We start from the raw sequence: 487,587 nt of genomic DNA on the forward strand, positions 1-487,587 counted from the left end.
TACAATTTTCTTTCGCACTTCTATTTACAAACTTGGGTTTGCTATTGCTAACTGTATCAACAATGGTATAAAAAGTTAGGTTAATAGGAATGAGTATTTTGTAATCCACTATGTTAAACCTTCTAATCGGCGTATCTCATAGTGTTCAGTATGGTACACTACATGGGGCAGCGTATTCACCACCACCTGGAAAACTCTATTTAGTACCCTTCTTTTGGTGCTACCTAGGCCTTCAACGTTCGGCATTAGCTGCACCAACCTCAGTCCTTCCAACAGCCAGACTACAAGATACTTAATCGGTGCAACCTCCACCCCTTTACGTTAAAGCGAAGAAAGGATTCGCCCTTTGAGAACTACCGCCTCAGTTTTCTGAGATGCTAGCTGTAGATCGTTCTATATAATTCACCTAATAATACGATGCACGGTTGTGTTAGCCTCATTATCCATTGTTTACAAAATTTTTTATCCAATAACGGCTAATATTTTCTATTCTGTTTTTTGTTGTTGTTTTTGTTTATCTTGTAACTTGGAAAATATATTATTTATAATTAACATTTCTAACTAACGAACTACTATTCAAGCAAGCCTTGGAAAACCTTTCCACAGGAATAAAAATTAATGGAGAACCAATATCTAGCATAAGATATGCAGATGACACTGTCCTACTGGCTGATACAGACACAAACTTACAGAGGGTTATAGACCACCTTAAGGATGCTTGTCGAGAGTTTGGAATGAAGATCAACGAAAAAAAAACAAAAGTAATGGTGATCCAAAGAAAACAGAATATCCCCTTACCTATAAAAATAAATGGGAATATTTTAGAACAGGTAAACCAATACAAATACCTTGGCTGTTGGATTAATTGCAAGCTGGACCCAGAACAAGAAATTAAAGCGAGAATTGCTCAAGCTAGGGATAGTTTCTTTAAGATGCGCGTTCTATTCTGCGATACACATATAAATATTAAATTGAGATTAAAACTTGTAAAATGTTTTATCTGGTCTGTTCTTCTCTACGGAGTCGAAACATGGACTTTAAAAATAAAGAGCCTGAATAGAATCGAGGCATTTGAAATGTGGGTGTACCGTAGAATTTTAAAAATTCCTTGGACAGCACGAAAAACAAATGAAGAAGTACTAACGAGACTCAATTTAGAAAAAGAACTATTGAGAACAGTCAAAAGAAGAAAAACCAGTTATTTAGGGCATTTGTTGCGCAACGAGAAATACTACATCCCTCAGTTGATAATAAAAGGCAAAATAGAAGGAAAGCGAGGAATTCGAAGAAAAAAATTGTCCTGGTTACGTAATATCAGAAATTGGACAGGACTTGGATTTGAGGAACTCTTAAGAACAGCTGAAGATAGACAAACGTTTGCCACCATAACCGCTAACCTCCATTGATGGAGACGGCACTTGAAGAAGAAGATAATTAACATTAGCTTTTATTTAGTTATTTCTTGCGATTACAACTATTTTTTCGCATTTACTACTAATAATTTTGTTTTAATTTTTTTCTTTTTTTTTTCTCTTTTTTGTTTAATTTTGAATTTGAAAATGTTTCTCCCATTTAAATGGGTGACAAAAATGTGAGGACAAATTTCCATTGTAACCATTTGCCATTTTGTGACTCTGGATTGGCATAAACTTATTTTCTTGGCCATAATTGGATTAAATAAAACAGACATCCTCAAATTGACATATTTGGTAATGACATTTTCACTAATAAATTGATAGCTTTCTCATAATCTGCGACAATCTTCCTTCGATAAAACACCTTGTCGGTTTCGGCACGTTTGTTAATTATAATCCAAACGCTAGAAGAAGAAACAGCAGAACACATTTTATGTCAATGTGACAGCCCGACAAATAAGCGTTTCTTTTCATTAGGCGAAGAAAAACCACCGAAAAAGAGCTAATAGAGCACCGACTTAGCAAGATAAAACACATACTTTTTATCTAGCATCATTGTCTTCCACACATAAAACTAAAGGCAAACCTGCTACCGCCTGTTATTAAGTAAAGACGTATGTTATTTTTATGACCGCTCTATACTAAGTACATCGAAAAGATATAGGCACAAAAAAGACGCTTGTGGACGTTTTCAGATTTTAAGTACAATTTGTGAGGTTTCTGGTTTGTTTACTTGTAGCTGTCAGTTTGTTGGATTGTTTGCTCTTTTTGCATTTAGAAGTTATTTATATTACACAAACAGTTGTTTTCACAAATTATTTTATATTGAAGTTTGATATTTTATAGTAAGTGTATTTTATTTTGCCATTAATTTACATATAAAGTTAACCTCATTCACACAGTTAAGAAATGGTTTTATTTAAGTTTCCGCAAAAGTGAAAGAAATTACAAAAAAAAATATTTTATTGAATTTTTTTAGAAGATGCCTGGAAAAACTCTTACCTCACAAGCACAAAAACTCATTTTAAATTTAATCGAGTTCTTTGAATTGGAAAAAAGGAATTGGGGACCGTTGTAACCGTTATCATCTGTTCAAGAAGTACAAAAAGTACAATTTTTAAATGTGCACTATTATAAAGCTTTAATGATTATATATTATTAATATTATTTATTTGCCAACTTTATTACACAACAAACGTTAATTATGAACTTTTTGTTTTTGGTTTTTTTCAATTCCAATTAAAAATATTCATAATATTTTAACTTTATTTACGAGGGTAGCAGCTGCAATTAAATTAGCAAGAAAAGTAGTATACAATATACAAAAAAGGAAAGAAAAAAAATCCTGTTTTATCTTCTCCAAGAAAAAGCAGACCTCGTTTAAAAACTAAAACTACTAATTTACCTAAAGGCAATAATAAGGCAATTCAAAATACAATATATAATATGTACCAGGAAAGTAAACCAGCTTTCTGCTGAAAATTATGAATAGGATTTAACATGTTATAGTAATATATTCAAATAAATAACTTTTTAGAGAAACATGTAACCCGTAAAGCGTTGATCAATAAGCTGCAGGCTAAAGAAATTGTTTCTACAAGTAAAACATCCTTGAGTAGAATATTAAAAGATTTAGGCTTTAAATTTAAAAAAGATGATCATCAAAGTACTTTGATTGAAAGAACTCATATGTGTCAGTAACTTGACTTTGGTAAAACCTATTGACGTTTAGAGTTTGGAATTTAAAAAAAAGTGAATAAGAAATTACTGTTTGTTCCAATATATAACTAATTTGACTAAATGGGAAATTGTACGATGTTTGTTTGTTTGTGGAATTACCACACCAACTATTATTCAAATAGTAGTAATGCAGATAGTGATGATCTTAGAAAGCACTTACAATAGGGATTATCAAAGTGGAGCAACATACAATATTTTCGTTGTTGAAATTTTGAGAACAGCGCAATGTCTATATACCTCCTTGAATACATGAAAGGTTAGATTAAACTAGGTCGAAAAATAAAATGTAAACATTAATGAATCTTTAGTCCTAGTAAAACTTGTGTTGATTGCAAACACAAAAAACAAAAGATTATAAAATAATATGCACTATGTAAATGAAAGTGAAATAACAATCGGTAACAGTAAAAATGGGCTATTTGTTAGACACCAAAGAAAAGGATTGCCTATAAGGAATATAATGCAAACGAAAACAAGGAGAAATCAAAACTGTGGAATAAAATTAACTCTAAAATTAATCAAAGAAGAATCAATACCAAAACCCGATTTAGTCCAATCGTCTGCAAAATAGAGTTAAATTTTGAAAGTTAATATCCAACTAGTAAATAAATAGATTATAATCGATACCAAAAAAATCAAATAATATTTTAAAGTTAAGGTATTTAAAACCCTCGAAAGATTGCGAAGAAGGAAAAATATATAAAAAATAAACTGTTAACTTACTGCAGCTCCATCGAAATTTGCAACTCCTTTAACATCTGGGCATTTTTCAACAGGAATTTGTCCCTGTGCAGAGATTACAAGCAAACAAAAGGTTACTGCAAAAACAATCATTTTACTGTTTTATAAACTCAGTTGAATTTATTTCATTGTTTAACTACAATCGCCTTTTATACACCTATTTTAATGAATGATTTATCAATTCGCACTTAAAAATTACATCTAATCTGCTTCAATATCTTTAAAACAATAAACTTATAACAGCCAAAGGTCGAAATAAAAGTTCTTGTGAAATGTTTATATTCTAATTCCAAGACCAATTAATATTATTATAATTCAGACGTAAAAAGTTTGACTAACTTGTGCACCAATGCCATAATGTATGGCTTTATTTCAATAGAACAATAGCAAGCTTTTGCTAAAAGCTACTAATTTCTGCACATTTCGACAGGCCAAAAGACAAAACAATTTATTTAAATGTTTAGTTTTTCGCCACCAAAGCAAGTGGCACTTCTGTGCTCAAACCACTGAAAGTGGGAAGATATTGAAGACATAAGTTGGACTTTTTGGTTTGAATCGGAATCAGCTCGAACAGCTGAAGAAGTAGAGATACTGAAACTGCTACTGCTATCAGAGCGATAGCAAGCTTTTGCTAAAAGCTACTGATTTTTGCGTATATATATATATATATATATATATATATATATATATATATATCATCATACAACCTCTTCTGTCCACTGCTGGACATAGGTCTCTCCCATTTTTCGTCACTCTTCACGGTTCTGTGGTGCGTCTTGTTGCCATTTCTTGGATATTTGTCTAATACCGTCCATTCAACGTGTTGGTGGTCATTCTCTGCTGCGTTTGTCTTCTCTTGGGCGCCAGTCAATTAGTTTTTTGGTCCATCTTAAGTGTTTTAGTCTTACTATGTGACCTGCCCAATTCCATTTCAGCTTGGCTATACGTTCGACGACATCAGTGATACCTGTTCTTTTCCTTAGGTCTTGGTTCCTTATTTTGTCTTTTTTTGTCACGCCGATAATCGATCTTTTCATGCGCCTTCGTGCCACTCGCATTTTTAGAGCTGTTGTTTTTGTGAGAGTGAGAGTTTCTGCTCCGTATGTCATAATAGGAGGAACACATTGGTCAAATCTCTTCCGTTTCATAGCTATCGGGATGTTGCTCTTAAAGATGTCTCTTATTGAACCATACGCCGTCCAAGCAAGTGTTATTCGTCGTTGAAATTCACAGATCTGATTATCCTTTCTTATTCTGATTGACCGAGATATATGTACTTTTCTGTCAATTCTACCATTTGAGTTAATAAGTAACATCTCAACATTTCAACAATAAGTTTAAGACTTATTGTTGAAATATACGTTTTTTAATTCTTGTAGCATTTGTTGTGCTTCACGCAGATCTTCGGTAATAAGATGATTGAGCATTTCCCTGTCTATTTTTATTCCTCTATTTTCCCACTCTAGCATTTTAAAGGTGTATTTAAGGATCGTTATAAACAATTTAGCTGAGAGAGTGTCGTCCTGTCCCACACCTCGCTTTATATGAATTTTTCTGGTGGTATCATGTAGTTTTACACGACTTTTGGCGTTTTGATACAATGCTTGGATTAACTTTGTACAAACCTACTATTTGTCTATTCTACTATTGTCCAGAGCAGTTATAATGCTGTCTAATTCCACGGTATCAAAGGCTTTGTGAAAGTCTACGAAGAAAAGTACCAGTAATCTGTTATATTCTATCAATTTTTCTATTAAGGTTTTTACTGTTTGTAGGCGATCGTTTGTTCCGAATTTTGAGCAGAAGTCAGCTTGTTCTCGGGGCTGGTACAAATCCAACTTTTTTTCTAGTTTTTCGTAATTATTCGGGTAAACATTTTATAGATATGGTTCAATAAGCTGATTGGTCTATAGTTTTAAAATTGTTACTGAATTGTTCCATATTTCCGGTACGTAACAATCTGTTAGACAAAGGTTAAACAAAATTTTTATTTGGTTGAGAAGGGCACGCCCACCCATCTTTATAGCTTCTATTACGACTTCATCTTCTCCTGGTGCTTTGTTGTTTTCATCTTTTTCATTGCGTCTTGGATTTTGCTTAGTGTGATCTCTGGCATGAGCTCTGAACCCTGGTTGATGATTTTGCTTGATGCGGCGGCTTCCAAGTTCATTTGATCTTCTCTTTGACTTGTGTATAGTTCTTGATAGAAGTCTTCAAATATGTGTAGTAGTTCTTCTCTATATGATATGGGGACTCCTTTGTTCTTTAGTTTGTGTATTTCACATTTTTCATTATTTAGCTGTCTTCTCAGGATCTTCAGTCTTTTATTCTCTTCTATAGTTCGGTGGACCTTTTCATTCTTAAATTTTCTTAAATCTTTCCTTATAGATTTTGATACTTTTTTATTTATTTTTGGTAGTTTTTCTTTGTCAGTGCTTTCGTCTCCTTTGTTTTCTCTTCTAGTTTCCATTAGTTGCTTTATTTCGATGGTTATTTTTTCGTTTTGGCATCTTTGAGGGCAGCATTTTACTTGAGTCTCTCGAATAGCTTCTACGATATTTTCGTTAAGGATATTTACATTATTTATGCATGATTTTGTTGTACGAGTTTATTGATATTGTCTTGGTATTCATTTAAATTCGTTGGGTCGTTCCATATCGGGTTGGCTTTCTTCCTAATCATTTTGGATCTTTTGAAACCTAAATAAAATTTAGGGGGGGGGGTATATGGAGAAGGAGATGATAAATTAGAGAAGAACTAGCAAAGAAGTTATAATAAAAAGAATGGCTTAGCTCAAAAGAACACAGAGACACAAAACCTCAAGCAAGAATTCGGGCTAGCCTCACTACACTAGAATTTGGCTTTGAGATAAGGGGAAAAGAGATCTTTTAACCAAAAGAATACAATATGAAAATGCACCTGAAAATCTGGAACTATAAAAGGGGTAAGATGAGAGAATATACGGAGATGCCTAGGAAAATACTGAAATGGGCGCCAGCTAATTTCTGAAGGAAATTAACGAAAAATAAATGAAATTATGAACAAGAAGGAATAAAGTACTATTGATATAATACCCTGTAATAATATTTAAAAACCGAAAAGACACTATTGACTTTGTTCTGCTATATTATAACTGTAAGCAGGAACTGAAATAAAAGCAAAACTACTTGTAACAAATATATTTATAATATTAACAACTAACAAAACTCACCTATATATATATATATATATATATATATATATATATATTGTTATGATATGTAAAATCAAGAAAATATTGGTTTGTTTAAAATATTTCAAAGTTCAACAAAAAATTAAAATAATTTAGGATAATATCCAACAAACATTTCGGAGAAGGAAAGTTATTAAATCCTTGAATTACCTGTACCAAACAAAATGTAAGCTTTACATCAATCATTTCTTTGTTATACTTAAGTGACCCGCATAAGTTTAAGTGAAAGACAAATTGAAACGGGTTTTTACAAATGCATTAGTGCAGTGATTAAAGACAATAGAAGATATTTTATAAAGAGGTTTTTGTTAGTTTTAAGAATTATAGAAAATAATATTTGTAAATAAGTTTTAGGAAATTTTATAATTATAGGTAGAAATTTGTTTGTTATCGAAATGAAAAAATGGGGAGTTGTGACGAGTTTTGATTGGCGGAGATTGAAAAAGGTGGGATAAGGAGAGTTTAGCTAGATTGAGGAGAGAGAAAATATAGGCAGTTGGTTTCCAAGTCTTCAAGAAAGAACAGTGTTTGTTCTCTGTCGGTTCCCGAAATGTAGCAAGCAGTAGTGTTGAATGTTAGTGAGTTTTTGTGGAGTTAGTGTATCTGACAGAAGCTGAAACAACAAAATATTGTAAGTCATATTTCTCTACTTATATTCCAAGAGTCACTGTTCAGGCCAACGAGAGATTCAGTTTATCGTAAAGAGAAGATATTCCAAGAGTCAATTTTTCACTCGGGCCAACGAGAGATTCAGTTTATCGAGAGGAGAAAGGCTATCATAATTTGAATGATTTGTGCTTTTGAAGGAGATCATTAAGGACGATATACTTGCAACAATCTGATGTAAGATTGCTGATTACATAGGGAGCGGTTGAGAGGAGATAATATAATCTACAAGGAACAAGGATTTGGACCACTCATCATCAGAGAGAGATAATTTTGTTTTCTGCAGTTTTTTTCTTTTATTGATAACACAATTTTTACACGTAATTTAGAAAGGATATAAATATTTGGATTAGGAGAGTTAGAATAGTTTGGGATTTTGAGATTTCAATTAATATTGTTTGTACCATTAATTTTTGATTGTTCACGTTCGGAGAACAAAATTTTGAGAATCCTTATATGAGATTTGTTTATTGAAAACTTTTGAGTGTGAAATTATTTCATTATTTTTATTTCAATATATAGTGTTAGATCATATGTGTTTTTTATTATTCCGGTATTCTCTGGACCTTACCTTTCACATGTAATAGCATAGATATTGAAGCACGAATTGAACCCTGAGATAAAAGAATTAAAAATTGTGATAGAGTCATAATCATATCATTTAAATAATTTTAATTAATAAAAAAAATTAATTAGCTAATTATTGCTTGGCGCACCAAGACTTTAAATATCACAATAACTGGCTTCCAAAACGTGGGGCTTGAAAATATCGCAGCTTTACATTTGAAGGAAGGGAAAGAGATCTGGAATAAGTACAGGTGATCCAGAGATAAAAACATATAACATTGAGGGAATTTGAATTTGAAAGTATTTTGACGATTTTTCCAGGGAATATAAATTTGATTTATTGATTGATCGTAGTTAGTGGATATTTACTGCTATTGAATTATTTGATTTTATTTTCTTTACCAATCGTACATTTGATATTTATTTTGAATTATTTGAATTTTACTGATTGCATATTCGATATTTGTCGTGAAAATTTAATACATTTGGGGAGAAATATTGTCGTGTTCTGAAACATATAGAGTGTTGTAAAATTTCACATTTGGCGGGGACAAAAACAATAACAAAAAGTAACAACATGTCTGTCACAAGGAGACAAAGTAAAATGCAGGAAAGGAAGGAGGATAACAGAGAAGATGAAACAATTTTGGAAGAAGTATCGGATAATGAAGAAAATGTGACAATAGTTGAGGAGAGAAAAGAACTATCAGGAATAGATAAAATATTACAACTAATGCAACTCCAGTCACAAAAAATGGATAAAAATCAACTGGAAACAAAACAAACAATTGATAGAAATCAACAAGAAACAAAACAGACAATGGAAGAAAACCAACGGGAAACAAGGCTAGCAATAGAACAAAAATTAGAAGAAAATGATAGAAAAATGGAAAAGCGTTTTGACAAATATGAAAATGAGGTAAAAGTCTGTTTAGAAAAAGTCAGAGAAGAAACAGAGAGGAAACTAGAGATGCAGAGAGAAGAAATAGAAACTAAAATGAAAGATATGAAGACTGTACAGAAAAAAGAATTAGAACAGTTAGAAGAAAAATTTGAAATGGCGCTACAAGAAGACAGGAAGGAAATAGAAAGAAGATTAAAGCAAAATGAAAAACAAATGGCAGAAATTGAACTAAGAGGGGTAGAGAGAAAAGAAGTTATCATCCATGGAACAAGCGAGTCGAAAATACAATTTGGCGGGGATATTCGGAAAACACACCCAGTACCGTTTGTTAAAAATTTGAAAACCAAATTACAACATATTAGATATTTTGACGATTGCAAAGAAACAATTAGAAACCATTTGAAAGAAGGAGCAGCGTTATGGTATGAAAGCAAGGAAGATGAGTTTGAAAATTGGACAGATTTTGAAAATAAATTTCTCAACTATTTCTGGGGGAAAAATAAACAGAGAGAAATCAACCAAGAGCTACAGAATGGAAAATATCACGAAAAAATGGGAATATCTGAAGAAAGATATGCTTTGCAGATATATAACAATTCAAAATATCTAGAATACAAATATTCTACCGAACAGCTGGTAGAAATGATCAGCAGACATTTTGAGGAAACGTTGGAAGATCACGTGATTTTGAGAAACTATCAAGATATTGATAGTTTGTGCCAATTCCTTCAATTAAAAGAAGCGAAAAGAAAAGAAATGAGAAATAGAAGACAACATGACCAATATAATGGACCGGAAAGAAGGTATTCATCAAATTATGACCAGAGAAACCGACATCCCAGATCAACAAACGAATATAGGCCGAGAAATTACAATAATTACAATAGACAACAAAATTACGATAACCGGAATGATACACAAAATAGAACAAATGAAAATCACAACAGGAATAGAGATGCACAAAATCCTCCGAATAGGAATACGAACGAACAAAGGGACGATAGAAATAATCAGAGATTCCAACGACAAAACAGAAGAGAGATGAATCATGTGGCAATAGAAAAGGAGGAAGAAGAAGTATTCAATGAATCCAGACAGGATTTTCAATAAGGCATCCACTAAACAAAAGTAAAAAACTCTCCGGTATATTTTGTCACCCGAGAGAGTTTATACAGTTGGCGGGAAACGAAAAACAAAATTCTAATTCCAGTCTAATTTTTTTAGATGCATTTATAAAACATAAAGCGATTAAAATTCTGATTGATTCTGGATCGGAAATTTCGTTAATCAATAAAAAACTAGTAAAAGAATTAAATATGGACAGATTTGTGTATAAGATTCCGAGGGTTGCTTTAGTGGGTGCAAATAATAAAAAATTGACGACAGTAAACGAAGGTTTAGGAGTACGGATCAGAGTGGGAGACAAATTCTATATTATGCAATGTGTGGTGATCGAAGATCTAAATCATGATATGATAGCGGGAATTGATGAATTGAGTGAAAAACATATCACCATCAATTTTTCGGAAAATCAACTGGAAATCAGAGCAGAACCAGACAACATAGAAGAAGAAAAGGAAACAGATAGGAGAAAATTTTCTGAAAGGATAAATGGACAAGAAAAACATAAAGAAATCAATATGACGGTAGAGGATAAATCGAAAGCTCAAGAAAAAAATCAATCCGAAGAGGAAAAGAGAATAAAAAAAAAGAAGAAGAGTTCGAAAAGAAAGCAGGAAAAAAAGGAAGTTATAAGCAGAAAAATGGAAGGAGCCGAAACATGGTGCTCGGAATACCAGATAGAAATTAAAGATAAAGAAAAAATAGAAGAAGAAATAACGGAAGAGGACAGAGAAGAAATGGCAATTATGGACGAGAATCCAGAATTTTGTGAAGAAGTAATACGGACAGTGAACACATGTGAACAAAAGGAGGATGAAAGAAAAATAAATTGTGGAGAAAACATAGAGAAGATTTTAAGAAACCATGGAGATCTTGTTAATAAAGTAAACCGAGTGGCTAAAAATTATGAACTTTCTTTGAAGGGAAAATACTTGGAAAAATTTAAAACGAAAATATATCCAATCCCGTATAAAGACAGGCAATATACGGGGTATTTTAACATTCACGACATTTATCAGTATCATAAGTAGATTTTAATAACATAGTGAAATGATTTGATCCTGGAAAACTTTTGTCATTTTAAAATTTAACAAAGAGTTTTCGGCAGATCAAATGGCGGGGATTTGTTATGATATGTAAAATCAAGAAAATATTGGTTTGTTTAAAATATTTCAAAGTTCAACAAAAAATTAAAATAATTTAGGATAATATCCAACAAACATTTCGGAGAAGGAAAGTTATTAAATCCTTGAATTACCTGTACCAAACAAAATGTAAGCTTTACATCAATCATTTCTTTGTTATACTTAAGTGACCCGCATAAGTTTAAGTGAAAGACAAATTGAAACGGGTTTTTACAAATGCATTAGTGCAGTGATTAAAGACAATAGAAGATATTTTATAAAGAGGTTTTTGTTAGTTTTAAGAATTATAGAAAATAATATTTGTAAATAAGTTTTAGGAAATTTTATAATTATAGGTAGAAATTTGTTTGTTATCGAAATGAAAAAATGGGGAGTTGTGACGAGTTTTGATTAGCGGAGATTGAAAAAGGTGGGATAAGGAGAGTTTAGCTAGATTGAGGAGAGAGAAAATATAGGCAGTTGGTTTCCAAGTCTTCAAGAAAGAACAGTGTTTGTTCTCTGTCGGTTCCCGAAATGTAGCAAGCAGTAGTGTTGAATGTTAGTGAGTTTTTGTGGAGTTAGTGTATCTGACAGAAGCTGAAACAACAAAATATTGTAAGTCATATTTCTCTACTTATATTCCAAGAGTCACTGTTCAGGCCAACGAGAGATTCAGTTTATCGTAAAGAGAAGATATTCCAAGAGTCAATTTTTCACTCGGGCCAACGAGAGATTCAGTTTATCGAGAGGAGAAAGGCTATCATAATTTGAATGATTTGTGCTTTTGAAGGAGATCATTAAGGACGATATACTTGCAACAATCTGATGTAAGATTGCTGATTACATAGGGAGCGGTTGAGAGGAGATAATATAATCTACAAGGAACAAGGATTTGGACCACTCATCATCAGAGAGAGATAATTTTGTTTTCTGCAGTTTTTTTCTTTTATTGATAACACAATTTTTACACGTAATTTAGAAAGGATATAAATATTTGGATTAGGAGAGTTAGAATAGTTTGGGATTTTGAGATTTCAATTAATATTGTTTGTACCATTAATGTTTGATTGTTCACGTACGGAGAACAAAATTTTGAGAATCCTTATATGAGATTTGTTTATTGAAAACTTTTGAGTGTGAAATTATTTCATTATTTTTATTTCAATATATAGTGTTAGATCATATGTGTTTTTTATTATTCCGGTATTCTCTGGACCTTACCTTTCACATGTAATAGCATAGATATTGAAGCACGAATTGAACCCTGAGATAAAAGAATTAAAAATTGTGATAGAGTCATAATCATATCATTTAAATAATTTTAATTAATAAAAAAAATTAATTAGCTAATTATTGCTTGGCGCACCAAGACTTTAAATATCACAATAATATATATATATATATATATATATATATATATATATATATATATATATATATATATATATATATATAGAAAATATAATTACAGTAGTGGGGCTACGGTATACGAGGACCAAAAAGCCACGACAAAATGAAATATCCCCACTACTGGGCCCAACGAAAAGGTTTATTAGTAAATATATAATCTAAGTCCATGGGAGAAGCGAAATCTTAACACTAAGGTTAGTTACTAAAGTTAAATCCTAGATAGGTAAGGTAGGGAATATAAATACTAAAAAAACTGTGACGGTTATACAAAAGAAACTACCTTACCTAACAATGAATCTAATTTAATTAATTAATAACCATTTACCTAACTTCTTATAGATGATACAAAAACTGTAATAAGTACTAACCTTGGTATATGCATATATAAAGTTGTAAGTTACAAGAAAAAACCTTAACCCTATGAAACTTGATGTTAATGTCTGTCACAACACTACAGCTGTCCTGGTTAAGTCCCCTTAAGACTCTGACGGTCCTTGGGGCTCCGAAAAAAGCGAATGAAGAAGAACGCTGTGGTTCTGGAGACAATCGGTTCCTGGTTAACAATGGGTTGAAGTAGGTGTTTGGTTAAACTAATCCCAATATTAATCGTTATCCTAATCGGGTGAAATCTACAAAAAATAACATTTAGAGAAAGATCAAGGTACCCAAAGATGACTGTCAACACATACTCTTACATCGAATTACCACAATAAACAAACATTTTATTTCATCAGCTGACTTTCATCCTGTCTATTTATTGCGTCTGCGCATTTAAATAATATCTAGTAAATTAGGCATGAAAGTTTTTATACCGAGTAGATATACAAAAAAACAAAAAAACCTAATTAGGTGTCCGATAAATTTACGATCTAAGCTCAAGGCCACATGATACATATGAGAAAACTCGGATTTTACACTGTTAATATTTCAAAAGACAATGAAAATATCAATAAAATGATAGGCCTATAAAACTAAATGATTTAATTGCTCACCTGGGTTTTAAATAATCATTTCGGCAGATTTGGAAGCCGGGTTTTAAATAATCATTTCGGCAGATTTGGAAGCCGGGTTTTTCAATCAAGATTGTTTATCATATTATGTTGTTCCAATTCCTCCCTTGATGTTCGCGGAAAATATTAAATCCAATCCCAGACTTTCTACCCGATTTTAAGACAAAAAAAAATGCCGGTTAAGGCTTGGAGAAATACACCTCTCTGTGTGAGTTGTTGGCCAAAACTGACTTTAGCCGAGTGACTCTTGACCACTTTAGTTGATTACACTTGCGCATCGTATCGTCTATTGCCCATAAACGTTTCATAAACGGGATTCTGAGGGGTTTTAGGATTTTAATAATAAATTATATTAATTAATTATATGTTAGCAGTTGTGACTGCTACACTTTCTATTATTAAGTCTAATTTTGGTTTGGCTCTTACCATTCTATGATCGCTGCATGTGGTAAAGCTATTAAGGACTGTGAACGACTATCTCGTTTCTGATCTTACCATCTGAGCTTTTCCACGTCCATCTTCTGTGTTTTTTTTTTTAGGGAAGAAACTATTCATCTGGTATAGATTTTGTTGTAATAGAAATTATAGTAGTGTTTATCCACGCTCGTTTTTAATAATTCCAAATTTAATTAATGATGTTTCCTGTTCATCCTACTTTAGACCGATCTTTGCGTTAAAGTCGCCGCATATAATCGTGTAGTGTGTTGGGGTTTCTTTCAGTGACGTTGAGATATCATCGTAGAATTCTACAATCTGCTCATCTGGATGGTCCGTTGTTGGAGCATATACTTGAATAATCTTTATTTTATACCTTTGGTTTAGCTTTACGATTAAATAGGCTACTTATGTGGATATTCCTCTTGTAATTCCTATATTATCTGTCGTCTGTCTATGTCTTTTGTGTATAAAGAAACCGACTCCCCCGATTAATTCGGTTTCACTACCTATACTGTAAAATATATGCCCTGAATTTAGTGTTGTCAGGTTTTCTCTATGTCGCCTTACTTCACTGACTCCAATGATATCCCATTATATATATATATATATATATATATATATATATATATATATATATATATATATATATATATATATAGATAGATATATATAGGTATATATATATAAATCTATATATATATATATATAGTGTATATAACGACGCTAAGAATACAATTCTTTGGTAGGTAACTTTCGGGAAAGCGTCAAATCAAGGATCGGCTAGAGATGGTATAAGCCAGTTTGGTATAGAACTTTATTCTAAATGGGAAATTGTTGGTGATAGGCTATCATCAGCACCTGAATGGAAAACTTATTTAGAACAAATGATGAAAGTTAACATTTAAAAACCTACATTGAAAATGTTCAGTTGGTCCTAGTGGTGAAGAACACTGTCATAAATATGTTAAAACTGTTAAAAAATACATTTAAAATTTTTAATAAAAAATCATTGCAGCACAAAAGGGTATTTTTACAAATACCCTTTTGTGCTGTAAACACAAAAACATCCAAAACCCAACAAAAACCGCATCTTCATGTTTAAGGTAGAAAAGAATAATTTTTCTTCTTTTTTGATCACAATGTTTCTGATTTCTATCAATACCTAGATGTCATATGTAACAAGGTTATATTTACATCTGCACCTCGTGCAATAAAATGGAACTTGGAAATAATCTTTTAAAGAACCAAAATAGCAGGGAAATGACTTACCATAACATACACAGATGACCTGCCTGCACTTGAGAGTAGACTTCATTTCCCTGCTATTTGCCTCGGTTGTCGTCAAGAAGTGAATAATGGTGGTCAAGTTGAACATTTAATTTAATTGTAAAAATCAATTTTCTCAGTTATGATTGCACAAACTCAAAAAACTTCATATGGCTGAACAGAGGACTAAAATCACTTTCTAACAAAGTGCCACACGACCCCCTTTGTTAATTAAAATTTTCGACGGGGTGCTTATAATTCAAAGGGGGTGCTGGAAGCGGATATTATTTTCGTACCGTAAATTGTCAATTTAAGAATAAAAATCGACCTGTTTCAGGTTCTTTTCAGATAGTATAATAATAACGCTAAAAATTAATTTATTCCATACATATGGACCGCATGGTATATCTAGCATACGCTCTTTGCTTTTGGTATTCAATGATGTTAGTTGCGTTATTATGTTTCTTCTTATGTCTGTGTTTCCTTAATATTTTTGTTTCTCCTATATATGTTTCTGCTGCGTATATCATATTAGTAAAAATGTTAAAAGTTTCATTTACATCAGTGTTGTCAAAACTGGTGTCTAGTGATTCTATGTTTATTTCTAGCGTTTTTCAGGTAATTTTCGGACCGTTTTTCGTTTTTCAGGTAATTACTCAGAGGTAATGTTATCAGAAAATATATAGGTATACTTTTACTGGGCAATGGTCGCTCCCATATAAAAAGGGTAGAGGATCCCAGTTAAATGCGGTTGAAAGAGTTGGGTCACAAACAGTGCCGGATTTAGTTCATGGACCGCCGGGGGCTAAATCATACTATACCACCACTCTCCAGTAGGTATAGATGCGTCTTAGGTTAACAATTCATTAAAACTATTTTAATATTAGTAGGTAATTTATTACAAATATACAAAAAAGCTACAGACACAAACTCACAACTTATAAAGTAAATTAACATAATTATTTACAAATAAATTTTCCTGGACTTCCTACTTGCAAACAGGTAGATGATTTTATTAAAATCTAACTTTGTAAGCAGATCATTATTAATATTTAAAACAACGAACGAATTTATTGTTTATTCCATCATCGTATTTCTCAAATAATTTTTGACCCCTTTTAAAGTGGAAAATGATCTTTCACCAGTTGCATTAGTAACCATCAACGATAAGAAGATTCTTAGTACTATTTCTACGTTTGGGTAAATTGCCATTATATTATTTTTATGCAAAAGCTCCATCACAAAAGTAGCACTGTGAATTGTTGGATTTTTTTACTCAACTTGGCCTAGTAGTGACATTATAAAATGTTTTAATTGAATACACTTACTTGCTAGAGATGTATCCAAGTCATTTGAATAAATATTCACTAATACCGACGCTTTTTCTGAAATCACGTTATCCTCTGAAAGAGGTAAAGAAAATAAAAATAAGAAAGTGATGGCAAGATCTTCATAAGCTTTTCCTCTAGATTTTAGATTGTTTGCCAAATAATCAATTGTTTTATACAGCACTTGGGTTTTAATCTTATTTTTCGGTGTAAGGATCTCTTCTGTATCTGCTTCGTCAAACTGTAATTTTATTTTGTGACTTCTAATTTTTTTGCTGTATTCGGTTGTTGTAATAAGAGCTGCCCCTTTTGTTCAAATAAATTACATTTATCACGAAGAGACTCGTAAAAATGTTGAAATGAGCTATACAAAGACGAACATGTATGTAAGTCCATATTTGCGCTTTGTAAAGATTTACTCAGTTCTGCAGCGCTAGGTCAGTTCTTTCCAGTACTTCGAACCAAAAGAAAATAAATACCAAATTCTAACGTAGCCATCTTTTCGTGTAAATTGTTTGCTTAACAGCGAACTGACATCTTCTCGTCGTCATTAGAGGACAACTTATATCTTGATAGTATAAATTAAGAGCTTTTAATGTATTAAGTCATCCTGACTATCAAGTCACAGGAACTCTTTTTGGAACAAATGTTGTATGGCCACAATTTTTCAATAGATCAGTGAGTCGTTTCCATCTGTAAGTTGAAGCTGAGAAAAATACATAAATTTCTTCAGCAACTAAAAAAAAAGAAGTAGTTTTCATAGTGCATTCTGCTACATGTTGCACAATCATATTTGGGGAATGGGCTGCACATGGTACGTATTTTGCCAAATTATTCCTAGATTTTATTCGGGCTTGGAGACCGCTATAAACGCCAGACATGTTATACGCATTGTCATACGATTGTCCCCTGCAGTCAATCGATAATCGATATTTATATTCAGGCTGGACAAAATTTTTACAATGCTTCCATATCTTCGGCTTTGTGGCCAGTGTTGTCTAAAAACTGTATGAACCTCTCGACAGGTGTTCCGGTATCCGAGCAATACCTAATAATGAATGTCAGTTGATCTGCACGTGTTATATCAGGCGTAGAGTCAACACTGATTGAATAATATTTGCCACAATGAATTTGTTTTACAATTTCTTTTATGTGGTCTAAAAGCAAAAATTCAAAATAAATCGTTTTTGATAAATAAAATGCTGAACCACAGCCTTTTGAAGTATATTTTTCAATATGTTCTTTTAAAAGAGGATCATATTCCGCCAAGAACTCTAGTAATCCAAGGTAGTTGCCATTGCTAGTAGAACCAAATTTTTCGTCGGTTCCTCTAAAAGGTAGTCCCCTACTAGCTAAGGATTTTATGGCCCTAACGACTCTTTGTAATATGTTTCGCCTTTCATGACTATCACATTTTTCTTTAGCCTTTTTCCAGTCGTCAAATCCAGTAAAAAAGGAAAAAGTGCAATTTTCGCTTGAAAAGACTTGACAATATAAGCAAAATAAAGAGCCTGTGCTTTTGAAATACACTATTTCTTTTTAAAGATTCAAAGCCTAAAGAATTAAGATCCTATGTTTTGAATTCTTTCAGCACTTCATCTACACAATTTCTTGACCAGAATTTTGGATCTTGTAAATCAACTCGATTAACACCAATTTCGACTAGAATTTGACGTTCAGGAGAACTGTTTTTAAGGCCGTATGACACTATGCATTTTCTGTATCATTTCTTATATCGTTTCTGATATAACAAAAAAATGGATAGTGTCATACAAGCGTATAGTTCTTATATCAGAAACGATACAAGAATTTGTGTCCGCTGCAGTTTCTTGTACAAGAAATGCGCCAATTTGTGCGCAAAAACGTAAAACTTCTGTCATATTGGCAGCTGGAGGAGAACTTTGATTTTTTGATATACAATTAGACCAAGCAGACATCAGAGAAAAGTGCCCACTAATAATAACCAAGATTAGAACAGCAGTAGCCAAATTGAAAAACAATAAATCACAGGGATTGGATCAAATAGCATCGGAACTACTGAAAGTAGGAGATTTATTACTAAAAACAATACATAACCGCTTTAGAAATTCGTGATGAGTTTAAAGATTATTTTATATTTCCAAATAAGAGAGTAGAATTTTAAGAGCATGTCATTCAAACACATAATTTGTAAAAAAAAACAAATAAATTATTACAACCAAATTATTTATGATTTCTGTCTTCCATTACAGCCTGTTGAATATCTTCAAAAATTGTGGTTTCCAATTTAGTTTTAATATTGGGACATTTTATTTCTTTTATTTTTGAATCACAGTATTTAAAAAAATAATCAGTAGCATCCACGATACACTTACACGTGTAAGTGTATCGTGGTAGCATCTGGCTTGGGCACCTGGGGTCCTCAGCTCAGGTACTGCAAACTGCAGTTCTATTTTTATATGTATCAATATTTCGACCAATCATATTGCCGAATCACATACAATTTCCGGTAAAAGAACTTGCATAGTGTCATACAGAGCACAAATATACGTGCAAGAAACGATACAAGAAAACATAAATAACTTTATATATCATAAACGATATAAGAAATGATACAAGAAAATGCATACGACCTTTAGGATGTAACTCGATATGACAAAGTGGGTCTGAATTTGCTGTGGATGAATCATCTCGACGTGATGAAGATCCTTCTGTAAATTTTATTTTATTAAAAAAATAACTAAAACAGTCAAATAAACCTATCTTCTAAAACATCAGAAACTGTTGCAATTGAATCGTCTTATCATATATATATATATATATATATATATATATACATGGTACAATGAATACACAAGGTATGATACATAATGTTCCAAAATCGGTTCGCTTTCGCGCATGACGTAGTCAAGAACACTTATTCCCGCAACATTTGAATGTAGTATAGGAAAGACTTTTAATTTTAAGTTTTTTATATAATTTGGCTAATTTAATTATAGTAATTATAAAGAGATGATAAAATTATGTTATTATAATATTTTAATAATAAATAAAATTTTGAAGTTAATTTAAATTTATTGATTTTTGGTACAGTTATTTTGTTAACATAGATATCCTTTATAAAACAAGTTTTAATTATCTTTTATTACACGTAGGTGCAGGTTAATTAACTTATACTCCAGAGTTCGATATTTCAGATGTTTAAAAAGATAGGTACAAAAAACTGGTAATGAAGGTACACAAAATTTGTACGTATATACCTACTGAACAAAACACAAAATCAAAATAAATAATGATAAAGTCAACTTTATTTAGATCGGATGAGCTAGCTGGCCATCGAATATTGTAGTGTAGTGAGGTCACACAATATTGCACAACATTTTAAATGACATCTTTTGTAATATTCATACATAAAATTATCTTGGTATTGTTTATAATAATGATAACATTATATATTTTAATAATGATAACATGATTTAACAAAGAAAAATATCTTATTCTGGAAGATGCTAAATTGATTTCTTCCTAAACAGTTCTTATTTCAAATTGCATAGCAGGCTAAGGCTAGTTTCTTACTTAACAAATCGATATGAAAGAACCATTAAAGGTTGCTGTCTAAAAAATAACAACAATTTTGCAGTAACATGTTAAAAAGCTTTAAACTAATATATTCATATGAATTCTGGGTCTTCGTTAATCTATAAAATGAAAGATATTATAATGGAGTTTTTTCTAGTTGCATAACTATGCACATCACTCAGTTTATCCAAATGTTTTTAAAAGCACCTATTTTTAACAGCGATGGTTCATAAAGATGTGGAATATTCACTTGCGACCTGTATATATTTGTATAAAGAGACATATGTAAGCATATATCTAAATTATTTTTCTATTATAAAATAGATGACTCAGTCAGTATTGAGTTACTTTAAAATATGTTTATTATCTCATAACTTGCAATTTGCAGATAACCGATATTATCGTCGAACTTTAGTTTTTATGCAAGCCTTCTGTCTTGCCGGTGAGTTACGTCCCTGGATTATCCAATGTGTGACGACATATAGAAAGACTATATATACCAGTGTTTAATTAGATTAAGAGCTTTTTGTTTTGTAGTTGTTACCATACCTGTACGTTCTCAATAAATAAATTTTGTTACGAAAATAAATTTTTTAAAAAACCGTTTTCGGCTTTGACTTTCGTAACTGGCGCAGTCAGTAGGATATTTTTCGAAATTGTACAGTGTTCTTGTTAACCTTGCCGAATTTCGTGTGCAATTTTTCTTTTTAAAGATTAACGGAAAAAATCCACATTTCGGGTACGGTAACAGCCAAACGTCCAGGGCTAGGAACAAACATTGTCCACAACCCATTGGAGAAGCCAAGACCAGGGAGAAGGAACCAGCATCGTCCAGAATCCTATTGGTGCAGACGGAAGAACAAAAATAGTCTGAAGTCTATAGAAAATAAAAATATTCATGTAAGTGTTTCCTATTTTACCAAAATCCATATTTTTACCTATGTATTATATCTTTTTTGATTCACTGTGGGGGATCTTTTAGATAATTTAGTAAATTTAACTTTTAACGAAATGACTTAACCTAATTTTCAATTAATCAAATATCAAGCAGATAACATTCCTACTTTTGATGGCAATCCGAAACAATTAAATAGATTTATTAAATCATGTGAAAATTTTTTGAATAATCATAGCAATCGAGATGCAAATAATCCTATAAATGTTTGTCTTTTCGATACTGTTTTAAGTAAGTTAACTGACAGAGCAGCAGACCTTATTGCATCAAGAACAGAACTTGATTCTTGGGCAAAAAGATTCTCTTATAGTAACATTATCTGATCAGAGATCAATTGATTGTTTAATACAAGATATAATTTCAATGAAACCAGAAAGAAACGAAATTGCACAAAATTTTGGTTTAAGAATCCAGGATGCTAGAAGCATTCTTTGTTCAAAAATAAATATGTCTAATGACCAATTAAATGTAAAAGTATTAAAAATTCAACAATATGAAGATCTTTGTCTTAAAACTTTTATAAATGGCCTTAATTATCACATGCAGTTAGTAGTCAGATTAAAGAATCCTGATTCAATAGAACAAGCAATGGCTTTCGCTAAAGAAGAAGAAAATTTTATTACTTACAAAAATCGAAATAATAATACAAGACTCTCAAATTTTAATAATTCTCGATCCCATAATAATTCCAATAGAAATTCAAATAATAATTCACAACACTCTTCATTTCCAAATAGAAATAATTTTTCTCGAAATAATAATTTTTCGAATTATAATAATTTTCAAAATCGACATTCTTCCCAAAGTTCTAGTCAATACAGAAATAATAATTTTTTCAGAAATCCAAATAATAATTTTCAAAATCGTCCAAGTTTTTCGAACAATGGTTTTAATAATAATAATGGTAACCAATTTCAAAGACAATTTCCAAATATACCTAGATATCAGCCATCTTGTCCTATCCAAAATCAAAGCAGAAATTCAATACGACCTGAGCCAATGGATACAAGTTCCAATAACTTTAGTTTACGAAGTAATTTTAGAAATGATAGACGTTGTCCAAATAATTTATTTCATCATAAAATAACGAGTTATAATGACATAAGAGAACGACATAATAATAATTTAAGATAAAATGATAGAAATTATAATACTTATGATGTAAGATATAATAAAAATAAAAAAAGAAGATATAACGATAATAGAAGAATATATAATAATAATGATAGAATATATAATGGGAATAAAAGAAGAATGTATAGAAGATATTATAACAATAAAAGAAGAATATATACAAGATATAATGAAAGAAAAATATATAACGATGAAACATTTCCAGTTCACACTTTCAGAAACTCAGATTTAATCATTTCGACGACGAAGAACACCAAGCCATAAGTAAATTATGTCATAAATAGACAGATATTTTTTATAGAGACTAAACGCTTCTTAGTTTTACGAATGAAATAAAGCATAAAATAGATTTAGTTAATGATACTCCGGTTTACACGAGAAATTATAGATATCCGGAAGTTTATAAAAAAGAAGTTAGTAGACAAATAAATGACATGTTAAAACATGGAATAATACAAGATTCAAACTCGCCTTTTAATTCACTCATCTGGGTAATAGAGAAGAAAATGGATGCAAGTAACCAAAAGAAATATAGAATAGTTATAGATTACCGCAAACTGAATGAAAATATAATAGAAAATAAATTTCCCTTGCCATTTATAGATAATATTCTAGATGGTCTAGGAAGAGCTCAATATTTTACTACTTTAGATTTAGCAAATGGTTTCCACCAGATAGAAATGGAACCAGCCGATGTACCGAAAACAGCATTTTCCACAGAGACAGGACATTATGAGTTTTTACGTATGCCGATTGGATTGAAAAATGCCCCAGCTACTTCTCAAAAAGTTATGAATAATGTATTAAGAGGATATCAGAATAAAATATTCTATATATATTTAGATGATATAATTGTTTTTTCCTCATCATTGCAAGAACATGTTAAAAGACTGAAAGCAATTTTTGAAAGACTAAGAAAATCTAATTTAAAAATACAGCTAGATAAATCAGAATTTTTACGAACAAAGTGGCATATTTAGGTCACGTTATAACAAAAGATGGAGTTCGACCAAATCCAGAAAAAATAAATGCAGTCAAAAACTTTCCTATTCCTACCACACAAAAAGAAATAAAGTCATTTTTAGGATTGGCAGGATATTACAGAAGATTTATCAAAAATTTCGCCAAAATAGCTAAACCTTTAACTATGTCTCTAAAGAAACATGCAAAAGTTATATACACTCCAGAATTTAAGAAATCTTTTAATCACCTTAAAGAACTTTTAATTAATGCTCCAATTTTAAAATATCCAGATTTTTCAAAACCATTTATATTAACTACAGACGCTTCAAATATAGCCTTAGGTGCAATTTTGTCACAAGGAAAAGTCCCAAATGATTTACCCGTAGCGTATGCCTCAAGAACTCTTAATCAAAAACAGAGCAAAAATATTCTACGATAGAAAAAGAACTTTTAGCAATTGTATGGGCTTGTAAAACATTTAGACCTTATTTATACGGCAGATCTTTTGAAATTGTATGCGACCATAGACCCCTAATATGGTTATTTAATTTAAAGGAACCCAACTCCAAATTATTACGATGGAGATTAAAATTAGAAGAATTTAACTATACTATAAAATATAAACCTGGCAAAACGAATATTGCCGATTCTCTAAGTCGAATCCCGGTGACATAGATTTTGATATCGACCAATTTTTAGCTGAATTTAGCAGGAAATAAGAACAATGAAAACGTTGAGATGGATAACTCAGACACAGATACAGCCCATAGTGCTGAATCTTCAAATAAAAATAGATTCTCATTGTTGGATGAAATAATAAACAATAAAGCCTATCAACTTATCGTTAAGAGAGCGCCTTTTGCAAATTATTTAAAACGCTTTATACATTTATTTCTTATCTCAAGAATTACGACCAATATTTCAGAATGTATGGCGTAAATATTTTACAAAATTAAAATTGATTGAATATACAAAATTAGTTAACAATGTATTGCCAGAAGAAAGAAATCAACTAATAAAATATAAGCACGACGGCAAAACAAATCATCGAGGAATTTCAGAGACTCGTAGAGCTTTAAAAATAAATTACTACTGGAAATCAATGAAGAAGGATATAGAAAAATATATAAACGAATGTGAAATATGCCAAAAATCAAAATATAATAGAAATCCACATAAAGAACCTTTAATATTAACCCACACACCTTCCAAGCCTTTTGAGATAATACATATAGATACTTATAAAGTTGGCAATGGAAGATTTTTAACAATTATAGAGAAATTTTCAAAATATGGCCAAGCGTTACCATATTTTGGCACAGCGATATCAGCGTGTCAACAATTAGTATATTTCTTTTTATTTTTCGGAATACCGAAACAAATTGTTGCAGATAGTGGCGGAGAATTCAAAAATGACGTTGTAGACGAATTACTAAAAACGCATCAAATAAAAATACATTTTACTACTCCATATCATCACGAATCTAATTCCCCGGTAGAAAGATTTCATTCTACCTTAACTGAGCACTTAAGATTACTAAAAGAAAAAGATAAAGATGCAGATAATATTTCCATTATGCCTTATGCTCTTATTGCCTATAATAGTACTATACACTCAGCAACTGGCCATACACCTTTCGAATTAGTATCGGGACATACAGACAGTAAAGATCCCATGAGACTTATTCCAGCACAAGCTTATACTCAATATGTTAATGCACATCAAAATAATACTCAAGCTCTATATACAAGTATACAAGAAGAAAATCAAAAACTTAAAGAGAATATAATTGGAAAAATAAATAAAGATAGAAACTCAAAAGATCCTCGTTTAGGATCACAAGTTTATAGAAAAACAGAAACTCGCGGAGGAAAATTAAGTAGAAAATATACTGGACCTTATATAGGTACTTACACAAATATTAGAAAATGGGAAAATAGAAATTGAAAATCCCAAGAATAAAAAGAAAATAATAGTCCACATAAACGAAACTAAACTAATGACTAATATTTCAGATTTATCGTCGGAATCTTCGGAGCAGTCAATTATATCAACGCAAGAGACATCTTAGTCAAGTTTGAAGATGTAACTACATATCCAGGACTCCTACCTTTTAGATTGGGTACCTCCAAAATAATTTCTACACACTGGACATTTATACAAATTTACAATTTAACTTCTGTCATACAAGAATTTTATTTATTAAAAAATGAAGCTCAAAGACTACACACAAGTTTCAAAAATCAAACAAGTTATTATCCAGAATTAGAAAACTCATTCATCCCTTTAATTACGTTACAAAGTAAAATAGAAGAACAGATATATCAAATTAATCCACCTTTGTATAAGGAAGAAAAGAGAATAAAAAGAAGACTTCTAAATCCTCTAGGAACAATAATAAAATGTATTACAGGAAATATGGACCAAAAAGACGCAGAAAGAATAGAAAACGAAATAAAGCAATTAAAAGATAATCAAAGTAACTTAAAAGTAAATTCCCTAAGACAAATATCTTTATTGCAAGATTCTATAAATACTTTTAATAATGCTATAAATAATATTTCACATAATCGATTGATTTTGAAATCAAAAATTGAAGATATAGAGAATAGAGCTTTATTTGAAAAAAGTATGTATACACATATTCAGTCATTTATAGTGATAAATCAAATTACTTTACTTTATCAAACAATTTATGATATTGTTGAAAAAGTAGAAACTGCAATCTCATTTGCCAAAATAAATACCTTGCACAATTCTATAGTAAATCCAATTGAACTTTTAAATGAAATAAAGAAAGCAAAATCTCAGACAAAGTCAAAATTAATGCCTTTTGATTCTACACTAGGAAAAATAATTCAGTATGAGAAAATACTAAATATTAAGAGCTATTCAGTAAATTCTATAATTACATTTGTATTAGAGATTCCATTAGTTGAATCGGAAATATATGATTATTACCAACTATTTTCTATTCCTATTCCTATGAATAACTCAAATTATCTTATTCATTTACCTTACAAACCATTCCTTGCACTTAATGAATTTAGCTATATCTACATGGAAGATATATGCACAGAAATAGACTCAGAAGAGTACATATGTAAAGGAAGTAATAAACTAACGATAACCGAGGAATCCCCTTGTGCAGTCCAATTAATAAAGTTCAAGAAAAAGGCATTGTCATGTGAATATTTCGAAGTAAAGATAAAGAAGATAGAATCTACACGAATCAGCGACGAAAAATGGATAGTTACAGTTCCAGAAGAAGAATTAGCAATTATCGAGTGCCCAAACTTAAAAGAAAATTTACCAATACATGGAAGCTACGTTTTAGAATCAGTTCCTGAATGTATCGTGAAAATCAAGAATGAAGTCTTCCAAACAGAAAAAATTAGTAAAAGTCACTTTGCTCATATAAATCTTCCAAAAGTTATTCCCTTTATTAATATTTTTCAAAATGAAAGTTCAAATTTTTCACCAATAAATCTTAATACAATTAACCTTAGAAAGACTAAAGATATTTTAGAAAAGTTAGAAACACAAAAGTATAATTAAAACAATAATAATTCAATTTATTTTAAGCAAACAAGTTTCATTTTAATTTTATATTATTTAACTAAATATTGTAAAACTGTGCGTCAAAGAAGACAAGAAGAAAGAAGAAAAGAAGAAACCCAAGGATTTATTGTGTAAAGAAGCACACCCCAAGAATATGCTTCTTTCTAAGGGAGGAGGAGTTACGTCCCTGGATTATCCAATGTGTGACGACATATAGAAAGACTATATATACCAGTGTTTAATTAGATTAAGAGCTTTTTGTTTTGTAGTTGTTACCATACCTGTTAACACTGGCACTGGCAGCTTTGCCAGTGTTAACTTACGGTGCCGAAACGTTGACCATGACAAGGAGAACAGTTCAAAAGATCCGTGTGTGTCAAAGGGCGATGGAGCGCGCTATGTTGGGCGTTTCACTACGAGACAAGATCCCAAATCGCCAGCTACGACAAAGAACAGGAGTGGCTGATGCAGTAGAGAGAGTAGCAACACTAAAATGGAACTGGACAGGTAACGTGGCTCGAATGACAGACAATAGACGGACAAAGCGGATACTGGAATGGAGACCAAGAGATGATGCCTACCGAAGTAGAGGTCGTCCACCAACACGTTGGACTGACGATCTAAAACGTTGTCATAGGAATTGGATGCAAGAGGCACAAGATCGAAATAGATGGAAAATAATGAGGGAGATCTATGTACAGCAGTGGATAAGCGAAGATTGAATGATGATGATGATGATGACCATACCTGTACGTTCTCAATAAATAAATTTGCGAAATATTCACATGACAATGCCTTTTTCTTGAACTTTATTAATTGGACTGCACAAGGGGCTTCCTCGGTTATCGTTAGTTTATTACTTCCTTTACATACGTACTCTTCTGAGTCTATTTCTGTGCATATATCTTCCATGTAGATATAGCTAAATTCATTAAGTGCAAGGAATGGTTTGTAAGGTAAATGAATAAGATAATTTGAGTTATTCATAGGAATAGGAATAGAAAATAGTTGGTAATAATCATATATTTCCGATTCAACTAATGGAATCTCTAATACAAATGTAATTATAGAATTTACTGAATAGCTCTTAATATTTAGTATTTTCTCATACTGAATTATTTTTCCTAGTGTAGAATCAAAAGGCATTAATTTTGACTTTGTCTGAGATTTTGCTTTCTTTATTTCATTTAAAAGTTCAATTGGATTTACTATAGAATTGTGCAAGGTATTTATTTTGGCAAATGAGATTGCAGTTTCTACTTTTTCAACAATATCATAAATTGTTTGATAAAGTAAAGTAATTTGATTTATCACTATAAATGACTGAATATGTGTATACATACTTTTTTCAACTAAAGCTAATTTATTCTCTATAGCTTCAATTTTTGATTTCAAAATCAATTGATTATGTGAAATATTATTTATAGCATTATTAAAAGTATTTATAGAATCTTGCAATAAAGATATTTGTCTTAGGGAATTTACTTATAAGTTACTTTGATTATCTTTTAATTGCTTTATTTCGTTTTCTATTGTTTCTGCGTCTTCTTGGTCCATATTTCTTGTAATACATTTTATTAGTGTTCCTAGAGGATTTAGAAGTCCTCTTTTTATTCTCTTTTCTTCCTTATACAAAGGTGGATTAATTTGATATATCTGTTCTTCTATTTTACTTTGTAACGTAATTAAAGGGATAAATGAGTTTTCTAATTCTGGATAATAACTTGTTTGATTTTTGAAACTTGTGTGTAGTCTTTGAGCTTCATTTTTCAATAAATAAAATTCTTGTATGACAGAAGTTAAATTGTAAATTTGTATAAATGTCCAGTGTGTAGAAATTATTTTGGAGGTACCTAATCTAAAAGGTAGGAGTCCTGGATATGTAGTTACATCTTCAAACTTGACTAAGATGTCTCTTGCGTTGATATAGTTGACTGCTCCGAAGATTCCGACGATAAATCTGAAATATTAGGCATTATTTTAGTTTCGTTTATGTGGACTATTATTTTCTTTTTATTCTTGGGATTTTCAATTTCTATTTTCCCATTTTCTAATATTTGTGTAAGTACCTATATAAGGTCCAGTATATTTTCTACTTAATTTTCTTCCGCAAGTTTCTGTTTTTCTATAAACTTGTGATCCTAAACGAGGATCTTTTGAGTTTCTATCTTTATTTCTTTTTCCAATTATATTCTCTTTAAGTTTTTGATTTTCCTCTTGTATACTTGTATATAGGGCTTGAGTATTATTTTGATGTGCATTAACATATTGAGTATAAGCTTGTGCTGGAATAAGTCTCTAAAAATAAATATTTCGCCTGAATCCCTAGGAAAAGTAAAGGTTTTATACTACTGAAAATATATTTTTTATTCAATTATAACCAAAACAAAACATTTAAAAAAAAATTTGATCATTTTTTGACCATAATTTCAAAATAGCTACTACAAAATAGATAGTACGTTAAGCTGTAATAATGGGTTCGAGCGGTTTTGACTACGTCACACTCCTGGGCCAGCTGTCAAATGTCATGCGCAATATCATACCTTCTGTATTCATTGTACCATGATATTTAATATATATATATATATATATATATATATATATATATATATATATATATATTTATATATTTATTAAAATTGTGGAATTTAAAGAACGCGATTATCATATATATATATATATATATATATATATATATATATATATATATATATATATATATGATAATCGCGTTCTTTAAATTCCACAATTTTAATAAATAAATAATTTATTTACGGTTATACCAAATACAATCATTAAATAATTCATATCATATTAACAGTTTTATAACTTAATAATAATTACATACAATTTACACAAGACAAATAAATAGAATAAATACCTAAATGATAGTTTACAGTGACAGCCTGATAGGTCTATTTAGACAATATTTTGTTTGTTGGAATTCTAAGTGAAAAACGTCCTTAGATCTTGTGCACCTTTGAGGAACCCTAAGACCTATTCTCTGCAAAATTTAAGGCGAATCTATCATTCCATTTACAATCTTGAAAAGAAAAACTAAATCTAGCATTAAACGACGATTTTCTAATGTTGGTATATTAAGTAATTTTAAAATGTCACAATACACTATATCTTCTGAAGAAATCCCTAATTTATAGCCTACAAAGCGCAGAAATTTTTTCTGAATTTTCTCAATGCTTTCAATACGACATTTATATAAAGGACACCAAATAGTGCTGGAATATTCCAGAACTGATCTAACCATAGAACAATACACACTCTTAAAACAATCTAGGTTATTGAATTCTGACAAGGTTCTTTTCAAGAATCCAAGTAATTTAAAAGCTTTATTACAAATAAAATTATAGTGATTTTTGAAACATAAAGTGGGATCAAAAAATACACCTAAATCTTTGAAAGTGTTTGTTGGTTCCAGAAATATATTATTTATAGAGTAATTAAAACAGATAGGTTGTGAGTTTCTAAAAAAGCGCATTATTTTACATTTTTATCGATATTAAGTGAAAGGTCATTCTTTGTACACCATTGTGAGGAATTGTTTACATCTTTTTGCATTTTTACACAGTCTCTAACATCCTTAATAATTCTAAAAATTTTCAAATCTGTTATCTATTTTTAAATATATTAATTGATAATTTTTGATACTAATTAACCTACTTTTTGGAAAATTAATATTCAAGTATCAGCTTATTTAATCTCTTGTTCTGCTAACAAATCGTTTATGTAAATCCAACCAATTCAAGCGTTTTACTTTAAAATGGTATATTACGAGACAGGCAGATTAGAGTGTTTATCTATCAAGTGTTTACCTTGATATATAATCTTTTAAGAGTTTATTTTGTTATATTATTACGACGTTAAGTACCTGATGTTAAAACGTGTGAAGAATGCTTATATTAAACTTATTGTACTTTACCTAGAGTAGAATATTTAAGGAAAATGACTATGCTTAAATTAAACTTATTGTACTTTACCTTTAAATAAAAATAATAATTTATTTTATGAGTACATGTTTTGAATTGGTGTTTATTATATCCTTTTTTGTAAGATCACCATCATCTTGTTAGATGACTCAGTATCACCAAACTGTAAATAGCAATACTAAAATAATAAAACTTAATTTTCCGTTTCCTGTCTTTCAGCAAGATTTCTGAACTAAGTTATTTTTATATTCTTTTGTGTGGATTCCAAATTTACAAAATATTTTTTTATTAAAACAAATAAATAGGACATGGGACAACTTCTTGAATGTTACTTGTAAAATAATTACACAATTTACTTATTGTAATATTATTACAGATTGTAAATAAATGGGAAGTTAAAAAAATTAAAAAAAATTCCTGTTGCATTAATTTTTACTATTAAATTAGTTTCCATCATTTAGATTATTTTGATATGAACAATTTGTATTTGTAACTATTGTTATGTTAAAAATCTTTGATTCATTAATGCTTATCTACGTATCCAGTTCTGTCAAATCATCATCAAAAGTCTATGCGAAAAAGAGCGGCCTGACTGTCTTTGTTATTTGCATGTGAAAGTTTCGTGTAGAGTTCCTTCAACAGAGGGCAGATAAGCAAACACGCTACTTGTTTCGCGCCACATTGACACAAGATAACAGTTATATTTTCTATATAATGGTCTTTACAGTTAGGAAGATCAGTCTTTACTTGATATCCAAGGGACTAGCATCAAGTTTGGTTCTAGCAGCCAAACAGTGAGGACGTGCAACCGAGCGACCGTGACGTCAGTGATAAGAGAACAATAGGGCCTTCATGGTGCTTATCAGCACCCTGTGTATGTAAGCACAGAAAGTGATTGTCCTTTGTTTTTCTAACAAAGAAGAACAGTGAATGAGCCGTTGTTATCTGTAAACCGTTGGTGACCGTTGTATTTATTGGCGCCACCACGGATACCGGTAATAGCGGTAAATTCTGAATATTATACGGGTTAACCACAGTGGGTCCGCAAGGGATGACACTGCGAGGCTTGGAATAGTAGCAATTCAAGTCGAGCAGCAACAGCCCCCTGCCCCTGTGGTATAGAGAACCGCAAGTGGAACCCTCCCTGTCAACACAGGGAGTGAACTTCCGAGCAGGCTCCTGGGACGGCACCCAGAATCCGGACTGGCAGCGGCCAGCACGGACGCAAAAAACAGAGTCTTCCAAGTAAGATTAAAATCATTTGTTTGAACCATAGTTCACTGCCGTAAGGCTACATGGCGCGTGTAAACTCCCCCCCAGACAGTCCCGACACGTACGTGTCGGAACATGAAGACGAAGTAAGTGACAATCCCTTGTCGCCCACCCCTGAGGTCGTTGTGTCAGACACCTATGAAATGCTAAACAATGAACTAACCGAATTAAAATACGAAATCAATCAACCGCGAGATTATTCACAACCAGCTGAGGACATCATGGATGATGGAACCCAGAAAAAGAGAGCCCTCCCCGTCGACTCGGACGAAGACTACGACGAACAAAAAAGAGTTAAAAAACCCGATCTAGAAACGATGGAAAAAATGGACTTGTTTCATGCCATCGAAAAATTAAATAGGATAATTGAAGTACAGCACAAGTGCTATAGAAAAACACAGGAGGAACTCCAAGCACAAATCAAGGAGCTTCAAATAACGATAAAAGAAAAGGACGCTGAAAACAGACGCCTTACGGACAAAATCATGGCCCTACTCGAAGCGAGAGAGAAAAAAGAGAAAGTCGAAACCGGCAAGAACACTGAAAAAACCAAGAAGACGGAGATTCCGGTGAAAAAAACGGAATCCAAAACAACAAAACTACCCGCTAAAGAAATCGAGAAGAAAAAAATTGAAGAAAAAGAAAAACCAAAAACCGAAACAAAGAAAGCTAAAAATCACGAACCTGAAGATAACAACGAAATGGACACCACCAAACAAGACGATTGGAAAACAAATGCGGTTCAAGAAAGCGACTGGCAGTCGCCCAAATGCAAAAGACCAAGAACAGTTGTCAGCGTAGCTGAACAACAGACTGAAATAGTAAAAAGGAGAAAAGAAAAGGAAATGGATTCAAATATCAAGCAAATCCATGAAAAACGACAAGACCAAGAAAAGAGGATGCAACCAGGCACCAGTAAGACACAAAACACTGAAGTAATCACAGAAAAGACGACAAAACCAACGCCAAAACCACCGGCGATAATCTTGAAGTCCGTCAACGAACACCAGCGAGTTTTCCAAAAAGCCGCTGAGAATAAAATCATATCTGTGAACAAGTTTGCAAGATCGGGAAGGACGATCGTAATACAAACGAAGACAAGGGAAGATTACTTGGGAATGGTCAAGATTCTCGAAAACCACGTACCAAAATTGGAATTCGTTGCCTATCCAATAGATGGCGACCGAATGAAGCGAGTAGTAGTCAGAGGGCTGGCCGCCAATACTGACCCAAAAATCATCCTGAACGAATTACAGGAACAAGGCATAGAAGCCACTAGGGTGATAAATATCATCTCTAAGAAAGAGGACAAAAAGCCGCTACCAATGTTCTTGATCACCATCCGAGAGGATGACGATCAAAAAATTAAAGCTCTAACAAACATCTGCTACATGAAAATACATGTAGAAGATGAAATCAAGAACATAAGAGAAACTATGCAGTGCTACAACTGCCAAGGGTATTATCATAGCTCCAAGGCGTGCCATTGTGGGGCTAAATGTGTCAAATGTGGCAAAAACCACATTAGCAGCGAATGTGACATGGAGAATGAATTCACTCCTAAATGTGCAAATTGTAACGGCGAACACACCGCCAACTACCGCGGATGCGTAAAAGCACCGAAAAGAAGAGTCCCAGTCAGGACACAGCAAAGAAGCAAACAAATTAATAGCAAACCCACCAATAACGGAGTAAGTTACGCACAGGCAACAAAAAATCAGAAGGAAAGCGAATCCACAACTGCAGTCACAGAAGCTGCAACTCTCATTGCTAACTTCAACAATGACATCAACGCCAAAATGGCACACTTCTCCACAATGCTGGAGCAACTCACACAAGTTATGACTGTAATAAGCTCCTTCGGCAAGCAATGTTAGCACACCAATCGGGAGATCTACGCATTGGGTCTTGGAACTCAGGTGGATTATTCACAAAAATAAATCTTCTGGACGAAATCGCAAATCGATTAGAATTAGATATCATAGCCCTACAAGAAACCAAACTGGTGGAGAGGAAGAAAACAAAATTCCCAGGCTATGATATCTACAGGACAGACCACCGAGCGAACTCGGGAGGAACAGCCATTATGGTCAAAAAAGGAATAGAGCACCAAAACATACCGACACCTGATGGTTTGGTCACAATGGAAGCCACGATAGTACGACTAATCGCTGGAAACGAGACACTAAAAATCGTCTCAGTATACGTAAGGCCTAATGAACCGATCCTAGACGAGGACCTCAACAAAATCCTGAATTCAGAAGAACCCACGATAATCATCGGAGACTTAAATGCGAGATCACCGAACTGGTACGACAGAAGGACAAATCCGAATGGCAGACGGCTCTGTGCCTATCTCGAGACAAAAAATAACACTTATGCAGTCGGACCAACGGATCCAACATGCTACAACGGAGTAGCAGAACCCACTCATCTCGATATTGCAATCCTACACAACGTGGGTCAACAATATGAAATACATTCATTAAATGAAGGCGATTCCACTCATAATCTAATCGTCCTGACCCTAGGCGCTATTGATATTAATCAATTGCAGCCTCACAAGAGAAGCATAGTAAACTGGCCAAACTACAGAAGAATAGTGAGCGAAAACATCGGTGCGATACCCACTATAAATAACATCGTAGAACTAGAAGATAGTGTGGTTAAATTAGAAAATACAATTAAAAATGCCATCGATGCCAGCTCCAAAGAAATTGTAGTTAATACGATAAGCGGAAGATTCAGGGACATTAGCACCGAACTAAAGGACCTGATCAAAGAAAAAAATAGAAAAAGACGCAGAGCCTACCGAACAAGAAATCAAGAAGACAAGAGGATTGCAAACGAGCTGGACAGAGAAGTCAAGAGACAACTGCAAAACCATAGAAACGAAAGCTGGGATAACTATATTCAAGAGCTGAATCCAAATAAATCCGGTTTCTGGAAACTGTCAAAAGTCCTACGTAAAGACAAAAAACCGATTCCACCGCTACACGGAGAAAATGGAATCGTCTACACAGAAGATGACAAAGCCGAAGTACTAAAGGACGAATTGGAAAAGGCATGTCAAAATAACGAACATCCGCATGAAGACATCGACTTCACCATTCAAGTCGAAAACTACGCTAGGAGACTAAAGAAGAGAAAGGGAAGAATAGGACTAGTCCACACGTCCCCTGAAGAAATCAAAAATTTGATTAAATTGACAAATGCGAAAAAAGCACCAGGACCGGATAACATTACCAACAAGGCCCTCAAGAATCTACCGAAGAAAGCAGTAGTATACATCACGAATATCGTGAATGGCATACTAAAACTGCGATACTTCCCGGACAGATGGAAGGAAGCCCACGTAATGATGATTGCTAAACCGGGAAAAGACGGCACTTTTCCACAAAACTACAGACCGATAAGCTTACTCTCATCAGTAAGTAAAATCGCAGAGAGAGTCATTTTAAAAAGACTCAATGATGAATCTCTAGCTTTGGGATCTATACCAGAATCTCAGTTTGGATTCAGATCTGAACATTCTTGCGAACTTCAGGTACTGAGACTAACAGAACACATAACTAAAGGCTTCAACGAAAAGTTGTACACAGCAACTGCGTTCCTCGACGTGAGTAAAGCGTTCGATAGGGTATGGCATCTGGGTCTACTTTATAAAATGAGTAACCTAGGTTACAGTGAGGCGATGACATGTCTTCTTGCGTCATACCTGGCCAACAGAAGGTTCAGAGTTAAGATAGGACCAACATTATCTGAGCTCGGGACTCTGGAGGCGGGTGTGCCCCAGGGGGCGGTGCTGTCACCTTACCTGTACACTATCTAAACTGCTGACACTCCGACAGACCCCAGAACGTTGGTTAGTCTGTACGCGGACGATACAGCCATAGCAGCCAGTAGCAGAGACCCAAACCTGGCTGCAAACCACCTGCAAAGTGCTCTGAATAGATTCCAAAGATGGTGTATAAAGTGGAAAATTGCACTAAACCCGGACAAGACACAAGCCGTTATGTACAAACACAGAAAAAAGAGACCGGACAGGGAGATCACGGTAGGAAATACCCCTGTTGAATGGACGAACGAGGCTAAATACCTCGGAGTCACACTAGACAGTAAACTCAACTTTACAAATCACGTCAAACAAACTGTCTACAAAGCAAAGGCACTTAGAAGTCAACTCTCACCGCTAATAGGCAGAAAGAGCAAACTTCGATTTAAAACAAAAATGAGAGTAGCTAACAGCATAATACTACCCTCCTTAACTTATGCATCTGCCGCCTGGGGACACACATGCAAATCCAACAGAAAGAAAATCCAAACAACACAAAATTGGATAATAAGAGAAGCTTTGAACCTACCTAGCTACGTACCGCTAAGATACCTCTACAGGGACTCAGGAGAAAAAAGAATATTAAGAATTATGGATGAAAGAGCCTACAAGATCTTTAACGAGGCCAGAAACCATCCAAATACAAAATTAAGAGAGTTGACAAACTACGATATAAACCACAGACTGGTACATAAACGGCCAAAGCAGCAGCTCATAGGATATAGGAATTAGTAAACATGAAGAAAAGAGATAGCCACAGAGTAAACTGAAAGAAAAAGGTAGACAGTGAGCAACAAAAATATTTTCTTTAGTTTTAAGTACAATATACACCGAGGTGTGTGCAGGCACTATACACCCGGGAATGCACACCTCAACCACACCCACACATAGTGATAGAATAGAACTAAGTTAGTTATAGGTATATACACGGAGTGTGTGAGAGCGCTATACACTTGGGAATGCACACTCCATAGTTAGGTTAGCATAGGTAGATAATAAAAATAAAAAATGCTCACTGGCTAACAAAGACACGCCAACAAAAATAAAAAAAAAAAATTTTTAAAAACGCACCTTATTAACACCATCGTTAAAAAACGGGAAAAAGTATACGAACTGACAACGACGGAAACCAACATAACCCGCGAAACCGGGAATTCTATCATCTGATTCTGTGGCTAACCGCCATATAGAACGGAGATAATTAATAAACCGATGAAAAAATGATTAAAAATAAAAAAAAAAATTTTTTGGAAAAAACTGTATGTCTCATGATATCAACTGTGACATTTATACATCTAGTTGACTTTGTGAAAGCCATCGACAAAATACAACACAAAACACAGAAGAGATGTTTAAAGAGGCACTAGAAGAAGTACATGAAGGTATATCATCTAACGGAACACTATTTAATTATCTCAGATATGCAGGCGATACGATACTTCTTGTGGCAGCACATAGGGCTGCAGATTGTAGTTGATCGTACTTCCCAGTCAAATTATGATATTCAGTAAGAAAAAAATTAAAGACGAAAGAATCAAAGTTAAAGAAAAATCTTTAGAGAAATTATTCAGATACAATTACCAGAGAAGTGAACTAAATAAACTATGGGACCGTAGCCTTGAAATAAAATATTGAGATGCCAGAAGCACTTTCAATTGCTACATATTTTTCGTCCTGTTATATAAAGTTGAAGCCTGGACACGTACGGATGTAAATGAAAAAAAACTTTTTTTTATTTGCATCAAAAAAAGTTGTCCTAAGAACTCATCTAAAAAGTATTGAAATTATTATTTTAAAATCATCTACGAATCAAATCATTATCAAATATGAATCTATTGATTTTGCAAAAGAAAGAAATATGATCATTATGAGCACGTACTTCCAACACAAAAGGATACACCGAGGAAAGTAGTGATCGCCAGATAGGAAACATTCTAAACCAAATAGATCATGTGCTTGTTAAAGTTAAAAAGACATGAAAAAATGTATATAGAATATAAGATAAATTCATTGCATTAGATACAGACACAGATAATTTTATAGTCGAAATACAAACGACGCAGCTTATACCAGTTCTTGGAAACCAGTGGGAAAAAAAGGATAAAACAATTAAACCCATTAGGTTACTATAAGAAGAAGAACGAAATAAATATGAAAGAATAGTCACTAGAGAATTAGATAATATTGCAGTAAATGGAAATATTGAACAAGTATGGATGCAAATAAAAGTATGTATGGCCAAAGCAGCGCAAGTCGGTAATACTTATATAAAAAGGGAATACAAAGAACGGTTCGATGAGGAACGTAAAAAAGAACCAGATAAATGAAATAAATTAACATTCAAAATGATGCAAGACAAAACACAAGAGATAGAAAAAAAAATACAACGAACAAAGAAACGAGCCAAAATAATCATAAGATCAAAGAAAAGGAAATACAATGAAGAAAGTTTTAAAAATAAATAAATTAGAAACTTATATTAATGAGTGAAAGATGAGAAAAAGAGCTACCAAAGAAAACCTGTACACTACAAAAGCAAAAAATGAAAGGAATTTAGTAAGTGATAAGAAAATAATTAATATGATAAAAAAAATACTTCGAAGAGCTTCCAAATGAAGAAGAAGAAGAACTAAAGCAAAATACTGATCAATAACGAATAGAGGAAAGACAGCCTAATGAAAAATAATTAAACAAAATAATAGAGATATTAAAAAAAATAAGAGCCCAGGAAAGGATGAAATAACAGCTGAAGCGTTCAAATATGGAGGACCAGTACTAATTAAGCATTTGGAAAAGTTGCTAAAAGAAATATGGAAACAAGAACGCATACCGATAGAATGGACTAAAACCACACTATGCCCAATTTACAAAAAAGACGATAAAAGTTTATATTATAATTACCGGGGAATAGCGCTACTAAATGTTGTATATAAATTACTTGCAGTACATATAAAACATACGATATCACAAAAAATAGATTATGACGTAAGAGAATATCAATGTGGATTCAGAAGAGGGCACAGCACAGTAGATCAAATTTTCTTGCTGCGTGAATCACAAGCGAAAAGTTACGAATACGAGAAATCTACAGTGGTCCTATTCATCGATTTTAAACAAGCCTTTGGCAGAGTGAAACGGAAAGAAATATTATACAAGGCACTACGTGAAAAGGGAATTAATGAAAAATTAGTAAGAATGATAAAAGTGACACTCAGAGAAATAGAAAATAGGTTTAAAATAAATGGAAAAGAACACTGTCATCATTGTTGTTCAGGATCGTTCTTGAAAGCGAGAAACTAAAGGATATACATGAATGAAGAAAAGGCCAAACATATACAGGAATGCTTAGGATTTGAAAATTCTTGTCAGATTAGGTGTTAGATTCTGTATGAAAGGCACAGAATATTTTGGAGGAGTTTGGATAGTCACAATGTTATTTGTATCAGTATTGGTAATAATATTAGAAGGTATTGAATTTATATGTTTTAGACAGCTATTATCATCCTATTGTTTATATATATATATATATATTTATATATATAGATATATATATATTTATATATATATATATATATATATCTATATATATCTATATCTATATATATATATATATATATATATATATATATATATATATATATATATATATATATATATATTATAAGTGATTATTTCGACCAAAAAATAATTTATAAATACGTTCAAATTATCGGGTAAAGTGGTCTGTAATAAAAATCTTTCTTTTTTCTAAATTACTCAATATTTCGCCATTTATTTAAAAGCTTCCTCAGGAGTAAACTAAAAACAATTTGAACATTACAAAAAATGGCGTACAAATACATTTTAAAACACTCACAGAATTTAAAAGATTTGCAAATAAAAACTGACATTGAAGTATTTGAAATATTGAATGTCAAGATTAAATTGTCTTAAGCATGTTCGTTACAGCTATACGATAAAAAATTAAAATTATTTCGAATGTAAAAATAAAAATAACAATAAAAGAAAAGTTAGAAGAATAATATTTATTTGATGAATTATTAAGGTTAGTTGTTATTAAGATGAATGTTGGCTATTTTTAATATTTATAAATTTTGTTCAATATGTTTCAATATATGTTACTTAACTGTCCAGTGTCCGTTTTATAATTTAAAGTGATTTTATTTTTGTTAATGTAATACATTTCAAGAAATAATCTACTTTTGTAGTTATCAGTCTGTGAGAAAATGTGAACTTTGTTATAGTCTAGCATATGACCAGTGTTTTCATAGTGCTCAACCACTGCGCAAGTATTTTTTCTCAAGCGGCAATCACTTTTATGTTGTGTGATGCGTTGTTTTAGCCATTGTGATGTTTGACCAATATAGCTATTTTGACATCCTAAACACGGTATTTCATAAACGACATTACTTTTATATAAGGTTGGTACTGGGTATTTATTTATTTAGTATTTATATATTCTAATGACAAATCAATCAAATATAAAAAACTTCCCTTTATTAATGGTCTAACTCATTCTGTCATATCCATATTCAAAAATGTTCCTAATATTAGTATAGCTAAATATAATACCATGAACAGCAAACAACTATTTTCAAAAATCAAAGAGTGTCTTTCTGACATAAATCAAACATCAAACATAATCAATGTCATAATGAATTTGTACAAAATTAAATAAAATTAAAATATTGTACTTAGATAACTATATCATTTTAATAAGTTAAGTTTTAATGTTTTGTAAATTTGAAAATTTAATGGATTAACCTTACGTTGTAAGTTTTTATACTAGTTTTATACAATGCTATTTAATTCTAATTTCATTGTATTTACTGATACCATATTTTAGCATATCCTGAAGAAGCAAATAAATTTTGCGAAAGCTTGATAAAGAACAAAGAGTTTCACTTTCCTGCCCTATTAATGACTGCAACCCCAAAATAAAACTTTATTTTACATAACGTGTCAGTCAATAATACCTAACTACTTTATATATATATATATATATATATATATATATATATATATATATATATATATATATATATATATACATACATATTTTACAATAACTGTTTGTTCTTAATCTTATTCATTTTAGAATCTTGACAAAAGGCAAGGGTTTCCTGCATAAACGTTGATTTTTATGGAAAATAAAATCTAGTTCCACATCTAATATAATTTATTGAACCTAAACCCAAGAAAAACTAATTTTATATTATATTATATATATATATATATATATATATATATATATATATATATATATATATATATATATATATATATATATATATATATATATATATATATCTATATTAAGGGATAATAGGGGACGCCATTTGCAAAATTTTTTGCTAATAATGTATTACTCAAACTGTTAAGGTTTCCGAAATAAAGTTAAATTTGTCAATATTCGAAAATAAGGCTGCTCGTCTATTTTATTTAAAAAAATAATTATCTAAGCGAGATACTTCCCTGATATACAAAATGCCTTACGTATTACTTGCTCAGATTACAAAAACCCTTCGTTGAATCTTAATGCATTGTTAGAATAACCTTCATTAATGAAACGGATAAGAAAGGTAAAACACAATAACGATACATCATGCTTTTTGCAACATTTAGTATGCCTTATTAAGTATGTACATAAACTTCAGAAAAGTTGTTTAAAATGAGAACCACCATTCCTAATGCACGTTCTTGCCTTGCGTCGTATTTCTGATGTGGTTACTTTTAACCTCAGTTCTGCCCTTATAATGTCAGCTGCTTCGATAATCCTTTCCATTAAATGAGCTCTAGTTCGGATTGGAACTTCTTCCATAAACAAATTCTTTAAATCTGCCCCAGATGTGGTAGTCACACGGTGTTAAATCGGGCAATCTAGCAGGTCACAAAATCGGTCCAGTTCGTCCGATTCCCCTATTATGATAGTGATTGTTGAACCAAGCCGTAACAGCACGTGCACAATGTGCAGGGCATCCATCATGGTACACCATTCTTCGTCTGATTGCGAGGGGTAAATCTTCTAAGAGTGGTGGTAATTCATTCTATAGAAAGTCTAAGTACACATGACTATTTAACCTGCCTGGCAAAGAGTAAAGTCCTATTAACTCTCTTCCGATAACTCCTACCCAAACGTTGACACTAAATTTTTGATGAAAAGATATTTCTTTCGGTAGATGGGGATTGTCATGTGACCAGTAATGCAGGTTGTGAAAATTTGTCATTCCTTCTCTATTAAAAATTGAATTCATCAGTCCATAAAATACTTTTAAGAAAATTACCATCGTTGATGTCTGCATCTAACAAAAAGCGGCAAAAATTTACCCTTCTAATTGGATCACCGTCTTGAAGACCTTGTACTGGCGTGTAATGATAAAGGTATCGTCCATCGTTGTGCACTACCGACCAGACCTTCCATTGAGAGGCATTTAACTGTCGACGCTTGTGGTAGGATCATTCGTAACAGCTTGCAAAATTTGGGCGTCTACACCAGGACCGTAACGTCCAGGATTAATACCAAAAACAGGATTGTTAACACTACCAGTTTCACTAATTCGTCGATATGTGTTAATAAACACACTTACATGGGGAAGTCGCCGGTTAGGGTAACGGCGCAGATATTCTCGACGGTCTGCAGATGCATTTCCATCACTCCAGCCATAGACAAACAGAATGTCTGCGTACTCTGCATTCTAAAACGAAGTCATCACAACTAATCCATAAATCACGTTATGCAGATACCCAGTCTGGTTGTTCACTCAAACAAAGTTCAAAATCGTAATGCACAAAAAACTCACAAGAAATTCCAAACACAATTCGGATGTCAAAACAGTAAAACGCACCTTTCATACGCATACAATAACCATGTTTATAAACCAAAATAAACCACTTCATAGCAGGTAGATTGTTTGTTGGCATAGCAGGTAGATTGTTTTTTGTTTGTTATGCGTTCGGAGAATGACGATAGCTGATGGAAATTTTATGCGAAGAGTCAGTGTTGTAGGTTGTAGGTTTACATTTTTATTCTATTCGTAAAACAGGGAAGTAGTACGCCTAGATAATTTTTAAACGTGAAATAGACGGTTGTCGAATATTGACAAATTTAACTTTATTTCGGAAACCTTAACAGTTTGAGCGATACATTATTAGCAAAAAATTTTACAAATGGCGTCCCCTATTATCCCTTAAAAAATTTCCATTGACCTACCAAACACCCTGTATATATATATATATATTATTGTGATATTTAAAGTCTTGGTGCGCCAAGCAATAATTAGCTAATTAATTTTTTTGATTAATTAAAATTATTTAAATAATATGATTATGACTCTATCACAATTTTTAATTCTTTTATCTCAGGGTTAAATTCGTGCTTCAATATCTATGCTATTACATGTGAAAGGTAAGGTCCAGAGAATACCGGAATAATAAAAAAAACATATGATCTAACACTATATATTGAAATAAAAATAATGAAATAATTCACACTCAAAAGTTTTCAATAAACAAATCTCATATAATGATTCTCAAAAATTTTGTTCTACGTACGAGAACAATCAAAATTAATGGTACAAACAATATTAATTGAAATCTCAAAATTCCGAACTATTCTAACTCTCCTAATCAAAATATTTATATCCTTTCTAAATTAAGTGTAGAAATTGTGTTATCAATAAAAGAAAAAACTGCAGAAAACAAAATATCTCTCTCTGATGATGAGTGGTCCAAATCCTTGTTCCTTGTATACTATATTATCTCCTCTCAACCGCTCCCTATGTAATCAGCAATCTTACACAGATTGTTGCCAGTATATCGTCCTTAATGATCTCCTTCAAAAGCACAAATCATTCAAATTATGATAGCCTTTCTCCTCTCGATAAACTGAATCTCTCGTTGGCCCGAGTGAAAAATGACTCTTGGAATATCTTCTCTTTACGATAAACTGAATCTCTCGTTGGCCTGAACAGTGACTCTTGGAATATAAGTAGAGAAATATGACTTACAATATTTTGCTGCTTCAGCTGCTGTCAGATACACTAACTCCACAAAAACTCACTAACATTCAACACTACTGCTTGCTACATTTCAGGAACCGCCAGAGAACAATCACTGTTCCTCTTACAGATTTTGAAAACCAACTGATCCTCTCTTCTCTCTGCTCAATCTCGCTAAACTTTCTCCTACATACTTATCCCACCTTTTTCAATCTCCGCCAATCAAAACTCGTCACAATTCCCCCATTTTTTCATTTCGATAACAAACAAATTTTTACCTATAATTATAAATTTCCTAAAACTTATTTACAAATAATATTTTTCTATAATTCTTAAAAACTAACAAAAACCTCTTTCTATAATCCCTTCTATTGTTTTTAATCACTGCATTAATGTATTTCAATTGTCTTTGGGATTTCACTTAAAATTATGCGGGTCACTCAAGTATAACAAAGAAATAATTTATGCAAATCTTACATTTTGTTTAGTACAGGTAATCCAAGAATTTAATAACTTTCCTTCTCCGAAATGTTTGTTGGATATTATCCTACTTATCTGAATTATTTTAATGTTTTTTGAACTTTGAAATATTTTAAACAAACCAATATTTTTCTCGATTTTACATATCATAACAATATATATATATATATATATATATATATATATATATATATATATATATATATAGATATATATATATATATATATATATATATATATATATATATATATATATATATATATATATATATATATATATATATATAAGTGTAATATCATACCCTTATTCATGTGAAGAGATAGCAGTTTGAATTCGTCTAAAAAGAGTTTATTATCGTTAAAATTCTACAATATAAATTATTAACAATAATAACATGACTAAAATAACTTAACAAATATACAAACCTAAAAAGAGAATCAAGAATAATGCTATTTCTTACGCCATTAAGTAATTTGACAATTGTACCATACAATTTACAATATGTCAATGTCAATAAAACTTAAATAGTCATACAACCTAAAACTTTAAATAACTAAAAATAACTAAGCCCTGCTGTTTCACTTAAAATAAACATAGGTTTACTTTTACATCCCCCTACCAAAAAGGTATGATAAACCATCTAAGTATATGGTTTATCACAAGGCATCAATTTTGAAATATGGAAATAATTCATATCATTCTTTTTGTATCCAATATCTACTTCATATAATGTATTTGAAATTTGTTTTTTTATTTGAAATGGACCTACTCTTACTTCGTCAAGTTTTTTTCTATTTAGTTTTGATTTATTCTCTACATATGCCCAATCTCCCTCTTTGAATTCATAGGATTTTCTATTTTTGTCATACAGTTTTTTATTATATTCATGATGTCGTACCGAATTTTTATAGGCTATTTCTTTATTTTTTGATACATTTGTTGTCTCACACAGTTCCTCGGGAACAATCGGATCTGCTTTTCCAAAAAGCAAATATTCTGGGCTATATCCGGTTACAGAATGATCTGTTTTATTGTATTCCTCTATACATTCTTCAGCTATTTTTGTCCATGCTCGAATTCTAGTTTCATTTTGTTTGCATCTTATTCTGTTAACTAATGTCTGATTAAGTCTTTCATTTAATCCATTCGAGAATGGACAGTCTACTGCTGTAAAAATTAATTGAATATTTAAATGTTTCATATGATTTCTAAATATTTTGGAATTAATTCCTGGATACTGATCTGTTAATAATGTTTTTATGGGGTGTTTATCTTGAATTTTGGCGATTAATTTTATGAAATCATCTGTGGTCTGATTTTTAGAAGTAACTGCAAACGCATATCTGGTGAAGTGATCTACAAGTAAGTGGAGGTATTTTTTTGTCGAACGATTGCCACCAAATCCTCCTATTGTATCTAAGGACATTATCTGAAAAGGTTCTTTTGATGATGATGATGATGATGATAGTGTGTTTGGCATGGAAACCAGTCCTTTTGCCACAGATTTTTAAATGATTTATGTTATGTTTATCAATTAAAAACTTGATTGTACTAAATTTATATTATATATCCGGATGCATATAAGTGATTAAATATGAGTTCGTATATAGATTTCTGATTCAATGACAGTAGGTGGGTTATGTTTACTGGAAGTTGCACATTACTTTTAACTAGGTTTTCATAAAACGTAGATGAGAGTGCTTTATTTTTAATACATCCAAACATGATGTGATTAACATCACACTGGGAAATATTATCGCATAAACACTTTCCTGATTCTATAATGTTTAATCTAGCCAGGTGAGCAGGAACAGCACAGTGACTAGTTTTTAATCTTGTGATAGTTGCTGCTGATCGTTTAGATATATTATAATGGAATATGTGTGGTAATTCTGTTAGGGATGGTAACGTAGGATGGATCTTGTAATAATGATTATTTGAAGTATTCGCCAATATTTTCCATCTGTCTTGCCAGTTAAAATTTATTTTTTTAGTATAAAAATTGATTAGGTCTGATACTGTGTAAATATGTTCTTGTATACCTGAATGAGTAGAATCCTTAGCGAGCTCGTCTACTATTTCATTACCTTTTATCCCGGAGTGACTTTTTGCCCAAATAAATGTTATATCTTTGTTTCTCATTTTTTGTTTAATGTCACATATCAGCTCACATGTTTTATGGTTTAACTCAGTATTATTAAGTCCACTAAGAATTGACTTAGAGTCTGAGATGATCACAGCATTTTGCAAATTTGCGTGCTCTAGCCAATCCAGAGCTTTCCTAATAGCTACCGCTTCTGCAGTGTAAATAGAGCAATGTGGAGGAAGCTTTATTTTAAGTGATTTGTCTTTGGAAGGAATATACACTGCAGACCCTACTTTCCCATCGTTCAGTTTAGAACCATCTGTGTAAATTATAGTTTTATTAGTATATTCACCCAATATGGAGTTCAACAGCTTGTTATTTATTTGATGTGAATCTGAATATTTCGGAAATATAATATTTAATTTTTTTAAGATTGTATTAAATTCTAATTTATAAAATGGTTTAATATAATTTGTAGAAAGTGTAACCGGTAAATCATTGGTTTCCAGAAAGGCATCTGCTAATGGTGGTGAATTTTTTATTCTCCAATAATTATTTACTAGATTTTGAATGGATAATTCATACAGCATACTTAGTAGGCCACTTGTTCTAGCCCTTAATTTTAATACATATTTTGTTGCTAATAAATTTCTACGATATTCTAATGGCATTTCATTACTTTCAGCAAGTAACAGGGGGCATGGTGTTGATTTCATAGCACCCAAAGTTAATCTCAAACTTTTAAACTGAATACGATCTATTTTTAGTAAATGTGTTTTGCTTGCTGATCCGTATAACACACATCCGTAATCCAAAATTGATCGCACGTAGGTCCTGTAAAACATCAATGCAACTTTGGGATCAGCACCCCATTTCCTGCAAGTGACACATTTAAGAAGATTAATGCCTTTCTCACATCTTTTTTTTACATTTGGACATGTTTAGACCATAGTAATTTGGGGTCTAGGATTATACCAAGATATTTATACTCAGTGACGACGGGTATATCATATCCTGACAGGTGTAGACTATCAGGCGTACGTAACCTATGTCTTGTAAATATCATAATGGCAGATTTTTCTGGGGATATAGTAAGTTCGTGGTCTTTAGTCCAATTATCTACTAGTTTCATGATGTGTTCCAGGACCTCCACACAATCGTCATATGAATCACGGACGGAGTAAATACATATATCATCGGCGTACTGTATACATTTTATGGAATCAACAAAAATGTCGTGTATACTTGCCGAAAATATGTTGAAGAGAATTGAGCTTAATACAGACCCCTGTGGTAATCCTGTATGAGTTATTCGTGGACCATATAACTGATTACTGTGGTCTCTGATATATAAAGTTCGGTTGCTAAAAAGATTAACTATATTAGCGGATAAATTTGTGGAAAACCCCAGTTTGCATAACTTTGAATGCATTACTGTTAAATTAACACAGTCGTAAGCGCCTTTAAGGTCTAGAAAGAAACATGCTAAATATTTATTTTTTGAAAAATTTAGTTGGATATCTGTTGTTAAGTGACTTATTGCATCTAGTGTTCCCAGACCAGATCGAAATCCGTATTGAGTGCTTGGCAAAAGATTATAGTGTTCGACTGTCCAGTTAAGACGATTTTTGATAATTCTTTCGAAAGTTTTTGTTATACAAGACAATAGAGAAATGGGTCGATAAGACGATGAGAGAGGTTTGTCTTTGTTGGGTTTGATAAAAAGACATATAATTGTTTCTTTCATTTTGTCAATGTAATTTCCTTTCAAAAGCCAATCATTAAATATTTTTAATAAATGATTTTTTGCCTTATCGGGAAGGTGGTTATTTATGGAATAAGTAATATAATCTTTCCCGGGCGCAGTAGATTTTGATATTTTAATAGCTGCATCCAGTTCTTGGATGTTTATTGGATTTTCTAGTAATTTAAATTTACTGGAATTGCATATTGATACGTGTTTTAATTGGTCTTGAACGTATGGTGGAGCGAACTTGTCAAGTAACTCTTCTATTAGCTCTGTTGAAATTGGTTGTGTCTTTGAATGATAATTTTTGTTAGCCATTTTATTAACAAATTTCCATATTTTGTTGAGCGGTGTATTTTTATTGATAGTATTTACAAAGTTGATCCAAGATGTTTTTTGTTTTTTCCTAAAAGCAACTTTGCATTTGGCTTGGATGTGTTTAAATTTTAGATAATTTTTAAGATTTGAGACAATATTATACTCTCGAAAAGCTTTTTTTCGACACGATATTAAATTTTTACATTCGTCGTCCCACCATACGGGAAGACCGGATTTTGGTTGAAATGATTTTTGAGTAATCATAGCAGAGTCTGCAGCTTCGCTAATTGTTTTTATTAAGTTATTAAACATTTCCAAAGATGTAACATCTATAGAATGAGTGTCTAGAAGGCATTTTTCTAAGTAATTTTCAAATATAGACCAGTTCGCTGAAGACTCTTTCCATTTTGTGGAGGTATGGATTGTTCTTGGGGAATATTTCAAATCTAGGGTGATTTGGATAGGGATGTGGATTGTACCTAGTGAGTCATTTAGAGGATTCCAGGTAGTAAAGCCTGTTAAATGAGGAGATACTAATGTTAAGTCTATCATTGAAGGACGTTCGTTTGGTCTGGATATTTTGGTTGGTCTTCCGTCATTGAGTAAAATTAGATTAGTATTGTCTAAAGCGTCAGCTAAAATATTACCTTGTGCACTATCCTGTATGGAACCCCACCTACAGTGATGACTATTAAAGTCGCCCCCAATTAAAACTCTGCCTTTAATTTGTCCAAATAAATTTTCCCAATCTTTGGATGAGACATATATTTTAGGAGGTTTGTAAACACATACTATTGATAATTTAACTTGTTCTAGAAAAACACCGCAAACCTCTATATTTGGATTATAATTTGTTTTGAATTTTATATCTGAAAAGGAAATGTTGTTTGCAACTAAAACAGCAACGCCTCCATAGCCATCACGTCGATCAACTCTAACATTATTAAAACCTTTAATATATAAATTTTTATTTTGTGACAACCAAGTTTCGTTCAGAAGAATGACATCAATTGTATGACTTTCTAGGAAATTAAGCAAATTAGTCTTTTGTTTTATAATAGATTGGCAGTTCCACTGAAGAATATTAAGTGTTCTATGATTCCCCATCACTATCGTTGTCTGATAAACAAGAAAGTATATTTCTGATTTCATTTTGAGTGACTTTTTGGAATTCAACTGAGACTAGTTTGGGGTCAATTTGTTTAATTATTCTTTCTAAAGCAAATGGAATTTCTTGTAGAATTTGTAATTGTATTTTTTCTTTATATGCTATAAACTCATTACGATATGGGTTAGGAATTATAGGATGTGACACTGATTTTGTTTTAGAAGTTGAAGGAAATTGTAAGGCAGTTTTACATTGAGTCGGGGATATGGCTTTTCGTTTAAGAGGATTAGAAGTTTGTTTAGGTTTAGGAACGAATGAATTGTTTACTGGACGGTCATTTGCCGCAGTCGGGAGTTGGGGAAAGTTATTTAGGTTACTAAGCAATTCAAATTTATTATGTGTCGTGATTTTGGCATAGGATGGATTTTTTGCTAAAAACTCAGCTTCTTTAAATGTAGTATTCTCAATCGCCATTATTTTTTTAATATTATATTGATGTTGATAAGCTGGGCATTGTTTCGTTAGAGTCGTATGATCGTTTGTTTTACAGTGAAGACAGTATTGTGAGTTATTACAACGGGAGTTGTCTTCGTGTTCTTTGCCACAATTTTTGCATAAGCTGAAAGTGGACTTACACTGTCTGAGAGTATGACCAAATTTAAAACAATTTAAACACTGTACCACAGGGTATATGTATTGTTCAACTTGAAACCTTACCAAATCTAACATAATATATTGAGGAATAATATTTCCTTCAAATGTTAAAATTACCATTTGCCTAGGAACAAAAATAGTTTCATTATCTGAATCAATAAGTTTTCTTTTCATACGTCTTACCTCGGTTATTTTTTGGTCGGAAATAATATTATTCATCATATAATTTTCGTCCAAAAAAGTATCAACTTGTCTAATTATTCCTTTTTTGTGATTAAAAAAATTCGGAATGTAAGCAATAAATTTGTTAGAAATAATTATGTCGTGATTGACTAAGCTATTTGCACAAGTGTAAGAATTAAAAATTACTTTCACTTTATTTCTACCGACGAGTTTAATATCGACAACATCTTTCTTAAAAAAGTTATTAATGAATAAATAATGACCTACTCGGACTGGTGATAAACGTTTAATATTTGGGTCGATGGACTCGACAAAAACAAAAAACGGGCCTTTATCAGAGGATTTATACCTATTATTTAAATCAAAACGGGCACTTACTGCCTCCATATTTTCACCTTTATCAGGGGGTGGCTTTTCGCCACCCGAAGAATCATCCATTTTTAAATATAAAGAACAATCCTACCTTGTTTTATTATTCCTTACTATTTAAAAAACTAAACTTTAACTGCTTAGAAATTGAAAACTAATTAGCACTTAATTGATGTGGACACTATCGATGCCAGCACACAACTGAAAGGTTCTTTTGCTGGACCCAATTGTGACAGAAGACCATATTTTGGACCGATTCTTGTTTTATTTTTACAGCAGATCTCGCATTTTTGACAGATATCCTTTGCTAGTGAATCTATATTCTTAATGTAGTAAAAATTTCTAATTTTGTTTGTTACTTTACCAGCACAAATATGACCATAAAATTTGTGAACTTTTGTTATTAACTCTTTTCCAAAATCTTTGGATAAAATTATTCTTTTTTCATTCTTCCTTAATTTATAAAATATATCTTGGTTCAAAATTGTTCCTCTCATTGTATCTATAACTTGTCGATTATTATTTTGGTCTTGTTTTATCTCAGTTAATGTGACTAGGTTTACTGTTCTTATGAATGTTTCTGCATTTTTCATATTTTCCAACACTGGGTTTCTAGAAAGGCAGTCTGCTTCTACATTTTCTTTTCCAGGTTCATATTTAATGTCGAAGTCAAATTGTGAAAGAAAATGTGTCATATCTCCTAATTCTTCATCTGGTCTTGTACGAAGTTCTCTTCCCTCAAGGGGTTTATGATCAGTAATAACGAGAAATTTTCTTCCCATTAGCCAGTATTGCCAAAATTTTATTGCTTTTTTAATTGCCAGGCATTCTAAAAAAATAGCCTTTTTATTTTTTTGATATTTGTTCAATTTTTTTGAAAAGTATGCTACGGGTTTCATTTCTCCATCTCTTTGTTTTTGTTTCAGAACCGCACCAATTCCTAGAACACTAGCATCTGTATATATAGTTGTAGGAGCATTTGGGTTAAAAATGGCTAGTATAGGTTCAGAACAGAGGATATTCTTTGCCCTATCAAAAGCTGTTTGGCAGCTTAAAGACCAGTGGAATTTGATATCTTTTCTAAGTAAATTATGTAGTGGCTCTAATAACCTAGCTGAATCTTTTATATATTTGTGGTAAAAATTTACTTTTACCAAAAACTGTCGTACTTTTTTTCTCGTGTCTGGTGCTGGAAAATCTCTGATCGATATTAAATTATCATGTAACGGACGAACTGAATTGTGTCCCACAATGTGTCCCAAATATTTAACCTCTTCTCTTGCAAAATTACATTTTAGAAGTTTGAGCCTAAATCCCTCTTCAATAATTGCTTTCATAAGTCTTTCTGTATGGTCTAAGTGTTCTTCAAATGATAATGAGAATATTAAAATGTCATCTATGTAGTTTATACAAAATGAATTTAAATTATGCTTCCTGATAATATTACTTAAAATTCTTTGAAATATTGCGGGAGATGTTTTAAGCCCAAAAGGTAAACATTTCCATTGCCAATGACCACTTTGGGTAACGAAGGCTGTCTTGTATTTATCTTTTATCCGAACTGGAATACACCAAAAAGCAGAATTTATATCTAAAGTAGTAAAGAACCTAGCATTCCTTTTTTTGGTCAAAATCTCGTCAATTAAAGGAAAAGGTTGGGGTTCAGGAATAATTAATTTGTTTAACTCACGAAAGTCAATGCACAATCTTGTTTTAGATCCTTCATCTTTTTTAAAAGCCAATGTAACAGGTGCTGCAAAAGGTGAAGATGATTCTTCTATTAAATTTGCTTTTAATAATTGTCCTATTTGAAATTCTATCTCTTTTTGGTCTTCTATCGAGCATCTATAGGGTCTTTTTGCAACAAATTTATGTTCTAAAAGTTTAATTTGAGCTTCATTATTTTGAACCTGCCCAATGTCAAATTTATGTTTTGCAAAAATATTGTCATATTTATTTAGTAATATTTCTATTTTATTTTTCTGATATGGCAATAAATGTTGTAATTTTGCTTCAAAAAGTTCTGTGGGAATTCCCTCATTAAAGTTTATGAAGTATTCTGTAATATTAATATTATAATTAAATTTTTCGATTTTTTCTTCAATTTTTCCGTATAATCTTTGATAAATCTCTAAATCAAAATCTTGTTTCATTTGAAAATTTAAAATAGAATCTAATCCGAGTAGAATATCGTACTCAAAATATTCATCATTAATTACAAAAAGATTAATATTTTTCTCAATTTTATTAATTTTCAGTTTTGCAATTAGTTTTCCTGTAAAATTTGTTCTGCCATTTATCGTTTTAAACATATTCCTATCTTCTTGAATATCTAATCCTAACTTTCTTGCCACCTTCGAATTCAGAAGAGTAACATTTGAGCCTGGGTCATAAACTCCACATAATTCTTTATTATTTAGGAATACTTTTAATTTGATCAATGGCAGCAAATCTAGTTTTTTTTGTTCAGTTACTGTTTCATTTAATGTCTCCTGTATAGCAATATTATTAATATATTTAATATCATTTGATTTGTTTTCTTTTGTTACCTTTTTATCTTTTTGCTTTAAACGGCATATTGCCTCTGGATGAAACCTCCCAGGGAATCCTTTTCTATCACAATATTGACAAGTAGTTTTCTGTTCTTCTGGTATTATAGTAGATTTTTGATAAAAATTTGGTTTTGTCTCCAATTTATTCTTCTTTTTTATAACTAAACTTTCCAATTTTCGTAATTCACCTACCAATTTTTCCATTGTTGTAACGTCAGCTCTATTAATATTATCTTGTATATAAATTGGCAAATTTGTTACAATTAAATCAATTAGTATATCAATGGGAAAATCATTCTTTATATTTAGCAATAAATTTTCTTTACGAAACGCATAATCAACAATACTACCACCTATATACCTAAAAGAATAAGCTTGCCTATGATTATGCCAACCTGTTTCACAAAAACTATCTAAAAAATTAATTTTCCATACCTCAAAACTGTTATCTAAGCCTAATGTTATTATTTTTGATTCAAACCATTCTTTTGCTATTCCATCAAGAAACAAACGTAGAATCAAAATCTTGTCTTCATCAGCAACCACCTCACATCGCAAACATTCTGATTCGAAGGTCTTGAGCCATGAATTCATTGGAACATTATTTCCATCAAAATTTCGAAGTACAAAATCATCTTTTATTTTTTTTAAATTTTTCTTTTCAACTTTAGGTAAATTTGTATCATTAAATTTCTGGAGCAACTCAGCAAATGATGGAAATTGTTCAGCTGTTTCTATCTTCTCATACAGTGGTAATAAGGTCTGTTGTAAGTACTCACTTTGATAAACCACATCACCATCTGAATCAAAATAAATCTCCTTCAAATTGCCTTCTAATGCTATAGTACATGTTCTAAAGGATCCTCTTGTTTTCATAGATGCTAATATATTCTTCACTTTTTTCAGATGAAATAGTTCAGAATAATCAATTTGAAGTTGTTTTTCAAAGGGGATTTCATAATAAAAACGGGACCCTGTTGGCTGCAGCCACTTAAATTTATATACATTTTTCTTACTATCACTACTGTTTGCTTCTATAGCCATGCAAATTCTCATTGATGTAAAATTCATTCTTAAATATCGTTTTATCCAAATAACGGCTTGGGAATTTATAGTTACCACTATATTTTTTTTTATCAGCTTAAGTTCTTGATTTATAAGTGTAATATCATACCCTTATTCATGTGAAGAGATAGCAGTTTGAATTCGTCTAAAAAGAGTTTATTATCGTTAAAATTCTACAATATAAATTATTAACAATAATAACATAACTAAAATAACTTAACAAATATACAAACCTAAAAAGAGAATCAAGAACAATGCTATTTCTTACGCCATTAAGTAATTTGACAATTGTACCATACAATTTACAATATGTCAATGTCAATAAAACTTAAACAGTCATACAACCTAAAACTTTAAATAACTAAAAATAACTAAGCCCTGCTGTTTCACTTAAAATAAACATAGGTTTACTTTTACATATATATATATATATATATATATATATATATATATATATATATATATATATATATATATATATATGTATATATAATGGGATATCATTGGAGTTAGTGAAGTAAGGCGACATAGCGAAAACCTGACAACACTAAATTCAGGACATATATTTTACAGTATAGGTATTGAAACCGAATCAATCGGGGGAGTCGGTTTCTTTACACACAAAAGGCATAGACAGATGACAGATAACATAAGAATTACAAGAAGCATATCCACATGAAGCAATCCTATTTAATCGTAAAGCTAAACCGAAGATATAAAATAAAGATTATTCAAGTATATGCTCCAACAACGGACCATCCGGATGAGCAGATTGAAAAATTCTACGTTGATATCTCAACGTCACTGAAAGAAACACCAACACACTACACGATTATATGCAGCGACTTTAACGCAAAGATCGGTCTAAAGTAGGATGAACAGGAAACAGCACTATTAATGTAATTAAATTTAAAATTATTAAAAAAGAGCGTGGACAAACACTACTATAATTTCTATTACAACAAAATCTATACCAGATGAATAGTTTCTTCTCTAAAAAAAACCACAGAAGATGGACGTGGAAAAGCTCAGATGGTAAGATCAGAAACGAGATAGTCGTTCACAGTCCTTAATACCTTTACCATATGCAGCGATCATAGAATGGTAAGAGCCAAACTAAAATTAGACTTAATAATAGAAAGTTCCAAAATGATTAGAAAGAAAGCCAACCCGATATGGAACGACCCAACGAATATAAATGAATATTAAGATAATATCAATAAACTTCTACAACAAAATGCATGCATAAATAATGTAAATACCCTAAACAAAAATATCGTAGAAGCTATTCGAGAGACTCAAGTAAAATGCTGCCCTAAAAGACGCCAAGACGAAAAAATTACCATCGAAACAAAGCAACTAATGGAAACTAGAAGAGAAAACAAAGGAAACGAAAGCACTAACAAAGACAAACTACCAAAAATAAATAAAAAAGTATCAAAATCTATAAGGAACGATTTAAGCAAATTTAAGAATGAAAAGGTCCACCGAACTATAGAAGAGAATAAAAGACTGAAAATCCTGAGAAGACAGCTAAACAATGAAAAATGTGAAATACACAAACTAAAGAACAAAGGAGTCCCCATATCATATAGAGAATAACTACTAAACATAGTTGAAGACTTCTATCAAGAACTATACACAAGTCAAAGAGAAGATCAAATGAACTTGGAAGCCGCCTCATCACGCAAAATCATCAACCAGGGTTCAGAGCTCATTCCAGAGATCACACTAAGCAAAATCCAAGACGCAATGAAAAAGATGAAAACGACAAATCACCAGGAGAAGATGGAGTCGTAATAGAAGCTATAAAGATGGGTGGACGTGCCCTTCTCAACCAAATAAAAAATTTGTTTAACCTTTGTCTAACAGATTGTTACATACCGGAAATATGAAACAATGCAGTAACAATTTTAAAACTATAGACCAATCAGCCTATTGAACCACATCTATAAAATGTTTACCCGAATAATTACGACAAGACTAGAAAAAAAGTTGAACTTCTACCAGCCCCGAGAACAAGCTGACTTCTGCTTAAAATTCGGAACAAACGATCACCTACAAACAGTAAAAACCTTAATAGAAAAATTGATAAAATATAACAGATCACTGGTACTTATCTTCGTAGACTTTCACAAAGCCTTTGATACCATGGAATTAGACAGCATTATAACTGCTCTGAACAATAATAAAATAGGCAAATAGTATATTTGTACAAAGTTAGTACAAACATTGTACCAAAACGCCAAAAGTCTTGTAAAACTACATGATACCACCAGAGAAATTCATATAAAGCGAGGTGTGAGATAGGACGACACACTCTCACCTAAATCATTTATAACGGTCCTTGATAACGCCTTTAAAATGCTAAAGTGAGAAAATAGAGGAATAAAAATAGACAGGGAAATGCTCAATCATCTGTGTAATGCCGACGATATAGTACTTATTACCGAAGAACTGCTTGAAGCACAACAAATGCTACAAGAATTAGAAAACGTATCTTTCAACAATAAGTCTTAAAGTTATTGTTGAAAGTGAACACCTAACCATCCAAAATCAAGTGGTAGAATTGACAGAAAAGTACATATATCTCGGTCATGAAATCAGAATAAGCAAGGATAATTAGATCTGTGAATTTCAACGATGAATAACACTTGCTTGGACGGCGTATGGTTCAATAAGAGACATCTTTAAGAGTAACATCCCGATAGCTATGAAACGGAAGACATTTGACCAATGTGTTCCTCCTATTATGACATACGGAGCAGAAACTCTCACTCTCACAAAAACAACAGCTCTAAAAATGCGAGTGGCACGAAGACGCATGAAAAGATCGATTATCGGCGTGACAAAAAAAGACAATATAAGGAACCAAGATCTAAGGAAAAGAACAGGTATCACTGATGTCGTCGAACCTATAGCCATGCTGAAATGGAATTGGGTAGGTCACATAGTGAGACTAAAACACTGACCAAGATGGACCAAAAAACTAATTGACTGGCGCCCAAGAGAAGTCAAACGCAGCAGAAGATGACCACCAACACGTTGGATGGACGGTATTAGACAAATATCCAAGAAATGGCAACAAGACGCACCACAGAACCGTGAAGAGTGACGAAAAATGGGAGAGACCTATGTCTAGCAGTGGACAGAAGAGGTTGCATGATGATAATATATATATACGCAAAAATCAGTAGCTTTTAGCAAAATCTTGCTATTTCTCTGATAGCAGTAGCAGTTTCAGTATCTCTACTTCTTCAGCCGTTCGAGCTGATTCCGATTCAAACCAAAAAATCCAACTTATGTCTTCAATATCTTCCCACTTTCAGTGGTTTGAAGTGCCACTTGCTTCGGTGGCGAAGAACTAAACAATTAAATAAACTGTTTTCTGTCCTTTGGCCTGTCGAAATGTGCAAAAATTAGTAGCTTTTAGCAACAGCTTGCTAGTGTTCTGTTGATATAAAGCCATAGATTATGGCATTGGTGCACAAATTAGTCAAACCTTTCACGTCTGAATTATAATAATATTAATTGGTCTTGGAATTAGAATAAAAACATTTCACAAGAACTTTTATTTCGACCTTTGGCTGTTATAAGTTTATTGTTTTAAAGATATTGAAGCAGATTAGATGTAATTTTTAAGTGCAAATTGATAAATCATTCATTAAAATAGGTGTATAAAAGGAGATTGTAGTCAAACATTGAAATAAATTCGACTGAGTTAATAAAACAGGAAAATGATTGTTTTTGTAGTAACCTTTTGTTTGCTCGTAATCTCTGCACAGGGACAAATTCCTGTTGAAAAATGCCCAGATGTTAAAGGAGTTGCAAATTTCGATGGAGCTGCAGTAAGTTAACAATTTATTTTTTATATATTTTTCCTTCTTTGCAATCTTTCGGGGGTCTTAAAAGTGTTTGTGAAGTTTAACTAATTCAATATTGACTTTCTGTTATGAAAACCCCTTATAAATACCTTACCTTGAAAATATTATTTGATTTTTTTGGTATCTATTATAATCTATTTTTTTACTAGTTGGATATTAACTTTGAAAATTTGACTCTATTTTGCAGACGATTGGACTAAATCGTTTTTTGGTATTGATTCTTCTTTGATTAATTTTAGAGTTAATTTTATTCCACAGTTTTGATTTCTCCTTGTTTTCGTTTGCATTATATTCCTTGTAGGCAATCCTTTTCTTTGGTGTGTAACAAATAGCCAATTTTTACTGTTACTGATTGTTATTTCACTTTCATTTACATAGTGCATATTATTTTATAATCTTTTGTTTTGTGTGTTTGCAATCAACACAAGTTTTACTAGGACTAAAGATTCATTAATGTTTACATTTTATTTTTCAACCTAGTTTAATCTAACCTTTCATGTATTCAAGTAAGTATATAGACATTGCGCTGTTCTCAAAATTTCAACAACGAAAATATTGTATGTTGGTCCACTTTGATAAACCCTATTGTAAGTGCTTTCTAAGATCATCACTATCTGCATTACTACTATTTGAATAATAGTTGGTGTGGTAATTCCACAAACAAACAAACATCGTACAATTTTCCATTTAGTTAAATTAGTTATATATTGGAACGAACAGTAATTTCTCAATCACTTTTTTTTTTAAATTCCAAACTCTAAACGTCAATAGGTTTTTACCTAAGTCAAGTTACTCACACATATTCTTCAGTTCTTTCAATTAAAGTACCTTGATGATCATCTTTTTTAAATTTAAAGCCCAAATCTTTTAATATTCTACTCAAGGATGTTTTACTTGTAGAAACAATTTCACGGGTTACATGTTTTTCTAAAAAGTTATTTATTTGAATATATTACTATAACATGTTAAATCCTACTCATAATTTTCAACAGAAAGCTGGTTTACTTTCCTGGTACATATTATATATTGTATTTTGAATTGCCTTATTATTGCCTTTAGGTAAATTAGTAGTTTAGTCTGTAAATTACTAGTTTTAAACGAGGTCTGCTTTTTCTTGGAGAAGATAAAACAGGATTTTTTTCTTTCCTTTTTTGTATATTGTATACTATTTTTCTTGTTAATTTAATTGCAGCTGCTACCCTCTTAAATAAAGTTTAGTTAAAAATATTATGAATATTTTTAATTGAAATTGAAAAAAACCAAAAATAAAAAATTCATAATTACATTTTGTTGTGTAATAAAGTTGGCAAATAAATAATATTAATAATATATCATCATTAAAGCTTTATAACAGTGCACATTTAAAAATTGTACTTTTTGTACTTCTTGAACAGATGATAACGGTTACAACGGTCCCCAATTCCTATTTTCCAATTCAAAGAACTCGATTAAATTTAAAATGAGTTTTTGTGCTTGTGAGGTAAGAGTTTTTCCAGGCATCTTCTAAAAAAATTCAATAAAATATTTTCTTTTTGTAATTTCTTTCACTTTTGCGGAAACTTAAATAAAACCATTTCTTAACTGTGTGAATGAGGTTAACTTTGTAAGTAAATTAATGGCAAAATAAAATACACTTACCATAAAATATCAAACTTCAATATAAAATTATTTGTGAAAACAACTGTTTGTGTAATATAAATAACTTCTAAATGCAAAAACAGGACAAAAAGAGCAAACGATCCAACAAACTGACAGCCACAAGTAAACAAACCAGAAACCTCACAAATTGTACTTAAAATCTGAAAACGTCCACAAGCGTCTTTTTTGTGCCTATTTCTTTTCGATGTACTTAGTATAGAGCGGTCATAAAAATAACATACGTCTTTACTTAATAACAGGCGGTAGCTGGTTTGCCTTTAGTTTCCTGCGTGGAAGACAATGATGCTAGATAAAAAGTATGTGTTTTATCTTGCTAAGTCGGTGCTCTATTAGCTCTTTTTCGGTGGTTTTTCTTCGCCTAATGAAAAGAAACGCTTATTTGTCGGGCTGTCACATTGACATAAAATGTGTTCTGCTGTTTCTTCTTCTAGCGTTTGGATTATAATTAACAAACGTGCCGAAACCGACAAGGTGTTTTATCGAAGGAAGATCATCGCAAACTATGAGAAAGATATGCATTTATCAGTAAAAATGTCATTACCAAATACGTCAATTTGAGGATGTCTGTTTTATTTATTCCAATTATGGCCAAAAAAAGTTTATGCCAATCCAGAGTCACAAAATGGCAAATGGTTACAATGGAAATTTGGCCTCACATTTTTGTTACCCATTTAAATGGGAGAAACATTTTCAAATTCAAAATTAAACAAAAAAGAGAAAAAAAAAAGAAAAAAATTAAAACAAAAATATTAGTAGTAAATGCGAAAAAATACTTGTAATCGCAAGAAATCACTAAATAAAAGCTAATGTTAATTATAAATAATATAATTTCCAAGTAACAAAATAAACAAAAACAACAACAAAAAACAGAATAGAAAATATTAGCCGTATTTGGATAAAAATTGTTGTAAACAATGGATAATGCAGCTAACACAACCGTGCATCGTATTATTAGGTGAATTATATAGAACGATCTACAGCTAGCACCTCAGAAAACTGAGGTGGTAGTTCTCAAAGGGAGCCGGGACGAATCCTTTCTTCGCTTTAACGTAAAGGGGTGGAGGTTGCACCGATTAAGTATCTTGGAGTCTGGCTGTCGGAAGGACTGAGGTTGGTGCAGCTAATGCCGAACGTTGAAGGTCTAGGTAGCACCAAAAGAAGGGTGCTAAATAGAGTTTTGCAGGTGGTGGTGAATACGCTGCCCCATGTAGTGTAGCGTACTGAACACTATGAGATACGCCGATTAGAAGGTTTAATTTAGTGGATTACAAAATACTCATTCCTATTAATCTATCTTTTTATACCATTGTTGATATAGTTAGCAATAGCAAACCCAAGTTTGTAAATAGAAGTGCGAAAGAAAATTGTAATTTTTCGTTACTACACACGACATGTTGTGTTCAAGTTCAATTCATTCATATTTTTAAAATTATTAACTTAAAATTTAAATAACAATTAAAATATATCTTACGTTTGACGTTTAAATGTTTTAATATATTTAAGGATATATTATAAATTAATTCAAATATTTGATAATTTTAAGAATTTATATTTATTTTTGATCTTTTTTAGTATTTGGGTGACTGGTACGAACAAGCAAGATACCCAACTTTACTGGAAGATCACGGAAGATGTGTTGTTACCAATATTGCAGTAGACTCCGATGGAAATGTAAAAAGTCGTACCCAATATATTAATTCAGAGTAAGTAAAGCTTTATGTACAACAAAATACACCTCAGTATATTATGTTATCACCAAAACTTTTTAGAATTTTTCTAACAAACATTAAGTCAAGAAACTTAAAAAATAAATTGTTGTGATATTTAATAACCTACAGTAATATAGTCATTTACAGTGTACATGTAATTAAGTAGGTTCAATAGACAGTGCTGAAGATAAATGTAAAAAAATTATTTCAAAAAAATATACTTGGTGACAACAGAAAACACTAGATTAACCAAAGACCCCATTTAAGAAATATACGCTTGTTAATTCATAATCTTTGGTCGGCTTAGCATTTTAAACAATTGTAATCACTTAGCTGATGTTCTGCAATATTAATTATGTTTGTTAACATCACTTTGATCAGTTGCTATTATTTGTATTGGACTTCTATTTTAAGTATTGTGACTTAAAAATGGCTTGTTGTTAACAATCAGTCCAAATATAATCAGCGTTCGGTAATTTAACTTTTATGTGCTAAAGGTTTGCAGCTGTAGTATTAAAGTAGTAAAACACATGTCTTACAAATACTGAGATAAATTCAGTAATTTAATGAACACTAAAAATATTAGAAACATCAAAATTATTATATGGCAATAAATATTTGTTTTCAATAGAAAACTGGAGCACACGTATTGGATACCATGCGTATCTTGTTTCACAACATGTGGCTATATTTTCAATTAACCTTGTAAATTCAGCAATTTTTTATCAACATACTTAGCTTTTGAATGACCAATAAACCTTTTAAACACCCTTTTATTACGGGATTATAATTGGTTGCCTGCTACAAGAATACGTCAATATAATATTGAAGACTAAGATATATGAAATAAAATGAACATTGCAACTTCGAGTTACTTAGTCATAACATTATCTACGGTTAAATAAATATTATTTAAAATTCACAATGTATGTAATTTTTGTATAAATATACAAAATCCTTAGATATTTGCATAAAATATGCAATGTATGCACTTTGCCTATTTGTTTACTGTTTATAAAACTATATGCACAATTTTATAAACTTACAAAATATTTTTACTTTTAGAACAAACGAAACACATGTTCTTGAAGGAGAAGGTACATCAAATTCAACCACAGGAGAAGCCAAATTCTTAGTACATTTTCTGAATCCAGGTTAGTACATGCCAATTTGATAAAAATTGCCCTAATAAGTAATAATGTATGGAGGAACGTATTTGAAATGGTATTTTTGCAATACTATTGCCATAAAACAAAACACACACACACACACACACACACACACACACACACACACACAAGTACATATATACTTTTTATATGTACCTCTATCCTTTCATAAATATACGCAATATTAATAATTGAAAAATTAATTTGATAATGTGAAAAATTATTTACAAAATAATTATATTTAATTTAATACTTTCTTCAATGATTCAATTTTAAATTTAATAATAACGTTACAATAACGTATAGACGTGTGCCTCAAATATTAAATAAAAAAAAATTAGAAAAATACAGTGTTTTGTGTGAAAATCGAATGACGGTGAAATTTCATTTACGGGGCATACGTTAAATACATGCAAATGATTAATAGAAAATTTGTAAATTTAATTAATTTTGTAATTTTTTTTTTGCTTTGAAAATGTACAAAAATTTGTACTAAACTAATTAATATTTTTAAATCAATATTTGACATTTATTTAAATTATTTTCTATTATAAAGCACTGTTTTTTAATATGTCGAAAAAGTTGAATATAGTTATGGCCAATATATATATATATATATATATATATATATATATATATATATATATATATATATATATATATATGTATATATAAATATGAAAAGTTATTTTTGCTACGGTTAATGAAAGTATCCTAAAAACATCAGTTGGTTATCTGTGAGTTCGTCTTCTATGAGTCGTTAGATGCGTTGACCTATATTTATCATCAAACAATTTTATTTTCTTGTTTTTCTCATAAGTTTTAAGCTATTTTATTAAAAATAATAGCAGCATCTATAAATTTTCGGTATATCGTAAAATCGAACTTTTATGTAAATTATAAAATCTTTATTTTGTTTTGGAGCTAAAATATAACTAAGATTAGTTAAAGATTATAATTTTAAAATATTTTTCACTTACTGGAAACATTCTACTCGAAAATTAAATCTATTATTTTCTTCATCATAAAATAATTTTGTTCTTACCGTATGTGTAAATTTACAGATAAATTTTATTTGGTTGAAAAATTTTTAAATTTCGTTACATCTACAACTCAGAAGATTAAAAACCGAAACAATGATGTGAAATAAAATTATAGAATAGTTTTATATTTTATTTAAATGGTTTTAATGTATTGTATAACTATTTTATTTGTTTTCAGATGTAACTGTACCTTTTTGGGTTCTTGGTACAGACTATAAAAGATATTCTGTAGGTTTCTCCTGTTTTGAACGAGACGGTGTTACTCTAGGTATGTACTATTTAACTACTATAAAAGTATTATCTTAAATCAAGCAAAAATTAAATCAGAAAGAAATTCTATTGTACAGTTTTGGTATGTTACACAACTTAATGATAATAATATGGCTTATGAATGAGTAACAACCTAAATGTAAGAACTGTATGTAGTATAAAACATGGAAATAAATAAATGGTTGATCCCAACATAATCTATGCTTTCAACTCTGTAGTTCAAGAATGACCGAAAACTTTTACCTACATATAATAGATCGTCAGAAATATTCCACAACAGAATTAGACACAAATGCGAAGAAGATCTCGAAGATCCCAATTTGGCTTTAGAAATGCTATGGAAACTAGGGAGGCATTTTTGCGCTAAATATCCTATTAAAAAAATACCGTGATTAAAGAAAAGATGTTTTCTTTTGATAGGATGACTCCGACAAGGAATTCGATAAAGTGCAGCATTTAAATTAATGCTGATGCTAAAAAATATAGGAATGGATCTACACTGAAATCAAACTGCTATCTTAAAATCTTAAAAATTGGAGACAATTAAGCCGACGATATCTCCATACAACGAGGAGTTAGACAAGGTTACATTTTGTACCCAAAAATATTAAATGTTTACTCGGACCAGCTTTTTAAAACGCCACAGAGGCAGTAGAGACAGAGAGGTAATTCTGACAAAAAATATTAGAGGTCTCCAAATTCAGCTTGATCGTATTCACGAAGTAGGAAAGGAAATGGACCTTAAAATAAACTTAAAGAAAACCAAAGTTTTAATCTTTAGTCGTAACCAGATGCAGTGCTTCAATTAACTGGAGTCCAAGTTGAAAAAGTTCACAAAATTACATATTTGGGAACTGTAATAATGGACCAACTAGATCCAGACATAGCAATAAAACGAAGAATAGCAATGACTAAAACTACTTTTATGAAAATTAAGACATTTCTTGCAATAATCATCTCAGTTTAACTAGCTAAAACAAAGAATGATTAAGCGCTATATTTCGTCTATACTTTCGTATGGAACAGCGGTGTGGACACTAAAAGTATTAAGTATGAACAGAATTTAAGCATTGAAAAACTGAATTCACATACAAATGCTGAAGATACCTTGAACAGCAATAAAAAGTAATGAGGAAGTAATAAGAAGGATCAACAACGATAGAAAAAAGTGTTAAACAGTGGAAAATGTCTTATCTGTGACATGTGGTGAGGAGAAATCGATATAGAGATTCTAAAAGGCAAAATAGAAGGCTGTAGAATTATATGAAGAAAACAGGTTTCTTGGTTAAAAAAACATTCGTGAATATTCTAATGTACAAACCTAACACGTATAGGAAAGGAAAAAGAAATACCTGCCTTATATTTTCACGATGTGTAAGGCCAGGTTTTAATATTAAACTGTACATAATTATGGGCAAAAATAACGATTTAAACGCGTTAGAGGAAATAAATGAAAGAGATTGAATTAATTTACAGGTAGAGTAGACCAACAAAGGTGGTAAATTAATAATCTACATCCAAGTGGAAGTAAAAATTTGAGAAAAACCAGACAACAGCCTATTATATAACATAGGAAAAGAAAAAAGCCTTTCGCCTTATTTCGTTAATATTTAAAGTCCATAAAATAAATCATTATTTAAATTCTTTTTTATTGTTTCAGAGAGTCTTTTCCTGACAACAAGACATCAATATGCATCACCAGACGATGTAGATGATATCATCCAAGTTCTAGAAGACAACAATATTTCTCTAAAACCATTAATCCTGACTGACCAAAATGGCTGTGAATATGATTAAAATAAAATAGATACATGATTTTCCTATGTACAAATTGTAATAAATTTCTATGTTAATGATTAATGTATATTTAATTTGAACAAATTGGGGAGACGACTTTAAACTGTTACGTTTATCTTTGGGTTAAAATATCGCGAGTAAAGCATTGATAGAACACTTGGCAGAATTTTCGAGGTGAAAAGAGTTTCGCTTCGTAAATTATACGACCGTAATAACAGTTACATAACAATACGAATGATATATTATTTACTCAGAAAACCAATATTTGCCTTGCATATTTATTTTTAAACTGCGAACTCTTTTTGTAATTTGATTCGAACTTTTTATAAATAAATTGTCTAACGGAGGAAGCGCTTTCTCGGAAATTTACAACAATCCAAGTAGGCAACAAGTACACAACAACTAAATATACATTGCAACGATTATGAACCAAAAATAAATTAATTACTATTTAAATGGGAATAAGCCACAATTAAAGGTTAAAGTACGTTTATTGACGTTTCAATTTCCACTTCGGTAATCGTTCATCTCGGCAATCAAAATACAAACATTAGTTCACTAATGTTAGTATTTTGAGAACGATTTTTGGCCCGAGAAGCCATATAAATTGAAAAAAGGCCAAATTGGAACTGAGTACAGTTTACAAATTCACTCAAACTTAGCACAGCAAAAGACATGTGGTAATTGTATAGGTATATAAAACATATGTAAAAAACTTAAGTAAAAAACATTAATTTACAGAGAACTAAAAGGATCATCAGATGCACCATCCTTGATATCCAGTAAATATACCAAAATGACGACAGGGATAAAGTATACAGGAGTATCGTGGTGTGAGCCTAGATTATTTATGAAACTGTAAGTAAAAATAGTTACAACCACGTTGATTTGTAGTGTCTGATAATAAATAAAAAAAAAACAAAAAAAAAAGGAACAAAAAATATAAATAAGAACAAGATAGAAAATAAGTGGTAGTAGCAAACAATAAGGCAATCAAATAAGGGATGCGGTGCACAAAAGTTGTATTGCCAGGACATATTATTCTGGCAGTATAGAGCTTCATCAAGCCATTTTAGAACCTAAAAACCCTGTTGTAACCAAATTAGTCTGTAGAATACAGAATACAGAATACATTAGTCTATATTCCGATTGCTAATATATGTATTAATTTATAATAAAATTATTTATAGTCCATATTATCATATTAATTATGTAAGAACTAAATCAACAGAATAAAGAAAATAGTGGATACAATAGGCATTACCTAAACAAACAAAAAATCTATACTAATGAATTGTTACTAAAAAATAAGAATTTGGGTGCAATAATTAATGATATTAAAAAACAATAATTGTTTTAAACCATGTTTTAAGTCTTGTTTCGAGTGATACATGAACGTGTCGACAAAAAACTAGACGATAGAATAACAGGAAACCAATTGGGATTTAGAAAAGGCTTTGGAACTAGAGATCCACTATGTACGGTACGAACACTCCTAGGACGGTCTCATGATATCAACTGTGACATTTATACATCCAGTTGACTTTGTGAAAGCCATCGACAAAATACAACACAAAAGACTTAAAAATATATTACGGAACACATAAATGGATGATCAGGATGTGGGAATTCTTACCGATTTATACCGATATTAGAAAATCATAAGACGAGGAGTACGACAAGGATATGTATTGTCCCCTTTTCTATTTAATATGCACTCAGAAGAGATGTTTAAAGAGGCACTAGAAGAAGTACATGAAGGTATATCAACTAACGGAACACTATTTAATAATCTCAGATATGCGGGCGATACGATACTTCTTGTGGACAGCACATAGGGCTGCAGATTGTGGTTGATCGTACTTCCCAGTCAAATTATGATATTCAGTAAGAAAAAAATTAAAGACGAAAGAATCAAAGTTAAAGAAAAATCTTTAGAGAAATTATCCAGATACAATTACCAGAGAAGTGAACTAAATAAACTATACTTTCAATTGCTACATATTTTCCGTCCTGTTATATAAAGTTGAGGCATGGACACGTACGGATGCAAATGAAAAAAAACTTTTTTTATTTGAATCAAAAAAAGTTGTTCTAAGAACTCAACTAAAAAGTATTGAAAATTACTTGCAGTACATATAAAACATACGATATCACAAAAAATAGATAATGACGTAAGAGAATATCAATGTGGAATCAGAAGAGGGCACAGCACAGTAGATCAAATTTTCTTGCTGCTTGAATTACAAGCGAAAAGTTACGAATACGAGAAATCTACAGTGGCCCTATTCATTGATTTTAAACAAGCCTTTGGCAAAGTAAATCGGAAAGAAGTATTATACAAGGCACTACGTGAAATGGGAATTAATGAAAAATTAGTAAGAATGATAAAAGTGACACTCAGAGAAATAGGGAATAGGTTTAAAATAAATAGAAAAGAACACTGTCATAATTGTAGTTCAGTATCTTTCTTGAAAGCGAGAAACTAAGGGATATACATAAATGAAGAAAAGGCCAAACATATACAGGAATGCTGTAAACTACATCTGATATCTGTTCTTTAGGGATTCGATCTTTACGTTTTGATAAAATAGAATTGACTATTAAAACTGTTTTATTGGCTGTTTTGATGTTATCCTAAGATTTGAAAATTCTTGTCAGATTAGGTGTTAGATCCTGTATGAAAGGCACAGAATATATTGGAGGAGTTTGGATAGTCACAGTGTTTTTGTATCAGTATTGGTGATAATATTAGAATGTATTGAATTTATATGTTTTAGACAGCTATTACAAAACAGCCAATAAAACAGTTTTAATAGTCAATTCTATTTTATCAAAACGTAAAGATCGAATCCCTAAAGAACAGATATCAGATGTAGTTTACAGCATTCCTGTATATGTTTGGCCTTTTCTTCATTTATGTATATCCCTTAGTTTCTCGCTTTCAAGAAAGATACTGAACTACAATGATGACAGTGTTCTTTTCTATTTATTTTAAACCTATTCCCTATTTCTCTGAGTGTCCCTAACGAGAGAAAATAAAATTGAAAAACGTGTTTTTTTACGTTTTTGGCCCGGACGTGGATAAATAAATACCTTTTTGAACGGCCCCGCAATAAATATAACTGCCACCCGCAATAAACTTCTTTACAATAAATACAACTGTTTCATATATTTAAAAAATATGATAGATAGAATAATACTGAACAATTTAAAGCAATCAAAAATGAGAGAATTCTTCCAATTGCAGAAGCAATAGTTTATGTTATTCTTGAAAATGGACTTTATACATTATGTAGTTGGGAAAAATGCAAGTACAGATTTTTTGTTTTAACCTCTTTTTTGTTTTAATGTATTTCATTGTCAATAAAAGTAAACAACTTTTTTTCAAAAACGCCTTTCAAACAATATTTATTAGCATCTTATATTGCTCCGAATGGTTTGACTATAGGAAGTTAATGTTTTAGAAAACTACGTATTTATATGTATGCACAGTATTATTGTTGTATGATATAACGAGATAGGCTTATAACGCTTTAAAAGAAGATTACTGTATATAGCACTAAGATTTTCAATGTCTTCTCTTTTGTTTAAGGTGTTTTGTGTAGTTTTAATTAAACACATTTCTGGAAACAGTCTTTTGTTGTAATTTCTTTCCCTTCTCAATATTTCTGCTTGATCATAGTTAGGCGTGTGACCCATCGTAATAGAATGTTCACTTAATGCACAGACTTGTACTTTATTCAGATTAATGTCACTCTTGTGCGATGTTAATCTTCTGGACAAATTTCTGGACGTTTGTCTAATATATATTCTATCGCAATTATTACAGGGTAGAGAGTACACTACATTGGAGTTTTCTTTAATATTTATAGGTGTTTTAAGTTTGGTGTGTAATTTCGATATTGTTTTTATATTTCTGGTTCCGATTTTGATATTAGGTACTTCTCTAAATATATTTAATAGTCTATTTGTTAAACCTGGAATATATGGTAAAGTGCCGGTGGTACAATGTATTTTGGTTGTTTGTCGAAACTTCTGTTTGATCTGTCGTTATGACTTGTAAGACACCAAAAATAAGTCTATTTAGATTTAGAAGGTTTGCTGGGAATGACTTTTCTAATATGATCGTTTTTAGTTTTTTAAGACCGGTTGTTCTATATTCAGGATGTGACAAAGTTATAACCCTACTTTTCATATTTATTACTAGGTTGGTCTTCATCGTAGATGAATGTGCTCAAAATTAATTAATAAACATGTTGCTACATATTGGTTTTCTATACCATTCTGTTTTTAGAACGTTGTTTGAATCACGGTGTAACGTCATATCTAGAAATGGTATGCAGTTGTTGTTTTCTAATTCTACTGTAAATTGCAAGTCTGGACAGTGGCTGTTAAATATGTATCGTCTGTCCATTATTTTGTCTTTTGGGAGTGCAAGAATTAAATCGTCCACGTATCTTTTTAAAAATGGGACATTAAATGGTAACTTGCTAATACAGCTTTGAATTAAGACATCCAGTACAAAGTGGCATAGGATTGGTGATATTTCATTTCCGATGTGTGTACCATGTGTTTGTTTGTAATACACCTCATTGAAGACCAGTATGTCAAATATGAAGGATAGTATTGTTACAAATGAATAAAAATCTATTGAGCTGTGTTGTGAGATGTTTGTCCATCGTTTTTTTTATAGTATTCGTGATTTGCTGAAAGGACAAGTTGGTGAACAATGATACTACATCAAAACTTACCAACACATAATTTGGGGAAAGTTTGAAATTGTTGATAAAGGAGCTGAAACTAAATGAATCTTTTATATAGTAATCATTCTTTGTGTTGTATGCATGTGTTAATATTTCTGTTAAGAACTTAGATAATTTACTGTTTGGAGAATCAATAGATGCAACAATTGGTTTCATTGGTAGGGTTGGTTTATGTATTTTTAGTAGGGAGTAGAATCTAGGTGCTATAGAGTTGTAAATTCTTAGATTGTTTGCTTTTAAATTCGTTATTTTTAATGTTTTGTTTAGATCTGTTACTAATTTATTTACTTTTTGTTGAAGACTACAAGTGGGGTCTCTACTTAACTTTTTGTAATATTTTGTATCTTTAAGCATGATTTCATTTTTGCTGATATAGTCTTGTTTATACATAGCCACTGTGACATTGCTATTATCACTTTTTACTATATACAAATCCTGATCATTTTTTAGGAATTGTTTGCATTCATTAAACATTGTACTCATGTAGCCTTTCCTGTTTACTTCCTTTTGTTAGTAGTTGGTTAAAATGTTAGTAGTTTTCGCTCCATGTTCATCTCTTTTCTCCTCTTCTACATTAATTATGATATTTTTCAGATCTGCTAATATTGTGTTTACGTCTACTTTTCTAGCTTTAGGTATAAATAGATTTATTTTAGATATAAAGTGTATTTTGATGTTGGTTAAGTTTTTAAACCATTTCTCTTAAAAAAAAAGATTCATAAATTTGTCTATTTTTAAATTATTAAATTTTCTGATGTTAACGTCTTTCTTCATTTTGCTTATATGATATTTTGATGTTGGTTAAGTTTTTAAACCATTTTGTAAAGAAGAAAAAGATTCCTAAATTTGTCTATTTTTAAATTATTAAATTTCCTGATGTTAACGTCTTTCTGAATTTTAATAAAAATATTCTTCTGTTTCGGTAAGCTGCTAATTTAATGTTCATGTTGGCCCATTGTTTGAGCGATCCCACGCAGGTAGGTCCATGCCCTTGGTAGATGGTCTCAAAAAATCCCCTATTTAATATTTTCTTGGAAAGGGCTTTATGACTCGATGAGTATTAATATATATGGATATTTTGGGTTTTGTAGTCAAATACTGGTCTTTAAGTAAAACTCTTTAAGGTTTGTTAAGCTTTCGAGTTTATTTAACTCTTTCTCAAAACATGCTAAAAATTAAAACAAAAAACTACATTTGACAATTGAGTTGTTGTATCTTTAACAGGCTTGCCCTTGTGAGGATTGTACTATAAAATTAGCAGAATAATTACTTAACATTTGACATTATATTATTTGACTTTTTTTTTTCTTTCAGTCAACACTTACCATGGTTTCCATGTCTCTTCCATTTTTTATATTCATTTTTTCTTTCTCTCTCAAACTAACCTAAATCTAGTAGGATCTGGTTACCTATATTAAAAGAGGAAGTTATTAAAAGGAAAATATCTGTTTTAGTAAGTCAGTAACATATAGAGGATACATCATTTATGTTTTTTAAATAACAAACATATTAAATCAGAATTTGGTGTTTATTGAAGGTAAACTAAATTTACGACCAAATACTTACCATGTCGGGATAGTATTATGAAGTTTTTTTCTTGGTTTTTCCCTCATAATTTACTATGGAATCAATAACAGGAGAATTTTACTGTCATCATGGCATGTGTTTTTTTTAAGACGAATTACATGCTATGATTTTTTCTGTTCGATATTCTTAAGTTAAAGTTGATTTCATGTAATCGAATGAACTATCTTACAAGTAAAGTCGTCCCAGGAACGCAACTCAACAATATTGGCAATATCATTTTAAAGTCGTCTACTTTAAAATTTATAATGTATGTCTGAATTGTCAATATAAATAAGTCAGATAAAATTAAATTATTAGAAGAATTTTTCACCAAGTAACAAAAAAAAAACAAAATTTGTTTAATTTACTAATGTTTGTGGCTTATTCCTATTTAAATAGTAATTACTTTAAAATGCCACGAGAAACTAGCTTTAGAAGAACATTAAAAAATTTGGGCTATTTATATTTGTATTAAAACCAGTATTAAAACTATTTTGATTTTAATTCTATTTTTTGATATGGCAAGCACATTATGTAGGGTATCTAGCATCGGTATTCCCTTTTAGTTCTTACATTATGTAACGTCTCGTTTTTGGGTTCATTCTTAAATTCTTAAATGTTCAGTCTTGTGAGAGCGTTCGATTGTAATATCGATTCTTAAGGTATATATTATTTTGGCGATCTACATTCACAATAATACACATAAGAATAACAAATAAAAATAAATTCCAAATTTATTCTCATGTTGCGTAGCGCAACCTAAAATTATGATCCAAATGACGAACACCCTTTTTTAAAAAATACTACTTTTAGTTTTAAGTCGAGTTGTACCCGAGAATGCACGATAGATGTTGCATATACTCTTTGCACATAATTGCGAGATTATCACGTATTCTCTTCTCAATTTTATTAGAAAAAAAACATCAGTCATTGTGTCACTGTCACATTTGATTAATTAAAATTAATTCGCTCATTTTTCAACACACAATGTTCAATTAACGCAAAATAAAGTTTCTCAAGTAGTAAGATGTTTTTTAAAGTGTAATACGGGAAGTGTGATCGCCAAATGTAAGGTAACACATTTTAATTAATTAATAGATATAATTAGAACCAGATCGAAGGTACTGCCCCAACAGGCAGTGAGCAACACGTCAGGAGGAGAAGATAAAATCCCCCGGTGTTCTACATGTTCCTAACGAGCCGGATACAGCAACTGTTCCCGTTTATGTAAAGCTGGAAGCTGAATTTTCATTAATTATAGCACGAGGGCGATCATCTCTCGTTTCTGCAAAGGCGTTTTCACGCAGTACTCAAGATTTTCTCACACTATTCGTAAAAAACATCACTCGCTTCCTCATTTCTTCGCAAAGAAAAGACATAGTTTTTATTCTCTCATATACACACATTGGAGTTTTGGCGGTTCCAGGATCCAAGGTTGTTCTATTAGCGCCGGGAGGCCGGTATATCGACATCGACACTTGCAAGGGATAAGGAGTTTATGTGAGGTCGCGGTTGGACTTAATGTGCGGTTTGATCATTTATTGTAACTTTTACGAATTGTTTTTTGCATCGTCGCATGTCATTTTATTTTTAGATTTTAGATTCGCAGTGATTATAAGTAGATTTTTATGGTAATATTATTTAGTTCATGATACTAAGTATCTCTTGTTGTATTTAAAATTTGTATTATTTTTTCTCACGTTCAAAATGACTGATGTTGCAAAAATTATAAAATTGAGAGGGCATACTAAAGCTTGTATTACTAGAATTCAAACATTTGTCTCAAAAAACCAAAATGTAGTTTTAGATTGCGGTCAATATATTGCACGCAAAAATGTATTAAATGAAACTTATCGCGAGTATCTCAACCTACAAAAGGAACTTGAATTAGAAGATTTTGATAAATATTGTTCAGATAGAGACATAGTTGAAGAACAGTATTATAATTTAGATTCATATTTGTACGAGAGAATCACGCAATTATCTGCAAAACCCGTTCAAACTCAACCTATTGTAATAAATGTAATACCATCTGTTAGCACAATTCAAAATGTAAAGTTGCCAGAATTAAAAATACCTTTTTTCTCGGGCGAAATCTCAGAATGGCCCAGCTTTTTTGATGTTTTCACCAAATTAATAACAAATGATAAACAGTTATCTAATGCTCAAAAACTTATTTATCTCAAATCAGTGTTAAGGAATGAACCGTTAAAGTTAATTGACAATCTAGAAATAATTGATTCCAATTTTGAAATTGCAATACAAAATTTATGCAATAGATTTGAAAATAAATATTTAATAGTAAACAGTCATTTGAACAGTTTATTAAATGCTCCACTCATTACAAAACCCAATGCACATGCTCTAAGGGATTTCTTAACTCAAATTAAAAGCCATCTCGCTGCCTTAGAAAACCTCAACATCTCGAATCAACTCACTGATTTAATTCTCATCAATCTCTTTACTCAAAAATTAGACTATAATACTAAAAGATCATTTGAAACCGAGCGTAATATAAACAAACTCCCAAGTTTAATGGAGTTGCTTGAATTTATTGAAAGAAAATGCAAAATTCTCGAAAATCTTGTTCCTGAATACTCTCATTCTCCGAAACAAAAACAACCTTCTCGTTTTACTTCTCTTAACACAGTTAGCAATAATTTGCAGTATAGTAGTAATAATCAGTATTTTAAATGTTTCTTATGTCAAAATAACTCCCATAAAATATACACTTGCCGGGAATTCTTAAATATGTCTGAAGATGAGCGTTTTTAAACGGTCAAGGCAAAGAAAGCGTGTCTCAACTGCTTGGCTAGTGGTCATTCAGCAAGCTCATGTACCTCTGCGTCAAATTGCGCTAAATGTAACAGGAGACATCACACATTGCTCCACTTCTCTAACGCTTCTACTCATAACTCAAATAGTTCTCGTTTCAGAACAAATCAAGATTCTCGTAGTCTACCCACTAGAAACACTCATTTCCAAAACACTCGTCACTCTCAAGACTCACAAGAAAATCATAATTCTCAAAATACTCGCCAGTCTCACAATATGCATGATACTCCAAATTCTCGTACTCACTCTAATGTATCTCGTGATCCCAATACTCAAAGCGAAACTTCAAGTTCACCTGCAATCCCACGAATAGCAAATCAATCTCAGTCTAATGATGTCTACCGAGCATCATCTCTCTCTACACTCTCAGGCAAAAAGGAGGTTCTACTCCAAACAGCATGTGTTACAATTTATGATTCTCATAATAATCCCGTTAAGGTTCGCTGCCTTACAGACTCAGCTAGTCAGCTTTCGTTTATCACTGAGGAATTAGCAAGTCGCTTGAAATGTATTCCTTACACAAAAAGTCTTCAAATTTCTGGAATATCCGAAATCTGTTCGACGTCGAATAAAATGGTGGATTTAAATATTTTCTCAAATGTTAATCCCACAAAACATTTTACACTCTCTTGTGCGATTCTCCCAACCATCACTTGTAAGCACCCTCAAATTACATTGGATTTTAATGCTCTCAAAATTCCACCAAACATTCACCTAGCTGATCCAGAATTTTGTACTCCTGCCGAAGTTCAAATGCTGCTTGGAGCAGATGTTTATTTCGACTTACTTACTTACGGGTTAATAAAATTAGGCACTAATCTTCCTACCTTAACAAATACTCATCTCGGTTATCTTGTAGGTGGAAATGTACCTCAATCATCTGGGTCAATTGACTCATATTCTATACTTAACATTCAAGAAAATACTCAACCTCGAAATGAAGTATCCTTGTTCGTTCAAACTCAAAATACCGATTCACTCGTACGGTCGTTTTGGGAAATAGAAGAAATCTCGTCTTCTACTTGTACTCCAAAAATCCTAACTCCTTCGGAGCAACAAGCCGAAGATATTTTTAAATCGTCACTTAAAATATTATCATCTGGTAGATTCCAAGTAGATCTCCCTTTCAAATCTCCCAACGAATATAAAAAATTGGGCGAATCGTTTTTCCTCGCAAAGAAGCGATTCCTAAACCTCGAACAGAAACTGATCAAGTCAGATCAATTATACGCACAGTATAAACAATTTATTCATGAATATATTGCACTTGGACATTGCAGATATGTGCCTCTCTCCACTCGAAATATTCACTCTGATTTAAAATACTTTATTCCTCACCATTGCGTTTTAAAGGATAGCGTAACAAATAAGTTGCGTGTTGTCTTTGATGGCAGTATGAAAACTACCTCAAATCTAAGTCTTAATGACATAATGCTTCCTGGTTATACGGTACAACGCGAATTATTCGATATTTTGATAAATTTTAGATTATTTAAATACTGTATTGTAGCAGATCTACGTCATATGTACAGACAAATTCGAGTAAATCCCGAACAGGTATTTCTGTTGAACATCTTATGGCGTGATTCACCTCAAGAGGATTTGAAATGTCTTCAACTTGAAACTGTCACTTATGGATTAAATAACTCCGGTTTTCTCAGCACTAGATGTCTTAAGGAATTAGCTCAAAAACATTCCGACAAATTTCCTTTGGCTAGTGATGCTCTTTTAAATTGCTGTTATATCGATGATGTGCTGTATGGCTGTAACGATTTTGAAACACTCTTCGAAATTCATCGTCAATTAACCGAATATTTGAACCTCGCTTGTTTCTCGCTTCATAAATGGTGTGCAAACTCACCTGAATTTCTCGCAGGTATTTCTCATATCTCTAATGAAGCTAGTTATGTAATCAATCCTGAAAATAACACGAACAAAATTCTCGGCCTATGTTGGAATTCTCACTCCGATCATTTTTCAGTTCTTGTGCCAAAGGTTACCGTTAAGGATACCTATACAAAAAGAGAAGTTCTTTCTTTAATTGCTTCCATTTATGACCCTATCGGATTGATTAACCCTGTAGTGGTATCTGCTAAATTAATTATGAGAAAGATTTGGTTAGAAAGGTCGAATTGGGATGACCACCTCAGTCCAAATTTGCTTACACAATGGAATCTATTTTTACAAACACTTCCTCACCTCTCCAATCTCAAGATTCCTAGGTTGCTGCAAAATTCTAGCAATGTAACAAGTACTCAAATACATGGGTTTTCGGATGCAAGTCTTAGCGCGTATGGTGCTTGCGTTTATTTAAGAACATCACATGAAAATGGCTTTATCTCTTGCAATCTAATCTCCTCAAAGAGTCGTGTTAGTCCTGTAAAAGTTGTGACTCTTCCTCGATTAGAACTTCTAGGAGTATTATTACTCTCTAATCTTGTTACGAAGATTCTTTCTGTCTTGATTCCATCCCAATCTCAGATAAATTCTGTCAATTTATGGACAGATTCCGAAGTCGTCCTCGCATGGATTAATTCACACCCTTCTCGTTGGTCTACCTTTGTAGCCAATAGAGTAACTCAAATTCAAGAACTCACCTCCAACCATACATGGAGACATGTACGATCGAAAGACAACCCTGCGGATATATTATCTCGTGGTGCTACACCCTTGCAGTTGCTTGATTGTGATCTTTGGTTTAATGGTCCTCAATTTTTGTCAGATCCACACTTTGATTTCAACCTCTTTGTATATAATGGTCCTTCGAGTATTAATGTTGATGAACTGCCTGAACTCAAAAGGGTTACTTATCTGATCAGAAAACCAGATTCACAAGTGTATGATGCCCTCTGCAAATTTTCATGTTTCACTCGACTTCAGAGAGCTTTTGCATACTGCATTCGTTTTATTCACAATGTAAGAGCTAATTCTCATAGACGTACAGGTCCTCTCACTCCAAATGAACTCTCTAGTTCTGAGTTAATGATTATCAAATTGACCCAGTCTCATTTCTTCAGTTCGGAAATCCAATTTTTAATGGATAATCGTCTGCTTAACGATAAGTCTATTCGTAAATTGAATCCCTTTCTAGATTCGTCTCAAATGATACGAGTAGGCGGTCGTCTTCTCTTTTCAGATGTTTCTTATGATCAGAAATTCCCTCTACTGTTGCCCTCAAAATCACATATTGTCAATTTATTACTTACCCGAGAACATCGAAGACTTCTACATTCTGGCCCTCAAAATACACTGTCCAATGTTAGATTGAAATTCTGGCCTCTTGATGGTCTTCGACAAATCAAACGTATAATACAAAATTGTCTCACTTGTTACCGTTTTAACGCACAAGTCGCTTCCCAAATCATGGCTAATCTCCCGAGGGAAAGAGTTCAAATTGCACGTCCATTTATAAACGTTGGAGTTGATTTTGGTGGTCCATTTCCAATCAAGACCTCTAAACTCAAGAGAGCTCCCCTTACTAAGGCCTATATGGCAGTGTTTGTATGTTTAGCTACTCGCGCCGTGCATGTGGAATTAATTTCCAGTCTTTCTACTGAAGCGTTCTTATTGACTCTGAAAAGATTTATCGCCCGAAGGGGTAATCCGAGTATCATTTTCAGCGATAATGGCACCAACTTTCTAGGTGCGAAAAATCAATTGAAAGAACTTTATGAGTTGCTTCTCAAAGGTGATACCTCTGAATCTATTCGCTCTTTCGCTACTTCATGTCAAATTCAATGGAAGTTTATCCCTCCACGCTCACCACACCACGGTGGTATTTGGGAAGCTGCCATAAAGAGCTTCAAATATCATCTCGTAAGAATAATGGGTAACTCCAATTTTACTTTCGAAGAACTATCCACTGTACTTTCGCAGATTGAAGCAGTGCTCAATTCACGCCCTATCTGTGCGCTCTCAGACGACCCGTCCGATTTTTCCTTTCTTACTCCTGGACACTTCCTTATTGGATCTATTTTAATGTCTTATCCTGAATTAGATCTCTCTGATATTCAAGAAAATAAATTGTCTTTGTGGAATAAATGCACAAGAATTCAGCAGCATATGTGGAAGGTTTGGACTCGCGATTATCTTAATAGGCTTCAAAATAGACCTAAATGGTTCACTCCTCAGGTAGGCATAAAGCCTGATGATCTCGTCTTGCTTAAGGACGAAAACTCGCCTCCTCTCAAATGGCCTATAGCACGGGTAGTTGAGACATATCCGGGAAAGGACAACAAGGTAAGAGTTGTTAAGGTCAGAACTCCTGAAGGGTTATACGTTCGCTCTATTGCTAAACTGTGTCCTCTTCCTATGACTCACCTTCAAGAATTTTAATAGTTTTTTTTAGATTAGTTATACCTTTCTTCAAATTGTACATAAATATTTTTTTTTTTTGATGCGTTCTCATCAAGAGGGGGACTATGTTGCGTAGCGCAACCTAAAATTATGATCCAAATGACGAACACCCTTTTTTAAAAAATACTACTTTTAGTTTTAAGTCGAGTTGTACCCGAGAATGCACGATAGATGTTGCATATACTCTTTGCACATAATTGCGAGGTTATCACGTATTCTCTTCTCAATTTTATTAGAAAAAAAACATCAGTCATTGTGTCACTGTCACATTTGATTAATTAAAATTAATTCGCTCATTTTTCAACACACAATGTTCAATTAACGCAAAATAAAGTTTCTCAAGTAGTAAGATGTTTTTTAAAGTGTAATACGGGAAGTGTGATCGCCAAATGTAAGGTAACACATTTTAATTAATTAATAGATATAATTAGAACCAGATCGAAGGTACTGCCCCAACAGGCAGTGAGCAACACGTCAGGAGGAGAAGATAAAATCCCCCGGTGTTCTACATCTCATTAGCTCATTTATTCCCAAAAAAAACCCATTTATTCCCAAAACTTTATTTGGAGTATTTAAAATTAATTCTTATACACTTTTCTCATTATTAATCACATGTTTTATCGGTTTGCAATAATTGAGTGGCATCAAGATTGTTGTCGTTGATAACTTTGAGAGCAGCATTTATCACATCATTCGATGGATTCAAATTTCTTGTGACTATAAAAAGGTTCTCTGAAAAAAAAAACAGAGATAAATAATGTAAAAAACGCTCCATAACAATTTAAATTTTATAAACAAAAAACTAAATCGATCTGTTTTTATATTTATATTAATTCAATGTCGGACTCAACTTTTAAAAGATTTTTCGTTATAATTTAAGGTAAACACTTACTACTCAGTTTGAATAATATGTACCTACATACGTATGTATGTATAAAACAAAATCTGAAATATTACACAAATTTTTCACACACATGGAAAATAAAAAAAAATGTATAAATGTTAAACAAATATTGAATTATAATTTACAAAAAAAAGTATTTATTTAATTACTATTGCGAGTAATATTTTACGAAGGGTTATATACTACCTACTTATTTTATACTCATCTAACTGAGATCGTAAAAAATATTTATCGTTATATTGAATGAACATATCATCGTCGTTGATGGACAAATAAACGGTAGTGACTTTTTTAGACGTGGAAGGAGCGTTTAACAATATCTCTTTGACATTCGCGACGGAAGCACCAAGAAGAAGAAATGTCCCTACCTTCATATGTGAATGGACGAAAGCAGACTTAATAAATAGGACCATCGTGTCCATTTTATGCGAAGCTATTATTAAGACGAGAGTAGAAAGTGGTTGCTCACAGGGAGGAGTATTATCTCCACTGTTGTCGGCAACACTAGTTGACGACTTCTTAACAAAACTGTCCCAAGATGGGTTTTACTGCCTGGGCTTTGGCGTTTTGCCAAGACAGGGTCAGAACTAACGTAAATCGTTTTGAGAGATGTGGTTAATTGATGTCAAGCTAAATGACTAAGCATTAACCCGCAAAAACAGCAATTGTTACCTTTACCAGAAAAAGGGAACTACAAGAATTACATCCACTGGTGCTTAGGGGAGCAGGGGAGTGCAGATTCCATTTGTTATTAAGGCCAAGTACTTTGGTGTAACATTTGACTGGAAGCTGTCGTGGAATCCACATATTAAAAATGTCACACAGAAGGCTATATTGGCAATTGGCATATGTAGAAGAATGTTTGGGAAGAAATGGGGACTAAGTAAAAAATTAAACTTTGGATATACATAAGGGTTATAAGACCCATGGTGACTTAAGATTTAGTGGCATGGTGTACCAAGATACAACAGTTTTGAGCGATTGGGCTGCTTAGTGACACACAAATGCTTGCTTGCTTGAGTGTCACAGGAGCCACCAGAACCACCCCTACAGATACGTTTGAGGTATTGTTAAACTTATCACCGTTTTACATATTTATACAAAGAGAGATCAGGTCAACAGTACATAGGCTAATATAGGGTGAAAGATATATCAGATGATTAATGTGAATCCCGCTCTAGTCATGACTGTAGACCAAAGGGCCCAAAGGTATGGCTTTAATTAACATTTTAATATCATAGTACCAATGAGAAAAGGCTGGGAGATAGAACTGCCGGTAGTGGCTAATTTAAGTTGGTATACAGACAAAATCTATGAAAGTACGGGAGCTAGTATATACTGCACAGGACCAAAGGACAGAAATCTGTTTAAGCTTAGGAACATACGCTACCCAATTTCAGACAGAAGTTGCCGCTATACAAACATGTGCTATGGAACTAATATGTCTTGTAACGATTCAAGGTAATCCTTGCCTTTGTCAAGATTCTAAAATGTACAAGAATTGAGAATAAGATGTTATTGTAAAACATATAATAAAATACTAACACGTAAAGCGAAATACTAAATTAATGAACGAACACAGAGTAAAAACTGACATCTGATGTCTCGTTGCTTACTATCATTAATATATAATTATGTTTACACGGGCGTATGATTGGTAATGTTGTCGAAAGAAGCAAATTGAAGATAGGTTATAACTTTAAGATTGTTATTATTTAAATCAGATTGTAATATATTTTATTTAGGTTATTTGTTTCTTTTTTGTCATTGATTGCGTTAGTGTTTTATTTTTTCTATTGATTCGTATATCTCCCTCTTCTTTTTGTTTTGGTTGGTTTTTAAAATTTTGATGTTTTCGAAGTCAAATTTATGCTTCTTTTCATTCTCCTGCTTTGTGAGCGCAGTGGTGTTGTTCTTGTCGTATTTGTGGGAACGAAATCTGGATTGAAGCAGTTAACTAGTTTGCCCAATATAGACACTTTCAGAGATAATAAATTTATACTTGTGATGTTTTAAGTTTTGTAGTTAATGTTTTAGTTTGGTGAAATATTAGAATTATTTTTTTCAGATGCTTCTATCAGCGATATTTTTTCTTCCAAACTTAAAAACTTTTTTTTAGTTGAAGACATTGTTACCCTTAGATAAAATAAGTTATGTACATATTTGGATTTCTGGAGTCTCACTTTTTGCCTTTTAATCGCCTTTACCTGACTGTCCGTGGATGGCAGGTAAAATTACAATAATTTCTTAGAAAAGCCGAAGGCAAATCTTGTCTGCAGTCGTTGTGAAGAGGGTCCGTTGTTCGGAGGTGTCTTCCTATTAACCAACAGATGAAATGTTCGGTGAGCTAAAAACTGACCGTTGACGAGAGGTGTCCGTTAACAGAAGTTTTACTGTAACTACCTATTCATTAACATTTTTTAATTCGACATAATTTTAATACTTACTATATTATCTTAAACGAACATAATTAAATAATTTAGTATTGTTTATATCTCCTACATTAAATATTGCGAAGAAGAAGTATAGCTTTTTTAATTTTCGGTTTTGTCTAGATGTCACCGAAAGATCATAAAAAACTTTGCATTACTTTCTTAAAGATATAAAATGTCTAATAACAGTGATGTTGTTTGCAGTATTAATATTAAATTTAATTTCGCTATTTTTGGCATAGATTATTTTACGTGCAAGCATTCTTTATTGGACTATTTTATAGACTTCTCCAAGAAATTAACGCACCACTTTGAAATATTAAAATATTTTATTAGCGTTAATAAAAATTTCCATTGTAATGTTATATTTTGCAAGCCCCTTGTATATGCTATTCGTACACTCTATATTTATTGACTGTATTTTATCGGTATAGTTTTTTTTGCAACAAAACAAAAAGAAGCAAAAAATGTACTAATTCTGTAAATATACTAATTTCCAAGTATTCACGAATTTTATTCGGCTACTGTTTAATTGTTGATTATTGTTAATTTTGTTTATTATGGAGCGTCAATCACGTAATTTAACCCGAGATGAATGTGCCCAAGCAGTGATACTGTCGGAAGAAGCTTGGAGTTACAGAAGAATTGGTCGTCGGTTTAATGTGTCCCACACATCCGTCTCACTGGTGTTAGAAAGATTCCTCGAAACAGCGGATCATACTCGCAGACCAGGGCAAGGACGAAACCGGGTAACTACCCCTATTCAAGATCGATTTTTAAGAATTTCTCGACAACGTTTTGTAACACATCTAAGTCTACAAATTCAGCTTCGAGACGTGCATGCTATACAAATTAGTACTGAAACTGTTCGACAGCGACTTAGGGAATACAACTTAACACCTAGGATTGCCACCCGAGGTCCTCTATTAACTGCAGAGCATCGAAGGGGAGACTACATTTTGCCAGACAACACGTTAATTGGTTAAAGGCTGACGGGGAACGAGTGCTATTTACTGATGAATCCCGATTTTGTTTGTACAATAACGACAGACGTGTTCGTGTGTTGCGACGACCCAACGATATCCTCAGTGTAACTTCTCACACACCACATTTTTTGGTGGAGGATCCGTTATGGTGTGGGGTGGTACGAATCTAGTGGTCATACAAAATGGAACTGTTACAGCTGAAAGGTACATATTGGAGATCCTGGAGCAACATAGTACCATTCGCTAGTTATATCGGTTAAAATTTCTTACTAATGCAAGATAATGCAAGACCTCACGCTGCACAATCCGTCAGAAATTATCTAGACGAGGTAGAAATTAACACTATGGATTTAAATCCGGATTAAAATCCGATTGAAAATCTTTCTGGGTAGGCGATTAAGAGCGACACCGATCCAACCAAACAACTTACAGGAAGTGGGAGTGAGGCTGATCCAGATTTGGAGAGAACTAGACCAAAATGAAGTACGCCAATTAATTTTAAGTATGGGCCAACAATGTAAGGCTGTTATACGTAGTAGAGGTGGAAACACTCGTTATTAAGACTTTTTTTATATTTTAGTTTACTTTTCTTATCATTATTTTTTTAGAATTTTCCGTTTTATTTTTTTTCTCCTGTACTTCAACATTTTCTCATGATTAGAAAAATTGTTATAATTACTTATAAAATTTAGAATAAATCTGGTGAAGTTTTATTTTTTATTCTTTGCCTGTTTACAAATAAAATTGATTTATTAAAGTGGTGCGTTAATTTTTTGGAGACGTGTAGTAATTAAATAATACTTCACTGTACATACCTATAACTGTCCCATCCTGTACAATGCATGAGTAAGGTACAAAGAACTGGTCATAATCTATATCAAGAATCCAAAAAGGTGCAGTCAATGCTAAAAAAATATACATATTATATTTAAATAACTGCTTTAATGTTAAAAGCATACAAAATTACTCAAAAAACAAAAAACCATCTCGATACCGATAATATGATCATCATCTTTGGCTCTACAACTCTATGTGGGTCTTGGCCTGTTCAAGAATTAGTCTCAATTCCCCCCTATCTTTCGCCGTGGCTTTCCATTTTCTGACCCCTAGAGTCCTCAAGTCATCTTCGACTTGAGTTTTAAATCTAGATCTTGGCCTGCTTCTCTTCCTGGTTCCTACTGGCTCTTGATAATAGCTGTCTTTGGGGGTCTCCAGTGTCCATTCTTTCAAGGTGTCCTAGCCACCTTAGTCTATTAATTTTAATAGACCGGACGATGTTGCATTTTTCATAGCATTGATACAACTCTAAATTGTAGCGCCTGCGCCACATCCCGCTTTCTTGTACTCTTCCGTATATGTGCCTAAGTATTCTTCTTTCAAAGCGACCTAACAGTTCGTCGTCGCTTTTTACCATAGTCCATGTCTCTGACACGTATATCAGGACAGGTTTAATAAGAGTTTCATATATTAGTATCTTGGTTTTTCTGCTAATTATGTGTGATGGTAAGAGCTGCTTTAGTCCAAAGTAAGCTCTGTTCGCCAGGTATAACCGATAATATGGTGAGGGTGAAATGTCGTTTAAATTTAAAAACAAAAGTGGCTAAAAATAAAATATCATGGCCAAGAAGAATATGTTCCAATACTACATAGTCAGCTTTAGCTCAGCAATTAGCAATAAAGATAAAATAAAGATCGCACGATTAGTTGTTGAATTTCTAGGAAAATATGCTACATGAAGAAGAAGTTTAGAAGTTTACACAATCTAATATGCAAAGTATAAAGAGATAAATAATGTAAAAGACAATTTACATGCGAAGGTATATATTCCGTTGGTAAAAAGCAACCCAGTTTTACAAAAAATTGGTCGTGAAAGTCAAAAAATCAAATAGTGAATTAATAGTTAAAATTTTTTCAAAAAACTTTATAGTACAAAGTACTTAGGTAACCCATATTTAAACAAATGTGATATTATGTATTTGTAGTCTATGTATATCCTTAAATCTTAACACTGCAGCATAAAAAAGCCGCCTAACATTTTTTTAAAAGATTAACAAATGGTTAAAGACAATACACGTGACCAATCTAAAAACTTGCTTTAAATTAAAAACAATGTAGTTAACCACTGTAACTTTCAGTAATCAAATAGTTAAAACATTAATGAACAAAATTTATTATTTGTGTAAATAATAGTGAAACATTAGATATGCCGCTAAAAAGTGTGAATTGAAGGCATATATCTTATTTTAACAACTGCCGGCTGCCATTATCAATACTTTAACAGGTTAAAAGCGAAAGCGCCGAAGAACGAAACCAACGAGTCCGTTTTCTGCCTCGCCCACAACCTGTGGAATCGTTGCTTTAAGCAACGTAAGTTTTTTAGAAAAAAATTTAACCATTAATTCACTATGTAATTCTTTAATTTTCACGACCAATTTTTTGTGAAACTGCGTTGCTTTTTACCAACGAAATTTATTACTTCACATGTAAGTTGTCTTTTACAATATTTTTCTACTTTGCTTGGGGATGCCATGTTTTCAATCGGCTTTCTCCTTCTAAATTAAAGAACTGTATTTCCTAAAGAGGATAGGTTTTGGTGGTCAAACTAGTTGGACGTGTGTAGTGTCGCTCCGAAATTAAATTCCAATTTTGGGTGGTTTCGAGTGTAATCTGCATGCAAATTATTAGTGTAAAGTGTATTTAAAAAGGACCTTTATGTAAGTAAATAATCAGTTATCTAATTTTGAACTGTATTAAATTAATAGTTAGTTTTAATTGCCCTACGGATAAAAGTGAAACTTCTGAGTGGTCGAAACGAGTTGAGCTTTTTGCGCTGGACGGGTGATTAAGAACGATAAACAATAATAGTTATCAACAAAAACAATAGGTCTGTTATTCAGGTTTCGGTAAAACTATACAGAATTATAACGGCTGAATTTATTTGCTGTTTTGATATTGATTGTATTTTTGTATTTACAAGTGGTAGAAGTCGAAACTGGTTAGGATCGAGAATAATTGCTAAAATTTAACTGTAGAGGTAGGCGCGGCGCTTGTCGAGATCCGTAACCGTTACTTATAATATTTATATTTATAAATACTTTAATTATTTGAATAAGAAGAAAGATGGCGGATGGTAAGGTTGATGAAGATGGTAAAAGAAAAAGCAAAGAGGAGATAGACATATTTAGCAGGAGCAGAAAAGTGAGCCGAACGCCAGACAGGTCGAAACCAACAACGAATGAAACCAGCAGCCAGAACGAAATGATGGAACTAATGAGAGAAATAGCAAGCGATAATAAAAAGAAAAACAGGGATCTGGAAGAGATAAAAAATACAATGGGTAATATGATTGAGGAACTAAAAGAATTAGGAAGGAAAATAGTGAATACAAATTGCAAATGGAAGAAATAATAAGAGAAAATGAAAATCTAAAGAAAGAAATGACAACGATGAAACAAAAAATAGATAAAATAGAAATAGCCTTGGAAGCATGTCAGAAAGAGAAGAAGAAAAATAACCTAATAATGAAAGGCTTACCAATAGACACAATAGAAGTAAAGCAACTGGAGAACTTCATAGAAACAAAAATGAGAGTAAAATCAGAAATAAATAGGGTACAAAAGATAAATGAAACAATGTGTGTTATCGAATGTAAAAAATTCGAAGATAAAATGAAAATACTGAAAGCCAAGGGTAAACTAATAAACTATAAGCAACATAGAGTATATATAGAATGTGACCTAACATTAAAAGAGATAGAGATACAAAGAAATCTTAGGAAGATAGCAGCAGATGAAAAGACTAATGGGAAAAGGACAAAAATTGGATATGGTTTCATAATTATAGAAGACATTAAGTGGAAATGGAATCAAAAAACAAGCCAAATAGAAAAAATAACATACAATACAGAACCAACTGGTTCAAAAAACTAGCTGAAGAAAAGACAATGACGGACCGAGAAACAAAACAGGCACAGAACAGGGACATGAGCAGATCTAAAGATAATAACACAAACGGAAGTAAAAACAAATTGAAGTACAACTTAAACACAGAAAAGAACAAAACAATTTGGAAAATGGCATCATGGAATGTGAGAGGTATAAATGGGAAGGAAATAGAACTGGGGGAAGAAATTAGAGATAAGAACATTGAAATAGTAGCTATAACAGAGACAAAGAAAAAAGGAAAAGGATAAATAATATTAGTAAACGGAATGTTACTAATATACAGTGGAGTGGAAGAAACGAAGAGAGCTGAGGCAGGAGTAGCGTGCATGATAAAGAAGGAGAGTATCAACAAAATAAAAAATTGGATATATTACAACGAACGTAAACTAAGAGTAGACATAGATATGGATACAGAGAAAACTAACACAAACCTAATCATATGTTATGGACCAGATGAAGACGCAACAAAAAACGAAAAGAATGAATTCTAGGACAAATTACAAGAAGTGATAAATGATTGTACAGAGAAAATTGTTATCACAGGAGACATAAACAGCAGAGTGGGGAAAGAAACAGAAAAATGGAACAATGTCATCGGACCTTATGGGGAGGACAAACTAAACAAAAATGGAAAATTACTACTCGAATTCTGTCTAGATAATAACCTGGTGATTATGAACACACACTTCCAACATAAAAGGATACACAAGATCACAAGAGAAGTCAAATCAAGAGACGAACAATCAATTATAGACTATACTATAGTGCAAAAAACAGAGAAGAACTGGATAAGAGACGTAAGGGTAAAAAGGAGTTATGAAATTGGTAGTGACCACTATCTACTAGAAACCACATTCAAAAGCAAAAGAAAAGAAATAAAAAGAAATGAGAACATAAACAGAAAACACAAAGAAATAATAAAAATTTATAAACTAAGGGAAGAAACAATGAGAATAAGATACTCAGAAGGACTAGAGAAAGAGACGGAAAATGAACATGAAATAACAGAAACAATAGAAGAAGAATGGAGAAAATTTAAAAATGCGATGATAAAAATAGCTAAATCAATATGTGGAACCACAAGAAATAACAACAGAGGGAAACGAACATCTTGGTGGAACGATGAAGTGAAAAGAGAAATAAAAGAAAAGAAGAAATTATGGAAAGAATACATTCAAGACAAAACACAACAAAAATATGAAAATTATAAGAGACAAAGAACAAAAGTTAAAGAGATAGTTAAGAAAGAGAAAAAGAAAAGTTGGGAAAAATTAGGGGAAAAAATGGAAGAAAACAGCAAAGAAAACGTAAAATTATTTTACAGAACACTGAAAAACCTAAGAAGCAACAAAGAAACGAAACTCAAACAAATAATGAACAAGGAAGGAACAATAATAAACGACGATAAGACAATAATGCAAAGATGGAGGGAACATTTTCAGCTGATACTGAATGGAAATCAAGCGAATACAATGGAGAAGGAAAGCCACAACAGGAGAGTATCCATGAGAAACACGGAAAATCCAGAAACTATAGAAAAAGAAGAACTGGAAGAAGCAATAAGAAAAATAAAGATTGGAAAAGCACCAGGAAGCGATGAAGTAGCACCAGAAATGATGAAATATATAGGAGTAAAAGCAAAAGAAAAATTGTTATACATATATAACCTAATATGGAGGAGAAAAGTAATACCCAGCCCAGAGAATAGACAAATGCCTATATACAAGAAAGGAAACACAAGAGACTGTAGGAACTATAGAGGTATACCACTACTATGTGTAGCAGCAAAAGTATACGAAACCATAATAGAAAGGAAAATTAGAAAAGAAATAGAACATAAATTAGAGGATGTACAAAGTGGATTCAGGAAAGGACACAACACACAAGACCATATATTCACCATGCAACAAGTAATAGAAAAAGCCTTAAAGAAAAATAAAGAAATACATCTGAGCTTTATAGACATGGAAAAAGCATTCGACTCAGTCAAAAGAAAAGATATATGGGAAAGCCTAAAGAAGAAACAAGTAAGTGAAGAACTGATAGAAGCAACAAAGAGTATATACATGAAAACAACAAATACAGCAAGAATGTTAAATATACAGTCAGAACCATTTGAAACAACCCAAGGAGTTAGACAAGGGGGAAGTCTCAGCCCAGTACTATTCATAAATGTAATAGATGAGATAGTGAAAGAATATAAGAAAACATTCAAGAAATACTGCATCGGTTGGAACAAAATGCAAATGATAAATGCTGAGATGTGTATATTTGCAGACGACATAGTATGAATTGCGGAACCTGCAGAAAAACTGAAATACAACTTAGAGAAATGGAACCTAGAAGCAAGCAAATACAACTTAAACGTAAACAAAGAGAAGACTCAAATAATGAAAATATCAAGGAAACAAGGGACGGAAAATCAAATAGAAGTAATGATAGACCAACAAAAAATAATACAGACAAATTCATACAAATACTTAGGAACAGTAATCAACAACAAAGGAGACATCGAGGATGATCTTAACAACAGAATGGAAAACACAGGAAAACTATTCCAAGCACTAAATAGAGGATTCCTTAATAACAAACAAATATCAACAAAGACCAAGATGACAATATACAAAACAATATATAGACCTACAGTGACATATGGAGCAGAAAATTGGATATTAAACAAAAGACATCAGAGCAGAATTCAGGCAGCAGAGATGAAATACCTCAGAAGAACGATAGAAGTAAAAAGAACTAATAGAATCAGAAATGAAGAAATAAGAGAAAGACTCAAAATCAAACCGATACTCGAGTCAATCAAAGAGAAAAAATTGGCATGGTTCGGACATCTAACCCGGATGGTCAATAATAGACAAGTAAAAAGAGTGTGGGACGCCAAACCAATAGGGAAGAACAGAAGAGGAAGACCCATTAAAGAATGGAACAGTGACATCTCGCAGATACTGCAGAGTAAGGGTAAGACTTGGCAGGAAGCAACACAGGTGGCATCCAATAGGAAGGAATGGAGAAAGTTCGTTAAGAGCTAGGACACCTCAGAAGACTGTCAAATATTGTAATTTAATGAATTGTATTGTAAACGGCCCAACACCGAAGGGTACAAATGGGTTCTACTGATTAAGTAAGTAAGTATTTTCTAAAGAGCAGCTTTGTTCTTTACAGATATGGACTAATGCTGTTTTGTAAACACAAACCAAAACGTTTCCGCAATAAAAGGAATAGGTAACGTTTTTTTCTTTTTCTTTTTCTGCTCTTATCTGACTGATATCTTCAAGAGTTACAGTGTGAAAGGAATTTCATCCCATTCCATTGTTTTCCCTTGATACTTATTCTTGTCTATATTTGTGATAAATGTTGATGTTACTATTTGATTTTTTGGAGTCCTCTTCACTGCTAAGCAGTATAACCAGCTATTTAAGGATTATCTTATTAGAGTATAGTTTATTAAAATATTTAAAAAGTAGCTTGTTATATTTAACAAATATTTTTAATATATTCTTACTAGATATTTACTAACCAGGCTCTTTGAATTCTACTGTAAACTTAGCTTCTCCCGTTGTCGAATCTGCGATTGCAACTCCTTCGAGGATTGTCCATTCATTTGATCTAAAAGATAATGTATTTTAATTTTAAACTAATAGTTTACCTAACAAACCTCTTTTTTTTGTAACATAAATCATATAAAACGCTTATATCAATAAGCAGTCAAAAACATAAAAAATATTCAGACATTACATAGTCCTAATATATGGGGTTCGTCGTCTTTTGATTCTTAATCGTCATTTATCCATGTCGTAATTGAATTCTTTTTTATTTTTTTCTAATATCTTAATCTACATCTTTTTTGGACTTTTTTTCGATCTGGAGAAACTTTTTCATCAAGTTACGAGGGTAATTATTTTTGATAGGATAGGACACTTTTGCTTTTTTAATTGCTGATTTTCTGTATTACATCTAATAACTCCATGTTATACCAAGGGACTTTTTTATAAAGGCATTCAGCCGAAAATTCCTACCAAACCATGGTTCTGTAATTTTATAAAAAAAAAGATGCAATCAGAATTATCTGCAAGATTCGATTCAATCATTCTCTAGCACCATCTTACTTATTTAAATTTAAAATTGTAAATTCCCCAAACTGCGAGTGTGGCGAATATGGCACACTAGAGCATATGATATTAAATTGTAGTAAAAATAGAATAAAGACCAAAATTTTTATGGAAGCCATTATGAAAATAAAAATTTTAGTAAAATCCATCACCCTTTATGGGTTAATAGTTTCTAACAATTTAGTTTATGAGTTGCTATATCAATACATAAGCAGTTTAAAAATAAGAATATGAAACAATAGTTTATAAAGAGCACTGTATACCAAAACTTGTACATAAATAAATAAAGAAATATAAATAAATAAAAAAAATCAAAATAAAATATATAAAGCAAAATATAAAAAAGCATTTTAATAATAAAAAAAAACAAAAAAAAAATATTAAACAATATTAATATAAAAAAAAAATACATAAAAAATATTGAAAAAACAGAAAACCACAAAAAAAAAATAAAAAAATAAAAAAAAAAGAACAGATTGCGGAACTGGATAATACTGGAAACACATAATCACTGGGCACTGGACGCATGGATAGACTGGATATCTAATACTAGAAAATTGTATACAAAATTGTATAAAAAATTGTATAAAATATATATGATTTTTGTAAGTTCACCAATTGTATAATGTAGAATTTTTTACCGTAGTTATACCGTAGTTATATTGTTTTAAAATTTTAATAATGTTAATTTCAAAAATATTAATAGATTTAATTTTAATCATTGTCAAGAATCACAGTCAAACATGATTAGCCCCTAACTGGAGAGACCCTATTTTAATACACACAGAGAGACATGCCGTCTGACAGACTACAATGTAGGAGAGGGGATAAGAACTAAACGTACAAACTGTTTTAATATATTTAATAGTACTCTAAAAGCTGTTTGTATTTGCAATTGAACACAGTAAAGAAACTCAAAATATTGTCAGAGAATAAAAAAATCACTACGACTTTCTAACAGCTAATCATTTACAGTTCGTGACAGTCACATTTTTTACTTTTCATTACAGTGAAAAAATAAATACACATCACGTAAGTTTTTTTATATGAACGGCACTAACACATACTGGATTACGTAAAAATTAACTCGCGAAATTATTTTGATGTTGAAAAAAATGTCCAGTAACTGTAAAAGTTACATACTATTGGTACAAATTGGTTTCGTACACTGAAAACACACAGGTTTTCTACATCGGACACAAAGGTATTTTGTCATACGGTTCTTCTTACGAGGGCACAAATAACATATTTTTCGCTTCTCTGGTAATAATGGCTCGTTATCATCTACTTGGTTATTCTCAGGAATTCCAAGAATACTCGCTATACTAGCACGAATTAGCCGCGGTACATGAAAATTACCCATTCTTCGCTTCATATGATCTTCTACTAATTGTTTTGCTAATATTTTAGCAAAAGCAGATTTTTCTTGAATTTTAGAATTGTTTTTGTAACTTTGGTGCAGTATGTATGCATTTACAGTAGCAATATATATTATACGAAAGAAAACAGCAAGGATCCATCTGTGAGTTCTTCGACTACACGAACTTTTAGCCCATTTTTCGCTCATGCAGTCTACACCTCCTTTGTTGGCATTATAATATGAAATTATTTCTGGTTTTTCTATTAAAGAATCATTACAAGCTCTATCATGCATTGATGATATTAAAATTGTAGCTTTGTTTTTTCTGGCCACATAAGATACCATTATACACTCTTCTCTAAATCCATAAACACTAGAACCAGGTTCTTTGGTTTTATTGGCCAAAAATGACGGGGGTATTTCACGTTTGTTCTTTTTTAAAGTTCCTACATACGTAAGATTATTTTTCTGCAAAACATCTATTAGCTCTAATGACGAAAAGCAGTTGTCCGCAGTTATGTTTCTGTTGCTGCCAATTAAAGGTTTAGTTAACCGCAAGACTGCTTGTGTTGGTTTTGAGTATTTTTTTTCTTCGTGTAAAAGACTTAAGCCATCCGAGTCTTTGCCACAGTATATATACCCGTTATAGAAATAACTGATTCTTGCATCAGTAAGAGCCATTATTTTGATGCCATACTTACATGGCTTATTAGACATACACATTTTAAAACGGCACCTTCCCCTAAAACTGACAAGCATTTCATCAACAGTTGCCGATTGACCTAGACCATATGCGTTTTGACAATTTTCAATAAAAGAATTGAATATATAAGAAACTGCTACTACTTGATCATATTTTTTCTTTCTTCTCGATCATCTGGATTATCAAAACGAAAAGCTGATAAAATGACTGCAAAACGCTTTTGATTCATGACAGTTCTAAAAATTTCCTTGCCAGTTCCATCTGTTGCAAAAAGCGTTTTTATATTCTCATGGTTTGATTTGAATACCGCAGAATATACGAGGAGTCCTATGAAAGCTTTTATCTCCATTATGTCAATATACTTGAGGTCATGTTTGTTCTTGATCAACATCTCTAGCGTCACTATCTAATTCGTCAAACTACTTCAAAGCTGTATCTTCAAAATCAGCATCGGTAAAACGGATTTTTTTTGATGGACCGGCCATGATTGTAACAAATACGCGACGAAATCAAGTGAGAAATCAAATCAAATACCAAAACTGGACTTCAGGTTGTCCTGGATGATAACAATATACGATCCTTTAAACTCGGCTGCTTATATTCCACTTAAACCCTTTACTCAGCTGCTTACATAGCCCTTAGGACGATGGTATCAAATCTCTTGTCACAGAATACAGCTTATAACAAAACGGTGAATAACTCTCTTTACAAAGATTGCCACATGACATTTTGAGCTCAAATTACCTTCTGTTCACCAAAATTCCTGGAATTAAGCAAAACTGCCGGTTTTTAAAACTCTACCAAAACGAACCTTCTTCGTTTAGATTCTAATTTGCTCTCCTACGGAAGCCAACATTGAAGTCTCGATGACCAAATTCGTACTTCTACAATGAAAGCGTCCGTTTCTTACGGTGACATCAACATCAAAAATCATTCTCTTGTCCGCTTCAGCGGAAAGACTGTTGTCTATTTTCTGCGTAAATATCTAGGCGAAACAAAAATCAAACGACAGAGCAAATTTGTTTATTATAAACAGACTCCAAAATATGTATATTATCAATCTCAGATACGCAAAAAGATTAAGTATCTTTTTTGGCGTTTTTTGATATACGGGGTTGAAACGAGAATGCTACAAATAATGACACCAATATTAATTGCCATAAATTATGGTCAAAAGAAAGTTATTACTGTTTTGCCTATATTCCGTAAGATGTTTAAAGATCTTCGATCTTGCGAACCCATTCGCAAGATTTTTTGGTCATTTGCCAAAATGACAAAAGGCAAGAAACTGTAACGATAAGATCATTAATAATCTTACATTTCGAACGTTAGCAAAATCAAAGTCCAATAATGAAATCGAATTTCTACAATAGCTACTAAGTACATTACTATCTAATATCTCGATAGGATATAAGAGAATCGATTCCCTTGTCATTGAAGAGACAGGGAATTCTGGCCATTTTTAGAAGAGAACTTTAAGAGGATAAGTTAAGTTAACACGGCAGGCAGAATCTTGGGAGAAAGAAAGAAATTGAAGTTATTTTATTATTTTTTTGGGAAATATGAAGAGTTTATTTTTGTTTGTTTCAAGAAGTTATTTAGTTTGTGAAGTTAAGAAGTTATATTGTTTTATAAGAAAGACCCTCCAATAGATTCTGCCTGCCGGCTCCAATCTGTTGGACCTTTTTGTTTTGGAGAAGAATTTTGGAATTTTCTGGTTGGTCTGCCAGTCCTTGCCAGCTGTTAGAATGGTCAACGCGGGCTGAGCCATCTCAGAGCCATATATCATTGGATACTTAGGACGTCAGCCTAAGTGGGTGACGAAACAGGTTTGTGCACAATCCCTGGGCAGTACCCTCACCGTTCTGAATCCTTTTATTTTTGCCAAAAAATAAAATTGCCTTAATTTTTTATATTTTATATTTACCTTGAGTTTATCTATTTATTAATACTTTAACATGTATAATAAGTTGTCAGGATACATTATTCAATTTTATGGTCATTTGTACGTACCTTCACCTGGTCAAATTGATGGAGTTTACTGTTTCAATTGTTTAACTCACCATTGTCATACTTTTAAGCTGTCTTTTTATTAATTTGTATAATTATTTAATTTTTTGTGATATTTTAATTACTATTTATTCCATGTGAGTTATTCAAACAGTAATAACATACCATTTTACCTCATTGTCAGAGGACTGTGTAGATCGATTTTTTTTGTATATATTTATATTTTGGGGTCATAGTTTTAGGTAACTGTTTTCTGTAAATATATATTTGTGGGGAATATATTTCAGTAATTGTTTTATTGTATATACATATGGGGTTGGGATATTAAGTAAATTAGGATTACAATATAGTGTATAAAGCATTTCAGATTTTTATTTGTTTTCCCATAATCTTCATTTTTCAGTTAGTATATAACTATAGATACCCCAAATTGGAGTGATATTTAAACTTCACCCTGGCGCCCATCTCAAGATCATCTTAGGATTGATCTAACCCTACGTTACTACAGGCAAGCAAACGTACCGACCTCCTCTCTGAGCACAACTCTCATTCTCTTCAGCTAAGCCTATTCTCTGGTAGTGTTTCAAGTACTTATATTTTCTTTTTTATTGGCTACATTCCCTGTTGTTCAACAACTTATTTTAACCATAAGGATCCTTATTTGCTATACTTCATCTTCATTAATTATAATTTCCGATTTAAAAGGAAACATTTTGGACTTCTTGATTTTTTATGTAACAATTTGGCTTGGCTTCTTATTAATTTGTAACAGAACCAATTGCCCACAAACTTTGTTGTAACCCAGTTTGTATACGATACTATGGACATATCTTATACTGACTACAAAATTGTCTCGACTTATTCTTCTGATTAAAACTCGACGAGTTTCTATAATCAAACCCTCCACACATGCCATGTTCGTGGTCTTCCTACTGATCGTCTTCCTATTGGAGAACCGTCTCTTGCCGTCTTTACTACTCTATTTGTTGTCATTCGGCTTATATGATCGTTTCATTCTACTCTTCTATTTCTTACCCAGTTCTTGATGTTTTCCATCTTGCATCTACATCGTATATCTGTCCTTCTAGCTCTGCCCCATAGTGTCTTACCGTCAATTTTTTTAGTGTTTTCATCTCTGCAGTTTTTAACATCCTTTTTGTCCTCTCTGTGTCAGATCTTGTTTCTGCCGCGTATGCCATTATTGTTCTGATGACTGTTTTGTAAATTCTGCCCTTCGTTTCTTTCCTGATATTTTTATTTCTCCATATTGTTTCATTTATGCAGCCTGCGGCTCTGTTTGCTCTATTCACTTGATCTTCCACTTCGGTTTCGAGCTTTCCGTAGCTAAATAATGTGATGCCTAGATATTTAAACTCCATCACTTGTTCTATTATCTGACCTTCCAGCTCCAATTTACATCTTAGTAAATTTGCTATTGTAACTATGCATTTTGTCTTATTTTGGGAAATTAACATGTTAAATTTTCTGGCGGTTATATTAAATTGGTGCAGCATACGTTGTAAATCATCTTCACTTTGAGAGAGTTGTATTGCGTCGTTTGCATAGCAGATTATATTAAGTTGTTTTTCTCCCATTTGTTATCCTTTTTTAGTTCTTACTTTTTTTATTTATTTCATCCATAATCAGGTTGAACAATAGAGGACTCAATGAATCTCCCCGTCTTACCCCATTGCCAGCTTCAATAGGGTCGGTTAGTTCTTCTTCTACTTTTACTTTTATTGTGTTGTTTTGGTTGATATTTTTGATCGTTTTGATTATTCCTAGAGGTATCTCTCTTGCGTACAGTAAGTGGATAACGTCTTTTAATTTCAGCCGGTCAAATGCCTTTGTAAGGTCCACGAAACATAGATATGCCGGTTTGTTGTATTCTAATGATTTCTCTTGCACTTGCCTCATTATAAATATAGCGTCGGTGCATGATCTTCCCGACCTAAAACCTTGTTGTTCTTCTGCTAGTGGTATCATTACATTCAATTTATTTGTTATCACTTTGGTTGTTAATTTTAGTGTTGTGTTTAATAAATTAATTCCTCTGTAATTTTCCGGGTACGGTTTGTCTCCCTTTTAAAGTTTTAAAGATTAAACATCATAGTATATAAAATCAAATAATGTAACTCAAATTTAATTTAACAACATTTAAATGGTTTCTACCCAAGTATTTAGTCGCTCAAAACATATACATCCAGATAGCACTGATGATGAAATATTAATTCCGAAAACGTTCTGTGGTGTAGCCCGAAAGGGTGTTTTAATATATACCTTTTATAAAGGAATCTTTAAATAAATTTTATTAAATATGTCAGAGATACCGAAATATATCAATTATTTAATATCAAGAATTTGGGTTTTGTATACGTACTCCCATATACTCTATAATAGTCTAGATGGTTAATGCGGTAATGGTAAAATAAAAAAATATGTTTTCCTTGATTTATTTTAACGAATATGATACTTACTCTGCATTAAGGTATGTGGTATTAATCCCAATTGATTTGTTGTCATTTAAAGAATATTTTGTGAGAACACATTTACCGTTCTTTTCTAGGATGGTTGGATACCTTTGTTGCTCATACCAAAGACCAACAAACTAAAACAAAAACTATTTTACACCAAATATTAAATAAGGGGATCAATACAAATCAACATTTATAGAAGAGCGATCAAAACATAAATATGCCTAACAGAAAACAGTTGATATACATATTTAGCCATATCTTAGATCTTCATTTTGTGAAGATAAATTTTTAACGGAGTTTTTAAGTCATATTCGAAAATTGGTTATTTCGTCTGCAACTACGGCAGGCAATAATAAAGGCGGTTTAGAGGAATGGTTAATAATTCTCATTTTAGCCATTACGTAAAGGCACAAAACTTTTCAATGTCTAATACTTCCCTAATATTCTTCATTTGTTTCATTCCTGTTTAATATTATGAATATTAAAATATTTATATCCATTTCAGTTGTTTTAAAACTAAACATTTAATTTTTAACACTAAAATTCTCTGTTTATTCATCTATTCCTCAAAACTTTTATTTTTTTTTTCGTATATAAGCCGTTGATTTAAATGCTTTTTATTTTTGCTATTAACGAGGATATGCGTGTTTGCTTAAGTTAATGCCGATGATATCTATATTTATGTTTTCTAATCAGAGTTGCTGCATTATAAACTGAATATTCATATATATTAATATTTTTACTCCGCATTTTTTACTCATTATTTGTAGGATTTTCCCATTATTTTTGTATTAGTTAATGTCAATTTTATCAATATTAACAACATACTCGATTGCTTGGTCTAGTGTATCATGATTTTTTCTTTTATTTGTTACATCGTATGAATGTTTATAATCAGCATATGTGTATCTCCTTTATTTAATGTTTTTTTTTCTGTTTAGCTTTAGACGTGCATTTCAAATTATTTCTACTTTGCTCTATATTAGGAATCCTCATTAGGATTTCTTTGAGAGCCTAATAGTTTGAATAAAATTTTCCTCAGGGTTGCAAGTACAAGTGGTGGTATGAAATAACTTTAAAACTATATGACTATAACATAAGTTTATTACAAGTTACGTAAAAATAATATAATTATAAATTATATGGACTGTTTTGCATATAAAAAGTAGGAAAATGTCTTTTACTTGACTGTGAAATCTTTCACAGCTCTCTAGAATGGCAATGAATCTATGTTAGCAGGTTGAGAAGAAACTGAAATTCTCAAAATGTTTTCAACGTTCTCACTAGTTAGCCTAGATATGTACTTGTTTTTTATGAACTTCAGCTTACTGAATGGAGATTCACAGACATATGTAGATGCAAAAATACACAAAATTTTCTGAGCACAGTCAATTAAGTTAGGAAATTTGTCATTTTTAACTGCTTCCCAAAACTTATAGTGAGCTTTTTCCTTCTTTTTTTCTTCAAAAATACTTTTGAGCTCTGTATCATTCTAAAGATCAATTAACTTATTTTTCAAATCCCTAGCTTTCTATCCAAAAATAGAAAGATAAGCTATATTTGCTGTTGTTATTGCTTATTGTTATTTTCCACCAAACGAAATGGTTTTTGGAGCTTCCTGAAGTCACTAAACCTCACAGACATTTTATCTTTTAGGTCTGCTAACAGCTTTAGTAGATCAAAAATCTCTTGACTTTCATCTGGATTTTCATCAAACAGTGCTTTAACGGAAGGAAAGCTGGAATAATCTTCATTTGACAATTCTTCAGTATACATATTCAGCTCCTGCTCCAGTGAAAACACAATAATTATTTTCGTTACAATGTTATTGTAGTCTTCTTGCAATTTGGTCAATGTTTCATTCATAATGCTCATTGTATCAGTGAGAAACGCTACTTTAAGTCACCAACTAAAATTATGAATATCAGGAAACTCTTTATTCTTTGTAGCCAAAAAAGAGTAATCTCATGTCGAATGCTGAAGAAACGTTTCAAAACTTTACCCTTAGCCATCTCACTTCTGTGTAGTAAAGAATGTCCCCATATTGCCACATAAGTTCTTTCAAAAATTCTTGAAACTCTCTGTGGTTTAGTTCATTTGATCTTATGACATTCACAATCTTTACAAGTGTTTCATAACACAGTTGAAATTTTCACCAAATTTAGCTAGTTTTCTTGATGAATGATACAATGGAAACTCAATTAACTATCATTTCGCAAGTGTTTTTTTAACAGCTGAACAAACCCTATATTTCGCCCCAACATTGATGGACAATCATCAGTACACACAGAAAAACCTTCCACAAGTTTTTGAAACATCTTTACTGGCCGCCCAGTGCCACTATGGTTGGGGTAAAGATGACTGTAATCTGATTAAATACATAAATAGAAACATAATTATATAATAACTCGCAAATTTTGTTTTACTGCCTAGCAGTCTGAGGGCCGATGATTACCTGAATATTTTATTGTATTAAAATGTAACTTCTTATACATGGAAACTTGTAAGTATCGGAATATATTGTAACCTGTTTAATAATAAAACGAGCGGTTCTAATTTATAAAAATATATTTATTTATAAGCTTACAGTACGAGAATATCTTATTATCAGCTAAACTAAAATAATATCAGCGCGGCTTTTATAGCTACAAATACATGGTTCCAGAATTTTCTAGAATAGTCCATCTCTATCGTCGCTATTATAAACGTCTCGCTGGCCGCGTCGTACATCCTGCAGATCCTCTTCTCGAGAAGATTCTGCTTTACGCGTCATTATTCTAAGAGGTGAAACCGTTATATAGAGTACGTCGAAATTAGCGTTCTGTAACGAGTCCGTTACTTAAATAATCGTTTACCTTCTTTTTGTGACTGGAATCTTTTAATTTAGTTCTAAATTAAACTCATATTGAAATATTCTTAAACTAAATATTTAAATAACTCCCAGTGATTATTATTTTCTGAGGTTGGCATTAAACTGCGCCCTCAGCGGCGAAATTCTGAAAGTACATTTATTCTGCGACGTGTAAAATCTCAACTTGTCACTTGTTAACTGGATGTGAGTGAATAAACATCTCAGAGTAGAGCGGCTGGGAGTCCATTTTTTTCCCGAATTTAGTTTAAGTTTATTTTTTATGTGAAGAGCTGTTATTTTAGAAGAAACCATTTGAGTTATTTTGTTGTTTTGTACGAGGATATTTTCAGTTGGATCACCCTAGCCGGTAAGATAACATTACAAATAAATTATAAGGAAAAATCCTTCATACCATCCGCCATTGTTAGTAAAATTCAGACCTATTTTAATTTCGTCTTTGATAGTTATTTCATATATTTGATACATGTTATATTTCACCTTATTTTATTAAGGAAAAGTTTTATACCTAAATAAATTATAAGTATTAGATTCTATATTTATCTCAAATTTTTATTTCCTTTCAAGAATTAAAGCAAACAATTATTTATTTCAATTTCATACCGTTAAACCGGCTAATATTTCTTTTTTTTCCTATTCTATAATATATAAGATCATGTTTGCCGTTAAAATTATCTATTTAATATATCCATATATTATAAAAACATTGTCACACCATTCGAAGGTCACTATTTACCGAAAACCATTAAGGTTTTTATTTCAATAAGGTCACTTCCTGACATTTTTTGTATCGCCTTTCAAGGTTGATAACCCTTGTGTTTTTCCTTAACTTTTGTATGTACAAAAACTTGGAGTAACACAACTGTTTTTTTAGCCTACTCAAGAATCCAGTTACAAGTCAGGGGAAGAATTATTTTTTAGTTGGGGTTATACTTAATAAAGATAAGGGGAAGGAGTTTCAAGTTGGTTTTTTTATGGGAAATTAAGAAGCAGTTTAAAGGGACGTATTTGTCCAATAGTACCTGATCCAGGGAATACAGGTTTGGTATCTTGTTACCACCTGAGTCCAGTTCTCCACTCTTCGAGGGAAACCGACAGGAAGAACTGACTTATTTTTTTTTATTATCATTCAATTACTTTAAATAATTTTTTTTATGTCCTCTTCAAGGTTTAACTTTTGGTTCAATTTTTAATAACAAAAACTATCCTTAATAATAAATATTTTCAATTTTTCCTAAAAAAAAACATTTTATCATTGTAATTTAATTTAATTATTTATTGTTTACCAAGGGATGAGGTTATAACTCTCCCTTGAATTTCTCTTTGTTAGGTTATTGTGTGCACACATATCCCGGAGAATTTTTACTTAAAAACCTGAACAATTTTTGAAGGAAAACTAACTATTAGTGAGTAGTATATAACTATATTTATTATTTATACATTATTATTGGATCTAACTTTTGTCACAATTTGAAATTTTTAAGGGGTATATCAGGGGTAAATTGTTTTATAATTATTCAGGGATTTTACTGTAAATATAGATAAGTTAATTGTATATAAGAGGTGATGGGTCATATATAAGTGTTTAAAATAGTCTGTACATAAAATTGGTATTTATTAAAGTTGGGTTAAAACAATTCAATATTTCAATTAATACCTATCTCTCATATTTCAGCAATACAAGATATCTCGGAAGAAAACATTTAACTTCCTGGCGCCCAACCATTCACTAGAGCAGCTTTTATTTTTTTCATCTGTTTATTTCTTGGTGGTTTTCTTGTCATTAATTCTTATATCTTACGGTCTCTGTAGGGCATGCAAATTGGCCGAATCCTTCTTTGAGTGTCAAGTGGTCATTCTCCTGCATAGTCGCTAGCCAACACTTAATTCTGTTATATTTTAAAATTCATATTTACTTCATAAAATTCATATTTATTTCTTTTACATAATTTATTTCTATCTAATCCCTTCCATCTTCCGTTATTCCCCATATTAGTTCGTTGGTGTATCAAGGTGCATTTTAGAGTTCACCCTTTTGCTACACTGGATAGAGTCACCCAGACTTCCTCTAGCACAATTGTTGCTACATCAACATATTTTTGTTACATTGGCGCCCAACGTGGGTTAGTGGGAAAGGATTATTTCAGTTTGTCACTATGCCTTTTGGTCTTGTTTCAGCTCCTCAGACAATGTGTCGTCTGATGGACTTAGTCATTGGTCCTCAGTTAGAGCCCTATGTTTTTTATTATTTGGATGACATTTTGGTTGTCACTCCTGATTTTTCTCTTCATATGGAAATTTTGGATAAGTTGTTTTTACGTCTCAAAGAGGCTAATTTAACTATTAATTTAGATAAATGTCAGTTTTGTCGTCCTAGTCTTAAATTTTTAGGATATGTAGTCGATAGTAAAGGTTTAAGGACTGACCCTGATAAAGTTACAGCTATCAAAGATTTTCCTATACCTAAGACTACTACTCAAGTCCGTAGGATATTAGGCATGTGTGGATATTATCGTCGGTTTGTGCCGTCTTATTCTACTTTGTTATCTCCACTTACAGATCTCCTTAAAAATAGGAAAAAAGGCCAAACTATTACATGGACTTCAGAAGCCGATGATGCTTTCCGGCGTATAAAAGAAGCTCTTACTAGTGCACCTGTCATGACATCTCCGAATTTTAAAGAGCATTTCTATCTCATGACAGATTGTTCCAACACTGCTTCAGGTGGTGTACTATTTCAAATGAAGGATGGTTCGGAACATCCAATAGCTTATACCAGCAAAAAGCTCAATAAAGCACAGAAAAATTATTCCACCACAGAGAGAGAACTTCTTGCAATTATCCATGGTCTTGATGCCTTTCGGTACTATCTTGAGGGTCGTAAGTTTACTATCATCACAGATCATAGTTCTTTATTATGGTTACATTCCATGAAAAATCCGTCACAACGTTTATCCCGTTGGATTTGTAGGCTTTCTGTCTTTGATTATAATATTGTTCATCGCAAAGCCAATGGTGTTGTGGTTGCAGATGCGTTGTCACGTACATTCGATATCAATCTTTTAGATCTGTCCACTTTATCTCCAGATAATTGGTATCGAAAGATGATTCATAATGTCACCCAAGAACCTACTAGATATCCTGATTTCAAGGTAGAGAATAATATCCTGTATAAACATGTAATCAGTCCAGTTGAATCTTTATCGAATATGTCTGATTGGAAAATAGTAGTCCCAACAGCAAATAGGGATGAAGTCTTGAGAACTTTTCATGATGATGTGACATCAGGTCACTTTGGTTTTTATAAAACATTTAGTAAAATAGCTGAGTTATATTACTGGCCTGGTCTGCGCAACTCAGTTAAGAAATACATCTCTAGATGTAGAGTTTGTGCAACATGCAAGCCGAGTAACCTACCTCAAGCTGGATTAATGGGTTCGTTTAGGAACATTAATTTTCCTTGGCAAATGATCTCTTTAGACCTTATTGGACCGTATCCCCGTAGTTATTCAGGTAATACGTATTGTTTGGTGGTTGTAGATTACTTCACCAAGTTTCCTTTAGTTTGCCCTCTTCGTAAGGCTACAACTCCAGCTATTTTGAAGTTCTTAGAGGAGCAAGTGTTCTTACTATTTGGTATTCCCCAAATAGTATCATGTGATAATGGTCCACAATTTATTTCTAAAGCCTTTAAAGATCTTTTAAGTAAATATAAGGTCCAAAAGATATTCTACAATGCAGCTTATCATCCGCAAGCTAACCACACTGAACGTGTAAATCGTAGCATTGTTACTGCTCTTCGATCTTACACTTACACTGATCATAGAGCTTGGGATCAGTACATTCATTCAGTTGCTCAAGCCATTCGAACTTCTGTTCATGAAACCACTCAGTGCTCTCCAGCTTATGTTAATTTTGGTAGGCATGTTCCATTGTCAGGTGATTATTTCGGTTTAATTTCTGAAAATTCAACAACTCTTCCTCAAATTTCTGAGAAACTTCACCGTATGGAAGATCTCCAAAACTTACCTCCAATATTCGCTGACATTAGGAAGAAGTTGAAAGCTTCTTACCATAGAAATCAGCATCAGTATAATTTGAGGAAACGAGATTTGCGATTTTTTGTGGGCGATCGAGTTTTGAAACGGAATTTTGTAAAATCAAATAAAGGTGATGCCATTTCTGCTAAGTTTTGTCAGAAATATGTTCCCTGTACTGTCGTTAGGGTAATATCTCCTTTAGTATATGAATTAAAAGACAATTCGACGAATAGACGAATTGGTCAATTTCATATAAAGGATTTACTCCCTGACAATACAACAGATGAGGTAACATCTTCATCTTCAGAGGAAGATTAACTTAATGTCTATTAAGTTAACTTATTCCTATGAGTGTTATTGTTTTGGCTCGGTTTGGTTACGATTTGATATTTTCTTAGATTTTTGTTATTAATCACCAGATTTGATATATCTACAGCTTATACTTTGATTAGTATCTGTTTATAATTAGTTAAAATTATTAAGGCCATTAGAGTGTTTACTTATATTAGATGTTGCATTGGTATGGAACTAAATATTGTAATGCTACTATACTGTGCTATATGTTTATGTGTTGTATAACCTATGTTCCCATTTTGCTTACTTGTTTTGCCAGGTTGGAAAGAATGTTGTAATTTTTTTATGGATTTGATTCCGTTTATTGGTCATGATCAAGTTATATAGGAACATGTATCTGGATTTGCTATGTGGGATGGTTTTTTTTTATGTCATTAGGAATTTATATAGATAATCAGTATGCATAATTTTAGGACACTCCTATATTATATAGACTATTCTGCCTGTGTATAGGTGAATGAATACGTGGGTTCGAAGTTTTAGTTCAATTGTTGGCCCCAGTTGTTCAATGAATTTCGGAATTCACCATTTTCATGACAAGTTGTACAGTTATCTAGGCAGTAGAATATCTTCCATAGACAGTAAATTATTGTTAATGTTAATTAGGATTTGAATATTTAGCTTTAATCCTTAATATTTACAGACTTTGGTCTAATAACAGAATTGTTCCTTAGCTGATTTATTATTCTTACTTATATAGTTTACTCAATCCATGACATATTCCCTTTACAGCTAGCATGTTTAGATTACAGTTATGGATAGTGATTCCATATTTTGGCTACAAATGACCATTTATAGTTATTTTCACTTCTTTCCTTAGGCACTTATCTATATTTTGGTATATTGAACTAGGAATTATCCTGTTCTCTTTTATTAGTATCAGAACGAATTATAAATCTGCAGTTTCTTCAGAAATTGGTCTACTCGTTCTTGATGTTCTGTTTTGTTATTACTCCTACCTTAACTCTTACTATTTTGCTATGGTTGTTAGAGTTACTGGCACATTAAACTCTTTTTAGTGCTCTTATGCTAGGTATTCTTATAAATTTGTTGTAGCTACCTGCTATAGTTATCGAGTATCAGCATAAGTTAATTTTGTTGTTTTTTCTAGTTTTTATTTTTGGTCTTTATTTTGGATCCCAAATGTACTGATGGCAGATCATCAGGATGGAATCGATTTTATGGCTGTCCTTTTGTTCAAGCCGTTAGTCCCACATTTTGATCCAATAATTTATTTGATGAATTTTAAGGTGAGGCACATATTACCGGATGTGGGTATATGTGGACCTACCATATTTGGTTTAGTTGGTTATAGTGTGAATTGGGTCATTCTTTGCCTGATTGATTATCTTTGGATATGCTACTTTATAAATCTGTTGTCCACTGTATGGTCAATTTTGGATTTACCATCCAATTCGACACTTATATTGTTGTCTATACATTTGGTATTTTTTATTGTTACTTATATTGTTTTATATAAGTACGTTGGTACTTTTATTATTACTTATTATTGTGTATCGGTCCACCCATTTGCCTGATTGATTATTCTTTGGATATGCTCTTCTATAAATCTGTTGTCCATTGATGAGTCAATTTTGGAACCAGGGTCCGATTGCACATTATTTTGGATTATTTGCATTGAGTATTTGTAGTACTAGTCTATACTATGCTATGTTAAAGCTTTACTTTAATTTTACTCTAGATAGTATGTGGCTTTGTACTTAGTTACATGTGGGTATCTTTATATGAAACCATATCTTTGTTTCTACATCACTCATAATCTGTGGTTAATGATAATCGTGTGAATCGATGTAGATTGTTTTGGAAGTATTTTAGTGAGTTAATATAGTTTAAAGCTGTACTTGGCAAATTGTTGCCATGGCTATAATTTTTATATATAAGTTTATTTTTTTCTCGATTCTTGATTGCTCCACATATGGTTGAAGTATTGGTTAACCTACATCTAGCCAATCAGTCAAGTAAAAAAAAAAAAAAATTTTTTCACTAAAAATTTTTTTTCTCCAAGTAAGAGGGGAATGTAACGAGTCCGTTACTTAAATAATCGTTTACCTTCTTTTTGTGACTGGAATCTTTTAATTTAGTTCTAAATTAAACTCATATTGAAATATTCTTAAACTAAATATTTAAATAACTCCCAGTGATTATTATTTTCTGAGGTTGGCATTAAACTGCGCCCTCAGCGGCGAAATTCTGAAAGTACATTTATTCTGCGACGTGTAAAATCTCAACTTGTCACTTGTTAACTGGATGTGAGTGAATAAACATCTCAGAGTAGAGCGGCTGGGAGTCCATTTTTTTCCCGAATTTAGTTTAAGTTTATTTTTTATGTGAAGAGCTGTTATTTTAGAAGAAACCATTTGAGTTATTTTGTTGTTTTGTACGAGGATATTTTCAGTTGGATCACCCTAGCCGGTAAGATAACATTACAAATAAATTATAAGGAAAAATCCTTCATACCATCCGCCATTGTTAGTAAAATTCAGACCTATTTTAATTTCGTCTTTGATAGTTATTTCATATATTTGATACATGTTATATTTCACCTTATTTTATTAAGGAAAAGTTTTATACCTAAATAAATTATAAGTATTAGATTCTATATTTATCTCAAATTTTTATTTCCTTTCAAGAATTAAAGCAAACAATTATTTATTTCAATTTCATACCGTTAAACCGGCTAATATTTCTTTTTTTTCCTATTCTATAATATATAAGATCATGTTTGCCGTTAAAATTATCTATTTAATATATCCATATATTATAAAAACATTGTCACACCATTCGAAGGTCACTATTTACCGAAAACCATTAAGGTTTTTATTTCAATAAGGTCACTTCCTGACATTTTTTGTATCGCCTTTCAAGGTTGATAACCCTTGTGTTTTTCCTTAACTTTTGTATGTACAAAAACTTGGAGTAACACAACTGTTTTTTTAGCCTACTCAAGAATCCAGTTACAAGTCAGGGGAAGAATTATTTTTTAGTTGGGGTTATACTTAATAAAGATAAGGGGAAGGAGTTTCAAGTTGGTTTTTTTATGGGAAATTAAGAAGCAGTTTAAAGGGACGTATTTGTCCAATAGTACCTGATCCAGGGAATACAGGTTTGGTATCTTGTTACCACCTGAGTCCAGTTCTCCACTCTTCGAGGGAAACCGACAGGAAGAACTGACTTATTTTTTTTTATTATCATTCAATTACTTTAAATAATTTTTTTTATGTCCTCTTCAAGGTTTAACTTTTGGTTCAATTTTTAATAACAAAAACTATCCTTAATAATAAATATTTTCAATTTTTCCTAAAAAAAAACATTTTATCATTGTAATTTAATTTAATTATTTATTGTTTACCAAGGGATGAGGTTATAACTCTCCCTTGAATTTCTCTTTGTTAGGTTATTGTGTGCACACATATCCCGGAGAATTTTTACTTAAAAACCTGAACAATTTTTGAAGGAAAACTAACTATTAGTGAGTAGTATATAACTATATTTATTATTTATACATTATTATTGGATCTAACTTTTGTCACAATTTGAAATTTTTAAGGGGTATATCAGGGGTAAATTGTTTTATAATTATTCAGGGATTTTACTGTAAATATAGATAAGTTAATTGTATATAAGAGGTGATGGGTCATATATAAGTGTTTAAAATAGTCTGTACATAAAATTGGTATTTATTAAAGTTGGGTTAAAACAATTCAATATTTCAATTAATACCTATCTCTCATATTTCAGCAATACAAGATATCTCGGAAGAAAACATTTAACTTCCTGGCGCCCAACCATTCACTAGAGCAGCTTTTATTTTTTTCATCTGTTTATTTCTTGGTGGTTTTCTTGTCATTAATTCTTATATCTTACGGTCTCTGTAGGGCATGCAAATTGGCCGAATCCTTCTTTGAGTGTCAAGTGGTCATTCTCCTGCATAGTCGCTAGCCAACACTTAATTCTGTTATATTTTAAAATTCATATTTACTTCATAAAATTCATATTTATTTCTTTTACATAATTTATTTCTATCTAATCCCTTCCATCTTCCGTTATTCCCCATATTAGTTCGTTGGTGTATCAAGGTGCATTTTAGAGTTCACCCTTTTGCTACACTGGATAGAGTCACCCAGACTTCCTCTAGCACAATTGTTGCTACATCAACATATTTTTGTTACAGTTCCCGTTACACTGCTCCCCTCTTAGATTTGAGCATTCCGATCAGCAATTCTATATGTAGGCTCAAATGGCGGACCAAATCTACAGGACTCTCCAGCTCTGCATAAACTCCTTAAGAAGCAATAACAGTATACTGACTTTAAAGGGCACGAGTTCTTTAAGTTAATGCATGTCAATGTATGTTAATGCATGTTAATACAAATTAGTTAAAGCATGCCATATGTCCTCGTAGCTTGTTCTGTCTGTATAATACTTCCTAGTCGCCATATATAGCAAAGATCGAGGACCGTCTTCTAATCGCAGTACTCTTTCAACTTTCTCTATATATTATCAACATTAGGCTCAATCTCCTTGATTTTCGAATACAACTTTGAATGTTTACCGATCGTTCAATTAATCCTCTTAACTATTCCATCTGATTGAGGATATAGGGGTGTTGTTCTGGTCTTATTGACACCAATTAATTTACAAACTTTTTGGAAGAGGATTTACTCGAAGTTTCGGCCTTGGTCGGAGTGGATTTCCAAAGGAACACCAAATCGGTTAATGAATTCTTTAACAAGTACTTCTGCAACGGTAGGAGCTTCATGATTTGGTATCGCATAGGCCTTAGTCCATTTCGTAAAAGAATCCATGGCTACCAGGATATATTTATTTTCATCATCCGTTTCTGAAAATGGACCTGCAATGACTATTGCTACTCTTTGCATAGGAGTACCAACATTATACTGTTTCGTGGGTGCCCTTTTATTACCAACTGGACCATTGCTGGTTGCACACAGTTTACATTTGCGGCACGATCTTCTTACATCGTATTTACAGTTCACCCAATAGAAATTGAATTAAAATTGAAAGATCATAAACAACATATAATCAAAAAAACTAAAAATGCTATAAAAAAGGGCTTCTGTAAAACTTGCATGAAAATATATCGAACAACAATATAATAAAAATTGAGGTACAGAAAAATAAATGTCTGCACCTGTGCATGTTATTTTAAACCTACACCAATCAACATAATGGAATTTAAATCAGGTGAACCTCCAATGAATTTGTAGAGGCAGTATCTCATCGAAATATGTAGCTCGGACCTTTAGCAGAAACCCAGTATTTCTCAAAGATGTACATGATTTCGCTATCTTAGATTTACACGAATCACAGAAACTTTTCAAAATATAAAGAGGTTCTATCTAAGGGCCATCTTCCTCATTCAAAATTGGCATAAAATCTAAAACCTCCATTGACTTATTATTTAATAAGTAAATTTGGCCTCCTAGTGTAATTAAATTAAATGGTCTACAGAATCTTCATATTCCGAACCAACGCCTCATCTGTGTCAAATATGATTCCGAAGAACATCAGAAGCCCCGTTAGCTTGGAAAATCCAATTACCATCTTAAGCAACAACAAAAGTGAAGCGGAAAATAAAAAAATAGTCACATACAAGCAGGCCATCGAAATTTGCAAATCTAAGAATACTCTCCATTCGCATATTAACTTCATTAAGAAGGATACTTTAGAATCATCAATAAATCTGGATCCTTTGACCCCACCAAAGGTTAGATCAACCAATTATTCAAACAGTCGATATCTTCTAGCAAGATAAAGGGAACCGGATATCTTGAAAACCATTAAACTACATCTTGCTTTTCTACACGACCAACCTGCTTCAGTATATTACGAAGGATTCACCAATACAAGCTTTAAACTCTTTTTGGCTTCCGAAGGACTTCCCACTAAGACTGAAGATATACGAAAAATTCTTCTAGAATGTAACGATGCCTATGGAATTGGTCCAACTAAGGTGGAAGCTGATCTTGCTACTTTTAGGTCCTTTCTCACTTCGGAAAGAATTATTCACCTACAAAAATCAAGGGAAAGTCACCGAAACTACTATTCCGTTGCCTCTCCAAAACGAAATTTTTAAATAATATGACGTATTCTGTGGGACAAGAAACCTCAAATTATTATTGTGATGATAACTTTAGCATGGTTCTAATTAATATTCGGTCTATGAGATCTAAAACAGATGAATTATTTTTGTTTCTAGAGGAATTAGAATTTCTTTCGATAGTTATGGTTACCAAGCACTGGCTTGAAGTTAACGAGCCTTTTTGTAAAAAAATATACCATACTTGCTAAGTATGATCGTCCAAGTTCAGCTCATGGTAGCACCCTAATTATTTCTACAAATAATGATTTCTCTCCTAGTCCTAACAAAATATGACTTTCTGTTGAATGAATCCTTTTTTGAGTTTTCATTCGTTTATAACAAGAATCTTAATCTATACATTCTTTAAATTTATAGATCATCTGATTCTTCAACGTAATTATTTGTTCAGAACCTGTTAAATTTGTTAGATGACCTGCCCAATAAAAACAGAAAGATTCTATGCGGTGACTTGAATATTAATTACGCTGTTGCTTGTGCTACCCAATTATCCTTGGTCAATATATTCGAATTGTATGGTTTCACAATGTACGTTAATTCTCCTATAAGAATTACTAAAACAACATCTACCATAATTGATTATATTGTCTCAAATTTCTCACCCCTTGATGTACTTTTTACAATTATTAATGCAGGACTCTCTGACCATGAAGCAGTATATATCAAGTCTCATAACATTCTTAACAAACAATCTTCGAAAACCCAACGTTTAGGTAGGATAAATGAATACTTCGTTAATGTGAGTAAAAATCTAACATCAGCTATTTTGCCACAAGATTCTATTTCCTATCTTCCTAATTCAAAAAAGGCCTCGAGTTCATTCTTTGTAAGACCAGTTGATAAATCTGAACTGATCCAAATAATCAGTAGTATCAAAAGCAAATCTTCCTGTAGTACTGATAAACTATCCATAAAAAATTTTTTTAAATCTCCCAAATAATGTGTTGGAAGTCCTGGTCTCACTAATTAACAATTCCTTTGAAAAAGGTATATTTCCAGAGTCCCTAAAGACAGCCATTATTATACCTCTTTATAAGGGTGGTGAAAATCTAATGTCTGCAACTATAGACCTATTTCCTTACTACCGGTCCTATCCAAAATTATCGAGAGACTTACAAAAGCCCGACTTATGTCCTTTCTCGTTGAAAACAACATTTTATCACAAAGTTTTAAGTTTGGCTTTTTATCTAATAAATGTACCAGCGGTGCTATGTTTTCTGTACTACATAAGGTCTTTCAAGCACTAAACAATAATGTTTATACTGCCAATGTTTTTTGTGACTATGCCAAACCTTTTGATTGTGTAAATTACATTTTGATAAAAAAACTAAATTTCTACGGAATTCGAGGTATTTCTTTGAATTGGTTCCAATATTACTTGAGGAATAGGAAACAACTAGTTAAAGTAAATGATACTGACTCTAGTCATAAAAGCATTTTATGTGGAGTACCACAAGGTTCAGTACTGAGTCCTCTACTTTTCCTTATCTTTATAAATGACATCACTAACTTAAAAATCGATGGAAAAATTTTTCTTTTTGCTAATGATACCAGTATTACCTGGAGGAACTCTAATATTGCAACTCTTCATGCAATTATAACTTCTGATCTACTTAAAATAAAAACCTGATCCGACTCTAATTTACTCTCTTTTAACGTGGATAAGACAGTAGCATTATCCTATAAAGGAGCTCTTCAACCCTTGCTTCTTAATAACAGCCAGATCAGTATCGTTGATTCTGTAACATTTTTTTGGTATTTTTGTAGACAGCAACCTTAAGTGGTCCCTTCATATCGATGTGTTAAGTAAGAAGCTAGCCCCAGCCTGCTATGCAATAAGATCTGTTTTGAAGGAAATCACATTAGCATCTTCCAAAATAACATACTTTTCTTTGTTTGAGTCTCATCTTCGATATGGTCTTCCTTTTTGGGGTTCTAGTACAGCTGTTCAATCTGATGTTATTTTAAAATTACAAAAAAGAGCAATACGGTAACTTTTGGCCTCAGTAGAATAACACATTGCAGAAGCTACTTCAAAAATCACTGGATTTTTACTTTTCTCTCTTTATATATTCTAGAAACTGTTTGCTTAATTCGTAAACACCTACATGTTTTTCCAGCAAGACCTAATCATGACTACTCGACCAGAAATTTAAGCTGATATGTATTTGCCGATCCCGTCCACTGAGTTAGTAACGAAATATCTTCTAAAGAATTATATTCAGCAAAAAAATTATACAACCATCTCCCTTTGCAACTTAAATCTACAACTTCTTTCGTTAAGTTCCGTAAATTGACAAAAGCCTATCTATCTGAAAGACTATATTATTCAGTAACAGAGTTTCTTAAGGAATAACTAAGAAATTACAGTACGTTTAGGTACAAGCAACAAAGTATTTTTATATATTTGGGTATCACATGCAGCAGCTTAAACTTATTCGTAAACTAGTCTAGTAAACTGAAATTTGCAATTTAGTTAAATTTTGCAATGGATTGTATATTTTATTTTGTGATATTGACGATTTATGTAATTTTACTAAATTTTAATTGTTATTTTTATTTTTTTGACTTTTTGTAAGCTTTGTCCATAAAATTGTACAATTTTCAGTGACAATAAAGCGTATTTCTATTCTATTCTATTCTATTCCATCAGTTTATATTGAAAAGCTTCATTATTCTCAATAAAATCAAAACAGAATTTCAGTCCATGGACCCATGTTTAACGCAGAAATTCAGAAGAGATGGCCTAATTATTATTATATGTTTACTGATGGTTCGAAAAAAGGAAATAACATCGCATGCGCAGTATACTAACAAAATTCTTGACAACAATATAAAAATAAGTTACCTGATGAAGCCATCATCTACAAAGACGAAATGCTGGCATTAACGTTTGCTCTTTCTTACGTTTTGAAAAATAAAATAAAGGACTATATAATATAGTTTCTGTATAATATATTAAACTTCAATGAGAGAATGACTATATTGTATTTCCATATATTGCCATGCAATATCTGGAAATTGGAGTTGTCCTAGTTTAAGGACAAGTGTATTAGAATAGGGAGTACGCACTTATGAAGTTTTAGTTTTTTATTTATAAAATACGAACAAGAAACGAATTTTTATACTAGTTTTGTGCATTGAATATTTAAATTTATATGAGTTTTTTGTATGGCACACAATTGGCTTCTCAGAATGTTTAAATGTGGTTGAAAAAAAAACCAATTTTGTTATTCAATTGTCAGACTACCATATGAAGAACTAAGAGGGAGTTTTGGTTTATCTCTGAAAATGAATGATAATAGATGTCAGTTAAATCAGAGATATATATGTGCGAACATAAACGAAGGTTGTTTAGCGATGGCAGTAAGCGAGGGGCGAACGGATTATTACGTGACAATTGCGATTTGAGAACTCTGCGAAATAGGTAATAATTTCTATAGTTGGACGAACGAAATATACTGCTCAAACTTTTCTTAAGATTTCTTCTTTCGGTATTGGTAAGAAGAGCCTGCTACATTTTATTAATGTATTTGCTACACAGTTTTCCTCATTTAGTAAGATGCGTACTGCTTCTTTAACTTTCCTGTTTTTGCTGCCATCCTGTTTCTTTCATGACTACGAGTATTGATGTATCTTTACGTAATCGGTTTTCATTAGTCTCTGTTTTTAATGTATAAATCATGAACATTTATCCTAACACTTAGTGTTCTTGAAGTTTTTCAAAAATGAAAATTGTTGCATTCACAAGGTATTTTATAAATTTAGTTCTTTGGTCTCTTCTATGTATTTTTGGGTTTAGTTTTGAAAAAAAAAGATCATAGTATGTGGGTTATTTAAAATGTGCATAAATTTCAAATGTAATTTTCATTACAATCGATTGTGGTTTGATGCCATATTTATAAAATAACATTTAACTTAAATATGCCAAAAGAAAACAGTTTCAACGCCTCTTTAAAATAAAATACTTTTAGTTTATAAATAAACGATTAGATTATTATTCACAATTTCCTGTGTATTCTTGGCACTGAAATACTGTCATTTATGACATATGCTGCTTCTAAATTTTATTGCACTTCTGCGTCTAGTTTATAGTTAGCAGGTTGGCTTGAATCTTATGTTTGAGACTTCGTCCGATTGTTTGTGCCATTAAGTTTGGAGCTAGATTATTCGGCTGGTCTGTCAGTCTCTGTTTATATCGTGGGCAGAGTTTGGTGACTTTTTCTTTGATAGTTGTCATTTTGAGATCTCATGTAATCGTCTTGTTTGGGATGTACCAGAGAGCATTAGTTGTTATTTGGAGAACTTTGAATTTGAATCGTTCAAGAATATCGATACTGGATCTAGCTGCTGTTCCCCATAGCTGAATTCCATAGCTCCAAATAGATTTCTGAATGACTTTATTGGTCTAATCGTCAGAGAGTTGACCTCTAAAAATCATACGAACAAGCTGAATTTTGCAGAGAATATTAATTTTGGAACCCTAAAAAGATACAAAAAGTTTACCACTTTTACCTCCGGGCTTCCCTCTAAAACCAACCTCGCAGGAGGGTAAAAACGCAAAAAAATCAATTTTCCAAGAACCTGTACACCGTAGAAATAAATGTTTAAAAAAAAATGTAGCTAAGGTAATTTTAAACAAAAATATTTATAAGATTTTTTTGTGTAGAATGAACCGTTCTCTTAGAAACAACGCTTGAAGCTACCGTCGATTTTGCATATGTTACTTGCGCGAAATCAATGTTCAATAAAATTTGTATCAGCTCGACGGTAAAAATTCTATATCTTTTGATCCAAATGTCCTATCGGAGTATCCATAATAAAATAACCATATCCAAAAATCAAGATGCGTTTTAAAGACAATGTCTTTAAATGCAGTTTTTTTTATTTTGCCGAGAATAAACTTAGTTTTTATAAAGGTGTTAAATAAATTAAAGTGGCGCGATTTTTGCCATTTTTTACGATTCTCGTAATATCAATAAAATTGATCACTTTTATTGACTAGTTGTAGTAAAATTTCCATTTTTAGAGATAAATCTTTAAAACCAATGACATGAAATTTCAATTTTTATTTTTGGCAACCAATATGAGGCATTTGACTAAAAATGAAATATGACTAAAAACGCAAAATTTAATGTTTTACATTGCAAACGATCACACGTCACGGGAAGATGTCATTTAAGCAGGGTTTTGAGTGTAGTTTATAGCAGAAATTTGGTTCTTCTAAAAAGCGTAGTAGTGTAATTGAAAAAATAACGTTTTCAATGTTTTGATCCTTTGTTTTGTGAAAATTTAAATCCAACGTTTTTTAAGCATATTTCAAATGCCTCACATTTGTTGCCAAAACTCAAAACTAAAATTTCATGCTACAGGTTTTAAAGGTTAGGCTCTAGTAATGGAAACTTCATAGTGACTGGTCAATGAAAGGGATAGATTGTATTGATCTCATGAGAATATTAAAAAATGGCAAAAATCACGCCACGTTTATTTATTTCACCAGTATAAAATTTATACTGGTGATTTGACATGTCAAATCGACGGTCTCTTCAAGCGTTGTTTCTAAGAGAACGGTTCATTCTACACAAAAAACGATTACAAACATTTTTGTTTAAAATTATCTCTATAAATTTTGATTAAAAATATTTTTTTCTATTGTGTACAAATTCTTAGTAAATTTATTTTTTTGCGTGTTTACCCCCCTGCAAGCGGGTTTTAGGGGGAAGCCCAGAGGTAAAAGTGGTAAACTTTTTACATCTTTTCTGTGGTATCAAAATTAATATGCTCAGCAAAATTAAGCTTGTTCGTATGATTTTTAGAGATTCAGTGGCATTTTCGTCTCTGACGACTGGAGTATATGTATTAGAATGTTGTTGTCGATTGATAGTTTTGTATTAACCAATATAGTTTGCTGAGTTTAAGGCCCAGTTGTTTTCGCTGGTAAAGATGTGCTTTCTCCATGTGTGCCTCCGATCCAAATACTTTCTTAAGTATTTTATGTCGTTTTTGATTGGCAAAGGTTTACCGTTTAACGACACCAAAGAACAGTGTCCTTACGGTTTGTAAATAATACCTGCGCAGATTTTGCCTCATTGGCACGTAAATGCCACGTTTTTTTAACCAAGTTTGTTTGCATTTAGCTTAGCTTGGACTCTGTGTGATGATACGACTGGGTCTTCATGAGAAGAGATTACTGCTGTGTTATATGCATAAGTTGCTGTTGTGACTTCTGGTGATGTTGGTATCAGGTACAGCACTAGAGTACACTGCTTTGAGGAACTCTAGCCATAATTGGCTGGTATACTCATCATAATGTTTTACCAGATAATTGCAGGTAGAACCTTAAAATTTGGAAGTACTTGTTGGAAAGGTATTTTTTGATTTTATAGATAACGCAATTATGCCAGAGCTTGTCAAAGATGTCTAAGATGTCCAAGAAGATTCCAGAGCAGTATTTTCTGTAAAATCAGTTCTTTTCTGTAGTAAAGCCAAACTAGTGATGAGATATTATTTGTTTGTCAATTAAAGTTGGCTTTATTCTGGATAATAAAAATATACAGTAAAAATAAATCACATAATTTTATTTTACACAATTCTATTATAACTATGTATCTTTCGATTTTCTATTTAAAAAATTATTCTAAATGCATGCAAAGTATCAATTGGCATGTTCGCGTTTTTGTTCTCACAATTCTCCACATTCTAAGAAAATGTATGGACAATATACATTACTTATGATAATATATTATAAATATATTAAAATATATAGAAAATTCTACTTACTTTTGTAGCATCGAAGTTTGCGACTCCTTTCAGATCTGGGCAAGAAGCACCATGAATTTTACCATGTGCAGCTGCTACCAGTACACAAATAACTGCTACTAAAATACTCATTTTCTTATTTATATTGAGTTATACCTATTATATATGATTAATAGTATAATATTTAGTCAAATATGGGGTTTTATATATATTCCATACTGATATATCAGTAACAGTTGAGAAACAATAATCTAAATTGCTCAATAATGTAAAACTATGAGTAAATTTATTTTGTTTTCAAAATAAGTACCACTTTAACGTAATGATTAATCTACATTTTTTCTTTTTTACATCTCTCTATATTTTTTTTCTCTCTAGCTAGCAACTAGATAAATCAAAATGGTATGATTAATAAAAAAAATGGCCTTAAAATATTCAATAGTTACAAGATACTAAACGAGGTTCGATGTTGAAAGTCTTTCATATGTTGTAAGTCCTGTATTCAGTATCGACGGCCTACATTTATTAGTCAAAAGACATTACCGAGTAGAAATAGGTATTACTGGTCCAAACACCCATGTATTAGTACTCCTCGGAAATACTCCTCTCCTTAAGAGTATCTGAGTACCTGAAAAAATGTCCCACATAGGCCAAAATGATTTATTTCAGTTTACAAGCACTTATGTTAATTTTTCTTGCACACTAAAGGATTGCAAAAATATAGTAAAAAAATAATGTAAACAAACTGAAATAAAAATGTTTCAATTTCCACTGCTACCGATTATTCCTTCTGCAGTTTTAGACCCGTCTGTATACCAGGTATAATCCTATCTACATAATCTGGGTCGAGTGTTTCCTCTGTCCTACCAGGTATAATCCTACCTATATATTCTGGATCAAGCGTTTCCTTTGCCCTATCCCTCTCGTGGGAAAATATTCAACTGGAAAGATACTTTAGGCCTATATATGGGTATCGTATGGTCAGAAATTATCATTAGGTATTACTAACGTCATTTATGATGTAACTGTCCTGATCTAACCGGTAAGTTGCTCAGGTTTTCTCGCAGCCTATGATATTCCATTCTCGCCTCCCCCTTATAACTATGTCTAAAGCAGTTAGGTCCAGTAGGGCCTCAATCGCTGCTATTGGTGTGCTTCTCTTAGCCCCTGTGATTCTAAAGCAAGTAAGTCTCTGCTTTTGCTAAATTTGAGTATGGCACATTTTTGCTGCACCTTTGGCCACCATACCACCAGCTAGTATTACTAGCTACCATTAACGTAGTTACCGCTTCAATTGATAATTCGTTCTATTTGCCGATTCCAAGTAAGCATAGAGTGTAATATTACCCCAAGATACTTTACTTCATTTAAATGTGTATCCTCTATAATTACCAGCCCTAATTCTTTTAACTTTCTTCTTTTGATAAATTTTATGATTTTGGACTTTTGAGTATTTGGATTAAGTCCTACATTTAAAGTCCATTCTGTAACTACAGTTACAACCTGTTGCTTATTTCATATTTCGTCCCTCTACGATCTTTATCTTTACCGTCGTTAAATTTCTGTAACAAAGATTAATCAATGGCAGTGTTTTGATGTGTCGTTTGACTATTATACATGTTCTCCGTACTTCGGCAGATCGGCTATATAAGCTACCGACCAATGCTTAATAGACCTCTTATTTTACCCTTATAAACCCAGGGCTTGTATCAACGCTACATCGAACCTTCTCATAGTGACAGTAAATTATGAGGCTGTCTTTTCATAGTGGAGGTTCGCCTGCAGGTCTCTGATATTGCAGCCATCGAGGTCTCTGGTAGTTTTGAAGGGTACCTTTCCAAGTCTGTAATATGCTTGGGTAGTTCTTATATGAAATGTGGGAAATGGGTAGCTCTTAATGCGTTGTAGGATAACGCGTCGTTCGTGTAGACTAGAATTTGCGCGTGCTCACTCATTTTTCGATTTTTCAACAAGCAGTCTACCATCTTAAGGTCTATATTTTGTTTCCTTAGACTGTCCCGTCCATAGGCCGTCAATAGTTCTCCCAACCTCAGTAGTCCACTTTTTGTATATTCATTAGCACAGTTGACCCATAGGATCCGTCCATAGGCCGTCTATAGTGCTCACAACCTCAGTAGTTCACTTTTTGAATACTAATTAGCACAGTTGACCCATAGAATCCCAGCATGTCCCTCCATACTTTATAGAACTGTATAAATTGATTTTTGACTTCCGATAGGAGTCTCATCCATTGCTCGTTCTAGTTTATTGATCAGGTCTGATTAGAATTGATCAAATTGACTATTAGGATGGTGTCTGTACCTAAATACTTTTATGACGTTGCTATTTGCCGGTACTTCCGTATTGGTTTTATGCCTCTTTCGGTATCTTTCTTTTTTGAGCTACAGAGATGTGTTTTTTGATACTTGGCACAGAATCTCTTCCTGACGGAACTCTTTCCAGCTCAGTATTTGAGGCAGATGCAAAATTCGTGACTGAAATTTCCTCTTTAATCATTCCAGTTGTGTTTATAATTAGTGTTAGTTCACAAGAGTTATTCATTTCTAAGTTCTCTTCTGAGCTTCACTAGTTTTTTTACCGCACACAGGCTATAATTGTCCATAATTCGCCACCTCTCTGAAGCATAGCTTTAGTCAACACTTTCTCCCCTGTATCATACGTCCCCTGGGCACGATGTTACATCTCAGAATTATGGAGCGCAGTAGTTGCAGAAGGAGCATAGTAAGTTGCATAGTACTGTTCCTGTAAAGTTGCAGTTTCTTATGTGTGTTGTAGTGTGAGTTTTTATGGTTTGTCTACTATTTTTAACAGATATATGAATAAAACCGTTACTAAGGATATGAGGCAAAAATGGAACGATTTGATAAACAAATTTGACGAAGATATATCTAGTGATTGATAAAAGGTGCACGTATCACTTAACTCTTGCAAATTATTATAAAGGCCACACAATTATTTTTCCCAAAAAAACTATTAAAAGAGCCGCAAAAAACTGTCAAACATGCAATACCTTTTACGTTAATGGAGCTAAATACAGCAATGAAAGACAAGAAGAAAAAGGAAGCACCTGGACCCTGACGCTTCTTCTTAGAGTTCCATCTCCCTACTGAGGTTGGCAATCGTTATGGATTTTTTATTTTTGGACTTGCTGATCTTAACGAATCAATCGATCTGCATTGATAACAATCACATAGATTCTTTAACCAAAAATTCTTCAACCGATCTTCGTCCTTGAACCATTCTCTATAATATGAGTCTCAAAATTTCATATTTGGTTCCTCTCATCACGTGGCCTAGTTATTCTAGTTTTTTTGTTTCTATAGTGGGGAATACTTCTGTTTCTTTACCAACCCTGTCCAGTACTTCCTTTTCTTAATTTGCAATTCTATCTGTCCATGGTATTTTTAATACTCTGTGGTATATTTCAAGTTCGAAAGCCTCGATGCTTTTTAATTTGCATTGTTTAATGACCAAGTCTTAGCTCTATATAATACTACTGACTATTTCACTCATCTTAAAATTTTCACATAATCTGACCAATCACAAACCAAAGACAGCTTGTGTTATCGCGAAAACACCAACTGTCTTTCAATTCTGATTGGTTTATCAGCTTCGTGTTTTCAACGACGTAACCATGGATACCGATCGCAAAGCAAAGTTTGACGTTTGCCAAAAAAATTATTGTAGCTGTATACGTCAAAATGAGTCGTTTCGGTGGTACTTCAAACGAAGTTATAAACCAAAACATTGAAGAAAATATACCGAGTAACACAAGAAAATCTAAATCTTATATATGGAGACAATTTATAATGTTCTGTGTGGATCGCAACTACAAATTAGATGCAGAAAATAACAACGAAAGACTAACTAAATTCCTTCCTCTCATTCTACTGAATTTTTGACCTATCACTTTGTTCATGAAATAGTCTAATAAAATACCACTCGTGATTTAATTTAGCTTATAAGTCTGTCTTTTATTTCTAAACTCAACTGAGTTTCTTAAAGAAAACACCACTCGTCCTACGGACTCGTGGTGTTTTCAAGCAACTCAGTTTCGTTTAGAAGTAAATCGACAGACTTATCGCGAAAATTGAATCACTAGTGGTATTACTATTGAAAATATATAACATCGAATGGTACGTAGTCTGATTTCCAAATTAAGATTTCTGTACGTTAGGAGTGGTTTCATTCGTATAAATGCTGATCTGGCAATTTCTATGCTCCTGTTTATTTCTGCAGTATGATGATCGGTTTCATTTATTAAAATTCTTAAGTACTGATACTGTTCTACTTGTTTTATCACGTTACAATTTATTGCCAATATGAGGCATTGTAATTAGCATATATTTAGTTTTTTTAGCATTTATAGTAATTCCCATCTCAGCATTATTCAAACTTACGCTTTTAAATAGATCTTGTAGGTTTTCTATGCTCGTTGCAATGATCACAGTGTCATCTGCATATCGTAAGTTGTTAAATAGTTTTTCGTTAACGGTAGCTCCCGCTTTGATATTATTGAGCGTGTTTTTAAAAATTTCTTTAGAACAGAAATTAAATAAAAGTGACGATAAGACGCCTCTCCATATAACTCCTCTGCAGATCTTCATTTCTTCTGACTGTTGCCCATCGATTTAAACTGTGGCACTTTGGTTCTAATATAATGTTTGGATTATAATCGACCGCATATGGACACTTCACATTCAGATGGCAGCGTTACAGAGATAGGCCTGTGCTTTCTATATGTCAGAAATAACTACAATGTTGCCGAAGTTTTTGTTCGTACGGTATGAGCCGGCTCCTATAAAAGGATTATAATTTGGGAAATACTTATATGAATGTAAAATGGAAAAATATTAAAGTTTTGTGAAATTTTTTTTTAATTATATAATTTTTCTTTTGGTATTTTAGAAATAGAAAGTTATATTTCGGGTATCTGGTCTTTTCGGTTTTATATTTTCTCTTCAAAATTGATTGCACTTCTTTAAAATTAAATTATTATTTGTATAATCCCATTTTGATCTTAATATCGTTTTAATGCCACCTTACTTTCCCTATCTGTAATATTCCTCCAAACGTTGAAGTAGTATTAGAAAAAATTAATGAAACGGACTATCTTCCAATTTTTTCCGAAGAGTACATTAAGTGACTACTGCATTGTTTTATATATGGCAAGCAGGGTAGACATTCAATATTAATAGAAAAACAAGAAATAGTGTAGGCGCCACTTTCTCATGGGAATAAAGAAACTGGGGAATCAAGGAGCGAATATCACAGTATGACAAGATACAACAATAAAAAATAGACGACAGGCTCTCGTAAATGGACTTACCGCAGATTTAAAAACTCTGAGCAAAAAAGGACGAAGATTTGTTTTATTCCATGCACGAAACAAAGATGGATTTGTTAAAGGTGGTGACATAACTTTTCTTGTCAAAAAAAGGTGCTGAAGATTACTATGAAGAAATGGATGTGATTATAATTGATACTGTATCTTAATATTCTAGGAAACTAAATTTTTCCAAACAATATTGGGTGAAAAGTCAAATTAAGAAGTAGCTTTATAAAAAGGATATTAATTTTGAAGAAGATTACTTAAAAAAAGAAAAAAAAAATTATTTCAAATCTTTAGTAAAAGGTATAAATAAAATACCCAAACGGGCTATATCACAAATACAGAACGTTTTCGGATTGTAAATTCCATCATCAGTGTAACAAAGTGTACATGCTATGAGCCACTAAAATATATGGGTGAAAACCCTTTAAATGTTATAAATTTACAAATATGTTACATTATATGTTATTAAAAATTAGGATGTTTTCTAAAAAACATTAATTTAAAAAAAAAGAACTTCTGGAAACTGCTCATGCATTTTAAAATATTTATGACAAATACAAAATTTATTGTATTGTTGACAAACACAGGAATCATAGTCACGAACAATACCACGTAAATGTCCATTACTCAAGACTTATCACTGTGAACTGAACCTAATAGAAATAATGTGGAGTGAAGTGAAACGGTACATCTCCTCTAGGAATTTCCTCAGTCATGTTATAAAGTTTTACAATAAATTTTGGAACAGTACACAACATGCAAGATGACATTAAATCTATTATAATTTCATTAAAAGATGACTCGGATGAACTAGATTGTGAAAATAAAAATAATTAAAACTTGTATTTCTGAGGTATTCTCAAATACTTATTAATAAATGTTCACTAAAGGTAACTATGTGGTTAAGATTATTAATGTAGTTCATATAATTTAATAGCTGTGGTTAACCAACATATTATCTTTATTAGGTATAAAAGCATTTTAGGAATTAGGTTCATTTATTTAATTACGAATATACTAAGTATTAAACATTTAAGTTACCTAGACATATCTTAGTCTACCCTGAGTTTGGCAATGCTTATTTTACAAGAGTAGCAAAATTTACACTGGCAGTGGAATTGGCAACGCTGTTATCCTATATCCGTACACTGCCATCTGAATGTGATTTTCACAGAAGTCATCGCAGAAGATTGGAAAGTAGGAATCATACTTCCTATGTACAAAGGGGGAGACAAACGACTCTGCAAAAATTATAGATAATAATTTTAAATGTCGTCTACAAGATATTATCAGAAATTATATACAGCCGCCTGGAATCGTTTTCGGAGGAGATTATTGGTGAATACCAATGTGGCTTCAGACCAAAGAGGTCAACTATAGACCAAATACATATGTTAAGAGGTATACATGAAAAATGTGTTGAATATAACATACCTATTTACAACTTGTATATCGATTTCAAATAGGTGTTTGATGGAGTACATCGACAAAAGATGTTAAAGCAACTATCTATGTTAGGGATACCCAATAAGTTGGTTAAACTTATACGAATGACTCTAGAGGGTTCCAAAGCTATGGTAAGAATAGATGGAAATATGACGCAGGCCTTTGATATTGAAAATGGAGTTAGAAAGGTGATGCCTTATCAACAATACTTTTTAATCTAACTTTAGAAGCTGTTGTTAGAAAACTGGATATAAGCGGCTGTATTAATACAAGATCAATGCAAATATGCGCATATGCGGATGATGTTGCCATAATAAGCCGCAACAAAAGGGTATTAAGAAAAAGTTGTAAAACTGAAACGAGAAGCTGCTACCTTTGGTCTATATATAAATGAAAGCAAAACAAAATATTTGGAGTGCACAAAATCGAATGAACATGAGAATCTGAAGGTAGACAACCATACCTACAAATATGCCTCCACTTTTCCCTACCTAGGCTCAATAATAAATGACAACAACAACATCAGTCAAGAAATACAAGCACGGATTCTTAGCGGTAATAAGTGCTTTTATGTATACAAAGACTTAATGAAAAGTAAGTTACTGAATCGTGAGTCTAAGCTTAGAATCTGCAAAACACGAATTAGACCAGTGGTCACATATGGATGTGAAACATGGACCCTCTCAACCACTGATGAAAATCAACTGAGAATATTTGAGTGCAAAATACTAAGTAAGATATTTGGACCAACCCAATGCAGCGATGGTTCGTGGAGAATTAAAATGAACCACGAGCTGGATGAACTAATGCAGAGCGCAGATATTGTTAGATTTGTAAAGTCACAAAGACTAAACTGGCTTGGTCACCTAGAAAGAATGCCAGATAATCGAGCTGTAAAAGTAGTCCAGAGATGAAAGCCCCAAGGAAACAGAACAAGAGGAAGGCCCCGTAAAAGATGGATAGACGACGTAGAGAGGAATCTTAAGGCAGTGGCGAAGGAAAGTATCCGACAGGGCAGAATGGAAGAACATTGTTAAGCAGGCCAAGACTCACAAGGGGTTGTAGCGCCATTAGAAGAAGAAGCAGACTGATACATTTCTACTTGTTTTATCACGTTACAATTTATTGTCAATATGAGGCATTGTAATTAGCATATATGTATTTAGTTTTTTTAGCGTTTATAGTAATTCCCATCTCATCATTATTCAAACTTACGCTTTTAAATAGATCTTGTAGGTTTTACATGCTCGTTGCAATGATCACAGTGTCATCTGCATATCGTAAGTTGTTAAATACTCTCCTGCGGAACAACTCCTCTGCAGATCTTTATTTCTTCTGACTGTCGCCCATCAATTTAAACTGTGGCACTTTGGTTCTAATATAATGTTTGGATTATATTTATGATTTTACTGTCAACGTACTTATGCATAAATATTGATATTAGTTTGTAATGTGTTACTTTATCGAAAGCTTCTTCGCACTCACTAGAGTATAAGTGTAGGTCAACCTTTAAATCACTGAATCAGTATGAATAAAACAAAAGCTAAATTAGTAAATGTTAAGAGGAAATGTTTAATTTTGGTTTCAGGTTTCTTCCAGAGACGAATGAAACACTATGGCTAATGGTTTTAAGGAGCATTGGAACTTTTCAAATTGTTGTAGGGCTATTAGACGGCAAACACATTTTAATTAAGGCGCCTCCCAATTCTGGCAGTAAATATTCTAATTATAAAGGGCAGCACAGCGTGGTACTTATGGCTGTTGTTGGTTTCAAAGGATCTAAATTGCGCAATATATGAAATATTAGAGGACAATCTTCTACCCGATGGCCAATTCCTCGTTGGGAAATGAACAAGACTTCAATTACTGCTTAAGCAGAGCAAGAAGAATTTCAGAGAATGCATTCGGAATATTAGTAAGTCGTTTCCGGGTTTTCGAAAGACACTTAGCCGTACAGATAACAACAGTAAATAAAGTAGTTAACGCAACCTGTAGCTTTTTGTCAGTTGCTGTGTCGATAAGGAAATTGCTGACAATAGAGCTGCCATTCTAGGGCAATGGCAAAACGAAATCAGTGAACTAAGAACTTTTAAACCGTATGGTGGCTCACAGTTACCAGCCATGGCTAAGAAAATGAGATATTGATTAATGACTTATTTTAACAATGAAGGAGCTGTTGCCATGGCAATATAAGAATGTGTTTTAATTTGAGATATTATTTTGTATTATGCAGGACTATGTAGAACAACCTTATGAAGAATTGTAAAATTTTTGTCATTTGTATTTAACATTTGTCAGTCAAATTTCGTAACTAACAGCCAGTATCCGCTTGTCGTGTGTCAAGAAAATAAATGGTGAGATTTCGCTAATTCTAAATAGAAACATTCGCAAGTGTGAATAGAAACGCTGACATCCGATTATTATACGGATCCGACACACGACAGGTGGGAACGGATTGGAATGCTTAGTGACCGTTTTTTTACTCTATAAACAAACAAAATCAAGTTGGCATTAAATTGGTAAATATTGGTGGACACTTTTATTTGGTGGCCAACCGGTGTTCTGTCAAATCTGATATACAATCGTTCACTTTTATCTTGATAAAAATACATTTTTTATTTATTATGGTATTTTTTATTAACAAGTAATAAACACCTGTAATTAACCCATAAGCCTTCGGTTTTCCTGTCTTCTTTTGCACCTTTCATGATTACGTCCATAGGAGTGAACCATTTCACATTGGGAACGTATACATTGGCTGAACCTGAACACGATTTTTTTGATTTTTGTATTTTTAAACACTCTTAATTATAAGTACACCTTTAATTCTTAGCTTTTTGCTTGCGGTCGTTTACTCCAAAGCCCCTCTTTGCCATTCTTTCGACGATTTCATTATCCGCAGCTTGCCTCATACTTTTATTTCTGTAGTGTACACTACCTAAATTCCATAAACACTGGTATTCGCCATACAGTTCTACAAGTTTTAAACTTTCATTTTTGGTGAACTTCATTTTCACTATTTACACAAATCACAACTACAGCCGGAATGACAGCGTCCCTATGTACTCTCCTAGACTACTTTACTCTACCAGAATCTAGCGCGTTCCATGGGTAGAGTGCGCAGGCGAGTGAACATTTTGGCGGTGTTGGTGGTAGTAGAATATAGTTACATTGCCACATGTTGCTAGTCACTCTACTCTACCACCTACTATACACTCTACTTGCTACTCCACTGTGCTGAGCATGTTACGGGTAGAGTTACTATACTCTATTGCATTATTACTCTACCCGTGTAAACAAGTCTAAAGAATAGCAGTAAAAGCCAAACCAGAGATAATTTTAATCACACTAAATAAGTCATACCAAACTCAAAGTCACTAATGTGCCAAAAGCACTCAGTCCGTCGACTAGGAGAGCTGCTAAAACTAATCTTGAAATAGACAAATTACTAAAAATATTAACAAAAAATTACTATTAGAAGACAAGAACATTTTTTAAATTTACAGAAAAAGGAACACGACAAAAACAACAAACATTAACATGGTTAAAAAATGGTTTTTTTGGCATTTAAAATCTTGAGAACGATTTTCAAATTCTGTCTTAAGGCTTCCCGTTTTTTATATTTTGTATGATATTGTGACACTCGTACTTTTCTGATACGCCTTATAAGTTGAAAAATGTGAAATATTATCTACTTCTAACTATTTTTCTCCTAGCATCAGTTTCTTTCACATAATCTCATACTTACCGTAAATAAAATATCTTGTAAAAAGATACGTCGGATAATAAACTGACATCTTGTCATTTCACTACCATAAAAAAGCCTATTCTTTAGAGCTTCCAAAAATACGAAGATTACCAACCATAGAATACGAAAATCATGCAAAACAGTGGCGGCTCGTGACTACTAAAAGAGATGGTGCACAAAAAGATAAATTTCATCATCATTATCTTTGGCTTGATAATCCTCTGTGGATCCTGGCTTGCTCTAAGATTAGTCGCCATTCTATTTAGTTTCTGGCAACGTGTTGTCATCTTCTGACTTCTAGTATCCCTAAACTGGTCCCAACTCTATCCAACCACCTAATTCGCGGTCGGCCTCTGCTTCTTTTTCCTATAGGTGTTCCTGTCGTTAGCTTTTTGGCAATCATGTTGTCAGGCATTCGTATTATGTGTCCGGCCCATCTAAGTCGCTGTGTTTTAATGAACGTTACGACATTTGGTTTAATAAAAAAGAGTTGTTATAATTCAAAATTAAATCTTTTGCGCCACTACCCTCGATCGTTTATAGCTTCAAACATTTTTCGGAGTATCTTACGCTCGAATGTTTCCAGAAGTCTTTAATCCTTCTGCGTTAGAGTTCACGTTTGCGCCCCAAATGCCCTATTTGTAAGGTTTATTCGCCTTTTAATTTCTTCGCTTGTTTTATTGGTAGTAATCACTAGCGAGCCAAGGTATGTGAAGCTGTCAACACGTTCAAAGATATGACGTCCAAATGCTGTTTCTCATTCCTCATTTGCTATAGTATCTTTAGTAACCAACATGTATTTGCTACGCCCTATTATGTCAATTTCATCGCCGTATGATAAGATTTGTATAGATCTATTCCTAATAGTACCGCCGTCTCTAATTAGCGTCTCTCGGACTGCCTTTTCCAAGGCAATGTTACATAGGAGGCAAGCCAGGGCATCTCCTTGTCTGAGTCTATCCTTTATCTCAAAGGATCGAGAATTTTTTTCCTGTATTCTAACGCTGGATTTTAAGTTAGACATTTCATTTTCGTTAATCAGATAAGTTTTTCTGGTATACCAAACTCACGCATTGATTGGATTGGTTATTATTAACTCATTTATATGATTTTTTAAATAAATATATCTACATCAAAACATATTTTATTGTTAAAAAAAACATAGTTTTCAGTAATAACTGAAAATCGTATATTTAGTCTATTTTATAATTTAATAATCACAGACATCTTGTTCTGTTTGTGTTAAATAGGATGTAGGAAGACTGTTGTCTTTGATAATTTTGAAAGCCGCATCTATATCAACTTGTGATGGATCAGAACCTCTTGTTTGAATAAAAAGACTCACTACAACAGAAAAAAAAATTAAAGCTATTAATTTTAATATAAAACTTTAATATTAATGAAATCAAGTAGAAGGCTACACACACTTTGTTTTAAAAGATATTTTAAGATAAGACAATATCTTCTCCTTTTGTTTTTTGTCAATTTAGTATATCTAGCCCGTTAACACCATTTTACCCAGCAACGTTTCGTTTTTGTATAGTGTCAACAATACAAATTCATTTTATATTTTCATTTTGTACTTTGTTTGAAAATAGTTGCCAGTACATTTTATGAAAAAAAATTTAAGTTGTGTCTTCCGAATAAAGGTCATTTTATTTTTGTGTAAGGAATGTTGTCGGGACTTGGGAAAGCTAAATTAGCAAATATATATATATATATATATATATATATATATATATATATATATATATATATATATATATATATAATATAGGCCCCTGGCTTTTAAAAACTTTTTTATATTCCTCCATTTTTTTCGGCCCCTTGCTTTCTCTCTCCAATTTCTCACGCCCATTTCTGACAAGTCTTGCTTTACTGCTTCCAACCATTTCTTCTTTGGACGTCCTCTTCTTTTTTTACCCATTTCTCCCTCCTTCAGTATTGTTTTAACATTTCGATTCTCTGGCCTTCGTATAATGTGACCAAGCTATCTAGCTCTTTGGGCTCGTATTTTTGCCGTAATTGCTGGTTTTCCATACATCCTCATTATTTCTTTATTTGTTCGTCTTCTCCAAATATTCTCTGTCGTCTTTATTCCCCCGAAGATTTTTCTGAGTACCTTTTTTCCCAGATCTCTACTTTCTTTTCTTCCTGCTAGTTCATAATCCACGTTTCACTGGCATACATCACTGTGGGTCTAGTTACTGTCTCGTAGACTCACAGTTTAGCTGTTCTTGACACTTTTTTGCTTTCAGTAATGAATTTAGTGACCCTATCGCTCTCCTTCCCTTTATTAATCTTTTTCTTCTTGGTTACTTTTTCTATGGTTACTCCTAAGTATTCAAATTCTGACACTTTTTCAAAACTATAGACAGTGTCTGCTCCTTTCATTTTGATATATTTGCTATTTCTCCTCTCATTTCCATATATTGCATTTTTGTTTGGTTTATTATTAATCCGTATCTTATCGCTTTTTCTTCAAATTTCTGGAAAACTTTTTCTAAATGTTTTTTTGTTCTCGCTAGTATCATCACATCATCCGCGTACGCTATGTACTGTTCCCTGCTATTGATCCTGTTGAGTCCTATTGAAAATAGTCCTGTTTGTGCTCATATTTGATCTTCTTACGATTTATTCTAATACTAGGTTGAATAAATTCGTTGATAGCGGATCCCCTTGGTTTAAACCTCTATTCACTGTGAACTGTCTTGAAAAGCTTCCTTTCATTGTTATCCTATTCATCGTGTTCCTAAGCATCATTCTCACTAGCCGTATAAGCTTTTCAGGCATTTCTAATGTTCTCATGGCCTCATATAGCATCGTTCGATTTAGGGAGTCATATGCTTGTTTAAAAACGATAAATAGCATATGTAATCCTAAGTTTTGTTTGTAGTTATTATTTTGTATTAATTTTAACATACTTATTTGATCAGTAGTTGTTCTTCCCGATTTAAAACCTCCCTGGTATTCTCCAATCCCTTTGTTATCATATTTTATTAATCTGTTCCTAATAATGTTTGCAAGTATTTTATAGACTACTTATAAATAGAATTATAACAATATTAGTAGTTGTTTTATATATTGGACTATTATTTAAGTTTAGTTATTTTCGTGAATGAATTCAATATTTTTAATTTTACTAAGTAAAATATAATTATATATATATATATATATATATATATATATATATATATATATATATATATATATATATATATATATATATAGATAAAAAGAAAAAAATAGTACATACTTCCAGTAACATCATTTTGTGCAGAACAAGAGAAACCCACAGAAAATCCTGTATAGTCTGTCCCAAGAATCCAAAAAGGTACGGTTAAATCTGAAAATAATCAATTATTTAAAAACATATATAAGAAATATTTAAATTCATAACCAAGAATCTGTGAGTCGTAGAAAAAATATTTCAAATAAAAAATGAAGCTGAGACAATTCTGAACAAAAATGTGTTTTGTGTAAAATAAACCGTTCTCTCAAAAATATGGCTTGAAGCGACGCGACGCGGCTACGGGCACTACAACAATTTTAAATAAAATTTTAAAAAACAAATTTAATCAGAGTATACCATCGACAAAAATCAAAAATTATTTTAAAGGTGAAGTGTGCAGCTTTTTTATGCAATTTTTGTATTTTGTTATAATTAAAATCGGTTTCTGTAAAGTATTAAATAAATAAACGTTGCGCAATTTTTACCATTTTTGCAATTCTCATAAGATCAATAAAATGTGTCACTTTTCCATTAATTTTTTCCAATATAGAATTTTCATTCTTCAAAACTTCCCCAATCTTCCCAATCTTCAAAATCTATGGCATGAAATTTCGATTTAGATTTTTGACAACAAATGTGAGGCATTTGAAATATGCTTAAAAAACGCTGGATTTAAAATTTCAAATTACAAAATATTACACATCACGGAAAATACTTCCATGAAGACGGAATGTGGCGAAATTTGTAGATGAAGTAGTGTAGTTTAAACGTACTTGTGTAATAAAAAACGCAGTTTTAAATGTTTTAGATCGTTTGTAATGTGAAAGTTTAAATTCGACATTTTTTAGGCATATTTCATATTCCTCACTGGAGACTGGGCTTTAACAATGAAATTTTCTTAGTGGCCGTTTAATGCTAAAGTGATATATTTTAATGATCTCATGAGAATCGTTAATAATGCAAAAATCGCTTAACGTTTCTTTATTTAATTACTATTTTAATGGGAATAAGCCACAACTGAAGTTTAAAATAAGTTTATTGACGTTTTAATTTCCACTTCGGAAATCGTTCTTAAAATACAAATATTAGTAAATTAAACAAATTTTGTTATTGTTTATTTATTTAACACTTTTATAGAAACTGACTTTAATTGGGGCAAAATACAAAAATCCCATAAAAAAACTACACTCTTCAACTTTAAAACGTGTTGTGATTTTTGTCGATGGGACACTCTGATCAAAAGATATCGAAGTTTCACCGTCGAATTGATACAAATTTTATTTAACCCTGCGTTAGTGTGCATAGATAAATTAGCACGATAAGTGTTCCGGGGTGTCATACCCCAAACTAAACTAACGCAGGAAGTTGAAATTTTTAAAATATAATTACCTATTTAAAATGGTTAATCTTTTTTACTTATTTATGATTCAAATAAATTAAATATAGTATTGTAAAAGTCTTATATTTAAATGTTAAATATCATTTATTCAACATATTGCAATTGTGCTAGTCAAAAAACACGAGTGAACAATAATACATAATAATATACTCAGATATTATAAAACATTTTATTGTTCACACAACTTTAAATAAACCAATAGCCTGAGATTCTACAAATTAAAGAAAAAAATGTTTGCCAAAATACATTGGAAAATAAAAAAGTTACGACTCCTCAAAATTGTGACAATTTGAACACATCATTATTGCGTGTTCGAAACAAATTGGAGTATCACATCGCATGCATATATAAAAAGTCTTCCTATCTTTATTTCTTGGATAAACAGAACATCTACTGCTTGTCCTACGTCGCTTAGATCCCAATTAATGTACCTCAGGTTGCCGATTAGCACGTAGTGGTCGACGCGAAGAAGGGTTTTGTCTTCGTAACTCAGAAATCAGATGCATACCCAGTTCTTTTAAAAAAAATTCGTGTATTTGTTTTATGTATATATATATATATATATATATATATATATATATATATATATATATATATATTGTTACGTAAAAATATGAGTCATAGTTTTAACCTGTAACATGTTTTTATTCTAATATGTTGTAGAGTTTACGAGAGGCCTCGATTTACCTGAGCGACCTTCCAGAACCGATGCGAGGGAAATCCAGTTTGCCTTTACCGTTTCGCCATCGAAGGTTTTAGATTTTTCGAGATAACGGCACTGGTATATAATGACGGAACTTTATTTTGGAAGGGACAGTTAATTCTCAAGACCCGCGCTCGCGAATTTGTTACGTACGGATATAATAAATTATTGTCAGATAAGTTAATATAAATAAAGAAATAAATTAAATCCGTAAGTGTTATAAATATTGAACCTTTTAATAAATTCACAACTAATAGTGGCAGAAGTGAGATCGAACATAAATTAGACTTATAATAATAATACAAGTGAATATAAAATAAATTGTGAAAATGACGACGATTTATGAGCTGACAGTGACTAATTTAAGAAGACATCTCGAAGACAGAGAATTAGCTTCTACCGGAAAAAAGGCTGAGTTAGTCCAACGACTAAAGTACGCTTTGCTAGAAGAAGGACTAGATCCAGAGACTTATATATTTGAAGATGCTGTTATCTCGTCGATTTCGAAATTAGAGAACAAAGTTTCTGACGATATTTCGAAGGTATCTTCTGATGTAGCCAAAGTTTCTGGTGACATCGCATCATTAGAGAACAAAGTTTCTGACGATATTTCGAAAGTTTCTTCTGATGTAGCCAAAGTTTCTGGTGACATCGCGTCATTAGAAAACAAAGTTTCTAACGAGATTTCGTCCCTGGAAAGCAAAGTTTCTGCTAACATCTCTTCGGAAATCTCTAAAGTCACTTCTGAGATGTCTGCCCTCGACGATAGAATATCTTCGTTAAAAAACCAAGTTGCTGCCGATATGTCGGCCTTCGAAGAAAAGATGAAAGAGATGGAAAAGAAGCTGGAGGAAACAGGGACAGCAGAGAGAGGAAACAATCCAATTACAGCAGAGACAAAAGAAGACGAGACGAAATGTAAGTTGGAGACACGGCCGAAATTTGAAGGAAGTGGAGGTTCTATTCATGTTAAAGTCCCAACTTTCGACGGAAAATCATCATGGAAAAACTACATGAAACAGTTCGAATCAGCCGCAAGAGCAAATGGATGGTCTGAAAAAGAAAAGGCGGTAAACCTGACTATCGCTCTTCGAGGAGATGCCTTAGATGTGCTTCAGACCATAGCCGTAGAGGAGACCGATGATTTCGAACAACTGAAGAAGAGGTTAAATATGCGATATGGCCACGAACATTTGGAGCATGTATATCAGTCGCAGCTTAAAAATCGTAGACAGAAGAAAGATGAGGCTCTTCAAGAATATGAGGTAGATATTGCCAGATTAGTACGATATGCTTATCCAACAGCTCCCGAAGACATGATGGAAAAATTGGCCGTTCAAACGTTTATTGATGGTCTTCGTGATCATGAAATGCAGAGAACACTACGATTAGCTCGTCACAAGACGCTGGTTGATGTCCTATCCGCCGCCCTCGAATACGAGTCAGCTACGCAGGCCTCTGGCGGGTACAGTAAAGTTAGGACTGTAAAAGAGGAAGGAGATGAAGATAAACTTGACCAGCTCGTTAATATGATGAAAAGCATGACATACAAGAAAACGAAGACCATCAGATGCTGGAATTGTGGCGAAATAGGACACGTACGAAGCTCCTGTAAGCACCCTAGGTACGACGCAAATCAAGAAACTCACCATCAGGAAAACTAGAACGGGTCAGCCTTAGGGGGGCAGCTTCGACCCAGAACTTTTCCAAAGACCCTCTCATACTAATAGCTTCTTTGAAATGTCGTGAAGATAGTGTATATGTAGATGGAGACATAAATGGTAAAAAGCATACGTTGTTGGTGGATACCGGAGCGACCAGAACCATTATACGCCCGACAGTTATAAACAGCCGAAAGAAACTGTTACCAACGAGGTTACGACTTCGGACCGCTACAGGTGAAAATGCCAACATTCATGGAGAAATCCAGGTACAATTGGGAATTGGGGCAGAAAAGTTTGTCCATACTGTTATAGTTGCTGACATCGAAGAGGATGTTATATTAGGAATGGACGTAATGAATATGCATGGATTCCAATTGGATTTTAAGAATAAGGTAATCAAAGTTGGCAACGAGGAGGTATTTCTCCATCCACATAATGACAACACTGTGCAAGCAGCCATTACAGAAGATACAGTCGTGCCTGCGAGAAGCGAAACGATCATAGTAGCGCGACTACAGGGAATTGTAGACGAAGGGAGACCTGTTATGATGGAGCCTTGGAACCACGACGATGAGGTTGGCCGTGGAATCATAATTGGAAAGGAATTGGTGACTTCGGCTAAAGAAATTCCTGTGAGACTTATCAATGTCAACGACTACCCAGTGACCATAAAGAAAGAGACAAAAGTAGGAACTTGTGTACCTGTGACATCCATAATTCGTCAGGCGACAACATCTGATAATTCCAACGACAAATTCGACCAAATGGTTGCAGTTGCAGGACAGTCTCTAAACCAGATGGAGAAAAGGAAATTAAGGGAATTTCTTCGGCAGTATCGTGATATTTTCGTACCGAAAGGAGGAAAAACGGGAAGAACTACCGTTGTTAAGCATAAAATTGATACTGGTAATGCTAAGCCAATTCGTCAAACAGCTCGACGATTACCACAGGCAAAAAGAGAGGAAGCTGAAACGATTGTTCAGGAAATGAAGAAAGACGGGGTGATAGAACCTTCTACGAGCCCATGGGTCTCTCCGGTGGTCCTGGTTAAGAAGAAAGACGGAACGACGAGGTTCTGTGTGGATTACCGTTTGCTGAACAACGTTACCAAGAAGGATAGTTATCCTCTGCCTCAGATCGATGACACATTGGACACATTGGCTGGAAGTAAATTGTTTTCTACTTTGGATTTGAAGTCTGGATACTGGCAGGTAGAAATGGACCCAGTAGATAAAGAAAAGACAGCCTTCACCACAGGATCTGGATTGTGGCAATTCAACGTTATGCCATTTGGACTTTGTAATGCTCCTGCGACATTTGAGAGGCTTATGGAAAATGTGTTGAGAGGGTTATCTTGGAAAACATGCCTGGTTTATTTAGATGACATAATCGTCTTGGGGGAGACATTCGAAGATCATTTGAGGAATTTAGAAAACGTTTTTAATCGACTTAAAGCTGCCCAATTGATGCTAAACCCCAAGAAGTGCCAGCTATTTCAAGGTAAAGTCAATTATCTGGGTCATATAGTCAGTAAAGAAGGAGTGGCCGTGGATAAGGGAAAAATCGATTCCATTAAGGAATGGCCAAAACCAACTGACAAACATCAAGTGAGAAGTTTTCTTGGACTATGTACTTACTACCGGAGGTTTATTAAGAAGTTTGCAGATATCGCTAAGCCATTAACGCGACTTACAGAGGAAGCAAGAGAATACCGCTGGGATATAGACTGCCAAAATGCCTTTGAAACGTTGAAAAAGCATTTAATAACAGCACCAATTTTAGGGTATCCACTGCCAGAAGGAGAGTTCATCTTAGATACGGACGCAAGTAATGTGGGAATTGGAGGAGTGCTGTCTCAAATTCAAGGAGGACAGGAACGAGTTCTCGGATATTTTAGTAAAGTTCTTTCAAAACCTGAACGGAATTATTGCGTCACGAGAAGAGAACTTCTGGCAGTAGTGAAATCAGTAGAGCACTTCTCTCAATACCTCTATGGCAGAAAGTTTCTAATCCGAACCGACCATGCCGCCCTTAAGTGGTTGATGCAGTTTAAGAATCCAGAGGGTCAGATAGCCAGGTGGATCGAACGACTCCAAGAATACGATTTTAAGATTGAGCACCGGGCCGGAGTTAGCCACAGAAACGCTGATTCACTTTCCAGAAGGCCATGCTCAGCAGAGTGTTCCCACTGCAACAAAACGGAATCCAAGGAAGCAGCAGTGCTAAGAACGACGATTGTCAACAACGACTGGACGCCTACTAAGATCAGGGAAGAACAAGAGAGAGATCCAGTTATACAAAAAATCCGAAAATGGAAAGAGGAAAACCGTCGACCACCTTGGCAGGAAATAACAAACCTATGCTCAGTAGTTAAGACGTATTGGGCCCAGTGGGACTCATTTATCATCGAAGATGGCTTGCTTAAACGAGTCCTGGAAAATGATGACGGTTCAGAGAAGAGAAGACAGTTGGTGATCCCAAAGAGCAGAATAGCCGAAGTACTTCGTCAGTTACACGACAGTCCATCGGGAGGGCATTTTGGTGTAAGGAAAACCCTTCAGCGAATTCGGGAACGGTTTTATTGGATGAACAGTTCCGACGACGTAAAAGACTGGTGTAAGAAATGTACTATTTGTGCTACGAGTAACGGGCCTCACCGAAAAAGGAGAGCTCCTATGAGACAATATAATGTTGGAAGCCCGTTTGAAAGAATAGCTTTGGACATCGCTGGGCCATTTCCAGAAAGTGAAAATGGAGGCAAGTACATGCTGGTAGTAATGGATTACTTTACTAAGTGGGTCGAGATTTACGCACTTCCAGACCAGAAGGCCGCCACCGTTGCAGATAAGTTGATCCAAGAATATATCAGCCGATTTGGAGTGCCTTTGGAGATCCATAGTGACCAAGGCAGGAACTTCGAAAGCGATCTATTCCAAGGAATATGTGATAGACTAGGCATGAAGAAAACAAGAACTACCGCGTATCATCCGCAATCGGATGGTATGGTAGAACGAATGAATAGGACAGTTGGCAAGTATTTGACAAAGATGGTGTCCGATCATCAGCGAGACTGGGACCAATACCTTCCGTTCTTCACAATGGCCTACAGATCTGCTGTTAACGAATCAACAGGCCAGACACCAGCCAAAGTCCTATTCGGACGCGAAATGCGACTACCTTGTGATCTCGAGTTTGGATGTAAACCTGGAGAAGATGTAGCAGGTGAAGATTATGTGATCGAATTAAGAAGAAGAATGGACGATGTACATGAGTTGGTCCGTTCCCACCTTCAGATCGCTAGCGACAGAATGAAGAAACGGTACGATACACAAGCCGAAAAGGGTTGCTTTAAGAAGAACGACAAAGTATGGCTGTATAATCCCAAGAAGCGAAAAGGTTGTTCTCCCAAATTGCAACAGTTTTGGGAAGGTCCATACCTCATTATGGAGAAGATCAACGATGTCATCTACCGAATAAGCAAGATTCCGAGGGGAAAGCCGATGATAGTACACCATAACCGGTTGGCGTCTTTCGAAGGTGACCACAACGTAGATGAAGAAGTGGAAGTAAACCAAATCCACGATGTGTCTGACCTCACGTTTGAGGAATTCATGGGTGCCTATGGAGGTACCGGTAAAGCGAGACATGGTGTTACCACTGAAGAAAAGCAAGATCTACTCGCGCTCCCCGATGACTACTCGCTGGCCCTTACCATCCCGGCCAGTATCAAAGACGCACCAGGGTTGGCATCCGTCTTTCGAAGGAAGTTTGGTCGAGTTGCAGAACTTCAATGCCAAGTGCCAGCTCCCGGTAAAACCTTGAAACTCCAAGATACATCACGTTACCTTTTCTACCTGGTAACAAAAGACACTGCCCGTGACCAACCTACCTACCGAGATGTATGGGAAGCCTTACTTCAATTGAGAGAGCACGTACTAGAGTCCGACGTGCAAAAGTTAGCCATGTCAAAGTTGGAGTGCCGCCAATTAGATTGGAGGGTTATCCGAAATATGGTGGAGGAGATCTTTAAAGACACCGAAGTCCAGGTGTTAGTCTGTTGCAATCCGCATAGTTACTGGTGCGGAGAGAAAACCGTCCCTTGTCATTTTTATACAACTGGAAGTTGTAAAAGAGGGTCCAGTTGCCGATACCAGCATACCGTTCCAGTTCTAGCCCCGACAAGGTTCCAGGAGGAACCATCTTTTGAGAGGGGGGCAATGTTACGTAAAAATATGAGTCATAGTTTTAACCTGTAACATGTTTTTATTCTAATATGTTGTAGAGTTTACGAGAGGCCTCGATTTACCTGAGCGACCTTCCAGAACCGATGCGAGGGAAATCCAGTTTGCCTTTACCGTTTCGCCATCGAAGGTTTTAGATTTTTCGAGATAACGGCACTGGTATATAATGACGGAACTTTATTTGGAAGGGACAGTTAATTCTCAAGACCCGCGCTCGCGAATTTGTTACGTACGGATATAATAAATTATTGTCAGATAAGTTAATATAAATAAAGAAATAAATTAAATCCGTAAGTGTTATAAATATTGAACCTTTTAATAAATTCACAACAATATATATATATATATATATATATATATATATATATATATATATATATATATATATATATATAACTTGAGCATTGACTCCAGCTGTATTCAAAAACGAAAAAAACAGTATCAAAGTCCAACGACGGCTAGTTCTTGATACGATGTAATTAGCAGATAACTTATCCAGTGTGTCTACACTGCCTTTGGTTGAATAATTGTTAAATTAAAAACTGTTACCAGTTTTTTTGATTATAGTATCATCATGATGCAATGTAGAAAAGATGATTACATTTTTTGACTTTTTTTTGGCACATATGAGACAGCCGTTATATCTTCTTTGAAGGCAAATTTTAAACTGCGAATTTCTATTTCTCGTGAGTTCAGTGTGTTGGAAATTTCTTTTTATTCTTTGTAACTGTCCCAACCGGTGTAAGATGATAAGTCTGAAATAGACTGATCATAAGCGGATAACTGGTAAACCAGTTATCGAAAGTAATATTACGGTTAGTACCAGAAACTAGCCCAATCAAACGTTCAACGTATGTTTTGCGGATTGTTACTTTGTCGGAAAAGTCCTTCTGGCAGTGTGCCGACATAAACTTTCGTGTTTAGACAGCAGTAAGTTTTGGAATCCACTAACGCAAATACTTTTAATCCATACTGGATTATTCGGTATGTATTGAAGAAATGACACACGTCCCCCGAATGATTCCAGTTTTTCGTTTATTGTAAGATATTGACTTGGTATGTAGTGTGTCTTACAGTTGCCGACGAATTGATCAAATAATCCTGTAATTGCTGCCGATTTGTCAATCTGTTTCCATTCTACTCTATTTTGCACGTTGTCGAATCGCAAACATTGCAACAAAATGGAATATCTCTATTGTGACATTATTGTTCCAATAAGATCAATACCGCTGCCATCAGTATTCCAAAGATCTGAAATATTTTGTCGGTTTGACTTGTTAAGTCCCGTTAAATAGAGCAGGTCTATAACAGCTGTTATTTCTTTTATGTCAGTCTCTTGGACTAAATACTGATGTCGTGCATCGTGCCGTGGGGTTTTCGTCGCTCATTTTATATTTGTGTTCTCAAGAATGCCATCTAACATTTGAATCACGTACTTGAGAAACCCCATAAGTCATAATTTTACCAAAATCGTTTTTTCACTTAAATGGACTTTTAAACTCTAAATACACATTTTCGTAAAGAAACGCCTTCAGTCAGCACATTCGTAACCTATCTATAGCGGTATGATTTGGCGATTTATTAGAGAAACACCATAAGTCAACGACTAAAGGAGTTTCACCTATGCAGCAGCGCGCGTGTCGTTATAAGTTGGCGCAATAATGCCAATAATTTTCAGTCAAGTTCAATCTTGTGTTGTGAATGCACGTAGATAAATAAATGTGTAGTGAATACGAATAATATTGTGGATTACTTATTTGTATTGTATCTTAACAAAAATATTTTAAAATGAGAAAGCGACAGTAATCAACGATATTAATTTACCTCTTAATCAGAAAAAAAAAGGAATAAAGAAACCCTATGAATATAAAAAAGAAATAATAAAACGAGCTAGAGTCAAAGATAACGAATACATAAATTGAAAGGGGAAGAATGTTCCTGCAGTTTCTTTTCTATCCTCCAAAGATTGCAAGCAAGTTGATAATTTGGTCTTTTCTAATAAAAAGTTTGGAAACAATTTTTTGTTGACTGATCAATCTAAAGTTGTTAATATGTACTTAATTTTAGGTGAAGGAAAAAGTGCTTTTCATTGAAACGTAGCGATGAAAAAATGCAGATTTTCCAACGATTAAGGGACCTGACTACAGAAACTGAGCAATATTGTTACTTAAAAAGCCTAATTCCCGCAACGGAAGTTAAGCAACAACGAAGAAGAAAACAACTTGGTGACTGTTCAAAACCTAATAGAAGTAGTAGCTGTGTATACTCCATATCAACACCTAATAGAAAAATTACCGTTTGTAAATTAGCCTTCTGTTTGCTTCACTTAGTAACAATTGACCGCTTGAGAAGCGGCTTGTACTTCTTCTAAGTGCAGGAAAATCACCATTCGACAAACGGGGAAAAAGTACCCCAGACAATGCAATTTCTGGTATTATTACAGATGCTATTCGTGAATCATATCCCACAAAATTAGCTCACTACACTAGCAAGGAAAAGTATAATGAGAAGATATTACTCTTATCTAGAAAACGTTTACAAAAAAATTTTCGGAATATGCCACTGTTATGTATTCATATATATATATATATATATATATATATATATATATATTCGGTTTTTTATAACGTCTTACGACGTTGTCCGACTCCCAAACGCCACTGTATTCTGTCTTGAGTTAGGTCTTCGTCCAGATTTCGAGCGCTAATCGCTTTCCTAACTCCCAAGTTCCAGCTCTGTGGTGGTCTTCCTCGTTTCCTCTCGTTTCCTCTTCTCTTGCCACATCATCGTTTTTTCAAGGCAATCTTTCGTCCCCCATTCGGCTCACATGCCCATACCATATGAGCTGTTTTCTCTCAATATCCTCAACTATAGTGCCCTCTATACCCATTTGTTGTTTTATCACTTCATTCCGTATTCTGTCGGCTCTTGATATTCTCATCGATCTTCTGATGGCATCCATTTCCGTGGCTTCGACCTTTTTCTTATATTTTTCGGTTATTCTCCATGTCTCAGCTCCATAAAGTAGGCTAGTTTTAACCATTGTCTCATAGATGTTCCATTTTCTTTTCTTTGATATTTCTTTACTCCATAGAACTCCGTTCAAACATGCTATAGCTCTTCGTGCTTGTATAATTCGATGTTTTATTTCTCGTTCGTTTTTTCCACTACGGTCGAAGATGACGCCCAGGTATTTATATTCGTTGCATGGATTTATTTTTTGATTGTCATCGATATCGAGTTGTTCTGCTTCAGCTCCAATTGAGAGGTATTTTGTCTTTTCTAAATTGATATCTAATCCCCATTTCTGGTATTCTTCAATTAATTTTCTAAGCATGTATTCCATGTCATCTTTGTCATTTGAGATCATCACCTGATCATCTGCAAACTGTAAAGTATATATGTAATCCTGATCGTTCAATTGTATACCCATTCCTTTGACTTTCCTTTTCCATTGTTTCAGAGCTGCAGAGATATAAATCTTAAATAGAGTCGGAGAGATACAACATCCTTGTCTGAGACCCTTAGTAACTGCAAATTTTTCAGCTAAGAGGTTTCCGAATTTCATTTGGGAGTTTGAACCATAGTATAGATCTTTGAGAGCACTAACCAATGTTTGATGTATGTTTGATGTGCCCAGGACTTCCCATAGTTTATTTAGCAGGACTGTGTCATATGCCTTCTCAAGATCTACAAAAGTCATATGTAACTCTCTATTTGTTACAATTTTCTTTTCTATAATTTGTTTAAGACAGAAGATGTTATCTGTACATGAACGACCTGCTCTAAATCCTCCTTGTTCTTCGTCTTCAGACGATTGATAATCTTCCTCTATCAGGCCCCGTAGTATTCGACCGCATAGTCGACTCATTGAGCTTGTGACCGATATCCCTCTATAGTTTTTACAATTTCTCCTGTTACCTTTTTTATACATTGGGGTCATATATGCTGTTTTCCATTCATCTGGTGTTGGATGTCCATTAATATATTCGTTAAATATCACCGTGATCATTCTGTGTAATTTCTCTGAGCCATTCTTTATTAATTCCGTAGTTACTCCCTTTGGTCCACTTGCTTTTCCATTCTTCATCCCTGCTATAGCTTTTTGAACTATGTTGATATCTATGGTAATATGCTCTCCCAGAATTTCGATTCTTGATGAATTCATATCTTCTTTAAATTCGTCTCTGTTCTCATTTAATAGATGTTTGTAATAATGTGTCCAATCCTCGGGATTTATGGGATTTAGAATCACTTTCTCGTTAGTCGGCTTCTTAACAGAGTTTATAAACTTCCACGCCTCAGTGCATTGTCGTCCTCCAATATAAAATTATATCTCTCTGCACCTTCTATCCCATATCTCATTTTTGGAGGTCATAATTATCTTTCTAGTTTTCTTCTTCATTTCATTGTATCGGTCTTTGTCTGCGTCATCTTTTGTATTCAACCACTTATGGTATAATCTTTTCTTTTCTGTTGCCGCATTTTCGACGTCTTCATTCCACCAAAGCTTGTTACTAATTTTATTTTGTTTGATTCCTAAGACCTCCTGTGCTGTTTGATGAATACTTGATATTATGTTCTCATATATGCATTTGGTATTTGTTAGTGTTTCGTCAAGTTTGGAGTCCATTCGAGTCTTACATAGTGTGCGGGTGCTCTCATGAATTAAACTCGACAGATTGTATTGAGGAAGATCAATTCTTTCTAAAAGTTGTTCGTCTTGGCTTGATGAGACACTGTCCTTTAATCTATATGGGAAAACAATTTTTGCCCTGACCATGTGGTGATCTGATCCGCATACTGCTCCTCTCATAGCTCTAATATATCTAATGAGTATTTGTGAATTTTGTTATAACTATCACGTAATCTATTATAGACTTAAGATTCCTTGTTGGTTGAAACCATGTATATTTGTGTATGTTTTTGTGACAGTAATATCCGTTAGTTATTTTGAGTCTATTACTTTCACAGAGATTGATAATTCTTTCTCCGTTATCATTTACGACGTCTTCTCCATAAGGTCCAATTACATTGTTGTGGCGCTTGTTTCCTGTTCTTCCATTAAAATCGCCTAATAAAAATATTTCTCGGTTATTTCTAACTCTATTAATAACTTCGTTTAATTTTGCAAAGAATTCGTCTTTTGTGGTTGCATTCTCACCCTCTGAGGGGGCATAGATTGCTAGTATTGTTGTTTTTTATGGTGTAGGGTCATATTTACTTCCAGGATATTTTCATCTATTGCAGTCCAGCTGGTAATTTTCCTTTTAAACTTTTTGTTAATAATTACGGATACTCCTCTCTTAGCTCTTTCTTCCTTTGGTACGCCGCTATACAGGTGTATGTAGTCTCCTATCATTACTGATCCAACGCCCTTCTTCTTTGTTTCAGTAAGGGGCACTATGTTGAGGGCCAAGTTGTTTTACTTCTTTAATGATCTCTTCAGTTTTACCCCTTATTCCTTGTACATTCCATGTACCTATCATCATGGTTCTTTTTCGTAGCCGCTTTCGTCTTTGTTTAGATCCGTCTATATTTCCGAGGCTTGATTTGGGATTTTTAGCAGTAGTTTTTTTTCTAGATATTAAGGAGCTAGCTCAATGATCCAACCCCCAACCTGGAGGGCCAGGAAATTTGTCTTAAGGTTTTCATCCTTTAGATTGACTGTCTTTCTGGACTTCAGAGATCAATCTTCCCCTCGATTTTATACAAGCCCTAAAACCATTGGGCTGCCACCTCCGCCTTCCAGACCGTTGTGAAGATCTTCTTCTTCCCCCTTTATGCCGTTGTGGGCTTCATTCACTAGGTAGCGGGTAGGAACTCCTTTTGGATAGTCCTATCAGGGAAAGTGAATCAATCCCTGCCTTCCGCAGATTCCAGGTGTTTCCTGACCCGGGAAACTAGTACCTGCTCAGGGTCCCTTGTCCAGGGTCACGGATGAAGCCCACTGTTATGTATTCATACACCAGAAAAGTTTTTAAAGAAGATTTTGAATTATCATTTGGAAGACCTCGGGTAGACACATGTTGTGTGTGTGTGTGTGTGTGTGTGTGTGTGTGTGTGTGTGTGTGTGTGTGTGTGTGTGTGTGTGTGTGTGTGTAAGGAGCTTGCAATGAAAATCAATAGTACGCATTTGAACGATAATGCAGAAAGAGTTGCAACCGCCGAGAAAATGATTCATCTACGTCTAGCTAAGAAATTTTCAACTCAAATGAAATTTGTTAAATAAATAGCCGAGTTCAACGAGAAAATTGGGGTTATTTCTATAGATTTTATGCAGAACCTTCAACTGCCACAAATTCCAGAGCAAGAGGTTTTCTATCTTTGTCAGATAACAGTGAACATTTTTTGTATTAACAATAATAAACAGGAAAAGCAGCGTTTTTCCTGTATTATGACGATAACGGTACGAAGGAGCCAAATGAAGTTTGCTTGAAGTATTTTATAGAGAACATGCCGTTAGTGAAATAACTTTACGTTTTCTCTGGCGGTTGTGAAGCACAAAATAAAAACCACACCGTGTTAAGTTTTTTTTTCCGATTTGATTTTGCTCCAAAAATTTAAGACCATTATTTTCCTATTACGGGTCATTTCTTCCTACCCTGTGATAGGGATATTGCGGTGATTAAAAGGAAAATTAGAAAAGCAGACCGTATATATACACCATGAAATAATATAGACAGCCGATAAAAACTTCATAACCGCCTTAATGTGATATTGGTCAATGCTGAAGACGTAATTAATTACAAAAGTTTGTGGCCAGAGTACTACAAAAAAAAACATCCGTGGTTATCCGTGGAATCCAGTGCCAAAAATATTCCAAGGAATCAGAAGGTTCAACTATAAAGCCAATTCATGCATTCTCACTACTCCTACGAGAACTCAAACTTGATTGTAGCACACCCTTTTATTAACGGATTAGACAATCACACCCTCCGGCTTAACAATGATAAAATAAAATACACTTATATTGCCTGAAGCATTGACATATCCCAGTGGAAAGATTCCGATTAATTATAAGAAGGTTTGTTGATATACAAAAACTACGAAGTTATATGCCAGATGTAGAAAATATCCAGGATTATTATAATGAATTGTTCAACTGGCCCACAAACCAATAATATACCTGAAGAAATGAATAATCACACCTCTCGTTTTTTTTTGAGTTGTAATAATATTTTTTGCACTTTTTAATATAAATTACAGTACTATGTGTATTTTGATTCATTTTAATTCCGTATAAAATTTAGTTTCAGGTGACGCTGAACAATTTATTTGAGAAACTTCATAAGTAAATTAAGTTTGAGCTTATATAGAGCTTATTCTCAATATTTTTTTAATATTAAAGTGAAGAAGTCAAGAACAGTATATAAATGGAATTAGGCCAGTCTTTAACATGTAGAAATCTTCGTGTTTTCCTCACACAGTGTTTTCTTGTTTTCCGAAAGTTTTAATTTTGTTACTTATGGGGTTTCTCAAATAAGTGATTTATTTGTTCTGTAAAGAATAACAATCAACATTCAAGAACATTTTGCTTTTCTTGTGCTTTTCCTTTTACACCTGGTAAATATGTAATTATATTGGTTGACCTTGTTCTCACTTTTTTGTTCTTTGGAAGCTGGAACCACTTTGATTTGTCTTTATCTAAAAAGTATCTCTTACCATTATTATCACTACCGCTTTCTGTACAGCTTGAAAATTCACTTTCTTCTTCAGTTTCTACTTCTTTCGAATCCCCTCTTTTGTGTACTGTCTCTCCTTGAGCATATTCTTCCATTATGATTGTGTCTTAACTTTCTAATGCGGTTTGTTCTTCCCCAGATTCACTATCAATAAACGATTTCTACTAGTCATAAATTGTGCCAAACTCCGCCAATAAACGTTTTAACCTTTCCTGCTCTTAGTCTTAAGACATAACTATTGTACATATAATTCAGTATCGCTAAACGAAAAATAAAAATCATAGTATATCTCGAAACAAAAAATCAAAAATATGTAAATTTATCTCTAGAAAACAAAACAACTAAAAGTTACAACAGTAGTGTACTGGGGTATGACCGTCTTTGACTAACTCCTAATTGAAATTGAAATTGAATGGACAGTGGACATCCAGAGAAAACATGTATAAACTATAGCTACTAGGCACTAGAAAGCACTATTTCATCTACTTTTGATTTTATAGTAATAAAAGGAGTACCTGGGGTATAGTATACTCCAGAACACTAACCGAGGTTTAAAATTGATTTCGCGCTTCAAGCGATATTTTTAAGAGAACGGTTCATTTTACACAAAGTGCTTATAAACATTTTTGTTCAGAATTGTTTCCTCTAGATTTTTTATTAGAAATATTTTTTTCTAGGACTCGGCGCACAGATTGTTGATAAATCGATTTTTTCCGTTTTTCCCCTACGAGGCTGGGTGGTTTTAGGGGGAAAGCCGGGGGGTAGGAAAAGTAAACTTTTTGCATATTTTTTGGGTTACCAAAATTAACATTATCAGAAGAAAAATTCATTGTTGTTCAATGTTGTCCAATGCTTGTTTCTATGATTTTTAGAGTTTCGGTGGCATTTTCGTCTTTGACGACTGGAGTAGAAATAAATTGATTTATTTGTATCAGATTAACGTCGGATTAAAAAAAAATAAAAAAAATTACTTTATTGGAAGCCGAGAAAACACATTTTTTTTACGTATAGTGGTTTTGATATTTAAAATTCAATTTTCTTCAACCTAATTTTTTTGGTAGGTATATTTCACCCGAAATATCGATGGTTCTTATTATTATAATATATATTACAAATATCTTGAAGATATGAATTTTTTTATCGAGAAAGAGCTCCGAAAGAGAAAGGCAATCATTTAAAGATTATCATTCTACTGTTTATAACTTCATCGCAAATGCCGGTCAACTTTGGACGGTTCTATTTCAGGAACCACTACTTGTAACTGAACTTTTTTTTATTTTTACTTTTATAAGAAATGTCTTTTTAAATTCTTTCCAATGCCGCTTCATAAATTTAATTTAAGCTAATAGTTACCGAGATATTCTATTTGTTTCTAATCTAAGCCAAAAAATTGTTTATGATTTTAAAACATCCCTGAGGCCGTCCAAATAATTCGATTTTAATTCCGTAAAGTACGTCAGATACGTTAAGTGTGTTTAATTACCAAAATTCTATATGGTCTAGATTTTGTTGTGTGAGGTTTTAAAAGAATTCATTTAAAAAAATTTGATCGGAAAATCATTATGCGAAATCTATTAAATCGATTGTAATGATATTTGGTGGGCTATTTTATTATGTTTCATAATGTATAAACATTTTTCATTTTCCAGACGAATTATAAAGGTCTTAAATGCAATTTAAGTAGTTGAGAAACATTGAATAAAAAAGCCTTCCTTCTCCGTTTTTAGTTGTATTTATTGCTATTTTGCAGCAAGTTAATCAATTAAAATATTATTAACTAGCCGTATCTATTAAAAGTTTAATTGTAGCTATCTTATTTTTTTACCACTTTGCTCCAAAATGAATTGTTTTAAAGTATGCTGGAAACTAGAAAAAAAATTAATGTTTTTAGTAATTTTTAAATATTTTAATTTTTCTGTTAATGTTCCCGATCTATTTGAAAGGAAAGATAGGCCCATTATTATTACTAAAGTTATCACCTAACTATTGCTAATGATATGGTGTTAAAAGGAAATAATAACTGGAAATTTGCAAAACTGTTAAAACCGTGAAGGCAATCTCTAAAAGAAAAGGTTCGAAGTTTAATAGGATAAAAGCAGAGTATTAAAATATTCATCTAAAGATAGCGTTACTACTTCAAATAAAATGATTACTGTGGCTGATAAAAACGTATTATAAAAAATAATGGTTTCTAATGTATTGAATATCGGCACATAAATATGCAGTATTATTAGCGCATGATGGATAAAATAAAAAAAAGACAAGTAGTATGTTGTATATTGTATAGTAAGGGAATTCTACACACAACCAAACTTACATGGAATCATCTGATATTTTTATTACTTTAAGCAAATTTAAAAAAAAAACAACCTACGAATTCAAAGAATATTTATTTTATAGCAATTTAATCACCAATACATAAAAACTAAAGAAACCCATAAATTCTTAAATAATAATATTGAAATTATTTGTTTTAAAGTCAATAGCATACAACATTTCAATGTACAAGGAATGATGTTTAAATTGTTTTTATTTATTTATATTTTTTTAGTAGTCAGTGTTACTCACACTAGGCCCTATGTAAGTTCCAATTCGCCTAGGTATGCCCTAAATAAATTGTCAACATTTTATTGTGGTAGGTTGTTTCCTTTCTTCAAGAGCAGCTTGTACTACCTGTGTAGGGTGTTTTGTGGATTATCCCGATGAGATCAAATTCTTTTTTAAGCATATTCCACAAATGATCGATAGGGTTAAGGTTGGGTGAGCAAGCAGTTCGCTTCAGAATAGTGACATCTTCTGCTTCAAGGAAAGCTGTAGTGACTCTTCAGGTATGTGGAGCTACATTATCATGAATAAAAACTAAACTTTTGCCCACTGCACTTTTTCAGAATCTAACTACAGTTTCTAAAATTAAATCAACATACCTGCGAGCTAATAAAGTTGGTTGAATGGAAGTTAAAGGAATTTTTTCACCGGCCATATTACTTCCTCAGAATATAACACTTCTTTCTTTAATTTGTAAACAGATTTGTCTGTTTCCGTTATTGTTTGTCTTCCTCGCTCTCTAAGTATACGAATTCATCGGTCATATGATTTTACGCAAATCCTGGTTTTGTCTGAAAATAGCACATTTGGCCAACTTCTAATGTTTCAGTTTTGTTATTGAAGACACCAATTTAGTCAATTAATATTGTGATGCCTGGTTAACTCGGGAACCTGTAACTGTCTACTGCTGTATAATACTTGGGCACGAAGTCTTCTTTTTATCGTTTCAAATGAAACACTTACACCTGTACCTTCCAAAAGCTGGTTTTGTAGTTGCGGGTGAGAAAATGTTGAGTCTCTTCTAGCTACTTGAACAATAAAACGATTTTAGCAAGTCACTGTTACTTTTTGGCGTCTTTATCTTGGTCTATTCTTAAGCGTTTCTAATTCCTAATACATAGCATAGGTTTTTGACACAACGCTCTGTATTACGCCTACCACTGCAGCTATGTTCTTCTAAGACATTCCTTGCTCCACAAGACCATAACCACACATAAGGCATATTTTCGATTTTGAAAGTTAGTTTATTTATTTTCGTTCAATTTACAACTAAAACAAATAATTATTTATAGTGTGCCGGACTGTGTAAACACCTGACAGTTTTATTGGTTTTTTTTATTTTCAATAAAAACCTTTATTCTTCGCAATAAAAGCAAGTTTAAAAAAATAAATGAATATTGGTTTCAAATACATGATGATACCATATAAGTTTGGTTGTGTGTATATAATTGCCATAAAACCAGCTATCATGAATGGCACTGAATATTGGGCAGATAAACATAAAGAGGAATAATGAATGAATATTGCGGAGATAAGAATCATTTCATAGATGAGCGTAGTAAAAAAAGATAAAATTCGGAATAAATTTATTTGGGGAAATATAAGTATCATAGTTTGGGATATGCCCACGCCAAAATGATAATCACCCAATAAAAAGAATTTCTGGGTTGCAGGTTCCTGCAAGGAGTAGAAGCAGAAGGAAAAAGAAAATGGTATTATGGCACATGATGAAAAATTATAGTAAAATTTAATTAAGTTATCCGACTCTGGACAAACAAAGGGAATAACTAATAGGTTTATTTTTCTACGCCATGTCTTTAAAATTCCTTATATTACACCGATTTGTTTCACTTAAAACGGTTGTTTATAATTAAAGCGAAAAAAGAAAAAGAAAGTTAAAAAAGGTACCATAACTTTAACTTTATTTCAAGGTAACAAAGTTGATTAGTGTAATTTATCCACATCTTCACCTAAAATAAAATATCAAGTCACCTTTGACTTTGACAGCACATGAACTGTAATAATTACACATCAATTCGATTTGATTTAATTTAGAAATTGTTTATGGTATTATTATTGATATCATTGTAGATAGTAAAGTTTTCGATCTTAAAACCCCAGAAAAAATCATATAAAATGCAAATGTGGCGACATTAGGCTTGATGCACAGTTGTGTCTTTGCAAGTAGCGTGCACACCGCGGGTAAGCTGCATGCGATGGACTACCTAAGCTCTGACGTCACAATGGGCGGAGAAACCTTTTATTTTTTTTTTTTACGAAGAAACATTTAATTTATTTACGAATTTTAAAAACGTTTAAATTATTGTTTTAATCTTTTTTAATTGCTAGTACTTTTATCCCCTAAAAGATTAATTATATTCATTTTCTGGTAGTTTAAATAGTTAATAGTAGTTTTGTCGCCATTACTGAAAAAATTAGTAATATTGGATATCCCTTACACATATTTACTAGTCATTAGTAACCTCTTTAGCGGTAAGTGAAAATTTTGTAAAGCCCCTAGTTTGTATTTATAAAGGCTATGAATCAGATTATTATCAGATAAAACTAGCGCATGTCTTATTTTTTCAGACGACTCAGATGCAGATTCTACATACCAGCCTTAATCTAGTGACAGTGAGAGTGAATCCGAAGTAGAACCTAAACTACCTAAACCAGGACCAAGAAAAGAACAAAACAAACACCCCGGTAAGAAGTAGCTAAGAAGGTCAGACAATTGAGCACGGGTACGTGCAAAGCAGGCCAGAAATGAAGGGCACCTTTATACTGACCGAAAAGGAACAGTGCATCGAGCAAAGCGTATGGACCAAAGCATTTAACCATAACTGTAGATACGGTTGTAATACAAATATCTCTAATGACAAATGCAAATCTATTTTTGACAGTTATTGGGGACTTGGAAGCTGGGACCTTCAAACTTCTTTTTTACGTTCTTGCATAAGCCTTCAAGATCCTGCAAGAAAAACCTAATGCGAGCTATGTAAAGAGAACAAGCTGTACTTACACATTAGAAAGGTATTGAGTATGTAAGGCTTTTTTTATAAAAACCCTTGATGCCAGTAATAAACGAATTACTAATGAAAAAAATTACCAGCACAAACTCGGTTTCTCACAAGGACCAAAGAGGTCGTAAAGCTCCATCGAATAAAACAACAGATAAAACCATTTACTTAATCAAAGATCACTTACAGTCGCTTCCTAAGTACAGTAGCCATTACTCTAGGATTATATCTCCAAATGTGAAGTATTTGAGCGTGGAATTGACAATGAAAAAAATCTACACTTTGTATGTAGAACTGTGTATGGAAAGAAAAGTAGACCCTGCGAAGGATAGTTACTATAGGTATATATTTTCCGTACTAATTTTAACCTCTCGCTCAAGAGACCTCACACCGATACGTGTGACAAATGTGACACACTACAGAATATTATTAATAATGGTGTTGATCCAGAAAGAGTTGCAACAGCAAAAATTGAAAAAGAATTACACTTGCGCAAGGCACAAGCTGCAAAAAATGTAAAGGATGATGATGCATCGAATTTTAAAGATGACCCAACTACAGTAGTTGTATGCTTTGATTTAAAAAAGATGCTTCCAACTCTTAGTTTAACCTGCAAAAAAGCATACTATAGCCGTCAACTTTGGACTTATAATTTTTGTGTGCACAATGTTTGCACTGGACAGGCACAGATGTTTTTGTGGCATGAAGGCCAAGGTAATCGTGGTTGCAACGAAATTGCTTCCTGCCTTTATAAATACGTCCAGTCGCTGCCAACAACCGTTAAGCGCATAATTCTGTACAGTGATAACTGTGGTGGCCAAAACAAAAGTCATTATATTGAAAAGTTCTGGCATTATGTAGTCTAAAAGACACAAATTGATACTGTTTACCACAGGTTTCTGGTAGTGGGACATTCATTCATGGAGTGTGACCAAGATTGCATGATTATCGAAAAAGCGAAAAACAGAAACCATCAGCAGGTTTATGTACCAAGTATATGGGCCGACATTATAGTATGGTAGAAATCTAGTAGGAAGTTCATAGTGATGCAAATGGAAGATGATGACTTTGTCTTTAGATTCCCTGGAACCTTACTTTAGGAAAAATGTACCAGGTATCAGTAAAATGCAGCGTATGCATTTTGAGAAAGCATATCCATATACACTGTTTTACACAGAAAGCGTCAACCTTCCTATCTCCTTTTACATGAAGTCCTTAAGAGCTGGTCGACCTCTCAACGAACTCCCGTTATTAGCAGCAACAAGAGACAAGCCAAAAATCAAGAAACTTAAATTTGAAAACTTACAGTCACTTTTGCCATATGTTCCCCCTATCTACTACGACTTCTTCAACACCTTACAATACGCTAATGGGCCTAATAATTTTTCCGTCGAAGTTAACCAGAATGCTATTGTTCCTCCAGATGCCGAAGAGCCAGGAAACATTTTTGGTAGCGAGTCAGAAACTGATTGGTTTTACTTCAGGAATGGTAGTATTAAACTGATTTAAACAATTTTGTAACTCATTATGTTAATGATTTTGTGTTAAATTACGTTATTTTCACCACAGTTGTATTTTTTACTTAATCCAGATTTTCATGTACAAAACAAACCCAAAGGGTTCAGTCAGTATCTGGTTCTTTTTTTGTAAGCCAAAGGGTACAAGTGATCACTCTTATCACCTTATCAAGGATTGTAAAATAAGGGCAAAAAGACAAGATCTAGAACTTATTCTACAGCTTATGTAACACTCCTAAGTTATTTTAAAAAGTGTTTCATGTGTATAAAACAATTACTATTAATTTTAAAAGAGAGTTAAACTTAAACCTTTTTTTTTCTCATTATCAATATTTAGTCACTTGTACGTTTTGGCTTCTAGGCTCCTCATATTATGAGAATCAAACAAAATATTTTGACTTTTCCAAATGTTCAAAATTTAAATAAAGCTTTATCCATGAATCAAATATAAACGAATTTGACTGGATCAAAAATTACCAATAGTGAAGCAAACAATTGTATTTACAATATTTAAATATTCATAATTTAGTGGTTATTATTTTTATAGGGCCTTAGAAAAAATGTGTATGCGACACATAAATAAAGTGTCTTTCCAATCAAAAAATTGCCGCACTTGCCTGACGCCTGACGGCTCGTGTGGTTAATCTTTTCATTCCTAAAATAAGTACCACTTTATACACTTGTTACATAAATTACTAATATAAATTAAGATATTTTTCTATTGAATAGGCATATACCTACTAACTTTTTGGTTCGGAGAACTTTAGTGTAAATTTGGCTTCATTGTCTGGATCTGGTGTTGCTACCCCATCGAGGATGGATTTTTCATTTGTGCTAAAAATTAATATATGTTGAAATTAAACATATATAACAAATAAACTACATAAATATCAAATGATATGTGGCACTATACAAAAGAACACTACAAAACAAGACGAGTAGGAACAAAAATAAAATTAAAATGTAAAAGGGAAATTCCCAGTGATTAACTGTATACCATAGTTTTAAAAAACTTACTATAAAGTAAAAACTTCTTTTGTCAAATGGTATAAAAATTTTAAAATTTTAATAAATGACCCTTAAATTACTTAAGTAACAGTAAAGTAGAATGCTTGTGTTGACAATGGGTCATCTGACCTGGTTATGTGGCTAGTTTCATTTATTTTATAGACGTTTTTCACTGATGATGATCCGATTATTGAAAACGTTCTGAAAATTTATAAATCCATTTGGGATAATTTTTAAATTTTTTAATAAATTGTATACCATTTTACAACAGAAGTTTTAACTACAGAGTAAGTTTTTTAAAAATGAAATTCTATAAAATGATGGCAACACCAATATATTGACATACGGAAGTGAAAGTCGAAAACAAGATAGTCAACATACCTATCCAATCTGCCGAAATGAAATTTTTAAGAAAACCAAAAGGTTGCACTTTGAGACATCATAAAAGAAATGACGACATAAGGGCCGATTTAAACATCGTCTCAATGAACAAGAAAATAAATAAAAATTATTTAAAATGTCAAGAACATATTTTATGATGTCCAGAAGAACATACCTACAAAGAAGACGGATTAGGCTCCAAGCCGTATCCTTGATATGTAGAAAAAGAATATTAAAATATAATATACTTAGGTCTAAACATTATACCATTTTTTCAAAGTAAAAACGTTGCACGTCACAATTTATATAAAGTGACGTCACTTATATTTAAAATTTCCAGAACGTCAACTTTAGAGTTCAAATTTTCCTAACACAGCTAATAATACGAAACCCATACGGACCTGCTCGATCTTTCATAGGCGTCAACATGGTATAATAATAAGAAAAATGTAATCATCATTATATTGGGAATTTTAGAATTATATTGATTAAATAACCAAAAACATTTGTTATTATTAATAATATAAATTTTATGAAATAACTCTTTAAGTCTAATATTCCACAAAATATACTTGGTTCGCTATTCCCAGTCTGAACTGTCTAGTGAATTTAGTAATTATTTTTTGCGAAGTTAGTTACTTTTTGACAGACTAAAAGTGGCTGGAAATTATTGTATAACCAAACACACGTACTTATAGCCAATATTAATAGTAAACAAACTAAATAGTAAATAAAATAGAACTTTGCGAATTACCGACTATCAATATTTATTTATCTGCACCATATAATAAATAGTTCTGTTAAATTATAACAACTAAAATATATTTTTTAAATATATACTACCCAAAATTTGATGGGTATAGTATACACTTCCACTATTTAGAATAATTCTTCTTTTTTTTAAGAAAGAAGTCTGCAATAGTACGATATTTCAGCTATTAATACTGAGAAGTAGGAATTGTTGTGTTGTAGGTTTCCGATAATGAATCTGTCAAAATATGCCCGAGCTAAGCGAATGGAGTATAATAATTTTTATTAAATAGATTAGACAAGTGTACGCAACTGATACAGGAATACTTCAAATTTTAATGACAGTTCAGCGTGTGGAAAAAATGTTTAAAGTGTTGCCGCTTTTTTAGAGTAAGAATTTTGTTTATGTTTTGATTTCTTACACAATTTGATCATAATATATTATATATTAATAAATTGTATTTATAAACACCTATTAAATTTAGATTAATAGCTTTAAAATCTAATTATTGTTGTGTATTGTGATTGTGCTATGCCAAAACAACTAAATAGTCTGTAGAAAGCTGATAAGCTTTCATATAAGATAGATTATTTTGAACAAGAAATAATAGCGGGACGTTTTTACTATTAATGCTCTAAAAGAGGTAGGTTTAAAATTTAGAATATTTAATTTTGTATTAAAATGTTTTCTTATGTATTTTAGTGTGTTGCAGTAGTCTCTATACTAAAACTAAGTGTATTTACTGATAATATAACGGTTTGACAAATAGTTGACATTTTAAAAATTCGTCAATTACTAACTATTCTGATGTTTCGGCAACGCTGTAGAGTTCTGACGTCGTAAATCTTGAATGACGTGCAATCATTTTTATATGAAAAATTCTAAATTTCATAATTGAAGCTATGTCTTTATTTATTTCTAAAGCTCAATAGACATTGAAGGCCTAGGGCTAAAAAGTTTGTAAGTCGCCCGAGGGTATATACATCTATTAATGCCCACAGTGCATACAAAATTTTATGTCATACTAGATTGTTATCATATTCACAATCTACATATTTTTAAAAATTCAGCAAATTTATTATCGTGGAGTGACCAATACCGTCGTTAGGGTAATAACGTCGTATATGATCATAAACGAACATCTGCGACTGTCAAACCTAAACAGTAAAAATTTCAAATCTATTTATTACCGGTTCTTCCCAGAATTGCCAATGTTATATAGGACGTGTACGAACTCATCACTATATAGCCCCTCATAAAATTATTAGACCCTCGGAGATATAGTAAACTGATCACCGGCATCCTTTGGAGATTGGTAAACTCATCACCGCCGATAGGTAAACTCATCACCGGGATTTTTGCCTGGTTTCTAATGCGAAAGATTGCCTCTTACCTGTTATACTTCTCGTTTATGTGATAATTTAATAAATTCAGAAATAACGTATCTGCCAATCTAAATGGTTTTGAGATCTAAAAATTTAGTTGCATAGGATTTCGATAGTGAACTTTAAAATGAAAATATTTGTCAATATGTGCTATTTTTGTTTATATCGGAAGTAGTCCCAACTTCGTTATTTGATTTTCATTGCATTTTTATATTTCTCATTGAATTCTCGAGATAATTTGTTAAGCATACATCCGGTCTAAGTCTTACCGTTTTGGCGATATTTGACTATTTTGAAAATAATACACGAAGGAAACCTAATTTTTTACACATGCAAAGCTTTACATTTTATGGCATCATTGGCGGAAATTTTTAAATTTGAAGTAATCAGCAATGCATTTATTATGACAGAATGTATCAAAATGCTTAAGTACAGCTTCCTGTACTTTATCTTTCAATGACTTGTACAAAGATCCCACAATTAGAGTCCTTTTAAAAGCAATATTTTTACATTTTTTGGTTAGTTTTCGCCATTATTTGTAGGAGTCAGATGAGTTGTTCATTTCATTTCATAAACATCATGACAACTAATCTCAATTAGTGTAAGATACAAAATAATTTTTATTCTGTAATTTGTAATAATTTTGTTTATTGTAGCACCCTGATGATGCAAATAGAGATTTGCGAAAGCTTGGTAGTTTAAAAAGAGTACTTCTTTGTCCTATCTTCGGCTGCACACCCAAATATATAGTTGTGTTTGTAGTCTAACTGATCAGCGTTGACTACAAGCGTTTATCGCTTTTTTAGTATATGTATATAAGGGGTCCAATTAAGTTAATACCATATGGAAAAATTTTTTATTTTTAGTTTTATGAAAAAAAAATTATTCTCTAGTTCTGAGTGATCTAGAATTTCATTCATCAGAATCAGATATTAGTATTCTTCAGTCATTTACGCGGTTCGTTAAACAACATGAATTTTATTAAGACTTGAGAATATCCCCAATTCATTTTTTTTTTGACAAACCGCGTATACAACTAAAAAAAATTTTATATCTGATCATTGTATTCTAGGTTTTAGATCATTCAAAACTTTTTATGTAACATAATTATTTTATATAACAAAATTCATAGAACTAAAAATAAAAAGGTTTCACATATGGTGCTGACTTTATATATATATATATATATATATATATATATATATGAAAATTACTGAGTTCTCGGGAAGAACCGCGTTGAGAATTTAAAACTCGACGTTTCGGCACCCATTTTGGAGCCATTATCAAGAGGGATACGGTTCGGTTCGAGTTCGGGGTCTCAATCTGCCTACTCCCCTCACTCGAGACGTACCAGTATCGTGTTCTATATTGCAAGAACTGTCTCTCGGCACTGAGGTCTCAATCTGCCTACTCCCCAGTGTCGAGTGACTCGACACTGAGGAGTAGGCAGATTGAGACCTCAGTGCCGAGAGACAGTTCTTGCAATATAGAACACGATACTGGTACGTCTCGAGTGAGGGGAGTAGGCAGATTGAGACCCCGAACTCGAACCGAACCGTATCCCTCTTGATAATGGCTCCAAAATGGGTGCCGAAACGTCGAGTTTTAAATTCTCAACGCGGTTCTTCCCGAGAACTCAGTAATTTTCATTCATCTGACCGCGGAAACTTATCCGAACATATATATATATATATATATATATATATATATATATATATATATATATATATATATATATATATATATATATATATATATATATATATATATATATATACATATAACAATGTGACTTTAACAATTTAATTAGAAAAATTAGAAATCTCAAAATATAATATCAGAAAAGGTAATCTACAGCAACAAAGTAATATTATGCCTTGCCTACAAGAAACATCTTATACAGTTAACTTAAAGAACTTAATTGCACTGATTTTTTTCTGTTTGATCAGGATGATTCGCGAAAACCAATGCGAAACAACTAAACAAAAACGGTATAACATTTCTACTCACCAGTTGTATGACATTTAGCCTTACACCCTTTCGTCGCACAAGTTCACAAAAGGCAATCCGATTTTTTTAGAGTCTTTCGCAATGAATTGAAATTTGAAATTATTGATAACCATCATTTTTTGTCCGCGTTGGCTCAGGACGTAATAAATTAGCAGTTCACTATCCATGTTGAAGAAACAAGGGCAAATAAAGAGAAATTTTTCTTTTCGCATGATTTTAAGTAGCTATCAATAAAATTTTGTGGAATTCCCAAATAAAAACCAATAAATTGCAGTTGCATTTTAGACATCTGGATTTGGATTATTCTGTAAAATTACCAAAAACTAGCCGTTTGCTGGGATTTTATGGTCTATACCTGATCCAGGCTGCAGGTAGGCCAGTGATCAGTTTACCAATCTCTTAGGGTCTATTTTGAAAACCCTACTTTTATGGCGGTGATGAGTTTGTACTATGTACGAGGGTATTTATGGTAATTGGTGATGAGTTTACATGTACCCGTTATATATTTGTATATAATAATAGATATATATGTTTTGTAGAATGTAGGTATGAATAATAATGTTATGTAGAAAATAATTGAATTCCAGATTTTCTAACTTTAATATTAAATGTTATTAAGAAGTTATCAATTTTCGAAGCGAATCTTCTATACTGGCGTTGTATTACTTTTTTTTTTCTCTACAGTAACATGCTGATGGCTCAAGATTGCATCGTCACAACTCTCGATCTGGTTCGTGACACCGATTCACTACTCTCGATCTATTCGTTTGTAGTCATCAATAACTAATCTAAGCAGGTTTAAATTAAAACCTGCATGAGAAATAACTAACAAAATATAGGCATTAAATGAGAAGTACAAAAATAAAAGTCATAAATGTCATCCGATTAATAACAACATTGAATCATCTGTTTAATTTTTTATAAAAATTTTCGCTTTAAAATAATTTCATATCAATACAATTATTATTTTTAAACATATTATTTAGTTTATATAATAATTAAATTTACTATCAAATGATATTTATTTATATTTTATAATTAATATTTGGTTTGAATTTGACAGGTTTGTCATCAGTAAACAACGTATGCTTTTTTAAAACGTTAACAGGTAGCATGAGGAGCAAACATAGTAATTTATTAAATTTGTTTAAAATATAACAAATAAATAAATAATAAACTTACTTTATTTCATTTTAAATATATTATTTAAATTTTAAAAATACAGAAAACATGATATGCAGTTCCGCGCTAGTCTACAATACCGCCTACTGTTCCACTTTTTTTATTTTATTTTCAACTTCACGTAGTCACTACAGAACGTCACGCGTACCTTGGTCTCGAATAGAATGCGACATTTTAACTTGTTTTGTTTAACTTTTACTCGATCTGTCAAAAAACTGTCAAAGTTGAAACACGCTTTTTGAAGTTCCTTATAATTTTTTAGAGATTTAAATAGTATTAAATACAGTTCCGTAGTAGTATTCATAGAAATTAGACGTACAATTAGAAATACAATTAATATTGTGCTTTAAATTGTGAAATTTGTTGCATTCTAACAGCAATATCGTTTGTTGAACCACCAACCATATGAGTGTCAATAGCGGGGGAAACCCCCTGACCCCAAAAAACCCACAAAACCAGCTATATCTGGAAATATATTCGATAGTCAAAGTGATGCCGAAATGGATAATTCTGTAAGTACTCCAATTCCAATTAATTTGATGAATAATGCAAATACAACCAATCTGAATGAGACACAACAAAAAGTAATAAAACAGGTAAGGCAAGCATTTTTATTCAATAGTAATGATCTAGGCCCATATCATGTATATATCGAGAATAGCTCTACTGAGTTTAAAGGTAAACTAAATCCTTATTATTTTGTCTAACTTTCCTGAAGCAGACAATATGATTTCAAGTATAGACGCCATTGGCCGAAATAGAATTAGAGTCAAATGCAAAGATTATAAAACTGCCAATAACCTCATTAAAAACAAAACTCTAGAAATATTTCGTTTAAATAATTTAGATCTGTATATTCCAAAATTTATTTTACACAGACAAGGAGTTATTAGGGATATAGACACAGATTTATCGGAAGAGTATATTAAAAATAGAATTAAACAGTATGATAGTCATTGCATATTTGAAATTGCAAACGTTAAAAGAATTACGCGTAAAGTAGAAAAAATTGTTAATGAGGAAAAAATTGTCGAATATGTCCCTACTAAATCTTGTATTGTGACCTTTAAATCGCAAACTTTACCTAAATATATAGTAATCAATAAGGTTATTAAAGAAGTTGAAATATATAAACAGAAAGTTTTGTTATGTTTTAACTGTCTTAGATACGGCCACTTGGGAAATCAATGTAGGAGTCAGCCAAGATGTAACAGATGCCAAGAAACCCATAATTCAAAGAATTGTACAAAAGTTGAGTTCACACAAGTATGTTTCAGTTGTAAGGGGAATCATTTGACCACAAACTTAAGCGCATGCCCAGAATTTACACGACAAAAGTTAATAAAAGAGACGATGGGTTTAACAAACGTTAATTTTTACGATGCAAATAAACAAGTGCCTAAGAATTCATATGCTAGTGTTCTTAGGACCAATACAGCCAACAATGATACAAATTTTCCACAAAATTCACAACCTTGTACTTCCTCCCAAGGAAATAATTTTGCTAAATTCATATTTAATCCTCACACAAATACCAGTAGGCCGAATAAAAGGCAGAAACCAAATAATTCAGACCCAACTGATATAGCTAGAAAAGAAATAGTATCTACAGTTTCCATTCCAAAACATCCTGAGGGAATAGTTAAAAGTCAATTTTACCAAAAAAACTTAAACATTGCAGATTCACGGTCAGAAGAGTTAAATTCTTCTGTAATAAATGTCATTTTAGATCCGGTTCTTACAATTATTAATTCAATTAAACAAAATAATAATTTTAATATTTCAAAAGCTAATGTAATTCAGATAATTAGTAACCATTTTAACCAAAATCTAGCATCAAATTCGCAGACTTAAATAAAATAAACATATTACAGTGGAACTGTGGTTCAGCAGTTGCCAATAAAGAAAATTTAGAATATTTACTTCATCAGAACGACATCACTATAGCTCTATTATCTGAAACCTGGTTCAAACCGGGAAAATATTATAATTTTAAAGAATTTAATTGTGTTCGAGCTGATCGCCCTGATGGATATGGCGGTTGTGCAATCCTTTTGAAATCCAACATCATATATGAAGAAATAAATTTTCAAAATACGTATTCCTTTACATATAAGTGTATTTCAATAAAAATTTCACATTTCAAGAAACCTTTACATATAATTTCTCTATATAATGAACCCAGGAATAAAGTTTTAATTCAACAATGGATCAATTTTTTAGAAAATATACCAAAACCATTTATAATTGGAGGCGATTTTAACGCACACAATTTGGCATGGGGCTGCGAAGTTGATGATAGATTAGGTAAAGATCTTCTAGATGCTATAGAATACTGTAATTTAGAATATTTAAACGACGGATCCCCCACTCTTGCTATTTCCAATAAACCTTCTGCTGTAGACTTAACCATTTGTTCCCGAGATATCGCCTCTCATTTTCGTTGAAATACTCTACAAGAACCTTATGGATCTAATCATGTGCCAATTATTTTTTCATCACAAAGTTTCTCCGCAGCAGAAGCCACATCCAGTAGAAAACACAGAATATGGAACCTTAGCAGAGCCAATTGGATGATCTATACCAGTACTTTGGAAACAATGAAAATACCATTAATCTACGAAGAATTGTTGACAAATATAAACCAAGCAGCCAACGTCGCTATCCCAAAACATTCTTCCATTAAAGAAAAAAACAAAGGTCATATTCCGAAACCATGGTGGAACAATCATTGTCAGTTAGCAGCTGAAAATAGAAAACATGCGTTTATAAATTATAAACAGAATCCAACGCTCCAAAACCTAATGGAGTATAAACGACTAGATGCTATTGTAAAGAAAATCTTCAAACAGAAGAAAAAGAAAAATTGGATTGATTTTTGCGAAAGCCTTAACTCAAGAACACCAATAAAAGATGTCTGGAAAAAACTTAATTGTTTTAAAAACCGCAAACAAGCCAACAAAGTACCTATTGATCCCGAAGATACATGGTTGCAGGAATTCCATAGAAAAATTGCACCGGCATGGGTTCCAAATGACGACACTGTACAAGAACATATCAAAACAGTACCCCGACAAAACCACAATTTTGACGAAAATTTTCATTTATGGGAATTGCATCGAGCCCTTGAACAAAGAAATAATACTTCTCCAGGTATTGACAATGTGTCATATTCGCTGTTATACAACTTACCTATAGAATATAAAATTTCACTAGTAAACATTTTCAACAATATTTGGAAAAATAAGACACCAGTACCAAATAGTTGGAAAGAGTACCTGGTAATTCCGATTAAAAAACCTGGCAGACCAGAACGTGATCCAAGTTCTTACCGACCTATCTCCTTATCTTCATGTGTTTTAAAAACATTTTAAAGAATAATTAAAAATAGATTTGAACATTGGCTAGAACACAATGGTATACTTCCAAGTTCCCAATATGGTTTTCGCAAATCTAGGTCCACTCAAGACGCAACTACAGCTCTAGTTACTTCAATTCAGCTTAATTTTACATCAAATAAGTCTACAGCAGCTGCGTTCCTTGACGTTTCTGCTGCTTTTGATAATGTTAATTTAAACATTCTTTACCAAAAAATGTTGTATATTGGAATCCCTAGATCATTTGCTCTCTTTTTAAAATCTTTGTATTCTAACAGACTAACTTTTTTAAAAATTAATAATGAGGAATTTTCATACTCTCGACTCACTAATATTGGATTGCCACAGGGGAGTATTTTAAGCCCGATTTCATACATCCTGTACAACATAGATCTTGAAGTTAGTATACCGAACCATACAAAAATTCTTCAATATGCTGATGATGTTGTTTTATACACAGCAGGAAAATTGTTAAGTACCTGTGAGGATAATTTGAAAGTCACATTAGAAATCGTAAATCAGTACTATGAAGAAATAGGTTTATCAATTTCCGACACAAAAACTGAGGTGTGTTACTTTTCACAAAAACATAGAGTTCCACAAGGCAATCTTAATGTGGGAAAGTTTAATTTCCCTATAAAAAACTGTATTAAGTATCTTGGTACCTATCTAGACAGGAAATTGTTATGGAAAGATCACATTCATCAAATTGTCAAAAAATCAGAAAACTCAAAAACATTTTAAGAGCTTTCTGTAAAACAAATTGGGGAGCAGACCCAAATATTGCTTTGATGTTTTACCGTAACATGATCAGGCCGATTTTCGATTATAACTGTCATTTATTTGGATCAGCGTCCAATACACATCTAAACAAACTTGAAATTCAAAAAAATAAATGCCTGAGATTATGCCTAGGTTATTTAAAATCCACTCCAGTCCAAATAATGGAAAATGAAGCGGTGGAACCTCCATTGCATTTACGCCGCCAATTTCTTAGCGACAAATTCACAGTCCGAATTATGTCCAAAAATTGTAAATACCTTCAAGATCTTAATGAGCTATCAGTTTTAGACCTCACCCATAGGTACTGGAGAACTAAAAAATCTATACCTTTGGTAGAAAGCTATCTAAGTACGGTAAAATATAACGATATTCTCTATAAAAGCCAAATTCCGCCCTACTACGGTGAAATGACAAAAACACTATTTTCTAGAAAGGTTAGGATATGTTACTTAAACTCACATTTACTCCCAAATATGTTTGATATAATTATTAAAGAAAAATGGACAAATTATCAGTACATTTTTACTGATGGGTCAAAAGATGCAAATGGAACGGGCTGTGCAATGTTCCACGAAAATAAAAATTACCATCACCAGTATAGCTTACCCAGTGAATGCTCAATATACACAGCAGAAATGATGGCAATAATGTTTGCTCTTCAGTAAGAAGTACTGAATCCGACTAGCAACTATGTTATATTTACTGACAGTAAAAGCGTGGTCGACAGATTTAACAACATTCAAACAGTTAAACAAATAAACTGAACACATTGAACTGGAAATTCTTAAAATTCTTTATAAAACTATACAATTAGGATTAAATGTAACAATTACATGGATCAAGGTCCATTCGGGAATAAAAGGCAATGAGATCGTTGACAATTTGGCTAAATCAGCATACATGCTTGGAGAAAAAGTAAACAGAAATTTAATTCAAGCGACAGATATTGACACCGTTAGTAGACACTTAAACTTAAAGTTTTAAAGAGTAAAAGCTTTACATTCGTAATTTGCAAGACAATAAAGAAATGCCTACCGAAAATATGCGACGTCCGGGTGGAACTGAAGTAGTTCCAGCATTAGAAATAAATCAAGCAATATAAATAACAAAATACATTTCTGTATAAATTATTATTATTTAGTTAGTTGTGTTTTCAATATCGTTTTTATAATTTTTATCGCTGAAATCATATACTCGTATTGACTTGTTACTTTTGACCAATTCAATTAAAAATTTCTCTTTGTTTCGTTTATGAATTAATTGACTCATTGCGCTATTTCATTTGGCATTTTAAAATAACGTTAAATCAAACACTACTGTCACGGACCTACACAGAATATCACGGACCATAGGAAGAGCTCTGTCTGCGGTGCGTTGCAGTCCGTGCTGATCGACTGTCCGCGATGATCTGTAGAATCGCCGATCGTGGGAAGCCACTAATAGACGTATATATTGTTACGATAAATATACTGGCCTAACTTTTATGACTAATTATTCTGTTTTATTGTAGAAATTTCGGTGGAAGTCTAGATTCAAATTATGGTGAATTCTCCAACTTGATGTTCTCGACTATTCCAGTATATCAGGATTTCGTATATAAATACAACATTTTTATATGGAGAGTTAGTTAATTCTCAAGACCCCGCGCTCGCGAATTTGTTACGTACGGATATAATAAATTATTGTCAGATAAGTTAATATAAATAAAGAAATAAATTAAATCCGTAAGTGTTATAAATATTGAACCTTTTAATAAATTCACAACAAATGGTGTCAGAGTGAGATCGAACATAAATTAGACTTATAATAATAATACAAGTGAATATAAAATAAATTGTGAAAATGGCTACGATTTATGAGCTGACAGTGACTAATTTAAGAAGACATCTTGAAGACAGAGAATTATCTTCCACCGGAAAAAAGGCTGAGTTAGTCCAACGACTAAAGAACGCTTTGCTAGAAGAAGGACTAGATCCAGAGACTTATATATTTGAAGACAAACATGATGCTGTCATCTCGTCGATTTCGAAATTGGAGAACAAAGTATCCGGCGACATCGCTTCTTTAGAAAGCAAAGTTTCTAACGAGATTTCTTCGCTGGAAAGCAAAGTCTCTGCTAACATCTCTTCGGAAATCTCTAAAGTCACTTCTGAGATGTCTGCCCTCGACGATAGAATATCTTCGTTAAAAAATCAAGTTGCTGCCGATATGTTGGCCTTCGAAGAAAAGATGAAAGAAATGGAAAGGAAGATGGAGGAAACAGGGACAGCAGAGAGAGGTAACAATCCGATTACAGTGGAGATAAAAGAAGACGAGACGAAATGTAAGTTGGAGACACGGCCGAAATTTGAAGGAAGTGGAGGTTCTATTCATGTTAAAGTCCCAACTTTCGATGGAAAATCGTCATGGAACAACTACATGAAACAGTTCGAATCAGCCGCAAGAGCAAATGGATGGTCTGAAAAAGAAAAGGCGGTAAACCTGACTATCGCTCTTCGAGGAGATGCCTTAGATGTGCTTCAGACCATAGCCGTAGAGGAGACCGATGATTTCGAACAACTGAAGAAGAGGTTAAATATGCGATATGGCCACGAACATTTGGAGCATGTATATCAGTCACAGCTTAAAAATCGTAGACAGAAGAAAGATGAGGCTCTTCAAGAATATGAGGTAGATATTGCCAGATTAGTACGATATGCTTATCCAACAGCTCCCGAAGACATGATGGAAAAATTGGCCGTTCAAACGTTTATTGATGGTCTTCGTGATCATGAAATGCAGAGAACACTGCGATTAGCTCGTCACAAGACGCTGGTTGATGTCTTATCCGCCGCCCTCGAATACGAGTCAGCTACGCAGGCCTCTGGAGGGTACAGTAAAGTTAGGACTGTAAAAGAGGAAGGAGAGGAAGATAAACTTGACCAGCTCGTTAATATGATGAAAAGCATGACATACAAGAAAACGAAGACCATCAGATGCTGGAATTGTGGCGAAATAGGACACATACGAAGCTCCTGTAAGCACCCTAGGTACGACGCAAATCAAGAAACTCACCATCAGGAAAACTAGAACGGGTCAGCCTTAGGGGGGCAGCTTCGACCCAAAACTTTTCCAAAGACCCTCTCATACTAATAGCTTCTTTGAAATGTCGTGAAGATAGTGTATATGTAGATGGAGACATAAATGGTAAAAAGCATACGTTGTTGGTGGATACCGGAGCGACCAGAACCATTATACGCCCGACAGTTATAAACAGCCGAAAGAAACTGTTACCAACGAGGTTACGACTTCGGACCGCTACAGGTGAAAATGCCAACATTCATGGAGAAATCCAGGTACAATTGGGAATTGGGACAGAAAAGTTTGTCCATACTGTTATAGTTGCTGACATCGAAGAGGATGTTATATTAGGAATGGACGTAATGAATATGCATGGATTCCAATTGGATTTTAAGAATAAGGTAATCAAAGTTGGCAACGAGGAGGTATTTCTCCATCCACATAATGACAACACTGTGCAAGCAGCCATTACAGAAGATACAGTCGTGCCTGCGAGAAGCGAAACGATCATAGTAGCGCGACTACAGGGAATTGTAGACGAAGGGAGACCTGTTATGATGGAGCCTTGGAACCACGACGATGAGGTTGGCCGTGGAATCATAATTGGAAAGGAATTGGTGACTTCGGCTAAAGAAATTCCTGTGAGACTTATCAATGTCAACGACTACCCAGTGACCATAAAGAAAGAGACAAAAGTAGGAACTTGTGTACCTGTGACATCCATAATCCGTCAGGCGACAACATCTGATAATTCCAACGACAAATTCGACCAAATGGTTGCAGTTGCAGGACAGTCTCTAAATCAGATGGAGAAAAGGAAATTAAGGGAATTTCTGCGGCAGTATCGTGATATTTTCGTACCGAAAGGAGGAAAGACGGGAAGAACTACCGTTGTTAAGCATAAAATTGATACTGGTAATGCTAAGCCAATTCGTCAAACAGCTCGACGATTACCACAGGCGAAGAGAGAGGAAGCTGAAACGATTGTTCAGGAAATGAAGAAAGACGGGGTGATAGAACCTTCTACGAGCCCATGGGTCTCTCCGGTGGTCCTGGTTAAGAAGAAAGACGGAACGACGAGGTTCTGTGTGGATTACCGTTTGCTGAACAACGTTACCAAGAAAGATAGTTATCCTCTGCCTCGGATCGATGACACATTGGACACATTGGCTGGAAGTAAATTGTTTTCTACTTTAGATTTGAAGTCTGGATACTGGCAGGTAGAAATGGACCCAGTCGATAAAGAAAAGACAGCCTTCACCACAGGATCTGGATTGTGGCAATTCAACGTTATGCCATTTGGACTTTGTAATGCTCCTGCGACATTTGAGAGGCTTATGGAAAATGTGTTGAGAGGGTTATCTTGGAAAACATGCCTGGTTTATTTGGATGACATAATCGTCTTGGGGGAGACATTCGAAGATCATTTGAGGAATTTAGAAAACGTTTTTAATCGACTTAAAGCTGCCCAATTGATGCTAAACCCCAAGAAGTGCCAGCTATTTCAAGGAAAAGTCAATTATCTGGGTCATATAGTCAGTAAAGAAGGAGTGGCCGTGGATAAGGGAAAAATCGATTCTATTAAGGAATGGCCAAAACCAACTGACAAACATCAAGTGAGAAGTTTTCTTGGACTATGTACTTACTACCGGAGGTTTATTAAGAAGTTTGCAGATATCGCTAAGCCATTAACGCGACTTACAGAGGAAGCAAGAGAATACCGCTGGGATATAGACTGCCAAAATGCCTTTGAGACCTTGAAAAAGCATTTAATAACAGCACCAATTTTAGGGTATCCACTGCCAGAAGGAGAGTTCATCTTAGATACAGATGCAAGTAATGTGGGAATTGGAGGAGTGCTGTCTCAGATTCAAGGAGGACAGGAACGAGTCCTCGGATATTTTAGTAAAGTTCTTTCAAAACCTGAGCGGAATTATTGCGTCACGAGGAGAGAACTTCTAGCAGTAGTTAAATCAGTAGAGCACTTCTATCAATACCTCTATGGCAGAAAGTTTCTAATCCGAACCGACCATGCCGCCCTTAAGTGGTTGATGCAGTTTAAGAATCCAGAGGGTCAGATAGCCAGGTGGATCGAACGACTCCAAGGATACGATTTTAAGATTGAGCACCGGGCCGGAGTTAGCCATAGAAACGCTGATTCTCTTTCCAGAAGGCCATGCCCAGCAGAGTGTTCCCACTGCAACAAAACGGAATCCAAGGAAGCAGCAGTGCTAAGAACAACGATGGTCAACGACGACTGGACGCCTATTAAGATCAGAGAAGAACAAGAAAGAGATCCAGTTATACAGAAAATTCGAAAATGGAAAGAGGAAAACCGTCGACCACCTTGGCAAGAAATATCAAACCTATGCTCAGTAGTTAAGACGTATTGGGCCCAGTGGGACTCATTTATCATGGAAGATGGCTTGCTTAAACGAGTCCTGGAAAATGATGACGGTTCAGAGAAGAGAAGACAGTTGGTGATCCCAAAGAGCAGAATAGCCGAAGTACTTCGTCAGTTACACGACAGTCCATCGGGAGGGCATTTTGGTGTAAGGAAAACCCTTCAGCGAATTCGGGAACGGTTTTATTGGATGAACAGTTCCGACGACGTAAAAGACTGGTGTAAGAAATGTACTATTTGTGCTACGAGTAACGGGCCTCACCGGAAAAGGAGAGCTCCTATGAGACAATATAATGTTGGAAGCCCGTTTGAAAGAATAGCTTTGGACATCGCTGGGCCATTTCCAGAAAGTGAAAATGGAGGCAAGTACATGTTGGTAGTAATGGATTACTTTACTAAGTGGGTCGAGATTTACGCACTTCCCGACCAGAAGGCCGTCACCGTTGCAGATAAGTTGATCCAAGAATATATCAGCCGATTTGGAGTGCCTTTGGAGATACATAGTGACCAAGGCAGGAACTTCGAAAGCGATCTATTCCAAGGAATATGTGATAGACTAGGCATGAAGAAAACAAGAACTACAGCATATCATCCGCAATCTGATGGTATGGTAGAACGGATGAATAGGACAGTTGGCAAATATTTGACAAAGATGGTGTCCGATCATCAGCGAGACTGGGACCAATACCTTCCGTTCTTCACAATGGCCTACAGATCTGCTGTTAACGAATCAACAGGCCAGACACCAGCGAAAGTCCTATTCGGACGCGAAATGCGACTACCTTGTGATCTAGAGTTTGGGTGTCGACCTGGAGAAGATGTAGCAGGTGAAGATTATGTGATCGAATTACGAAGAAGAATGGACGATGTACATGAGTTGGTCCGCTCCCACCTTCAGATCGCTAGCGACCGAATGAAGAAACGGTACGATACACAAGCCGAAAAGGGTTGCTTTAAGAAGAACGACAAAGTATGGCTGTATAATCCCAAGAAGCGAAAAGGTTGTTCTCCCAAATTGCAGCAGTTTTGGGAAGGTCCATACCTCATTATGGAGAAGATCAACGATGTCATCTACCGAATAAGCAAGATTCCGAAGGGAAAGCCGATGATAGTACACCATAACCGGCTGGCGTCTTTCGAAGGTGACCACGACGTAGATGAAGAAGTGGAAGTAAACCAAGTCCACGATGTGTCTGACCTCACGTTTGAGGAATTCATGGGTGCCTATGGAGGTACCGGTAAAGCGAGACATGGTGTTACCACTGAAGAAAAGCAAGATCTACTAGCGCTCCCCGATGACTACTCGCTGGCCCTCACCATCCCGGCCAGTATCAAAGACGCACCAGGGTTGGCATCCGTCTTTCGAAGGAAGTTTGGTCGAGTTGCAGAACTTCAATGCCAGGTGCCAGCTCCCGGTAAAACCTTGAAACTCCAAGATGCATCACGTTACCTTTTCTACCTGGTAACAAAAGACACTGCCCGTGACCAACCTACCTACCGAGATGTATGGGAAGCCTTACTTCAATTGAGAGAGCACGTACTAGAGTCCGACGTGCAAAAGTTAGCCATGCCAAAGTTGGAGTGCCGCCAATTAGATTGGAGGGTTATCCGAAATATGGTGGAGGAGATCTTCAAAGACACCGAAGTCCAGGTGTTAGTCTGTTGCAATCCGCATAGTTACTGGTGCGGAGAGAAAACCGTCCCTTGTCATTTTTATACAACTGGAAGTTGTAAAAGAGGGTCCAGTTGCCGATACCAGCATACAGTTCCGGTTCCAGTCCCGACAAGGTTCCAGGAGGAACCATCTTTTAAGAGGGGGGCAATGTTACGATAAATATACTGGCCTAACTTTTATGACTAATTATTCTGTTTTATTGTAGAAATTTCGGTGGAAGTCTAGATTCAAATTATGGTGAATTCTCCAACTTGATGTTCTCGACTATTCCAGTATATCAGGATTTCGTATATAAATACAACATTTTTATATGGAGAGTTAGTTAATTCTCAAGACCCCGCGCTCGCGAATTTGTTACGTACGGATATAATAAATTATTGTCAGATAAGTTAATATAAATAAAGAAATAAATTAAATCCGTAAGTGTTATAAATATTGAACCTTTTAATAAATTCACAACAATATTAACAAAAACCGAGCAGTCTGTAGAGCTAAGCGACGACACCATCTTTATTGTCATTGTTAGTTGTGTCTCTATCTTACATCAAGTAAGTATAGCTGCGTTTCTTTTTGTTCGGGAGAGAGCGAGTGGGGAGTTTCAATTTTTTAGAGAGACTTTTACGAGGGACCTTTAAGAGAGACTTATCGAATAGCCGCAAAATATGTCGTCACTGCTCGTTGCTAGCATGCTCAGTCTATGTTAATATACACGTCTATGAGCGTAACGATGTAGGCTTCGTGCGGTGTTTATTGGAGAGTACCGCCTGTAAAAGGTTCCTCCAAACTAATAAGAAGCCGCGCACAGCAGCTGGACGCTGCGTTCAGCGTACAATAAGAGACCTCACACATTATTTTTACTGTATTAAGGATATAGACACGACCTCTGGCGTAACGCTTTATGCGGCGTACGGCGTTTATTGAAGACCACCGCCAGATAAATAGGTAAATCTTTAACTTTCACTACAGACAAATTCAAAAAGAGTGGTAGATAATTATAGAATAGATATTACTATTTTGTTTATTACATACTGACGTCCCAAATAAAACATATTCATTATATACTAACTGTTCAGATTCAAGAGATATGTCTCTCACTCCCATCATCGTAATTCTGGCTTTATTTATAACCCTGTGTGAGTTCTAGCCTCCTCAAGAATTTCTCTCCAGTACCTATCCATTACCTTTCTTCGCCAAGCATGTGTTCCCATATTTCTTATGTCTTAATCTATGTGATGAAAGAACCTTGTTCTGGGTCTTCCTCTTTTTCTGTGACCAATGGATCTATCAAGGAGCGCTTTTTAGCTTATTTAGTTTGTTATATCCCCATTATATGCCCTACTTACATCAGAAGTCCTATCTTACGACATTTTACGATATCTGCTTCCTGGTATATTCCATAAAGTTTGAAGTTATATTGTCTTCTCTACACTCCATTATTATTCACCGCTCCATAGATTCGCCTTAGTACTTTTCTTTCAAAACATCCTAACATGTGTTCATTACTTTTTATAACAGTCCAGGTCTCTGAACCATATTTAGGACTGGGCGTATTTTCTTCTGTCTTACCTCTGTATTTCTTAATATTATTGAGGATCTAAGAAGCAGATTGAGCCCAAAATAGCACTATTGCTAGCAAAATAGCCCTAGTTCAAATTCTGCGGTTTATCTCTGCGATAGTGTTATTTTCAGTATTGACGAGCGCCCCCAGGTATAAAAATTCGTTACTTGCTTCGATGGCATCATTTTCTATGCTTTATATAATATATTCTTTATGTCTGTGCAGGCTATAAAGTGCATTTTATATATATTATTTAAATTAGGCCATTATGTAGTTGGTAACTAAGCAATAGAATCACAATTATGAACTAGTATAACATAAAATACATTTAAAATTTCTTAGAGTCTTTCCTTACATTTCTTTGCCACTTTCTTCCATTGATTTCTGTCCAATGCTTTTTCTTTCCAATTCTTAATATTACTTTTTTGTAAGTCTTCATATACGCTCTCCTTCCATATCTTTCTTAGTCTATTTTTTTTAAGTACCATTTTCGGCATTCTTTGCTTTGCCATTTTTCAATGTATCCTAAATATCTTATTCTCTGTGCTTTGATTACCATCGTTATTTTTGGTTCATTATATAGTTCGTCAAGTTCTTTATTATTCCTTCTTCTCCATTGACCATCTATTTTCTCACCTCTATATATTGTTCTTTATATTTTTCTCTCCCATCTTTCTAAAAGGTCTATTTCTGATTTTTTAAGCACTTATTTTTTGCATGCCTATGTAGTGGAGGTCTGATAACTGTCTTGTAGATTCTAATTTTTTATTTTCTTGAGACATATTTGGATTTCATTAATGATTCTATACTTTTGGTTTTATTTTGCTATTCTTGCTTTTATTTCCCGTTTCTCATTCCTCTTTTCACCTAGCTTCACACCCAGGTAAGTAAATTCTAAAGTATTTTTAATTATACATATATTTTCTCCTTTTTTATCTCCTATGTGAAATTGTCTTCTTTTTCTTTATCTGTTTCTCCCATTCTCATGTATTGTGTTTTTTCCTTGTTTATAGAGGCGCACGTTTTTTTCCTCTTTTATTATATTGTTCATTAATATTTTTATTTCTTACTTATTTGTTGTTATTAGCGTTAGATCATCTGCGCTATACATTTATGCCCATTTTTAAATATTGTTTTCTGCATATTTATTTTGCTTCTTTTTGATTAAGTATTCCTTCTAGTATCAGATTAAAAAGAGTCGTTGATAGTGGGTCTTTTTGTCGTAATCCTTTCTTTATTTCAAAATTGTTTGATTTATGATCCTTTCATCCTATTTCATTTGTTGTGTTATCCATAGTCATTTTTACCATCCTATCGATTTTACTTGGTAGGCCCAACTCTTTATTAGTTTGTACATCTGTTGTCTCTTTACCCTATCGTAGGCTTTCTTAAAGTCAAGGAACAGGACATATACTGCTGTTTTATGTTCGTAACACGTAGTCTGAATTTCTTTTAGCGCAAATATTTGGTATGACGTTGATCTACTGGTTCTAAATCCTGTCTGATATTCGCCCAATATCATTTCCGTGTATTGATTTAGCTGTTTTCTTATGATTTGTGTCAATATTTTGTAAATTAATTCTAGCAACGCGATGCCTCTATAGTTTTCACATCTCATTTTGTCACCTTTTTTGTGTATTGGGCATATCCTTGCTATGGCCCACTCTCTTTGCATTTTTTCTGCTTTCTATATGCTTTTTATCAGATTATGTATAGGGTTTTTATTGTTTTTTAGTCCCTTTGTTTCGTTTTCTATTTCTTCCTTTGTAGATATTTTTACAACTATGTGATCATCTTGTTCTTGTTTTATGCAAAAGTTTGCCAATTTCTCATTATTTCCCCTGTTTCATTTATCAATGTCCATCATTCTCGTAAATGAGTATTTTTCTGATATCCCCTTTTCATTTGTCTTGTTTCATGGTAAAATAATATTATTTCCTTTTTTTTTGGAATTTTTCTTCTAAGGTTTAAATCCATTAAGGTTTCTTTATTCGTGTTTAAAACTGTTTCTTTTATTCTCTTTCGATCCTTCGACCCTTCTTTAACATATACACATCATCTACATACATCTTACAGGTTTAAATATTAAATAAATGCAGGTAAGTAGACGATGTTTTCTTCATAATCCTTCAAGGTTTAGAGTAACTGAACATTTTTCTCGGATGTGTATTTACGATAAAGAAGAATTGACAAAACTTACCTGGAAAAGAAATATAACAACTCGTTACTATTTCTTGATAGTTTAATCCCAAAGGAGATACTATTTAAACAATGGAGATACTGAATACAAAACTAAAATATACCGAAAATCAACACACATTAATACACATATAAATTACTCAGATATCTGATATGCAATATAAGTATTTGTGGGACCATGAACATAGAGCCCGATTAATCAATGGTATTAAAAGAAACGCATGGTACCGTTCGCGTCATAAAAAACTGGTACAAATTTTATAACCAAAAATCGTGTTTTTTAAGTTGTGTTCGTTGATCTTGTCACATGTGGCATTCTAATTTCTAGGGCACTGTTGCCAGTTCAACGAAAATATTATATGAAACCAGCTAAAAGCAGGGCTTTTTGAGCCCTGCTTTTAGCTGGTTCCGCCAGCAAAAAACCGCCAGTTTTGAGTATAGGTGGTTAAACCCCCCCCCCCCGGGCATATAAAGTAAACAATATATAAAGAATAGTAGGAAAATGGAACTTGTCTTTCACACACAATACAAAAATCCAAAACGCTGATTGAATAATTAAATGACCTTTTTAAATATGTATAACACAATAATTATTGTATAGGCTCATGAAAAAGTAGACAGAACGAGTCTGTTGCGAGTAGCATGCGCCTATAGGACTGTATCTGCGGCGGCCTTGTGGAATATCACGGGTTGTGTTTCTCTGCATATGTTAGCTGTAGAAAAGAGACATCTCTATGGGAGAAGAAAGCATTTGACAAAAGCTATAAAAAAAAGAAGAAAGGGAAAAATCAATGGAAAGATGACAAGTAGAGTGGAACAACAAGGAAGATGTTGCTCAGTGGACAAAAATGCTGATCCCGAGCCTAAAGGACTGGGTAGATTGTCTGTTTTAGGGAGTATCTTCATAGGTTCAGAAAGACAGATGCAGATAAATGCCTATACTGCGAATATTCCGACATTGTTACTCACACAATGCTGGAGTGTAATAGATGTACAGTGGAGAGAAACAGAATGTATAAAGAAATAGGTATGAACCCTGTGACTGTAAGAGAGATGATCGTGAAGATGACGGGAAATACGGAGAAATGGAATAGTGTTCACAATAACATCTGAGTAGTCATTAAAAAGAAAGAAGAAGAAGAGAAACACCAACCGGGCTATCGACAGAGATAAGATCCAGTTACTATTTTAATGGGAGTAAGTCGCAATTGCAGGTTAAAATAAGTTTATTGACGTTTGAATTTTTGATCTTTGATCTTGCACTGATAACTTGTTTACACTCCAACAATTAATAGAAAAAAGAATAGCGGTTGGCACCGAAGTACATCTAGCCTTCATCGACCTAGAAAAGGCGTATAATACAATTCCAAGACTTAAATTGTGGCAAGTTTAGTCCATACCTTTTAGGAATAATCACAGAAGTATACAGGGATAATACTACTTACCTAAAAATCGGATATAGACTATCAGAGCCAATAAAAGTAACTTAAGGACTAAAACAAGGATGCAGTATGTCACCCTTAGTGTTTAATTTATATATTGAAGCAGCCCTCCAAAATTGGAAAAACCACTCCCTAAACTTTGCCGATGACCAACTCATCCTAGCTCAAGATTCTTATGATCTAGAATTTATGATAAAGCGTCTATAGAGAGAATATTTAAAAAGGAGGTTACAAGTCAGCATGAAGAAAACAGAATATTTACTTAATTATCAATTCAGATGCAAGGTTTGAAGTGTTGATAGACGAGGACGTGGAAATCAAACAAGTGGAAAAATTTAAAAATTTAGGTCCAGTCATTGCTAAGAACGGCTTGGGATAAATCGAAATTAAACACGAATTAATCAGAGACGTAAAGTTGTAGGATGTCTGAACTCCTTATGGTGAGATCACCACATTTCCAAAAGGAATAAAAAAAAAGAATAGGGCAAACCATGGTTGAATCAGTTCTTTGTTATGACTCTGAAGAATGGACAATTAATGCAGACCTGAAGAGAAGATTGTTGGCAGTTGAAATGGATTATTTGAGAAGAAGTGCTAGAACATCAAGGCAGGAAAGGAAGACCAATGAATCTATAAAAAATAACATGAATGCTACAGAAACGGTCATTGACAGAATAGAAAGAAGAGGTTCAAAATAGTTTGGACATCTATTGAGAATGCCTGACGAACGTTGGCCCCAAAAACTTCACAAATGGAAGCACCCTGGTAGAAAAAAAAACGAGGTAGACCTCGACGCTCGTGAAATGAAGGAATTAGAAGAGCGATGGAATCGAGAGATTTGGAGGAGGAGCATACCTTGGACCGGGAGGATTCCCGGAGAAGAACGGGAACACGGCGATAGCCGTCTTCAAAATGTATTGTATTTACAAGTTGGATTAATGTCAAACGTCAATAATCTTGTTTTAATCTTCAATTAGGGCTTATACCCATTAAAATAGTAATTACTTTAAAATACCACAAGAAAATAGCTTCAGAACAATAGATAAGATCTAGACAGTCGTGCGACAGTCAACTGCGCACAAGTAAGAGAGGGTGGTTTTAGTTGGTAGGCAGGATAATAGATACCTGAATCTTTGGCACTGCTATCTTAAGTACTTTAAATTAAACTAAAACCCAAATTTTAGGGACTCAAAATGGAGGTAGCATAAAAAATTTCAAACCCCCCCCTAAGACAAATTCTGGGTGCGCCACTGTATCAGTCAGTCACATTTATTTAAACATGCATCCTAAAAAATTCTCCTATTACTATTGTAATTTTCCATTATCTCAATTAAGTACCCACACATTGATTTGTGTTTTATTATAATTTGTGAAAATATTTAAATTCAAAAATAATGATAGATAATCAATTTAGACATAACTTTAAATTATTTTAATAAAACATTACAGTGAGATATTGGATTGTAACTGTCACGTTTTGAAAAGCGTTTTTTCGTTCTGGATATTTTATAGTTTATAATACGTAGGATAAAGTATAATGTTAGTTTTTCACATTTATTGTCCTTGTAATAGATAATAATTTAATCTTGGTAGTTTGCCTGTTACGTAGGTTCGTGTTTGCCTGTTTGTTCGTGTTCCGTAGGTAATTGAAGTATAAAATTACAGTATATGCATTCCAATGTTCCCTGTGCCAATACCCTAGGTTTAAAGATCCTTCAAACATTTTGGATCTTAGCTCAACCCTATCTCTGGTTATTAAATTTATTAGATACGGTTTTTTGTTGTTAATGATAAAAATAATACCTATCTAAAAACTTTAGACATTTTTGAACGTTATTTTTTATATATTTAGATTTTGTGCAATTCCGTTATCTGTGATGGCAACAACGAATTGATTTACGGACCATTATATCCAATCTGAACACAGGTTTACATTGGGAAAAAAAGTGTAGCAGTTTTATATGACGGGAAGTGTACAAAGAGAAATTAGACAGTACCATTATACTAAATAAAGAAAATTGGACAGCAAATTCCTCAATAGAATGCAGCAAAATCTTTTAAGAAATAGTAGATGAAGAATTCACTAAAACGAAAATACCAACATTGATAAGATAACAACATGTTAAACTGAATTGACATTTACAAATTAAAAAATTATGTACCATATAATTAACAGCAGGCATACAAATATGACAGTTTTATGTCGACATTCGGAGTAATACTAAGATTTTAATATTAGTATCGTTTATTACAATTATGGATTATCATTGTAAAAAATGTCCCAAGAAAAACCCTTATATATCTTACTTACTCTGAATTAATAAATTCGGTGTGGCTCTTTACAGACGTATCTGTGGCATTATCTGGATTATTGAGTGCATAATTGGTATAAACACATTTTCCCTGATCTTCCAATGAACTAGGGTATCTTGCTTGTTCATACCAGTCACCTAGATACTAAAAGAAAAAGCTAATAATAATTTTTATAATATAGGTAAGAAAACGAAGCACTAAACCTACCAATTTTCCGCAACAAGATGAATGAGTTTAATTTTGTTACTCGGGGGTTTTCGAGGTCGCTGAACACGAATATGATAACGGCGATGGTCCTCGAGCTACCTGGTGCCCAGGATGGATCTCGTCTCTTGAAGTTTCATGTTAATTTCGTTCTTAATCAGATGACAGTCGTTAGTCGGGGGTGTTTAAGGTCGCTGAACGGCGATATTATGACGGCGATTATCCTCGAGCTACCTAGTGCTCAGGGTGAACCTCGCCTTCTGAAGTTTTATGTTGGTTTCATTCGAAATTAGTCAAATGTCATTACTTGGGGATTTGCGAAGTCGATGAACATGAATATTATGACAGCGATGATCCTCAAGCTACCTGGAGTCCAATAGGGACCTCGTCTTCTGAAGTTTTTTGTTAATTTGTTATTTAAGATTTTTATGAAAGTGTGGTATCAACTAAGATTTCTTGAATATAAATATAAAAAAATACTAAGTAAAAAAGATGATTAATTAACAAATAACAATAATCCTCTCATTCAAATTTATTTCATTCTTATCTTCATCCGTATCAGATAATGGATTTTCTTTATAGTTCTTCAACTTCCACTTAGCACAGTTTTTACGTGCCAAATTGTAAAGCAAGCTATTCTTTCTACATCCACATTTTTATATAAAAAACAGTAATTCTCATAATAATTTGAAATAAAGCGAGGAGAAAAAACGCACTTTAACTATGTAACTTGGAGGATATCTGTGTACTAGTACGTTAAAATAGAAGTAGAAGTAGAAGTACGTGTGAGGTAAAATAAGTATAAGAGTACATGTAAAAGTAAAAGGCGGGAACTGCTACAGGGGAGATTAAAATATGTCTAACGTGGTACTTTATCAGTTCTACCAACTGCTTAAAAGCACTAAAATGAAAAAACAATTTTTTGAATAATTTTTTAAAGTTTCATATAAAGTTGCATGAGGTATTCTGAGATCATTTATCAACGAAATATTCGTCTTTAGCGATCTCGAAAATCCCCGAGTAATGACTGCCTTCGATTTAGAATTAAATTAACATACTCCAGAAGACGAGGTCTATCCTGGGCACCAGGTAATTCGAGGACCATCGTCGTTATCATATTCGTATTCAGTGACCTCAAAAACTCCCAAGTAAGAAAATTTAACTCACTCCTGTCGATATTTTTTGAGTTTGTATTTTATATGGTCTTTTGAAATGCATTTTTCTTATCCGCAAAATTAAATTTTCATTTTAAAACCATGAATTTTGTTCACAAACTTTCGTGACACTTTCCCAAATCAAATGCAAAAAGTTGCACAGCGATTTATTTTGCTGCGGAAAATTGGTAGTTTTATTGATTTTAAATGGTTCATTTCCTCGCCTTATAATATTGATCTGGTATTAAAGCTGGTCGATTTATATTTTTAAATTGTAATTTTTTGTTGCACATCTATGATTTTTCTGTTATATTTGTTGAAGGTATGACGTCATTGAACTCTTTTTTTAAATGGTACACCTATTATTTAATTGATTCATATTAAAGTCATTGTTATTGTAAGCAGTCTGTTATTACTTCCGGCATCTCAGGTTATTTGGCATTTTCCATTCTCCATAAGTAATCCAATTTCATCGGCATACTGCCGTATAATTTAATACTTTCAAGTATGGTTTCATGAATGTAAACCCACTGTTGGGTTTTGCGGTTATTTACGCTAGTACTACAAAAGTAAGTAATCTAAACCATATCTATGCATATAACAGTCATAATTATACCTTACATTTTTATAAATTATAATTATAGATTACTTGCTTTTAAGTTCACTGAAGATGGACTGGCTAGTCCATAAATGTTCTGAACTTTTAATCCATTTGGATTTTTAAATTTAATTTTAATTAAAAATACCGCTTAATACACTAATGTTTAACTTCGATGTTCGAGTTTTTTAACTATATGGTATACAGCCAACTCCTGGTTAGGGACAAATTCAACGGTAAAGGTTTTGGCTATTATTCTCTAATTACCTTATGAAATATTCGAGGAAATGTGTAAAAATGCTGTTCAGCCAATTCAAATTTGCGACAGAGTATAATAGTTTTTGTTGTTCTCGTTTATTTATTACCCATTTATTTTTTACATCATTACGTACAATTTTATTTTATTTCTCAATATCAGTATTACTATAACTGACTACATAGCATCAATTACATTTTATAATTCATCTACTAATAATTGCATCTTTCCACCTTATAATATCGATAATACTGTCATAATAATTATTGTTTACTTTAACTTATTCACTAAAAATTGTCCAATATAAGAATTCACTCTATAAAATATAGTGTATTGCTGTTACCATAACTCCTAAATAAATTAAAATCAAACAAAAATGTTATTTATATATGTCAACAGAAATATTGAAATATTCACTTTGATCTTTTCACATCCAATAATTATTCTAATAAATTTACAGTTTTCTCCTGAAGAAGTCACAAAATCGTGAGGAAATATTGAGACATAAAATAAACAGAGTTCTATTTCCTTCAGTCCCATTGCTGATACTATAAAACAATATATATATATATATATATATATATATATATATATATATATATATATATATATATATATATATATTAAACCTAAAGCAAAGATTAATACTACTACAAGAATTAATATTAAACTTAACAGACATCAATATCCCACTCAATCTCCATCCAAAGACTTAGACCGTCATCATACGAAAGCTTTTCTTCCTTACATCAAAGGTGTCACTGATAAAATCGACAAAATTTTAAATAAAAGAGGAATAAAGACAATATTTACCGCCCAACAAAAAGTTTGATTCATTCCTTCATGAAATTCCTTGTGTAGACTGCACCTGATCCTATACAGGCCAAACAAATTGTAGAATCCAAAATAGGATTAATGAAAGTTCCATTTTTGTTCGCAATTCCAACTTAATTTCAGCTCTAGGTCAACACCATCTTCATACAGGTCACAAAATTGATTTTAAAAACTCGAGAACAATAGCCCCCATCCACTTCTATAAACCAAGAATTATCCGAGAAGCCATTTAAATTGAAAAAATACCAAATTGTCTCAATAAAAGAGATGACGGCATACGGTTACTTTTGACTTGGAGACCTCTCATAAAGAAAATACCGTCAGCTTCACCCGTCAATCAAAATCCTACTGTCAGAAACTTTCGCGTCAACCCCCGCGCCAATGCCCACGCTAACCTTTACGCTAACCTTCACCCAAACCACGTCACCATTGACGGTATAAACGACCCGCCCTCTATTCCCAGCATTAGTAATGCATTGATTAGTGATTAGTGTAGTAGTGTCTGGGGGCTTCAGAGACTGAGACCTCGGAAGCTCTGAAAAAGACATTGAAGAGCATGTCGAAAGCTGGGCGCAGTGATAATCGACGCGGTTTAACCCGGAAGACTGTTGAGTTCTATCTGTCTTCTTCAGGGCTTCCGAGCTCCCAGACACTACTACACTGATCACTAATCAATGCATTACATACAACTGGCCTACACAACCATCGGCCAAGTACTTGGCCAAAACACTACAACTTTTCGCCAAAAATGCTTTAAACTTCGTCAAAAATTCTTTTTATATTATCGAACTTCTTAAACCATAATACAATAATAATACGTAGTGCATTGATTAGTAATCATTGTAGTGGTGTCAAGGCCAAAAATTTCGGAACTATAGAGACATATCGTTTATTAACACAGCGTATAAAGTTCTATCAATTATCTTGCTAAAGAGACTCACTCAGTATTCGGAAGATATTTTAGGCGACTACCAATGCGGCTTTCGTGCTGATCAAATATTTACGACCCGACAAATAATAGAAAAAAACTACTAATTCAATGGAGATGTACACCAAATTTTCGTAGATTTCCAGCAAGCATATGATTCGATAAAAAGAAGTAGACTATACCTAGCAATGCTAGAAATGGGAATACCAAGAAAATTAGTTAAGCTAATTCAAATTTGCGTGACAGACTCATATATACAGATTAAGATAGGAAACAGAACATCGATGCCATTTAGTATAACATCAGGACTTAGACAAGGAGACCATTCATCACCGTTGCTATTCTATTTTGCCTTCGAATATGCAATAAGTAAAATATCGTCTGAGCTGACAGGAAAATTTGCGAATAGGGGATAAAAACTATTGTTGGTTCTTGCTGATAATCTTAATGCGGTCACTCAGTCTATAACTATTAATAACCACAACTTCGAAGTAGTAAAAGAGTTTAAATATCTGGGAACGGTAATCATAGATGATACCACATAGAAAAAGAGGTCTCAGCAAGGATAGCTGCGGAAAATAGAGCATTATACTCCCTATCATCATTATACTCTCTATCATCATTATTAAGATCCAAGCTGCTAAAAAGAAAACCTAAATTTAAGACTTCATAAGTCAATTATTCGCCAGTTGTTACATATGGAAGTGAAACATGGACTCTAAATCAGCGGGAAATAAATAAGCTGCTAATATTTGAAAGCAAGGTTCTTAGAATGATATTTGAACCTATAGAGACATATAAAAGCTAACAGGATGAGATGGCCAGATCATGTGGTAAAACCAGAGGAAGACACCTCTTTCTACCCTCTTTCTATTAGTCATCAGTGATATTTGAAAAATCCACAGCTGCAACCTCATTGTTATTACAAAATTCTGTCGAATCCATTACTACATGGTCCGAGAAAACTGGCTTCAGGTTCTCTTCCAATAAATCCAAAATAATTAAATTCGCCTGGAGATACAACAGCGCAAAAAAAACCCAAAATAACAATAAATGGAATAAATTTAGAGTTAATTGATTATTACAAGTTTATACAGAATTAGAGAATTAATTTGTTAAAGACATTGTCCCACCATCAATGGAGTGCCGATGAAAGTGTACTACTCAAAATATGTCGAGTTATAATCCGATCCAAATTAGACTATGGTTGTACAGTTTACTTGTCCGCATTCAATAATTTATTACAATCGTTAAACTTTGTTCACAACACTGCTCTCCGAATTTGCTTAGGAGCTTTTCGATCCAGTCCCGCTGCAAGTTTTTATTGTGAATCTCATGAACTCCCCCTTTACCTTCGGAGACAGCAACTACTCCTATCTTATGCTAGCAGAATTTCATCGAATTCGACTAACCCTGTATTTAATCTTCTTACTTCGCCAAGATCTCGAGTCCTAATTTCGCCCAGATGTATACTTTCAATCCCACAGATCCTACAACCCTTGTGCCAAGACACAAAATTATCTCAAACAATTGCATCTATAAAATCAGAATCCGCGCCATGTTATAGAACACCTCCTTTTATAAACACTTCCCTCTGTAAATTTAAAAAGCAACAAACAAATAATATCATTTTTCGACAAGCTTTCAAGGATATTATGAATGAATTCCACTATGATAAGGTGCTTTATACCGATGCATCCCGAAACGCAGATGGAGTTGGCTGTTCTGGCACTACAGTTGATATAGTATTAGGACAATACCGAATATCCAATGAATGTAGCGTGTTTTCAGGAGAACTCTTTAGTATTTCAAAAGCTCTCGAGTTCCCTTTTGACAATCATCAAGGTGTAGGTCTGCGCACCGATTTCTTATCCGCAATTCATTCGTTAAAAAATAATTACAGTTAACATCATCTAGTGCAAAACGTACTGGAATCAATCCATCTCCACACTTTCCGGGGGACTTCAATAACCATAATGTGAGTGCCTTTGCATATCGGCATCCAAGGAAATGAGATGGCTGACAGCGCTGCAAAGGAAGCATCTGCATCCCACTTACCTGTCTACAACATACAGCTCCAAGAAGATTTAAAATCAAAATTCAAAAGGAATATCCAAGACCAGTGGCAGGAACTTTGGATCACCAAAAACACAAGGCTCAGAGAGATACAACTTAATGTTAACAGCTATTTATCCCTAGCATCTCTGAAAAGTAAAGAGAAGATAGCAATACGAAGATTGAGAATAGGACACACACGTTTGACACACGGTCATCTTATGTCCTCTACAGGCCAGCAGTTATGCTCTCACTGCAACGATATTCCTGTTACCGTCAAACACATTCTCACAGAATATCAGCAATACCAGGCCACTAGCATTGCCAACAATATAACCCACAGTCTGAAAGAACTTCTGAACTGTTCAAGCCGACTAAAGAGCCTAATAGACTTTTTAAAGATTACACAATTGTTTAACAAAATATAATTTTCATAATACTGATATTCTTTACTATTGTAAACTCTGTATCATAACTCTTTAGGTACTATTGTAAACCTTTGCTCAATGACCTAAGATGTCAGATGTCGAGACACGTTAATTCGAAATAAAAAAAATATTTAGGAGTTATAGTAACCGCAATACATTATATTTTATAAAGTGAATTCTTATATTAAACAATTTTTAGTAAATAAGTTAAAGTAAACAATTATTATGACCGTATTATCGATATTATAAGGTGGAAAGTAAGTTGCAATTAATAGTAGAGGAATTATAAAATGTAATTGATGCTATGTAGTCAGTTATAGTAATACTGATATTGAGAAATGAAATAAAATTTTAGTTACTAGAAGATTATTGAGTGAGTTTGTTTTTGAAAGGTTAAGATCTATAATATCATATATTGTTTAGTATGTTGCAGTAGATATTACTTAAATGGTTGGTTGGTTGAAAAATAAAAAAAAATAAACAACTTACTGCAGTTATATTGAAATTTTGCATTACTTTTACATCTGGACAGTTCTTAACAGGAACTTGTGCTTGCGTAGATACTACAAGAAAACAAAAAATTACTGCAAAAATAATCATTTTTTACTTGATCCAGTTTAACACGATATGTTCTAGATATGTGTAAATATTCAACTATATTCGCCTTTTATAATTTATTATTATTCTATTTTATCAATGTTCGTCTAAAAAAATTAAATCTAATCTACTTTAAATTAATGACGAACAGTTTAAGTAATATTCTACGAATAAACATATCTAGGTCGAACTGTATTAAGATATGAGAAAAAAATTAAAAAAGGGACTCTCTTGATGAGGATGGAGAAGCTATTTATGAAAATCAATAACAAATAACTGTTAACTATTAACTTAGCAAAAGAAGAAATACGCAAAATAAAAATTATTTCTGACATTATTTGTTTAAATGGGTCGTCAATTAATACATTTTTACCAATAAACTTTTTTTTGAACAAATTTTGACTTTGATTTGTACGTGAGTACCTGAATGCACAACGCTAAGAAATCATAAAACGCTATGTGTGTATTATAATACACATTATAAATTTAAGTAGGGTAAGGAAAGGTATATTGGTTATACAAGTAATTTGATGATAATTTTTAATCAGCTTACCACGCAGTTCCCTATGCAAGCACATTCATGACACAGCGCTAGTAAGTTGCTACGAGTGTAAGCAGGACAAACATATTACTAGCGGACCAACTCGACATCGAGTTTTTTAAATGAAATTTTTACTTTGCGAGAAAAATTAAGAGATCAATACAAACAATATAAGCAAGAATATACATAACATTCATCAATAATAATGCAAGTAAAAAGTGTATTAAATATCACGAATTAGCGTTTTAGTACTGTCATCGCCAGTTAACTTGGCGGTGCGCACAAACCCAAAATTGCTTAGTGGCTTAGGTGGTGGTCTTTAGTATCCTCCCAGTTATCAGGTGCGTAACACTTAAGTGATTTGCAGCTATTATTTTTCAGACTTCTTATTATTTCGGATAGTTAAGTGTATTTGTGACAATTTCTAACGATGGCGTTGAAAAATAGTAGAAAGAATAATTCTGTTATCAGTGGACAATCTCGGGAGATTATATTTAATGTGTTTAATTATTTCAAAAATATTAAACTCGAAGCAGAGACCCTAAAAACTGTGAAAGAAAATACAGCTAAAGCAACAGGTAAGTTTGTACTTACAATAAATTAATTTTAATTAGACGACTTCTAAATAATAACAAAACCGCACTACGGTGGTCTATTTGGACCAAAAATAACTCTATATTTTTATTTCATTTTAATTATATATTATTTTTAAAACACAATAGTTCTATTTCTATTTATAAGGCATTTTCTTCCCACTGGTGGAAATATTTTGTTTGTTTATGTCTACCTTGTATTAAATTAAAATAGATCAAAAATAGGTGAATATTTGACATACATAATAATGTTGACAGCTTACCACACTTACAAAAAATTTAAATTATTCGTTATTTTACAAAAAATGATCCAGAGTTCAGCACAATTCTATTACACATAAAATACAGAAAAATTAATCACGTGGATAGTTTCTTAGGTTTTTTGCTGATTACACACCTCACAGCAAGCTACAATATGATACATGTATATTTGCAAAATTTCGGGTTTCCCTTTTCGTACAGTATTTTCAATGCCCTCTTTTACCTATGAAAAAAAACCTATGACAAACAAACAAACCTATGATTTGTTGACAAACCTATGGCTTGTTTTTAAACCAGGAGGAGTAATTCAAATTTACCTTTAATTTTTTTTTACCTTTAATAATTTTATAATGCTATAATATTTATGGATTACCGTCGAAGGCCGTCATGATCAACCCAAAAAGAAGATATAATACATTTGCAGAATTTTCTAGCGACTTTCTTGGCTGTGAAACTTTTTAGTTTACTCCTCCTGGTTTAAAAACAAAACATAGTGGAGGATTTGGTTGATTTTGTGTCGGCATTCCAGATTATTGCATAACAGTTTGTCGAATATACAAGAGCAAATATTATCCTCCACGGGTGTAATTTCCTCAACAAAATAATTGTTTGCCTACGTTTGGAAGAGTATGTCATAATCCCACAGGTATTTCCCTCACTATAGTCGAAGTTGTTATTTCACGTAGATTTTACTAAAAGACATTCGAGACATTATAATATTTACTTATTTAGTGTAAAAACATGTAAAATGTAAATAATAATTTTGAAATAATACCAAGAGTTAATGGATTTTGGGAACAGCTTTGACCTTGAAAATGCCACAAAGAATATAACTAAATATCTCTTTTCTTACTCAGACTCTTTAAAGTCTTTTACAATATTTTAGAATCGAAGATATGTAATTATATTATTAATGTATTGGATTTTGACAAGAGCTATGCATTACGCCTATTTAGTACACAAGTTTATGTGAAATGTTCAAGGTCATAGCTGTTCCCGAAATCCATTACCTCGACCTGTATAATTTGTTTACGATTAAAAAGACATTAATAGATTACGTCAAATTCAAAAAAATATTACTTGCTAATGACATAAGTATTTGTATAATACAGTTAAATAGCAAAACAGGTCAAATATTTCTCAGTATTTAAAATTTGGTATTTAAAACCCATTAAATTCATGACTTTCTCCTAATGACTGATTATGAAAGCGGGCGTTAAATTAGTTAGGACTAGTGTAATATATTGTGTACTGTCTTTCGATATGGCAGTAAATATAGACATTTTTATACACCTACATCCTAGATAAAATAAATCACTATAGTTACTAATTCTTTTACAGGCATTTCCATCAGAACAATCGAAAGAATAACAAGCGAGGCAAAATGTTCTTTGAAAAATACCGGCAGTCCATTTTTCCAGTCCAGGCAAAAAACGAGTCAGTAGATCAATCATAGATTTGCCGGAATACCAAATAAGCGACATTCGCAGAATAATTTACGATTTTTATAAAACAGAAAAATGTCGGGTTACGGTAAAAAAATTAAAACAAAAAATTCACAACGATTTGGATATCACAATTTCACAAATATCTTTAAGGCGACTTCTACGCAAAATGCAATTTCGTTGGAGGAAAACCGAAAACAACCGAAAAGTGCTTGTAGAAAAAAGTGCAATAAGAGCTTTGAGAATAAAATATCTGAGGCAAATCAAATATTTTCGGAGTCAAAATAGGCCAATCGTGTATGTTGACGAGACCTACTTACACAGCGGTCATACTTCTTCAAAGAACTGGACTGACGAATCAACCAAGGGGTTATTTTCAAATATTTCCAAAGGTCAACGACTAATAATAGTGCATGCCGGTGGGGATATGGGATTCATAAAAAATGGGTTATTAATCTTTAAATCAGGTTCAAAATCAGGGGGTTACCACTCTGAAATGAATTCAGACAACTATGGAAAGTGGTTACAAGAACATTTATTACCTAATTTACCTGCTAACTCGGTATTAGTTTTTGATAACGCACCTTATCACAGCATTCAGTTGGAGCGGGCGCCTACATCAAACTCAAACAAAAATCAAATGATAGAATGGTTAATGCAGAAAAATATTTCATTTACACCTAGTGCTTTAAAACCTGAACTGTATGAAATAATTAAATATCATAAACCTCATCATGTAAAATACAAATTCGACGAAATTCTACGTGCGCATGGCCATATTCCTTTACGTTTACCTTCTTACCATCCTGACCTAAACCCTATCGAACTAATATGGGCGACAGTCAAAAATAATATAAGGCAGAAAAACGTTACATTTAAGCTAACTGACGTACAAAAACTCGCCGAGGAAGAATTCACTAATATTGATGCAAATGAGTGGAGAAAACGATGTTACCATGTCATTAAGAAGGAAGATGAGTATATGGACAGCGAGATAGTTGCTGATAACGCCACGCAAATAGCTCCAATTATTATAAATCTTGACAGTGACTCTTCCAGTACAGAGTTTTCTTCTTCCGAAGATGAAGATGAAGAAAATTATTAACAATCAATTAATTTTCAAATAGATACCACTTTTCAACACGGGTACTTGTTTTAGTGTTATAATAAAACCAAAATATTAAAATTAAATAATTACTGTGTTGCATTTATTTATACAATATCCTCCATTTAATTTGAAACCCAATATCAAAGTAGATTTGTGAATTAAATTCAGTCAATATTTTATAATTTGTTTACTAAGTTAAATAAATATTATAAACTGTTGTATAAACAATGGCTTACTATTTAAATTGAATAAAACAAAATTACAATTTCATCTTTCTACTAATATATTAAAGCTTGCGAAAAATATTACTTTTTTAATTGTGTAATAATTATTTGACCTATACCGCTACGCTACTGAATATACTTATCAGAAATAGTAAACCAATAGGATGAATCATAGGGCGTAAACATAATTTATTTCTCTGTGACGTTGTGCGTACTCTCTCGCCAAGTTAGCTGGCGATGATTGTATATAAGTAAGTCTTAATAAAAAAAAGTTTTATAATTTAAAAAAATCGACCGGAAGTAAAAATATTTTTATCAATAACTCAAAAACTATAAATGATAATTTCGTGAACTTACATTTTTGAACTCTACGTTGAATTCTCTATTGATTTGACTAATAAAAACGAAACCGGAAGTCGACCTCAAAACCGGAATGCAATTTTTAGTTCATCAAATGTCGAAATGGATATCATTTAGCAGTTAATTTTCCATGCTGATCACGAATCCGGTGTCAGATTTGCTCTATCTTGACGTTTTATGTGCGTTTCGGGTCACTTCCGGTGTCGGATCGCAACCGGAAGTACATATTTAGATTCGTCTCGACGAGACCTTTCGATCCATATATACATTGTGGGGTCTAAAACTTAAAGTAAATTTTAACTTCCGGTCATCTCAAAACCGGAAGTGAATTTTTGTACCAAAAGTATATCTTGACAATCTCATACGTAATACTAATAATATTCCGAAAAAATATTTTAATTATCTAATATGGTTTTTGAGTAAAGTGGTGGACAAGAAAAGTGCTTAGCGTTTTAGTAATATGGTTTTTGAGTAAAGTGGTGGACAAGAAAAGGGCTTAGCGTTTTAGTATATACGATATTCCGATTTAGCGATAGTGGATTCATTTCTTATTGAATGTGAAAGACTGTTATATATTTGATTACATTTTTATTGGAATAATTGCTGTTTTCTTTATAAAACTTTATAAAACCATTCAATAAACTAATTATCAATAAAAAAAAGCTACATTGAATTCGTGATTTAGCGAAGGTAAGTTTTTATTCCTTAAATTGCGGTTGTTGTTTCTTAGTGTTTTTGCACACATTTTTCAAGAACTTTTGAGACGTTAACTTTGGATATATTTTGTTCTTTTATTTAAAATAAAATAGACAAGTGTAGTATACTGTGCAAAAAGTATTGTTTTGAGGAATCCGTAAATGTATTTTATTTTTAAAAGCTGTTAACTTTTTTTTTATCACCAAATAACCTATTTAATTTTTACTTTTAGATTGGCAATGGAAAAAGAGGGTAAATATAGAAAATATAATCAACAGCAACTTCAAAACGCTGTCAGATTAGTAAGAAATGAAAGTAAGACTATGTATAAAGCTGAAAAGGAAGTAGAAGTCCCATGGAGCACTTTGAAACGTTACCTAGAATGAAGAGGATTCGGTAAGAAAATTGGGGAGACCTTTTGCATTGTCATGTGATTTAGAGTAGATGCTTTAGTAGAGGCTTTACAATTATATTATAGAAATGCAAGAAATGTTTTGGAATAACCGTGTATCAAATTAGAAAATATGCTTATGATCTTGCTAAAGTGGATGGTCGGGAGAAATTCTTGCCGTCAACTAACTGCATTGCAAGCAACTGGTGGTGGAATAGTTTTAAAAGTAAGTACAACTTGTGCCTTTGTGTGCCAGAAAATCTTTCGGCCTACAGAGCTTCCATGGCTAATGAATTTATGATCAAAGATATCTTATCGAAACTAAATGATGTTCTTACGAAACTTAATATAAAAAACAAACCGAATTTAATTTGGAATTGCGATGTGACTGGATTATCGTATGTAGTGAAACCTTCCAAAGTTGTTACCGGCATTGGTAAAAGTATGTTTATAAAAGATCCCACGCTGAACGAGGTCAAACTCAAACTATGTTAGCATGCATTTGTGCTGATGGAACATGGATTCCTCCTATGGTAATCTTTAAAGGTGTTAGATGGAATTATACACTTAAAAATGATGCCCTTCCCAACGCATTAATAAAATTATATCCTAAAGGATGGATTAATTCTGAATTGTTTTTGGAATGGTTAAATTTTTTTTATCACTACGATACCGCCTGAACGTCCTGTAGACTGTTGATGGACTATCATTCTGCCCACATTGGAGCTGAAGTTTTGAAAATAGCGAAAGATAATCAAGTTTACTTATTTACATTCCCAGCTCATTGCACTCATCTATTGCAACCACTTGACATGGGACTATTCAAGCCACTTACTGGCGCGAGAGCATGAATCGTTATATGAGCAATAACCCTACGGATGCTCCAAATCGTAGCAACTTCCATTCCAATTTGAATCCAGCTTACATAAGCGACTTTACAAAGAAAAACATTGAGAATGCTTTTTAAAAAACAGGCATATGTCCTTTAGACGGAGATGTTATTCCAAAAGAAGCATTACGACCTTTATATTTAACTGACATAGCTCCTGCTTCTCCAGTTTCAACTGATGCAGCACCTGAAACTTCTATTTTAAATCCTAAAGCCACAGTCGATCATATTTTGAAAACACCAACAGCTTCAAAACGTCCAGAGAGGTCAAGAAAAATTGACTCAAGTGCAAAATGCTTAACACCGACAAATGAAAACACTTCAGTAACAGACAATCTTCAGCAACAGCCCTCGATTTCATACAAATCTGTCCAAAAAGCAAAAAAAAGTAAAATAGATGATTGGGAGTGTGGCTTATGTGGAGTTCTGTATTCAACTGATGTTAAGAAAACAAATGGAGCCCAATGGATTCAGTGCTCATCTTGTTTGACACCATACCACGAGATTTGCATATCTATTGAAGATACTGACGCCGATGAAAAACTTTATTATAGATGTGATCTTTGCATGGAATAAAATTTTTAAATATCTGATTAAATATACAATTTCCATAATATCACCAAATTTCCTAACCACTATCACCAATATACCTTACCGTGTCACCAACTTACCTAACATAAGTTTGTATGTCAATTTGACATTTACTATCATTATTAATCATTTTTTGTTAAATTAACTCTTCTAAACATTTACTTCAAATAATAGATAAGTAACGTAATAAAGCAAAACTTATTTCTTGCTTAGTTTTCAAATTCCTATATTATTAGTATTTTTCATTTTTATCACCAATATACTGTAACGAAATAGCCCATCTCCGATACGTCATAATTCTTAGATGAATCTAGAAAACGTAAGAATCGGCATGTTAATACCGCCCGTCTTTGATGGTTCTTTCGATGAGACAATTAGAGGTGGGACAACGCCAGAATATTCTCGAACCTAGTAACTGTATATATACAAGTAACGATGATTAAGGGTTTTAGTCGTTAAGATACTACCGAACTGTAAAGTTATAAATAAATATATGTATATAAATTCGAACCGCTCGTTTTATTTAATCTCGCTACAGTGGTGTCACGGTGTGAGGATAATTGATTTATTTAAATATAAATTCAGCAGTGACTTTTGAAAAAGACTTTTGAACATTTTAAAAAGTACGCGTGCCTGACCAAAGATGCTGCTAGTAGAACTGTCAGTAAAACAGTTGCGTGAGCAGCTAGAAGAACGCGATGAAGACTGCAGTGGGTCCAAGAAGATACTCCAAGAACGACTGAAGACTGTGCTTAACAAGAATGGAGAAGACCCAGAGACATTCCAGTTTCAATCAACAGAAGAAGCAGTTTTAACGAAAATAGATGATGGAAAATTTGAGAATGTCTCGAAAAAAATTGAAGAATCTTCTAAAAGAGATAATAATAGATTAGAGAATGTTCCCAAAAGATTCGATGAAACATTCGAAAATGTATTTAGAAGATTCGACGAGACTTCACAAATAATTAAAGAAATATGTATTCAAAACAATGAGAAATTTGAAGTTGTCTCGAGAAAATTCGATAAGATACAGAAAAATGTAAACGACAAGATAGGAGACGTAGAAGAGAAGATCAAACAATTAGAGGCCATGATAACTAACACGAAAGTGCTACCACCAGTTAATACAGTAGCCTTAGATCCGGTAGTGAAAGAAGAATCACCGAGAGACGAAATGACACATCATATGAGATTCAAATTGCCACCATTTGATGGACAGTCCTCTTGGTCCATATACCTTAGACAATTTGAAGCTATTGCGACAGCCAATCATTGGACAGAACAAGAAAAAGCTGTTTCCTTGACTGCTGCTTTACGAGATGATGCTGCAGATATCCTAAGATCGATTCCTAAGGGTCAAGAAAAATGTTACCAGACCTTGTTCACTCGACTAGATAAACGTTACGGAGATGCCCATCTACAACCAGTCTACAAAGTACAAATAAGAAGTAGAATCCAACGAGCAAGTGAGAGTTTGCAAGAATTTGAAGCAGATATTGCTCGTATAGCGTTGTTGGCATATCCAGAGGCACCAGACAACATTTTGGAAGAAATTGCTGTAGATGCCTTCGTCAATGGGTTAAGAGACAGTGAACTACAGAAAGCTTTACGACTAGCAAGACCGAAAGTTTTAGATGAAGCGCTCGCTATTGCCTTAGAACATGAAACAGCTAGTCAAGCTTCATGGAGCTATCGAGTACGAACCTCTGAAGAGAGCGACGAACAAAACGAGAAACGTCTGGAGGAAATCGTACGGAAAGTAGTTCGTGACATGATGCCGAAGAGACGTGAACCCAGATGTTGTAATGGTAACGACGTAGGTCACATTCGTCGTAAATTGCAGGAAAATAATACAACGGTCAGAAAGCTAGAACAAATCAAACACAGGGCTGAAAAAAGTCATTCAAATGCTGATGCTCAGTCAAGACGGCCATACAGTGCAAATCGTAATCATTGTCTTGAATTAGAAGAACGACTTTGCCCGATGAGACGAACCGCCGTCATTAATGAGCAATGGCAGCCTCAACAGCTACAAGACGCTCAAGCAGATGATCCATGTATAAAAAGAGTATTGGATTGGATGCGTCGAAGTGAAAAACCTTCTTGGCAAGACATTAGTGCATGTAGTCCAGAAGTCAAGTGTTACTGGAGCCAATGGAATTGCCTAGTGCTGAAAGATGATCTTCTGTATAGAACCTTTGAGAACGATGATAGTACAGAAACTAAGCTTCAGTTGATTGTACCTAAAAGTAAAGTGTCAGAAGTATTGCGTCAGTTGCATGACGGTGCATCAGGTGGACACTTTGGTATCACGAAGACTCTGCAAAAGGTTCGAGAACGGTTCTATTGGGTGAACTGTAAAGATGATGTAAGAAGATGGTGCCGGAAATGTGAACTGTGTGCAACCAGTAACGGTCCAGTTGGTAAAAATAGGGCACCCATGAGACAGTACAATGTTGGTAGTCCTATGGAAAGAGTAGCAATCGACATTGCAGGTCCACTTCTAGAGACAAATGATGGAAACAAATATATCCTGGTAGCCATGGATTATTTTACGAAATGGACTGAGGCCTATGCGATACCAAATCAAGAAGCTGCTACCGTGGCAGAGGTACTTGTTAAAGAATTCTTTAGCCGATTTGGTGTTCCTTTAGAGATCCACTCCGACCAAGGGCGAAACTTCGAGTCAACCCTTTTCCAAAACGTTTGTAAATTGATTGGTGTCAATAAGACCAGAACGACACCCCTGCATCCTCAATCAGATGGAATGGTCGAGAGAATGAACCGAACAATGGGTAAACACCTGTCCAAGGTTGTATCAGAACATCAAAGAGATTGGGACCAGCACATTCATTTATTCCTAATGGCCTACCGCTCGGCCGTGAATGAAACTACAGGCCAGACTCCAACCTGCCTGATGTTAGGTCGTGAAGTTCGTTTACCCTGCGACCATGGTGACCAGGAAGTCGTATACAGACAGGGCAAGCTACGAGGATATATGGCGTGCTCTAACTAATTTGAAGAAAATCGTGTGCAATTATGACATCAAGAATTTGGCCTTACCCAAGATAGGCCATGCACTAGAAAATCTGGATTGGAAGATTGTCAGAAGCATGCTTGAAGTGATCTTCCGAGAAACCGGCGTACGAATTACGGTGTGTTGTATTAACCCGAAGAGATCGTGTCCTTCAAAGTCTGTAGACTGTTATTTCTTCTTGAGGGGTTCATGCAGAGCTGAAGAGCTGTGTAGATTCCGCCATCCTGGGCGTACATTTGGAGTTGCTGATCGAGACGCTCAGATCTAAGAGGGGAGCAGTGTAACGAAATAGCCCATCTCCGATACGTCATAATTCTTAGATAGATGAATCTAGAAAACGTAAGAATCGGCATGTCAATACCGCCCGTCTTCGATGGTTCTTTCGATGAGACAATTAGAGGTGGGACAACGCCAGAATATTCTCGAACCTAGTAACTGTAGTATTTATATAAATGTCGATGATTAAGGGTTTTAGTCGTTAAGATACTACCGAACTGTAAAGTTATAAATAAATATATGTATATAAATTCGAACCGCTCGTTTTATCTAATCTCGCTACAATACCTTTCCTTACCCTACTTGTTTTTTAAACCACATTTCGGTGGAAAAATTAAGTAACACCCAGCAGTGGCGGACTAAGGCTAAAGCGGGCCCTAGGCAACATTGTAATTCTGGGCCTATTTTTCAGTCGTGACACATACTTTGCGTTTGGTAGTTTGGGTTCAAAGCATATAGTATGTAGTTATATTTAATTATCGGATTCCAAAAAAAGGAAAAAACAATATACATTAATACTTAAACAAATATACCTATATTGATTAGTCATATTGCTGTTTTTCTCACTTTTAATTCTGAAAACTCTTTAATTAGTTTGTCATAATTGAGTTATACAATAACTTTTTCTGTATAAAGTAATGATGTGTTTTATTCTGTCCAATACTGAGAATGATCTTTCACTGCTTGTATTGCTTATTGGAAGAGTTATATAAAGTATATATTAAAAGTTGTGTTTAAATTTGGGATATTTGCAATAATATTGTTTTTCTGAATAAATGACTATATGGATACAGGCTAAATAATATTTTCTTTACTTATAAAAGTCTTAAATTGTAATACTTTATTTTTCAGTTCTACTAGTTTAAAAATCATGTTCATATCATTTTAATTCATCTATCGAAGGGTCACTAACATTACTCTCATGAAAAATTGTTTTGGATTTACTGTTAATAGTTTTATATCCTTCAGATCTTTATGCGATCAGTAAAGAATACAACAAAAATATTAACTTTAAAATGTTCTTTGTCACTGAATCGTATTTCATGTTCTCGAATTTCCTCATTAAATAGTTTTCGTATTTTCTGCCGTTTTTTATCATTAATATATGCAATATCTTCAACGTTTTCTGCTTCTTCTAAAGGATCTTTTATTAAGATTGTTGTATTTAGGTATTCGTCTTTTGATTAAAGAGTCTTGTTTGAAGCAATTATTTTCTCTGAAATCTTTTTCCATCTAGTAACTAACAGTAAATACTTAAATGTATTAAGTTTTTTATGTAAATCAGCAGCTTGGAAACTTCTTGGTTTTTTATATTTGTTTGAGGAAAAATGATGTAAACAATGTTTAATTTCTTCAGAATTTTCCTTAAGAGATTGCACAGTATCGGAACGAGCAGACCACCTGGTAATACTCAAATGTTTGAACCTATAAAATTTTTGTAATACGTTCCACCTATGTGTAGATAAAACCCTAAAATTCCTAAAGGATATTAAAAAAGGTGCAAATTTTCATTTTCCATAAAAATTTATTGAATCCAATTAAATTTAATGAATGATTTGCGCATGGTATAAAATGAACAGAATAAATATGTTGTTTTATTCTGGATTGGAGTCCCTTATATTTACCTGACATAAATGCATTATCGTAACGCTGCCCCCGACAGTTAGTGATGGAGTTAATGTGGTCACAGCAGTTTCATACTCTGGCAATTTTTTATGTACATTTTTATAAATTATTGGGTCCTTTTGTCATCAGCGTTGTTTACTTGGAAAATAATTTACAGATTTAACAGTACAATCAGTTGTGGGTCTATCGGCTAACCAATCTCTTTTCACTTTTCCTTCGTTAATAATTGTTCTAAGGAAGAAGGCAATAGATAATTTTCTTGTAATTTGTTTTGATTCTTCGTTTCATCAAATAGAAGATGATTTCAAAGATCCATTTATTGATTTTGGTGGATTTTTTTATATAATTCTCTCGCATAATGTCTGTTAATTCTTGCCATAATGCAATATCGTTTATAAAACTCCTAGTTTCATCATTACTTAGGGATGATGTTAACACTACTTTATATTTTCTTCTTTTGTTTTATCTTTACAATCGGAATTGCTTGGTTTTCCTGCTAGTGTTTTTGCAGAATAATTTCGTACACAAGTGATGTTTCTAGAGTTTGAGCAGATGAAATCTGTGAAAACGATAACGATTGTTGTAATATTTTTCTCTATCTCCAGTTCAAAAATTTTTCCAAAGGTCTTTTCATTTGTTTTGCCCCTTTATATCAATCTGCTTTTCGTTCTCATTTAAATGTTTATTGGAACTCATTTTAAAGACTACATACTAAAAATTATCTTTAATTTAATTTATTTTTACTTGATATTATAATCACAAACCAAATCACAACTTGTGGGATTTTATATTATATCTACATTATTTTAATTAAATAATGTAATACTTTTATAAAAAATTTACATTTTTATTTTATGAATTCCAGAAATTATTAACTATGAATCCAAAACAATCTTGCATTATTCAAATCATGAATGTGTTGCCTGTGTGAGTCCATTTCAAATAGGTAAAAAGAAATAAAATAAGACTTACTCACAATCAATTTAATTATACCACCAACGACCAGTTTCGCATACTACAATTTGCTATGTATCTTCAGGTCTAACGATACCTGGTAAATTAAATTATGCCGGTACAAGAATTATTAATTAGTGATTTGGAAAACATAGTTTAAACTATCCTGGATTGCTCGTGATGGATGATCATAGGTTTTATTGTAACTGTTTGACAGTTAAAGGGAAAGTTCTTGAGGGGAGAGAAGTTGATTTGTTAGTATCTCTCCCCTAAAGAACCTTGCTTGTCGCGAAGGTAAGATAAGAAGTCCCGTTACGGCATATTTTTAAAGGCATCTGGCTAAAACCAACCCTCTTTTGGCAAAGACATTCTGTTTTAAGACATCGAGCTAACAACATGTATTAATTATATATTTGTAATATTTTTTATTTTATTGTTACAAACAATTAAGTTTCTTTATATTTTTACGTTTACATAGAAGTATTAAACAGTTTCATTTACGGTCTTGAGTTCTTTTCTAAAACCACGGGAAGTCCTAATAATATTAAGCAACAAGTAACTGAAAGAATTCAAGATTCCGTTTTCCATTAAACAGTTATCACAACACACACATCGACACTAGCAAGTAAAGGTCGGTTTTCACGTTACATCTTATTGTACGTTTTACCATATTCTGCCTTACATGACACACTCTCTTCTGAGGGTATCGATAGGAAATTCATTCTGCCACGTTCACCTCACTTTGATGATATCTGGGAAGCGGGGGTAAAATCGGTAAAATACCATCCTAAACGAGTCATTAGCAATACGGTTCTCTCCTATGAGGAGTTTTTCACTGTTTTGATTCAAATTAAAGCAATTCTCAATTCCAGATCTCTTTTTCCTATGTCTAACCTAACCTAACCTAACCTGCACATTTTCTGGTTTGATTACCTCTCACATCAGTTCCTGACACCGCAATCTGTTAGATGTTTTGGAAAACAGATTGAGCTGATTTCATAAGGTGCAGCAAATGGTGCAATGTTATTGGACACGATGGTCCAAAGAATATGTCTCTTCTCTTCAGCAACGCGTCAAGTGGAAGAAACAATGCAGTTCCCTTCTCAAGATTGGTTCCTTAGTACGTGTTAAAGAAGATGGACTGGAACCTATTAGATGGGCGTTAGGTAGAGTAACTGACATCCATTCCGGCAGTGATGAAATTATGCGTAGTTTAAGGCTAAAAACAAACTGGCGTATATAAACGTCCGGTTGTGAAGTTATGTGTGCTTTTTTTGGTGTTTGGATAAACTTTACAATTTCAGCTCAATATTAACTTGCGAACTTTATACATTTGAGTTTTTAAACCCCCTTATGGTGTTCAAACGGGGGGCTTATGTTAAAACCTAAATGACCTGACGACGCCCCTGTTGGGTTCTGCATCCCGGCGACAGCTTCTCGCGGACGTAAAATAAGAAGTCCCGTTACGGCATATTTTTGAAGGCCTCTAGCTAAAACCAGCTCTCTTTCGGCAAAGACATTCTGTTTCAAGACATCGAGCCAACAACATGTATTAATTATATATTTGTAATATTTTTTATTTCATTATTACAAACAATTAAGTTTCTTTATATTTTTACGTTTACATAGAAGTATTAAACAGTTTCATTTACGATCTTGAGTTCTTTACTCAAACCATGGAAAGTCCTAATAATATTAAGCAACAAGTAACTGAAAGAATTCAAGATTCCGTTTTCCATTTAACAGTTACCACAGCACACATCAACACTAGCGGGTGGAGTATATGTATGGGAACGCTCGTTATCGACAAAGCTTATCGACTTTATTAATCAACGATTCGGTATAATTTGGGCACGTTTCAGGAATAATTATAAATATTACGTTTTTTTTGTTAAATAAAAACAAAAAATAAATATAAAAATCAAACAATTAAAAACTCAATTTTGGGCCTCAAAAATTATGGGGCCTAGGTTGCCTAGGCCTTAGTCTGCCCCTGTCACCCAGGGCTGTACTGATTTATTCTATTAACAACAATAATTTACAATGATTACCTGTTCATATGAAAATCGTAAAAACAATTTCGTTTCGACATAAAACATAGGCTTACGTCACATTTCGTACATTTTATATGTATTTGGGTATTACACAATTAAGTCATCGGTCCTTTGTAGAAAATTCTGGAAAATGTCCGAAATTATCAAATCTTATATTACCTTCTGGCGAGAGTTTAAACTTGGTTTTTATTCTTTCTTTTTGCGTTATTTAAACAAATATCCAATATTTGTGAAAATATTGATATATACCATCTGTGTTAATAATCAAAAATATTTGATACCATTATAATCCTTGTATGGTTGTCAGTGGAATGGAGGCTACATAAGGTTACGGATTTGTTATCGTACCACTTTACAACGACAATGCGACTATCATTGTCTACTCTTTAGTCAAAAGAACCTCTCCCATCTTTTTTTATTTTCTTAACAGATTTAAGTGGGCAACCCCGTAGTCTGTCTTTCCTGTTGTCCTGCTGTCTGTCTGTTGTCCAATAGTTTCCAAAGAATTCACTTCGGAAATATGTAATAAGTTCTAAACTTGTAAAATAATTATCGCAATTAACCGTCAATAAAGGTTTATTTTTGGTTGTTGAACATAGTGCTAAAACACATTTTGACCCAAATCCCATGTTACTTTCCTCATCAGTAAAATGATGGTTTCTAAAGGTATCGTTTTCTCCAAAGGAAAAGAAATCATACACTATCCCTGATACGCCACAACGAACAAACATTTTGAAACCCCTTTTTGTTGGTTTGTTCTTCACATAGTGCCTTCTCGAGCCTGCCTTTTTCCCCTTGTATGGGACCATCATTTCATCCACTGAACATCTAGACTCTGATTCAATTGTGAAACATTTTCTTCGTACACGATCTAAAATAGGCCTTATTTTGAAATCTCTGTCATTATTCAACTCCTCATTGTTGACAAAATGTAGAATGCGTCGTATTGCTTGATACCTCTTTAGTGACATTCCATTTGCAATAAGTTTTTATAGCGTCTTTTGAGACCAAAAGTCCGTATACGCCGGAGTGTTAACAATCCCCATTAAAATTTCGATAGCTAAGAAATCGTGCATCTCATCTATACTTGTGTCTACACATTAGTGAAATGTTTGTGTTGAATACAGGTTAGTTTAAGATTAGATTAATTCAACAATATCTGAACTAAATAAGTTTTAAAATATTGCAAAGGTGTTTTTATATTTTGGGGTTTTGTAAAATCAGTACTTTGTTCTGTTGTTAACTCATATTCAAAATCATCAGTCGTCCAGTTGAATGAAGGCTCATCTGTTTCCCCTTCCATTTTATTGAAGAACTTGCTTGTTTTTGGACTACTGAAGAAAAGTATGGCACTACTGAGGGAGTAGCTGCTGTTAGTCTTCGTTTACTGACTGAAACAGGTAATATTTCTACAGCTTCTTCTATATCTTCTTCAGAAGTTATATAAGTTCCCAAAAAATTAGCACTGTATAATAAAAAACAATAAACTGATATAAACACTTATTACTTGTTGGTTGGAACAACACGCTTGCTCAGCCATTTTGTCGAGACTGTGTCCATACCGTCAGAACTAAATCCGCGAAGTTAAGAATTTTCGGGTCGATTTCCAGTCAGCTACATAAGGTAGTGGATACTCAACTATACAGTGCCAAGAACTGGGTTTCAAATACTATTCATTGTCAAATATTATCTACATTATAACATACGTTGCCAAGTCAAGGATTAACCACCAATTGAAAATAAGAATGTCTACATTTAGTCCAAAGTTCCTTTTCATCCTTACTAGGACAATTCCTCACTCTATTTATGCAGTAAGTACCAAGTGAGAGTATTCCTTTAACATCTCATAAATCGGATAACAAAAAAGTTATCAATATACAAAATACTACATATCGGATTTGATATAGTTTTACTAAGAACTATAAATACTTGATCATATATTCCAGAAGTCTGTTCTTGTTCACCAAATGCGATATATGCATAAATCTTAATTTTTTCTAAAATAAATACGATATTATTTTTAGTTTTATAAACTTTTTGTTAGAACTTAGATAAGCAATCAATTCAAGTGTTTTCATTTCAAACTATACAAAAAGGTAATTATATTTGCTCGTAAGTGTTTATATCAAATACAAATTTGTAAGTGATTTTAATTAGCACACGTAGATATGAAATAGTTTATCTAATAGCTAATAGTTGTAGTAGTGTCTCATAATATTACAAAATACTTATTTGAAATTAGCACAAATACCTAATTACAAAACAATGAAAGTTTTGGTTTTTTGGAAAATATTGTCCGGTTGTTCTCTACCTTTCGTTTTCTTTAAATATAATGTACAGTAAATACAACATGTTTTTAGATACTGCTAATTTATGTTATCTCTCTGTTATTTATTTAGCGTATGGCATGACATATAATATGCATTTTCAATATACTAACACTAAAACAATAAAAAAAAACATTTAGATATTAAAAGTCGCTACAATATTAAAAAAAATAATAAAAAAAATCAAAATACTTTTATATAAATATTTTAAAATAGATTCAACTTCTAAGAAAATTGTAAATTACGCAAAAACTGTGACACCTAGGTAAAGCAAAGGACATCCTTATACCATTCGACAGGGGAAAATTTGTTTAATATACTAATTCTCTAGTGTTGGGGAAAAAGGGCATAAGTCAAATTTTTTACTATATTGACTTAAGTACACTGGCGTCATGAATTTTAATCAATTTAGTTGAGATCCAAAGGACATAAGTCTATTGTATTTCTAACAGCTTTAATATCTATTGATCTAATAGACGCTAGTCGTGTAAAACCGGTTCTGTTTGGACAAACGGACTTATGTTGACTAAAGTCTTTTTCACCGCGGCAATCTTACAACCGTATATTTACAATTGCCAAGGAAAGGCCGACTTAATTCCTTATGGCCCGTTACAATAACAAACACGTCTTGGTTTTCAGTGATAAAAATTTGTATTTACTTGTGTTTTTGCGAATGTAAAAATGTCAGAAAGCAGAAACATGTAAAAGAATTATAAAGAATTACCCATATCATTGGGCGACATTAATATGATGCGCAAATAAGAATAAACCTTTCCAAGTGCTTGAAATGTCACAAGATGATTTTTATGACTTTGCAGCCTTGTTGAAAAGTGTCTTTGTAAAAAGAAAACAAGATAGTGAAAAACGAAAATTTCTATGACACGACTGCAAATGGCTCAGATACACAAAGGCACAGGGACTGATTTATTGTAAAAAATCACTTCAAAAAACAGAAGAGTTCTCCATTCTGAATTTAAATCGCCGTGGCCGTCCGGTTGCACTCTCTTTATCAAAAAATATACAGAGCCACTTGCAATCTGCAAGGCCAAGAAAGATGATCTCTTGAAATTATTACCCCTTATTCCAGATGTGTACAAAAGCTTTTATGAACAACTTGTAAATTCAAATGCAACAGCTGAAGTTGACCCAGATTTAGAAGACCTAGATCCAGACGCCGAAAATCCAGACTTAGAAGAGGTACATACGTCATAAACATTTTTAGTGATGTATTTTACTTGTATTGTTTTTTTCAGCGAATAAAATGTCATCCATTATTTTACGTTTCTGTATTTACCTGTGTTTCTAGTTGTTATTAGAATATTATTATACTTATCATTATTTAACCATAATAACAGTCTTGTCAATATTACTATACTTAATGGCTAGAATGTTAGTTCATACAGATTTAAGTCAGCAATCGCAATCAAACTCAGATCCAGAAGACTTAAGTCAATCAAAAATCATCAATTTGAAAAGATATAATCTACTTTATTATTGTCTATAGCTTTGGTTAATATATCGTATTATAATATGAGTATAAATGTTAGTTTATTTTAAAAATCGATTTATATGACAAGAATGAAACCTTTAATAAATCCTCCTAAAAACAACACATTTCGACTTATGCCCTTTTTCCCCAACACTAGAGAATATTATTAATATATATTCTATTTAGAATAAGCCACATATCACACGATTAATAATCCAATAATGAATCTGTAAATTTTTAATATCCTGTAAAGAGATGTTTTACTTCTTTAACTTTTTGTTTAACTCTGTTTAACTTTTTAGATATAAAAAAAATTTGGTATAATTGCTTAAATAGATTGAGAATAACTATTCCTTTCAAACTTTACATTTTACGAAATGTAGAAATAACTCAAAACACTCTGTACTTAGGTATAGGGAACCCTTATGAAAGTGTAACTTTTTAACGGACAAATATTATAAAATGCAATAAAATTCAGGAAACTCCATAAGCATAAATATAACTTTAATACGCTGCAATTTATTGGGACATCCTGTATATTTTAAAATAATTTTAAAATGTAGCTTTTATCAATCTGTAAACTATTAATGAACAAAAATTTTTAAATCTTGTTCCCAGCCTGTATAACCGTCCAAATGTTTAGTTCCCCGAAGTGTAACATTTGAGGCAGCGGTGAGATCAAAGAAATATTTAGTAATTGTTAATGGTCTACTGATTTTGAAAAAAAAATAGATACGTCCGGACCCCCGAATGGTTTTTTAAAATGGAAGAAGGAAACGAAAAGTGTAGACAAGAAGAGAGCAAAAAGCTTAGACAATAAGAGGTAGAGAGCCGAAGAAAATTAGAGGTAGAAATTATGAAAAATTATCCTAAGTTCACGAGAATTTTAAGTTAAAGGTCAAATTACTAGTAGAATAGACAAATTATAAGAACAACAGAATGATATAAAAAAACGATTTAAAACAATAACAAAACTATTTAGAAAATAAAATAGAACAACAGTAAAACGATTTAAAATCTAATTTAGAAAGCTAAATAGTTAAGTTAGAAGAAAAAATTATTACCCAAGCTTCTTTATCTAATATTGTTGCAGTAACTAATGTCAAATCACAAGAAACAGCTTCGTTATCTTCCATATTTGAACCAGGCAGAATTAGAATTAATAAAATTTTAAAATGATTCACATTCAATGGTCTAGCAACAGCATGGGAAACTTATCGTTTTGAATTCAAAGCTGCAGCTAGGGCAAATAGCTGCACTGAGAAAGAAATGACAACTTCCTTGGTAGTGTCGCTTCGAGGACAGGCGGCAATCATCTTGCAATTTCTTCCCCAAAATGCATCCAGTTATACCTCTCGTTTAAGCTTTAGAGGCACGAAATGGCAATCAGCATCTAAAGCAGGTTTTCTAAAGTCATCTGAAAGTTCGATATCAAAAGCATTACCAAAAGCCTGCAAAAATCTTCTTCTTCTGGTTCCTATCCGTTTCGGATGTTGGAAATCATATTGGCAATCATGACCTTGCTCGCTGCGGCTCGAAACAGCTCCGTTGAGGTTTTCTTAAACCATGTTCTTAAATTCCGCAGCCATGATATTCTCCTTCTACCGGGTCCCTGCTTACCTTTGACTTTACCTTGCAATATAGACTGCAGCAGGGAGTAACGGTGCTGATTTCTCATAACGTGTCCCAGATATTGCAATTTTATGCGTTTGATCGTAAATACAATCTCTGGTTCCCTCTGGATCTTCATTTTTTCTAGAACTTCCTTGTTCGTGATCTTTGCTGTCCATGATATTCTCAGCATTCTTCTATAAAGCCACATCTCAAATGCTTCAAGTTTTTTAAAAGTGGTGTCTGTAAGCGTCCATGCCTCCGCCCCGTACAACAACACAGAGAAAACATAGCATCTCAAATGTCTCATTTTTGTATCTAGGGATATGTTGTGACTTTTGAAGATGGCGCTCATTTTGTTAAAGACCGTTCTTGCCTTTCCTATGTGGCACTTTATTTCCTGTATATTGCTCCACTGTTCGTTTATAATAGTTCCCAGGTAGCAATACTGTTTTACTCGCTCTATCTGCGTCCCATTAATGTATAGATGAGCCCCATTTATATTCTCCTTGCTGATAATCATTTGTTTCGTTTTGTGGGTATTAATGTTTAGTCCGTACTGTTGACTGTACTCGTTTATTCTGTCCATTAGCCTCTGAAGTCTCTCTAATCTATCTGCTATCACCATGGTGTCGTCGGCATATCCAACATTGTTTACTCTTTCACCATTTAGAAGGATGCCTTCGTCTATTCCGTAAAGAGCCCCGTTAAAAATTTTCTCTGAGTACATATTAAATATCAACGGCGATAGGATACATCCCTGTCTAACTCCACGTAGTATTTTTATGTGATCTGTTCCTTCTCCGTTAATTTTTATGTATGCGGTCTGATTCCAGTAGAGTTCTGAAATTATTCTGAGGTCTTTGTCATCCAGGTCTGCTTCTTTTAAAATGTTTATCATCTTTTGATGTTGAACTCTGTCAAATGCCTTTTCATAGTCGATCAAGCACGCGTATACGTCCCTGCATCTTTGAATCAGTACATGTACTCCTGAATCAGTACTGAATTCTGATTCTAGCCGTTTATCAGGGATGATTCCTGTATTGTATATTTTATTAAAGACAGCCGTGATCCAATTTATTCCTTCTTCCTCCAAGAGTTTTAAAAATTCAGCTTCGATATTATCAGGCCCTACAGCTTTCCTGCTTTTCATCCGTTTTATTGCTTCTTCTACCTCCGATTTAAGTGTGTCCGGGCCCGTCATCCTCTCTAAAAATGGAGGTCACCAGCCAGGTGACCAACCTACCAACCAGTCAAACAGATTGGTAACACCTTTATAAAACATCTATGTCTTGTAGCCGATATTAAATAGGAATGCATTCTTGGAATGATTAGGCAGAACAAATTTATGATAAATCTTCAAAATAAAATTTTGTTTATTGAAAATGAAGAAGTTGTCCTAAATTTGGAAGAATCGATATCTCAAGTAAGAATTATAGTGCGTGAGGATACAGAAATTTTTCAAAAACCTGAAGGTCTACATTTTGGCATTGAAGAAAGCGAGGAACTCATTAGTGACGGAATTTTGTTAGACAAGTGCCTCGTTAATGTAGATAAAATAATTCCAATAAGGGTTGCTAATTTGTGTAAAAAGAGTTTTAAATTGAGGAAATAATAATAAATAGCATTATGTATACCAAAGGAAAAAATAAGCAAGTGCGAAAACCATGAAAAAGAATACAGCTTCATGTTACTCAGCTGATACTAGCCTCGTGAAACAACTAACCAAAAGTTTTGATCACTTAACAACTAAAGAATTAGACAAAATTAACGAATTTATTATTGAAAACTACGACATTTTTAAGTCCGAGAAATCTACAGTCCGAGAAAACATAACACAAGACATGATAAATGCCGATATTATCGAAGAAGCTAGTCTTGGTAACTAAAAAATATGGATCTACTCGCTTTTGTGTATACTACAGAAGATTAAACCAGGTTACACAAAAAGACAGTTATCCATTGCCACAAATAGATCATATACTAAACACTTTATCAGGTGCTAAATAGTTTTCGACCCTAGATTTAAAAAGCGGCTACTGGCAAGTAGAAGTACATCCTGATGATCGAGACAAAACAGCTTTTACAACTGGTCGTGGTCTCTACAGGTTCCAGGTTCTAGCATTTGGTCTGTGTAATGCTCCAGCAACGTTTGAACGTCTAATGGAGATAGTTTTAAGAGGACTTCCCTGGAAAACATGTCTAGCATATCTTGATAATATAATGATTATGTCCAAAACTTTTGATGAACATCTGAAAAACTTAAGCAAGGTTTTTGACAAACTGAGAAATGCCAATTTAAAGTTAAATTATAAGAAATGTTCAACTACTTCAAAAAGAGACATACTACTTAGGACATATCGTTTCAGTAAAAGCAATTAAAACACCGACTTAGAGAAGATTTCAGTTTTTAAAGATTCCTTGAACACTGTCCGTATTACTGAAAAAGTTAAGGACTAAACTAAACGTCCATTTTTGATCCACTGAATTAAATTCACCAGCGTTGCAATATTTCACTGACATAGTAGCAGCAGGTTTACTTACAAATAAAAATGTTACAAAAAACAGACCATGAATCACAACGTATTCATTTAAAATAGAGTTATTACTATCAACTAGTAAATATCGTGTCAACTAAAATTGTACATAAACGTACTGTGGCTTCTAAATCTTCCTATATCTAAATAAGTTTAAAGAATTTAAATATTTTATTTTATTTGGAAGTGTATTACAAAAATTTGGTCGGAGGTAAGTAAAACATTTTAATTATATGTGTTTAAAACATAAAAAAATTATTCAGAAATAAATTTTACCGGAAAATACGTACGTTCGATAATATTTGAAAAAAGTGATTTTAAATTAAAATAATGTTACTTCCATAATAAATAAATGTTTTTTTACAGATGGCCGGAAATATTTGTTGTTATTACGAATGTGGTTTATCACCATACAAAATTCATGGATTAAGAATGTTCAGATTTCCGACAAAAATCCTTCGGCTTGCCAAAGATGGATATTACACTCTGGTAAGTAAATAGAAACTTTTTTTATATTCTTTTATTTTACACTGTTTCCGTTACGCAATTAACTTGAAAAAATGTTTATTTTTTTTTCATTCATCATGTTTTATTATCGCCAGGGTGCACGCGTCATATTCGAGATGCATTAATTTGAATTTTACGTTTTCGTTGGTATTATAATTATGATATAATAAACTTCGGCAAAACTAATTAGTGAATAAATATCAAGTTAATAAACATAAACAAAGTATTAGATATTTAAATATGTATTCCTTTAGCTATTTTTAGTTATTGTATTGAAAAGTAGAAATAAGTTCATCTTTATCGGAGAACTAATTTATACAAAGGTCCATCTGGGAAAAAATTATTGGTTTCACGTAAAAACTTTATACAGATATTTGAAGGTTCTAAAAGATATATGAGGGTTTTTCTTCTTCTGGTTCCTATCCGTTTCGGATGTTGGAAATCATATTGGCAATCATGACCTTGCTCGCTGCGGCTCGAAACAGCTCCGTTGAGGTTTTCTTAAACCATGGTCTTAAATTCCGCAGCCATGATATTCTCCTTCTGCCGGGTCCTCGCTTACCTTTGACTTTACCTTGCAATATAGACTGCAGCACGGAGTAACGGTTAGTTACTCCCTGCTGCTAGTTATATGAGGGTTAGTTAATAATAAATCTGTGAAGATATACAGGTGATTTTGGCTATAAACGTTTTTTATCCAGTTTAGAGAAAAATAGTTAAAATAAAAATTGTTGATTCAAAAAGTTCTTTCATTTGTGAGCTTCTCAATTAAAATATATAAAGAATTCACCAAAATAGTTTTGCAAAAAACCCGTGATTTTGCAGAAATTTATAAATTTTAATAACTTTGTTTTTGTATAATGGTATGTAATGTAATTAATAAAAATAGTGACGATTTGTTTATCGTAGAAAGCGATTATGTAAACAACTTTTTGTTGAGCTATCCCAGTTAAAAAAAATATTATGTTTTACGTGCCACAGAAGCCAAGATATTGCAAATTTTGCAATCGCGCTTCATTTTGAAAAAGTTAAAATCTAAAAAAAAACCGAGCTCAAATGTTTCTCCATTCTACTTTTCCGAAGCGGTATTTTACGAATACCATCATTTTAACGGGTTATAAATTTTTACTTCTTTACCGCATATGCCATATGTAAGTTGGAACGCACAATTCAGATCTTCATTTAGTGTCCCTTCAATTTTCAGCTCTTACTGTTGATAGACAATGGAAGTATGATTTTAAGAATAAAATGCTTTGGTTTTAAATCTAAAATGCTCTCTTGCCTAGTAATGGTCATAGAAGATTCTGTTTTTTTTTAGAAAGTGTGTTTTTCACCAGTTTTTCATAAGCCTCTAAATAAGTTTGTGGCATAAACGATATCAACGTTATTATAAATGTTTATAAACAGATTAAATAACCTATAAACTATTTGCTCTGATTGATATTTAGCGCACTTTAATAACTTATTCATTTACATAATTTCAAGGAGCTATGTTACATGTCTTTGCGCAAAAAAAGAGTTATTATAATTTATAAATAACTGCAAAAATAAGGTTTTTTTTGCAACTATTTCGGTTAATAGTTTCATGTATTTTAATTTGGATACTCTCAAAAATTACGTAACTTTTTATGATCTACAACTTTAAAAGAGCTGAAAAAATCTTAAACAGATATTTAATCTCTACAATCTCTAAACAGTCTCTAAAAGGTATATGAGGGGTAGCTGATGACAATTATGTGAGGACTACAGCTAATTTTGCTTTGCTTTTTTATTAAACAATCGTAAAAAGTAAAAAAAAGTTTATGCGCATAAAACTTTACTTATTCATGTTAGAGATATATGATTAAAATAAAAGTTATAGATCATAAAATGTTCTCTAATATTGAGATTTTTATAATTAAAATACATAAAGAATTGACCGAGGTAATTTAAAAACCCTTATTTTTAAAGTAAAATTTATAAATGTTAATATAAATATAAATAATATAAATATAAATAACTTTCTTTTTTGCATAACGATATGTAATACAACTATTTAAAATTATGGCAGTTAATGAGTTTTTAAAGTGTGCTAAATATCATACAGAACGACCATACAGTTTATGAGTTATTCAATTTGTTTATCCAGGAGACCGATTATTTAAACAACTGTACTTGTCCAAACAGTTACTCTAGGGTTATTTTGTAAATAGAAATCGATTTTTATGGCTTCGTTTTAAATTATTAAAAACAAACATCAAGATTATATTAAATTTGTTTTTAAAAATCAGTTTGAAGAATAACAAATTTTTAGCATATAAAAATTTCTAATAACTTTGACTTTTTTATGTGATACACTGGGCTAGGCCAAGGCTTTTTATCTAGGCTCAATATGAAGCTAATAAAAAAAACATTAAAAAAAAACCAAAACCTTCTATTGCCCAGAGGAAATCAAATAGCATTTTTTTTCTTGTTTAAGAAATTGCAAATATTTTCATTGTTTATTAACATTAAGAGCTGAAAATTGAACACATTGTAAAAGAATATCTAAATTTTATAATTCGATTTATAAATGGCATACACAGTGAAGAAGTAAATTAGTTTTGAAACATTAAAATAATGGTACTCGTAAAATATCGCCACAGAAAAATGCAAGGGAGATCTGTCCGCTGCAATATCTCAGCTTGTTTCTTGTTATTCGTTATGGAAATTTCTGTTTTTTTTTAATTGTGCTTTTACACCAGCTTTTCATTGAGCCTACGTACAGCCGTATGACATGAAAAATATCAAAAGTGGTATAAATGTTTAGAAGCTATAAAGCACTTTTTCAAACTGTTTTTTTAATAAAATGTTGAAGTTTACAAATAAAGCTTTAAATAATCGATTCAAAAAACGTCAAATAACTGTCAAAGGATAATCACCCTTTTTAAAGTTCCTCACGGATTTTAAAGATTTAAACAGTGTTAAACAGATAAAGTAATTCATCGACGAGTAAACAATACGAAGCGAAATTCTTTTTAATCACAATGTGATAAGAAAACGAGTATCAAATTTGGTTTTATATTTCAATAGTCGAATTTAATTGCAGCTATATTGGTGTAATTAAAGAAAACCAGTGAAAATCCCAAGAAATAGGTGAGATCCGTTTTTCTTTCTTTCCAGTTTGGGAGAGGGTCTATTAGGTACTCACATTTAGGTATTGTGTTACGGTCTGGGTAACCAGGACTACACATCATGAACAGCAATTTAATATTTACATTTACACAAAACAACTTCAATTCCAACCCAAAATCATATATCGTTGCCGCAGTCTCTAGACCTCCTCCCCGTTCGTTTTCTAAAAGGGAACAAGTTATTGTCATGGACTCCATTTTGAATACTGTTTTATTTAAATATATTAAAGAAATTGGTGAAATAGTTTATCCAAAACATATTACTTTTACATCTCGCATTTCGAATAATCGAATCTGCATTTTGCTCACTTCTACCGACATCGTTGATTAACTAATACACCGAACGTCATAATTAATTCCACCGTCATCTTTATCTGCAGGCTTCTTTCTGCGACCAAAAGAATCTTTATTTCAAATGTATCTCCTTCCATTCCGCATTCACTAATCGAGCCGCCCCTAAAAAATACGGAACATCAGATGATCAATAGGCATATATCAGGAGTTTTCCTAGGGTAACATTTGTAATCCCTGACAAGGTGAACTTCGAAGTGCAATCTTCTCTGTTAATTAACCATGAAAATACATCCTTTAAAATATTTTTATTCTCTGACAGACTATAGTGTTTTCTTTGTAAGCTTACGGGTCGTACCTTCTCTTCTTCATTTTGAGCTGACTCTAAGGAGTCCTTAATCCTAAATCCTTAACTTCATCAAAAGAATTTCTATCTTCGGAAATTGAGTCCATCTCCGTTAACTACATACTCATCCTGGCTGTCATTCTGGATTTATCCATCCCTCGTCGTACTAATTCAAAGCCCATGTTGGCAGTAGGACAAAAAAGGGACACTTCAATGACAGTCCTCCTGATACTCCTACCATTCTATCTTCATCCGGTATTCTTGCTCTATTAAGTTCTTTTCCTCCTTCAGCATTTTCGATGCCACCCAAACCAGCCAAAAAATGTCCAAATCTAATGTTTGATTGGATTACTCGATGAAACCTTATTATATTTCCGCTATAGAAATGATTTACAAAGATAATCCGACTAATTTTACACTCAATTCCACGCAACTTATTAAACTTCTTGAGAACTCTTTTGTATGTATCACCCCACTACAAGAAGCTTAAAAATCCTCCAACATAGATGGTATTCAAAAGGACTTATTGCAGCTCTACATAGGTACAAGGAAAAGATCACTAAAAAACCGTATCACTAAAATCTTCTGATGTCAAATCTAATCACAGCATACATGATGAATAGAATTTCTCTCTTTCTCTCGTATTTTTTCATTTTTTCTGCTCTCTGTATATTTTTACTTCATCTTTTGCCAAATTAAGACACGATATTTAATTAAGTAAGAAAACTTTATGTACAAATACTAGCCCAAGTCCAGTGTGGAAAAAAATTGTTAATAAAAAATAACCTTAAAATATCCAATCTCTATTTTAATCGAAAGGTTATCCTTGACAATTAAGAGACAGCCAAGATTCTGGCAGAAAATTTAAAATAAAAGTTTTGCAACAAATCTGGACCTAACCATATATACTCTTTTCTTCCTTCGCCCTTTCATTATTCATCCTCAGTTTCACAAGATACCAATTATCCGAACTCTTGTATAAACTATTTCGAACTAAAAGCTGCACTCAATTCCTATAAAAACACAAAAATTAGGGTTTCCTAGAATGATCTTGAAAAATTTCTCGAAAATTCCTTAGGCACCAACGACCCTCTAAATGAAGCCAGTAAATTTACCACTGACATACCGCTGACAATCGTTAATGAAAGATCTTGCCCTAATCTATACTAAGATAAAAGAAAGATCATTACAAAAAACAAACGAACACAAACGGGTTATGTCATGAAGACAAATCGTTTTCGGAATCCATATTCCATCATCAGTGTCTAGGTGTACATTATTTGAGCCACTAAATATCTGGGTAAAAACCCGTTAAAAGTTATATGTTACAATTTAGTTTACATTATTTAGTCTTATATATTAGGATGTTAAAGTTATATATATACATCGGTTTAGAACGTCTTTCGACGTTGTCCGATACCTAAACACCATCTCTTCCTATCTTCGCCGTCGTTTGTTGTTAAACTTCTTTCGCTCATGGACTTGTTTACGCCGTGTTGCCATTCTAATCTGGGTCTTCCTCTTTTCCGTCGACCTATCGGTTGCCATTCTATTACTTTTTTGGGGAGTCTTGATGCTGGCATCCGTTGAACATGCCCATACCACCTTAATTGTTTCTTCTCTATATCTTGAGTTATATTTCCTTCTATTCCCATACGTTGTTTTATTACATCATTTCTGATTCGGTCTCGTCTGGAAATACCTAAAGATCTTCTCATTGCATCCATCTCTACTGCTTCTATTCGCTTTTTGTTCTTTTCACTAATTCTCCATGTTTCAGCGCCATAAAGAAGAGTAGTTTTAATCATGGTCTCATATATATTAAATTTCCTTCCTTTCGTTACCTCTTTACTCCACAGTATACTATTGAGACATCCTAAGACTTTCTTTGCTTGAGTGATTCGTTTTTCTATTTCCCGTGTATCAGTTCCTGTATTGTCAAAGGCAACACCCAAGTAGTCATAGCTCTGACAGCAGGAAATATGTTGTCCGTTTTCGAGGTCTATGTTATCTGACTCGTTTCCAATACAAAGATATTTGGTTTTTGTTGTATTGACATTCATTCCCCAGTCGTTATATTCTTCTATCAGTTTTCTTAGCATGTACTGCATGTCTTCCCTGTCGGTCGCTAGCACTACCTGGTCATCAGCAAACTGGAGTGTATATATACATTCATTGCTAAGCTCTATACCCATCCTATGTACCTTTCTTTTCCATCTTTCCAATGCCGCTGCAACATATATCTTGAATAAGGTTGGTGAGATACAGCATCCCTGTCGCAAGCCTTTTGTAACCAGGAATTCTTCCGTTAGATATTTTCCTGTTTTTTTCTGTGCCTTAGAATCTCTATATAGTTCTTGTACAGCATTTATCAATGTGTGGTTGATGTTAGATCTTTTCAACGTTGTCCACAGTTTTGTTAAGGGGATGTTGTCATATGCTTTTTGCAGGTCTACAAAAGTAATATGAGTTTCTAGATTCTTAGCCGATCTTTTTTCTATTATTTGTTTAAGACAAAATACGTTATCGGTGCACGATCTTCCTGCACGGAACCCGCTTTGTTCTTCCTCTTCATTGTGCTTATATTCTTCCTCGATCATATTTCTCAAAATTCGTCCATACAGTCTGCTCAGGGTGCTGGTTACAGATATGCCTCTATAATTATTACAATTCCTTTTGTCCCCCTTTTTGTGTATTGAGGACATGTATGCCGTTCTCCATTGTTCTGGTACTGGGTGTCCATTTAGACACTGATTGATCACATAAGTTAATATTTCAAATAGTTTATGAGTTCCATTCTTAAGCATTTCAGCATAGATTCCCTCAGGTCCAGCTGATTTACCATTCTTTAGGGTCATTACAGCCTTCCTTACTGTTTCGATGTCTACCCTCGCTTCCTCTCCTTGTATATATACTGACTGTGTTGGGGAGTTCGCTAGGTATTCTTGTCTTGTCTCTGTCAGCAAGCTTTCATAGTGATCTTTCCATTGTCTTGGTTTTATGGTGTGTATGTGTGGATGTTAAAGTTACCAGTGGATATAATAACTCCACTCTCATTTATAAAAAAAACTGTTTCACAAATCCAAGGCAATAAAATTAACCTTCATCCTATGAATTTAGTCATCCTTCATTCCTATATCCTAACTATTTCTCCTATCATCTTCAACAACACAGTTATCTCTGACAGTCAAAAAAGTAATATGACTTTTACTCCCAGTTCTTTACACGCTCAATCTTTCTCCACCATCTCGTCAACTCCACACGATGTCACGTTTATGAACGCCTTGTTTACCCTAAATAAACTAAAATTTACCTTGTTTTCATGTACAAAATTTACTGATGATCCCGATGATATCCCTTATATATTTTTAAAAAATCTCTCTAATACATCTCTCTCCAAACTTCTCGAAATTTTTATAACCTTATCTAGAACACACAAAAATTCCCAGATGTTTGGCGCAATTCTATAATCATTCCAATTAAAAAACCTGACCAACCATCTATAACTCCAATACCTTTCGTCTGATTTCTCTTACTTGTATTACCTGCAAACTTCTTGAAACAATGATCAATGAAATACTCACTTGGTTCGTTAAACAGTATAATATTATTCCCGACGCTCAATCCGGCTTCCGACGTAATCGGTCTACTATTGATAACTTTTTTATTTTTCAAACACACATTTCTTAAGCAATCTATAATTAACAAGATGTCGTAGCAACTGTACCTAACGTTGAAGGGACATTTTTTTCAATCTCCAGAAAAGCAATCATTGACAAAATCTCCCACTATAATTTAAATGGTAATATTTTCTCATTTGTAAAAAAATATCTAATTGAAAGAATCTTTAAAGTCCTTGCCAAGGGTAAACTTTTTAATCTCTTCCTCAAAATTAAGGTGTCCCTTTAGAATCTGCATTAAGTTTAACTTTATTCATTCTTGCCATCAACGAAATTTGCCTCCCATCAAATATGTTCAATACGCTGATGACCTAATCATTTACTGCCATGTTAAATCTGTCCCAACGTCATATAAACTTTACAAAGCCAAATTAATAAAATTTTCCATGAGATTTCCACTCCCTTACCCCAAATTTTATTTAACAATTCTCTACTTTCTGTTGTTAATTATTGTAAAATTCTCGGTTTTATGTTTGACTCCAGATTAAATTGAAAAAATCAAATCTCTAAACTTAAAATCAATTGTTTTAAAAGGTTGAACATTTTTAAAACCCTCAGTCATCTTCAATGGGGTGCCAATAAAACTACTTCTAGGTCTGAGCGCTTTTCGCTTTAGTCCTATTGAGAGTGTATACCGTGAATCTAATGAACTTTCTCCTACCCAAGACGATAATCACTTCTACTTTCGTATGCTGCATCAACATCCGCAAATCCATTTAATCCCGTTCATTCCCTAATTGCCACAATGCCGTCTTCTTTCACTAACAATAACCAACACCTTATCATAAAACCTATACCTCAATTAATTTGTCCACTACTTAAAAATATTGACATTTTTCTGACTAGTTCATTTCCTCTACCTTTACTTCCCCTCTGGGCTAAAGATCTCCCTTCAATATATACCTCACTCACTATTTTCAACAAACTTGAATCTTCTAACCTTCTTATAAAGAAAGCATTTTTAGAATTTAATTCTCTATACAGATGCTTCTAAAACTACCACTGGTATTGGTTGTGCAGTAGCCACTAAACATGAACTTGTAAGATCATCTCGGTTACCCTTAATATGCAACGTTTGCACAGGTGAACTATATAGTATTGTGTTGGCTTTTAAATGCATCTCACATCAAAACAGACCTATTGCCATTTGTTCAGATTAACTTTCATATACCCATTTAGTCAATACAATTTTCACTGAGCACCTATTAGATCAAAACATTCATGACATAATACCAAAATCTCTCTGCTTACGATGTAACAGTCTCTCTCATATGGCTGCCTTCTCACACCGGAATTACTGGTAATAAAACAGCAGATCATTTTGCCAAAGAAGCTACCAACCATGGGGTGACTGAAGTCACTCCAATTCAACTAGCTAACGAATCTCGAAATTCGTTTTAAAAAAGTCGGTAGAGCATACTTGACAAAACTTAGAACAAAAGAGCAAAACAACTTTTCATAAACTTCAATCTTTTATTGGTCATTACTCCCTAGACTTCATAACTAGAAGAGAAGCATCGACTATTACAAGACTACGAATTAACCATACCAAACTTACCAACTGCAAACAATTCACCAACCTGTATAAAGCACTGGACTTGACTACTCTAAGGAACTAGAGAATTGTCTACCTCTTCCCCAACTGTAAATTGTATATGTTGATTATGATACTTGAAAATGTTGACTATTTCAATAATTTTGTGTTTAGGAAGTGCCAAAACTAAATCATCTACATATCTTAAAAAAAAAAGGAATGAAAAAAGTGCAATTGTTGATACAATCACTGATAATATCATCCATGACATAGCTACTTAGAATGGGTGAAAGACTAGATCCCATAGGACTACCAAAAATTTGTTTCTGGTGGTACTATGGGATCTTTTTTTTTTTCCTATCTAAAAAATTTCTTTTTTCTTACTCTTATACATATATATATATACATATATATATATATATATATATATATATATATATATATATATATATATATATATATATATAAACATATATTGACATAACTGCCAAGTTATTTATATTTTGAATACAGAACTTAAATTGTTTTTTTACTTTATTGTGCAGAAAGTTGCTTTTTTTTTTCAGTTGTGTTAATAATAATATTGTTGTAGGTAATGCTATATTGGAAAGTCTGGAGCTACCCGATTTAAAAAAAAATTTCTATGCAGTAAGCATTTTGTCCAAAAACATCTAAATACAAACCAAAAAAATATAGTGAGGTAGAAGAGGAAGGTTTGTTAACGACACCACGCGTTTTTCATACGTATTCGATAGCAAAATAACCTCAACCAGTGCCAATAGTGTTTCGCACTACATACATTGCTTATTTTAGTTCATGAAAACAATGTTACAATCAATTTCTATAATTATTAATGTAAACAATTTTGTTTTGTTTTTTACCTTGAATTATTATTTCATTAATATTGTCTATGTGTAGATATTAGAATTTTGATTAGTGGCATATAACTATTAAAATAATGCGAATTTAATTTTTGCAATATCTATCACTTTGTCATTTAAAATAATGTCATTAATAAACAGCTCAAATCGGGCGAGTTGATTAAAAAAAACATTCTCATTTATGTAAACAGAAATACAAAAATGGTGTTTATATTATAAAATACATAAATAAATAAAATAAAGGATACTATTTATTAAAGTGTTGTTAATTATTATTCCTTTTATCCCAACACATAGATTAAGTTTTCCCTAAATATGTGTGCCTCTTGTTGTGGCATATCGATGTGTTTATTTGTTTCAAAAGCATTATCAAAAAACCATACCCATAAATTTATTATATTTTCAAAGGTCATTTTAAAGATTAAAAGATTGAAAATTTAATTTTCTCAAAACATACATAAAACCATTGCTTAAAAAGATTTTCTTTTTTAAACAATGATAAAACTTAAGTCTTGACCAAAAAATAAACCTCCGCATTAGTGTTCTAAGACGATAGCAATCGAGTCTATTTTAATTAAATATTTAATCCTTTTCTAGCAAATCATATAACCAAATTAAATATCTGGTAAACTAATGAAAATTTAAAAAAAGGCAGCATTTACCTACTTCATTTAAATAGATTACTAACCGATTTAGATTTAGAAAGTCTCAAAGTATAAAAACAATTTGAAATATTTGCTCGAAATAGTTAAGTTATCTTTCACTAGACGCATACAACGATAATAACAATAAGCATTTTATTAAAGTCTTATATTTTCTTCACAATCTGGCATCCGTGTACAGGTTTGCATTAGTTAGGAGATAGGTAAAAATATACACGAATGGAATCCTGCAGAGAATTAAGTTTCTGTTAATAGTTTTTTAAATTTCTGACTAGAGGCCGCCACATGACGGCAGACTAAAAGTCAAACGTTTGTTATATAAGGATTGTGTAACTAGTCCTATTTAAACAATGCTACTACTACAAATAATACAGATAATTATGTACAAAACAAAAGAAATAAAGTAAATTATATATTTATTTATTTAAAATTGTCTCGAACAAGGAAAGACAGGACATAATTTAGTTACAATTTTCTTGATCTGTCTGTATTAGTAAACTATCAGAAAGATTATTCTTTTTGACTACATTGAGAGCTGATTCTATAATATCTTGCGATGGATTCTGAGCTCTTGTAAGTATCCAGACAGTTTCTGAAATAAATAAAAAACTTTTAAAAAAATATATTATATCAAGAATATGAATATCATTCTAATTATTATAGCACGCATCATACACACTCAGCACATATATTTCGAATTACATACAGTGCGTAAATCTTTCAGCTGCACATAGGTAATATACATTGAGGTAATTGTGGCAACTGCGCTTTCTTAAGCCCACTACTGTCGTCAAGGCCACCTGTTGGAAAATCATACAATTCCAGAGGCGTGGTTATTTCATTATTTTTGTTTTCGAATTGAATTATTTTATTATAAATTAATTCTAGCATTATGTCTCCGTTAGTACCTTTGTCGTTCTGTTAATTTCGTAATTACCCGATCTTACCTTACTATTATGGGAATATAGGTACGTGACTTCCTACGAATAAAGGTTTTACCGGAATCAATTTCTTAATTCCACACATATCATTCAAAAATTATTCATGCTATCTAAAAACTGTTATCAACAAGTAAATATGTGCTGCGACGGTAAAGATAGTACTGCCATGAAATTTATACTTGTCATAGTATTAAATTTTTGTTGATTATTGAAAATTAGATAATATGGATAGTATCTTAATTGGAATTGCATTCCAGGTAAATGATCAATTAATCGACAAAAATGTTATTTAAAACATGCGAACAGTTTTTGCAATCAGTGTTTATCGTTGTTGTTATAGTATCTGTTGTTAAATTTTTGTTCGATTAGTTTGTCTTAATAGCTTTCGTACTTATTTTGTAAACTTGTTTTCTATTTTTATTTTGAAGTAAGACAAAATATTAGGTTAAACTAACACGATATCCCGTATATTCCATCAGTTTTTTGTAGAATAAAAATAGATATAACCAGTGGTATAAGTCCATGACATCCACGTCATAGACCCGTGTCATAAGATAAAAAACAAATTATTTGGAAGGTATATAATCAACTAAAAAACAATATCTTCAACGACAGCTGTTAGTCGCTTTTCTTTTTTAATAGGAGTAACAGTTGAACGTATTGTGCGTGAGAAAAAACTAACAAATCGTTTTAAACCTCCAGCTGCAAATCAGCGCTGGCGAAAACCTGTTAAGTTGGATGAAGCCCAAAAAATCCTCCGCAGAACTGTACATTCATTTTTCTTTGAAAATAGGGCTTCAACTCTCAAATCTACGTGAATTATTATGAAAAGAATTATAAGATTTTAACTTTCGATATACAAAACGATGCCGGAGTTCCATGTTAACAGAAAAGGATAAAATTATATCATGGCGACGTAATTCGTAAATATCATGCGACAAAACGAAAAATTTAATACCTCGACGAGACTTTAATTAACGCTGGACATACAGTCGCCAAAGTTTGGCAAGATAGAATAGTCACAAATGCACAAAAAGCCTGTGTTAAAGGTTTATTGACAAGATTGCGAACGCCATCAGGATAGGGCCAGCGGTTTTAACAAAGAAAACTGGGGACTATCATGAAGACATGAACTCCATATGATTCAAGAAGTGGTTCGACAACATTCTCCAGTTGAATAGTCAAAAAATAGATTTAAAATGTAATTTTTATTACAATCAATTGTGGTTTAATCCAGAAAATACAATATAACTTTAACATGCCAATGACACAAGAAAACAGTTTCAGAACCTAGACATTAGGTGTTACTAATTATCAGAATTTTTATCTAAAATATATGGCCATTAAAATTGCTTGAGTTTACTTGTATATCATCTTTCTTTAAAATATTTTAATATTTTATAATTTACCTGCAGTTATACCAAAAGCTTTATCACATGAAAGCACCACAGAATAATTTTCATAGTCGGTACTAAGAACCCAGTAAGGAGCTGTTACCTCTGTAAAAGAAAACTTATATTATTTAATGCATATTGGTTTTAGAAAACTGAAAATCAATATATAAACAAGAAGTCAACTGAAAGTCAACACTAAATATACATTAATTATAATTTTCTTCTTCTTTTTCTTCTCATTTCTTTCTTGGTCATAAAATTATTAATAATAGATTAAAACATATTACGGAAGGTCGATAAATATTCCTGGTATTGGTAAACAGAATTTTCAGTTAGAAGTTGTGGCGTATTGGAATTGACCCTAGATTGGTGCAATATTGGATACTAGGAGGCAGGAATGAAGCAGTTTTACTAGCTAACATACTTTGATAATTATTGAACTAGATCACTGATGAAGTTCGGACAACCGAATGATTGCCGGTAGAAGCAATCCAAGTTTACCATTAGGTAAGAAGCTATTGGTGGAGAAACTGGTAAATGGTAGGATATCTGTATGTCCTTTGAATACAACATTAAAAATCCGTAAGGATATCCCAAGAACAATGACTATGCAAAGTACAATCACCCATTTGTCCATTTTAGATGGCCAGGAGGTGCTGAGGAAGACATCTTAGATCTTCTTGCAAAAATTTTCAATAATATATACAAAACTTGCAAAACTCCACAAAATTGGCTAACATCTATGTTTGTATCCCTCGCTAAATCCAACAACGTCAAAAAATGTAACTGACTTTCAAATAATAAGTTTCACGTCACATATAATAAAGTTGTTTTAGAAAACAATTCCCAAAAGAATTTACAAAAATTGCGAAGAGGACATGAACAATTTGGTTGCAGAAACGCTATGGGTAAAATAGCAAAAAGATGGCAAAAAGATGCCCATTTGTGTTTCATAGATTATGAAAAAGCCTTTGATATCGTCAAGCACAAAAAACTAATAAAGTGAAAAAAAATTAACTCTATTAGAATTAAATTGCATTTGATAAAACGAAGATTGGGGACACTAAGACCACACAATTCCAAGGAGGAGTTAGACAAGGTTGTATACTCTCACCATTGTTATTTAATCTGTATTCAGAGGTTTTTACACGAGCGTTGGATGAGAGACAAGGAAGTTTTAAGGTCAATAAATTTGTAATAACATCCGATATGGCGAGGATACCGTATTAATTGCAAGAAGTGAACAAGAACTACAAAATCAGATTAACAAGGTAGTGGGAGGGGGTCGAAAATATGACCGTAAAATTAAAGCAAAGAAAACAAAAACAATAGTAAACACGAAAAAGAACACTTCAAATACAGACATATTAGTAAAGACAAACTATTTAAATAAGTTTAAAAGTTTAAATATCTACGATGCTGGATACATAAGATCTTAGGATCAGAACAAAAAGTCAAATGTAGAATCTCTTATCAATCCTGTCCTCCCTGAGGGAGTGTTGTGGTCATCGTAATGTCGTGTATTGTCCGTCTCCAAAGATCTCTGTCTCAGGTCATGTTTTTTAACTTTCATAGGTCTTTTGCATATTCCTATAATTTAATCGATTCATCTTGTTGGGACTCTTCTCCGTGATCTTCGACCTCCTACCTTTCATTGGATGATAAGTCTTTCAATTTTTTTTATATCTGCTCTCATAACATGTTCAATGTATTTTAATTGTTGGAGATGGACTTTGCTGGATAGCCGTTTGCTAACTTTTAGCTCATTTAAAATTGAAATATTTGTCCTGTGGTCAGTCCACGAAATTAGTAACATTCTTCTCCAACAGAAAATTTCAGTGGCGTCTATCTTTCTTTTTTTCCGCTTGTCTTAGGGTCCAAGATTCATATCCGTATGTTAGTATTGGGAATATTAAGCAGTTGATGAACCTTACTTTTAGAGTTCGTGAAATTTAAACTACGTTTTATTTCTTCTTATAGTGATCCTATGTTTGTGATAAATGATCCTAGATATAAATACGAGCTCACAACCTCAAACCAGTCAATCGTGGTTATGTGTGAGTGATTGCTGCACTCCGTCAGGAATATTTATTGACCTTCCGGTTGAAGTGTGAGAAGGGAAGGATATATGGGGTTTAAATGGAGTAAGGATTGGGACCTGTTTTCTCCTAGGGGGAGCTTAGGAGAGAAACAGTAACTGGCGTAGGTGCAGGGTTGCCAAGCCCTGAAGTAGTCTGTTCTTTACTGGGAACTGTAAAATAGTACTACCCATTACCCAAAATGTAGAATAGAACAGGCCAAAACGAATTTCTAAAAATCTGACAATCATTCACCACCCGAATGATCTAACTCTACGATCTCGCATGGTAAAATACTATATACATAGTATAAAACTACATGACATGGAAGCTTTGACGTTATTTAGCTCGTTAAGATACCTGAAAAACTTTGATGTTGATATTATGCAGCATTCTAAAAATTTTCAAGGATTGACTATGTTAGAAATGAAAAAGTTTTTTGATACCAGAATAGAGATCGTGAGGTTGTTAAAATTATTAAATGGTGTGGCATCACCAAAGATGCTACAAGAAACAAAGTTCAAAAGTAGCTGATGAGAAATCATCAAAAGGAGTGAATTGCTTCTCAAAAGCAAATCCAGACTAAGAAAATAATCAAGAGACTGCCATAAACATACTAAGCCATTGTAATGTGCTAAGTGATATGAGCCAGGAATTCACTGATCAACTAGATCCTAAAACTAGCAATAAGAAAACTGCTAATCTTCTTTAATGCCATAGGACTTATTGGAGTTTAACGGTAAAAAATAGGATATGGTACAAAGGTCTTATGACCAAGTACCAAAGATTAGCGTGTCTCAACTGAACCAAGAAGAGGAAGAAAAAGTAATTATGGCCGTTACGCATTGGTATTTAATCCCTAATGTAGATGATTGATAAAGATGACTTGAGCTTAGTAAAGCCCAAGCCTAGTGTACTGAGAGAGTATAACAGCAAAAACGGTAGCAAAAGTAGTATAGATACGCTTTTATCTCTACTACTTAACCCATGAAAAAGGGTCCATAAGATAATATATAGAATATTTATTTGCAGATGGGTTTCTTAAGCAAATAAGATGGCAACTTTAGACACGCCTATCCCTGGTACTAGAGGGTAATAGGGAAATAGATGGAAATGCATGCAGTAGTATGATATCAGGAAAATTAAATTAAATAAGGCAAATTTATAAGAAAGCAAGTCAGTAAACTACAAATGAAAATAATTACTAAATTATACGGTTTAAAATAATGTAAAAAAAACTGAGAAATGCATACATATTGCAAAAATTAGAATATTGATTAACCATAAATATATTAAAAAACCTATTTAAAATATATCAAAATGTGTACGGTAAAGACCAAAAGACTCCCATCGATAGTCCTTATAGTCCTTTGGTTGCACCCAATAAACATGTTCTGCTTTTTGTGTTTATAAGTTTAATAAGAAATTGTTTATCTCCCAAAAAGAAGAGTTGAAAAGCTAATTCATTTCTACTATTTTAACTTAATAAAATATACTTACCTGGATTATGGAATGTAACCAACAATTTAGCTTCTCCTTTATCAGAATCAATTTTTGCTTCTCCTATTATATCCTTTTTTTCATTTGTCCTAAAAATCCATGTGGTTATATATACTTTAATATAAAAAATCTATAGTAAAACAGTCAGTCAACACACGTCCAAAAAATATCGTACACAAATAATTACTGGTCGTAAAAGAATTGCGACTGATCATAGCAACCGTAGTAAGAAAGTGAAAACTACTAAAAGACCGTATAAATTGCGTCATAGATGGGAATAAACTGGAATAAACGTATTGGACAGATAATGAATCACTTACGCTTTCCCAGTTCGTTACGTTAAGTCTTCTCATATCTTCTTTAACTTCGTAGCTCCATCTTGACCTTGGTCTTCCCATTTGCCTTTTGTCTGCTAATGAACTAGGTAGTACCATTCTGGGAATTCTAGATGGAATCATTCTCTGCACATGGCCCAATCATCTTAGTCTTTGAACCTTAATTACCGCTAATATGTTGGGTTCTTGATAGAGCTCCGTTAGCTCGATATTTGTTCTTATCCATTGTCCATTTAAGTTTTTCCCACCAGATTTTGCGTCCCCAAGTAATAAAAACTTATGTTGTTTTTTGTTGTGACCCATTTTTCGGAAGCATACGTCACTATTGGCCTTATTACGGTCTTGTATGTCCTTACTTTTGCTCTTCGTGATATATTTTTGCTTTTTAACAACCCATTGAGAGTATATATAGCGCGGTTGCCAGACATAATTCTTTTCTGTATTTCTTCTTCACAGTTAGATTCTCTTTTGAATACATTGTCGAAGTACTCTATCTTTTAACTTCTTCGACTTTATATTGTGTTACCTGTGCTGTTATTTTTATGTACCGCTCTCGAACGAATTGCTTATTTGTGCATTCCATGTATGTACTTCGTTTTTGCTTCATTTATATACATTCCCTTGGTTGCTACCCTCTCTTTAAGTTTCATGACTGTTTTCGCCAGCTCTATTTTCCTTCTAGTCAAGATTACAAGTCGTCCGCAAATGCTTAGCGGAGATGTTTTTTTGTGGTAGATCAGACCTATTCTATTAATGTTTGCTTCCTGTATAACCTTTTCTATTATTATGCTAAACATTTTAGATGATAATGGACCTTAAAGATTTCTGTTATACTATTGTTTATCTTGACTTTATTCGGGGTCTTTTGAAGAGTTAATGGTGTTATTGTAATATGTTAATAGGAAAAAAGTGAAAAATTTAAAAAGTAGATAGATAGATAGATTTATTCATGTAAATTGCTACATTATTACATTCGTCAGACATATAAAGGTTTGAGATTTTTTTAGAAACGCCCTTTTTAGAAACGTAATTTCAAAGTTCCTGTTGTAAATTTCTTTGGTAATCTTCAATGCTTTAAAATGTTTAGAACAAATTCTTGCAGTATTACAATTAAAATTATCCTTTCTAAGATAACAAGATAATATCCACAGTTTTCTGGTCACGCTATCTTTAGGAAATGTATGAAAACGAAAGATTTTAGCTTCATTGTCACTACTGCAATAAGCAATTACACAGCGCATTTTAAAAAAGGACAAAACCAGATACACAATGGCAAATAAAAACTAGATACTGAAGAGTTAATTTTCGCAATTCAGTCTCTATACAAAAAAAATAAAATTATGTAAAAAACGTAAACAATCCATATGATTTGATACCGTACATCAAAGCACTAAAAACAAGTGAACTATAAGTTTTACAAAAAAAACTGCTATACAATTTAATAAACTACACAGCAAATAAACACCACAGGTACTTTTTAAGCCACTATAATGCTTTAACTAAGGAAAAAATGCGGTAATTGCTACAACGTCAAAAAATTCAATAACTATCATTACAAATAATGGGTCCGAGGGTTCTTGGCTACGTCACACGCCTGACTCAGCTGTATAGCAAACAGAAACACCGATGAACTGGTATATCTTATATACTACAGAACAGTAAATATTCCCAGAATCTTAAAACAAAGTCTAAAGGCGCGTACAGACCTACAAACGCATGCGGTAAGAAGCCACGAATACACATACGTGTGCAGAGTGGTGTCGGTTTTTTCGCACACATCAAAGAAACATACGTGTGCGTTCGCGCTCAGTTTAGAAGGTTAGCGTGGGGATTTGTTGCACTTGCAAGACAAGTTCGGATTTATTGAGTTTTATTCATTTTATTGATTTATGTGTAAAATGGAGTGGTCAAATGATTGCAATTAATAGATTTGTATGAAGAAAACTCTATATTATGGGATCCAAAAAATAAGTTTTATTATTCAAAAACAAAAAAATAAGATGCATGGGAGTCGATTTCAAGAAATCTTGATATAGATTCAGCAGTTGTGAAGAAGAAAATGAGTAGCTTACTTGGGTCTTTTAGGGCTCAAAGGAGCAACTGCAAGAGGTCCGTGGGTACAGGCAAAGGTATTGTGTTTTTACAGTAAGTACAGGGTGTCCCAATTCGGACACTTTCATAGGTTATTTCGGTTGTTATGGAAGATAAAGCATTGCGGTTTTAACGAACTTGTGCAACTTTTTCGTCAAACTTTTAATGCTGCAAACAAAAATGGGCTACCAAGGTTTTTGAGATGCTAGTTGAAAATAAAAATTAGTGTATAAATATACAAATGTGGTACATCATTAAATCCCCTGTGGCCAGAAATCTTAATGTTATCAGTAAACGTTCCTTAACAGGTATGGCTTTTCTTAAGACTGTGTTGTTTTTCTTTATTACGGGGCCTATATCATTTAAAAGGCGTTCAAAGTCTTCTACTGACATACGTGTAAAATTTTGAAATTGTCCAGTATTAGGTTCTAACGCCAAATCTACTAGTAAGTCGGACTTAATTTGTAGGGTTCCCCTTTTAATTAAATGCGTCGTCCATCATCGCCTATTTTTCCTTTATTTTTTCTTTTTTAATTTACTAATAACCACAAACGCGGCACTAACCATAAGCAGCTCCTCAGACATTTTTTCACGAATGGATGGAGCGCCTTGAGCACGCAAACCTATGCGATGATTTCTAATTTCAACGAATGCTCTGAGCGTGAATGGTTTGAGTACGCACGCATATACGTGGCTTCTCACCGCATGCGTGTGCTAGTCTGTACGCGCCTTTAGGTTAATGTATTGTACCTGTTCTGACATCTTCTAGTACCGATTCCACTTGTAGCAAGTTGAATTTCCTTATGACGTACCTCTATTTTTATTTAACTATGTCTTGGGATTATTACTTTTTATCGCTTCGAATACATATAAGTGCTTAAAATACCCTTAAACCTAAGAGACTCCTTTAGTAATAAATTATGTCTGGGGTTGGAATATACGTCTTCTTTTAAACCACTTTATTGAACTATTAATAAATTCATCTCTCTCAAAATTTTATTGGTTTTGGGCTCACAATTTCATTAAAGTGTAATTAATTTCTCATGAGAACAAATATTTCGAACCAAACTATGCATTGCCATCCTAAAAATTAATTAGCTTAGGTCTAATTTATAAAAAGCCACTATCCGATTTTAGTTCTCAGTTGCCAATTGTTATTTGTATTAATATGCATTCAGACATGCATATTTGTAGTTTAGTTACAATCGAAAAACTCACATTTTTGTGAATCGTCGTTCAGTGTTCGTTTTTAATTAACTGCGATAGTGAGAGATTCTTTTTTATATTTATTGAGTCGGACTGGCAATTCAATTTTTGCCGGCACGTATTCACATGATTATCTTATACTATCTGATTTCTGCTGACAGACTATAAGGGATTCCGACTACCCATCCCTTTGCAATTCAACATCTGTTTTTCTCCAGGCATATGGCATTTTCTTCTAAGGTCAATAAACTATTATGTGAGTCTAAAGTTTTATAATGATAATGTTGTTTGCCGTTAGGGACAGTAACTTCTATAACTTTTTGTTAAGAATTTATTTTTAGCTCTTTTTGAGTATGTTACTAAATATAACATTTTAATTTTGTACCATTCATTTTAGAATAAATTGGAACAATGGCCAATGAGATTCGTTTAGATTGTAGTCAAATATTCATTTGATTTTAAATTTTTTTGAAAGTTATGCTACATTTGTCCAGCCTTGTGGTAATTTCTCATTTTTCCAAATTCGTTTTATGAGGTTGGTTATTTGTTTGAGCAACAGCTGTCCACCTTCCTTGAATATTTCTGCTGTTATACCGTTTTCTCCTGGACTCTTCTTATTTTTCAGCTGCTTTATTATTTACTTTATCTCCTGATCTAATGAATCGTCTATTTTAGCCTCATTAGTGGCTTCGGTCCGATATGTGGTTACATTTTGTTGGTATTTTTCTCTGGGTTCAGCAGTTCCTTAAAGTATTCTGACCACCTCTCCAATTGTCTTGGTAACCTACTAGCGTACCTTCTTTAGTTTTGTAGAAATATGCGATTGCGGGACCCATAGCTTTATTGACTTTGACTTCTTGGTAAAAATTCTTAATTTCTTTGTTTATCAGATAATTTTCCATGTCTTGTAACTTCATTTTCCAGCACTCTCGTTTCTTTTCTGCAGGTCAGTTTTGCTTTTTCCTATTTACTTTATAACTTTTCCTCATTTCTGTTGTATTTAGTATTTCTAAGCTAAGAAAGAAAGCCACTTCCTTATCCACAATTTTTTTAAGAAGTTATGAACAATTTTTCCGAACCTGAACTTTTTCGCTCATAATACAAGTTTTCCGTCATATTTATGATTTTATCTTTTTTGAACAATTTAACTGTTAGGGACATTTTATCATTTAAATCTTGATTTTAGTTAACAGTTTAGATAAATTGCATTTTTTTGTAACTGAATATTTTTTAAAATAAAATACATAAAGTTTATTGGCATACTTACAATACATCTATTTGTTGATTGTAAACTTTAACTGTACCATCACTGTTTAAAGAGTAGTTGGCAGTAATGCACTTGCCTAAAAATTCCCAGATGATTGGATACTTTTGTTGTTCATACCATTTACCCAAATACTGAAATAATTTATTCATTATCCAAAAATTATTACTAAATCACACCAAAGAGTATAATAATTACATCATACTGTGAAGATGTAGCTTACGACAATGGTACTATGTATATGAATAAAGTTGTTTAAACAACACTCATTGGGAATAATAAGTTGATTTTTTTGTTAACATAAATTAATAAAATTAAAAAAAAAACAAAACAAAAAGGGGAAGCTATAAGGAAATCTAACATAGATAGCTTACGAGTAATTAGTTTATTGTACAACCTACGCTTAACATAAGAATTGGATAAAGATATACACAGCACAAAAGAGGAAATACTCGTATGTGAATCACTAAAAAAAAATTATAGAGCAATATTAGCCGTACTTGAGGCAAAAGACAGAAGAAAAAACAAAAAAGCTTAATAAGTGGACGAATTATTACAGCTGATGGATGAAAAGCTCTCTCTATATCTCAAGTCAATAACAAGAAAAGATAGTGAAGATCGAAATAACTGTAACCAGGGTAAATACCTAATATAAAATAAGAATATATGTTAAGCGTACAAAAACAAAACATATGCTAAAATAAACTCAACGGTAGGAGGATCTATATTCAGTAAAGCTTAACAGACTAGTAACAGTCTAAGACAAGAAGTAAGTATAAGTAAAGAAGGATTACTACAATAATATATTGAAAAACAACGTAGAGAATATTTAAATAAGCAATTAGATATAGTTCTGAAGCGTTCTTCAAGACTAAATAAAGAAGTATTACTACAAAAAAATGCAATACTATATTATATTAAAATACTAAAGAGTGTTTTTTAGAGGTATAGAAATGTAAGTTGGTAACACTTTTTTAACTGTCGACCATTTTGACAGCTGTTAAGTAATTTATGTTAAGTTTGGTTTGGCATTTCAGCATGAATAGACCTAAAGCATGAGAAACGCTTCAAAATTGTACAAATTGGTTTTAAAAAGTGTGGTTCTGTTCGAGAAACGTATTGCGCACTACGTCCATTTTACTGTCAACATAACGGTTTTTCAGAGCACGTAATTCGATTAACCATGGAACGTTTTTGCACCACGTTTACTCTAAATGATAATATGCATCCACAGACACGTCGTACAGTACACACAGAAGAAGTTGTTGCTGCTGTAGAGAGTAGCATACAGGAAGACCCGAATCAGTCTATCTGCCATCATGCACAGCATTTGGATACGTCTCTATTCACTGTATGGAGTATTTTGCGGAAATATCTTGCTTTTCGTGCTTACAAAATTCAACTCATGCAAGAATTTAAGGTACATCATAACTTAGCAAGGCGTAGATTCGTGTATTCGGTGAGTGGGTCCAAAATGAGATTGCCGTGGATTCCGATTTTTATAAGCAAATTTTGTTTACCGATGAAGCTCACTTTTGGTTGAATGGCTACGTCAACAAACAACTGCCCTATTTGTAGTTAAGATAATCCTCAAATGTATACTGAGAAACCGTCACACCCAAAAAAACTGACTGTATGGTGTGCTTTATGGTCTGGTGAAATGATTGGAACATACTTCTTCAAAATCGACGCTGGCCAGAACGTTACAGTCAATGGTGACCGCTATAGAGCCATGATTACTGCCTTTTTTATTCCCCAATTGAACAACCGTGATGTGCAGGAGTTGTCGTTTTAATAAGACGGCGCAACATATCACACAGCTTGTGCCACGATTGATTTATTGAAGGAAACGTTTGGTAACCGCATAGTTTCACGTTTCGTACCGTGAATTGGCCTCCAAGATCCTGCGCTTTAACACTGCTAGACTATTTTATGTAGGGATATGTTAAAGTGCTAGTCTACGCCGATAACCATGAAACGATTGACTTTTTAATAGATCGCACTTTCAGAAAATATTTAGAACTAGAGCAGCAGTTTTCGATCTCCAGATACATATACAGCGATGTAAAGACGTGAATAAGGATGTGTGTTGGTGCTTTATAGATTTTAGAAAAGCATTTGACAAAGTCAATTATCAACACCTAATAAAGGGTGTCCCAAAATTTATGAAAGAGTTGAATTTAAGAAAACACTGTTTTTAACCTAAGCTAACCTAACTATTTTATATAAATGTGGCTGAATGTCGTTGATACATAGCTGAATCTCCTCCTTCAATGCATGGGTGGTTGTAGACTTGTTAACTTATACCTTTGATTTCAATTTACCCCATAAAAAGAAATCTAATCTAATCCAGGAAATGTCTTATACAGTAATATAATTGTTTCACGGACTGTATGGCATGTGGCACCGTCTTGTCGTCCACATCAATATCATCTAATTTGGAAAGCAACAAATCTCTTATCATGTTGAGATATTGAGCACCAGTAACTGTCAGTGTTTGACCAGCCTCATTTTCAAAAAAGTATAGTCCAATGATGCCTCCAGCCCAAAATTCACACGCAATCAGTGACAAGTTGTGGATCTATTTTGTTGTAACAGTCATATGTGCGTTCTCTCCTCTCGAGAAGACTTTACCACAACAAAAGGGCTACTGCAGGGTTGTTCCATATCTCCAACCCTATTCAAAATATACTTAGAGAAAGCCTTGACTACATGGAAAAGAAAATGCGAAGGCATGGGAGTACCGGTACGGAACGAATACCTATATACGTTAAGCTTTGCAGACGATCAAGTAGTGATTGTACAAGACCAAGACGACCTCAGCTACATGATGAAGAAACTACAAGAAGAATATACCAAGGCTGGCCTAGATATTAACCTCGCGAAAACAGAGTACCTATCTACAAGTGAAGCAGACATAGAAGATCTACAGATTGATGACAACGTAACAATCAAAGGAAAGGATAAATTCAAGTACTTGGGGTTTATAATCACGAAAAAGGCAACAACAAAGGAAGAAATTACACAAAGATTAGGACAAACAAGAACAGCAATCCGACAACTTAACTCAGTATGGTGGGATAGACACCTAAATATTTTAAAAATGGATGAAAATACAACGGAGAGCATAAAAATAAACGGTGAGTTAACGAACAACATAAGACGCAATCTTTGACAGCAGCATAGATGAATTACAATATAGGCATGGAAAGGGTTAATAAAGACAATGAGGAATACGGCCAGAGCCTCAAATTCAAGAAGATAAAATGGATGCTGATAAACAAAAAGTCACAACCTGCTGGATAGTTACGGATAAACAACATATTAATGGACCATGTAGAATCTTATGTATACCTTCCCACCAACGTAAATGCAAAATTAGAACAGGTCATAGAAATTAAGGTGAGAATAGAACGAGCTAGAACCGTATTTAACAATATGAACAAACTCTTTTTAAGCAAGGATTTGGCTCTTCCTCTAAAACTACAACTAGGTAATACTACGTTTTTGCGATCTTACCATATGGTGCGGAAACCTGAACCCTGGCAGAGACGCTCACGAAAACACTAGTTACATTCGAAATGTGGGTGTACCGATGAATTCTTCGTATACTCTGGACCAAACAGGTCACCTCCATAGAGGTAATCCACAGAATTAAAACAAGAAAGAAATCGTGAGCACAATGAACAAAATGAATATTGACCAGGACTATCCTGCATTGAAAATATACATATACTAAGAAATTTATTATAGAAGAAACTAGTCAGAGGAGCTAGAGAGTGGCTTTTAGAATGAAACTTCACGTCACAGTCCGTAAAAGAGTTTGTTGTATCGATAATTAACATCAGCCGAAAATAGAAATTAAATATACCTAATTTGCCTAATATAAAAACGCTAGATAAGGGAGACGCATAAAAAACAATAATAAATATAAAATCCTTATATTTACCCTTAGATATCTATGATAAATGTTAAATAGAAATACCAAATGAAATAATTTCAAAACTTACTGCAGCAGCGTTGAAGTTTTGTTCAACCGTTACTTCTGGGCAATGATCAACTGGAATTTGACCGAGTGTGGATGCTACCGTCAAGAATATTACAGTTAAAAATAACATGATGATATCTTTAAAATATTTGTAATAAATACTCAAAAGTGTGTCTTAAAAATCGTACTAATTTTACTTATATACTTTTCAAAACACTTGGATAGATATCAGAATCGATAAATCAATTGTATTGATGTTTAAAAACTAGAAATTTATCTACTGCATTAATTAAGTTTACATAAAAATTTCTTGAGGATAGAATTATGTCAATCAAAGTAAGTTAAGTGTATTATAATTGCTGTCAACAACTGCTCAGGTATAACTAATCGAAAACTATACAGAGTTGAAATAAAGTATCGAACGAAATAAATATCTTTTTTTTTTTATTTATTTACGCTGCAACCACAATGGTTATTAGCGACCTAAAAAATATAATACAGGTAAATGTAGAAAAAATTACAATAATTGATACAGTTCTGAGTCTTTAAGATAACTTATTGTGTTTTTTAATATTCATGTTTTTTCCTAAGACTTGTGATGGAACAGACATGAAGTCAACAGTGATATTATTATTCTTTAGAGGAATTATTTACCGATGAGTCGGAATCTTCTTCCGATAATGAAGTTTTCACTGTAGAGAGTAAACCTATGTGTTTGCCAAGTTTTCGTATTAATTTGGTGCTTATGGTTTTCATTCTTTTGTCGATGTAGTATGAATGTAATTCCGTTAGAAACTTTATAAGTACATAAGAGTCTTCTGAGTACAATTTCGTTACGCTGATTATGTCTTTTGATCCTTGTATATTTTCGAATAGATACACTACTTGATCGAAGCTTAACAATTGCTTTTCCCTTTCTACATATTCTCTAACTGGTTACAATAATTTTTGGAGATTTGGTATATCATTTCTTAAGTTTTTGTCATCAGTTTTGGTTTTTTTCTTTAATTGAAGCTTAGGTTTTTCAAAGTTTTCTTCGGAGGGTGGCGTGATTGCATCTTCTAGGGTTCTTTTTCCGGTTGCTTTGTTCGAAGTTACTTGGGGTTCGTAAGAACTCAAATGTGTATTTTTATTTGGAGGTAAGTGTTGACTTGTTTCGGGTAAGGTTGATTTATGTTTTTGGGTATTAGAGGATGACTCAGACGATGTAGGTGTTGCGATTGTAGTGTTAACTGAAGAAGTGGTCAAATGTATGGATGTATTTTGTAGTGAGCACTGTTGGGTTTGGTTTATTGATAAATTTGGGATTGCTACTCTTTGTAATGTGGTTTGAGAAGACGTAGTAAGTGTGGAGGGAGTGGTATTTGAGATTGCGGGAGTATTTTGTAGATTATCTTGTTGAGTATGATTTATTGATGAATTTTGTCTTATTTCTGTTTGCATTGCACTATCATTGTGAGGATGGTTAGAAGGTGAAATATTTAGACAATTAGCTGCCTGGTGTCCAGTTAATTTGTATTTGAAACAATTTTCGTTTTGGGCTATAAATATGCGGTATGATGTTTGTTCCAACTCGATAATAAAAGATTCAGGTAGTACAAAGTTGTCTGGAAAAGGTGAAACGAAAATTTGTCTTCGGAAGCTTAGAATATGACTAAAGGCAGGATTGGTTGCTCCTATCCGTAGATATGATATGTCTGAGAGAGGATTTAAACCTAGTTTTATTAATTCGTCCATTATTATGTTAGAAGGTATGCTTGGACATACATTGGACAGAATTAAGCGGACTGATGGAGTTATTAATCTTCTCGCTTCTAGTATATTTCCATTTACTATTATTTTCTTTGTTTCTGCTATGAATTTATCTACTAGGTTTTTGGATGATAGATATATGCATATTCTACCGTTTGATATACGGGATGTGAAAATTATATTTTTCGGTTCTATATGCTGACTCAATCCTTCAAGATAGTCATTAATTGTACAATTCTCTAGAGTGTTAAACAAAATAGCTTGATCTCTGCTTGGGATTAATATACTACGTGGTTGACTAACTGCTTTTGAGTATGATGCATTTTGTGGTAGCTGATTGGAAGATGACATCTTTTAAATGGATTTTAAAATCCGACTAAAACCGATGCTGTTTTACAGCTTTCGTTGTGATACCAGTTCATGTAAATTGGATAATACTTATAACTGATTGCAGTTGTTTACTTAAATATATAAATCCAAATAGATGAAAAAAGTATATTTTATCTACTCACGATTCCAATATTCAGTATACAAATCACTTTCACTTTTATACTTAATTACTTTTCTTAAGTTATTAAACCACTATAAAATTAACTTCTTTGCGAGCTATTTTAGATTAGACTCGAACATGATTTTGATTTTAATATAATTCACTATTTACATGTTCAGAACTGAAGAAATAATCGTTTAAATATTTAAATTTTTAAGAGAAACTTTGAAATGCGTCTAAACACTTTGACAGTTTTTTGACGTTCTCTAAATATCTTTGAAACCAAAAAAAGACGATATTTATGAAACTTACATGCAAATACGTATAACGCATCAGATGCCAAATTTTGTTACTACTCTACCTCCGCTTTCACCGTAAATACCTTCAATTTATTTAATTTAAATGGGACACCTTGTAAGTTTTTACTCTATAATGCTTTAGCTAAAGAAAAAATGTGGTAATTGCTACAATGTCAATTCAATTTATTTAATTTAAATGGGACACCTTGTAAGTTTTTACAGATTTTAAAAGAACTTGTTAGTTTTAATTCATTCTTAGCAAGTTTGGTAAAAAAAATTTTTAAAACGAGCTATAAATCGCTTTACAATTAAATAATTTATTTACTAAGGCCAATGAGAATAATAAATTTTAAAAAATCACTTCAAATGTTCGCAGTGAAGACTCTTAATTTATGAACTAGTCTAACCAAAAAGTAAACTGTTGTCTTACGATGTCTTTTTGTATTAAAACAATGTAGTAGATATAAGCAAGTATGTAGTGCGTAACTGTTCCCAAACTAATTCATATTATCCAAAACTAACTTACTATTTGGGAAATAAAAAAACAATTAACGACCGAATAGTGGTTAGCTCAAAACGTGAAGAGTTTTATTAATATTTCATTCTCAGCGTATTCTACCGATTATGGTGTAGCCTCCCTTACATATTCATTCTCCATATCTGCCCACGATTGTATAAATTCGCTTTTCTGTGCCATGTTGTACCGGCTTGTTTCTTTATATCATAATTCTATCTTAAAATTGGACGTCTTTTTTATCTCTTGACGCCCCGTGGATGCCACAGTATAATTCTAGTGGACCACCTATTGTCAGTTTTTCTCGCTAAATGTCCCGCCCACTGCCATTTTAAAGATTTAATTCTATGGATTACATTAATAACCTTGGTTTTCTGTCTGATCCATTCAATTCTTTTTCTATCTCTCTTTGTTATACCTAGCATGCATCGTTGCATTAACCTTTGAGTGACTTTGAGTTTCGATATTATCTCTTTCTTTAGTGTCCAAGTTTCGCAGCTATATGTCATGATTGGTAGTATATACTGATCAAATGCTATTTTCTTCAGGTAGATTGGCATCTTCGATTTGAATATAACTGCATTTCTACCAAAGATGTCCAAGCTAGTTTCATTCTTCTGTTGATTGTCTCAAGTGCAGCGTTGTTTATTATTACATCTTGGACATACACTAGCTCGTTGTACATGGTTTTTGTTTTTGTCAAGTTCATTTTTAGGCCAACTTCATTGCTAGCTGCGTTTATGTCGCTTATAAGTTCTTGTAGTTCTGCAGGATTATTAGCAATCAGAACCATGTCGTCTGCAAATCTTAGATGGCTGAGGTATTCTCCATCGATAGATATTTCTTTGTTCTGGCAGTTCATTTTGCATTTGTTCAGTTGCATTTTGAAGAGCTTTGGTGATATTACGTCTCCTTGTCGAACGCCTCTGGTAGTGAGAAATTCTGGTGTGTTCATCAATTTTTAGCTTGGCTTTTGCTTGTCTGTATATATTTGCTAAAGTTTCTATGTACGGTTTGTCAATGCCTTGGTTGGTCAAAGCTTCTGCCTTTAAATATATAGAGTCGAAAGCCTTCTTGAAATCTATGGAAGGTTAATGCTTGCGGTATTTCATATTCTTTAGCTCTATTCATTAGTTCTCGAAGTGTATGAATATAATCTATGGTACTGAATCCACTTCTGAACCAGCCTCTCGGCTGTGCAACATCTAAGGCGTTTGTTAATCTGTTGTTAATGACCTTTGTGAATATCTTGTATTCGATTGGTAGTAGACTTATAGGTCTGTAGTTTTTGATATCCTCTTTGCTACCTTTCTTATGAATAAGAATTATGTTAGTTGTATTCCAGTGGTCTGGTATGCATCTCGATCTTAGGCAGTTCGTAAATATGCTTGCTAAGATTTTCCAGGTTTTATTGCCAGCGTATTTAAGCAGTTACACTCATATTGTCATTCATAGAGAAGAAAATGGCAAAAGGTAGCCAAATTATAGGAAGCAATGAATGATCTCAGAATCCGACAAACACTAATAAAAGCAGTTAAAGCACTATACAAAGAAAACAAAGTAGCTATTAAATGTGGAAATAAAGCCTACAATCCATTTAAGACGACAAAAGGACTTCTACAAGGCTGTGCTACGTCCCCTACTCTGTTTAAAATATTCTTGGAAAAGACACTCAAACCATGGAGGAGAAAGTGCGAAGGAATGGGCATACTAGTAAGAGACGAATACCTATACACCTTAAGTTTTGCCGACGATCAAGTAGTCATCGCACAAGATGAAGAAGATCTCAGCTTTATGCTCAGAAAACTAGAAGGAGAATATAAAAACAACGGAATGGAAATAAACTTAGAGAAAACCGAATACCTAACAACAGAAAACAAGGATATGAGAAACCTAGAGATAGACGAGGGAAGACAAATAAATGGAACAGATAAATTCAAGTATTTAGGAACCATAATATCGAACCAGGGAACAACAGAAGAAGATATAAACAACAGACTGAGACAAACAAGAAACTGTATAAGACAACTAAACTCAGTGTTGTGGGATAAGAACATTACGATAAAGACAAAAAAGAGAATATATAATACCCTGACAAGAAGTATCCTGACATATGGGTCCGAAAACTGGACAATAAACAAGAGAAATAGAGGTAGAATAAGAGCAGTAGAAATGGAGTTCCTGAGGAGAAGCTGTAGACTTACAAAAAGAGACAGAATTGAAAACGCAGAGATTAAGCGGAGAATGGGAGTGCAATCAGACATAATCGACTATATAGAGGAGAAGAGACTATCCTGGTACGGCCACGTCAGAAGAGCGGACAGAGGACGCTGGATAAACAAAATCACAGAATGGAGCCCGATTGGAAGAAGAAAGAGAGGAAGACCCCGAAGGTCATTCAGAGATGAAATCGACGAGGCTATGGAGAAAAGAACCCTGCGAGATGGAGACTGGAATGACAGGGAAAATTGGAGAAAACGGTTGAGTGAAGGAAGACAGTGAAAACTGTGGATATCCTTAGTAGTAGTAGTACTCATATTGTCGATTCTACTTCTTCCGGAAGGACTTCTGGTACATCTTCTTGGTTACTGATTACTTCTTTAAGTATGTCAGAGGCTTTGTATAGTTGAATTCTAGCTGTAGAATTCTTTTATTATATTTTCTTATGTCTTTCTTAATACTTTTCCTTATTGTCTTACAAAGTTCTGTGTATTGTATTCTCTGTATGTTGGTACTCACTTTCACTTCCCTTTATTATTTTAACATTATTTTAGTTTTATCAGACAGTTTCCTACGTTTATTTTGTTGTTGCGGGCCTCCGATTTCTTTGGCACTATCAAGGATGATTTCCATTGATTGAGAGCTGTCGGTTTGGTCATGTATTTTTTCATCAATTGTCCTTTGGTAGTCATCTGAGTTTTCTTTTAGATTGTTAATATTTATACCTGTTACTCTTGGTTTTGTGATTAATTTTATTCTTTCTAGTTTCAGATCTAGAACTATTTTTGCTCTGATTAGTCTATGGTTGCTGCCTGTTTAAAATTTATTTATTACACTGACATCTTTTATTGTAGCAATCTTGTTGGTTAGAATAAAGTCTATTTCGATCTTAGTGATTTCATTTGGTGCTACCCAAGCTCATTTTCTGTTCGATTTTTTCTTAAAAAATGTATTTGCAATTGGCATGCTTTGGTAGTGTGCAAACTGAGCCAGTCTACAATGACATCCACTCTTTCAATATCTATCCATTATTATGGGACACTTTCGATCGTCTTTCTCACCAAAAAGCCCAACACATTTCTGAAAATAAAACCCAAACTCAGAAACGCAAACTAGAGCAACTCATCTCTCAGCAAAATCCACAGCCCATTTCGAATCAACAACCCTCTACTGTTGTTCACAATTTCTCAGATATTCACATATCAGATATAGCTACCAAAGCTCTGCCAAAAGGCTTCAATTTGTCACTCCTCTTTCCATCCCAACAGAGAAAATTATTTGTCAAACTAAAAAAGCTATTTCTCATCTTCCTTCCGACCAAGCCGAAATTGTCAGACAAGTTGTCGCCAGAATTCTCCGTACTTCCAAACCCCCACCGTCAAATATCAGTCTTTCAGAAAGACGTGCCCTCAAAAAATTTTATATATATTCTTCTTCTTCTTGATGTGCCTATCCGTTACAAGTGTTGGCGATCATCATGGCAATCTTTATCTTATCTGCAGCAGCGCGGAAAAGCTGCACAGATGTTGTATTGAACCAGATTCTGAGGTTCTTCTTCTTCCTGGACCTCGTTTTCCAAATATTTTTCCTTGCAGGATGGCTTGAAGGAGAACATATCTGGATTCATTTCGCATAATATGTCCGAAGAATTGTAGGTTTCGAGATTTAATGGTTTTCAGTCAAGGTCAAGGGAAATATTCTTTCCTTCAATCTTTCGCCACGTTCCTTAAAAATCTCAGCTGGGATACCACTTTCTCCTGCACTTTTGTTATTTTTTAGGTCTTATATTATTTCTTCGACTTCATTTAAAGTTAGTCCTCGCATGTCCCTATATTTCTCGCATATTTCTGTCGAGTTCCTCTTGTTGGTCTGTATTTAATAGATCTTCGAACTATTCCGCCTATCTGACTAATTTTTCTGTTGTTTCTCCTAGAAGCAAACCTTTTTTGTTTCTGCAATACTGTGGATTATTCTTTTTAGTTTCTCTGGATTTCTAAACTTCTTGGTAGAAATTTTTTACATCTTTGTTTATATAGGCGTCTTCTATGCTTTTCTAGCTGGTCTCTTTTTTTTTCTGCAAATTCTTTTAACTTCTCTTTTTCTCGCCAAGTTTTCTATCGCATTTTGGGTATTTTCCCTATCTCTTTGTAGTTTAGCCCTGTTTCTTCTTGCCAAAACATTCCTACATTCTTTATCAATTCTGTCTTGCCGTCTTTTTATATGCTCTCTTTCTATTCACTTTTTTCGCAGCTTCCGATATGGCTGTCTGTATGGTCTGCCATTCTTCGTCTATATCCTGTTTGGCTGGATTCTCTAGCTTTATATTTATTTCTTCCTCTAGTCTGTTTACTACTTGCTTCTCTTGAAGGCGCTCTAATTGATAATTTAATCTATCTTTAACAGGTTTGGAAATTATTGGTAGTTTTGGTTTTAATTTTGCTATTATTAGTGTATGGTCACTGTTAGTATCTGCCCCTCTATAACTCCTGCAATCGATTATTGCCTTATCATCTTTGCTTTCAATTAGGGCATGATCTATCTGATTTTTCACTTTTCCATCAAGTCCATGTTACCTTATGAATGTCTTTGTGATCAAAACTTGTGCTAGCTATCTTCATTTGGTTCTCTGTAGCAAATTCTATTCACTTTTTCCCATTTTCATTTGTTTTCTTATGTAAAATTCGTCCACCAGTTATTCTTCTATATATTTCCGACTTTCTGACTTTTGAATAATTATTTTTATATCATATATCTGTATATTCCCTCCCTATTAGAGTGTTTAGCTTTTCGTAGAACTTTGTTTTGGTTTTTAAATCTTTATCTTCAGTGGGCGCATGTGCATTAATGATACTTATCTTCCTATACTTTTCTCTTACCCTCAAGTAAAATATTTGGTCATATTGGTTGAACATCTACAACTGTTTTGTGTACTTTCTCCCTGAATCTCACTTTAAAATGGATCTCCCCACTATTGAACAGTGTGTTCTTTCCTATTTTTATTATTTCATTTCCCAGTTGTTTCGTTTCCTGCAGGGCAAGGATATCTGCTGTGTCTTCTTCCATAATTTTGTCTGTTTCTTAAAGCTCCCTGCTCGTAAGTACCTCTCACATTCCATGTCTCAATTTTTATTATTTCCTTGGATTGTTGCCTTTCTCTTTTGTTTAACTTAGAGTTTAGCTTAGAGTTGATAGTAATGGAAATTAGAAGTTTCTAGCTTCACATATTTACAGATTTTTCGAAAAAAAAAATGTTTATTGCAAATAACCAGTTTTTCAAATAAATACCCAAAATAAAACCAAACTGTATTTAGTTCAATATCAAACATAAGGAATTTGTTCATGAAAATAAAACTTTCACATTTTTAATCATATAAAGAAAATGTTTAAACGAAAAAAAAATCAAAAGTTCATGCTTAAACGAACAAATAGTCATTTTTTGCATTCATCCTGCTCATAGTTCATTTTTATTCTCCACGAACCAGCGCTACAATGGATTGTTACAAATATCTTTCTTAATATTTTGCGCTCAAATATTCTCAAATTAACTTTCAATCAGTTTCATGAAAAGGTCCACGTTTCACATCCATATCTAATTACTGTATTGTAGATTTTAAGCTTAGACTCACGATTCAGTAATTTACTTTTCAATATGTCTTTGTAAGCATAAAACCATTTATTATTGCTAAGAATCTTCAAACAACAGAATGGATAATTTACAAGCTAAGTAGTAAGAAAGGTACTAAGTAAATTAGTACCTTTCTTACTACCCTTGTCTAATTGTGCGTTTCTCTCTGTACTTTATTAGACTCAGTTTTTTCCTGTTCCTCTTTTATTTTTGCTTCTCTTTTGGCTTGTGTCCTGGTTACTGGTAAAATTTACTGGTACTTTATAACACCTTATACTCAGATCCATAACGACAACAAAAATTATAAACAAATTCGACAAGGAAGTGTTCGTAAAATAAACTAAATTTTTACCCTTTTGATTTTCTGTTTTACAATTTTGCCTTCTATGCTATGCGCTCCCCATTACCATTTACTGTTCATCACTTTTAATTTGAAGGATCGCCATGTGTTGTAGGTACATCTATGATATGGTCCTTAGGTCGTTAGTTTTGTAGCTGATTTAATAATAAAAGACACTCAAGTAATATTTATGAAAACAACCATGTCTTTCGCAATGCTACGTCAGGGGTCGCTCACTGTGTGTTTTTAGTTCATCGTTACTCGGCATGTTTATTTACTTGTAAAGGTCAATGACAATACCCCTTGATTCAACTGGGTTATTAATAGTTAAGAATATATATTTAAGATTATAATATAATATTTTAGATAATAATTAAGAATATCTAATCTCAACACAAAAGGTTTTCTCCTTCATCACTCTTGTTTAACCCGTATATTGAGGCAGTGTTAAGTAAATAGAGGACATTGACAGCATATTTTTAATTTTACAGATGACCAAGTGGTTGCGGCACATGACGTTCGTATTTAAATTACGTCGAAATCAGGCAACTTGGCTGCCTATTTTGGGATCTGTTATTCCAGTAGAGAGTGAACTTAGCTATTAATAATATCCAAACTCTAATTTACCTTTGATGTTATAATATATAACATGTCAATTTTTATTTGCTCCAACATTTCTCCTTATTTTATATTGTTTGGCTGACACAATATAATGCTTTGTCATGCATAAGCTTTACTTATTGTAATAAAAATATTTCATGAAATCAACAATAATAACTAAATATTATAATTACAAAATAAGCAAAAGCTAAATAAAGTTCACATTATCTCGATAAAACAGTCATTTTATAAAGATCACTCATAATTTGTTTAGTTCTGTATGTATATACCTACCACTTGGTTCTGAACCTATTTAGAGTCCGTTTAAAAAAAAGGTCGAAAAATTTTTCGCTGATATCTCCGTAAATTGATAAATAATTTACGGAGATATTTGCAAAAAGCAGTTTTTTTGCACTAATTTATAAATTTTATTAACAAAATAAAACGTTATTAATACATTTGAACATCGAGGAATTACCGTCTTTTAAATTTTTGACAAAATTTTAGAGCGTGGCAGCTGCTACTCATCCCGCCTTTTTTACGCCTACTAAGATATATTACCGGTTTTCTATTATATGAATGACCTTTCTCCTATTCACATGAATACATTATAAAATGTAGGGACACGAGGACGGTATACTCCGTGATCTTTGGAGATATTTAGATCTAAAAACATAAATAAAAGTGTTTACCGTCCTCGTACTGTACATATACCTATACACATATATAAACATATAGATCGTCAAAGTAGTAAATAATTATAATTAATATAAAGAATATAATAATATAATGTGTAAAAAATTACCTGAAGGTAAAAATTATGTCATCATTATTAGTAGGTACTGCGACAGACTATTCCAGCCAAATTTTAAAAAAAAATTAAGTTTTTCGGTGAGTTTCAAATGGACTTAGTTTTTCCAAGGTTTCCCATATTTCCCGGTATGTAGTTATTTATATTTTGACGAGCTACCCCAGATTAAAAAAAAAGAGACTTCTAGCTGCAATGAAAGCCGAGATAATGTAAATTTTTCCTACGTGATTCAATTTGAAGTTCCAATCTGGAAAAAAAACGGAGCTGAAACAGTTATCCCCTCCACTTTCCTATGTCGATCTTTCGAAAGTACCTTCGTTTTGAAGGGCTGGAAGATTCGAAAAATTGGATGAATTTTATGGCTATAAGTTTCAATATAAAGTTTAGATTTTCATTCAAAATTCTTCTTAATGTTTATAAACAATGGAGATATGATTTTTTAAAATATAGTCCCTAACTTCGTTCCTATTGGTCATATAAGGTTTTTTTAATGTGAGTTTTTTTACCAGCTATTCAATGGTTGTACGTACAAGTCTGTAGCTTGAAAAATATAGAAGTTATTACAATTGTTTATAAGTAAAAAAACATACCCCTTTTTCAAACGTTTATTTTGTAAATAATTTCGATGAAAACGCAATATGCATTTAACTTCTGCGATAGTTTAAGACAAGTCTTAAAGAATCCTATAAAATTTGCTGAATGTGTCTAGCATTATTAATATAGCAAGTTTAATAGTTTAAATATTTAGCCTCAGGGATAAATAAATTAAATAACTTTTAAACTATTTGACCAATCGGGGGGAAATTTAACACAAATTTAAAAGACGGTAAATCCTCGATGTTCTAATGTTTTAATAACATTTTATTATGTTAATAAAAAAATTTATAAAATTTATAAATTAGTGCAAAAAACTGCTTTTTTGCAAATATCTCCGTAAATTTTTGATCAATTTTAATTTAAAAAACGGGAAAATAAAGATATTCTTGATATAAAAAAATGATATAAATATTGTTTATGTAAAATATAAGGGAAAAAATTATAGACAAAAAGTCAAATTGTGACCATAAATTATTTAAAAAAAAACGCAAGGTAAAAATACGAGTACTTTTTCATCTTTTCGTCATTTAGTAACCCCCACCTATGTCTTAAAAGCTTCAGATATCTGCGAAAAATTTTACCGTGAAATCGATGATGTTTGCATAACCAGACTGGGCTGATTGTAATATTGTACTGTGTGTTCATAAAATTCATATTCATTCATAAATTTGTATATTCTGTTATTCAATGTCACAAGTAAACTGCACGTGTAGGTCATACTACTTAAAAAATAAAGAGTGTTATTGTAATTTTTTTTCTTACGGTATGATAAAGATAAAATTATCTACATATCTATTGGAAAAACACAGCGTTAAATCTATGAGTTTCTATTATTTTAATGTTTCTTATCAGGTATTATATATATTATTATAGTGGTTATATATCTTATCAACAAACAGCTGCAGCATTCATGATAATCTTTGTTATATTCATCATAGTAAATCAACAAAAATTATATATAGATACTAGTTTTTATATTATTTTACTCGCCGAAAATATTTCCACAAGATGTACGATTTGAAGTAGAATTTTTTCAATTGCGTTGCCTAGTTTCAGATAATTATGAATGCGAGCTCACAAATATCTGAACCCATAGTCTAAGATCCCACTGGATCACCACGTTCATAAGGTAGATAATCAAACTCACATTTTTACATAAATTTAAGAATAGGAGAATACATTGGTTAAAAATTGGCCGCAAATATTTTTAATTGAAATCTTGAATATGTTGCCTCTGTGAATCCATTTCAAATAGCCAAAAAGAAATAAGAATAAGACTTACTCACAATCAATTTATTCTACCACCAACGACTGGTTTCGCATACTATAATTTGATATGCATCTTCAGGTCTACGGTACATGGTAAACTAAATGCTGAAATAAAAACCCGTATTGAGGTACTGTCTGGTAAGGAATATAGAGCAATTATGCCAATATTATATGTGTGTGATTATTAAATATGACTTTAAAACTGATTAAATACACAAAGTAAAAATTAGGTGAAAAAACAATCTAGTAAAATTAAAGTTAAATAAATAAATAACTAATAAATATTACTTACATGCCGATACAAGGATTATTATTTATTGTTTTAGAAAACATAGTTCAAACTGTTATGGTAAACTGGTGACGGGTGACCATCGGTTTTATTGTAACTATTTACCAAATAGAGATAAAGTTCTTGAGGAACACATTGATTAAATTTGAATTGTTTTATTAGGGTGGAAAAAAATAGACATCGATAGACAAAATTGGCGTGTGTAATGCCTTGCTAAAATTGTTATTACAGTGCTTATAAAAGAACAAATATGGAGGAGATATGTCTTCCGACAGTTGACATATAATTGACAGGCAAACTTTTAATACAGTGTTGCCAGACATAAAATATTAATATAATATAATAAAATATTAAATTGAACATAAATTCCCCCCTTTGAAGAGAATCTTCAAAGTTAAACCAATTTATAAAACTAATACACTAATGTCAATGTCACCACTATAGTGTCTCATTTTCCAATGGTAGTGGACACAAATGTCTAACAGAACGGGTCACTACACGAGTGGCGGTTTTCACTTCTGCTACTCTGGAGATGCCGTCCTTTCCTGGAATTAATTGAAGAATTCGCCCCATTTACATGGCGGCTGCTGCTCATTTTTAATTAAAACTAATGTTCCAACTTTGACTGATGTGGGTGGATCCTTCCATTTATATTGTACATGTAGTTGGGAAATATACTCCTGCTTAAATCTCGTCCAAAACTGCTGGTACATACGCTGAAGCTCTTGTGGTTTAGTTAATCGATTCAATGGAACTTCTGATAGGTCAGGATCAGGAAGTGTAGTTATAGGTAGACCAATAAGAAAATGGGAAGGAGTAATAGGTTCAATATCATTGGGATCATTAGATAGGGTATACAGTGGGCGTGAGTTTAGGATACCCTCAATTTGAACAATTAGAGAATTGAAATCTTCATAAATAAATTGTTTATTTAACATAATGCGTTTTAGGTGGTGCTTTGTGCTTTTTACTGCAGCCTCCCAAAGACCTCCAAAGTTAGGTGTATAAGGAGGTATAAAATGCCACCTAATGTTTTTATGAGAAGAATAGTTGCTTATTTGAGTTTGATTAGCATACAAAAATTGACCTAATTCATTTAACTCATTTCTAGCCCCTATGAAAGTACTTCCATTATCAGAATAAATATCGGATGGTACTCCTCTACGTGAAATAAATCTCCTAAGACAAGATAGAAAACTATCTGTTGTTAAATAAGATACTAGCTCTAAATGAATAGCTTTTGTGCAAAAGCAGACAAAAACACAGATATAACATTTTAATAGTTTACATCCTCTACCATTTTTGTCCTTCAGTGAGAATGGTCCAGCATAATCAATACCAGTATACTGAAAGGGTAGAGATGGCGTTACTCTATTGTCAGGTAAACTTGACATTGGATAAGAAGCAAATGATGGGTTAAATTTAAAACATGTCATGCAACTGTTACAAATTTTTCTAGCTAAATTTCGTCCTCCAACAGGCCAATAAAATTGTCTTATAGCTGAAAGTAATAAGTTAGGCCCTGGATGAAGTAATACTGAGTGTTTATGTGCAAAGATAAGTTTTGTCAATGGATGTTTTGACGACAACAAAACAGGATGTTTTTTATTAGATTCTAAGGATGTGAATCGTAATCTTCCACCAACTCTTATTAAATTGTCTTTATCTAGAAATGGAGCAAAACTGCTAAACTTGTGCTTAGAAGGTAAATAGGTGTGTAATTTTAACAAGGAAAATTCTTCATGGAATGAATCTAATTGTGCCAATTTTAATAATAGTATATGAGCACAATTTAATTCTGAAACTGTTAAACATCCAAATACTCGCTGCTCTGAAGCTTTGCGGCTATTTGAAATAAATCGAAGAAGATAGCTAGTTACTCGATGTAATTTATTAAAAGTTGAAAATTGTAGAAATAAAGCAGATGGCTCTTTAATTTTAGTTGTGAATATAGCAGATGCTTTCTTTAAATCCGGAATTACTAGATTACATTCATTAATAGTAGATAATTGAGTAAATGGTTTATGTAAAAATTCTGGACCATAAAACCATAATTTTGAATTTGCAAGATTTTCTGGTAAGACTCCCCGAGAAGCTAAATCTGCAGGGTTCTCCTTGGTGTTAACATAAAAGCAGCCATATGGTTCAGTAATTTTCTGAATTTTGGAAACTCTATTAGCAACAAAGGTTTGCAATTGATTTGGCTCTTTTTTCAGCCAACACAGTACAATTTGAGAATCAGACCAGAAATATATTGGAATTGATGGAAAAGAGCCTTTAAGAAGTTGATCTACTAGCTGAGCCCCTAATAATGAAGCTAGTAGTTCTAAACGTGGGATAGTGATTGATTTTAAGGGTGCTACCTTTGCTTTGGAGCACAGTAAATGTGTTTGATATATACCTTTAGCATCTACACTTCTTATGTAAATGCAACTTGCATAAGCTTGTAGTGATGCATCACAAAAACAATGCAGATCCAATAATTTATGGGTTCTTCCGACTGCTAGTCTTGGAATTTTTAATTGATTTAAAATAGGCAATTGGTTGTAGAATTGAAACCATTTGATAAATATAGTTTCTGGAACTGGTTCATCCCAAGGTAATTTAAGTGACCATAATTGCTGTATAATTATTTTTGAAATGATTATCACTGGACTTAAAATTCCTAAAGGATCATAGATTTGAGATATGGTAGATAAAATTTGCCTTTTTGTAATATGATTTTCATGCTTGATGGAACATATTTTATACCTTAAAATATCTTGCTTGCTAGACCATTGAATACCTAGCGTTTTAAAACTTTCTGATTCTCCTATATTTAGAATTTCATTGGGAATGTCAGATGTACCAATATTGTTTAATACACGGGCATCATTGGAAACCCATTTTCTTAATATAAAATGAGCAGATTTTAAGATGAGTGAAATGTCTCTACATCTATCCTGGAGTTCAATAATATCATCAGACCCTGTTAAAAGATCATCCACATAAAAATCAGAAAGAATAGATTTAGAAGCAATAGGAAATGATTCTTGATATTCAATAGCTAATTGGTTTATACATCTTATTGCTAAATATGGGGATGAAGTAGCACCATATGTAACAGTATTTAATTGATATGTGGAAAATTGTTCATTCGGATTGTTTCGCCAAATTATTTGTTGTAAGGATTTGTGATCTTCGTGCATCAAAATTTGCCTATACATTTTAGATATATCTGCTGAAACTACGTATTTATATAGTCTGAAGCGAATTAAGATATCAAAAATATTATTTTGGACCTTGAGACCAACATATTGAAGGTCATTAAGAGAATATCCAGACTTGCTTGGGCATGAGAAATCAAACACAACACGAAGTTGTGTAGTAATACTTTCTTTTAAGACTCCATGGTGTGGTGCATAGTAATTTAAAATGTTTTGAGTGTCTAAGATTTTTGTCATATGACCCAATTGTATGTATTCATTAATAAATTCCTTATAAAGACTATAAAATTTGGGCTTTGAACTGAATTTCCTTTCTAATGATAGAAATCGTTGAATAGCCATTTCTTTAGAATCCCCTAATAGTGAAGGAGATTGTTTCAAAGGAAATTTTACTACGAATTGTCCCGTTCTATTGCGATATGTATCTTGACTGAATAAATATTCACATTGACTGTCATCTTTTGACATAGAATTGGTAATAGGAATTTTATCTATCGACCAGAATTTTTTTAGTTGGTCATCTTCAGGAATATTCTGTGAAAAATTACAAATAGAACTTTGATGACACATACTTGAGAATCTACCAGAGATAATCCAACCTAATTTTGTATTCTGTAAAATAGGGCCAGCTTTTCTTAAGGTGATTTTGCCATCTATAAGCAAATCCCAAAATAGAGCTGCACCTATGAGCATGTCTACTTTATCTGGCATATGAAAGTCTGGATCAGAAAGATGTAAATTGTTTGGTATATCAATTGAGGATATATCAATAGTTTCTAATGGTATAGAAGAAGTAATTGTAGGAACTACGTAACATGTGATATTATGTTGAAAACTGTTAAATTTAGAATAAATTACAATATTAGTTTTCTTTGTTAAATTTGAAACAGTTTGATTAATACCAAGAATAGCTAAATTGGTTGTTATTAATTGTAAGCCTAATCTTTGGCAAAATGATTTAGTTACTAAATTAGATTGAGCTCCTGAATCCAAAAGAGCTCTGCAGGTATGAAAATTACCTTTATTATCTTTTACATTGAATGTAACAGTTGATAATAATACTGACTGACTCTTTTTGTGATCATTTGAAGAAGCAAAATGTGTTTGCATTAATATTGGTGATTGAGAAATATCTGAATTGTTATAAGTTGAAGAACTTTGAGCAACATTGTTTCTATCTTCATTTGACTCTGATGTAATTGATTGATTATTTGAATGTGAAGACCCTGAATTATAATGAAGAAGAGTATTATGTTTGCGTCTGCACCTTTTACAAGAGCCAATAGTGCAAGTATTTTTGGCATGACCAATTCGTAAACAATTCGAACACAACTCTAATGCTTTTATTTTATCCCATCTTTGATTTACTGATAATTTTAAAAACTCTTTACATGTATAAATAGTATGCTCACCTTTACATAGATTGCATTTAATTCCATTTAATGATAAATTTACTTGAGAACGTGGATAAAACTCCCTAGGTGGTTTATTAAATTGATTTGATATCTTTGTATTAGAATGAGGTTCCTCTATAGACTCTAATATATCTTGTCTTTCTTTTAAAAATTCAAACATATTAACAACTAAACTAAGAAAGTAGGTATTGTGTAGAATGTTTGTTGAAATAAATGTGATGTGTAATATTATTTAAAAGTTATTTATATTTATTTAAGAGGTATATTTTGGAAATGTGTGTTAATTTATTGAAATTATTTATTTAGAACAGACAGCACTGTGAAAATATATTTATAAAAAAGGTAGATGAATAAGTAAAATAGAGTTAGCGCGATATTTGAATTCGGTTTGTTTATATTTGTAATAAAACTTTTCAATGTATTTTATCAATATATTTTAATTATATCGAACATTTTGGCATTTCTATTATTTTCTTCTATTTCTGTTTGAATGTATTGAACACTATTAAAACACAAAGATAAATCAGAACTCACAAAAGAACCCTAAGATTAAATTTGAACATCTGATTTACAATTTGGCGTCCGTAATTAAGATCATTGAGGTATATATTGAATAAAATACTGATTAATTTATTTTTATTGTTTGTTTTGTTAATTTGATTAAATTTTATAAAATCAGTAACTCTATTTAAATGAACACTAAATTTTAATATCATAATATATATATATATATATATATATATATATATATATATATATATATATATATATATATATATATATATATATACTACTCCCCAAAATTAATGTACCATTAATAAATGTCCCAGTAATTGACACGTTGAGGCAAAGTTTGAAATTAAACTTTCAATATATCAATATTGTTTTAATATTGCTCCTCATGAACTTCGGTTATTGTACTTTTAATTGGTATGATCTAAAATGGCGGAAAATTTCATACTTTAAAACGAAAAATAAAATAATAAGAATAATACCATTTGTACCAATAATCGACACCAGCAGTTTTTAACTGTGCTTATAATAGACATCTCATGTCCCAGTAATTGACACTAGGAAGTTTAGCATACGAAAAATGCTTAAAGTACTTAGGTAAGAACTTGCCTCTTTAATTAATTGCGATAATATTGTTAAATGTGTAAGTAATTAATTATTAATAAAGAAATATTTAAAAAAGTTTATTAAAAAATATAAAACAATAAGTACGTAATCACTTTGAAACATTTTGAATGAAGTCTTTAATCTCTGGTACAGAGTATACACCTCGTTACAGAGTGTACACCATACTAGGTTCATTAATGATTTTCAAATTATCGTCTTTTGGATACCAGAGTACATCTGGTGTGCTCGGCAACTTCCATCCTAAAACACTCTTTATTAATACATGAACATGGAATTCTCGATCGGTTTTATTCAACACAACCCCTGGAAATATAATATGATCATATCTTACGATGATAATTATAGATGACTGGGCTGAATTGGAATCCGAGACCTCAGTTGTTTTTTTTTTCTGCTTTTTGTCTATTTTGTTTCTTTTAGCTTATTCAATTGCCTTCGTTTTTTCTTGACGGTTACGTTTTCTTTACTTTTTTATTGTAAAAGTCCTTCCAGGCTTGAGATGTAGCAACCGAAGGAACTTTTTCTTTAGATTTCTTTTTGGGCTTTGGCGTATCAGGCCAAAATAATGATTTCTTAAATGGGCTTGGTACATCATTAGGGACTTTTTGATTTAGTAGATTTTCCTTAGGGCTAGACTGTTCTAGCGAAACGATAATATTTTCGGCATCAGTTGCTGTTGATGAACTACACTGAATACTCAAATTATTCTGGTTTTCCAGAGTAATATCATTTAAAACTGGTTTGGTAGGGTTATAATTATCAGGAGATATCAAAATATCATTTGCAGTTAATTCTATTGTAGCGAGATTAAATAAAACGAACGGTTCGAATTTATATAAATATATTTATTTATAGTTTACAGTTCGGTACTCTCTTATCAACTAAACTCTACTTCTAACATCGCGTCATATATATACCAAAAGTATTAAGTTCGAGAATATTCGGGAGTTGTCCCACCTCTAATTCGCCTACGTGACCTGTTGTTTCTTCTCTCACTCGATGCATCGCGAATGTTCTTGAAACTCTGGGACAGTGTCTATAACTGGGACATTTACCTTAATGTATTCTGATAAATGTTTACCTATATATGGGGTACAAAAATAAAGTTGTGTTTTTTCATCTTATTTTGCAATACCCTCTGGAATTTATTAGAAACAAACGCTGCATCTTATTAATATTTAAAGATTCATCCTTTCTCAATATTTAAAAAAAATGGTCTCGATATCTCTATTATCAAAAAAGAAAAGTCCGTTTAAAGAATTACGTGATTTTCTAGTCTCCAAAATTAACGCACCACCTCAACTGTACCATAATCTTTAGGGGGCGTTAAAGTATTATATAACTCAATTTTTGAAGAGTTTTGACCCTACCACCACCACTCCCCTCCGTGTAACGCATCGTAACGTTTTTCTGAACCTCCTTCCCCCTACGTTCCGTAACACCCGAGTGTTTTACCTAAAAGTAACAATTATTTTGCAACAAGAGATTTCGAACTAGCAATAATAAACTGCTAACAGTATTGGGTTTCATTATTAATAACCATTTTGAAATTTACCTCCTTTTAAAATGTTTTTGAACAATCCTTTGCCGGAATGTCATTCCGTTCAATTAATAAACGATGATTATCTTTCATTTTCTTCCATTTAAATCCCATATCTTTTACCATTCTGTAGAGAGAACTCACACTTTCAGTCCATTCGTACACCTCTTCAAATCTTTTTTGCAAAAACTTCAGAGATACACAACATTCACTCTCATAAAAACGGTAAATGGTAGTTCTAATGAACTGTTTATGTATGTTTATGTATGTTTACTATTTACCTCAAGTCTGTCATGGTTGCTTTCCTTTTAGCAAGTGTTGTAGCTGGAAATTTTAGTGAATTATTTGACTCTGCTTTTGTTAACATATTCGCTTGTTGAATGATCCTTTCTACTGTACGTAAAGATACTCCAGTAGCTTCGCTCACACGTTGTTTAATATTGGTTCGATTATCTTCAGGAAATAATATTTGTATATACTTAAATACATTGTAAACAATTCTTTTGGATTATGGTGTAAATCTGACCTGTTTACTCGTACTACACTTAACCATTTCCATCCCACAAAATAATTCTAATACGCGTGTTAGCACCTTTCTTTTTGAGATTCGACAACATAATAATAACTAAATTACGAACTAGTTTTAATCCAGTGAGTAGAAATTCTCGAAAATAATTCTTATCAGTTCGTTGTATGTCCTTAATGAATCGTTAGGAGTCATTACTAATGACTTTATAATTACGATTTTAAGGTAACCGATAGGTACTAAATTAAAAATTTTGCAACTTTTCCAAAGATTCTATAACAGATTCTACTTTTTTAATTCCAATTTACCACAACTCCCTCATTTATGGTAGACAAGTGAGAAATTTATTAAACCAAAAATTCCCTGACTGTTGGATTGAAAGAAGTGGACGCGTACGATGGTCTCCTAGATCTGCAGATCTTAATCGCATAGATTTTTGCTACTGGGGATTTTTGAAAGAAAAGCTTTACTTCGAACCTATTGAGAGTCCACAAAATGTAGTCGCTCGTATTCACGCTGCTGTGACATTTATGGACGAAAGCATGCTACACAGGGTTCGTGATTTAATGATAAATCGTTTAAAATGTTTAATTGAAGTGAATTGTTTAATTAAATTAAATTAATTTCTTGTTTTATATCAGTTATTTGTTTTTAATAAAGTTTTAAAGATTTAATTTTAGATTTTTGTTTTTTATCCAATGACTCAGTAACCAAGGACAAAACGCAAAACTTTATTGTTGCGATTTAATTTGTCTTAGTCTACCGATTCATATTCGGAAAGAACAGGCTAAATTTCCAAATATAGATCGAGCTAAAGCAGATGGTTAAAAAGTAATATGTATAATACTGTTAAAAAAAGGCTCTACAAGCTAGCTACAAAACAACACTTTTTTAAGCCAACTGCATTCAAGGAACTAATTCACCATCTACAAAAAAAAATGACGTCAACTAAGCAGGTCCTTAAAACTGAATACTTTGAGAAAGTGTGACAATAAAAATCAAACTTGAATAAACAAAATTTTTAACATTGTAACTATACTGCTGAACGCAATTTAAGCCTCAGTAAATGCAAAGAATTATGTATTGTTTGTAATTCCAAATATCATAAAACTCAATGTTTCAAAAATAAATAATCTTTTATGCTCTAAATTCCTATTTTCATTTAATTTTTGTTTATTTCGATTTTTTACAATTTCAATTACTAATTAAATGGGAATAAGCCACAATTAAAGGTTAAATTAATTTTATTGACGTTTCAATTTCCACTTCGGAAATCGTTCTCAAAATACAAACATTAATAAGTTAAAATAAAATTAATTTAACCTTTAATTGTGGCTTATTCCCATTTAATTAGTAATTACTTTAACATGCCACAAGAAAATAGCTTCAGAACAATATTTATAATTTTAGTTTTAGTAATTACCATCTAAAAGTTTGTTTAATTCTATGAATAATTCTATAAAAATAATTTACATTTTGATGTCCTTTGTAGTTTTGTAAACAAGAGTATATTGCAGAGTATGTTTATGATATATAAATATTACTACATTTAGTTTTTTTAATTCACATCGACACTTGCTTCTAGTTATATTATTAACTTCAATATTACGATAAGTATACTAATATTTAAACATCAACTTCGAAGCCACTCCAACCAATATTATCTTCATTATTAACTTCTAGCTCCTGCTGATCCTCGGCAAACACTCGCCTCTTTTTAAGGACTGAAGACGGCTCAGGCAACACTAAAACAAAATTAAATTATAAGATACAATACAAATAAAAATATTGAATCGCGTGTCATTAAAAAATCTCAAATGGACTCTATTCGACTTCCATGTGCATCAAATTTATAATACCGGTTGTAAATATAAAAAAACACCATTATTAGTGGCCCCCATTAGTTAAAAATCATACCTGTAAAATGTTAGTAAATGTGGAGGTTCTGTTCATTATTGTATTGGTATACTTACCACATCTAATTTTAGTTTCTAGGTTAAGTGTAAAACCAATAATTCAAACAACAAAAAGTTTTAAAGTAATAATTAGTATTTTCTCCTTATTTAGCACAAATACAAGCTACATATACTTACATACACACCTAACACCATCACAAGATGCATTTAACAGAAAAGTTTTGCCTACGTGGTCCCTTGAAAGGTAATTATTAAATCGATATAGAGACAAACAGAAAAGGAGATGAGTTATCTTTTAAGTCAACAAAAGGAACGAATAGAGAGACGACTGCTGACTTTTTCTCTGTCCGAAATAAAGTCCTAGAATTAGCTGGATAAATTGAGACTGGATATCTGCCTGTCAGATATACATTTTACAGCCTTTTTGTGATGTGCGACCTGGTGTTATCGTCTATAAAAATAAAATTCTTTCATTTTTTATTTTTATTTTGGTCCATAAACAAATGATTGAATACCATTTTCTTTCTATATTACATGCCATTGTTTTTAAAATGTATAAAAGTTAAGTACCACTAAACAAGCTAAACCGTGAGCAGAAAAAAATCCAGATCTAAAGATAGTTCGTGAGTGCCTAAACAGCGGAACTAGGTCACAGTGGCAGAGAATGCCAAATATGGGCCAGCAGTGAAGAGCTATTGGATTCAGTGGGCCTCCTTGTGTCTGCACGATGACGTCATCACTCGTAAATGGGAGAGTCCAGATGGAACAAGAACAATGCTCAACTTGCTTCTAAGGTCGTGTGTTAAGGATGTGCTTGCAGAACTCTATGATAGCTGCTCTGGGGGGGCATTTTGGGATTAATACAACTCTGGCCAGAGTCAGTGAGAGGGTTAATTGTCGACAAGATCTGGAAGAATGGTGCAAACCTGTGTGCATCCAAGAAGGGACCCAAAACGAGAGTTGAGGGAAAACTCCAACAATACATTATCGGGACTTCATGGGAACGAGTTGCTGTTGACATACTAGGACCATTTCCAGTAACAACATCATGAAAAAAGTATTTGATGATTGCTATGGACTATTTTTCCAAATGGCCAGAAGTAGTTGCACTACCCAACCAAGAAGCAATTACAGTTGGTGAGGCCCTGCTTAAAAATGTCGTTTCCCGACATGGGGTTCCACTTCTGCTTCATTCTGATCAAGCGCGACTTCGAATCAGAAGTTTAAAAGACCATGATGGCTTTGCTGGGAATTAAGAAGACTAGAAAATCAGAGACTGGGACAAATTGGTGCCTTAGTTTCTGCTAGCCTACTGAAGCTCCCAACATGAAGCAACTGGTTACACTCCAGCAATGTTATTGACTGGTCGAGAGATGAAGCTTCCCATCGATCTCATACATGGCAATCTACCAGATAGAGAGGCGGACCAAGAGACACTCCCTGAGTATGTCAGCGGCCTAAAAGATCGACTGGTTAGGGTCCACGATTTTGCCAGGAATAAGCTGCAACTCACCAGTGACCAGATGAAGGTTAGGTTCGATCAGAAATCCACTCCCGTTAGCTTCAAAAAGGTAATCAGTTTGGCTCTACCAACCAACTAGAAGGAAAGGTCAAAGTCCCAAGTAGTTACAGCAGCCCTGGAAGGGACCGTACCAGGTTACTAAGAAGAGAAACTAAGTTGTATATAGGGTGCAACCAACGCCATGAAGTAAGCCGAAGGTCGTCCACCTAGAGAGACTGTGTCCTTATGAAGGGTAGAATTAACCGACCTGGTCCATTTAGATACCGTTCGGGGCTAACTGTCTGAAAAAAAGGGGGCAATGTTATGTGACTGTAATTACTGCCCTGTAATATCTCAAATATTCTACCTGGCGTTCTATTCACGATATTTTCCTGGAATTTTATGTTGAAAGCGCTGACTCGATATTCATGACTTCGTTGGTAATATCTAAAACATATGTTTGTGTATATATACCTGCAGGCAACAACCACTGTCAGATTACATACTAACAGTAATCGCATAAAAATAGAACGGGGGCTTAGACAAGGAGACCCAATGTCACCTAAACTTTTTAATACGGTGCTAGAACATGCTTTTAAGAATTTGGATTGGATGACAAAGGGAATAAAAATAGATGGAGAATATCTAAACAACTTACGTTTCGCCGATGATATACTTATAATAGCTGAAGATCTAGGTATGGCAAGAGAGATGGTACAAGAACTCGTTGTGGCTACAGAAAGTGTAGGTTTAAATATAAATATGTCGAAAACAAAAATCATGACCAATTTGGTACCCAACCAGAACATCAGTATTGGTGGAAAAGAAATAGAACTCGTAGATAGATATAAATACCTGGGACATGAAATTATGATTGGCAGGGATAACCAGACTCATGAACTGAAGAGAAGAATCGGCCTTGGGTGGGCAGCATTTGGAAAACTGAGAGAAACTTTTAAAAGTGAGCTGCCCACATGCCTAAAGAGAAAGGTATTTGATCAGTGCGTCCTCCAGTCTTGACGTACGGAGCAGAAACACTTACCTTAACAAAAGCAGCAGCTACCAAACTGAGAGTCACGCAGAGAAGAATGGAGCGGTCCATGTTAGGAATAACTCTGCGAGACAGAATAACCAACGAAGACATCAGGAGAAGAACCGGAGTGACTGACATCATCGAGAAGATAGCCAGACTAAAATGGAGATGGGCAGGACACATAGCCAGAATGACAGATGGGCGATGGACAAAGAGGTTATTGGAATGGAGGCCAAGGGAAGACAAGACAAGCGTCGGTCGACCACCTACAAGATGGACTGACGATTTAAGAAGACTCGATAAAAACTGGATGAGAGCGGCGCAAGATAGACGGGGTTGGAAACATGAGGAAAAGGCCTATGTTCAGCAGTGGACTCTTGAGGCTGGATGATGATGATGATGATGTTTGTGTATAAAAACAGTTACGGCATCACTTTAAAAGGATAGTTTTCGTGCGACTAGCGAAGTATTTATCTTCTAAAGCGATATAGGAGAATTATTAATTCTCTAAACAGACATTTGTTATTTATATTATAATGAGTTAGTTTTTTGTATATTTGAGTATTTAAATAAAATTAGTTAAACTACGAAATTCACCTAATTCCGGAATCCACAGAAAAACGTAACAATATTTTATTGAAGATTGAGAGTTGCTATGTCAACCTAAAGGCTTTCTTTTTGTGTCAGGTTTAAGTGAGTCGACAAAACGAGATATATCGTGTCAAATTACACTTTATTACTGCGATATACAAACAGTTAAAATTTGAATCAACGTATTTTAGAAATATCCCGACGTAAAGGTTTTTTTGTTCGAATTTTTCTTGTTTAATAATGCTTTATTTCTACACTGTACGTTTTTAATTACTGCCCTTACACTTAACATATAAAAGAGGATTAAATGTAATAAACTGTAGCAATAAAACGTTAAATAGAATCATATTTACCAACATTTTGTCGGTTCTAATGGGTCAAAAATTGTTGCAATATCTGTAGTCCGATTTCGGATGAAAAAAATCAAAGATACCTACATTCAAAAGCAGGATTTGTTAAGCCCATATTAGATTCAAACATCGGCTGAGTGACATCAAAGAAAGGAGGTTTTTCCTGGTAATAATGTTCATTAAGAGGATCTACAGGCACCGTATCTTCTTGAGATTGATTTGAGTCTTGTCCTCTCATTTTTTGTTTCTTCATTCTGTAAATAAAATTAGAACTTAATATAAATGTAATTCAAAATAATAAAAATAGTAAGTTATTTTCCTTTTTAGTTGCATATATTAGTCAGGTTAAAGTTTCATTAAACCAGAAGAAATTATTCAAAATTATTCAGGAAACTTAGAAAATACCTTAAAATAACAAAAATGATACTTTAATAACTGAATCCAATTTTAAGAAATGTTTCAATTCGTATAGAGGTTGCCTTTATACGAAGAAATATGAGGTTACAGCGTGGGGCTCCACCCTCCCCGTAGTATTTGTATTGCATAAATAATAATACAGGTCTTTATTTTTCCTTCAAATTCATACAATACACAAAATATATAAATTATATATGTATAAAATACAATAAGAAAGAAAAAACGCCGAAGATCAGTTGGTGCTGATTTCAAGAAATCAGTACCTCTGCTTTTCATCTTAAGCAAGAGAAAAAAAATATAATATATTTTTTTGCATGTTCTGTAACAATCAATTAAAAACCATAACCAATAGAACCATTTAGCATTTAAATATTGTCCAAAAACTATCACACAGTATATACATACTTCATAACAGGTCATCAAATAGTTGCACATGTGGTACTCACTTAGCAATTTAGATTTAAGAGATTTCTTAAAAGATATAATCGATTTTAATTTTAATTCTTTAGCTAATCCATTATATACTTTTGATATTTGATATGTAAATGAATTTTTGAATTGTTCTGTACGATGTGGCGGAGCTGTAATTGTATTTTTGTATCTTGTATTGACATTATGTATGTCAGTTCTGTATATAATTTTTTTAAAAAAGTATGCTGGTAGAGAGTTTTTGATAATTTTGTGGAAGAGACAAGCAGCATGTAGAAATCTTCTCTTTTCCATGCTCAACCATTTTACATGTTTTAATTTGTCAGAAATAGGCTGGTGTCTTCTTACACCACAGATCAGACGAAGACACGAATTTTGAACCACCTGAATTCTTCTCCTGTCATCTGAACTAATACAAGGCCCATACACAACATCTTCATAGTTAAATTTTGATAATACTAAACTTTCGCACAGTATTCTTTTTACTTTGTATGACAGACAGTGGCGATTATGATAAATTGTTCTTAGACTTGCTAGAAATGCTTTACTAACACAGGTGTTAATATGTTTTGTAAATTTGAGGTGATTATCTAAAGTTAAACTTAGATTTTTTTGCACTAGTTACAGGTTTAATGATTTCATTATCAACAACTATTTCAATGATGTTACTCATCTCCAAACACACCCTGTTTGGACCAAAAACCACCAGATTAGTTTTTTTAGAGTTTATATTTAATGCATGATTTCTTGTCCAACTAATCAATAATTTAATATCTTGATTAACAATCTCAATAGCACTTGCTCTGTCAACCGGGTAAAATGAATGGTAGATTTGTGTATCATCTACATAGAGATGAAATTTACAGGTATTCAAGGAGGTACCAATATTGGTGGTGTATAACGTAAATAAGATTGGACCTAAGATTGAGCCCTGAGGTACCCTTGATAAAATGTTTAGAAAATCCGAGGTTCTTTCGTCTACTTTAACGCTCTGTTTCCTGTGATGCAAGTACGACTTAATCATATTCAATGCATCCATGGAAAACCCGATTGACTTCAAAATTGCACAGAGTAGTGAATGATTGAGAGTGTCGAATGCCTTAGAGAAATCGATCAAAACTAAAATGGTAACCTTACTCTCTTTCTCTCAAAATGTCATCAGTTATTTTAAGGAGTGCTGTTTCACAGTTGTGAAATGGCCTAAATCCGGACTGAAAATCGTTTAAGGTATTATTGTTAGAAATATAATCACCAAGCTGCATTTGCATAATGCGTTCTAACACTTTTGATAGAGTAGGCAGAATACTAATAGGTCTAAGATCCTTATATTCGGTTGGATTGTTACATTTAGGTATGGGTCTAATTAACGCTTTTTTCCATCCATCTGGAAAATAGTTACTCGAGAGGCAACAATTCATTATATGCGTTATATAAGGAATAATTAATGGGCAACATTGAAGTAACATTTTTAAGTTTAAACCGTCTGAACCTAGAGCATTAGATTTAATAGTATATAACAATTTTTGCACCAGATCACAAGATATTGGGATGTATGATGTGTAGTACTGATTAATCTCATAGCTCCTTAGTTTTCTGCCAGTTTTTTTTAGCCTAATCTCTTAGTGACATAAGAAGTTTTACATTATCTGTTAGCCAAAGATTATAATTTTTAGTGACTTTAATCTTTTTAAAAGGAGCATGTTTGTCAAAGAGAGCCATAATGGAGCTGCTTTAGAATTTTACTTTATCATTGATGTTTTCAATGTGATAGATGTTGGCAAACAGAGTACAGTTTAAATCAAGTAAAAAAAGATTTGCATCAAAATGTTTGAAATTTCTAACAGTCTTAAACATTGGGGCTGGTTTTTCTGGGAAGATATTGACGTCACAATAAATAAGCTCATGGTCTGTTACGCGGTCAAGAGAACATACACTAAAGGAGTTTATTCTATTTTCGTTTGAGACAATAATATAATCAATCAGAGTCTGCGATGTAGTAGATGAGTTGGCCCATCAATAATCTGTACCAAATTAAACCTGTCAAGTAAGTCATTAATTTTATGAGCTGGATTCAGATGTGGATTGAATAAGTCAACATTAAAATCACCCAAACAAAAAATTTCATCACAATCTGTAACCATATCAGCAAGAGATTTTTCAAAAAATTCAATAAAAGTATTAATTATGTAGTCTGGTGGTTTATAGACTACACCTATACCTATCAACAAGTCATTAATTTTTAGTTTGATCTGCACTTGTTCTAAGTGATTGTCAAATTTAACTTCTGAAAATTGATAATTATTTTTTATATACATACAAACTCCTCCACCTCGACAGTTTGCTGTTCTGACCTGACGAATTAAATTGTAACTATAAATTTGTACAGCGTTATTTGGTATTATTGGCTTGAGCCATGTCTCAGAGACACAAAATATATCAAATTGTTTATCAATAACATAATTAACTAAAGTAACTATTTTAGGAAATAAAGAACGAATATTTACATGTGCAACTTTTAAGTTCTCATTTTCATAGTGGGCACGTACCACAAGCTCACGTCCAGCTGGTAGCCACCAGCTGGACGTGACGTTTTGAGCTTGTAGTTCGTTTAACCGTATCTAGGTTACGAGGAATGAGGGTAGAGGAGCCCAAATGAGCTCGTCTCGGACACTAAGAACGCAGACCGTTGGCTAGAACGTCTAGCATCCTGCATACGTTTCTGCGATCTCGACACCTCAAACGACAGCTCCTCACCTCTGATTCCTTCCCGATAAATCACCTTTTACTACAGGTAGGGAAAAGGGCCCTAGCAGTATTCTATCACCGCTGCTAGACAGCGACAGAGGATGTACAGAAAAAAACACAGATTGATTGACCATATAATCAGGGTCTAGCGAGATAATTGTTGAAGACAATCAAGCAGGAAAGTATGTACGGTGAAAATCAGGTACGGCAGAGGATGCGGTCCCTCAAAGAACGCGGTGCAGAAGCGAAACGTTGGAAAGAGGAACAGCAACAGTAGAGACAAAATTTGCATTAATTAGAGAATTTTTGAAACTAGCACAGCGTTACAAAGAATAATGCTTTTGGAGTAACTGCCAAGTGCGTTCAACTCCAAACTTTTTATGGCACTTTTAAGGTACAAGAAAGGTCTTTTTGGATTATTTTTATTTTTATTGTATCAAGTCAACATTTTAGGGTAAAATGAGCACAATATTATGAAAGTACATAACAAAAGTTTTAGTTTGAGCTGTGCTAAATGAAATTTAACCCAATAGTTTATGAAAAATTAACTATTGAAGATCCAAAAATGTCAATCTTTCGTCGTTTTTAATTTTTGAAATAACTTTTGTAAAATTTCTTTTTTTTTTTGTGCAAAAAAAAAGCATTATCTTGTAGCCCTTTTAATTGCAAATCAAATAAGACTTCGTAAGATTCGATCGGTCAATCCCTTTTCGAGATATGTTTAATTGTTTATAAATTTTGTTTATAACTTTTGAAGAACATTTTTTAAAAAATGAATCGAATTCTAAACAGATTCTCTTCTTGGAATTGATCCTTATAGCTGAAGTCAAAGATTTAGAAAAAAAAAAGTTTCCTACGACCAATAAAAGTTGAGTTAGCATAATTTGTTTCAAAACCACAGCTACTTTATTTATGACAATTAAGAATTAAAATTGTCTCTATTCAGTACCTAAATGCGTATATTTTATGAAGATATAATTTTTTTAAACAGCTATTTCTATTCAAAAAACATAAGTAAAATTGACTGTGTTTTCGAGTATGTAGCTGAATTGGCTCGGTAGTGGATGAACTCTTCTCCTGTTATGACGGCCCGGCGAGAAAAAAACTTAATTCAGGACTTCGGAATCCGCGGCGCTAGGAAAAATTTGTCATATCTCCGTTAAATATGGACCAATTTCGCTCTTTTTATCTGTTTTTTATTTAAAATTTTATTAAAAATTTTCCGCTAATTGAAAACTTTATTAATTTAGCAACCGTTGTGAGTTATAATAAAATTGTGTGAAGAATTGCAGATTGTTTAAATTAAATAATATATTATTGTATAAAAGTGAAAAATATTTATCGTTTATCACCTAACTAAAATTATACATTATTGTATTTCTTTTGCACAGCACTAAAAAATAATTTAAACTATTTTGAGATTTATTTCTTGTGAAATTTGTATTTTATATTATTATATTATTATATTATTTATCGTATTATTTGTATAAATATAAAATTGAAACGCATTTCTTGATCCAATAAGCTAAGTATGCTTTTTTGTTTATAAATAACCAATTTAAATTCATATTTACATCAATTCTCTTCTCAACTGTTTCTGTATACATTCATATATCTGTATACAATATGTATATCCTGTTCAAACGTCTTTTGATGCTCTAATTAAGTATACATTTTCTCGTAATAATTTTGAATTTAATTAATTAATTCAATAATATTAACACTTGTGAGATTGCTTCTTGAGCTCAAAAGTTGATTTTTATGTGTGCCTAATATTAAAAGTACTTCAGTAAAGCAGTACAGTACAAGTCTTCTATTTTAAGTAGAAGATTTTAACTGTACTGTTTTACTGAATAATTTTTGCAAATTATTACTTAAATTTGTTATTGTGTATTCAAAAAAATAGCCTAATTTAAATTAAAATAAGCTTAAGGTCTTTATGGCATGCCGCTATGTTTAATTTTTCTTTGTCGTTGTATTCTATTAGCTAAATCTTGTCAATATAATGACAAAGAAAAATTAAAGAAAGAGGCAGGCCATAAAGACTTTAAGCTTATTTTAATTTAAATTGGACTATTTTTTTTTGAATTTACAATAACAAATTTAAGTATATATGTCATGGAAAAATTTCAAGAGTTTTCTCATTATCTATTCGCTCCGTGCGTGACCATGGTAGGGGTACCTTGAAACGATGCCAGCGTGCGTAGCGGCGAAATATGACAAAATTGGAATCTTTTTACGCATAAATTTTATTAAAAATGTGTGCAAATACATGTTGCGTATTTAATTGTGCTAATAATAGCAAAAATAGTAAGTGTAGTTTTCCCAAAGGTTCCCAAAGATTACATATAAATTAGAGAAAAGAAAAAGATGGATCCGTGCTATTAATATGAAAAAGTAAATATCACATAACCTCATTTTTATGCAATTAAAATAGGAAATATTTAAATAATTTACCTTAAATGATATTTTATAAGGCTTCAAGCTAACTGCAGAGTGCCTGATGACTTTAGCTTTTATATCATAACTTTTACTATTACTGTTTTTAATTATATGCTCTTCCACGTGAAAAATTTGATTTGCCAGTACTAGATTTTTCCCTTTCTTTTCCGTTTGCGGTTAAAAAGATAAATTATGATGAATTTTTAGAAACCCAGTTTTTAATACTACATTTATTTTGTACATAAACTGAAAAAATATAATTAAAAAGTTAATTATTAATAATTGTCAATTTCGCCTGTATTTAACAATGTCAAACATATGTCATATGTTTAACCTGAAAATTGGTAGGTCCAAAACAGTCAGATGAAGGCGGTAGGTGTCGCGTCAGTCACGCACGGAGCGAATACAATTTTCAGAAAGTTGTTTTTATATCTTTTTTCTGGAATTTTTGTGTTAACCGTAAAATTAGCATACTAATGTCACAAGATATTTTGATCGGAGATATTATGGCGAACAATTTTGTCATACTTTTATTCATTTCTGTCATATATTTTTTAATACTTTCTGTGATACGCGGGACAAAAAATAAAAATAGTATTCTACAATGCCGATTTTTATACTACATTATTTCTTGGTTCTTCCACCAAGTTTTCAGCTAGAACATATCGAAATTCTTATTAAAAATAACGATACGGGACATTTCTACAAAAAGCGAAGTTTCAGTTCACGACAACCAACTTATCCTATTTTTGTACAAATTCCAATTGGATTATTAACTCTACCTATCTACATTAAGTTCATCATCTAAATCATACACTAGTTATTACTTAATATAAGAACTGTTTTATCAACTTACCCTGCAATCCGAGAATATTTTACACTGCAATATCTTATAATTAGCAAAATTATTAAAAAAACCGCAGTTACGGAAAAAAATAAAATGATCCTGTATTTGATCCAATTGTTCATACTTGGTAAAGCACAAGTAGTTATCCCGTCGGAAAGGTATTTTTCTGAGTATCTCTCCCACATTATCTTAAGATGATATTGATTTAACTGATAACCTGGCCAGATTTCAGAATCGTTCTTCGTATGAATAGGTACCGCAAATTTGGCTTCTACACATGGATTGCAACTAGGCCAGCCAGCGGTGCAAGTATAGATTCCGATGATTTCGACATTGTTGGTTCTAAAAACATATCTTATTTAATAAAAATTAACAATTACAATATTATTAATTCCAATTAACAAAATTGTTGGATTAAAGAACCATTTAGGCTGATATGTAGACTTGGGAAAATGTGCAAAATGCATTATATTGCATATTTTATGCAAGTATCTGGGGATTTTGATCATTTATACAAAAAATTGCATAAAATTCATAAACGTCAATTTATTTCGAATTGTGGATTTTAAATAATATTTATCTAACCGTAGATAATGGTAGGTAACTAGAAATTCCAAGGTTCATTTTACTTCAATATTTCAGTCTTCAATATTACCGATAGTACATTTAATACTTTTCTTTATTTAATATTTAAAGTTGCTTTGACAAAGTCCTCGTAGACATACCGTCTCAGGACTCGCAACTAATGTAGAGTCATATGTCGCCATGTTACCAATCCAACGGTAACTTTAACATCTTAACTGTAAATTAGACATAATGTAAACCAAATTTTATTTAATAATTTTTAAAGGGTTTTTACCCACATATTTAGTGGCTACATCCATGTATTAACTAGACACTGATGATGGAATATTTATTCCGAAAACGTTTTGTCAATTCAACATAGCCCAACTGGGTTTTTTATATACCTTTTTATAAAGGATTTAATTCAAAATATTTAATATGTTTTTTAAAATATTTTAATGATTGCATAAATTAACGTTAACAAAACAGGAATAATATAATTAAATTTTAATATAATACCAATACCTCTTGATGTATATTTTATTATAAAATAAATATTTTTCCGTCGACCGTCCATTTATGATCAAGTTTAACACCCTCAAAATCATTGATTATTAACCCCTATTAATGAATGATTTTCTATTAATGAACGATTTCATTATAGGCAACACAACATACATTGCTTGCATAAATTAATTAAACGCTCTGTGATTGGCACTGACCTGTGGTGTAGCAACCAAACATATGCCTATATATATTCCCACTAAAAAATTTAAAATTAAGTAGCCGCTGTTAGTACTATCTGTCATTGTATGTCAATATTTACTTTATTGTTTAAATTTCTGTGTATTTGAAAAATCAAAAGATGGATATTGATGAAGACTTTAATTTAACTCCACCAGAAGTGGTAGAAACTGCAAATGAAATATCTTAAAGTTCACTGGTAAAAACATACGCTGAATTTATTGCATGGTGTGACGAGAGAAAAATAATACGATATTCAGAATCTGTATTGCTCCCATATTTTTCAAACATTGCCGAAAAAGGTCTAATAGCAAGTTTGTGGCCCAAATATTCGATGCTTAAATCAACCTTAAGTTTAAAATCAAACATTGATATATCTAAATATAATAAGTTAATTATGTTTATCAAGAAAAAAAGAACAGGTTATGTACCAAAGAAATCAAAAACACTTGAAAAAGAACAAGTCCAGAAATTCATCTCTGATGCTCTTAAGTTTATCTATTTAATACTCGTATTTCATAACATTTCATTTTGTAAGTTGCATTGATTTTCGGTGTGGCTGGTGCGTTAAGAAAGGACGAACTATTGAAATTAGAAACAAATGACGTTCAAGACTTGGGGTCAAAGTTTCTTGTCACAATAAAAGTATCAAAAACACACACAAATAGAATATTTACCATAGTAAATAACGAAGCAAATACCATTCTCAATGCGATCAAAAACTAAATTTCTTTAAGACCGGCACACACACCAGATAAACGATTTTATAATAATAATAGTCTCCCGTTTTTATACCGCTTCGCGGCTTTTGGGAGTATAGCAGGGTAGTCTGCTATATCTAGGGCCTACGGTATACAAGGAAGGTAACATGGCCAGTGCTACGGTTCAACCGCCTATTATTACCCCTGGTTTTACCCAAGGTACTCATTTTTATTCAGGTTGATTCGACCTGGGGCCTATAGACATTTTTAAAAATGTCTAGTTATTCTTGCCGGCGGTAGGATTCGAACTCCACACCACCGGCATGCGAGGCAAGCATCCTACCGCTTGCGCTACGCAGGCCCTCATAAACGATTTTTTATTTTTTATAAATATAACAAATGTTCCACACAGCCAGTTAGCATAAATACGTTTTCCAAAATTCCTTCCGTTATTGCTAAATTCTTAAAATTAGAGCACCCGCATCTCTACACTGGGCATTATTTTAGACGTTTCTCTGCCTCAATACTGTGTGACAGTGGTGCAGACTTTTCAGCTATTAAAAGACTAGGTGGCTGGAAATCGACTGCTATAGCAGAAGGTTATATAAATAATTCTATGCAGAATAAACTTGAGACGGCTGAAAAACTCTTAGGGACAAAATACCACTAAACCTTGTCAAAGTACTTCCTTCAGCACCACCGCTTCTTCTTCTATCACAGAATTGACAAAGGTCCAAGAAGACTTAAATATAAATTTGTCAAAATGCTATACAGCAGATAATCGTTTATCAATACCTTCCTTTAATTTCAGTAATTGTACTATTTCGAATATTAATGTTTACAATAATAAAACTACCACTAAGGAAAATTAAACTTTGAATAAAGTTAATGAAAGCTGGAAAAATTGTTGTTTATCGTTAAGTAAATAAAAATTTAAACTAAGATATCTTTATTTCTGAAAAGTACGGTCGATGTAAAAGTTTGGTAACGAACTCGTGAATTAAAATGGCGATTAACAATCTCGAACATTAACGCGCTCGCTCCGCTCACGCGTTAAAATATCTCAATTGTTAATCTCCCTTATTGGTTAAACTTGTTGGTTAAATAACTATAACTATTGCTGAAATATCAGTGACCGCCGTGCAATAATCGTACAGTTACTTGAATTGAATTTCTTCTATTGATGCCTTTAGTTTAAGATTATAAAGAAATGGGTTCTAACTGTAGATATTTATAGTACAAAAAATATATTACAGGTTGCATGCAAAAAGAAATTTCAGATAGATCAAAATGTTATTTGTCATGACATTTAACCAAAAAAGATAAAACTAAATCTGGAGAAAAATATCAAGCTTCGGTTTCTAAGTCTTTTAGGTCAAGTTCAAAAGAAGGAAATAAAAAATTTAATTTTAATAAAGACTTGTGTCGTGCATTAATCTCTTCAAATATACCGATTTCAAAATTATCCAATGAAAACTTAACTTATTTTTAAAAAAATAAAGTAAATTGAATATTGCAAGTTAAAGGACTCTAAAGAGAAATCATGTCAACTCGTTGTACTTGTCAGTAATAGATAATATAAAAAACTAATATTAATGACAATTACTTATACTTATATGTTGACGAATCAGAAATATATATATATATATATATATATATATATATATATATATATATATATCGATACCTTTTTGCCATAACATCGTAAGTCTCGTTTATTAAATTTTACAGTACGGCAGTTTTTTCAATATACGGGTCTAGAAATGTCCAATTGAAGTAAAAATTGGCATCCGGACATATTATGATGAGTGTTTGAAGTAAAGTAATGATTTTTCTTTAAAATAGTTTCAGTTTTTTTGTAGTTGGACTTACGTTACTTTGGAAGCATCAAAAATAATTTTGGTACTGTAGTTTTATACAAGTCCAACACTTACGATAATTTTGGTAAATTCAGAAATAATTTCACATTGTGATTGTTATCGTTAGCTCAGCATTTACGATAAAAAGTATGTTTAGACACAGCCCCTTAAAGTAACATAATTAATATATAAAAAATACCAAAAATCGTTTATTTAAGGTAATTTATTTGTGAAAAGTAAAAAGTACAATAGGCATTTAACTGAACAACAAATCGCTTTAGTCATAAACTTACAAATAGTCATAATATCTAATGTTGTTGCATGTGGTATAATAAATGTGAATCAAAGCTAGTCAGCAAAAATCTAATCTTGGGGCCCTTCATCGCTTTCGTCTTCCTCATCTGATTCTGCTAGCTTATCTGGCGTAGCTGACGTTTTCATTAGCCTATATTCATTTTGAAACCTGAGAAAAATTATATTGTTGTCGCAGAGATCAATTAAGTCTTTTTTCTTTGCAACGGAAACAGACAATTTTTGAGAATAAAGCCGTTTTGTTTTTTTTTTCCTTTTAATTCCATCGTGAAATTGATGCAGTTCTGGCCATTATTTAAATAGTCAACCTCTATAATAATATCTGGGTTACCTTTTTCAAATTTTACATTTTTAATTTCACTGATTTTTATAGGTTTTCCGTTCTTACATTTGAATTTACTCGGTTTTAGTACATCATCAGATATTTTTTTCCATTCTAAGAGGTCGCTGAAATCCATTTTCATTGTTTCAAATGGTTTAGGTTTAATACGAGAATTGGATATCAATGTACACCATTCTGATGGAGCCCATACTACGCGTTTTTTGATAAACCGCTCAATTGTCGCGTGAACTGAGTCGACAGGCATATAAGTATGGCCTGGTTTTAAGTATCGCACACTGATTGATGTTATATTAACAGAATCCTTAAGAAATGTTAAGATCATTACAAACATTGCCTTGTTTTTGTTCTGTCCATAACAACTGGACACTTTTGGGTTCCACTTTCGTAAACCGTAAGATTGTAATAAGCATAAGCATTTTTCTTTGTTTTCCAAATATTTTTTATACAATTGCTTTGTTTCTTCTGTTTTCTCAAAATCTTTGTCTTTTCTCACTTGACAGACTTTGCACTTTTTTCGGCAAGTGAAATCCGATATTAAATTCTGCCTTAAAACTCTTTCGGAACACTTGCAGGGAAACGATACCGTTCTTAGTTATGCCATTTTCTAACTGTTTGTTCTTAAAAAGTTCGTATAAGAATGATACATTACGAGATTTAGTGGGTAAGTATCTTCTCGATGTTTTATTTCTGCAATAATGAGATATGACAGCGGGTAGCAACGTGATAAAATCCAAAACATTCTGCTTCTGCTCTTTCCCAGTCTTGTTATGGGGAACATGCTTACCTCTCCGATCTATTTTGGAAAATGAAGCTGACGTAGAGTTTTCTTTCGTATATCTCAAAGTCATTTGTGAAATATCCAAGGTTTTCAATAAAAATTGTTGGCACACCTTGTGTTCATGAAACATCCTATATTGACCAAAAATGTGTCAACCGAGGTAAGACATAAAATATAGAACTTGTAGTACCTTATAATACTCACTACAAAATAATACAAAAAGATAGGATTATGATTCACTTGAGACTAAATAAATCTAGAACAACCATTACCTATCACACCAATACAATTACTAAGAAACCTCTATAATTTGAAAAAAACTACGGTATGTTAAGGAAATTTTGATTTTGAACTACATTTTTTACAATGTTTCCTACAAATCTCAACAAAAGCAAAAGTAAAAACCATAAATAATTACCGAAAAAATTATTTTGTGATACTTACGTTCTGACTCTGCGGCTATACACAGTGCACTAATAGATCGTAACGCACTTCGCTGCATCGTAAGTAGCAATTTTTGTACCACGTGACTTGCACCTTACGATGTTTTGGTGATCATGCGATGTTTTCACAACTACAAAATAGATTTGTTCACATTTTTATGTGACTTACGTTACAGCAAATTCGGTTTTTTCTCCAAGACTATGCTATTATACCTACGGTAATTTTGCTGGGAGGTGCCTGGTGGCGTGATAGATACGATGCTTCAATAAAACTGTTTTCCCTAAATTTGTCACTTACGATGTTATGGCAAAAAGGTATCGATATATATATATCACTCATTTAATTATTGGTATTCCTAGTCTTCTACAGCCGTTATTAAAAGATATAAATTTAAATGAAACCAGAACTCTACCATTCTTTAATAACCCCTATTGAACCAACATACTCCCACATCATAATATTTCCCTCGCCAAATTAGACATAAAAGATACCAGTGTTAGTACATTACGGATTCTCTTTCTAGAACTTATAAACAAAAATAAATATAACATATTATATAACACATTACACCGACGCATCAAAGACTGAAAGTGGTATTGGATATTCTGTAACCACTGTACGAAAACCTATCAAACTCTATTAAATTTCTCCTTGGTGTTATATTCACACTGGTGAAGTACACACTACTAGCTATCTCACGTTCTTTCAAATATGCCCAACAATATCGAAATATACACATAGCCATATGCACTGATTCACTTTCCACTATACACTCTATTAATGCTATATCCACCAACCATCCTCTCGGTCAAGATATTCATGACACATAGGTATCAGCTTCTTCTAAACCAAAATAACAACAGTTACTCTGGTATGGGTACCATCCCATGTCGAGATTATTCGTAACAAAAGAGCCTATTGTCTTGCCAAAAAAGCCGCATCATCCATGGACTCCATTATCAATATATAAATCTCCAACGATCTAAAAGCTAGACTGAAAAAGCTTAATCTATCCACCTGGCAGATTCACTGGAATAAAGTTACTTCAGCGTTGCATGAAATTAAACCCTCAGTGAACCTACTTACCTATCCTAGTTTATCTTGGAAAAATATGGCCTAACACATCGCTATCTGATAACATCATCTCCACAACTAAAATATCAGCACTGTAATACGATTCTCCGAATCAGACATATACGTATCGAATGTCCTTTTTCTGCCAAAATGCGACAATAGCTCGGTTATTTATTTTTATTTCTTTATGTTAAATGTTAACTATACTATTTCGCAATTTATATTATATTACCATAGAAACCGCGTCACAAGATATCAGATCGATCATGTTCTAGTAGATGCCAGGAGGGGTAATAACTGTCTATAACGTAAGAAGCCTAAAAGGGGCTGATGGAGACACGGATCATTTTCTGGTAAAAGCGAAGATAAGGACAAGAATAGCGTCCAAAAAACATACTAGAATACACCAACACAATTATGGAATACCGAAGTTCTACGTAATAAGGAGACAGAACAGAAATTTCAAAAGGCTATAAAAATCACTCTAACAGACAGAAGACTATAACAACATAGACTCGGCTTGGAAAAATATCAAATTGGCTCTGACAGGCGTATCAGATGAAATACTAGGATACTAAAAGAAAACAACAAAAAAATGGTTCGATTATGAATGCCTGAACTCCATAACAGCAAGAATTATGGCTAGAAAGAACATGCTACAAAACCCCTCGCACAAAAACAATGAAATGTATAGACAAAGAAGAACAGAGACAAGAAAGCTAATGAAAAGGAAGAAGAGGGAGTATCAGGAACAAATAATCAGAGATATAGAAGAAAAAAGAAAGAACAAACAAGCGAGACAGTTCTTCAAAGGAGTTTCAGATATCAAGACCGGGTACCAAGCAAGAACAGGAAACTTCCTTTAAAACGACAGCGGGCAGCTTATCACTGATGACAAGGAAATCCTAAAACCCTGGAACGAATACTTCTATCAACTATTGAACGACCAATCTAGAAGAAATACATAAAACATAGAGGTACATACAGCTGAAATCCTAAAAACCTGGAGGGAATACTTCTTACAGGCAATTAAAAAACTTAAAAATAATAAGACACCAGGTAGCGATGGTATACCCGCAGAGTGCTTAAAACATGGAGGAGAAGTGTTGTACAGTTCTATATATAAGCTGATTCAAGACATTTGGCAAGAAGAAACAATGCCAGATGAATGGAAAGGATGGGTTATTGTACCAATACACAAAAAAGGAAACAACAAGCAATGTACTAACTACCGGAGAATAACACTCCTAAACACCACCTACAAAATCCTTGCAAACATCCTACTAGAAAGAACCAAAACATACACAGAAGGAATCGTTGGAAATTATCAATGCGGATTTAGACCGGGCCGCTCTACCATTGACCAGATATTCACAATAAAACAGATAATGGAAAAATTCTGGGAGTTTGATCGTGAGCTTCATCAGATGGTCATAGATTTTAAACAAGCAGTTGATAGAGTATGCAGGGCCAGACTGTGGACAGCGATGCAGGAACTTGACTTTCCAAAAAAACTAGTCACGTTGATAAGGATGTGTATGGAACGGTTACGATGTAAGGTGAGAGTTGGACAACAATACTCGGACACGTTTGAAATAAACAATGGACTAAAACAGGGAGATGCACTTTCACCACAACTCTTCAACTTAGCTCTGGAATACATAATCAGAAGTGCAATAATCGAAAAACAGAATACAGTATTTCATCGAGAAGGACCAAACTTACTACTGGCATTTGCAGATGATATTGATCTAATAGGAAACACACGATTAAGGATAAAGGAGACTTTTGTGAAGTTCGAGAAGAAAGCAGAGAAGATGGGGCTCCAAATCCACGAAAACAAGACGAAATATATGTATATGAGCCGCAATAACCAAAGCAGAGACAGAATCGGTCAGTACATCACCATCGATGACTTTAACTTTGAGCGCGTTAGAGAATTCAAGTATCTTGGAACAACAATAACTGAAGACAATAACGGATCACAAGAAATAAACAACAGGATCCAGGCCGGCAACAGATGTCTTTTTGCCATCCAAAACCTTATAAAATCATAACAACTGACGCCAACATCATCAAAGAAATAAAGTCCAGAAGACTCCAATGGGCAGGACACCTCAGAAGACATTCTGACGAACGAACAGTAAGACTGGTGTGGGAGGAAGGAGACCACGCGGACGCCTTCGTCTCCGGTGGCGAGATAATATAGCAGGAGACCTAAGCACTATGGGCGTGAAGAATTGGATGAAGGTTGCTCAAAAGAGAAAACAGTGGAGGCATGTTGTCGAGTCGGCTAAAACCCACGAAGGGTTGTAACGCCACGGAGTAAGTAAGTAATGTCTTTTTAAGCAATTGTAATTACAAAATCTACCATATAACCATTAGTATTTCTTACGTACAAGAAGTTCAGAAGACGTGAGAAATTTATAAACTTTAATTTAAATAATAAAAGTACGCAAGACTGTATACCTTGGACACATACTGAGAAATAATAAATATAGTCTTCTGCAGGTCATCATGCAGGGTAGAGTCGATGGCAAAAAGGGAATAGGTAGAAAGAGGAACTCATGGCTGCGAAATATTCGAGACTGGACAAACATGAACGTGTAATTATTCCACGTTGCAAAAGACAGAGAAGCTTTTAAAAATGTGGTCGCCAACCTCCGTTAATGGGGACGGCATAGGAAGAAGAAGAATTTAAATAAAAGATATAATTCTATTACAATTGTAGGGTAAAGATACGCGCGTACTTGATCGAACCATCCAGCAGCGGAACGCAGAACGCACCGCCACCGCATTTGCCGGCAAAATCACGTCAACTCATACATACAATCAGTGGATTTGCATATTTCATATAAGATGGATCCAAAAATTAATATTGTTAGTTTATTGTATAAAGGACAAAAAAATAAACTTTTTAAAAAGAGGTGTAATAAATGGATGAATGAAATTTGTAAAATGCGAAACACGAAAAGTGAATTTGCTACTTAATTTCCTCATTTAATCGATCATCAAGCCAATTTTCTTCAATACTTTGGAATGAGTTACGAAAACTATCAAGAACTCGTATCTATTGCAAAAACTGATCTCACAATATGAAAAACAACATTTAGAAGCTCAATTTCGGCGATATCGCTAACGGTGAAAATGATCTCACAATATGAAAAACAACATTTAGAAGCTTAATTTCGGCGATATCGCTAACGGTGAAAATATTCCATTCCGAGTTTTGGATTCGGTTTGATGTGAATCGATATGTTTCCGAAAAGTGTGCGCTGATTCATTTAAATATACAAATGTATTAAATTGACGAGAGTCGTAGTGCGTTCCATTATCTACCGGTTCGGTCAAGTGCGCTCATACCTTAATCGTTCGGCTTTTCGGTCACTTACAAAAAAATATTGTTTAATGACCATTAGATCAGAACTCTCCAAAGTAAACAATATACAACTATACAACTAGGAGCGAATTCATTTGATGTAAACTTACGTTATATTATCCACTAACTCAAACTCCTGATCTTTACAATAATCAATAGCCATATTCGCAATCATCTGTGTAAAATCCAATAAAATAGTTGGATTTCGGTATTGATATGCTGCTAGACCTGACAAAACTACGACCAGTTCATACGTATCGTTAATACTTGGAGTAGGCAGAAACTCTGTAGATGATGTTGGTTCAGCGGTAGTCGTTGTGATAACGTCTCCTAAAAATAAAGGAAAGAGTAATATTTTATAATCATCCCACAAATAGACCGACATGTTTTCTCCAGAAAATATGGTGGATTTTCTTTAAAGTTAAAGTAAAAGGCGTCTATGATATTTACTGAGTTTTGTCGTTGAAAAGACTTTTTTATTTATGTAAATATATGAAACTAATTGACTTTCAAATAACTAACTTTTTACGTAAATAAAATTTTTTTGGGTTGATTAATCGTAATAAGCATTTTGGGATTAGGACAAGGGTCATACTTTTCTCACCCACGGGTCGTTCTGAGCATTTTTTTTTCTTTTAACAAATACGGGGTAGACCATGGTAAGGTAGGTATATAAACAAAAGAAAAGACATTTAAGGTGACAAGCCTAATCTAGTTATTCTACAACTTAATTTTAGACTGAAATATTTTTCTTCCACTTTATAAGCAATTCTGCTTGTTCATTGGGGGATTAATACCTCTATGGAAGGTTGTCACTCCATCTTTTGCGCGATCGTCCGATACTTCTTCTTGTGACTTATCTCTTGCTATTTTGACAACACGGGTCTCCTCCATTCTACTTATGTGGTTATTCCATTCTTTGATTCTATTTTGTGTCCATTCATTTATACACTGTACGTTACATTTTCTTCTTCTGTCTTCACTTCTCTTTCGATCTCTCAGCGTATTTCCTGTAATTTTTCTTAGTAATCTCATCTCTGCCATTTCCAGTAGCCTTTGCGTTGTGGCTGTATCGGGTCTTGTTTCTGAGGCATATATCATTATTGGTTTTACACTGGCTTTATAAATTCTTGACTTCATCCCAGTGCTAATGTATATGATTCGCCATATAGTGTTATTAGGACATCCTACCAGTCTATCTGCTTTTTGTACATGATCTCTCACTTCTTTATCCAGGTCTCCATAGTTAGACAGTGTGATTCCCAGGTATTTTATTTCCATTATGTGTTCAATACTGATGCCATCAATTTCTATTTTACATCTGGTTGGTTCTGTGCTGATTACTATTGTTTTAGTTTTCTTAGATGAGATTGTCATATTAAATTCTGTTGCTCTTATGTTAAATCTGTGGACCAGTCTTTGCAGACTATCTTCATCTTGGGCTATCAATATTGGGTCGTCTGCTTAACAGAGTATTTTTATTTCTTCGTTTTTCATTTTGTATCCTCTTCCTCTGTTAACGCTTTTGATGATTTCGTCCATGATCAAATTAAAGAGCCTGGGGCTCAATGAATCCCCTTGTCTTATTCCGCTGGCTATTTCTATAGGTTTTGTAAGTTATCCATCTATTTTGACTTCCATTTTGTTGTTTTGGTAGATGTGTTCGATAGTTTTTATAACATTTAGATGAACTTCTCTATTATACAGAAGATGGATTACATCTTTGAGTCTTACTCTGTCAAACGCTTTCTTTAGGTCAATCAGACACAGAAATGCTGGTCTATTATACTCCAGTGATTTCTCAGTAATTTGCATAATAACGAATGTTGCATCTGTACACGATCTTCCACTACGATAATCCTGTTGTACATCTGCTAAACTTATCCTCTGATTTATTAGCACTTAACGTAGTATTTAACAAGTTTTTACCTCTGTAGTTTTCTGGTTGTTTTTTTATCTCTTTTTTTTGAATAGTAGAATTAATTTGCTCGTTCTCCATTCTTCCGGTATTTTATTGTGTTTTATAATTTTATTAATCAATGTTGTTAATTGTTCTATCATTGCCGCTCCACAATATTTCAATAATTCGTTTGGTATCCCGTCTTTACCTGCTGCTTTTCTGTTCTTCAGGTTTTCAAGTATTTTCCGAACTTCCTGTATATTTATATTAAGTTCTTCATTTGTGATAATTTCTGGTGGTTTCCGGTTCTAGCGTCGTTTGTTCTTCCTCTGCATAAAGCTTTTTTGGGTAATCAATCCACGTATCATTTTCTATGTGTTTTGGTTCTATTAGTTCCTTTACCTCCGTTCTTGGACCTCTCATAAAGCGCCATAATATTTCCTTTTGCAGGCTGTGAAAAATATGTTCCATTTCTTTCGAAAAGCGTTCCCAGTGATCATTTTTTAATTTTTCTTACAAGTGCATGTGTTTTGTTTCTAATTGTCTTGTAATTATGATATGTTTTGGTTGACTGTATTTCAGATAAGCTTTTTTCTTTTCTTTACATTTTCCTTCACTTCTGTACAAAACCATGGAATTCTTCGTCTTGGGAACGATTTATTTTTATTTATAATTCTTTCACCAAGAACTTCCTTGGCCGAGGCTAAGATATGAGGCTTATTTTTTTTTCCAGTTTTCTTCGACTCCATCACTTTCTGTATATATATATATATATATATATATATATATATATATATATATATATATATATATATATATTTCTGCATTTTTCGGTTAATCCTTTTTGGAATAGTTATCTTGTGGAGTCATCTTATAAGCTTTCGACTTTTATCTTTGTGATGTATTCTGGTGTTTTGTTATCACATACACCATCTATGTGTTTTTATTCGAATTTTGCACAATACCAATTTATGATCGCTTCCTATTTTTGCTGATGTTAGTGCTCTTACATCCAAGATTTGAGAGAAGTGTTACTCTCTATTTAGCAGAATATAGTTTATCATAGATCTTTGTCCTCTAATGTTTTCAAAAGTGTATTTGTATTGTTCTTTGTGAGAGAAAAATGTATGAATAATACATATTTCGTTTATGCTGCAGAGGTCCTCAAAAGGTCTCCGTTGTCATTTCTGATATTTTCATTATATCGCTGTTTTATTCCTGGAACTATATCATTGCCAACACGGGCGTTGAAATCCCCCATAATGATTAGATACTGAAATATAAAAAATAAAATAAAATCTAAAACATGTTTACCATTTAGTGGCAAAAGATTCTTTTGCCTAGAAAAGAGACCATCAACCAGCATCAGTATAAACATTTTTAACACATTTACTATTTCGTGGAGAGATATATTTTGAAAATGATGTCTTAAAATAAATATAATCTACTTGTAACAGAAAATTCAATTTAAGTTTGTCCTTTTTAATATTCCTTAAATTAATTTACATATAAAAAGTTTAAGCCGATAACCATATTTAGAACTTCCCAACTTTCTAAGTAAACATTTTCTAAAGAAAAGTGTGTAATTACTTCAAAAGAAAGAAATAAATTTAGCAGCAAAACGTTAAGAAAGAGTGTTGTAATTAACTCATAATATAGTATAGTTTCCGTCAAGATATAACATCCGATTCCACCAACGTGATCTAAGTAAAATCTTATCTACGTTTTACTTAGTCAAAAAAATTTCTTAGTTGTAATTTTCGTTCCACCATACAAGTTTGTACTTAACTTATCCAAGAAAAAACTTAAGTTCTTAGAAATACCAACTTTGCAAAATTGTCAAAAAATCTTAAATTGTTGACTCGTTATTAGTGCAGAAACAACAAAAAAAGAAGAAAAAGAAAAATATTTGTGTCATTTTTGATGATGTCTTTAATTCAATGTCATTTCAATATTTATTATAAATGTACATGGTGACCTGTGTTCTTGTGTATTTTGATATTTTATTTTGTAGCTAGTGTAAAATAAATATAATAGTTTAAACTATAGTACACGCTATATTCTATATATACACACACGATAGATTATACACTTCAGTGAAATTTATAAAAAAAAATATAAAAATAAAAATTCTATCAACACCAATACATCTACGTACACTATATATACAGTATACACTATAAACTATATTATATACTATATACTACTGTTATACTATAGATTACTATCCTACGATATTACGATATATTATACTATAGATTAAATAAGAATATAAAAATAAAAACTCAAATTAGACCGAAAAAATGTGAGTTAAGATATGACAGACGATGAATTTCAATGCATGCTTCAAGTTAAAATTTTTGCTTAAGTCGTCATAGTAGGTGACTTAAGCTTAAGCAAAAATATTTGTACTTAAGTAAATATTTTAAGTTGATGGAACGAAACTCAACGGACTTAAGTGAAAATTATTTCTCAAGATCAAATTTTCACTTAAATCTCGTTGGTGGAACTGGGCGTAAGAAATGTTGCCTGACGCTGGTGGGATCACCCTCACACCGATTTAGTATTATAATAACAAACAACAGACCCTCCAGGAGCGGATTCGCTAAAATTAACAAAAAGTTCAAGTACATATATTATTTTAATAGGGTTGGAATAATAAATATAAAATTAAATATCATATCATATATTTAATACGTATTTATATCTATGTAGTTATAGGTATGTTATTATGTACAATGAAATAAGATAACAAATTAAAGAAATTAAGGAAAATAATGTTAATAACAGTAAAATATTAAAAGAGTGGCAGCAAAAATCAGAATTAGAAAAGATAACATAATAATATTAGAAACAATAACATAAAAAAATTAAATTTGAAGTTTAGATGGAAAAAAATAATTAAAATTACAACTCTCTGTTACTATCGCTGACATCTTTAGTAGAATCGTCATCATCTAATGTTATAATTATTGGTTTAATATGTGAGGTTAATGTTCTGTAATGATCTTCCGTTTTTATAACATGTGAAACACAATTTTGCCACAGTGTTGGGGAAATCCTTTTTGTTTCGTTTACATGTGATACCGATTGGCTACTAAATTTGGGACAGCAGTTGTTTCGCCGTAAACTTTCCTTAAGTTGGCTCCAGATTAATTCAATAGGGTTGAAAATACAGTAATAAGGAGGTAATCGGAATATAATATGACCATCACGTTTGGCTAATTCGTTTATGTTTCTCAAATACAATTGTGTGAAGAACTTCCAACATTTCATTTTTTGTATATGTTTCTTCAAAGTACAAATCATTTTCATACAAAAATTCAATATTTGTTATTTCATCGAGCCTACACTGGGTATTTTTCTAATTTGTTCGCTGTGATACGTCGCGTTATCCATTACAATGACACTTTTTGGAGGCAAATTTGGCAACACTTTGTTTTCAAACTATTCCTTAAACAAGTTATCGTCATATTTTCATGGTAATCCAGATTTGAATCTTTAAGGTTTTTTGCCGATAGTAAAAAACTTTCTCCTCCAAGCCAGCCATTTTTGGATCCAATGTTCAGAATAATTATTCGCTGACCTTTATTAATTGGATAATTGGGTGCACACTTAATAGAGTCGTCTATCCAACCTTTTTGAGCAGTATCGTGGGTATCGAACCATGTTTCATCCAGATAAAATATCGATCTTCCTTCATCTCTAAATTTAGATATAACATCCAAGTATTCGTTTCTCTAGTTAATAAGTCGAGGGGAATCCATTATTGATGATGGCTTATTAATTTTCTTGTATCGAAAACCAATGTGATTCAAAAACCTTGATAAAGTTGAAGGCGAATACGTAATAGAATAGTTTTTAACAAGTTGATCGTAGATCATACTAAGCGTTGGAACTAGGTTCTTTGAATAGAAATTATAAACTGCTCTTCTAATTACCTCAGCGTCTTTTCATTTACTGCTTTATATGTAGAAAACTCACTCCGCTTTTTACAAGGTTGAATTCTATCTGTAACAATTTTCCACACTGTTGTATATGGCATCCTTGTCAATCGAGATGTTGCCTTGATGAGAAATTTACCGTCTTCTGGATTTGGATTATCTTGTTTCACTATTTGATAAACATTCCTAATAATTTCTTCGGCATCATCAGATAAATGTACACGTGTTTTACACTTAGAACTAGCTTCACCGATTCCTGACATTTTACTTGAATTTACGTGACCTAACCACCGATCTAAATGCAAGAAAATAACTGCCTGAATGTGCAAATGTCTAATTTAAATATGTTTGCCATCTTTCATAATGTTTCATCAATTATGTTTTCTAGATAAATAAATAATACCTAATTATACCTAAAGAGGTATACTTTATCTTTAACTAATATACTTGCTAATAATTTTTTAATTTTCTTTTATTTAAAGATAGTAAGCTTCATTATCGAAAGTTCATTTTATTTAAAGTGAAAACGACATAAAACAGATAATATTCTAACTCCATAAAATTCAAATAATGAGCCCGTTGAACATGAAAATTGTTTGTGATCTTTAATAATAATTGATTCCAAGCAACTTAATTTCAGATGAGTAAATCAGATGAGTAAGCAAGATGACTAATTCGTGTATAGCAAAATTTTTTTAATACGAAGCATTGTGTAGAATTTTAATTTTTACAATTTATTTGCACTGATAGGTAACGAGTCAGTTCTGTCAAGTCCCGTCGCAAAGAAAATTGAGGGATTAGTAACATCAATAGGTGTCGTTCATTATTATAATACTGCGGTCGACTGGGTCATCCCACCAGCCTTAGGCCAAATTTCTTATATCTTGAACCAAACTATAACTAACTTTGAACGTATTGTAGTCTGGGTAATGTCAATATATGGTTTGTAGCATAATTTTTTTCTTATATATGTCGAATATTTAAAATGCGTAAAAATTTATTTGATACGCCCCTGGCTGGTACGTATTAATAATCTGAAGTTTTGTTTACCCAGGTGTATATGTGAGACATTCAAAGAAAATATTAACTGCGTGGTGTATTTGAAGTCTTAATTAAATAAATTCCCACAAAAAAATTGAAGACCCAGCACTTTTAAGGTCCATTATCGAATCAAAAGCGTAATTTAAAACAGATCCGATGGGCTGACAGAAACTAGATGGGTAGGGACAGAAAAGGGCTGACAACGAAGTGTTAGTGGGAGTTGAAGGTAGAAAGAATCGGAGAATAGGGGTCTGAACGAGAAAAAATCTTTTTCGGAGATAGTTTTAAAAACCGGCAAATGTTGGCTTAATTCAAATGAGTTTTTGTTAAAAGAAAGGTGATTAGGATCAAGTGCTATGTGGCAGTCTTTGTGAAGTGAGATAATCACCGGTTTGTTGCTGTATTCCGTGTCCCGGGATTTGATAACAGCGTTTCTGAGGGCTAAGTGAGGCCCACTTGGTTTTAAGTGAAAATTAAGCAGCCCATTTTTGAAGAATATATATTGATATCATCCAGGATAACCTGAGGCCCAGTTTTGGTGTGTGTCAGCCTCCATTTTGTGCCTCCAATAGGTCGGATCCAGATCGTTTAAAGTTTGTGTGAGACAGTGTTTTTTGTATTCAATTCCAAGGTAACAAACTTTTTTAATAACTTAAAAGGAAATAATTAGCCAGTGTAGCAGAATATAGTTTTGTTAAATTTTTCTAAATAAACATTTTTCGTTAATATACTAAGATTTGCTTTCATGACAAATTAAAAAGTTTATAAATAAATATAAGTTTTATGGATCAGCTAATTGTCATATTTTAGTTTTCTTTTAAATAAGTTAACCTTGCTAATTAATAAATAATTTAGAAAAGTTTGGTATTTCATTTCGACATATGAGAGTCAATATATCCTTTTCTGTCATTTGGTACATAACCGAAATTTTAAAGTCTGTTTTGTTAGATTCTGTTTTATCAGAAGGTTAAACTCAATGTAAGGTTTGTTGATAAATATGTAATGTTTTTCTTTAAACCAGGAATTTAAAATTATTTCTTTTAAAAAGATTTTCATCTATAAAATTTTTTAGAAAAGTAAAACCTTCTTTCCAAGTAAGAGGATTTCCATTTTAAATAGTTTGGGAATTTACTTGTGTAGTGTTGCCCAGAACATCTCTGTAAGTTTTTTTTATTTCTTTTTCGTAGCTAGTGTCTCCCAGTCCCACCAAATAAAGAAATCCTTATGCACGACTCAGCTCTCCAACACGAGTAGCCGTTCGCAAACGTTTCAATTTATTTACTTACCCTATCGCCAAGCCCAGTAATTGTTCAGTCCCCCTTTCAACACCCTATAAGCAAATTAAACATTGTTGCAAGTTTTATTAAACAAACAATACTTAGCAAACCTTGAAGGTAAGTCAATTAGACGATTAAGCCTACAGTTATCTTCAACTAACTAGCGAAGAAGTAAAAGATCCAGGGAGTGAAACTATCTGTGGTCCTAAGCATAAGCACCCTGCCCGATCTTATACATAGGTATACCAAAATTTAGAGTTTGTTCAAAATTGGGTAACCGAATTTGGAATTGTGCATTGGAAGTGTCGGAACAGTAATAGTTACAAGTGCAAATTATTTTGCACACAAAATTTTTGTATGCACAATTATATTGTGCATACAAAAGGTGACGATATCATCAAATGCCGTACCCTTAACCTTAGCCCAATCTTAGCCTCATTGAATATTTTTCTGGCCATATTAAAAATAAGATCTAAAGTTATAGATTCTAATCTCCTAACCATAATTAAGTGGTGGAGAAAGTCATTGAAAACTAGGAGAATATACAATAGGATAATACTAAAAAATTTATCACCTACAATCCAATGCAGTAATCAAAAGTAAATGAGAAACCATAAACTATTAACATCACATCGAACGCGAACTATAACTATATTAAATTCAAGTTTAAATGCTTTTGATCATTTATACATAAATATTTTTATTATATGGTGTTTGGGAAAGTATATACTATTTCTTTTCATATTTTTACTATTAATATTTCTGTTACGGTACTGTAATGTGATCTAATATAATGCTATGTATCCTAACGACTTTGGTAAATATTATGCTTCCTGTAAAAACTGGTTGTCTCATGTATTATGTTATAAGTGCGGAGAATTTGACTTCTTTGTATTCTGTGTCACAAATATGCACACAAGTGTACGGTTTCGTATTACGGTCTCAATTACAATACAATAGGGTGATTTATTGATGTACCCTCTTCTACCCAACGGCCAAAAGATTCTTTTTTGACCTGCAATCTAAAAACACTTCATCTCAAGACAGCGAACGAAACACACCACGTTTGTTGGCTCTCGTGCCATAGAGCAGCGTCGGCCGGCGCCCCGACGCGGTACCAACCAGATTTCCTTGGCTACGATTCCAATATTTCAAAAGGTAAGTCTATATTCTTTGTACAGACATCAATAATGAGTAAGACCAGTTAATTTCCTAATTTATTGACAGTTATATTTGCTATTTTTCGCTAATTTATTTACAAACAAATTATTTCATTTTTGGTTATTATTATTTATCGAATATCATTTAACCAGCGACCTCATTAAGTTTTATACAAAACATTTGGCCACTTCGAGCGCGGATGATAAATAATAATTTTTTTTGACTTTGATTCAATTAATTTCATTGTGTTTCAATTAATTCATTTTAATTAATTAGTTTTTTTTCTTTTCAATTTAACTTTAAATCGGTCCTTCGGCATTCTTTTTAAATTTAATTTACATAATTAAATTGGATCATATTTATATAGCAATTTTTAAATTTACTTCTATTTTTATAATTCATAATTTCAGTAGGTAAAATACTTTTATATATATTTTGATTAATATCGTACATTAATTATACATATATATTACATTTACATATTTACATTTACATTTTTATATTGTTTTGTGTTGATTTTTATGAATTATTTTGTTCTACTGGTACAATACTTTCCAACTCATTCTGTACGTCTTGTTTGTTAACTTAAACACATTTCTTTCGATCTTCTTCGTTACTTACCTTTTTATCGATATTCTTACTTGTTTGCAATTGATTTTGTTTAAAACTGTTCACTTCTTTAAATCTAGATATAATCTCTTCGTATTGATTTGTTAATTTATGTTTGCATTGTCCTCTCTTTCGTGCTTGTATCTTACAATGCTCAACAAAATGAACAAATCCAACTTTTCGCGCCATACTCGGCATTCTCTAGATTCAAGGAGGCCTATGAAACGCATTCAAGTATCAAAACCACACGCCTTCATGATTATTCGTAGCCAGGGTAGATTTTCATAAATCTCACAACCTTGTTTCGATTGAATTTATTGTCTTCTTTTACTCGCTTTTGATAATCGCTGTCTTATTTCAATATTTTGATAAAATCTCTGTTACTTGTGGTTTCGTTAGTGTCACAAAGCACCCTAAGGTAACTAATCAAGGTGTTAAATGTGTCTTGTGTTCCGGTTCTTATGAGTCATATAAATGTTTGTATTTTTTGTGACTAAACGGCTTCAAGAACTTTTTTCGTTGGTTAATCCACATAATTCTTGTGTACGTGGCCTGATTCCACCTCATTCGAAACGACGAATTGCACGGTTAGCGAATCACGGTCTCGCGTTTTGCTTCTTTTGTTAACCAACGCTCAAATTTATCTTGTTCCTTTAGACAATCACTTCTTCAAATACCAACATTTCTAATTTGCATCACAAACACATTTAATGTCCTCGTCTATTTCGTGCTTTGTGTTCTGGTTCTCACTAGTCATGTAAATGTTTGTATTTTTTGGGACTAAATGGCTTCAAGAACTTTTCTCGTTGGTTAATCCACATCATTCTTGTGTACGTGGCCTGATTCCACCTCATTCGAAACGACGAATTGCACGGTTAGCGAATCACGGTCTCGAGTTTTGCTTCGTTTGTTAAACAACGCTCAAATTCATCTTGTTCCTTTAGACAACCACTTCTTCAAATACTAACATTTCTATTTTGCTACACAACCACATTTAATGTCCTCGTCTGTTTCTTTCCACATAGTTGATACAGATCAAATATGTTTTCGCATCTTTCTTATAATTCGTATCCTGCTAGATACAGGCTCCACAGCCAATTTTATTTCCGTGATCAACCAAATCACGCATTTTAGTAATCAGATCTTATAGAAATACTTATAGGGGTTGAATTGGTTTTTTGTTTCGTAAATTCTGGTCAAAATTCTCGGCGAACCAAATCATCCTGTGGTCTTAGAAATCCTTTTCAATTATGTTCTATAAGGGCGAGTCTCTACGACTTATTTTATATTTTATTTCACATCTTTCGTTACTTCTATGTATACAAACATAGATCTTTTCTACAAAGGTTTTGGAAAGTCGAAAAGAGTAGGCACCTGTTAGTTTTGTCCCAACACGACGGAGCTCGTGATATTTCTCAGTTGTTAATTTTTCGAAAATTAACAAGCCGATTTTCTGTTATTCCACCGTTTTTACAACCCAATCCTCTTTATTTATCTTTTTCTCTTGTTTATATTCGCTACTTATCCTTTATTCTTATGCATATCTTCATTTTGTATGCTAGAGAATCGCTTCAGGAAACTTCCGAATCTCAAAGAGACATATGTTGCATTCATGGAAGATTTTGTTACTTCTCAACATATGATGCCGGTTTCTGAATCCGATTTTAAATCGATTATTTCTTATAACTTTCACACAGTTTTCAAAAAACAAATTTTTATTTCGCTTCTTTTATCCAAAATTCGTACTAGCTTCGACGCCAATCTATATGACGTTCGAGGTGTGTCGCTAATCAACGATTTTGATACTGGTCCTAAAAGGGCATCTCGTTCTTTGCTTAATTTTCGATATCTTCGTTGTTGTTTTATTTGCGAAATAGAGCAAACGTATCGACAAATTAAAGTAAATAAGGAATTTTGGAACTATAAAAGGGGTTCTCTGGAGATCGGACTTTTTAAACCTCTCCAAGAGTTTTTACTACGTATCGTTACTAACGGTACTTCTTCGTTTTCTTTCGCTCATAAACTCTACAAGAGTAACGCTTAGTTTTTAATGCTCGATGGTTTTCCGCTAGGCAGTGGGCCAGCAGCCATCTCGACGGACTTACGTCAGAATCACGCTACAAGTGATTCTCTTTGATCTACTCACCTTCTGCAGTGAGAACTTGCTTAGCTTTTAAAGCACGATACGATGGTTTTCCGCTAGGCAGTGAGCACTCGCTTAGCTTTTAAAGCTCGATGTCAGCAACGTCAGCAACCATCTCTAATTATTTTTAGGCTTTGGCTTACGCATTTTGACATGTTGTTCGTTGGCAAAGAGGAACCTTTCATTTTTACGGTACTGTGCCTAAAATGGAATCCTACGACTGATTTCTTTTCTCATTCTTCTTGTCCCTTTGACAAACCCTTCACAAAGCGGGCCATTCGTTTGTAAATCAGTCGTATTTTTGTTGCTATCCTCTTGTTTTTATTCATTTTCCATGTCTTTTTGCAAGTCAAACGTGTTCTAAAATCGTTGTGGTACTTCAATGTATCCTGGGATGATGAAACATCTGAACAGATACATCTGACCTCTGTACTTGTATGTGTTACATTTCTGGTGTTATTTCTATACAGGAACATCTATCGCGAGATCGGAGCTCTTGGCAGCTATACAAACATATGGAAATAATTATCTAATCGTCTTGCTGGATTGGACCGTGCCTTTTCTAACGACCCGAATTAGGCTCATCTTAACGTTTTTGTTACGTACATGTCGTTCCAATATTTTGATTCAAGGCTGTCTCGTTATTCCATGGGATAATCTCGTTTAATTTCTCTTAATTTCTTTGGAAAATATCTGGAGCTCCAATTCTCTCCCTCTTCTTTTTCCCTGTCACTGCTAATACATTTGCAGAAGACTTTGAGTCGTCACGTGTGGAATCATATTTCTTTAAATCTAAAGTGTGGTTCCAAAACCTTGATGATAGTTTTCATTATCTGTCATCACGGTCAAAATACCCTGCATGCAGCCCAAATGAATTATATTTTCTATTTCTATTTCTGAACCAAACAACCTCAAAAACGATGTTCTCATCTTGAAAGGGTCATTGTCGCGAACGATTATACCACAAGTCCACAATTTAAAATGATTACTCATCAACATCTAAATGTTTCTACAGATCCACGTGCATTTCTGTAATCCTACTACTCCTATATCCGCCTCTGTATGCTTATGAGTATGGTTTCTTTGTCCATAAAAATCACGCGAACAAGATAATAAACATCTAAAGTATATCATCTAGAGTGGCATATCTTATTCTGAAGTTGAATAGTAGATATCAAGCTAGTATACGCTCCAACAACAGACCATACAGACGAAGAAATCGAAATATTTTATGAGTATACTTGATTATCTCGTACTCAATTTACAATTTTATGTGGCGATTTCATCGCAAAAATAAGTGTAAAAGAAGCAGAACTAGAAACATCCTTGTGAATATTCGGTTCCCCAGGTAGAAATGACCGAGGAGAAACGCTACTAGGATTCCTACTCCAGAATAATTGATTCAACATCAACAGCTTCTTTTACAAAAAAAGCACAGAAGATGGACCTGGGAAAGTCCAAACGGTAGAACAAGGAACGGAATTTACTACATCATAAGTGACAAAAAACAAATAATTAAAGATGTAACAGTACTCAACAAGTTCACCACAAGCAGTGACCACAGAATGATACGAGCGAAAGTCCAAATCAGCACAAAAAAAGAAAGAAACATAATGAATAAACTTAAATCTCATGGTATCTGGACACCCCCATTAGATATCAACCAATATCAGGCACATATCAATAATAAGCTACGCTAATACTACTGCATGAAATCAAGGAGAACGATCTTAACCACTTGAATTGCATCATAAACACCTTACAAGAAAGTCACTGAGTGCACTGTCCTAAAAGAAAATCAGATAGTAAAATAAGTCCATATACTGAAACGCTGCTAGATCAAAGAAGATAAATGAGAAGCGATAAGAATTCAGACAGCCACACTCTAAGAGAAATGAATAAAACTGTTTCGAAGACAATCAGGAGAGATTTAAGGAAATTTAAAACCGATAATATTAAACGTACTATACAGGAAAATAACAGCCTAAAAGTTCTACGTAGAAAGCTAACGAATGGGAATTGCGAAATTCATAAATTAAGAAACAAGCAAAATAAAATAATACCACGTAGAGACGAGTTAATACAGTTCGTCGAAGAGTTTTACGAGGAATTATATGGAAATAGACGAGAAGATTAAACAAGAATATAAACAGCCATTTTAAAGAAGATCATGAATGAAGGTTCTGAACTAATGCCAGAAATAAAGCCAGATGATTCTGAAGCTATTTTCTTGTGGCATTTTAAAGTAATTACTATTTAAATGGGAATAAGCCACAATTAAAGGTTAAATTACGTTTACTGACGTTTCAATTTCCACTTCGGAAGTCGTTCTCAAAATACAAACATTAGTAAATTAAACAAATTTTGTTTTTTTGTTACTTAGTGAAAAATTCTTCTAATTTAATTTTATCTGACTCATCTATATTGACAATTCAGACATACATTATACATTTTAAAGTAGACGACTTTAAAATGATATTGCCAATATTGTTGAGTTGCGTTCCTGCGACGACTTTACTTATAAGATAGTTCATTCGATTACATGAAATCAACTTTAACTTGAGAATATCCATCAGAAAAGATCATATTTTTTATATATATCATATATAAGAATTTTTCACTAAGTAACAAAAAAACAAAATTTGTTTAATTTACTAAGGTTTGTATTTTGAGAACGATTTCCGAAGTGGAAATTGAAACGTCAATAAACGTACTTTAACCTTTAATTGTGGCTTATTCTCATTTAAATAGTAAAGCTAGATGAGATTCGACAAGCGTTAAGAAAAATGAAAAATAACAAAGCCCCAGGAGAGGAATGAATTGTAATAGAAGCTATCGTAAATGGAGGAGATATGCTATTAAATCAATTAAGGAAACTGTTTAATCTATGTTTGCAGCAAAGAGAGGTGCCCAAAGAATGAAACAATGCTATAACCATCCTTAACCATGTCCGTTTCGCAGATGACATTGTCCTTATCACAGATAATTTAGGAGAAGCCACAGATATATTAAATGAATTAGACTTTGCATGTCCGAAGGTGGACCTCAGAATGAACTTGTCCAAAACTAAGTTTATGACAAATATGGTCCCCAATAACCATTTAACTGTTCAAAACAAAGTGGTAGAACTGGTGGAGAAATATACGTATTTGGGTCACGAAATAAGAATCAGCAGGGATAACCAAACATGCAAAATCCAAACACGAATTACTTTAGCGTGGACAGCCTTTGGAAAACTGCGAGACACACTTAGGGCTAACAGACCAATTAGCCCCAAAAGAAAAGTATTTGTTCAATGCGTATTGCCGGTCAGGACCTATGGGGCGGAAACTATGAGTCTAACCAAGACTACGGCTTCGAAATTGAGAGTGGCACAGAGATGAATGGAACGGTCGATGCTGGGAGTGACGTTGCGGGACCGAATAAGAAACGAAGATTTGCGAAGAAGGACGAGTATTGCTGATATTGTGAAACGTATAGCGGAACTAAAATGGAATTGGGCAGGCCATGTAGCGAGAATGCATGACTCACGATGGACGAACAAAATTACACATCGAAAGCCAAGAGCAGACAAACGTAGTAGAGGAAGACCACCTACACGTTGGGCTGACGACATCAGGCGCATCACGAAAAATTAGCAACAAAGAGCACAAAATCGCGAAGAATGGAGGAGTTTAAGGGAGGCCTATGTCCAGCAGTGGACGTGATAAATAAAAGCTGAATGATGATGATGATGATGCTTATTTTAATATAGGCTTATTTTAATATTGGAATAAGCAAGATTCTTCAAAAAGAAGATGTTTATTGGTTTTCTTGTCTGAGTAAGTTGAGTAGTTGAGTGTGTCCTAAAGAAGTTGGACAATAGGTACCTGGAATTGGTATACCTGCAAAATGATTAGTTAATTATTCTGACTCTGGCCATGGTGCCTTTGATTTTATAAGAATGTTTAACATAATAGGATTTCATTAAACGTAAATTCATTTTGATTTCCAATAACCTAATTATTTAAGTTAAATAATTTGTAAATGTTTACTTACCAATTCTTGCCAATTCGAATGTAACATTGCTATTTTTAGTACCAGTGAATTCTAAGTTTAACACGTCTGTATTGTAAAGAAATTTAGGATTAGCTGCAACTGCCCCAGTAACAATTATAGTTTCTTCGGGTTTATCTGAAAGTAGGGATGAATGTAACATTAAAATTGTAACTAAAGAAAAATAACTAAAAAGTTAAAGTGAGTTAAATTTTACACAATTTAGAACTATAAAATTATTAATTTCATGTTCTTTGAGTTTAAATCAGCTACGAAATCCTTTAACCATTTCACTGCGGAAAGCGCGATATCGCGTCCTCAGATTGTTTCATAAAATGCGGAGTGGCACACGGAAATGTGGCACAAAAATAATTACGCACATGCAGAAAGGTCTATTTTTATCATAGTGAACCGTCCGTTGTAGAACTGGTTGCCTATTTTCGTAAATAAATTATCTCAAATATAACCTATATTTTTTGGCATTACCTTGTGGGTAGTACCTAATTTTACATGTCGTGTTATTAACAGAAGTTTTTAATTTGTGTTGTATTGATTTTTTATAAAAAACTAGCGGACCAACTCGACATCGAGTTTTTTAAATGAAATTTTTATTTTGCGAGAAAAATTAAGAGATCAATATTTTTATCAATAACTCAAAAACTATAAATGATAATTTCGTGAACTTACATTTTTGAACTCTACGTTGAATTCTCTATTGATTTGACTAATAAAAACGAAACCGGAAGTCGACCTCAAAACCGGAATGCAATTTTTAGTTCATCAAATGTCGACATGGATATCATTTAGCAGTTAATTTTGCATGCTGATCACGAATCCGGTGTCAGATTTGCTCTATCTTGACGTTTTATGCGCGTTTCGGGTCACTTCCGGTGTCGGATTGCAACCGGAAGTACATATTTAGATTCGTCTCGACGAGACCTTTCGATCCATATATACATTGTGGGGTCTAAAACTTAAAGTAAATTTTAACTTCCGGTCATCTCAAAACCGGAAGTGAATTTTTGTACCAAAAGTATATCTTGCCAATCTCATACGTAATACTAATAATATTCCGAAAAAATATTTTAATTATCTAATATGGTTTTTGAGTAAAGTGGTGGACAAGAAAAGGGCTTAGCGTTTTAGTATATAAGATGAGCGATTCACGGCAACCTGGATCTTCAGGTATGAAAAAGCGAAAAGTCATAAATGTAAGAAATCCAAAAAAATTATCGCTTAAGGAAATGACAGAATTTTTATATAACTCTGATACAGAAATTGAGCAAGACGACGAGGATGAATGTAAGTAGATAATTTTAATATGCTATATTATAGAAAATTGAAATATATATTTTTTAGTTCAAGTGCAAGATTTCTACAATAATGGAGATTCGGATCCAGATCTTACATAAAATAAGGGGAGTTTTATGCAAGAGAGAGCGGAAATGATTGTGCACGATGAGATTTTAGAGGGTACAAATGAGATCCAGGTTGAAAATTCGTGGAACGAAATAAGTGGTATGAAAAATATTCCTTTTATGGGAACAAATAAACTATTAGTTCAATCTCCTGGTGACGAACCATATGACTGGTTTAGGATACTAATCGATGATGCATTTTTAGAAACTGTAGTGAGTGAATGTAATAACTATGTCATTCAAGTATTGGCTACTAGTAAAGGGTCTGTACGATCGAGAATCACCGAATGAAAAGAACTGACAGTAAAAGAGTTCCTTGTGTTCTTAGGATTAACTTTACTTACTGGTACTGTCAAACTTCCTGAGTTACAAGATTACTGGAAAAAACACAGACTATTAACAACTTGTTTTTTAAATTACATGAGTAGAGACAGGTATTTATTAATTATGCGTTGTCTTCATTTTTGTACAACTTGGATGGAAGGTGACCAAATCCCCGAAGATCGTTTTTTTTTTAATTAAACCTGTAATAGAACATTTCAACAATGTGACGAAAAAAGTTTACTATCCTAATAGAAAACTTTCGTTAGATGAGTCGATGGTCTTGTGGAAAGGAAGACTTATCTTCAAACAAGAGCCACATAAGCGCCACAAATATGGAATCAAACTCTATATGTTAACGGAACCCAGTGGACTTATTTTGAAATTTGTTGTTTGCGGTGGCGAACATGACTTGTTAGGAGGTAAAGACCATACAAAAAAAGTAGTAGATAACTATTATAATAGTTTCCAGTTGGCAAAAATGTTACTGGATAGAAAGACTTACTGCACGGGAACGATACGTAAAGATAGAAAGGGTTCTCCAAACGAAGTTATTCGCGCGAAATTAAAGAAAGGAGTAAGCCAGGCTATGTATCTCGATAATATAATGATTGGTAAGTAGCGTGACAAAAGGGATGTAATTTACATATCTTCAGAATTTGAAAATCGTATGATGATAATGACGAATCGAAGAGGTGTTGAAAAGCAAAAACCACAACCTATCGTCGAATATAATAAGTATATGGGTGGTGTAGATCATCAGGATCAATAAATGGTGTACTATCCAGTAATTCGAAAGTCTTTACGGTGGTACAAGAAATTAGGAATCCACATTTTCCAAATGATGATGATTAATTCACAAATAGGTATTATATAATAAGTATCACGTTCAAAAAATGAGTCTTGGTAAATTTATAACATCAGTTTTAGAAAGGTTGTTACCAGAACCCAAATCAGTAACTATAAGTAACGTGAAAAGTTCCCAACATATGCTTACTAAAATTAATACAACAAATGAAAAAGGTCACAGCATGCGTAAAAAATGCCGTGTCTGCACAAGAAAAAAGCTACGAAAAGACACTTTGTTTCACTGTCTTTCTTGTCCAGACCACCCCGGACTATGTATGGGTGCATGTTTTGTTGAGTACCATAAAGAAAATTAGTTGAATTTTACGTATTATTTACTTTTGTTTTTATATTATTTGATATAAATTTCTGTTTTTTTTTGTATCTTTTTTAATAAAAAATAAGTTTGCATATTTTTTTTAGTATTATTTAACCTTGACACAATATTTTTGAGCTACAAAATAAATTCGGTGAGGCATAATTAGTTTTTATTAACTTTTATTGGGCCGCGAATTCGCTTTTTCCGCAGTTTATACAACATTTCCAAAAATGTGCGAAGAACGCGAATTCGCGTCTTACAAAAAGTAAGTAAAATGCCATCAGTAGTAGATTCTCAACCGATTTCCTTCACATAATTCATAAATCATATTTGTGAAAGGGTTAAGGTATACAGGAAAAATCGAAAAAAGTCTGTAGGTATTACAAATTTTAAAGACTGCCGCCTGCATCTAAACATTCCGTATATTAGGTATGTATTTAGTACCTAGGACTTTTCTATTGGTTCTTTGCGACACGCGGTCATGTTTCAACCAATAGGCAGCGAAGTGCCAAACACGTATATGGAAGGTTACTTTGGTGCGAAATTCCTATATGGAATGTTAAATATTCGTATACTAAAAAAGACGACTTTTTATTAAAATCAGTTAAAAGGAGACTGATTTTAAAATATTTCTAATGTATGTATGATTAAAGAAAACTGAAACAATGCAATATGAAATAAATTTGTTTGATTTGCTGCGATGTTGGATGAAAGATTGTGACGTTTTTAACCTTTTTTTATAAGGTTTATCTTTAGGTGGTTGTTCAAATGGTAATCTTTTTGACCCTCTAGTAACTCACAACTTTTTCGGCTGATTGAAGTTGGTTACACTCTTATATTGACCTCGTATTCAAATCGCCTTGCCGAGGAACTTCCTGCCGTGTTTAAACAACTTTACCCAGCTGTTTTTATTTTAATATTGGATAATCTTTCGTGCAATAGCTTTAACGTTGTAACATTTTTATCCTGTAGAGCAGTGGTGCCCAGACTTATACTGCATGGGATCTACCACATAAACTACAAGCGTCCGGAGATCGACTGCTATATCCTGTTTTTAAACCAGGAGGAGTAATTCAAATATTGTTGTTTGTTTGGGTTTATATGACTGCGGACACTAAATCCATTCGCCAGAGTAATTCAAATATGAATTCATTGTTACGAAATTTTGACACTAATGGCATTTCATAGGTTAATTAAGTTATATTGGCGATTTTCTGTGTTTTCTGCGTTATTCTTTTAATTTTTAGATTTTTAGTCTGATTTTATATAAAAAAACATTTGTTTTTAGAACTCTTTAGCGACGTATTAGTATAATATAAGATGTTTGGATTACCGTCGAAGGCCGATATGATCAACCAAAAAAGATGTATTTGGTAGCTTTTCTAGTGACTTTCTTGGGTGTGAATCTGTCTCTTTAGTTTACTCCTCCTGGTTTAAAAACAAAGCATAGTAAAAAAACAATTTTGAAAATAAAAAACTTTATTGCACATTTCTAGTTGATAAAAAGTTGTAACTACAGAGAATTGTAATTAAAGTCATGTTTTTCATATTAATTTTATTTGGATGTTGATGCATGGCACTGCTTATCATCCACAAGTATTTCATATGATGGTACATAATTACCAAGGGCCAAACGCAAGCATGAAGAGAGATGTTCGCCAGTTAGCCGATTACGATATTTTGATTTCACTATCTTCATTTGAGAAAATGCAGACTGCAGAGAATGCAATGAACTGCAGAGCTACTTGTTTCAAAGACGGATATTTCTCATACGATATGAGAAGCAGATATCAGACGATATGTCTGGCTTAAGGCAATAAATTATATTTCATAGTCTCTTGACGAATGAGAGGGCGAATATCAACACGTGCGTTTGTTTACAGTTGGGAATTTGCTGAACGAATGTACCATAATTTATCTGTGAATATTGATATGCCCATATAATTATTTCGATCATGCACGTATGGTGAGTCAGGACAGTCCCCGTATTTTCTCCGTGGATCGCGATCGACTTCAAAAACTTTGGCGATCGACCGGTCGATCGCGATCGACTCTTTGAGCACCGCTGCTGTAGAGTATTAATAAAATTTGCAAAAGAAAATCTTTGTTGTAAAGCTGTTTCATTTTAGTTTAAAATAATATATTCTCTAACATTATTTTCATCAATGTTATCAATGCTGTTATTAATATAATGTTCTCTAATACTTTTACTGGATCCTGCAAGCCCGCTATAAAATAAGAAATGTTGAACTTTTCGCCAAAAGCTAATTTAGCTACGTCGTATCGATCTTCAGGATTAGTAGCTGGAACGTTGCAAAAAGATATATTAAAAAAGTGTGCAAAATCTTAATCTTCCAATTTCGCAACTGCAAAATTATGTTGCTATATCGCCTTTGTAAAGCACGGAATTATTTCAGGAATTATCAGGAATTTTGTATAAATTTTTAGATAATTTAATTATATCTTCCTGGTGTAAATATTTCATTTTTTCTAATTGCCTTTTAAAGAGTAATCTTGAAGCATCATCTCTACTATGTATTTGTAAAATTTCGAAGCCATCTTTTATAATATTCTTTTAAGGCAGTACAGCTAAAGTCTATTAAAGCTTTAGCATTACAAGCTTTGTTTCTATGTAGAACTATGTGAAAACGAAACTCAAGAAAACGAAATCAATCATATTCTCAAAAAAAAACACAAAATGTAGATAACCTGATCATCAATTATACAACGATCGAAAGAGTAACAACATATAAATATTTAGGAACGTGGCTAACCGAAGATGGAGATCAAACAAAAGAAATCAGATCTAGAATAGAAATGGCAAGAAATACGTTCGTAAAATTAAAGAACTTACTTTGCAACCGTAACCTTAATCTAGAGATCCGCATAAGAATGCTACGTTGTTACGTTTTTTCTACTTTACTATACGGGTTGGAAGCGTGGACAATAAAACATTCTGAAATCAAAAAATTAAACTTCTTTGAGATGTGGTGCTACAGGAGAATCCACAGAATATCGTGGACTGAAAAGTAACTAATATGGGGTGTTACAAAGAATGAAGAAAGAATGTGAAGTCATAAAAACTGTTAAAATTAGAAAGATTCAATATCTGGGTCATATAATGAGGGGCGAGAAGTACGTATTACTTAGGTTAATTATGCAAGGGAAGAGAAACCCAGGACGACGCAAAATATCCTGGCTAAGAAATTTGAGAGAGTGGTTCGGTTGCAGCTCATTAGAATTATTCAGAAGCGCGGCCAATAAAATTAAAATAGCGATGATGATTTCCAACCTCCGATAGGAGAAGGAACCTGAAGAAGAAGAACTATGTGTTGATGCGTGCCTATAATCGAGGCACCAACCTTCCACTGCGGAAATAGTTGGTTTTCAAGAATAATCTTAAATGATTTTGTGGCATTCTCCATAGTCGATGCTAATAATATAGTTTGAAATGTCTTGAATAAAAGTTGTTATCTTGGGGTATTTCATTCCTTTTTTCACACAACCAGCGTCAAATTGATTGGCATATATGAAAAAGGCATAAACGTGTTTGTGATGCTAGCCAAACACGTTTTAAGGCTTTTCTTTTCGCGTCATTATAATCTGTAATAAATATTTTAGGATAACCCATTCCACCGAAGCCATTTGGTATTGACCCTTTGAGCAGTTGGTATGCTGCAGCATAATCTTCAATTGTTTCACCTTTGGTAACAATAACTGTCAAAGGCACTGCTCCTATTCCACAAGGGGTTAACATAAACGAAACTGAATAGTTTAATGCATCGCAAGAAGCTGTGAGATCTGTAAAAACAACATCTTTTGCAAATAGAAGATTGTGTGCTCGTTGAATAATAGGTGTTACAGCAATGACGGCAAACGGGTTTTCATTATATTATACTAAAATTCCTTCTGCTTTATAAACCTCAATTGTTTGTTTCATTTTCTAAAAAAAAACCGAAAAGATCAGTAATTTTAGGACTTTTTTCTTAATTTGCTGCAAGTTTACTGTTAAAGCCAATTTTAAATTCTAATTTGGACTCGCGATAAACTAGAGACTCTTTAATTCCCATTCCATTATCAAAATAAGAAAATATTTTTTTGTATCAGCGGATAGACAAAGGTATGAAAGCCTTTCAGCTGATTCCAAATTATGATTATGCTCGCCAATTATACTTATAATACCTAGCAAACCGTCCTTAAATAAATATGTTCTGATTATTTCCCATTATGAATGGAATATAGTATATCTCTTTTATATAAATGTTTGTATAAAAGTTAATTAAAAGTTGTTTTTATTACAAAAAAACAAATGGGTAACTAAAAACAAAAGTTCCGCTCCTATCGGAGTTTGGAAATCATTCTGGCAATTATAATTTTGTTGGTTACGCGCCTGAATAGTTCAATTGAACTGCATCCAAACCATTCACGGAGATTGCGTAGCCACTAGATTTTACATCTTCCTATGCTTCTTCTGCCTCTGATTTTACCCTGCATTATATTTCTTAGTAGTTCGTATTTTTCACCTCTCATGATGTGCCCCAAGTATTCCAATTTCCTGATTTTTATGGAATTTAAAACTTCGCATTGTTTTCCTAGTTGTTCGAGAACTTGTTCGTTTGTTTTGCGATCCATCCATGATATTTTTAAAATACGTCGGTAACACCACATTTCGAATGCTTGTAGGTTTTTAATATTGGATTTTTTAAATGTCTAAGCTTCAACCCCATACAAAAGATAGAGAAAATATAACATCGAAGCATTCTTATTCGGAGCGATATATTGATATCGCGATTACAAAAAAGTTTTCTTATTCTATTAAAAGTTGACCGTGCAATTTCAATGCAGCATCTTACTTCTTTTGTCTAATCATTATCTTCTGTGATCCATGCTTCAAGGTATTTGTACCAAGATATTTGTTCAATTTCTGTATTATCTAGTACTAGCTTAACTTTGATGTTTTGGGCTTTTGTAAATACCATGAACTTGGTTTTCTTCAAATTTTTTTTAGTTCATAATCGTTGCAATATATATTTAGTTGTTTAGCAAGGTGTTGCAGTTCTTCTAGTGTTCCTGTCAGAAGGACAGTGTCGTCAGCATATCGTATGTTATTAAGTGGCTCACCGTTTATTATAAGGCCCTCACTGAACTCGGCAAGCGCTAATTCTGAGATGACTTCACTGTATAAATTGAATAACAAGGGTGATAAAATACACCCTTGGCGGACCCCACGACGAATCTGGATATCCTCGGTCAGTTTATTTTCAACTTTCACTTTTGCTGTTTGGTTCCAATAGAGGTTACATATGATTCTAATGTCTCTACTGTCTATGTTTTTTTTTTAACTATATTTAACTATATTTTGTTTATTTTCTATTACATTGTTTTAGTTTTCTTTAGTCATACATTACAAATATTTTAAAATCAATCTCCTTTTAACTGATTTTAATAAAATGTCTTTTTTGGTCTACGAATATTTAACATTCCACATATGAATTTCGCACCAAAGTATCATTCCATATACGTGTTTGGCACCTCGCCGCCTATTGGTTGAAAATTGGCCGCTTGCCGCAAAGGACCAATAGAAAAGTCCTAGGTACTAAATACATATACGGAATGTTTAGATGCCTACCGTCTGCTACTTTAAAGTGCGAAATGAAAACGTACCCTACTGAGCTAGGCAAATAATCTCAAACTTCCCTCTACACTTTTAGAGGTACATTTCAATAAAATTCTTCTCAAAAACTTCAAAAACCAAAAGCATACATCATATTAAACTTCTTGGAATTCTGTCTCCGCTTAGTGGACGTAAGCTATCATGTTAGCGGTAAGGGGAAGTCTTTAACGTCTTTGGAAGGAAGTCTTTAACGTCTTTAGATGGAAGTCCTTAACGTCTAACGGAAGTTTTTAACGGTGATGGAAGTGTCTTAGTGGGTCACCCCACTGCTGTTTGACGTCCGAAATACTTTCAATAGCTTAAATTAAAAGAGGTAATGAAGGTTTTGAAGAGAGAATGTGTTCGAGTTACTTGATGAATGTGGTCTTGGACTATCTGTCAGAGAGGAAAATTGGCTGAACTACCACAGAGGTACACAGCTGTGAAACCTGGCATATGACAGGATTCTGACCCAACAATACCGAGAGGGTGTAACAGCTTTCACATTTAAAAATAATTTCGCTTTGGTGGCGCGGGATATGGAGGACCTTATTATCTTCGGTGCGTACGGTAATATATATATATATATATATATATATATATATATATATATATATATATATATATATATATATATATATATATATACATATATATATATATATATATATATATATATATATATATAAATATATATATATATATATATATATATATATATATATATATATATATATAAATATATATATATATATATATATATATATATATATATATGGAGCCTGGAGCGCATTGTGTCGTTATGGCCTCGAGCATTTTCTGTTAAAACCCAGTCTGCTAAACTGCAACAAGCTAGTTTGTCCGTGACCACCAAAAAGTGAGGAAGCACACGGAGAGTGAAATAGTGCCATAACCCTGCTGTCCGTCAGTGGTAAGCTGTTTTAGTTCATAAATATTGCCTTATTACGTAATGATGCGTTATTGATATGGTGTTAGTATCAATAAAAATACACGAAATGGAACATTAATATTGCCCTAAGTATGTTACGACACTGTTGTGGTCCGAATTATTGCAAAAAATGGCAAATTGTTTTTAAACAGTGTCATATTTTATGATATGGCACTGTTGTAGACTGATGTGACTGGATTCTATGTGGCAAGGTTGCCACAATAGTGTTACCAGTTGTGTTGTGACATTATTTATGATCAATTTTGGTAATTAATTTGATAATAACTGCCTCAACAGGGTGATGTGACTTTATCATTGTTTGTAAAAACCAGACTATTATTACTCATTCTAACTTGGCATAGAATTATTTTATTATTTATTTCAGATTGTGTATTTGGCTTTGACATTGACTTGGTACTTGAAGTAGACTAGAAGATCAATTCCTATTTTTTAAAAGATGCATCAGCATAAGCCTATAACCATACCAATGAACTCAAGGGGGTAAGGATTAATGCTTAAACTATCGAGAAAAGACGCAGATGCTGCCTACGAAATAGTGAAACAGAAAAATGACGAGCCACCACTTTCTCCTTCATGTAAGTCTGCAAGTAGCCAGTTAATCTACCTAGCCTTTCTTCTAATTGTGAGCTTGCTACACGTGCAAATGCTACAGAAATCTTTTTTTGACCTAAATGTATAACGTAATCATTAATTATTATTATGTTTTGCTTCTAGGGGTTGAAAGTGATCATTCCGATGAAGCAGGACCTGGATACATCGAGTGTCTAGAAGACAGTATGCTGAACCATTATTTCTTCTGCGATCGGGAGAGAGCCTGATTCAAGAGAACGATAAGTACCTAACGAACCGTAACGAGATTGATACCTTAAATAGTTCTTCTGTAACCTATGCCAATTTGGAGAATGTAGCGCCCTTCCCCTCAGAAAGTGTTATTCTTTCAAAGTGTGTGCTAACAACTTCCCAAATTGAAGCCAATCATATTGATAAGTCTAAAAACAATGACTATAACGAAACTACGGCTGTTATTCAATGTTATCTTAAGCCTTCCACATCTTTTCTTCCCCAACCTGGGGAAAGCATAGTCCAAGAGAACGATGAGTACCTGGCTAATCGTAATGAGACTGATACCTTAAATAAATCCTGTATAACTCATGATAGTTTGGAAAATGTTGAGCCTTACCCCTCTCAAAGTGTAGTAATTTCAAAGGATGTACCAACAACTTCCCAAATTGAAGCCGATCGTATTGAAAAGTCTGATTTCGATAGTGACGACTCATTGACCTACCCTAATTATATTCCTGACAGTGAGATTGGTCAAAGAAGATCAACCACCGACCCTTCAGTCAAACTAATAATTGACTCTCCTGTGAAACAAAAAAGAGGCAAAAAACCCCACTAAGAGGGACATTGTTAAGAAGTTGAGAAACGAAGAAAAAGCATATTTTTCTCTGACTAGCAAAAAAGTTGTACAAGCAAGAAAAATGCTGTCTCCATGTCCAGAAAACTGCAAATTTAATTGTCCATCACGCATTAGCCATAACGATAGACAGAATATTTTCCAAAATTACTGGGATATGGGGTCTTTGCAAGCACAAAGAAACTATATTTCCAGTTCCATGGACCAAATTGTCCCAAAAGTCCGGTTCACGAACAAGGAAAAACCAAGGCGTGTCAACAATTCCTTTCACTTTCAAGTAGCAGGGGTAAGGATTAGAGTTTGTAAGCTCTTCTACATGAATACTCTAGGCATCAATGATCGCCCGATACGAACAGTTGTTAAAAAAACAAACGATATGGGCTTTCTGTAGCCAGAAGGAAGGAGTAGACATGGCAAACATAAAACTCTTAGCCCGAAAGTTAAAGATTCTGTACGTGATTTCATAAAGAACATACCAAGAATCGAGAGTCACTATACCAGGGCAAAGTCTACCCGAGAATTTATAGATGGTGGCAAAAGCTTACCTGACATTTACCGTGACTATTCTTTGAATAAAAATAGGAAGGGGAAGAAGCTGTCTCCTTGGTTACTTTTTCTCGTATATTTCGAAATTAATTTAATATTTCTTTATTATCAAATAAAACATTCTAAAGTTAAAATAGAATAGGTATACCTAAAAATTCAAAATAATATTATATATAGTTCTCACTCGAATATTTACGTAAATTTATATGATACTTATTAAAAATAAACTATTTGCAAGTATGTAATGTTTTCAAAAACTCTGTGTACAAAATAAACAAAATTGAGTTAATTTCTTCAATTTTAGTAAACGTTTCTGAAAAATTGCTTAAATTATGCAGACATGTTTACAAAAAATGTATCCCCGGTCCCTGTTATTAATCTTGACTAGTTGTATTCTTAAATATTCTTATATTGTGAATATTATTAAATATTCTTAAATATTTTTAAACGAATATCGATGGCCTAACTGTAATACCCCGTATCTGACAATTTTGAGATTTTGAGAGTTTCATTGCATCAGGTTTGTTGGGTTGCCTAGCATATTGTGTAAAAACCCTGTATCATACAAAAAATAAGGAAGCCTTGGAAATTGCTTTTATTTAATATCCCGTATTGCTCGTCAGAAGACATGCGCATAAAAATATCCCGTATCTGTCAGTTGTACATTGCATTCTTCTACAACCTACACGTGTGTGAGTTTATTTATCTGTTCAGTGAATTAATTATATTTCAAAGGTAAGTTTTACCACTATTTTTATTAAAAATATATTTCTGCTGGTATTTTTATAAATTTTAATTAACCTAGGATATTATAACTTGATAAAAGGGTCTAATATTGTGAGACCTAACGATACGGGATATTGAATTCTTGTTGTGAACAAATTTGCATACTAATTTTTAGTAGATACGGGCTATTATTATAACATTGTGCATTACGTGACATCAAAATTTAAAGTCTTTGATATTAGTTTATTAAAAAATGGAAATAAAAAAGCGAAAGCTTTTTTTGTCCTCCTAAAGTAGCGGGATTGATATTTTAGTTTATTTAACCAAAATTTAATCTAAAGGAACTGTTTTTAATATGAGTCTAGTCTACACCGAGAAAAATTTAAAAATAAAAACCTCAGTTAGGTATACAGGGTGTAATAGATATTAGTACAAATAAGAGATTTATTACCCCTATGTTTTATCAACATTTTTTCTTGTTTTGACTTGACTTTTATCCGTTAAAGTATATGTGCTCATACCTTTTACAATCTGTATAAGATTAAGTTATCTTAATTATGTTTTTTTTTCAGATGCAGGCAACTCGATCACACAGACTTTTGTCTATGGTTTTAAATCGAGAAGAAAATAATCAACAGTCTCCTAGCAGTAACAAGCAAGTTTCTGAAACTGCCGTATTCACTGAGTTCAGTGAAGTCTATAAAGCAAGTGCCACAGATGGAACCGCCACAGGTATGGGATGCCACAGATACCGATAGGAGATTTTCGAGATACTACTGATTGGCATGATACTGAAAATAACTCCGTTTTGCTGAGCAATGTTCAACAGCAAATATTTCAAGATAAAGTCCTAGGTGAAGTCGCACATGAGCACCTTGTAGAAACTAATAAAAGAAGAGAAAACACTAATTCAAGTCCTGCATATTTAGAACAGATGAAAATTCAACAGCAAATATTTCAAGATGAAGTCCTGTCTAAAGACACATATGAGCACCTTGTAGAAAAAGATAAAGTAACAGAAAATACTAATCCAGATACTTATTTAAAGTAAACTCCTTTATTGGAAATGGCAATTTGCACCTTAACCCCGGTTGAAGCATCACCTCTGAGAATTCCAATCAAAACGACGACTACTATATCCTTGAAGAAGATCCTGATTTTTCAGATAAAACTTCTAATAATAAAGAGAAAACAGACAGTGCGAGGAGCTCAGATGAAGATAAACTAAATGAAGAAATTAGAGTAAGACGCAGAAAGAGGAAGGCTAAAGATAAAATTCACAATTTTACTATGTCTAACTTAAAAAATCATGAAGGCTCTAGTTATTGGTGGGCTAAAACAGAAGGAGATCTGTGTGCATCTACTTTTGCTTCCATCATTATACACCATATTAAGGAAAACTGTAATGACCGAAAATTACCTGTTATGCTCTGGTCTGATGGGTGGTGTTACCAGACCAGAAACTCTACACTTTCCAACGCGCTTCTAAATCCTTCTATAAAAAGTGACCAATTTTTATTCAGAAACATCTTGAAAAAGGTCACACCTAGATGGAGTGTGATAGTGTGTATTATCTAATTGAGATGAAACTTAAAAATCGTAAAATTTTTCTTCCACACGATTATATAACATCTACTGAAGAAGCGCGGATAAAACCAGCTCCATTTAAAGCGCAGATGTTTACTTATACATTTTTTAAAACTATGCATCCTGAGAACTAGCGTATAGAAGTATTCGATCTGTAAAGATAAAGAACGATCCGACCGTCACAAATCTCAGGGTGTTAATGTACGATCCAGAGAAAAAACAAATTGTGTTCAAAACTAATTTCAAAGATGATTTTAAGCTATTACCTGTACGGGCCTGTCAATCCCAAAGGTCTAGAAATGTCGTCGTACCCTAACTTGCACAACCAAAGACTAAGTATAAAGAGTGGTAAATATACTCAATTGCGAGACCTTAAGGTACTTTTACCTACCGACTGTCACATGTTTTACAACAATTTACCCAAAGATAACAAGATTTAGGTAGATATCTTAAAAGTTTTTAGTTTAATTGTTATTTGTTTTTAGAAAGTTATATTTATTAAACCTAATTTAACTTTAAAGTTTTAGTTAATATTTTTTTTTACTGTTTTACTTTACATAATGTTTGTAACTTCTAATAAACTTGTTTTGTACCAATTTTCGTTTTGTTTTTACTACCTGTTAAATTAGTACTAAAAACCCGTATCTAAAATTTATGTTACAACATTTTTGACAATACCCCGTATCTACACAAAAAAAAACTCAAAATACTGCAAAATGTACTTTTTCATCTTTTATTTACTAAAAAATGAAATTATTCATTTTAAGGTCAAGAAAAAGTCTTGTGTTCATTAATTATTTTTGTTTAAAATCATATTTTGTCTCTCCTATAAAATTCACTTATTTCAGATACGGGTTATTACACTTAGGCCATCGATATGTAAGAATAGCCATCCATTGTGGATGACTAACCCATATATCGGATACTCTCAAGAACAGGAAAGGGAAAGACGAAAGAGATAAAAGAAAAAGATAAAAAAGTTAGGTTATTTGAAACATGTCACACTCTAATCAAAAAGCATTTTGTATTCTTTGCGCTTATCTAAATGAAAGAATATTGATAATAGTGAAATAATTTTGCAATTTTTTGTAATTTATTATTTTAACAATAATGACAACCAACACGAACATACGAGAATATTTTTGTAAAATTATTAAAGAGGATGAGGATGTTTCTGTTGGGGTAGCAGCTATAAGGGCTTTGATGGAATTAATTAAACATTCAAAATCTGAAACTGTTCAAGAGTTAGAAGCTAATCTAAAAGATGCTATCCAGGAGATGAAAAACTCAAATTACACAGTAGCTGGTATTAACTCTGGATGTGAATTATTTTTACGTTTTATAACGTTAGCTTCTCTTGATACAAGTGGTTTTGATGAGTGCAAACAAATTATGTTGGATAGGGGTCACCTTTTTATTAAAAAGTTGGATGAAGCCAGAGGAAAAATTGTCAAATTAGCTGCAAATTTTATTGAAGATGGCTCTAAAGTATTAACACATTCAAGATCACGAGTAGTTCTACAAACATTAAGAAAAGCCCATAAACAAAATAAGAAGTTTGAAGTATTTGTTACAATTTCAGAACCTGATAAAAGTGGTTTAAGAATGTTAGAAGATTTAAAATCGGATGGCATACCCTGCACAGTAATATTAGATTCTGCAATTGGTTACATCATGGAACAAGTTAACTTTATTATGGTTGGAGCAGAAAGTGTTGTGGAGAGTGGTGGAATTGTTAATAAAGTTGGTAGCTACACAATGGCAGTATGTGCTAAAGAAATGAAGATACCTTTCTATGTTTTAACCGAAAGTTTTAAATTTTCAAGATTGTTTCCACTTGGTCAACAAGATTTACCTGAAGAGTATAAGTATACTTCAGAAATACGTGCAAAATCAAATCTTAAAGAAATTCATCCACTAGTTGACTATACTCCACCTTCATATATTACACTATTGTTTACAGATTTAGGTGTTTTAACTCCTTCTGCTGTGAGTGATGAACTTATAAAACTGTATTTATAAAAGTATTTAAATATATTTTATATTCTATTCAATGTTTATGTTTTACATCATTTCTATTTTAGCTTTATTTATTATAATGTTTTTAAAAGATAAACAATCAGGTGTTTATCTGAATTATAAAAAATATTAGGTAACTCTTTCTTGATACAAATATATTTTAATGTTTTCTATGCATGTTAAAAATGAAAATAGGTTAAGGTAAAACAGTTATTTTCAATTTGATTTTATTCATAAGTGATATATCCTTGTTTTACTTTACTAGTCTTTCTATAAATACTACAACGGTAGATAAAAAATCTATTTGGAAGCATTTATGATCATTCTATACTTTAACTATTTTCTCTAATTTTGTAGTTACTAAATGTTTCTGTTCATCATCAATTATTATTAGCTATGAATTTTTTAGCATCCTTTCTTTAAAATCATATTAGCTGTAGCCTACTTCAGCTTGTCTTAAGTTAAAAGCCAAGTCTAAATTTTGGCTTTCACAGCAAATCTAGGAATAAATAATTTGTCTCATCATATATCATCACTAAAGACACTACATTCCTGCAAATTATTGCCCATTAACTCAACAATATTAGTCTAGTATCATTAAATAGCCCTGTTTTCTAGTTTATATTCCTTAGCCGCATTACACAATACCATATCATTAATTTAAGAGTATGTTGGATCAGTTACATAGTGGGAGTAATTGAATTTATAAACTCAATAGTATACTGTGCAATATTGTCTTCAGATTCACATTTTTGTTGGGAATAAGATGCAATTTATGTTTAAAATAAGTTTATTTTTGACGATTCAATTTTTACTTTGGAAATCATTCTCAAAATACAAGACATTAATGAATTTATTAAGTCGCTAGTTGTAAGGCTGAAGTATTTTGTAGATAATCCCCTTCTGGCAAGTTGATCAGCTCTGTCATTGCTGTGTATTCCTCGATAAACTGGAACCCATACCAGTGTGACTCTGTTCTGCCAGTATATCAAATTCTCATTACTCCCCATTAGCATAAATTTAAGATTGCTAATGTTAATTACTCTTGCACATTGCAAGATTGTATAAATATCTGCCTAAAATGCAGAGGTATATTCTCCTAGTGGAATAATGGTTCTTCTTGGACAGGTATTTTAGGCGTGTATGTGGGTACCATAAAGTCAGAAGCCAATATATGCAGTGTAAAGTAGAGTATCACAATTATAGCAAGTGACTCCTGTTTTAATGATTTTTATAGGCCAGTAAAATTAGATGTTTACCCTTTAGAAAAAAAATTTTTTTTTTCCAACAAATGGAGAAAATTCAATTATAATTTAATAAATAAATTTGTGGATTATAGCAGAATCTGTTTATAGCATGTAGGCTTTAAAGCCTGTTTCTTCTTCAATATGAAATCAGTTTCAATAATTTGACTGCTTCCTTCTTCTATGTAGGCTTTAAAGCCCGTTTCTTCTTCAATATTAGCCTCCTAAATTGTTTAAATTACCGCACCATCTTTTTCTTGGTCTGCCAATACTTCTTCGTCAATTGTTGACTTATCTCGTGCTTCATACTATTCTATCCTCTGCCATTCTACTGATGTGTTCGTCCACTCCTATTTTCGTCTTGTCACCCATCCATTTATGTCTTCTATATTGCATGCTCTTTTTATGTTTTCGCTTCTCTCCCTATCCAACAGACTTTTCCCTGATAATCATCGGAGTATTTTCATCTCTATTGTTTCTAGTAGTCGTCTCGTTTTAGTTGTAGCAGGTCTTGTCTCCGCCGTGTATGTTAATATAGGTCTAATTGCTGCTTTATAGATTCTTGTTTTTGTGTCTTGTCTTAAGTGTTTGTTCTTCCAGAATGTGTCATTAAGAGATCCCGCCGCGTTACTTACTTTTAAGCTTTGTTGTCGTACTTCTACTTCAACATCTCCGTAACTAGTTATATATATTCCCAGATATCTAAACCTTGCTTCCTGCTTTATTATTTTTCATCAATTTCGATTTTACATCGTAGTGGGTATTTAGATGTTGTCATACATTTGGTTTTTTCTCCTGATATTATCATATTGTATTTCTTAGCTGTTGTATTGAAGATATGTGTTAATCTTTGAAGCTTATCGTCTGTCTCGGCGATTAATGCGGCGTCGTCTGCATAACATAATATTTGGATATCTTTGTTCCCCATTCTGTAGCCTTGACCTTTACATACTGCTTGTATTATTTCCTCCATTATTATATTAAATAGAAGTGGGCTTAATGAGTCTTGACTCCATTTTGTACTGGTATACACTGTGTTAGTTATTTATCTTTGCCTGTATTCGATTATGGAGGTAGATGTTTTCGATGGTTTGAATAATATTGATTGGTATGTTTTTATACAGTAGGTGTAAGAGTTCTTCGACTTGGATGCGATCGAAAGCCTTTGTCAGGTCTATAAAACATAGATATGCTGGTTTATTGTACTCGATGGCCTTTTCTGTGATTTGTCTTAGTACAAATATGGCGTCTATGCAGGATCTTCCGGATCTGAATCCATGTTGTTCATCTGATAAAGTTGTTAGTTTATTGATTTTGTTGGTTAGGACTTTTGTGGTAAGCTTAGGTAAGTGCGGTGTTCAGTAGATTTATACCTCTATAATTGTTGGGGTCTTCTTTATCTCCTTTCTTGAACATTTCATGCGTCTGGTATCTTGCAGTGCAATATTAGTTTTTGTATAAGTTTTGTCATCTCTACGGTTATACTTTCTGCTCCGTGTTTTAGAAGCTCGTTGGTTATTCCGTCTGGTCCTAGTGACTTTCTATTTTTGAGTGAATTTATGGCTATTTCTACTTCCTGAAAACTGATTTCTATTTCGTGTCTTAATTCAGGTACGTTATTGTGTTGATTATTATTTTCCTTTGCTTTAAATAGTTCTGTCAGGTATCTTTCCCATTCGTTTGCTGGTATGTTATTGTATTCCTTCAATTTTGACTGGTCTCTTTTTAAACTGGATTAGTCCTTTTAAAGGATTAGTTTTCTTCTTTTAAGGGATCTATAAAATAAGAAAATAATTTTTATGACAATCTATTCGTTCTAAAATCCTGATTATTTTTTAATAAAAACTGCACCCCTTGACTCGCCTTTTTCCTTTTACATCAAATCCGCAATGGTCTACATTGAAAATGTTAGTCACTTTCTACAATTATGGTACTGTGATTATAACTGCTGTTGTTAACCTCAGAGCCCCTGTGATTCAAAGGCAAACAAGTCATTGCATCTGCTTAGTTCGAGGATGGAATTTTTGCTGTAATTTTGGCCACCATTTCACTGATGCATTTTACCACAATGTTATAAATTTCATATAACACATCTGCTTTTAAACTCCACATTTTTCTATAAGTATATCAGCCTACCAAACGAATTACTCCTTCTAGGACTTCTTCCAGGAACACAACCATTGGCCAAAACTCTACAACCTCTCGCCAAAAAGCTTTATCCTTTGTCAAAAATTCTTTTCATTTTATTGAACTTCTTAAAGACTCTCTCACCGTTAGACATTCTAGTACGTTTCGATATCTTTTCACTCTTTACAAATATTCTTATAGACGAAACTCTAAACATTCTGAAAACTAAATACTGTATCTAGCAAGACCACATATCTCTCATTAAACTTTGTATATTCAACAAAAGCCCTCATCCAAAACGGTTACCGAGAAAATCACATCAATTGGAGCATCCACGAACATCAATCCCCCACTTAATCTCAACCCAAAGACAGACCCTCATCATACGAAATCTTTTCTTCTTTACATCAAAGGTGTCACTTACAAAATCGACAAAATTCTTAAATCATAAGGAATAATGACAATATTTACCCCCCAACAAAAACTTCCATCTCTTGTCCGATCAATCAAAAATAACATTCCAAATGAAAAACAGAGTTTATAAAATTCCTTGTCCAGGCTGCCCGATCTTATATGGGCCAAACAAATCGTAGAATCCAAAATAGGATTTGTGAACATTCCATTTCTATTCGTAACGTCGATCCAATTTTAGCTCTAGGTCAACACCATCATACAGGTCACAAAATTGATTTTGAAAACTCCAGAACCATAGCCCCCATCCGCTTCCTTAAATAAAGAGAAATTGTCTCAATAAAAGAGATGATGGCAACCGGTTACCTTCGACATGAAGACCTCTCATAAAGAAAATATTGTCCGCTCCACCCTCCAATCAAAATCCCGCTGTCAGAAATGTTCAAATAGAATGTTCATTTTCCGAAGATCTGCTTGGATGTTATCTCTCCATCGCATTCTGGGACGTCCGAGTGGTCTTTTACCTGTGGGAATCTCCTCCCATACCAGTTTTACAAGTCTCTCATTATGCAGTCTGTGTACGTGGCCTGCCCATCTTGTCGCTGTGATTTAATTTCTTGGACAATATCGGCGTCATTGTAGAGTGCTTTTAATTCGATATTGGTTCTGATCTTATACTGGTTTCTGGTGATGTCATGGTAAGGTCCGAAAATTTTTCTAAGTATTTTTCGTTCAAATCGTCTGAGCTGTTCTTCGTTTGCTTTGGTCATGGTCCACGTTTCTAGTAATTGGCCGTTATAATTAAAATAGCAGGCTGGTATGCTAGCAGCATCATCTATACGAGCCATATATATATATATATATATATATATATATATATATATATATATATATATATATATATATATATATATACAAACAACACAGTTTATTAGGGCTGCCCGGGATGTTACAGAAACACTCTTTTGACTTTTGGTCTAGCTTTCGGAATTGTTTTTATTCCTTCTTCAAGACACTGTAATTAGAAGAATGTGTAAATATTTACAATATATCACAAATTGTCAGTGCAACTTACTAGTCGTCGAGATTATTTATATAAAGCTATGACACTCAACATTAATAACACACATATAAAATATAACATATAAAATAATGAACAAAATACATTTTAAAATTTAGTTATTGATAGTAAAACTTCTTTTGTGACGTCTTTTAATGGTGTGTTTTAACTGATCCATAGAGAACAGAAAGAAAAAACAAAAATAGTATGATTAAAATGTAATTAAGTGTTCTTTATGTTTTATTAATGGAAGTAGTTCATTCTGTCCATACCTGTCTTGATGGTATGCAACATGTTTTGCATGCAGGTGTATTATGGTGTGTATTTGTAAAAGTAAGTCTTTATTTTATTTTTGATATTTTGTCAGTAAATAACAATAAATGTTACTCAGTTTATCTATGTCAGACTTTTTATTTATACAAGACGTATTGGATTTTATAAAACACATTTTCAAGAAAACACGTTTTGAATTGTTTTTTTCCTTTGCCAATATATATATATATATATATATATATATATATATATATATATATATATATTTCTTTGTAGTACCAATTGACTTCTGGACGAAAAGTATTCCCATTTGGCATCCGTGAATATTCACGGGCCACAATATACAGCGAATTCTGTTGCGGTACCAATTGGCATCAATCGCTGTTGCGGTTTCTTTGGCATCGATTGGCTTTGGACCTTTAGCATCCATTGGTTTATGACTCAAGTCGACAATAATACCTAAAGGTTTCGGTGGAATTCTACCTGAGTCAATTCATCTGTTCAGTCATTGTAATATTTTGTTGTCGAAACGGATGTTTAAAAATTTAACTTGTTAGAGTATATTTACTCTTTATCTATAAATTGTAGGCAGGTAGTTATTGCTTTTTTCGAGATTGAATATTTTTCTTTTAAAATTATGACAGCTTCAAATTTGATTTAATTTGCTAAATACTTTTATTTTACATTTTTTAAGCTCAGTAATTTAAAAATGTTTTATCGTCTTTTAACAACTTCTAGTCTGATTATTCCCTGAGTAAAAGAGCTCTGTTGTAATGAATTATTTGGTATTACTAAAGAAATTCTGGTATAGTAGGATTAAATGTTAAAATTAAATGTTACAATGATTGTAACTTCATGTCTTGGGCTGTTACGTCGCATTATGGGCTATATGGGCTGTATTTTCTCGTTCTTGTTCGTATTTCTCTTCGATTTGCATTTTCGATTTTCGCAATTTTATCAAAATCAACCTAGTTTGAAATATATGGAGTCTCGATTATATCTCATGGTTGTGTTTGCCCTACGTAGAAAAAAATAAAATAAAATTACTGAAATCTCTTGGGAATTGAAGTACTCAAGAATTGAAAAGATGTTGAAATTACTGTAACTTTGAAGAAGTTGAAAATCAAATGTTTAAAGGTACACTTCTTTTAAACAAAATTCAGAATCAGTATTTTATCTCTTAACTTTATTAGAAGTGAATAATAAAGAAGTTATATACATACAAAAGGTTTTTGTAAGAAACACAGTTGCAAACATATAATTTACAAAATTTCTTGGTCTCTCTTTTTAAAATGGCGATACATAGCATTCAACGTAAACAAAGTTTTAGGAGTAGTGTCCACTTAATAGCTTCTAATGGTAATAGTGGGTTAGGGACAATTAAAACCTAGTTAATGTTTAAAATTTGCCAATGTTTTTACTTTATTTTAAGTCTTTATCAAGGCTATACATGGCACATACCTATAATGGTACATAAAATGATCCATTGTGACGTTTGGGTTCACCATTGGAAAGTTGTCCGTTCTGCTTTGGGGACTGTGTCCTCTGACTATAAAATATAAGCGAAAAATTGCAATACACTCTTAACTGCTCAACATATCAAGGTGTTATAGCAGGTGTTCCGCGTGCAATGCTGCCATGTTCACATGTACAGCGTGGAAAACAAGAGTCATTTGCTGTCGGTTAAGGTTACCGAAAACCCAAGCAAAGCTTAACTTTTTGGATCAATAGCAACAACTACTCCAGTGACTCCAATAGTGAACATGGCAGCATTGCACGCGGAACACCTGCTATAACACCTTGATGTGTTGAGCAGTTAAGAGTGTATTGCATTTATTCGCTTATACTAATTGAACATCTTTGGGATATGTTAGATAGATGTGTCCCGAGGCGCCCACATCCACCTCAAATCCTTCAACAACTAAAAGAAACTCTAATCGAAGAATGGGAAAATATAGGTACCTCAACAAGATATCGACAGGCTTATACGCAGCATGCCACGTAGATTTCAAGCACTAATTCGCGCTGGTGAAAAATACACACGATATTAAGAATAAATTTTTCTTCATATCCTTACGTTAGAGATGTGGAACAACTGCTTATTCCATTTCATTTGTTGTAGTGTTTTCAAGTTGTTATGATTATCTTCAAAATGGTATGTAGAAATGGTTTTAATTTATTAAATTTATTTGAACAAAACATGATTCCTTTATTCAGGTAATAAGATTTCTATATTATTACAATTATTAAGACGCAAATATGTGTGAGGCAAAATTAATAACAAACTATGAACGAATAAATAAACGAAACACAAATATAGAGATATCAGCAGGAGTGGTGAGAAAAGCAAAGAATAGTAGAAGGCAGGAGAGTAATAATATCCCAGTTAAAGACAAAAAATGATCCAGAAATTGAAATTTCATAAGACACTATAATAAAATATAGGTAGAAGAGCGAGCACTAAATCCTACATATCTGATCTACCCGAAAATGTATTACTTTGCTATACTATAAAATACTAGTTATGTTTGGATCAACAGAAACAACTACTCCGAGGGCTAATACCCCTACCGGCATTGAATTATACTATTGATCCTATAGTCGCAGAACAACACAACCCATCAAGTGTGAAATGCCAAACAGCTGTTTCGGTCCGCCAGACCTCATCAGTGACGCTTGGCTTCTCCATTGGAAAGTTGTTCGTTCTGCTTAAGGGTACAAGGTCCTCTGAATCTCAAATGTAGATGAGAATGCAATCCACTCTTAACTGATCAACATTTAATATGTCATCACAGGTGTTCCGTGTGCAATGCTGCCAGGTCACCCATGTACAGCTTGGAACAACAAGAGCCATTTGCTGATCGGTTTAGGTCACTGAAACCCAACCAATTATGTTTGGATCAACAGAAACAACTACTCCGAGGGCTAATACCCCTACCGGCATTGAATTATACTATTGATCCAATGGTCGCAGAACAACACAACCCATCAAGTGTGAAACGCCAAACAGCTGTTTCGGTCCGTCAGACCTTATCTGTGACGCTTGGCTTCTCCATTGGAAAGTTGTCCGTTCTGCTTAAGGGGACAAGGTCCTCTGAATCTCAAATGTAAATGAGAATGCAATCCACTCTTAACTGATCAACATTTAATATGTCATCACAGGTGTTCCGTGTGCAATGCCGCCAGGTCACCCATGTACAGCTTGGAACAACAAGAGCCATTTGCTGATCGGTTTAGGTCACCGAAACCCAATTAATTATATTTAGATCAACAGAAACAACTACTCAGAGGGCTAATACCCCTACCGGCATTGAATTATACTATTGATCCTATAGTCGCAGAACAACACAACCCATCAAGTGTGAAACGCCAAACAGCTGTTTCGGTCCGCCAGACCTGATCAGTGACGCTTGGCTTCTCCATTGAAAAGTGTTCGTTCTGCTTAAGGGGACAAGGTCCTCTGAATCTCAAATGTAAATGAGAATGCAATCCACTCTTAACTGATCAACATTTAATATGTCATCACAGGTGTTCCGTGTGCAATGCTGCCAGGTCACCCATGTACAGCTTGGAACAACAAGAGCCATTTGCTGATCGGTTTAGGTCACCGAAACCCAACCAATTATGATTGGATCAACAGAAACAACTACTCCGTGGGCTAATACCCCTACCGGCATTGAATTATACTATTGATCCAATGGTCGCAGAAAAACACAACCCATCAAGTGTGAAACGCCAAACAGCTGTTTCGGTCCGCCAGACCTTATCTGTGACGCTTGGCTTCTCCATTGGAAAGTTGTCCGTTCTGCTTAAGGGGACAAGGTCCTCTGAATCTCAAATGTAAATGAGAATGCAATCCACTCTTAACTGATCAACATTTAATATGTCATCACAGGTGTTCCGTGTGCAATGCTGCTAGGTCACCTATGTGATCAGTTAAGAGTGGATTGCATTCTCATTTACATTTGAGATTCAGAGGACCTTGTTCCCTTAAGCAGAACGGACAACTTTCCAATGGAGAAGCCAAGCGTCACTGATGAGGTCTGGCGGACCGAAACTGCTGTTTGGCGTTTCACACTTGATGGGTTGTGTTGATCTGCGACCATTGGATCAATAGTATAATTCAATGCCAGTAGGTGTATTACCCCTCGGAGTAGTGGTTTTTGTTGATCCAAACATAATTGGTTGGGTTTCGGTGACCTAAACCGATCAGCAAAGGGCTCTTGTTGTTCCAAGTTGTACATGGTTGACCTGGCAGCATTGCACACGGAACACCGGTGATGACATATTAAATGTTGATCAGTTAAGAATGGATTGCATTCTCATTTACATTTGAGATGCAGAGGACCTTGTCCCCTTAAGCAGAACGGACAACTTTCCAATGGAGAAGCCAAGCGTCACTGATGAGGTCTGGCGGACCGCAACAACTGTTTGGCGTTTCACACTTGATGGGTTGTGTTGTGCTGCGACCATTGGATCAATAGTATAATTCAATGCCGGTAGGGGTATTAGCCCTCGGAGTAGTTGTTTCTGTTGATCTAAACATAATTAATTGGGTTTTGGCGGCCTAAACCGATCAGCAAATGTCTCTTGTTGTTCCAAGCTGTACATGGGTGACCTGGCAGCATTGCACACGGAATACCTGTGAGGACATATTAAATGTTGATCAGTTAAGAGTGGATTGCATTCTCATTTACATATAAAATACTAGCTTTTATCCTCGATTCGATTGTGATGGCGTCTTCTGCCGAGAAGTATCCCTTGAAAATACAACTTTTTTTAATAAAATGTATCATCTGTGCTTATTTGTGTCCCTGTCAAAATTGCAAAAATAATCAATATGATCGGTTAAAAAGTTAAACAGGGAATGCGAAAAAAAAACAAGCCGACAAACACCTTACACTCACATTTATAATATTAGTTAATATTTTCACAGAAAAAAAGACAAAGCATAACCAGAGATAGATAAAAACTAAGCATCTTAACGAAAGAATCTTATTAACACAGCGCCAAACCACATTTTCAAAATTCACATTTTTAATGCATTTACAACCCCTAACATTAAATGCTTTTTAATACACAACGTTTTAGCAATGTGCTTCAAAAAATTATACACATGGCGCTGAGAAATAAGGTTATAAAACCTTTCAAAAAGAATAAAAGACTGCAGATAACAAGAAAGTAAGATAAAACCAATAATATATTGTAAATCCAAAAACTAAACAAAAAATATCCATTCTAAGAATTAAACTCAAACGCGAATCGACCAGATGTTACTCGAACCTTTAAAAACCTGGAATCTACGACAATCTAAGTGACTAACTGGCTTCCAAAATCGTATCACATCCTGTAGATGCCAATTGAACCGCTAAGCTGCAACGACATGAATATCGCTTCAACTCAATATACACAAATCGATGGTGGCGCTGCTTATTTTTTGCCTCGAACTACGATTTATTTACGAATCAAAAAACGGTCCAATTGGATTCCGGGTTCATATCGCGTAAAGAGCCTTATAATATCATCCACTATGCGTTTCTGATATTATTTTGAAGAGGTCAATTGGCATCCGAATACCGGATGCCAATTGACCAGCGGAAGCCAATTGAACCTACAACTTTACATGTGGGAAGTCAATTGTTACCGTAAATAAATATATATATATATATATATATATATATATATATATATATATATACAGCATATTTATATATACAGAAAATTTTTAGTTTAAAATGGCTTAGGTACATATTTAACAAGAATAGGTTTTATTTCTTAGTAGGGGAGACCGGGGAGAGTTCGGACCATTTTTAAAAATTAATTTTTATTAGAAAAGTGTATTGATATATTTACCTTTTAAAGTAGTTAACTTAAGCTTCCAAGGTTCAGGCATAACCAATCAAGAGCAGAATATATCAAATCAATAAATTAACAACAAAAATAAAAAAATATTGCAGGGGGTCATTTGTCCGAAGTCTCCCCAGAAACGGGGAGACTTCGGACTAGGAACTGGGAGACTTCGGACAGTACTGGGAGACTTCGGACAGTACAACATATGTTACTTATAAAAATGTATTTAAAAAAAATAGACATGTTTAGATATTAAAAAATTAATGCAATGAATAATCTTCTAAATCTGTATTAAAATAGATCATATTTTCATATCTTTGACGTGTATCTTTCAAGGGCTTCGGTAAAATACATTTTATGTCTTCAAATATAACAAAAGCATCTTCTTCAGTGGAGATAAACCGATTAGAAGTGGCATGTTTTTTATAAAATTTTACGTCGTATCCTTTTATCTGTTTTTCCTGAATTTCTGCAACATAGTGCCGAAATGTAGCTGGTGTTTTTCCATAAACTCTGGCAATTATAAACTGACCATTTGCAATATTTGTTTCTTCTGTATCCACTTCGTCATCTTGCTCTATGAAGTCAGAGGATTTTTCATTGCTCATTATGTCTTCAGAGGAAGAAGAAGAAGATGTTTCAACAATTTTTTTAGTGACTTTCTGTCTTTTTTTAGGATTTACTTTCCTTGTAACAGATCGTTTTAGTTTCCTGTTGGCAATTTCGTCTTTTTCTGGAGTATCCGTGGCAATGATACATTTGCCCTTAGGCCTCCCTCTATTTGATGTTTTACGTTCTGGCGCCTTGGGAAACGGTCTAACCATTTCTGGAGAAATGATGTTTGGAGAAGTTGAGTGACTCGGAGAAACTAAAACTTTGCTTGGCCCCGGTTTGGACAAGCTATCAAAATCTCTTTTTCCGAGTTCCGGTTCTGTAGTAGGCATTGGTCTATCTGTCACGTAAGAAGATAAGAACTCTTCTTCTCCGAATATATTCCTGTCAAAAGGCCAAATACCTGTACACTTGAAACCACTTTTAATATTAACTGGATTGGCAGCTCTGTCCCAAGCAGAAGAACAAATAGCAGGCAAGTCATATATAGAAAGTGTCTGACCAGGATTAGACAACATCCAGGAATTAGCACCATCATTAAAAAACTTTTTGAAAGGACCAAACACTGTTCGGTCCAAAGGTTGTAACTTATTAGAAGTATGAGGTGGTAGTGTCAAAACAGTAATTCCATTTTCTTTGCAGTAATCAAGTCCCTCCACTGAGAGATGGGACTCGTGGTTATCCATGATTAGTAAAATTTTATTAGTATCAGAGCAGAGTGTATTTTTGACAACATGTTTAAGTACTTTCAAAAAATTATCACTTGTCATCCATCCTGAAGGAGATACTAATGCTAAAGCAACTTGAGGAACCCCTTTCATCATGCGGTTTTCATCAAAACGTTGCCGTGGGAATACCCATATAGGAGGCAATGCTTTTCCATCAGCAGAAATTATGCCCACTTGTGTAACTAATTCTCCACGTTCACGTGAGGTCACCTGCCCTATTTGATGTTGACCTTTTCTTCCAATTATTTTAGGTACACGCTGAACTGTAGTAACCCCAGTCTAAAAAATAAGTGATATTAATTATCAAAATAACTAAACAAAATTGTTAATTGACTCACTTCATCTAAATTGAAAATCGCTGAAGATCTAAAAGAATGACGACGTAAAACTTCTTCTAATTTATTTTGAAACGTCTCAACAGTAACTTTGTTAAAACTCGTCATTCTAGCGAGACTAGTGGCTTCAGGTGTTCTAATAGATAGTACAGGATGACGTTTCATGAAACCTGAAAACCAGTCTGTTCCAGCTTCTTCATTTTCGCTCCATGTAGTAGGCATTTTAACATGGTTTTTCTTGGCAAATTCAAAAGCTAAACGTCTTGCAGCTTTAGGCGTTAGTCCATGAAACATGGAAGAACAATCTAATAAATATTTTTCAAGCATTTTTTCCATTATATCGGTAAACACTTGAGATTGCTTGAAATTTGGAGAGAATGTTACGTTGTCTATACCCACAGCTCTAGCTTTCTTTATGTAATCTAGAAGACTAGATTTAGGAACGCCGTAGGTTTTGGCGCTATTCCGAATGCTCAATTTGCCGTCAAGCACCTCTGATGTGGCATTTTTCATAGTGTCTGCAGAAAATTGTCGTTCTGTTACCCTTGTATATGTACGGGGCATTATGAGCTGTAAGAGAAAAATAGAATAACTACAGATCAGGGGAGACTTCGGACACACAGGGGAGAGTTCGGACACTGTGTCCGAACTCTCCCCTAATGCAAACATTGGTAATACAATGGGTTTATAAAAAAACTTACCTAAATATTGCAACAACATAAACGCAAATTAATGAAATAAGTATAGTAGATTACAGCACCAAAGTTTTATACGTGGTAAGTCTATGTATTTTAAAATATATCTTCTGGATTGCACCGATATTTTTAGAACAAAACTCGACAAAACACTTCACAATAGATAACTCTGTGACTACGACCGAAATCACAGCTGTCAATACATAACCTATAATTATGTACAAATAAGGTTGTGTTTACCAAATGACAACAGTGCATCTTCAAAAATGTGCGAAATTCAAATGTGTCCGATGTCTCCCTGTGTCCGAACTCTCCCCGGTCTCCCCTACAGTAGATAGTTACAATACACTATATATTGGACACACTAAGAAAACCAACAACACCTATTGTTAGATATGCTCTGCATTACAGGAACAGGTAAGGAAAAAGAAGAAAAGGAAAACAACACCCATATGGAAAAGAACAATAAAAAATAAACCAAAAGAAAATAAAATGAAACAAAAAGAATAGCCATAAACATAAAAGAATAAAAAAACTGGTAAACATAATTGGACGGGGCTCAAGAGGTGGTGCATAAAATTGGAAGCCTCTTCATCAATACTTTTTGCAACTTAAATATCACAAGCGATGAACCATTGCCCTAGTGGAAGCAAGACGGTAGTTTAAATATTTATTTACTATATTCGCATGAGGATATTAGAAAGTGTTTTTTTTTACTCACCTGTATAAATTTTAACAAATTCCTTATCTGTAATATCGATGCTACAATATTCTATTTTAACAGAAATCTTATAACCCTCGTCCGTTGTGACGATTAATTTCTCGTTATGATCTGGATGCCAAGTAATATTTTTTTCTCCAAGGTGAAATTCAGTCGGGGCTAGTGTTGATGTTGTAACGGCTCCGGAAGATATTTCAATCCACGCTAAAATATTAAACGATTTTAGTTGTTATTTTTTGTCTCACATGAACCCTTCGCTTCGTTATAATAAATACTTAATCAAGTACTTAAGACGAAAGAAGGAAAATTTAGACACAAAATTAAAAATAAAAAAAAACTGGATCATTTCCAACTCGTCCAAATGTGCATCAGGACATAAACCAGACAAACTGAAATTAGGGAAGAGGTAGAGAAAATAATAATCAATAAGATGAACATAAAGTTCTAAAAGCAATGCTAAATCTTAAACATACAACAACTTAATATCTAGGGTGCTCGGTAAAAGAAGTAAAAGTCAATTTAGTCAACTTTTCAGGAGAAGCAAAAAACGATAAATAATTTTGTTCTGAAGCTAATTAATTGTCATCTCCTAAATCGTAGTATACAGAATTGTTATATTTACCTATTTTACTTTGTAAATAACTAATCTTGAATAAAGTGTATTTTTGTGTGTATTTTTTAAATAAATGGAAATTACAAAAAAAAATGTGACATATTATTTGGACCACACGTACTAGATGACTTATACTATTTTATTTAGCCCAAAAAGCTGTTTTTTATTAAAAAGTAAATAAATAAAACATATTTATTAAAAAAACATAAGAACATCGGAATAATGTTAATACGGTTTCGGCAGACCAATGGCTACGTCCCTTAATGGAGAAACATTTTTATAAAAATCGTGAAATACTGGACTTATCAGAGGAAGAAGATCCAAAATATCATTTTTATTCTGCGTTGATATAGCAAGAGTGCTTTTGTACAAATTGATGGGTACCAGCCTAGCATAAGTTTGTCCTTTACGTAGTACACTTAGCGTCAGAAATGCCTCTTTCTCATCAAGTAATGTTTTATAAAGAATAATTCCCTTTTCTCCTGTATAACGAAACCAGTTCACATCAAACCAATTGAAAGGATATCCTCTTGTATCTTTTTTACGCATTAGACAGTTACTTTTCAAAAGATATGAAAATTTTAAGAAATCACCATGGTAAAGTTCTACAACATTGAATTTCTTCATTTTTCCTGTACTTCTCACAAGCTGATACAAATCGTGCGGATGGCTAATTGGAATACTTAACTTTTTTTTGCTTTTCGATCAATCCATGATCAATATCGCACTCTATATGACTGTGTCCATTCACCATGAATTTATGGTCAATAACTTCTAAATTGGTGTTATTTTGCATTGCTACTAAAACATCATAGCAACATGTGAATTTTTGTTCTGACCACCGCATGTATCCAAGTACAGGGTTACTTTGGGTCACCTGTGTGCCACATGTATCACGCTACATTTCCTTCTCCATACTCATGAATAGTTAGGTTATATGTCCATAACTGTCTTTTGTAAAAGGCAATAGAAGAATTTACCTTTGGAGTTGCGAAACACTGCTGCAAGTCAAAAGTGAGGCATCTAAAAGTACTATCACATTTTGCTTTTTCTGTATCGTTGTTCTTCATAACTAATGCATTGTCTGCAGCAGTGTAATGAATACTTATCTCGTCTTTTATTTTAGTTTTATCATCTTCGCTTTCAGTAACTTTGAGTCTATTACTCAGCTTCAGCACATCACATTTATGGCTCCTATCTACTTTAGGCTTTTTAAATGAAATGTTAATTTTATGGAACTCTCTTTCATAGATAGGTCTAGAGACAGGTGATTAATTTTCTTCACGGTATAATTTGTACATTTTCTGAATATTAGAATACTTTCTTCATTATGCTTGTTAACAGAAAGATCACGACCTCGCTGGTCATCAGTTATTCTTCCTGAAGTACTTGAATCCCTATTTGTAAGAGCCAGTGTAATAAACATATTTGTCTCATCAAATGTGTTCATAAAAGATTTTTTACAAACTTGAATTTTAGCGCCATTCACCTTTAAATGAAAAACATGAGTCACTTTTCGAACTTTTTTATCCGGATCTAAAGTCCTTTTTCTAGTGGTTTTAGGTGGTTCGGGGGCTATAAGGCTAACAATATATGTGCAACATGTTTGTTGCGATCACCCATAGACCAATATTCGCCGAATAGCTTTTTTTGTATATCCTCTGAAATTTTGTTATAGCATTTATTTCTACAGACTTCAAGTTTTTCATGCAGCGTGCTAGTTTTACTTTATTTTTGCTGTTACATAAGCTTTTCTTAAGTTTCTATTTCTTTTATGTTCCGCTTTTTTTTTCGATTTTGATCTCCTCTCTGTATTTTCAGACCTAGAATTTGGAACAGATTTTATTTTTTCTTTAACAGCACTACTAGAGTCACTACTATCCGGCATATAGTTTTCATCCTCGTCACTATAATCATCTACATGTCGACATATACTATTAGAGCCAAGAATAGTCCACAAACTCGAAGTGTATAAACAGTATAAGTTGACATAAACTGTTTTTACGAAATTAAAAGTTCCTTTAACTAGATGTACTAAAAATACCAAATAATTTTATTTAATTTATATTAGCATATTGACTTGTTCTACTGATACTAAGGTAAAAATATAGTCCTTTATAGTCTTATTCGGCAAAAATAATATTTTGATCATTTTTGACTTATACTCTTTTTATCAAGCACCCTAGATATTAGCTTTCACTAGAAACTTTATTGGAACATCATATACCCGTGGATTATTCGTTCATGAAAAGAACATGACATTAAGGGTGCAAGCCTTGTTTTCACCCATTTTACAACATTAAAATGTGAACACCTTAAATTATTTATGTCTGTCTGTCCGTCCGTAATCACAACTCCTTCGTTATTAGAACAAATAGACTGACAAATGAGGTATCTAATGAGAGCTCTTAACCCAAAGATGGTATTAAAGGTGAGAAATTTGACTTCGGACTTCCGGTTGCAGACTTACAATCGGAAGTACTGTTTTGAAGTCGCTGAAATAGTACAAGCGACATATTATTCGATGCGCTTTAGCAAGACGAGAACAAATATATTAATATACAAATATATTTTCCGGTTAAAAATTTGTAACCGGAAGTGCCACATCATAGTGGCAGAAATAGTAACTGTGATTTATCAATCGACTCATATTGATAAGTCGAGCTCGAATTTTTAGTTCTGATTTTGAATGTCAGTTCCGGTTAAAATGTTATGACCGGAAGTTTGGCATAACATGGGGAAAATTAATGAAATCTTATGTCAATCGACGCAAAGTTACACGAAGAGTTCAAATATCGACTTCCGGTTTTACCTCCGGTCACGTTAGAGAAAACCTAGGACTTACGAAGCCTAATTGCTTGTTTACGTTAATTTAGTTTAAATACATTTCATTGTTTAAGTTTGAATATCCAAAGGTATGGTCTAGATCATCGACGACTCGACAAATCTCAGTTTTCATTTGGCACAATATGTATTCGGTATAAATATATAGAAAAATAAGGGTATGCAAACTTCAATCTAGACTGTAACTTGAAACAATATATCGAGTTGTTCCCTATGATCGAAAATGTCTCTTCGATGTCTTCTTCAGGGCTTCCGAGGTCTCAGTCTCCCAAGTCCCCAGAGACTACTACACTGATCACTATCAAAGCATTACTGGTGCTGGTAATAGAGGATAGGTTATTTATACCGTCGATGGTGACGTGGCTTGAGTGGAGGTTGGCGTGGGGGCCAACGTAGGTATTGGCGATAGGCTAAGATTTTTCTTTATAACTTCTAGAGACGGTAGGGATGAATCAGTTTTCACCTCCATTGTGAACTGGATACTAGGGTGTATACCATTCAGTTGGGTTTGAAAAGATACCAAAGCATTCCTGCCATGGGGTCAAATGTCTAATGTATCTCAACATATCGTAGCCAACATGGTGGTTTGAGCATTGATGTGGATAGTGCTCGGGTCCGAAGTCGTCTATAAAAATATTGGCAATTACTGGAGATAGTAAGGAGCCCATTGGGGCACCATTTAGTGGTGCATCCACAGACATCAATCTCCCACTCAATCTCAACGCAAAGACTCAGACCCTTGTCATACGAAAGACTTTCTTCCTTACATCAAAGGTGTCATCAAATGAACAACACGGAGTTTATGAAATTCCTTATGCAGACTGTCCCCGATCCTATATAGGTCAAACAAATCGTAGAATCCAAAGTAGGATTTATAAACATTCCATTTCTGTTCTCTAGATCAACACCATCTTCATACAGGTCACAAAATTTATTTTGAAAACTCCAGAACCATAGCCCCCATCCGCTTCTATAAATTAAGAATTATGAGAGATGCCATAGAAATTGAAAAAAGGCCAAATCGTCCCAATAAAATAGATGACGGGATACTGTTACCTTCAACCTCTCATAAAAAAAATTCCATCTGCTCCACCCGTCAACCAAAATCCTACTGTCAGAAATGTTCGCGCTAACCTCCGCGCCAATCCCCATGCTGGCCCCCACGTCAACCTCCACCCAAGCCACGTCACCATCGACGGTATAAATGACCCGTCCTCTATTCCCAGCACCAGTAATGCTTTGATAAGTGATCAGTGTGGTAGTTGTCTTATGTTTGTTATTATGAAATAATATACTTTTATTCTTTTTAAGTTTTACTTGAAACCTTACATATTACAATGTGCTTAACCTCTATTCGTTAAGTGACCTGAAGTTGGTCATGGTCTTCTTGAAACTGTCATAGTCATATGCTTAGAACATGAAAGTAGTTCCAAGGCCATATGAGACAGTAGTGTCTGGGGGCTCGGTAGACTAAGACCTCGGAAGCCCCGAAGAAGACATCGAAGAGGATGTCGAAAGCTTGGCGCAATGATAATCAACGCGTTTCAACCCGGAAGACTGGTGAGGTTAATTCCTGTAATAGTATTAATCTTTGCTCTAGGTTTAAGTATATATATATATATATATATATATATATATATATATATATATATGTATATATGTATAAGATTATAGATATATTATTAAGAAGTATATAAGATTTACAAATTTCTGCAACAGCTTTGCTACGGCTTTGATGAATTGAGACACCAAATATATAAAAATAAATGGCGACAGGAGCACAATTCGTCAAACTTTCCGTGTATGAATTGGCATCAATAGACTGTTATAACGTTATTTCTGTATGCTCTACGTCTTCAGACAATCGGGCGGATACAAACTCATATACGGCAAGCCAGCGAATGTGTCCTGCTATTTCCACTACTTCAGTGTATGTCCGGGTAACTTGTGTTATGGGTTGTCTCGTCCTGATCTTCAAGTTACCTATTTGTGCAGTTGTTCATAGCATACGTTGTGTGTCATCGTTGCTTTATTTTTCGTGATATTTTGTGAAACAAAAGTAAAAATGTCTACAAGAGCCAAATATATATTAAGATTAGTAGGTAGTAGTTAACAGAATACAGAAACAAAACGTTTAAATACTATTTCTTCTTCTTCTTTTTTTATTAATATGATGATATAAGGTTGCCTGACATATATTACATGCATATACGTCATGAGCAGAGTATTTTATTTAAAAAATAAATGGACGAAATAAAATATTTGTCAAAAATTAATTACTATTAATTGAATTAAAAAATATTTGCACTTGACACTTTTTACTGGCAACCTTTATGTTAACTTGACTTGGCTGACTGTTTTACTTGGCAACGTTATGAACGTGGTGATCCTGCAGTGGGATCTTGTATTATGTAGTCAGTTCACATTATTGCCGTTCAAAAACAAAACGAAAATATTTATCCTCAGACCTTATGTATTCGCTATATACGAAAGAATGCAGTGATAACAATCAAACATCAGTTAACTCTGTCATTTATAGAAAGGCATTTTCAGAGAAATATAACCTTGGCTAAATATAATAATATAACCCTGGAAAAAAAAACTAAAACAAGACTTTAAAACACTTAAAATTAATCAGAATTTAGAATTATTTCAACTTCTTGCTATAAATATTCAAAAACAAATTTCATTTGCTGTAACACCACGGTTTGCTTCTTTTCAAATTTAAAGCTGCTTTCCTGAAAAATAGCAAATACTTAATAACATCACCTTAGTAGTAGGGATGGTATAGGGATGTTAAAGCTTCTTTATTCAGTCTCCTCAATGTTTTATGTATCGTGCCAAAGAATTTCTTAAATCTATTTTTAATCAGTTCGTTTGGTATTACTTATCTTCGTAAGAGTTATTTATAACTAATCCTTTACATTTTCTTGTTCCTGTATTGTTTGTTTCATATATTGAGGACGATTTTCAGTTAGCAGTTGTTTTTAGTATTTCTGCCATTCTTGTTCTTTAATTTGCCAATGTGTATATTGTCCATCGTATTTTTTAGAGCGACTGCAAGATATACCATCAAACTAAATTTCTGGTAGGTACCTTTAATATGTTGTTTTATCCCCGCTTAGAGTTTCTTCGTTTCATTTGTTACTCTTCTTTATGCGTCCCTGTTTTTGTTCTTTTAATGCTCCAAATTTTTAATTTTCTTTAAAATCTTTTTAATTTTACAATAAACATTAAAATCAAATATGACTCACCTACGTATTTATGTTTAATAATTTTTTGTCTCAATAAGGTATCAGACATATAGAAAAAAAGTTTCAAATTATATCACCTACATGCTTTTATACGTTTAATAATCAAATAATATTTATTTTCCTTACCAGCAATAAATATACTAACTAACACAGCACAGGTAAACTCCATCGTAAAAAATCTCAGATTCACATTGTATACAAACGCAAACAATTAGGAATGCCTGAAACAATTGTGAGATTACGTTCCTTTCCAATAATCAATCTCAATTTTTTAAAATAGTGAAAGATAAGATAACTTAATGATAAGATACGTTTCATTTTATGCATTTTAAAATATCAGTTTCCTGTTGAGCAGTATTTTATTGTCTATTTTTGGCAGTATAATAGCTGTGAAAACAATCTGATCGAACATGCACTATTTACTTAAAACGGATCTGTAATTAAATAGTTAAAAATAGTATAGATAAAGATAGTAGGAACGTAAGGATTCCTGGAAGATTAATAAGATCGAGAAGTAGGCAACATAGGACAAATAAGGTTTATCTAAACGGATACAAATATTATCTTCTTGACATTAATGAGTCAAAGAGGTCATCAATACATATAAAATGCTTATTCTGTTTATCTGTCCGTAATGAAAACCTAGCTCCGACATTACATCATATCTCCGTTGTTATTGGTCCGATTGGAGTGTGTGATGCGTTAAATGAAAGGCGAGGGGATAAAGATTATATTAAAAAACAAACAAGACGACTACCAAAAGGGCACTACACCTTATCTAAGGCCTCTGACTCAGTACAGAATAAACAACTGATCGATTCCTAATATGCGATGTTGCAAATAAAAGAAGAGGGTATAACGAATATATTAAGATAGAAAAAACAAACTAGGCGACTACCACAAGGGCACTACACAATATCTTCGTTATTATTGAACGTATATAAAAATAGATTTACTATAAGACAAATGTAACAGCAACTATACTGTTAATTTAACTTTATACTGTTAATTTAAGACGCCTGAAAGAAGTCAAAAATTTGTTAAGTATTCAAAACTCTACGTCAACAAAGGTAAGTTTAAAAATTAACCTTAAAAAGATCCAGTATATGACAAACTTAGTCCTGAGCAGGCTCATATCCATAAATAATGTCAAAATCAAATACGTAATACTTTTTACTCATTTTACAACATTTAAAAAATGGTGAAAACCTTGAATTATCCATGTCTGTCCGCAAACACAACTCTTCTGTTATGAGAACAGATAGTATAGCATATGTGACATCTAATGGGAGTTTATAACCCAAAGATGGTATCTAAGGACAGAAATTTGACGTCGGACTTCCTTCTTCTTGTAGTGCCCATCCATTTCGGATATTGGCGACCATCATGGCAATCTGTATTTTGCAAACTGTTGCTCTGAAAAGGTTTATGGTTGTTGCATTAAACTAAGTAAGCAGATTTTTCAGCCAGGAAATCCTTCGCCTTCCTGATCCCCATTTTCCATCTACTTTTCCTCGTAGAATTAACTGCAGCCACCTATATCTTTCGCTGTTCCTCATGATGTAGCCGAGGTATTCGATTTTGACTGTTTTTATTTTGGTTAACAACTCTTTTCCTTTTTGCATTCTTAATAAAACGTCCTGGTTAGTAACACGGTCGGTAGAAGATATCTTCAGGATTCGACGATAAAGCCACATTTCGAAACCCTCAATTTTCTTGCAAGTAAAGTCTGTAAGAGTCCACGACTCAACTCCGTACAATATAGGAAAGATATAACATCGTAGGAAAGGTAGTTCAAAATAGATCTAGTTAACACATGGCTACAAAAAGGAAAAATAGGATTTAATAAACATATTGATCAAATAATATTGACTCGGGTAGTGGGTAGACAATTTTCTACGATTTCCATAGAGAATAGGCCTATTTCAGGAAAGCGACCCTGCCCACGCGAGCCACTACTTTGCACTCAATTCCTTACTGAGAGGAATCATGGCCCACCACTTTATCCTTTCAAAATCTTGTTACCTATTTCCCATCCCTCCCTGGTGAAGGGCAGCAGCGATCATCAGAACCAGAACACTACAAGCATGACTGGAACAGTTTAAATGGTTGTGATACTGCGATGGGGAAATCACTCCATTATATTTCCCACAAATCTAAATGGCAGACGAAAACAAGAAAATGGCCCTCAGTCCAGGGCCCACCTTAAATGGGGAAATGGTACGAAGAATCCCCCTGTCAATTACTATTGAGGTCTAAGGAAGTAGACAGAGAATCGAAATATATGACAGGATAGTACGCATTGCCATCTGGAATGTATGTAGCTTATTCATGTCCGGGAAACTTGCAAACACTGAAGCCGAGATGAGAAGAATGAAAATATACATCTTGGACATGAGTAAAGTAAGATGGCCTGGTTCAGAAAAACAAAAGATGTATATATATATATATATATATATATATATATATATATATATATATATATATATATAGTATTCAGAAGGGAAAGACCCAGAACATCAATATGGAACGGCTTATTAGTATCGGATAAAAATGCTTTTCTACAAAACAATAATATGCCCAGTCCTAACATATGGTTCAGAGACCTGGACTTTAACAAAAAGTAATGAAAATATGTTTTGATGTTTCAAAAGAAAGGTACTAAGTCGAATATATGGAGTAGTGAATGAAAATGGAGTGTGGAGAAGACGATACAACTTCGAATTTTATAGAATATACCAGGAACCAGATGTCGTAAAACATATTAAGAGAGGAAGTCTGAGATGGATAGGGCATGTAATGCGGATAGAACAAAATGACCCAGCTAGAAAAACGCTCCTTGATAGACCCAGTGGACAGAGAAGAGGAGGAAGACCCAGAACAAGGTTCCTTGATAACATCGATGAAGACAAGAAATATGGGAATACGTCCTTGGCGGAGAAAGGCGATGGATAGGGATGACTGGAGAGAAATTATTGAGGAGGCTAGGACCCACGCAGGGTTGTAAAGCCAGAATGATGATGATAAAATTGTGTCGTAGACTTTATCCCTCTAAATGATAGAGAAACAATGTTGAAATTAAGAAAAATCCATAGAAACCATAATATTAATCAGGTCTATGCGCCAACAAGTCTTTTTCTTCTTATCTGGCATCATCATGGCAATCTTTATCTTATCTGATGCAGCGCGGACAAGTCAAAGGAAGAAATTGAAAAGTTTTATAACAACATAGATGAAATTTTGCGATTGACAAAAAGAGGTAAGATAACGATGATTATGAGTAACCTTAACGCAAATATTGGTCGTGGTGCTGAAGGAGACAATATAGGAGCATACGGTCTCGGTACCCGAAACAATATGTAAGATAGATCGGTACAATTCTGTTAATAGCCAATACTTTCTTCGAACAACATCCTAGAAGGCTATATACATGGAAATCACCTGCAGTCAGAAAAAATAAAATTGTTAGGAATCAAATCGACTTCATTTTGCTCGTTAACAACTTCAACAAGTACATAAACTCTACTAAAACATACCCTGGGGCTTACATTCACAGCGATCACAATTCAGTTATAATGGATTTAGACTAAAAAGATTACTGAAAATTAAAAGGGAAAAAGTGACAAGAAAAATTTCACAACTGAAGAACGCTAAAGAAAAAACGAAATAAGTATCAAGGTTAAGAAAAAACAGAAACGCTAAACTTTGTACAGTCAGACGTTAAAGTAACATGGACTGCTCTAAAAATGAAAATAACAAAGACACAACATTAAGACATCAGGTTCACGAAAAACACCAGAAAGCAAGAATGGATAACACAAGGGATCATAGGCTTCACTGACGTAAGACGAAAACATAAAACAAACGAAATACAATTCAAACGAATCAATAAAATCATTAAAAACAAGTGCAGATATTGACAGATATTTTTATGGCACTCTGTATAACAGAATCTTAGGGAAAAGAGATATGTTGTAGGTGTTTTTAATAAAAAGACAAACTGTAGCATTTATACAATTTATTTTACGGCCATCTAAACAATAGCTTTAGCGATAACACATCAGTCTTACATTTACATAAATATTTAAGCATTTAGCATATTAACACACTTTTAGTTTAAATGGTAAGTTTATAATTATTTATTCGGCGAAAATTCAGATCAATAACAAGCTAATCTGGATTTTTTCCAATGAATCTTAACATAATAATATAAAAACATTCTTAAAAACACATTTATAAAAAAAATACATTTGGACAATTAATATTTAAAAAATAATCTCATAAGCAACTGCTTCACTACTAAAATTTACAAATTAAACAATATAATATACTCGAAACCTTTACTCATTTTTTGCGATTGATATGCATAGAAAACGTTAATAACAGCTTTATAGCAAAAATACCGGACAAAGCTACTTTTTACATTTTATTTGTCCTTTCTTTCTCTTGGATTATTATACGAGATAGATGAATTAAATTGAAAAAATAAATTTTTACAAAATCGCTACTTTTTGGTCTGGTACACAGATATGTGTCTTTAAAAAGCTGGATCAAAAAGATTTCTCAAATCTACTGGAAAAATGAGCACCATTGACGTGTGAAAATAATTTATAAAAATAATTGATATTTCATTGGTCTCAGACTTGATTCTTAGAAAAAAATAACACAGTTTGCGCTTAGAATAGGTATATAGTTCAAAACCGCTTTTGCAACATATTGAGATCTGTTGTTTGTCCGCCGCATCAATGTTTCTAGAATAAAAAAATTAAAACTATAGATAAAATGTTAAAAAGTGTAAGCATATATTTATTTTTTGAAGATAGCTCCGATGTATATCATATGGGAATTCAACTTGAAGCCTCCTTTTTAGAATCTGAAAATAAAAATAGATTTTAGAAGAATTCTTTAATTTTACTGATTTAAAATAAATAAAAATATGCTCAGTTTATAAGGACCATCAAATGGTATTTTCTTTCTTCCTTTTCCATACATAGATTGCTATGCGATGCGCACGTACCTCGCAAATTTGCAAGAATAAACCTGCGTATTGTAGCGGTATGGGTCTAACCAGTGTATTATTTACCTGCGTATTGTAGCGGTATGGGTCTAACCAGTGTATTATTTAGTTCGCATCAACTTGTTATCGTAGTAACAGTATCGCAGTAAAATTGAGAAAAATGGGTGATTATGAAAAAAATCAAAGTAACCTACAAAAACTAATGGATGTTGTCAGATGAAGAGGTGTTTAAGTATTCATCGGAAAGTTATAACGCAAGTAGTTATTATTCAGATTCATCTAATTATTCTTCATCACCTGTTCAAAAAAAGAAGAAAAAAAAAGGTACTTAACGTTTCTAATAACTCTAATAGCATAGATCAACCCAGTACATCATTTGCAGTACAAATCGAAAGCGTTGAACAAAAAAAGCATGCTGACAACATGAAAACTAATCCTGTTAGCAGTCCTACGAATCTAATAGATGAAACGATTGAAAGTGTTATCAGAAACTTTGAGTGGGATAGTGATACAGCTGATAAAATACCTAGTGCTTCTACAGTGTTGAACTGGAATGAGGTAACCGGGGATAATTTGAAACATTTCACTGTTTTCGAGCAAGGGTTGAATATAAATGAAAATATCTCAGGTATGCATGGTAACCAGCCTATTGATTTTTGTTTACTGTTTGTGGATGACGATATCATGCATTTGATGGTACAAGAAACCAATAAATACGCTTCGCAAAAAACAGAAAGAACCAATTTACTTCAAGCTACGATTCGACAATGGAAGGATACTACTACTGACGAATTGAAAATATTTTTGGGTATACAGATTTGGATGGGATTAGTTCAGATGCCTAGTGTGACATCCTATTGGTGTAAGAATATCTTATATTCAAACGAAATAAAATCGTTAATGTCCAGAAACCGATTTGAGCTCCTCTTGAGCGACTGACATTTTTGTGATCTTCTAAATCATATCAGTCAAAAATTTCAAAACGCAGTAACCCCTTCACGTAATGATTGCGTAGACGAAACCCTCGTGCCTTTTCGAGGAAGTCTTAGTTTTCTACAATATATAAAAAACAAAAGACATAAGTTTGGGGTAAAAGTTTTCAAACTTTGTCTTCAACAAGGTTACACGTATGATTTCAAAATATATTGTGGAACCGAAAAAAATACTACTTCTGACAGCGTACCAACATCGATTGTTATGGGGCTTTGCAAAAATTTATTGGATAGTGGTCGAACCATATTTGTGGATAACCATTATACCAGTATCGAACTTGCTCACAAATTGCTGGACAGACAAACTCATCTGGTCGGCACCTTAAGAAAAAATCGGAAGGGAATTCCAAAAGACATAGTACAAAAAAAATCAAAAAAGGCGAAGTTATCGCCAAGTAAAGTGATTCTGGAGTGGTGATACTGAAGTGGTGTAATAAACGTGACGTTTTGATGCTGACAACAAAAAACAAAAATAAGATGGTTACTGTAAAGTCCAAAAATGGAACTGGAAAGGAAAAACCAACAGCTATTAGAGACTATAACCAAAACAAAAGTTTCATTGATATCTCTGATCAACTAAAAGCCTACTCTTATTGCCTCAGAGGTAGCCTCAAGCGGTATCGCAAATTGGCAATAGAAATTCTTCTAGGTTCAACTATCGTAAACGCGTTTATACTAAATAAACAGGTTACTGGTAAAAATATCACAATTGCCCAGCTCACATATTTACTGTCAATTAAATTTTAAACTTCAAAAATAACGTAAATTTCTATAAAAGTTGACATGACTATAGAATGCTGAATGATTAAAATGATTAAGAAAAAAATATCCTACCTGGTGAATCGCCAGCCGAATCACCATTGACAACAGGTTCCTCCTTTTTCTCCTCCTTCGCATTTTCCTCTTTCTTCTCTTCTGGCTCTTTTTTTTCTTCGGAAGATTGCTTCTTCTTATCCTCCTTATTTTTACCCTTAGCTGGAGTAGCTGGTTTCGGTTTCGGTTCTAGACTAGGATCCAAAATAACTTTGCCTACGTTCTTACGGTCATGCATTTTCTGCATCGCTTCAGCAACCTAAAAATCATTGTTTGCATTTAAATCACAGTTAAAAAAATTCATTTGCATGAAAATATTGTAGAAAAAATTTATCTAACAAAATCTATTACAGATTATTGATATTTATTTAACAGTATGATGTCACAATCATACAGTATCGACTAATAAATCAGTTCAGTAAATATGAGAAATTTTGGAAGTCCTAGTATTAATTCACAGGTTCAAGATATCATGTGACAAAAATATTCTTCTGTTCTTCTTGATGTGCCTATCCGTTACGACTGTTGGCGTTCATCATGGCAATCTTTATCTTATCTGCAGGAAAAAAAGGAAATTTTTAATCTCTTAAGATTAAAATTTACTGTTGCACCGTTTAAATAGTACATCAGTTACCTGCAGTCATGCCTATATCCGGCGCTCAACTGTCATATACCAGAATTACCAACCTCATTATTATTTTGTAATAATTCAGTTAATTTCTGGAATTTGTTTATTAATTTGCTATGAACAATTTATCTACTTTTCTGTAGTTTCCACATTAATATATTAGAACTAAAATAAGATTTTTACACATACCATTACAGATAGCTCATTCACGCCGACAATAAGTTTTTTCAAAAAAATTTTGTATATTTATTACATTTTTGGATTAATATTTTGTTACCAAATACTAACTTAAGTTTGTTTTGTAATTCTGACTCTTTAAGTTTCTTATATAAGAAATTATTTCAATTATTTTGATTGTCACATTTAAATTTAATTCATTTAGTGATTGTTAAAGTATGCCAATATTATACATATTAGCTTACAATTTTCCATTTAAATGTTTAATTACTATTTCAGTAATATCTATTTGCTTCAAAAACTGGTTAACTTTAGTTACAATACTAAGAAATAGAAGAAGAACTGTCACACCTTAACCTACATTAGATTACATTAGCTTGTCAAATTTACCTCCTACTCTTATTAAATTTAATGTCTGTTTTATCCTTTTAACTGTGTTCTGTTTGTCCCTAAGTGTCCCTAATTGTTTTAGTTTTAATAATTTTAACATATCTGACATCACAATTTTCTGCCAAAACAGAAATTAAATTCACTTTATCAAAAAAAATTTGATAATTACAACACATTTCTAAAATATATCTTTTGAATAAATATAAATAACTTTTAATAATTTAAATAATATAAAACATCACTTTCATTTAACAAACAATCACATAATACCTTACTCCTATTTCATTTGTTAACATCTCTCCCCACAAGAAACTTCCTCGCTAATTATCAAACAGTTACAATAAAAACCGAAGATCACCCATCATCAGCAATACAGGATAGTTTGAACTATATTTCCCGAATCATTAACTAATAATTCTTGTACAGGCATGTAAGTAGTATTTTGTTTTTCTACTAATTTATTACAATTCAATAGATTATCTTATACCAATTTGTGGGTTTTTACTTTGTGTGCTTATTCAATTTTATTCATATTAATAAACACAGACATGTAATATTGGCATAATTGCTGTAATTTTTATCTTTATCTTTATAAGACAGCACCCTAATATGGGCTTTTTATAATTTCAGCATTTAATTTACTTTGTACCGTTTGGCCTGAAGATGCTTTGCAAAGTGTAGAAAGCGAAACCGGTCATTTTGGTAGTAAAATTAAATTGATTGCGAGTAAGTCTTATTTTATTTCTTTTTACCTATTAGAACCATAGCTAAATGTTCATTACCAACATTGGCCACTGTTGCGCCAATTATGACGTCGTTTTAACTGATTATATTCAAATGTCAAATGTTTCAATTACTATACTACTCCCACACTGGCCTTTGAGTTTTTACTATACAGGGTGGTCCTTAAGTAATTGTACAAAAAGAAACCGTAGATTCTACACTTTAAAATATTACGATTTAAGCCAAATTGCTTTAATAAAATGTTGATATTAAGAAAGATACAGGGTGTTAAAGTGCAAAATTAAAATTTTATTTTTTACTATAACTTTCATGTCTGTAAACATTTATGTACAAAAATTTACAGCTGGGTACTTTTAAATATGAGAAATTATAATTTGATGCACACTTTGATGTAACTGATAGAGGGCGCCACTTATGCCACATATGTGGTATAAATTTGCACTTAACTTTTTTGCTCTTTAAGTTACCTGTATTTGGGATAAAGAATATTAAAGATACATTATTTTAACAAGAAAAAGGTATACTTGTTAATAACTTCAAAACTGAATAGTTTTCGAGATAATCGCATTTTAAAAATCAGCTGCATAATTCTAATCTAAAGTAAAATCCTCCAGGCAACGAAGAAACAATAGACAGAAACATTAATACTTCTGAATTTTGGTATAAAATACCTTTAACTAAAGTTAATGGTTAACGAAATATTAAATAAAATAAATAAATCAGCAGGAAAATTAATAATAGGATTTGACAAAATAACAGAATACTAGGATTTTACATAAAACATTTTACGTTTTATCTTAAATTAAAGTCATAATCAAAACATTTTGTTTACAAACCAAAATAATAAATAGTTAAACTAAATAACATAACTGTTTGTCAAAGCAAGTGTTCGATATGTCCACCATTTTCTTTAATTCATTTGTTAATATATTCCATAAAAGATCGTCTCATATTAAATAGCATCATTGGTTCTAAAGAAACTGCTGCAGTATATATTTCGTCCCATAGTGGGTTGTGAATGTTTATGGGATTCTTATAGACACGTTGTTTTAATGCGCTTCATACACCAAAATCAAGCGGATTAAATTCGGGGCTACGTGGTGGCTATAATGTATAACGGATGAATATATTATTTTGGATACATATCCAAATCTTATGGTATATTATGGAACTACATCTTATTTGTCGCAGAAGTTAAATAATGTATTAAACTGTGATGTATTTCGTTCATGGGTTACTTATATATACACGTAATAACCTATCGATGACATTACTTATTTGTATGATTACGTTACAACTTACGAGTAACTATAATTACATCTCGAACAAATGGACTATTATGATTTACTAACAAACTAATATTATGCTAAACTAAATTGCCCGTGTGTTTACTATATTTATAACAATATCGGTTATTAGGACAACGATGATGTTTTTGTAAAAATGCTGAGTCTTTCAGGTTAGATTTGTAGCAAAAGTATTATGAAACAGGACACATATGTGTTATTCAATACCTCTGCTCTAGTTTCTATTTGTCCTAATAAAAATGGGTAAACAATTTACGTAATGAACAATAAGTATTCTTTTCGGATTTTTTATGAATTAAATAATGATATCAATATCTCACCACATTGCCAAGAAATATGACTACCATGACCAATCCAACGTTCAGAAAAGTTGTATTTAAGTATGTTCTAACTGCCTTCTCTCTAGAATGTGGTGGTGTACCATCTTGCATAAACCACATATTTTGGGTTTTTAGTATTTTACAATAGAGAAAAAGTAATAAAATGCCATTATAGAAACTTAAGAAGCAATAGCAAAGGGAAATTGTAAACATGGTGACGGCCAACGTCTGAATACGGACACGGCACCTAAAGATGAAGATAAAATATCTTTTCTCCAATAAGACATTTAGCACCCATAACAAAGCATTTTGTGATGTTACATTATCATCTTTGAGTTGTTTTAATAAGAATAAACTATGAATTATGCTTATCTACAGGTATTCAGTGCTTTACCGCAAAAATATCAAACTAAGAAATATTGTGCAGCTGACTTATAAAATTTGAACAGTTGAATTTTCAGGTTACTAACAAGTATACCTTCTCTGTGCAAAAATACTGTATCTTTAATATTTTTTAACAAAAATAGAGCTAACTTAAAGAGCAAAAAAGTTAAGCGCAAATTTATGCCACACATGTGGCATATGTGGCGCCCTCTATTAATTACATTAAAATAAGTATAAAATTATAATTTATCCTGCTTAAAAGCATCCAACTGTAAATTTTTGTCCAAAAATAATTACAAACGTAAAAATTATAGCGAAAAATAAAATTTGAAATTTCCACTTTAACACCCTGTATCTTTCTTAATATCAACATTTTATTAAAGCAAGTTGGCTTAAATCGTAATATTTTAAAGTGCAGAATCTACAGTTTCTGTTTGTACAATTACTTAAGGACCACCCTGTATATAATGATGGCTCGAGATGAAACAACAACGCAAAAATGGTCTTCTTCAGTGGTGATCTTCCTTTGTCTGACAGGACTAGCTTCTACCTTGATGAACATGTTTTTCATGCGGAGACATTGACCTTGTAGGAAGCTGCTGAGACAATGATCAAAGCTGGAATTCGGGATTATGATAAAATTATGTATTTGGATAGCCAACCAGCTCAGATAACGTTGATAAATCCTATCAAACGACAGGGCTATTAGAAAACGTGTTTTAAAGCTCTTAACGAGTTGCAGACTAAAAATAACAAAGTAGCTGTTAGATGCCTCAGTGCCAGATGTCCAGAGCATTCCGGCATTGGGAGAATGAGGAGGCCCATGTAGCAGCTAAGGTACTACAGATCAGGTGTGGTGATCGGGAGAAGTGATTGTCATGAGACTAAGGTGGCCGTCGGTTCAGTCTTGTTAGAAAATTAACTAACTGGTTTGAGTAGAGATAGAGTTCTTGAGGTAGTACTGATCCTCAAAGGTTACGCTAACATCTAGAGACACCAAAATATATGTTGGCTAAGCCAATCAGCAATATGCCCGTGGTGTGAGAGAAGGGAAGATACAGCAGAACACTTCGTAGGGGACTGTCCAGCCTTTGTTAACACAAGGCAGCAATGGTTCTACTCTTGCCAAACAACCCTCAAAAAGGTATTGACGAAGAGCAAGCTTAAGAAGCTTGCCGGATTCATCAAGCAGACCGAGCGTCTAAAATGGAGGCCCGATGGCAACTCCGAATAGGGATAAATCTTTCTAAATCTCACTAGGAGAAAACTGATAGGGCAAGGACAATGGGTTCCAAGATCTGCATCCAGCCGCTAAAGGGCCGCATGTAGGAAAAAAATAATATACTTAGTCAGAAGCCTCTTAGATCTGGTGATTCTTGCTGGTGAAAATTGCAGTGTTCTCACCTTGTGAACACTTATCCCTTGACGAATCAATGTTATTATTCAAAGGCTGTCTCGTTTTTAAACATTATTATCAAAAATAAAAAAAAAGAGAAGTGACCCAGGGGGAAAAGCATAGCTTTCTTATTGTCTACGCACGAAGCGATGGTTTTTAATTTATTTTGTTTTATTGGGAGCATAACTTTCTTATCGCGGGTACGAATGGAATGCATAGATCGGTGTGGTAGATAGCGTAAAGGTATGAAAAATTAAAATCAACTGAAACGCAATGTAACAACAGGTCGCATGACCACATACTACGTGGACTAGTAAAGACAGTCCCATGCGTGTTTCTCAATAAAATAAAATAAATTAAAAACCATCGCTCCTAATTCTTCATATAAATGCTAAAACTATGCTTCCCCTCCTCGGTCACACCCGGAGTACATTTTGTTTATTTTTTTAATTTTATTTGATTTATTTGTTATTATAGTTTATTTTATTTTATTAAGAAACACGCATGGGACTTCGTTTACTACTCCACGTAGTGTAGGGTTGCGCGAAATTTGTTCGCGCGCTCTATCGTTACATTGCGTTTCAGTTGTTCTGATTTTTTGCTATGCTCTTATCTATGCTGCCAAAAATCGAAGTATGGAATTAAGTTCTATGAACTTACTACGGGACGAGGGTTTCATTTTAAATTTAGAAATTTTTCAGGGTCGTGATCGCAACCATCCAACATCAGGTGAAAGTTCTAAGACTGAACAACTTGTTTTAAGATTATTGGGGCCTTATCTTCATAATAAGCCTCACGGCATGGAGAAAAAGAATTATAACACTAGTGTATCTATAAGCAAGTAGAACGAGAAACGCGAGGTTCATGCTATAATAATCTCGTATCGACCATAAATAGTTACAGACACAAATAGACACTATATGGACAAACAAAAACCTTGGGTAATCCATGCATACCATCACCATGTTAGGAATTAAAAGGGCCGATTAACTAAGTTATTATACCTGTCCTCGCAAGACAATTAGATGGTACAAAAAAGTATTATTCCATTAATTGGATGTTAGTGATTGGAATTCCTTCGTTCTATATAAAAAATGAACAGAAAAAGGAATAAATTTTGCTAGCTTCAGGTAAGCTTTAGTGTCATCTCTTTTACAGCTTTAAAATATCTTTGATGTGAGTTTTCGTTAAGAAATTTTAATCATCTAAGAAAACATCTAATAGCAAACGATCAACATTATTTAGAAGAGATTCTATCATAAGAAAATTGTAACAAGAAATATTTGTTTCTGAAATGCAGACAGTTTACAAAAGAAAAGAAATAAGGTACAGCTGTGAAATCTGTTCAGACAAGCCACCTTAATGTCCTACACCATGTTTTAAATTGTGACATAACTTAATTTGTATTATTTATGAAACAATAAATGTCTTTCATTTTTTTCATGAATTCGAAAAACCTCTATAGAGCACAAGATAGTCACAAGCTATATAAAATTTTTTTCCGATGTGGCACCGACGCGCGACCCCTAAATACATCCGTTTGTTTTTTTTTATTTTGAATTATCAATGTTCTTTGATCTTCGTGATCATCTCCTTGATAAACAACATTTTTAGATATCGTGTGTAAAAATAAAAAAAATTGTGTTTTGATCAGGCTTATCCTTTCATTCAAGAGAATTCATCAATGTGGTAATTTACTTACATTTCAAAACTTTTAAAAATAAAACTAAACACAAAAAGACCACCATTCAAAATGACCGATGCGTCTGTTCTGAATATTTCATTTTGATGGTAGTTCTATTGTTAATCTACCAAAATCCAGACGATAATATAGATTACCCGTTGTGACACTGTGACTATAAATATACGTGTATACGATAAAGAATATATTAAATAAAATACTGACATAATTTCTTTCATCTAATAATATTACAATATTGATAAAGAACAACTATAAATGTTCTATAAAAATTGTTTATACTTACGTCTTCGAGAGCCCATGTTGAATCTAATAAAGGTTTAATCTTTTTCTCTTGGAATAAAGAAAATACTTTTTGAACAGTCTGCTTGACATACTCGTCGCCATGTTGTTGATACATTAAACGTCTTAGGTTAAAACCGGAGAGAGTGCGGTTTTCGTCAAAGAGTTTTAAAGGAGATATCTTGTCAACTTGCCACCACTAAAAAAAGAGAAACATGAGTTGGTATAATAATTAGAAAGAAAAAGACGCGAATATATAAAACAAATTGAAATTTAAGGAACTTAAAAGTTAAGTCTGTTGTGGCTGATTTCTTGTATCTTGTAATGACGCGCAGACATTATGAAAAGACGATGTGGCAACCATTCAGTTTTTCTCTTATCTCAATTATGTTACTTTCCTTTTACATTTAATTCTACCGCATATTTTCCTTGTGACTATTTTTATTTTTTTGTAGTAGGTAATTTAGTCAAACTACTTCAGCTGTAAACTATATTCGTAAGCTTTTTCTTTTTATCTTTGTAATTATTTCAGTTGCGTTCAAGATCATCTACGAATATTCTATACGATACATTTAACCCATACCACTTAGAATACATTTAACCCTTTGTTAACAGACGGTACTTGAACATACCAAACGTACCACTTATTTAAAAACGCATATATTACATAAACAGCCATAATGTCAGTGTATATCCCAACTGATTCGTCAGATTTTGTTACTTGAGATTTATGTGCAAATAAAAGTGAAATAGAAGACAATTTGGAAACCGTCTTTATTATAATAACATAGAACATTCATTTGACTTAGTAATGTGATTACTTATTTTTGATATTGTGAAAAAAGTCCTATTTTGTACCGAGGACGTGTATGAAGTCCTCGAAGTAGGAAGTAAGTATGTACTGTCATGCATTTAAATCGTATGACAAATTTGCTCACTCTTATTTACGTTTAAAACTGTTTTTCCTTTTAGATGGGAGAAAAAATAAACTGGACAAACAAAAAACCTCTTAGTGATGCTAAATTTTGACTAATTTTTTATATGAAAATATTCCAGATGATCTAAACATTCACGCTGATGAAGAATCTGATGATAACGATGGAAACTGTGAATTTATTATAACTAATTCTGAAACTGTCCTACCAGAAAATTCAGTGACAGAAAAATCAGAAGACATTGTTTAACACGGCGATTACCACGTCAGAGAAGATATTGAAAATAACCAAAATCAGCAATACACTGCAAGTGTAGATAGAAAATGTCGTAAGAGGGATCTAAAAACTTTAATTCCAGAATACAATTACCCAATACGCACAGAAGATAATTTTGCATATTGCGAATCTGGAACTGACATATTTGTCTTGATAGGTTCTGTAATCAATGATGTAGTTCATCAGAGTAACTTATACGCTGTCCTAAAAAAAATTTTTACCTAAAAAAAAGAAGAGTTGATGACATTTTTGGGGATTAACATGTTCACGGAATATCATGTTACCAAATTGGAGACATAGACATTGGTCTAACAGTGAAAACTTGAAAACGGCGTTTGTTCCTGATGCAATGAACAGAGATAGATTTAATGAAATACTGAGTAATCTGCATGTAAATGACAATGCTGACGTACAAACTCATGATAAACTCAAAATCAGCCTAATGGTCATTAAACAAAATAAAGCTTTTTCAAAAAATTATAAAGGATCTGGCCAGCTTTCAATTGATGAATCCATGATACTCTTCAAGGGACGAAGCTCTCTAAAGAAATATAATCCATTAAAAGTTAAAGAAAAATATAAAGACTTTGGAATGGGTGGTCAAGTTGTCCTTAAACTTACTGAAGGGAAATTGGGAAAACAAAGAATGATTTATTTTGATAATTACTTTACTTCTATACAATTCTTTATAAATTAAAGGCAGAACGTACTCTAGCATGTGAAACAATTAAACCTGATAACTGATAAATCCATGCAGTGCGGTGATTCTGATTACAATGGATTGTTCAATTGGACAATTTCTTCAATGGATATTGGAGTGTGGACATGGAAGGACAATAAAACTGTTCACTTTGCCAGTACTTGCTATGGTTGTGAGCCTAGAACTGTATAGAGAATACAAAAGGACGGTTCTAGCTGACGTCCAACCTCCATTGATTGTAAGAAATGAGAATAAATTCATGGGAGATGTTGGCCATTCGATCATGGCAAAAGAACAATCTTATTCAATCTCGTCTGATGAACGATTTTCCAGCAGAGGCTCTCACGGGGTAAAATATGTTGCCTGTCAAGGAAGGTATAAAGTCTGCAGCTGCAAAGGTGTTCAATCGCGACTTCATTCAACTTGCCCTAACTACAAAAATGTTTGTCTTCTTCGGCTTTTTCTCATTATAAGTTCGTCGTTTTCGTCCTCCACAGAACTCTATTCTACCATTGAGGTTCATATCTATCATATTATTTCCTATGTACGTTTTACATCTTATTGCAGGTCTTCCTCTTCGTCTTCTTTCCGGCGGGTCCCAGTCAAATATTCTTTTCACCATCTGTGCTCTGACATGTTTTGTACATGCTCGTATCACTGCAGGGCTTTGTTTTCCAACTTTTTGTGATTGAACATTCTGGTCTATATTTCCTCTGTTCTAATTCTATACTCTCTGGTGATTCATAGACATCTTCTCATCAAGTCAAATTCAACTGTGTTCTTCCATATCATTCCATGAAGTGTTTTCGTAGCTTGTTTTCTTTGTGCTATTTGCGTTTCTAGATCTTTTATACATGAACCATCTCGGCTTATCACTGACGCCAAATACTTAAAATTCGCACAACTCTTAATTGTCTCTTCATCTGAAAAAGAACTGTTTTAACATTTATATAACAGTGTAGATTGTTGGTAAAAAATTTTCGTAAATAATCTCATTTATATACTATTAAATATATACACTTTTTATTTGGCACTTCACGAATTTTATCCTTTTATAAAATTATGTTTGAATTTTTTTTTAATCGTTGGTGTTAGTGAATGTAGTCTTAATAAGTTTTCATCAAAAAAATATAAAATATTAATATTTTTAAGTTCCTTCAGCTGAGCGTTAACATATTCGTTGTAAACCCTGGAATTGTTTATTTTGTTTTAAGTTTTCTGCAGTACTGTTTTAGTTTCTTGGGACTAAAATATCGATTAGTAATATTGGCTGCCTATATACAAGTAAACAGTTTATTATATCATCTATGGCTACATGTATCGTAACCAAAAATCAGTCCAAATACATAATACAGGAATTAAACATAATTATAGGTCACCCAATTAGAAGCCATTCATTGTCAATTTCAAACGACTTTCTTCCGTCACCTACTTTTTTAATGTTAAGATGATATGTATGTGAAAGGCGATCTCAAAAATGTAGTTCTCATTTTTTGTTAAGTTCATGTTTTGCTTCGAAATAAACACATACACATTATATTTTATAAAAAATATAATATAATATAGAAAAGGAATATAATAACACACTACCTTTTCTGGATGTTTTAATCTCTATGAATGATACTGGATATGAGACTCAGGTGTATAGAAAACCAACACACACCAACAGATATTTAAATTTTAAATCAAATCACAATATTAATATTAAAAAAGGAATCATTAAATCCTTATACGATAGAGTCAAAATTAGAACAGAACAACTTAGAACGAGATCCTACAGCATACACAAGGAATAATACGAGGAAAATAACAATACCATACATAAAAGGAATATCAGAAAAACTTAAAAGGATAGGAAATAAATTCAACATTCAAAACTACAAACACATTGAGATATATTTTGTCTAAAACCAAACCTAACAATGAACAAGAAAGGACAAGAATTGTATCTATAAAATACCTTGTGAATGTGATCAGTTTTATTTAGATGAAACATCAAGGCCATTGAATTTTAGAATAAGTGAACATCAATCTTATATTAAAAATAGAAAATTTGTAAAAAATAATATAGTCCTAAAAGAAACGGATGGTAAAAAGAGAAAAATCAAAGAAGCGGCTCTAATTATGCTAAATAGGACCAATTGTGTCGCAAATTCCTCGGCAGAATGTGGTAGGATCGATCTGGTTACTCATAATAAAAGAGGAAGTTACTAAAGGGAAAATACCAGTATTATTAAGTCAGTAACACATCGAGGATACATCATTTATGTTTTTTAAATAATAAACATATAAAATCAGAATTTGGTGTTTATCGAGAGTAAACTAAATACTTACCATGTCGGGATAGTATTATGAGGTTTTTTTTCCTGATTTTTTCCTCATGATTTACTATAGAATCACTAACAGGAGAATTTTACTGTCATCATGGCATGTGTTTGTCTTTTTAAAGACAAATTACATGCTATGATTTTTTTCTGACGGATATTCTCAAGTTGAAGTTGATTTCATGTAATCGAATGAACTATCATACAATAAAGTCGTTCCAGGAACGCAACTCAGCAATATTGGCAATATCATTTTAAAGTCGTCTACTTTAAAATGTATAATATATATCTGAATTGTCAATATAAATGAGTCAGATAAAATTAAATTATTAGAATTTTTTACCAAGTAACAAAAAAACAAAATTTGTTTATATTTTGAGAACGATTTCTGGATCCATTCGGCTTCTCGTCTCGGCTGTGATTTCATCCATTACTTGTCTCTATGTATGTGCTCTATTGTACTTGTAGCCGTGATTAAATCCTTTCCACTCACTCCAATAGCTCTACAAACCCAAATCGTGTCTTGGCCTCCTCTAAACTATCTGCCGGTCCCGCGCAGATCTTCTCCAATTTCTCACGACTCTCACGTCTAGGAAATTTTGCGTGTCGGATGTCACTTCATCCTTCCACGTTTCCGTGACCTTCCTTTTGGTCTTGCGTCCTACATTTTACTATCTAGGACTCTTTTTGGCAATCTTTCGGCCTCCATTCTCATTACACCACCAGCCCATCGAAGTCTCTGAAGTTAAACGAATTCTGAGATCTCTTTAAAAAGTTGGTAGATGGTTGGTAGAGTTCATGGTTATACTTTGACATCCTTACTCATTTTCGTTAATAGGTCCAAATATAATACTTGGAAAATTTCTTTCAAAGCTTTCTTTTTTATTTTTTGTCATCGATCATGTCTCACATCCATAACATACTATTGGTCTGATAATAGTTTTGTAGACCTGATTTTCGATCTCCAGTGTGTTTTTGGAGCAGAACACATGGGCGAGTGAAAAGTAAGCTTTGTTTTCCTTTACTATTCTTCTTTGAATTTCTGGTTCTTCTGTTCCATCCGTGTTTAATGTAACTCTCATATATGTGAAACTTTCTACAGTTTCAATATTGTCCTCTAATTCAACTGTGCGTCTGTTTCCCTTAGCTCTTGTATGTGTTGGCTTTTTGTCTTTTGAATATTTATTTCTAGTCGGTTTTCTTTTGCCCCTTAGCTTAGATGCTATTCTATTTGATAATAATCTAGTGAAAAGCTCACAAACTGAAATATAAGTGATGTCGATAGTTCTTCACGATCCGATTTTTTGTAGACAAGAACATTTGCCTTTTTCCATGTGAAAGTAATTGAAAGTGTCTTTTCTGTTTTTTTTCCGGTCAGTCTTAATTATTACTGTCTGGACCAGTTTCTTTAGTAAGTTAAGCAATAATTTGAATTAATTACTTCTAAAGAGTTAGAAAATGACTAATCTATTAGTTCTAATAGAACTAATATAATTATGACATTTCTTTTAACGACTTGGCTTTCAGTGAAGTCACAATCTACTATCTAAGTATTGATTTTCATATAAATTATTATAAAAAAGTGTAATAAAAACATACCGATCTTGCAGCACTGAAGAAACTCTTGGTTTCCCCGGTAACGACGTTGGATGAGCCATACAGAATATATTTGCCCATTGGTTTGAGCAAAGTGTAACCCTTGTTGCATTCCTCGCCACAAAGGCAATCTAAAACAATATCTACGCCGTCAGGGGAAACTTTTCTAATTTCACTAGCATAATCAGATCCCCTTTCTAATAAGTGGTCGATGGGTGATTCGGCAGTTTTCAATGCTTCGTGTTTGCCTTTAGAACAAACACCGAAAATAGTAACATCTGGGACGGTCTTGGCTAGTTGTACGATCGCTTGACCCTAAAATAAAACAAAACCCTCAGTATACGAAAATAAAAATATATATTGTATTCTTATATTAGCACTAAATACTACCGATGTACCAATATAAACTTTTTAACTTCCTAAAAATTAATTTCGAGAACTGGTGTAAACAGTAATTTGTCTCGCCTTTGAATTTAATTATACACTCATGGACAAAATATCGAATATTTTGGGATTTTCTAATTTTTCTGTTTTGAGAATAAATTCTGGTCAATTAAATCGTTTATTATAAAAAAGAGTTAAATTTAACAATGTTTAATAAACAATTTAAGTTTTTATGCGGAGAAAATTGCGAAAAAATTCTTAATGCTAGGTAAATAAGGTTTTTTTAGTGTATAAACTTAAATGCTAACTTAAATTGCTTAAACAATTCTTTTTAATTGAAACAAGTGCAAGTTCAGTAACGAGTATTCCCCCTCTAGCTCTTATTACTGCTTGCATCCTTCTCACTAGTCTTATTACTGTGCAGCAAGCTGAAGCTACTCTATCATATTTGGAACGGGATTTCTTTGTCGTATGCGGCGTTTTATCTGATCTCACATGTGCTCTATTGAATTTAAATCCGGACTAAATGGTGGCCAATCCAATCTTCGAATTTGGATCACATCAAGATAATTACTTACTATGGCAGAGGCATGTGGTTGAGCATTATCGTGCATTAACATGAATCTGTCATATCCACTGTATCAACATATGGCAAAACATGATCTTGCAGGATATTTTGAACGTAAACGTCACCAGTCATCCGTCCAATCACTTCCACAAGTGCGGTGCGTCCCTCCCAACTAATACCTCACCAAAGCATTATGCCACTACCTCCAAAACTAACGGTCTGGGCAAGATTGCAGGTGGCGAATCGATCTCCAACTCTTCTGTAGATGTGGTTTCGACCATCTGGCTTATATAATAGGATTCTGGTCTCATCAGTGAAAAGAATTTTTTTCCAATTGTCGATATTCCAATGAGTATATCTTCTTGCAAATTCTAAACGACGAACTTTATGATTTTGGAGAAGACGTGAAACTTTTGCATGGCCTCTAGGCTTTAAGTTTGCTTCTTTTAATCTTCGTCTAACTGTTTTTGAACTCACATTAACTTGTCTGACATTTAGTAGCTCATTTTTGAAGTGCATCGATGTCAATGAGCGATTTCTTGTAGAATTAAGAACCAAAAATGGTCATCAATTGCGGTTGTGCACCTTGGGCGTCCTTGACCAGGCCTTCGTACAAAATTGCCTGTTTCATGGCACCTTTCTAAAATATTCGAAACTGTAGATTGACTTCTCCTGAGACGCCGTGCGATATTTTTTGTGTGTATATCCTTCCTCGTACAAAATTACAATATGTGCTGCTTGGGCTTCATCACAGTGTCGAATTGGTGGCATATTTGTATTAAACTTACTTGAATCAAAACAATATTTAATTAAACTTAATAGATTAAACTAAAATTAACCGAATTACTATGGTTTTTCCTTGACGTGAAGAAGGTTTTTTATGATAAAATGTACGAATGACACTAAACGCTGAATAAACGTCAAAATATTTCAAACCAGTTAAGTACATCAGTCTACTATATGAGTAAAATCAGTAATCTAAAATTATTTTGAAATAATAGTGACTACAAAAAAAAGAATTGAAAAATTCCAAAATATTCCATATTTTTGTCCATGAGTTTAGTTAAAGTAAACTAACAGTAGTTAAGACTAAATTTAAATATTTGCATAATAGTTAAACCTAAAACTACACCCTGTACTGGACATATTGGTTTTTCATGTAGTTTCTTTCTTCTTTTGCATTACAGATCATAAGCATTATCATTTACTACGGATCATTTGCATTAGAGATTTCCACACCGCCAAAATGATTAATTATATTATTTTAGAAAAAGGATTATGTCGATCAGGTCATTTTAATTAACAACAAAAAGATCTCGGATAGTGTAAGTATATATATTTAGGAAAAACATAAAAAGTAAAATTCATATCCAATTACAGTACTGTCTTCTCTCAACACTTGTTAATTAATTAAATGAATGACATATATCTCTTTGTATGGTTTTAATAAGGAAAACCAAATGCGCTGAAAAATCATATTTTTCTGACGAAATTGATTTGCAGCTTCTATTATTCTAACCCTCAATTGTTGTTCGTCCTCTATTATTACAGAATACACTTTCTCTTTCATAATCCACCAAAAGCAAAAGTCCATGGGGTTAAGAGCTGGACTTCTGGGTGACCAAGAAATAGGTGCGTCACGACCCCTTCCAATCCACCGACCAGAATACTGCCTGTAAAGGTATTCCCGGACTTCATTACTGCAATGCGGTGGAGCGCCATCTTGTAGAAACCACATATTTTACCTTATTGCAATATTCACTTCTTCCAAATACTCTTGTAAGTCGTTTGCCAAGAACTGCAAATAATTATCACAATTTAAATTGTTGGGAAGAAATACTGGGCTTATTAGATTGTTATCCACAATTCCTGCCCAAATATTAACTTTGAAAGTATTTTAGTGATGAGTGTTTTTTTTGCGTGGGGATTTTCGTCGGCCCAAATGTGTTCGTTATGATGGTTTGTTATTCCATTTCTACTGAAGGTAGCCTCGTCGGTAAACAAAATATTTCTAATAAAATTAACATTTCGAGTGTTTTCCATTAACAGCCAATCGCAAAATCCAATCCTTTTAGGATAATCTTCAACCAATAACTCTTGAACCGTTGTTAAGTGATAGGGTTTAAGCAGCTGATCCTTCTAACGCCTCCAAACCCTTACGTGGGGAACATTTAGTTGAGCTAACTTCTACTTGTTCCAGGGACTTCTTCAATGATTTGTAAAATGTCTTCATCAGTTGCATCCATTATTGGACGACCACTATTGCCAGCAACTTGCTGTTGGAATGTACCCGTTTCCCGAAAACGACGATCAATGGTCAGAAATAATCGTCTATCGTGTGTATTTCGATTGGGGTATTTTACTGCATAACGCCTTGCGGCTGCTGCACTATTTCCTTGACATTCACCTACGATATTCCTGATAGTTTATTTAAATCATAATTTAATCTGATCCAACTTACCAAAAGTTAAATGCATATCTGCCATTTCCTGAAATGTGTAGGCCATTCTAATATCAAAATTTTTAAGATTAATCTTATTCATACAATAAATGATAGCTTCAAATTATTGACTATTATTGATGGAACTGTTTATCCGTAGAAACTAATTGTAATTTTATGGCCAAATAGGAAAAAACTAGTTTTTCGAAAAAGTGATAAGAGGCAAAAAAAATTTAAAAATAATGTGTTAAACTAATGATGCCACAAAATTCATTTAATTTGAACGTACTCAAAAGTTTGGGGGGATTTAGGGCTGCAAACCCCTCTTAAAATTTTTCTGTGCCCTTAGATTTTGTTGTTTCTTTTGTATGAAAAATGCTTCCAGAACAAGAAAGTAACGTGTCCATTTTTATTACAAAATGTCAAGTAGTTTAGGAGATAATGCAAAAAAACTATTTTTATTTTTTAACTTTAAAGGGCTGTAAATGGTATATCTCGCAAACAGGAAAACAAAGATATATCGATGGAACGCAACTGTAAATATGTATTTCTGACTATTTGGTCATCATCAGTACGGTGCAATCAAGTTATAAAAGAAACATGTTAACTTGGGAAAAGATCACTACATTAGCAATGCGACACAGTCCCCGAGGAAAGGAATGCCAAACGTTGAAACGTTTAAAACAAATAGACAAGGTTAATGCTAGTGAATAATAAAGGGCACACTACGGTATTTTTTCTTGGAGAAAATGGAGAATTTTATCGAATTCGCCACTGGATTTAGAGTGGCTTCAAATAGCTATGACAAAATTTTTATTGAAATTTATTTATTAATAAAAGTTTTGGCAACTTAAAACTTTAAATCTCAAAACTCACTAAGCTACGAGTCAAAAAAGAACTCAATGTTTAGAATACAATTGTTCTTTTTAATTAATTTATTTTTAAAATAGCTTTAAATTTATTGGTCGTGTTAGGACAAAACAGCGAACCAAAAAACTTACGAGACTATTATGTAACTGATGTTTACAAGATCTAATTTTGTTATTTAAAATCGTATATGCTCGATATCAATATATTTAAAGTACTATTTTGTAATTATTACTAATTAACAATGTAACTATTAACATTGTAAGTACATAATTAAGATATATCCTTGTAAAATCTATAAATTGTTCAGACCCGTCGCTAGTAACCATTACGTAGATGAGAATTTAGCTTTAAACACAAAAAATTACTAAATATATAGCTACAAAAGTTATAAATCTTACTTTTTCTTTGTCAAAATTATAATTATTTCAAAAATATATTTATTTTAAAATAATAACAGAAACTGTGTTTTATTACATATTATATCCAACTGTAATATACCGCTATTAACAAAACACAAAACAGTGACTCATAATACAAAAACAAATAACTGTTCTATTTGAAATAGTAGAAAACCCCACGAATCACCTAGGTTAACAACCTATCTAGTCTATCGCTTGTACGTCTGGCTACGTCACTGCTTTAATGTCATGTACGTTGCGATCGATATAACTTCCGATTATTCTGTCATCAACATCAGGTTCCTAGTTCCGTTTCTGGATGTCTGGTTAACAAAAAGAAAGGACAAAACGGATTTCTGCTGAGGGAGTGCCGCTGGCTAAGATTTTTCCTTACTTTTAAAATAAGTGAGGATGGCTGATTAATAATATTTAATAATTACAGACTGTATAAAGATTGAAATTGTGTTATTGCTCGATATTATTTATAAAAATGCCTAGGGATATAATAAGTGGAGAAGATCGGCAATTTGTAATCAATTGATTTGGAAAACGACGCTTTTCTATATTCTTTTTTAAAGTATATTTGAGGTCGATTGAAAAGTTTGTATAGTTTTTATTCTGAGTATTGTTATTTTATTTTCCGATAAAACAACAGAAAATACAAAAAATCAAGTGCCACTGTTTTGCGGTGGAAAAAAATTTAGATCAATATCTTTCGGTCAATAGCCCAATGGTTGTTACAGTCTTAACATGCCATCAAGAATCATTTATTCTTTCTCTTACAATAAATAATTTAAAACACGCTTCGATATCATGTTTGCCACCAATATTTCTCGTCTCAATATAAAAACCAGTAAGGTTTCGTTTTTATAAACTCACTTGATTATAAAATGTTTCTTTTTCGTATCTGGCCCACTTCGCAAATTCGTTAGAACAACAGATATTAATGTTTACTAAAAAGTGGGTCAGTAAGGATTATTGTTTTCGGAACTCTTATTTAAAGGGTAATAAATATGTCAGTTTTATTGTTTTATATTATGCATTTTCTTCGTAAATATATGACAATAAATGGTTTATTGCTGATAGAAATAACCCATTGTATGAAAATACGTTAAAAGTTCGTTACAGCCGTTAAAAATGTTGAATTTGGCGGCTTTGCTTTTTTCTATAAATTATTGGCTTGGAACGGCATTTGAGCATTATGTTCTCGTGTCCCGTATGGGACAGTCGTCCCGGCATTTCAGCATTCTATAATCACAAGTCGCCACGGGCAGTACGCCCCAAAAAGCATTGTGTAATTGAATGTCAACTCGGGCACTCTCGCCAAGAATCACAGTGTAAGCTCAATAAATTCGCAATTTATACAAGTACTACGTAAAATTCTCTTCGTACATGGCATAAAAATAAGAACAAAAGTTAATTTTAATTAAATACGATTTGTAACAAAGTATTCTTGTAGTAGTGCGACTTAAAATAAAGTGCTTTTAATTTAAAGTCATCAAACATTCCTTATTAAGAATTACACTTGTTTCGACGAAGGATTCTTTAATCCAAGTCTTCATACGTAGCCAGTGCCAACGCCTGGCTCGCTATTTATGTTGTAGAAAGGAGACAAATTCACAGCAGTTGCCAATTCAAACAATAGAAAATATTTTCAGGATATAATAATGGAAGGACGTTTTCGAAAATAATACAAAATCATGCCAAAATGAAAAAAAAAATGACGGCATCTCCCGAGATACAACTTTATAAAAACAAATAGAGCCTCCTTTTGGATTCCAGGTGAGACCTATTTCAGGGATAACAACATTAACGGTTACCTAGGCTACCCCTATAAGCAGACCATAAACCGACTACTTTTTTTGCATTTCCACCACACCAAAACTGTTTTATTCGATTTTACATATTTTTTCGAGTTCAAATGTATTTTTTTTTATTTTTCCAAGTGGGCCGGAAATTATTATTAACAAATAACTTATACAATTTTCCGAATCGCTTCGATTTTTTAGGCGCATCTCATCGAAATAAATACTTTTTCTATCTTGGTAATTTTTCGAAAAATGCTTCCTTTTCCAGTTATTTGCAATTTGTTGTTGGAAAGTACGTCCAGAACTTCTGATTCGCTGATAAACAGTTTGCATTATAATAATCCTTCCATGCACTTCAAACCATTGTCTTCAATTTACCTTGTGGGCCTCTTGGTGAGCGGCGATCTTGGTGTGTGTGACCGTTATTCTGACACGCCCTGTACCTCTAGCTCTTTGTAACCTTCCTGATGCAATGTATGACAACAAACCACCATCATATTAATACTTCTATATACTCGTGACAAGTTTTTTAGAGGACTAATCGGCCTTACCCAAGCTCTCTATTCGTCCCCTATAAACTAGCCAAGTTGTTAAAAATTTGCTCGTCTTCTCAATCTACGTTTAATGAACAGAATAAAGCAACTCTTCATAACGTATTTTACGATGATCAAATACCAATTGTAACTACACAATAAATGTTGTTGAAAAACTGATCGTTTTTTGTCTTAACTTAAACAAACATATTCCTAAAAATTAGTTACAATAAATTCAGCATTATTAGGCTTTCTTTTTTCTTTGTCCCTTCATATATTATGAGAAGTGTATAGGTATCATCAATTGATGCGAAAATTAAAGAGCACAGGTTAAGTTGATTAGGGCATGTAACCTCGGAATGATAGCCAAGAATTGCCGAGTTACACGTTCCTGGAAGGAGTAGGGGTGGCAGACCTAAGAAGCAGCCTAAGCGTCTTGGTAGAGACGTTTAGGCGGACATGTCTGTAAAGGAGATTGTTGTTTGTATGACCCAAGATAGAAACTTATGGATAAATGTAACTAGGAAACCCGACTCAGCGTGCAAATTAATTCTTTATAGAACTAATTTGAAAAAAAATATTAGTTTAGCCTTTCACCGCCGCTGTTTAGTTTAAAGCAAGACTCTATTCTTTATGACTTAAGTTCAGTGAGTGTTTTTATATGTCTACGGCCTCCCTGAAAATAGTGGGTAGTAGTTTTATGTTTTATTAAGCACACCACGACTTTGTAAGCCCGGAAAACTTAAAATAAACGGATATACAGAGTGTAAAGGGATACCTGAGATCATAGCTATGAAATAACAACTAGTATTGAAAAAACCAGAAGCTCTTTTAACGGTATTAGAAAGATTATCTGCAACTTATGATGTTATTCAGTGTCCTCCTCTACGAAGTAGAAAGATGAAATCTCACAGAAGATACTTTAAAACAGTTCGAGGTATTTTGAAATGTGGTGCTACCGACGTATGTTAAAGGTCTCATACATCCACCATACAACAACGTTCTCCAGAGGCTAAGAAAAGACAAAGAAATTATTAACACCGTAAAGAATAGAAAATCGGCTTACTTTCACCACATTATGCGTAATAATAAATACAGACTTCTACAGTTAATTCTACAAGGAAAGATTGAGGGTAAGAGAGGCCCTGGACGCAGACGTATATCCTAACTAGCAAATCTTAGGAAATGGACTGTTCTAACACCAACTGATGTATTTCGAGCTGCTGTGAACAGAATAAGATGGGTCGATGTGGTCACCAATATGTCTAGAAGATATACACCTTTAGAAGAAGTGAATATCAAGATAAAGCGTTTCAATGCTTAAATATTTTTACAACAATAACCTTCTACCTCGAGGACCTCGGTATATGTCGATTGTGTGTTTAAATAAGAATAATGTTATTAATTTCCTCGTAAGAACTAATAGCATAGCTGAAGTGGAACCGGGGTGGCTAGAATGAAAGACAAGCGGTGGTCCAAAAAATTACAGTGAGGAGACCACGAGCAGACAGAAAAAGCAGAGGTAGACCACCTACACGATGCACAGACCAAATGAATCGTTGGGAATTGGATGCAGGAAGCTCAAAACCGACATAACTAGAAGAAATTAGGGGAGGCCTATGTTCAACTTTGGAGGCTGGATGATTCATGTAAATTAATCATCCTTTACGAAGAGGGCAAGAATATTTAAACATCTAAACCATAAATACAGTGTCTTGACCTGCACTACAATTGATTATTAACTTATAAATGTGTACCCCGGAGGTAAAGGACACTATGTCCATTTTTATCGAAATTTAGATTATTGTACTTTTGAATATAACTTTTCTGGTTCTACACATAGGTAAACCATACTATGTCCAGAGACAATTTTACGGCAAATTACCAACTTTTTAATAAACACCAAGTCCACTTCCAGTCAGAGGTAAACAACACCATGTGGACTTGGTGTTGTTTACCTCTTCTATATGTGTGCACCGTCATTTACCATCCGGACATAGTGTTATGTACCCTTCTACACTTCCCGTCATATAGAAATGGTACACTTTTTTTTCCAATGTAAACCAGTGTTCAGACCAGAGATATATAAGAGAGCCTCTCTTACATATCTCTGGTTCAGACTGGAGACAATGGTTCGTGAAACAATTCATTGTTGCCATCACAGATAACGGAATTGCACTAAATCTAAATAAAAAAAATAACGTTCAAAAATGTGTTTGGATAAATATTATTTTTATTATTAACAACAAAAAACGGTATCTAATAAATTTAATAACCAGAGAGACGGTTGAGTTAATGTCCAAAATGTTTGAAGAATTTTTTAATAATGGAGATATGACAAAATACTATTATCTCAGCAGTTTCGAATTATAATACATATATTTAAATTCCACACTTGTTCACTGTAAAAGTTCATTTTGTGTTAATTTCAAATTAAATTTTTAATTTTTCCAGTGTGTTTTATTTATTCTAGTATGCCACAACTCAATAGAGTTTGGTGCTACACTTTACGAGAAACGAATGACAGCTCTCGATTTGAAATTAAACATAATAATTTAAAGTCATGTCTAAATTTTTTATTTTTTAACATTATGTTTGAATTAAAATATTTTCATAAATTATAATAAAACACGATTCAAGTCCTTCTTTTAGATGGTTTGATATAATATATTCGTTATAAGAAAGAAGTGAACGAAAATGATAATTTGTTTGGAGATGAAAATTCGGATATTAATAAAATCTATGAGCCTCCAAGTGGTGAAAGCTCAGAATCGGACGACAATGATATGAGACGTATAAGTAAACCAGCGAAAACAAAGGTAAAAGAGAAAGCTATTATTACTCCTACGATTAGTGGGGCAATAAAAAAAATCTTCTTCAGGACGATTTATCCCTAAGCAGTGATGCAGGCAATTTCAATGAACATAATGAAGTTATTTTAGAAGAGAAAAGTGTTAAAAGAAAGGTACAAAATATAACTAAGTACAAACAAAAAGGTAAAAAACGTGTAGCAAATGAACAAAATTGAGCCTTTAATCTTCGCAAACGAAAAATAGCTGGTGGGAAAGAGTATCTCAGTAAAAGAGGCAAAGACATGCCTGCAAAAATGTTAAAGCCTCCTTGCATGTGTCGCATGAAATGATCTGAAAGATTGCCAGAATACGAAAGACAAAAAATTTTCAACTCATACTGGACTGAGACCAACGTTTCAGATCTTAAAAAGCAATTTATCTTCTCATGTATCGACATCGAACCTACTCTTCGATCAAGAAAAAAAGATCCAAATTCTACCAAATCTAAAAATAATACACTACACTACCATTTTACAGTGAACAATCAGCTATTGAAGGTGTGCAAGGTTATGTTTTTAAACACACTTTGTATATCTAATTTAGTAGTAGTAAATATGTTGAAAAAAATTGAGCCAGGAGGTTTATTAAAAACTGATCAAAGAGGTAGACACACGCCAACCAATAAAACTCCTACCGAAACCATAAATAGTATACATCAACATATTAAATAATTCCCAAAATACGAGAGTCATTATTCCAGAGAAAGGAGTAAGAGAGATTATCTGGGCACAGAACTTACAATAGAAAAGATATAACAACTGTACATTGATGAATGCAATGAAAGACATGTAGATCCAAAGCTCAGAGCAAAAAAGTGGTTGTACGCAGATATTTTTAATAAAGACTTCAAGTTGTCGTTTAAACCGCCCGAAAGAGACATTTGCGATACATGCAGTACATTCACCGCTCAATTAAAAAATAATCTTACTGCAGATGAACTAACCAGTGTACAGGCTGATTATGATGCTCACCTAATTGAATCTAAAACTCGGTAAAACTTAAAACAATTGGACTTTATAATAGCTAAAGAGTCACCAAAATACAAAGTACTATCTGGTGATTTGCAAAAATGTTTGCCTTCACCACAACAAACAATTGTATTAGTATCTACAAAAGGAAGCTTTGGGCATTAAATTTTACAATACATGATGCCACTGATTCTTCTGTACAATGTATAATGTTGGACGAATCGAAAGGGGCCCGAGGTGCAAATGAAATTGCCTCGTCAATTTTGAAATGGGCTGACAATACAATTCCAGGTAGTCAAAAATGGAGGACATCACTCTTTGGACCGATAACTGCTATGGACAAAATAAAAATATAAGTATTATAATGTGCTATTTTTGGATACTGCAAATAAAGATGATCACTCAAAAGTTTTTACTGAAAGGGCACATACATATGGAAGCAGACACTGTTCATGCTTTAACCGATAGAAAAAGAAAGAAACTCTCCAATTTGGCCATTTTAACACCATGGGACTGGCAATAACTAGTTAGGCAAACATCAGGTAAATACACAGTGCACAATATGGAACTTGCAGATTTCAAAAACTTCAAAACGCTGTTCGATAAGAAATTGTCATCTAATCCTCCTTTTGTAAATAGAAAAAAAAATGTTAATAAAGACCCTGTTCTACTGTCAACATGTGTTTTCCTACAAGTCTAACAAGAACACATTGGAAAGTTCTTTTATAATACCGATTTCAATAATCAAAATATGTATGAAGTGGACTTCATGAGGCATCGAAGACAGCAAGTAACGTTTCCAGCCCAATTAAATCGAGTCTCAGTAATCCCATTACCAATCACAAAACAAAAGTACAATGACTTAATTGCACTACTACCTTTTGTTCCGTCAGTTTGTCATGCGTTTTATCAAAATTTAACACAGCGATGTAGCCACAAACGATTACCCACAAGAAGATGAAGATGATATGGAGCATCTTTAACAATTTTGAAACTTGTCTATAATTTTACTTAATTATTATAACATTATAATATTTACCTCTAATAAAATAATAGTATTGGCTGTTTAATGTGTTTGTATTGTTTATTTCGTAAAGACCTTAACATGCAATGCCACATTATTTAAAAAAGTTGTTAGAGGTAAACAACACTATGTCCAACTACACATTTTTAAAAAAAATTTAAATAATAAACGGTAAACCTCAGGTATATAACACTTCATGAAATGAAAAACGATTATACACACCACAATAATAATATATTAATCTTGGTTAAATATAAGAAACATTTGAGTATTTACTGATTACAAATTTAAAAAAATTTAAAACTGCTCTCCTGAAAAAGTAAGAAAATGGACATAGTGTCCTTTACCTCCGAGGTACCGAAATACAACTAATAAATGTAATGAAGTTACAGCAACTTATACACTAAAAATGATATTTTATGAGACATTTTTTGTTCTATATTTCATACCAGTAAATAGATACGAAACATCGCTTTTTATCTTTGTTCTTAACAATTGGTAACGGTTCGTAACAGTATTTATTATCTGTGTAGAACATTAAGCCATCCTCCATGTTTGTAAGCATTCACATAGATTTGCAAACTACAAGAGTAAATGACTTTTTAATTTACTGATTTTCATAATATTCATGGTTCGTTACGAGACCTGATAGTAAAGCAGAGAGTAAATAATTTACTTGTTGATGAGATATTTGTATTTCCTTCGGTTTATTCATTAGAATAGCCGTTGATGAAAGATTTTTTTATTAGAGCTCTAAATCAGGCTATTCATTAACTACATACTACAGTTATTTACTATTACACGTTATTTCATGAATGTTAAAGAAGTACAATTATTTTTATTGCAGATCTCATATGTTTTTCTTTCGAAGACTTTTATCAGGGCGTATAATAATCTATTTTATTGGGTAACTAAAAAAATAGTGAGTCTACACTGACCCACAAAAGTAACCTGACACCTGAAATTTCATAGTTTTTTCCTTTTAGTTTTGTTGAATTGCCTTATATAATAATTAAATATATGTTTCAAAATATAACTTGCTTTTATCCATTCATTTGTTATTTTAAACAGTTAACTAGTATTTTTTGTGTCTGAAGAAAGTTTTTGTTAAGGTGCCCTCGATAAATCGAATATTTACTTAAAATAATGCTTGTTAAATTAATTGTATTCCTTTTTGTTGTGGTTGGCTGCTTTTTTGGGAAAGAAAAGTGTCTTTAATAACAAAGAGTAATTTGCAATGAGACCAGATCAACTAGCACAAGCTGTTGCTCTTTATAATATATTATAATGGTGGGCGTTTCATATGATATATCGAAGATATGCTTGGTGTTCCGTGAAGCACAATGTCCAATGTTTTTCAAAGATTTCAAGAATCTGATTCTTACTCAAGAAGACCTATACAGGGAATATCAAGGTCAACAAACGCCGTGGAAGATCGGTTTCTTAGAGTTTAACTTCGAGAGCGGACAATTTCTGCTACAGCTTTGACTAGGAGATTGGTAGAGTTTCACCTGACACCATACGTCTGAGTCGAAGTAAGTGAACAAAATGTATAATCGTATGTACCTCCTGCAGGCTCTTTATTAGATGCAGCTCATCGAAGACAACGCTTGGAATTCTGCCTTGCTTATGCAAATTGGGATACGGAAGATTGGAGAAACGTTCTGTTTACGGACCAATCTCGTTTTAAAAGATATTTACCTGATAGCCGCCAAAGAGCGTGGAGAAGGCCTGGAGAACGCTATGTCCAATGTTGCTTAACTACAGTCTGGTGGTAGAGGTATAATGATATGGGGGGAAGGCATTTCTTTGGAAGCACATACAGATCTTGTTATGTTAGGGGCAGGTGGTCTTAATGCTGATAGGTACATTAGGAAATGTCTAGAAGAACATGTGTTACCTTATACTCATTTTGAAGGTGAAAATTTTCTCCTAATGCAGAATAATACTCGACCGCACATAGCCAGGATAACACTAACTTTACAGATGAACTTCTGAACTTCTTTTGACTTCCCTAAATAGGTTTTCAAGAGTAAATATTAAATAATAAAAGCGACAACGTAGATAACTTCTTTCTGAATATTGAATTTTTCCAGTATTTATTATCCACCTTAACAATTCGAAAGCAACTAACGAAACAGCAGAAAATATTTAAAGAATTTTAATCTGTTGACATATTTAGGAGAAAAAGCAAAGAAAAGAAAAGATTATTATACATCCTAAATCTAATATGGTAGAAAAAAGTATTGCCTAGACAATGGTCAAATGCAATAATTGTACCAGTCCACAAGAAGGGAAATACAAGAGACTGCCACAATTATTGAAGCCTATCCTTATTATAAAAAGAAAAATCGGAATAGAAGTAGAACATAAACTAGAGGGCGTACAAAGCGGATTCACAAAAGGACATAACACACAAGACCAAATATTTAAGACGCATAACAGATAATAGAGAAAGCTTTAAAGAAAAATAAAGATATATACATAAAATGAAAAAGACAGAAAAGATTTGATTTCACGTTTAAAGCGTCTATGTATCTATTGATACGTATTTCGACTTAATAAGTCTCATCAGAATAGTTATTCATAGCCGTTCTTAACGTGAAAAATAATCTTCTTTGTCTTATTAGAAGCAACAATAACATGGCTTCGTTATGGACGCAATAGCGACATCTGATAGAAAAATCGGTAAGATAGTTTCGAAACAAATTCAGATTTCTGCTTTAATCTGGAGCCTTCTAAAAATTGCAAGGCATGACCAGACGATGATAAAGATGTTAAAAGAGACATGGGGAATCTAAAATTTGCATTCCACGACATGTCTATTCATCTAGGCAGAAATCCTAACGAATTTGTTTCTCGTAATCATACAGAGTAGATCCGAATAAAATGAAAAAGACAGAAAAGATTTGATTTCACGTTCAAAGCGTCTATGTATCTATTGATACGTATTTCGACTTAATAAGTCTCATCAGAATAGTTATTCATAGCCGTTCTTAACGTGAAAAATAATCTTCTTTGTCTTATTAGAAGCAACAATAACATGGCTTCGTTATGGACGCAATAGCGACATCTGATAGAAAAATCGGTAAGATAGTTTCGAAACAAATTCAGATTTCTGCTTTAATCTGGAGCCTTCTAAAAATTGCAAGGCATGACCAGACGATGATAAAGATGTTAAAAGAGACATGGGGAATCTAAAATTTGCATTCCACGACATGTCTATTCATCTAGGCAGAAATCCTAACGAATTTGTTTCTCGTACTCATACAGAGTAGATCCGAATAAAATGAAAAAGACAGAAAAGATTTGATTTCACGTTCGATAACGAAGCCATGTTATTGTTGCTTCTAATAAGACAAAGAAGATTATTTTTCACGTTAAGAACGGCTATGAATAACTATTCTGATGAGACTTATTAAGTCGAAATACGTATCAATAGATACATAGACGCTTTGAACGTGAAATCAAATCTTTTCTGTCTTTTTCATTTTATTCGGATCTACTCTGTATGAGTACGAGAAACAAATTCGTTAGGATTTCTGCCTAGATGAAGACATGTCGTGGAATGCAAATTTTAGATTCCCCATGTCTCTTTTAACATCTTTATCATCGTCTGGTCATGCCTTGCAATTTTTAGAAGGCTCCAGATTAAAGCAGAAATCTGAATTTGTTTCGAAACTATCTTACCGATTTATATATACATAAGTTTTATAGACATGGAAAAAGCATCAGATTAGATGAAAAGGAAAACTATATAAAAGATCTGAAAAAGAAACAAGTAAGTGAAGATCTGACAGAAGCAACTAAATGATTATGAAATAGAATATGCACAGGATGAAATAGAATGCAAATGATATATGCGTACTTGCAGATGATATAATACTATTTGCCAAAACAGCAGGAAAACTAGGTACAATTTACAAAAATGACACAGATAATGACAATAATAAAGAACAAAGGCACGGAAGGCCCATCGAAGTGGTGATGAATCAACAAAAAATAAAGCAAAGAAAGATATACAAATACCTCGAAACAGTAATAAATAACAGAAGAAGCATCGAGGACGACCTCAACAACAGACTAGAGAGTACAGAAAAACTATTCCAGGCACTAAATAGAGGATTCCTTAACAACAAAGAAATCAAGAAAAACGAAGATGACAATATACAAAACAATATATAGGCCAACGTTGACAAATGGGGCAAAAATCTAAATTTTAAACCGAAGACACCAGAGTAGGATACAATCAGCAGAGATGAAATACCTCAGAAGAACGATAGGACCAAGAAGGACCGACATACTCAAAAAAATAAGAAATAAGAAACAGATAAAATTAAACCGTTACTTGACACAATAAAGGAGAAAAAGTTAGCATGGTTCGGTCATATATCACGAATAGACAGTAACAGGCAGGTGAAAAGAGAAGTGTGAGAAAATAAACCAATAGGGAAAAACAGAAATGACAGACCAATAAAAGAGTGGAACAGCGTCATTACAGAGATATTACAAAATAAGGGTAAATCTTGAAAAGAAACAACACAAATGGCGAAGAACAGGAAAGAATGGAGAAAATTCATCAAAAGCTAGACGCACAGCCCTAGACAACTAACGGTAGAAGAGGAACGATATATGTATAATCAATATGTATTTTTATTCTTTTCCTTTAATAAACCATACTTTCGTGTACATTTCTTATACAAAATATTTTCTATTTTTTAAATCTGTCAGGTGTCCCGTGACGGCTCATTTCTTTTTTTTTTTTTACGTCAAATCCAGTTCCATTAATTTTTCGAGTGCCCCTTGTAACTCGGACACCAAATGGATAATGATTAATTTATCGCACAAACTATGCTTGTAGCACGTTACCCCAGACGGTTGAATCACCGCAGGAACAGAATTACTGCATTAGGATACATCATAATTTATATTTTTCCCTATAGTACTGTAGTATTTATCACGTTATAATTGATTATTCTATTCGAGTTCTAAAATTACTGTAATCCATAATTTATAGCATATTACTCGTGGATACAAAGAAAATCCATAGTTAAAGCTGGATTTATTTGAAAAAGTCTTTATTTCCGCATTTATGTTGTACTTCACTGTATTATAATTAGTATTCTTAGTCTTAGTGCTTATATTTCGTATTCATTTTTTTTTAATAATATCAAATAATTTTGAGATGGAAGTGTTATTTGATAGAAGTTCATAACAATCAAAAATACTGAAAACTTTTGTTTTCCACACTTCCACAAAATTTATTACAATTTATTTTCACTGCAGTTGTTTCGGCATAGTGCCTTTCTCAAGTGATGTATTTTTACTATTCGTCTACACTTTATAGTCTTTAACTGAATAAGTTGACGGTGTAGGGGGGAGTTGTTTGTCTTGTTCATTCAGAATTATTATCTTTATTTTTTATTTTATTTTTACTTTTAACTTTTAGCTTAAAACCTTTCCTTTATTTTGAATATGGAGAATTTGATGTTTAACCAAAAACTGCTTAAGAAAGCCCTGAAATTGGTTTTTGTACCACCAGAGAAAAAACTCCTGCTTGATTACATATACATTACATTACATGATTGCAGGCAAGAATACCAACAAGAATACAAATCAAAAAACTTAAGGAAATATATTAAGAACAAGAGCCAAAAGAAAAAGCAATTACACAGTGGGGTATGCAAACTTACATGTGGTGACTGTCCAAAAACTTACATCAGGAAAACTGATAGAACCTTTAAAAAACGTATAGCAGAACACAACGCAGCTTTCAATAATAGAAAAAGAGATTGTACATACGCACTTTACCTTTTAGATCATCATCATCATCAGTAGCTCGACAACCCTTTCTGGGTCTTGGCTTGTTCTAGGATTTTCCGCCATTCTGTTCTCTTCCTTGCTTTGTTTTTCCTGTTGGTAATTTTAAGTGTTTTCAGATCTTGTTCCGCTTGTTCCATGTATCTAAGTTTAGGTCTTCCCTTTGACCTTCTCCCTACTGGTGTTTGCCTCTTTATATGTTATGGTGTTTCAGTCTCCAACATCCGTTCAACATGGCCCATCCAGCGCAGACGTCCGATCTTTATGGATGTTATTACCTCGGGTTCATTGTATGCTGTGTATAGTCCAAAATTATATCTTCTGCGCCATATGTCATTTTCTTTCACCGCCTTATATATGTGTCTAAGGATTTTTCGTTCAAAAGTACCTAATAGGTTCTCATCGCTTTTCGACAGTGTCCATGTCTCTGATCCATATACAAGGATCAGTTTTATCAGGGTCTTGTATATTTTGCATTTGGTTTTTTTTTGTGATGTTGTTACATCTTAGATGTTTAATTAGTCCATTATATGTTTTATTAGCGATATGTATTCTTCTCGTAACTTCTTCACTGTCATTGTTATCTGCGGTAACTAGTAAACCTAGATATGTAAAAATTTTCACGCTTTCGATATGTTATAGTCTCCTATTGTCAGATTCTGTAGGTTTCTTTGGCCTGTCGATTTGCTGGCCTTCATGTATTTGGTTTTTATTTCGTTAATGTTTAGGCCACTGTTTTGTGCCGATCTTTCTATCGGATTAAATGCTTCTATCATATCTCTTTCGCTTCTAGCTATGATATCAACATCATCTGCAAATGCCACTATTTGTACACTTTTTGTTATTATTGTTCCTCTGGTGTTGACTTTTGACTCTCTAATTATTTTCTCTAATGCGATGTTTAATAGAATACAGGATAGGGCATCTGCCTGTCGTAGGCCCGTTCTCATATGGATTGTATCTGTTAGTGCGTTTTGAATTCGTACTTTAACTGTTTCTTTTACTATATCAATGAGTTGAGTTGGAATATTAAACTCTTTCAGTGCATGAATCAAAAATTCTCGATGGATGCTATCATAGGCACTCTCAAAATCAATGAAAAGATGATGTGTGTCTATATTAAATTCACTAGTCTTTTCCAAGATTTGTCTCAAGGCAAAGATCAGATCTATTGTGGACTTCTGCCTGCAGAAACCACATTGATATTACCGAAGTATTTGTTCCGCATATGGTCTCAATCGGTCATACATATTTGACAGTATTTTATATGCCACAGTTAGTAGCGTTATTGCCCGGTAACTGTTACATTGAAGCTGATCTCCCTTTTTATGTAGTGGGATAATTACTCCGGTATTCCAGTCTTGTGGCAGTTGTGTATTATTCCATATGTTCACTATTAGTTCGTGTATCGCATTCAATAGGGAGTCTTCGCCTTCCTTTATTAATTCTGCGCTAATGTTGTCTAATCCAGATGACTTGTTGTTTTTCAGTCTGATAACTGCTTCTTGCATTTCAGCTACTGAACGGGGGTTGTTTCCTTCTAGATCATAATCATTCTTTTAATACAAAGTAAAATGGTATATTTTATTAAAAAAATTTATCCAAAGGGAGTATAAATTCTTCAAAACCTTTTCGGCCTAGTCGGACCATCATCAGTGAACCTCGAAGTATATTTTCCCTTTAAAATGACATAAGAATACTTAAACTTTTGACTGTTAACTTACTAAAAATGTGGAAAATACTTACGGAGAAAATAGCTACGTAAATAGGTATGAAAACCTTTGAATTATATGACAATCATGGTTTATAGTAATGATATAATAACACGAGGTCGATGTTATAGGATTTCATCTAAAGGGAACATACATCTTCTCTTGTCGAAAGTAGGACGACTTTATCAAAGCGTTAAAGGCAGCCAACTGACTAGGTCAAGGAGGAAGTAAAATTTATTAAAAATTGACAGTTCCTTAAGACAGTGGAAAGTGAATTTTTGACCGCTCAAATAATATCCCAATGTAGGATTATATAGTTGTAATAATTAAAATTAAAGTGAATGAAAATAGAGTTAATGTTATTTAAATTTAAAGATTTAATTGTGAAAATTATGTCATTAGTTAACAAAGTCAAGTTAATTGCTTGAAAGAAGTTATTGCACGATCCTGCATTTGACCAATAACGTTACTGGATTGGTTGAAAATATATTGTGTGATAATATAATAATGAGGTAGAATATTGCATAATAATCTTAACTATGTTTGCATAAAAATGATGGATAAGGAAAAATGGGTAAATGTAAAATGCCGCTAAATGATATTATTTGTGAAGTTGGTTGCCTATGTACATAACTATAAATTGATTTAAAGAGAGTGCATTATGTTAAATTAAATTAAAGACTTTTCTATGTGAGAAAAGGTATATAAAAGCAAAGTTATGGGAACCTGAGTGTGAATGAAAGATAAAGACAAATTAATTAGGTATGTATGAAACTGTATCACAGTGTATGTTACTATGTTTGAACTATGCTGGTTGTCCATAAATTACTATACCTAAGTGAAAATGAAAATTAGGATATGCAAAGATTATATAATTTTGATTGGTGGAACAATTATTAATTGATGTAGGGCACAATTAAATTTGACCGAGAAAAACCAGAAAGATAGCTGTGCGAGTCTAAATATTGAGGTAAATTGCAGTGCCGTCGTAGATGATGTTGTGTGAAGTTAAATTGAAGTTTAAAGTATCAGTGTATATGGTTAAAATGTATTATTGAAAAGAGAGAGTTGGCAGTAACTGTATGGATAGGTTTGGGAAAATGAGGAGTTTTGTTAGTAGTATATGAAATAGCTAAATGGAGTTGATGTGTTCAAAAACAAATCAATGTACCACTAGAGAATTGTATTGAGTATGTGCAACTTACAAATGCAAGAAAATAAAATAAAATTAGGCTAAATGTAGGAAATGTAGTGACAAATAAGTTCCAATTAAATTTTTTATGAAGATATGAAGACTAATTAAAATAGAGAATTGAGAATCTAATGCTATATCATTGATTGGATTTACATCGCATAATACTGCTTGCAAATTAAATGATAGAACCGTTCAAATATTTGTTATTTAGTAAGTGCAAAATGTATTTTAAAGGAATGTCTTGTATGAGTATGGTGATTAAAATCGCGTACTCTTCACATATCTCTGAACTGCTCTCCGCTGATCTACCTAAGAATCTCCTCCATAAGTTCCATGATTGACTGCACCCCACTTCTAAGCTCTCCCTCAAGCAGGCTCCTCTCGGCTATCCATCTATCGCCTACTAATAGAGTGTATGAGACAGTGTCCGATATTTCACAGTAAAAGCATTTGTCATTTTCTGCTTTTCCAAATATTTAAAAGTTTGCCCTGAAACAAACACGTCCTCTGAGCATCTGCATCAGGAAGTAATCCAAACGCCGATGCCCGCAGCCCATCCATCTTCTCAGATTAGGAATCAGCGACTTTGTCCACTGCGCCATCCTCCTTATTTCGTCCCATTCGTCTTGCCGCACCATAATGGACCTCTCCCTTTCTATGTCTTCATTTCTTCTCTCGTATACTCTTCATCTTTCCCCCATGTTGGGGGACATAATCTCCTCAACACGGTTGATGTTACCGTAGTTCTTCAAGTCACCGCCTTTACGTGTTCCCTCTACCTTTCGTTTTGAGGCAGAGCTAAATATCCTACGCATTTCTTTCTAACCACTCTCTGCACATTCGAATGTTATCCCGTCTCTTTTCCTTTGTCCCTTGAGAACTATAGCCACGGTTTACCCGCAGCCAGTTATAGGCCATTTATTTTCATCCATTTCTCGAGTTAAGCGCATGCACGCTGCGCACCGAAGATAAGGTCCTTACTGTCCGGCGCCACTACCAACATATCAAAGTCGTCCGCAAATGCGATATGGGTTATATATACCCCTCCGTATTATTGGCTCACAACCCCGGCATATTCCAGGTTTCACAGCGTGGGTCCTAGGACCGTCCCCTGCGGCACTCCAGCCGTCACGTCAACCACCGCTCATTTTTCTACCACAATTTTCTTCTCTGGCAGGTAGCGCAAATTCATTAAGTAATTCGGATAACTTATCTCTCGTAAAGCCTTCCATTTTACTATGTTGAAAGCATTCCGGACGTGAAAAAGCAGTAGTAACCACTTCTAGTTGACCCCCACCCCGAGCAAATCCCGGAAGACTTGCATCACTGATCTACCATGATTCTGGAGTAGAACATTAGGGTGTAGTCCGCATAACTAACTTTCGAATTTCTTAATTACTAAGTACTGGCTCACTATTACAGGAGTATAGATACGTAACATCCTACGAATAATGCTTTTCTCTGAATAGATTTCTTATACATATGATTGAAGAATGATTCAAGTTATATAAAATCTCTAATGTAATTTTATGTCTTTACAATCACATATACACAACAATCAGCTAATATTTACTATCGAAAACGAAATATAATTGATCTGGTATTATTAAATATTTTATTGGGAATTAAATAGCCGGCAAATAAATAATCGGCAACATAAGGCCCGTTAAATTTGGGTTCGATTATTTCATCTGGATAGTTTTGATGATCATCCAGCCTCAAGAGTCCACTGCTGAACATAGGCCTCTGCCTCATGTTTCCAACCCCGTCTATCTTGCGCCGCTCTCATCCAGTTTTTATTGAGTCTTCTTAAATCGTCAGTCCATCTTGTAGGTGGTCGACCGACGCTTCTCTTGTCTTCCCTTGGCCTCCATTCCAATAACCTCTTTGTCCATCGCCCATCTGTCATTCTGGCTATGTGTCCTGCCCATCTCCATTTTAGTCTGGCTATCTTCTCGATGATGTCACTCACTCCGGTTCTTCTCCTGATGTCTTCGTTGGTTATTCTGTCTCGCAGAGTTATTCCTAACATGGACCGCTCCAGTTGGATAGTTTTACTCATAATATACTTATTTTGTTAATAATTTGTTTTTTATTGTGAGGTAAGACAAAATATATAACCTCCATACCTTCCTTTTAGTTATTTCATCTTGTTCGTTCTAAATCTACTACAGGGTTTTGCATATATTTTTTCCTGATTGGATTTTACACTCATCCCATTATAAAAATTTTAAAATATTTTCACCATTCCAAATTACCATTTTTATATGCCTTGCCTTCATAATGTAGTATAAACACTTGGTTGTAAAAGAAATTTCGTTTTATGCACCTATACTGACATGAGCAATGGGTGTGACTCAAATCTCTTGATGAGACCAGGAATAAAGCGAAAAGAAAAAATATATTGAGATCTGATTAACACCACTCCTTTCTTTTGTAAAGAAGCTATTTTATTAACCATACCTTACTTAATTTATCAGGAAACCAATAATTTGATAATTCTACAACGCTGCTAAATTCTAAAATTATATTGTAAAATCACATTAAATACGAAATAGTAAACCGAACAAATCATTTTTTTATACAATCCGTACGGTTTCTTTTAATAAACCCTATTTTTATTAGAATGTCGCTATGGTTTCATGTTGTCCCTTGGTGTTTAATAAAAGGAAAAGTTGGACCGTAAGTTAATTATGAATGAGTTTCTGTTAAAGAATATGGCCCCAATTCCCACGACATCTTTAATTAAGATCGTCTAAGAAGAAAGCAAACGAATTTAATGGAATTCCTTGATGTAATTGGTTTTTGTGGCAAGATTAAACATCCACATTCTTTCAGAACAAATAGAAATAATGCGGAACGCGCATCTGATCAATTAATTTCACATTCAGGTTATAAGGAAATTAGATACTTCTGTATAAAAGCGACAATAGCTAAACTATGTATTTACACTACATAATATCACCATTAGGTTTACCTGAAATGTAAAAGACACGAACATATTATATATTATTAAAATATTGAGATAAAACGTGAATATACGTATTGTATTTTGTAAATACACTTGATAAAAATTGATGAAAGTAATAACAGATATTTTTTTGATAGTGATATCTTTGTCGAATACACATTTATATTGCAGGGGTGTTGTGTAAACGTAAACAAATGAAAACATTGAAAATGTTCTTCATAGATGATACACATATTCGGTTCCATTTTTCTACCGAAAAGTCCCAATCGTGCGTATGAACTTTTGTGAAAAACTTTCTAATTTCTATACATGTTTGACATTATTTTACCAGGTGTTTATTTTGTTAAATTTTTTTCCAGTAACGGTAACTTGTTTCTAATTTGTTCATAGTTGCGATACCAATTTGAGTACTGCAAAGTTCTGGACGGATCGTTGGCTGAAGTGATGTTGGAGTATCCAACTCTGAAGTGATGTTCTCTGACCTTTGAATAGAATTTCGTCTTCTAGTGTAAAGTCATGTTCGGTTCTATTCTGCAATTTCACGTCGGATTTAAATTTGAACAAAATGGATTATTTTCTGTGACAACTTGTATACTGTAGTAGGTCAGTCGATGGCTGAATATGTCAGGGGTAATACATGACAAAGTTGATGAAATTTCTCGTTAACAAGTGTTTGGAAAAGTACTTAATTACTTAAATATTTTATTTTTAATATGCTTAAGATTTTAACATAATATGACCTTATTTAGTTATATATTTTAATTATTTATTTCATTGTTCATCTTCATTATGTGCTTTTTAAATTCCCCCCGGGAAAATTGACACATTGATATGTTTGTCGAAGCGAAGAGCCAGTTATCTAAATCCCCACATGGATTCAGTAAACTATTAATTTTAATCCCGAACACATGAAATAAAAGCTTTTAAAATATCAACTTCTTGATGAAACGCATACGCAATTTTGTACAGAAAGCTTGAGATGACAGTTTAAAGATTACGGATAACCTAATGTATTACTGTTCGTTTGCGGTCCTAAATATTCCCAGAAGACCACCCTACATATTCTCGCTACGTAAATAGGAATTCCTACCTACGCACCAGGCAGGCCTAACCTACCATCAAGTCGTCAAAGACGTCAACCGTCGATCATCTTTTGCGGCACCGCGACGCTTAGTTGACTTCCTATCTACTAATCAGCCATTTCACAGGTTACGTGCGATTCTTTAGATTTGAAAATATATTAATGATATTAATGTTGTTGTTTATTACTTTATAATAATATATACTTTATAATTAATTAACCAGCTATTTCTGATATTTCCTATATATACAAAATATGTGATTAAAGATAAACTTAGATAACAATAAAACACTGAAAACTTTGTTTTCAAAACTTCCACAAAATTTTGTGGAAGTTTTGAAAACAAAGTTTTCAGTGTTTTATTGTTACATAAAATGAATTTCCATCAAGTAACGGTCGAATCCATCAATTATAAACTTAGATCGTTGATTTTCTGGTAAGTTGAAAGACTACCATCTTCACCAATTGTTGTAAATACACTTCATAGAAATGAATAAAAATAATTTATATATATTTTTCATATAACATTCTTACAACAGTTTTGACATCAACAATAGACATTTACACTACCGAGGTACGTCGATAAATTATATAGGGATATTACAGCGTAGTTCGCTACTTATATTGTGTGCCATTATAACAAGAACATTATTTTTATCACTGATAGGTAGTGGGTCGGAAAACCTAGTTTGTAAGATTGTCAAAAGCAAGAAGTGTTTTTTCGATGGGCTTGCGTATAAATCACCGTGTGTTTTCCATGAATTTTCCTCTAAATAAATACAACAGAGGTTTCTCAATCTATTTATTATAAAAAATAATTGTGTAATGGGAAATGATTCCAAGAGTTTGTCTGATATATTTTAATTCAAAAGATTATGTATATTGTTTTTCTTGTAAAATAATGGTTTGTTGATGGTTTTGATAGGAGACATTTGTCAGGTTATAGAACAACATAACTGATTCACTAAATGGGGAATTAATAAATATAGAAAAAGATAAATTGCAAACTTTAATCCGACCACATTAATAGGATTAAAGGGATTCCATTAAATATGCCTCATTATTTAGTTGTCCATATTCAAAACGAGTATGAGTTACAAATATGAAGTTCATGAAAACAAACACGCATCCTATGGCGTACGGTCACTTGTTATGGACAACGTCGTCATCGAAGCTGTTAACAAATTTGTATACCTGGGAGCGCTCGTCAATACTGAAAATAAACTACCGCAGAATTTGCACGGCCAACAGGTGCTAGTTTGGGCTCGATCTCTTTCGTAAATCCTCAATTATATCGAGAAATATAAAGGTAAAACTCCACAAAACAATAATACGCTCAGTTCTAACATATGGTTCAGAGACCTGGACTCTAACAAAAAGTAATAAAAACATGTTAGGATGTTTCGAAAGAAACGTAGAGCGAACGAAAATTATAGAATATACCAGGAACCAGATATCGTAAAGTACATTAAGATAGACGTCTGAGGTGGGTAGAGCATGTAATGCGGATGGAAAAAAAGTACCCACATAGAAAAACGCTCCTTGATAGACCCATTGGTCAGAGAATAAGACCCAGTACAAGGTTCTTTGTTAACATCGATAAAGACATGAGAAATATGGGAATACTTGCTTGGATACGAAGAATTGCTGATTTGGAAGTTCCTGGGAGTAATGGAGGAAAACCAAAGAAGACCTGGGGAGAGACGCTTAGGCATGAGCCGTAGGTAAAGGGGATTGATACTGGTTTATGCTGCCTCCTCAACAGCCTTAAAAAATTGTTATATACATTATATTATTACACACTAGGGAAAAATAAATAAATGCATAAACGAATATTATAGGAATAATGCGAAATACTTCATTTATAGAAAGAATAAATAATTCTCAGATCAGCAATTAAAGAAAAAATTCCAACATAATTGAGAAAAAGTTTCGCATATGTCTAGTTTAAACAATATGCGATATACCAATCTTTTGTCGGTAAAGTTGCTTTCAAATTATTTTACCAATTCCATTGTTGCCCACTAAAGAAGATTGTTGCATATAAAATGTATATCGAGAACAAAACATTTCACATTCAAAAACTGCGACCTTGAGGGGTTAAGATACGGTTCAGTGATTTAATTTGACGATTTTGAATAAAATATTACATGACAACACTACTGCATTAGATGGCATGCAAGAACGGAAAGAAGCGAAAGGATTTACGGTTGATACAAGCGTCGCATACTGTTTTACACAAAGGAGTTAATAACAATTTATAAAATTCAAGAGGAAGTTAACCTAGATTACTGGGTATGTACACAATAGAAAATGAGAAATAAATGTTACCACTTATGTGTAATGAGTGGAGAAGCCATATCCAGGGTAACTATTTAATTACTCTGTAACAATCACAAGAGTTTCACATTTTTCTTTTATATAAGGTAAACCGACAACGCAACATGTCAATTATATTTATATAAATAAATACTTAACACCACCAATGTATCTGTTATATATAATTATAACTTTCAGTGCACAAAACAACACACCAGAAAATAAACATAATAATTGCACAAGATCGTACAGTATGTCTGAACATTTATCTATTAAACATATATCACAAAATATCAAGATATACGTCTAAATAACATAAGTCAAAACGTATTTCATGAATAAAATTCTCATAGTCCATATGAAATAGTACACAAAATTTGATTGTATCAAAATTAAATATGCACGACACATATTTGAGAAAAATTTGTTATTTGGACTATCAGAAAATTGGAGGACTACAAAAAGGCCCAAAAAGGAAAGCCGAAACTAAACTAAATGGTCTAAAAGGAGAAGATGGAGGCAATTCTGCAAATAGATCACCAATTTAGAGGCCACGGTGCGCTTTCAAAAAGTTACCTGTAAAGTCCACTTTAATAGCGATGGATTACTTAACCTTTAAGTAAAAAAAAGTCGTGTTATTCAATTATTCCTTTAGTGACCCTTTAGAAATAATTAGCTTCCAAATTTTGTTGTTTTTAATCTTTATCAATTTGACGAGGTAATATTGATATATCATCCTGCGGCCGGCGGTTCGGTTTGCGATTTGTGTGTTGAAATGGCTTCTCCGAGTGAAAAATATATAATTAAAAATTGTATGCCAAAACCAGGGCCCAGTCGACAAAACAAAAGGCCACTAACTCAACAGGAAGTTGTTGAGAGTGTGAGATTGATCGTTGTTGAGAAAGTGATGATGATGTTTCGGAAGATTTCATTGAGTATAGTAAACATGATACGGACTCGGTTCAAGAAGATGATGGCACGGTTCATTGCAATTGTCACTACCAGGAGCCACTGATTATTATCTACTCAAAGATAAAGTTACCGAATGGTCTAATGTGGTACCGCCTAAAAGTAAAACTCGAAAGTTCAATATTATAATACACTTACACGGTTGCAAGGGACTTGAAATAAACGTTAAAACACCACTAGAATCATTGTGTTTATTTTTTTTATCAATAGGACTTCCAATTCCTAATTACACGGACAAATCATTACATAACTTCTATGCAAAATGATTTTGCACGTGAAAGGAATGCTCGTTTGGTAACTGAGGCAAAAATAAAGGCGCTTTTAGGTATTGTATTTTGATTGCTAGACGAGTCATGAGGTCATCTCATTTAAAATTCCAAGATTTGTTTTCAACCGATGATATGGGTAATGATTTTTTTACACTACCATGAGTAAGCAGAGGTTTTTCTCTATACTTAAGCGGCCACTATACTACTCGAGAAGTTGATCAAAGATCAGCGAGTACGAGAGTGTAGACAGGTACTTCATGCTACTTCGCTTCGACTCGTTCTACTTTCGTTCTGTGTCGGTTTTTTGCGTTCAAAGCAAAGGACCCGAAGTTCGAATACGAAGTGTCACACTACATTACTCGACTTCAATTTACTCGATATCATTGCTAGTGCAATAAAGCATAAAGCCTGCCTATCGACACAGACTGAGCTTTTTCGGTAATTCAACGAGAATGAAGAGAGTAAGAGAGTCACCTCGCCTCGATACAAAGGAATACCATCAATAAAGGCTTCAAAGCGACAAGTTAGCCGAATTAGTTAGAGCACCGAACTTTATACACCAAGTGAATACCTCACAATTGACGAACAATTAGTACCGTTTTGTGAGCTTTGCCGTTTTCAATAATATATTTTTTCTAAACCTAATAAGTATGGAATCAAAACCTTTGCGATGGTTAATGCCAGAAAGTTCTACAATTTGAAAATGAAAGTCTAATTGGGAACATGAGCAGAGGGCCAATTCAAAGTAAGCAATTCAGGTGAAGATGTTGTCATTAGAATAAGTTCACCAATAAGTAAAACTAGGTGCAATATTACTGTAGATAACTGGTATACCAGCATTGGAATTGAATAATCTATTAGGCTTTCATGATCTCGATTAGGATTTCACATTTGTCAATGTTGGAAAAAAAAAATAAAAAAAGAGATATCGCCAGAATTTCAACACAGTAACCATGATGTCGTATGCCCCAAGAAAAAAATCAAAATCAGTTATACTGATTTCTAGTTTACATAGGGATGTAGCTATTGATGCTGAAACGGGAGAGTCTCAGAAGCCAGAACTATTTACATTATATATTATGACAAAAGGTGGAGTGAACACTAGAGATAAGCTATGTGCTACATATAATGTTAAAAGAAGTACACGAAGATGGCCTGTGGCTCTTTTTTTCCATCTTATAAAAATGTTTGCGTTATAAATGCTATTGTGATGTAAAATTCTTCAAATATTGAGGAACCTATAAACCGAAGAAATTTTTTGAAAAAGTGGGCTCGAGAGTTAGCAAAATACTATCAAATGGAAAGAAAAGAAGACTCACCCATTCCGAGAAAAATTAGCAAACGTCTTCAAACTTATTTGAAGTAGAACCTCAAGAAGTTCAAGTTACTCGGGTGGTTGGTCAAAAAACAAAGAAAAGATGCACATTTGCCCCAAATCAAAAAATAAATCTTATGGGGTAATATCAAGAGCACCAAAGCAACCTTTGTTCAAATTGTTATGAAGATTAATAAAAGACTAGAATTATTATTTTTATTGTGTTAATATCTCCATCTTCTTCATTTATTTGTAGTTTGTTGTAACATTTGTAATTTGTTGCAATATTTTATTTGTAATTTATTATCACCACGATACATAATATAAATAATGTATTTTTAATTATTAGCTTCAGTCTTTTATTGCAGTTTTTTCAAATTTTTATTAAGTATTTTCATTTTATTTAACCATTTACATTACTGTATGTGTAGAACAATATTATAAAATGTACAAGAAAAAATAATTATTAAAATGATGAAAATAATACCTCTTTATTACACTGGCGACAAATGGCGCCACTAGACTACTTACGTCACATAAGCCACGCGACTAATTAAAGGTTAAAAAACCACGGATGAATTTACGGACTCCAAAGAGGAAATCATGATGTACCTTTTAAATCCCCACTTTTTTGTTACAATATTTATTGAAAATGAAGAAAAGACTGCTTAATGAATATACACATTAATTAATAGCATCAAAGAGATGGCGGGCAAAATCTTCAAAAAAATAGAAAAAAAAATTTATTTTTCAAATAGATATTAATAATTTTAAATTTCTAGAAACATATTTTGTCTCTTCTCTCTCTAGAAGTCTGTTTTTCGGAGAACAAGGGCAGGATGCCTGAACAAATTTCCCACTTCCAGAATGGATACGCGATTACAGAAAATAAAAACCACTGTGTGTCTCTGAATTCCGTAGCAACCGCCAATATATTTGAAAATATGTACCTGTATCTTCAATAAAGAAATTTTTTGATTCATTTTATAGAGGGCAGCGTAATAGGTACGTAATCTTTTCTCTCTAAAAGTCTGTTCTTCGTTCATATAGAATGACAGAAGACATTACGAAGACATACAAACGAAAAGAAGATTTGACAGAGGGAAAAGAAGAAAATATGAAAGACTAAAAGAAGGCTTGACGGCTTCAGAGAAGAATTGACATTTGACGCCGACTAGCGGATAATAGTTGAACTGAATGACACTTAGTAATGTAGATTTCTTCGACGTAATATGTGACGTCAGAATGGGAGAAGCTTACAATGATGTTGAGATACAAAATTTTCCCAGGCCTAAGTCCCCCGTACTGGCGAACGGCATCTGACAAATGTAAAAAAAGACATTACAAACAAAAAGAAGATTTGACAGAGGGAAAAAGAAGAAGATTTGAAAGACTAAAAGAAGATTTGTCAGCTGCGGAGAAGAAGAAGAATTGACATTTGACGCCGACTAGCGGATAATAGTGGAACTATGAATGACATTTAGTAGTGTAGATTTCTTCGACGTACTGTGTGACGTCAGAGTGGGAGCAGCTTACAATGCTATTGAGATACAAAATTTTCCCATGCTCAAGTGTCCCATACTCTGCTACTACTAGTTTGTCTTTGGTTCGTACTGTATGTTTTTAAATGAATTGTTCAGTGCATTGATAAAGTTCAAGATGTGTTCACGTGTTTTAATATTGAAATTCCATTTCTTTGTGTTAAGTCAATTGTAATCTATAATATTCTGCATTTCAATTGTTTATTTGTTGTTCGCAATTACATTTTATTCCTGATAAAGCTACCATTGTAATCCTGATGAAAAAAACTACACCTAACTAGGTCAAACTAACAAAAATAAAAAAATTCAATGATAAATCGATATCCAGGACTATGTACACCAAGACAAGCAGAGGATAGAACAGTAGCAACAAATTTGTAATTTCATTTACCAGAGGAGTAAAGAATCTTTATTAAAAACAACTTTTTAAAATTTACGGAACGACATCATTTTAGTTAAATTTCACTTGCGGTTGTGGGTTTACAATTACTTCCGATCGATTTTAACAACCGATCTCTTTAAATTTTCTTTTGAATTTTAAACATTTATAATACTGGTTTGCATGCGACGACCTTATTGCGGCTATCAACACTTAGCTGTGGGGTGTTAGCACTTCCCATTATGGCACGACGAACGTCATGGACAGAAGGTCATAATTACAAAGTCTGAGCACAAATGATGGCTTTTATAAGCGCCGAAACGAAATTATTTATGAGAACCGGGTAATTCTGCGTACAATATGTAAACTTTAGGCGAGTATCCATGAATTTATTATCACTTTTAACAGGAAAAGTTTTAACCAATTGGTGTTTCTATCTTGTTTACTATTTATTGTATATTATTTTGTAGATAAGTACAATAGAGTGCTTATATGTTCTGTGCAGCTTACTTTCGAACAACGAGAAAACAAGTCATTTATTAGATAAAATTGGAATTCGTGACACATGTTTTAAAATATGTTCAGAAGACTGAGCTCTATACACTGCTCATACAATTGCTCAGTAGAGTGTATATGCTGTCTATCATAAGAATTATCGAACTACTTAGAATAACCAGAGACATCATTTTTGCCGAATACTTAGCCACCAAACAATTGTTTTAAGACATACAATCCTAGAAAACAAAATTCAAAGAATAGGATGCACTGAAAATATTAAATCATTGAGTTAAACCACCTTAATAACGAAAGCATGAAATATTTGGAAGAAAGCTTTATTTGTCGAAATGTTCTTTGCAAATGGCAACTTTTTTTGATTTTTATGCAATAAGACTGCATAATAGTTGCTGCAGATAAATTACCGTCAACCTTTCCAGTTAATGCATAAATATTTTCAACTTTGATTCATTGATTTGACTTCTCCTTCTCAGAATAAAGTAATAGATATATATTTCATTATGTCTATAGCTGTTTTACCTGCCTTATGAGCAATACCAACCCCAATTTACGATGGTGATTTAAAAGTTTAAGTTGGTGATTTCCGGAAATCGCTTTCAATAAATTCTAAACTAAAATTAGGGATGATCTTAACCTGTAGCTGTACATATTTAAATTTGATGCATTATATTCATCATCATCATTCTCCTTGCCTTTATTCCTACGCGCGATCGGCTTCCCTAATTACTGCTTTGGTCTTCCTCTCCTACTCCTTACAAGAATCGGCAATTTTTTATCTTGGGTGATTAACGTCTCGACTTTGAATATAATCAAACCACCGTAACCTATGGTCTCCTATTTTGGCAAAAATTGGTGCTTCTCTGGCGGTGAGAACCGGAACTATACAGGTGTTGCCATTCTGATCTCATCAAGATTTAAAAAATCTGTCATCGAATTTAAAGCTGTGAGCGATAGGATAGTTCTCCTTAAACTGGAATAAACTGCAAACCATATAAAGTCAATATCATGCAAGTTTATGCGCCGACCAGCACACCAAACGACATAAAGGTCGAGGAATTCTACAAAAAATTGGAAACAACAATTACAAACACTCCAAATAAAGAGCTAACATTATAGTTTTTTTTTATTGTTACAATTCCTGATGCCAATCAACATGTATCTTCGCCGTTTTTAAAAAAAAAATAAACTGTTTGTCCTTGTGTCGTGTAGTGCTAATGTACAATTTTATGTTTATGACATCCTCAAAGACTGTTGGATAGACCAAATTTGACGAAATGCCCTTGAAGATGCTCTAGGAAGCGAAAGTACTTGGGCAAGATTTAATTAATAAACTGTTAAAAAGTTAGAAAGATTTTATGTAGAAACAAACCAAAAAAACTTGTATTAAATATTCATTGACTCGATTTAAAAGCCGTCTAAATAATGAACGCAGTGGTCAACCAAATAAGATAACTACTCAAAATGCTACTTTACTCAGGTTGTAAAAGGTTAGAATCTGATGTATTAGAGCGGTCTGGTAAGTTCTTAGCATCGCAAAGGGAATTGAATCATGAAAATTATACTGAAGGGGTTTTGAAGGGTGAACTATTTAATGAAAATATTTTCATCTATTTTCTACTTCTAGTTATATCGGTAGTTGCTTATAACTCGTTTTTTGTAATGGGACACCCCTTATATTTTTTAATTTTAGAAATATTTACGTTATTCTGAACATATTTTGTTAATACGTCCCTATACCTATTGGGAACCGTTTTTGAGTTATAATGGTTTTGATATGAAAATTACACTTTTCTACCATGTATATAAAGTTCAATATCCTCTAATATAAGTTGAATAAAAAATTAAATTCCTTAGAAACTTATTAACTACATACAGCTTTTTCGTTTATAGTGTAAAGTTGCCTTTTTCATTATACAGGGTGCTGTCAAAATTGGCATAAACCCGTCATCCTAGATTTATGCCTAATTCCTTGTTCTCAAATGGTACACCCTGTATGTGATTCATTATTTTAGAAGCATACGTTTCTCACTATCGATCTGTATTATTATTCCCTAAACCTATTAAATTTACACACTTTAGTCAGAAAAAATTATTTTTTTATAGACTATGTTGTGTTAATTTACAACTTTCATATTGCAAGTTAAGCATTGAACAACTAAAAAGATCAAAGAAAATAGGCACTAGCTTATTAACCTAATAAATGTTCAACATGTTGCCCATAACGTCCAAAAATTTATGAACTCTTTTAATCAGATTTTCATTAGTAGCTCTTGATATTGATTCTCCATCTATTTGTTTAAGAACTTGAAGAACTTAGTAATAGAAATATAGTAATCTAACGGTAACAATTGTGGGTATCTTGGTGGCCACAGAAACGGACCTTTATTAGCTATCCATCTATCGCTAAATATTTCATCAAGCAATGTGCCGACATCTCGAATATTGTGAGCCGGTGCTCCATCTTGCTCAAACAAAGCCTCGTTAGTCACATTATAATGTAAAGCGTGCAGTGCTGGTACAATTACTTGCCGTAAAATGTTGCGATATTAATCGCAACATGTTACGGCAAGTAATTGTTAATTATAATAATAAATAATTAGAATTACTAAGAATAATCAAAGTGGGGAAAATGTAATACTTGGGTCAAGTGTTGAGAGGCGAAAAATACGAATTACTTCAAGTTATACTGGAAGGAAAAGTACAGGGCAAAATATCAGTAGGAAGACGCCAGAACTCATGGCTGAAAGACCTGAGGAGATGGTTCGACCGCTCATCCGCAGAAATCTTTCGCGCAGCATTTTCCAAAACTACAATTGCCATTTGGATCGCCAACCTTCGAAAGGAGACGGCGCCATGAGAAGAAGAAAATGTTGCGAACTGAGGATTTTCGTATCTCCAAAGTGACTGTGATGGCGGTTAAATATACCATTTTTTGTAAAATCTTGAAACCCATTTAAAAAATTCTACACGTCTTACATAATCTCCAGTATGTAATTATTGAGCTAGTGTATGCGAATAAGGGGTCCAATGATGTTTTTTCTTTAATTCTGTGAATTGTTCTAGTCGATACCTGTAACAATTGCTCACATTCCTAAGGATGAATTTGGACTAGCTGCAAAATAGGATATCTATTTGTAAGTCTTCATTATCGACGTGGGTTTTGGGCTTGCTCCTTTTATTATAAACTGACCAAACTGGGAACAGTTGTTCAACAAAGGTTTTACAGTTTTATGATTTAGTCGAGGCTTCTCAGGATAATTCAATTTAAAAAATCACCATGTGTATATCCTAAATGAGCTATTATTGTTTTATATATATATTTTATATATATTTTATACTAATGTTTGTATTTTGAGAACGATTTCCGAAGTGGAAATTAAAACGTCAATAAACGTATTTTAACCTTTAATTGTGGCTTATTCCCATTTAAATAGTAATTATTATTGTTTTGTCAAGAAAATTAGACAAATTATTATCATAAGTGTCATCCAACGGCATACAACAAAGTTACTATTAAACATTAACAATAACTGACATTTGTCTGATTATTCCATAGGCTAATTGAAAAATAAATTTTTTGTAACAAAAATGTATAAAGTTAATTTATTTAGTGAGAAACTTTATACTGTGAACGATAAAACTCTGTGGTTAGTAAGCTCCTAAGGAATTAAATTTTTTTTCAAATTATATATAGAATATTGAACTTTATATACATAAAAGAAAAGTGTAATTTTCATTAAAAACCATTATAACTCAAAAACTGTTCACAATAGGTATAGGGAAGTATTAACAAAAATGATCAGAATAACTTGAATATTTCTAAAATTAAAAAATATACAGGGTGTCCCATTAAAACAACGAAGTTATAAGCAACTTCCGGTATAACCGGAAGTAGAAAATAGATGAAAATATTTTCATTAAATATTTCACTCTTCAAAACCCCTTCAGTCCAATTTTAATGATTCAGTTACCTTTAGTTCTTGAGATATTTCTAATTGGCCGTTTATCTGCCGCACCCTATATTAATTTAATATAATATAAAAAAACAAAATCCGTAAAGAGCAACGACTGTCAAAATCAATAATATGTAGTGAAGAAAAATGTAATGGGGTGAAATCTTTTTCCCACTATAACTTTTGCAGATATCAGACAGATAATAGGAGAAAAAGAAAATGTTAACTGTTCCATATACTGCGAAAACGTTTCGTTTTGTGTTCACAAAACAGTAGAAGGCCATATCTGTGAAGAACAAACCAGGTTTGTTCTATTGACAGGCCTATAGAGATTTGGTTTATTTCTATATAAAATCTTTATTTTGTCTCTAGTTAACAATCTTAATATATTTTTAAAGCATTCTGAAATTATATATTGGATAACTGGATCTCATAAATCCATATGAGTTTTAATATTAAGTTATAGACTCACAGTTTGTTTTTAGAGTTCCATTTAGATTTCTATCCAATCAGCTAGTAAAGCTGACGGAGTTGCTTTCGCTTTTCGAACGTGTATTTTCTCTTAAATACATTACATTCTTAAATATTTTGCTTGGGAAATTTCCATTAAGATTCTTAAATGTCATCTGAATTCATTTTGTTGTGTTAAGGCGGGGTCCCACCAGTCGCGCGATTCTGCGCTGCGCCGCTCTGCGTCGAGCAGCGCGGAGCAGAACTACACAAAGCGGCGCAACTTTGTGCATGTGATTCTAGAGGAGCAAATAAGTTCCAGTTTTTATTTACGCGCGTACGATGGAAACAAAATTAGCAAAAGCAAATGCTGCTGTTATAGTAATTAACCATTTTTTACAAGAAAAACGAAAGACCCGGAGGAAACGTCGTTATTGGGTTACACCAGTATTTAAAATTAGACAAGTTTATAATGGAAATAATCTTTTAAGTGATTTAGTTGCAGGACAGTTTCAAAATTTGTGTCGTATGTCGTTGCAAATTTGCCTGTGCCCATTGACTTTTTTATTTTCACCTTTTCTCTTCTATATGAAGACAACAAAGACGTCATCTTTGTTTTAGCTTCAGCGACGGGACAACCGATATTGTCTGCAATAAATACCCATGCATCATCTTTCTTACTTTTTTTATGATAATTATTGCTTTTCGGATTCCATAATTCCGGTTTGTCTCTCTATGCCTCAATAGGTTTTTCAAGTTCTTCATGATTCCTTTCAAAACTCATCGCGAAAATAGTACAGAAACACAATAATCTGTAAAAATGGTCTTCAATCACAAACACCGTTCCAACTGAACGCGCACTTTTCTTTGATCTACACTACTTTACCGACAACCAACGGATAATGTTCGTTCTTGTTTGAACTTGCACGGCGCAGCGCTACTTGTCGTTCCCACTAGTTGCTCAAGCTCGCTCCGCGCACAAATGAACCAAAACAAACACCGCGGCGCAGCGCAGCGCGACTGGTGGGACCCCGCCTTTAGCTTTAATCGATTAATGTCTCATTTATTATTAATCAAATATTATATCACATGCAAGTTATCTGCAGCTTTTGTGAAGCAATGTATTCATTACTATGGAATGCTTGCTTGACAGTAACGTGAGCGAATGTGGCTCATAGTGGTGTTTCAATTGTAGGTAGATCTATTTAGACCAGATAAATTAGCAAATAACAAGCATTTTTCGTGAAACTCTTTGATACATGTATCTAACAATTGCTTTTGATATATTTAGTGATAACAATATGTAGTAAACAAAATATGCAAAAGATTAAACGTCATTTTTTACTTATAAGCAATAAATAAACAATGTAAGATCGCTATTTGATTTTAAATACTGAAAAAAATATCTTGGAATATTTTGGAATTTTCAATTTTTTTTTTGTAGTCAATATTATTTCAAAATAATTTTAGATTACTGATAATACTCATATAGTAGGCTGATGTACTAAACTGGTTTGAAATATTTTGATGTTTATTTTGACGTTCATTCAGTGGTTAGTTTCATTCATACATTTTATCATAAAAATTCTTCTTCACTTGAAGGAAAAATCATACTAATTCGGTTATTTTTAGTTTAATTTATTCTTCTTCTTCAGGTTCCTTCTCCTATCGGAGATTGGAAATCATCATCGCTATTTTAATTTTATTGGCCGCGCTTCTGAATAATTCTAATGAGCTGCAACCGAACCACTCTCTCAAATTTCTTAGCCAGGATATTTTACGTCGTTCTGGGTTTCTCTTCCCTTGCATAATTAACCTAAGTAATAAGTACTTCTCGCCCGTCATTATGTGACCCAGATATTGAATCTTTCTAATTTTAACAGTTTTTATGACTTCACATTCTTTCTTCATTCTTTGTAACACCTCTATATTAGTTACTTTTTCAGTCCACGATATTCTGTGGATTCTCCTGTAGCACCACATCTCAAAAGTTTAATTTATTAAGTTTACTTAAATATTGTTTTGATTTAACTAAGTTTAAAACAAGTATCCCACCAATTCGGCACTGCGATGAAGTCCAAGTAGCACATATTGTAATTTTGTACGAGGAAGGATATGCACAAAAAGGTATCGCACGACGTCTCAGCAGAACTGAATCTATAGTTTCAAATACTCTAAAAAGGTACCGCGAAACAGGAAATTTTGTACGAAGCCCTGGTCAAGGACGCCCAAGGTGCACAGCCTCAATTGATGACCGTTTTTTGGTTCTTAATTCTACACGAAATCGTTCATTGACATCGATGCACCTCAGAAATGAGCTATTAAATGTTAGACAAGTTAATGTGAGTTCACAAACAGTTAAACGAATATCAAAAGAAGCAAACTTAAAGCCCAGACGCCCCGCCAAAGTTCCACGTCTTCTCCAAAATCATAAAGCTCGTCGTTTGGAATTTGCAAGAACACATATTTAGTGGAATATCGACAACTGGAAAAACGTTCTTTTCACTGATGAGACCAGAATCCTATTATGGAAGCCAGATGGTCAAAACTACGTCTACAGAAGAGTTGGAGAACGATTCGCCAGCTGCAGTCTCCCCTAAAACTACGTCTAGTTAAATGCTACATTTTTCCGATCTTACTGTATGGTGTGGAGGCCTGGACGCTGACGGAGACGCTCACGAGAAAACTAGAAGCATTCGAAATGTGGGTGTACCGACGCATTCTTCGTATATCCTGGACCGAACATGTCACCAACACAGAGGTAATCCAAAGAATCGGAAAGGAGAAAGAAATCGTGAATACAATTAAACAAAGAAAGCTTGAATATCTAGGCCACATATTGAGACACGATAAGTACCGTCTACTGCAATTGATTGTCCAGGGAAAAATAGACAGTAAGCGAGGGCCAGGCAGGAGAAGACACTCGTGGCTCCAAAATCTGAGGAAGTGGTTCGGGCTCACATCGGTCGAACTATTCAGAAGCGCCGCAAATAAGATCAGAATTGCCATGTTAATAGCCAACGTTCGCAACGGACAGGGCACTTGAAGAAGAAGAAGCTGCAGTCTCGGCCAGATCGTTAGTTTTGGAGTCGATGGCATAATTCTTTGGGAAGGTATTAGATGGGAGGTACGTACCGCACTTGTGGAAGTAATTGGATGGATGACTGGTGATTCTTACGTTTAAAACATCCTGCAAGATCATGTTTTGTTATATTTTGGTTACATTGGATATGAAAGATTCACGTTAATGCACGATAATGCTCGACCACATGCCGCTGTCATAGTGAGTAACTATCTTGATGAGGTCCAAATTCGAAGATTGGATTGGCCACCGTCTAGCTCTGATTTAAATCCAATAGAGCACATGTGGGATCACCTAAAACGCAGCATACGACAAAGAAATCCCGTTCCAAATACGATAGAGCAGCTTCGGCTTGCTGCACAGGATGAATGGAATGCAATTTCCCTGGGATATGTATGAGAAAGATGCAAGCAGTAATAAGAGCTACGAGGGGGGAATACTCGTTACTGATCATGCACTTCTTTCAGTTTAAACCAGTTGTTTAAGCAATTTAAATTATCATTTAAGTTTAAGAGTAACCTTATTTACCTAATATTAAACATTTATTTTTTTGTTCTACTATTTTTTGTACAATTGTTCATTAAACATTGTTAAAATAAACTCTATTTTACAATAAACGACTTGTTTGACCAGAATTTATTTTAAAAAAACAAAAATTTGAAAATTCCAAAATATTCGATATTTTTGTCCATGAGTGTATTTTAAACAAATGAATTGTTACAAATTTTGTATAATTATAAATAAAAATAATCAAATTAAGAATGTAAATTGTAATATGTTAATTATAGGTATATACAAATTAATTGAGTAGTTTTTATTTATAATAAGTTTATAACAATTAATTTGTGTAAAATATATTTTTTAAGTTTTCGAGACAAAGTAATTGTAAAAATAATAAGCATGATTCAAAAAATATTAACACGTAGAGATTTGATTTTCACATTAAAAATAAATTTTTGTAAAATTTATTGGTAAAACATATTTATAACTATATATTTAAGGTCCTATTATTTTATAACCCTTTCTACTACTAATAAGAGAAAAGTACAATTTTGTAAAATAAATATTTATTTTAAATTGTTTAAACAAATTACTAGGGTAAATAAACAATTCAAAAATTAACTAAACGCTTTTTTGTTATATATGCCACGAGGTTTCCCAAATTAAAGGAAAACATCAACTTTCGTTGATTAAAACCTAACATGGCGACTTTTAGAAATTTTAATTTATGAATTCAGTTTTTGAAATATGTAGTAAAATCGTCGTGCTTTTAAACCCTTTATTTTTGGCGCTTCGTGGATGGCTTATTTTTAAATTAATCTTTAAATCTTTTTCCTAAACTTAATTATTTATTTATTAAATCCTAAACTTTATTAGGGCCGATTGTTCGAACGCTAATCAAAACTTGATTGTAATCAAATATTTAATTGAAATTAAATACGTCACATTTTGAGGTTATGTTGACTGATTTATTTTATTCAATTTTATTATTTTGTGTTTTAATTTAAAATAAACCATAATTAGACTCTTTCTGATGTTAATTTCATGTTTTTATTTACAAATCAATAATAATAATAATAAATTTTTAATAATTTTGACAGCTGCTGTGACATATTTGATTGTAATTAAATATTTGATTACAATTAAGTTTTGTATAGCGTTCGAACAATCAGCCCCAAGTCTTTCAAATGGTCTTTTTAAATTGCTTATTGTTTATAAACAAAGTACAGGTGAATTTTTGAACAAAAAGGGCTAACTTGGGTTATAAGGGTCGTAGGACATTATGTTTTTTTTTAATTCGTGTAAAAATGATAATATAACTAATAAAAACAAATTAATTTTCTACATGTTATCCCGTCTGAGCTATTTTAATTGTTTATAAGCTTAAAATGACAGTGCTTTTGCAAACCTATTTTACAATATTTAGCATAAACTTTTTAATCATTTTCCTATTTTATAATAATTCTAAAAATGGGAATATACTTTAAATAAAAGAATACAAGATAATACTTTTCTAAAAGTCCAATTATTTCATCCGATTATTTTTTTATTCTTAAAAACTCTGATTTGTAGAAAAAATACGTAATTTAATTTGTACGAGAAAATACATGTAGCAACACTAGTCTGATATATCTTCGATCTTCAAACAAAATTGATATTAAACACGTGAAGGAGACAGATCATTAGAAAGATTCCAAGAAAACGGAAACAAACAAATTGAAATGTTGCGTAGAACAATTTATTACAAATCAATATTTATTTTTAAAAATAAATATTGATGTTGGCAAAATAAGAAACAATGAAATCGAGTATTACGAATTATTTCCTTATGCCATGCGGTCCATATGTATGGAATAAATTCATTTTTAGCGTTATTATGTACTATGTTAAAAAAACCTGAAACAAGACGATTTTTATTCTTAAATTGACAATTTTCAGTATGAAAATATTATACCCCTCCAGCACCCCCTTTGAATTATAAGCACCCATCGAAAATTTTAAATAACAAAGGGGGTCGTATGCTCCTTGTTAGAAACGGATTTTAGTCCTCTGTTCAGCAATATAAAGTTTTTTAAGTTCGGTGCCATCATATCTGAGAAAATTGATTTTTACTATTAAATGTTCAACTCGACCACCATTATTCACTTCTTGACAATAACCGAGGCGATTTTGGAATTCTTGTACAACATTTTGTACGACCTCGGGGGTTATTTTGTTAATTTCATCCGTTATCCTAACTTTTAAATCAGCAATACTGTTTGGACCATTAAAATATACTTTGGATTTTAAATAACCCCATAAGAAGTAATCGAGAGGAGTCAAATCTGGGAATCTAGCCGGCCATTCGATCGTTCCACGTCTTCCAATCCACCTATTGGGAAAAACCTCGTTTAAATAATTTCTAACTACATGTGCAAAATGCGGTTGAGTTCCTTCTTGTTGGTAGTAAATAGATAGATCTATCGCATTTGGATGATTAACATCAGGAAAAAATCTTCGTAATGTAGGCACTAAAAAGTTAATCAAAAAATCTAGATAAACTTCACCATCAACTGTGTCCTCAAAAAAATAAGGACCAATAATTTTCTTGTTAATGATACCAACCCAAACGTTAACTTTTAGGATATTGTGTCTGAGTCTCACACACCCAGTGAGGATTTTCTCTGCTCCAATATCTACAGTTCTGTTTGTTAACCGTTCCGTTTAAATGAAACGTCGCTTCATCAGAAAAAAACTTATTTTTTTTTATGAACTGCAAATCTACGTTCATTCTGTCCATCATCATTTCACAGAATTCTTGCCTTCTATCAGGATCATCTTCATTTAACTTCTGAACCAACTGAACTTTGTAAGGGTGGTATTTTTCTTTATGCAAAACTCTCACAATAGATGATTTACTTACATCATTGACGGCGGCAAGTTCTCGAGTTGTCTTATGCGGATTTTCCTCAATCTCTAGAAGTACATCTGACATTTTACACTTACATTTACATCAGTATCCGAGGAGGAGGTTGTCAATCCTCTACCGGACGCGTCCCCATGTGGCGGATAGGGGAATGCCTCCCAGATATGGGTGGTATCGGGGAAATGAAATACCCGACGCGGACCAAAACTGACAACAGTAGCGTCTGACCCAGAGTGGGCGGCTGCAAACAGCGTCTGACCCAGAGTGGGCGGCTGAACAATAGGTCCCCCAAAAGGGGGTTGTGGCGTTAGGCGTTAGCAACCTAGCACACTTAAAAAAATCCAAGGGCTAACGAACAATTGGCAGAAATGAAAAATTTTAAAATTAATCCCCGGGTGGCAATCCACACCTCCGAAGGAGGGAGCCTCATCGGATACGGGGGGGGGGGGCACTTCTGCTTTGAGTTCAACAAACCCGGCTTCGAAACTCAACCAAAGACAAAGACAGAGAAAACTAAGAATCGGCACATGGAATGTGCAGGGCTGGAGAACAAAAGCCAGTGAAGTAACATCAGAATTCGAAAAGATGAATCTCGATATCCTCGTCACAACGAAAACAAAAAAGAAAGGAAACGGCACGGAAAGAATAGGGGAACTAATCCATTGTTGGAGCGGAGTAGAAAAGAAAGACCGCGCAAAAGCTGGAGTTGGAATTCTACTAAAGAAAAAATGGGAAAAATCTATAGACGATTGGGAACCCATAAACGAGAGAATTGCCAAACTGAAAATCAAGATGTATGGTAGAGAAATTATAATACTAGCAACATACGGTCCAACGGAAGACAGTCCAGCCAATGAGAAAGAACGATTTATCGAACAACTTCAGGAACAAATGGATAAGAGAAAACCTAAACAAGAAATAATAATAGTGGGGGATCTAAATGGAAGAGTCTGAAGAAAAGACAACGACAGAACAGTTGGTCCATTTGGAGAAGACACAATTAACGACAACGGAGAAAGATTGGTAGAACTATGTGAAGTAAATGATTTGAAAATTATGAACGGATTCTACAAACACAAAAATATACATAAGTACACATGGACTCAAGAGACAAGAAAACTAAGATCCATTATTGACTACATTATCATGAACCACAAAAGCTCCATCAAAGTGAAAGACACCAGAGTGAAAAGAGGGGCAGAGTGTGGAACAGATCACAAACTTGTGGTGGCATGGATGGAATTCCCCTATATCTGGACAAAACAAAAACATACATCGATTGTTACAACGGGAACGACAATAAACGAAAAGAGGCTCAAATTACATCTATTGCAGGAAGAATCAATAAAAGATTTATACAAAAGAAGACTAGACCAAAAACTAGAAGAATTCAGATATGACACGTTAGATGAAATGCATGAACACATAAAAACCTGCCTGATTTCAGCGGCCTTAGAAGCTCTTGGAAAAGACGACCAAAGGAACACCCATCAGAATATCAAATTAAGGGAAGACACATTGAAATGCATAAAAGAAAAGAAAAAACTACACATAAAATACCTAAACACCAAAAAACAGGAAGACTTAGACCTATATAGAGCGAAAAACAGAGAGGTAAAGAAAAAAGTAACAAATGAAAAGAACGAACGATGGGAACAAGAATGCACAGAGATAGAACGACATATCGGAGGAACGAGAAATTCAGAATCATGGCGAATATTAAAAGCACTTCAACGAAATAAGACAGAGAAAACCCAGATCGGCAAAATTAGTGAAAACGAGTGGCAAGAATACTACGTAGAACTACTTACAGAAAACCGTCCCCAATTTCAGGAAGAGAATATAGAACATACAGGAAATGGGGTATAAGACCAGATAGAAATAAGCCTGGCAGAAGTTAAGAGAGCAATCAAGACATTGAAGAACAAAAAAGCCAAATGACCCGGAGGAATACCAAACGAACTAATTAAAAACGGAACGGAAAAGTTATTCGCATGCTACATAGAATGTTCGAAAGAGGACTAAATGGAGAAGAAATACCTGCGGAATGGACACAAGCATACATCACATCCATACATAAGAAAGGAAACAGGAAAAAATGTGAAAACTATAGAGGAATTAGTATAATATCGTCGGTAGGTAGACTTTACGGGAAAATTATTAAGGAAAAACTAGAAACTGAAATAATAGGAAAAATTGGAGAAGACCAAGCAGGGTTCACAGTAGGAAAATCATGCCTAGATCATACGTACACATTAGAACAACTGATAGAGAAGAAAATGACAAAAGGTAGACCGGTCCATCTGGCCTTTGTTGATCTAAAGAAAGCATATGACTCAATACCTAGATTCAAATTATGGGAAGCAATGAATGATCTCGGAATCCGACAAACACTAATAAAAGCAGTTAAAGCATTATACAAAGAAAACAAAGTAGCTATTAAATGTGGAAATAAAGCCTACAATCCATTTAAGACGACAAACGGACTTCTACAAGGCTGTGCTACGTCCCCGACTCTGTTTAAAATATTCTTGGAAGAGACACTCAAACCATGGAGGAGAAAGTGCGAAGGAATGGGCATACCAGTAAGAGACGAATACCTATACACCTTAAGTTTTGCCGACGATCAAGTAGTCATCGCACAAGATGAAGAAGATCTCAGCTTTATGCTCAGAAAACTAGAAGAAGGATATAAAAACAACGGAATGGAAATAAACTTAGAGAAAACCGAATTCCTAACAACAGAAAACAAGGATATGAGAAACCTAGAGATAGAAGAGGGAAGACAAATAAATGGAACAGATAAATTCAAGTATTTAGGAACCATAATATCGAACCAGGGAACAACAGAAGAAGATATAAACAACAGACTGAGACAAACAAGAAACTGTATAAGACAACTAAACTCAGTGTTGTGGGATAAGAACATTACGATAAAGACAAAAAAGAGAATATATAATACCCTGACAAGAAGTATCCTGACATATGGGTCCGAAAACTGGACAATAAACAAGAGAAATAGAGGTAGAATAAGAGCAGTAGAAATGGAGTTCCTGAGGAGAAGCTGTAGACTTACAAAAAGAGACAGAATTGAAAACGCAGAGATTAAGCGGAGAATGGGAGTGCAATCAGACATAATCGACTATATAGAGGAGAAGAGACTATCTTGGTACGGCCACGTCAGAAGAGCGGACAGAGGACGCTGGATAAACAAAATCACAGAATGGAGCCCGATTGGAAGAAGAAAGAGAGGAAGACCCCGAAGGTCATTCAGAGATGAAATCGACGAGGCTATGGAGAAAAGAACCCTGCGAGATGGAGACTGGAATGACAGGGAAAATTGGAGAAAACGGTTGAGTGAAGGAAGACAGTGAAAACTGTGGAAATCCTTAGTAGTAGTAGTAGTATTTACATCAGTAAATTTAACATTTCTACCTAGTTTTTCAATAAGTTTTACATGTCCAGTATAACGAAACTTCTTTTCAATTTTGCTAACTGTAGACTGCGAAACTTGTTGACCAGGGTATTTATTATTAAACATTTCACAAACCATCTTTTGAGTTCTTGTTTTATTACCACAACCAATCATAATTAAAATGTCTATTCTTTCGGACAAATGAGCCATAATTAAATTTAATACGTGCACAAATATTATACTGACGTCTTTTAGTAACTTTAAATACCTAAATTACAGCAGCCTACTAGATTCATATCAATTGTTTATTTGGCTTTTTGACTAATATTTTATTATCTTTTAAAGTTTTTTCCCTAATGTTTAACAGAACAGATACGAAAATACCTGATTATTTCTAAAGTATATTTTAATAGACCAAACAGTATTGCTGACTTAAAAGTTAGAATAACGGAAGAAATTAACAAAATAACCCCAGAGGTCATACAAAATGTTGTACGAGAATTCCAAAATCGCCTCAGTTATTGTCAAGAAATGAATCATGGTGGTCAAGTTGAACATTTAATTTAATTGTAAAAATCAATGTTCTCAGTTATGATTGCACAAACTCAAAAAACTGTACATTGGTGAACAGAGGACTAAAATCCCTTTCCAACAAGGTGCCACACGACCACCTTAAAATTTTCGAGGGTGTGCTTATAATTCAAAGGGGGTGCTGGAGGGTGATAATATTTTCATACTGTAAATTGTCAATTTAAGAATATAAATTGACCTGTTTCAGGTTTTTTTCACATAGTACATAATAATGCTAAACATGTATTTATTCCATACATATGGGCCGCATGGTATACAAAATGTTAACGGCCTTTATTGCAATGTGTTCGCGCTCGTGATAAAATTATCGTAAAGTTGCTGTATTTAATACAATACTAGTGACTACACAACTTAATGTTTTTCTAACTGTCTACCTAAGATAATCAGTGTTTAGATAGATTTAGATAACAGTCTCTTTGTTTTCGTTATGTCTACTGGTACGTTTCTGTCATCTAGTAAGTGTATCGCATCTTATATTTGCATTCGGTCAAAGGCATTTATTAGCTCTATTAGGCACATAAATGCTGGTTACAGAAATTCCAGAAATATCTATTTTATTTGTCTTGTAATGAATACTAAATCTGTACAAGATCAGACTGTTCTGAATCCTTGCTGCTCTCCTTATATTGTTCTTTCGCAATTTTTGTTTTGTTAATACTCATGTTTTGTTGTTAATATTCTTGTTTAACCATAACGAATACGGGAAAAGAGATATATTAATCAATGGGAGCAGAGGGGTAGTGTAAATAATTTCAAGACTGAAAGCAAAAAATGTGTTATAGCTAAACTGCGAGTCTATGACACTGTAATCAGACCCACGGTGATGTATGCCAGCGAAACGTGGATTATGAATCAGCAAGAAGAAAGAAAGTAGAGATATGGGAAAGAAAGGCGCTCAGAAAAATCTTCGGGGGAATATAGACGGTAAAAAATATTTGAAGAAGACGAACAAATAAAGAAATAATGAGAATGTATGGAAAACCAATAATTACGGCAGAAATACGAGCCCAAAGAGCTAGATAGCTTGGTCACATTAGACGAATGACAAAGAACCGAAATGTTAAGCAATACCAAAGGAGGGAAAAATGGGAAAAAAGAAGAGAACGTCCAAAGAAAAAAATGGTTGGAAGCAGTAAAGCGAGACCAGAAATAGGCAAGAGATTGGAGAAAAAAAAGCAAGGAACCAAAAAAAAAGGAGGGAAATAGTTTTTGGAAGCCATGCTTGTTACTTTCTAATAAACTGAGTACATTGTATCAACTTTATTGCTTTTTAAACAATAAATCATAAAATAAAAATATTGTTAATTTAAATATTGTTACTATTTAACTTCATTGTGATCGAGCGCAACCCGTTATACACATTCTGCATTACACGTCGCCCAACTTTTACAACCAAACTCTGGCAAATGTATTATTATTTTTACAAAATTTGTTTTCAATACATATATCGATCCTTTACCATTAATCTTTCATAACTTTTGATGTAAAACAATTGAGGAAGCAGAAATTAAACAGTTTAGAATTTCCCATGGTCCGTTTAATGCTCCACCATCCGTTATATTGGCCAGTGAAATTTTAATGCCAATAGTAAAATGACTGCAAAAAAAAACGTAGTAAAACGTATTTTAAGGCTTTCGTCTGGTTGTTGTGCATCATATATAGGCTCATATACTTTTTATATTCAGATTAGAGCTCAAATAAAAACATGCGTCTCTTTTGCTCATAAAATAATGGTTTTTGTAGATTTATTACCCTTTTTTTTTCTTCAAACATATTTTTTTTTCTATGCAATCACTTCTGTCGAAATTCCTATTTAAAACCCGATTACCTGATTTTTAGAAATTATTAACATGTCTAAAAAGGCTTTGTAACGAGTCCGTCACTTCAATAATCCTTTTACCACTTTTAAATAAAATCTTTAAATCAATATTCATTCGATATCTCTTAGTAACTTTTAATTTCTAAGTGCAGAGAAGTAATACCAGTAGGCGGTCAGGGTGCTAGGATATGTTTTAAGAATATTACATTTTGTTTTTTTTTGGGAAGAAGATAAGTTGGAGAAAGTTTTGGTTTGTTTTTTGTGTGTGTACCTTTGGGTTTATAGCCACTCTGAGCCGCCTACTGAAGGAGTTAAGCAAGAGTCAAGGGAAGAATTCTTTATTTTGCTTTTTTGGGATTTATTTAAAGAAAAAGGGTTAAGTTATTCCTATTGGATTTACACCTGATTCCCATGGTCGATTCTCGTCATCCTTAGCTATTCCCGGACAACTTCAGGAATCCAGCCAGAAGGATCTCCCTCGTTGATTAGAGTGTGGAACACTGTCAATTTGTATTAAGTTTTTTATTCATCAATTTTAATAATTTTTTAACTTTAAATCATACTATTTCATACAATAATAAAGATCCGTCATTTTTTTTAAAATAATACTGAATAATATTTAAGGACTAATTGTCGACTACAGGTTGAGGTTTTAAATCCTCCCTATTAACTCTATTGTACGGTTTTATGTGTACACTTTTAATCAGAGAGTTCGTTATTGGTATTTTCATTAATATATATTTAAACCCTTGACACCTATTCCCTTCAGGATAGAGTGGCCATTTAACTTTATTAGTACTTTTAATTGAAAGCCGAAGTACATAATTATATTTCTAGTAGGCGAGTAAATTACCATTTTAGGTAGAATTAGTAATTTTCTTACTGATATTTATTATTTGTAAATTCCTTAAATAGTATTAGGTTCTATCTTTCAGTAAATTTAAATCCATATATAATCAGGGATAAATTGTGTATAATCAGGGAATTTTTTTTAGTATATAACTAGGTTAACTATACATTAAGTGGTGGTGGGTATCATAAAGAATTAAAATAGACTTTATATATTTGGTTGGGTATTAAATTTGTTGTAGAGACTAAATATTTCAATTAATACCTGTTTTTTTTTCATTTCAGCAAAAAGGGTAGGTATACAGCATTACAAGATAACCTGGAAGGTATATGTTAATACTTTCCTGGCGCCCACTCACATCTTAGAGCAACTTCCATATTCTATCACTTACATTTGCCTCTATTCATATTTTTTTTAGATTACCTTTTCATCTATTTTCTTATTCTATGGTCTCTGTAGGGCATGCAAATTGGCCGAATCCTCTTTTGAGTATCAAGTAGTCACTCTCCGGCACAGTCCGCTAGCCAGCCTTCAATTTAGTTATATTTTTATACTCCAATTTGGTTAAATTTTTCATCTAATTTCTTCCTTTGTGAGGATTAGTAGTTTCTTTAGTGTATCAAGGTACATTTTATAGCTGACCCTTAGTGGCACACGAAGACAACCTTCCTTAAATCATTTGTTTTTTGTTACATTGGCGCTCTATTGTAATTTGTTACATTAATTAAATACATTTTTGTTACAGCTTTTCTGCTGCTTTCTTCTAAAAAGGACTGGTAGCTAATTTCTTTCCATGATTGCAGGTCAAGTATTTTGAAGGTCCAGGAGACACATATATAGGTTGTTTCTTCGCACATTCTGTACTGCTTTCAATATGGAAAATCAATATTCAATTGATAATAATGGGTCTTAGTTACTTAATTTTAAAACGTAAGAGAAAATAAATTGATGTTAAAAAGACACAGTTGGATAATGGATTCGTTTAACTACATACATATCTTAGAGGTATTTGGATCTATAAGATCTCATGTCCTAAACAACAAATGAATGAATGCTGCTCTATACTCATACTAATCAGAGATAATCAGATAATGTTATATCAGAGCTTAGGAATAAAATAAATTTAAATAAATTTCGCTAACTTGAATAATATCACACCTTCGACGTCGCTGTTTCATCAACGCCCTTGTCTGGAGCGGCAACAGCCAACAGCCAACGCAACGCATCGACATTCATTTCACTTCCTAGCGGTGTCGGCGGTGGCGACTTTACTATCCCCATTACACCCTCCGTCCCGGCCGACAGAGATCGATACGCGCACCGAGGGGCGGTAGACTGTAATTTCGCATAAATTATTTTAACCATATGGTATAAATTTTAAAGAGGGAAATCCTGAATTTCTGCCCGCTTTCGTCCGTTTCCCTTTTATCACAGTACATGCTTTATAAAACTTTCCAAGATTGATGGAAAGAACGTTTAACTTCTTGAATAAACTTACGTTTCGTTGTCTTAGGTACTAACTTATCGAACAAAATTAAATGATATACGTTACTAAAAATATTGATTATACGATGTTATTAATTGAGAACGTAGAATACCTACAAATAGTTATTAAAATCTATAGCTAAAAATTGTAAGGTGTTATTATGAACCTAAAGAAACTCAATTTACGGCGTTCGCAGGATCTCCCAATGATTCACAAGTAGCAGCAGAAACTACACGTAGTCAAGAGGTTAATGTGTTTAAATACCTAGGAACGTGGCTTAAACGTATGTGTGACAACAATGCATTCCATATAAACATTAAAATTAAAATAACTCGCAATGCATTTTTAAAATGAAAAGCTCTTTCGGTTAGTAATATCGCCCAGCGTCACAATATATATTTGTAGATTCCAAGAAAAGATAAACTGTTACAAAACGTGTATAATATAAAATGTAAGGATACAATGGCGACAAAAAAACCTGTGATCGATGATAGGATTAATATACAAACACTCCTGTATTCGATAAGGCACGCAAAAATCCTAGGAAAACGAAGCATTGGATAAAGTAGGATATCTTGATTGCGTAATTTAGAAGACTAGTTACACTGTAGTTTATTTTCAGTCAACTAGTTTTATTTGTTCAAGAATTACTGTCAACGCGACTTATGAGATTTTTTCGATTATTTCAATAACCGTTCACTGGCAAAATTGAATGGTAACTCTAAATTAATCCTATAATTAAGTCCGTTTATTTGACACATACCTTGACTGACGATTATGTGTATTTTACCTAAAAGTAACAAAAGTGATGTCAAATCAAAATATCACAAGACTGACATGGAAGTAAGATCGAAAATGTCGAGTATATATACCGAAGTCACACGATCAAACTAGGCAAACAGAATTAAATGGCACAGATAGCTAGAAGAATCCGAATGACTTGGGCAGCAGTAGGAAGACTCAGTATTGTGTTGAAAAACAAACAGATACCAATAAATGTAAAGAAAAGAAATGGAGCTGGGTAGAACACGTGGCACGAGAAAAAAAAACGGTGGCTAGACTACATCAAAGCAAAAGAGGGGAGAAACTGGTACCAAATAGCACAAAACAGAGAAGAATGGAGAAGTCATGAGGAGGTCTTTGTCCAGGAGTGGGTACAAACAAGCTAAAGAAGAAGAAGAAGACATAAAAGTATAATGTAATTTCTATCATTCTTGAACTCTTCATTTTATTTTTATTGCCATCTCGTTATTTCTACTCTTTCTGCACACTAAGAAATAATTATGCGTGTGGTGCATTATTCAAATTCTTTAATTCAATATTTTCTGTTATTATTCCTTCGTATAGGTTGTTTCCTGGTTCTTCTCTGTTATTAGTTGTTTTTTTCCTTTATCTATTTTTTATTAATCTTTATTCTTTATGTTGTTGTATCCTTGGGTTAGTAATCAACCATGTTATTTTTTGCGCATTTAATTTGCAATTTTTCATTCATTATTAATTACAACTGGGCATATTATTTTTCATTCTTTATTCGTAACAGTTTAGTGTCCCTGCTTTTATGTAGAAGTTCCTTTTGCTTCTCGCCTGTCATTTCTTCTATGGTGAACTTATTTTCATCATTTACTATCTATGGTGATCCCTATAGTGTTAAGCCTGGTACAAAAAAAATGGAATAAAAACCAATTATACCAAAAAAGCAATAGAAGAAGCTTTTCATAAAATCGGAGGAAATGTGATATAACGAAGCTTCTAAATTTTACAAAATTCCGCATGTTTGACGGAGAAGAGAAGAAAATTGGTAGGTTTATTGCTTCAATAATGAAAGAAGAAGAAACGTTCCAAAATAATTTATGATTAATAAGCAACGTAGGTATACCAATAAATATATTATATTTTAGATTTATATGAAAAAATTACTTAGATAACAATAATAAGGGACTGTAGATATTTCAAGACAACATACCAGGATACGAGTGGGGAAAGTTATTTCTTGGGAGACGCCCCTTGCATGAGAAAGCAAAAGCAAAACCAGGAAAAATAATAGAGAAATCATATACAAACAGAAATAACTCCACAAAAATCAATAATGATATCAGATTAGGAATGAATTATATGGGCATTAATTAACGGAGCATTATTAACATGACTCAGTTTTTATTTATGGATAATGGAAGAATTGAGAAAAATCTGCGTTAAGTGTGACTATATTACCTTTCGCGTTTGAAAAGAAGACTAAATTTTAAAGACATGTGGTTTAGTTCACATAAATGATGATGATTTGTATATGAAATAGAAGGATTAATCCCCTGGCAATCATCTTGATGTGTATTATTAGTTTGTAATATAAAATAAATTTCTTCTTATAGGACGAGCACCTATAGTGCGTTGGCGAATTATCTTAAGGCCAGACGTCTGTCTTTTGCGGCATGCAAAAGCTCGCCAGAGTTATTTATGCTTGTCCACTTCTTTATATTCTCTAGAGGCGATATTCGTCTGCGACCTACTCCTCTCCTACCCCCAATCTTTCCTTGGATAATTAGTTGAGGGATTGCATAATTTTTTTCCTCTCAGAAAATGGCTCAGGTATCCAATTTTTCGTACCTTGATTAAGTTGAGTAACTCTCAGTATTTGCCCATCTTAAGACGTCCTCGTTTCTCATCCTATCTGTCCATGGTGTGCAGAATATTCTTCGCAAGGTTTACATTTCAAAGGTCTCCAACTTGATAATGGAGGATATTTTTAACGTCCATGTCTCCATGCTGTATAACAATATGCACCATACATAGCATTTAACTATCCTAACTATATATATATATATATATATATATATATATATATATATATATATATATATATATATATATATTATATATTATATTATATAATATATATATTATTTAACTATAATTTAATAATTGCTTGTCTTGCTTATTCTGTACGGCATTTTATTTCTTGTTGAGGGTTCCACTGGTCCATTCATCATCATTCTTAAGTATTTGAATATACTTACAGTTGTACTCTTAAATGCATTTAGTTTTTCCAGCATTTATTTTCAAGTCATATGTTTTTCCTACGGTATTTATTTTATTAAGTATCACCTGCATACCATGTTCGTTGTCTGTGATTATCGCGGTGTCGTCGGCGTAACGAATGTTACTGATAAGGTATCCGCTAACCTTTATACCACTCAGAGCCTTATAGTGCCACTGCAAAAACATTCTTCACATAGAGATTGAACAGCACAGGAGACAGAATACACCCCTGTCGCACTCCTCTTAAAATTTCAAATTCCTCTGTCTTCATTGATTACTTACTCGTGCTTTTTCATTCCAATAGAGATTCTTAGATCTTTCTCGCGAGTGTTACCGTTGTGTACAATTTTTATCATTGCATCTTTTTCATTATCATGCATTATATATGCATTGCATTTTTATCATTATCATTGCAGTGTTTTACGGTGTCAAACGCTTTTTCATAATCAAGAAATGTAATGAATATATCCCTTCGTTGGTCCATGCAGTTTTGTACAAGCGTATTTAAGTAGAAAGCTGCTTCATGTATAAAATAAATGAAATAAATTTACTTTTTAAAAAAGAAAAGTGAATACTTTATTTTGTAATGTGTTCCTTATTTAATAAAAAGTACTTAGGCAAATAAAATGACCGTAAGAGTCTGCTCAGACGAACAAGTTGACGTAACAACACAGCAAAGTTTTTGGGTATATACCTACGTATTTTTGATTTATGTGATTTATGTGTATTATGTATAGGTAGCTTTAAATAGGGGGCTGTAATTAATGTCCAGTATTATGCATCCTAGGATTAAACACAAAAATAGATAAAATAATAGAACAAAACAGAACTCCTCAAGAATGGAGATCAAGCATCCTTATACCGCTCTTCAAAAAGAGAGACAAATCGAACACGGAAAATTACAGAGGAATTAATTTATTAAACACAACACTAAAATTAACAACCAAAGTGATAACAAATAAATTGAAGGAAATTATAACACTAGAAGAAGAATAACATTTCGTGAGACAAAGGCATTTGACCGGGTCCAATTAAAAGACGTTATCCACTTACTATACACCTATCTAAGAGAGATACCTCTAGGAATAATCAAAACGATCGAAAATATCTACCAAAACAACACAATAAAAGTAAAAGTAGAAGAAGAACTAACCGATCCTATTGAAACTGGCAGTGGGATAAGACAGAGAGATTCCCTAAGTCCTCAATTGTTCAACCTGATTATGGATGAAATAATAAAAAAGTAAGAACTAAAAAAGGATACCAAATGGGAGAAAAACAACTTAAAATAATCTGCTATGCAGACGACGCTATACTACTCTCTCAAAGTGAAGATGAGTTACAACGTATGCTGCACCAATTTAATATAACCGCCAGAAAATTTAACATGTTACTTTCCCCAAAAAAGACAATGCATGTTTACAACAGCAAATTTACTAAGATGTAAATTGGAGCTGGAAGGTCAGATAATAGAACAACTGATGGAGTTTAAATATCTAGGCATCACATTATCTAGCTACGGAAAGCTCGAAACGGAAGTGGAAGATCAATTGAATAGAGCAAACAGAGCCACAGGCAGCCTGAATTAAACAATATGGAGAAATAAAAATATCGGGAAAAAAACGAAAGGCAGAATTTACAAAACCGTCATCAGACCAATAATGACATACGCAGCAAAAACAAGACCTGACACAGAGAGGACAAAAAGGATGTAAGCCGAATGACAACAAATAGTTGAGTAAAGACGGAAAGAGGCGGTTCCCCAATAGGAAGACGATCAGTTGGAAGACCACGAAAACGATAAAACGACAACTTACTCGAGGCACATTGAAAAACAGATAGAGTCATGTCTGTATAAAAAGAAGAAGAAGAAGAAGAAGGATTAAACACACAAATCCAAATAGTTTTATACAATAATCATATATACATATTCAAAGTTAGAGCCACTCATACATCATTTATGAAGAACGGTGATTAATAGAGAATTTAGAGCTTGGACAATGTCAAAATGACAACGTCTTTGTTCATAACTAGTTTTCAATTAGTTAAATTTTAAATTCAATTTGGTAGTAAATGCAACAATTTAAGTCCGTACGATTTTGATGAAAAGGTGAAAATGGGCGAGATATTGAATAAAAAAACAATTCCTATAAAACCAATATCGAGCTATTACGTGTACGTACGACCTCAAATATTACTTTTAGGAAAAAATTAAAGAGACCAAAGTTGTATAAAATATAATTCTCTTAATAATAAACGAGATAATTCGATAATTATGCTTCCCCTTCCAGTATTTTCCCCCTTAACACGCAAAACATCGACCGCACGAAAAAAATTGTTAAAAAGAAATTGTAGGAAATTGCATTTGCAATTGCAATATAAAAATAAAATTTTGGGTAGCTAGCCATGCAAGGTTAGACCTTTTTTTCGTCTAACACAGTGATACCCAACCGGGGGGCGATTTGAGATATTCAGGGGGCGATAGAGCGAAGGGGGCGATATGGGGGGCGACAGAGAAAAGAAGGCGATAAGGTCGTTTAGCATCCGGAGAACGGGAAATGGGTAATTGAGAAAAATAAGGAAAGAGAAAAAAAGTACAATACTTTCGATCAGATATCCATAGGATAATAAAAAGTAGATATATGTATACCAATGCAGGTAATAATAACACAAACATCTCGTCTAGTCACAGAGAGCTATGAATCATAATACAATTTTAATTCTATACATTATCGATTGTAGTATTCATAACTGGTGAAACCTGTCTAAGGGGGCGTTCGTGGGGAAAAGGTTGGGAACCGCTGGTCTAACACGACTGGACTATAATATCCTATGCTCTAATTAATATACTAACCTAATATTAATATGACATATCTTAATTTTCAAATCGACAACATAAGTTTGACTTAAACGTTTTGATTTAATTTGTATGAATTCAATGATGAGAAGTGTGCAGAGTCACGATTCAGATGTTTATTTGAAAGAAATATTCTATTTATTTTATCTGTGATACCTTTTGTTGATTTCGAATTGTTCTAAACTAATTTAAGGAACTTGTAGCCAGTTTTCCGGTAAGTAGTTGCCTCTTTTTTATTAATCACAAGTATTTCTCTTAGTGCTTTAATGAACTTCAGAAAATGGTCGGAAAATTTTTATTTTTCTTTTTTTACTTTATTTTTAAGGTAAGATAAAATTCCACGGCGAACTTTATTATAAAATCAATGTAAAATGTGAATAACTCTGTAGATATTTTCCAGACAGCCCAACTCAAGTCTATTGGTAAGTCATCGTTTCCGAGAAATATTCATCACCCATGTATTCATGTATTATTTCGCCCGATGTCGACGCGGACCAGACTAGAGGACGCCAACAGCAGCCGTCGCGGCGCCTTGAACTGTTCAGACTTCAGACAACCCCTGTCAACCTGTTGCTACTTGCCGTAAGCCCGACATAGGGTTAAAGACCTAATTTTAAACTCGATTTCCAAGCGTGCAAGTCAAAGAGACTCTGGTGTTTCAGAATTGCTCATTTCTCCATGTCGGTGGATTATTTTGAATTGAACTAGAGGTCTTTATAAGGTGCTTAAAAATACTTTTGAAGGGGATGTGTTTTATGGGGTTTACTACAGATAATTTTTATTTAAAATGGTGTTTACCAATAATACAAGAAACATTTGAGCCAAATAAAGCGATAATTCTACAAAGCGGAAATAATTGAAGTACAGTAATAATTACAAATATAAAAAAAGGAAAAAAAATAAAACTAACTAAATGAACGACATTGCAAGAGAAAACTGCAAAATGCACCTTAGTCATTCTTAATACCAATAGAAAGATTATTAATTTTACTGTTACAAAAATAGTAACTAAATAAAGGTACTAGTAAAGTTAGAGGAGTAAAAAATGCATATTTTACGAGCATAATTTTTTTGAAGTGTAGCTTCTATACTGACGTATTACTTTTTAAAGTAATACAAAGTTACTATTATACTACTTAAATAGTATTTAAATTGTATTACAATTTAAAGTAAAATGCTGAGAAGAGCGTTACGGAACTGGCGCCACGAGAAGGCGTCACGGGTAGCGTTACGAAATAGCGGTTCTTTATATCGATTCACTACTGTCGATCAATTCGTTTCTAGTCATCATATATCTATTCTAAGTAGATTTAAATTCAAAACAGCGTAAAAAATAACTAAAAAAATACAGACATTGAATGAGAAGTAAAAAATTTCAAAAATATCATCATCAACCTGTATGCGTCCAATGCTGGACATAGGTCTCCCTCAGCTCTTTCCATATGTCTCTGTCTTGTGCGGCTTGTGGTCAGTTATTGCTAACACGCTTTAGGTCGTCAGTCCATTTGGTTGGTTGGCGTCCTCTGCTCCGTATTGCTTCTTGTCTTGGTCTTCACAGATGAGAATCTTATTCACTACCTTTTAATGTGAGTGTTAATGTTTCCGCTCCATAATGAGTACACACATTGATCAAAGATTTTCCTTTTGAGGCATATAAGTAGATCCGATTTAAATACATAGTTTAATTTACCAAACACTGCCCAGGCTAATCCTATATGCGACGTGGGAGCTCAGATGTCTAGTTATCTCTGCCCAACTGAATTTCATATCCCAAGTACTTATACAAGTAGTCTGCACAATATCCCTTCTATTAACAGCAATATTTCGATTTAACACCAGATTAGTCATTATTTGCGTCTTGTTCATATTAATCTTTAGTCCGACCTCAAAGGAAGCGTGATATAATTTTTCTAACATTATTATTGCATCATCCATACGATCGGCTATAAGGACGATGTCATTTGCAAATCTCAAATGACTTAGCTTCTCTCCACTTATGTTGATACCATGTTCGTTCAGATGTGCCTTCTTACAAGTATGTTCTAAAAGCGTTGTGATAGCTTTGGAGAGACGGTGTATCCTTGCCGTACTCATCGCTGTATACAGAATTTATTTGTTTCTTGTTCAGATAGTCTTACGCTAGCTGTGGCATTTTGGTAAATATATTTGATTATGTTATTGCAGCAATGGTCTATTCGGCATTCCGTCAATGCTTTTATCATTTTCTGATGGCTTACGGTATCGAATGCTTTCTCGTAGTCAACAAATATCAGTGCCAATGGTTTGTTGTATTCTGCAGACTTCTCTATCAGGTTCTTTATCACTAGTAAGTTAGTTCTTAGTTAGTTAGTTAAGTAGTTCTTTAGTTTAGTAATCTAAATCCAGCTGTTCTCTAGGCTAATAGAAGTCTAATTTAGCGTCCAGTCTTTTTTTGATAATTTTTGTGAAAAGTTTATATATGTGTGAAAGCAAACTGATAGGAGGGTAGTTTTTTAGATCTGTTATGTCTCCTTGCTTGTGTAATAAAGTAATGACTGCATTATTCCATCGAGAAGGAGTTTTTCCTTGGTAGATGCATTTGGTGAAAAACTTGGCCAAAGCCTGGATAATTTTATTTCCACCTAGTTTGATCGCTTCGATCACTACTCGGTCATTGCCAGGGGATTTGTTATTTTTCATTTCTAAAAGTGCCGTTTTAATTTCGTACGTAGGTATTTCTGGCATTAATTCTGATCCATGGTTTGTGATTTTGGGCAGGGGCTGATCTTGCCTTTCGTCGGTGCTCTCATACATTTCGCGATAAATTCAATGACCTCAATGATTTTGGTTCTATCAGTAGTAACGTTTCCATCTTTGTTTTTTATTTTGTACATATTTTTGTTGACTATGTTTTTCGTATTTCGCCTTAAAACTTTTAAACTTTTGTTTTCTTAAATTATTTTAGTTATTTCTCTTGTATTATTTTCTCTTTATTTAATTTCTTCATTGTTGTATAGTTGGAGCCGTAGTTTTCCGTCAACTGCCTTCTTTTACCTAGCTTTACCTTTTAGCTCTTTGGTATTTTGGCTTAGATTTTTTTATGGGTCAGAACGATCGGGCAGTACTCCCTTTTTCTATTTTCGTTTATTTTTCTAATTTACGTTTCTTTTAGAGCCTTTGTTATGCCATTATTTGCTTGCCATCTACATATTCTATTTCATCTTGTAAGTCTTGTATATGTCTGGTTAGTGTATCTTCTGGTTAGTTTAACTAAAACCCCAAAAGTTAAAAAATATATCTGTCAATAAAAGATTTGTCATAAATGTCATCCAATTAATGCCAATATAGAATCATCTCTTTACATTTATTGTGACACTTTTTCTTTCAAAGTAATTTCATATAAATACAATTATTATTTTTAAACATGTGATTTTGTGTATATAATAATCAAATTTGCAATCAAATGATATTTATTTATATTTTATTATAATTTAATACTTCGTCTGAATTTGACAGGTCTGTCAGACGTGAATAACGTATGCTTTGTTAATACGTTAGCAGGTGGCGTTAGGAGCAAACATAATAATTTATTGAAGTATTTTAATATAATATAATTTGTTTAAAATACTAATAATAAATAAATATTAAAATTAATTTATTTAATTTTTGAAAATACAGAGATCATGTAACGCCTACTATATCATCTATTTTTTTAATATTATTTTTTCTTCGAGTTAAACTTATTAAATTTCGACAATTGTTACCAATCGAGTCCTTTCGTGACAGATATTCAGATATTCTTTTAATTTTGTACTTCTCATTTAATGTCTACGCTGATGACGCCATCTTGTGGCGCTAGTTCCGTGACGCTCACTTCAGCATTTTACTGTACACAAAAAGTAATACAAAGCCAGTATAAAAGCTTCGCTTAAAAAATCGATTTTTGTTACCAATTTTTGCATGTCAAAATTCATTTTTTGACTTTTTTTTCCAAGAATTGGTTAATAATAATTGTCTTGTAAGGGCACATTCTTTAAATAATCCCGTTGGAATTATTGCTTCTTACGTGCTAATCCTGACAATTAGTGTCCGTCATCGGACACCTTTTTTGAGACATTAATGAGACGACCTCTACAAAATTCTCTAGCGCCCTTTTTTAGTTCATAAGAACTAAAAAAATTCAAAGATAAGTTAATATTTTAATACCATGTTCGATTCTAATATTTAACATCTAATATTCTAACATCGATAAAGACATGAGATATATGGGAATACGTGCTTGGCGGAGAAAGGCGATGGATAGGTACGAGTGGAGAGAAATTCTTGAGGAGGCTAGATGGCTCTCTCCATATTGCATTACGTCATACTATCTCGCTCTTGTTGCTGGTGATATCTATTCCGTAATTACTATTTCCTCATTATATGCCGATATAATATTATTATTACAAGTAATTGTTTAGTAGTCATTACTACAAGTTATGTACAATAATACTAGTATGCAATTAGGAAACAGGAGCAAGCATATTTATCGAGAAAGAAATTAAATCAAAAACAGTTTCCATATCAAAATATCGTATGAGTATGTTTTTATAAAAATATTTGTTAGTCACCAATTTACACACTTGTGATAAAGCAAAATGTTTTTCACAAAAATATCGACTGTTTTCGTTAGATAAAAATAAAAATAAATTCAGAACATGACTTACCACTCCACCTCCTACAGAGTGAACTAGGATGGATTTTCCCTGAGTTAAACCAGAAAGCTCGAACAATAAAATATAGGCCACCGTATAATTCATTGTAATGGTAACAGCATCCAAGTGGGACACATCCTTAGGTAGTTTGTACACATATTTTGCGGGAACCGATACTAATTCGGCCCATGCCCTGTATTCCGGTAAAGCAACAACTTGATCACCAATCTGTAAAATATATGTAAAAATAAATCACAGTCAACAACACCTTGAATGGTAATTTATTTTATTATTTTTTTTAGGTATAGATGTAGAGTATAAACGTGTTAACAAAATTTGGCGAAAATAAGAACATTTTAATGCCAAATTAAAGAGTATTTAACAACAGCCAGAAAAAATAATAGAATTTAATCTAAAACTAAATTAATTTAAAGAAATATGCAGTTGATGTCAAAAGCAAACATAAAAACACAGTATAACAGACTAACATATTGATAAAATGGATAATCGAATAAAATGAGATAAAAGAGATACATGAGACATCAAGAAGTGAAAATAATTTATACAAAATACATAAATTTAACCCATAATATGGCTCGATCGAGTACTAGTGTCTAAGACCATAAATTAATCAAATTTAAATAAACATTATTTACTCAATTTAATCAAAAAGGCTTAGGGTTGAGCTTCTTTGTGATTAATGGGTTTAGTTTCAAGGTCTAATTGTATTTTAAAGTTATACTTAGTACTGGCTGTTTCCAAAATGTTCAACTTTTTGTTTTTGTTATATTTCTTGTCTGAATAGAGTGGAATAAATGGTAAATACTTACAGCAAAATCTTCCACTCCTTCACCAACTTGTTCAATTTCCCCTGCACATTCGAAACCTAAAATAAAAGGACATTTGGGAGGAGAATCGATGGCTCCTTGGCGTACCATTAAATCTTGGAAATTCAAACCGCTGAAACAGAAATATTACTATATAGTTTAAAACATTATTTCTCATTTGATTATTTATATACTAAAGTTATAATATCAACTACCAAGATATATATATATATATATATATATATATATATATATATATATATATATATTGTTATTATGGTTTAAATTTATTAAAATCTAATAAAAAATTAAATTCACCGACCGGTAAAGTCGTTTCACCCTATAAATAGGAATATTAGATTTGTAAGATTCAAATATTTAATAAACTAATACAGAAGTAAAAAATTTCAAAATTTGTATATTGGTTTAAAAACATTTAATATTATTGGTGTAAACAAAGACCAACTAGTTGGTCTGTGTCGTTTTAACTGACAAAAACCACGTGTTCAAGTCGAGCAAGGAAGCATGTTGCTCTTTAAGTATTAACATTTAGAACCATAGTCATCGACCTAGGGTCGCATTATATTTTATATTGTAATATGTAAACCATATATTGATGTCTCCACTGCAATTTTAGTGTTAGCTACATGTACTAAAAGAATGCACTGAGGATGATCTGAGCTAGATCGAAAACGTTATGCATCTCTAATTTTTGGACGAAACTTTTAACAAGTTTTAATTAAATGTTTTTATACCAATATACAAAGTTTGAAGTTTTTTACTTCTGTATTAGTTTTTTAACTATGGTATACAGCCAACTACTGGGATTTTCCCATTAATTTTATTCAAATATTTGAATAAGTAATGGCTTTTCTAATTTAGTAGAAAGCAGGCAGATAGAACAGATATTTGAACGATAATATATGATAACAATAGAGGCCTTCTCATAAACGATTAATGTTAATAGCCCAAAGATAGCAATTTTAGAATATTTATAGAGGTATAATTCTTTTGTTTAAAAAGAAATTGGACAGAATTAGAAAGTTTCGTGGTCAGGGATAAGTATACAATATCCGAAGTACTATTGGCTGTATTGTCTCTAGAAACTTGGAAACAAAGAAAAGATCTTATTTATGTAAAATTTGAAAACACCAAGGTTATGTGATATAATAGCATTGAGCTTATGGTTGACAAAAAAAAATTCTAAGGAAAATATATGGAGGAGCCCAAGAACAGGGTTTGTGGCGTAGGCGCTACAACTTTAAGTTATACAGAAGTTTTGGGGAACCTGACAATGCAAAATATATTAAATTAGCACGCCTTCGATGGATAGGACATGTAATTAAGCGAGATGAAGATGCAACGATCAGAAAAATTTTAGACTGAAGAGGACCAGTGGGAAGACGAGCCAGAGGAAAACCAAAACTTAGGTATCAAGATAACATAGAGAATGATCTAAAATACATCTGAGTTAAAGCATGGAGAAGAGTTGTCAGAGACAGGGGCGAATAGAAGATTGTTCTGAAGAAGGCTTTGGCTCATAACGAGCTGTAATGCCACTGATGATGATTATGTTTGACAAGTCACAGAATTTGATTGGTCGAAAGGGATGTCGTATGTAGGATGTGTGTGTTTGATTGGTGAAAAGGAGGGATTGAAGTAAATGAAATCATGTTTTGCTCGAGAACAAGAAGATTACTGTGATTAGAACGTCGGAAGAAGCAAGTTGGTTTTGTTTGATATCCTGCAGTGAAAGTTAGCAAAGTTCTTATTAAATAATAATTGTGAAAGGTGTTTTGTGTCTGTGGAACGAGCCCCAAGGATTGGTAGCAGTGGACAACGAAAGTACGTCCTGTAATAAACAAACAGGTGTATAGTATATTTGGTACTAGTCGATTAAGTGAAAATCCTTTATACTAGAAAGAAATTGGGTTCCTGTGAGATAGGAGTTTGGTCCAGGAGCTTTTGAAGAGACTGTTTGATAGTGTGTGCGAGAGACGTTGACAAGCAGAGGAGATAGCAGGCGTGTGTAGAGCAACTGAGAGTACGAGCAAAAGGTGGGCAGATCACAGTCGTAGGAAGAAAAGGAGAAAGTAGAGAATTTCTTGGAAATAAAAGGTTAGTTTGCCATATAATCAACAAAAACTTTCAACCACGATCATAACTAGATCATAATTAATTTGGTTTTTTAATATTTTATTCAGTGATTTCATTTCACAATACATATAATCTTACAATTCAGATATAAAAAAATTAAAAGAAGTAATATTTCTTCAAAGAAAATTCTTTGTCTTGATTTAATTTAAAAAAGAAAACACAGAGAAAAGATCTTTATTTGAATGCAAGTCCAAACAATTATTGAAACTTTTTATAAGAATTTTAATGAATTTCTAATATTTCTAACTTTAATAATTGTTTTTATTCTTTTTTAATAAAATATTTAATAGTTTAGTATCATAAAATTATTTGGTTTATTTTCCTATTGTCCATCCTTTCCTCAAAGACAACTGTTTAAATAATACTTTGAATCCACTTATAATTAACGATATCTGAGATCTGAGATCAATTAAACATATAAAAAAATGTCCAAATTTGCAAATCATAATATATATATATATATATATATATAGGAAAAAATATTTAATGTCTGTGATGTTTTTGATGGCATACTAAAAGCAGGACTGATCTCCAAATAGATATTTAATTAAGATTTAAACATAATATGTAATGTTTTTATATGGTCCTTTATAAAAAGTTTCATTAATTCATCACCAATTCATGGCATGAAACACGGAAATGTTGCAAAAAAGTGTTGTTTTGTTTGTTGCAGACTTGCAATGAAGAGTTACTATGTGTTTAGACTGCAATGGACATTTTCAAAATTTTGTGGTTAAATGATAGTTCGTTTCTATTTTTAGCATATAATCTTTCGACTGTAACATTTGTATAGATAAACTGAGATTAAAAAAATATTTTATTAGACCAGAATTAATTTTTTAAGTCACATTCTAATATAAAATTACCAACTTATATATTCTACACAGCATGTTTAATAAAATTCACATAAAATAACAGCACAGAACTTTTTAATATCCACCTCACACAGCATCTAAAGAGCTATTCTTAAGTCCATAATTTTGCAGAGAGAACATTGTAAATGCAACAAGAGTAGAAATATAAAAGAACCCTTTAGAAATTTAAACTAACAGAGAAATACTTATATTTTTAAAACAAATAATTCTGCTGTTTTTCATACGGGATTCTAAGGAAGAATAAATTGCATAAAAAATTACTAACTTTTTGGTAAAATGTCACAATAATAAATCTAACATTTGTACTGCTTTAAAAAAAGGTAAAAACATTAAAACATTATATATATATATATATATATATATATATATATATATATATATGCGGGTTTTGGTTTCTTATAATCGGAACAACACCAGCGAACGCTTAGCAGCCCGCACTGATGCAGCGTGGTGACCTAACATGAAAGACACATTCAAATTATAGCCCTCATTCTCCTTAGGCCCAAACGGCCCTGAACTGGGTAGTTATCGGAATAAAGCCAGGTGGGTAGAGGATGCTAAGAATCATCTGCAGAGTCTTAACAGTTACCCAAATAAAACAACAACACTTTATATAGCGACATATAACTGCCGCTCGCTATCAAATCAATCCACACTTGTAGAACTGAAAAAAAAAACTGAAAATATAAAATGGGACGTCATAGAAACCAGCGAAATAAGACGGAAAGGTGAAGAGCTATTGAAATTAGCGTAAGAAAACTCAGACCACTACCAAAGTATAATCGATGAAAGATTACAAGACCAAAAGTCGACACCTCTCGATTAATGGAAATCATCCTTTGATAGTGCCAAAGAAATCGGAGGCTCGCAACAACTAAATGAACTTAGTAAACTGTCTAATAAAACCAAAATAGTGCTAAAACAAAGAAGTGAAACGAACCTAAGTAGCAACATACAATACACAGAACCAAGACAATAAGAAAAAGTATTAAGGAAGACAATCTTAGCAGGCATATTTACGAACTGCCTAAGATCAAGATGCATACCAGACCACTGGAATACAGCAACCATAATTCTCATTCATAAGAAAGGTACCAGAGGATATCAAAAACTACAGACCTATAAATCTACTACCAATCATATACAATATATTCACAAAGATCATCATCAACAGATTAACAAATGCATTAGATGCTAGAGACCTAAAAAATTCTCGTTTAATTATTTTAAAGATATTAAAATTTCACACTTTGGACCTATTCTGGACACCTATTAAAAAGGACAAAAAGAAAAAGAAATTAATTAATATTATGTCTATTAATTCAATAAAAAATAAGATTCGTTTAAAACCTTTAAGACGCTTAAAGAAATATATAATCCGTTAACAGAATACGTTATTGGTAAAATATGTTGAGACTAAAACAATTTTAACATTCACACCAGTAAAGCCTTTTCAAAGATCCAAGACACAAGTCCGATTCGCCCATCTCCTTAAACGATCTTATAACTCCCTTGTCTTTCTCGTTCTACCTTATATTTATCTCACACATTTTTCATATCATACACGAAACAGAAAACTATAAAACGTGTCGCGACCCTCCACATTAATCTTACGAGAAAGCTATTCTGTATCAGTTATATTTAGAAGGAGGCTTATTCGAGATCTCGAGTTTGTTCTATTAAATTTTAGGGTGGGATTTTGTAAGAAGGTAAAATTGATTTATTTAATTTGTCATTGTTTATTTTGTTTTTAAAGTTAATTCAGCAGTATACAGCAATAGTATCAAATTAGAAATCTACCTCATAAAACAAAATTGGATAATGCAATATAAAAACTAAAAACGGGAAATCAAAAGACTAAGAAGGAATACAAATGAATTAGGTAGGTTGAATTGTAAAATGATTCTGGTTGCCGGAAAAGAAATATTGAACTTAACATTTCAAGCTGATAATACACATTTACCTAACAAACTAAAAAATATATGAATATTTCATAAAATTGCTCTAGTTATTATAGTTTATAAGTAAATGAGCCGGAAGCTAAAAGCTTCCAGTTCCACAATTTTTCCTCCACATACTTTTGTCGACTTTTACATCAACAGCTTTCATCATCAGTATTTTGTACCCTATTTTGAATATATGACGTGTTTTCTTTAATTTAACATGATCTTTATCTCATTTATTTTTCCGGTATATTCTCTCGGTCATAAATTTGACCGGCCATGACCTATGGGGCGGAAACTATGACTCTAAAGGTCGCGGCATATTATCGTGCACGTATAGTTTCCGTGACGTAGCGTTTCGAGTCCAGCAATTGGACTGCGCGTTCACATTTTCATACATAGAACGTTTCAGTTTGGTTCGGTGAAGATATGATCTCGCTTTTCTCGACAAAAATTATGTGTAATTGCTCTTCTACTTAACGATTAAGAAAGAAAAACTGTAATAAAAAAAAGGTTTGAAGTATATTTAATGCTAAGAGAAAGGAAAAAGGAAGGTGAATACTGAACTTTATACAAAGAATTAATTGGTGACGATGAAAAATATTACGAACATTTTAGAATGAATAGGATTCAGTTTGAATATATTTTAAATTTAATTACACCTTTAGTTAAAAAGCAAAAATCAAACCAAAGGGTATTTTTAAAAAAGAAGAGGTATCACTTCCGTGCAAAAGTCCTAATTGTTTATCACTTTCGTGTTTAATTGTCACAAAGCGATAAAAACACAATGCATAAATGACAAAATAGCCTCGAAAATTATTTATTCAAATACTCTGTATCAAAATCAAACAAATACCTAAATAAACAACAAGGGGAAAACGACGGACATCTAATTCACATTATCCGTATCAACCGGTTACGACTCGTTACGTAGCCTTCAGCATCAGTAAAATATTGTTTTCGAATATACTGAACGGAAACGTTAGGTGTCTGAAACGCTATGTTCCTGACAGTGTGAATTGTTCATATTTAAAACCATTTAAATTATATTTTTCGGAAACTAAACACTACGTGCTTACGTTTCCAGCACAAAGTGAAATCGCTCAAATCACAAGAGACGCTCTCACTTATTTTACTGATAAGTGAAAGTCGTGAAGGAGCAAGAACAGGGTTAAATGATACTAACACCAATTCGGCCAAAATATGTATTACATCAGACAGGCAAGTTGCTGTGAAGTCTACAGCTTCTACAGCCAGGCCAAAGTCAAGCATAAAGGTTATTACAACCATCTGCTCGATATGCAAAAATACTGCTAGAGCTTCATAAAACTGAACTGTTTGTTGAGCATACATAAATTAAATGTAATGGCAAAATATCTGCACATGCGAATTTAATAATTTGCATAGAAACTGTGCATAGAAAGAAGAAAAAACTCATTAATATTAAGTCAATTTTATGGAGGATTGAAAAAAGTTAAAATTAACATCAATAACAAATTACTGGTATTCAAGCAAGTAGTTAGGATATTACTGAGCAATCAAAAAAATTGGACTCGTTAAAATCAGTACGATAACAAATTGATTTTTTGCCGCTTATCGAACATTTTGAAGAAATTTTTGATAAAAACATAAATTCTTATTTGTTTTATAAGAAATACCGCAAAAAATTTCAAAATGTATATAGAAATTAATAATTGTACTGACCGACTGTTTCTATAAATTAGTATGCCATATTATAACAAGTCCCAAGTTTGAAAACTCGCAATAAATGGGAAGAATGTCGTGGTCGGAATTTTATGCACTTGTGTATTTTGGTACACAGTAATTATCGATACTCAATTCTCGTTGGCTGATGTTTGATAATAATTTCTAACTTCCTACAGTTAGCTCTCTAGAAAAACCAGAAAAGATGAAAAGATCTTTCGTCAGTTTGAAGATGTTCTGAGTTCTTATGAAGTATAGAAGTGTACATATTCGCATAATGAAGTAAAGTCACAATCTAAGATTCCACCTCTCAAAATAGCACCATAGGCGACTATTGACTTATTTTCTTGCTGCCAAGTTGATCTTCCTGTTTAGAAACAACTCAATCATGAAGAAAATTAGCGTTATATATAAGAACCTGACATAATATGAGAAGATGTAATGGACGAGCTTTTCAGGACGGTATTTCTGACGCTGAAACTGAATTGCAGTTGAGAACAGAATGACATAGACGTTCTATTTTTTTTATAATCCTAGTTTTCACTATTATAACAGGTAATCTTTTATTTAAGGTTAATTTTGTTACTTTCAAAATAACATGGGGGACTGTAATATCCCTATCTTATTTACCTAAAGCATTCAAAGAAAGCTGTATGAAAGATATGATCTGTTACTATTTTCATCAATTTTTATTAAGCCTAGTTACATTATCCAACATCAATATTAGTACTTTTAGGATTATTTATTTTTTCCTCATAACTTATATTAGAAAAGTTTCTTTAATCTAAGATCCTTACTCAAATAATAAAGTGATGTAGTGTTTACTCCGGATTCTTACTCATTCTATTTACCCAGATTATTTTGTTGATTCATTGGCGATGTTTACATACTTTATATTTTTAAGCAATTAAAGTGTAATATGTCTGACGAATATAGATGATTCAAAAATAGACATTCTGATTAGAACACAACAGAAGCAAATACAATTGCAATTATAAATATCATTTTCTGTTGAAAATAAAATATACCCAATATAATAAAAATAAACGTAGATAAACGAATAACATCACAATAACACAACTTTACTGGAATTATATTTGAAGTAAATGATGCTCTTATTTTAGCTTAGGAATTAAAAAGATCGTTACAATTAAAAAACATTGATCCCTTTAATTTCTAAGAACGGCCGCAGCTTTCAAATAATATTGTAATTATACTTATTAATCTTTATTAAATATGCGACTGAACACATTATTATGTGCTCTAAATTGTTTAACGAGGTTTGAATTACGGAGATACGGAGTTACATAGTGGTTAGTCATCATATCATTATTCATCCTCTAGAGCACTCCTAGAGCAGATTATCTGTACTATCTACTACAGACATTTAGGTGATAGATATCTAAGAAATAGTTAAAGAAATAATACTCTCGACATTTTTTTGAGAAAATTGCGCGTTTATGAAAAAATTAAATTAATACTGTGTCAAATAGTAGTGACTAATCACATCGCAAGCTATTCTTATTCTTTTAACCTTACAACCCAAGGTGGAACTTTACTTGTTTCGTTATATGCCTTTTTTAATGAAACTTTTCTCGTGTCCTTCTCCTCCATGCTCTTATGTTCATCATTGTAAGGTCGTGCTCCAAGTAACCCAACCTTCACGTTCTGTTTCCTTCTCTCTTTCGTCTTCCTGCCGGCTTTCATTGCATTGCAAGCCTTTGACTTTTTATAAACCGTTAATATTTAATCAATTTCCATTAACACTTCCTCTACAGGTTTCTTACTCCTGCTAATGATAGATGCATTATATACATATGCAGTCATTTGAAATCAATGTTTATATAGTCGGTTCCATTGAATGACTATCTCAGAAACTAGGTTTAACGACATAATTGATAGTGCGTCTCCCTACCTCACTCTCGCGTTTATCTAAAATTGGGGAATCAATCCATCCCTATGGCGACTTTTGAACCATAAAACATTTTTATGAGATCTATATATTTGCTGCTATCCTTAAGGCACGGAAAACCTTTAGCATTTTATTTCTTTTCACACTATCAAAAACTTAGCAAATAGATTATTTGTAATGGTTCTATTTGTCTAAATGCATTTTGATAATCGTCAACAATACGTCCATTTGCTCCCTTATACCTTGAATTGCAGCTTCAAAATTCTCCAAATCTTTTTTCACTTTAAGATAATCAGTGCATACTTTTTGCAATTGACGAAAAAGTATTTTTACGTGAAGCATCATTTAATAAAAAATAAATAACCAAAATAATTGATGGATTCGACCGTTACTTGATGGAAATTCATTTTATGTAACAATAAAACACTGAAAACTTTGTTTTCAAAACTTCCACAAAATTCCACAATTTTGTGGAAGTTTTGAAAACAAAGTTTTCAGTGTTTTATTGTTAAATAACCAAAATACAAAATATTTATCCTGAAGCTTTAATTTACGAGGATAGATTGATATTAAAGTAGCCTTTGATAGAAGTTTTAAAAACAATTAGTTTGGTGTTACAGCCGTCAAAAGCAAGCAAAGTTTGTGTTTTCGGAGAAATGGAAAAAGTCAAGTATCGTTCGGTGATTAAGTTCCTCCACAAAAAGCGTAAAACGAATGTGCAAACCGCGAAAGCTGAATTTGTTCGTGGTCATACGAGTGTTTTTGATGATGAACGTCCCGAGAGGACAAATGAAGTCACCACGCCGGAAATAATCAACAAAGTCCATGACATGATTATGGCAGATCGTCGATGGGTGCCGCGTTTGCTGACAATCGATCAAATGCAAAAACGTGTGACCACTTCGGAGACGCTTTTGGCGATGAAACGGCGCGATCCGAAGGATTTTTTTCGCCGATGTATCACCGTTGATGAAACTTGGGTGCATTATTACACACCGGAAACCAAAGAACAGTCAAAACAGTGGCGCAAGCGCGGCGAAGGGCCGCCGAAGAAGGCAAAGAGTGCATATTCGGCCGGCAAAGTGATGGCGACTATTTTCTGGGATGCGAAGGGCATCATCCACATCGACTACTTGGAAAAAGCAAAAACAATCAATGGTGAGTGCTACACAGCATTATTGGATCGATTCGATGCTGAATTGCATCGAAAACGCCCCGGTTTGGAACGCAAAAAAGTACCCTTTCACCAAGACAATGCACCGGCTCACCGATCGGTCGTCGCCATGGCAAAATTACACGAATTGGGCTATGAATTGGTTGAACACCCACCGTATTCCCCAGACCTTGCCGCCAGCGATTTTTTCCTGTTTCCAAACCTAAAAAAATGGCTCGGAGGACTCAGTTTCGCAACAAACGATGAAGTCGTCGCTGAAACTTTGGCCTATTTTGAAGAGCTCGAGCAAAAGTACTATTCGGATGTGATAAAAAAATTGGAACATCGTCTTACTAAGTGTATCGAGCTAAAAGGAGACTATGCTTTTTCTATCAAAAGCTAGTTTTATATCAATCCACCCTCGTATATCCATTCGCTTGATTAATGGACGCAAAATCACGTGGAGTACTTTGTATAATGTCCACAACTGCAACGAGGTCTTTTCTCGTTTTCATAAACAGTCATTGAAAATTCCAACATGTTTGGGAAGATTTTGGCAACCTGCGATTAACCATCTCATCCAAAATTTTTGATCTTTGAGGAGGCGTAGAAAAGAATGAGCACAAACCAGATAAATTAGAAAAAAATATCCTAGCCTGCTTATTGGTAGAAAATACACAAAAAGAGGATATGTTTTCTTAATAATTTTTTCCACCCCATTTAATCCACCACTCATAACAGATACACCATCATAACTTTAAGTAATTAATTTGTTCGGAGTATGTTTTAATAGGGAATTTAAAATGCATTCATGCAAACGTGACCTATTCCAAGCGTGACTCCCAACGTTAGCTGGGAGTTTTATTGTTACAAATTGGCTACCACTTTCTGAGGGTAGTAACTTTGTTACAAGCTATTTATGGAAAATGTTATAAAACGTCAATAATTTACAGAATAGATCACCGTTTTTCAAAATTTCTATCAATATTCCTTTAATGGGACCAATTTACTATTTTTCTGACCTTCATGATATATTTTTTTTACTTAATTAGATTTATTTAGCGATCCCTGCGCCCTATAATATCCAATATTTTCTGTATCTTTCCATTATTTCCATTAAAATATGGAAATAAGGGTTATTCACCAAATCATTTTTTTTTTTAATATATTTCAAATCGGTATTCTAAAACATGTTTACAGTAAGTTCTTAAAATATTCATTATCCAGACCAATAATAATAAAAGAAAACAAGTGGATCTTTTACAGAGAATTTCAATACTCTTGAAATCTGTAAAAACATCTGGTATCTTTCATAAATACAACTTCCAACAGTTAAGTTGAACCTTTATATTAATAATATAAGCACGCCTTTCAGAAGCTTAACAGATTAAAAAAAGTGTTTGATTTATGTCTATTTTCATAATTTTTATCTGGAAACCGTCGATTGAGTTCTGGAAAATTGATGAAGTTTAGCAAAAGTCAATAAGACTAAGTTTGATAATGGATTTCTCGATATTTACTAATAAATACTAGTGGTTTTTCAATATGCACTAAAAACACACTAATGAGTTAAAAAGTTTTAAAAATAATAGGAAAACGGGATGAACCTTATTTATAAGTTCGCATCAGACAAGACTGATTAATTAAAACAAGAATATTAAATAATAAAAAGAGAAAATTTTTTCCAAGCGCTCTGAACAAATACCGCAAGAAAAAAGAACATATGGTAAACATGATTGGGGTTGGTAAACACATTACGAAAATGTTATTTATGTATATAACAACAGTAATGACCAAAGAAATGATGTATTTGCATGTTTCGTGGACTTCGAAAAGGCATTCGATAAAGTACAGCATGTAAAATTAATGCAAATACTGAAAAATATCGGAATAGATGACAAGGATATTCGTGTCATTAAAAATTTGTACTGGAATCAAACTGCTATCGTAAAAATTGGAGATAAGTACACCGATGAAATCTCCATACAACGAGGAGTCAGACAAGGTTGCATTTTGTCGCCAACATTTTTCAATGTTTACTCGGACCAGTTATTTAACAAGGTACTTGAGAGACAACCATATGGAATAAAAATCAACGGGGAACTACTTAATGTGATTAGATATGCAGACGATACAGTAATTCTGTCAGATAATATTGAAGGTCTCCAAATTCTGCTTGATCGTATTCACGAGGTAGGAGAGGAAATGGGCATTAAAATAAACTCAAACAAAACCAAATTTTTAGTGTTTAGTCGTGACCCACATCCCGATGCAAAGCTTCAATTAAAGGGAGTCCAAGTTGAGAAAGTTCACAAAATGACATATTTGGGAACTGTGATAACGGACCAGCTAGGTCCAGATATAGAAATAAAACGTAGAATAGCAATGACTAAAACTACTTTTATGAAAATGAAGTCATTTCTTTGCAATAATCATCTCAGTTTAGAACTAAGACAAAGAATGGTTAAGTGCTATGTTTGGTCCGTACTTTTGTATAGTGCAGAAGTGTAGACGCTAAAAGTATCGATCATAAACAAAATTGAAGCATTGGAAATGTGGGTTCATAGACGAATGCTAAAGATACCTTGGACAGCAAGGAAAACTAATGAAGAAGTACTAAGGAGCGTCAACAAAGATAGAGAACTGCTAAAGACTGTTAAACATCGAAAAATGTCTTATCTGGGACATATAGTAAGGGGAAGTCGATATAAAATATTACAACTGATCCTTAAAGGCAAAATAGAGGGCCGTAAAGGTGTAGGAAGAAAACAAGTTTCTTGGTTAAAAAACATTCGTGAATGGACACAGATATCAAATGCAGGACAATTATTACCATATTGCAGAAGATCGAGAAGCCTGCGCAATGGTGATCGCCAACGTCGGATAATTCTGATATGGCACGCGAAGAAGAAGAACAACAGTAATATACTAAATAAACACGAATCAGTACTTGCAATGTTCAAAATTCGTACAAACTTTAATGGTTAAATAGCATATCACATAAACCGTTTTCTGCTAGCGTAATCGTATGGTCGCACTAAATGACCCGTCTTAAATATTCAATATTTAACACATACAGCTATATATGCAACTAGTAATACGACCACGCAGACTAGAGACATCTACTTAACGAATGGCATACTCAGTACCTGACCTATTCCCTGGCAAGGTCGTATTATAGTTATTTTTTGGTGGTGTTACAACGATAAAGCATCAAAATGAACGTTCGCTTTGAGTAAGTAATATTTTTTAGTCTTATTTTTGAAGATATCAAAAATATTTTTGAAAAAAATAGGATCTAGAGAAATTTGTTTAAGACATATTTATACAATTTATCACACACGTATTGTATCAAATGTGGCTGAGCTGGTAATATTTGTTTGTGACCGTACCGTCACATAGGGATAATATGCGATAAATAATGGGTTTTTTTGTTTTTTCCTTTTACACGTGGTTTTACTTTAGAAGAAGCACTGACTATGTTATATGACGACGAAGATATAGAAAGTGATGGAACATCGGTGTTTATTTGTCCTCCAGATGTTCATGACGATACGGATGAAGATTCCGGCGACGAAGGCGGTGGTGGTGGTTTAGTTGACAATTTGTCTCATAGACAATTATTAGCGTCAGTTGAAATTCGAACAAATCGTAACGAAAATATGGATCAAGGAGAGGAAACCTATATGAATTAAATAAAGACAAAAGAACCTGATGAACAGGGGAGTCAAATAAATAAAGGAAAAAATAAAAAATTTCTCTTTGAAATATTTTTTGACAAAGACATGTTTGAACATATTTTACAAGAAACAAAAAAATATGCTGCGTTCAAAAATTTCCAGATCCAAATCTCTCCATTGGCGAATTAAAAATGTTTTTTTGGAATTTTAATTTTATTTGGCTACCATCCCTTGCCGGGCAGAACATATTTTTGGGATCAACAGGACATGGCAGTGTACATGGTAAAAAATTCTATGCGCAGGAATAGATTTAATCAAATCATGAAATGTATACATTTTGCCGTTAACAGCAGAATTGACAACTGATAAAATGTGGACTAAAAAAAAAACAGCTAATATAGTTTTCCGTCGAGAAATAGCACAGCTGTACATGCGGAAATATGGAGTTCCACCTACTCGTCCTTGAACTGCTACATATTCACAGTTCTGCTCTACGGAATGGAAGCATGGACACTGACTGTTGCATCTATGAATCGGCTAGAAGCTTTCGAAATGTGGTGTTATAGGCGCATCTTACGTATATCCTGGGTTGACAGAGTTACTAATGTGGAGGTCCTGCGTAGAATGGGGAAAGAATGTGAAATTCTCATGACCGTCAAAACTAAAAAGTTGGAATATCTAGGACATGTAATGAGAAATCAAGAACGTTACGGCCTTCTCCAGCTGATTCTCCAAGGGAAAGTAAATGGTAAGAGCGGACCGGGAAGAAGACGCATTTCCTGGCTTCAAAATTTACGAAAGTGGAATAACACGACTACCACTGAACTGTTCCGCGCTGCAATAAATAAAGTAAAGATAGCCGTGATGATCGCCAACATCCGGAACGGATAGGCACTTTAAGAAGAAGAAGACCTACTCGTTCTGGTAAGCCTGTAGTAAGCAGGAATAGTCTGTCCATGAATAGAGTGTCAGACAATCTACGATATGACAAAATTGATCATGATGTTGTTTCAGTTTCTAAAGGTAGAAGACGCAGCTGCGCTGGAGAAGGGTGTTCATCAGTGATAGTACACAGTGTAAAAAATGTGATTTAGGACTTTGCATTGAGTGTTTGGAAATTTTTTATACACAGTAGTAAATATATAATGTATATATAGGTAAGCTCCCTGTGTGACCATATGGTTACAGCGTTTTTTTCTTATGTTTATGAAAATATATTAATAAAAACATATATTTACGTTTATTTAGATTCATTCCATTGTCATCTGTACTCATATTCATGAAAAAATATATTTATCGACATTCTGGTAGAAAATGGGATAATATAGATCACATCATAAGAAATCAGAATAAACCTCAGAAAAGAGGCCAATTAAGTTAGTTTTCTACTCGACACAGTATAGACAGGTTTCACAGTTGAAATGTGTAGTATGAGATATTACAATAATACCAAAGAATATAGACGTACCCTCATCTAGGGATTCATCAATTTTTTAGTGGAAATATTTTTAAACAAACAATCAAAACGTCAAACTAATTATTTTGCTAATAAGTTGTCTATTTGGAGATTGGACGTCAACAGACAATTTTTTGGAAAAAAAAGAGACACAAAATGAGAAATGCTAAATTAAAATCAGTTAATTAACAAAAAAATTATTGCGAACTAAAAACAAAATCGCTGTTTTTGAATATTGTTAATAACTTTGATATTATTTATTAAAATGTATTTATATGTACCTAAACTTGTGTTCGAATTGTGTTTGAATTGTGTGCAAAAGATGGACAGATTGGTTGAATAGTTTTTGCGAAATTTTAAATTATTTAAGATTTTTTGAAACATGAGCTAATTTCTCAGGCTTGTTCAGATAATTTGACTGAATGGATCTCAATAATTCGGGGCTTATTTTCTTCTTTAAGACGTACCTATACTAATAATCTATGGAAAAAAAGTTTAAAAAAATCACAATTATGTACACAAAATTATTTAATAATAAACAGCACTTCTTAAGCTTATATACATTTACAATAACGTAGAATTTAGCTCAAATTAAATGGCTAAAAAATATTCTGAAAGCTAATTAAGAGTCAAGAGCCAAGCTCTTTTTTTAAAAGGAGCACTTTTACGTTAATTAACAACATTAAGGGGCTGAAATTAACCAATCTTTTATAAGAAAAGTTGACAAAACTTTTAGCAAACAAAATGATTAAAAATTGTTTAAACAGGAATATTGTAAACAAAGATTACTTTACGTACCGACTAAAGATGGTTTTTTTTTACCCAGCTTTACCGAATATTTTTTGCCAAATGAGTTATTGTAAATGTTTATCAGCTTAAAAAGTGCTATTTATTATAATCATTTTGTGTACATAAATGTAATTTTTTAAAACTTTTTTTCATAGGTAATTAGTACACGTATTAAAGAAAATTGAGATCCATTCAATCAAATTATCTGGACCAGCCTTTGAAACTTAGCTTATTTTTCAAAATATCTTATAAGCAAATTAAATTTCGCAAAAACTATCCAAGAAACCTATACAAGACCCTCAATCTCAGATACATTTAAACAAATTTTAATAAATAATAAAAAAGTTATTTCTAATACTCAAAAACAGCGATTTTGTTGTTGACTTTGCAATTGTTTATCATCCGATTTTAATTTAGCATATCTCATTTTGTGTATGTTTTGTTTTCTAAAAAATTTGTCGGTTGACGTCAAATCTCTAAATTGACAAGGTTTTAAGTTAAGAGCAAAATAATGATTGTTTATTTAAAAATATTTGCACTAAAAAGTTAATATATCCCTAGATGAGAGTCATTTTGTAAAATATCATACTACACATTTCAACTATCACACCCGTCTATACAGTGACGAAAAAAGGTATATTTTTCACTATTTTGATTGGGGTCTATAATACGACTGAGAAGACTTCAGATTATTATTTGTTCATATTCTACTCACGTCTTAAAACTGTTTTACTTGCAACTGAAGCGGGCGAAAATCATAAACAAGAGAGTAAGTGCCGCTGTGTAACGCCTTACAATTTCGTTACTCTGGAAACCGCGAGATCCAAACTAGAGCAACATAGTCTCTATTTAATACTTTTTCAAGGATTTTATGGACTACGGAGTATTCAAACACATTATCTTAAAATTTAATAGAATGTATGATTTGATATAAAATTTATTGATACTTGAAACAGCTACTTTATAAGATTATTCTATATACTTTTGTCGAAAGTAGAGCTCGTAATGAAGAAAACGATCCACATAAACTAATATATCTTATTGAGCTTGTAACAGAGAACAAAGTTAAGTAAATATCATGAAATCCGTGATGGCATCCTCGGTATATCCAGAATTTAAAAATTCTTTTGGATAATTTACGGCTTCGTCTTCATTATCAATACTGTCGACTGATGAAAAAGATATCAGATCACCTGGTAACAACTGTTGAATCTGAAATTTAATTTCGTTAACATTTTTCGCCTTCAAAATTGCGCGCTCAAGTAATTATTCAGTATAGCCGGGAAGACACATAAAATTAATTTATGTTTAGTCTCCACAAAAGTGCAGAAATTATCTAGAAGTTTGATTCATTGTGTATTTGGATGCAGTTTTATTTTACCGTTTCCAGTTTCCAATATTAACAAATGTTTGGAAAATATTTCCGCCGATAGATCATTTTGTACTTGTACTCTTATCTTAATAGTCAATCTAACTGCTTCGACATTTCGCCATAAAACGATTGTGTCAAACATGCATTAATCTCATCAGCATATATGTAAAAAGAGGAATAACCGGTAATGTCTGTCGGAAGTCACCAGACAGTAGTATACAGCATCACCGAATAGTTTGTCGTTGCCGTTTAAATCTTGCATACTTCTATGTAATGCTTCGAGTGGATCTTTATGAACCATACTACATTTATCTCAGATAATAACTGAACTCGTTTGCATCCCTGCAGCCATTACACTTTTTTTAATGTTACATATTGCATTTGGTTTGCTATAACCGTCTAATGGCAGCTTGAGTACTGAATGTGCTGTTCGTCCACCATCCATCTAATAATTTTCTGAATCAACAACTGTAAGTTGCCTGCATTTGGCGCAAATCAACGACTGTAAATTATCATAAATTACGATTAAAATATATTACAATTACGATAAAAATAATATGGAAAATTTTATGAATTTTGTACATATAATCAATTAGATTTTAACATTTTTTAACATTCTCAAAAGATTTTAAAATTTAAGTTTATTTAGAATTATTTCATTAAATTTATAATTATTAAAATGTATTGAATTAATGCAGAAAGTTGTATTTTTAACTTTATTGTAGAGAAAATGTTGAATAATCGTGTTTTATTGTAAATAAACAATGTTGAAAATTTTAAAACTATATTTAATTCTATCTAATCATACATAATTCTGTCAAAAATAAAAATATTTTACTCTCGAGCAAAAATCACATTTTTTAAAACACATAAACAACTAATAAAAGTTGATATCTGATGGTATATGGTATAGATCAGTATATTATAACTGTGTGTATGGGAACATAAAACTGCTTTTACTATTTTCCTTAAATTTTCGTCATATTTTCTCTAGTTTATGCGCAATGAAAAAAGTAAATAGACATGAGTTTGTTAAACATTACTTTATGTTTGAATGAACTACCACTGTAGTCAAGGTAGTCTTAATAAAACATTTTGTATGACAAATTTTTTTTGTGTTAAGAAACTTTTTCAAAATTATATTAAAATTTCAGAGAAACATTTATTAGATAAGAACATTTTTATAATAATTTTATTTGAAATATGTTAGCAGCAATTTTATTAACCAAACTAATTTTATTTGGTGTGTTAACAAAAAATTTCTTTCTTTCTAGTTCAACTTTGTAAGATATTGTGTATTTTTTAGCAGCTCTTGATAATAATTGTAAACACAATTGAAAGTTAACCAATAGCCCCTTTTATTGACTCCATCCCATCCAAAACATTTATATATTTTTTCCAAACGAGTCACAAGTACTTCATTTTTCTTACTCTTATATATATATATATATATATATATATATATATATATATATATATATATATATATATATATATATATATATATATATACTAGTGGCCAAAATTCTGGAAACTTTACAAAAATTATTATTTTTTTAGCAAGACTCGTCTCATGATCATGATTTATATAGTTTACCATTACAATTACATTTTTATTTTATTGTTTTATATTCCTGCATAATATTTTATGTATTTCTCACTCTTTTTTTATTAACATCATTATTTAATAAAAATATGGAACCAGATTCAAGCGAAACGCCGAAAATCCGAGATTTGTGAATGGCAACATTGGCAATACTGTATTGCGTCAGGGTTTTGCTAGTCAGTCAACAACCCAACTGGAAGCGGTTAGGTCTAGGTGGCCTTTAATACAGTTTCGTGCGGCTTCGAGTGTTTTATGAGTGACATCAGGTAGTTGTTACTAAGGTGATATTGTTTAATTGTCAGAGAGGAATTCATCAGCGTCGATTCAACGAAAATGGCAACCAGAAACCCAAAACGTGTTGACTGGTCGCCAGGAAAGAGAGCCAAAGCAATTATCCTTCGAAAAGAAGGTTACACTTATCAAGAAATAGAAAACAAATTGGGTGGTGGCGCCACAAAATCAGGTGTAATGAAAGTTTGCAAACGTGGAACGACAAAATCAGCAAAAAGATCTGGCAGAAAACCCAAAGTTAGTCACTACGATGTGCGTAGAATATGACGACTTTCTTTAGAAGATCGTAGCAGATCCGCAAAAGATATTAACGGTATTGTCAAATCAACTGGATTACAAATATCGGACCGCACTATCAGAAGAAAGTTGTGTGAAAATGGATTGCGAGCACGAATTCCTAGAAAGAATCCGTTCCTGAACAAAAAACAGAGGCAAAAACGCATTGATTGGGCTTTGGCATACAGAAGGTGGACATAAGAACAATGGAGTAAAGTAATTTGGAGTGATGAAATCAAAATCTCGATCTTTAGGAGTGACGGAGTGAAGTTTGTTCGCCGCCGACCGGGAGAAGACCTTTTGCCCCAGTGTACTACGGTCACTATGAAGCACCCTGTGAGTGTCATGGTATGGGCTTGCATGACCACTAATGGAGTTGGACGTTTAGCAGTAATAGAGGGCAATATTAATGCAAAAAAATATCAGGAAGAGATACTGCAAGCCATACTGCTGCCGACTATCAGAGATTTGTTCGAAGAGGATGGCCAACAATGCATTTTCCAGCAGGATGGAGCGCCTTGTCATACGGCTAAGACTTCCATGGAATGGTTGAGAAACCATGATGTTACTGTTCTGCCTTGGCCTGGAAATAGTCCCGATCTAAATCCAATAGAAAATTTATGGTCAAGGCTGAAGGTCTTAGTATCACACCGAAACTCAAGCAACAAGAGAGAACTGATAGAAGCCATTATTCAAAACTGGTTTAGAGTTATTACACCAGAAGATTTGGCTCGTCTCGTCAACTCCATGCCTCGCAGAATTGAGTCTGTCCTAAAAAACAAAGGTTATCCTACCAAATACTAATTTTGTTGATAATAATCATTGTACCATTTTTTTTTAAATGTATCTACTAATAGCTAACGGCTGTTGTTTTATTTATTTTTAAATTTTTAGAGGATTTTCGCCCTTAAAATAGATGTTAAATATTAAATAGAAGCATAAAACGATGTAATAAAATTATAGATAAACTTATAAATAACTTAAGTCTTGTGAAAAAGGGGAATGCTGATAACAAAACTAAAATTTTTGAAAAGTTTCCAGAATTTTGGCCACTAGATATATATATATATATATATATATATATATATATATATATATATATATATATATATATTTATATATATATATATATATATATATATATATATATATACATATATATATATATATATATATATATATATATATATATATATATATATACAACTTCAACAGTATGTATATTTATTTTTAAAATATAATTATAAACAGAGTGTTGTCAACTTCGATTTCTGCATTGTCCGGTCTCGATATATGGATAGACCAGCCACTGCTGTCTAACTTTCCGTGACCAATTTATTAATCTTTTTGACGCACCAGTGAAATTTCAAACAGAGAGTATCATACTACGTATTTTAAGCGAAATCGCAATAATAACTAAGAAATTATATAACACAGTAAATACATACAAAATATTCTTTCGTTACTATGTAATTTATCGATTATTGTTGTAATAATTAGCCAAAATTGGAAAAAATTCTACGTAATATTCGAACAGCGAATTAAACGTAATATAAAAAACAGTATAGTAGCTATATATATATATATATATATATATATATATATATATATATATATATATATATATATATATATATATATATATATATATATATATATATATATATATTATGCTCGGATAGTAGCTTTGTCATTATTCAATTTTACGACCAGATAAAAGAAATATGTTTTGCAAGTCATTTTATCGCATGCCTAAACGTATTAATTTTTTTATTGCCCAGTTGAGTTTCAATAAATAGGAACAATGGATATTTAGAACAAGTTAAACTACCAGACACACCTAGTGCAATAATTCTATTTATGAAAACGTGGATTTAAAAAATTTCGTATCACCTAGTTGGCCGATAAGGGCAACGATGCAGGTCAGGGCGGTCCCTGGTTGCCAGTGGATTGTTTCCTATAAAAATCTATACGAGGAACTTTACACCAAAAAGGGTAAATGCAAATATAAATAGCCAAACATAGAGAAAAGATCTTAAACGATTTTATTCAGATTAGATATATCCGAGACGAAAATACTTTGTGCTACTACTAATGATGACTAATGCACGCTAGTCCATGCACAGCAGAATTCAATTTTTTCAGCCCAATTTTAAGCCGCTACCGCCTCCCACGACCCCTAACTACAAAAATGTCATTTTTTGTTCGTTTTAAATCAAAATATGGGATTTTTAGAGGTTAAAATATATGATTTAAAATAACTGGGTAATTATACAATAAAAAACAAAAAATAAAAACAATGATTGTAGTTGTATCGATCTCAAAAAAATTAACCCGCAAAAACCCTAAAAAACATTGGTTTTTTGTTGGTTTAAAGGTGTTTCGCCCAATTTTTGAATGTCCTAAGAGACTCAGTTACTTGAAATTATATATAACCGTTGATTAAATATTCGGTTGTTCAATCAACGATATAATCTATAAAAAAACCTTGATTTGATCCATTTTGAAGTCTATAAAATGGGGGAAATCCCCAAAAAAACCTAAAAACCAGTTTTTTGGATTGTTAGAGATGGCCCACTAGACAGAAAAATTTGGAAAAAATAAGAAAAATGGATTTTTATTAATTACACAAAATAGGAAAAAATAGACCTCCGGCCATTTCAAAAAAAAAAAAAGTTTCATTTATAGGTTACACTCCATGTACACACTATGGACACTCAACCTATGTGTCTATAAAAATACACAAGTTTTGTAAATGCCTCCACTAGTAAATTTTTTGAAATTTATGAACATATTGCATCATACTTAAAAAAAAACGAAAAAAATTACGTTTTTGGTGGTGCGGAGAGAGGAGAGGTGGAGGCAGGCTAAAATTGCGCATATTTTCAAGTCTTATTTTTTAATCACGTATCAATCATAAGAACAAAGAAATTTGTTATCTAATATGATAAAACATCTAAATATTTGGAAAAATAAAATGTAAAATACAGGAAGTTCATATTACAAATACAAAATGGTATTTACAAGTCATCATAGTATAGAGTGTATTACATTACGAAAGAAAGTTTCGACTATAAAGGCATTGACGCTCAATAACATTGAGGCCTTTGATATATGAACATATCTCTGCATACCAAGAGTTCCGAGGACAAATAGAATAACAAACCAAGAGGTCATGATGTAGGATAAGAAAAGCGTTGTTAAGCAAAAGAGAAAAACTCTCGGGCATATATATTCAGAAAACCACTTTAATCTGTAATCGAGGGACAAAAGCAAATGCTTTATTAAAAAGAAATATAATTATGGCCTGCTCCTCATCCTGAGCCTCTTCCAGGCATGAAGATAATCTTCATAAAAACACTAGAGGAAGCATGCAATGTTAAACAAATTCTACATATTGATCGAAGCTGTTGATTGTATTGTACATATATTATATAGAAACATTAAAATGATTATTAAAAATATGTTTAATAACGGAAAAGTGTACTCTCTATTTAATTGTCTTCATTGTTTTTACTTTCAAATTTTCGTTGTTCGAAATGACAGTTAACGAAGGTTCACTGTAGTTACTTCATAGATTCTCATATAAACAATCTAATTAGGGGATATTTGATTTTTTTAAATAAAATAAAAATAATATTACGATTATTGTATTTTATGGTCAAGTAAACAATATATTATGTAGCTCATAATTTTATCATGAACAATTTTATTATAAATTATAAAATGATTCATGATCGTAGAATATGATTCATATTCATTATGAATTTTTTATCATCTTTTTACTTTCCACTAACAATTGAGACATTGAGATAATGTTTGCTCTGGCATTGATTTTTACCAGAGTTTATAACCAAATGTATAGGTTGTATATATATACACAACCAAACTTATATGGAATAACCATTTATTTCAAACCAGTATTTATTTCTTTTGAAAAAACTTGTTATTTGCGAAGAATAAAGGTTTTTATTGAAAATTACCAAACAGATAAAACATTCAGATAACACAGCTCGGTACGTTATAGATTATTTGCTTTAGTTGTACATTAAACGAAAATAAATAAACTTACTTTTGCGTTCAAAAAACAAAAATATGCCTTATGTGGGGTTAACGCAGCTGCAAATGGGAAAGATTATTGGCCTTGTAGAACAAGGAATGTTCCAGAGAGACATATCAGCAGTTGTTTGGGTTAACACAGGACGTTATGTCAAAAACTTATGCTAGGTATCGGGAATTATTAACGCTTAAGAATAGACTAAGACAAAGTGGCCAAAAAGTAACAATGGCTCGCCACGATCGTGTCATTGACCAATCAGCTAGAAGAGATCCAACAATTTCTCACGCACAGCTCCAAAGACAACTTTTGGAAGCTATAGGTGTAAGTGTTTCAGTTGAAATTTGAAATGATCAAGAAAGACTTCGTACCCAAGGACTTTATAACAGTAGAGAGTTACGGGTTCCCGAGTTATCCAGATAGCTCAATATTGATCGCTTAAATTGGTGTCTCTAACACCAAAACTGGAACATTAGAAATTTGCAAAATGTGCTATTTTCAGTCGAAACCAGGACTTGTGAAAAATGAGAGGATAGACGAATTCCTGTACTTAGAGAGCGAAGGAGACAGGCAAAAACGAAAATTACCAGATCTGTTCACAGATATAAAGGAGGAAGTGTCATGTTCTGAGGATGCAGTATGATCAGCAAAAGAACTTCTTTAATTTTCATCCCACCAACTTTAACAGCTCGTTATGTTGATTTTATTCTAGAACCTATAGTTAGGCTCTGGAGAGGTGCAATGGGAGAAAATTTAATTTTCATGCATGATAACGCGCCGCCACATACCAGCAGAGTGATTGTAGACTTCCTTAAAGCAGAAGATATCACTGTTCTGGAGTGACCTACCTGCTCACCCGACCTTAACCCTATAGAGCAATTGTGAGATATGATTAAAAAAAGAATTAGAGCTCACTAAGAGAATCCACAAAACACTGCACAGCTAGTACAAGCTGCTCATGAAGAATGGAACAACCTGCCACAGCAAAATATTGACAATTTGTTTAGGAGCATACCCACGAAAATTGATGCTTGCATAATAAGAAATATCAGATGAAAACACAGTGTAGAGCTCGTATGTTTTATTAGTTTTCCAGAAACTGAAAGATCTGTTTTAACAAAAACGGGGATAACATACCCTAGGAAGGAAGTTTCGAATTTCTGAAAACAGAATCAGAAAGCCGGCTCGTCATTTTGCTATTACGTACAAAATAATGTATTCAATTTTGGATAGAAATGACAAGCACCTTTGAAAAGAAATTGATTGTATTGATTAACACCCATCATGAGTATTACGACATACAGGGTGATTCATTAAGAATGTCCAATCTCTGAGTTGTAGATTCTAGATCTCAAAATATGATGATTCTGACCAACATGCCTTATACAAATATTGCTAGTTTTCGAGATACACGGTTTTTAAGTTTAATTTTTTTTTTTATTAAAAAACCTGTGAAACAAAAAGCTGTGTTTATACCACCAAAATCTGGTAACAGTTGACTTAGTAAAATTCTGATCAGTAAAATTCTGAGATGAGCGTCACGGAACTGGCGTCACCAGATGTCGTCGTCACACGTAGCGTCATAGAATAGAGGTTAATATATTTACTCTCGAAATTGAGAGTGGCACAGAGACGGATTGAACGGTCTATGCTGGGAGTGACGTTGCGGGACCGAATAAGAAACGAAGATCTGCGAAGGACGAGTATTGCTGATGTTGTGGAACGCATAGCTGAATTAAAATGGAATTGGGCAGGACATGTAGCGAAAATGCATGACTCACGATGGACGAGCAAAATTATACATTGGAGGCCAAGAGCAGACAAACGTAGTAGAGGAAGACCACCTACACGTTGGGCTGACGACATCAGGCGTATCACCAAATATTGGCAACAAAGAGCACAAAATCGCAAAGAATGGAGGAGTTTAAGGGAGGCCTATGCCCAGCAGTGGACGTGATAAATAAAGGCTGATGTGATGTGAAATAAAAGCTGAAATGATGATGAATGATGATGATATTTACTCTAAGCAGGTTTAAATTAAAAACTGCATGAAATTTTAATTCGTGTTGCAGAGAATCAAGATATCAGTACTCGTCGATTAAGTCTGGCCACAGAAATAAGCCAATCGTCTGTTTTTAGAATATTGAAGAGAGAAAACTGCATCCATATCATTACACTCCTGTTTAGAATTTACTACCTCAAAATTTACCTGCGCGTCTAAAATATGCTCAATTTTCACAAGATAAACAAAATATTAACCCAGATTTTCTGGATACAATTCTTTTTACCGACGAGGCAACATACCAGAAGAGAAATAATTGAAAAAATAATCATTTGTGGGATTCTGGAAATCCTCATGCTAAGAGAAACTAATTTTCAACGCGACTTTAAGGTTAACATTTGGTGTGATATGTGACTAATTAATAGGTCCTTTTTAACTGCTATCCAATTTAAATGGACCTCTATATTGAGATTTTCTTTAAGAACATTAACACGGATTACTAGAGAAGATACTTCTGGTCTTAATGACAAAACACACAATACTTAAATCACCAGTTTTCGCGTCGATGGATTGGTCGTGGAAGTGAGTTTGCTTGGCCACCAAGAAGTCCTGATATAAATTCTCTGAATTTTTCAACTTTTTCACAAATGAAGGCATTAGTTTACAAAAAAAAAAGAATTAATTCTTTTTTAGAATTACGACAGAAAATGGCCGCGAATATGATTAAAAATAGTAGAAAACAGTCGTAATTTGATAGTAAATTTAATTATTATATAAAGTAAATAATATGTTTAAAAATAATAATTGTATTTATATGAAATTATTTTAAAACGAGAATTATACAAATTTAAACAGATGATTCAATGTTGTTATTAATCGGATGACATTTATGACTTTCATTAAATTTTGATAATCGTCATAAATCGAATCTTTTAGTGACAGCTATTCTTTTAATTTTTTACTTCTCATTTAATATATATTTAGATGCGCAGGTAAATTTTGAGGTAGTAAATTCTAAACAGGAGTGTAATGATATGGATGCAGTTTTCCCTCTTCAATATTCTAAAAACAGACAATTGGCTTATTCCTGTTGCGACTTAATCGGCGAGTACCGATATCTGGATTCTCTTGGAATTAAAATATCATCTTCTTCATCGACAGTAATAGTTTTTATAGCTCCGTGTTGACTGTTGGGACGTAAAGACACCGTCTCACCTAGGCGGTTGTAAAGATTTCGAAACAGTTTGTAGTTGTTTTGCCTTCAACTTGGATATAATTGTGAATATCTTCGAGCCGTAGCGTTCCACTGTAATTTGATTGAGCAAAAATACAAATAATATCGCGCATTTCATTGTTGGAAAAATCGTTATGCGTAGGCATTGTTTTTGATAAATAAGTATTTTTCTTATTAATTACTTAATTGAGTTGCATTGCTACACCAATTGTCTAAAAGTGGCGTAGGCCTACTTGAACAAATTAACGTTAAACTACGGTTAAATCCATAAATGCATTGACAGTGACACAAGCTTACTTGGAAAAGAAAAAAATGGAAAAATTAAATTACGGCTTTTGAGAATGTACGGCTTTATTTGATAATAAGAGATCTTTGCGCAATCGAATTATAAAGTGTATTGAAGTAAATGGTAGGAATTTTGAATATTTACTTTTATTACTATTTTTACTTTAAAGTTTTTAAATTTCTTTTTTTAGCTTGTTATTGTTACACAGTTAGAGAATAAAAATTTTTATTGTAAAATTAAAATTTATTGGACTTTTTAGAAGCAAATAACTCGTAAAAGCGATTGAATTACACGAATCAAAAAAAGAGTAACTTTTTTTGTACGGCCGATTTTTTTTTTTTTTTATTATTTACAACCAAGTGTAACTAGCGCCCTCTGCCTCTATAAGCAATGCTAAATAAGTCTAAATTAGCAATCCCCGTATAAAAAACCTAATATTGCCAATTTTTAAATAGAAATTGTGAAAAATTCAAAAGTATTGTGAAAATTAAAATCCATATTTAAACTTTAAGCACTCGGTATCTCGGAAACTAGCAATATTTGTATATAAGGCGTGTTGTTCAGAATCATCATATTTTGAGATCTAGAGTATACAAATCAGAGATTGGACATTTTTAATGAATCACCCTGTATTTTGGCCTGGCATCGATGTGTATAATGAAAACTGTTAATTATGTCCTAAATACTACTTTCAATCAATTAATGTTACGACACTGCCCTTTTTGCAAAATTCGGAAGTTAATCTGGATGTCTTCCAACGGAAAGCAATCCAAGCCGGGAAATCAGATTAGATCATCGATTATTAGTATTGTACATTAACTCCTATATTGTCAAAATATGTGAAATTAACTTTATTTTAAAAATAAATTGATAAATGTGATAATATTCAAGTTACGACGTTGAAAACTAATATTCATATTTATCACATATAACTCTATAACTGTTCTCGTCTGTTTGCTTTTCACTAAATAGGAACAATGATTGCTATTACTTCCCCTCTCATAATAAATTGGTTTAAATACACTGGCAATTTTCTATTTTTACCCTTCCGGCTGGCCAGTGTCTGGCCTGGTAAGGGGTAAATGCACTTCCTGTCGGTCTGGCGCCATTGTTGAATATTAGTATGGAGAATGCAGACCGGCGGTTCTTATCCAAGCAGGTTATCGCTTAAGAATTCCGCTCTTGTAATTACTAATTGAAATTTCAAGTAATAAGGTGAAATTTGTAAAGAATCAAATCTTATAACGGACCTGACACAGATGGTTATCTGGTAAGGGCATTGATAAGTAAGTTTCGTTCAACTAAGGGAGGTATTGGACTTTAAAAAAAAATGAATTTGTGCAGACTAGAGAACAGTCAAACTGTCATTTATGTTTATTTGATGTGAGGTGATACCTAAAATGTTTCATAATTAGAGTTAATTGAAATTATCACACTATTTTGTTAGGCTCATATTATTAGAATTATTAGACTATTTCAATATTATCGAACTGAAAAATCACATCGAAAAAAAAACAAGCAAATAACTGTAAAATAAATTGAGTCTTTTTATTAGTTCTTTTTCGTTCATCTACAAACAGTAAAAACCTTAATAGAACAATCGATAGAATATAACAGACCACTGGTACTTATCTTCGTAGACTTTCACAAAGCCTTCGACACTGTGGAATTAGACAGCATTATAACTGCTCTGAACAATAGTAGAATAGATTACCGGCTCACAAAGTTAGTACAAACATTATACCAAAACGCCACAATGCGTGTAAAACTACATGGTACCACCAGAGAAATCCATATCGAGCGAGGTGTGAGACAGGGCGACTCTCTCTCACCTAAATTATTTATAACGGTCCTCGAATACGCCTTTAAAATGCTAAAGTGGGAAAATAGAAGAATAAAAATAGATGGAGAAATGCTCAATCATCTGCGTTTTGCCGACGACATAATACTTATTACCAAAGATCTGGGTGGTAATATAATCTTTGGTAATACTTATTACCAAAGCACAACACATGGTACAAGAATTAGAAAACGTATCTTCAACAATAGGTCTAAAAATGAACATCAGTAAGACCAAATTCATGACAAATTTAGTTCCCAGCGAACACCTAATCATCCAAAATCAAGTGGTAGAATTGACAGAAAAGTACATATATCTTGGTCATGAAATCAGAATAGGCAAGGGCAACCAGACCTGCGAATTTCAACAACGAATAACACTTGCTTGGGCGGCGTATGATTCACTAAGAGACATCTTTAAGAGCAACATCCCAATAGCTATGAAACGGAAGGCATTTGACCAATGCGTTCTTCCTATTATGACATACGGAGCAGAAACTCTCACGCTCGCAAAAACAACAGCACTAAAAAATGCGAGTGGCACAAAGGCGCATGGAAAGATCAATTCTCGGCGTGACAAAAAAGACAAAATAATGAATCAAGACTTAAGGAAAAGAACAGGTATCAGTGATGTCGTCGAACGTATAGCCAACCTTAAATGGAATTGGGCAGGTTACATAGCGAGACTGAAAGACACAAGATGGACCAGAAAACTAATTGACTGGCGTCCACGAGAAACAAACGCAGCAGAGGACGACCACCAACACGCTGGATGGACGACATTAGACGAATATCCAAGAAATGACAACAAGAAGCACAGAACCGTGAAGAGTGGCAAAAAATGGGAGAGACATATGTCCAGCAGTGGACAGAAGAAGTTGCATGATGATGATGATGATTAGTTCTTTTTATGTAGACATGACTCTATCTGTTTTTCAATGTGCCAGTAAGTTGTTGTTCCATTGTTTTGTGATCTTCTCACTTATCGTCTTCCTCTTGGGCAACCTTCACTCGACATCTTTTCTACTCCATTTGTTCTCATTCTGGTTATATGATCGTTTCATTCTACTCGTTTCTTTCTTACCCAGTCCTTGATGTTCACCACCTTGCATCTCCGTCGTATATCTGTACTTCTAGCTCTGTCCCATAGTCTTGCCATCAATTTTTATGAGGTTTTCATCTCTTCTGTTTCTAGCATTCTCTTTGTTGATGACTGTTTTGTAAATTCTACTTTTCATTTCTTTCCCGATGTTTTTATTCCTCCATATTGTTTCATTCAGGCATCCTGCTTTCCGTAGCTAGATAGTGTGATGCCCAGATATTTAAAGTTCTATTACCTGTCCCCAACCTCATCTCTAAATTTACATCTGCTTGGGGTAATTGTGGGGTGAATCTAGTAGCTCTGCGATTACAACAGCCAGTTTCCAAGCCCAGATAAAATATGGAGGCTGATTGACAAGGATAGCAACCTACCAATCATAAAAACGAAGCTTATCCAAAGAAACTACGTCTTTACTAAATGTAAAGACGATCAGGCAAGAAATAAATTGAGTCTAAAAAAATAAAAAGATGATAAACACGATCCTATAAATTTTATTGCACAGACTTTTGGTAACAGAGTACCAAACAATTTAGAAAAAGCTAAAAATTCGAACTGTGGGATACTTCACATCACTATCACATACCCATAAGTCTAGTAAGGGCAAAAAATAGTATTAATACTTAATAATAACAATAAAAATGATAGCAATTATTTTTAGACACGTGGGCGAGGGGTGCCAAAATGAAAATGTAGACAAAAGCAGTATATTAAATAAAAAAAACAGTATTTAGTAGTTCTAAAGGTTTTGAGTGTTGTTAACAAATGTGAAGCATTTGAAACATGCCTAAAAAACGCTGAATTTAAACTTTCAAATTAAAAACCAACTGAAACATTTAAAACTGCTTCTTTTCGATTACACAAGTACTTTTTTCGAAACTAAAACTTCGGCTACAAGTTTTACCCAATACTTACATATTATTATCATACAATTCCACCGTTTTAGGCATATTTCAAATGTCATATTTTTTATAAAACTCAAAATCGAAATTTCATGTTATAGGTTTTGAAGATTGGGCTTTAACAATAGAAATTTCACTACGACTGGTGAATGAAAGTGATACATTTTATTGATCTCATGAGAATCGTAAAAAATGACAAAATCACGGAACGTTTATATATGGAAAAGATTTATATTCGGTTGCGGCAAAATACAAAAATTGCATACGAAAAATTGCGCTCTTCACCTTTAAAACGCATTTTGATTATTGTCGATAGGACACTCTGATTAAAATATATCGAATTCTTACCGTCGAGTTGATAAAAATTATATTTGAAATTGATTTCGCGCGCGTAACTAACATTCCAAATCGCCGATTACTTCAAGCGTTGTTTCTGAGAGATTTCATTCTTCGCAAAAAGTGTTAATAAACATTTTTGTTCAAAATTATCTCAGCTACATTTTTTATTTGAAACATTTTTTTTCTATGGCGTACAGATTCTTGATAAATCGATTTTTTCCGTTTTCCTCGTACGAGGGGGCGTTTTAGGGGAAAGCCAAGAGGTAGAAGTGGTTAACTTTTTGCATCTTTTTGGGGTCCCAAAATTGACATTCTCAGCAAAATTCAGCTTGTTCGTATAATTTTTATAGGTCGAATCTCTGGTGACTGGACTATAGCAGTTATTCACGATATCAGATACAAAGGCTTTTATAGTTATAGGAGAAAACGAAATTGCATTTTTAAATTAAATATTAAATTAATGTTGTGGGATGAATCATAAGCTTATTTATATACGCCAATAAAATATATTGATGAATCACATTATTCACCATAGAGTTATTTTGTAATTTATAACACACGTTGAATTATGACGTATTTAAATAGAGGTTTTTAAAAATGTCTTAGATATCACAACCTTTGTGTTTTGTTTTTTATTTTTAACTGTTTGTTTTGAAATTATTTTGTTTTATACTCTAATTATTTTTAAATATGTTTAAAATGATAATGGGGTAATATTTACTATGAAGTAATATATTTTTTATAAATAAAATGTATATCCATATACATTATATACAGTAAGTAAACCTTCGACATAATACTAAATGAAGATTAAGAAGTACAGTACAGATGATAATCAATGTAGCTTCATATCAGGGAAGAGCACAACAGATTAGTATTCACAGTAATACAGGCTGCAGAGAAGGCCCTTCAAAGCAATATATATATATATATATATATATATATATATATATATATATATATATATATATATATATATTATATAATCTAATTCCCTTCTACCCATGGGGTGTAGGGATAAAATGCACTGTCATTTTAACTGAGTACGAATCTCATCTAGATCTTCCTATTTTATGCCATCACCTTTGCTTCTCTTCATGTATCTTTTTTTTCTCAAGTTGTTTTGCTATTACATGCTTCCAAGTCTCCCTAGGTCGTCCCCTCTTCATTTTTTTCTTTTATGCTTTAGTTCCCACATCTTTTTTTTGTTTTTGACTGGTATTTCATTTATTAGCTACTGCAGACGATGCTTTAGCGCAGACCCTACCAACTTCACTGCCTTTTTCCAACATTCTCTGCCATCGACTATATTTTTAATTCATATCTTATAACATTGTTTCTCGTGAAATCTCTTCTAGTTACTCCCTGTATCCTTCGTAATTAGATCACCTCTGTCGCCTGTATCTTAATTTGCTGTTGCTTACTTAGTACCAGGACTCATACCCATACGTAAGAAATGGTCTATATATCCTTAAAAACATTTGTTTCAGTTTGTTTCATTGTTTCTCTCTTGTTGATGATTGTGCTTCCCATTGACTGGTATAATTTATGTGCTTTATCGATTGTCACTGCTAAGTATTCAAACGTTTTCACCTGTTTAATTTCTATTCCTTCAATCTGGATTAGTTTATCCACTCTTTATTCCGCATGTTACACTTCTTTGGATATCTTCTTCTGTCGATGCTAGTATTGCTGCATCACTGCAATCACGCAATATGGTATCTGTTTTTTGTAAATTTCGGTATTCTATATGTAGTTAGTGACTTAGGTTTTGTTTCTTTTACCATGTTATGTCAGATTTTCCCATACATTTGACCTAGGCATTTTATCAAATGCTTTTTCCATACCTAGAAAAGTTACGTATGCCTTTGTCCTCTCGAGAGTCTGTTGTTGATTATCTCATTGATCGTAAAAATATGATCTACCTAGTCTAAAACCACTTTGTTATTCCTCTAGTGTTGGTTCTATTATAATTCATTTTCTTTTCTAATATTTGTTCTTATATTTTCGTAACTGTGCTAAGCAAGGTAATTCCTCTATAATTATTGCAATTATAGTTATCGCCCTGCTTCAGGTAAAATCAAACCTATTTCTCAGGATGTAGTTACTTGTCCGTCTTTCCATGCTATATTGAGTTATTCCAGTAGTTTTTGTTTTTCTTTCTGATCTATACTTTTAATCATTTCCGCAGTAATTTTATCTGTCCAGGCGCCTTTCCATGTTTTATTTTCCTATTGCATCTATTAATTTTTCATATCTAATGTTTTCTGTAATGTCATGTTCTTCTTTATCGGTTTTTTATTTTTGCGAAACTAGTGTTTTTTGTTTCCGCCTGTAAAAGCCTTTGGAAATATTGTTTCCATCTTTTCATTCTTGTCTCTTCTTCTGTTAATAGGTACCCTTTCTCGTTCTTTATCTACGTTTACTTCTTTGTTTTTATTATCTCTTAGACCTTTTATAACTTTACAAAATAGTTTTTGGTTGCTCCTTTCTTCTGATTTGTCTCCAACATCTTTCCAGGACCGTTGTTTTGCTTTAAATATTATATTTTTCACTGTTTTCCTCTGCTCTTTATATTGTTTATCGTTTTCATCTGTTCTAATATTTAAATATTTTCACTGTCATTTTGTTTTACTGTTGCTTTTATTTACACCACATATTTTTTCTGTTGTATTCAGTATTGTGTCTTTCACTGTTAAAGACGTCATACACGCTACGATAAATCGTTACGATTTAACTGTACCGTTCAAATTATACCGATAATCGATACTTATATGGGGTAAAACTGCACAGTTTTCTATGATTTTTAAAAAAACGGTACCGTCGAACGGAACAGTACAAAAATTCCAATAGATTTATCGGAATCGGAGGAACTGCGCAGATTTATCGATACGTGTATGTTCGTACAATAGCATTTCTCGTAACAGTATCTCTCTTTTTGATAATTGGCGCATAGACAGCAGATGTAAGTACCATTATCCATTCTTCCCTGGCCAATGCGTTCTAAATGCATTTATTTTTTTCGAATCCTGGGAAGACTAATAAATATTTTTAAAAAAATTAAACGCAGGATGAAAAATTACATTATTACCGAAGGCCAAAAGTCCCTTAGAATAAACAAAAAGTTTCTTTTAAATGAGATATTTTAAATTAAAAATCACACTTAATTTTCTCTTCTTTTTCACCCCTGTAAGTTACTAAAATAAACATTATAGAAGTTTTCAGGGACTTTCGGCCCTAGATAATAATATAATCTTTCATTATGCGTTTAAATTTTTCAAAAATACTTATTAGTTTTCTCAGGATTCGAAATAAAAATGAATACATTTAAAAAACATTGGACCGAAAATTTGCGCCTACGCTCTTAAATCGTAACGATTTATCGTAACGTGTATGGTAGTGGAATGAACGACTAACTGTACAGTTTTAACGGTACAGTTAAATCGTTATCGATTTATCGTAGCGTGTATGGCAACCTTAAGTCATGCATTTTGCTTGTTCCAGTCTCTTATTTCTATTTCTTCATTAATTGTTTCCGAATATTTGGTCAAATACTTTTCTTTTGAGGCTAATTGGTATGTTGGCCGTAAGCGTGTCTCGCAGTTTTCCAAAGGCTGCCGACGCTAAAGTAATTCGTCTTTGGATTTCGCATGTTTGGTTATCCCTGCTGATTCTTATTTCGTGACCCAAATACGTATATTTCTCCACCAGTTCTACCACTTTGTTTTGAATAGTTAAATGGTTATTGGGGACCATATTTGTCATAAACTTAGTTTTGGTCAAGTACATTCTGAGGCCCAACTTTGAACATGCAAAGTCCAATTCATTTAACATATCTGTGGCTTCTCCTGTGGCTAAATTATCTGTGATAAGGACAATGGCATCTGTGTAATGGAGATGGTTAAGTTTTTCGCCGTCTACTGTTACTCCTCTGTAGTCCCAATTGACCAAGGCATACCCTAATGCCGTTATGAATAATTTCGGTGACAATGCATGTCCTTCCCCTATTACCTATGGTCAATCCAACTGTCATTCATCGCTTCTATAAGGCTGTCTATTTCGATCGTGTCGAACGCTTTATGAAAATGTATGAAAGTGAGGACAAGAGGTTTTCTTTTATTACAGTGCACTCGGTGACTTTCTTGTAAGAAGTTTATGATGCAATTATTCAAGTCGTTAAGATCGTTCTCGGAGGTTTCATGCAGTAGTAGCTTATAATTGATATGTGCCTGATATTGGTTGATATCTAATGGGGGTGTCCAGATACCATGAGATTTATTTTTAATCATTATGTTTCTTTCTGTTTTTGGACTTTCGTTGTTGATTTGGACTTTTGCTCGTATCATTCTGTAGTCACTGCTTGTGGTGAACTTGTTGAGTATTGTTACATATTTAATTATTTGTTTTTTGTCACTTATGATGTAGTCGATTTCGTTCCTTGTTCTACCCTTTGGACTTTCCCAGGTCCATCTTCTTGTAAAAGAAGCTGTTCATGTTGAATAAATTATTCAACAATACTCAATATAAGACTTTTATTCTGATTTTAGATATATATATATATATATATATATATATATATATATATATATATATATATATATATATATATCCAACATAGTCAGAAATTAAAGATTGGAAATTTATTACTTTTTTTAGTAGATTTTACGATTTTTTGAAGTTATTGCGGCTTGCTTTGGAATAATAAATGAGCCATAAAATTTCTGGGTTAACATACTCCGTTTCCGACATTTTTAAATATTTGATTTGAGGCAGCAAATTCGTAAGAACGCTAAAAGAGAGAAATAAAATTTCTTCCTCGGCTCGGTTCTGTTTCTAAACACAGGAAATTGCTTACAGCAAAAAAACTACCGGAGATTTTAGTTTAATAGTGAAATATGAAATATCAGAATGTAAGGAATAAATAGAATCTCAAAAAATAAGGATTGTCTCCCTAATTCAATATGGTTCGACGCATAACAAAGAATAAATTCTATGCAGCAGAAATTTTAATCAAGACTGAAGAAAATGACTTTTAAACTCTAAAGTGTTAATAATAAGCACTTTTGGGATAGTTGAAAGCTTTAACTGTAATATAGATTTTAATTAAGAGTACAAGCCATTCAAGTATTCACTTTATAATAAAATGTTTACAATGCCATTTACTGATCCATATCAAACCTAGATCTAGATTTTTAGCAATATTAAATTTTTTGGCAAAATACAACCGATTAACAACGGCATAGAGAAAGCTACAACCTAAGCTGTTAAAACTTGGTTTAGAAGATAATACATTAAAAACAAACATTAGTAAACATGATTGCTGTATTTTCCACATAATTAAAAATATTTTCCTTTAATCAATATTTCCAATAAACTCTTCAGAATTCATCTAAGTAATGTGTGGAAGAAAAGCTTTGGGAAAAAAATGAACAGTCTTAATTAACAAAATAACAAACTTCATTTAAACTTAGATAATTAACGTTTAACATCACACTAGTATTCAATACTTAAGGCAGCGGAAAATGTTAACATCACTGACAAAATGTCGAATGAAGCATCGCTACGCTAATATAATCCAATATATCTACCAAAATGTCACGCCTAGAGTAGGGATGGCGGTTTTTGACAAAACGCCGGTTTTCGGTTATACCGGTTTTTTTTGCATACGGTTTAACCTGTCGGTTATAACCGGCCAAAAAAAACCGGTTTTCGGTTTTTTTTAATCCAATAGTTACAAAGTTACATTTACAATGCACTTTAGTTTGCGATACTTCATTCGACTCGATATCAATATGATCAAAATTAGTACTATCGAAAGAACATCAATATCAATATAAATAAAACACAATTTTTAATAAAACCATTTTATTCTATTAATTATTATATTTATTTATTATTTTATTATTAATATATATTTAGTGATTATTATTAAATATAATATAGCGTAAGATTAATATATACATATTGCAATAATATACAATAAAAGAATATGAAGTAATATTTTAATTAAAAAAAGTATAGGTTAAAAGGTTATATTATATGAAATGGATTTAGCATTATGTTGGCCAGTATTTTTCATGAAGCCTATTGAGAAAAACTCGTTCATATATGTTGGTCGGTTAAGCGGCTTCTCTCATCTGACACAATATCATTCAATGATGACACCAGTCTCTCTGATGCCACCGAACTTCCGACCAACGACATGTATTTTTTTAGCTATAAAAGCCAAGCCTGGCATACAGGTTCTGTTCTGATCCCAGAATAAAAACGGATCACTTGGCAGCAAAGGCCGCTGCAGATATAGAAGTTCATTTGAGAAAGAACTTTGAATCTGTGTGTCCTGAGAACTTGAACTGAAACCACTGTTCACCAACTCCTGATCGTGTGAAGACCAAAGAGGATTTGATTTTAAACTCACTTTGGCTTCTTCATTCTGGAAGGAGCAGGAAGGAGAAAGTTTTTCGATTTCGGTAAGGTACGTCCTAACTTCCGAGCCTAAATTGGATGTGACTGTCTCCGCTATATACGGATATAGTTTTTTGAACCTCGGGTCCGTGATTGTAGCATGGCAAAGAAGGGGATTTCGTAAAAGCTTAGTGCCCCTGTTTTGAAGGCTAGTTATAAGCTTTTGGCATAACTTTTGAGCTGTACTAAGGTTTGGCTTGAGGTTTTTTAAAAATCTTTCGATAATAGACACAAGGGGGATAACAAGGCTAGCAGTAATGTACTGGGAACCCGAGATCTCCTTTGTGGCCTCATCGAAAGGTGATAAAATGCTTACAATTTTTTAATCGAGGGATCTGCCAATATTGCAGCCATATATGGGAACATTAGTGTGAATCTTTTAAGCATATGGTAGACAGAATTCCATCTGGTTGTAGTCAGATGCAGAGAGCAGTAAACCAAAATTATTATACTACTGCTCAACAGAGAGCGCTAAAATAATTCAGGTTCTATTGTCAATGAATATAATGAGAGTAGAACATAATATGCAATTACTGTATTCGACTAATGATGCAAATTTAATTTACCATTTAAAAATATAATCCTCTAAAATACCCACCAATTTTCCTCTCCTCCCAAACCCAAAAATTTCCCCACCCCAATCATTTCAACTTATAAAAAATTTTCCAGACTCTTTCAAATGGGATTTAAAAAAAAATAATATCAACATAAATATTTTACTTAAAAATAAATTGAATAATGCAATTAATCTTTTATTTTTACTACCATCAAAAAAAAAATTATCATGTATTACTTTTAACACGTTTGTATATTTGTATAACAGGTACATTTTAACTCATTTAATACTTCCTGTATGGGTGTATCGTTTTGAAAACGTAGGGAAATCCTTGGAGATTCGTATTCGTAATCGGTAATTCGATATTTATAGCCAGAACATTATTTTTGGTAATATTAAAAACATCCATTCACCCACTTTCAATGTCAAGAGTCAAGTGTGAAAAATAGATGATGTACCAGATCACTTCTTATGTAAATATTATGATCAGAAATACCTTTTCAACGAAATATTTTTATAATAAAACTTAATTGTTTCTGGCTGATGAGAGTTTGCACTTTCAGTTGGCTTCTGTAGTTATAAAATAAAATAAAATTTGAATTATGGTTGTCTTTGGAATAATTACTTGAAAATAATAATTATGATTGGGATCCAAAATAATACCTAACCTAATCCTAATCACCGTAAAAACCTAATAACCGGTTTTTACTTTAAAAATAAAAAACCGGTTATAACCGGGACAAAAAAACAACCGATAAAACCGGTTATTGCGAAGTAAAAAAACCGGTTTTCGGTTAAAACCGGTAGGTTTTTCCCATCCCTAGCCTAGAGACGCTAGCGTAAGACTGAACAAGAAACAAATAAATTCTGTATACAGCGAGAAGTACGACAAGGACACACCGTCTATCCAAAGCTATTAACGATACTTTTAGAATAGATCTGAACGAGTATCGCAGTATTAACTTAAATAGATAGAAACTCAGTCATATGATATTCGCAGATGACATCGACGTTATAGCCGATCGTATGGATTGCAATAATAATGTTGGAAAAACTATATCGCGCTTCCTTTGAGGTTGCAATAAAGATCAACATGAGCAAGACGCAAATAATGACTAATCTGCTGCTACAACTTAATATTGCTGTTTATAGAAAGGATATTGAGCAGACTGTGTCATACAAATTCTTAGCGCATGAAATTCGATTGGGCAAAGATAACCAGACATGTGAACTCCCACGCCACATAGGATTAACCTGGGCAGCATTTGGTAAAGTAAACTACGTATTTACATCGGACCTACCCATATGACTCAAAAGGAAAATCGCGTGACTCAGAGGCCTAGTTAGGCCAGACGTTAGGTATCTCTCTGAGAGACCGAATCCCAAACGAAGAAATACGTGGTAAAACAAAAACAACAGGCGCTATCGAAAGAATCATGTCGCCAGAATGAAAGTGGGTAAAAGACATCACTAGATCATCTGACAACTGATGGACAAGGCGTGTTGTCGAGTGGAGGCCAAGACAAGAGACCCTACGGAGCAAAGGCCGCCCACCAACCAGATGGACTGACGACCTAAAGCGTGTAAGCAGCAACTGGATATAAGCCGTATAAAACAGAGACAGATGGAAAGAGCTGAGGGAGACTTAAGTCCAGCTGTCAACGCGTCGATACTAATGATGATGATGATCATACCTTTTGACAAGACGAAATATAATCTAAAAAACTGGTAGCTTACAATAGTCCTCCATCAAACAGAATTTGCTCAAGGCTCCTCCTTTGGACTCTGTTCGGATCCACTTCACCAAGTTTTTTTTAATTCGTGTCTAAAACTGATATTCGTTCTGCTTGGTTCATTAGTTCTTAGTTTTACAACTGTTTTAATACATCTTTAGATACCTTTCGAGGTTATCTTTGATGACATATCATTGATGTTATTCTGCTCCAAAGAAACCCGTGTCCTGGTATAATGACACGACTCAAAATTAGGACAAAATATTATTTCGACATTCTGAAGATGAATATAAATAAAATTAGGCATTCTGTAAACATCAGCTCAGCATCAAAAGTTTCTGCTCAAAATGGGTTAACATATAATGCTGAAATCCCACAACCTGAAATAATGTGGTAAGTAACAGCTAGTTCGGAAAATGTCTCTTTTTTGCTTTAAATTTACCTTCATTTGGACAATTTTCAATATTATACAATGTAAAATCCATAGCTGCCTTTCAGTTTAGAATCTGTAAGCGTGAATTATTTCTCATCATTCATTACAATAACATGGTTTTCTAGCATGTCCTCGTCTCAAAGCAAAAATTCTTTCTAGGTGGATCTGACTTTATTTCGTATACTTTTCTTTCTGTTTTAATACTTACCATTTCTGGGAAGTCTTATGTGGCACTCCTAAACATGGACCCAGCTTTCTAGTAGAAACACTAACTCATGTATTAAGAGAATTGTACCAGTTTATTAATATTATTTTGTGTCAAAACTTCAGTTTTGCCTTTCAGTTTTCGGAAAGTTAATGCAAATTTTGCTTGCTCGGTTCGGATTCTCTTATTATTAACTGTTTGTTATTGCCATCATACATACATCTTCGGCACTACAACCCGTGCTGTGTTTGGGCCTCTTTCACAATTCGCCTCTTATTTTCTCCGCTCCCTTCTGCCTCCTTACTTCCTTGGTCTAGCTCTGCTCTTAGATCTTTCGATACATAATTTTCCAAACCTAACTATGTCGCCCCTTTCCTTAAAATTCAAAATGTACTTGTAATTGTTTACGAGGTAGCGTTCCTCATCGGTCCGTAGATCCGACAAAGTATTTTTCTTACAAAAATTCAAAGGGAGAACCCTTATGTCTTTGTCATATATTAGGTTTCAGTAGCGAAAGTAACAACTGGTTTTATCAAGGTATTGTACAACTTAACTTGACAGCATGGATAGGTATGAGATAATGTAACGTCACAGCTATCCAAGGAATACTTACAGACAAAGCGTAAAGTTCGTCTTATTTCTGCCAGTAAGTAGAAAGAAATTCAGATATGTGGTTGTAGATGATCACAAAAATGTGATGCTCCACATTTTCTGATCTTTCCCCTTTAATTCCCCCCAAAAATGTTGATGCTTAAGGCTTGCAGGCACCAGTGAATATAAAGAAGTACCTGCGAGAAAATGGAGTTAAGGTCCCCTGGCACAAATAAGTGACTTCTAAGTAGCACAATGAAACGACCTTAAGGGATGTCTCCCACACACGTGGATCAATCTAGGGAAATTGTTGGCTATGACCTATATGAAGCTTTCCTAGCAAACAAGACAAAGAAGAAAAGAAATGCATGATCCAAGCGACCGAAACATGATATCACTATACTGTTTCGGGAACTAACAGACAAAGAAGAAAAAAGCACAAAAAAAAATACTAACTATACATTGCCTCAGAATATGGGTAGGCAGAAGTAGAGCCCCAGCTCGACTCGGAAAGCCCATACGGGTTCTAGTGGTGTCAAAAGACGTCTAGATTGAACGTTTCTTTCTTCTTGGAGTGCCTATCCGTTTCGGATGTTGGCGACCATCATGGCAATCTGTATTTTGCAAACTGCTGTTCTGAAAAGATTTGTGGTTGTTGAGTTGAATCACGTACGTGGATTTTTCTGCCAGGAATCCTTCGCCTTCCTGGTCCGCGTTTTCCTCCTACTTTTCCTTGTAGAATTAATTGCAGCAACCTATATAATTTGCTGTTCCTCATGATGTGACCGAGGTATTCGATTTTGGCTGCTTTTATTGTGGTTAACAACTCTTTTCCTTTTTGCATTCGTAATAAAACTTTCTGGTTTTATAACGTGGTCGGTATAGGATATCTTCAGGATTCAACAATAAAGCCATATTTTCAAAATCCTCAATTATCTTGCAGGTAGCGTCTATGAGAGTCAACGACTTAACTCCGTACAACAGTATAGGAAAGATATAACATCGTAGTAACCTGATGTTTATGACTACTGATAACTCATTAACATTAACTCCTCAGGAGGGTTTCATAAGTGTCAGCGAATACCACCGTGTCATCCGCGTATCTGATATTATTGATACATTCTCCATTAATTCGAATTCCGGCTTCAACATCCTCTACTGCTTCTTGAAAGATTTCCTCAGAGTATATGTTGAACAAAAAGGGTGATAGTATACATCCCTGTCGGACCCCCGTTTGATTTTGATATCATCGGATTCTCCTGCCTCTGTACGGATAGAGCATGTTTGATTCCAGTAAAGATTGCTAATAATTCTGAGATCACAGGTGTTTATTCCAATATTTATTTATATTGGAATTGACGTTTGTTTATATAGTCTTAATTGCACCGAATAACGCTTTCTCTGTAATAAGTGCGTCTTAAAAAGTCGATTGAAATAAAACAAATTGGTTTGCGTTGGAAACTGTCGCTAAGAGAATTAAAAGTGGTTTTAGGCATTTGCCAGATTCCCTTAAGCCCGACTAGTCGCTCGCTAGGTAGAAATCATGAGAGCCGGGTGCGGCTTGAGATCCAAGGTTGTATGAATTAGCATCGTAGGAGACTAATTTTTGAGTTTTTTCCCAGATGAGATCGTGAGGGGATCAGATTGCAGTCCGCTAGTCAGGCGGTACCCGGCGATCAGTTAATCCTTGGCAGTAGTGATGTTAATAATAGCAGTCAATACTAATATGCAGTAAAATAGTATGAAGTACAGTGAAGTATGTTGAAAACCAGCAAGAAAAAAGAAGAAATTAGAAGTTAGTGCAAATTAGTTCACCTTTAATAATGGTCAAAATTCAAATTCACAAGGTTTTACCTTGTTTTAGTAAGATTGTTTTTAGCAATTACAATGCTGAATATTTTCTGATGGGAGACCGATGAAAAAGGAAACATCTGTCGTTATTTGTATTTTTTCTTTTACATATACCTACTGCAGTACAGTTTGAATGGGGTATATCCCCTTAATTTTCTTTAACGTTGATTAACCATTTTTGTTTATATAAAATACTAAATTTGGATGTAGATGTTAAAAGCAACAAACTACATATCATGATATAATTATGACCCAGGTGAATTTTAAATTTGAATTTTTTTAAATAGTCTTTCTTTTTGGCATCATCTTTAAAACACAAATATTTTAAAAAATTAATATTTAATATTAATAAAGATGTAAGAAGGTATTAATTTGTAATGGGCAATTCTTTTTGTAACAAATAAATTAATATGTCCAGTTATATCTATGTTTCGTGTTAATTCTTCTTTTCTATTCTATAAGTTTAGGTTTACTGAAAGAACATATATGTTAAGTGTAACTGTTTATTGTTATTTGTTTATAAATGTATTTTGGTTTTTAAGAGTGTTTTTTATCACTCGCAGAAAAGACAAGGTGGCGCCCTTTTTCCTCTGTATTTGTTCCAACTTTGACTGATATGAGTTAGGTATCCTCCGTTCCAACATACTGACTTAGGTATCCTCCGTTCCAAATAAGCGATTTGTAGATCCAAGTCACAAATCTCGCCGTTGTGTCCTTAAAAACACCCATGTGCCGGTTTACATAGTGGACGTACTTAGATTTGAAATTCTTCATTTATCGTTTAGTTTCAATACAAAACTTCCCCTTGGGTTAATTTTTATATTACCCACAGTAATACCCAACTACTGGGCATCTAGGAACTCGGTGTAAATTTCAACATATTGTGAATTAAAACAAAATAAAACAGAATATACATTACAAAATATTCGAGCCAGTGCACATTCTTGTCATTTCTAGGATGTGAAATCCTTGCCAAAATTTTCCTGTTGTACGGAATTATTCGTATGTACTTCATCATTCTCTTTGCTTCCAACCCAACAAATATTTGCTTAAATAGGTATTCTTCGCAAGATCAGGAAGTTAAGGAGTCTATAAAATTTAGTAAAACCTCCGCCTAGACAGAGGGAAGTAATAGACGCAGCTACTCAACAATAAAAGAAAAAAATAAATACTCTCACGATCTAATGATTTTCCCAAGTAGTCCAAACCATAAGCAGCACAAACCAAAATAACAACCCAAACATACTAGCCTTAACAAAAACACATCCTGAAACAGAACAGAAATTTGTAAAAGCAAATGACAAAAGGAAAAAATTAGAAGAAGTGATAGAAATCTACAAATGCACATCAACGAACCAGTTACCTAACGACAGAAACATTTTAATTCGAGATATTTAGAAGTGAATAAAAAAAGGGCAGCGAGCTTTTAGAATAATATTACCCGCATAGATATTTAGAATAGTACCCTCTTAATTTAAATTTAATTATATATTTTATTCTTACATCACATCGTTCAACGTTAGATGAATATACGAGCACAAAATGAAATGTTCCATTATTAAACAAATACCGTTGCTAGATGTAAATGTCATCCCAAAATTACCAACTTATTATAATCATATATTTTATGATTAATATCATGAATTGACATTAGGTAGGTACCTCAATTTTTCGCGGATAACACTGAAGCTCTTCGTCGCGGAGCACTTCCGACAACATGATCTCTTGTTTTTTCGGTTGTACTGGGCACGTCGCAACCATTTCTTTACAGTAGAGAATCGAACAACTGTTAATGCTGAATTAAAATCACTGGCTATTTATTTACTAACGATATTCGGTTAAATAAGAAATAACAAAAAATTCCACATCATTTTTCATCACAATGCCAGTTCCCTTACAACACATATTTGAAGGAGAAAAACATGGAATTAATTGCCAGTATTCACCGCGTTTATCATCTAATGGCATTTGCTTGTAACCACTGTTTAAAAAAAGATGCGTGAACAGCGATTTTCATCACCGCAAGAAGCTATTGAAGCTTTCAAAATCACGATTTTCTTCTTTGAAGCTGATCTTCTTCGAGATCAGCTTCAGAGTGGGAAAATTATTCAGTTGATTCCAGAATTGGTTTGAGTGTATGCAAAAATCCATAAACTTTGCAATATTAAAAAGCAGTACCTACAAACCTTTTTTCGAACTTCTTATTTAATTTCTTAATTTTCGGCTGTTTCTATATCGACATAATGGTCTTACAGGTACCACAAAAATTCTCAACATAAATTTCCAAACATTTCTAGCTCATTCATAATTCTTACGCTAACTCAGTGAAATATCAAACACTCCGACGTATACAAAGAAGCTATGTGTATTCCGGATTTTTCAGTGTACCGCTCTTCCAGTAGGGATCTATCGAGGAGTAACACCGAGCCGCAAGACTTATCTCTTGCCGCACTGCTCATCCATTCAGCACCTTATATAATATTTTAAAATTAGAGCAAATGGGTTAAATTAGTAAAAGGACCTTAAAGATTCGTACTCGTAGCATTTTGAAAAAAAGTTGAGTTTTCTTACGTTTAGGTTTAAAATTTTTATATTATAACGATGTATTTTAGGGGCATAATAAATAAACAATTTTTCTACGGCTTCCTGATAACGCGTGATTTGTTATTTACAGAATAATTAAGCATAAGCGTTATTATTTGTATACAAATAAACGATGTATTATTATAATTTGTGGTAATTTTTCTCGACTAATTCTTGAATTCTAAATAATTTGAATAAAACGACAAAGCGAAATTTTGACTTCCTGCTTCACTTTGAATTCCTCCCTGTAAATGCTGAGTTAATCTTAATAAACGGTCGAGTTGTAGAAAGGTCTCCCCTTCGGCATTCATTCTCGAAGAATTGACCGGAAAACATAATTTATAATGTCTACATCTTATTACTTAATTTCTTTTTCTTTACCAGTTACCCGCACTCAATTTAAAATAATTGTACAATAATAAATCGAAGCTTTATGCTTTGTTTTCCTTTGGGCTTTTTTCAAATGCCTACTTTGTCCGCTACATTCGAGTTAAAAAACAAATGGGAAGTGTTGGTAATTGATTCAGAAAGACGGATTTTTTGTTTGTTATTTAATAAGAAATAATAAGAAATCACATCTGAAACTATATTAAATAGAATAATGAAATTAACGAGGTGATGGATTAATTTCTTTACTAAAGTAGGATCGTTTTAGCCTGTCGCATAAGTAATAAAAGTGTCTGTTCAGATTTGCCTCAGGTAGTCTGCGGTTCTCAAATTAAAAATGTACGGTTTCCTTAATTTGACGGTTGTACCGGAAGTCGCCTTTAATTTTGTTATTTTAAATAGAAACTGTGCTTTTTGTTATTTTTTTTAGAATCTACGTAAAATTCTGGATCGATTTTTATTGGGATACCATTCTCGAAAAAATAGCCGTTTTTGAGATATTTAAAGTTTTTGAAAAATTTTTCATATTACACATGCAACTTCAAAAATTAATATTGTGGTTAATATTTATGCTGAAAAAACAGAAATTCTTTTTCAGCGTGTACTAAACTCTATTTTTATTTAAGCATAAAAAAATTTGCCAATGTTAATACTGGGTGTTCAAAATTTTGTATTATATTTTTATTTTTATATTTTATAAATATATCTATCAAAATATATGTTTATATAAAACAAAGACTTATTCCTACTTCCCACACACACCTTCCCAAACTCACCGAGGTAGGTTGTCCTCCTGCGGTACAACCAGCCCCGGCTTTCCTCCGCCCCCTGGTCTTTGGAGCCAGGTCTCGACTATTTCGCGGTATCCCCCGTCAGCCAATGGGAGATTCCCGTGTATTTACATTTAAGTGGTAGGTTAGCCCATTTGGCTTTATCACTACCGGTCAAAGCAATTGTTCGGCGATCTAATGATGGTTGTGTGCCGATACTTGGTTTCCCTTTTCTGCACCAAGTGCAGTCGAGAGCGAGCAAGCATCGAATCCTTTCATCCGTTGTCTAATACCCAGTCATTCGTCCAGTCATGTCCTTAATCTACCTTACTTGCTAATCTAATTTTTTTGGTGCTTGCATTCAAGAGCGTCGTGCAACGCGCCTCCGGCTCTCTCCTGCATGCGGTTTTTGTTTTATTTTTTTTTTTGTTTTTTTTTGGTGGTTGGTACCCTTTTGTGTTAATTTTTCTATCTACGTCTTAATCTATTGACAGGTATCATCACTATCTGACTCGCTATCCGATTCATCTGAATCTTCATCATTACGAATAATTAAAGGTCTTACTTCATCAATAACTTGTTCTATTTCATATGACTCTAAAATTTTTTTTTTCAGTATGCTCAATACATTTCCGCCACTGTTCCTCATTGACTTGTTTTAGTGCATCTTGCCAGAGTTGTAAAACGCTGGCTTCGTCGGTGGTCTTACATGCATGTTTATCATAGTAGTTTTTAGTGATGCCCCACACCAATTCAATTGGATTGTACTGGCAGTGATATGGTGGTAGTCTTAGGACCTCATGACCATATTTTAGTGCCATGTGGTCAACGACAAATTTTTTCTCAGTAATGTATTCTTTGCACTTATTTAATAATTCAGATTTTAAAACTAGATGTTCGTGTTCTATATTTTTCTTCGACAGCCACTTTCTTAAGTCTTCTTTTTTCCAGCTTCTTGTGGGAAACTTTTCCTCCTCTCTGATGTGATACGAAGCATTGTCTAAGACTATTAATGACGGATTTTCCAGATTTTTTAATAATTTTTCCTCAAACCAATGTTCAAAAATATCGGCGTCCATATTTCCGTGGTAATCATCAGTTTTTTTTGTCGAAGAAAATATAAGACTAGCATTGGGTACCTTCCGTATTCCCTGCATGCAATATAATATATCTTTTGCCATTACTCGCACTAGTACTTGAATAGCATTTGGTAGAATCATCTTGCCAGGATGATTTTGGTATTATTTTCTTTCGAAAAAATCCATGTTTCGTCAAAAAACACAAATTGTCTGGCAAATTCGGAATTCTTGTTTTTTAAATAGTTTCTTATAAATTTCCACCTTTTTCCAACAACATTGGACAGCTCCCACAACACTTTACGATTATTGGTTTTTTTGTATCTAAAACTCATAGCTTTTAATACTTTTGATAAACTGGTCAAACCCATATCACAAAGTTCTCTGTCCTTTATTTTTTGAATAAGTGTCTTTCTTGTAACATGTTCTTTTGCTTTGTACATGTCATAAAGGATATTTCTGATTTTGATAAATTTTTCCAATAAATTATCATCACAAAGCATTCAATTTGCGTTTTTTCACGATTTATAAAAAATTGTTTTGGCAGCGCTGATTTATCCTCAAGTACTACAGCCGACCAGTAGGAGGTTTGGTACCAAAAAGCAGGTAGAAAAGGGAAAGTAGTAAATAGAAGTTATCAGGTTACGCTAATAACTTTTTTTAAATGGACAAATAAATATCACATCAACAAGGATGTAAGTTATCACTAGCATATGACAGTTGGTAAATACTGCTGGGTGTTTTTTTAGAGGTATAGAAAGGTAATTTAGCAAAACTTTTTAACTGGCGGCAATTTTGACAGCTGTCAAGTGATTTATGTTTAGTTTCTTTTGACACTTCAGCATGAATATAATGACAAATTTTGCAAATTTATTTTGAAAATCATGGTTTTGCTCGAAATACGTATCGCTCGCGTAATAGGTCCATTTTATGGTCAACATAATCGTCCATCGGACCAAGAAATTCGATTAACCATGAAACGTTGTTGCACCACGTTTACTCTAAATAATAATACGCATCCATAGAGACGTCGTACAGTGCGTCCAGAAGAAGTTGTTGTTGCTGTAGAGCGTAGCCTAGAGGAAGAACCGAATCAGTTTATTAGCAATCGTGCACAGCAGTTGAATAATATGTGTCCGTCTACTTTATGGAAGATTTTGAGGAAAGATCTTGGTTTGCGTGCTTACAAAATCCAACTCGTGTAAGATTTTAAGCTACACGATCGGTGAATGGTTCAAAAACGAGATTGCCGTTGATCCCGATTTTCTTTTGGTTGAATAGCTACGTTAACAAACAAAACTGCCATATTTGAGTAAAGATAATCCTTAAGTGTATGTAGAGAAACCATTAAACAAGTTTGATCTTCTCACGATCGTAAAATTTACTATTTAATTTACTCTTCGTATTTCACAAATCTAATAGTTTACACGGAATGTATCTTACAAAAGAGTTGCCCACGTTCGTGACGCACTACCCATGTCAATGCTGCTTATGTGATAGGTACTATATCACAGACTTTCTGAAAGTCTATAAAGTATGTATAAGTATTTTTCCTTATAAGAATTAGAACCGGAGTTATAACAAAACAATTGCAAAATAGACGTTCGTTGAGGCTTTTCCAATTATAACTCATACGTGCTTTCATACGTGCGATTAACTTTCCAAACCCCTTATTTTAAAGGCAATTGTTTATATGGCTAATGGAAGTTATGGAACAACTAAAAACGAACATTTTAAGCTTTGGTAAATGTTTCTATGTTAATTTTTGACCAAGATATACAACATTTAATAGCGTTCTCTAAGGGACACGGTTACCTCGCAGCGAATACTGGTGAGCGTATATCAATTTTCAATATATCTGCAATCTAAAAATTTTACTGTCATCATTGCATGTGGTTGTCTTTTTATAGACCAATCACATGCTATGATTTTTCTGACGGGTATTATCAAGTAAAGTTGATTTCATGTAATCAAATGAACTATCTTACAATAAAGTCGTTCCAGGAACGCAATTCAACAATATTGGCAATAACATTTTAAAGACGTCTACTTTTTTATATATGTCTGAATTGTCAATATGAATAAGTCAAATAAAATTAAATTAGAAGAATTTTTCACCAAGTAATGTTTTGTATTTTAAGACCGATTTCCGAAGTGGAAATCGAAACATCAAAAATAAACTTATTTTAAACTTAATTGTGACTTATTCCCAACTAAAATAGTAATAATTCTTGTGTAGGATACTGATAAATTATATGTGAAAGTACAAATATATTATCATATTTTCATTAATGTTGGATTAGATAATATGGACCAAATGGCAATGATATGAAAAAACTTCAAGCAGCTATTAGTATTAGAGCAATGAAGACAGGCTCTTAAAGGAAACACATGGCTTAAGTCTACTATGGACTGAAAAAAGAATAGACGAAGCGTATGGTAGATCAATAAGTAATACAAATTTTAAAATAACAAAAATACAAGCATTTCAGAAACAATATATGAAGAAACTAGGTGACTTGTCATAAAATTTAAAGTACTTATTAAACTACTGTGCAATAGGATATATTCAGTATTTTATTAAATTTATTATAAACCCATAAAATATCTGATGCAATGTTTGTCTACAAGGTGAGTAATTTAAAATTGATAGGATAACGGGAATTGATACAGATTACAAACAAGATTCGCACGAAGTAATTTAATCAGTACATTAGTTTCCAGAATTTTTGTCCGCAACAGTGAGTCATTAGATTGGATGTCTCGATGATAGATGCCATGCTGGCCGACGAGTTAACCGGCCGGAAATCGAGGTCGATTAAAAGATTGTTCAATTATTTATGCTCTGTAGATTAAAAATATTTTTATGTTGTATTGTTGCGACACTTAGAAGCGATTTACGTATTTTTTTATACCATATTTACGCTTTTCTGGGGTCAATTAACTGATACCGGCTTGATATTGACCAATAAAAATTGTTTACTAAATATTTTAAATTGTATAAATACAAATAGATTTGTTTTTACTGTAACAATATTAAAATAAGTATGTATGTACTGTGACGTGAAAACAAATTTTAATTTAAATTAAATCGATGTCTTTTTATTATTGATAACTGTAAAATGATACTGGAATTGAATGGCACAATTTTATTATGTTTTATGTCATACTAGTTTATTATTGTTTTTATTGCTTATTATAGTTACCAACTACGTAATAGTGTAGTTTATGCCCGCGCGGGCATAGAGTTTACCTACTCCGTAAAGATACAAATAAAAAGATAATTTATTATAACGTTTATATTATAACGTTTGACAGCATTTCCGTAGCGTAGCAGCATAACACGGACGATAGAATGTCTACTAGTAAATATATTGTCAAAATGAAACCGAATTTTCGGATTTTTTAGAACATATTTATTTGTAGATGCAATAACCAACTAGTATGACATAAAAGTAACATCGTCGCCCTCTGGGCATAAACATCTATTTAATACCCTTGGTATATAAATAAATTTTATGACTTTTCATTAACAGCACAAATGTCAAACTTAACGAAATTTGTCATTTATCATTATCCAAAAATCCCGAAATTAAAGAAGTAACAACACTCCTAAAGACTTGATATAGTGTCTAAAGATACGGATTCCAACTTTCGCCGAATTGTTTTGATGAAAAGTGTTAAGGTACTCCACTGATTAGTTTTCAAAATTTACTCCAATTAACGATTCGAATCCTTTAGATATTGCTTACAAACTCATATACCATAAGAAAAGTTTTGTTACGTCTCACCACTAAACATTAAAGCAATAAAAATTATGTTTCCTGTACGTTTAAAAAGACGTATCCGGCAATTAACGAGTCTAATCTTCTCAAACAAAAATGTGGCAAAACAACACAAAATCAAGGTTTTATTAAACTAGATGAAAGAAGCGTATATCGCTTTTAGTAACTTTTTATAACTACCTATACGATAATGTTATCAGTTGGTTCGCTTAAAATGGAAACATGGATACCTACCAATGAGAAATTTATGTAAATCTATGATAATGAAATTGTTCACAAATTGTTCCATATAGATAAGTAATTGAAACGTATGTTTAACAAATAAGCAATTTATGGTAGTTTATAAATTCATGGTAATAATTCGGAAGTATCATGTACTTACAAAATATCTAAAATGTTTAAAATAATTGCCCAAAGACCTAAATACAGTACCATTATTTATATTAGTGAAAATAATTATATATTTACTCTCTCTCTGTGTGTATATATATATATATATATATATATATATATATATATATATATACATAAAATCCTGCCAAAATCAGTATTTTGCCCACTTCTCAAAGCAACCCTAGCCCTCGGAAAGGACACTGCAGCTGTAATCTCAAAAAGGGGTTTGAGGTTTCAGGAATTTATCCCACTGACATTATTATATATATATATATATATATATATATATATATATATATATATATAATCCTGCCAAAATCAGTATTTTGCCCACTTCTCAAAGCAACCCCTAGACCTCAGAAAGGACACTGCAGCTGTAATCTCAAAAAGGGGTTTGAGGCTTCAGGAACTTATCCCTCTGACAGAAACAAGGCATTGCTAAAACTTCCGTTGTATGCTCGACCTGCTGGCAAAAGTGTTTCAGTCGAAGAAGTAAACCAGTATTATCAAAACAGGAGTTCAACTACTAGCAATACTAGAAAATCTACACCAAGAGGTGGACCGAACCCACAAGATGTAATAAAATCACGAGGTGGACTAAAAACACGATATGTACCAAAACCACGAGGTGGACCAAAAACACGAGGTGGACCAAAAATACGAGGGGGTCATAGATCGCAAGGATCTATTACGACCAACAGAACTGTTTAAGAAGCAGAATACATATCTGCAGTTGAGGACAATGTGTAAGAAAATGAAGAAGTTGACGAGGTAAATCAAGAACAGATGCTGGATTATGGAGATCTGCACGGTCAGCAAATTTTGGAAGAAACCAATATGACTGAAATTATAGTCGAGGACTTAATTGGCTACAATTTCGAAATTGACAATATACCAGTAGATATTGTACTGGCAGAAAGGACAGAACAGGATCAAATCGTCAGTAATGAAGATGAATACATAGTAAGTAGAATGAAGGAAAATAAAGTTAAAAATCGCAGTGAAGTAAACAAGGAACGCAAGACAGAACAGAACAAACTGGAAAATCAGCAAAAAAGGACTTCGCATTCCCCTCAATCATTTTCCTTGGGTGAAATTCAAAGCAAGAAGGACCTGGCAAAGCTATTAAATTTAAAAATCAAGAAATATCTTCTGGATTGTGGTATTTTTGTACTTTCAATGTTTCTATGCCTTCATTGGGTATAATATGTAAGAAGTGCATAAGAATATTTCATTTGAGGTGCATTGAAAATAACAAACTTCACAAATCAAATTCCAATATGTTTATTTGTGCCACTTGTTTAAAGAAACTGATTCACCTATCGAGTGAAAAATTTAATATTTCTGTTGGTAAACTAACGAAGAATCTTTATTTAGTATTGTTTTGTAGGACTTTAGTTTCCTAATAAGTATTTTTAAATTAGTTTTAGAGTACATATTGTTGAATAAACCCATGAACAGTCATATAAAACAGAATGGTAACCAGGCCTGGGATAAACATTTTGTGTTGTGTAATTGTTGTGCATCCGAAATAACCTAATACACTCTTGCAAAGTTGTCCTGGTAGTTTAAGGACCATAGCAAGGACCCATAGCGGGTCTAACTTTGAACCATGCCAAAAAAATTTTTTTCTTGATTATACTTGCTACTGTTGCAAATTTTTAAGCTTGTAAGATATTATCGAACTATACACAGTCATAATATAATATAAAAGGACAACTAAGGAGGTCAGTGTAAAAATTAATCAAGAAAATATTTAAAAAGTGGATCAAAGTTACCCCGAATGAGTGTATTACTGTCATTGCTGCTCAGTGTGGTTCAACTGTAGAATAGAAAGCGCTCGTGTTTTTTAATTACTAAAATGGTTAAATATTACGCGTTTTTATATATTGTACTGATGGATATGGGGGGAGTAAGTAAGTGACCGTAAAAGATCCGGCCAGCCTTGAGTGGCTTGTGCGCCACAGATTATTAACGCTTTTAAGACAAAAATTAAAAATCCTGCTCGAAAACGAAAAATTATTGCTCGGGAAATGAATATTGCGCCGAAAACTATGAGTTACATTGTCAATAAAGACTTAAGACTTGGGGATTTCAATCGGTAAATAAAACAACGCCTTATCGTTGTACGGTAAAGCGCGTTGCAAAGAAATTCTCTTTACAGATAAAAAAAAATGAGTTTGGAGAAAACTTTCAATAAGCAAAACGATACAGTTTATGCACGGTCATTCAGTGAAGTTCGCGAGTGCCAAAGATCAAACGAGGACATTTTCCTGCCTATGTGATGGTTTGGTGGCGACTGTCCTATGACGGTGTCATTTCTTTACATATTTGTGAAAAGGGCGTTAAAACAGCGGCGATAAATTATCAGCGGGACATTTTAACAAAAATAGTGGAGATTTTAAACCACACACGTTAAAAAAAATAAATCATGGATATCCCAACAAGACTCTGCATCTGTGCGTGCATAAGGCGAAAAAAACTCTACAGTGGCTTGAAAATCATATACCCGAATTTATTAGTATTGAACATTGACTGTCAGCCAGCCCAGACCTTAATCTACTCGACTACTAATTGTGGTTACTTTTAGAGAACATAGTCTGTACAAGACGTCACCATAATCAAGAGTCATTGAAACAGGCTCTGGTAGAAGTTGTGGGCAACGAGCCTATGGATGTCTTCCGTACAGAGATCGATGAATGGTCTAACAGACTTCACAAATAGTGGTTATTTTGAATATTTTTTTTTGTAGTTTGTAGTTCATTATATTAGTAATAAATTGTGCAATAATTTTTCAAATCAACTAATTAGTTTAATTTTTTTAGATAAATACCTTGTATCAATATTTATGGCTAAGACTAGCTATATATCCGGGTTTAAGGGACACTCTGAAAATCATGATAGATAGCGAACCAGGTTCTGGCGAGAGAAAATGAGCGGGACTACTGCAGTTATATGCTATCTCAGATAATTTCAGAAATATAATTCCCAACAATTTTCCAACCCGTCACACCAGCTTAGAAACTTAGGGTCAAAAATCCCCATGTGCTTAAGGAGACCTTGTCCACAAATATTTAGGAAAATACATACATACACTCGACCGCGAAATTATATTTTCCATTCTTTCTTTACTAATTCCCTGAAATGCTCTAAACACTTATTTACAATATTTATGCATATGTAGACATATAATATTAATTGTATGCGGAAACGTAGAAGGACGTAGAGGCAGAGGACGCTCACCTATCCGATGGTCAGATCAAGTACAGAAAGCCACTGGAGAGACGTTTTCCGAGTCCATGAGAGCAGCCCAAAATCGCAAGAGATGGAGAGAATTGACAGCCCGCATTGTAGGAAATCACGATCCTCAGCAATGAGGAAACGACAAGAGAGAGAGAGACATATAAAAGAAATGTATTGGGATTAGGATTTTTCTACCAATTTGTTTGTGGGTACCTTGATTTCCGTTGTACAAATTCTTCGTCATTTGATGTTTGATTGATGATTAAAAGGTTTTCTGTGGAAAGTTATTTCAGTAAAAGTGATTCAATAGAGAAGGAAACTAATGGTAGTCGAAGAAGCAGATCGAAGTTGTTCTTCATAATAAAGGACATATAATTCGATATATCGACAACAGGCTAGGTATAACTCGATACGTGTCTGATACATCTCTGAAGATTTATAGAAACTAATTCCTACTCGATATTAGCTGGACAGAAAAGGTGACAATCACGTAACTCTGAGATAGGTTTCTTTGACATAAAGTTCTAAGAAAACAGACACTTACTGGCTAGAAGAGTGGCAAATGCTCAGAGCACAGTGGTTTCCTGCGATAATGGACTAACATTAAAAAAAACATTGTACGTCCCATGCAACTGGCATTGGTACTCTTCTGACTGCAGATTATCTTAGAGAGAATTGATGTGAAGTTGAATGCGAATGAACGACGATAAGTTTGCTTTCGGATGGATTCCGTTTCACGAGATATTCATCTGATCTGAACATGTGATTAGGTCCTCGAAAGCGATATAACCAGAACTGTATTGCCCTAGAGTACATCTTGGTGGTGGATATATACTGATATAGGAGGAAATTTTGTCGCAAGCTCGTACAGATCCTGTTAACTTTCGACGAGACAGTCTTTCGAGTGGCACAGAAGGTATTAAAACAGTTGATATTAGGAGAAAATTTTCTTTAAAGTCAAATCCTACCGCACATTTATCTAGAAGCAAAGATCTAAAGCTCATAAAGCATGTAACTGAAGGAATAGTCTGAACTACTGCAAATTTTACACAGTGGTACAGTTGGAAGAGACGCCCTTACATGAATGGAAGCATAAAGTGCAGGATGAGATTGCTGTCTGATAAAAGGAAGCTGTCATATAAGCTCGAGGAGAAAATATGTAGGCGAAAGGGGCAAATATTCTATTAATTTTGGGCTCGAGTAAACAGAATTGAAAATTCTTTAAAAGAACTGATATATTCAAGAATAATTCTTGAGATATGCCGACTAAAAACCTCAAATATGCAGCCTGATACTGACATTTTGTTGATGTAGCGCATCTGAGCGACAACAGAAGAATCTATAAATAATAAAAAGCGGGAACCAAAAATAAATTTTAGCAGAAAAATATTACATTACCACAATAACTATGTAGATCAGAGCGGATCTGTTTTGAGGTGTATGTGAGAGGTGGCATTCGGATTTTTGCAGAAATCGTTAGGTGATAAATAAAAAAAAAATCGGTTGCCTGTAAAGTCGGTTTTACGGGCGAAGATTTTACGTGACAACGTCTTTTTCTCGGTAGAATATTTATTGATATGAATATTATTAAATTGCACAATAGGAACAAGTAATTGAATGAAAATAAGAATTGCACAAATTTTAACTATAGAAATATATTTTGTTTACTAAAACATTGTACATGTAAACTTAAACTTAACTAATTTCTATTTGAGTGATTTTGTTGAGGATAGGACGATGATAGGAGAAATATGAAATGAAAGGAAGTGTTTCTGCTGTAATGCGTCTTGAACGCCAAGAACGCTCGAGAAAGACAGAGACACAAGCACGCACCGATTCAACGCGCCTAATTCTCTAGTGCTGCGCGCGCAGCGGACCGATCATGTTTGAGTGGGAGAGAGACGCAAGGCATTCGCCGGTCCGGCGGGCCTCTCTCTCGTTCGGTGACTCATCGTAACAGACGTGAGCGGGCGTTACACTTTTTCATGAATGACTCCGAGCCACAACCTAATTTAAGACGTTGTCACGTCAAAAAAAATTATTCTCATTCAATATAGATACTTAGTAGTTAATATAAAAAGTGCTTAAGAAAATAGTTCAAGAAAATATCTGTGTTTTCGCCAGAAAAGATGTTTGAACCATATTACTACTATATACTACTACTATAAATATTTATATGAATCAAAAGCAAATTTATATGATCCCTTAGAAACTAAAATTTCTTTGCATTTTGAGCATTATAAAAATTAAAGAAACTTAAATCAATATATTTATTATTTGGTATTGTTTAATTTAAAGTGATAACAATATTTTTAATTAACTATTAAAATCTTTATCTAAATGAGCATTAACCTTTTGACATTATAGAATGCATATAGAAAATATTTTCAAACTGGGCATTACACATTAAAAAAATCAATAACATTGAAAGGGAAAATATTTAGGACTCGAACTATATCAGAACAGTGAACAAATAAAGCAATAGGATCTATTAACATCTATTAACATCTTTATCAACGTCTGGCTATGCCTTGCAATTTATAGAAGGCTCAGATTAAGGCAGTTATCTGAATTGTGTTTCGAAACTATTTTACGGATTCAATAGGATCTATTTTTTTAAGATATGAGAAACGAAACAAATAAATAGATAATTCTGTATATTTAGAGAAAGGCTATTATAGCGGGATAAGAAGATAAAATCTGCACTTGGTTGGATTTTTATTTGCGGTTGAGTACTTGAAAGTACATATTTAGAAACCTCTTTAGCCAAATTTTTAGCTTCCTATGTAGCCCCTGGTTCCGCTATCGCAAAAAATGTGTTTTTTCGAAAAAAAAAAATTTCTGAGCGATCCTTTGCTTTACAAATTCTGAAAAAATTCATGAACATACATTTTAATGTCCAAAAACCCTGTGATTTTTTTGATAAAAATTGAGCTGAAGTAAAATATTTGAATGTATCAAAGAAAATTTAGGTTATGTACGAAAAATAATAATTTAGAAGTTTGACAAAAATTACATACACAACCTAATTTTTTTTTAAATTCAAATACTTTACTTGAGCTCAATTTGGATCCAAAAATTTTTTCAGATTTTTTTAAAGCAAAGGAAATTTTTTTTTGAAAAAACACATTTTTTGTGATCAGGGATCCCAGGGGCCACATAGGGAGCTAAAAGTTTGACAAAGGGGTTTCTAAATATGTACTTTCAAGTACCCAACCTCAAATAACAATCCAGCTTAGTGCAGATTTTACCACTATATCCTTTCTGAAATACATTTCAGTCATGGGTACCATCATAACATTTTAGGTCACTATACACACGATCAAGTAGTGATAACCAAAGATAGAAAATACTTGGAATATATGAGTAGAAAATGTTTTTCAATATTACAGAAAAATCAATAAAAATTAGAAACAAAAATGCAGTAGAGGGGGTTTCCAGATGGGAGATAATAACATTTTAGGTACATAAAGTACTATAAGGCTGACACTATAGACAGCCCTATAGAAGAAATGAATCACAGCAGGATGGACCATAGGTATAGTGAACTTATTTACAATATTTACAAAAATGCCACTATGACTGTTAATATACACGATAAAATCCGACCAATAAAAATAAAACGTGGGATAAGGCAAGGAGATACATTTGGACCGAAAATATTCATAACGGCATTAGAGTATGCGTTTGAGATGGTCAATTGGGACCACAGAGGAGTAACAATAGAGGGCGAAAAGCTTAACCATCTCCGTTTCGCAGATGACATTGTCCTTATCACAGATAATTCAGGAGAAGCCACAGATATGTTAAATGAATTGGACTTTGCATGTTCGAAAGTGGGCCTCAGAATGAACTCATAAGGACAAATATGGTCCCCAATAACCATTTAACTATTCAAGACAAAGTGGTAGAATTGGTGGAGAAATACACGTATTTGGGTCATGAAATAAGAAAGAGCAGGGATAAACACATAGCGGAACTGGGCAGGCCATGTAGCAAGAATGCACGACTCACGATGGACGAGCAAAATTACAAATTGGAGGCCAAGAGCAGACACACGTAGTAGAGGAAGACCACCTACACGTTGGGCGGACAACATCAGGTGTATCACCAAAAATTAGCAACAAAGAGCACAAAAGTAAAAAATGGAGGAGTTTAAGGGAGGCCTATGTCCAGCAGTGGACGTGATAAATGAAGGCTGGATGATGATGATGACACTATACACACGATCAAGTAGTGATAACCAAAGATAGAGAAGACTTAAAATTTACGAGTAGAAAACTAGAGGAAGAAAGAAGAAAATTGAGACTCGATATTAACATGACTAATATTAAATTACGAATAAATATAAGATTTGCAAATGCGAGAAAACTTTGTAAACAGGTCCGATAGTTATATACATATATTTTGAAGAAAAATAGGAAATATATCTGAAAATTTTAAAAATCAATAAGTAAGTATCGTATGGACACATAAAGTTATGTAAGAAAGTGCCTAAAATAGTAAGGGACTGGATATCCCACGAAAAAAGAAACCTATTACATAGATAAGCGGAATTAAGAGAGAAATTTGGGAAGTGAAGACTGGGTAGACAGCAAAATTGAGATCGGATGAAGATTGGGCTATGAAGCCGGATATATAGAAAAATATGCAAAAGAATTACTTAAAGAACGTAACGAAGATGAAACATGGTATAGAGATCACGAAAGACCGAAGTGAATAGGTCGAAAGAAGCAGAAAGCCGGCATAAAACTAGGTGTGGCATGAGAAGACATGTGTGCGAAAAGTAAAGACATATATTGATAAAAACATGAAAATACGACATTCATAAGGGAACAGGTAGACCCAAGGATTTAATATCACAAATGAATGAGAAATCACAAAAAAGATAAAAATGATCATTAATAAGTATTCACCGACAAAAATTTTGTTAAAGTCAAGATGATCAGAATCTGTTTTTATAGTGAAAGTAAAAAATTATCATACTGTGGATATACCATAATATAAGGAGGGTTAGTTATTCAAGACTACGCCCAATTTAATGATAAATTTCAAATAAAAAATCTAGAAATACTCATTACATATAGATTTCTCTATAAAAATTAGTAAAATTAAAACAATGCTGATAAGCATATTTATGTCAAAAAATGATTTTGCCGTTTAATACTGGAATGCGAATAAAAAATTTGTGGTCTTATCTACGCCCATGTTTAGCCGAACTTTTCAAGGGGGTGATAACTCATCAATAATTTACTAATTACACCCAAAAATAAAAATAATTTTACAATACCGTTAATTAATACTTACTTGTTATTTTTTATTGTTTACACACATAAGAACCATAATCTACATAGTTATAAAAAAATTCCATTCAACGAAAATAAGTTAAGAAGTAGATAATGCATGTTGATTACTTTGTTTCTATTAATTTAAATAATTAACTTACTTTATAAATGAGATACTTGAAAATCAATGACCTTCAATATTGAAAAAAGGTGTTCAAACGTTTTTAAGAAATAGAAAAAAACTTACCATGCTTTCACTCGAATCAGAACTTCTCCCTCATTCACAGAAGGCTCGGGTTTCTTAAGAATCTTCACAGACTTCAATCCACCGAATCCAGTTAAAACCACGGCTCGCATCTCCTTGGGGGCCTCTTTTTCAGTCTCGGCAACAGGTTCTACTTCCCCGGTCCCATTCTCCTTCACCTCTTTTGTTTCTTCAACCGCATTTTCGGCTTTTTCAGTTTTTGGTTCTTCTACGGCGTTGTTGGCGACGGCTTCTTGTTCGGACATCGTTTCTTGGTACACACACGCGATATAATATAATGCGAATTTAAATGTTAAGTTACACCGAGTCGAGCTATGCCTATAGTGAGTCGGTCGTCTCCTCTTTGTGTGCAAATGGCAAATGTAACAGGTGCTCTCTGTCTGGCTTCGGCTGGGCTTTAATCTATAGGGCGCGTCTTGTAGACGCGCAAGCGCAATTCGACAATAAAAATAAAACAACCCTTATGTGCGTCGCAACTCGCATAGTCATCCACACTCGTTTTTCGTGGGAGTGCGTTTGGCAAGTTCAGGGTCGTATCCTTAAACCATTGTAGTAGGTTAGAGTTTATATAATATAAATATTTATATAATAAATATTTTATTGAAAATAAAAATTATATTAATATTAAAAATTAGAATAGAAGTACGAGGATATATTTTTATAGAAATATTTTAGGAAACTTGAAGGATTAAAAATTGCATTAGAGACTAAGGAACGCCACGATAAAAATTTGCAAAATAATATGTAGGTATAGGTACTGAAAAACATAGTTCGAATTACATATAGGCATATATAGGTAAAGGCATAAATATTGATATAGCGTGGACATATTAATACAAGGGAAGATCTTGGAATATAGAAATTAGGAACTGGAGCAAACTAGAATTAGTAAAATATAGGGCAGTAAAAATGAAATAAATTCTTGATAACATGCTTGTAACCTAACTCAAACCATAAAAAAGTAGTCGCCAAATATATACGGTCTTTTACATAAATACCGTTAACAAGACAAGATATTTGTGACATTTCAGTTTTGTAATACCTATTCATCATTAACCCATATCTGTCCAGTAATGGATGTAGGTCGCTCGTAGTATTTTGCATGTTTCCCGGTCTTGAGCAACTTGCATCCAATTTCCGCTGATACTTTTTGTATCATCGGGCCATCTTGCTGATAAAACGTTTCTTCGAAATTCATATTTTCTTGGTTTCTACTCGATATGTCATTTTATCCATCTTGCATGCAACAACCTTGCAATGTGTCCAGCCCAGCTCCAGAGTCGTAATTTTTCGTATGGCATCTGTTGCTTTGCTCTTTGGCATATTTCTTCGTGGGGATTCAATCTTTCGGGAAATATAAATACAAAGTTACAATATTTAGCGGTTATAACCTAATAGTACATGCAATATGCTTAATTATAGCAGTAATTAGGTCCAGAAGTTTAGAAAATACTTATTAGATCTCCCCACAGGTAAGGGGTTGTTTAATATCGCACAGGTTTGTCGATCTTCCAATTCAAAATACATGGTTAAAACATGTGTTCCGTAGGTATAAGGTAGTGGCTCCCATTGAGAACAGTACCCCAATAAGCGACACCAGAATTTGTTATTTATGTACTAAGACTATTTGAAACAGTACAGTCTGTAGTACTGGCGGTCTTTGCTTCCTTGGGTAATAGTTTGAATATGTTGGCATCAATGCGGCGATAAAATCAATTTTAAGGTTGATGACATTGACTAGTTTTATAAGTGACGTAAAAGTGCACGTTTTGCCGAAATTACTAAGCAAAAACGCTAAGAAAATAGTTTATATTATACAGGGTGGTCCTAAAGTAATTGTACAAACAGAAACCATAGATTCTCGCCTTTAAAATATTACAATTTAAGCCAACTTGCTTTAATAAAATATTGATATTAAGAAAGATACAGGGTGTTAAAGTGGAAATTTAAAATTCTATTTTTCGCTATAACTTTTAAGTTTGTAAATATTTTTGGACAAAAATTTATAATTGGACGCTTTTAAGTAGGATAAATTATAATTTTATACATAAATTAATGTTACTGATAGATGGCGCCACATATGCCACAGGTGTGGCATAGATTTGCTCTTAAAGTTACCTCTATTTGTGTTAAAAAATATTAAACATACATTATTTTTACAAAGAAAAGGTATACTTGTTAGTAACCTCAAAATTTAACCGTTTTCGAGATAATCGCATTTTATAAGTCAGCTGCCTCATAATTCTTAGTTGTGATATTTGTGCGGTAAAGCACTCAGTACCTGTAGATAAGCATAATTCATAGTTTATTCTTATTAAAACAACTCAAAGATGATAATGTAACATTACAAAATTTTTGTTATGGCTGCTAAATGTCTTATTGGAGAAAATATTCTTCATCTTCTTCTTTAGGTGCCGTGTTCGTATTCAGACGCTGGCTGTCATCATGTATACAATTTCCATTTTCTATCGCTTCTTAAATTTCTATACCTACTGGCGTTGTATTACTTTTTCCCTATTGTAAAATGCTGAAAAACCAAAATATATGGTTTATGTAAGATGGTACACCACCACATTCTAGAGAGAAGGCGTTGAGAACATAGTTAAATATACCTTTTCTGAACGTTGGATTGGACGTGGCAGTCATATTCCTTGGCAATGTGGTGAGATATTGATATAATTATTTAATTTATACAAAAACCCAAAATAATACTTATTATTCATTACGTAAATTGTTGTTTACCCATTTTTATTATGACAAATGGAAACTAAAGCACAGGTATGAAATAACACACGTGTCTTGTTTCATAATACTTTTGCTACAAATCTTACCTTAAAGACTCAGCATTTTTACAAAAACATCATCGTTGGCCTAATAACCGATATTGTTATAAATATAGTAAACAAACAGGCAATTTAGTTCAGCATAATATTAGTTCGTTAGTTCATAATATTATCATCATTATCATAATAGTCCATTTGTTCGATATGTAATTATAGTTACTCGTAAGCTTATATGAGTGTATATAAGTAACCAATGAATGAGATACATCACAGTTTAATACATTATTTAACCTTTGCGACATAATATACTATAAGATTTGGATATAGATTCGTCCATTATACATTATAGCCACCACGTAGCCCAGAATTTAATCCGCTTGATTTTGGTGTATGGGGCGTATTAAAACAACGTGTCTATAAGAATGCCATAAACATTTGCAACCAAATATGGGAAGAAATAAATACTGCAACAGTTTCTTTAGAACCAATGATGCTATTTAATATGAGATGATTTTTATGGAATATATTGACAAATGAATTAATGAAAATGGTAGACATATCGAACACTTACTTTAACAAAAAGTTTAATAATTTAGTTTAACTATTTCTTAATTTGGTTTGTAAACAAAATGTTTTGATTACGACTTTAATTTAACATAAAATATAAAATGTTTGATGTAAAATCCTATTATTCTGTTTTTTGTCATATCCTGTTATTAATTATCCTGCTGATATATTTATTTTATTTAATATTTCGTTAACTATTAACTTTAGTTATTGGTATTTTATACCAAAATTTAGATTTATTAATTGTCTATTTTTCCTTCGTTGCCTGGGGTAATTGCCTTAACTCAGAAATATGCAGCTGATTTGTAAAATGCGATTATCTCGAAAACTATTGAGTTTAAAAGTTATTAACAGGTATACCTTTTTTTTGTTGAAATAATGTATCTTTAATATTTTGTATCACAAATACAGTTCACTCAAAGAGCAAAAAAGTTAAGTGCAAATTTATGCCACATATGTGGCATATGTGGCGCCCTCTATCCGCTACATCAAAGTGTGCATCAAATTATAATTTCTCATATTTAAAAGTACCCAGTTGTAAATTTTTATGCATAAATGTTTACAAACATGAAAGTTATAGCCAAAAATAAAATTTTTAATTTGCACTTTAACACCCTGTATCTTTCTTAATATCAACATTTTATTAAAGCAATTTAGCTTAAATCGTAATATTTTAAAGTGTAGAATCTACTGTTTCTTTTTGTACAATTACTTAAGGACCACCCTGTATAATATGTATTATAATAGTCTACTACTAATATAATATAATACTATAGAAATAATCTTCTTGTAAAGAAACGGAAGCTTGAGTACTTCGGACATGTCATGAGGCATACTAAGTACCGTCTGCTACAGTTAATAGTCCAAGGAAGAATCGACAGTAGGAGGGGACCAGGAAGAAGACGACACTCATGGATGCATAACCTGCGACAATGGTTCGGACTAACATCGACCGAACTGTTCAGAGGTGCCGTAAACAATGTCAAAATAGCCTTGTCCAACGTCCGAAACGGATAGGGCAAAGGAAGAAGAAGAAGAATATGTATTATACAAATTTTATCATTAACTCGTTGGAGTCTGGTTCTCAGGTCGATTCAATCTATACTGATTTTTCAAAAGCTTTCGATAGAGTCAATCATGAGATCTTGATTGCCAAACTTTGTGGCTATGGCATTAGCGATAATATCTCAAATTGGATTAACCATTATTTGTCTAATCGTTCTCAAATGGTTAAATATGGTACTTTTTTGTCAAAACCAATTCATATAACATCAGGTGTTCCACAAGGTTCTCATTTGGATCCACTGCTTTTTAATATATTTGTTAACGATTTACAAACAGTAATTAACTCCGACCAATTTCTCTTATTCTCGGATGACATAAAAATCTTCAGATCTATTGCTTGCCTCTCTGATTGTGAATGTTTGCAGTTGTCCTTAAATTAATTTTTCACGTTGGTGTGAAGTAAATGTTTTAAACTTAAATCTAAAAAAATGTTTTAAAATCACGTTTAGTAAAACGCAAGCTTCTTTTAATAATAATTACACACTTAATGGTACTGTTCTGCAAGAGATACGCCAGGTACAGGATTTGAGTATAACACTGGATAGAAAACTGAACTTTAATGATCATATTAATGACATAACTTCACGTGCCCTTAAAATGTTAGGATTTATCCAGAGAAATTCAAAGGACTTTTCAGTTTTTACGTTTAAAATATTATACTGTTCGCTAGTGCGATCAATTGTAGAATACTGCTGTACTATATGGTGTCCTTTTTATAATACCCAGAAAACTCAATTAGAAAAAGTTCAAAACAGATTTTTAAGAATATGTGGTTATACAATGGATTTAAGACGTGGATATTATAATTACAGTTATATTCTTAATCAACTTAAAATGAACAAATTAGAGGCAAGAAGAGCTGAATTCGAATTATATTTTTTACATAAGCCTCTAAATGGATTTATTAATTACCCTGAAATTTTGGGTTTAATCTCATTTAATATACCTATGCGAAAACCCGTAATTCCGACCTGTTTTTTGTAGATTTCCGTTCTACTAATTATGAACTTAATGAAGTTATTTCTAGGATGTTACGTACATTTACCAAACAGATTTAGAATTATTTAATTCTTCAACTGCATCATTTAAAAAACATGTTAAAAAACTGTTGTAGCTAGCTTAGATATCTTACTGTATTTTATACATATTGTACAAAAACTGAAAAATGGTTTAGCCCGTCAATAAATAAATAAATATAAATTGAGGGTGTGACGTTAATGTGTATTTAAAGAGTAAGTTTTTTCGTAACGGATAGACACATCAAGAAGAAGAAGATAGGGGGTATCAGTTACTGGTACAAGATCCGAGCAAGTATCCAGTAAGTGACACTAATTTTATAATTTTATGTTGTACCAATAGCTGACACACATGGCTGATATTGTTTACTAATATATGTCAGCTACTGGCTCCAAATAATATTTGTTTAATAATTTAGATTTTCTTTTTATTTCAGTTGACAATGCCGAAGAAATATTCTAATAAGACATTACGTCAAGCAGATATTGACAACGGAATACCTGTTGCCACAACAAGCAAAAAATATGGGATCCCAAGAACTACATTAATATATAAAAAAAGTGGTAAATACCCTAGAGAATACAGAAAGGAAACTGCTACAAATATAACCCCTGATGAAGAAAATCTGTTGGTCGAATGGTTATTTTATAATTCTGATCGTGGTTTTCCAGCAACAAAACTTCAGCTCATTGATTCTGTAAAATTAATTTTCAAACTTAACAAAAGTAAAAATAATTTCAAAAATGGAAGAAATGGCAAAAAGTGGTATTCTTGCTTTCTACAAAGACATCCAGAGTTCATACATAGAGTCGCGCAAAACCTAACCACCGGGAGGTCAACTGTCAATGAAGAAAATTTGCGCCGCTGGTTTAGGGATATTAAATCGTACCTTGAGGAGAATAATTATTACGACATTTTTAATGATCCTAAACGAGTATTCAATGCTGATGAGTCGGCTTTTTATATGAATCCTAAAGGAAGCCGAGTTCTTACACGCAAGGGAGATTCCACTGTCTACAGCCATCTACCAAATGACGACAAAGAGTGCCTTACTGTTCTTATGACAGCAAACGCAGCAGGAAATATTGCCTCAGGCATGGTGATGTTTGCTCATGAAAGGATTCCACCGGGTATATCTGCTTCTATACCAACATGTTTTGCAATTGGTAAAAGTGAAAGTGGATGGATGACCGTGGAAACTTTCTATGAGTATATAACAAACGTTTTTTATCCTTGGGCTGTGGAAAATGAAATTGAGTTTCCAATTATATTTTTCGTTGTTGGACCTTCTATTCACTTGACTTTGCCTCTTAGTGATTTCTGTACTGATCTTATTGCATTGCATTCTAATTCGACACATATTACGCAGCCGATGGATGTAGCAGTTTTTAGACTCCTAAAAAATTGCAGAAGAAATAAAGTAAACAATTGGAGAATACAAAAAAAATGGTTCTAAAATGAAGAAGGAGAATTTTGGACCAGTTCTAGCAAACGCCATAGAGAATTCTATTACTCCGAAAATTATATTGAATGGTTTTCGTGCTGCCGGTTTGTGCCCATTCAACGCCGATGCAATCAACTACCAAAAATATTTCAAGTCAAATAATCCAGAAATTCACAATAATCCATTCCTCGTACAAGCAAATCCACAAGAAAAAACATTTCAACAAATGTTAGAGACTTACATTGACCCTGGCTTGTTACAAGAATTTAATGCAGCAGACTCGGATACGTGGAACGAAAATATACTACATTTAAGTCTTTTTCAAGTTTGGCTGAAGATCAAAAATGAAAAACAACTCAACACATTTATCGTTCCCAAATTAAATGACCCTGAAATCTCAACAGAAGAAGACCGTTCAGATAACAAGGAGAACAGCATGGATAAATGCAATACAGATAAAGATCCACAACCACATTTTGATACGGATAATAATCCACCAGGTGGCGATGTTGCAGTTGTTGCAGTTGTCGATTTTAATGTTAACGATACTACTACTTTAGAAAACTTACAACAGAGTCTCCTTGAAAAATCGCCTGAAAAATATATACCAATTGATGGAAAAATTCCTACTCCATTTAAGAAGGCATTGTTTTGGCCAGACAAATCATGTTCTAAAGAAACAAAAAAAAGAGTCGGTGAAAAGTTGCCTTCTGTTGCAACTTCCACTCAATAGAAACAATACAATTTAAAGAAAAAAATGGAAAAAGAATTCAAAGAACAGGTTTAAGCATTTTTTGCACAGTCCATTTTCTATTGGTTTTTTGGTAGCAATGCACTAGGATTCTATGAATTTCAGTTCTTCTACAATGGGTCATCATCATCATCAGTGGCATTACAGCTCGTTATGAGCCAAAGCCTTCTTCAGAACAATCTTCCATTCGTCCCTGTCTCTGGCAACTCTTCTCCATGCTTTAACTCCGATGGTTTTTAGATCATCCTCTATGTTATCTTGATAAATAAGTTTTGGTCTTCCTCTGGCTCGTCTTCCCACTGGTCCTCTTCGGTCGAAAATGTTTCTGATTGTTGCATCTTCATCTCGCCTAATTACATGTCCTACCCATCGAAGGCGTGCTAATTTAATATATTTTACAACGTCAGGTTCCCCAAAACTTCTATATAACTCAAAGTTGTAGCGCCTACGCCACAAACCCTGTTCTTGGATTCCTCCATATATTTTTCTTAGAATTTTTCTCTCGAAACGTTTAAGCAATTCTTGGTCGTTCTGTGTAAGTGACCACGTTTCAGACCCGTATGTTAACACTGGCCTTATTAGTGTTTTATTAATGGTAACTTTAATTTTTCTGGGTAGTTTTGGGGCCATTAGTTTCCTCAAGCCATAATAGCACTTATTGACAAGCACTATTCTTCTTTTAATTTCTTCGCTGACATTTTTGTCTTTGGTCAGCAGCGAGCCCAGGTAGACGAAGGTGTCCACACCTTCCAGTTCCAGATCATCAATTAATAGTCTAGGTATCTGGTTGCCTGATCTAGTACAATACATATACTTGGTTTTCTGTGCGTTTATTTTTAATCCCATTCTAAGTGCAGACGCCTTTAGTGATCGAAATGCTTCGATCAGAGATTCTGTGGACCTAGCAATAATGTCTATGTCATCTGCATATCCGACCACTTGTACAGATTTATTAAAGATGGTGCTATTCGTATTAATATGGCACTCTCGAATTACTATTTCTAGTGCAAGGTTAAATAAGAGACACGACAGTCCATCTCCCTGTCTCAGTCCATTTTTACAATGGAAGGGTCTGGAAAAGTTGTTTTGGATTCTGACTACACTCTCTACGCCTGTGAGTGTAAAATAACGTTAGTTGAACAAGATGAAGCGGCATTTGAAATTCCACCATAGCCTGTAGAAGTTTTTGTCTGTTGACTAAGTCGTATGCGGCTTTAAAATCCACGAATATGTGGTGGGTGTCGACTCCGAACTCAAGCGTTTTCTCAAGAATCTGCCTGACTGTGAAGATTTGATCCGTTGTTGATTTATTGGGTCGGAAACCACACTGGTAGTTCCCAACTATTTGTTCAGCATAGGGGATCAATCTTCTGTACAATACGTTGGACAATACTTTATATGCCACGTTAAGTAAGGTGATGCCCCTATAATTATCACACACCATCATATCTCCCTTTTTGTGAAGAGGGTGCATTACACCTAATTTCCAGTCCGCGGGCGTTTCCTTCCGTTGCCAGATTGTGGTTACTAATTTATACATGTGTTTAAAAAGGGTATCACCTCCATTCTTAAAGAGTTCGGCAGGAAGATTGTCCAAACCGGGAGCTTTGTTATTTTTCAGTTTTAAAATGGCTTCTCTAATTTCTTCTTCGGTGGGGGGCGGCTCTTGAGCGTTTTCATCCATTTCAGGCAAAGTAATTTCTATTTGGTCTTCTTCACGACTATCGCTAAGCAGTTCTTCAAAATGATTCGCCCACATGTTTAGTATCTGTTCTTTGTCACTAATTATGGAACCATCTCTGTCTTTATATGCTGTTATTCTGGGTTTGAATTCTTTTCTGCAGCTGTTTATCTTCTGGTAGAATTTTCGCGAGTCTTTTCTATTGTGGCGGTTAACAATCTCGTTTAGAGCGTTTTCGTATGACTCTTTCTTTTTACTTCTAAACGTCCTTTTTTCTTCTCGTCTAAGATTTTCATAGTCTTCCAGGTTTGATCTCGTTCTGCGCTGCTGAAGTCTCTTATATGCTTCATTTTTCTGTTGGTTAATGGATCTACATTCTTCGTCAAACCAATCTTCGTTTATTTTAGCCTGGTTAGGTTTTAAAAAGCCTTTAGCCGCTGTATGGATAGCGTCCTTGCATTTGGTCCAGTGTTCTTCTATACTTATATTTTCGTCAATTCTTGTCAGCTCTTCATTTAAAATTTTCCTGTAGTTATCCCTAGCGTCTTCAGATTTTAGCAAATCAGTATTATATTTAGTAGATTTTGTGCTCTGGCCCTTCTTAGCGTTTGATATACGAGCTCTGAGTTTTGTTCTTACAAGGTAGTGGTCGGAGTCTATATTAGCACCTCTAAATGCTCTTACATCTAGTACGTCCAAGAAATGTCGATTATCAATTAGTACATGGTCAATTTGGTTTTTTGTTTGACCATATTTTTGTGAGGAAAACATGTACTTACTACCACCATTGCTAATGATGCTGCGAGTTCAATCAGGCGTAAACCATTTTGGTTGCTGACAGCATGAAGACTATGCTCGCCGATCGTGGGTCGGTAAATAGTCTCTTGGCCGACTTTAGCGTTAAAATCACCAATAATAATGTTTATGTCATTGTTCTGACATTGTCTGTAAGCGCTTTCCAGTTTCTCGTAAAATATGTCCTTCTCGTCTTCTTTATCTTCAGTGGGAGCATGGATATTGATAATGCTGTAATTAAAGAACCTGCCTTTAATTCGGATTCTACATAGTCTTGGACTTATTGGTGTAGTCTTTTTTTTCTAAGCTAGCACTACCTGTCCACCTGATCTCTTGAAGTGCTATAATGTCTGCTGAATATTCATTAAGTGTATTGGACAGACTTCTTAGTTTACCTGCACTATACAGCGTACGCACATTCCAAGTAAATAAACCAATATCATTAACCTTATTGCATTTGCCAAGTCGTTGACAAAAAATCCGTCCGGCTAATTGTTTTGAAGTTTCCGTAACAGAAGAATTTTTACATGAGGGGGGTGTTAACCCACTACCCAACCCCCAACCTGGAGGACCAGTTTACCTGCTCTTGTCAGTTGCCGACCCAACCTTCCACCCGGGTTGGATACCGGATCTCCAGTTGGGTTGCTCGGTTTAACAGGGGACACCAACGTGAAGGTGAGAGTCGGATTTGAGTAGAAGAGGCTAAGTGGAGTAAACTGGAATCAACTCCATATTTCGCATCCTACTCCTTTATCCCCCTTCTGCAATGGGTTCTAGATAGAAATAGTGGATAACTGGGATGATCTTTGGATTTTTCTTCAGATTTTGAATTTGCATTGGTTGGGTTGCTACTACGTACATCTGTAAAGTAGTTTTAGGGGTTGCTGGTGTTTGATGTTCTTTTTGTGTACTGACGTATCTTGAATGTCGATTATCACTGGATTATATTTTTTTACACTGCGGAAAGAAAATCTCGAAAGAATTTTGTTTCATTTTATTGTTTTTCTGGTGTACATTTTGGTACTTTTTGTTTCTGTCTTTGTAGATTTCTTTTGTCTTTAACCTGTGGTTCTATGTATAGATATTTATTAGGATTCTATTAATATCGATATCGAATGGATCTTGAGGATCTACATGACCAGTGATAATTACGATTGGCTTTTGCTTAGTTGATGAGTGAATAGAGTTGTTACATCTACATCCCAGTATTGCATAAAAGAATTGTTCCTTCATATTAAAAGTCTTTCTTTTTTCGCTGAGTATTCTATCATTCTGTTTGATTATGTGAGGTAATTCATGGTGACTGATAAAGAGCATAAATGCATTATATACATTTATTCCCTTGTACATTTACTGTATATTTTACTGTCATCATATTTGATGACAGTAAAATTCTCTCGTTATTTATGCCATTGTAAATCATAGAGAAAAAACCAGAAAAAACTCATAAAGTATACTAGCCTACTATAGTGTACTAGCCTAAGTAGCAGATTCGTTTATATTTTCGACTACTACGTTAACCTTTTTGTTTTCTGGCCAAGCTTTTAACCATCGATCCACTAGATTATTTACAGTGCAGTGATATTTAGATCCTCTCATTATATGACCAAAGTATTGGTCCTTTCTCATTTTGGTGATGTTTATCAATTCTCCCTCTTTGTGCATGGTCTCTAGCCAGTAGCGCACCTAGGATTTGCCTCTGGATTGGGTTTTGGTTAGTCACCGAATTTTTTTATAATGTTGCTTCCATTTTGAGTCCTTAAAATGTGTGAGTAACAGTCTCGGAATAGGGTCCGGGGGGGGGGGGGTTTAACCTCCCCCCCCTGGGTGCGCCACTGTCTCTAGCACGCGTTCGTCAGATATGTGCTATCCACAGGATTCTGAGCATGTGACGGTAACACCACAACTCGAATGCTTATAATTTATTAAGATTTTTTTACTTTCGTTGTTCAGTTGTTATAATTTATTAAGATTTTTTGACTTTCGTTGTCCAGGTTTCACATCCATAGAACAAAGCGGACCAGACGTAGCACTTCAATACTCTCAAACGTGTGATC

General features: G+C 33.0%; 11 protein-coding genes across 11 annotated transcripts in view; 4 read left to right on the plus strand and 7 right to left on the minus strand.

Annotated features, from left to right (window-relative positions):
* Positions 1-4,038, minus strand: part of LOC140443654 (apolipoprotein D-like) — a 9,378-nt gene extending 5,340 nt beyond the window's left edge. Inside the window, exon 1 of the mRNA XM_072535021.1 lies at positions 3,879-4,038. Coding sequence (XP_072391122.1) covers positions 3,879-3,989 — 111 coding nt within the window. The 5' untranslated portion in view covers positions 3,990-4,038. The remainder of the gene's footprint in view (positions 1-3,878) is intronic.
* A 54,395-nt stretch (positions 4,039-58,433) lies between these two features.
* On the plus strand, positions 58,434-66,340 carry LOC140443655 (apolipoprotein D-like). Its single transcript, XM_072535022.1, has 5 exons — positions 58,434-58,594; positions 61,862-61,992; positions 63,064-63,152; positions 64,389-64,478; positions 66,141-66,340. The coding sequence occupies exons 1-5, from the start codon at positions 58,484-58,486 to the stop codon at positions 66,275-66,277; spliced, it is 558 nt and encodes a 185-aa protein (XP_072391123.1). The 5' UTR covers positions 58,434-58,483; the 3' UTR covers positions 66,278-66,340.
* Positions 66,341-75,660: 9,320 nt separating this feature from the next.
* Positions 75,661-79,779, plus strand: LOC140444548 (uncharacterized). The gene has a single exon (XM_072536309.1). The coding sequence runs from the start codon at positions 75,661-75,663 to the stop codon at positions 79,777-79,779; it is 4,119 nt and encodes a 1,372-aa protein (XP_072392410.1).
* A 531-nt stretch (positions 79,780-80,310) lies between these two features.
* On the minus strand, positions 80,311-119,092 carry LOC140442758 (apolipoprotein D-like). Its single transcript, XM_072533732.1, has 5 exons — positions 118,923-119,092; positions 98,738-98,868; positions 91,596-91,684; positions 84,938-85,027; positions 80,311-80,532 (listed from the first exon to the last, which is right to left on the minus strand). Exons 1-5 carry the CDS (start codon positions 119,031-119,033, stop codon positions 80,405-80,407), a joined length of 549 nt encoding a protein of 182 aa, XP_072389833.1. The 5' UTR covers positions 119,034-119,092; the 3' UTR covers positions 80,311-80,404.
* Positions 119,093-130,579: 11,487 nt separating this feature from the next.
* Positions 130,580-187,887, minus strand: LOC140442760 (apolipoprotein D-like). Its single transcript, XM_072533733.1, has 5 exons — positions 187,712-187,887; positions 180,764-180,909; positions 155,983-156,071; positions 132,708-132,797; positions 130,580-130,795 (listed from the first exon to the last, which is right to left on the minus strand). The coding sequence occupies exons 1-5, from the start codon at positions 187,820-187,822 to the stop codon at positions 130,662-130,664; spliced, it is 570 nt and encodes a 189-aa protein (XP_072389834.1). The 5' UTR covers positions 187,823-187,887; the 3' UTR covers positions 130,580-130,661.
* Positions 187,888-191,314: 3,427 nt separating this feature from the next.
* Positions 191,315-191,764, plus strand: LOC140444549 (uncharacterized). The gene has a single exon (XM_072536310.1). It carries the CDS (start codon positions 191,315-191,317, stop codon positions 191,762-191,764), a length of 450 nt encoding a protein of 149 aa, XP_072392411.1.
* A 30,522-nt stretch (positions 191,765-222,286) lies between these two features.
* Positions 222,287-236,862, minus strand: LOC140443656 (apolipoprotein D-like). The gene is made up of 5 exons (XM_072535023.1): positions 236,702-236,862; positions 232,695-232,825; positions 227,796-227,884; positions 224,233-224,322; positions 222,287-222,474 (listed from the first exon to the last, which is right to left on the minus strand). Exons 1-5 carry the CDS (start codon positions 236,807-236,809, stop codon positions 222,344-222,346), a joined length of 549 nt encoding a protein of 182 aa, XP_072391124.1. The 5' UTR covers positions 236,810-236,862; the 3' UTR covers positions 222,287-222,343.
* A 7,286-nt stretch (positions 236,863-244,148) lies between these two features.
* LOC140444550 (uncharacterized) lies at positions 244,149-254,266 on the minus strand. Its single transcript, XM_072536311.1, has 2 exons — positions 250,774-254,266; positions 244,149-244,348 (listed from the first exon to the last, which is right to left on the minus strand). The coding sequence occupies exons 1-2, from the start codon at positions 254,264-254,266 to the stop codon at positions 244,149-244,151; spliced, it is 3,693 nt and encodes a 1,230-aa protein (XP_072392412.1).
* Positions 254,267-258,730: 4,464 nt separating this feature from the next.
* On the minus strand, positions 258,731-332,733 carry LOC140443657 (uncharacterized). Its single transcript, XM_072535024.1, has 7 exons — positions 332,607-332,733; positions 325,770-325,973; positions 295,895-296,029; positions 279,892-280,111; positions 269,593-269,925; positions 262,791-262,957; positions 258,731-259,057 (listed from the first exon to the last, which is right to left on the minus strand). The coding sequence occupies exons 1-7, from the start codon at positions 332,647-332,649 to the stop codon at positions 258,939-258,941; spliced, it is 1,221 nt and encodes a 406-aa protein (XP_072391125.1). The 5' UTR covers positions 332,650-332,733; the 3' UTR covers positions 258,731-258,938.
* Positions 310,669-311,743, plus strand: eIF2Balpha (eukaryotic translation initiation factor 2B subunit alpha). Its single transcript, XM_072533734.1, has one exon. It carries the CDS (start codon positions 310,805-310,807, stop codon positions 311,714-311,716), a length of 912 nt encoding a protein of 303 aa, XP_072389835.1. The 5' UTR covers positions 310,669-310,804; the 3' UTR covers positions 311,717-311,743.
* A 3,750-nt stretch (positions 332,734-336,483) lies between the features above and the next one.
* Positions 336,484-475,813, minus strand: LOC140443658 (synaptic vesicle membrane protein VAT-1 homolog-like). The gene is made up of 7 exons (XM_072535026.1): positions 475,410-475,813; positions 414,838-414,967; positions 414,020-414,235; positions 352,464-352,775; positions 346,634-346,828; positions 339,324-339,561; positions 336,484-337,353 (listed from the first exon to the last, which is right to left on the minus strand). The coding sequence occupies exons 1-7, from the start codon at positions 475,670-475,672 to the stop codon at positions 337,328-337,330; spliced, it is 1,380 nt and encodes a 459-aa protein (XP_072391127.1). The 5' UTR covers positions 475,673-475,813; the 3' UTR covers positions 336,484-337,327.
* Between the last annotated feature and the right edge of the window lie 11,774 nt (positions 475,814-487,587).

Source organism: Diabrotica undecimpunctata, chromosome 6 (assembly GCF_040954645.1).
Source record: "Diabrotica undecimpunctata isolate CICGRU chromosome 6, icDiaUnde3, whole genome shotgun sequence".
Classification (NCBI taxonomy): domain Eukaryota; kingdom Metazoa; phylum Arthropoda; class Insecta; order Coleoptera; family Chrysomelidae; genus Diabrotica; species Diabrotica undecimpunctata.

Excerpts from the sequence above, each read along its gene's own strand:
- LOC140444549 (XM_072536310.1), top strand. The coding sequence starts at position 191,315 with ATGCAGAAAAATATTTCATTTACACCTAGTGCTTTAAAACCTGAACTG.
- LOC140444550 (XM_072536311.1), bottom strand. The coding sequence starts at position 254,266 with ATGTTTGAATTTTTAAAAGAAAGACAAGATATATTAGAGTCTATAGAG. Across the intron at positions 244,349-250,773 it reads GGACAAAAATGGTAGAGGAT|ATAGATTAAATTATCAATTA; the intron begins GTAAACTATTAA and ends AACCTGTTAAAG.
- LOC140442760 (XM_072533733.1), bottom strand. The coding sequence starts at position 187,822 with ATGATTATTTTTGCAGTAATTTTTTGTTTTCTTGTAGTATCTACGCAA. Across the intron at positions 180,910-187,711 it reads AAAATTTCAATATAACTGCA|TATCTAGGTGACTGGTATGA; the intron begins GTAAGTTGTTTA and ends TTTTTCTTTTAG. Across the intron at positions 132,798-155,982 it reads AAAGTTCTCCGAACCAAAAA|ATTTAACCGTACCTTTTTGG; the intron begins GTTAGTAGGTAT and ends GATTATTTTCAG.
- LOC140443656 (XM_072535023.1), bottom strand. The coding sequence starts at position 236,809 with ATGTTATTTTTAACTGTAATATTCTTGACGGTAGCATCCACACTCGGT. Across the intron at positions 232,826-236,701 it reads AAAACTTCAACGCTGCTGCA|TATTTGGGTAAATGGTATGA; the intron begins GTAAGTTTTGAA and ends AAATTATTTCAG. Across the intron at positions 227,885-232,694 it reads AATCAACAAATAGATGTATT|GACAAATGAAAAAAAGGATA; the intron begins GTAAGTATGCCA and ends ATGGATTTTTAG.
- LOC140444548 (XM_072536309.1), top strand. The coding sequence starts at position 75,661 with ATGCATGATACTCCAAATTCTCGTACTCACTCTAATGTATCTCGTGAT.
- LOC140443658 (XM_072535026.1), bottom strand. The coding sequence starts at position 475,672 with ATGTCCGAACAAGAAGCCGTCGCCAACAACGCCGTAGAAGAACCAAAA. Across the intron at positions 414,236-414,837 it reads AAGGAGTGGAAGATTTTGCT|ATTGGTGATCAAGTTGTTGC; the intron begins GTAAGTATTTAC and ends TATATTTTACAG. Across the intron at positions 339,562-346,633 it reads CAACATGGGCTCTCGAAGAC|GTTGCTGAAGCGATGCAGAA; the intron begins GTAAGTATAAAC and ends AATGATTTTTAG.
- eIF2Balpha (XM_072533734.1), top strand. The coding sequence starts at position 310,805 with ATGACAACCAACACGAACATACGAGAATATTTTTGTAAAATTATTAAA.
- LOC140443657 (XM_072535024.1), bottom strand. The coding sequence starts at position 332,649 with ATGGAGTTTACCTGTGCTGTGTTAGTTAGTATATTTATTGCTG. Across the intron at positions 296,030-325,769 it reads ATTTGTTAAAATTTATACAG|ATAAACCCGAAGAAACTATA; the intron begins GTGAGTAAAAAA and ends CCCTACTTTCAG. Across the intron at positions 262,958-269,592 it reads AAATATTCTCGGATTGCAGG|AATGAAGAAACAAAAAATGA; the intron begins GTAAGTTGATAA and ends TTTTATTTACAG.
- LOC140442758 (XM_072533732.1), bottom strand. The coding sequence starts at position 119,033 with ATGAGTATTTTAGTAGCAGTTATTTGTGTACTGGTAGCAGCTGCACAT. Across the intron at positions 85,028-91,595 it reads AGTAGAATTCAAAGAGCCTG|CATTGACTGCACCTTTTTGG; the intron begins GTTAGTAAATAT and ends ATATTTTTTTAG. Across the intron at positions 80,533-84,937 it reads ACAGGATGGGACAGTTATAG|AGAACCTTTTTATAGTCACA; the intron begins GTATGTACAGTG and ends TTTTTTTTTCAG.
- LOC140443655 (XM_072535022.1), top strand. The coding sequence starts at position 58,484 with ATGATTGTTTTTGTAGTAACCTTTTGTTTGCTCGTAATCTCTGCACAG. Across the intron at positions 58,595-61,861 it reads CAAATTTCGATGGAGCTGCA|TATTTGGGTGACTGGTACGA; the intron begins GTAAGTTAACAA and ends GATCTTTTTTAG. Across the intron at positions 61,993-63,063 it reads ACCCAATATATTAATTCAGA|AACAAACGAAACACATGTTC; the intron begins GTAAGTAAAGCT and ends TTTTACTTTTAG.